General features: G+C 35.0%; 15 protein-coding genes, 1 long non-coding RNA gene and 1 pseudogene across 30 annotated transcripts in view; 8 read left to right on the top strand and 9 right to left on the bottom strand.

Annotated features, from left to right (window-relative positions):
* Positions 1-20759: 20759 nt before the first annotated feature.
* On the bottom strand, positions 20760-21710 carry LOC132549922 (piggyBac transposable element-derived protein 4-like; annotated as a pseudogene).
* A 27920-nt stretch (positions 21711-49630) lies between these two features.
* LOC132549923 (uncharacterized) lies at positions 49631-63105 on the top strand. Its single transcript, XM_060213908.1, has 8 exons — positions 49631-50132; positions 50452-50679; positions 52793-52863; positions 54102-54166; positions 56007-56167; positions 56834-56996; positions 58181-58321; positions 62934-63105. Exons 1-8 carry the CDS (start codon positions 49631-49633, stop codon positions 63103-63105), a joined length of 1503 nt encoding a protein of 500 aa, XP_060069891.1.
* A 3013-nt stretch (positions 63106-66118) lies between these two features.
* On the bottom strand, positions 66119-90432 carry LOC132549924 (uncharacterized). The gene is made up of 21 exons (XM_060213909.1): positions 90387-90432; positions 87123-87326; positions 86616-86712; positions 85974-86131; positions 84287-84472; positions 83129-83317; positions 82358-82633; positions 79288-79531; positions 77299-77507; positions 74155-74262; positions 73356-73501; positions 72888-73034; positions 72378-72472; positions 71869-72128; positions 71465-71646; positions 70510-70659; positions 70173-70297; positions 69311-69573; positions 68706-68775; positions 67859-68055; positions 66119-66384 (listed from the first exon to the last, which is right to left on the bottom strand). The coding sequence occupies exons 1-21, from the start codon at positions 90430-90432 to the stop codon at positions 66119-66121; spliced, it is 3618 nt and encodes a 1205-aa protein (XP_060069892.1).
* Positions 90433-105407: 14975 nt separating this feature from the next.
* On the top strand, positions 105408-113944 carry LOC132549905 (SOSS complex subunit B2-like). The gene is made up of 6 exons (XM_060213881.1): positions 105408-105787; positions 108540-108678; positions 109340-109411; positions 109971-110034; positions 111531-111639; positions 112207-113944. Exons 1-6 carry the CDS (start codon positions 105712-105714, stop codon positions 112371-112373), a joined length of 627 nt encoding a protein of 208 aa, XP_060069864.1. The 5' UTR covers positions 105408-105711; the 3' UTR covers positions 112374-113944.
* Positions 113945-119653: 5709 nt separating this feature from the next.
* Positions 119654-131171, bottom strand: LOC132549904 (serum paraoxonase/arylesterase 2-like). Its single transcript, XM_060213880.1, has 9 exons — positions 131069-131171; positions 130066-130136; positions 129145-129200; positions 127610-127799; positions 127009-127132; positions 125212-125412; positions 123586-123670; positions 122707-122841; positions 119654-122354 (listed from the first exon to the last, which is right to left on the bottom strand). Exons 1-9 carry the CDS (start codon positions 131137-131139, stop codon positions 122187-122189), a joined length of 1101 nt encoding a protein of 366 aa, XP_060069863.1. The 5' UTR covers positions 131140-131171; the 3' UTR covers positions 119654-122186.
* Positions 131172-138655: 7484 nt separating this feature from the next.
* On the top strand, positions 138656-142670 carry LOC132549901 (uncharacterized). Its single transcript, XR_009554199.1, has 3 exons — positions 138656-138711; positions 140131-140233; positions 142623-142670. It is a non-coding gene; the product is annotated as an uncharacterized LOC132549901 (long non-coding RNA).
* A 482-nt stretch (positions 142671-143152) lies between these two features.
* Positions 143153-151502, bottom strand: LOC132549900 (uncharacterized). Of its 2 annotated transcripts, none has more exons than XM_060213877.1 (5): positions 150298-151502; positions 149066-149786; positions 147030-147044; positions 145292-145941; positions 143153-144593 (listed from the first exon to the last, which is right to left on the bottom strand). In XM_060213877.1, the coding sequence occupies exons 1-5, from the start codon at positions 151043-151045 to the stop codon at positions 144583-144585; spliced, it is 2145 nt and encodes a 714-aa protein (XP_060069860.1). In that variant the 5' UTR covers positions 151046-151502; the 3' UTR covers positions 143153-144582. The 2 variants fall into 2 exon arrangements, with proteins under 2 accessions (XP_060069860.1, XP_060069859.1); XM_060213876.1 differs by having other exon boundaries at positions 147030-147056; positions 150298-151501.
* Positions 151503-155609: 4107 nt separating this feature from the next.
* On the bottom strand, positions 155610-162381 carry LOC132549911 (uncharacterized). Its single transcript, XM_060213887.1, has 3 exons — positions 161424-162381; positions 160466-161186; positions 155610-157213 (listed from the first exon to the last, which is right to left on the bottom strand). The coding sequence occupies exons 1-3, from the start codon at positions 162175-162177 to the stop codon at positions 156547-156549; spliced, it is 2142 nt and encodes a 713-aa protein (XP_060069870.1). The 5' UTR covers positions 162178-162381; the 3' UTR covers positions 155610-156546.
* A 7999-nt stretch (positions 162382-170380) lies between these two features.
* Positions 170381-326866, bottom strand: LOC132549913 (cys-loop ligand-gated ion channel-like). 10 transcript variants are annotated; one of them, XM_060213896.1, is made up of 10 exons: positions 293411-293495; positions 205895-206015; positions 203801-203929; positions 202229-202423; positions 199346-199603; positions 198565-198720; positions 196663-196839; positions 193646-193693; positions 192085-192213; positions 170381-177131 (listed from the first exon to the last, which is right to left on the bottom strand). In XM_060213896.1, the coding sequence occupies exons 2-9, from the start codon at positions 205934-205936 to the stop codon at positions 192106-192108; spliced, it is 1113 nt and encodes a 370-aa protein (XP_060069879.1). In that variant the 5' UTR covers positions 205937-206015; positions 293411-293495; the 3' UTR covers positions 170381-177131; positions 192085-192105. The 10 variants fall into 10 exon arrangements, with proteins under 10 accessions (XP_060069879.1, XP_060069880.1, XP_060069878.1 ...); XM_060213897.1 differs by lacking the exon at positions 293411-293495 and adding an exon at positions 226183-226242; XM_060213895.1 differs by lacking the exon at positions 293411-293495 and adding an exon at positions 214175-214336.
* On the top strand, positions 180656-182513 carry LOC132549912 (uncharacterized). Its single transcript, XM_060213888.1, has one exon. It carries the CDS (start codon positions 180834-180836, stop codon positions 182292-182294), a length of 1461 nt encoding a protein of 486 aa, XP_060069871.1. The 5' UTR covers positions 180656-180833; the 3' UTR covers positions 182295-182513.
* On the top strand, positions 308689-346595 carry LOC132549915 (uncharacterized). Of its 5 annotated transcripts, none has more exons than XR_009554200.1 (8): positions 310790-310886; positions 315596-315845; positions 320433-320515; positions 339273-339356; positions 341907-342058; positions 343275-343361; positions 344294-344395; positions 346119-346595. XR_009554200.1 is itself a non-coding variant. In XM_060213901.1 (7 exons), the coding sequence occupies exons 4-7, from the start codon at positions 341920-341922 to the stop codon at positions 346133-346135; spliced, it is 345 nt and encodes a 114-aa protein (XP_060069884.1). In that variant the 5' UTR covers positions 308689-308746; positions 320433-320515; positions 339273-339356; positions 341907-341919; the 3' UTR covers positions 346136-346595. The 5 variants fall into 5 exon arrangements, 3 of the variants coding, with proteins under 3 accessions (XP_060069884.1, XP_060069883.1, XP_060069885.1); XR_009554201.1 differs by having other exon boundaries at positions 346122-346595; XM_060213901.1 differs by lacking the exons at positions 310790-310886; positions 315596-315845 and adding an exon at positions 308689-308746.
* A 13787-nt stretch (positions 346596-360382) lies between these two features.
* Positions 360383-417373, bottom strand: LOC132549909 (titin homolog). The gene is made up of 32 exons (XM_060213884.1): positions 416135-417373; positions 409503-409626; positions 409086-409280; positions 406177-406281; positions 403066-403176; positions 402250-402396; positions 401097-401141; positions 397004-397156; positions 396586-396615; positions 393013-393096; positions 391091-391237; positions 389054-389731; positions 387762-387892; positions 387408-387488; positions 383843-383948; positions 383051-383263; positions 380551-380984; positions 379974-380054; positions 378445-378586; positions 377423-377509; positions 375366-375389; positions 373810-373962; positions 372720-372785; positions 371220-371431; positions 369184-369342; positions 368105-368113; positions 365810-365824; positions 364165-364182; positions 362308-362516; positions 361977-362149; positions 361102-361252; positions 360383-360629 (listed from the first exon to the last, which is right to left on the bottom strand). Exons 1-32 carry the CDS (start codon positions 417371-417373, stop codon positions 360383-360385), a joined length of 5769 nt encoding a protein of 1922 aa, XP_060069867.1.
* Positions 417374-455101: 37728 nt separating this feature from the next.
* LOC132549925 (dentin sialophosphoprotein-like) lies at positions 455102-463199 on the top strand. Its single transcript, XM_060213910.1, has 4 exons — positions 455102-455288; positions 458620-458696; positions 461307-461362; positions 462176-463199. The coding sequence occupies exons 1-4, from the start codon at positions 455102-455104 to the stop codon at positions 463197-463199; spliced, it is 1344 nt and encodes a 447-aa protein (XP_060069893.1).
* A 6614-nt stretch (positions 463200-469813) lies between these two features.
* On the bottom strand, positions 469814-479623 carry LOC132549917 (uncharacterized). Its single transcript, XM_060213904.1, has 4 exons — positions 479580-479623; positions 475892-476148; positions 470800-471504; positions 469814-470203 (listed from the first exon to the last, which is right to left on the bottom strand). The coding sequence occupies exons 1-4, from the start codon at positions 479614-479616 to the stop codon at positions 469814-469816; spliced, it is 1389 nt and encodes a 462-aa protein (XP_060069887.1). The 5' UTR covers positions 479617-479623.
* Positions 479624-511783: 32160 nt separating this feature from the next.
* Positions 511784-513490, top strand: LOC132549930 (uncharacterized). The gene has a single exon (XM_060213915.1). It carries the CDS (start codon positions 511784-511786, stop codon positions 513488-513490), a length of 1707 nt encoding a protein of 568 aa, XP_060069898.1.
* Positions 513491-524325: 10835 nt separating this feature from the next.
* LOC132549899 (FMRFamide receptor-like) lies at positions 524326-539899 on the top strand. Its single transcript, XM_060213875.1, has 4 exons — positions 524326-524386; positions 532806-533256; positions 537183-537614; positions 537839-539899. Exons 2-4 carry the CDS (start codon positions 532837-532839, stop codon positions 538085-538087), a joined length of 1101 nt encoding a protein of 366 aa, XP_060069858.1. The 5' UTR covers positions 524326-524386; positions 532806-532836; the 3' UTR covers positions 538088-539899.
* A 36795-nt stretch (positions 539900-576694) lies between these two features.
* The window catches only part of LOC132549927 (uncharacterized), a 4326-nt gene continuing 4304 nt past the window's right edge, over positions 576695-576716 (bottom strand). Inside the window, exon 2 of the mRNA XM_060213911.1 lies at positions 576695-576716. This exon is cut by the window's right edge and continues 620 nt beyond it. The gene's annotated coding sequence lies outside the window, so the exon portion shown is untranslated.

Below are 576716 nucleotides of genomic sequence, written 5' to 3' on the forward strand. Positions count from 1 at the left end.
ATACCAAACTTCATTTTGATGCCTCAAAGCATAAGCAAAAGAAATCCAGAAATCTTTTGTACAGACACTGCTGACATGTGACAATGGACAAAGTGATCCCTAAGTGTCCGCCAGCTCTGCAGGCGACACAATAAGTGTAATTGTAATGAAAGTGTACCAAATTGAGTATCTCCAGCTCACTTCTAATTTTTATAGAGTTTTTATTCCACAATCATGGATTTAGATTTGAGTTTTTTCTTGAGAAAAAACAATTTTCATGAAGTAAAACCATAACTTCAGTATACAAATATGCTACCTGCACCCATCTTTGCACCACAAATACAAAGGATTAAAAATCCCACACTCTCAACAGTCCTGTGAGCCAATATGACAGAAACATTGAGTGATCTCCCTTCCTCAATAACCAGCCAGGCTGAGAAGGATGGGACTTCATGTAAGTAATAGTAAGCATAATGTAATGAAATTTGGTTTTATTTGAAACCAGCTGCCTTGACGGTCACCTAAAATAAGCAATATTGATTACAAGGGTTAAAGGGTAATTAGCTTTCAAGTGTCAGAAAAAGAAACGCTGACATCAACGATAGTAAGCCAGTGTCAATACATGCATACCATCAAAACTGTCATGCTATAATAATAAGTTAAGGGGCTTGAAATGCAGACGTCTTTTCTACAGTGCATCCAAAGAGTGGAATAAATAACCAAACTTCATCAAGATTGAAAATAACAAACCCAAATTCAAAAAAGAAATTTAAAAACATTTTTATACAAGTATCTAAAGAAGAATTTGAAAATGAATTTGTGTTCTATTAGAAATACCACACAACTCTGATCCCATTGGGTCGTTACTCTCAGTCACTCATACACTGTTGTGGAGGCAACCCATGTCTGTCCTAAGGTAAAAATACTTTTTTAGAGCTTAATTAGTCAGCTCACAACCCCATATAATTTTAGGGACCCCATTGGAAATAAGCTTTCATAGCTTTGATGGGTCACCCCAGGCAAAGTGACAACTATAGGCATAAGTACTATAACACTACTATCTTGTATCTTGTAATATAAATGTATATATATATATAATCACTTTGTATGTGTACATTGTAGGTACGCTTTTATCTTGTACTGTACTGTTGTTTTTTTGCATGAATAAATATTTTTTTTATATTTTATTATTTTATTATTATTATTATTATTTCCATTAGGAAATAAACAACATTTAGCTCAAAAATGCAAGTTTTCTATGAAAATTATAGTAACATTAACTTCCTCCCAAGGAAGAAATGTGAGACCCATTTTGGTAGTTCAAACACCTTATGACACTTCCATCCATGAAGAGCATTTGATTCTACCATAACTGGGTGTTGAGAAAAAGATTTTTAAAACTGAAGTCAACCTGACACCTTTGTCCCAGCCTATCACCACCTGGGAATCAGTCAGGATCAACATATACATATCATCTAGCCATCATCTCTCGTTCATTAATTCTAAGTTTGAAATATTCCCCATGGAAATTCAACAAATCACGCTCAAAAACCTATATTGTCTCTATAAACAATATTAAAATTTATCTCCTCACCACAGGGAAATGTGAGACCCTGGGACCATGAAATTCATAATTCTGGTAAAACACCTTAACACACTTTCATCTATTAAAAGCAATTGATTCTATTATATGTGGGTGTTAAGAAGATTTTTTTTAATCTGAGTCAATTTCATCCCTTTTGGCCCCACCCATCAGCCCCTGGGTTCAGTCAGGATCAATATGGGTGTACCATCAAGCTGTCATCCTTCACTCATAATTCAAACTAAGTTTGAAGTATTTCCAATGGAAATTTAAACAAATTATGTTCAAAAATCTATTTTTTCTATATAAACTATAGTAAACTTTACCCCCTCCTGATGGGGAATTTTGGTAAAACACCTTAAGATAATTCCATCCATGAAGAGCATTTGATTCTATCATATGTGGGTGTTGAGAAGAAGATTTTTGTAATCTGAGTTTAATTATGGTAATTATTACTGAAATGAAATTGAGGTTTTTTAATGTAAAACCAATTTTCATGATGTAATACTTACCATAACTTTATGGAGTCCCATCCTATCCTCCCCTCTTCCTTATCTGCCTGGCTGCCCCTCTGTGGGGTACGCCATAAAGGTTATTAGAGGGAGATCATCTGCGTTCCTGCCGTGATGGCTCATGGATCGTAGGGAGGGCGGGATTGTCTTTCTTTTGAATCTTTTGTTGTTGGGATACAAAGATGGGTGTAGGTACTGCATTTGCATACTAAAGTTATGGTAAGTATTACATCATGAAAATTGGTTTTACATTAAAAAACCTCAATTTCATTTCAGTAATAATTACCATAACTTTAGTATGTGAATTCGTCTTACCGTAGTGGTGACTAGAAGCCAGGCAGCCCCTTCAGTACAACCAAAGTAGTAGGGAGGGAGAACAGAGTGCCAAAGAGAAGGAAGGGACCTCTCTGTGAAAGAGCAGGTGTACCCATATGCCGCCGTACGGAAAGACATGCCCCGGGGCTAACGAGGAGGCCCAGCCACTGACTATGCCACCACCAAAGGTCCCAATGAATACAGGCCTTCTGAGTGGGAAGCTAGGGATCGCAGATAAAAATCTGTGAAGGTATTCCTGCCCTGCCAGAATGCTGCAGACATGACCTCCTGAAAGGAGGACCCATTGAGAGAAGGGTCCAGGATGAAGCAAGGGCCCTGACCTCGTGTGACCGCGCTGTCGCTCTCGCCCGAGCCAGATCATCAAAGAGCAAAGCCTCTGATTAGGGCATAACAAGCAAGAACTCTGTCAATAGCTGTACGATAGCCAGCAATAGTGCCAGGTGCCAGATAACGGTACCTAAATAGAGAGATTAGGAAGTCCGCAATCAAATGCAGAGGCTTCGAATGAATAAGCTTCCTTGCCGACACACCAATCACAGAAGATCATCCAACGTGACTGGTAGACGGCAGAAGAGGAAACCCTGATTGATCGCTCAATGCAATCTGACACCTCTTGAGAAAAGCCTGCCTTGGCGTGGCTTCCAGAGATAGCCTCAACGCGTGAAGGAGGATCTCTGGTCAAGAGTGTGTCGTTCTGGGCCAAGGCTGGCGAAGGAGATTCGGTCTGGTGGGGAGAGCCAAGGGCTCCTCCACCAGAAACGACAAGAGCTCCTGAAACCAAGCTTGCCTTGGCCACAGAGGGCCTCTCAGAAGTAAGGAGCAGTGATGCTCCCAGAACTTCTGTAGCACCCTGCCCACCAGGTTGAAGGGAGGGAATGCAAATGCATACGTCCCTTCCTAGTCCAGAGAAAGGGCGTCCACAGCCCATGCCTTACGGTCTGGGACCGGGGAGACAAAGGTTAGCAGCTGGTTGTTCTGCTTGATTGCTATGGTCAACTGCATGTCCTGGCAGAGAAGAAGGATGCAGATGGAGAGGGCACACAGGACATGAGACCTGGTGGCCCCTGTCTCTCCAGATATGCGACAACTGTTGTCGGTAGTCACACTTTGGACTGCAGGATACCCCTAAAGGACTGCAGAGCCAAAAGAACAGTCTCATCTCGAGTACCCTGATGTGCTCGGAGAGCTGTTCGCCAGACCACTCCCCCGAGCGGCATTGGCCGTCGAGGTAAGCTCCCATTCCTGTCATGAACGCGTCCATGAATAGGATCATAGAGGGGATAGGCTTGGTAAGAGGCACCCCGTGGAAAACGTTCTCCTGAATGATCCACCAGCAAGAGAACTCCTTGACCGACTGGGTAAGCGGAATCCAGTCGAACAGGAGGAACATCTGGAGAGGTCCGATGTGAATCCTCCCTAGGGGGACCACATCTGCCAGGGAGTTGAGATACCCCAGAAAACTGAGGAACCAATATACCTGGACAAGCGACCAAGCGATGAAAGTCAGAGCCAGAGCCATGACCTTCTCGAACTTCTCCAGAGGTGGAAGGGCTAAGCACCGAACCATGTCAAAATGGTTCCCCAGGAAGACAAAGCCCTGAGATGAAGGAACCTCTGACTTCTCTCTGGAAGGAATGAAGCCGACTCTGAGCAAGAGTTTCAGGACCAGACGAGTGTCCTTCACTAACGATTCCCACACCAAAAGAGGCATGAGGGAGTCGTCAAAATAGATGTGGACGTCTATTCTGCGTGAGTGAAGGAAACCACCTGCAGCAACTTGGTGAACACCAAAGGAGCGGTCGTGAGCCCGAAGGGCATCACTGCCTTGGCAGCATGGTCCCTACTCCCTCCTGGAGCATCCGAGCCCTTTCCGGACGCGAGGGACGAATCCTGAAGAAGGGGAATACCTTGACCCTCCTTGACCACCGACAAAAGCCCAAGCGTCATCTGTAATATCCTGCCACTGGGGAAGGAAAGAAGAGAGACGTCCGCCCACAGGGAGTTCCGGATGGGGCAGATAGAGCCCCTGCCAGACCAGCGAATCGTCTGCCCACCCGGAGCCTGAGCCTGCGGGAGAAGGACATGAGCCCAGGACAGGAGAACCACCATCCACCCGGCCATACCCTTTGCCTTTCGCGGCTAAGAAGCAGAAATAGTCAGGAACCCTTCTTCTTGCCCCCAGGAGGTTTCTTACCCTTCCTACCCTTCCCCTTGTTGCCGTTGAAGTGAGGCTTGGACTTGGGCTGTGCAGAAAACTGAGCAGACGAAGACTTCGCCTTCTTCTTAGGAGGCGCTGACCCCTGCGAGGCACTGGCCTTCTCAGCCTGAAACCTCTTCACCAGAAGTGCTGAGGCGACTGAGTCTTCCTTCATATCCTTCTGAACCCAAGAAAGTGCTCCCCTGAACAGGGTAGAGCCCTAGAAGGGGGCATTCAACAAGCGGAAAAGGTAGGGTTACTGGACTGGGCGGAATTTCAGAACTGAAAACTGCCTAGCTAACACGGCATTGACGAGCAGAGAAACCTGCAAGGCTGCCGTGTCCTGTATGTCGGCCTATTCTGTCTCGGATAACCGACACTCAGGCAAATCGGATAGCCTGTATAGACAAACTGTCAGGAAGTCTATGTATGACAGAACTTGGATGGAGAGGTGCAACATTCTCTCCATCCTGTGGTGCTCTTTGGGATCAAGCACCACCTGGTCCACTGATTTGCCGGGCCAGACAGCCAGCTGTTTCAACTCCAGCTGTGCTGGTTGAGAGGCCAGCTGCCCGTCATGTGTGGCATAGTCGGAAGCTGAAGCCTCCGACAATTCACCAACACTGAGCTGCAGACCAACAAACCCAGGAGCGCGGGTAGAGAAGGAGTCCTTCTCTAAAACCGGAGCCCGGGCTGTGGCCAGAACCGAAGACATGATATTGCCTTCTGGCAGAGACCGATCTGAGCGAACGGAAGCCCGAGGAGCCACCAGGGAACCCAGAAGGATGGTGGATTCAGGCGCTGACGATGCTGAGGCGATGGGCAAACCTCCGCCCTGAGAATCCAGGAGATGTTGGCCCGGAGGACCCGCATCCCCAAAAGCACATGCTGAGCCTTGACTTCAGCAGTCTCAGGGCCATCTTCCCCCTGGGAACCCTCTTGGCCCAGGAGAAAGATGAATGACATCGTCTTCCTCGGCCGAGCCCGCACCCTCGACGTCCATCTCCTCCTCAATAGGGACCAAAGTCCCCTTGGGAGGAACAGGGGCCGCCAGAGGAGCCATCTCCGGAGAGGGGAACTCCTCTATATGGAGTTTAGACGCAGTGCGTCCAACAGCCGTACCTGTAGGCTTGGGTCGGAGACCCGAAGCCGAACCCTGGGAACAGGAGACCGACGGGTCCGCGCTGGAGGCGGAAATCCTTAAGGTCTGGCAAACCTTTATAGGACCGGCCAACAAGGCCTCCGAAGTAGCAGAACATTGGGGGGATTCCGCACTGCTATAACATCTCCTAGAGGAGAGACCAACCCCTATGGGTTCCACTAGTGAAGACCCATGGGGTAAAACCCAAACCCCTGAGGGAATGGGAACGGTCCATCGGGCCGGGAATGACCCCAGAACTGGCCAAGAGTCTGGGGCTGGACATCCTGTCCAAAGGACCAGGATGAACCGCCACTCCCACCAGGTGGAAACCCAGACATGTACGGGCTAAGCCCGTAACTGCTGAGTAACTGTTGGTGACCAAAACCATCCGCAGGTTGGCCTGGGCGACCCAGGAATAAGTGCCCGCAGGCACCCCTGCTCCCTGAGCCCGGGGGAAAGGGAGACCGGAAACCGGACTCCTGGCCTGAAGCCCCAAACCCTTGGGGGAAACCCCCTGGGAAACCCTGCACTGGGAAATCTGGACTGGGACGGAAAGTCCCAGAGTCAGAAGCCTGTGAGGGTGGGAAAACAGACCCCACGCTGACACCAGGATTAGTGAACTCAAGTGTCACTAATCCCCGTAGCCACAGACAATCCTGACAAAAAGTCTGTGGCCCCTGACCCTATACCCGAAGGCACAGTTCCGGAGTCAAAGCGGCCCCCACCAACGATGCGCCGAGGTCCCTGAAGGAATCAGATACCTCGACCGGAAGTCCCTTTCCGACGGTAACACAGCCGGCTATCGAGAGCTACCGGCCAATTCGACCCTTGACTGCGCCGGTCTGGCTGCAAGGTCGGCAAATGGAACAGGTATCATGGGGATCCCATTATCTATAGGAATAGGAACATCCATGCGCTGACCCCCCGACTTAAACCCGGCACTATTATCCATCATCGAAACAATAAAAAATCGAAACAATAAAAAATCGTAACAATGAAAACAAGGACAACAAAGTTTTCTTACAATCAAAAAACTATGAACGAGAGCATAAAGCCTACCGTACGCAACAAGATTGCACTGCAAAAAAGAAAACGGTCGTACAAAACGGCCGACAAAGCAGCAAGAAAACAATTTCAACTTCCTACAAAATTGCACAGCATAAAATTGAACTGCAAAACAAAGCTAAGCACAGTGTAGCACAGCTCTAACAATCAGAGCATGAGACTCGGTAGAGTAGAGGTCCACACAAGGCTAGCTCTGAAATAGTCAGTTATTATTTCACAAGAAAGTTCAATTAAAATTTTCAATGAACATCCTTTATTGAATTTCATTATACACTTTTCAAGACTGAATCACCTTACCAAAACTGATATGATTACCTTAGCAACACTGATATGAGCAACACTGAGATGATCACCTTAGCAACACTGATATGATCACCTTAGCAACACTGATATGATCACCTTAATAACACTGATATGAGCAACACTGATATGATCACCTTAGCAACACTGATATGATTACCTTAGCAAATATGATCACCTTAGCAACACTGATATGATCACTTTAACAACACTGATATGATCACCTTAGCAACACTGATATGACACTGATATGATCACCTTAGCAATACTGATATGATCACCTTAGCAATACTGATATAATCACCTTAACAACACTGATATAATCACCTTAACAACACTGATATGATTACCTTAGCAACACTGATATGGTCAATGATATGATCACCTTAGCAACACTGATATGATCACCTTAGTAATACTGATATGATCACGTTACCAACACCTATATGATCACCTTAGCAACACTGATATGATCACATTAGCAACACTGATATGACACTCATATGATCACCTTAGCAACACTGATATGATCACCTTAACAACACTGATATGATCACCTTAACAACACTGATATGACACTGATATGATCACCTTAGCAATACTGATATAATCACCTTAGCAACACTGATATAATCATCTTAGCAACACTGATATGATCACCTTAGCAACACTTGATATGATCACTTTAGCAACACTGATATGATCACCTTAACAACACTGATATGATCACATTACCAACACTGATATGAGCAACACTGATATGATTACCTTAGCAAATATGATCACCTTAGCAACACTGATATGATCACATTACCAACACTGATATGATCACCTTAACAACACTGATATGAGCAACACTGATATGATTACCTTAGCAAATATGATCACCTTAGCAACACTGATATGATCACCTTAGCAACACTGATATAATCACCTTAGCAACACTGATATGACACTGATATGATCACCTTAGCAACACTGATATGATCACCTTAGCAATACTGATATAATCACCTTAACAACACTGATATAATCACCTTAACAACACTGATATGATTACCTTAGCAACACTGATATGGTCAATGATATGATCACCTTAGCAACACTGATATGATCACCTTAGTAATACTGATATGATCACGTTACCAACACCTATATGATCACCTTAGCAACACTGATATGATCACATTAGCAACACTGATATGACACTCATATGATCACCTTAGCAACACTGATATGATCACCTTAACAACACTGATATGATCACCTTAGCAACACTGATATGATCACATTACCAACACTGATATGATCACCTTAGCAACACTGATATGATCATCTTAGCAACACTAACACCTATCCATTGAAGAGTGAAAATGCTTTAACTGTTCTAGTTAACTTGTAAAATAAATACCTTGTTGCACAATAAAATGTATATGAAACTTTGAAAGGTTGGACAAGGGGAGGCAACTTATACAGTAGAAAATTAAGCTTATACCATTTTTTTCAAGCTGACAATTGGGATGTGTATTCTCAGAGATAAAATATGGTATTTTATGACATGTTTACATTTACTTTTTAATTTGCTGATCTTATATATATGCATTTTGCAAAATAACAGCATTTGATTCCAACAACTTCAGGAAATAATTTCAAAACACATTTTATCTCTTTAGTAGGTATGGGAGTTGGATTTTTTTCTGTGTGTAAAGAAATCATACCGTTGTATTAGATCTGTCCGGTGATAAGTATAGATGCTCAAGGAATTTAAATGTGATAATATAATTTCAGTTTAAAGAAAGGTCAACTGCTTTTCCAATTATGTAGATTATTTCTCTTTATCCATGTTTCAAATCTTCTAATATTAATGGCTTCTAATGAGAAAATGGCTAATAACTAAATGCAGGCAATGAACAAATTTTTCATTTTCGTTATGCCCCAATCCATTCAAATGCAGGAAAAGACATTTGGTCTCAATAGAAATGTCTCAAATACCAGATCAATAAAATAAATTGAGTTATCAGTACACTTATATATTAATTATACTAATATAAACATTTCAATAAAAACAGTTCCTTTTCTGAGTGGTATTCTATTTACCAGTGTTTAAATTCTTGATTGACGACACATTGAATTTAACACAATTTAAATTATCAAACTGTTGTGTCTCATGATTCTCTGACTCTATAAGACTGTCATTATTTTTTTCAAAGTTCACCTCTTTATTTGGGTCTAGAGTCATGCTTTTCTTATAGGACTTACTCAAATTTTGAGAAGTCACGATATCTTTTTGTATCTAAACTCATCAAAGTTTTGCATACCTGCCAAATTTGAAGACTGTCATCGAAGAGAAAATGTTTGAACAACACTTTTGACTTGACATAACATGCACGTCACAACATTTGTCACAAAGGAATGATCAAAGAGAAAATAATTAATGCATATTTTAATAAGTTATGATTTATAATTTGCAGCTTTACTGTGTATAATTGACAGATTATGTAAATCCTCTATAAAATTAGGATTTGATTAGCTGTCTGGTTGCTGTATTTCGAAATATGATGCTTAAGAAAGAATCTATTAATTGAAATTTGAAAAAAATATACATATATTGATTATTTCCAAAAGATTTTAGCTATCACTGTAGTAGACCTTAAGAAAAATAAGTAAACAGAAGATAAATGCAATCCTTTTGTTCATAAAATTCACAACAATTTAATTCAGATTCAGTAGTTCATAGTTGTAAATTTGTTTTCACAGTAAACTTAATATTTATGAAATAATTAATTCATTTTTGGTAGGTATCAGTATAATTGGTCTGGCTCCTGCTGTTTCTGTTTGCCATATTTCACATTGTTTGGGGGAGGAACCATTATTCTTGTAATTTTCATCAGATTTTCAGTAGGTGAAGTGCTTATTTGAACTGAGTTTTTACTAAAGATGGTGAGTAAGTATTTTTTAAAGACTGGTATGGATAAATAATTGGCATTAACAGGAGAAAGTCTACACCATGGTAAACCATAAAGATCATTTTTCAAATTATTTTCTTGTTGAATTTCTTATTTTAGCAGAATAATGGTAATAACTACATAACTATAGGTATAATGACCTAATCTTAACTTACTATTGCAGAAACTTTCTCCAGAGTCCTAAACAATGGTTTAAAGTTATTTAGAGAACACCATGGGGTTCTACACAATAGTGTTCCCAAGCTTGGTGTTCAGTGCCAATTAGGTGGCACTAATTGGATAATTAAGCAATGTATTCACATAAGCATTGATTGTAGAGTAAATACAAATGTACATGTATATCACCTGTTATCAACCCTGTCCATCTAAACAATTAATCATAAATAAATGTACAAATGTTTCTCACATCTTACAATATCAACTCTGTCCCTCTACCACAGTATACTTAAATATTAATTGTTTTGCATGCCAGGAACAGGGAGGGGGGTCTGGAAGCAGTAATAGTGACCTTCATAGTTGACCTTTTGACCCCAAACTCAATTCCACAATACAGTGAAACCTCACCTAAAGACCTCCTCAAAATTACAACCACCCCACTATTATGGGCACTTTTTTTCAGTCCCGTTTTTTTTTTTTTTTTCAATATATATCTTTGTATTGGTCACTTCAGTATTGCGAGCACCTCAATATTCTGTATTGCGACAACTTCTAACAGTCCACTAACCACGACCACTAATTAAGGACAAGAGGCCACTGGGCCTTAACGACATAAAATACAAGATTTCAAATTTTGAACTTATTTTGCCTGGATTTAAGAATCAAGGGCACTCAGCCACCACCTTGAAAGTGGGTTAAGGTTATTCATTTCAACAAACTTTGTAAACCTTCATCCCAGCATGCTACAGGCCAAATATCATCACCCTGGGTGTTCTGGTTATTCAGAGGATGTTTGAAGTAACAAACTTTGGTCAGTGTCATGTCATGATCATTTCATGCAAGTTTTGGCTCAATTGCACTGGTGGAACTTGAGAAGAAGTCGAAAATGTGTTTTCAAGATGGCAGCCATCTTGGATTTCGGACCAACCCAAAATTACCAAACTTTGGTCAGGACCATTTCATGATCATTTCAGGTAAGTTTCATCTCAATGAGACATGTTCAACATAAGAAGAGTCAGATGACCTAATAATTGACCTCACAATTACGACCTAGTTCTGAACACTGGTTATAGTTTACCTGGTGGGCAGTGAACAGTGAGCATGTGTGTCATTCTCGACCATTGTTTTCATCATGGGTTACTGACCCTGTTACCAGGTGGCTTTACACGAAGTAAACATCATTATCAGATTAACTTGGCCTACCCGTGTGAAACTGCATGCCAGACATGTTTTAGTAGCGATCTATTATTTGTTAATTATATATTGATAGATTGGTAGGTATGCTGTTAAACACCTTAGAAGCCCTGCATATCCAAAGGTGAATTATGTAGTCTTTTCAGCCAATATTCCTTTGCTCGCACATGCGTGCACATGTTGTCAAGGATTTTAAACTATTTTTGTAGCGATATCACACTCTCGACATTGTTTGACCAATAAAAAAACATGCCTATGTTCCAAATTTTTTACGACATACTTTCACTGTCACAAAACTCGAATGAACTTTATCAAGCAATGATGACACCTCGTAAACGAAACGAGCTATTGAAATCGCTAAAAAAGGACTTATGGAAGAGGAGGCTGTCAAGATCCGTAGCTCTTTGCAACAGTGTACACTGGACTCATTTTTAAGTAAAAAGACTAATGTGTTGTAATGAGGGATACACTGACAGAGTTTATGTGTTTGTGAATTTATGTGAAAAAATAAAGTGTTGAAAGACTTTATAGTGTCTTCATTAATATTGTTACAAATGTGTTTTACTGAAATACATCGACTGAGTTAATGTGTATGTAAATTTATGTTAAAAAATTGAAAAATCAGTAATGTTAAATTCCTATTGAACTTAAAATTTATTGTTTGTTTTCCTTTATCTAATGTTTACAATAGTAAATATACATGTATATTATGATATTAACTAACATATATCAGTGCTTATGTTTAGAGGCACGTGATCGCACTCGCGCACCTTCGCGCCTCGTTCTTCCGTGAGGGGTGTGGAAATGTGCGCTTCTATACTCCTTTAGATTGCACGCCTAACTGGCAATATCTGAAATTAATTTTTTTCTTTAAATCTTTATTCAACACATATAAAGGCTAAGTGTATACCTGAGTGGGGCTGAAACATGTACATGTATGTTTAACTGGCCCTTACCAACATCGTGTTGTACATGTGTATGTGTAGCTCGCATGTATCACAAAATGAAACCATCTAGTGTTTTCTTACGATCGATTTGATTGTCCGACAGCACAATTGGCAACCAATAAAATGCAGCATTAGTAAATTCATATGTTCACAGCCAGGCTAGGCACCAGTGAACTTTATCGCATGCTTCAACAATTCATGCAGTAAACAAACTCTGAAATGGGGTTACAGGTACAGCTTAACACGTACTTTAAGTGGAGCCTAGACACAGATGTTATTGGAGCAGGAAATGCTTCAGGGCTCCGCTAAAGCACTCGTCCACTCGTCCTGCCCGGGTTTACACAGGCAGGTGCCGAGTGAACTGTTGGGTCTGACTCGTCCTCGTGTCGAGTAAAATTTTTGATCACACACTGTATCAAATTGTTATGAATGCAAATAAAATGTAACAAGATTTTAATAACATGTTATTTGTGTAAAATCTGTTGATCAGACGAAACATACCTTAGACTAACGTGTTAGTTTTACATTTATGGCTTCACAATACGGCCTGGATCATTCAAACGTTTGTAATTAACGAAAACATGTGTGAGATAATAAAGCATCAATTTCACAGAGATGCTATACAAGCACTCATGATTTCTTCACAACTACGAAGCCCAAGTATGGCTAGCGGTTCGCAAAAGTCAATTATTAGTTTTTTCAAAACAAGCGCTGACAAACGTAATGTCAGTAATGAGGAGGTCCGAGACACTGAAGAACAAAAGGAGTCAGGTGAGAGTGAAAAACACCCAGCAAAGAAAAAAAGAAAATGTCAAAATGTCATATACTGCAAATATTGTAGAGAGTACCCTAATCTTGCAGATACTAAGTCAACACTGTTTAAAGGTACTGGTTCTGGAGGAAACTTTCGTGAAGAAACATTACATTTCCACCAAAAATCATCAAAACATCTTGCATGTCAAGGTAAATGGAAAGTTGTCAAAGACAAAGCTAGTAGGCCCCTTGAACAAGCTGTCACAGCTCAGTCACAAAAATTAGATGATGTTACGAAAAAAAGAATGTCAGCTTTATTCAATTCATCATATTTTGTTGCCACAGAGAACATTCCATTCACTAAATTTAAAAACCTTTGCGAATTACAGAAGAAAAATGGTATTGATTTGTGGACATTGTATCATAATGATGATGCATGTAAAAAATTTATTGATGCCATTTCTTCAACTGAGCAGTCAAAAATTTCTGATGAATTGGACAAAGCTAGATTCATTTCAATTCTAGCTGATGGTTCCACTGATTCTTCAGTCATAGAACAGGAAACAGTGTTTGTGCGTTTTGTGGGTAGCAGTGGTTTACCATTTACTCAGTTTGTTAATATTGTCCCCCTGTCTTCAGCTACTGCAGATGGTGTATTGAATGGAATAGATAAAGGTTAAGAAAGTGTCAGGTTAGATAGGCAAAAACTGGATAAGAAGATTGTTGGGTGCAATTTTGATGGAGCCTCTGTTATGATGGGCAGCAAAGGTGGTGTTGCAGTTAAAATTCAGGAAAGACTGGGTAGGAAAATTATCATTATACACTGTATTGCCCACAATTTGGAGCTGGCTGTGCTGGATGCGGTGAAAGGCATTCCTTATCTGACAACTTTTTAATCGACAGTCCAACAGGTATTTAAGTTCTATTTTTACTCTCCCAAAAGAAGGAGAGAGTTGGTTGAAATTGCATCTGTTCTAGATGAAAATAGTATCCAACAAACTGGTTTACAGAAAACCCGTTGGGTAGCCAGTAGGTACAGAGCATTACTTGCCCTTGAGAAAAACTTACCCACTGTTGTGTATCATATCAATCATGCAGCAAGTGTTGGCAAGGGGGAGGATAAGGCTAGGGCTAAGGGTATGGTGAAAGAGCTCTCAGACTTTGACCCAATGCCATCAGTTGAAACCTGGTTATGTCAGGCAAAAACATCCAGACACATTATTAAAGATAACAAGGCCAGTACTAGTGCTGCCAGCTCTTCACAAACACTCCCCCTAGAACCTGAACTACCTGAACTTCCAAATTTATTGGAACCATACTCTAGCAGTGACTCGGAGTCAGAGGAAAATCCGATGGACACAGGAAGTGTTTGAACATTTGAAATAAATTGATGTGGGAAAATATTCAAAGAACTGTGCAATTATAATGTACACGAATTCGTAAATACTGTCGGCCTGCCTTATTAGAAATGATAAAAGAAATCAAGCTCAATCGATAACATTTGATGTGAAATAATTAAAAGTGATAAAATATTGTTTTTTGTTATGTTTTATTTTTTATGCAAAAACAATAACATAGACAATATAGTCTAACTTAAAATCTAGATCTAGGTCCAGCACCATAAAACCATTCTCAGACAGAATTTTTACTCAAAGCTAAGAACTTATGAAAATTTAAGACTAGCCAGTAAGAAATGATATTAGAACATGTAACGTCACTTTTCATTGGTTATTCTCAAAGTAAATTCTCAGATCTGAGCAAAAAATCTGTTTGAGAATGGTTTTATGGTGCCAGACCTGGATGAAATATGGGTTTGCTATTTGGTGCCGAGTGGATTTCAAATAGTGCCGAGTGCTTGTACCATGGCCACTCGGCACAGTGCCTAGTGGTTCTAAAAATTTTATCTGAGCCCTGCTGCTTACCCTTCCGGAGCACCTGATTCCACCTCTGGTTTTTATAGAGGTTCATGTTATTTCCTGTCACTATATTGTCTTGTCCTGTGATTTTTGAGTTTGCCTTATCCCTCTGTTTATAAGTTCTGTATATATATGTTCTCTACTTAAACATGTATCTGCTATCAATCACAAAAAAACATATATGACACTATAAAATCCAATTATTTTTCACCTATTTTAATCCATAATTTTCATACTCAGAATGCACCAGAATGCATTTTATGAAGTCTACATTTTCAAAATTTCCAGGGTTTGGGGGGGGGGGGGGGGAGTATGCCCCTCGACCCCTAAAGGGACTCAGGCCCTGTGGCCCCTCATCTTGCAAATCAGTTCAGGAGAGTTTTTTTCCACACACCTTTTTTTCAAATCCTAACCACTGATATATATTCTATAGTCATTCACCAATTTTTTCTTTTCCATCCAATTTATCTTTTTACATGCATTTCATAAAACTCAATATTTTATATACAGTTTAGTTATTATTGTTGAATAATATACATGTACATTACTTAATGATATGTATAGTCTTTATCTTAAACAGAGTTACGGTTTTTTGCGGTCAATCTGATCCACCTCACTATTAAGACCACATCTCTATTAAGACCACTTTTGTCCAGTCCCTAAAGTGGTCTTAATAGTGAGGTTTCACTGTATATGACTTCATAAGCTGACATTTTATGAAGTTTCAACCAAAACCATCAATCCTTTCCAAAGTTATTATCTGGAAACCAAAATTTGATAAAATAATATCTATATTCAGTCACATACAGTGTGCAGCAGAACTGGACGTGGTCGATAATCTGGGACCAGTTAGCTCAGTAGGTAGAGCATCCTTCTAAGAGTTTGGAAAGTCCCAGGTTTGAACCCCAGTTTGGCTGTGCATTTTTTCGCTCCTGTTACCCAGTGACCTTTATAGTTGACCTTTCGGCCCCAAACTTAAACTCACTCTGTATTACCTCACAATCAAACATTAAATGAAGTTTCATTCAAATCCTCCTTTTTCCAAGTTATCATTTGGAAACCAACATCCGGACAGATAGTGAGACAAGTGACAAACACTATAATCCTCTCCAGTTTCAATGGCAGGGGACTAAGAAGATCCCTTCACATCCTTTGGTAAGGGGATAATTATGTGGCTAGGTGGTCCGCTTTACCTCTTACTATTTCTATGCGAGAAATATAGCAAGGTAGTTAATTGTGACCTTGTGGGATCTCTGAAATCAGGAGACTGACTCATTTTTTTGTTAGTACAATCGGGATTGAAAGTGAAAATCAGGAAATTCCAGACTGAATCAGGAAAGTCATATGGTTTTGGAAATAGTGGTAAGTGTTCTAATCTCAAAAGAAATCCTACAAAAATTGCTGAAGTATACTGTTTACCAAACCAGTGGTCAACTCTACAAAGCTGACACTAATCATGTAATTAATGTATCACTGTCAGAGTCCAATGGCAACGCTCTGCTGGTTTCTCCACAATAAATAGTGACCACCACAATTATTAGTGAAACACATTAAAAATTATAATATGGCAAAATGAGCCCATGTGTGAAGCTGTATTTACACAGACTTTATAGCTAAGTCCATGTTATATAAATCTACAGCCCTCCGACCTTAACCACAAACACTATATATAGCTACAACCCTCCCATCTTCACCACAAACACTATATATAGCTACAGCCCTCCCACCTTAACCACAAACACTATATATAGCTACAGTCCTCTCACCTTAACCACAAACACTATATATAGCTACAGTCCTCTCACCTTAACCACAAACACTATATATAGCTACAACCCTCCCACCTTAACCAGAAAGAATTTGGTCAATTTTTCACTTGTTTCGACAATTTTGGGGGGTTTTTTTTCTTCATTTTGGGGAGCCAATCTGGAAAGGAATTTTTTGTAGTAAATTGCAAATTTGGGAAATATAGCTTAACTATGGAGTTATTGTGATGGGAATAGGTTCCATTATAGACCACAAAAGCTCTTTTAAAAAACCTGAACATACTTGCATGCTCCTCACCTGGGCCAAATGGCGAACAGTGAGGACTTGGCTTGAACGACTCTGAATACTAAATTTGTATATACGGTGTATATTGTCGAAATGATTTTGACAAGTACGACCACGTCCTGGTATTTAGCAGAGAACTGACAGCATTTTCATCTGCGGTATCTTTCATTTGATCAGAGGTATCAGATTCAAAGTGATTGGCTTGTACCTACCTGGTCACGACAGACGATTTCAATTGTTCCGAAAAAACATACAGTTTGTGACATCCATTAAAGTGTCGGTGTTCTTGGAGTTTCCCATGCTTATGGTGACTTATGTTTACGGTACGAATGAACCACAAGCTGGCTCGTCGACATTTCCTACCAACATCTCCATCATTCACTGCGCGCGGGCATGCGCACAACGAACCGTAACCGAACCTGATGTATCGAGGTATGATTGGACGAAGAGAAGAAAAGTTGAAATATAACTTTATATCAACAAACTGTCGATCTACTTTATTGTTTCGAGTACTTGTTTTATGTATATCAAGAAATACATTTTAGCTCACCTGGCGCGAATGGCCAAGTGAGCTATAATGATACCACGGCGTCCGTCGTCTGTCGTCTGTCAACTACTGGTCATGAACGACTGGGGGATTATGACCAAATTTGGTCAGAAGAATCCTTAGGGGATTGGGAAAATATTTTGAATAAACTGTGTGCCCCGCCCCCCTCGGAGGAATTTTGCTAGTTGTTCAAAATCCTATTCTTCCTGAGGGGCTGATGGGATTTTGGCCCAATTCTTCCCCTATACAAATGGATGGAATTTGCCCAAATTTGGTCAGACATATGCCGCTATTGAGGACATACAGCGTCGCGCATGCGCGGATTTCTCGCTCTAGATGAACTTTTGTTTACTATAGCTATATACTGGCATTTCAGAAAAAAATATAAATATTTCGTTTTGTAGTTAAAAATTCTAAAATGTATGCCTCTGATCAGTAAATTTAACATTTCTGCATCACAAATATTTACATAGGTGTGATTCAATTTTTAGATGGGAATTAGTTGCATTTTTGAGTTGAAACTTACGCATGAATCTCCTTCATAGCCTTACCAAATTTTGAACAAAACGATTATTTTGACAAATTCAATGTGAAATAAAAGCAATATTACAAAAAAACATTTCCAAATGTATGCCTCTGGCGATCAAATATAGTAACTTTCCAACACATTGGTACAACTTTGACAAACTTTACTTAAAATTAGGTGTGTCCTTATTTTAGGTGAAAATGACACATAATTTCAGTTCACGGAAATTTTTTAAAGTCCCACCTCGGAACAAGTAAATACGACATCAATGTACGTGTATCGATGAGTCATTAAAACGAACTAGTGTTTATAAATAGGAAATAGTTATATGGTTTTCTGATCAAAGTGCATCTTGCGTAATTAAGGAAATGAATGATAAAATATAAACGACATTTCCACATAGCGACAAAGCTATAACCGAAACATAGTTCACAGTATGTGAATATCAACAATCATTGGAGTTTATTTTAATGTCTTGGCTATTTTCTCTTCGTTTATTTATCTGTAAGCTAATCACCCTATATTCCGATCGTATATTTTTGTGTTATATACGTCTCTGTATATACTTATTAAATCCTTGGTTTAATGTCATTTATGAATGTTCTACATTTATTTTATTTCTTTGTTATGTTGACTAAGTTTATAGATGTATAATGGTTGTGGTTATGTTATGTATGAGCGGATGCTGACCGTTTGGTGATAGGTGTAGGGATGCAGTAATTTGATGCTAATTTTAGCACGCTATATAAGTAAAGGGCACTGACTATTAAAATTCGAAAAAAAAATCCTAGAACATCCTAGAACATCCTCAAAGCATTTAACCCGTTTTCCTATCTAATGACGTAAACCAACTAATGCCATTACCATCCAACCCAAAACGCTAACTAGCCTAACTAGTATTTATAACTCATTAATTACTCATCAAGTAATAGAAATTTCGAAAAGCAGACCAGACAACGTGTTAAAAGGAAAAGAACGGTACACCAGAAGGGACTCATAAAGAACACTAGCACCTTACTAATAACTAATTATAGTCCGGCGGACGGGACTTAAAACGGTGGCCTGTGTGAGAATTGTCCGATCTCGCACATAAAAGATCCTCCTGCGGTTTTCGATAACAACAGTAGGAGCCCCCCTTTTTGGCATAACCCTACACTTTTTTTAAATCTATTAGAAAAGGACTTCAAAATTTCCACTAGAAAAACAAAAGTAAACAAAAGGACAGCCTGGATGTTCGACAAGACAGAAAACGTGGAACCCGATCCCCCCTCCTCCGCCGGAAGTCCAGACACACCAACGACATGAATTTAGGCCAGGGAGTCGTCTCAAAAATGCAGACTCAACAGACGACTCCCACCCATGAGGGGAGCACCCCCTCACGACGCCAAAGAATTGACGTACGTACGATTGGAGTCAAGGAGACGCAAAACCTCCATCATCAGCAATATCATCATCATCATCATCAACCACCACTGGTCAGAGACCTTTCGGACATCATGGAGGAACAAGGTCAGTAGCATCTTTTATTTATATGATTTGCTGTCAAAGTTTATTGACATTTAAATTCCTTTTCTTTGATTACGATTATTTGTACCTTGGCTTAGTGATGTAATTTCTTCCTCCAATATGGCACACGTTGCAATAGTGGGAAATAGTTTTGTAAAACTCCTGGACTGCGCGCTCGAGGGTTCATGATCAAACTTAGGATTTGATAACAATCATAAGGATATTCATGTGCAGTGTATTGGCAAAAGTGGAGGCAATTTGCCTGATGTGTATGCACGCACAGTATCTGATCAGTTACGACTCATACTGCCGGATTTCGTTTTGCTACAAATCGGAGGTAACGAATGATGCAATTTCAAAGACAGATGTACAGTTTACGACTGACATTTGTAACCATTGTTGTGAATGTATACTGACCGATTCACTTATTATTACGGACTAGTAGATGTGTAACCTCTATGTCTCTAGGCCACAACAGATATCTATATAACCATGGCTGCACGGGTCTCAGAGTCCAAGTATGATAAATCAATCATCCATGACCGACTCCATTCTACTTGCGCGCCTCACGTGCCTATAACTCGACTAACGCTAAGGGGACATAACCCATGGTATCCCGTAGTAATAAATATAGTTGCAAATGAACTAAATAGCTTCAAAATCTCACCATATTTCAGCTTTTTCGTGAAAATACTGCTACGTAAGTTTTTAATTCAAATATAAATATCTCTTGACAGGTGGCTTTTATTAACTGCAATGGATTTTAATGAAACTGTGTACTATATATGCAAATGAGTGTTTACTCACGCAGCCGACTTTATTGGTCAGATATAACAAATTCACAAAAAGGTGGATGGTGAGAGTGTCCTAGGCTCGGTTATAACCGGACCAAGGAAGTTAAGCACCAAAAAAAAAGAGGATGGTGGGACACGCAACCAGAGTTTTCACCCGAGTTGATTGTATAAAGAGACGGGCAGTCACGGAGACGAAAAACACCGCCATGTGGCGGGCTGTCACTGCTCTAAAACGAAGCCTTCAAGCGTCACTATGTCCTTACACAGGAGACAAGTAAAGCCATCTAAGTCTACAGATTCAGTTTCATGATTTCTACGAGGAGGAAGAACACTTCGACAGTCCATTTTCTTGTCTTGTGGTTGAAAGAGTAATACTGCATGTATTGGTCTGCCTTGTCCACCCCACCAATGAAGGAAGTATAATCAGCGATCATTTAAGGACAAAAATTATCTGCGTGGCAAAGGTTCCAATTTTCCTGTTTAACAAGGCGTTGGACCTCTGTAGTTGTTTCATCGTGTATGGTAGACAGCACGGTGACACATTTTTGTCCTTCCACACAACTGCTACCAGTGAGCCTTTTTGCCTGAAGGCCATATCGCCCCTGTTGGTTATACCATCTGCCCCTTTCTGCGTGATATCCCGTGGCAGACCACGGCGGTTGGACCCTACAGTTCCACAAGCATAAGTGTTCTCAGTAAAAAGAAATGTGAGTGAGTCAGGTGAGGTATAAAAAGTTACCCATATATACATGATAACCTCGACCTTGGATATCAGCCCCTTGTAAACATTTGTTTACAACTCTACTGGCGAGGGTTCCTTCTGCATGATGGTATCTTCCTACAAATGAAACAGAAATGTATGTTGCTCTTAATTGAGCAGTTTAAATGTGTGGTCAATTATACCTTCAACTTAGAGGGAGGGGATTAATAGAATCTTCCCCTACCTTGAGGGTGTGACAGAGAAATCTCCAACCCGAAAGGTGATATTCTTGGTTGTCTAACCCGAGGTTATGCCGAGGGTTAGACAATCAAGAATATCACCCCGGGGATTTTGAAAGAACGCATCATAACTACCATGACAACCAAAATCATCACTTTATTGGTTAATAAAATTATATGACAATGGACGAGAAAGCAAAATCTGATGTTAATGACATGTTCAAAATCTTTGGAAATCGCACAATTTAATAACAAATACCAATTACCAATCGGCTTGACCTAAACGTGTCTCGCACAGCCATCTTGGATAACGCAGTGATCATGTGATCTATGTTACTAAAATTAGAATGTTTCGTCAATCATTTGCTTGTATTAAATCTACAAAGATCGTTTCATTGCTTGGCATAATCAACGAAAAAACAAAATAATACACTTAGGAAACAACGCGAATAATTACATAACTGTTCTCTCAAAGATAACTAAGATTCAGTCAGAAATGCTGACGTGTTTAAGGACACTACACAATGTCTCTCTCCGGTGACGTCATGCTCCAGCGTGTATACATTTAACTTTGTTTATCGTAGTTTAGATGTTTTAAAAAATCTGAAAATGAAGCCTGGGTACTGAAATTAACTGTAAAATCATATCAAATTCACGGTCACGAAAAAATCGGTCTTAGGACTTCGAATTTTAATTGCCTTTGTGATTTATTGCCCGGAAATTTGTTATTTACTCGCTCCCGTCTGACCGGAAGTTCTTGGTATCACAAATTAAAACAAGTATCGTGTGAAAAAGATGATTTAAGCCTTATACCGGGTTGGATTTCCTTAATCTTTTCTCAAATACCATTTCTTACATCATCAAGAATTAAAGGGTGAAAGACAGGAAGAAATAAAGCAATTTCATGCAATAGCGCTATACATGAATTATTGCATATTTTTGAGAAATTGGGATTAGGCAAAACAAGACTTTGGCTAAATAGCTTATGATCAGGAAGAGCAACGGCTTCCGCTGACGATGTAGTGACGGACAGACTTAAAATAGCCGATATCGGCTCACGGATAAAGCATAGGTATGTAAAAGAACGTATGAGGAAGCGGGGTAGTGTCGACAAGAACCTTGGTATTTAACAAGTAACTGTCTTTATCATCTCTATCTTTCAAGAAAAGTTGGACCGTCGAGGGCCACGCATATAAATTGATGGTGAGTTACGCGTTTGAACGTAGTGAATAAGAATCTATTATTATTTATAGCTTATCTGTGGAGCAAACAGTCGATAAATTAAACAAAGAATTTGGTTATGGATAGGGGTTCGAAGCTCAGCGGGAACATTTTTCTTATTTATTTCATTTTAGTAACTGAGTTTTTCCTCGAGTCTTCGCATTTTTACTATGAAACTGGTAAACATCAAATCATTTACAAAAACATCGCTTCCCGGGACATAGGTTTCACGATGACCGCTGTATTACATACCATGTGTTACCTAACCCCTTGACCAATATCATGATGTTTCTTAAAATATTATCATTCAGCCTTAAACACACCTGTTTCTTTAAGAAGAAAAATAATTGTTGTATCGATTATTTCGATATTTCTAATTTATTAATTTATTTACTTTTTAATGTGAATGCTTAACGTCATACCAAGCCATATAAATCCAATCTTATGAAAAATAGGGACGAAAATTTACCACAACAGAGATCTGTATTTCTGACTTTAATTGAAAATTGTAATATAAAGCAAAGACGGGACTTGAGAATCGGTCTGTATTTATCTTAACTGTAATTAAATCCTCCGTTCTCTGTAATACAGACTAGATAATTCCAAATTCACCGAGACTGAAATAATTATCAGAGTCCCTGTGATACCGACCAGGACAGGTCCATATTCACCTTGACTGCTGTAACTAGTTCTCAGGTCCCTGTGATGCCGACCAGGACATGTCCATGTTCACCTATAGACTGTAACTAATTCTTAGGTCCCTGTGATACCGACCAGGACAGGTCCATGTACGCATTGACTGTAACTAATTCTCAGGTCCCTGTGATGCCGATCAGGACATGTCCATATTCACCTATAGACTGTAACTAATTCCCAGGTCCCTGTGATACCGACCAGGACAGGTCCATGTTCACCTTGACTGTAACTAATTCTCAGGTCCCTGTGATACCGACCAGGATAGGTCCATGTTCACCTTGACTGCTGTAACTAATTCCCATGTCCCTGTGATACCGACCAGGACATGTCCATGTTCACTTTGACTGCTGTAACTAATTCTCAGGTCCCTGTGATGCCGACCACCAGGACATGTCCATGTTCACCTTGACTGTAACTAATTCTCAGGGCCCTGTGATACCGACCAGGACAGGTCCATGTTCACCTTGACTGCTGTAACTAATTCTCAGGTCCCTGTGATGTCGACCAAGACATGTCCATGTTCACCTTGACTGTAACTAATTCTCAGGTCCCCTGTGATGCCGACCAGGACATGTCCATGTACGCATTGACTGTAACTAATTCTCAGGGCCCTGTGATACCGACCAGGACATGTCCATGTACGCATTGACTGTAACTAATTCTCAGGGCCCTGTGATACCGACCAGGACAGGTCCATATTCACCTTGACTGTAACTAATTCTCAGGGCCCTGTCATATAGACCAGGACATGACAGTACGCATTGACTGTAACTAATTCTCAGGGCCCTGTGATACCGACCAGGACATGTCCATGTACGCATTGACTGTAACTAATTCTCAGGGCCCTGTGATACCGACCAGGACATGTCCATGTTCACCTTGACTGCTGTAACTAATTCTCAGGTCCCTGTGATACCGACCAGGACAGGTCCATGTACGCATTGACTGTAACTAATTCTCAGGTCCCTGTGATACCGATCAGGACAGGTCCATGTACGCATTGACTGTAACTAATTCTCAGGGCCCTGTGATACCGACCAGGACATGTCCATGTACGCATTGACTGTAACTAATTCTCAGGGCCCTGTGATACCGACCAGGACAGGTCCATGTTCACCTTGACTGCTGTAACTAATTCTCAGGTCCCTGTGATACCGACCAGGACAGGTCCATGTACGCATTGACTGTAACTAATTCTCAGGGCCCTGTGATACCGACCAGGACATGTCCATGTTCACCTTGACTGTAACTAATTCTCAGGGCCCTGTGATACCGACCAGGACAGGTGCTTTTGCTTGCAGTTATAGATAAGAAAAAATACATATATACGTTTAGACATCTGCTATACCCACCCTCCCCCCCCCCCACACACACACACGCACGCACGCACGCACGCACGCACGCACGCACACACGCACGCACACACGCACACACACACGCACACACGCACACACACACACACACACACACACAAATATTTTGATTAATCACGCCTTTAACAAGAACCGGAAATCTTTCTCCTTTGGTTAACTTACTTCAATAATCGATGTTGATAAGGTCGACGCTATCAGTCATTACGAGGTATTGCTACCTGTGTACAGGTGTGACAGCACCGGGAAGTCATCTGCATAGGTAGCACTGCACGTGTATACATCTAGGGCGGGGCACATGTATGAGGGAAAACTCAGGGACATATAAGTAAACCTGATTTTGTGTCCAGAGTAGGTAAAGAAACACCGAAATCTACTGACAAGAATTTGTTTATCTAAGGTAAGACGATCTTTCTATTGCTTCATGGTTTTGTGGATTAGCAGATATTTCTGTCTTATTTATATTAATTTTGTGAGTGTATACATCAGCTTATTGTAAAATACGTACCTTGTAACAGATGTAGGAGAATGTATCATTCTGATCCAAAAGAAAAACACTATCCCGGGATGTAACAATTTTAATTTTTAACCAGAAGAAACATTTTCTATACCAGCGATGAACGAAAATATTATTCCTCCTTGCACTTAGTTTTATTCCCTTTCTCTGGAATATTTCATGGTACAAGTAGGAGACAAGTAGAATATGCCATTATACACGCGTATGTAAAGTACAGTATCTCATACTACGGTTTTGATATACATAAAGGGAATCGTCCGTCCTTGTTTTTGATTGAATCGAAAATGTTGATTTTCTAATGTGTAGTGAAGTTTATTTCTACGTGAAGTGGTAATATTCTGGCTGTTTTCTTCACGTCTAGTTTAATGTTTTAGTGTCAACAATTTGATGTCATCTGCCATCGCTATTTTATGATATCATTCCATTGTGTCGTTTCTGATATCATTATGGATTTCATGAATAAAGCGTTGTGTCATTCATGTCAGCTATAAATAGCATATCAAATGTTTTAATAGAATCGGATATAAATATTGTGTGTCTTCTGACACATTTTCCCACTTATGTAATTCCTGCTAGTTAAGAATTAAACAGAAAAATACCGATGATATCCTGATAACTATTTTGGTGTGTGTACAGTCCTAACTGGGAAATAAAGTTAGCCACGCTACCTATACATCTGGATAAAAGTCTGATAATAAACACGTGAATCAGACAAAGGATTGATAAATGATAATCTGACGTCCCATCGAGTCGGGAATATCATTTAGTGTCGATATTGATAACCTTCCGATCAGTTTTCTGTAAAACACATAATTCAAAGCAGTTTTCATTTTGTTTTAAAAGGGGTCTTTGGTTACAGAGCAAATTCCGTTCGTGTATTTCATTAAGTTTGTTAATGTAATACAAATACGGAAGTGAGCTGTAGGTATTTGTTCACCATTTGGTTGTCTGAATATCTGAGGTGAATTAATTTTTTCTTCGTACATAGTGACTGAGCCAAAGAAGCGTGCTCTGTCAGCTGAGTGACACAGGTGGTACAATCACTATACAGTCACACTGACCCGCTCATTTTACACTAGTGCGATGTAATATGTCGAACGCTGAGATAATATTAAAAAACATTGTGCACGTCCTAAATGTTCGTCCGTACCAACGAAATATCACAGTATTCGTAACATATTCAACGTGACGTGGATGATTGCAATCTGAACTTGTTTGGTGTTAGTCAATCTCTACCCAGAGTTGTCGTTCTTGAGTAAGAACGCCCATCCTTGGGAGAGAATTAATCGTAAAGGCTAAATGAGCTTATGCTTTGGTGCGCCGCCCATCGTCCGTCCGTCCGTCGCGCCGTCCGTCCGTCCATCCGTCCGCCTGTCCGGCCGGCATCAGCTTTTCCATTTACACGAAATATTCTTAATAACCGCAATGTGTGGACTCATGATATGTGGTATATGGCGAAATGTACCAAGTGCATGAGCTAAATATTTTAGTGTGAGTGATCCAGTTAATTTTAGATTTAAACAAGTTTCATTGCCAGATAAATGGATTGGACACAAGCTATTGAATTTCTATGAATCCTGTTACCGTTCCACTACTCTTCATCCACAATTGTGCAGTTGATTTACTCCATTGTCAATTTAGATTTGTGATTTTAGAAAAATGTTCAATCTATAATCAAAATAACAGGCTATAATACAGTATAGTATTACTTTACTTATATGAATAACTAGAGACAATGTAAGCAAACAGTCTAAAATTATGTACACTTGTGTGATTAGATACCCCAGATTTGGTTGAGTGTGGTGGCATAGTGGTTAAGGCGTCTGACGAAAAGATAAAAATAAGGCGTCTGACTATGTCACTAAATGGGTCACGGGTTTGAGACTTGCTTGAGACAGTCACCATGTACTTCCTACAGATGGTATTTTTCCGGAAAGTCCGGCTTTCCTCCACCAACCAAACCTGACACGTCCTTAAATGACACCGGCTGTTGATTGTACATAACAAACTAAAACTCGTTTTTTTTTATTATTGTCATTCCTTTTATTCAAAGAAAAAAATATATGCAATGATTAATTTCATATACTGGTAGACTTTCATAATCATTGTAATTCTTATCATACATGTAACAGGTCCTACGGTGGTAGAATGGTTAACACCTGTTCGTCGCTGGTTCAATTCAATTTTATTCCATGGTCCTTACAGTCCATAGGTATATATGAATACAAAACATACATACACATAAATATTTAGAAAGTAATTTCTCATAACAATCATACACAATACCACGAGTAACAATCATGTATAAGAAACATCATAGACAAATACGATACAAATTAGACAACAAACAAATATACTGACAGTCTGAAACCAACGTGGGACAGCCACCAGGTACCTCTTCTAGGAACTCCGGCTTTCCTTCACCACCCAATCCTGACACGCTCTTAAATGACGTTGACTGTTAAAAGGACGTTAACCAACATCTAAACTAAACACATAAACATTTTATATGCTTTCCCTCAAAATCTTTTAAGATTCTCTCTTGTTCACGGAAACTGATGTGTTATTACTCGATTTACATAAATAGTGTAAATAACCAATAAAGTCACACTTTCTTTGGGTAAGTCAAAGTATTTAAAATAGATCAATAAATCAAACTAAAGAGGAAGTACTTCACATGACAAATATAAGGATTTCCCCGGGTTTCTTTACCCCGCTAAGTAACTGCCGGTTAATACATGTTATACCGGAACACGATAAACAATATTGATCACGCAATCATAACTATTTTTACATAACGCTTTACCTTATTTTTATATTAACGGTAAGCCTGACTTTTTAACCATTTTTTTGGTTTGAAGTGGTCTGAAAGGATCTGTCTGGCGACAGAAATATGAAGGAAGAAGGATATTTTCATTTTAACAGAACCTATCATTGGTTCCAAGTCAGGGGGCATCAGTTTAGTTTAAACATATTTTATTGAAACAAAGGGACAAGGCAAAGGTTGTTGAACTTATGTAAAACCCTTTCCCAAGTCAGGGCGTTTCCTTAATATATTATACTTTTGCCGGTGAGAAAATCACACTAGAATATATTTATCGATTGTAAAGTTGTCATTTTATTGGCGTGCACTAAAACATATGACATTCTGTTTGATTAAAAGGTCCTCGTGGCTAGTACAGTTTTAAGGTAGGGGTATCTAACTGATCAAACCCTCTGAATTATGACTCGTGATTGTGTATCTGTATTGCTGCCCTTCCTGCTCCAGGCATATGAAGGCAATATGTTGGTTGTGAAATATTACATGTACTTGTGTAGAGAAATGCAAACAGTGAACGGTAATATGAGATGTAATCAGCTTACATTTGTGCCCGGATACTTTTTTCTGTCCATCATAAAAGTATTCCCCTATATAGTATTTGTATCCCCACTAAACATTTTTTCTTCATTCACATTGTACAAGGTTAATTTGACGAGGACAATCACAAAAAATAGTTATAGGTACCTGTGCAGGTGTCATGGTGATTAGCTTATGACACCTAGCCTTGGTCAAGCAATGCATGTATGTTGATGACGCTGTAACGTCCTCCGCTATCCTGCTGTGATGAAATGTTATATCCATATATGTTCATATTATAATCCTAGATGCTATTCGGGGGCTCAATGGGGGAAACGTGTTTGAAAACAATTTAGATCATCACCCCATAACCAGGTATAGCAGTGATGGGCATAAAGAGATAAACACAATCGTAATGTAAGAGCTTGTCCTTGGATGTGACCCCACCCCTCGGGACTTATTGACCCCACCCCTTGGGACTTATTCTATGTTATATCTTTGAAACAGATGAAATCCCCTGCTCATAACCATTAATGTATATAGAATTGCTCGGCACCTAGAGATAAACACATTTGTTATGTAAGAATTGACCCTTGTGTGTGGCAAAACATCACGGGATATTATTCTGAGTCATATTTTTGGTAAAGTTGAGATTCAGTGGTGGTGAGGGTTACTTTTCTGATTGGCGAAAACTATCCTTCGGGTATTTTTATGATGGAAAAGTGTCCGGGGTACTTTTAGGATAAGGGTTACAAATATGATGACACCCGGTTTTCATGATGTTATTGTGTTTTTACTCTTCAGTAGAACATATTTAACTGTCTACATTGTCGGTTTTTATAGTAGTGTTGAATGTTATTTATAGAGCCGATATATGATATCGGTCTATGAAGTTGTGTGGGTTTTAAATGCATGTGTTATATATCAGCGTGTTCAAACAGAAGTATGGTTCACCATGTGATTTATTACAGGTACTCTGGCTAGCAAGCCTGTAAAACGACGTCACGGTAAAACGATGATGTACGATTATTATTATTGCATGTATATATACCTAGTGTATCATATTATTAACACTGGCCGCTGATTTAATGATTTATCCACACAAAGAGTTTAATCAATAATTATAAAAAGGAAATCCTTATCTTTTGGTCAACAGTTTGGTTTTGTAATTTTTTGCGTCATGTATATGATAACGCATATGCACATACACCGTCGCCTGTAACAAAAATGGCTTCTGTATTGACTTAGAGTTATCAAATTACATTTTCCTCAGCCAGTACAAAAATCCGGTGCTGAAAAACAGGATTTTACTTAATGTGTCACTACTGTCGCTGTCCTTTCTGCTCGGTATCACGTATTCGTGTTTACAAAATGAATTGCCTCGTTTTCAAAATTGTTACACACACCATATCGGCGCTAAATTTGAGAGAGGTTTTCTTAATTTAAGAAGTGCTCAAGCTGGACATTGGAAATCAGCTGTGAATATCGGGATAGCACAGAAACGTAACCGGAAATGTATGAAACCTGTACAATAATACAAAATTAATGTTTTAATCGTGATGTCGATTTTAATGTGAGGACACGTCTCGTGTACTTTTTTTCCCTAAAATCTTCAGCTAATAATCATCGGACTAATCCATCTCCCGATCTAGATTCTGGCATTTTTTTCGATCACTTTTGAGTTTTCCTCGGTCGATTTCTAGGATTCATATTCAGGCCTTTAGCATCAATAAAGAGGCCTAGTCGGACGAAACAGCTGTATGATGTAGCATCAGTTACGAGGCCTAGTAGGACGAAACAGCTGTATGATGTAGCATCAGTTACGAGGCCTAGTAGGACGAAACAGCTGTATGATGTAGCATCAGTTACGAGGCCTAGTAGGACGAAACAGCTGTATGATGTAGCATCAGTTACGAGGCCTAGTAGGACGAAACAGCTGTATGATGTAGCATCAGTTACGAGGCCTAGTAGGACGAAACAGCTGTATGATGTAGCATCAGTTACGAGGCCTAGTAGGACGAAACAGCTGTATGATGTAGCATCAGTTACGAGGCCTAGTAGGACGAAACAGCTGTATGATGTAGCATCAGTTACGAGGCCTAGTAGGACGAAACAGCTGTATGATGTAGCATCAGTTACGAGGCCTAGTAGGACGAAACAGCTGTATGATGTAGCATCAGTTACGAGGCCTAGTAGGACGAAACAGCTGTATGATGTAGCATCAGTTACGAGGCCTAGTAGGACGAAACAGCTGTATGATGTAGCATCAGTTACGAGGCCTAGTAGGACGAAACAGCTGTATGATGTAGCATCAGTTACGAGGCCTAGTAGGACGAAACAGCTGTATGATGTAGCATCAGTTACGAGGCCTAGTAGGACGAAACAGCTGTATGATGTAGCATCAGTTACGAGGCCTAGTAGGACGAAACAGCTGTATGATGCAGTTTAGTCATTTGGTTCTACTGTATTCGTAGCTAAATCTAAACTTGTATCAAATGTTGCTATTCACTTGATAGTATAAGTTTTTTTCTCGTGCAACCTCTAAATTGTCCTTTCATTAGTGGACTATGAAGAAACAGCATATGAATTGTGTCCAATGTGCCCTTCCCTTGCAGAATCGATGCCTCGGATAGGTCTCTCATGTCTTATCGTTAAATCTTTCCATGTTGTGGAGGCAACCAATGTGAGACACCTTACAGTCTTCAGAGAAACATCTTTTTTATTTTTTTTACGCGACCCTTGCATACATACGATTATAATTCTGTATATTTCACTCAAAGTACATTGAACTCTTTTGGGACAATACATTGTTACATTTATTGCTTCTGTAGTCTTGATCTTTTCTCGTTCTTAAAAAACAAAAGTATATGAGAATTAAAACCTTCAGACATAAGAAATGTTTTTAAAAACAATATTTTGACAGAGGCGACTAAAATTGGAATATTATTTTTTTCTCTTTGCCTTAAATTGTCTTAGTCCTAGCGACTCACTCCATAACACCGATCCCCTGGGATTTATAACACCGTGCGCAACAGCGATCCCGGGGGATTTACAACACCGTGACGAACACCGATCCCGGGGGATTTATAACACCGTGCGGAACACCGATCCCGGGGATTTATAACACCGTGCTGAACACCGATCCCGGGGGATTTATAACACCGTGCGCAACAGCGATCCCGGGGGATTTATAACACCGTGCGCAACAGCGATCCCGGGGGATTTACAACACCGTGACGAACACCGATCCCGGGGGATTTATAACACCATGCGAAACAGCGATCCCGGGGGATTTATAACACTGTGCGGAACACTGATCCCGGGGGATTTATAACACCGTGCGGAACACCGATCCTAGGAGATTTATAACACCGTGCGGAACACCGATCCCGGGGGATTTATAACACCGTGACGAACACAGATCCCGGGGGATTTATAACACCGTGCGGAAAACAGATCCCAGGGGATTTATAACACCGTGACGAACACCGATCCCGGGGGATTCATAACACCATCCGGAACACCGATCCCGGGGGATTGATAACACCGTGACGAACACCGATCCCGGGGGATTTATAACACCGTGACGAACACCGATCCCGGGGGATTTATAACACCGTGACGAACACCGATCCCGGGGGATTTATAACACCGTGCGGAACACAGATCCCAGGGGATTTATAACACCGTGACGAACACCGATCCCGGGGGATTCATAACACCATCCGGAACACCGATCCCGGGGAATTTATAACACCGTGACGAACACCGATCCCGGGGGATTTATAACACCGTGCGGAACACAGATCCCAGGGGATTTATAACACCGTGACGAACACCGATCCCGGGGGATTCATAACACCATCCGGAACACCGATCCCGGGGGATTTATAACACCGTGCGGAACACAGATCCCAGGGGATTTATAACACCGTGACGAACACCGATCCCTGGGGATTCATAACACCATCCGGAACACCGAACCCAGGGGATTTATAACACCGTGACGAACACCGATCCCGGGGGATTTATAACACCGTGCAGAACACCGATCCCGGGGGATTTATAACACCATGCGGAACACCGATCCCTGGGGATTCATAACACCATCCGGAACACCGAACCCAGGGGATTTATAACACCGTGACGAACACCGATCCCGGGGGATTTATAACACCGTGACGAACACCGATCCCGGGGGATTTATAACACCGTGCGGAACACAGATCCCAGGGGATTTATAACACCGTGCGGAACACCGATCCCAGGGGATTTATAACACCGTGACGAACACCGATCCCGGGGATTTATAACACCGTGCGGAACACCGATTCCGGGGGATTTATAACACCGTGCGGAACACAGATCTCTGGGGATTTATAACACCGTGACGAACACAGATCCCGGGGGATTTATAACACCGTGCGGAACACCGATCCCAGGGGATTTATAACACCGTGACGAACACCGATCCCGGGGATTTATAACACCGTGCGGAACACCGATTCCGGGGGATTTATAACACCGTGCGGAACACAGATCTCTGGGGATTTATAACACCGTGACGAACACCGATCCCGGGGGATTGATAACACCGTGACGAACACCGATCCCGGGGGATTTATAACACCATGCTGAACACCGATCCCGGGGATTTATAACACCGTGACGAACACCGATCCCGGGGGATTTATAACACCGTGCGGAACACCGATCCCAGGGGATTTATAACACCGTGACGAACACCGATCTCGGGGGATTTATAACACCGTGACGAACACCGATCTCGGGGGATTTATAACACCGTGACGAACACCGATCCCGGGGGATTTATAACACCGTGCGGAACACCGATCCCGGGGGATTTATAACACCGTGACGAACACCGATCCCGGGGGATTTATAACACCGTGACGAACACCGATCTCGGGGGATTTATAACACCGTGACGAACACCGATCCCGGGGGATTTATAACATCGTGCGGAACACAGATCCCAGGGGATTTATAACACCGTGACGAACACCGATCCCGGGGGTTCATAACACCATCCGGAACACCGATCCCGGGGGATTTATAACACCGTGACGAACACCGATCCCGGGGGATTTATAACACCGTGACGAACACCGATCCCCTGGGATTTATAACACCGTGCGCAACAGCGATCCCGGGGGATTTATAACACCGTGCGCAACAGCGATCCCGGGGGATTTACAACACCGTGCGCAACACCGATCCCGGGGGATTTATAACACCATGCGAAACAGCGATCCCGGGGGATTTATAACACTGTGCGGAACACTGATCCCGGGGGATTTATAACACCGTGCGGAACACCGATCCTAGGAGATTTATAACACCGTGCGGAACACCGATCCCGGGGGATTTATAACACCGTGACGAACACAGATCCCGGGGGATTTATAACACCGTGCGGAAAACAGATCCCAGGGGATTTATAACACCGTGACGAACACCGATCCCGGGGGATTCATAACACCATCCGGAACACCGATCCCGGGGGATTTATAACACCGTGACGAACACCGATCCCGGGGGATTTATAACACCGTGCGGAACACCGATCCCGGGGGATTTATAACACCATGCGGAACACCGATCCCAGGGGATTTATAACACCGTGACGAACACCGATCCCGGGGGATTTATAACACCGTGCGGAACACAGATCTCTGGGGATTTATAACACCGTGACGAACACAGATCCCGGGGGATTTATAACACCGTGCGGAACACCGATCCCAGGGGATTTATAACACCGTGACGAACACCGATCCCAGGGGATTTATAACACCGTGACGAACACCGATCCCGGGGGATTTATAACACCGTGCGGAACACAGATCTCTGGGGATTTATAACACCGTGACGAACACAGATCCCGGGGGATTTATAACACCGTGCGGAACACCGATCCCAGGGGATTTATAACACCGTGACGAACACCGATCCCGGGGATTTATAACACCGTGCGGAACACCGATTCCGGGGGATTTATAACACCGTGCGGAACACAGATCTCTGGGGATTTATAACACCGTGACGAACACCGATCCCGGGGGATTGATAACACCGTGACGAACACTGATCCCGGGGGATTTATAACACCATCCGGAACACCGATCCCGGGGGATTTATAACACCGTGCGGAACACCGATTCCGGGGGATTTATAACACCGTGCGGAACACAGATCTCTGGGGATTTATAACACCGTGACGAACACCGATCCCGGGGGATTGATAACACCGTGACGAACACTGATCCCGGGGGATTTATAACACCATCCGGAACACCGATCCCGGGGGATTTATAACACCGTGCGGAACACCGATCCCGGAGGATTTATAACACCATGCGGAACACCGATCCCGGGGGATTTATAACACCGTGACGAACACCGATCCCGGGGGATTTATAACACCATCCGGAACACCGATCCCGGGGGATTTATAACACCGTGCGGAACACCGATCCCGGGGGATTTATAACACCGTGACGAACACCGATCCCGGGGGATTTATAACACCGTGACGAACACTGATCCCGGGGGATTTATAACACCATCCGGAACACCGATCCCGGGGGATTTATAACACCGTGCGGAACACCGATCCCGGGGGATTTATAACACCGTGACGAACACCGATCCCGGGGGATTTATAACACCGTGACGAACACTGATCCCGGGGGATTTATAACACCATCCGGAACACCGATCCCGGGGGATTTATAACACCGTGCGGAACACCGATCCCGGAGGATTTATAACACCGTGACGAACACCGATCCCGGGGGATTTATAACACCGTGCGGAACACCGATCCCGGAGGATTTATAACACCATGCGGAACACCGATCCCGGGGGATTTATAACACCGTGCGGAACACCGATCCCGGGGGATTTATAACACCGTGCGGAACACAGATCTCTGGGGATTTATAACACCGTGACGAACACCGATCCCGGGGGATTTATAACACCATGCTGAACACCGATCCCGGGGGATTGATAACACCGTGACGAACACCGATCCCGGGGGATTCATAACACCATCCGGAACACCGATCCCGGGGGATTTATAACACCGTGACGAACACCGATCCCGGAGGATTTATAACACCGTGCGGAACACCGATCCCGGGGGATTTATAACACCGTGCGGAACACCGATCCCAGGGGATTTATAACACCGTGCGGAACACCGATCCCGGGGGATTCATAACACCATCCGGAACACCGATCCCGGGGGATTTATAACACCGTGACGAACACAGATCCCGGGGGATTTATAACACCGTGCGGAACACCGATCCCGGGGGATTTATAACACCGTGCGGAACACCGATCCCGGGGGATTTATAACACCGTGCGGAACACCGATCCCGGGGGATTTATAACACCATGCGGAACACCGATCCCGGAGGATTTATAACACCGTGCGGAACACCGATCCCGGGGGATTTATAACACCGTGCGGAACACCGATCCCGGGGGATTTATAACACCGTGCGGAACACCGATCCCGGGGGATTTATAACACCGTGCGGAACACAGATCTCTGGGGATTTATAACACCGTGACGAACACCGATCCCGGGGGATTTATAACACCATGCTGAACACCGATCCCGGGGGATTGATAACACCGTGACGAACACCGATCCCGGGGGATTTATAACACCGTGCGGAACACAGATCTCTGGGGATTTATAACACCGTGACGAACACCGATCCCGGGGGATTTATAACACCATGCTGAACACCGATCCCGGGGGATTGATAACACCGTGACGAACACCGATCCCGGGGAATTTATAACACCATGCGGAACATCGATCCCGGGGAGTCATATCATTACCCTCACCACCATCCCCCCTCCCCCCCCCCCCCCCCCCCCCCCCCCCCCCACCAAAAAAAAAAAAATAAATAAAAATAAATGAAATAACTCTTCTACGCTTATGTTAATCCGAGCAACAGTGTATTTTCACCTTTCAAGTTATACACACAAAGGTATGTAAACGATAACATCATGATATAAGTTACGAAAGACGAATAAATATTTCTAAATTCTAAAACCATCATTTATATAATACGTTTTTTATGTTAACTTTGAGTCTATTCCATTTCCTCTCGGTGTGCGTCAGGTTTTGTAAAATTGGTAATCAAATTATAATATAAATCAAATCCTTGTAAATCGTTTAAATCCTAAACTTTTTCTAAACTGATTCAACATCAGAGTTTTAACATAATAAATATGAAAAATGATTTTTAAGACACCATTACATTATCCCCTCCTTCGGCAGTTTATAATCTATGTGAAGTACACAGACTTACCACGAATTTCCAACCCTAAGTCCATATATGTATTATGGTGACAATATGGACCTCGGGTTGTAATTCATGCCTAGACCCTCTGCTATATACAGTGTATAACATTACCACGACGCTTCTGTTAATTTACTACCACTGTTTAACGTACATCTACAAAGTGTCCTAGCAACGCTGTAAATCAAATGGAATGTCCCGTTCTTCGGCAGTCTTCATATTGAATTAATTTAAACCGTCCCTATCAATAGATCTATAATAATCTTATCTTTGATAAATTGAACTTTCAGTTTCCAGTCAATACTTCCTTTTCCTTCAATTGATATGAATACGTTTGCGCGGTGAATTACATGCATTATGAAAATAACATAAATATAGAAACAAGCTGAACGAAAAAAAATGATTACGCGAAACTATTACAGAACAGGAATCGGTGAGCAACTTTACGATTAAATATTAGCGATGACTCAAAAGATGGCTAAAACGATTGGTTATAGATATTATATGGAAGGAAAAGTTGACGATGCACTTTTACAGAATGGTCACAATGCGGACGAGTTCTGGAGCGTTTCTCATTGGCACACAAATTTAACAATAATATAGTGCTAAAAAGCTTCGAACATCGATGGACAGTAACTGTTCTGTTAAAAGAAATTTTAGAAAATATATCAAACTGTTTTACAATATATAGGCCGCAGGTTATTTTAAATATTTCAGAGTGACAAAGCTATATTATACATACGCACTATACATTATAAGCTGCCTTTTTGATGTTCTACTTTTAACACTTCACAGTCAATGCATGTTGCTAAGAGGCCCAAGGGACATGTATTGATTACAAGCGGACAAAGCATCAAATCGGATGCCGAAAAAACAAAAGATTTGTGTCATTGATCATTGTGATGATAGTATATATATTACCCTGTTTAAAAAGGAATGAATTGGGTCAAAAGTTGGATGGCTCTAGGGTCAATTCTCAGTATTTCATAAATATCTAATTACTTTAATCAGATTGATACCAAAGCAGATTTTTTTTTATTAATTTTGATACCTTGAAGTCGCTATTGCCCCAAATTAATATCTCGTTAAATAATTAATATTTGTAACGAGGGTTTCTTCCTGTCAACGACATGGTATAGCGTGTATGGTATTTAGGGATGAAGGTATGTCTATTAATAGTTTTTTTCGACATACAAACATTTTGTCTAAATCCGACAGTCGTCTAAAGCTGTGTTGATTAATTTATTAGGCTAAGAAGCAAGCACCCTTTTCTAGATCAACCAGGATAGGTGTTTTGTTTACAAATTGTCGTTGTGTGGTGAACGCCGAGGGGAATTTGTCTTTGTAAACACGAGTATATCATATTTTGTATTTACAATGTCTATTTAAGATTAACGAAAGCGGTTCTTTGTTACAGAATGTACAATTAGTATAATGCTTTAATTGATCACAATTTATAGCATTTAATAGTAAAAAAAGATTAACGACAATTAATAACATAGCGAAGAATTTTGACACCAAGGTTAACACAATTTGATAACACAAAGTTCAAAAATGTGTAGGGGGTTGCTGTGGCGGAGTTATGAAGGCGTCTGGCCGTCTTTATTTTAACCCTCTACCTTTGGGGTATGGGTTCGAGGTTTACGTGGGCAGCCGCCGGGTATATACGATGCTATTTCTTCGGAAACTCCGGTTCCTCCACAACCCGAACCTGTCACATTCTTACATGATCATAGCTGTTAATATGACGTAAAATACATTGTAGCAACAAAACAAACGCCAGCACGTGTAGCACTGTTAAAATGATTATTTATATCATGCATCCTGGGCATGGAATGATCGCACGGATCTCATCCTCGCTGTTAGGAAACATAATGTTTGTGCGTTTCTATATATGTATATAAGCTAGTGCTTATGGTAGAATCCTTCCCTGTATTACCTGACTTAGTGTTACCTGTGATTTACGAGGTAGAAATAGAATCACAAGCTTTGACTAATGATTTCCATTAACCATACAAAATGTTTCTACAATTATTTAGCTCCAAGTCGTTACTCTAGAGTCAAAAGAACCAGTTTGATTGATGTAACGATAAAGCCTTGGATTTTAAGTAAAACGATACAAAGGACTTTAAACATAGCTAAACTTGTACGTTATCTTTGTATACAATCAAAATTCTATGCATAAGAGCAAATTCCTCATAGCTGCACTTTCTATAGAATTTTACTTCCTGTTTTACCCGTGAATGAAATAAAAAGACTTGCATTATGCTAGATATCAGCTGTTTTATTGAATGGAGGGCGAAGCAGTGTAAACATCTGTCAATACCTGACATCTGATGTTGTGACATAATGACTTTTTACCAATCAGAACGTCCGTCTGTAATTAAGAAACTTATTTACCGTAATTCTGTCGTGAAGGTACAAGTAACAATATCATATATACTTATTAAGTTTTTTTTAGAAAAATATCTTTCAGGTTTATCTGCGTTAATGTTGGATACACTATGCAGGCGGATGGCAATGATGAATTTTAATTTTATCAATCTAAATCATTTCTTCTTTCTTATGTTATTAAAGATGATTACAAGTTCAAATTTCATATCAGGTAATGTGAAATCCTGAAACTGATAACGTGAGATACGAACCAGTAATATACGTACTACGTGATGGTGTATCTGTAATAGGAAAAAGTAACTGAAAAAATAGCCTGGAATCGAACTAACGACCCTTCGGTCTCTATGAGGACACTCTACTGCTCGACTGATGGAAAATTTCCCTTAACCAAGTTTAGTAAAGCGACCTGTACTCTCAACTTCTACTTATCAAACTGGAAAATTCGGTAAAAAATAACCTGTTGCATACTCATATTGATATATATTTAAAAAAAGATATAGCAAAAACGTGGTGAAAGTGCGACCTCTTCTTAAAGACGATTGTAAAAGTTTGATTACGTGCAGTGTCTTAGACACAGACACTTCTGAAAATATGTGATTAACAGAATGATTACAACAGGATGGCCAATTATCATAAAACCGCTTAAATCTCAACGGAACCATTTTTGAAAAAGAATTACAATCATTGATACCTTGAATGATAAATAACTGATTTCATCTTCAGGTTCTCTTAACAAACAACTTATCCTTCTGGTTTTAATTTCATCATCGAGCACATGTCTATCGCGCTGTCCCTATCAGAAAGGATATAGGATAAGGAAACAGTTTAGAAAGCTTTACATGCTTGCTATGACCGTATCATTAGAAAGACAACCAGATAATGATGGTTAGTATAAAATAAATCCGATTGACATGTATGTTATACACACTGTGTATTATACTATTTTAAAACGTCGTGCCTGGCTATAGTTCCTTTTTGTGCTTGTTTTCTTTAAGCAGGGCTGACAATTATTACAGTCACTTAAATCACAACAGGGCTGACAATTATTACAAAGCCACTTAAATCACAGCAGGGCTGACAATTATTACAGTCACTTAAATCACAACAGGGCTGACAATTATTACAAAGCCACTTAAATCACAGCAGGGCTGACAATTATTGCAGTCACTTAAATCACAGCAGGGCTGACAATTATTACAAAGCCACTTAAATAACAACAGGGCTGACAATTATTACAAAGCCACTTAAATCACAGCAGGGCTGACAATTATTACAAAGCCACTTAAATAACAACAGGGATGACAATTATTACAGTCACTTAAATCACAACAGGGCTGACAATTATTACAAAGTCATTTAAATCACAGTAGGGCTGACAATTATTACAAAGCCACTTAAATAACAACAGGGCTGACAATTATTACAAAGCCACTTAAATCACAGCAGGGCTGACAATTATTACAAAGCCACTTAAATAAGAACAGGGCTGACAATTATTACAAAGCCACTTAAATCACAACAGTGCTGACAATTATTACAAAGCCACTTAAATAAGAACAGGGCTGACAATTATTACAAAGTCACTTAAATCACAACAGTGTTGTCAATTATTACAAAGCCACTTAAATCACAACAGGGCTGACAATTATTACAAAGTCACTTAAATCACAGCAGAGCTGACAATTATTACAGTCACTTAAATCACAACAGTGTTGTCAATTATTACAAAGCCACTTAAATAACAACAGAGTTGTCAATTATTACAAAAGCCACTTAAATAACAACAGGGCTGACAATTATTACAGTCACTTAAATCACAACAGGGCTGACAATTACTACATTCACTTAAATCACAGCAGGGCTGACAATTATTACAAAGTCTCTTAAATCACAGTAGGGCTGACAATTATTACAAAGCCACTTAAATAACAACAGGGCTGACAATTATTACAAAGCCACTTAAATCACAGCAGGGCTGACAATTATTACAAAGCCACTTAAATCACAGCAGGGCTGACAATTATTACAAAGCCACTTAAATAAGAACAAGGCTGACAATTATTACAAAGTCACTTAAATCACAACAGTGTTGTCAATTATTACAAAGCCACTTAAATAACAACAGGGCTGACAATTATTACAAAGCCACTTAAATAACAACAGTGTTGTCAATTATTACAAAGGCACTTAAATAACAACAGGGCTGACAATTATTACAAAGCCACTTAAATCACAACAGGGCTGACAATTATTACAAAGTCACTTAAATTACAACAGTGTTGTCAATTATTACAAAGCCACTTAAATCACAACAGTGCTGACAATTATTACAAAGCCACTTAAATAAGAACAGGGCTGACAATTATTACAAAGTCACTTAAATCACAACAGTGTTGTCAATTATTACAAAGCCACTTAAATCACAACAGGGCTGACAATTATTACAAAGTCACTTAAATCACAGCAGAGCTGACAATTATTACAGTCACTTAAATCACAACAGTGTTGTCAATTATTACAAAGCCACTTAAATAACAACAGAGTTGTCAATTATTACAAAAGCCACTTAAATAACAACAGGGCTGACAATTATTACAGTCACTTAAATCACAACAGGGCTGACAATTACTACAGTCACTTAAATCACAGCAGGGCTGACAATTATTACAAAGTCTCTTAAATCACAGTAGGGCTGACAATTATTACAAAGCCACTTAAATAACAACAGGGCTGACAATTATTACAAAGCCACTTAAATCACAGCAGGGCTGACAATTATTACAAAGCCACTTAAATCACAGCAGGGCTGACAATTATTACAAAGCCACTTAAATAAGAACAGGGCTGACAATTATTACAAAGTCACTTAAATCACAACAGTGTTGTCAATTATTACAAAGCCACTTAAATAACAACAGGGCTGACAATTATTACAAAGCCACTTAAATAACAACAGTGTTGTCAATTATTACAAAGGCACTTAAATAACAACAGGGCTGACAATTATTACAAAGCCACTTAAATCACAACAGGGCTGACAATTATTACAAAGTCACTTAAATTACAACAGTGTTGTCAATTATTACAAAGCCACTTAAATCACAGCAGGGCTGACAATTATAACAAAGCCACTTAAATCACAGCAGGGCTGACAATTATTACAAAGCCACTTAAATAAGAACAGGGCTGACAATTATTACAAAGTCACTTAAATCACAACAGTGTTGTCAATTATTACAAAGCCACTTAAATTACAACAGTGTTGTCAATTATTACAAAGCCACTTAAATTACAACAGTGTTGTCAATTATTACAAAGCCACTTAAATCACAACAGGGTTGTCAATTATTACAAAGCCACTTAAATCACAACAGGGTTGACACCCTGAATCAGAACAAAGCAGCATATTTATACAACAAACCATGACTAAAACTTGGCAACCAATTTTTATCAAAGCACTAGAATCGATTATATTATTAGAAATCGATCTTACTATATGGCTAGAATACAGCAGGTTTACAACTATTTGTAGAGAGTGTGTTTCGTGGACAACAGAACAATTTAACCATATTTGCAGCACCCAGAGACACGACCCATGTCACAAAAACACACACCTTCCAAGGAACATTTCGTAATACCGTGTTTGGACGTGATCCCACAGACACAACTAGGAGAGCACAGGGCAGGCAATAGGTCGGCCTTCAAAGCAAAACAGCCCCTACCGACACACACAGAGCGAATCTAAAACAACGTTGTATTGTTTTAAAAGAACTATTTAGTACAGGATCTGAGACTTGAAACCAGCTAGTGTACACACTCAAATAACAAAGTGGAACAATCTCAAACATGCACGATTATATTTTTTCCAAATATTAACGACTTATATAGAACGAGATTTTGTCATATCTTACAAAACTGAAGTAATATACACGTCAGCACAGAACTCTCGTTTGGATCAGATACGGGATATCATTTAAAAAAAATGTAACATAACTCAGCGGTAAGGAATATTTTAGCATTTAAAATGAAATGAGACCAGATAAAGATACTTCGAAATATCGCTATTATTTAAAAAAAAAAAAAAAAAAATGACGTGTGTACAGAGAGGTAACCCACGTGTTTACCGCAACATTAGTAATAAAGAAAATCCAAAGGGGATTTTGCATGGAAAATTTAGCGGTGTAACAGTTACTGAAAGTGATGAAATAGAGGTGACTCATATCTGTTTACAGTAAAATTGTACTATAATACTGACTATCCGTTATAAAGTATTACCGATAACGGACTGGTAGTTCTATAAAAAAAAACTAAAGGTTGGGCCTTATCCGAGGCATGTTTAGAATGTCAATCAGCGTCACATAGACGTTAAGCCTCACCTTAATTTATGTTTGTGGGAACAAAACACACATCGTGCATAGTTTTATTTTCGCCCCAGATTTATTAATTGTCAAAAGTATTGTCACTTTAGAAATATACAGTGGATAACTTCTCTTTGTTTTCCTATAAAGCGGAAGCACTTAATGGGAGAAGACATGCGTAGTTACGGCCGAACGGATCACTCACAAAATAGCACATGAGATGATCTGTAATTTGTATAACGGCGAATGACATTTCTTTGGAATTATTTGGATTTGTGACAAATAGTCTCGGTTATTCAGACGCTTCATGATGTGTGCATACTGTGTCTGGTTGACCGAGACTAAGTTATATCTCTCTTACCTGGCAAACCAAACCAACTATTTTGTCTCGTCTGTTTACCACAATGATACTCATCTTCCATCGATGAGCATGGCTTTGTCATTATTTGTTTTATCGATTTATACATCGACAGGTGGCGTATCAATTCTCATATTATGAACAGGATACATCACCGGACATTACAATGTCTAAAACAAAAAATATTTCATACTCTTGCGCAAAAATATTAGAACGAAATATGTTGCAATGACACGCGTAATTCATGGAAACTGTATATGAAATAAAGTTGTGATGCATAAAAATAAATGTGACATCACGTTTAGGGAGAGAACGCGACTTATTTACATATAAACAGATGTGTTGTAATACATTGATATCAGAAATCGATCTATGAAGGGAGTGTAATGGAGGTGTACCTCATCTTGTAACAAGTTCACCCTGTACATAGGTAAGTAAAACAATAGATGTATACCTTATCTTACAAGTTTACACAGTACATAGGTAAGTAAAACAATAGATGTTTGCCTTATTTTACAAGTTTACACAGTACACAGGTAAGTAAAACAATAGATGTATACCTTATCTTGTAACAAGTTTACACAGTACACCGGTACGTAAAACAATAGATGTATACGTTATCTTGGAACAAGTTTACGCTGTATGTAGGTAAGTAAAACAATAGATGTTTGCCTTATTTTACAAGTTTACACAGTACACAGGTAAGTAAAACAATAGATGTATACCTTATCTTGTAACAAGTTTACACAATACATCGGTAAGTAAACCAATAGATGTATACCTTATCTTGTAACAAGTTTACACAGTACACCGGTACGTAAAACAATAGATGTATACGTTATCTTGGAACAAGTTTACGCTGTATGTAGGTAAGTAAAACAATAGATGTTTGCCTTATTTTACAAGTTTACACAGTACACAGGTAAGTAAAACAATAGATGTATACCTTATCTTGTAACAAGTTTACGCTGTATGTAGGTAAGTAAAACAATAGATGTTTGCCTTATCTTACAAGTTTACACAGTACACAGGTAAGTAAAACAATAGATGTATACCTTATCTTGTAACAAGTTTACACAGTACTTCGGTAAGTAAACCAATAGATGTATACCTTATCTTGTAACCAGTTTACACAGTACACCGGTACGTAAAACAATAGATGTATACGTTATCTTGGAACAAGTTTACGCTGTATGTAGGTAAGTAAAACAATAGATGTTTGCCTTATTTTACAAGTTTACACAGTACACAGGTAAGTAAAACAATAGATGTATACCTTATCTTGTAACAAGTTTACGCTGTATGTAGGTAAGTAAAACAATAGATGTTTGCCTTATCTTACAAGTTTACTAACGCTATGTCTTTTTTAAAACTGGCCTAAAAGGGATTTGGTTTGATTTTCATTTGCAACCCGCCTAAATTTCTTAAACTCATTGTAACACTCATTACTAAACTTCTCAATTTTCTTTGTAATGTAACATCTTTTCCAGGTTGTTGTATTCTTTCGACACTTGTGGAATCAAATTCCAACATCTTTGTGTGGCAGACGCAACATTACGTTGTCTTTGTGATATTGAACACTAACGCGTTGTGTACAAGATTTAATGGTAGAACTCATCTGAGAGCACAAAAACATTCGTTAATTTTTTCCAATTCTTCTCTCACTTTCTTTTGTAAATCGGTCGAGCCATACAAGGGTAGATTAAGCTTTCTAAACAAATGACTCGAGTTTTCAAAAAAAAATAAAAAAAAAAAAAAAAAAATAAATAAATAAAAACAAAACAAAATAATTGAGAGTAGTAAAAAGGCTATTACCATTTATTGGTGTATTTGAATATCTATACTTGTATTGGAAAACTTAAGTAAGAACTGTACCTTTAGATATTGATTATTCGTATCAAAGAATTTTTGAAGGTCAACACGATACGAGAGGTCATCAAATGTGACCTCAATCTATCTTGACCTTTGCCCGATCTGGAAATCCCTCTATTGTCACTTATGTTTCTCACACCTGATTTAAAACCCACCTGAACACAGCATGAACACTGAAAAGCTTTAAACACGGATTTCCGTCGGTTATCAGTTTGAAATCAATTTTTGTCTCGGTTGTAATGTTTTCGATTGGATGTACGGTAAACCAGACGTAGTGGTTTGATTGTATCTGGTTGTTATTACATGGCGGGTCGAAATATTTGTTTTCAAATTTATTTCAAATGATGTAACAAGGGCCATCTTCTTTCTTTTTATCAGTGTAGAAGAAGATAGTTTTCAAGTACAAGTGTTGACAGGTGTTTTTCTTGCTGTGTAAGCACTATGCACACTTTATGAGTGTACTCTATCATTCGCGGTTTTATCGACATATTTTCTATATGGGCATGGCACAAACGCTGATGATGGTTTAACAGAGTACATATATGGTTTGCAAGGCGAGAATGGTTTGACCAGTCATGACTGTTGAAATTTATCAAAATGTCGACGCTGATTGCCAGTAAAAAAATAAAAACAAAAAAACAGTATCATGATCCAAGCTCAAATTGAAAAGAAAGCTGGGGCAAAATGTGTAAAATATTTGCACGGAGAGTCATGAAAAAATATGAGAAGAATAAGACCAGGTGTTCCGGAAGAGAAAGCGTCTTTTGCTTCATCGACGACACCGACCATGTAAATCTTTGTCAATTAAAGTCACGCTGTCAAATGTGTCAAATGCGATGATGTTTAGAACAACGGAACCAACAGCAAAACTAACACCCATCAAACACCTAAAGCTTAGTATAGCACAGTGACGACTTTAAAACTTCCCCATAATTTTCATTAACAATCATCTCACGAAATCCTATGTTATGAGCGTTTGTGTCAGTTGACGACATCTTGTGATATTGGGAATCAACTGCGACACGTAAACATACTAGATTGAGGGATGCAGAAATACTGCTATCCTTGAACGAAAATTCACAGTAGGGCATTTGAAATCATCACGGTCGTCATACATCTTGATGGAAAGCTGAACATGTTGGTTTCATAGTCGGACACTTCTGTTGTGTATATACGGTTAACATGGTCAATTAATCTTTTCTTATTTAAAGACAAATCGTCATCACTATATATCTGAAATAGAAATTGAAAGTCTTTTGGACATATTTTGATAAGATTTTCAATAAATCTATCCTCGTATGAAGAACGAATTATCCTACAGAAGGGCACAGATAGTTCTTATTGGTATGACAACAATCTGTTGGAAGATCTTTCCACCAAACTCGACGAAGCTATTTTCAATTAGGAACTTCATCATTTTTCTATCATTTCATCCGCCATATATTTCTTCTTTAATTTCGGCGTATTTTTCACGAAGTTTGGACAAAGTTTTGGTTGAATAGCAGGACTAGCAAACAATGAAACCTTTATGTAGATTTTTACGAACGTTCGGAACCATTGTAAACGGAGAAGGTCCGTATCCTTATCATTAATAGGCAGTCTAAGTTATTGTAATACTGAAGCATGGTTAGCCAGTATTTCATTTTTGGCAATATTTCACTGTGAACAGGTGGGTTTCCTTCGTTATCAAGCAAGCATAGACCTTTTTGTATACAGGAAATATTTTAATGTCTACAGACAAGATTCAAGCTATTGGACGGCTTGTGATTTTAGATAATACTTAAATCAATTGTTTCGATGTGTCCAATTGAACAAAATTGGACAAACATATGTGTAGGGCAATAACAAGAACAAACTGCACTTAAAGTATGGAGGGTATGAAGGGATGTTTGCTTAAACAGACTTCTGGAATAAAATATCAATAATGTTGTTAGCATCCACTCCCTTATTCGCTTGATTAACTTTCATAAAATGCCGAGTTGCTAGAGAATCGCGGTCTCCGTATGAACATGTTTACACAGCATTGTTTGTGCTACGTCATTATGAAGTCTCCAAACTAGTTACCACAGGTCACCACCAGCACTGCAATAATTGTTCTCGTAAACAAATGTTCAATATATTTTTGACAGTTGTATTAGCTTTTATTGTGAGTTATAAAACACAGAACAATTGACATATTGATGATACTTGAAGATACGTATATAGGGTGTTAAGAGATTTACAACTTGTTACTAGTTCCATTACTTCTTGGCTTTACCTTTCTATGTTACTTTCCATGATATGTGCTTTCTTTGTAAAAACAAAAGAAAAAAGGCATGATCTTAGGAGAAATAGAAGGGGAATTTTTCGGAATCCAATTGATAGAAACTGACATAGAAAAATCGTATAACACAGAAGGGTTCAGAATTATCAGAATACTGGGATACGGAGAATCAGAATCAGGAGAGGCGGATGAGCTCTTTAATAATGTGCATTTGTTAAGATGTGATGTTTCAGAATTGCAACGCAAAGTCAATTTTGATTGTTTTCAGAACTAAATCACCAAGAGACTGTTATTTAACATGGGATCAGAGAGGAAGCATACAGCTACAATGGTTTATCTAGGTAAGTATTAAAACATCAATAAAGTAAAAAATGTAAACAAAATCCAAACTCAAATTATATAAAACTGGGTTAACCAAAATACTAACAAAAGAAAAATTTTCACTGAGATTCCTGAATGGTCAAGGACAATAAGACCAAGTGTTCCAGAATAGGGAGCGCATTCTGTTTCATTGACGAAAGTGGTCATGAAAATCTTGGTCAGTCCATGAAAGTATGAAAGTAATGTCACGTTCAAATGAGAACAATACATACAACGGAACCAACATACAAACTAACGATCATCAAAACGTTCAGCTGCACATCGTACGAAAGAATATAATATTTCTCAAAGAGATCACGATTGCGACCGTAAAACGTCTCCATAATTTTCACCAACCTGCATCTTTTGGATATATTGTGCGATTGTCCATAGTGCATTGCACGTTTAATTACAATTTTTGAGTTTGATATAACAAGTGCCAGACAATGAATGTAACTGCATAAGCTATTTCGTCCTTCAAAGACACGTCAGTGACGCTAAGAGCTAAATGCAATATCTGTCAGCCAATTAGGCATAACAAATTCCCCTCTAGACTATTTTAACTTTGTATATTCGAATTTGTTTACAGACTCCGCATAATCTGTCAGTTGCCATTAATATGTCAAATTTGAGTTCGAGTTCGTTTATTTGTTTTAAATATTCTCGTTTTTCTTGTATACGAGAAACAATCTCATGCGTTAACCAGCGCTATATTTTCCTGTTTCCTTCATCTAGTACGCTTACCTGGTGTTCGGCACCTACTGATGTTACAATTAAAATGACATCATATTCAATTGTACCTTTGACGCAAAACCGCTATAATAGAATAGCGAAATTCTAAAATGAAACAAGTTGAGACACAATAAAGTAGGGAAACTTAATTAACCGTACATTGTCGAAATCGACATATTCGGTGACATTTCATTCTTGGAAATTTGTTGTAGAATGTCAGCCTAAAATTAATCGGTCTTAATCATACACAGGAAAAATATTTATTTTAGTCTGTAGAACGAATATGTGATATATCGTATGATCCCGTATATTATGAATTACTGACCTCGCACACTATCATCTCGAATTTTTACAACAGGTGTATATGTGATTCTACTTTGTGTACGAACAACGATGACAACATCGACACCAACAACGACACCAACAACAACACCAACAACGACACCAACAACGACACCAACGACACCGACAACAACGACACCAACGACACCAACAACAACACCAACAACTACACCAACAACGACACCAACGACACCGACAACAACGACACCGACAACAACGACACCGACAACAACGACACCAACGACACCAACAACAACACCAACAACGACAACAACGACACCAACAACAACAACAACGACACCAACGACAACAACGAAAACACCAACAACGACAATAGCATCACAAACAACAACGACAACAGCAGTAGCAACAACTGCAGAAACATCAAAATCTGAGTCGATAACGACGGGAACAGCAGACGCCACGACGGTTACATCAACAGCATCAAATGAAACAACAAACGCTACAATAGAATCAGTATCAACAACAACATCTGCGACGATACCAACGTCAACAACAATAGAATCGTCAGTCTCAACCTCATCTACAACAGGTAACAATTCGTGTGTCATGAAATACGTTGCTTTGACAAAGACCTTGCATCATGTTTATTTCAGTGCTTCAATGGAAACTAAACCAATAACGTTTTCGATGCTATTCATTAAGTACTGTAGCATTGTTGCACTTGGTACTCTCACACAGAGATGAATAATAATAATAGTGAGGTATAGTAGTAAGTTACTACTTTATCCATGCCTATATATCTCTTTCAGATGGGTTACTTTATGACCAGAACTCATCTGTATAAATGCAATATAGATCAAAGTAGTTGAATGATACATGCTTACTGTGCCATTTGTATACTTACTAAGGAACTAACGTAACATCAACTGACAAGCTTACAACAGACAAGCTTACAACAGACGCACCAATTACTGCCGCATCTACAACAGACGCAACGACGGCTACAGCTCATACAACTGAAGGCTCAACAATTGACGCATCAACGTCTGTCGAATCAACTACTGCCGCATCGACAACTGCAGCACCAACAACCACCACGGCACCAGAGGAATTCCCAGACAAACCAGTAAATAAAGGTATGTGTATATAAACTATATTCTTCCAAATTTGCGGTTAAGATTAAAAATGTTTGTATAAAAACTGCAAAGATTAACCATTTCCTGAAGTTTCCTTTGACAATATATGTAAATGTGGTATCTGTTTTAGTTCAGGTGGGACTTCAAGTATCAGCGAAGGTATACAACTACCTCTCAAAGATTTTAATTAAATAAAGATGAATTAACATGAAGGCTATGCTAACAGTACACAGAATGATTTTTCATCAAATAATTAAAACAAAGTATGTCATGAAGAATCTCAATATCTGACGCTACTCTATCTAAATCGGATTCTAAATTTGTATGGAAGGGTGCTATCAACCTTGCGTGTATATTTAGCATTTCTCATCTGTGCATTGCATCCATTTAATATAGAAAGTTGAATGTTTATGGAAAAAGGGTATTACAGAACCATCTCTGTCTCATACACTTTAATATATCAAAATATCATGAACTGTGAGGATCTTTCCTTGTATAGAAAAAGGTAAGGAATGAAGTGTAGGTAACTATCTCTTAAGTACGACTGCAGAGAAACCACCAACTCGAATTATTGTAGTGGGACGTGTCAACTGTCAAATTAAAGAAAAGAGAAAACAATTAAAGAAAAGAGAAAACCGAACTAACTAAATAAAATATCATAGTAATCTTATCTTACTTTTTATATACCACTATGCTGCATATACATTTTGCTCTACAAAAAAGCACAGAAATCCAGGCAGAATTGGGTTTTTCTATTAGATCCTCAACACTGTATGGTAAAGGTCATAAGAGGATGATTTATAGAGTATTGTACTCACAAATACACAGTGTAAATCTCTACAAAGCGACACAATTATCACAACCACAGTTTGCTTACACCAATATAGTAACATAGAAAATACTAATCTGTGTTTTTCGTTCACTTTGCAGCTATTTATATACGGTTTATGTGATCTAAAAATGCTTCAACTCTTCAGCAGTTTTGTGTAGTGCTTGATTTCGATGAAAATGGATTTCGTTTAATACCATCAATCTATGCAATTAAATAACTTAGATAACATAATTTAAAAAATCAATAAAATTTGAACCAAACGGAAATTATTTTACAATATTTTGAACTTGGTGTAAGGCAGTCAACGTATAATTTTCAAGTGAGAATGTTGTTCTTTACTTCATTTGAAAACAAGTTGTACCGATTTGATAGCTTTATATTTTAGGGTTAAGATATAGTTAAATGTTATAATCATACTACATACAAATACATCATATGATACACAAATATGTAATGCACAGAGACAACAATATCCCGTAAATCATTCTTTATCAACCGATACTCAGTAGTTACCTTCAATGTTTTTGCCGCAAATGTGACAAAGAAACACAATGTAATACATGCTGGTTTGATCATGATATGGTGTTCTTCTGTACAGAGTTTGAAAATTCTCCGTATTGAACGAATGGAACGAAAGCATGAATGTGTCATACTTGATTAAAGTTAATTCCTTTGCAAGGCTATCATATCTTATTTTATTCCATGATGGTAAAGTTTACATCCATCTTTAAGTACCTGTAAGTCCCGAATAGCACGCTATTTTTTATCGTAATTTCTTTTTTTTTTAAAGAAAATCCATTACTGAAAAAAGTAGCAAAATTGGGATATGCAGAGTGGAAATATTGTAATAGGTATTATAATATATTGGGCGTTGTCATCTTTATGTAACATATTGTATTTCATATGATATTTATATCATCATAAAGATTTCAACCTTTTATGTTCATTTCTCAATCTGTATTTATTGTCAATTCGTTTAATTGAAAATGAAATATACTTAAACTTTGTGTACAAACTATGGCCTTTGTTCTTGTCCTTAATATTTATGCTGTGGAACATATGTTATGTTTGATACGTATTAATGAAGTTTACCTCGTGTATTTAAGGTGATACATTTTACAGTGACGATGAGTCATTGCTACACCTTCACGCACCTGGTGATGGTGATGTTGCTAATGTTCTCTGCGAGTATAAAACAAGTGTCATTACATCTATATAAAGAAATACCCTTGTATGATACAGAGCTGATAATTTCTTAATAGGATGTCCGTTTATTTGTAGAGGCGTACTTCGAGTTGACAATCGACTTCAGCTATGGTGCTAATTTGAATGAAACAACTGTTGAATCAAAGGTAAGTGGAGAAACGAACTGCTCATATGTACCCGGTCTCAAATGTCTATTGCGATAGCAAGACGTCAAACTGGCATTCTCTGTAGAATCTTGATACTGGAAATCGACTTATAGTATCTTTTGTCATAAAAGATAAGATAAAATATGTTGTGATACCAAACGTTATCATTATGAGGACTAAAATCTCTACCGTAAGTTTACATCTAGCATGCGGGGCTTAATGTTTTCTAGATGGACTGCGACATTAACACGAGTTATTTACAGTGAGGTCACACATTAAATACATATTCCATAAATTAAAAACATGTTCAAAATGACATTCATAATGTCATAACTGTTGTTTGTAAGCAATTTATCATTTTAAACAAATAAGGAGTTATATGCTACATTGGGAAAGGCACAATAATACTTTGAGTATTCGAGTTTAGCATTGTCGGATATGCAGGTTTTATAAATCAATGAAATATGTTTATGAATCAAATGTATATATAACTGAGGTGTAAACACTATTGAGGTATTGACTACCATTAAAACACCTGCCCAAATATTTCATGTGCTATTCCCTTGTGTGTCTTTCGTACAATCTTGAAGATAGCAGGTGGTAGACACTGCTGGTGGACTTTTAAGTCCCTGAGATTTGCCGTTATCTGCTTGTTCCGTTTAAATTCACTCGAATATTGGCACGGTTCAGAAAGTATACATGTACTTGCCGCTATTCTAAATTTATCTGATGTATGAAAATTACGAAATTTATGTAAGTATGGGACCGTTGTACCACCCCGTCTAGATTTTGACTTTTCTTTTGACCACTTTGGATTTTCCTTAGTCGCCTCCTCGATTTCACAGTTTAGGCCCTTAGCATCACTGATGAGTCCCAGAAAGACAAAAACAGCTGTATGATGCAGTTTAATTCTTTTGTTTTAGGCTTCACTGTATCTCACTCTAAGTTATGAAAAGGTGCTGTTCACTTGCGTTTTTGTTTTGTACAATCTTATAAAGCATGCAATTGCTATCAGTGCCATTATCGATTAAATAGATATACACGTTCATGCAATGTACATAAATGTACATATCTTAATGTATTCTTTTTTGGTATTACCTTTTTAAGTAATAATTTTTAATTGGATTGTAATACTTAATGCTGTAAGCATTTACAGGACATTTCATGCGATTTTGCACAAATAGTTATCGACATTAAAGTATTTTGAATACTGTATATGTTACCTTTGTCATTTCCAGCTCACCGAAGCGTTTCAGAATACTCCAGGATTTCGTAAAGTGATTGTAAATACAAAAACAAACAGGTAACATCAAGGCCAGTTTAACTCCTATATTATCTAATACCTGTATCAAATTACATCTGTATCAACTCACACCTGTATGATCTTACACCTATATCTTCCACCTGTATTATCTTACACCTGTATTATCTTACACCTGTATCTTACACCTGTATTATCTTACACCTGTATCTTACACCTGTATCAACTCACACCTGTATTATCTTACACCTGTATTACCTTACACCTGTATCTGACACCGGTATGATCTTACACCTGTATCTTACACCTGTATTATCTTACACCTGTATTACCTTACACCTGTATCTGACACCGGTATGATCTTACACCTGTATCTTACACCTGTATGATCTTACACCTGCATGATCTTACACCTGTATTATCTTACACCTGTATCATCTTACACCTGTATTATCTTACACCTGTATTATCTTACACCTGTATCATCTTACACCTGTATCATTTTACACCTATATGATATTACAAATGTATCCTACATATGTTTCATTTTATATTGGTATATTCTTTTATCTGTATGATCTTACACCTGTATCTTACACCTGTATCTTACACCTGTATTATCTTACACCTGTATCTGACAACTGTATTATCTTACACCTGTATTATCTTACACCTGTATCTTACACCTGTATCTAACACCTGTATTATCTTACACCTGTATTATCTTACACCTGTATCTTACACCTGTATGATCTTACACCTGTAATTTACACCTGTATTATCTTACACCTGTATCTTACACCTGTATGATCTTACACCTGTATCTTACACCTGTATCTTACACCTGTATTATCTTACACCTGTATCTTACACCTGTATTATCTTACACCTGTATCTTACACCTGTATTATCTTACACCTGTATCTTACACCTGTATTATCTTACACCTGTATCTTACACCTGTATTATCTTACACCTGTATCTTACACCTGTATTATCTTACACCTGTATCTTACACCTGTATTATCTTACACCTGTATCTTACACCTGTATTATTTTACACCTGTATCTTACACCTGTATGATCTTACACCTGTAACTTACACCTGTATTATCTTACACCTGTATCTTATACCTGTATGATCTTACACCTGTATCTTACACCTGTATCTTACACCTGTATTATCTTACACCTGTATTATCTTACACCTGTATCTTACACCTGTATTATCTTACACCTGTATCTTACACCTGTAACTTACACCTGTATTATCTTACACCTGTATTATCTTACACCTGTATCTTACACCTGTATGATCTTACACCTGTAACTTACACCTGTATTATCTTACACCTGTATTATCTTACACCTGTATCTTACACCTGTATCTTACTCCTGTATTATTTTACACCTGTTGTTATGCTGTATATGGATGTACATATGAATGGGTAGTTCGATCTGTAGGAATCTTTTGTAATTTAATAATCAGTTTTCTCAAAATAACATACGTATCGGAAGTTGTTGAAATGCTGTCACATTGTATGTAAGACTAACATGATCCTAATGCTTGACTTTAAGTTTTATTCCCCGTAGCGACCAAAGTAACTAAGTATGGTGTTTACATGGTTGTGGAAAGTTCTGTACTAATGATCTAAATTATCAAATATAATGACAATTCATAGTGTTTAATCGTATTTGTACATTAGTGTAATACTACTCATCGTCTGTAACAAAGAAACCAAATATAAAAATACTAATAGGGTTTTGCGTTTAGCATTAATACAAACACCATGGAGATACAGATCGGGACGTCATGAAAGAAATCATGGAGCTGATGATGTACTTTACAGTATACCGATAACATTTTTCTTCTGTATTTCAGAGTACGAAGAGACACATCTCCCACAGCCAGTTTTACAGCATCGTTTGATGCAGACGCCATCTTACACAACACCGACTTTGCCACAGCAATAAACGGCAGTATCAATTCTCTGAGAGACGAGTTAGATTTTGAAGAAACCGTTTACGACAAACTAAGCGAATGTAAGTAATTTAAACCTTACTCTATTGTTTGTAGTAAAAAGAAAAGTAATTTTCTCAGCATACACTGTTTAAAACACCAAAATGATGTATAATGTTAAAATGATTCGCGAAGCCATCTCATTTTCTGACACTTTTGTTTTCATTTCCCGACACAAAATTAATATCAATGTATTGTTGTGTTCGAGACGAAAAAGACTAATTGAACTGTTTGATTACATTTCTATCTATTTTGGCGGTAACTGAAGGTGTCGTAGAAGTGAGGTATATTTGTCGGTTCATTACTTCAATAATATATACTAATGTATACATACATGTAAGTACTGTTCCGTTAACACATCTTACCACATCAATTTTTTTCCAAATCTTATTCCAAGTATATTAAACATACATTTTATTTGGTTGATGCAAATGGTTGTAGAAAAACAATTTTGTTCTTTAAAAGAATAAAAAAAAAAAAAAAAAAACAAAAAACAAAAAAAAAACCAAACAAACAAACAAACAAAAAACCCCAAAAAACTAATGTTTTAAATAACTCGAAAGCATAACGATGTATGATTTCGAGTTATTTCCCTTAACACTATTAGCCAAAAATGTAATCTTCACATGTTATATGGCGTATGAAAATATATCAGCATAGGCATTGATTAAAATTGTTTTTACTTTTAGTTTTTGTGAAGAGAAAAGATATATGTGCTGCTTCATATGTCTGTCCGACGGCGTACGAATGTGTTTCTGGAGGACTTTGTCAATATCGCTGTAAGAACAAATGTTCGGGCACCGAGACATGCTCCGTTGTAGTCAATGCCACAGGCTCGTTCACACAATGCAGGTACATATTTATGTTAGAGTTCTTTGTATCAATATGAAAATATTTGACAGAAATTAGACAAAATCAATCTTTGCCAGTCGAAACCGCAGAACATTCCTTATTACATTGACCATGTAGCTCCTTTAAGTGACAGCTGTTTCAATTTCATGTTATATTTTGCAGTATTGTAATAGTTTTAAAGGCTTATGCTATTAAATACATCTACCTTGTATGTAGATCAACCGTTCAAAAAGAAATAATAACGAATGATGTATTCCCTATTGTTTGTATACTGTACTCGACTCCCTAAATATAAATAAACATCATATATAACGTGACAATATGTAAGTATAAAATATTACAATATAACCATGAAGTATAACAAAGCATACGTATAAAGTATTACATATATAAGTATGAAATGTATTACAATACATAGATAAAAAGTATTACAATACATAAATATAATATTACAATACATAAACATAATATCACAATGCATAAGTATAAAGTATTACAATATATTTGTATAAATTATTACAATGTATAAGTATAAAGTATTACAATATATTTGTATAAATTATTACAATGTATAAGTATAAAGTATTACAATATATTTGTATAAATTATTACAATGTATAAGTATAAAGTATTACAATATATTTGTATAAATTGTTACAATGTATAAGTATAAAATTCAGCACGACAGTACATAATTGTCAATGGACTGCTTAAATACACAAGAGAATAGTAGTCAAATAGTGAATCAAACTGCATCATGCAGCTGTTTCGTCCTTGTAGGACACTTCGTTGATGGTAAGGGCATAAATCGGTGAAACATTCGAGGCGACTAAGTTTAACTTATATTGGTCGAAATAATGGTCACTAACAAGATGGCGAATCTTTTTTTTGTTTTTGAATGTTTTCTTCAGGTTGGTAATGTCAATAGAATAAAGTTCTTATGACAAAACCAGTAGAAGATTAGAGTGTGACGTTTCGATGACTATACGGTCATCTTCATCAGACAAATGATCAGTTTGGAGCGTACTAGCAGTGACGTATATAGTGTACGAGATGGTACAGAATCGACCGACTTTTCGGCTGCACTATAATCCTATGTACACCATTAACTAACGATTATTTCCCTTTATGCTGCTACAACTCTGTAATGTACATTACATTATTATATTGCTGTTTACTTATAGCTCGACTGACACTGCAGTTACCATGGCAACACATACATCCAACGACGACCTGGTAATACAGGTAGCGGTACCTTTAGCCGTAGTGTTGTTCCTCGTCCTTCTCGCGCTTATATACGCATGTCACAAACTACACAGACAAAAGTAAGTATAACAGATTCTTAATTGTTTTTCTCAGTATTGCGTTAACAGCATTGTCCTTATCATTACATCGTTACCTTGACCACCATCCAACATAAGTTATTAAATAGACAATTTATCGATAGTGTTTCGTTTTTTAATTTCTTTCCCTTTTTATTTGCACGATGATATTTGATTTTTTAGCACAATGCTTTCCTTGATTGGATACAAGTACAATATGTCTTTTTTTGTGTTTTCTCTGAATCACAAATATGTCCATTGTATTGAATTTTTAAAAAATTCAATGAAAATTGATATATATATATATTGGCTTAAAGATTTCTAGGCATATTTTCTTGTCACAAACAAATTTCAGCAACATTTTTAATCCATTGATATCAAGACATTGTTTATGTTTGTGATTAAAATCAATCTCAGGGTATCGGAAAGTCTGTGTTACTGTGTAATGAAGTTTAATTCGTTATTTTGCGACACTGTGCATTATAATATTATAATTCTCGTGTCTTTTGTACATTTGTTTCATTTACACAAAAATTTGTAAAACATCTGTATTCTTTCGAAATTCATGTAATATTCGTTTATTTTATATCTTTAAGGACAAATGGGAATGAGAAGTCCTACCATATGCACCAATTCTGAAGTGAATCACCATCAAGTATCCATTTTGAGCAACAACGATCATCGTGTTAATATTTACACAGAAGTATCTATTAACATTGCATCTTACATGTGTATCATTGCCGTTTTAATATTGTCATACTATTTTGGAACACAGTCAGAAACAAGACATACGTTAACTACACTATTTAGGTCACGTGTGCCTTAAAGATTCGTTTTCATGTTCATGTGGATATTTTCTACCTTTAGAATGTATCAATTTGTCAATGTAGTATTCGTTTATGTGAGTGATATGATGATTAATGAGAGCTTTGACGGGTATGAATACAAATCCATTTACATCAGTATGAATCCAATTTATAAAATATGTTTAATCGTAGTTATTATTGCCGGTATATTTATTGACCACGTATGTTTCTGTGTAAGATGTAATGTAATAAAGTGTATTGTGACGTGAGGATTACATACTAGAGTGACGTTACAGTCGCAAATGACATTGTGACGTCACAATGGAGATCACAGATATACGTCCTCTGAAAGTTTCTCCCAAATGTGATGAAAATGATCAAAATTTCGTTACCATCTTCTACCATGTAAATGTAATGTAAAACCAAATATTTTGCAGGACTTTTTTCGCCCTAAAAACGACATCAACGTAAACATTAACTAAATTTTACTTATTTAAAGACTTTCATATACAGAAAAAGGGAAAAAATGCTTAGTAAGCACTAAAACAATTGTTCATATATGGTTCATATTCATATACCAATGATAAAATGACGGTGAGATTTCACCATAAACATACTAATCAAATCGATATATCTTTATTCATAATTTCGCTAAAAAATGATATTTGTTCATCTAAACATTTTGCTGACACATTTTTTTTTTCTGTCAAGAAATATTTTGATGAATTGATAACTAGTCGACTGAAGTTAGTTGCAAAGGAACTGTTTTAAATCACGTTTTGACGATTGACCTGTATAAAGTCATACGTGAGGAAGAAATATTGTCTCGATTTCAACAAGGTGCTTCTACCTGCTACAAAATTGAGGTCTGTATACAAAAACAAAACAAAAAAAATCATATTGTATGATGTTAACATGTGAATTATAATCAATATATTATTTTCAACCGTTTTATTTTTGTAATTAAAATATAGTATGATAAATTACATTATATGCGGGAGGGGGATTATTTGCGGTGAAATACGGTAGTATGATAAATTACATTATTTGCGGGAGGGGGCTTATTTGCGGTGAAATTCGGTAGTATGATAAATTACATTATTTGCGGGAGAGGGCTTATTTGCGGTGAAATACGGTATTATGATAAATTACATTACGCACAATTTATGTGGTGTTTGCTTGCCTGCATTACAAGTGTTTTTTCTGCAAACAGTTATAAATGGATGGTATGTAATGACGTAAAAACATCAATTTTATACCCATACAATCAAATCTGTAAACAATGGCTATACAATGCATCTGGTAAAGTATAGTCATTTTAGACAAAAAGTCTTTATCAACTGATTAACTCTCTGCGATTTGTTTTTCATCATCGAGAACAATAACAAGTGACCATCATGGATCAGTGTTTTTTTTACAGAGGTTGTCTTTTAACACTGGGGTGACTGTAATTTAGTATATTGTTCAAACAGCATAAAGGTTTTGCCGTTTTGGAAACGTTTAATAAAAAATATTTGCCATAACCTGCGCTTAAGGTTTGAATCCATCCAATCAGTGGTACGGTTCAGAATACACACATGTACTTGCCGTTCTTCTGAAACTGTCAAGCATTTGGAAATTATTGATGCTTTTTGAAACATGGGGCTAGTGTACCTTCTATCTATCTTTTGACAATTTTTATCGATCACTTAGGATTATCATCAGTCATTTCCAGGGTTTCAATAATTTGGCTCTTGACATCACTGATGATTCTTTAAAGGACGAAACAGCTCAACAACGTCATTAAGGATCGTATAGGGCGATAAAAGTTAAAACTAGAATAGATGGTTCATGCAAGCAGAACGGAACGCATAGTATCAAATACTTACAAAACTCTGTTTAAAGATGCACGCTTTGCTGAACAAACTTAATTGTAACCACACCGATTAACAAATATTAGTAAATACGTTTGATCAATATCATTTCAAGACATAATTTTGTAAACAACTTTCATGTTTTATCCAATCAAATACATATGAGTTACTATTGAATTTATAATTATAATAACAAATTTTCTTTCATTTATCTTTTGAAATGCGTTACATTGCTTCACGTCTCTGATATATGTATATGCATTATCTATGTTTTTTTTTCTACTATATTTCATTTCTCTGCACAGAAATCTTACAATATTTATACATATCAAATATGCTATACAATATTATCTAATTAGAACGTTGTTGTGCCTTAAGTAATTATAATAAAACCATACAAGTCAGTTGTAGTTTTGTGATATTTTCTATTTTAGAAATTCCAACATATATTAGAGTCTCATACGAAGAGACATGGGTCCAGTTATTTTGGTACATTTTTTGTATGTATGTATGTGGAATGTTATTTTGCTAATAAAGGCACTTGCGTAGTTCTGTGATCACATACCTTAGCGATTACAGTACGTTAGCAAACGACAGAACACACGATTCAAAATTGATATCGCGACATTTAAATAGGATACATTTATTCGTTTTAACACAGCACGATAACATTTTAATGACATAACACATTTTTGAGTTGCTAACTATATTGTCTATCGCGACGCCAGGTTTTTTTTTTCTCAAAGTAGGATTAAGAAAATATTCATCACTGCGAGAGTATTTGAGAATAGATTCTCTAATTTTTTTTATCATAACAAACCAACATTACACACCTTTTCTTACTTTTAGCGAGCGATAATTTTTCATAGAAATAAAACTCCTTGAGCTAACGCGATATAAATATACGAAAGGAATAACACGTATTATTCCATTGTCTTCTCTCAATGTGACGTTTTGATAAGAAACGTGAACAAGACATCTCTATGAAAGTAAGGTAAAAATATTTTCTGAAAAATGAAAGACACATCATATAAGATAAATTTACTGAACGTCAAAGCAAAGAAATGAAAAAAAAATATTTAAATAGTTGAAGAACAAAACATACTATTCTCATTTGTTTTCAATATACATAATGGGCAATAAGTACTGCAAAGCAAGTAACTGCGAGAGTAACTTTTCCTGGTCTTCATTCATCTTATAACCGATATTATTCTCAAATTCACTGAATGTTGCTGTTTGTAATGCATATCTGCCTTTACTTAAGATGGTTAAAATGACTAAATTACCTTGATCATGACGGACATCTCAAAGATTTAAAATGGAATCGTTGTAACAATATCATCCTATTTAATCATTTAAAACTTAGCGATTGCGACAGGCGCACTGAAGTATGGATGCGATATATGGAGGATGGTCATGGTTATTCCACACTGACGTAAAGCATAACTTCAATAACTGTACACATATAAAGAACATATTTTATTAAGTCAAATGTTACGATCAAAAAGCACAAAGAAAGTGGTAAGAAGCAAGTTGATAGGGATTTCGTACATATATCTTTAATATGGGAAGTTAGTGCTCCCTTAATCTCATACATATACAATATACAATTCATGTAGATTTAAAAATAAAATGAGAACCACGCTGGTATCATCCTGAAAATATTTACAATATACGACTTTTTATACACTTTAGAAAACAATTATCTACAGCTAATTTCTGGAACAGTTATTAGAAAAAATAGTCTTTCAATGTACTTGTTATTTAACGGAACATTACGCACAAAATATTACATTTGTTATATTACACAAGGCAATATATTTACAATTAGTGATTGTTGTTGTATACCCAACACTATTTAGGTTGATGTTGTCAGACGTGTTGTCTGGTGTGGCTCCTCTAACAGGTCAGATGAGCCTTTGGATTTTGTATCAACTTCATAATAACCCTTTGTAGTGACTGCTTTACAGCACATCGCTTTCCACTGTTTCCTTACTTGTGGATCGCGCGTGACGAACAAGACAAAAATGAAAAATCCCTGGAAGGCGTTACAGATGGTGAAAATGTATTGAAATGGGATACGGGCATCATCTATGGCCATATATCCAAAAATCCACGTAATACCTGAATTTGGAAAACGGAAATATTGTGACAGGCCTTAACAATAAAAATTGAATCGATACGTGACTATAATGCGATAAAGAAAAAATATAATATATAACGAGAAGAACTATCTTGTATATTACAACATTAAGCAGAGTTATGAAATGATCCGCTCCTCCATCGATTTACTACCCTGAAGTAAAGTTCTCTTGATGGGAAACCTCTTCGACACCATAGCCCATGCTGTGGTTCAGCTGCATCATATTCATATACTCTAATTCATACTTTAGATATACTAATTGATAAACCGAATCGTATTTGAAACCGATTTCTGCGCGTGCTTAATACAATTTCATTAAAAATTTCTAATAAAAAAAAAAAAAAAAAAACATCACTACGGAAATTCATCTCCATGTAATCTAAGTGGAGATGGACTTTGATATTATCTCCTTCCACTGCTAAACGTACATACGCATCACAATTTCGAGAAATTTAAGTGGAAGAACCTAAGATTAATACAAAATTTTTCATTGTACAAATAGTTTTTTCATGCACATCTGAAAGGAACATTGTTTGTGAGACTTAAGGCCAGGAATCACATAATCCTTATAAATAAACTAGATCCTTGTGTAAGAAAGAACTAGGGAAAATGTATCGACGATTGTAAGCGTATTATTCATGATATTCGCTTACTATCCACTGGCTGTTTTTACGTTATATCTTTACAAAAATCTATTTGGAAACACCAGATCATGAAGTCTCACATATTCACACTAAAATTATCTGAGAAACTTTAGGCCAAGCAGGTACGTAAGTCGTACAAAAGCTTGACATACTTATGTTGATAAATGTTTTGCATGGTTAACGTATTTGCTTGAAATTTTAACATCTGTTCAGAAATTAAAACTGCAAAAAGAGTAAAATCTCTTGCTTGAAAAACGTTGCCAAATAAATAATCTAATGAGGCTAGTTATTTAGTTATAGAAACGGTTCTTGCTCATAGCATTAAGTACAAACACTTAAAGCAAACCAATATAGCAAACCAAACGTAGCCATTCAATCAGAGTGGAAAGTAAATTTTCGATAGAATATCAACATCCGGATATTTTGTTGAAACAAAATACAGTTTTTTTTTTCAACTTCAATCACCAATATCCAACACATGGTAAATAACATTACTCTTGATATTACAAAATTCCAGCATCTGTCTCTGTTTTCAAATTAATCATATTCTACATTATAAACTTTATCATGGGGATAGCTTATCATCCTTTTGATAATATAAATCAATCAATCAATCTTACATGGTAATCAATTATAACAATAAGCTAAGACATTCTCAACAAACTATGTCGAATGCTTTATATCTAAGACTTTGTAACAAACACCTAAACTTGTAAGTATTATCGAAATTACTAGTGTGAATTTCTGTAACGATATTATTTGGTTATACCAGTGTTATAAAACATGCAGTGGCTTAGACTGCATTCTTTTATTATCAACATTCAAATAAATTAGACGGGCTATGTATATATGATAATTGTTAAGTTTGTAACTACAATTAATTGTTAATAATGTTTTATATTTAGACAATTGTTCTATATAATTAAAGAATCGTGCAAGAGAGACGTGTTACGTTGTGTGCTGGATCAGAATGTGAACAAAATTTGAATGCTTTATTGATATCTTGTTTGTTTACACCACGAGTATTGTGTTACATCAGAAAAATCATAATTAATGAAATGTAAACGAGACAATTTGTTGGTTTTACTAGTATCACTCGGTCCGGACACAACAATAAAGTATGATAAATTATCAAAGGTAACACAGACATTACAGTAGGAATATATTGGCAACTTTTTGTTCATTTGTATCTTATAATTTTTGCAAATAATACAGAAGTAGTGTGATTTGACAACAAGTATGAATAGAAATGTGGTTTTGCTTATAACACTAGCTGATAACACATCTAGAGGAATGGTGAAAGCAATATTTATCAGAAGTCAACAAGAGGTCTCACGTTAATGCTACTGACATGCTTAATATATCTACTTGTAGCATGGGTTTGGAATTTCCAAAAAGGCGACGGAAAACTGAGTTATAACCGTTCCTACCACACACAGTTTTATTGAAACTGATAACTAAGGCAAGAAGTCATTATTTGTAAACATAGGAAAATACCTTTCATCATTAATTTCTTATTTAATTTCCAAATACGGTTTATTTTCAATTTCACATCAGAGAAGAAAAGAGGGTCAGTCATTTTAAATGCGTATATACATTAGAGTTGCTATTTATGTGACAAATGAAAAAAATCTGATACAGCTTTAAAACATCTTCCATGTAATATATTTTCTGACCTAAACGATATCTCATCTCACAGATGTTTTCAATGCGAGAAAGAAAGAAGTCTGAAGCTCTACACACACACCTATATCGCTTTTGTACACTGCAATAACACAACAAAACGGAACTGTTATCAAATAGAGGACAGCAATAAGCATCGCGAACAGAAAGGAAGTTAGGTGTTGACAGTTTTTGATTGTGTGATAAATTCCTAGACCTGTGTAGCTAATACAAAGTTTCATTTTTTCGTTTTAAATTTCTGGGATATGAGATTCTTGTAAACTTGTTATATCGTATAAGGAGACAAAAACAAAATAAAGTTACATTATTATGCATATTTCTAATCCGCCAAGTATTGTAAATCACATATTGTTATGATTATATTTGTCAAATAAATCCATTAAAAATAATTTTGAAAAATAAAATATCAAAAGGCAATCAAATCAATATCAAATTTCAATATCATAAACATTTTGAGTACTATGAATAATAAGTTTTGATATATGAGTATAAACAGGCAAATAATAATAAAGACAGCGTCATATTGCTTGTAATGTGGATATATTCCATATTGCTGATATTCAAACACTATAATTGGAATAACATAATAATAGGAATCGTACACTGAGGTTCTGTTATTAAAAACACTTTGATTTCGAGGAATTTAAATCGATACAACGTTTGTCCACCTCTTAAGTTAAGCTAGGCCTCTTGGAAGAAGAGAGATCTGAAAATGCGGTTGCGTCTTTTGACCGTGAACCTGTTGTTGAATCGTATCTGGTGTGATCTTTCTTCTTTTCACAACACATAGCTGTCCATTCCTTTCTGACTTGTGGGTCGCGGGTGATAAACAGCAAGAAGATAAAAAATCCTTGAAACGCGTTGCAAATGGTAAATATGTATTGAAATGGAATTCGCGCGTCCTCGATTGCCATATATCCAAATATCCAGGTGAGACCTAACGAGATCAAAGGATGGATTTATTAGCTCGATGGGACAAAATTTGAATATCAGATGTAAAAATTGCACAGTAAAACATATACAGTTCACCGCCATGTACTCTTAGGCCATCATGCAGCTTTACTTTGATGATAATAAAAAATATTTGGCCTATCATAATGAAGTATGTATTCTTTTGTGCCATAAAATATTTTTCAAAATAAAAGTATGTATTTGATAGGAGGTAACGCAGAACTTTAATGTAACAAGCAGTATTTAGCTTTTCGGCAAGTACAAAGTGATGCAATGCAGACCGAAATAGGTCCTTTTGACGTAAGCGAATGTGGCATAGCAGTAAAGAGGCTTCGGCAAGTACAAAGTGATGCAATGCAGACAGAAATAGGTCCTTTTGACGTAAGCGAATGTGGCATAGCAGTAAAGAGGCTTCGGTATTGCAAATCATACAAAGCGTTTTGTCTAAACTATTTTCATCATTTTCAGCGACATACGTAACAAAAGATAAAATAAATAACAAGAAACAAAAACAAAGCAATAAATAATTTGTTTATAAAAACAAGGTATAAGTATGTACGCCTCTAGCAGCGTAACGTTGATCTCATTAGATATATACATTAAGCACAAGAAAACGTAATAAAAATTATTTGTGTATAGCATAACTTAGGTACTGTGACAGCTCTTATGATTTTCAATGTAATTGATGAAAATAAATGAATAAGTGGTGAAGGAATACACCAACGCGGTAAGCAAAACCATTTATAATACAATATATCATATTCTGAATTTTAATTACAACAGGTTTACTTCCTAACTGGTATGTGAACCTACGGTACTCAATATACAGATCACAACAACAAGCAACGTCAGACATTGATAGCCCATTGATGAAAAGGTAAAGGACAACCCAGGAATTTAAAATTGATAAACAACATGATTACAGCAAACTTCGACACCTCGGTGCATAACATTACAGGCAAGAACGGTGTTAATAGTCCACCAGTACAAGGAATTGTCGATAATGTAATTCAATAGATAACTTAAGAAATATGTAGCAAAGAACGTTATGCTTATAACCAATTAATGACATTTCTTTTGTAATTGATGCTAGATACAATAGAAAAGAACAGAATCAGTGGTCGTTTGATTGGGAAGCGGTCTGTTTCCTTAAGCGATATGAAATTGCACGTGTATAACGTTCGTTATTTTTTTTTAAAACTATTTCTGCTATGGAAAATTGACATGACTAACTTACTCTTCCAGAACATCTTGGTTTGTAAATTTTCAGGAGTTTCTGCGTTCTTTTGTTCATATAGTTTCATGTATAAGGATTTATGAATTACGGAAATCGAATCTGTGCTAATAAAGCAAAAACTGACAAATGGAAGTGCTGAAAGAAACTAGTGTCGAAAACGAGATTGCTTTGTTAGTGCAATAGAAAAAAAAAGTTTACTAGTTGAATAGAAAAATGTGCTTACCCAACAGGACAAATATGGAAATTGCTGCCCAGAAATTCATCAGAGCCCGTTTCCGTTCCGACTGGTTAGATTGCAGACCTGCTGGTCTACGCAAGATGTTAACGATGACCAGAATAAAGACGATAATGTTGATCAAAATGACCAGTCCAACGGGCAAAGCAAATGCATAGTAAAAGGGTTGAAGTGACATCCAGCAGCTGTAACAAACATAAAGTTTATGTAAAACTGTTCCGCGAATGTCTGCTAACGACTCAACACATGGAATAAACAGAATAGTGCATTTGAAATATTTAACAAGATATCATAAAATTCAATATCTTAATTACAGACGATTGGAAAAGATATTAAAATGACGATGACGGCGATGATAATGGTGGTAATACTGTGTTTAAGCCCTCCTGTGTGTTGATGAGTATTAAGTCAGGTAGATCACTGGACATGTGTTTTAGACCTTGGCCGTTTGTATATATACGAAAACATGGATGTATATGTGGTATTATGTTGGACACCTCAGTATAGCATCTACTCAAATTTTCTTTGAACGGAGTTTAAGTTTCTATTTGCTTAGTGAGTGATATCTTTGCCTTTGTAGCACATTATTTAAATTACTACGCCACTACAATTATACCAACAAGGTTTTCTGTAAAAGAAGAGAACAAAAACCTACAATTCAGTCGAGTGGCAAGGTGGGTACACTGAAGCCTTTATCAAAAGTGATTAATAAGTTGATATAATGGTTTTTTTCTGATTGATTTGGTTATAGTTAAATTTATAAATACGCATATAAATAAAATAAAATAATTACAATTTATAAATTGAACATATGTTCCTCACAAAATATACTTACTAGTAAACACCGCCGTCGTACAGACGATAGTCAATAGCGCACACTACAATCACTGGTATAGTAGGCACACCTGTATAGAATAATTCAATGTTTTCCAAAGATTCGGTGACACATGATTGACATACCATTCAATGAAGGAATATGTTCGAAAATAACAAAAAAAAGATTGTCATCGGTTTTGTATGAGAGGGAAAAGAAATTATGATAACTTTTACACAAGATCACCATGTTTTGTTAGATACTTTTACTGATATTCTTGAAATATTCGCTTAACAAAAGTGACGTCATATTTTATTTGATTACGCCACAATATGAAACTAGTTTCATGCACAACACGTATAATCAATTATCAACATAAAGACACTGCAATAATTTTCTGATCAGGTCAGTGATATTATTTGTCTTGTAATTTTAATATAACAAGGTAAAACCGGGATACAAAGCCTTACATTAAATCTAGCACCTTAACGATCTTCACATGAACCGTCAGGTAAGATAGTTTATTCTTAAGAATGTTTTCAGGAAATGCTAAATACAGTGTCAAATCGTTTATTGATCCAGGAAAAAATGAACATTACATAAACAGAAAGCAAATAACAGCTTACCCCAAGCAAAGATTGACGCCTTCAGCATAAACCTTGGAATGTATGTTCCCAGAACTTTGACGAAACGGAGGTACTGCAGCAAGCCTTCAACTAGTAGCCACATAAAGGTGACAAGAATAAAGTAATGCAGAAGTATAGCTACTGCTATACATCCGTTGTAATCCGATGTTTGTTCGACTCCTGCCAGGAATACCACCCATGAACAAAGCATAGATATAGCCAACTGAAATAATACTTTCTGTCCTCGGGTTTTCCGCAATGGCCTGTAAAAGTTATGATGTATTTACAATTATTATAAAAATAGTAAATATTGGTATTATTTAAATATATCATATAAGTCAACTGACTAACAAGATCGTGACACAAGGATTCAAAAGCTACAGGTTAATGAAAACTATGTGGAAGGTTTATGGTTGCCATAGTGATCTCATTGAGAAAGATTTTATTGCTTTATGCGACATGAAGCTGGACGTATTACTTGTTAGTTTGCCTGTTGGTTCCGCTGTTGTGTACCTTGTTCTCATTTGTGAACTTGACTTGCTTATTTGGATTGACCAAGGTTTACATGGCGGGTGTCGTCGATGAAGCAGAAGACGCTTACTCTTCCAGAACACCTGGTACTTTTTCAGGAGTCTACGCGTCAATTTTTCTTTTGTTCATATTTTGTTTTCATTTTTATGGATTTTGAGTTTGAGTAATGAATATGTTGCCATGTTAGTATTTTCTTGGTTTTTTGTCTCACTTCATCATTTGCTTTAATGAAAAAGACGTTGATTATGTAACGATGGTTTGAAGCATAATTGTTTTCTAGGAAGCAGCAAAATAAATGACTAAGTTATGATCGCATGAAAAAATGACTTACTTGAATATGAGGAAGCAGATGACCGTAAAGCTCAAACCTATGATTGACAACACAAGCCCAACGATTGTGATGACACTTAAAGCGAGCTGATGGGCTTCCACGTAATTCCCCTGTGCTTCAAAATCCTTAAATGAATATCAAACAAATATGAAGCATTTCGATATGTCTATACCGATGAAATTTGAGTTTTGAAAATGCTATCGAATGGTTATAAAAGTAGATGAGTTTAAATTATAATTTGTTAGAGAAGTATAAAAATATAAGTTCTGCTAATATTCAATAAAATATTTTTTCCAGTTTTCATAACCGCTATTATTAGAAGTAAAAGAAAACTCACTATAAGAATGGCAAAGTTCGTGAGATGGTCACACACACATATTGCTCTCTCTCCCGTCTGGCTTTGTAGCCTGCATCCTTCAGTTGCCCAGCCGCCAGAGTTATCGTTCTTCTCATAATCCCAATATCCACAGACAAGCCCTTCCGTTTGCTTTTGAGATATGATATACAGAATGTAATATAGGTCACTTCAATCAAAATACCTATTTCAGCAACGCGTAAACGAGTTTTCATTTATTTATCTGATACGGGATAATTTGTTTGTTTTATTCCCATTTGCGATATGAAGTTAGACGTGTTTGATGTTCGTTAGTATGGTCATTGATTTCGTTGTTGTTAACCTTGTTCTCGTTAATCACTTGGATAGACTATGATTAACATATTCGGTTGTCGTCTATGAAGCAAAAGAAGCTTGCCCTTTGGAAACATATCGTCTTAATCTTCGCATACTTTTTCAATGGTCTAAATTTTGTTGTTTGTTTTTTCTTTGTTGTTTTGATTTTGCTGCGTTAAACGCTCCCATGAACAGCAAGTTTACGGTGGAGTTTCTAGTAGTCACTTGTGGCAAGTGTCATCAATTTATCTTTAATAGGGCAAGAGCGTTGTAAACAAATTCGGTCAATATGTGTATAATGCTTGTAGTTTTACACAGAAAAGCGAGTTTCCTAGTATGTGTGATATTAAAGTTAATGTATTGCTAGTCCGATGTCAATGGTGGTGCAGCCTAGCAAAGGAAAGCAGCATATCATATAGATATGGACGATAGATCCAGTGTTATTGACTGTTATAAGCTTTTAAAATTTAATAGTATGTTATAATTCAAATTACCGAGAACTTTTTACTCCATAAACATATTCACAACTTTTGTTGTTTTAAGTGTCATGATCAAAAGGGAAAATTATGAATGATTTTATACTATATATAAAAACGTATTTTTCTCTCTAAACATCAATTACCTGAAATGGCTTAAATATGGTTTTCACTTGGTTTTGGCCCAGGTCCAATATTCTTATCTGATCTTGAGTGAGTGTTGCTGCAGCAATGTTACCATGTGCTACAAAACGTTTCTTGGAACTGATGGTTTTGAACAACTTCGTAGAAGGATAGATCTGCAGGAGCAGGCGGTTCGTATTGGCACCTACAGATTTGATTAATTATCATAATGAATCTTAATATATAACGAAAACAGTTAATTACAAATCAAATATTCAATATTGATTAAATATTTAAATTATAAAAATATCGTTAACTTTGGTATCGTTGCCAGGTTAATATATTATATATTTATATATATATTTCGTATCTTTGTTTAGTACCGTTGATGAAACTAACAACTTTACATAAGTGTAATCTTACTTACTTTGAAGTAAAGACTTCGGCAGTATTATCGCAGCATCAGTAACAGAGATATCAATGTTCGCTTCATCCTCTAATACAATGAGGGAGTTGTTTGTTATTGTTGTAGTCTCAGAAGAATATTTGTATTGAAGACCGACCACTAAGTTCGAGTCGCCTGTGAACTGCCTGATCTCGGAGGCAACAAATGGACGAACAATACTTGCTGAATTTGTCTGATCAAGAATTATGTTGTTAGTAATGGTTTCCAGTGCCTCGACAAGCCTGTATAAATCAAAATGAAAGTTTCTTATGTTCTTTATTAATAAGTTCGTATTTGCACTGTTGTTTGTTTGAAAGGTGAAAAGTCTGCTGGTATTTTCTTACCCTTTATTTGTTTGAAATACTTAAATATTCTTTTTCATTAAAAGACGCGTTCTGCTTCTGCAAATTCTTTTTAATGAGAACAACAGCATCATATAGGCGTTGATATTGTTTATGCAATTAAAAAAATAATCAGAATTAAAATTATACCTCGTAGTTCCACTTCCGGTGTCCTGCGCTTGCGTCAATATGTCATTACTTAAACCTATCATGGTATTTACAATATCAGCAGCTGTCTCAACATCCTGCAATAAGACTGTATTTCAATCAGTCGCCACGTTAAGGACGAGGTCATACAAATTGTTTGAATCTATGTTGATTTTTTATCCTCTTACATGTAATATAACGATAGAATCAAAGCTCATAAGTCTGACATACACAAGCGAAAACAGATATAGAGATGCTGAAACAAATTAAAATGTACGTGATTAAGTTTATCTCTTCCCCTTTATTTATTCAGGCGATAAACTTAACGTGATGCAATTTAACTGACACATTATGAACTCTCACATTAATTGCAGAATGTTTCACCATTGCATTGAGTTCCATAAGAACTTTGTTAAACATAAGTCGATTATAAAAAATGAAACAAAATTGTCAAAATGATGAGCTAAGTAATGATTACATCAATATACATAACGACTATTAGCTATTACTGACCTTTTTGTCGAATCTATCTGTAGATGCGGCCACACTGGTCAATATTGATGCCGTATATATCACGTCCAGACTCGATAGGTTATCTACACGAGTAAGGTTGTAGGTTTCGTCCAATGTCTCGGTCACATTGGCAGCAGTGATGTTGACCTATATTATTTGAGACGGACAATATAAGATATCTCTGAACAAGAAGGCATCGTGGAAGAAACTATTTACAAAGGAGCACACATATATATAACAAATATATATACAACAAAACGATTTCAGAATACTGTCATGAACCACCCACTCTCGTGTATGGACAGACGTGAGAAGTGTGCTGGATTTACTCTTATGTTAAGTCTTTCTTCACATTAAAATACTAGTGTGACAATGTCTTTCAAATCATTTTTACTGAGTACCTACACAAAAAGAACATTTGTTCTCATTAATTATTCATTTCTGCGAAAAGCAGCCTACATTGCTTACCTCTGCCAGTGTTTGCAAAGTTTGCGTTGAAGAGCTAGAATCCGTAGTAGTATCAAAGACACACTTCTGGTTGATCCTAATTTCCCCATAAGATGCCCCACTATAAAATGATCCAATGCACGTGACATTTGCTAATGGTCGTCTATCTGCATGAAGACACATTTCAAATCTGACTCCTTATTAGCAATATGGAAGTACTCTACCCGTAATATTGCGCAAAATATTAATAATCGATATTGTATGACATTGCCCGCTAATGCAGCTCATCCGCCTCCGACATACCGTATAGGACGAAATTTTCTTAAGGATAATGTCGTTATTTCGTTAAAATCAAATACGATCATTTTAAAGCAAAGTCGTTAAAAGTTTGATTTGTGAAACTTACAGCAAAACGGCCTTACAACTAGCTAATGGTAAATGAATAGGTTAGTGATGGTGATAGTGACGGTACAGTATAAATAACCAATATATGTTGACTGAAATCTAAAACAGCTGAATGCAATTATTTTGTTTATGGTACAATATTGTATTGAACATAAACTATGTAATTGGGGTTTCTTTAAAATGAAATTTACGCATACATGAAAATATATTTTGTTATATTTTTTTTCAAATATTCAAATACAGGGGGGCATGGTAACATATGTTTACAACTAGATTTAAATAATCTGAAACTGATTCTCAATTACTTTATGTAATGTGAAAAGTACCTACAAAGGAATCGAAAGTAACGATCATGTATTCAAAATTAGCAAGGGCTACTATTAAGTGTGTTCCTTCAAAAGTCTTATAGACTTACCCGTGATACAAATCTCCTTTGATGATGCTACGGCACCTGCTAGCACAGCTCCAAAGCCAATGCTTCTCATCAAATCTAAGTCATAGACATCGAACGGCGTGCAGGATTCTGTATCAAAAGAGGACTTGTATGAAAGTATAATAAAAAGACTTATCCTAATATCAAAATTTTCGTGTATGGAGTCGTCAACTGACAGGGAAACTCATTATACAGTGTTTCAAAAGACGCAAATTGGGATAATTTTAGGTTGCCACACTGATCTCTTCGAGAATCATTCTATTTCGTAGCGCGAGATGTTAACCTGAATGTATTTGATGCTCGTTAGTTTGCCAGTTGTTTTCGTTGTAGTATTCCCGGTTCTCATTGTACAAAGTGACACTACTCATTTTGATCGACTAAGATTTATCTGATGGATGTCGTCGATGAATCAGAAGACGCTTACTCTTCCGAAACACTTGGTCTTATTCTCCATGTACTTTTTCATTTCAGGAGTTTCTTTGTAAAGTCTTCTTTTGTTCATGTTTCGACCTTGTTTTATGGAATATGAGTTTCGATTAAGCTCATGCCGATTAATTGGTATTTTCTTGTTTTTGATGCAACTCATGTTGAAGAAACCAGTAAAATGATACGTATATATTTCAGCTGAACACGAGATTGATGAAAATCCATAGAATCAGGATTTAGAACTTTTGTATGTCCAAATGACCGTACCTAATTGAAGATAATACTCTTATTCGTTTCAAACAAAGGCAAAACGACTTCGGAGGACAAATGAAGGTCATCTATTAGTTTGAACGTGTGATAAGATGACAAAATAAACAAGCATAATAATACTAGGATTATCCAAAACAGGGAAAACAATAACAGGGAGAAAGAACAAGAAAATCAGAGTGAAAGTAACAAAGAAACACGCACCAAAAATAATTCAGTAATAACAAAATAGAATGGGATAGAACTGAGATTTCAACAAGGAATCTACAAGAACACACATTTATGAATAGTGAAAAAGTATCAGTGAAACTGATGAAAGTCCTCGAAAACAACTTCAAACTTTTAAAGGGCACTAACTCTGTAAATAAAGGGTTTCAGGCCCTGAATTTGGTATAGAACATGTATGAACATGTATGACTAATGTATAAACCAAGGTTCATTATCCTAGTCTAAATGCTAGCAAAGTAAATGATCCGGACACAGACTTTCGACAAAAGGCAATTACTCTGTAATTAACGGGTCAAAGGTGAACATTTCTGTGGAGCAATAAAACATATGTAGAAAGATCATGTGTGAAAAGATATGAAGGCAACGCAAACAGTGCTTACAGGTACTTCACAGGACAATACGAAAAAAGTGCTTACCAGGACTTAACAGGATATTACAAATCGTGCTAACAGGTACTTCACAGGACAATACGAAAAAAGTGCTTACCATGACTTAACAGGATATTACAAATCGTACTTACAGGTACTTCACAGGACAAAACAAAAAAGTGCTTACCAGGACTTAACAGGATATTACAAATCGTGCTTACAGGTTCTTCAGAGGACAAAACAAAAAAGTGCTTACCAGGACTTAACAGGATATTACAAATCGTGCTAACAGGTACTTCACAGGACAATACGAAAAAAGTGCTTACCACGACTTAACAGGATATTACAAATCATGCTTACAGGTACTTCACAGGACAATACAAAAAAGTGCTTACCAGGACTTAACAGGATATTACAAATCATGCTTACAGGTACTTCACAGGACAATACAAAAAAGTGCTTACCAGGACTTAACAGGATATTACAAATCGTGCTAACAGGTACTTCACAGGACAATACAAAAAAGTGCTTACCAGGACTTAACAGGATATTACAAATCATGCGTACAGGTACTTCACAGGACAATACAAAAAAGTGCTTACCAGGATTAAACAGGATATTACAAATCGTGCTAACAGGTACATGTACTTCACAGGACAATACGAAAAAAGTGCTTACCGTGACTTAACAGGATATTACAAATCGTGCTAACAGGTACTTCACAGGACAATACAAAAAAAGTGCTTACCACGACTTAACAGGATATTACAAATCGTGCTAACAGGTACTTCACAGGACAATACAAAAAAGTGCTTACCAGGACTTAACAGGATATTACAAATCGTACTTACAGGTACTTCACAGGACAAAACAAAAAAGTGCTTACCAGGACTTAACAGGATATTACAAATCGTGCTAACAGGTTCTTCACAGGACAATACGAAAAAAGTGCTTACCACGACTTAACAGGATATTACAAATCGTGCTAACAGGTACTTCACAGGACAATACAAAAAAGTGCTTACCAGGACTTAACAGGATATTACAAATCATGCGTACAGGTACTTCACAGGACAATACAAAAAAGTGCTTACCAGGATTAAACAGGATATTACAAATCGTGCTAACAGGTACATGTACTTCACAGGACAATACGAAAAAAGTGCTTACCAGGACTTAACAGGATATTACAAATCGTACTTACAGGTACTTCACAGGACAATACGAAAAAAGTGCTTACCACGACTTAACAGGATATTACAAATCGTGCTAACAGGTACATGTACTTCACAGGACAAAACAAAAAAGTGCTTACCACGACTTAACAGGATATTACAAATCGTGCTAACAGGTACTTCACAGGACAATACGAAAAAAGTGCTTACCGTGACTTAACAGGATATTACAAATCATGCTTACAGGTACTTCACAGGACAATACAAAAAAGTGCTTACCAGGATTAAACAGGATATTACAAATCGTGCTAACAGGTACATGTACTTCACAGGACAATACGAAAAAAGTGCTTACCGTGACTTAACAGGATATTACAAATCGTGCTAACAGGTACTTCACAGGACAATACAAAAAAGTGCTTACCAGGACTTAACAGGATATTACAAATCATGCTTACAGGTACTTCACAGGACAATACAAAAAAGTGCTTACCAGGACTTAACAGGATATTACAAATCGTGCTAACATGTACTTCACAGGACAATACAAAAAGTGCTTACCAGGACTTAACAGGATATTACAAATCGTGCTTACAAGTACTTAACAGGACAAAACAAATAGTGCTTAATGTTATTCAACATGACAATAGAATAGTGCTTACCTGTGCTGAACATGACAATATTTGGCAAGAACATTCCTCCTTGTCTTTTCCTTCTCCTCGATGGCGAACTACCGAGAACAGTCTCGATCGTTTCTTTCAACTTGTTCAAAACAAATTGGTCTTTTCCTACTGTAAACCATCCAGGCTGTTCCATAACAAGGGTGTTTATTAGGAAATAAAAAGAAAAACCAACAGAGAGGCCATCTTCACTGAAACAATAAAAACAATAGTTTACAGTCTTTCATAATTAACCGACTGTCTTATATTAAGTGTTCGAAGAAGATTTAACTGACACCAAGTATCATGGAATAACTGTACAAAAAAACAAAAAAAACAAAAACAAAAAACAAAAAAACAAAAAACAAAAAAAAAACATACCACTTGGCTAAGAATCCGTTTGTTTTTAAGCGAGGTATGTTCCACACATTCCTATCTTGTCACTTACCAGTCTAAGACTGTGCAGCATTATGGTGTATCCAAATCTGTTATTTTGACAATAACCAGTTATTAATACAAATCTAATATTGAAAAGTAGCTTTCATCTTTTCTATAGTTTGTAAAGGTACTTTCCCTGAAGGATATGTGAAAGAAAAGTGTGTTCAACCATTTCTTCGGATTATGATGATTTTCACATTAAAAAGTAACTTAACGGCAAATAATCAAGATGTTGCTGCATTCATGTCTCCGCTACGGTCATTAAAACATATTTTATTAGGCAATTATCACTTTTACAATTCGTATTTTCGTAAATAGGCATTCGTAGTTATAATCAATAGAGGTAGACAGAATAGGACTGATATATGTATGTGTTTATTGTATTGTTTTAGGTTTGAAGCAGCAATTTTAAATTAAACGGGACTGATAACACTGTCTGTTGTTGTAGTTTAGCATATTTGACCCCTTATCATTGAGAAGATGTCATTTAAAGACTTTAACACATTTGACACTTGTGACCGTGAAAATAGTTCAAGGTCATTCATTTGAACAAACGTGGTAGCCCTTCATCCCATCATGCTACCGGCATAATATTATGATCCTGGGCCATTTGGTTATTGAGATGTCATTTACAATTTTTTAACACATTTGACCCCCGTAACCTTGAAAATAGGTCAAGGTCATTCATTTAGCCCAACTTATAAACACTTTATCCCTGCATTCTATTGGTTTATCAGAAGAAGTCATTTAACGATTTGAACACATTTAATCCTGTGACCTTGAAAATCGTATCCCTTTATCCCAGCATGCTTCTGGCCTAATGTCATCATCATTAACCATTTTGGCTATTGAGAGGAAGTCGTTGAAAGGTTTTAACACATTCATTTAAACATTCTTAGTAATCCTTTATCCCAGCATACTACTGGCTCAATACCATCACCCTGGGCTTTTGGTTTTTGAAAAGAAGTTGGAATGTTAATTATTAATGACGCACGACGGATGACGCCGGACATAAGGCGATCGTAATAGGTCACTTAAGACGTCAACTCAGAAGACCTAAAAATATTAAATTTTCAATTAAAGTTACCAGCTAAACAGCAAAATAAGTAATTAATTCTACTTTTGAAAATTTGAAAATATTTGAAATCATATATTTGACAATATCCTTAATTCGAGTTTTTGAAATAACTTTTTGCTATATTAGGTATTTAGAAAATGTTATTGTTTTGCTTTGTAAATTTCACGCAATAAGTAATTTCCAGAAATCATGATAAACAGCACTATTAACAAAACTCTTGAAATTTTTGTAACGTTTTAAACAAATTAAGTTTAAAAGTCTCCAAAACTTTATGATAGTAATTTTCTACTATTTCAAATTATGTTTACTTAATGTCTTGTATATAATATCGAACATTTTGTAACTATTCGCGCGTGAAGAAAGTTTGACGGTGCACATATTACGAGATGAAATAAGAATCAAGTCAATGTATGATATCAGAAACACACAATAAATGATTGAGGATATATTCCGTATAATTCTAAAAAATGCATTACCTGATTTTCTCAATTTTGTAATTTCCACGTACAAAATCTCGAGTAAACAAAATGGGAGCTTCTTGGAGGACACTGATTTGTTGAACTGCATTACCAAATAAGGAACCGAGAATTTCGGTGATAAAGGAAGCTCTCTGCAAGTATTTGCTCGCCTGCCAAAACCCGAGATTATGGAGAGAGATGGTAAGCTTGTCTTGTGGGATACTAAAATTCACATACCCACGATATATTAATTGAGACCATCCTACAAATAAGAAATAGACGATGTTAATAATTAACAAAAGGTTTGTATGCATATTTTCAAACGTCAAAAAATCGCCATCAAAAAGATCCGAAATACGAATCCACAAGAACGTCAAATATAAAATCATTTTCAGGTAAAAACAAAATGCTTTATTTTAGTCCATTCACATCACGTTTCATTTCAACATCAATTTTATACAACGACGGAGGCAACCTGCATAGTCTACCAATCAGTGTACACTCCCTTGTATCTATATCTACCACCTAGTGTACAATCCCTTGTATCTATATCTACCACCTAGTGTACAATCACTTGTATCTATATCCACCTTCCAGTGTACAATCCCTTGAATCTTTATCTACCTTCCAGTGTACAATCCCTTGTATCTATATCTACCACACAGTGTACAATCACTTGTATCTATATCTACCTTCCAGTGTACAATCCCTTGTATCTATATCCACCTTCCAGTGTACAATCCCTTGTATCTATATCCACCTTCCAGTGTACAATCCCTTGTATCTATATCCACCTTCCAGTGTACAATCCCTTGTATCTATATCCACCTTCCAGTGTACAATCCCTTGTATCTATATCCACCTTCCAGTGTACAATCACTTGTATCTATATCCACCTTCCAGTGTACAATCACTTGTATCTATATCCACCTTCCAGTGTACAATCCCTTGTATCTATATCCACCTTCCAGTGTACAATCCCTTGTATCTATATCCACCTTCCAGTGTACAATCACTTGTATCTATATCCACCTTCCAGTGTACAATCCCTTGTATCTATATCCACCTTCCAGTGTACAATCACTTGTATCTATATCCACCTTCCAGTGTACAATCCCTTGTATCTATATCTACCTTCAAGTGTACAATCCCTTGTATCTATATCTACCACACAGTGTACAATCTCTTGTATCTATATCTACCACACAGTGTACAATCACTTGTATCTATATCCACCTTCCAGTGTACAATCCCTTGAATCTTTATCTACCTTCAAGTGTACAATCCCTTGTATCTATATCTACCACACAGTGTACAATCTCTTGTATCTATATCTACCACACAGTGTACAATCACTTGTATCTATATCTACCTTCCAGTGTACAATCCCTTGTATCTATATCTACCTTCCAGTGTACAATCACTTGTATCTATATCTACCACACAGTGTACAATTTCTTGTATCTATATCTACCTTCCAGTGTACAATCTCTTGTATCTATATCTACCACACAGTGTACAATTCCTTGTATCTATATCTATCCCACAGTGTACAATCCCTTGTATCTAAATCTAACACACAGTGTACAATCACTTGTATCTATATCCACCTTCCAGTGTACAATCACTTGTATCTATATCTAACTTCCAGTGTACAATCCCTTGTATCTATATCCACCTTCCAGTGTACAATCCCTTGTATCTATATCCACCTTCCAGTGTACAATCCCTTGTATCTATATCCACCTTCCAGTGTACAATCACTTGTATCTATATCCACCTTCCAGTGTACAATCTCTTGTATCTATAGCTACCTTCCAGTGTACAATCCCTTGTATCTATATCCACCTTCCAGTGTACAATCACTTGTATCTATATCCACCTTCCAGTGTACAATCCCTTGTATCTATATCTATCTTCCAGTGTACAATCCCTTGTATCTATATCTACCACACAGTGTACAATCACTTGTATCTATATCTACCACACAGTGTACAATCCCTTGTGTCTATATCTACCTTCCAGTGTACAATCTCTTGTATCTATATCTACCACACAGTGTACAATTCCTTGTATCTATATCTACCACACAGTGTACAATCCCTTGTATCTATATCTAACACACAGTGTACAATCTCTTGTATCTATATCTACCTTCCAGTATACAATCCCTTGTATCTATATCTACCACACAGTGTACAATCCCTTGTATCTATATCTACCTTCCAGTGTACAATCTCTTGTATCTATATCTACCACACAGTGTACAATTCCTTGTATCTATATCTACCACACAGTGTACAATCCCTTGTATCTATATCTAACACACAGTGTACAATCACTTGTATCTATATCCACCTTCCAGTGTACAATCACTTGTATCTATATCTAACTTCCAGTGTACAATCCCTTGTATCTATATCCACCTTCCAGTGTACAATCACTTGTATCTGTTTCCACCTTCCAGTGTACAATCCCTTGTATCTATATCCACCTTCCAGTGTACAATCTCTTGTATCTATATCTACCTTCCAGTGTACAATCCCTTGTATCTATATCTACCTTCCAGTGTACAATCCCTTGTATCTATATCCACCTTCCAGTGTACAATCCCTTGTATCTATATCCACCTTCCAGTGTACAATCCCTTGTATCTATATCCACCTTCCAGTGTACAATCTCTTGTATCTATATCTACCTTCCAGTGTACAATCCCTTGTATCTATATCTACCTTCCAGTGTACAATCCCTTGTATCTATATCCACCTTCCAGTGTACAATCCCTTGTATCTATATCTACCTTCCAGTGTACAATCCCTTGTATCTATATCTACCTTCCAGTGTACAATCCCTTGTATCTATATCTACCTTCCAGTGTACAACCCCTTGTATCTATATCTACCTTCCAGTGTACAATCCCTTGTATCTATATCTGTCTCCAAGAGTAAATCTCTCCAATCTGTGTCTGTCACCTAATGTCTTCTGGGTTTTAGTTAAGTATATTAATGAAAATATAACGAAAAATTGTTATCTCAATCCAAAATTGTCATTTCTCTATTAAGTCGATAATAATTGTAGGCATACGTACGTGTAAATGAAAATCTGATTGTATCGGACCGAGATCTTTCGGAAGTTCTAGTACTTTGTAATTCACACCAGTAATCAGCAATAGCTCTGTCGTCAAAAGATTGTGTTTCTGATATAGAACCGTTTGTCTCAATAAGGAACGGATCCTGTGGGACACCATCACGATAAATCACTATTTTCTCAAATTCTCTTAAATTCCTGTTTAAACGACACTGAATGTAAACATCCATGGCGTTAGTTGCACCTTCTGTTGATTGTAAAATAGGTTTATCATCATCTGTAACAGATAAATACCTAGTTAAATGCCAATGTATAAAAAGAACGTGTATTTTATGTCTTAAAGTACCACCGCTTTGTTAGACCTATATCGACACGAGATTCGTGCAAAATATCATAGGTGGTCGGGTGGTGCAGTGGTAACGCTCTCGCCTCTCACCTAGACGTCCGGGGTTCGATTCCCGAAATGGATGTGAAAAGGTATGGGGTCACCTGCCCGACCACGTGGGTTTTCCCCGTGTATTCCGGTTTCCTCCCACCCTAAGACCCCTCGCGCGCTTCAATCCGTGCCAACAAGAGTGATTAATATAAGTTAGAAAAATTTGCTTCGCAATTGTTGGAAAATAAATACAGATTATTCATTTATTTATTTATCAATGGAACAAAACATTCTGAACGAGGAGACTCTGTAAATATCGCATAAGATAGTGTAAATATTTTTTGAAAGTGCCCGAAAATTGCCATGTTTTTATAGCTATTGATAAACATACAATACCTTGAGCAGGCGGAGTAACGAGTTTTTTCTGACATATAACTCCTATCTGTGTGTCACAAGGTATTTGGTCGATGTAAACATCATTCATGTTCAAGGTAAAACACAGATCCTGTCCATTGTCATTCCCTCCACCCGATCCGTCTACCATTCCTGTCATGGAGCTTCCGTTGATAAAGTAACTTCTTACCTCTATAATCAACAATATGAGAAATATACAGAAGCAGGTCTGTATACAAGTGGTATTTATTTCGCATATAAACGACAACGTTTTCCAACTGGAATAAATAAATAAATAAAAACAACGCCATCTCCGCTTAGTTTTGCGTCAAAATTTGGGAAAATAAATGTGTTTTCGTCAAAAGATGTTATATATATCCATCCCTAAGATTTCACTATTGTCTATTCCTGTCTACCAAGCGTCATTGTAAATAAGTATGTAGCCAACATGTCCTCTGTAGGTAAAGAATTTGTGCAATGCGTTTTTATTTCATTTTTGTCATATTTGGGTAAGAGACATGTAACGTATTCACAAAATGTATTCAGGTATAGATAATTTTAATAAAATCTCTAATTTTACCATAACTGAAGCAGACAAAAGCAAAATGTTGATGGCTATGTTAATTATGACATCAACAGGAAGTAGAATAATCGAAAAGAATTCTTGAAAATTCTCTTCGTCATAAAATTTTATCTTTTTATTACATTCATATCGAAAACCAGGTATATATCGATAAAACATTACTTTAGGAGCGCCACTGAGAAAAGAAAAAAAGTAAATTATCAAGGATGTAAGGTACGGAAATACTGTGTTTTAACAATTAAACCCCAATCCAAAATATGTTGTAGTGGGACACAGATGTCAGAGGAACTGGGTCATTGCAATTGTTACACGTACTCATTAAAATGAAAATAATATTTCTTTATCTATAAAACTTTAGTTTTACTTTAACAATTTAGAACTAGACTGAGTTACTAAGTGAAATAATTATGTTATGTTGGGTGATTATAATAACTAGAGGCAGGGTCCATTAAACAGATGAATTGTGTTATTGCTGTTCATCACAATCCACAACACCCTGAAATCAAATTCTTTATCACATATGTATTTTACAGAGTATATGACAGCATTGTTAGGATTAAAAGCTTTTGAACACCTACCTGCTTCAAAAATTGATCCGGTATTTAACACTGTGCTTGACAATATGTCCTTGTTGGTACCATCATATATTGCAATCGCCCCGCCTTCCTTCTGGCACTTACTAACGGCCTCATTATATGCCATTGGCCTCTGGTACACCGTGTAACATAGCCCAGAGGACAGACTGCCATTTAAACATAGCGAGGCTGAAATCATAAAATGTATTTGATTTGTTCCATGACATAGAAACCCCTATAAACAAGTTCTCATTTCCATAACCACCGACATTTAACAGCAGTCCGATAAATAGATTTTAATTTTGATATTAATTCCAATTTTAGTCCTTATTCATAGTTCAGTGCCAACCAACAAATAATTTTACATTGAAATATTTATTTTCCTATCTGTTCTCGAGACAAAACAATAAGAACTGGATTAATGTAACAAAGATAACTGTTTTCGTAACTGCAGAAATTGATTCTTCCAGATTGCACATGGTAAATACGAATGGCAGTCTCCGATGATAGACGTAACCTGCATACCATGTTTAATTGTATTGGAAACGTGATACGATTCAGATAATAAACACATACCTGAAGCTGCTCTAAAATTATCATGTATATGAAAATTATAAAATTTATTGAATCATGGGGTTTGACATTCAATTCGATCTGATTGGATTTCCCCAGTCACCTCTTTGGCTCTAAATTGAACGTCTTTGCATCACTGAAGAGTCATAGAAGGGTGCAGCAAAGTACAATGAATTTTAATTCGTTGTTTGACTCTCCTTAAATATGCCTAACAAAGAGGGTCATGGCCCTTAACGATCAATAACGACAACAGACGAATTGTTTGACAAACCACAGAATTCACTGAATGTAGTCTGACAAAACTGGTGAATTAAAATTTTGGACATTTCATGAAAGTTTCAGAATTTATAAAGTAGGTTCTGTGCACGAAAAACAGTTGCAAAATCATGTTACAAAATGGCTGCTGTGGTTACAATGTTGCAAAAAAAACAACTTATCATCTCTTTAGTTTCCTTAACCAGTCAAACTCCAAATATTTGTTCTCTTTGGAGAACTTGAGAAGTAGTTCAGAGTATTTGTTCTAGATGAGTTATGTTGGATTTTGGATCAGGACGATATCAGAGTCACTTCATGCACATTTGATATCATTGCCACTCTTTAATGTATCAGGCCAAATTTGGTTGAAATCTACCTAGGCTTAAGAAGGAGTGGTGTTTTGAAGCAAAATATTGTCTAACTTCTCATTTTGGGGTCCCACCCCCAAGTTCCTAAGGGTCAAATTTATTGTCCAAATTCAAGAAATGATTCCTGATCCACTATGGTGTTTCATACTAAATTTGGTTGATATCAATTCAAACATTAAGGAAGAGTAGCGTTTTGAAACAAAATTATAGACTAACTTCCCCATTTGGGAACCCACTCCCAAGTCCCTTGGGGTCGAATCAACTTACTGAATTTAAGAAGTTATTCCCCAACCCCAATGATGTTTCAGACCAAATTTTGTTGAAATCCGCCAAGGTGTTAAGCAGGAGTGGTGTTTTAAAGGAAAAGTTTACGAACGTCGCACAACGATGGACAATGCACGATAGCATCTTTGAGTCAGACGACCTAGAAATTAACAATATCAAGCATTTTCCAGAGTGATTACATCTAATGACGGTTAACTGACAGGACATACTCTGAAATGGAAAAGTATCTGGTGCTGAGCAGAAGAACGGCAGGAGTCGATCGCAGCTCTCGAGGTAAGCAGTGTGATTTCCAGTGCCTCCAGTCATCATTTGACATCCGCTATCAAGCTTAGGTTCAGCACCTGCCCACTGCCAAGTTTTGGGTGATCTACAAATAAAAAGCATTTACTTGAAACAGAATACAAATAATAAAATCTCCAAAACTTATGAAATAAGAATCTTAATTGTTAATTTTTCAATTCTCTTCCGCTGAAAGATGTGTGTGTTATTTCGTTATTTATTATGTTAAGAATCAGTATCTTTAAACTAATAACTATTAATCAGGACATTCAATAAAACAAATGACAACATCATGAGTATTTCACTCAAATGATAATGATAAAATTTTCCTTTTCGAGCCGGATTGGTAGTTTTTATATCATGTCCCGTCTGCCTTTTGACATTAACTGTTTCGTATCCGTGTTGTTCAAAAGGGTAAACTGATACAAAATTCTACATTTGATGTTGTCTACAATATAGATTTCGTATACAGTTAACCTCGCCCCCTGTGTTTCATTATCTCAAACAACATCAGCTTTCATCATTTAAGAGAACTTATATTTCCTTTTATTGGAGACGATCAAGTCAGTTACCTGTTATAATAAGTTTCATTGACTCGTCTGGGTGGAACTCCGTCCAGAAGTGGTACCTTGAATCTGTCCTTGGTAACATACATCCCAGTCCAAAATTCTACGAAGAAATGTAGTACACATCATTGTTTTACGCTTTTTTCCATATTTGGTGTCTGAGAGATTATCATATTCATGACATTTATTGGGCTAGTGAACCTCCCCATCTAAGTATCGATAAGTCTTCCGATTATTCAGTCACCACCTAGGTTTCAAAACTTAGGCTCCTTATTATCACTGCCGAGTCTTAGAAGGACGAAACAGCTGTATGATGCAGTTTATTGCCTTTTTGGACTCTACTAGGTCTTCTCTTTATGAAATGGTGCTGCTATTCACCTGTGTACAGTCTTCGGTAGAAAAACGATAAATTCGTTTAACCACCGTTAACCGTATCATTGTTATTATTATTTTATTTCATTTTCAAGTCAATCAAGTCTGAATCAATAGGTCAATTAAACCATTACAATTTACCTATATAATCAAAGGTTGCAGGTGTGTTGCCATAACGATAGTCTGTGTCGAAACTCAAAAGATTTCCATGAAATATTCTGCACGTGCTGGAAGCTTCCTGCCACGACTTGGGCGTGCTGAATCCTTTGACGCACCGAACTGCACTTTTTAAAGTTTTATCGACCCTCAGCCATGTATTGTCAGGACAACTGGATGATATGAAAGCTGAAAATTTATTAAAAGGAGACAAAGTCACGAAAATATGATAAAAAACTATCTTATGAAACCAGAGTAACAGTAATTTTGTATTCTGTAATATTTGCAATACATTTAAAATTCAGCAAAATTCATGAAATACTGAAATCCAACATTATCACGATCTGAGCCAAAGAATTAAATGTTCGGCGCTTAAAAGATAACAATTACATTACTAAACAATGTAAAGGTCCATCAGTTAATAACGGATGTGCTTAGGAAGGTCAATAGTTAATGCTCTGGATGTGACCTCAGTTGATGACGTCAGACATCAGTATATAGTGGACGTACTTAGGAAGGTCAATAGTGAATGTTTTGGATGTGACCTCAGTTGATGACGTCAGATTTCAGTATATAGTGGACGTGCTTAGGAAGGTCAATAGTTAATGTTTTGGATGTGACCTCAGTTGATGACGTCAGACTTCAGTATATAGTGGACGTACTTAGGAAGGTCAATAGTTAATGTTTTGGATGTAACCACAGTTGATTACGTCAGACTCCAGTATATAGTGGACGTGCTTAGGAAGGTCAATAGTTAATGTTTTGGATGTGACCTCAGTTGATGACGTCAGACTTCAGTATATAGTGGACGTGCTTAGGAAGGTCAATAATTAATGTTTTGGATGTGACCTCAGTTGATGACGTCAGACTTCAGTAAATAGTGGACGTGCTTAGGAAGGTCAATAATTAATGCTCTGGATGTGACCTCAGTTGATGACGTCAGACATCAGTATATAGTGGACGTACTTAGGAAGGTCAATAGTGAATGTTTTGGATGTGACCTCAGTTGATGACGTCAGATTTCAGTATATAGTGGACGTGCTTAGGAAGGTCAATAATTAATGCTCTGGATGTGACCTCAGTTGATGATGTCAGACTTCAGTATATAGTGGACGTGCTTAGGAAGGTCAATAGTTAATGTTTTGGATGTGACCTCAGTTGATGACGTCAGACTTCAGTATATAGTGGACGTGCTTAGGAAGGTCAATAATTAATGTTTTGGATGTGACCTCAGTTGATGATGTCAGACTTCAGTATATAGTGGACGTGCTTAGGAAAGTCAATAGTTAATGTTTTGGATGTGACCTCAGTTGATGACGTCAGACTCCAGTTTATAGTGGACGTGCTTAGGAAGGTCAATAATTAATGTTCCGGATGTGACCTCAGTTGATGACGTCAGGCTCCCGTTTATAATGGACGTGCTTAGGAAGGTCAATAGTTAATGTTTTGGATGTGACCTCAGTTGATGACGTCATACTTCGGTATATAGTGGACGTGCTTAGGAAGGTCAATAATTAATGTTCTGGATGTGACCTCAGTTGATGACGTCAGACTTCAGTATAGAGTGGACGTGCTTAGGAAGGTCAATAATTAATGCTCTGGATGTGACCTCAGTTGATGACGTCAGACTTCAGTATATAGTGGACGTGCTTAGGAAGGTCAATAATTAATGTTTTGGATGTGACCTCAGTTGATGACGTCAGACTTCAGTATATAGTGGACGTGCTTAGGAAGGTCAATAATTAATGCTCTGGATGTGACCTCAGTTGATGACGTTAGACTTCGGTATATAATGGACGTGCATAGGAAGGTCAATAGTTAATGTTTTGGATGTGACCTCAGTTGATGACGTCAGACTCCAGTATATAGTTGACGTGCTTAGGAAGGTTGATAGTTAATGCTTTGGATGTGACCTCAGTTGATGACGTCAGACTTCAGTATATAGTGGACGTGCTTAAGAAGGTCAATAGTGAATGTTTTGGATGTGACCTCAGTTGATGACGTCAGCCTTCAGTATATAGTGGACGTGCTTAGGAAGGTCAATAGTTAATGTTTTGGATGTTACCTCAGTTGATGACGTCAGACTTCAGTATATAGTGGACGTGCTTAGGAAGGTCAATAATTAATGTTTTGGATGTGACCTCAGTTGATGACGTCAGACTTCAGTATATAGTGGACGTGCTTAGGAAGGTCAATAATTAATGCTCTGGATGTGACCTCAGTTGATGACTTTAGACTTCGGTATATAATGGACGTGCTTAGGAAGGTCAATAGTTAATGTTTTGGATGTGACCTCAGTTGATGACGTCAGACTCCAGTATATAGTTGACGTGCTTAGGAAGGTTGATAGTTAATGTTTTGGATGTGACCTCAGTTGATGACGTCAGACTCCAGTTTATAGGGGACGTGCTTAGGAAGGTCAATAATTAATGTTCTGGATGTGACCTCGGTTGATGAGGTCAGACTCCCGTTTATAATGGACGTGCTTAGGAAGGTCAATTGTTAATGTTTCGGATGTGACCTCAGTTGATGACGTCAGACTTCGGTATATAGTGGACGTGCTTAGGAAGGTCAATAATTAATGCTCTGGATGTGACCTCAGTTGATGACTTCAGACTCCCGTTTATAATGGACGTGCTTATGAAGGTCAATAGTTAATGTTTTGGATGTGACCTCAGTTGATGACGTCAGACTTCAGTATATAGTGGACGCTACTTCATCCATTTTGATTTTGAAGTAAGATTGTGATAACAAGTATGTGATTTTCTGTTGGTTGGGTATATTAAGTAAGCACCATTACGCTCTACCTGGATGTAAACAATATTCTGTGAATGCCAGACTTAAGTTGAATTTTTTATTTATGAGAGACGATATCAGGTACTCCAAACAGAAAACGAGATGTTGCTAATGATAACCACATGCATTGCACAATGCAGTTCTTAAAAGATTATATCGATAACACATTTAAGAACGATTTTTCTCTCTTTAAAACAACAATTAATCTAAAAAAAAAAAACCAAAAGAATTAGAAAGGCATGTATATTTGCGATAGAGCACCAGAAAATCAAAGTTCATATAATACAGAAATATTATATATTCCTTTTACTGATGAAAATCCTGTACAATTTCATCCATAGAAGTCATAGAGGAAAATAAGGATCTTAGATCGGATGAAACGACAGACTTAAATTAATGAAATGCATAATATGTACAGTTATGTAGTGTTGAGACGATACAAAAGGAAATTACCTATATTCAGAGTCATTACAATCAGAGGCAAAGTTGATACCGCCATGGTTCGTTGGTGTTCTGACAGCCGCTCAAGTCACCCACTGTAACGGTTACATTAAAATATATATCAATTCTGATTTATCAATGATAAAGCTGTGTAAAACATGAATGTATACATCGGGTGGCGGAGAAAACAACATGGGGGTCTATAATAGGAAAAGATTTCAGGATAAACATTTTGTCGTAATGTTAATATTTTTTAGACCATACACACAGTGATAATCTAACCCGGCTAAAAATTGAAATCGCTATGACGACAGTCAAACTTCCAAATAATTTTCATCAACCTGCATCTCTCAAAACCCTGTTTTGTGAATTTGTCTGTGACTTATCGAAGAAAATTTGCACGAAAACAGTGATATTGAAAATATGCTCTTGGATATAGATTTACTTGCATCGTAGTGATACCAAAGGTTGAGGATGTAAGACCATTGCTATTCAGAAATGGTAAACTAAGTATGAGGAAATTGAAATCTTCATATTTCTCATACAGCTTGGTGGAAAGCTGTCCATGATGGTCTCATTGTAAGAAAATATCGAGATAAGCATACGGAGTAGAGGAGTAAAATTGAAGGACTTGGCAAAGGTCTTTATGACTTATTTAGATAAGTTATCGGATAAATTCAACCACGTAGGTGAAAAAAGAAACAAGTCAACCAACAGAGGGATACAAATACATCCCGGAAGACTACATATTCTGAATACTTATTAGCCGGCTGATTATTTCAAATTATCAACAGATATTAAAATTTTGCAAACCTAAAATCATACAGACTATACTAATTGGGATACGGACCGTGAGTGGTAAAGGATATTGTGTCAACGGAAATGTCTTAAGAAGGACGAATAGTTCATGTATCCATCATTTCATCATTATCATCGGGGTGGCTCCGTCTTAAGTAACAAGATTTCTAGTTTTCATTGTCCATGACATCCTCGTGACGCAAAAAATAACAGAAAAATAATATCTTAGTACATATTTAGTACCAATCAAAACACAGATTTGTACTGTATATTGTACATCGTGTGTAGCACATTGTGAAAATAGTATTTTTAGTACTTATGCAATAGTTACCAATCAAAACACAGATTTGTACTGTATATTGTACATCGTGTGTAGCACATTGTGAAAATAGTATTTTTAGTACTTATGCAATAGGTACCAATCAAAACACAGATTTACACTGTATATTGTACATCGTGTGTAACACATTGTAAAAATAGTATTTTTTAGTACTTATGCAATAGTTACCAATCAAAACACAGATTTGTACTGTATATTATACATACATGAAGTGTAACTATTCCTGCATTCTGCTTTCCGTTACGTATAACAGTACCGGCTGTGCGTGTATATACATCGTAGTGGTTTTAGAATTAAGCCAGGTCTATGATGCGTAGACTAACCATGTCTACGGACAGCCGAGTAATTCTTTACAAAATCTTGAGTGGGCTGGTAGCTAGTCTTTATGATTCAGCGTCCATTTTATGGGACGATGGATAACCTGCAGTGTTTGATTTATTGTACAGGTTTTCCGGCTGTGAGACGCGTAGTGTGTACAATAAAATAGTTTTGTTATACACCAATTAACTATTAACTGACTACCTATCGTTTAAATGATATAAACTGCATCCATGTAAAGATAAATATCCCGTAATGAGAATATTCTCCAAGTATCGTTGTTTACTATGGTGATCCACACGATTCAGGTTAACATCATTTTGTTTTATCAATGATATACAATAGAGGAAAATAAATTGCGCTTGGATTATTTTCATACTTTTGCTTAGTAAAACTAAATTACTTACAATACAATTTCTATGGGAAACCGTTTAGATGAAATGTGCAGTGGGATCAAACTAACATACATCCATTGCATTTTTCAAACATTTTACTGACAAAGGTTGGGATCTCACAGCTCAAGCAGTATTTTACAAACATTTTACTGACAAAGGTTGGGATCTCACAGCTTAAGCAGTGTTATACAAACATTTTACTGACAAAGGTTGGGATCTCACAGCTCTAGCAGTATTTTAGAAACATTTTACTGACAAAGGTTGGGATCTCACAGCACTAGCAGTATTTTACAAACATTTTACTGACAAAGGTTGGGATATTACAGTTTTAGCAATATTTTACAAACATTTTATCGACATTGACACGATACACATAAACTCTTCTCATACTTTTTACATACATTGTTTATGGGGAAAATATTGTTGAAATATAGATACATAATTTTGTAATGGTATTTTTCCAACTAGTAAGAAGAATATCGGTACTGGTATAACAACTTTTGCACACGTCCATCAACTAGCGTGATCATGGCTCAACATAATGACATATTTCACCCGGCTCGTAGTTTTCTGTGTATTGCTTTAATGAAAACTATGAAGAGCTTTTAAAACTATCTTTTTACCTGAATTAGACTTGGGCATGTTTACCTATGAAAAGGGAGAATACGTGTGTAGTGGACCGTGGTGACCTATTACCCAATCCTTGTTTGTTGTGAGACGTGTAAATTATGCAGTATAAATAACTGGACCTTTGTTTTTTTTGTAGCACGTGTTCTAGTCTGAATCTGAATATTACATTGCAGGACCTTATAAGGTATAAACAACTTCCAGTAAATATTCAATACAACCGAATTGCTTTTCATGGAAACGAAGAAAATATTCGCCAAACCTGTTCGCTGAATTCCTGAGGAGTTACACAATCAGTGATGTTTTATCGTTAGGATTACAATTTGATAACTGAATTTTAATTGCAAATCTGTATTTGCAAACTATGTACATTTAAATCGTAAATATGGAAACGAATTTTTACACTTAACAACGTATGATACATGCATAAATATAGCCATGTTATAGTTTTTGTAAAGCCCGTAATTTCTAGACTCTCTGCAAATATATTTAATTCTGAAAAGATGTGTTTATGTATACTTTTTGAACAAAAGTCATATAAATATGGTGTGGCCCTCCATTACTATATGTTGTCCGCTGGAAGGCTGACAGGCCATAAAACCCCTTAAATAAATAAATAAATAAATAAATAAATAACGTGACGTGTTGAATGGATGGCGTGCTGCAAATAGGTTTATAGTTCCCTTTGGAAACTACAACACCGACGTTTTATACGAGTTTGATTAATGTGCTAATGGTAGTCTAGCTTGTTAGTGTCTACAACACTTCATTTGTCACGAAAGTTGCCTTTTAACTTCTCTATCATTTATTGGTCTCTCAAGCTAATGATGCGTTGTGTACCAGGATGTGAACGGGTAGCATAAAGGGAGATAACACTGAGGTTGCTAAGATTGTGTCATAACTTGTATATCGAGTATCCCCCCTGTTTGCTTAATCCATAGGAAGTGTATTTAGAGTAGATGGTTGCGTTTATTTTCTACACACCTAATTTTGAGCTAGTTCCTTGTAACTTGTGTTATAGGGCAAAACTTGTCAATATAATCGGAACGCTATCCATTCGCTTGGTATATATATGTTTACGAAGACAGCGATTGAAAAATGTATTTTTGTGAGCGTTCGAAACGTGCATTTCCTTTGCAAGCACGATACATGTGAGTGAATTTAGACGACAGCTCACTATTCGGTGATTAAACGAAAATGTTAAGTCAGTTGTTATAGTTTCAGAACGAATTTTCGTTTCGATAGCACTCTTATACCGCCAGTTTCCAGTTAAACTCTTCTCTCTCTAGCACCTATGAGGCTAGGTAAAACCATCATTACGCTGCCTGGACAGGGAAACACAGACAGAAGCTTTCTTTCGTCACATATTATAGTTACATGTATACGCTGTCATGAACTTGAGAACTCATATATCCCTATACAGAACATAATTACGTTATTATGAATTTTTGAAACTCAAAGAAGTTTCCGATACAGATCCTGATTACCCGGTTATAGATACAGAAGACATTTCTGATACAGATTATAATTGCGTTGTCATGAATATGGAAACTCTGATAACCATTTTATTTTAATCACCTTGCCTGGACATGGGAACGCATATAGACGTTTCCGTAACAGTACAGACTAAAATCACACTGTAAGTTGGTATGGGCCTGAAACCTCAGAAGTTTCCGATACAGACCCTGATTACCCGGTTATAGATACAGAACACATTTCTGATACAGATTATAATTACACCGCCATGGACCTGGAAATACAGAGGACATTTCTGATACAGATTATAATTATACCATCATGGGCCTGTAAATACAGAAGACATTTCTGATTCATATTATGATTGCGTTGTCATGAATATGGAAACTCTGATAACCATTTTATGATAATCACCTTGCCTGGACATGGGAACGCATATAGACGTTTCCGTAACAGTACAGACTAAAATCACACTGTAAGTTGGTATGGGCCTGAAACCTCAGAAGTTTCAGATACAGACTAATTTACAATGTAAAAATAAGAAAGAAAATTCCGAAACAGACCATGATATTGTCCCGTGGGAGGGGAAATAGACCTATAGGCAAATTGAAACTTTCTACGTTCTTTATTGTTGCGGAGTTCACAGTGTATCAGTGTTTGTGTACATAGCAACAAACAGACCTGAAACATAATTGGTTCATTCAAGTTACAATGGCCGTAATACTCCAGATATTGGTGAATAATATTGTAGATATTTATAGTACAGTAACAGTCAAGGTCTTTTGAAGATGGAGTCTCCTTAAAGCTGTCGGGGTAGGGTACCTTGTCCACGGACACAACCAAAGGCAACACAGAAACACAAAACGACCAAAGTTGGGACAACAGAACCATTCACTTCATCTGTGGTTTTATGTCTCCCTGTTTCCGTATCGCAATTTGGTGTGACCGAATTCTGATTAAAATCTGAAAAGATCGTAATTTAGATTTCGCGATCGGACATTATTCAATAAAGATTTTATCACGAATTCGGGATATACACGGTACAAGTATATCATAGTACAGAACAAAAAAAAAATAAAAATCTACATCTTACCCTAAACCGTTTCTGTATGAGGTGTGGCTGTTCACGAGGTCAGAATTTAGTATCTCGTTTATCTTCGTGGGTGGAGGTCACCTCTATCAGACGATTATATACAGACGTGCGTAGAATCGTTAAAACCCCCAAGAGATACGATATGAGATGTATTCATAATTCATTCTCGTGGACACAGAAATATGTACACAGAGAAACGTACTACCTGTATAGTCAGCATCCGAGTTCCTGTTGAAAACAATGGTAGCCTCTCACGTGGTATAATGATTTCACGTGTGACATTGTTGTACACCATATAATATCGTTATCAAGGCGCGTTCAGATATGATAATGAAATCTGCAGATACTGGCGAAATGGATTTTTAAGGGAGCTTCGTATTTTTTACGAAATGAATTAATATATCTGAATCATGCAGTACAACTAAAGAAGACTTCACTGCAAAAACTTGTTTATTGCGGTAATTATGATCATACGCTTTGAAAAAACACTAATTAACCTAAGTCAATATACTAAGCTCAATATGCAGTATTGCTAAAATACGGAATATTGTTCAATTACCTAAAATATTGTCCCACGAAAGGTTAGGACTTCAGTGAAAAATGAGCATGCCTAAAAATCTGTTGTTTATTAGTGTCAATCTTGGAATGCTATGACCGACTTCTAAATTATATGTTAATTTTTCAGTTCCTGATTGTGAAGTTGAAATTTCCAGGGACGGTCCCTAACTTGAATGCTCAGAAGTGTTTCAGTGTTGAGTTTAACGTGAAATGTCAAGTGATGGGTCTTAACTTGAATACTCATTAGTATTTCCAACTTGAGTTTAACTCGAAATTTCACAGGCGATTGGTCCTTACTTGAATGCATTCCATTTTGTTTGAATTCAGTTTAACTTGAAATGTCAAGTGAAGGTTTTATAATCGGACGATAATTAGAGTTCACTGATTGTGTTTTAACTTTAAGCCTCAGTTGATGAGTTCCCACTTAGATTGCGCGTTGGTGGTTCTGAAGCAAACTCTCGGTTAATATCACTTACTTAAAAGTCTCAATGCTGACTTCTACTTAGAAACACTCGATCATGATATAGTCATGCCTTTCGACATAAAGATACCAAGAGACTATTTTCTGTCAGGGTGTACACACTTTTTAATATTATGTTATTATGGAAAGCTTTGATTTTACAGATCACTACATCAAACAAAGTTACACATCCTCGTTATGAACCTACCCGAGATGGTAGAGGTGTAGATGACTTGAAGACCTTATCACACGTGTGGGTATACTTTGATAATTAGCTCAAAATTTGATCATCCCGACTCGTAGAGTCGTATCTACGTCAGCATACGCTCTTAAACTTATAAACAATTCAAATAAAACGAAAACAGCTAAGAACCATAAACATAAATTTCACATTAGCAATCATAAAGCAAATGTTTTAGATAAAAAATCACTGAGTATTTCAAGTTAAGAACCATTGACCAACATTTCAAATTGGGAACGACTGCCGACTATTTTGAGCCGCAATCGATCATTCGAATTAAAATCCATTCAATCAAAAATCATTTCTATAAGAAACCAAATAAAGTAACAAAGAAATTAGTGACAAAATATAGACCTGCATCCACGTTTTCATGACGTTTACTGGCTGGAAACCATAAAGGAATCCTGTGTAAATGTGCTAGCGTTCGGTTATTTTGGAAGGTTTGAAATCAGACAAATATCTTACCATTGTGATTACATTGAAGGGTATGGTGACAACATTACGTTATTTTCGACCTCGCCAAAATTGATTTAACCAGAAAATTCAAAGGTTTTATAAACGCCTAGTGCAATATAGAAGGTAGTCAGTCCTATCTATAACCGGTATGTTGTCAGCTGTCAAACACGCCCTCAGACTTAACTGGGATTTCCGATGTCCTTGACAGCAAACTACATGAAGTGCAGACAAATTTTGTGCACACAGGCCTATCGAAAATCGATAAACATCGATGTCCTTGACAGCAAACTGCATGAAGTGCATACAAATTTTGTGCACACAGGCCTATCAAAAATCGATAAACATCACAGATATAAGAAAAGTATTTTATGCTCATTGCAGGAAAATTTAATTAATTCTTCATATTTCATATCATGTCGATGGAGCAAGAATATTTTTTAATTTTATGATTTATCTGTTTGTATACAATTAATTGTATGATGCACAACATCTGGTTTCAGCAATGCATATAAATGACAATATGCACGTTTGAAAATTCTAAACATCGGACTTGTTTAGAACTACGGAGCAGAATACTGTATAGGTATAAAGTACATCCGTGTCAGCAGGTCAGATTCCAGAATATACATTTATTTAGTATATACAATATTTAGTATACATACCGATATCATTACAAGCGTGGCATACACTGTATATTAACAATAAACGTGTTTACGTAGGCATGTTGTTCGTCTTTCTTTCGTTTTTATATCACACGAGCTTCTTAAAATGAGTTTAACATTATTGGTCTCTTCATGATATTCGTGCAGTTAAAAAAGTTTCGCAACTTGTTCATTTGTCATTATTTGTCACCATTATACTATATCAGGTACCTTAAAAAAGGAAACTAAACATAACATGTGTTTCCCTGTTGAGTGTCAAAATACCCAAACTACTGATTAATTTTGGACCATACATAAGGAAAACTATTATTTACCTATACAACACAGACAAAAATACTTCAAATTCGGAATCACACTTTGTATCAGTGATCAAGGACTTTCAAAGCTCAACAGGGAAATAAAAAAGAACTTTAATTTTTCATGTTAACAATTACTTCCGCTAATAATTAACCAGTTACCCTGATCTCTGCCTTAACCATTCAGTTACCCTGACCTCTGCCTGAACTAACCAGTTACTCTGACCTCTGCCTGAACTAACTAGTTACTCTGACCTCTGCCTTAACTAACCAGTTACTCTGACCTCTGTCTGAACTAACCAGTTACCCGGACCTCTGTCTGAACTAACCAGTTACCCGGACCTCTGTCTGAACTAACCAGTTACCCTGACCTCTGTCTGAACTAACCAGTTACCCTGACCTCTGTCTGAACTAACCAGTTACCCGGACCTCTGTCTGAACTAACCAGTTACCCTGACCTCTGTCTGAACTAACCAGTTACTCTGACCTCTGCCTGAACTAACTAGTTACTCTGACCTCTGCCTTAACTAACCAGTTACTCTGACCTCTGCCTGAACTAACCAGTTACTCTGACCTCTGCCTGAACTAACCAGTTACTCTGACCTCTGCCTGAACTAACCAGTTACCCTGACCTCTACCTGAACTAACCAGTTACTCTGACCTCTACCTGAACTAACTAGTTACTCTGACCTCTGCCTGAACTAACCAGTTACCCTGACCTCTGTCTGAACTAACCAGTTACCCGGACCTCTGTCTGAACTAACCAGTTACCCTGACCTCTGTCTGAACTAACCAGTTACTCTGACCTCTGCCTGAACTAACTAGTTACTCTGACCTCTGTCTTAACTAACCAGTTACTCTGACCTCTGCCTTAACTAACCAGTTACTCTGACCTCTGCCTGAACTAACCAGTTACCCTGACCTCTGTCTGAACCAACCAGTTACCCGGACCTCTGTCTGAACTAACCAGTTACCCTGACCTCTGTCTGAACTAACCAGTTACCCGGACCTCTGCCTGAACTAACCAGTTACTCTGACCTCTGCCTGAACTAACCAGTTACTCTGACCTCTGCCTTAACTAACCAGTTACTCTGACCTCTACCTGAACTAACTAGTTACTCTGACCTCTGTCTGAACTAACCAGTTACCCTGACCTCTACCTTAACTAACCAGTTACTCTGACCTCTACCTTAACCATTCAGTTACTCTGACCTCTGCCTTATTCATTCCGTTACTCTGATCTCTGTCTGAACTAACCAGTTACCCTGACCTCTACCTTAACCATTCCGTTACTCTGATCTCTGCCTTAACCATTCAGTTACCCTGATCTCTGCCTTAACCATTCAGTTACCCTGGCCTCTGTCTGAACTAACCAGTTACCCTGACCTCTGTCTGAACTAACCAGTTACCCGGACCTCTGTCTGAACTAACCAGTTACCCTGACCTCTGTCTGAACTAACCAGTTACCCTGACCTCTGTCTGAACTAACCAGTTACCCGGACCTCTGTCTGAACTAACCAGTTACCCTGACCTCTGTCTGAACTAACCAGTTACCCGGACCTCTGTCTGAACTAACCAGTTACTCTGACCTCTGCCTTAACTAACCAGTTACTCTGACCTCTGCCTGAACTAACCAGTTACTCTGACCTCTGCCTTAACTAACCAGTTACTCTGACCTCTACCTTAACCATTCAGTTACTCTGACCTCTGCCTTATTCATTCCGTTACTCTGATCTCTGTCTGAACTAACCAGTTACCCTGACCTCTACCTTAACCATTCCGTTACTCTGATCTCTGCCTTAACCATTCAGTTACCCTGATCTCTGCCTTAACCATTCAGTTACCCTGGCCTCTGTCTGAACTAACCAGTTACCCTGACCTCTGTCTGAACTAACCAGTTACCCGGACCTCTGTCTGAACTAACCAGTTACCCTGACCTCTGTCTGAACTAACCAGTTACCCTGACCTCTGTCTGAACTAACCAGTTACCCGGACCTCTGTCTGAACTAACCAGTTACCCTGACCTCTGTCTGAACTAACCAGTTACCCGGACCTCTGTCTGAACTAACCAGTTACCCTGACCTCTGTCTGAACTAACCAGTTACCCGGACCTCTGTCTGAACTAACCAGTTACCCTGACCTCTGTCTGAACTAACCAGTTACCCGGACCTCTGTCTGAACTAACCAGTTACCCTGACCTCTGTCTGAACTAACCAGTTACCCGGACCTCTGTCTGAACTAACCAGTTACCCTGACCTCTGTCTGAACTAACCAGTTACCCGGACCTCTGTCTGAACTAACCAGTTACCCTGACCTCTGTCTGAACTAACCAGTTACCCTGACCTCTGTCTGAACTAACCAGTTACCCTGACCTCTGTCTGAACTAACCAGTTACCCGGACCTCTGCCTTAACTAACCAGTAACCCTGACCACTGCCTTAACATGGTCAAGGTGAAATACACATATATTTAAGAGAGAGAGACAATGTTAGAACTTATTATTTCATGGACGTGATATACAAATACTATCATAATTATAGAATCTACAGGAACACATTTCATCGTGTAGCTGCTGGCCGTAGAATATGTAATCCATTTACAGTGTCACTCCATCTTATACCCTGTTGACTTTCAAATATCGAACCACAGTCAAAAGATAATCAATTATGCATTTAGCAATTAGTACTGGGGGATATAGATTGTCGACTGATCTCCTGGGATATGAAAGTGATTTATAATTAATGTTGATCTTAGAGGTACATGCTATGATAAAAATCCCATTTAACGTTAAGATAAATATGATTTTCATCTGAAGCCAGTGATATGGTTGAATGGTATTATTGACACTAACGTATGTTGTGGACGAGATGGTAAGGAATCTTGTATACAGTGTGACAAAATAGTAACACGATAACAGATATAATGTACTCAAGATGATAACATTTCACTAGTCGATTCGCCGTGCTGACGGTCTCTAAAATATCGCATTGTTTGCAAATTCATTGAACTCTCTTTCAAACCAGTTAGCGAGAAATACAGGTGTATACATATGTATGTCATTTTTTTTCTTAGAAAACGTCTGACAAAACTGAGTCAGTTTCTAAGAATTGATATACGAGTTGTACTTCGTAGAATGTGATGCAGTGGTCCGTTGATATTCTGTACAATCCATTTATGTCATTCCTTATTAGGCTTTTTTTTTTATCTTAAATTATAATTATCTTAAAACATGTTCACGTGCAGATAATGAAAGGTTTGTGTTGATAAATCCATGTTGTTTGACAAGTATTCAAAATTGTTTGTTAACTTTACAAAATCACTTCGACTGTTCACAATCTGTGCTTCAAGAGATCTCTAAGTTATCTGATTAAAGAGGTCTCTACGTTTTCTGATTAAAGAGGTCTCTACGTTATTTGATTGAAGAGGTCTCTACGTTTTCTGATTAAAGAGATCTCTACGTTTTCTGATTAAAGAGGTCTCTACGTTATTTGATTGAAGAGGTCTCTACGTTTTCTGATTAAAGAGATCTCTACGTTTTCTGATTAAAGAGGTCTCTACGTTTTCTGATTAAAGAGGTCTCTACGTTTTCTGATTAAAGAGATCTCTACGTTTTCTGATTAAAGAGGTCTCTACGTTATTTGATTGAAGAGGTCTCTACGTTATTTTATGAAAGACAACATGCATGTCAAACACACACAGGAAACATGTATCCATCTTGGCATAACCACAGCATGCCATTATCATATCAAACCAAACGTGTATGCAAGTGTAGTGTTTCTGCATGAACGTATTCCAGGACAAAACAGAACTCGAAACCACGACCTACGTGGACTTGTAATGTGCCACGACTTATTAGTGACGAGTGTGTCTAGTCACAACAGTGTTACTAGGAAACGGGTGCAGCAGACTTGCTATTCTTTAAATAACAGATATGTTGTAATGATAACGAATGACAAAACTTACAACTTCAAAATATCATAAAACTACATATATTTCGGTTCATGTGACCAGTTAGTAAAATTGTACATACCTGTATACAGTCGTCTGTCACATACCTGTACTGCGCGCCTTAATTTCAGTCAATCAATTCTTTTCACACATTAACATCCGGACATTCATATACCTCAGGTGAATGAGACAGAGTCACACTATATCCCGTACAATCTTTGTACCTGTGTGCGACTTCTATTTTAGGGTGCCCGTAGGATCTCGATCGGAACGTGCAACTCTTTACTTGTTAGCTTTATCGAATATCTCAGTCTATTGTAACCGTTTACATTATAGACTTGTTTGGTACTTTAACTGAAAACAGTTTAAAATAGTCGATTACGAGTTTACCTAAACTAACCCAGAGTTAATAGTAAACGCATTAAAACACTATTTATACAATGTATATGCTACTATAGTCAAGCTAACTTGTTCACGTTCACACACATCCAAAAATCAAGAAAACACGTTAAACGATGGTTTGGGGAGAATTTTCCTTCTGGGACTAAGCTGACTGTACTTTGTTTCCGTGAGAAGGTAGATGTGATTGGGAGTCACTCAGGTATGACATTCTACTGAAGGTTCATAAGGGGTGTAGGAAGGGCTCGCGGCTACATACACTGGTATATCTTACGGATAACAATCAGTTTTGTCTCTCTGAGTGCCCCTACGAAATTAACTATACATACACAATAGTAATTTACAATGTTTTACATACAGGACAAAACAACAAGACACGTGATCAACATGTAATGTCAATATATTCATTTATATCATAAATACATTTACCGAGCTTATATCGGTACATTTACTGGGTTTACATCGGTACATTTACTGGGTTTATATTGGTACATTTACTGAGTTTACATCGGTACATTTACTGAGTTTACATCGGTTCATTTACTGAGTTTACATCGGTTCATTTACTGAGTTTACATCGGTACATTTACTGAGTTTACATCGGTACATTTACTGAGTTTACATCGGTACATTTACTGAGTTTACATCGATACATTTACTGGGTTTACATCGGTACATTTACTGAGTTTACATCGGTACATTTACTGAGTTTACATCGGTTCATTAACTGGGTTTACATCGGTACATTTACTGGGTTTACATCGGTACATTTAGTGAGTTTACATCGGTACATTTACTTAGTTTACATCGGTACATTTACTGAGTTTACATCGGTACATTTACTGGGTTTACATCGGTACATTTACTGAGTTTACATCGGTACATTTACTGAGTTTACATCGGTACATTTACCGAGCTTATGTTGTTACATTTACTGAGTTTACATCACCATTTTATGAATTCCGAAATATGAAAGAACTCATGACAAAAACCGAAAGTTTCATCTGTGAAATTTCGGTATCCTGTTATCATACCACCAATCAATTGTAAAAAATAATATTTAATCACAGACGTCCTGTTGCTTTGTACAGGCAAAGACGTCTCTGGTACAGGGACACATATCTAAATCTCAATCCGTGTTCTGAATAAACCTTTATATAACTACTCCTTCGGAACGACGTTTACCTAAAGAGTGGGGAAGGGTGGGGGTGTAATTAGTACCTTGTAAACTAAGGTTACGTTTATAAGGTAATAATTACATTTTTTAGATATTTTTTTTCAATTTAAACTTCCCACTTCCCCAATTATAGAACAACTTACTGATCGCACGAGACCTAACTAGTACGGCCCGTATTCATTAAAGCGTTCTCATGCTCAAGCATGAATTTTGTGCTCCAGCCTTATGCCTTGTTTAAGTTTAAAATGAATAAATAAGGCTGATTTTGCCAAAGATTTAAAACAAATTTTGAAAGGACTTCAAGTCAAAGCCATATTCAAGGTTTATATTTGACATTTGTATTATCTTATATGATTTAGGTGAATTATAAAAAAGATTGCTTGAGCATAAAATCTATGCTTGAGCATGAGAATTGTTTTGTGAATACAGGCATCGGAGGCACAATATAGCCAAACAATGACAAAACATTAACCCATGTTATTGAAGCATAATAACAGTGATCAGTGAGAAAGTTCTGATTAAAAACAAATACATCTTTAAATATTAGTGTCTCTGCTGAGTGTTGAAAAGCGTACGGTGATATGCACATCTTATACACATCTACGTTAAGTAGTTGTGCAGTATTTTTCCACACATCATAGATTTCGTCTACAACTGATCCTTCCAATACAATTGTAAAGCCAGGGTGTTACTGAATGTATACCTTTGTAATGTATACCTGTGTCTACGAGAATAAAAACCATTTAGTTTTGTTTTTTCATCAGAACCTGTGTCTACGAGAATAAAAACCATTAAGTTTTGTTTTTTCATCAGAACCTGTGTCTACGTGAATAAATGTCAAGTTTTCTATATTCATCAGAACCTGTGTCTACGTGAAATATATGAAATTCCTCCACAGCATTTTCCAGTTAAGAATTTCTTAACCTACACTTCTTCATGTTTACGTGGAAAATTGTCAGTTTATCCGAAGTTATAACTAGGTCAATGATATTCTTGTAAATCGGCAGTGAAAGATGAAGAACAACCTTGAAAGCAATGTTACAGAAATATCTGTTTATAGCATGATAAATAATTGAAGAAGGTTTTGAAAGAGATTTTTAAATTCCTCGAATACTGAATTAAAATCAGTTTTAAATATTTATGATTTACTTCAGTAGTTTAGGCAGATACAATAAACAGTAACTCGTTATAAACACAAAATACATGAAGTTCAGGTGTCAGGAAAGGAAAAAAATACAGTATATACTTTTTCACTGATCAATAAAATTACTAATTAACATGATCAACATTTATAGGCAACAATAATAGACACGATATTAATATGAAGTTAAAGGAAATATGGTTGGAATACAATAATTCTCGGGTGCCAATTTGCATGTAGGGATATTTTATATATACGCAAAGCAAAGTTCTTAAATAAAGGAAACTAATAATCTAGTATCACATACTGTTCTATAGATCTATATCTAAGTTAGTGTTATACTGTATGGTGTTTGATTATAATTTCCATATTAATTCTAAAATACTTGAAAAAAAGTCCCTACCAGGCTTTCTTATATATATTTAAGTGTAAACACGATCCAAGTCCTATTTATATATGAATAAAGCGACATAGTGCATTCTCTCAATCCATTTTTTTTATAATTTCTTAATCTTTCAGTGCGTCGCAAAACACGTAAATGAAAAAAATGTGATTTGTGCAGAAAAATGTGTTTTACGTCCTTGGTTTATTTTTTTCATATGTAATTCCGAGTTATTTCCCTTGTCACAATGCCCGGATGACAGTACAAAACACGCGATAGGGCTAGGTTGACTATCCGTCGCATCCGTGTTGGTCTTCTTCCCAGATTTTTCTCTAAAGCAAAGTCAAATCGACACCCTTCCTTATTATATGCTAAAAGATAAGACACCAGGGGAAGTCATGAAGTAACAGAAAATAATTTACACCGGTAGAAGTAGAAAAGAAAAGCTGTCGGGCCTTCCAATATCACGATCTCTGGAAAAAAGAAGTGGTTCGTTGCAGGAAAACGACAGGCAATATTTAAAAGGATGAAGCAGAGCTAGGGTTTGGCATTTACTGTGCATTCTCCCGAGATGTCTGATCACCATATAAAGGACCTGCGTCCTGGAATCAAGAATGTAAACCTCATGTTTATAGTGCTGGAAATCGGTAAATAAGCTTGATTATTGGCGGTGTCGACTTGATTTTTTTACCCCAATAGAAAGTTCCGGGTGATGCTCTAACATAAATATAGCAAAAATGAAAAAGAGATTTATAATCTTTGTTGATTATGCATGTCAACGTATATATATTGCATATATGTTTTAACGCACGAGTCGAACATTCATCTTAAACCAATAATACACTGATATGAATCAGGAACTACAGACCGTGCATTTTTAATTGGCTTTCACTGATTTGATGATGTGATGTTGCAGTAATTTCGGAAATATTTTTGTAATATAGGTCATTATTTATTTCAAAACCTTTGTTAAGAATGGAACCTTTGGCCTCCAACTTAACTGAACTTTTTTTCAAACCAATGGGAATTACAAGCTAGCTCATTCTATCTTGGCAATATATTATGGCTAGGGTTACACACTAGATTTTCCTTGGATATTGTCCTTGATATTCCAGGGGTTACAGCAATGCTTCGGAAAGTACTTCAAAGCACTAAGTTTGAGTTCTTTCGCTGGTGCCATTGTAACAGATGTAAATCTTCGTCAAATGATGGATTGTTTTAATTGCAGTTTTACGCTGGTTAATCCATCATGCATTGGTTAATTTTCCTTGTAATCTCTGTTTATAAAGAAGTATTAGAAAGATGTTTCTCAAACTTAATTGAAGGTTCCTCTCTTTTCCTAAGTGCAAATTGTTCCTATTTGCCTTTGAGTCCAATCAGTAAAACAGATTTGGTGACAGGCTGCCATCTTGAACTTTGATAGTTGACTGTTAACTGTTTCTTTAGAAGTACTGGATGAATATTTCTCAACCTTATTAGTTAATATGTATATACATATGCCATATGATCCCTAGATGTGCCCATTCAATTTCAAATTTGATCAGGAAAAAAAAATGGTGGACAAGTGTCCATCTCGGATTTTAACATTTGAAGATTGTTATTGCTATTTCTTGAGAAGCACTGGTATTTTTTAACTTAATATGTCAGTTCACTTTAGTCCCAAGTTAAGCTGATCCAAATTTTGTATCATTTCAAGAAAACAAAATGGCTTGACTGGAGACCATCTTGGATTATGACAATTTAAGTGTTTCTCAGAAAGTTCTTGTTAGGTCTTTTAGATGCAGGATATTCCACGTGGATGTGTAGATCTCTTTGCGATCTCTTGTCGATGTCATTGCCTCCGATAGGAAATGAATTTAGGGCCACTGGCTCACTACCCCAAACAGTATATTGCAACTCTGGTTACCAATATGATATTTCACCTTTGATTTGGTATTCATGAAGTTACACACACCCTGTTGTTTCTGTGGTTCTCTCTGTCTGATCAGTAGAGTCATGGATGTAATGTGTTAGAGGTCCAGGCACAATTTCTGTTGGAACATTCAGCTACACAACAAGAAAAACACTATCCCTTTGGATTCCCTGAGACGAAATGTAAAGGAACCTAGGTCTTTAGTGTGGAATCCAACTTGTGACCAATGAAACGGAATAGGGAAACCACATCCCTGTCCTTCCACAGGAGTCAAACCTGGGTCTCCATCATGATGCTCCAGCCGATTAGATGTAGCATGCTATTTATTTCATTTTGAATTTTTAATGATCATGCTAAGACCTGAGATTAATCGCTGGCTGATGCCAGACAGGAATGTATACAAACTATATGTGCTTTCTCCTCTCTTTGCTTAAAATCACATAACGGATATAGCTTGTAATTTTAATGTGTCAAAATTTTCACAATTTTCAAAATGATCTATTTATATTTTAAGCAACTAAAATGTCTTGATCTGCAAGTAGATGTAAAATTATACCTAATGTACTATTTCACTGATTCAATTTTCATAATTAATGGTTAATATACCATGAAATAAAGAAACAAATTAATTGCTGTGAAAATAACTGGCTACACAATCAATATCTCCAAAAACGTGATCTCAGTGTAGGGATGGGTAAATAACTGGCTACACAATCAATATCTCCAAAAACGTGATCTCAGTGTAGGGATGGGTAAACGTAATCTCAGTATAGGGATGGGTAAACGTGATCTTAGTGTAGGGATGGATAAACGTGATCTCAGTATAGGGATGGGTAAACGTGATCTCAGTGTAGGGATGGGTAAACGTGATCTCGTATAGGGATGGGTAAATGTGATCTCAGTATAGGGATGGGTAAACGTGATCTCAGTATAGGGATGGGTAAACGTAATCTGTGTAGGGATGGGTAAACATGATCTCAGTATAGGGATGGGTAAACGTGATAGGGATTGGTAAACGTAATCTCAGTATAGGGATGGGTAAACGTGATCTCAGTCTAGGGATGGTTAAACCTGATCTCAGTATAGGGATTGGTGAATGTCAGTTGAAATGAAATTTCAGATGCCTGTTATTTATATTATTGCAATATTCACTCGTTCAGAACATCATGTCTTATTCTTGTACTCTTTCAGGAGTCCATGTGTGTAAATCTTTCTTTTAATATTTTTCCCAAGTTTTATTGAATCTGAGTTTGAATTATGATTATGTTGCCAGGTTGGTATTTTGTTGTTTCTGTCCTAGTTTTATTGAATGTGAGTTTGGATTATGATAATGTTGCCAGGTTGGTATTTTGTTGTTTCTGTCCTAGTTTTATTGAATCTGAGTTTGAATTATGATTATGTTGCCAGGTTGGTATTTTCTGAATGTTTTTCGAAAGGATGTTTTTGTTGTAATTCTCACAAATCTTTCATTTTTTCATTGTATGAAGGAAAACCAACAAGAACAAAAGATGGCCATGATGTACGTTCCTGTAAAGTTGCAGACAAGACTGGCAGTATCAACATTTCCATATGGGACGAGACGGGTGATCTTCTACAGACTGGGGATATCTGTCGCCTGACCAAAGGGTATGGTTTGGAAGTGTGGTATTTTCAGGACATTGAGTCACATTGTGGTACATTTTCTTCGAAGATGATATAGTGGATGCTTCACAAGCCTATTACCTGTTTGATTAAAATTTCTTTAATTGATTCCTCTATCAGATTATTGGTTAACCTAGAATTTGGGGAATTCTGCCTTTTGGAAAAAGAGGAAATTTTGGCCAGTTTTGAGAAATGGAAAATTTTGGACAACCCTTTTTGTAAGAATTCAAAAGAAGGATAAGGTAAAAAGTATTTGGCACTCATGAAGAGTATATGAAAAAATATTGAAAAGTTGGGGTTGTATTAATATTTCTTTTTCATAATGGCATAATTTGAAAATATACTAAATAACTCTGGTTAGAGAAAAGTTTCCCTTTGTTTTCAGTATATTTTCTTGGTGAGGAATTTGTTTATTTTCCTAGGAGAAAAATACCACTTGGAGAATACTACTCTTTCCTGGTAGTAAAATTTATCTAGACAAATCCCTAGATTAAAGGAAACTGATATGTGATGTTTTGTAATCATTGTAAAACACAGGTCTAAACTCTTCTCAAAACTCTTATATTAATTACTTGTATTTTATTCTCACCTTATGTTATATTTCATCTCAGAAAGTTATCATGTATCATATTTTTTGTACTTTCAGATATGCCAATATTTGGAAAGGCTGTTTGACATTATATACAGGAAAAAATGGAGAGATAATCAAAATTGGAGAGTAAGTTGTATAATTAAGAACACAGAAGTCATGGAAAATAATTAAATACTCTTTTTCTTTTACCCGATTTAATCATTAGCATAGGTAACCATCTCAGGTGAAAATCCTAGGTGCGTAATTTGACACTCTCTGCTGTGGTTCTTTGCAGTTTTATTTCACAAAAAACTTAGAAACAGATCGGTGTTATGTTGGCTGTGTCCTTGGGTATCACTTTAACCTTATTGCTCTGAATGGCATGCAATGGGCCTTCCATATGTTGTTCACTGAGGTAGGCACCAGCTGTTACAAGGAGACTCTACCTCCAAATGACTCTGGCTGTTCATGAGGTTATAAACCTAGCTAGCTTCAATTTCTTACATCTTAGTGACCTTATGCAACAAAATGCGACATTCTGGTTTTACACTTGGGTGCAGAATGATTTTCGTCTTAATTACAAGGTGTGATATCCAACAAGGTATACAAAATACCAAGTTTGATGTTGTGTGTACATGTATCAGAAAGTATGGTTTACAGAAAATGTGGATACTTAATTAAGTTAAGTATTGTCTTTAATCAACAGGTTTTGTATGCAGTTTTCAGAGACCCCTAATATGAGTGAACCTATCCCAGAGGCTGTACAGAAGGTAAAACCATTTACAAAATTTGAGTCATAAATGGACAACTTTGTTCTAATGTAAAACTTCCAACCATTCTATATTTGCTTAATGACTCCCATTATAATTTAGGTGGATCACAGTGATAACAAAAGAGATTTAACATTGATTAGGAAAACAGCTAGAAGCTTTAATTTTAATCAGGAAAATAGCTCAGTAGTTTGAAGTTTATCAGAGAAATATGTCAGTAGTTTGATGTTGATCAGAAAAAAGCTCGGTAGTTTGATGTCGATCAGGAAAATAGCTCGGTTGTTTGATGGTGATCAGAAAAATAGCTCGGTTGTTTGATGGTGATCAGAAAAATAGCTCGGTAGTTTGATGGTGATCTGGAAAATAGTTCAGTAGTTTGATGTCGTTCAGGAAAATAGATAAAGCGCTTAAAGGGACATAATGATAAAAACTTGTTTATATTAGAAATGGAAGACATGTTATTTATAGTTCCAATGATACCTAAATGTCATCTTAATACCCATAGTCAATCCTGAATGTCAAGTTTGACCTCTTAAATTGTTTGAGAAACCCCTCTAAATATAAAGCCGATAGTATCTGTATTGTAACCCTGGTAAAATATTACCCGCAATATACCATTCGGCTAGAGAGAACTTCTCTTTAGCTCGATTGGTTGAGCGTCAGACTAGTAAGCCAGGGGTCCCGGGTTCGATTCCTAGCGGAGGCATTGAGATGAAAAATGACCTCGGTTACAATATTTATAAGTCATACCAAAACGAGGCAATCACATTATGGTGACAGAATCAATTTGTATCAACAATAGTGATAAAGTTAAACACCCACTTGCTGTGAAATGTGACAATCTAAAGAAATTTGCACGCAGGTTATCACAGCTCAAACTTATTTCAGCCTACTTATTTCAAACCTTTGTCATTTCATCATCATAATTTCTCCTTCAGTAACCCCTTTATAACACATGCTTACTCTTCACCTTCAATTTACTTGAGCAGGGAGTGTTTCCTTATTCCTAATGCAGTTTTTTTCATTGTTTGAAGCCTGTTATACTGACTTCCTATTCTGATCCTTAGATTTTCCTAGCATTCTCTGCTTTGTAGCTAAGGTTTTGCCTGTTTTTGTTCACTTCTGCTTCACATGGGACTTCATATATTTAACAATAACAATTTATATGTAAGTGCTGTGAACTCCATCAGAACTTTGCTGGTTATAGGAAATCCTGTTAAATGGTTGTTTGATAAAATGTAGTTTTCTCATGTTATTTTGTCAACTATTAATTGTTTATTTGATTACTCATCAAATTCTGATCATAGCTTTCAAGAAGGACCTAAACCACATCTAGAGCTGCTTATGCAGAATTTGGCGACCAGATCTGTTTATGCATAATTGGGGAAAAGACAGGAAAGATTACTTAATCTCGATGTTCCTGTTGATCTGTTACATGATGATGGGGAAACAGTTTTCTGTTAATTACGTTTTGTAAAACTTTCTCTATTCATCAGGAAGGACAGCCACCTGGTCAGAGAAAGTCACCTACAGAAGGTGGTGACAAAGGACTTATCCCAAATCAAGGGGGACCACCAAACAACCAAACACCACCAAGTGGTCGAGGTAAGTTTTAACAGCTTCTGTTGTATATGTAACATTTTTATGGATCTCATTATTCACTTTCATTCACTTTGACAAAAGTTTTGAACAAAAAAAACAGCAAGTTGATGTACCATACAGGTATAAAGCCAAGGGCTATTTTTCATGGGTTGTGGTCATTTTGGGAAGAAAATAAGTGAACTAGGAAGGAAATTTTTAGGAGTAAATTGCAAAGTTTGTTGTTAAGACACTTTCCCAGTATTGTTAGGAGGTGTAAAATTAAATATAGTATATACAAGAAATTTAAAGTTTTGAATGTAATTTGTATACTTTTAATTGAAAATACTTTATGCTTGGAAACCATTTGCATTACATGTATTATGTACTGTAGTTCATGTTATCATAGGTTGTAAGCAAGATAATTTCCATGGTACACGTTGTAACAGCTTCTGTAGAACTCGGATCATTGTTAAGGCCCTTTTGGCCTCTTGTTTTTGCTCTTCGTGTGTAAGTCTAATTTCTTGTTAGGATCTTGATTTCTTTATAACTGTAGTATTTGTGGTGTTGTTGAAATTTTGTGTTTTATTTCAGGTAACCCTAATTATCAGAATCAAAGACCATCACGACCTTTCATACCAGGACAAGGTCAAGTTCCTGGACAAGGTCAAATTCCTGGTCAAGGTCGAGGCATGCAACAAGGTCATGGTGGAAACATGGTTCCAATGAATGGACGTGGGGGGCGGGGAATGCGGAGATGATTGACAGACATATATCAGTTTTCATTGGGAAAAAAAAATGAAATTTGATTGATGCATAAAAGACATTTCAGGATGATATTCTTGTTAAATGTTTTTAGGAAACCCACAAAGTATTGAGCTACATTAGTGGATTGCATTCCTTATAGAGTGGAAATTAAACAAGATGCTAGAATTACTGTCTTAGTAGTTTACATCAGGGTTGTTATGACCAGAAACCAAGTGTACTGATCAAGGTGAATCCCTGAATAATTTGTACTGGTAACAGTTTATGGTAATCAGCTTAGTAGAAGCGGATTTTTCATAAATTTTACTTCTCCTAGGTGTAATCATATTAATATAGGTTGATAATGGTTGAGGTAAAAGTTCATCCTTAATCAGTAAAATATGTGAAAAGTACTTCCCGAATGCTGAAAGTTCTGTATAGTGAGAAAGGAGTCTCTATAGAAGGGACAGTAGAATTATCTCCCTTGTCCAGTTGGGTCTATATTGTGTAGCTGTAGACGATGATAGATAGATAAGCAGACTGTCGAGAGGTATCACAAGAAGATTGTACTTATGTGTTCAAAAACTCTGTGTATGTAAATTATAAGATTTACTTAAAGATGAAATCAAGTGTCTACAAAAATGAAATTTAAAAAAAGGACATGAAAATAGAGCACCATGAATATTTTTGGTTTTACAGCCAACTTTATCTGAATATAAGTGAAAAAGTACGGAATAGGAATTTAAGAAATTTGCTTCAAAAAGTGATGTTGTTTATCGATGCAGTTATATTATCACCACATGTGTCATTGCCAGAGTGTTCTCCTGAGCTGAAGGATAATGAAATTTCTGTTTGATGAAGTGGAACTTTCCAACATACAGTTTAAAAAATAGGTCAGATCTGGTGACACATGTAGAATTTTAGAAAATTATAATCTTGTGATCAAAGTGCAAAGATTGATCTACTTGTTTGACCATTGAATTAACATGCTATTTAGAAACAAACAATGCCTTTGTTAAAGCCATGATGTGCAATATTGATAAAAGTGATTACAGAATGAAATGAGTATGATGTGAATTTTAATATGTATATATGGATCCCTTACTGATGTCAAAACATAATTTCAAAACATCAATTTGATAAAGTTCAGTTTTTGTTAATCTGTCAGTTGAATGTATGTACACTATGCTGTTGAATCAATCTATCCTTTGTGAAATTAATATCATGATCTGTCCCATGTCTAATCTGATATTAAATGCTTTGAAATCATTGGTGTTGCGACAAAAAGTAATTCCACTTGAATGTTAAAAGTGATCTTTCTTTTGACATGTCTTAAATCTGTTTCCACCTTTTAAAATACAGGCCACTTGTTGTGTGGTAAAAAACCTGTCCAGTTTCTATTTAGATGATGAGCAGATTGGTACATTCAATTCCTTGCTGTCAGAGAAGACTAATTACATTTGTATCCCAAATTCTTGTTGATATGTTCAGAGAATTTTCATATATATTACAACATGTACATAGAGTGTGCACAGAAGCTCTGTTAACACTTTTCAAAGTAGACATTAAAGTATTGAAACAACCAATATTCTGATTTCTTGTCATCTTTACTTTTTCATCTTTCAAGGTTTTGAGCCCTCCGTCATCAAATAGTGATTTATTCAACTTGTCCTATGTCATGGTCCATCCATTAGTCCTCGAACATTTTGTAGTCATCTGACCTGAAGGGTCAGATTGACCTGTAGATACAATGTTTAGCCTGTCGTTGTACTGTGTCTGCTGTAAAAACATTTTTCACATTTTAAACTTCCCCTGAGTTTAAAACTTGTCTGAAAGGATCCCGAGACGATCCCGACCAAAATTTTTCGGGTCAGTCTTAAATTCAATATGGCCACATTCTTTAAAAGAAAGCCCATTTTAATCCATTCTCAAGTTCCCATGATGACATAGAGCTGAAAATTTGGGTAGGTTTAAAAAGGAAGTCAACAAAGTGTCATTTTTTTACCTTGTCAGAAGTTCAGTATGGCAGTCATGACAACCATATTGTAACATGATTGCAGTCATAGTCTGTCGGAACCATACCAAATGTAAAACTCTCCAATTCTACCAGTGGGTCTGATCCTAACCAAACGTAATTTTTTTGGGTTGGTTCAAAACCCATTAATGCACTCTTGGCCATATCTCAGAGAAAACAAATCTAATTTCTCTAGTTCCATTGGTGCCTTTAATCTAGTGAGACAGTCTCTGAAGACTGAAAACCAATATTTATACAAACTTTTTTTTCTTATATTTATTTTTAGAAAGATTTTCCACATATACATAATAACACACCACGAGTGCACTTACATTCACTCACTCACATCCTCCCCATTACCATCATCACCATCACCATGACATCATTATTATCACCATCATCATCGTAAATCTCTGAAACACTCCCATTCATGCACATACAATTCATTTTTTAACATGGTGGCACACACACACAACACTCAAACTTATATAAACACTCTCACATACAGAGAGAGAGGGGGAGGGAGCATGGGGTGGGGGATGGGGATGGAGTTAGTTCCCCTTCCTCAAAGAATGCTTCAGACCAAATTTGGTAAAAATCTGTTCAGACATTCATGACTGGTACTGATTTCTTGAAAAAAGTTGAGGGACGCGGGACACTGCACCATGGCATAAACAATGTTCAGGAATTCTGAAGACATAGAAAATGTATTCAAACATAAAACCAATCAAATTCAAACAAGAAAGTAAAAATACTTTTTATTGGAAAAAACACAACATGTATAATGGGTGTAATGATAAGAAGATCTTGGCACAAAATTAATGGATACACAAATTTGTGGAATGATGTCATTCATAAAACATTTAATAATCCTCACTGTGTGTATACTGTCACTTTTATTCAAATACTGCACAGGTAATCATAAAACTAATGCAATTGTCATGTATACTCGTTTACTCATTAAATTTATACCAATAAACAGGAAAATAATAAGCAAGGGACTCTAGTAACATGTATATGTTGTACTCGTACCAAAATTTGTCCTCAATCTGCATACGAGTAGCTCATGACACTCCAACATGAGAACTAACACAAGCAGTTCATGTGCATTTGAACATGTGAGCATGTGTGATATAAAGCTAAAGTAAGGAATGTGCTCATTTATGCAAAAAAAAAAAAATCATGACAGAAAAATCATTTATTGGTGACTATAGAAACCCTCAAATAAAGGTTCCCCCTTCCTCCCAAAGGAGTAGGAGGGAGGGGAGAGGAGGGGTGGGTGGGTTAGGAAGTTGTACCCTCACTTCTTTGGTTTTCAATATAGAATATTATAACTGGAGTGCAAGATTCTAGAAATCTGTCAAATACTCTCAGATGTGAGCTAAACATGATTTAACTCCATGGTCTATCAAATTTTGATTACCAAGCTAAACTAGACTTTCAAAATACATTTAAATGATTATATAAAATCTTACAGTTGATAAACTCAGTGCATTGTATATCAATTTAGTGAATTACTGACAAATTTAGTCATCTCTTCACAAAAACAGCACTTCCATTTTGTCAGGAGACTTATTACAGTACCTAAACAAGCATATCTATATTGTAAAATATCAATTCAATATTGTATGATATCACTTCAATATTGTATGTTATCACTTCAATATTGTATGATGTCACTTTAATATTGTATAATATCAATTCAATATTGTATGATGTCACTTTAATATTGTATAATATCAATTCAATATTGTAGATCACTTCAATATTGTATGATATCACTTCAATATTGTATGACATCACTTCAATATTGTATGATATCACTTAAATATTGTATGATATCACTTAAATATTGTATGATATCACTTTAATATTGTATAATATCAATTCAATATTGTATGATGTCACTTTAATATTGTATAATATCAATTCAATATTGTATGATGTCACTTTAATATTGTATAATATCAATTCAATATTGTATATCACTTCAATATTGTATGACATCACTTCAATATTGTATATCACTTCAATATTGTATGATATCACTTCAATATTGTATGATATCACTTAAATATTGTATGACATCACTTCAATATTGTATGACATCACTTCAATATTGTATGACATCACTTCAATATTGTATGATATCACTTCAATATTGTATGACATCACTTCAATATTGTATGATGTTACTTTAATATTGTATGATGTCACTTCAATATCGTATGATGCCACTTCAATATTGTATGATATCACTTCAATATTGTATAACATCACTTCAATATTGTATGATATCACTTAAATATTGTATGATATCACTTAAATATTGTATGATATCACTTTAATATTGTATAATATCAATTCAATATTGTATGATGTCACTTTAATATTGTATAATATCAATTCAATATTGTATGATGTCACTTTAATATTGTATAATATCAATTCAATATTGTATATCACTTCAATATTGTATGACATCACTTCAATATTGTATATCACTTCAATATTGTATGATATCACTTCAATATTGTATGATATCACTTAAATATTGTATGACATCACTTCAATATTGTATATCACTTCAATATTGTATGACATCACTTCAATATTGTATGATATCACTTCAATATTGTATGACATCACTTCAATATTGTATGATGTTACTTCAATATTGTATGATGTCACTTCAATATCGTATGATGCCACTTCAATATTGTATGATATCACTTCAATATTGTATCACATCACTTCAATATTGTATGATATCACTTAAATATTGTATGATATCACTTTAATATTGTATAATATCACTTTAATATTGTATGACATCACTTCAATATTGTATGATATCACTTCAATATTGTATATCACTTCAATATTGTATGACATCACTTCAATATTGTATGATATCACTTCAATATTGTATGATATCACTTTAATATTGTATGATGTTACTTCAATATTGTATGACATCACTTCAATATTGTATGATATCACTTTAATATTGTATGATATCACTTCAATATTGTATGACATCACTTCAATATTGTATGATATCACTTCAATATTGTATGATATCACTTCAATATTGTATGATGTTACTTCAATATTGTATATCACTTCAATATTGTATGACATCACTTCAATATTGTATGATATCACTTCAATATTGTATGACATCACTTCAATATTGTATATCACTTCAATATTGTATGACATCACTTCAATATTGTATGATATCACTTTAATATTGTATGATATCACTTCAATATTGTATATCACTTCAATATTGTATGACATCACTTCAATATTGTATGATATCACTTCAATATTGTATGACATCACTTCAATATTGTATGACATCACTTCAATATTGTATGATGTTACTTCAATATTGTATGATATCACTTTAATATTGTATGATATCACTTCAATATTGTATGATATCACTTCAATATTGTATGACATCACTTCAATATTGTATGATATCACTTCAATATTGTATGATGTTACTTCAATATTGTATATCACTTCAATATTGTATGACATCACTTCAATATTGTATGATATCACTTTAATATTGTATGACATCACTTCAATATTGTATATCACTTCAATATTGTATGACATCACTTCAATATTGTATGATATCACTTTAATATTGTATGACATCACTTCAATATTGTATGACATCACTTCAATATTGTATGATGTTACTTCAATATTGTATGATATCACTTCAATATTGTATGACATCACTTCAATATTGTATATCACTTCAATATTGTATGACATCACTTCAATATTGTATGATATCACTTCAATATTGTATGATATCACTTTAATATTGTATGATATCACTTTAATATTGTATGATATCACTTTAATATTGTATGATATCACTTCAATATTGTATGATATCACTTTAATATTGTATGATATCACTTCAATATTGTATGATATCACTTCAATATTGTATGATATCAATTCAATATTGTATATCACTTCAATATTGTATGATATCACTTTAATATTGTATGATATCACTTTAATATTGTATGATATCACTTTAATATTGTATGATATCACTTTAATATTGTATGATATCACTTTAATATTGTATGATATCACTTTAATATTGTATGATATCACTTCAATATTGTATGATATCACTTCAATATTGTATAATATCAATTCAATATTGTATATCACTTCAATATTGTATGATATCACTTTAATATTGTATGATATCACTTTAATATTGTATGATATCACTTCAATATTGTATGATATCACTTTAATATTGTATGATATCACTTCAATATTGTATGATATCACTTTAATATCACTTTAATATTGTATGATATCACTTTAAATCAGAAGAAATTTCTTTTTTAAAAATTAAAGAACTTTACCTTAAGATGTTCTAGGATACAGCACATTTGTATAATGTATAATCTACTGCCACATTCATCCTTAACTCCAACTGAAATCTCGAGCCATGTACATTCAATCATGCTTCCATTTACTCCAATTTGAAAATGGCAATTAGATTTAGAAAGTACAGAATACTATTGATAAGTTACAATGTAGACTCATTAACATGACAGAGTCACTAACATGACAGTCACTAACATGAACAGAGTCACTAACATAAACAGAGTCACTAACATGACAGAGTCACTGACATGACAGAGTCACTGCCATGACAGAGTCACTAACATGAACAGTCACTAACATGAACAGAGTCACTAACATGACAGAGTCACTAACATGAACAGAGTCACTAACATGAACAGCCACTAATATGAACAGCCACTAACATGAACAGAGTCACTAACATGAACAGAGTCACTGACATGAACAGAGTCACTAACATGACAGTCACTGACATGAACAGAGTCACTAACATGAACAGAGTTACTAACATGAACAGAGTCACTAACATGAACAGAGTCACTAACATGAACAGAGTCACTAACATGAACAGAGTTACTAACATGAACAGAGTCACTAACATGAACAGAGTCACTGACATGAACAGAGTCACTAACATGACAGTCACTGACATGAACAGAGTCACTAACATGACAGAGTCATTAACATGAACAGTCACTAATATGAACAGTCACTAACATGAACAGAGTCACTAAAATGAACAGAGTCCCTAACATGAACAGTCACTAACATGAACAGAGTCACTAACATGAACAGTCACTAACATGAACAGTCACTAACATGACAGAGTCACTGACATGACAGAGTCACTGACATGAACAGTCACTAACATGAACAGAGTCACTAACATGACAGAGTCACTAACATAAACAGTCACTAACATAAACAGAATCACTAACATGACAGAGTCACTGACATGACAGAGTCACTGACATGACAGAGTCACTAACATGAACAGAGTCACTGACATGAACAGTCACTAACATAAACAGAATCACTAACATGACAGAGTCACTGACATGAACAGTCACTAACATGAACAGAGTCACTAACATGACAGAGTCACTGACATGAACAGAGTCACTAACATGAACAGAGTCACTAACATTAACAGAATCACTAACATAAACAGAATCACTAACATGACAGAGTCACTGACATGAACAGAGTCACTAACATGAACAGAGTCACTAACATTAACAGAATCACTAACATGAGATTACACTGAAATCCTTTTTTAATGTTATCATATCATTACAAACCTGCATTAAGGCGAGCAATATCTTCACTTACACAATCTAACTTGCATATGTTTCTAACTTATTTCTCATACGCTGCTTATAGGCTATGCATATGCAGAAGTTGGTACAGTAATTTTTGTACAGGTCACCAATACAGTAGGACAAGTACAGGTCACCAATACAGTAGGACAAGTACAGGTCACCAATACAGTAGGACAAGTACATGTCACCAATACAGTAGGACAAGTACAGGTCACCAATACAGTAGGACAAGTACAGGTCTCCAATACAGTAGGACAAGTACAGGTCACCAATACAGTAGGACAAGTACAGGTCTCCAATACAGTAGGACAAGTACAGGTCACCAATACAGTAAGACAAGTACAGGTCACCAATGCAGTAGGACAAATACAGGTCACCAATACAGTAGGACAAGTACATGTCACCAATACAGTAGGACAAGTACAGGTCACCAATACAGTAGGAAAAGTACAGGTCTCCAATACAGTAGGACAAGTACAGGTCACCAATACAGTAGGACAAGTACAGGTCACCAATACAGTAGGACAAGTACAGGTCACCAATACAGTAGGACAAGTACAGGTCACCAATACAGTAGGACAAGATATAATGTCCACAAGAACACCGTCAGGCTATATATTAAATCTGTCATGAGAAAAAAACCCATCTTTGTTCACATGAACGGAGACAATGTGTTGGAGTCAATTTTCAAGCAGGTGTAAAATAATACAAAATTATTAAAAAAAAATTACAAACATTTAAACAAAGCTTATCATTTTTTCTAGATATGTGCATATATTAAATCCTACAATGTTTGGAAACACATTTCAAAAACATATTTCAAAGAATATTTGGTATCAAATTCAGTATAAGATAAAACAGGTATTTCTGTATATTGTTTTTAGAACTGTTACTATACAATGTAAATCACAGGAATAATTTACTCAATACAACATGAGGCCAGGATCACAGTGTTTATAAAATCACAACTGGGTTAATAAAGGTTGGTACTTTCGTTAATACATGGAAACTACATACTTTATCTAAAGGTTTTCTTACCAGTACCTAATTTTTTGCCAAAAAGTCACAGGGCAAATACTAAACTAGCTTAAAGTGTGAGACACATTATTTAATTGAAGAGCATGCTCTTTAAAGTCAAAAACGTAACGTAAGTGAAAAATAGATGTTAGACTCTAAATGTTTCAATTTTGTGCATTAGAACATGAACTTCTTGCACAGTATTGTGTAAAATGTTTTTATTTCTATGATTTCTTCTCACTGTGCATGTTTCATAAATAATCACTCTACAGAATGCCTGTAAGCTACCTGTACTGTCTAGCACTAAATTGTTGCCAAATCTTTTCAGCTTTTAATTCAATATTTTTGATGGAGTCAACTTGTCATCACATTTGAAAGGATGTAAATGCTGTAAATTTATCTAAATCTTTATAATTACAGCTTACAGTGTAAGTATAATGTAGTAATGCCAAATATGGTTATAATTTCACTTATATTTTCATTTTAACAAAACACTGAGCAATTTTTGACAGAACAGGTAATATTCATCATCTTCACAAAGATACAACTGCAATCATTTTAAACCACAGACATGAGAACATGAAGATGTAGTCAACAGGTAAAAAATGGTTATCTCTAAGATCAATATAAGAAAAGAAAAGATTTACAGAATAAATGTTGTATAGCTAACAGATGTATAACAGTATCCTCTGTGGGAGTCATATACAGGTTTTATTCTGATTAAAGGACTTCAATAAAAAAATCTCCCGCTGTCAGTTCAATATGATTACTTACAGAATTATATATGCACGTGCTCAAAGCATCTAAATGAAACAATACCTGAATCAAAATACCTTTTTTCATTGTTATTACCTTGTGATTAAATTTTTTTTATCATTTTTTTTTTTGAAAAATGTACAAAATTGAACCCTTGATATGATTTATCACTGCATTTACTGATGTAAAATTGATGTTATTAAAAAACTCTCTTGTTCCTAGAAATACAAATTCTACATTTTTTTTTTCAATGTTTATGAAAATCTAAGCACCAGGTCCTGGAATCGATGACGGCTTCACAGCGTCCTCACCTCACAATGTAGTAGTTTGTGGTTTATTGTGCCGATCAGCATTTGATTTCCATAAAGGGAGGCTACTGATGATGAGTAGAGAACACTTCCATCATTGATGTACAGCTCTGTGGTTTTAGACAGAGTTCCCTCATTTACTTCGAAGTGTAAAACCTACAAACAAAATCATGTATCAGGGTAACATTCTCCTAGATCTACATCCCTGAACATTTAGGCTTTCTAGGGTGGGGTCGAGGTGGGGGGGGGGGGGGTGTGGGGGGTGAGGTGGATGAGGGGGGATGGGGGTGGGCTATATATGATTCAATACAAATCAACGAAAGAAAAGTACCAAGGTATAATAATTTATATTAACTTCAAATTTCATGTGCAAGAAAGGAAATGAGTCCGTGGATCATTCATTTGAGCAAACCTCAATATTTAATTCACAATCGCCTGTTACCACTGAAAACGTATGTGTGATATATTACATATGTAATGGAATATGTTAAAATTGAACTTATGTTACCTGAGAAGGACTTGGATTACGAGGATCTTCCAATGTCTGAGCAGTCTTAATAATGATTGGCTGGGCCCCAACCAATAAATGTCCAGTAAGGGGGTCAATAGTTGGGTTATCAGGAGAAGTATACAGCTTCACCTCCTGGAAATACACAACACATGGCAAGGTCAACATATCATATTTACAAATATTCAACAACAAGGGCTGTCAGAGATGGGTTATGCACACGGAATGGGACAAAATTTAAGTAGGAAAAATAACAAAAGGCAATCAGGGAGTTATGATTCTTCTTCATTGCCCTCCTTCCCATTGAGATCTATTCTACCATATACAGTTTCATGTTGGTACCTCTTATAGTTTAGTGTAATGCTCCAAACAATATTAAAGTGACTAGTTAACAAAGGGCAATAACTCCTACACTATGCAAAAGAGAGTGATAGTTCTTGTGCACTGTACTTCTCCTTGTTATGATCAATCTACCTATGAAGTTTTGTTTTGATACTTCTCTAGACAATTTTGAGTATGAAAATAAAAACAAAGGGCAATAACTCCTAAATTATGCGAAAGAGAGTGATGGTTCTGGTCCACTGCATGTCTCCTTGTTGGGGTCTGTCTATCTACCTATGAAATTTTATGTTGATAGTTTTTTGTGTTATGCTCCATACAAAATTAAGATGGATGGACAAAAAGAAGGACGAACGGATGGACAGACAAGGCGGTGACCATATGCTCTCCGTTCCGGAAGCATAAAAAGGATATTCCATCCAGATCATGTACATGTTTATTATGGAATTAGAAAATCAAATTTGTTTACAATTAAAACTAAAAAGTATATGAATTTTATTTGTATGGATATACATTTGCATGTACTTGTATGATTCCTACCTGTACAAATATGAGCTGCCCTGTGTTTGGTTGTCTCTTAAACACTTTAATTGCACCATTCACAGAAGTGGCCATGTATAAGTACCTGTAAATGTGAAAACAATTCCTGAATCCAAACTTAGAAAATAAATTTTCATTTAATATATTATAACCCATAATCTTTGACCTTTTATCAAGCAACTGAGATAAGATAAGGTTTATCAAAGAACTTTTTCCCATATCTGAAGTTGATAAAATTTTGTGATTAAGAAAACGGTATGCAATGTTATAATTTATCTTCAGAATGCCACAAATTGACATATAATCTGTCTATAAGTTCTGTACTGTTCAGGAAACTGGAGTATAGAACTTCTACGTTGGATGAAAATGACAGTGCATGTCATCCAGTGTCCTGTTAACAATTTCCTTGATTTTTAGTTTCAATATCTTAACACATAAGTATAATACCCAACAAAATACTGGTCCACATGTACCATAAAAACCTATGTAACGCGCACACTTACATAATTTGAATTTTTTGTATGGAAATGCTTACTATACACTTCTACTTAAGTGATTTAGAAATTCAGTCAAAAGCAAAACCCAAGAAATCTCAGACTATTCAGCTAACCTGTCAGACCAATGATATGAAGTTCGAAAATACACAGTATTCTTCTCAAAATTCGTTTTCATCTCATTTATTGACTCTTAATTACCTTCTTCTCTTTAATCATAGTAAAAATACAATAAAAAATCTGCCTAACATCAGACACGTCACGCTTTATCATTCACTTCCCCACTGATTCCCCTATATTTATTTATCGTAATGCTTACTTCCGCCAGTACACAAAAAGACATCACGATATACAACGTGAAGACGAATTAAATGATTGACATATTTTGAAATGTTCCAAACAGGTCACTGTCTTAACCGATTTGTAGTGTCCCGACTAACTATTCGCTATCGTTTTTAAACACTTCATAATAATTTTAGATAATATTGACTCTGATCTAACATCTAAAAATACAGCAGATACCTTTTTTATTGATATTGTTTATAAATAAATCATCAAATACTTTTGTGTACAAAATGATTCTGACAATCAAGAAAACTGCACACATCAAGTGGGATTTTACAATGAACTTTAAAAAGAAATCTATTTCATTGTCCTGTAATAAGCCCACTCCCACTTCGAGTGAGAAGTCAGGTGATTGCACTCTGGGCTTACTGCAAGCGAAATATTTATTCTGAAGTAAAGAATTTTTCTATAATTCTGATAAAGGGTGATATACATTAGCATTTAAGTTTTAGAAAATGTAGAGTATCAGCTGCTTGTGATATCCGAGAAGGTGAGTACCAAGTATATTATGTTACTGAACATAACAATAAATAGTATGTCAATTATGACATAATTGCAGTCACAGCAAGAGTAACAGTACCCTGTTTAAAGACCAGACAGTGGATATACAACTGTATTATATAGTATTCAACAGCTATTGTATTTATATAACCAATACAAAAAGCATACTTTAGTCATTGATATAACCACTGTAAGTCCACAAACTTCAGACTTACTTTTATAAATGTGCTAGCTACTATTCAGAAAGATAAAAACTCTTTATCGTACCATATGTAGTAGAACTTACCTTTGATCTTGTGATAATGCCAGTCCGTTAGGCATTAAATAGCCTTCCTCGACAGTCTCATAATACTTTCCGTCAAAGTAGGATATGCTCCCTAATGGTAACATCAAATATATCTCAAATATTCCCCAAAATGGGCCTCGGGAATTCAAAAAATTTGTGAAATAGAAAGAGTTCTCGCCCGTCACAGCAACGTCGTTGATACTGGAAAAAAATAAAAAAACAGATTGTCTCCCTTTATCACCATGAATTTAAATCCACATGGTTTGCAATAACTATTATTGCCTTCAAAATTATTCAATGATTTTTTCATCTAGCAGATGACGACATGTGTCACAATTAAAAAACAAATTCTTTTGTTGAAAAGGATGATGCTCATGATGAAAATTTGTTGGCATACTACTTTAACTCAAAACTATTTTCTATGAACAAGCTCTCGGCAAATGTATACATATATATCCTAGTGGAAAAAAGAAATGGAAGTTTGGTCTTGTATTTTAGACACTTGGATGAAATTTAATTCAATTTGACACTGAGCTACATCCATGCACTTTGAATCTTAAAATTCAGCCAACCGTGACCCCGCTCGATGATGGAATGTTTTCAGCAGATTTTTTAAGAAAGCAGGGTACTCCTGTCCAATATGTGCAAGTTAATCATTAAAAATTGATCATTGGAACAGTACAAATCTCCTACACAACTTTTTTTTTTAGATATTGTAAAGAGAAATGTCAGGATTGAGTGAAGTTGTTAGGGCCATTGTTATGATTATACAGGGGCATTCGCAATGTTATGTAGCCCAGCAATATGGTGTACATGAGACAACAATATCCCGTTTAGTTGGACGTCTCAGGGCTACAGGTAGATAGGGTGACCGTCCCAAGAGCAGAAGCTTGCATGTTACATCGCGATGGAAAGATGGAGCCATATGTCTCTTGCACCTCCATAACCGATATCAGATGGTGACAGACACAGCACATCATTTTGTCGGCACTCATGGTCGGCCATTGTGTCCAGGATCAGTTAGGAATCGATTGCAGAAGTTTCATTTAAGGCCACGATGTCCCTATGATGGTCTGCCACTTACACAAAGGGGACGCCAACACCAAATTCAGGGGCTGCTTGCATATGCACCTGATCAGTTTCATTTGGCCTATTGGAGACACCTATTGTTTTATTGACAAGACTCACTTCATGCTTTTCAGGTCAAATGGGCGACAACAAGTCTATCTGATGCTTGTGTAGTGAAAAGCGACAGATTTGGAGAGGATCTCGTGGTTACCATGGCAACCAAACAGCAGTAACATATCTGGACCAGGTCTTGAGACCATACGTGCTTCCTCTTATCCATCAATGTAACCTTAAGTTGTAGCAGGAAAATGCGAGGATTTGCAAAAGTTTCTCATGATTTTCTGACTAAAAACAATGTGCAAGTTCTTGATGGGCCACCATACAGTCCAGATTTGTCCCAAATCAATTTTTTTTTTGTGGGACAAGCTGGACAGGAAGGTTAGGAAGCGCATCAACATCACATATAATGTCGCTCAAGTCATGCAGGCCCTTATTCAGGAGTATAATAATATAATATAATACAATATAATATAATACAATATAATATAATACGGTCTGGGAGGCAGGGTATGATGAAATTACAACATTAACAATATCATAAATATCTTAATAAAAGAAAAATGAAGTGAAGTTAAGATTGTTGGTACATGTGTTGATTAAACACCTACAGATTTGATAAACAGGACTTTATATAGGCCCATACAGATCCAGTAAGAATGAAATACTTACAAATGAATGGCATGGTCTATATAGGATTGTACATGCTTGAGTGTTTTGTCCGATGGAACAAATTCAAATTTTTCCACAGCATCCATTTTTTGGCGATGATTAACCACAAAGATATATACTTTTCCTGCAGAAAAAAATACAGCAGTGGTGTTAGTGTTAAAGAACAGGGATAATACACACGTTGAGTGCCTCGACCAGGAATCAAACCTTGGTCTTCAAAGTTATTTGGGAGGAATTTTTTTATTTCAACAAGCATAATGCTTATTGCTGAAGTAATATTTGTCCCCTACTGGCCTCCAGAAACTATTCTACTTGTAATGATTTACCAACTTTCTGAAAAAAAAAGTAACACTGACCTTGACCCAATAGCCCTTGAAGTTGAATAAACTTGTCAAAAAGATGATGCTTAATAAAATGCAAAATTTGATGAGAATCCCTCAAGAAATGAAGCTGCTAGATCACTCACAAACTTTCACAAGGACGGAAGGGTGGACGGATGGACGCTGGGACAGATGGATGGAGAGGAAAACTATAGTTCCCCACAGTTTCACTATTAGGGGATGAATAACGTCATAATTATTGTAATAAAAATGATGCAAACCTGATATTTCATCAAGCCAGTAGTCAATTCCATGTGGGTGAAAGTCCGAAGTGTTGAAGTTGCCTTGTATTGTGAGTGATGTGACCCCTGAACCTGGGGACTTGAAATCGAAGAAAAATATCTGCCCTCTGACGCCACTGTCTATATACCTTTGCCGATAGTGTGATGAGGCAGACGGCATTAAAAGTCCCTGAGAGAAGCAAAAGTATGTCTTGAAGAGGAAGGAATAATCTTTGCATAAAACCATAAAAATTCAAATAATTCTCATAAAAGAAGAGGCCCAATGGGCCTGCGCATGCATTGCTCACCTCACATGTAATGTTTATCAAAAATAGAATCAATTTTCATCACAAATACCTCAGCATGTGTAACATTTAAAGACATCACTTTGTATCAATTTTAGTTCATTTCCACAACAAACATTAACTTCTAACACTCATTTCTAAACAGAAGCAATTATGAACTAGGTTTAAGGTAATGTGTCATTTTTTTCCCCACAACATTTGCCCGGTTTTGACCTGGAAATGCCTTAACACCAGGTATTCTGCTTCTCCTACTTCTAGCTTACCAGGAAGATGTCTTGACCCCTATATTCTTGAATATGGTTCACAGTCATTTCTTTTCACAAAGTTTGTCCTTTTACATCTCTAAGACCTACCTGCCAAAGATCAAGCTGCTAGAACTTGTGTAGTAGAAACTATTTAAAGTTTGAACAAAGTCAACCCCAGTGACCATGAATGTAGGTCAAGGTCATTTCTGTTCGCAAACTTTTTTTGACCTTATCCAAGGTACCTGTCAGCCAAACATCATTACTTTGGGTTCCTGCTTATTGAAATGTAGTCATTCAAATGGAAAAATTGATATCGGATGAACAGACAGATGACAAAGGGACAGATAATGTGCCTGTACATAAACTCACATAGCCATTCAGATCAGGTGAACTAAACTCAAACATCCAGTAAAAGGATGGGTTCAATAAATTTAATATAAAATATCTTCGTCATCTTTGCTGTTATCAGCTTCAACCAAAATGTGTTTGCCTTTGATTAACCATACTTAGGACAGATTTTGTTAATGGTCCCAGATGACCTTGACCTATCATCCCAAATTATGAAGTAACAGGATTCACCCTCTGAAGAAAGCAGGCTGAATTCTGCTGTATGGTATGAAATTTTGTGAATAATGTCCATTCAAGACAAATATTTCATAAACAGACAAAAACAACTCTTTATCATTCAACTTTTAAAATACAATGTGCAATGAGAATGATGTACCTTAGGTAATATGTTATTTTTACATCTCATTTTCACCTGAAAGGGACGCCAGGGTTATATCTTAGCTCTCCCCACCCCCTTTGTATCTAATCTACATTAAATGTTTTATAAGATAAGATTTATTGTTGTGTTGTTATGTTCTTTATCCTTTTTTTTATATATCTAACGAGTAAATCAATTAACATTTAAATGGAAATCTTGTATTTAAAGGTTCAAGACTTAAATAATATTATTGTATCTAGAATTGTGGATGATTCTTACAGAGGTAATGAAAGCCTTGCCATCGGGAAGTGTGGCAATGTCCTCCGACCCAAACTCTGAAAGACATTAAAAATATTTAAACAAGAGAATGCATGCATGACACTGTTTTGAAAAATGGCGGCATTGTTGATAATGACTGCCACCAGAGGTTACTAATAATTCATGGGAATACTTCCACCAATCAGAAACCTAAGATTAGTAGTAACAGCTTGTTCAAAGGCTGTGATGATAGACTGAAACTGTGAGAGTTACATAGACTAGATATACTGCAGAGGCAGATACATTTATATAACACGTTTATATACATAAAAAATTTTCAGTTCTCCATTAAACTGTCTTTGAATTTCCCAGGTGAACTACCTCGTTTATAGCATTGAAAAACCATTTGAAAACTTAGCTAACAAATGATCGTATACATTTTTGATATAAAAAAGTTCCCTTCTATTCAATTATACACAATTTGAAATTCTGAACAAATCATTCATTCAAATTTTACATAAGATAGCCACATCTTTCAGTGAACCAAAACCAATTACAACATGCCACCTCATCTTAGAGTTGGAAGCCGGGGGCTGATACACACTGTATATGTGATAGCTTTGCGAGCCACCATACAACATAGCATGCTTTTTCGCCCATGTCTAATTTCCACTGTTTTCGCCTTTCAATTGCATGACAAATGTTCAAACTGGGAAATTTTATTTTAGAAAGGGCCATAACATATACATTTAATTTCTACACTTCAATGGCAGAATTATGACATGGCTAAAATTGGTTATTCTCGTTTTAACACCAAATGACAAAATTTATGTGTAGCCTAAAAAATCTGTTACACAGTACAAACAAGATCTCTCGCAAGTTTACCATAGACCAGACATATGATTGTATACCATGTATGTGTGATGTGTTTGTAATACTTACCCACTCCATCCAAGTATTTACAGGGACCAGGTTGATGATTATAAACATGTTTATGGAATCCACAGGTGTAACTACAACACAATCACACAAAATATAAGTCATAATTCTAGCTCCACTAAAGATCTAGGAAAACACAATTGCATACCTCAGTGAAAACTAAAACCATTTTAATTTTGAAAAGAAATCAGTTGAAAACTGGGAAAGGGGATCTCTAAACAAGATAAATATCATGAAACAAAGGGTGATAACTCTTCCAATTACAGTCAAATCAAACTGCTTCTCATATGGATAACAACTTCGTGTCATATTGTGATCTGATTTATGACAGAAAGATGGACAGACAACACTGATACTGTAACATATCCTGTCAAAATTACTATTGGATGTATACACACAATGGATGTCTCATCTTTATCAACATCGCCCCGTATATCTATTTACACGATGGATATCTCATCTTTATTAACATTGCCCTGTACATCTATTTACACAACGCATGTCTCATCTTTATCAACATCGCCCCATACATCTATTTACACGATGGATATCTCATCTTTATCAACATCGCCCTATACATCCATTTACACAACAGATGTCTCATCTTTATCAACATCACCCCGTACATCTATTTACACAACGCATGTCTCATCTTTATCAACATTGCTCCCTACATCTATTTACACAATGGATGTTAAGACACTTACACTTTGAACTTATTAGTACCAATCAAATTCAAGTGACTCAACAGGTCAGATATCTATAGCACTTTAATCTGAATCTCTGTAGGTTTGTACACAAAGTAACAGAAAGCATTATCCAATATTCCAAGCAGCTGACCTGTCTTTAAAAATCAATTTATTGGAACTAGTTTTGTAACCAATTCCTTTTTAATCATAATCAGATTAACTACAGAATCTTTTAGCATGTTATGATACAGAATGTATTTAACTACAGTACAAATGAAACAATCACAGACAGAAAGGGAGATAACTCTAACACTCACATTAACCTGGCGAGATGCTGCACAACCACAAGAAATAAACTGGATAGAACTATCTTGAGGTATATTCCCATGATTCAGCGTCTTCTGTCTGAATCCCGCTAAATGTAACTGAAAAAGACAATTGAAAATTCAGACAGGTGTGACCTTTTCATTCATGGAGGGTTTGATTTGTTTACATACAGGTACATTTAAAATATGTGGTATAGATCGATCTTTGGGACTAATATATTTGAGTCCTTGACTCATTATTTTTCTTTGGGATTCATTAAAATGTTGGGAATGGTGTTCTGGATTCAGTTGAGAAAATCCAACAAATACAGCTGAGGTATCATGTGCGTGTAACAAAGTTATCCATCTTCTTTCAGAATTAATTTTTTTTAATTCATTTCCTTATGAACTCAATAATAAAAGGTACATAGTTGTCAGCTCTGATCCTTGGAGAGAACGTTAGAATGTAAATAGAATTTGTTGAAAGGGAAAAGGGATTGTTTGTTGACACTTGCATTTATACCTACAGCAGGTGTACTGAAGCACCCTCCAACTTTATCAGTTTGAAACTAACTATACAAATTACAAGCCCCCTCCTGCAGTAACAGTACAGTAGTAGATAGAAATCCTAAGCCCCCTTCTATAAAATGGAGAGGGATAAACAAGAAAACCTCATGCCCCCTCTAGTAGAACAAACAGGGGACAAACAAATTGTAACAAATGGGGGACTATCAGGATTCGTCTGACAAAATTTTACTACTGGGAAAGGCCACTTATTCCCCAAATGATATGTTTTTCCCTGCTACATAAAAAACAGATTCCCCATCCAGAAAATATACTGAAAACATAGTGAAATTTCCCCAAAATAGAGAAAATTAGTCCCCTTCAGCTTCACCAGTTGGGGACTAGAAAACCCTGGTAGCTGAGTCTGTATGTCCTGTGTTATTCTGCTGGTGATGGACTGATCCAGCCCCTCTAGTAATACTGATATAGAAACAACAGCTCATGTACCTACATGTGGGGTTACTATAGATTTGTATGGTTAAAAACCCTTAGTCCCTCACTACAATCTTTTTTCAATAGAATTTGTGAAGACTTACTCCAAATCCCTTCAAGCAGTATTGATATGGGTCTTCATAAGAAATTTTATTCCATATAGTTGAACCAAATCAAATATTTGAAAGAACAGAAATGATTTTCTTTCCCCTTTGAATTAATTCACAGGATGTGCCCAGAAATAACACATGGGACTGTATCAATAGCTTAATTACCTGATGACTATGATCACTAGGTCATGATCAGAGTACACATAAAACACTTGTGTATATTCATCATCCATTAAATCAATCGGTTCATCAAGACATGCCACTCTGGTGAAAACATCACGTCATTTATATCCAATACTAATGATAACAGACCAGGAGCGGACCATAGTCACCTACATTGTTCTGTATTATAATTATCATTCTCCTGTGAAACAGGGTACATATGAATTCCTGACATTATTTTCAGACCCCTTAAGAACCATTTCACGTTAGCTACACTATGTCAAACAAATACATAAATTAATTAAAATATGTTCATGTTACAAGATTTCTTTGAAATACTGATCAGTGAAACACCAGTATTTTTCTTTAAGGTATTCATAGATGCAACCTCAAATTTGTTCACCTGAAATGATCAACATGTGTATCAGACATGTGACTGCGTTTCTGTTTCTGATGACATCACTGAATCTCAGAGACGCTGTAGCTAGCTTACAGTGACCCAAAAGTATACATGTATTACTTAGAATCATCATTTGAATGGAATTGACATTCTGATGAAATAAAAAATTCAAATAAAATAATGGTGTGAATATGGTGTATAATTTGTGTTGACATGTAAACCTTTTCTGAAGTGTCAGATTCAAGTAATTATTTTTTTATTGTTTTTTTTCTCAAATGGACCATATTTCTTGGTAAACTTCTCTTTTAGAATACAAGCTATTTACATGAAGTTAATTTTTCATCGGTCAATCTACAATTCGGTTGTTAATTAAAATCAGAATTGAGTCATCAAAAGTGATGATTTAGATAACACCACTTTTCCAATGTAAGACGTGCATGTTTTGACTTTTTTAGCCATTGCAAGATTGTGTGGCCTATTATTCATGGCAAATTTTTATTCATTTGTCAGATGACATCATATCTGGGAGTATATTTGACATGGGAAAAAGTGTAATAAGAAAAAAAATACACAATTTTGCCAATGAATTATAACACAGAATATTTTATGGTGAATGGTTTTAATCACTATTTTTTTTATTCTTTCTAGAGGCGTGATATGTTACTACAACCAAAATTATCCTGGTGCGGGGTCACGCAGGTCAATACTGTATGTGATATGCGTCGAAAAAATGGCAGTTCTGAAATATATAACGGTCCGAAACCGATGTCTCGACGATACAATACATAGCACGAATCATGATCGCATAGAACTGACATCCTGAAATTGAACCCGAATAAACATTTATTTCACTATCTACCCGAATGTGTAAAATGGATTATGGATTTTACTCGAGCTGTTCTGATATGCAAATTTTTTTCACAAACTGCTGTATAGGGCACATGTCTGCGTAGTCACTGACAGTAGTCTCATCAGACAATCCATAATTAGACATGTTACCATTCAATTTCAGGTCATTATCCCGTATCTATCATGTCTTCTCTGACACTTACCGCGACATGCATGTCTAACTTTACTAGACGTTTATATAACGCATTGTTATTCTTAGTAGTTAAGTGTTGCAAAGGTTTTGAATAACACATAGTCTAAAAGTTGGCCTACCATGAAGTACCGCCTTCTTTTTTCAGTCGATTTACATCTCTGAAACGCTTGTTTTGATCAGACCGGTCAGAGCTTGTACGAGATACAGATGTGTCGACGTAGTTTAATGCCCTGTAAAATATATACAACTTGATTTGATTTTGCTCTATTAATAAAGTTGTTTTATCTAATTATGGGTTGATTAATTAATTCTGTATTTTGTCTTAATCTAGTCAGAAGGTATATATTAATGAAAATTTAGTATTTTGGTATTTCAAGTCGTTTTCAGACTTCAACGATAACATGAACTTTACCAAGTTTAATTTGCTAACACACTTGCAGCATCTGTACATAATAATAAATGATAGATAAATTTATTCATGATAAATATGTACAGATCTGTATACCAAACATATGAATATATGGCACATATTACATGTTATACACAATCAGGAATAAGTTGTTAGCTATATCTTTAATGTATCAGCTAGTTATAATTAGTAATAAAGACAAAGGTACATATATCCTAGGATTTCCCAAAAAGCGTTAAAACGCTTATTTCCATTGGGGTCCTTAAAATGGATTTACAAATGTATTTCCCTCAATAATATACATAACAACTATCATGATTCTCTTGCATTTTGTTTTGAAAGTGACGTTTCACTTGCGTTTTGAACTTGTTGAGCTTGTGTGATATACTTCTAATATAATCTGGAAGAGAATTCCATTCTTTTGCGCCTGTAATGTAGAATGTTGTAGATTCTTTACCTTGTACTGATGGGAGACTGAAAATATATGCCGAGGATCGAGTATTTTGTAGACATATATTCTTGTTAAAGGAATTATACATATAGATTGGAGCCTTTTCAAGGAAAACAGTAAACATATGATTCAGTCTGATTTTACTAACCCTATAATTAATGTTCAACATGTTTGTACGCAAAAAATCACTGCATCTTATACTGTGCCTATTTTGAACATTCAAAATAAATCTTATTACTTTGTTTTGTGCTACCTGTAAATTATGTTTTAGTTTTTTTGACAACCCTTCATACTAACCAGCACACGCATAGTCGAAATGACATAGAATCAATGCCGAGCAAAAAGTTTTTCTCGACCTATACGATAGACATTGCTCATTTCTGTAGTGAAATTTAAGTCACTGATTTCTTTTTTTTACAATTGAATCTATTATTTCTTCACCTGATAGCACTTCATAACTTCAATGTCATGATCATTGCACAATATTTTAAAACTAATATTTGCATATTTTATCCAACTTTCTGTTAGGGCCAAAATAATACTTTCTGTTTTACCTAAATATAGAGAAAGCTTGTTATCCACTAACCATTCTTGACAGGACTCAAACACCAAAGACATTTTTTTGTGATATTACTGCTGGGTTTAGATAGGAAAAAGTATAGCAGAATCGTCTGCATACATCAACATGCAGTTAGAATCAATGCAGACTTGCATATCATTGACATCTATCAAGAATAGAAGAGGACCTAACAAACTCCCCTGAGGTACCCCACTTTTTATGTTACATGTTTCGGATGTTACTTCATTAATATTTACAATTTGTTTCCGTCCCAAGAGATAGGATATAAACCACTTCAGGGATTTCACTCCAAGAAAAGAGAGCTTATCACATAAAATATTGTGGTCAGCTGTATCAAAGGCTTTTTGCAAGTCGAGCAATACCATACCTGTAAACAAGCCTTTGGAAGACTGAGATTTGATATGGTCTAACATATGTATTAAACATGTGTCAGTAGAATATTTGCTTCTGAAACCGGACTGAAGTTCATAAAATAAGTTAATTCTTACCAAGAAAGTTTCTAACTTGCTATACACAGCGCGTTCAAGGATTTTTGATACTACACTTAGAATACTAACAGGTCTGTAGTTTTCGGCGTTAATTCTATCTTCTTTATTTGGTTTGACTTTGGCCATTTTTAATTCATCTGGAACAATAGCCTCTCAAATTGACATATTAAAAAGAAAAGCGAGGTGAATTCTAATAAACGGGGCAGCGTCTCTGAGAAATCTAGCCGGAAAACAATCAAGTCCCGTAGATTTAGATATATTCAATTTACACAGCTCTTTATAAACAAAGTTTTCATCCACACGTTTTAAAATTAAATTTGTTACAACTTTTCGATCTATAGAAATTTTTTACTGTATCTAACGAAGCAACATATTTTCCCTTTCATTGGGGCAATTTCTTAACTAAATTGGCACCTACATTTGAAAAGTAATTATTCAAATGATTGGCTATTTCAACATGGCAAGTTTTATCATTTATTTTCAGAACTATACTAGAACCTGATTTGGTATTTTGTTGATAGCCCATTTGTTTGAATTGTCTCCACAATTCCTTAGGGTTATTTATATTTTCTTAAATTTTCTTGTTGAAAAAATTAGACCTTGCTTTTTTGCATAGTATTTGCACATGATTTCTGATTTTCTTATACATGCGTAGGTCATCTTCCTTTCCATTCTTTTTGAAAGCTTTCTAAAATTGTCTCGCAGTTTTATGTTTTCTAAGATTTCATTAGATATCCACGGTTCCATTTTATGCTTTAAACGAACATGTTCTGATAAATTACAGGTATGGTCTATATATCACGTGATTTTTAGGATAAATTACAGGTATGGTCTATATATCACGTGACTGTTAGGATAAACTACAGGTAAGGTCTATATATCACCTGACTGTTAGGATAAATTACAGGTATGGTCTATATATCACGTGATTGTTAGGATAAATTACATGTATGGTCTATATATCACGTGACTGTTAGGATAAATTACAGGTATGGTAAACAGTGATTGTTTGAGAGAAGCACAGCCCTCACAACTAGCTTTTTTTAAACTACCCCAAACACACACGTAAAGAATATTGCTTATCAAGACGTTATTGCGTTTTCAGAGGTCGGTGACGATGCCCCCATGAAACACCGCTGTTGGACGTGTAGCCCCCGATTGAAGTTTGCCGTAAATTTCTTGCCACATTTTGATTTATTCAATGTGCTTGACGTTCTTCTTAGATTATCAGAAATATGAAAAATACGGAAATGGATTGAATTAAGGGCTAGTACACTTTGAATTGTACTAAGTCGCTGTCCAGATTCTAAATAAATAGGCCCTTATCATCACTGACAAGTCCTAAAAGGACGAAACAGCTGTTAACTCCATTACTTGACATTTCTGTATCTATTTTATTTACACAATCTTATTATCTGCCAGAATGGATGAAATACGTCGATCTGAAAAAACACATAATCAAAAAGTTGAATGAAGTAACACTGCTGCAGATGAGAACAATGGACTCGTTAACAACAAACCATTGTGCATACAAGGCCTACATTCAGACGTTGTTTCGCTATGGAATGGTAAATCATCTTAGCTCGGTAAGCAGTCATGGTACCAAGATTCTAATTGAGAAATGAATGAGGATGTGGATGGAATCGAACTTGAATCTGTTGACATGAAAGCAACATGGATATCCAAGATCCTTGCAGGATCAAGTGTCTTTTTTCTGGTTATTATGATAGGATAGACGATACAATGTAGGTAAAGGAAGTGTCGATATGTATGTGACTGATATTAGTTGAACTGGCTGGTATATTGTTGTTCATTAGAGGGGTTTCAAGGTATATGCTTACAGAAACGGTCCATGTGATGAAAGTCACGTATACAATTTATCATCACGATATATATTTTACAGTTAAACACAGGGCATGAGGAAAAACGAGTGGACAATTCTGCGTAAAATTTCAGAATTTGTTTTTTCACTTTCATGAAAAATAACTGTTTTTCCATTTATTGATGTCCGCCGCAGAGAATATTACTGTTCTCTAGCTGAATATTCAGTAAGCAGCTTGCACTCTGCTGTGTATATTGGAAATTAACGTGGATCTGACCTAAGTTAAACACAAATTGCGTTCATAGAAATTCTCACATAGCTTCATTCCTATATCCTTCACATAATGCAGGCCTTTAAGAATGAAAATATTGCCACATCAACGTTTTTTTACCAAATAGTTTTGATTTAATTCTATTAATTTTATGATGATACCTGTTATAATGATAGCTCGCAATAACCAAGTGTTTTGTTTGAGTGTATTTGACGTTAAAACTAATCTCGTTGGTTATTTGTTCTGTAAATATGTTTGCAAGAGATGCATCGACCAAGATTTACAAAGTGGGAACCGTCGATAAAGGAAAAAGCGGTTGCTTTTCCGAAGATTTTGGTGTTATACTCCTTGCCCCCTTCTCAGGAGTCTTCGTGTAAATCTGAAGTTTTTGTGTGTAAATTTTGCCCTAATCTGATTGAATTCAGAGTTTGAGCAATGATTCTGTTGATAATGTTAAAATTTGTTTTATTTTTAAAATATTTATGGCTTTATATACTCTTGAAACATTTTTAAATGTTTGGTTAGATTTATGATAGTATTTTTTCTTCCTTGTGGAACAAAGTATCACTCCAATAAATACATTCACAAGTGCTTTATCATGCCCTGACGCTACGTAACTAAATAAAAAAATCTATCGCCACCAGCACAAACTTTCACGGATATTTTAATGTCCCCAATTCAAAACATAAATGAAACTTAACATAAAGTTAGTATCACTTGAGATTTCATTTTACGGCAGCAGTTTATTATCACACAATATGTATAAATATGAGTGTTTCTTTTCTCTTGGCATTGTCTGAACATAACAAGTCAGTCTATCTTTCTCAACAATAACCCTGAAAACATCCCAGGACACGGAGACTCTCATCATGTTTGTCAAGTTAGCCGTCGTTTGTATGGTGCTATGTAGCGTCATGACTGAGGGTATGTATTCCTGTCAATTCTCTTCATAGCTTGAAAACAGCTCGCTCAGTGGCCGCGTAATTCTCCACATTAAAATACATTCTAATACAAATTATTTTAATTTCATATTATGCATTCTATTTAATATTTTTTGATTGAAATGATAACACGAGTTTACGAGACCAGCTCTGGTGCTTACTAAGCACAGTGAAAGATATGGATTTTGTAGTTTACCTTAATGAATTGTCAAATTATCAACTAATACATGTTCTTATCGGGGGAATTATCGACTACGATATATCCCCATTTGAACTAGAGGATTTTAGAATAAACTCAATAATTTTCATCATCAGAATCCTACAACATTATCATGCTATATAATTGTAATGTTTGGTCATTTTGACTTCAATATGAAATGTTCACGTCTTAAATCCTATGGTTGTAATATGCACATTTATTGGGTTTAACTGGGAAAAAATACCCGAAATGATTTTTTTACGAAGAAAATTAAGATTTTTTTTCATTACTTCATACAATATCATATATATATATATATATATATATATATATATATATATATATATCTTGATATTGTACTTGGTGCGTTTATTTTCTTTACTTTAGGAGTTGGTGTATGTATACAATATACGCATGTAAACTCTGTGTCTATTGTTCATTTTGTATGTAATTGAAATGATTCTTCTACGCAATGTGTTTACTATATAAGTTTTCAATATATTATATCGTTTCATATGGAAAACGCTTACTTCACGCGTTTATATTCTTAACTACAGGAGTTGTTGTATGTATACAATATACGTACGTAAACTCTGTGTCTATTGTTTACTTTGTATGTAATTGAAATGATTCTTGTATGTATATGTGTTTACTATATAACTTTTCTTTATATTATATCGTTCCATATGGAAAACGCTTACTTCACGCGGTTATATTCTTAACTATAGGAGTTGGTGTATGTATACAATATACGTACGTAAACTCTGTGTCTACTGTTTACTTTATATTAATTTAAATGCTTCTTATGTGTATATTTGTGTACAAACGCACTATTACTTTCTGTAATGTCAATGTATGTTCTTTTTGTACAACTCTTCACACTATAAAAGAAATAATAATGGTATACACATATATAAGATATGAAGTGAGTTCCGAGGTCTATTAGCACGAATGTACATTTAGGACATGAACAATATTGTTTTATATATTTTCTCGAGCGCTTGACTCATTATCTGGAGAGGTTTATATGTATAAAATAGTGACGTCATAATGTATAATCTGCATGTGTATGTGCCGTTACTAATATTTCAAAATCAACTCCTGACCTCCTGATGTAAAAAAAAAAAGTTCGTCGACACTAATCTTTTCTTTGTATAGAAAGGCAATTATGTGACACGCATACATTTAGGAATTTTATTCTAGTTCCTGCCCAGGAAACATCGCCGCCCTGTCCGTGTCCTGCGATTTACAGACCAGTCTGTGTTGCGGGTAGGACGTACGACAGCTCCTGTGTGGCCGAATGCGAGTACGTTCATCCAAAAATAAGTTTCAATTCCATCAATATATTTCGATTTTTGCATCTCTTTTATTATATAGATTCAGTGTCAAGTTAGACAATGTTTGTTTTAAAATTGTGAAAATATTCTATAAACTATATATATGAAATTTCGCCTTGTCCAAAAATATTTCCCTTTAGAACTTGTAACCGTTTCTTACAACAAAGCACATGTCTTGGCATTAACAATAGTTAGTTACCAAAATGTACTGAAAAATATATCATTATTTCTTTTTCTTTAAGTGGAAGTTGAAAACACTTTTCGAAATTGGTCAAATTATGTTTGCAAACAGCTGTAAGCATTTATCAGTGATGTCTTTCATCGTATATCTCTTAAAAGTAACTTAAATGCATTATTGATTTTTTTTCTTATCCTCATCTTAATGATATCAACAACTTTAAATGTTTAGATACTAATCAATAGAAATATAAGTACATCAATTCATGTTGATAGTTTATCATTCTTATACTCAAATCTTGATGTGTCCCATTACGTCATGCCGTTTCTTGCCACGCATTCATTTCCCTTGGTGGTAATATGCAGCTATTTCTACGGGATGTCATGGGTTACGTCCCCTTAGCGTTTATTGAGTCGTAGGCACGAGGGTGGAATGGGGACTGTAATGGATGAGTGATTTTATCAAATTACAGACTAAGTAGGTACAATGTTACTCGGAGACCCGTAAATTTTGATATAGGTATCTGTTGTAGCCTACATAGAGGTTATATATTTACTAGTCCGTAATGATATGGTACGTGACGTGTCGGACTAATTTCGAATTTAAATCCGTGATAGCATAAATATCCATGTTCAAAAAATAACCACTTTCAATGATTATTATAAAAATCAGAGTGTCAAAATTCATTTCAACAATATCTGTTGAATAAAAACATAACATTTTTTCGATAAGAGCGCATATTGTCAGTAATTTGATCTTGAAAATGACGAAACAATTACTCTATTAGCTTGAAATATGATTGCCTTTTATCTTCACTAACTTTGAAATTCCATGACAAGATAACTCAATAATCAAAGTCTCTGTTTACTTCACGCATCTTTTAGATCTCTTTAGTGATTATGATAGTCAGATGATATTAAGATGGTTATAATCTATTCAGATGTCGGTATATATAGTTTCATCCATAGAGAAATATAACCTGTTCAACAGATAGTTTTCATCCCATCATTAACATAAGGGTGACTGCTCAAATCGTCCTGTGTCCGTCGTGCGTTCTTTAACAAATTATCGTTATATCTGAAGAGGTGTTTGATAGATCATTGCACCCTAGTGTCCATGTGGCATAAAAATGAAACACCGTTCACAACCTGATTATCATTTGTCTTGGTATATGATTAGAAATAATGCACAGCCTTACATATTTGTGGAAGCAGTTGTAATTCCTTTTAGATAAGTTATTATTATCATAATCAGCCATATTTTAAGTAAGGGGATATCTTTTCATTGAATAAGCACAAATTTACTTCGTAACTTTGGAAATTTATAACTGCCCCCACATATCGTTGTTCATTATTTTGAATGCACATTCCATTCAAGTATCAAATAACACATACCAGACAGAATTTTTGCGCCATCACATTTTTCCAAGTAGTATTAATGCTGTTCCAAATTCTGGAATTTTTTTTAATGTGTTTTGATATAGAACAACAACTGATATGAAGACACCGCCAAGCGAGAATCGGCATTACAGAAGTACACCCGTTTTCCTTTCACTTCTATGCTATTATTCTAGTTGCAAAAAACATACATGTAATCATCTCCAGAAATACGGTATATTTCAAGGACAATTCCTCACACACCATTACAGCCCATAATGTTCGATTCAACCACCATGTAAAATTCAGTGGAACATTTTGGCGCATATACGTTGGTCCATGCTTGAAATGCATTTGCGTTTGGCATTGTACTAAAGCTAGCATTATCCTTACATTTGAAACCTCACAAAATACTCAAAAATATAGAACAACACGCAAATACACGAACACGTAAGCCGTTGCTACACATGGCTGTTGTAAACAATCTGGCGTCATTGGAATCTTGACATTATAACAACGTTTCCTTTATGAATACATGTTTCATAAGTTCTCATTTGGTCCCCACATGACGTTCTGGCCGTTTGATCGTAGATCTTATTAGAGACAAAAATGGCCGATAGGCAGTCATCTTGAATTTGACATGTAAAAATGAAATTATTGTAAATGTTTCTTAAGAGGAAAGTTCATATTCCATATAACTGGGAGGGAGGGGGAGATAGACGGAGAGATAGATTAGAAGAGAAAACACTGGAAAAGATACAACTTTAAAAAGAACTGTATTAGTATAATAATTGTTCATTGCAGCGGTCACTTGTCAGCTTCTTTCAGTGAGGGTGCATGCGGTAAATACAGGTAAGGACAAATTATATCATCATGTAAAACATGTTAAATACATGATACGAGACAAACAAACGGACATGTTTACGTAAAACGTGTCAAAAGTTTTCACCATCATCAAAATAACTCTTTTGTTTCTTGTATTGCGGTAACGACAGAGAATATATGTTATACCGAAGCAGTTTGACTTCTTTTTCATTCAAGTTGTATGGTAACCATAATGATTTCAATCATCCAGCAGTGAAATGCCCATTTATGGATTTTATTTTCGGTGATGGTTTCGGAACCATTTATGTTCTAGCCAAACACTTTCTTTTGTTATCATGCTTTTTGTTTTACCGCCAGCTTATGTTGTTGTTTTTCAAAAGTTTTGTGGATTTTGGACATAAATCTTACAACTGAGATTCAGCACTGCTGTAAACAGAAGTAAATTTTAATGATGTATCAGCCGGTCTGTAGTATACTTACTATAAATAAACATCATAACAAACGTCTGATTTTTAAAAATTCAATTTGATTCAATTGAAGGAATAATTGAGTAATTTCTATGCACGTATGTTGTTTCATATGCAGCCCGACGACAACTGAGAAACCGGCGACAGCTTAGTACCTATTACAATGTGTCTGCCATGAAAGCTGACCCCCAATGGACTATTTGATTACTTTTGTATCAGTGATTCCGCATGAAGATTGTCTCTCCTTGTGATTCGATGATTACTATTATATATCCCTGTGCAAATTGGCTTAAAATCTCGGATTCCATTGTTAAATTCAAACTCGTAATAAAATTCTGAGCAGTGAATGGATATTGTTGTTTTTTCGACGGTACAGCGTCGCAGTCTGAATGTTATTTTATAATACTGTCAATGAATCATATTGGATAGAATATCAAAACAGTTTTCAATTACAGAGAAGTAAATCATAAAATTGATTGCAATTTAAATACAACTCGTTGTCCTATGATAATAAAGAAACAATCATAACATTTAGTAGTTTGATGACAACGGATTTTCATAATGGATTCAAAATCATATACACATTGTATTGTACATATAGTTAAAAGAATGATAAATTAACAGATCATGATGGTATGTATTCATGGGGTAAGTGTACCGATATATATCTTAGTCACTCGAATTAGGTACTGACCCCTAGCAAATTTGACACCAATTACTGTACACCTTAAGAGCTTACGGGGTGTTAATATGAGAGGACGCCGAAGTATTAGGAGAACACCCACGTGTTAGGTCAGGTGACCTCTTACTTTTTCATTCTGAGACCCGGACCGCTAGGTGAAACGAGTGCATTACTACTGTGCCATCCGACAATACTGATTTTTTTCATGAATATTTAGTTAAAATAGCTTTAGATTTTACTGTAATGTATATAACACCAATAACGACAGCTACTTTAGATTTAAAATAAAATATTTTTTCCCGTGAATGAATAGTATGGTAATGACTTCAAACATTTAAATAATTACCTTATATAATTGAATGGTGGTGCCTGTACATTAATCGATGATACAAACAAACTACACATAAATAACATATTTATACTGATAAACCTACGTATCACAATGCATTATGTCGCACACTTCATTTATACAAACAAACCACACATAAATAACATATTTATACTGATAAACCTACGTATCACAATGTATTATGTAAAACATACTTCATTGGTTTGCACTTAAATATTGTACTTTAAGAAATACGAAGACCATTTTGAAGTTTGTGATCACTGAAAAATATCTGATGTCGCTAGATACTTCTTAAGAATTCCAGAACGAGTTATTATAATTTCCAGTTATGAAAGTAAAACAAAACATAGAAAAATAACAAACCCACTTTTACTAATTCGGGCCTGTTATAGAACTAAGGGTGTGCGTGTGTGTGGGGAGGGGGGCACTCTTGTCTCTTGATCATCGCTTACCTGAAAACAAGAACAAAACAATCCATTAACATTTCGTCGTCTTGTCAATAGAGTCTAAATTCGAATTCAAATGAGATGAAACAAGGGCAAAATAAGAACAAAAATATATTTACACATTGGCGCCTGAGAAAGTACAAGGAGTATAAGATCAGGTGTTATGCCAAATTAACAGAGGACTGATTTGTCCAGTCTATATACTGTCAATTGAGTGGCGTTATCATAACCAGATAACGACAACATTCAGCTGTCCTTTTGTCGATATCGTGTATCGTTATATTTGTATTACTCACATTTAAATAAGTCATTAAAACATCCCTTAATCTATGTTATCACATATTTCACACATGCAATTTAACTGAACCGTATTTCTCATCAGTAGGCTACAGTATAATTGCTTAGTGTGTGGTTAAAAGGATTCTTGGCATTATTGACAAAGGTAATGCAGATGAGACACAATGTATGTTAAAGATATATTTGAGAAAAATTAGCAAGAAAATAAAATTAATCTGTACTTTAAAATATTATCTATTGTCTTATTTTATTTCTTAAAACACTCATAACAGCTACTTATTGTCCACATTGTTTGTTCCTCTCCTGTAAATCACTGTTGTTATAAACTGATATTTCAAATGTTGTCGAGTATTATTTGAGTACGAAACATAATCGCCATATAGAGCAGACAGTGAGATTGTACTTACGGCATATAGTTTTGTGTCCCCGCTTCCAGGCAGATTTCTGACATTGAGGAGAACAATACCAAGCACTGCGACACTTTCCACACCCTAGAAATGGCTTATCTTTTGTCGCCGCTTTGTTACAGTTCGTACAAACCCCACTGTCATCGCCCTCAAATCGACATCGTGGACACAAGCACCAAAAGTTGTAGGACCGGATCAGCCATGCTCGTCGATTTTGGCGCGCCATTGTAGTGTCAATATAAGTGATGTTGATTTCTTCACCTCGTTTGATTGCTCTGTTTGCTATCACGTGAACTCCGGGATTGTCACCAGCTGCTCCGTCGTGCACGTCTGCGTTATTATCGCAAGAGTGATTCATGCTTGCATGAAGGCAGAAAAGCCCGCCAAAAGTAGCAAATTTTTCATCTTTGGTCATGAACTGTGTAACCTCTAAACCAGCAGATTTGGCATTTCTCTTGAAAATAACGAATGGAGGATTCGGATCGGAGAACGCTTGAACATTACAAGCTATTTGGAAGTATCGGCAATCGAATTCTTTCTCTGATATCTCCATAACAACACCAGTGCCGGCATTGCTAAATATCTCTCGCATGATCTTCACCATATTTGGCACCATTTGTGCATAGCTACATTGGGCAAATGCGATGTATCTGATCGAGAAAGGAAAATTATATTAGAAACATGTAACAAAATCCATCACTGTATGATAATGTTACGTTTCGTGCTACTTTCTACAACGGTGTTAAGCTAGCTACGACTATTTTCTAGGATTAACTAACAGAGAATGTACATGCACTGATTTGTCAAAGCAGATAGTAAGTTGAGATTTTTGTGACAAAATATAGAAAATATTTAGTGTGTTATTCTTCCGAATGTGTTCAATTTAATGCAAATGAACTACATCACACCAGTATACTTATAGATAACGTATGTAAGGGTAAATTGTCAATTCAGTACTGAGAAGGAGAAACATTCGTAACAATTTACAATGGGGCAAAAATTATAACTTGTATTTATTTATTTATTTTTATTTTTAGAATCAATTTTAACTCTTTATAAAGGCAGACAAAAAAGATTATACATGGTGAAAAAAAGAGAAAAAATGGACAAGCGTTTCATTATATACAGGATATAACAGAAACACAAGCAAATAGCACTATTTGATACAAACTTTGACAAGATACAGTAAAGCAAAACAATGAATTAAACTGTATCATACAGCTGTTTTGTTTCGCAGGGATCGTTAATGAAGCTAAGGGCTTAAATGTTAGTGATACGAGGCGACTGAGAAAAATCCAAAGTGGTCAACAGAAATGTTCAAATGTAGATGAGGAGGGCACTAGCCCAAAATGTCAGTACATTCGGAATTTTCATATTACTCATAATATCAGTAGGACAGACACGTGTATGTTCTGAACAATGCTACTATTCTGTCATGTACAATACCGTAGTCACAATTCAGAAGATAGCACACAGTGTGATATCCAATAACTTTATAAATCAAGGGCGATAACTTTATAAATCAAGGGTGATAACTTTATAAATAAAGGACAATAACTTTATAAATCAAGGGCGATAACTTAGTAAATCAATGGTGATAACTTGAACAACCAAGGGTGATAACTCAGCTAAAGCGATGTTTCAGATGTTCATCACCTCTCGCTGGTATTGGAGCATGCTGAGGGTCGTTACGTCACAAGGAACTATACCGACAACGCCGGATAATTTCGGAACTAACCTCCGTAGTGCAAAACTGAAATAAAACCTGAAAATTAAAAAAAACGAAACAAAAACATTTAATGAGTTCATTAAATAGTTAAAAGCTTCAGATTACCATTGCTGCAAAAGAGATAAGAAAACAAAATTCAATATTGTGCTAAAGAAAGAATAATAGATACTGGTCTTAACAAAGAATGGTAGATACTGGGCTAAAGAACGAATAGTAGAAACTAGGCTTAAGAATGAATAGCAGAAAATTGGTTTAAGAACGAATACTAGATAATGGGCTTACGAAAGAATAATAAATACTGGGCTTATGAACGAATAGTAGATACAGGGCTTAAGAAGGAATAGCAGAAAATGGGTTTAAGAAAGAATAATAGATAACGAATGCCTTATCTTAAAAGGAAATATTTCTTTTGAATACAAAGGAAACCAGCTCTCAGAGAATAATTAAATAATTAATTTGTCGATAATAAAATTTCGATTCAAGGACACGTTCTGTTATGTTTATATTTTATCATTTCGTTTGTTCTTATCTTACTTTGTATAACTGGTAATACTGCTTAATCTAAAACTTTCAGAGTATCCGGTGTTTGTTAGTACACTTTGAGACTTTGTCATTATTTGGTTTTCCTATGTTTACACAACGGATATCATAGAGGAAGAAGAAAACGCCTACACCTTTTCTCATTATCGTGTTAATAGTTTATTTGTACATATTCTATCCTTCCTGAATCAGTTTTGAGGCAGAGCATTGACTTATCCTCAAGTCGATGTTTTAAAAGTCCATGCTTCAATACAATGAATAAAACCGCAATATCATCAGAGCAATTAAACACTACTCTATGTAGAATAAACACGTTCAAAACAGGCTGTTTCATATGAGATTGGTCTACCTTCAAACCAAGGCTTCCCATTTTCACCTTGTTATGACTGTATAACAAGCGACATCACGGCAAAAAGGAATTTGTAAAACTTTTTAAAATTATATGTATATATCAAGTGTTTCACGTTATGAACGCAGGCAGTTGGTTTTCGATGAAATATGCACAGGAAGAGGTTTATTAATAATTATTAAAGGAAATCATTATCTGTTGATCAACAATCTGGATATGTAAATATTTGCGTCGTATATGATAACGCATGCGCACATACATCGTCGCCTGTAAACAAACATGACTACCCGCCTGAATCGGTTGCGATAATGGTTTTTGTGATTTATGTTACTTATTTCGTAATTTTGAATTGACTTAAGATTATCAAATAACATTTGCCACGCCCATAGCGACATCTGGTGTCGATAAAGGGATTTAGATTACTTTGTCGCTGTCATCTCTGCCTGCCATCTTGTGTTCGTGTTTACAAAACGGACTGTCTCGATTTTAAGTTATCACGTGACGTTATCAGCGCTGAATTTTAGAGGCGTTTCCCAAACCTAAGATGTGGTCAAGATGGACATTGGAAATCGACTGTAAAGATCGAGATAACACAGAAACGTAAATGTGTAAAACACATACAATAACAAAAGTGATGTCCCTTTAATGCAGTATTAATTAAAACACGATCATATTTTTTAAAAAAATCTGTTTGTTTATGTCTACTTTGATGATTTTGATAAGTAAAAAACAAACACAAGCAGGGTAAAAGGATATCACAGTTACACGTTGGTGAAATTATGAAATAAAGAAATAAAAAGAGTAAAAAAACCCACACCTACAATAGTGCTGTTAAGTTCATGCGAAATCAATATATGATAAGTCTATGTAAATATACAATCGAATGTTCAAGATAGAATTTCGTTATCATGATTTCGAAATCAGAATTTACAATGACTGATCGATCACAAAAAGCGAAATACTGCTGACATTTAACTGAAACCGATCTTTAAATATGTAGGTCTGTATTTACAATTAAGCTTAGATGTAAGCCATGTAAAGCCGTAACCTATGTCAAAGCGTTATATACATGTATGTATATTCATATTTGGTACATAACATTAATACGTTTCTAATATAAATGATATTCCTTTTCCAAAATCATAAATGCTTTTACCTTCTGAAGGGGAGTTTGGCTCTGATCCAGTCACGTGTTTCCGGAACTGAGACTCCCCGCCCCTTGGCCTGTCGTTTAACTTCACAAACAATGGCTGCCCACAGGCGGGCTAGAAGCATTGGACTGAACGCAGCATTCCACATGTCCTCCCAGATACGCTGGTTTGATTCAATCAGCTTCTTGTACTTGTCACAAACGTCATAAAGCTTCATCATGCTTTCGTTAACGGAGATACACAGAATCTGATGGTGCTGTTCCCAGGCAGACTTGCGACAAATGTCACTGCAGTAAAATTCACGGTCGCAATGTAAACAACTTATGACGTCACATTTTGGCCAGTGTGTCTCCACAATTTCTTTTAGTGTTTTGTTATTCTCTAAAACGTCTTTACCAAAGTATTCTTGAGCTGTTTGTAAGGTTTTCGCGCAGAAGCTACATGCTCGGATTCCTGAACTATCATTTGTTTGAGCTAGCAGAATAGGTTTGTCATTAAAAATTAATTTGCCTTTACCAATATCTTGCTTGGCGAATAATGCACGCCCCTTCTCTCTGAATCTGACTTCAACATGTTTATCTGTTGTCACGTCTTGATATAAACGCCTCGATCTGACATCGTGAAATAATATAGAAGCACGTTCTCCTCGTTTACCGCCAACTTTCTCAGCATAACGGAGCCACATCTCTGCTGAAACCGGAAGTCCGAGTTTCTGTAGAACTTGACCTAAGAAAAGAACAGAGTCATTACGGAAATGCAATCGCAATACTTAAGAATATGTATTAGGTGGTGTATTTCAATGTTAAACTGAAATCTTACAAATATTTTTAAATTTTCCAAACGGAAAGTTAATATCACTGATCAGACTTGAACAATGAATATCTTCAATGTGAGAAGCAAACCAGTATTAGTTAGACAATTTATATTATAGCCAGTTTTTTTTTGTTTTTTGTTTGTTTTTTGGGACCGGGGTGGGGGGGGGGAGGTGGGGGGGGAAACAACATTTTGTCTTTAGGTCTAATGCAACATGTTATTGTATATGACAAAATCAAGAAATTACAATTATCAATATAATCACAATCTAAACTCAAATATCTACAAATACTGCATATATATATAATGACAAGAATGATGAATCGCATAATTTTTATTGAAAGAAACTAAGCTCCGTCAACCTTCCATCTGAACATTACTTTATTGCACTTGCAAAAAAAAAGAACTTTGTATCCTTACAAACCTCCAATTATCCAGGTGTCAAAAGATCTCATACTGCTCGGTATAGCGTTCAAACATCTAAAGGCATCTTCGTACCTGTCTAGACGAAAGTATATTTCACCAAGTACCTGTCGCAAATACGTCACATCCGGTTTCACCGTTACTGCTGTTTGTAAACTCTGTGATGCTTTCTGGAGCTCCCCGTTTTGTTGATGTTTCCAGGACTCTCGCACAAGTTCCAGTACAGATTGGTCTTTCGTGTGACGTCCTTCCGTCTGGATTTTAACATTGTCTATAGAATCGCGTTTTTCTTTTTCTTCTTTGAGGCGAACATCATCTCCAGGATAATAATCCAGCTTGTAAATGCTTAATGGATTGTTGCTCGTCGCCTCTGTATTTTCCCTCGCCATTTTGGTTTTAGCTTCAGCAAGGCCGTTTTTAAGGTCTACGCTGCCACTGTTTAACTCCAGTCCTTTAGTATATAGCTCACATACACCTTCGACATCTCCTAAATTACTGAGACAATTAGCTGCATAACGATATCCAGCTATCCATTTCGGAGAAGTCTTCTGCACTTCAATAATATCATCATAGGCACAATCATAACTACAGATTTGGAAATAACAGTTTGATCTTTTCTTAAGTACTTCCGTCTGACCTGAATGAACACCTATGTTTAAAGCAGACGAATACGCACTAATTGCCATGTCATAGTTTTTGTCCTGTAAACACTCGTCGCCAATTCTCACAAGCTGTGTAGCTGTCGCCATAGTGATTAATCTTTCCCAAGTTGACTACAACCTGGTCGTCAGAGTCTGGAGAGTTCCGAAGTGATTATATTTCTTTCTGATCTTCCTTTGATGTTATTTCGCCTATAATCACCAATACAATATCATTTAAATTGTGTATAGCATCTTCTTAACACAGCTTCGTGCACGTGTTCAAGGTTTCGCCAGTAAACACAAACAAATTTGTACGTGTGCTGTACCATACCAGACACAGGGTACATGTAACATAACCTCTCTCACACGGAGGCAAAGGCAAACTTGGCCTCGGATTTATCAAAGCTTCAAGATCCCAAACTCTACCCTGTCTACAGCGAGCTACAGAAGTATGGCGCATCTATTTTGATAGGCATACACTTTTGGCAACCTTTTGTTTATGTTTACTTGTACAGTTTATAGAGAAGTTCGTAAACATTTGTGTACACTGTGGTTTCAGAATATCTTATCGTGTTGTAAGTTAACTATACCTTACCTATATATAACCAATAGATGCGAGTATAGATACCGCACGCGACCGCGCGCTGTCACGTGCTGAGAAATGCATACAGAAAGGATCGAGTTAAGATGTGGTATCGTTTACTTCCCTGCGTGGGACGACAGTAGTGGTAACACATGTGCCGTCTGTGTACACAAATTACTGATATTCGAGTAATATATGGGATTTGTCTGGTGGCAGGGTTTTTATAAAGCTTTTCTTTTCATGTCCCGTTGTAAAATGAGAAATAATAATAACATCATTTCATCAAAAGTAATTTTTGTACAATATTTAGGTTTTTATCATACATAAATATCATTCATTTTACAACAATTGGGAAACAATTAAGCATGTTCACTCTTGTTGGCTCGGATTACGAGATGGAAGTGCGCAAGAGGTCTTAATGTTGGAAGAAACCGACTGTACCGGGAGACAACCTGTGTGGTCGGGCAGGTGACTCCATACCTTTTCACGTCCGTACCGGCAATCAAATCCTTGACGCCGTGGTGAAAGGCGAAATTTGATAGAATTACAGCTAAATACTCTATATCAACAATTTGCTTATGTATTAACATACGTTATAGATGGTGGCCGGGCGCCTGTTCTAGACAAGCTGAAGCGAGACGCATTCATCATCATTGAATTGTTTTATCTAAGTGAAATACAGAACATTTGTACGTTTACAGACTACAATAGTAAGAAAGAAAGATACATAAGATCGAATTGTTGAAACATGCTATTTAATGCGTGTTATGAGAACTGTATGCTGATACATCCTGTTGGTTCTAATGATAATTGAATAAGTAAGCCGGTCTGAAGAAAACACATTCGCGATGTTTTCAGTATCAATCTCAATATCGCCAATCTCCATTAAATTCCATGTTATATCTATCTTAACCTTCCACTAACGCTTAATGTCAAGGTCTTGTCCACCAATCGGAATTTTGCGGAAAATCTTTTATTGAAAGCAGATTTCGAATTGAATGAGATTGTGATACAGAATATATGATCACATCACTGAGTCAGATTCGTCTTGAATGTCAATCCCAACCCTCATATAAGTGTTTGGCAAGCTTAGTGTACACCGACCTGGCAAAATCTCTCGTGGGGATTTAGATATGTCTGCTCACGGAAAAACCCGTGCAAATATTCCATAAGTATTCCCCATCAATTAGAGCCTGCCCCCCGCCCGAAATCTTTAAGAGTAGTTATTAACCACCATTAAACGAGGTGTGTTATAGTGGTATACAACTATACCGACGTGTATTAGCTGTAGGAAAAGTAATCTATGTATTGTACACGTGTTGTACACGTGAGAAAGGCCTACATCTGACAGAAGTAGTCCGAGAACAGATTCACCGCTCGGTTCTGATTACAAACAGCATGTTTAGTACAAGATGGACTGGTTTACCGGGATTTCAGTCATCTCATACTATTGGACAACTGCATCCATGCCGGCTGGACCGAAACGTCTTTAGCTACATGTACTGTTAATTACTGTGGTTAATTAATTACTATGGTTTGGGTGGTGGGGGATTATATTGATAACTCCTTAAAGAATGGAAAAAGAGGCCATTTCTTTCTGTGTTTTCGCATATTTTGGACAAATCGAAAATCTTTTCACATCGACAATTCATTACCAACAAATTTGCCATTAATCTTACTACCAAAATGCTCACTACATATAAACCCTCTTTGACCCATTGCATGACAGCTCTCTGTTTCTGTGAGTCTCGCATGATCCGTGTCACGATATTCTGACCAATCACTATCGATAGAAAATCTCTGATACGTATCACGGTGATTTGACAACTCACTGACAGCATAATTTCTCTGATCCGTACTACGATAATACAACCGTCAACAACTGTTATTCACTCAGTACCTCTCCCATGTAACTCCTCGGGCAGTGCCATGATGATCTGACCACTCATTATTACGAAACTCCTATGACAGGTACTACAATGATTTAAACTATATCTGTAGGTTTTCTGTAAGCCGCACCGCCACAGCAATCCAACAACTCTCCAATGACGGTACTTCTTTTATCCATAGCACGATACAATCAATAGATTTCCGTCATCCGTGTCATATCATTACGTCAACGCATACTGCAGTATGCTCCTTTGTCCGTACCATAGAAATCTGGCAACTCGTTAACAATAGGAGGTAGCTAATACGTTGTACGTTATTCCTAATATTCGTTTCCCAGCGATCTTTTCCTATTCTATAGAGTTCGAAAGTGACTTCGAAAAGAACCTGCCATATTTGTATTTAATCGTCCGATGACTCATTACCTAAAAATAACACGTTTTCCCTGTGCCCATGTTTCTACATTAGGAAAGTGGCAAACATATCATACGTGAATGCCACATGTCCACAGGGAAGTCAAAAGCGCAATGTAAATGGGAATAGCAAAGAGCTGGGACGTCGACTGACGTTCATAACCTTTACGTCTAGTACCCTCCCTCCCTCGTTCTGTTAGTATGACGTTATAACTGTGATAGGTATAATAACCACATGACCTGTTTATCTCTCGTGTCAGATAACGTATATTTTATACCAGACAGAGGTACTTCTATTTTATCTGTTATCCTAAGATGAACATAGGTCATATACGTATTGTAATTCACGTGATAGGCACGGGCTGATCACAATGTTAATCAATTTAGAGAAAGTAGGGCACGATTCCAATTTCATACCGCAGACTTTTGTATTCATAGACAGTCGAACCTCGTTATCTCGAACTCGCAGGGGCCATGGGGAAACCTCGAGGGGGGGGGGGGGGGGGGGGGGGGAGGTAACGAGGTTCGACTGTTAACTTATTTACAGTTATACTTCTAAGCTATAATTGAACATTAGATATTAAGTTCTGTAAAAATGTTACTCGTGAATTTTGTGACGGTTTAGTTGATGTCATCATTTGGTTAATTGCTTCCTAATATTTTCTTTCTGATGTGGAGTTACTTCCCCTGAGTAGAACACTGGGAACCTTGGGTATATTTCTGCAAATATCATCACAAATAACAGATTTGAAATATTGGAAATCTTGACAGGGCGGATGTCTTTTACTTTCTAGTCCCAAAATTTATCAAGTTAACTTTGGGGTCAATTTCTGATACTAATAACGCTTAAATTTCTTTTCTCTGTTCATTTATTATCCGAGCGAGCTTCGTGAGAATCACAATCTTCTAAATGATTGTTGTAAAATTATAATGGGTGATAAAATGTTTTGCCGGTCGTAATTAAATTTCACTTCGAAAAACGTCGAAAAGTTGTTAAAAGACAGGTAACCCAGTCTACAATGAGTGTCGAAGGCAACGGACAAAATATTGACGTTATGTATATATGTAGATCAACATGCTGCAAAGTGAGTCATTTTATTGTCTTGTGATCTCGAATTCTTCCTTAAATACAACAGGTACAGACTCATCATATTTGGCTGATTTGTTTCTGGGATCAAGCCCGACAAAACTTTCCGTCAAATGAAATTCTGTTAACCTACATGTACAAATTATATTCAAAGTCAAATCTGTTAAAACTTTCACACACTCCTTCTGATGAAATTTGATTTTAAAGTCCTTGGGTCATGATACTTTGTTCACAGGTTCCTCAGACGGAGCTTGGGAACTTTTGCAGGAAGAAATTATCTTGATCTATATTCAAGGTCACAGATGTCAAGTTTGCTACAACCTTCAAACGCCTTCTGTTGATGAACCAGAAGGCATTCATTCTTGATATTTATCAAATATCATTGAACAAAGACCAACCAAAGTTTGCGAAACGAAATGACCTTGACCCATATTCCAATTCATATGGGTCAAATGTGAATGTCAATATTTTGGCGTTTTTCACTTCCGTTTTGTTTTTACGACGTTTAGTGATTTAGTGGGTTTTCTTTCTTTCTCTCTCTCTATCTCTCTCAATCTCTCCCCCCCCCCTCTCTCTCTCTCTCCCTCTTTGATGAATCTACAACTTTCAGTTTTAATACTTTTTAATTGGCGTGCCTCACTAAAGAAAAACCAAATATAGGAAATGTCAGTTACCATGATAAAAAGAACAAACGCTGTTCAATATGATTATATCCATGGCATTTTATTGTATTCCACGGTACGACAATCCTCACCTATGTATGTGGGGGAACAAACAAAGTAAGAAAATATACGTATCAAAAGTAATATCAGTGTAACGGGTCGGGAATGTCACGATAGACGTTCATAGGAACATACACAGACACATACAATTCATTGACGTTCATAGAAACATAAGCACATGTGTTCAGTTCTTATACGTTCATAGGAACACGAGAAGACCGATACAATTCATTCACGTTCACGGGGGCGCAAACAGACACATAAATTCACTTACGTTGACAGGAACGAACACATACATGTATACAGTTCATATACGTTCACAGGAGAATAAACAGTCACATCTACGTTGATAGAAACATGATCAGACACACTATTCATTCACGTCCTTGGGAGCACTGACACATTCGCGTTCATATATAGCATAATGACACTCTTTGTCACGTGACAGAGTGATGATGACCTGCATTGCATTCACTATTGAGAAAATAGGATTTAACTACTAATTCTAATTTTTTAGGTAAAGATTGTGATATCAAACTTATTTTTGGCTATCACTATTTCTCAAATAAAACTAAACATACATACCAGGCACACGTATCAAATTAATAAACTTCGCGGAGTCACTTTTTTGTCTATAAACATATTTCCGCAACTTAGATGTAGCTCATTAGTTATTTACGATATAGCTGTAGTTTCAAAAAAAAAAAAAAAAAAATCCAGCAAAATATTTTCACCTGCTAGATTTTTTTTATTTGTTTTCTAAATATTTGGTGTCCCATGGAAAATGTTAGCTTCAGTTAATACGAAATTTCTGATAATTGTTTTTTTTTTAATTTTATTCCCAATATCGAGTTCAATTTAGAATAACTCATATCGTTTGCTTACTTTTGCGGCAATCAGATGTACTGTGTATGTTTTTATTTGTTGCATATGGACTTGTGACCTTTTTTCCAGGCCACTTTTTGGCAATGCGACGAACAATACCACGCTCGATGACATCGACTACATGCTGGGAACAGTTTGTCGTTTGGTGCTTGTTTTTTGCAGTTTGTGCACGAGGTCGCGTCATCTCCTTCGTATTGGCACTTTGTACACGTACACCAGAAGTTGTAAGATTGGTACAACCATGTTTGACGATCCTGGCGACACATCCGGGTATCTATATAAGAAATCGTTACTTCCTGTCCCAAATTGATGGGTTTCTTTGCCTGCAATGCTATTCCAGGTCTACCGTCCACAAAACGGTCCCTGACTTCCGCATTATTGTCACAAGAGTGATTCATACAAGCATGGAGCATGAACAAACCAGTGAAAGTCGCCTCAGGAGGTTCCGACCGGATATGAGGACTCACGCATGCCCATACCTGCGGTTTGGCTTTGACGTTTGTAATGAACGACCTGTACGGAGGCTCAGGATCGGCGAATTCTTGAATGTTACATGCAATCTGGAAATATCTACCCTCAAATTCTTTATCTGTAATCTCCAAGGTAACGCCGTCAGCAAGATCGCTGAATATTTCTCTCATGATTGCCAGCATTCTAGGTACGACTTTCGCATTTTTAGCAGATCCGTAGGCTATGAACCTATAAAAGTAAATGACAAAATAAATTTTCGAACAAAATTATGCGTAAAAAATTAAATGTTAACAAGAATCGAATTAAGATGAAAAATAACAGAAAACAGGTCTAAAAAACAAAACAGATTTTATGCTTACTACGATTTCATAGATAATTTCGCAATATTTGAAGTATTCATTGGATAGAAAAAAATATACAAGTTGAAAAAATACGAAACTAAAATGACAATTGGATGGGTTATCCTCTGTACAAAGAAACTGTCAATATTTAAGGAGATGTTAGATGAATTAAAATGAAGTTTATTCTCTTGTTCCGTTTGTGATGTTGATGGGATTATTACGGTGTTAACACTTCATTCATGCAGAATCCAAGAACAGGAGAGATTTAGGGAAGTGGTCAAGATTAGGAAAAAATATAAAATGTTACACTTGGAGAAAATCAGAGACGAAACTGAAAATACACGTCCATCATTTGTTTCCACAAACTCTCAAAAATCTAGCAACCATGATTAGTTCACTTGTACATTCTAATAAGTTTCAAACCCGACCATATACAAACCTAGAATTTGTTTCCACAAACTCACACAAATATTACTCACCATACAACCTACGATTTCATTATGTCGCGAGATGGTAGTGTATGTAACTCATTTCTTTCTTCCTGAATACTCGCCTAAAACTTCTATAAATCACATTACACTCCAAAGAGTGTCCAAAGACGACATTATGTATAATACACACACAATAAAGATGTAGAACCTATTTGTTCTTTCTCGTAACTCACAAAAAATACCAACTGTAAACAACACATTCACAGATTGTTACACTTATTCGAAAAAATACTACCTTTCTCTCAAACATTCTCATTTCTTGTCATTTATTCACAAAGAAAAAAAAAGAAAAAAAACATGAGTAACTTTACACACTTTTACATTTTGTTTCACTTATTAACACAAACACGTGACCAAACACATGTTCACATTTTGTTTCACATATTCACACAAACACGTGACCAAACACATGTTCACATTTTGTTTCACATATTCACACAAACACGTGACCAAACACATGTTCACATTTTGTTTCACATATTCACACAAACACGTGACCAAAGACATGTTCACATTTTGTTTCACATATTCACACAAACACGTGACCAAACACATGTTCACATTTTGTTTCACATATTCACACAAACACGTGACCAAACACATGTTCACATTTTGTTTCACATATTCACACAAACACGTGACCAAAGACATGTTCACATTTTGTTTCACATATTCACACAAACACGTGACCAAACACATGTTCACATTTTGTTTCACATATTCACACAAACACGTGACCAAACACATGTTCACATTTTGTTTCACATATTCACACAAACACCTAAACAACCGTATATATACATTATATACGTACAATTTTAACCGCGTTGTTTACAAGTGTTAGAGTAATGACAATGTTGTTTAGAGTCATAATCTGTCTTTATCTAACTACACTCCTACTTCAAGGTGTACGAGAACATGAAAGGGTCATCGTTACTATTTTCTTTTCTAGTTATATTACGAGCTAATGATATAGCAAAGGATGACCCGTTCAGGCTTCCGTAGTTATTTCAATCCAAAAAATACTCTCTAAATCACACACTCGACCAACGACAGATCTACATCGACTAATATGAATTCGGAAAAAATAGTGTCATGTCTTGTATAAATCTGCCTGAAAGTTTTAACTTAAATTGTCTTGTTGAAAAGAAAAAAAGCCACAAACAGTAAGACGATTTCTGTTTTCTACGGATGTAAAGGTTAATTAGTTTTTGGGGAGAATTTCGAGTTTTTAATGGAATGTTTAATATCATTGACCACGAATCGTAACACCGAAAATACCTACGAACTCTCAAAAGATGTGGTTAACATGCTTTGGTTCATAATACTTGTAACGGTAAATTGCTGGATTTTAAATCACGTGATTTAACCATGACATTTATTGTTTATTTTATATTAATTAAAACAAATCATAATTTTTGATAATTTTTTTAATACTTTTTTTAACCAACATTAGTTTTTTATTGATATATATTTTAAAATTAATTTTGATATATATGTAAGGTAAATTCCTTGACTTTAAATCACGATATTGGTTTAACCATGACAGACATTTTTTTTATTTCATATTGATAGAAACAAATTATAATTTTTGATAATTTTTTTCAACCAACATGAGTATTTTATTTATACATTTTTAAAATTAATTTGGATTTATAGGACTTTGAATCACTAGCCAAGGTATTAATTGGTCTGGAGGGATTGTAATTATATCCTGAAAATTAATCATTTAGTTGGAAAAGGTCTAGTTGATTTGGCAACAGTTGCAGACCCTTGCCTTGTTGTATGGATCCATTAAATCATCATGCCAACGACCAAAATAAAGTCACCTATTTTTGCCAAATGAAATATTACAAACGCATTTCCAACAATTTGCGTAAGTAGAAACAACAACTGATCGAATATGATATATTTAATTTTTCTGCTTACACTTATGTTAAATCGTTTATTCTTCAAGGCTGATTTCTGCTAAATCTCGGGTTGAAAGGTCAGGAACGCTGAAAGGTCAGGCACACGGGGAAAGGGAAAACGGAACCAAGCGCCTGGAACAAAAGGGGTCAGAGTTCAAACAAGTGCATGTATTTACAACAGGTGGTTCAAACCATGCAACACTTATCTACAGACTCCAAAATCAAAATATTAAGAAACTTGGGTCTCTAGTAATGTCACCATGTATTTTCATATTTGATGATATTTTCTATCATCTATATGCAGCTTATTTTCCTTTCTTTTGTTCTTTTGTAACTCTCTTTTTTCATTTCTGTTCTGTTCCGATTTTTATGTGAAAATCACATTCTATCAATAAAGCTGAATAATCATAGAATTTGTAATAATTGTTGGAAACATGAAGATGCCAATTTTCGCGAACGCTGATACACGGCACTATATTTTTGAAAAAGAATTTCAGTTCAAAATAATATCATAACTATTCAGAGATTGCGAAAAAATAAACAATTTTCTACGCGGATTTCACATATATTTTTAATCATCTAAATATCTGGAATTTTACAAGATTTAAGTATCGTCTGGTATGTTATTTGAATTTTGCCTGCTTCAAAATCTATCTCCCTAGTAACTATGTCTCATGGGTTGAACAAGGGGAGATAACCGCTTGGATCATGCAGGGATAGGTTTTAACATCACACTACCTCCTAAATTTTGCTTTAGCCTTTGCTATATCTTGGCGATCTGGAGTTGTCGCCCCTCGAGTATTAGCTATCCGCTTGGCGTCACAAATGATCCTCGCCCAAAGCTGTGCTAGAGTGATGGGACTAAAAGCAGCGTTCCAGACCCCGTCCCATACTCGACAATTCTCTTCACGGAGTTTCTTAAACTGTTGACAAACTTGATGTAATTTTTCAACATTCTTATTCCTCGAAGAACACAAGATTTGGTGGTAATCATCCCAAGCCTCAGTTCTACACGACGTGCTACAGTAAATTTCAGTATCACATTTTTCACACGACAACCTATCTATTTTTGGCCAGTATTTTTCAACGGCTGCCCGAATTTGATTGTTCTGTCGTATCACTCCTTGTCCAAAGTATTGTTCCGCTGTGATAAGACTTTTCCCACAGTGACCACATGCCGGAATATCAAGAGAGTCGATGGCTTGGGCGATTATAAGAGGCTTTTCCCGGAACAGGTATCCCCCTTTGTTGACTTCATCAGTGGCATGCATTGTTCTACCGAATTTTGTGAACCGGATGTTGACTTTTGTACCGGAAGACAAAGGATCATACAGACGCTGAACTCTTACATCCTGGAATAACATTGCTGCCTCCTCGGCGCGTTTACCACCAAATTTCGTGGCATTCTTTAACCACAACTCGGTGGAAACAGGCACTTTTAAAACCTGCCTGATTTGACCTGAAAATCAAATTGAAATTTGTTATTGAAAACATCTGAAGTTCTTTTATACTTTCAAATAACCTCAACATACTATAATAATATTGCCAAATAATGCCAATAATTATTATGGTATCAATACAAATTAACTAATCTTTAGATTTGTTTGAATATATTTGGTGACGAGGAAATAAAGTAAATATTTGCATTTTGAATTGATATTTACCGTACCATAAAAAAGAACCAAAAGAAACTTACTTCCTAGTATCCATGTATCATATGATCGTTGTTGTTTAGGTATCATCTCACAGAACTGGAAAGCCTTTTCGAAGTTTCCGTTTTGGTAGAGAATTTCTGCCAATATGTGATAAAGACTGTAGTTATCTGCGTCCTCGCGAATAGCCGCCATCAAACACGACTCAGCTAGATTGAATTCTCCGTCCTCTTTGTGTTTACAAACACTCTGAATCAAACCTCTAAGTTTGAGTGTGTCTGGAACATTAAGAAATTCCGGAATATCAACAGATCCGATTTTATCTAATCTCAACTGCTCCATTTTAACCAGTTCATCGTCTCCTGGATACGCATCCTGTGTGCAGAGTGTTAGCGGGTCGTATGTAGTTCCGCCATTCTCGGACAGCTTTGTCTTGACATTGAGTAAACCTTTCTGAATAATTTCATTTCCAGGATCCAACTTTAAACCACGTGAGTACATCAACATGGCGTTCTTAAAGTCTTTTAGATAGGTAAGACAACTTCCTGCGTAGATATATCCTTCTACCCAGGACGGCCATATTTTCAATATTTCAACAATATCGTCGAATGCTCGAGCATACTTTTCTGTTTTATAATAACATTTAGATCTCTTTTTGAGAATTTCTGAATAATCAGAAACAACAGTTTGCATGGCAGCGTAAGAATAAAAGCTGGCGGCAATATTAAAATCGTTTAAAGTATAGGCATCGTCTCCGTAACGGAGAAATACATCCGAGATCGTCGCCATTTTGTTCATATACTACATCTAAGATGCTCTTGAAAACTACACACCGCAGTTTAGGGCACACGCGCTCTGCACGCGCTACTAATAATACAACAGGGGATCGTAACTTCTGTGAAAAAGGTCATTGAGCGTTCTAACTTTCTATGTACACAGTGTTTCAAACGTTGCACTCCCGTAACCTGATCCAATGGTACATCCCAATCTACTATGCCATGTGTTTGTACTCCTGCTTAGAGAAGCTGTGGTGAGGCGCGCTTCTCGCTGTGATTAATTAAGGCAGTACGTGTTACAGATGGAAACACGTAGCACTGCAGCGCGACAGCGGACGAATACCACTTATTTTGGGGCAAGCTGTAAAACAGGACTAAGTTATAATCTCAACTTCATAACCACTCTTCCTACGGTAAGACCAGGTGTTTTCAACCTTCTTTCTAAACAAATCACACGTATCTTTTTTGTTTTTGCCAAACGATATTCAATGAGTTAGTGAACACGTATGTATAGGAAAGTTTAGTTGTTTCCGCTTAGTGCCGAGTTTTACAGGCAAGATAGAAAAGGTGATGAATGGAAATACTTACTGTCGACGTACATATTTTTGCGGTAATGTAATTTTAGCTCTTTTCGCGCCGAAAATCTGTATGATATGTGTGTATAAGAAATATTGCGCAATTTTTACAAATGTTGAGATTTGATTTTTGTGAAATTAATTATGTTTATATTAACTGTTTAACGGTTGTTTAACGGATATGAAATACTTTTATCAGAATACAAAAGTCTTAATATGAACGATGATTATCACAACATAGACAATGGGAGAGATTTGAAAGCACAAATCGTTATGAACCATATTACATTGATGTAATACATTTTCTGTACGTTCGGGTTTGATATGGTTGGAATACAAGCACAGTGTACAACACGCTGATTTTGATAATGTTTCGTCATAAATTCCATTATGGAATCAATGCTGATTATTTCTTACATACAAAAATGTTTGATGTGATGTTGAATTTCATGTTTAAAATAAAACCAAAAGTATGAAGGTGTGTCATAAGATTGAAATCCGCCTGTGTATATCTGTAGAAAGTCGGGTTAACTTTCATTAAGATGAGATGAAATTGAGTAAGAATTTCATAATATATCATTAATTTGTCATATTTCTACTGTTTATATTCTCCTGGGTGACATAAAGCAGCTAACGTTGTATAGAAGGGCGGGCGGGCCTATCAACACTTGTTAGATAATAATAGCCAACATAGATTACATAAACCTAAAAGTCGTTAGAAAGTTTACAATATCCGGAGTCATATATCTATACAATTATCCCCTTCTACAGCTTTACAATATCCGGAGTCATATATCTATACAATTATCCCCTTCTACAGCTTTACAATATCCGGAGTCATATATCTATACAATTATCCCCTTCTACAGCTTTACAATATCCGGTGTCTGATATCTATACAACTATCACATTCTACAGCTTTACAATATCCGGTGTCAGATATTAAATTATCACCTTCTACAGCTTTACAATATCCGGTGTCTGATATCTATACAATTATCACCTTCTACAGCTTTACAATATCCGGTGTCAGATATCTATACAACTATCACCTTCTACAGCTTTACAATATCCGGTGTCTGATATCTATACAATTATCACCTTCTACAGCTTTACAATATCCGGTGTCAGATATCTATACAATTATCACCTTCTACAGCTTAACAATATCCGGTGTCTGATATCTATACAACTATCACCTACTACAGCTTTACAATATCCGGTGTCAGATATTAAATTATCACCTTCTACAGCTTTACAATATCCGGTGTCTGATATCTATACAATTATCACCTTCTACAGCTTTACAATATCCGGTGTCTGATATCTATACAATTATCACCTTCTACAGCTTTACAATATCCGGTGTCAGATATATATACAATTATCACCTTCTACAGCTTTACAATAGTCGGTGTCAGATATCTATATAATTATTACCTTCTACAGCTTTACAATATCCGGTGTCAGATATCTATACAATTATCATCTTCTACAGCTTTACTCTATCCGGTGTCTGATATCTGTACAATTATCGCCTTCTACAGCTTTACAATATCCGGTGTCTGATATCTATACAACTATCACCTTCTACAACTTTATAATATCCGGTGTCTGATATCTATACAATTATTACCTTCTACAGCTTTACAATATCCGGTGTCTGATATCTATACAATTATCACATTCCATTATATATTTAACAGAGTAATTAGCACGACCGATAAAGATAATCTAGAATTTTGAAATTATGTATTTAAATGAATAGTACAATTTTGATGACTGGGATATGTATAATTCAAAGTTGGATGAAAAGTATCAATGTTGAGTGCGATTGGTGTATAATGTAAAAAGGCAAAACAAAAAACCAATGAACGTTTGGAATGTTTCTAACTACTTAAGACGTTATCTAACAAAGAGGAGAATAGTTATCCGGAATCACACAATGTTTTCCCATATGTTGATGACGTCATAGTGAAGGATGCTCCGTGCGTACACACATGACGGGACACGCACGGAGTACACCTTAATTCCGCACCTTCACTGTCGTATAAAACTATATAGTATATATACGGATATGCTTATCTGCAGACAGGCATTATTTTCGGATAAGTCTGGGATACGTCCTGCCGGAAAGGCTCTGTTTGTTAATTACAGTCACATCTGATTCTAATTTTGGATAAGAAGAGACACAGTTTTGTATCAAAAATTACTAAATAGAATTGAAAACCAGCCTAATACATATATAAGAATTGGTTTTTGGTTGATGAAGAAACAGTTTAATATAAACTATAAGGTCGACACTTTCCTAAACAAGGACTTCTGGGCCGATCATGGCACTTATCATCGTACGTGTGGCCTACATTGTTGATACATCACTTGGACCTTTTCCATGTTCTTTTTCCTAATATTTGATCTTTTTTACATATGCTGTATTCATTAACAAAGAATGCAAACCTTTTATGACGTCAGAGTAGAGAATGATGCATGGCGGTAGAGGTCGGAACTAAGGTCATACTGTACGTGAGCACCCGCACTGCTGGATACATCCGACAGCTAACAATGATTTGTATGGCTATATCAACACGGTGGGATATGTGTTACCCACTGGTTTGATTATTGATGATGTAACGACTACCATCACCTCACAATCTTGTACAACACAAATACACGTACTTTAAAACTTTCAAAAAAAAGTTGATATTTGAGAGCAAAATTTGATACACATCAGTTAATGAGTTTGATAAAACACTGTAATTCATGCATTTTTGATCTAACTATCCTACCTTTATCTCATTTCCATCAGGATGAGAAATGTGATTGAATATCAGGACTCACCTGGTCAACTGTAACCCAACTAGTAACACCTGGTCAACTGTAACCCAACTAGTAACACCTGGTCAACTGTAACCCAACTAGTAACACCTGGTCAACTTTAACCCAACTAGTAACAGGATCGTTGAAACAAGGTCGCTGACAACTTGTAGAAATGTTATCAATTAAACACGTCAGTATGTCAATACCCTCTATTCTCACACAATTAAACACGTCGGTATACCACCCCTCTATTCTCACACAATTAAACACGTCGGTATGTCACACCTCTATTCTCACACAATTAAACACGTCGGTATGTCACCCCTCTATTCTCACACAATTAAACACGTCGGTATGTCACCCCTCTATTCTCACACAATTAAACACGTCGGTATGTCACTCCTCTATTATCACACAATTAAACACGTCGGTATTTCACCCCTCTATTCTCACACAATTAAACACGTCGGTATGTCACCCCTCTATTCTCACACAATTAAACACGTCGGTATGTCACCCTTCTATTCTCACACAATTAAACACGTCGGTATGTCACCCCTCTATTCTCACACAATTAAACACGTCGGTATGTCACCCCTCTATTCTCACACAATTAAACACGTCGGTATGTCACACTTCTATTCTCACGCAATTAAACACGTCGGTATTTCACCCCTCTATTCTCACACAATTAAACACGTCGGTATGTCACCCCTCTATTCTCACACAATTAAACACGTCGGTATGTCACCCCTCTATTCTCACACAATTAAACACGTCGGTATGTCACCCCTCTATTCTCACACAATTAAACACGTCGGTATGTCACACCTCTATTCTCACACAATTAAACACGTCGGTATGTCACCCCTCTATTCTCACACAATTAAACACGTCGGTATGTCACTCCTCTATTATCACACAATTAAACACGTCGGTATGTCACCCCTCTATTCTCTCACAATTAAACTCGTCAGTATATCAATACCCTCTATTCTCACATAAATTAAACACGTCGGTATGTTACTCCTCTATTCTCACACAATTAAACACGTCGGTATGTCACACCTCTATTCTCACACAATTAAACACGTCGGTATGTCAATACCCTATATTCTCACACAATTAAACACGTCGGTATGACAATACCCTCTTTTCTCACACAATTAAACACGTCGGTATATCAATATCCTCTATTCTCAAACAATTAAACACGTCGATATATCAATACCCTCTATTCTCACACAATTAAACACGTCGGTATGTCATCCTTCTATTCTCACACAATTAAACCCGTCGGTATGTCAATACCCTCTATTCTCAAACAATTAAACACGTCGGTATGTCACCCCTCTATTCTCACACAATTAAACATGTCGGTATATCACCCCTCTATTCTCACACAATTAAACACGTCGGTATGTCACCCCTCTATTCTCACACAATTAAACACGTCGGTATGTCAATACCCTCTATTCTCACACAATTAAACCCGTCGGTATGACAATACCCTCTTTTCTCACACAATTAAACACGTCGGTATGTCAATACCCTCTATTCTCACACAATTAAACCCGTCGGTATGACAATACCCTCTTTTCTCACACAATTAAACACGTCGGTATGTCAATACCCTCTATTCTCACACAATTAAACCCGTCGGTATGACAATACCCTCTATTCTCACACAATTAAACACGTCGGTATGTCACCCCTCTATTCTCACACAATTAAACACGTCGGTATGTCACCCCTCTAATCTCACACAATTAAACACGTCAGTATGTCACTACTCTATTTTCACACAATTAAACATGTCTCTATATCATTAACCTCTATTCTCAAACAATTAAACACGTCGGTATGTCACCCCTCTATTCTCACACAATTAAACCCGTCGGTATGACAATACCCTCTTTTCTCACACAATTAAACACGTCGGTATGTCAATACCCTCTATTCTCACACAATTAAACCCGTCGGTATGACAATACCCTCTATTCTCACACAATTAAACACGTCGGTATGTCACCCCTCTATTCTCACACAATTAAACACGTCGGTATGTCACCCCTCTAATCTCACACAATTAAACACGTCAGTATGTCACTACTCTATTTTCACACAATTAAACATGTCTCTATATCATTAACCTCTATTCTCAAACAATTAAACACGTCGGTATGTCACCCCTCTATTCTCACACAATTAAACACGTCGGTATGTCACCCCTCTATTCTCACACAATTAAACACGTCAGTACGTCACCCCTCTATTCTCACACAATTAAACACGTCGGTATGTCAATACCTTATATTCTCACACAATTAAACACGTCGTAAGTCACCCCTCTATTCTCACACAATTAAACACGTCGGTATGACAATAACCTCTATTCTCACACAATTAAACACATCGGTATGTCACCCCTCTATTCTCACACAATTAAACCCGTCGGTATGACAATACCCTCTATTCTCACACAATTAAACACGTCAGTATGTCACCCCTCTATTCTCACACAATTAAACTCGTCAGTATATCAATACCCTCTATTCTCACATAATTAAACATGTCGGTATGACAATAACCTCTATTCTCACACAATTAAACTCGTCGGTATGTCACCCCTCTATTCTCACACAATTAAACACGTCGGTATGACAATAACCTCTATTCTCACACAATTAAACTCGTCGGTATGTCACCCCTCTATTCTCACACAATTAAACCCGTCGGTATGACAATAACCTCTATTCTCACACAATTAAACTCGTCGGTATGTCACCCCTCTATTCTCACACAATTAAACACGTCGGTATGTCACCCCTCTATTCTCACACAATTAAACCCGTCGGTATGACAATAACCTCTATTCTCACACAATTAAACTCGTCGGTATGTCACCCCTCTATTCTCACACAATTAAACACGTCGGTATGTCACCCCTCTATTCTCACACAATTAAACACGTCGGTATGTCACCCCTCTATTCTCACACAATTAAACACGTCGGTATGACAATAACCTCTATTCTCACACAATTAAACTCGTCGGTATGTCACCCCTCTTTTCTCACACAATTAAACGTCATAAGAACATACTGTAAAATCCTTGTACATGCTGTGATATCTCTGTCATAATAACCCACCCTTCATATTGTTGCTCATGGTTTGAAGCAATTCGGATTCTCGGCCAAAAACTGTGTACGTTTTTTTCTTTATATAATTCTGTTTCTCTCTTCGCAATGGGGGAGGTATGCTCTTTTTAGGAAATATTTCCTTGCAAGTTTAAAGTGTCTGATTCGCGAAAGTGTGTCTAGTAGTTCATTTATTGTCTGTTTTGCTTTCTATTTTGAAACATGACACTACTTACTTGAATTTACTAAGATTAGCATGGCGCGTGTGAGGAAGGGACTCTTATCATACCAGAACACCTGGTCTTATTCTATTTGTGTTTTTAGGAGTGTACATATTTTCTTTGTTCATATTTGTCCTAATTTCATTAAAGTTTAGTTGGAATTAAAATTCTTCTGAATTGTGTGTATTTTCTGAATTCTTTTAATTTATTTCATAGGCGTAGCTCGCCCAGCAGAAATGTGTAAGCCCAGGCGAGAGATCTGATTTTCATGATTTCAAAGATGTTTTGAATCGTTTTCTGAGACAGGTTTTTTTTTATTTATTTAACACCAAACTTTCAACCCCTGACTAAATAAAAGCTAACTTTCTGTTCTTTTGATTCGCGAACATGTCCATGACGATTTCCGTATCTTGGTTACATGTACCTTCGGTCTTTGATGTGTCACTTTTAGTGTGGTCACGCGATTCAACTTTATTTGGTTTCAAAAACTTGTCGATCGACGTCTGTAATCCAGAAGCCTTCTACATTTTGAAAATTTGCACTTTAACAACATTATAATCGGAAACGTTGAAATGATGGTAAGAAGAAAAATAGTATGACGTGTATAATGTTCCGGCCTAGTTATTCAACAATTTTCTATTTACATCTTTTTATTTATAAAAAAAAAAATATCAGATATTTATTTTCAACCTTAGTTTTGTAATTTTGTCCGACATACTCTATGCACGAATTTTTATGCGTAAGCCCAGGCTTTTCCTTCCTGTGGAAGCTACGCTCCTGTATTTGATCTTATTTATGTAATGGGTTCATGGTATAAGATAAGTGAACTTTTTTTTAATTTAGTATTGATCAGATCAGAAGTTGTGTATATCTGTTTTATCATAGATCTGTGACTCTTCGTGTTATGTACAAATTTGTAACATGTAGCGTTATTTGAGTTGCATACTGAATGAAATCACTGACGCGGAAAAAAATTGATGTAAAACACCAGCATGATATATAATTATTTCCACCCATTGTAGGTAGCTTACACCTAAAAATAATAGCTAGATCGTACAAGTAGTACTGTTTATATTGTTTTGTATTGTATACATAATATGTAAGTAAACATATTAAAGCATCGTGTCTTAGCGATATTTACTACAACTTCAGACTGACAATTATATCTACTGTACACGTCGAAAAATGTGACATCCTGTTTCTACCTCTACTTAGTGTACACGCTTCCAAATTCATGCTGGAAATTACGTAATGTGTAGACCAAATCACGTAAATATCATTTTTGATATTATTGGTTCAACGTCTGGGTGAAAATGACGGTAAATTTAACAATAGTATTGGTTACCATTTTTCGCATTAGGATGTTTGACCTAGATGCTAGGCTGAAAATGGTGTATATAAAATCTGAACAGCATTCGATGTCAAACGAGGGGAGGTAACTCTCGCTAAATAAAAAAAGACGATAAAACAATATCCGTGTAGACATGGCTGATTTAATGAAAGACGGAAGAGTGTTTGCATACATGTTATCACAACTGTCACAAAAAAACAGGTGTATTATTGCATCATATGGTATCAGTGTCTGTTCTGAATATTACATTAATCAACTCTATGGTGAATATTCTTACACAGAAATGTGTCAGAAAATTATGTTACAGGTGCCCTTACGTTAAAAGATTGAAAACAATCTCAGCAACTGAACATAGCAGATAAAACATCTTAATATATAAAAAGAATAGTGTCTTATTTTTGGGGGTCGACATTTTGTTTGCCACCTTTAAAAGGTTTTTTATAACAAGCGGACAACGAAGGCGGTTATAGTGACTGCAGTCATTTCTTAATCTCAGCAGATAAGTAAAAACAGCCGAAATGGAATTAACCCTAATACTGTATAGTACTTTGATTTATCACAACTTCAAATACATCAATTTTAAATCTTCTGTTTTGTTCACAGTATTAAGATCGTACAAAAGACACATAACTGAATAGCACCTTTTTTGAAAATACAATTTTAGAGTTTGATACAGTAGAGCCAAACAATAAATTAAACTGCATCATACAGCTGTTTCGTTTTCTAGGACTCATCGGTGGTACTAGGGGCATTAAATTTGAAAACTAGGCGGCGAGTTAGGAAATTTCCACGTGATCGCCACAAAGTCAAAATCTTGATGGGGTGTGCACAAAACCCCATAATTTCATAAATTTCGTAACCTTCATACACCTGATAATTTCAATATAACAGTTTCATTTGACTTGAGTTAACGTAAAATCATTTCGCTGACCAACCTGGCACATGGCTTTCTATCCTCCAAAGTATTTACTTAATTTAACGTACAACGAAATTGCATGCATCATATTATTAAACACGTGCGTTAAAAGAACTGAGAACTAAGACTGAGATTTTTAAAGCAGAACGTAGATTAAAAAAAGATATATATATATATCAATGGAGAATTAACAGAGGATTTCTATGTTCTTTATACAGCAAAAAATGGTCTTAACTTACTCCTTGATAATATCTAATTTAAAAATGTGTGTATCAAGTCAGAGTTAGATAACTAATACTAAAACACCTACATTTTGTGAAATATATTTGTTGGATTTACAGAACCGTATGGACCAAGTAAATATTCATTAGTGATTATCATATCAAGCAAATAATCCCAAATGGACAGGAAGTCATTTATTTACAAGAATGTTGACAAATATTTGCATAGTAATACAGATTTTCACAAACACGTGGCTGGGTATAACTAAGCAGTTTTTTTTATAACTACGTTTGAAAATACAACATCTCATTGAGTCTAATAATTAAAGAAATAGCCATGAGATGATAGCTAAAGCAAAAATTTAGAATACAATATATCACAAAATTCACGTTTTATTTATCTACAATTTATGTAAGCCGTTTTTATACACATGGTCGATATGGTCCGAAATATATTTCATATTTTAGATGTGACGCGGCGCATTTTGGAAAGCGAAGACAAGCTCTTAAACATGGAATTTCAGAGACGCTGTATTAATTTCATTTCAACGCGGTTTTATAAAGCCTGTAACTTCTATTGAATATAAAATGTGTTTGTTACATAGGTTTTTATTAACCTGTTATTATAATATCATAGCATGTATGTAACAAACATTCTTATTAACATATATACGTTGTTTACATAAACTAGTTATGTAAATTACATTTTACCTGTGTACGTATCCACATAATTATCATAATGTTATACCTAGTTTAATCCTTTTACTTATATCTACATAAGTAATGAATCAGTGCTGATTATTCGACCGAGTTAGATACATATATAATGTATAACCAATATTCTTGTATTCTTGACAATAATATTTATAGCTGAAATCTAAATTGTCTTGTTTAACATTCAGTTTCATGTATTGATTTCAATTGTCTAGGTAACAGTGTTAAATGTATCTATATAACAACATGGGAATCTCAATATGTAAACATTTCATAACCATCATGGATTCAATAAAGCGAGGAAAGAATGATATTTAAATATCAATACCTTTCTATTTCTAAATTTTCGAAACTTATCGAGTGTGCTAAGACTATGGATTTTGTGGCGCCAACGAGTTACGATTGGTAGAAATTTCCACCAATCACATTCTGTCTTTCGTACATAGAGTAGTCAAAATAATTGGAAATTTATGTTTTAAGTATGCTGACGTTGCATACTAAGAATTTACACTGTACATTACAAATAATATTTAAAAGTTTACATATTATTGACAGTTGAAACACTGTACATAAAACAAGTGTTGGAGACATAATGTTTACAATCCAGAGCACACGACAATCAAACACTTCATACTTAATCACACATACACACTGACACAAATTACCTCCCTTTAGTTTACATCCTATAGGGGGCGCATGCTTTGGTAAGCATGTGCAGGGAGGAGAGATTTTTCCTTAGATTTCCAAGGAGCTTTTACACGGGTAACGGTTGCTTACCTGGACAACTTCTAGTAGAATGAGTCATGAAAAATCCTTGGTATCATCGTATTGGTGGGAAAACATGAAAGATTTATGTGCCATTCAATTTTTCATATTTTAAACGCGATTCAATAACAAATTACATACATTTAGAATTTTAATAATCAAATTCATTTAATGAATGAAAATTTTATTGATAAAATTCAATAAATCACATTTCTGAACATGAAATTGTCATCAAATTCTTGGAATTTTGCTCTGACGTCAGTTCATGTGGCAATTATACAATTCGGATTATACATGATGATATTGTTTCTGATAATGAATAAATTTACATATGATTTGATAATTAAAATGAAATGGAATGGGCACAGACATTTAAAAAAATTCCAAATTTGCAATCATTGTCATGGGAGAAATTACAAAATGTGACACAATAACACATATGTCTACTTGAATCATGTCTTCTGAAATACACTTGCTGAAAGATGAAAAGAAACCGTATATAACTAGACTATAAATTACCATAAATTAGAAAAAAAATCTCCTACAATTATCTAAAACATTAGGTTTAGTACAAATGTACTTATTGAAAAAATTGTTAAAATGCTTAAGTGTATTTTCAGGAATATATTGGATAAAAATTAAATTAAGGAAACTTTACGTTTATTGATGATTTGATGATAGTCTTTTTGATGGAATAGCAAGGAATTCCCAAAGAACTGTAAAGAATTTGAGTTTTTCTGATATACATATAAATGAATTACACTCAACGTGTATACTTCAAAATATTAACGTTTTTGGTTATTTAAAAAGTATTAATACCAGGCTTACGATACGGACACATCAAAGAAAATACCGACATATCAAAAGAACCTTAATTCAAACTCAAATTCGATGAAAATGAGGGCAAACTATGAACAAAAGAAAGATTTACACGGAGAAAAAGACCAGGTCTTCCGGAAGGAAGCGTATTTTGGTTTATACGAAACCCGCCATGTAAATTTCGGTCAATCAAAGTGAGTAGTGTCACGTTTCAAATGAGAATTTCAACACTGAGAAAAGAAAAAAAACAATCGCTTGGATTGTGTTACGGACATTTCCAAATTTTTGAGATGAAAAAATAAATACGACGGAATATTAACCTTTATTTTTATTAAAAACCTTTATGATGGTTAAGGACGTATTGATCAATTAAAAAAAGGGAAAAACTGAAGTAAAAGTTAATTAATTGGAAAAAATATTTAAAAATGAAAGTAATGAACAACGCTAAAACCTGTTTAGATTTTGTTGATTGGAAGTTGTTTTAGGAGAAGATTTAGTTCGCCAAGCCTCTATCCCTGAGCTAAAACGTAGGTATGTATTCTATCTGAATGTCGTCCACACAGTCTGAACATTCGGACAAGTTAATGGACACCAGTACTTGTTGATTTAGAACTTTGTATTACAGACCTGGTAAAGTTTATCGCGAACATATGGTCGAATTCCTACGTACGATTTTTGGTCAAATTTTCAGATACACCTCACAGAACATGACGTCACATTTGAAATATTCATATGTAACGCTTTAATCGATTATTAACGAACACAAGTGTCCCATATAGGGTCCTTTATACAAAGTTTAAATCTGAACTACTGATTACAGTAAATGATAAACAGTTTTTGTTGAGCGTATGAATGCTGTGAATTAGGCCCGATTCTACTGTTATGTATTAAACATAATATACTAATGTAAAATTTCAGCTCAATATTACCGAGCATCAGTGAAATTGATGACGTCATCATTTCTAACGTGTCGGTGGTGCAATACGAGGTACAGTAATAAAGCTTTATCATAACAAGGAAAGTATATAGGATACTGCTATGTTCTGTTACCATAGCAACCTAAAAGTTAAAGTCTATCCCAGTAATATTGGCTCTCAATTTTTAAAATAGATTTTGACAGAATTACGTAATTTTTGCTTTAACAATACACGTCACCAGGAGTGATTCAGATTTTCAAGTTAGACGATCTGCCGTGAAAATTTATCGCTGGAACAGTGCCTTTGATTAGATGAGAAAAGCCCGATGTTAGAAAACCTGTCATATTTACCACTTCATTGTGGAAAAGATTCCGCAAACCCAAAAATTCATAAAATATCTTAATCTCCTTTTCATTTCGAAATCTCCTTTTTCAGTGATGTTCTGAAAACTGTCGGGCAGATACAACATAACGACAAACTAAGCCTAGCACTGTTAGCATGTTTACTAGTTGTTCGGAGCAGTCTAGCACTGTTAGCATGTTTACTAGTTGTTCGGAGCAGTCTAGCACTGTTAGCATGTTTACTAGTTGTTCGGAGCAGTCTAGCACTGTTAGCATGTTTACTAGTTGTTCGGAGCAGTCTAGCACTGTTAGCATGTTTACTAGTTGTTCGGAGTAGTCTAGCACTGTTAGCATGTTTACTAGTTGTTCGGAGCAGTCTAGCACTGTTAGCATGTTTACTAGTTGTTCGGAGCAGCCTAGCACTGTTAGCATGTTTACTAGTTGTTCGGAGCAGTCTAGCACTGTTAGCATGTTTACTAGTTGTTCGGAGCAGTCTAGCACTGTTAGCATGTTTACTAGTTGTTCGGAGCAGCCTAGCACTGTTAGCATGTTTACTAGTTGTTCGGAGCAGTCTAGCACTGTTAGCATGTTTACTAGTTGTTCGGAGCAGTCTAGCACTGTTAGCATGTTTACTAGTTGTTCGGAGCAGCCTAGCACTGTTAGCATGTTTACTAGTTGTTCGGAGCAGTCTAGCACTGTTAGCATGTTTACTAGTTGTTCGGAGCAGTCTAGCACTGTTAGCATGTTTACTAGTTGTTCGGAGCAGTCTAGCACTGTTAGCATGTTTACTAGTTGTTCGGAGCAGTCTAGCACTGTTAGCATGTTTACTAGTTGTTCGGAGCAGTCTAGCACTGTTAGCATGTTTACTAGTTGTTCGGAGCAGTCTAGCACTGTTAGCATGTTTACTAGTTGTTCGGAGCAGTCTAGCACTGTTAGCATGTTTACTAGTTGTTCGGAGCAGTCTAGCACTGTTAGAATGTTTACTAGTTGTTCGGAGCAGTCTAGCACTGTTAGCATGTTTACTAGTTGTTCGGAGCTTACTTTAGTAAGAATAATAACTGTTACTTGGTATAAAATGTCAACCTCATCTTCACATTCTGATCTTGTCGCGATTTTTTTTATCATTTGACAAATATCTGTTGTATTTTAATTTCTTTGATCACTTGATAAAATCAATGATAAGAGGATCCAGATTCTACCATTATTTTCGTTTTTAAAATTTATTCTGTTCAGAGATCGAAATATCCTTACATTTCAGACTTTCATCTTTTGTCTTCATCCGGTTTCGATAAAAAAAATTCTTTTTTGTATTCTCCATTGCTAAATCTTGTTTTCATCTTTCAGTAATTCGTTTTGAATGAAAGATACTGTTTTCTTGATCTTTTTTTTTATCCCATGACGTCATCCGATTTGATTAAGTTAGTATTGTGTAATATAACATACAATAGGAAGTTGGATTTTGTTGCCATGGATGGGCCTTTGTTTACTACAGCGGAATGAACCATGTAGCTATTGGCTTGTTCTGAAACACAAATTCAATATTTACCCATAAAAATATTCAAATATCTTTCAGCATGTTGTTGAAATATCATTCTAATTACAGTGATAAAGATCATATCCTTGGTGATACGAGAAATTACCACAGCACATCATATGGAAAATGTGCTATGATTACATAGTGTACTATACATTAAAGGTGTTACACATGTATATACATGGCATTGGCGTGCAATGGTTAACGTCACAGAAACCTCGTTACTCTCAGATGGAAAAAAAGGTTTCAGAATTGTTGTACTTTATATTGTGATGTGCTGTTCAGCTGAACAGTCTCTGGTATATAGTCTCACAGTTGACCAAGTATCCTTCTCTTGAACCTCATTGTAACGTTCGAGTTATTGAAGTTATTGAAGCGACATACTGATGTTGTTCGCAGACTCGAATCGTGCTCTTCGGCCGCTTGTGCACTCCATGGAAGTGTACCTTAAGGTTCGCCCGTCACGCTATGTCTATTTCCGAGGTACCTGAGCTAGGTGTTTTGTGGAATATAAGACAGTTATTGTCATCCTGAACCCAGATCTCCAAAGTGCCTCGATCAATAGCCGGTGAGCGTGCTCGTTGTGACATGTACTCCTCGTGGGAAGGATAGTTGTCTAGATTCTGGCATTTAGTCGAAGAGCGTCCTAAAAAGACAGGAAAAGACAAGGTATAATGAAAAAGGTTGCTGCACTGTTTGAATACTAATCACTTGTTTTGACAAAATAAAATAATTAAGGACACTCAACCCTACGGTTGCACAAATGTGGTGATGTAGCTTCCTATTTGTGTACCGGGCAAAATAAACTGGGGTGTAAATTTCGTGTTGCGCGAAAGAGAACTCTTCCGTTTATAGAGTATGAAAAGTACGTCGCAATGTCAACAATGACGGGAAGAGATGGCAGGGGACGGTTTACGCCTTTTGAAAGTAATTGTAACGAAAGAAGAATTCTAGTAGCTTCTATCAAGTCTTATATTTTTCATTTTTTTGTACGTGGTCCAGTTATCGTGTAAGTAAAATTTACTCTCAGTATCAAATGATTGAAGTGGATAGACAATGCAAACTTAAGTGTGTAATTATGTAATAACACTACTATGCCAAATGTAACACAAGATATTATGCACATATGTGATCTTTTTTTCCCTCGCAGTCTTGTTATTATATGCAGTTCTATAAGAAACATCATGGCATGAGGTGTTTGTCTCGGAAAATACTTGTTCCAATCCGCATGATATCACATAAACCGGGGAGTGTACTAAAAAGTTTAGTACTACTAGTACATCTACATTTAGAACATAACTAACATAAATCAGTCTGATTGTTGTTTCCTTTATAGGCGATTTCTGTAGCTGAACATTTTAAGCTATAAACAACCTCATAGAAAATGAAACTAGATATAAATAGGGGATCTCAAGCCTCGTTTCTCAGTCGTCGATCAATGCTTTCTTAATACCCCAAGGGTTACAATCACTTTCGCTGTATGCACGCCTGGAATATGTCATGGAAAAATTGAAGGCACAGGCGAAACAAGTTGATTGGTTCCAGGAGAAAAAAAGTTGACCAATCACAGGCTGACAAGCTCCTTTTGAAGATTGCAAAGGAGAGACACCCAACATCAAAAGCATTAATTAGTTTCATGTACATCAAAAGATCAAACTAGACTTTTCGTCTTGTCCAACAGGTGTCGCACATTGAACATTCAGTTTTGTCATGACATGTTGCAGAGGTGCACAGAGTAAAAGTGATTGTAACCCGTGGACTATCAAGGATGCAAGCAATGTTACCCGATGGGGGTTGATTACTATAAACGGTATCTTATCAAAAACCTGAAAAAAGTGGTCACTGTAGACAGGTGATTGTTATATACAGGTGACAACTATAAACAGGTAATTGTTATATACAATTTATCAAAACGTTATACACAGTTGACATTTATAGACAGGTATTTGTGATATACGGATGTCCTTTATAACTATATGCTAAACAGGTGGTCGTTATAGACAAGTGTTTGTTATACATGTGACATTTATAGGCAAATAATACTCAGACCTTTTACATGGGAAATTTCACTGAATAAATGAGAAAAAATATTAAAATATCATTAATATTTAACACTTCAGGCTGGTATTGTGTAATTGGTGATATTCGCAGGGTAAACAAATTCGCTTTATTTGCTGTTAGAAGAGATAAATATATTTCAGATAGTTAAAGATTCATAACTATCTGTTATGCCTGTATGCATTGATCGCTATTGATAGACAAACGCGAAATTAAATACCGTGAAGTATTCCAAACCGGACAACCGCGAAAATATATGCTCCCCGAAATAAAACAATTATAGAGTATCAATATTTAGAAACATAGTTCAGGTCTCGTATATTACATACACAAGATAATAGAGTGTCTGTTATACAGAACTAGCTGAATATCGTGTCAACTTTATATACATTGGAATGTAGATCTAATTAGGATACGACCACGAGCACGTTTTTTTGATTAATAGTTACGTCATACGTCCTTGGCTATTTATATATGTGTATGTGTGTGTGGCTGCGCGTGTGTGAAGCGGTGTATAGGCACGTCTGAATCAGTCGAGACTAGCAGAAAACATTATCTCATGTCGTATATCATGAAATGCTGCACTGATTCCACATTGTCACATATAACCTACTGTCATTTAGTTTGCATTCTTGTCAGATTGACTGTGTTGTTATATTAAATATTTACTCCATCATGTGTTATTTTTGAGGAAAAATATGAATACTCCAAAAATAAAAAAAAAAATTGCAGAAAAATATGGTCCGTTTCAGAATTTCCGTGAAAAAAGACACGCTTTGACGTATGACTTTTAGAGTAAACCGCAAAGAATTAAAGAATGGCGGGGAAACATAACACTTGGCACTAAAGTTACTCTATCACGTGTTATTTTGCGAGGGAAAAAATATGAATACCAAAAAATAACAATAAAAAACTAATTTGTAGAAAACATATGGTTCGTTTCAGAATTTCCGTGAGAGTAAAGCGCAAAGAACTAAAGAATTGTGGGGAAACACAACACTTAGTACTATCGTTACTCCATAATGTCTTATTTTCGAGGAAAAAATATGAATACCCCAAAACTTATAATAATAATAATAATAATAAAACATTTATAGTAAAAATATGGTCCGTTTCAGAATTTCCGTAACAAATACATCACTTTGACCTAAGCTTTAGGGTAAACCGCAAAGAACTAAAGAATTGTGGGAAACACAACACACCAGTTATTACAGGATCAATAACTAAAAAATCTGTATAACTTATTCATTCAATTAATTTAGCAAGAAAGGGTAAATGCATTTATATATCTAATGAACTTTACAAAAGAACATACATAATGCATGAAAAATCAAGGATGAAACTAATTCTACACAAAATAAATACACAGATCGTCCATCAATTATCATCCCAATACGCTGTGCTTGAACTTCCTGTATTTGAATACACCGATAAATTAAAATCAGGGTTTGCACGTAAAAGCATACATATCGGTTAACTACTGTAGGCAGTACGTTTATTGACAATATATTTCTTGTAAACACTTCAGTAAATCAAACAATTTAAAGAAAAGAAGAATATTTGTTTTCAATCGTTAAACTGGCGTTATAATTACATGTAATAATTGATATATCTTGAATATCCTAAAAATCTGAAAAAAAATATAATTTTTTTACTGGAAGTACATATAAAAAAGCTACACGGCCAACACAAATACATGTAGCCAACCCTTATTCTTAGTCATAATACATATAGTGATGTGCTTTCGTTTGTCCAGTAATACGGACGAATAAATGATGTCACTAAAGGTTAAATTTCTGAAAGACGGTACAACATTCAACGACACTGATGATACATATGGTGATATTACAAAAATAGATAAAAAACAAAAAACAAAAACAACAACAACACTGTACGATGATTTCCTATTGTTTACAAAGTTATAATTTTTTCTGAGATTTGATTTTTGTCTGCCCTTGCAAGAGAAGGTTGGGTGAGTTATGAGCTCCGTCATTTTATTCAAATTTGCATGTATCTCGTCTTTTGTCGGAACTCATATTGTTTGAGGTTCATATCGCTGCTTTTGTTTATCAGTTGGTTATCGTATGGACTAGTTTATTGGTTGTATTTTATACAACGGGAAGGGTGCACGATATCCACTCTCATTCTGTTACTCGCCAGTATAGCCATGTTACCTTTTTAGTGTAAGCAGTCAACCGTGAAGATGTAGTGAATACGTATACATGGTCATAAACTGACTGTAGGCTATTTTAGCACGTGCATATCACTATCCGACTTACTATACAACACCATGGATGGAATTAAGCGAGATTTATCGGTCCAATTCTATCATAAATCTTTTCAAGGGCTGACTCACGAAAATGTTGTCGATGAACTTAAAAAAATGAATATTGTAGATGAAATCAATGCCATTCAAATAACAGAAAAAAACTGTGTAGTTTCATGTAAAAACATCGAAGCGAAAAATAAACTTCTGATCAATAATATTGAATTGAATGGAAGAACTGTGAAATTATTTGACGTTGAAAAAACGATTACAAATGTAACAGTAAAAGACGCGCCGTTTGAATTGAAAGACGAAGTCATCATTGCGTACATGGCTAAATTTGGTCAAGTGATCCCTGGAAGTATACGTAGAGGGAAAATACAGGGCACCGACATAGAGAACGGAACTCGGTACTTGAGTGTCGTAGGTTGTGTACCAACGATCCCAATTCGAAACTCTATTGGGCGATTTGACATACGCATTTTTGCGGATAACAATAGAACAGAATGTATACACTGCGGCCAAAAGAGCCATCCGTCCTACAGATGTCCAAACAAACCAGTGCGAACAAAGGAATGCTTTATCTGTAAAAATAGCAATCATATAGCACGCGATTGTCCACAGAAAGAGGAAAAGCTTTGTTATATTTGTAAAAAGAATGACCATGTGCAAAGAAACTGTCCAACTCGTCTGTATGGCGAGTATGCAAATGACGTATTGGAAGGTACAAACATATCGGATGTAGAAAGTGATCTTGAATCAGTCCATGAGGTACTTAACACCAATGTTGAAGACACATCAACTCTCGTTAAACCTCCCGATGTTTCTGTTATCCTTGGAGCATCCAACGTCAAGCGAATAAGCATCCCAGATAAAAATGTCATTGACGCTTCTATCTCCGGTGCATCTTTGGATAAGGTTGACTCCGTTATTTCTAGGGCTTTGTCACTTATTCCAGAACACGCCGAAGTAAAAAATGTTACACTATGTCTCGGCACCAACGACATCACCAGGAACATTGATGATCCAGAACAGGTTACATGTAACCTATCCACTGCAATTAACAAAGTGCAGGAATCATTTCCTGAAACGGCGATTGGAGTATGTGGTATCATTCCACGTAAAGGCAAGAGTGAAAAGATTAAGATCATAAACGAAACTGCGCAAAGTGTAAATAAATTTGCAAAGAAAATGTGTGAAAGATTTGGCTCTCTTACGTATGTGGACACTCCGATCGCATTTCAGCGTCAAGGTCAAACAGTTAGAGAATTGTTTGACCCTAATGACTCTTCTGGGGTTCATGTCAATGAGTCGGGTGCCACTGAGATGTGGTCAGTCATGGAGAACTTTATCCGCAATGCCACCTTTACTCAAGATCCTGGTGTTGCTTTCACCCCGACATCTTACCGGAAGAGAACCAATAGTGACAGATCAGCAACCCCTCGGTCAGCAGAACGTCAAGCCAACAAGATGAGCAAGTTTTGACGGAATTCTTAAGACATATTTAGGATTAACTGATCATATCTTAATTTTGTATTAATGCCATCCATTTCTATCGTATCAATCAATATAAATGGTCTTAGAGATAAAACAAAACGTCAGGAATTCTTTCTATGGCTAATAAAAAGGAAATTTGAAATAATAGCCGTACAAGAGACGCATTGTACGAATACAGACGAAAATAAATGGAGTAAGGAATGGAAAGATATGGGAGGTAACGATAGTATTTGGAACAATGGTAGTTCTGCTTCGAGAGGTGTGGCGTTGTTATCTAAAAGTTTAACAAATTTAAAAATTACGGAATCAAAAAGGGATAACGAGGGTAGATTTTTACAATGCAAAGTGACAACGGATGACAATTGCTCCTTTCATTTAACAAATGTGTATACCCCTAATACGTGCGCAAACAGAAAAATATTTTTTGAATACTTGGATAATAATATACCGGAAACAAATAACATACTTTTGGGAGATTTCAACTGTACTTTGAATAACAAATATGATAGAATTCCAAGTACGAATGGGGACGACCCCGGTACAAGACAATTTAAGACGCTATTAGAAAAACATAAAATGATAGATATATGGCGCATAAGAAATTCGGAAAAAAAGGGACATACATTTAGCAGAGGGAATTCCAAATCCCGAATTGACTTCATTTTCGTTAGTCCCTTCCTAAGCAATGACATAATTGGTACTAGGATAATACCATGTTTATACAGCGACCATAATTTATTACACTCCGAAATAGAAATAGGTAATGTCGAAATGGGACCGGGAACATGGAAAATGAATGCTTCCACTATTAGTTCAGATTTATTCAAAAATATGTTTGAAACATTCTGGTTGATATGGAAATTAGAAAAACACAAGTTTAATAATCTAACTGACTGGTGGGAGATAACAAAATTAAAAATTAAAGAGATCACTATCCACGTTTCTAAAATATTAAATAAAAGAGAAAGTGAAATAAAATCGAAAGAACTATTGCTTGAAAAATTATATCAAATGGAAAATGTTCCAGGAGAGATAGTCAATTCTTTAAAAAATGAAATTAAAGATTATTATCAACAAAAGACGAATGGTTTTAGAGTAAGGTCTAGAATCAAATACTTCGAAGACAATGAGAGTTCTTCAAGATATTTTTTTAGCTTAGAGAAAACTAGAGCAAAAGAAAAAGTTTGGCATCGGATTAAATCAGATGACGGAAATTACAAAACAGACATAAATGGAATTTTAGACGAGCAAACAAAGTTTTATAAACAATTATTCTCGACAGAAGGCATGGATAGAAGGGCTGCAGAATCACTTTTAGAACATGTACAAAACAAATTGTCCAATGAACAAAGAGATGATTTAGAAAAAGAGATCACAGAGGAGGAAATAGTAAAAAGTATCGATCAATTAAAACACAATAAGTCACCAGGAGAAGATGGAATTATAGCCGAATTTTATCAGAAATATTGGTATATTATCAAACTCGAATTTATTTTGGTCTTAAAAGAAATTTTTCTGAAAAATAAACTATCTGAGTCTCAAACCAAAGGTATGCTTACTTTACTCTACAAAAAAGGTGAAAGAGAGTTGATTCAAAACTGGAGGCCATTGACATTGTTAAATGTGGACTACAAAATTATCGCGAAAATTCTTGCAAATAGGTTAAAAATACATTTATCTTATCTTATTCATCCGGACCAAAAGGGGTTTGTACCTGGACGAAATATTTCAGACGCAAACAGACTTATACAAGATATAATTGAATATACGGAATTAAAACAAACAGAAGGTGCGATAATTTTTTTAGATCAAAGTAAAGCATTTGATAGGGTTGAATGGGAATGGTTGAATATGTGTCTGGAAAAATTTAACATTGGAACCAAATTTCGAAACTGGATTAACATGCTTTTACAAAATGCTAAGACATGTATCAAAACAAATGGATTTGTAAGTAAATATTTTCCTATATCGCGGTCAGCGAGGCAAGGCTGTCCGGCTGCACCAATTTTGTATATTCTTCAGGCGGAACCACTGGCATGCGCCATTAGAGCGAACCCAAATATAAAAGGAATCAAATTACCTGATAATACAGAAACTGCAATAAATATGTTTGCAGACGATACGCAACTCCTTGAATCTGACGAACAATCAATTGAAGAATCATTCAGAGTGCTTAATGTATATCAATCAGCGTCTGGTTCAAGAATTAATTTAGAAAAAACTACCGGAATATATTTAGGTAGATGGAAGAATAAAGAACCCGTATACAGCAATATCTCATGGACACAAAAACATGTAAAAACATTAGGTGTACATCACGGTTATAATATAGATAATAATGCGATATGGGAAGAGAAAATAAAAAAAATCAAAGCATGTATACAAGTATGGAAAAGTAGACATTTAACTTTATATGGCAAGAGTCTAATTATAAGATCTCTTATCTTTTCCTTAATTGCCTTTGAGACAGAAGCTCGAGGTATACCTGAAAAGTATATTAAAAGTATTAATTCGTTAATTTGGAATTTTGTTTGGAACGGAAGAAAAGACTTAGTGAATCGTAAAATATTATCAAAGCATTATCATGAAGGAGGTATGAATATTATAGATGTGAAAGATTTTGTTTTTAGTATACAGGTAAAATCTATGTACAAAATATTAAAAAGTGACACTGATACATGGAACGCGATAGGCAAACACTGGCTTAGGTCTTTGGATAACAAATACAGAATCGAGTTTTTTGTTTGTAAACTATCGGACATACGTACGTTGAACCTATCCAACTTTCCATTGTTTTATAAAAAACTGTTAGAATCATGGTCAACTTATCAGAAATTAAATTTAAGACATGTAAACAGAAACGAGATTCTTAAACAACCGCTATTCGGTAACCACTTTATTCAATTTAATGAAAAACCTTTATTTTTTACCTCATTTACGAAAAGTGGCATCTGTACAGTCAACGATATATGGGATGTACAAAACAAGAATTTTAAAAAAGACCGTGATATATACTCTTTGTTAACAGATAAGCGAAATTGTATGTCTGAGTTATCGAGATTAAAAAATGCTTTTCCAATAGTATGGTTAGATGAGTTAAAGGGGAACAACAGAGAGAACAATGATTATTTATACCCTATTATTGATAGTAACCTAAATATTATTGGAAGAGATGGGAAACCGCTCACTATGAGAAAATTAAAACCTAAAATCATCATGAATACACTGAATAAAAATCTGACACCGAATTGCAAATTGAAATGGGAACAAACTTTTCAAAAACAATTTGACTGGGAACTGGTTTGGGATAACATAGAATTAACATTTACGACAACACAGATGAAGGAATTGCAATGGAAATGTATACACAACGTCATTTATACTGAAGTAAAAATAAGTAAATTTAGTAATTCAGACGGAAAATGTCATTTTTGTAAGACAGAATTAGAGGATATTTTACATCTTTTCTTCTCGTGTAACGTTGTAAAATCTGTCCTTATTCAATGCAGAAATAAAATATTTGTGAAGTTCCCAAGTTTTAGGAATGAACTTTTGACTCCAGAAATATTAGCTCTGGGCTATCTGGAAAAAGGTATCTTTTCTATTTTATTTAATAGTGCGCTAATTGCATTCAAATGGACAATGTGGAAATGTAGAAATGATATAAAACATAATAGTATTAAATATAGTATCAATCAAATGCAGAAGAAAGTTCAATCAGTAATAGTTAGCAATCTAATTTTATATGTAAAGTCCAATAAAAAGAAAACATTGCCTATTGAATATGCACAAAATATACTTAATAAGATACTAGATCAATGAAAGAGGCATTCTTTTATTACAAGTTAAATGTCAAGCTATGTTTAAACATATATATTGAATAAACAACTCATTTGTAAAGAACAGGATTACAATTAAAAGTATAAAACGAGCACTATGATGAAGAGAGAAAAAAAAAGAGTTGATGTGACGTGATTTGAGAAGTTCCAAAACATGTAATATAACACTTGTTAATTCTCTTATGCATCTGTTGTGTAGTTAAAAAATTAGACTAATTATCATATATCATATATGTCTATGATTAGGATCTGTTATGTATACCGTTCTTTTGTGTATCTTAATATTTGTGACTTGTAACCGATGATAACGCAATCTGTCTGTCGTCCGCATGTTTATCGTTTCATTTTTCATGGAAGGCCGTATGTGATTTATCTGTGTGTCTGTGAGTATGTCAGTCTATGTGTCTGTCTGTGTATGTTAGGGTGTGTGTGTCAGGATGTCTGTCTGTGTGGCTGTATGTTTATTTGACTGTCATGTGTTTGCTAGTGTGGCTGTCTATGTTTATGATTGTGTGCATGTCTGTCTGTCTGTTTCTCTGATTGTCGGTGTGTCAGGGTGTGTCTGTCTGTGTGTCTGACTGCCTACATTTCTGTCTCTCTGTCTCCTTGTGTTGTCTGTGTCTTCGACTTTATGGCTGTCTATCTGTCTCAGTATTTACTTTGTATATTGATCCTGTTAATGTTTGAGTTAATTAATGCTAATATATTAGAATGAACGTAGACATTTAAAGAACGTCACGCTTATAACATTCTGAATGAACGTAGACATTCGAAGAACGTCACGCTGAACGTCATGCTGATACTATTCTGAGTGCTCAAAAAAAAAAAAAAAAAAAAAAAAAAAAAAATAGATAAAAAACAAAAAACAAAAACAACAACAACACTGTACGATGATTTCCTATTGTTTACAAAGTTATAATTTTTTCTGAGATTTGACGTTGATACATTTACAAAACAATCGACAAAGTCAAATCAGGGATTTTTTTAACCATAACATTATTTACTTTTATTTCGGTCACTTTGGAATTTCCTCGGTCGCATCAAAGGATTCAAAATTCAGGCATTTAACATCACTGACGAATCCTACAAGACGAAACAGCTGTAAGATGAAGTTTAATTAACTATTTGGCTCAACTGTATGTAGCTCTAAATTGTTAAAGGTGCTATTCACTAGTGTGTCTATTTTACAATCTTAAACTTGAAAATAAGATATTGGTTCTCTGGAAACAAAAAAATAATTATATTATAGTGATACATTTATTTATCTACCTATTCATTCATTCATTCATTCATTTACTTTTGTTTCAAAGTGTGCGAAATCAGCAAAAGAGAATAATATACAAAATATATTATTAAGTTGTGAGACGGGATTGATTTCAAACGTAAGAGCTGTATGCATAAAACACACCCAGCCCCTACATCTACATTCATGAATTAATCACAAAACATTGCATGAGAGTTGGCCATTTCATTTATTTCTTATCCACAATCTGAAATGCGTCTATGATACTAATCGTTGCTAAAAGTGATTCATTGAGTGCATTTTCGACAAGGAATTGCTAGCTTGAAAGTAAAACTAATTCGTTTATTCTAAAATAATTGAATACATTTTTCTGTATTATTTGCAGAGAAGGAACTTTGTGCGTGCAGCATTTGACGGTAATTTCGATAGAAGTAATCCGGAATGATAGATTGTTAAACTGTTCACTGAAATTTGTGATGTTCGCCAGGAAAATTTCAAACCACAAATAGCATACCATTAACTTCCCTTTGTTACATGGTAAACTTACATAACGCAGGATTAATTATGTCACTGTATAAACGGCATCAAGGTTTTAATTGTTTCATATTGAAATTTTCTATTCATTAAATCATAGATTCAAACAGAATTAGGTAAAATAGTAAGATAGATTATTATGTAAAAGACACTTAAGTGAACTACACCTTTACATACAAATTTAGAGTTGGATACAGTCGAGCCAAATAGTGAATTAAACTGCATCATACAGCTGTTTCGTCCATTTGGAACTCTTCAGCGAGGTGAAGGACCCATATTTTGAGGTATGAGACGACTTAGAAACAGTTATCGAAATATATATATTTTCGAAACACATTAAAGTGAAAAAGATGTTGATATCTGTTCCTGAATCAATTCTATCTAAAAGCTTCGATCATTAAAACTCTCAAGAAAATTTATCTATACAGGATTTCGTGTTATATATCTTCTTCGGATTATTTAAACATGTAGGATTGTACCAGAACTTAAAACAGGAAAATTACTAAAGCAGTTGTGCCAAAAACAGAGCAATGAAAACTCCCATCAACAGTCGAACCGATAATTCAAAGAATAATGGTACATTTGTGAAACATTTAAGAGAAGTGATCAATTTGCATCGTGCCATGTGAAATGCGTTTTACATAAACTTATTATAAAAGCAATTAAGAAGCAAGTGAATCACTCAAGCATACACAAATGAAACATAACCTCACGAACATATTTTTTTAAAATGTTTATTTCGGAAGGCATTGATAAAAAAATAACATGACAATTTAAACTTAAAGGCATGGTACAGTTTGGCACAACTTAATTCAAGGACAGGTTTAAACGAAGCTTTTGATGATATTGTTCTGAGAAGAAAGTCATCTGTTACATCAACAACACTCAAAAAATATAATTTGTCTCATTGACACCATTTAACCAGGATTTTAACGAATGTTTTAATTGATGTTAATTCACGATGACGTCACTTAAGCAACTACCTGAAGTGTATTGATACTTTCTGCAGTTTATACTGGGCAATAAGGTGTGGAATAGTACACGTTGATATAAGTCAGATATAAGAAATTGAGGTACATTAACAGTAAAATAACATTATACAACATTAGCCTGAAAGTTTTCTTCTCCTTGTCTACAAATATCAGTCAAAAGTTATGATATTGGTATCATACTGGCCGATTATTTGTTTTATAAATATTCTAAAGCATTACTAGATCATTGTGGTTAAACATTTTCTAATATCTATAAAGTTTTTATTATCATATTTTTTACAGCCTGATAGAAATGGTTTTCATAGCCTGATAAAAATGAAATGGAGAGTGTAACTGTATACCATAAAAGCTAACCATGTAACAGCTAACCTTGTAATAACTGTATATGGTAACAGCTAACCATGTAATAACTGTATATGGTAACAGCTAACCTTGTAATAACTGTATATGGTAACAGCTAACCAAGTAATAACTGTATGTGGTAACAGCTAACCTTGTAATAACTGTATATGGTAACAGCTAACCTTGTAATAACTGTATATGGTAATAACTAACCATGTAATAACTGTATATGGTAATAGCTAACCTTGTAATAACTGTATATGGTAATAGCTAACCATGTAATAACTGTATATGGTAATAGCTAACCTTGTATTAACTGTATATGGTAATAGCTAACCATGTAGTAACTGTATATGGTAATAGCTAACCTTGTAATAACTGTATATGGTAATAGCTAACCATGTAATAACTGTATATGGTAACAGCTAACCTTGTAATAACTGTATATGGTAATAGCTAACCATGTAATAACTGTATATGGTAATAGCTAACCTTGTAATAACTGTATATGGTAATAGCTAACCAGCAAAATTTCTAACTTCTTTTTGTCAAAAAGAAAAGCGCTAATGGAATATTTTCATGTGTCGAGAATATGTGACCTTTTACAATCTCACAATGGATTTGCAAGACGATGCTTTTTTTAAAAATCGGATAAAAAACGTATCTTTAAGAAAAAAATGCGAACTAATAGCCCTTATTTTTCAATAATGAGATTTGTTGATAGTCATTTACAGCCAACAAACACATGTAAAACAGAACAAATTAATTTCACAGAATGTTTATTCTTTGTTTCTTCATATAAACGGTAAGGCATCTTATCTGCAATGTAAAATAAAAGCCAGTTCAGTAAATATTATGTCTTAATTACTCATGATTGGTAATGTGTGAAATATTAAAATATTATCGTTTGTTAAACTGTTCTAACTAGAGACAATACGACTTGGTTACTCAGAATTAGGGAACATATCGACAGAAAATTAATGAAGACGTTAACAGGCAATATTTGGTATGAGATTGAAAGTTGTAAGCCCAGTGGGAGCTGTGGAACTGGATTCAGTTTATATTTAGTTAAATCGAGTAATTTTCATTAGTAACAATACAAAATAATTGTTGTGTTCACTACGTCACAAAGAAAATGCAGTAAAAGTCTGTGTTGTCTTTGACCCATTGCAAAGTATCTAGTTGTTCTAAAGAAACATCACATCAATGACAAATTGTCTGTCAGGCGTACGAATGAATTAAAAAGAAAAAAGAAAAAGAAAAAAATATCTTAATTAGCTTGCCACTTTAATGAAACTTTAGATGATGTTCAAATCGATGATTATTGGTAGTTTACTTATTTTACGAGTCACGAGGCTGACAGCAAAGAAAAATATGATGAGTAGTAGACCCAAATAAAATCCCTAAAACAAATCAATACTAGCGAACGAGATCGATCCTCATTTAAAACAAAACAATTAGAAATTTTCTTGGAAACTCTTGGAAGCTCGTAAAAGATTCTTAGTCGCGTGCATTTGTCATGTTGCATTAACGATTAGTAAACACAGCAGAATATATTAGTCTTAATTGAATTATAATTAAATAAAACTCTCCCGTAACGCTAAACAATGCACTGCAATTTATCACACAATACTACACAGTTGATGTACAAAGGTGTTTGAAAGGCTTCAACAGAATCCAGCAAGAGAAAAAGTACGATTACGTCATGAATGGTCATTCCGTTGTTATAGCAACCAGTCAACAAAAGAAAGTCATGGTGGACCACTTATTCCCACCTACAAACATTCAACACACAGAGGGTCGCCAGATTCATGTGGTGCCATGACTGTACAGCTACACCAGAGAAAATTCGACTGTCATAACCAGCTGTCTATACAATAACGTTCTTCCAAAACAACACCGTTTTTGTTGTAAAATTACAGATTGTTGTTCCTTAACGTCCTATTAACAGCCTGTGTGATATAAGGACGCGCCAGATTTGGGTGGTGGAGAAAAGTCGTAGTTTCCAATGAAAAACTACCGACCTTTGTCCAGTACCTGGCGACTGCCCCATGTAGGCCTTGGACCCGACGAACTAGAGATGAAGGATTTGTGATAAAAATGCAGATGCCTTACAACTCGACCACCGCATTCCTATGAAGTTACAGTCACACGGTGTAATGTTAAGATTATGAATTGCCATAAGGTGGACATGAAGGCTAAAAATGAAAAAAAAGAGAAATGTCTACAAGACGTATGCGATAGAAACAGAGACTATCTAAGAAAGATTTTCATGTTTACTTAGAATATAAACATATGCCTTGTATGAATACAAATTTGAAACTTAAGAAAGTTAGATTTTTTACCTTGCAGGATACTTCATGTTTTACATTACCAGAAATCATGGGGAACATTCAGGTAAATATAATATCCATTATCGAAGAATTACTTTGGAGACTCCAGTGGTTTTACGAAACGGAACAATAGGATGAATTGTACATGCAAGTGCTGGGATAGGTATGTAGAATATACAACAACACTTCAAACAAATACATCTATGGTATATTGTCTTCAATATCATTACGACGAACAGTCAGTTCGTTCATCAAACAAATAAATATTTTCGATATCAAAATAGGTTTAACAGTTTGAGTTATATCTATAGTCCATTAACAGTTTTAGATTTGAAAGCATCGTACATACTTCTAGAATTATTCCTAATACAATACATTTCTTTTTAGATGCCATTTTAATGCGTTATACGTGTCATAGGAAATATTTCGTGATTATATCACGTATATTTAAAAAAAAAAAAACCAAAAACTTACAACACATGTACATATACATACCTTTTGCTTGAAGAATTTATTTCATTCGGGAATGGTATCGTTCCTTAGATTAGGTGATTTAACTGGTGTTGGAAACATCGCGCTCAATAGCATGCTTCTTGCTAGTTCGTCTGATGCACCGTATTTGATCTAAAATATTCACAACAGCCCCGTCTAAGGAGTTGTATAACGCGTAAATATTCAATTACATTCCATATTGATAGTGCAATTTAGATCAAATTGATAACGTGTTTTACTTTTCTTATGCTTCAATATAATTTTCTGTGCAGACAGTGTTCTCACATTTCTCAAATTTAAGAAGTTACATATCAATTGGTATATGTTATTGTGTATTTGTACAACTCACTGGTCTAAGACATGACCGTAGCTGAAATGTTAGACATAACACTGAGAGTACACACCCTTTAAAATCAGTCCCTTTCATTTTACGTTTTTCATTTTCTGTACGTTTCACTGAATTATTCATATGATTTTTACTACAATACAAGAGGTGTAAAATGGTTGTCTTTCTGAAGGTCAAACTAACTACAAACCAAGCCATTTTAAGCTTAATTAGGTAAATAATTCGGGCCTCTAGCTCCTTATAACCTCTAATTCAAGTATCCTAGAACGATGGAAATTGAGATTTTGTGCTGACAGACATTAAGGTATGATTATTGTTCATTAAATGATTGCTTGTCATCGCCAACGTTCACCAAACACTGTTTACATATTCCAATTTTCAACATCAAATTTTCTTAGAATTGTAATATAAAACTTTTCCTGTGACACTATGCATTTATTTAAAGAAAACTGGAGTGAAATAATCATTGTATCTTCAAAATAATTAATCTAAAAAATATATGGCCAAGACAATTCGTTTTTCTTTTTTTAATAGATAATGGTTTCACATTAAAATTCATATTCCAATTAAATCATTTGCAATGATAACTGAATTACTAAATGTTGAATCAATTTGAAATTTGCTTTCGAAGAAAAATAAAGAACATAAGAAACTGAGAGGTAGGACCCATGTAGACTCTCGTAGGTTGGTACTTCCATTATATTTATACGCGATTTCTGCGACAATGCTCTAAAAAGCACCTTGATCGTTATTATCATATATTGTTTGATGTGTTATGGTTAATCTAGTTATGCTTGGAATTAGTACACACTGTGAAATCTAGTATACATTATGTTAAAGGTTAGATACTTGGAAACACAATCGAGACACGATTTTAATCGGCTTTGTGATTAACGTATGGCATTGCATATCATTAATAATTTTACAGATATTTTTAATTTCTATCAAAAAGCCGACACTATTTTCCTAGATTCACTTCATGGATATTTTCTCGTAAGCAAATCTACTTTATTCATGGTATATTTGCATTTTACTTTTTTGACATAACAACAACACATAATAACGTTATCTCTCATACAGAAGATTCCTTTATCGTATTATGTTCCTTTTATATAATAATTTAGTATTTACGTTTGCTGTTAGTAGTTCGATTCCTTTACCTGTCAGCAGTATCTGCGTCATTTTAGTAATATTTGTATAAAATGAATGGAGTTTTACCTGATATTCTCTGTCTTTTTGTTGCATTTCTCGTCGTTTTTTCCAAGGCTGAAAAATGAGAAGAAATTATTGTTATTAGATCCCATCATTTGCAATTTTGCTGCGTTTTGAGAAAATATATTTCTCATTTGAAGATTTCTTTTACAATTACGGGGTCTGAGAATGTATAAAAACACAATAGTATCGTAGCTTTCCATAGAAATTTCAGTTTTTGATACATCGTAGCCATACATATCACTAGTGAACCATGAATGCTCACCAAATTATATTTGTCATATCAGTGAAGCTACTAATATTGGTGATTTTTATAGTTTTCAATGCAATTAAAATTCCAAATTAACAGAAACAGATTTGTTTTCTTTTTTTTTAATTGATGCCTATCAATATCATGCTATAAATAGAGGGAAAACGTTGACGTGACTTCACCTTAATTTTCGACAATGGCGAATACTTTGCAAACAATTTCACCAGTTTTGTAACTGGTGTTTTATTATTAATGATATGGGGAATGAAAGAGTATTCGTTGTCTTGTCTAATTTCACGAACAAAATTTTACATCAATATATAATATAGGCATGTCCGGACAACAAGACATTTGGTCCATCATAAATTAAATAATATAATCATTTAATCGATTAGAGTATTATAATAATTTTAATTGATTTTTCAATCTCCTAACATTCACGACATTGACACTTTTGTATATTCAGAATTGTTACTTTTTGGAAGTCTAAACTTACTAAAATGTATAATTATGTACAAATTAATGATATTATAATAGCATAATTTCAGTGAAAATGGCGCGAATACGTAACAAGCAACCAGCCGACGCAGAGCTTGTCCTTTCATTTATGCATTTATGTTTAAATGGTTAATTTGTCTTGCTAAGCACCTCCTAAGATAGGGTATTCAATATTTCTTTGACAAACGCAATCTGGACGCCATGTTTTTGATAAAGAAAAGAAGGAACCTCCCCACTCCGACCCCGTTTGATATATTTACCAAGATAATGGTGCTATATCATTGCAAAAGTAAAACACATCTTGTTCACTAATACAAACACACGCACCATCATGTCTTGCAGGAAACACCAAACAAATCTGACATTTGACTTAAACACTTTAAAGATCCTTGTATAGGTCACGAAAGGTACAATAATGCAATTTACGAAAATGTAAACAAGTTTTGAATCAGATTCTATTTTAAAACGACCTTAACCGGTGGTGATGGATTCCGAAGTGTTTCCCTCACTATTTCGGAATGTTAAGTTTGTTATCACCAGCTGTCCAATTAAGTCGACCTGACAAGACAATGAAAGGCATTCTAACATACCATTGGATGAAAATGCTTGTTTTACTCATCAATTGTCAAGCAAAAATGGAACTTCTGAGATACAATTACAGCGAGATTGATTAGATATCCAATATATCTTTACAATATAAACCTCAAACTAATCGATATATAAACACTTAGTAAAAAAATCAATAATCGCCTACAGAATTCCAATATTCATATTTTCTAGCCTGCAGGATCGCTCTGCTTTATCGATTCAGTAGACAAATACATTACTTAATCAAATATCTAATTCAGACCTACAAAATGTGGTGCGTTTTGCTAAAAAAAAAAAAAAAAAAAAGAAGGAAAAAAACAGATGGAAAGTTTCAAACGAATATTTTAAAATAATGTCTGTATTTAATGGCTCATGATATTGACGGCAAATTTCAAATTAGCCCATATCTTTTATTTGGTTCGCTACAAAGAAGGCAATTTGTTAACACAAATAATTCAGTCTATCACAGATAAAACTGATACATCATGTTTTTTTGTCTGTTTATTGCTATTTTTTTTTATTAATTTTCACCTGACTTTCTGTTTCGTTTACAATTTCAGTTGCCTCATTATCGTCTCGAGATCGTATATGACTGACGTGGTTGAAGAAAACCAAAGTCGATTACACTTTTGAAAAACCTGGTCAGATTCCCTTTGAATATTTCCAGGAATCTCCCCGGAAGTCTTTCTTTTGTTCATATTTTGTCCTGGTTTCATCAATATGGACTTTAGATTCAGGAATCTCCCCGGAAGTCTTTCTTTTGTTCATATTTTGTCCTGGTTTCATCAATATGGACTTTAGATTAAGATTCAGTTGATTGAAAAACAACATGAAATTACCAACATAATCATAATCCGATAGAAGGTGTAGAATCTTTCGCGTGAATTCTACTGGTATACGGGCTAGTTTTAAGCCACTAACAGGTGTCAATAAGGCGTATTCTCTTAGCACTCCGCGGTAACGAATTTCTATAAGATAATATCTAATACCTCAAATTTTGTGCGGTTTCATAGGGTATAAGGGAACCCAAACAAGGGAGGGTGTAAAAAGAGAACAGGATGGTTACAGTTCTTAAAAATCACTTCTTGAATAAACAATATTTGTTTCTTGTTTGGTTGAGACGCTGGTCATTATTTTGAGATTGCTGTTTGACGATTTTGGTTCTTTTGTTAAGCCTTCGAGGTTCGGTCTAGCCTGCATGAATCGTTTATGTTCATTCAAATAGCTATATGGTTCAGAATATACACATGTTCTGGACTGTCGTTTGAAAATTATCACATTTGGAAAACTGATTGAATTATGAGGCTTCGTCACTTCCCAATATAGATTCTGACATTTCTTCTGATCAATCTTTAATTTTCCTCAGTCGCCTCTTACATTATAAAAAACAGACCCTAAGCATCACTGAGTAGTCCTAGAAGGACGAAACTGGAAAGCGTCTAGCTCTACTTGATCTTATTCAAAACTTGTGTAAAAAGTGTTAGTGAAGTTCTGAGAATTTGGGCTTGATATTGTATTAGATCGTTAATTTCACTTACTCGATGGGATTGTCAATGTAACTACCTATGAAATGGTTTGACTGACGTAACACTTTCATGTAAAATGTATAACTGACAAGTAAAACCAAAACCAAACGAAATTATAATGCAGTAATATTAATGATAACGAACGTAATTGGTATACTTACTGAAAGATATATAACTATGAAGAATCCAATATTATAAAATATGTAGATGGCCGCCAAGACCGTGAGAACGACACTTTCTATACGGTCGCGTTTCTCCTGCGTCGCTAATGTTGATACAATTGCATGCCACACACAAACAGCTGTCAGCATCACCATCGCTATCAGTAAATATTTATCCTGTAAAGATAGAAATATACACAGTATTGATCATTGTGAATGTAACACATTTTGTTAACGAGATGAAAAGTAAATAAGTAAAGATAGGACCATTTACTTGTTTTGTATTCATGGTCAAATATTGGCTTTAGTAAAACCACTATCGAAACATAAAACTTTCTACTCTTTCCGTTGATGACAGAGCAGATGTTGTGAAATTCATTATTTATGACCTTGAGATGAAGACACATTGAGACAAGTTTGTCTGCACTGGATCCTGTGTATATATTTTTATTATTCATTTGGCATTTGTTTTGTCCTTTGTTGTCTAAACTTTAAGATCTCAGACCTCGATACTCACACTACTTTTCTTTCAGTTCTATTGAAATTGATACAATAATGTAAAATTACCAAAACTATATATTTAAGGGTATTTATGCGTATGTGCAATAAAGTGTTATCGAAATACCTCCTTGCACTGAAATATCCGATTAGCAATAATAATACAATATCGTATTACAGAGCTAACGAAATGCTCTTAACATAAGCTGTATCATCCTTGGTACAGTATACAGCTAATCTGAGGTACATAGGATATCATTTAATACCATATTGTGGACTGGACTAATTGATACCATTGGCAACATGCCTAGTGAATAAGGATTTCTCGGGGTTAATTAGTGTTGATTTGGGAATTTGAATCTACGAAAAGTTAAAAACAATTGTTAGTACTAGTGAATATCACAACAACTATCTTTCAACGAAATCGAAGGGCTAACGAAATATAAATGTATCTAACGTTCGTGAATCCCCCCTCCAAAAAGAACTCGATACCCGCGAAAATGTATTATTTTAGAGTTAAATGGCGAAAAGTCACAACACACGTAAATAAGGATTGGTTGCTTGAAGTAAAGTCAATTTGCTGTTTAGAGTCATATAAATCACTACGTAAGACCACATATCTCAGTTTATCACGGTGTTATAAAAACTGAATAAATATGCTTCTACATTTCCGATACCATCTAAGCAATGATTTATTATCAATAATTTATTATCATTCGACTAAAGACTGTTACATTAACATGTGGATAGAATTCCTGACATTATGTTTTAATATTTACGATGAATGATATTGTAACGATATCTGAACTGACGCCAAAGGCCTAGGAATATTGTAAGTAACGTGAACATCACAGGTTTGATGGCGGTATTACTATACATTATGTATGCCAATTGAATTTAAGATAAATTCAACATTAAGCACCACAAACGCTTCATTATAATTTAGCTTTTACTACGTTGGTCTTCATATACTCATGAGCAAGTCCATATTTGATTTTATAGAAAAGTATTCGACAATGAGAAAACGCAATTAAAGACAATTACTTCGAACATCAAAACGTGAGCCGAATAGAAGGGGCCGATAATCTAAGAACTAGGAATAGTAACCAAATAAAAATATCCCGATAATGATTCATTGTTGATACTTGAGCGAATTCATGTCATGCTAATGAACATTTTCCATATGTAACTGTATCATAATGATCAATCATCGCTTAAATACCGTATGAAAGTTCCTTAAATAACGTGATCCTACTAACTTATGGTTTAAAGAGCAACAATAAGGCAGTTTTGTCACATTTTCAAATTTCTTAACTTGAAATAATAATATCACAACATAAATTCCACAAGACGATTTTGGCAGATGATATGACAATTCCTTAAAATGATGAGTCTGAGATTTACCATATACGTTAGATAGGATATCCTGGGAAGACTTGAGTTTACAGCCGATTTGAAGGCGACAGCCGTTAGTACGAGGGTAAAAGACAACTGTAATCGGTTTTGAGGTAGGTTGTTATTCACTGAAAATGTCGTGAATGCCAGACTGCATATTAAAAACTGAAAGAAAACAAAATCATCATTAACATAAGAACATTTGTATATTTTGATGAACAGATCTTGTGAAACAGGGTGTTAGTAAGTCATAAAATGGCGATGGCAATCTTACAAAATGATTAAAATATAACGGTATAGAAAGTGAATAAATAAATACATTTACAACTTACATTGTTTCATACTCTCTACTGACTCATTCAAAATTTGGATATTTGTTCAAAAGCCTTTATTGTATAAAGAATGTATATACCTGGCCATAATCTAAGATTCTATATTTTATGACTTCGATGTCATAATTAATGATACATCACCGAAACTATCTCTGTTTCGAACTTTTTCACACATGTAATCTATTGATATCTTCAACCGAAAAGACATATTTTATGCTATAGTGTAACAGATATACGTTGTGACGAATGATTTTTATTTCATACGATTTCCCTTATATAGATTTGTTTGCATCTGCGTTTACCCAATAATGTTAGCATGGGACAGATGTATTAATGTAATGTCAATAAGTTCATATCATGATATTTAACGTTCATTTGATAACACTATGGAAAAATCCTTCTATCGATGACCATGAAAGATATTAAAAGTATTTTGTTAAAATTCTCAAACAACTTACTGTTACAACAAATATATTCCATACAAAATATCCAGGTCTCCGCGCAGCTCGACATTTTACGGAAAGTGCCGAACGTCGTACACTCATGTCTGCCTGGTCTATAACTATGTCACGTTTTACACATTCCGTATGCATATATAAATGCCACTCCTGTTCATCAACGAATGCCTGTTTGTTGACCACGTGATGGTCGTCATCATCTTCAATCAGCTCCACTTCGCTTGAAGGAAGTTCCGACGCCACAGTTATTGTAATATCCTGTTAAAAAATAAGAAAGAAATTATTCTCTCAAATATCTATCTCGAGGCACCAGAACTTCAATATTCTCTCAACAAAAGTAATGATATATTTAAAAAAGATATTATGTGATACAATCAGAGTTGTCATTATACGCTATCATTAAAGCAAAATAACGGCACGCATTTCTAAGAAATGACTATGAAAACATCACATTTGAAATAAACAATTTCGTACTTAGGGAATATACGAATAGTTCGAGGGATATTTTACATTCTAATAATCTGAAGGTTAATTTGTTGACCGCCAGGCATCGATTCGGTGAGTGAATTTCATTTGCAACACCACATCTATATTTTCGTGAAAAGAAGCACGAGATTTTCGGTATTTCAAACGTTTTGATGGCCCGGGTATTGTTTTGGTTCTCATAAAACATCGCAAAATATCGTGAACTTCTTGTATTGATGTTAGGCAATATGACTTAGAGAAAAAGATTGCATAAAAGGCACACACAAGTGACCAACACGTTTTAACAGAAGTTTAAAGTTCGGTAGAGTAAAGCCAAACAATGAATTAAACTGCATCATACAGAAGAAAATAGGCGTGCAATCTAGCAATCTATGTGTAATGCAAGTGTTGTTGCCTTCACATCTTGATTAAGATTGATTACGCTGTTCTCTACCCGAAATTAGTTAATACAAACTATTAAACAAAATTCAATCAAAATAGATAAATGTGGTGAGCAAGGGTATATATATACCCTTTTCTGCTGTATAATTCAGACAATGGCCAAAGGTGACATTTCAGCTAAGATCTTTCTTTGACTGGTGACCACGATCAGCCTAGAACTTGAAGTCAATACATATATATGGTTAATTTATACAATACTATATATCATCCAATTTGATAAGTGTTGAGTATAATGATACCGGTCTTAAAATACAGTACCGAATATTTATCCTAATGATATACTTCAAGTTATTTGCTTAAGTGTAGTGTTTTTGATACGGTCTTTAATCTAAGGTACGAAATGACAGCGCCATTAGCTTCTGGGATTCGTGACATTTACATCACAGAAACATGTGCAGAACAGGGATTACATCATCTGTACTGCAGTCCCTGTTCATATCACAAGCAGTTTGATGATGCGTGCCAAACTGATTTACTAAATGGTAATATGTGTCCGTTATCATAAGCCTACATAACATTGTTTAATAATTTTTATTACTTCACCTGAGTATATACTCACATACAGAATTTCGAGAGACGAAGACCGAGGAAGATTATATGGATGTTTTCTTGTCGTCATAATGATCTCATTAGGAATAAAATTTATTTCCTTTTGAGTGTGAAATTTGAATTGGTTGATAATCATTAGAATGTCTGAGGTTCCATCGTTGTTAACATTATTTTTTCTTTGAGAACGCGACATTAATTACTTTGATTGACCACGATTTGCAAAGAGGATTTCGTCGATGAAACAGAAGACGCTTATCATTCAAGAACACCATATCTCCCTCTCCTTGTACTTCTTTCAGATGCCTTATTGTGTAACTTTATTTTGATCATAATTTACTTTAGTTTTATAGAATTTGAATTTGAACTAAAATTGTGTAGACACCAGTATTTTTTTGTTTTTGCATGTTTTTAATAGCTTTTTATCTCTGATATTTTGCATTTGGATCCATGTAAATTATTTATAAAGAACTAAATGATTTTAAATTAAATATTCACTTCTGCAGTTGAAGATTACCGTAAAATAATAACATTACAGTCAGTAGGTATCTTTCTATTTTACAACATACAACTAAAATAATTCCCCCGTCAAATTATTTCTTCATGTTCAATCGCATTACTTTGCCTTGAAAAGCAGTAGGCTATGGGAAGAAGGATTCACAACAATGGTGAAGAATTAAATTTCTTCGCCTACGCGTGAGACATAGTTGTATTATGGAGAAGTCCGAAAAAGGATATGAATCCATTCAAGCATTTCATTACCCGTATTTGTACGCTGAAAACAGACTGTGTAGTAGTTTAAAGATATTGAGATATATTGACGTTTTAACAAAACGGTAATTGAACTCAAAACAGGAAATAATTTTCCGGCATGTTGGAACCGGTAAGAGGACTTTAAAATGTGGTTCGGATAGTGACATTTTGCCTTATTGGTACTGACACACCTCGTGATGTACAGTAGCCTCATACAAAAGTCTGGTATGATGTGTATGACAAGAGATCAAGAAGATCAAGCATAAGGACAGAACACTTTTAGATTTGTGAGTATCTAACACATTTCCTTGAAGGAATTTGTTGTCATGAACTTCCGTACAACTTAATTTGGCCGTATATGGACTATATATACATACTGCTCCATTCTGGTAAGCTGGGTTGTTTATTTAGAATGCCTTAGATGATATTTAATACTGTCAAGCTGAGCACTCTTAATGACCATTAAGCCTCGCTAATAAAACCATCACCAAAAGGCTGTCACAAAACCTTTCTCCTTGGAGATAGCTTGCTGCATTCTACGTAAAATCTCCGGTAATTTAGTCACCGATTATGCAATATCTTAAACAAAAAATCAAAGATGGTGTAAACAAGAGTTTCAGGTTGGTGTCCAGGCCACATCATACATGTTTTACTTACCTGGACGTCGAATGGAAAGTCGTCAAGCTCTAGATTTTCCATAAATGTTCCCTTAATGACTCGCTTCTCAGACACATACGCCTCTCCTTTATCATTATATAACACTTGATATCGGATTTGCTCTTTAGGATCGCCTAAAGAGTTTTCTATATATAGTTTTGGATTCCACATTTTGTTGAACTCCACCGACTCAGACTGAAAGAAATAAACATAGGACAATTAGTATCTTAGACGCGCATAAGAGAACGGACAGACAGACAGACAGACAGACAGACAGCCGGATAGATAGAAGAATAGACAGCCTGACAGACACACAGAGGGATAGACAGACAAATGGTCAGTATATACATTGAACGTTAAAAAGTTAAACATGAAAAGAACAAAAAAAAAAAAACAAAAAAACAAAAAAAAACCAAACAAACAAAAATAAATTTTAAAAATGATAAATGAATTCATTATTGGTGTTTTAGGTATTTATACATATATCCATTATATTAAAAACACAGAAATGTATGATTACGGCAAAGACGATGCTTTTTGGAATTTTTGTGTATTGAATTGCAGTCATATTGACAGTGCAATTTGTGGTATTTCCTATCGGTGCCTCATGGTGTCGTTCCCAATAAATTCACTACACTTATGATATCCCCACTTTGACATCCGATACACGATCATTCCCAGTGCAGAAACATATGTTGGGGACAAATGAAGTCATACGTGTTATACAACTATTTGTGTCTATACTATTTTTACATTTCATATTCACGTTAATACATATATGCTCCATTACTATGAACAATTATCATACATAAATTTTACTAATTCATGATTTCATAATGTATATATGTGACGAGGTGAAGGTCCATATCGACGATACCAATTTTACCATAGATTGTATCACCATGGAACAGTCCATTAAAAAAAACCCAGATCCAACAGGCTACATTTACTAGTTTACAAGGAAAATGTTCCTTTATAAATTATACTTCTAAAGATCCATTCGAACGAAACGCTCTTAAAAGGCTAGACACCTGAGGTAGTCTTTTTGTATGTGCCACATGTCATATATATCCTAAAGGTCACGGAGGGACATGCCCTTCGTGTAGGAATGATAGGAGCGTGTTCATGGTAGGCTAGCTAACTGGTGTAACATCAACTCACCAGTCTAGACGACAGGGTCCATAGTGTACATATGCTGACCAATGACATAATATCTCAATCATGTTTGGAAAAAAATACCGTAAATCCTCTGCTGTTATTCCTCCCAAGTGTTTTAAGATAGATAATTATACGGGAGTCCTGATCATTCAATGATTTAATATTACTGTTTTTTCTGACGCTAGTATTCTGGTATAAACGATATCTCATAAATGTTTTCGAATTTCATAACCAGGGAAAAATAGTCACGACAAGACGTTTTGGAATCGACATGTAAGTCAAACTAAAACATGTTTGAAGATCACACATGTTTTTCTAATGTAAATAATGCATCTCAATAAAAGTGAATATAATATTGCTAATCCATATTGAATTTAAAAAAAAATATATTACAAATACATGACGAATACCTACCGTTTTATTTTGTCCGTCAAGTGAAGGTTCCCGCCATTTTGCTTTCACAATTACATCTGCCGTATATTGTTCCTTCAGAGTGTCAATTTCGCCAACTTTGAAGAATTGCACGCATATCTTTACCTTGACCTGAAAAGATGAAGCAGTGGTTCTAATGAAGTACCACATGGACTTCATGGCGCTGTAAGTTGCCATTGCAGCAACGAATAAAAAATAAAGTTTGCAACAACATCAACTTAGATTTTCGGCTACATCGTCACACCAGGTACTTTGTTTTGATGTAAAAAGTCATTTCGTCCTGATTCGGAGAAGACACACTCCACCTGAATATGTAAGACTTAAGTGAGGCAGTCGCTGACAACTGTCATCGGTCAGGCTACACACCACTGGCACCACCTCATCTGGCGTCAGACTAAGTATACAAGTACTAATCCGTACTAAAATATTGTCACACATCTATGACTAAAGTCTTTATATATCGCTCAACTGCCATCGTTAAAGCTTTCATACAACTTCCAAACCATTAGATGTTTTATGGGAAAAGGAATTTTCTAAGAGTATTTTTAGCATTAATATGTCATGTCCTCTTCGGTGAAAAAGGGCTGTTGCTGAAAACACATATGTTGTGCTCCTGCTGCAGTCCTTTCTTCTACAAATAATCAAGTTATGCTTATATTCATTACGTGGAAGGATGCAGGCATTGATACGTACATACAGTACGTATATACTGTGTGTTACACCCGGCAATAACCATGTGGAACTAATCATACATTAGATCATCAGCAACAATACCTCACATCAACAACAACACAACCGTCACCACAACCCATAGCTCCAAGTATATTCAGCTTAATGAAGCGCAAATCAAACGTTTACATAAAACAAGTTAGCATTCCTGATTAATACCTGTGTCAACAAGAAAACAAAGCGTAAGATCTAGATTGCTTTTTGAGCGTCTGTGGAAATTAAATATGGTTTTCTAGTTACCTTCTTTTCCATACGATAGCGGTAAAACATCCGTACTAAGGACAATATAGAACCGAATCCCCAGTCCTCTGTATTATGTAACACTTTCTCGTCGAAGTATCCTCCCACAACAAGGACCAAGCATGGTGTCATTTTGTGTATATACACATTTATACAATAGTCATACTTATGCGTAGATTTTGTCACAAAGTACATGTGAAGTGTCTAAATACACAAGGATTAAACATCAGTTGTACTATTTATAACTTTCTCAGAACTAACCATAGCTATCTTAATTATATTCATATCCACCCTCCTCTCTTTCTTTCTCTCTCCCCTCCCTCTTTCTCACTTTCTCTTTTCAAAATCCTGTACGCCTAGATGTTCTACTGTAGTAAGTAACAACAAAATATGACGATAGTACAGTAACGACACAGACAAACTCGTGATATGGAATATGTCCAAAACATCTGGCTATATCCCATTATTCTATAAATAAGGACCGTACAATAGGAAGAAGCATTTATTATTGGCATTTCAATGATATATATATTTTTTACATTTATTCACATTATTGATAAATGTATCGGGAATAAAATAATAGTCTTTAATACGCCACTATTACAAGTGACGGTGTAATTAAAAGCTTTTTAATTCTATGAGGTTTGTAATTCAGTTTTGTAAAATTGAGACACGAATGTCACTGATGTAAATTGAGTAAATAAATATCCATTAAGAAGCGTTAGAAAACTTCCATATATCAAAGAATTCCAGTCATTCTTAATTGACAATGTTAACTGACATACGTTAACACACAAATTACTTGAAGTCACGTCACTTCTAATAACAAATCTACAGCAGATGTAGAAATAGATACTTCTCATAAAGGGCCTATTCTGACCCTATCGCTACTTTGCAAGTTGCAAGTACCTTGTCTTATGACAGCAAGGAGTAAAGATATTCTTAATATATTTCTCAGTCTGTAGCCATCAAACTGGATTTCATTATAATCAAGTATAACTAAAGATATTTGTGAACAGATGTTTTTTTTTATTCTTATATCATATTTTTAAAGTGGCAGCGATGGCTGGTTAAGGCCTCTAGGCGTCTTTATCACTAGCCACCTACCTCTAGGTCGCAGGTTTGATGCCTGCGTTGGGCGGTCGCCATGTACTGGCTCAGGTCGGTGGTTTTTATCCGGAAACTTCCTCCACCCAAAAAAAGCTGGTACGTCCTTAAATCACCTTAGCTGTTAATAGGACGTAAAGTGACAATAAACCAAACCGTATTGCCTTTAAATTGCAGGGAAGTCTAGTACAGGACAGGTTTTAATTCGATAAGACATGAAACTTTTCCTCAGTTTGCATATTAGCGGAAATTAACTTATTCGATAAATGCTGACAAACAGAAAGACCGGCATACTACTGTATCATATTGGATTATACGAAACAATGGTACTTCTATCAAACAATATCTCTTTAAGGTAACTGATATGTTTATAATTTGCCTTCAGGCATGTTCTACGATATATTCTGAATCATTTAATTATGGTTAATGTGATCGATCGAAGAAGGCACGTGGAAATCATGCCCTGATGGGATTACGTCGCAAGAACATCCTAGTTCCTTAATTGAATTGTCACTTGATGTGTAGAAGTTGGAAATGACAGAGAGTTCGGTTTTTTGATTAAAAGACACCTAGCTGTCTTCTTGATTGTCTTTTGTTTACTATGAGCGCCACTCAAATTATAACACAAATCTATTTTTCTTTTTCCAACTGTGAGCGATTCTGGAAATGTGTGAGAAAGTCTTTAATACGTCGGTTATTCAATTAATTTTTAATCACAATCCATCAAAAAAGTGATTATACAAAAAACACAAGTTGTTTGCACTTTTCATTAAAAATTTAGAATAAGATACAGTAGAGCAAAATAATTAATTAAACTTCATGAAACAGATGTTTCGTGTTATTCCAGGACTCGTCAGTGATGATAAAGACCTCAAATTCCATTATAATTCTCGTGTGTTCATTTATCTGCTAATTTCATAACAAAGTTAAATACACGGTTGCGCTGAAATGTATATTTGATTAAAACTTTATGTCTATTTCAAAATTTAACTGCCATAATATGTTTGTTTAAATGTGATTCAACCATATAGCAATGCCCCAAGTAAATTGTTATTATATTTGCCCATATTATCAATCGCATACTTTATTTTCTACAACTTCCACGTCAGAAAAATAATCGTAAACCACATAAGTTTTACAAACAAACAATGTTTCAATGGTCTGTTGTTGCTGACCTTGTTCTCATTTGAGAAATTTGAATTGTTTGGCATCTCTGTGTTTCTTTTCCCCCCTAATTTAATCGATTTTTTAGATTGACTCCTGCGTATGTAGTAATTTAGATATGTTCTGTGTTGTTTTCATACTAAAAAGGAATAGCTCAGTCTTGTAGCAGATTATTAATTATATTCAACACTGAAATGTCGGATCATCTCTAGGTACGCGTTTCTTTTCTTAAACACAAAACATAAGGACACATTTGTACATACATTGATTGAAAACTGAAAAAGATAACTTTTTGGAGCACGATGAAGTGTAACACACCCGATATCCAAAATGAATGATATCATATCATGATCACTGAATCATGACAGAGTTTATATGATCCGTGACCTATTTAATGGAAACCATCATTTTAGGTAATACATATCACAAAATATCGTTCCTTTTTACTCTAGAAGAGTCATTTTAAGGACGTCAAAGAAAACTGCAGTGTTGTTATAGAGTCACAAGTAAAGGTTTTATGACATCCACAAAAATAACACTGAAACAGTTAATCTGACGTTCGGAGATTGTTTAACAGTTTTCGTATTCAGTGTGTGGTAGTGTTAATTTGTTAGTATACGCATATGGAATAGTTAAGACAAATCCCTTAAACATATGCTCACAAGACGCTTACCATTGATATATCATAAGATGCATGTTTGTCCTCAACTCAATTACAATTCTTGCCTTGACGTTATATTTAAACAAAACCACGTGACTAATACTAATTAAGCCAATTAACAAGTCTATTAATTATAATTGACAATCAAATATAATGTAAATTTGACGAGTATAAACTTATTGATCCGGAGGTAAACATTCATCTTTATCTCGTCGTGAGAGCTGAAATGTATACAGTTCAGAGAGACGCTAGTTCCCAACGTCTATGAATATTGGATTTCATTTCCAAATATAGTTTCCGATAACATAAGGCATAAATGTTTGACAATATTTTCGATTTCTGTGTGTGAATCCTTCATCTAATCATATAAATAAGAAAGTACTAGAACATAATCAACTATGTTACTGTTAATGTGCTATCTTTCTAGATATATACATATTAAATTCATATATCCACACATATAGTATGAATAACAATGCGTATCTAGTCACTGCAAGTAGAACAGTTACCGAGTATCTAGTCACCACACGTGGAACAGTTACCGAGTATCTAGTCACCACACGTGGAACAGTCACCGAGTATCTAGTCACCACACGTGGAACAGTTACCGAGTATCTAGTCACCACACGTGGATCAGTTACCGAGTATCTAGTCACCACACGTGGAACAGTCACTATGTATGTGGTCACGAGAAGTGGAACATTCAATGTATATTCAGTCACTACAAAAGGAGAAGTCACAGTGTATCTAAAATAGTTACAATCTACATTACATCTAGTCACCCAAAAAGGGAAAGTCACAGTCTTGACATTAAAAGCAAGTTGAGCAGTCACGATGTAAGTGAAGCAATCAGAGCAATCATATTGTATCTAGTCACCACAGGTAGAGTTGTCACAATGAACTCATTCACAACAAAAAGAGTGGGTTATGATGTATCTAGTCTTCACAAATGGGGATATCAATTCGTATTTAGTCTCCACAAGTGAATCTGTCACAATGTTCCTGGTCGTTATAAGTTAAGCACTAAGAGTGCATCACATCATAACAAGTGGATCAGTCACAGTGTATGTAGTCATGACATGTGGGTCAGTAAGAAAAATCATGTAGGCCATCGTATGTGGAACCAGATAATGTCCGTCTCATGTACTTTTCCCTACACACATGTGGTAACCACTTACACCACTTCTGTCACCACAAGAAGTGCTAGGTATCTACAAATATGTCCCCGTCAACACATATGACATTAATCAAAACCTTCACCATCACGTGTGATATTCGACAACTTTTTTCCCTTCAAATCAAACACACTTCAAAAGTCAGCCACGTTTTCTTGTCAAATCAGCTTGACGTCTATAATGTATATTGCCTTTCAAACTTAAAAGGATAAACACATGTCATTTCCATCCAAGATGACAGAAACGTTGGTAAACAATACATTGATAACCTATATTCCAATATGAAGGCATTCTGTTTACGTATTAACCTCAAAGGACATATTGTGGTCCAGTTAGTTCATTGCACACATGGGTCATTATTCCGTACCAGCACAAACGTTGGTAGGAAAGACAGAATAATTCATGAAGTCGTGATTGGCATTTGGGATAGTGACCTATTAATATCTGTTTATAGAATCACTAACACACATAACGTGTCGATATCCTACATATGGTCATTGCAATTCAGCTGGAGAAGTTTATTGAGCTTTAATACACACCGTAAGGTCAAACACAGTTGAAGATATTGATTGGTTTCAAGTCGTTATATCAATAGTTGAAACAAAACATCCTACATTACGCTTAATGTAACAACATATTGATTCTGTCAACAAATCTGAGTTATTTCAATTACCTGAGTGTTGAAGTCCAATATCAATATCAGAAATATATTTTTGAAACCTTCGAAATTGTAAACGAGCTACAAGATGAAAGTCATCTGGTGGATCTTAATTCTCATTTCTGAAGCGATTTACGAAAGTGGCAAATATAAATCATTCAGTGAAGCTTCCGACGAGATACATAAAATTTTGAACAATTTCTGACGACCATCGACTATCTCCCACGACGTGGACCCAAACCATCTAACGACTTTATAGTTGGACGCAACAGCCAGATGATATACTCCCGATTCTAAATTTGTATTGAAACGGCATATTCTCTTTCGCACCACCCTTTAAAAGAAAAACAAATGTGACATCCTTTATTTCTACAAACACTACTTGTCATTTACACATTACTACAGTATTACAGGCTTGACTCGGTTGTGCCTTAACATTGAATCTTCAAATGAAGACTGAATAAAAACATTCTGATACTAAACGGCACCTTCTAACACTGACGCTGTTAGTATGATAAGCGTGATGAAGGCGATCTCTCTATTCTTAATTTTCCATTTCTCAATAACACCATTCCTGCTTCCGGAAGCTATAGTGTTTAAAAATAACGGTTGGTTTGATATTCGTGGGCTTGTACTCAATATCACATGGTTTTATTGACGTCATATTCATCCATAGAATATGAGTTAATCAATAAGATAAAATACGTGTTCATGTCATGAAGCAGCACGAGAACCACAATGCGTGTATGAGTATGTATGCTAGGAATGGTATAATTGACATGATCCCGTTTGCAGTAAAATAAGTAATAAACATACACATTAGTTCTGAGTAAATTGACTTGTCGTTTTCACGCAAAAGACTGGAACTAAATGCCGGAAGCGAATAACGATTATGTAACGTGACTATTGAACAAATTGGAAATCATTTGCGCTAATTCCTCTTATCTTACAGAACGCACGAGCTTGTACTGTATTATCTTAACGTCGCTTCATCGCTTCAAGCTAACTCAAACTCGTTTGAATATGTTGTGTATGCGGTTCGTTTATTATCGCATATCTATTTGACAACATAGTGAGCCCAGTAGGAGTTATAAATATTCTGTCGATTCCACTACTTGCTTCCATGTCATCTAATACACAATATATCTGTTCGGTTGTCTAATACTTGTGCCTTTATTATAGCTGGATTACTTATCTGTAAGATCTCACTCGAGGTTTGCAGTAAGACTACATTCCAAGTGTCATTTCACACATATCAACGTTTTGTTACATTTTCATAATAATTCACTACCAAAGAAATATGTTAATTTAATTATGTAATAAGACTAAGGGAACCTTCCTTTCACCTAGGTTTTGGGATTATTTCCACCAGTTTTGGTTGACTTCAGCTCTTAAAGAATATTAAAGCTTTACGTGTCCTAGAAGGACGACACCAAGGTTTATATTTTGGTATTGTCTTTTATATCATTCCTTCAATTCGTCCGGAGCAACTGGTCTTATTCTCCTTTTTTCTTTTGTGGGGGTCTGGAAATATGTCTTTCTTTTGTTAAAATATGTTTATATTTCTTTATCAATGTTTTGTTTGATGGCAAATAAAGATAAAGTTAAGTAATAAAGATTCTTCTGGCTTTACTTTGATGCTTTTGATTTTTATTTACTACACAATGTTGACAGAGTCTATTGATTTTGTTCCCGATGTATTCGTGGAAGTTAGCAAGCCTTATATTAAGTAGTGCACAAACACAATAGCATAGATAAGTCTTATGATGACTGGGAAATATAGGCCAGTCAATAAAGTTTGTGTTAGTCATATGTCACATACCAGGGGTCGCCACAAGGGGGCAGTGGTGTTTGTATTACCCAATCCGTGAACTGTCTATCGGACCAGACTTTTTATACTCTCAGGTTACAGTCCTAGTTCTAATTACCCTTTTTTATTACAGCTGTCCAGTACTGGGTCGTCTGTGCAATTTGGTTTGATTGAGACATCTTGTTTTTTTTATATCACATACTATTGCTAAGGTAGATAATTACCTAATACAGCTACCCTACAACACATTCAATAAAGAAGAAATATTTTGTTTTTGATGTCATTCCGTGTACATCTTTTTTCTATTATCATATGGATAAAGTAATGTACATTGTCAAAAACACATTCTCAAAGCGGAAAGGGGAATATATCAGGTCGTATCATTTCTATTGTCTGTTTACACAACTTACATTGTAGACATAATAACGATTTCAAACCATTAAACAATACACAAGCTTTGATTACATAGCTGACACCACATTTGTGGTCAAAACATTCAACCTATTTTTGCAGCAGTACAAAATGAATAGTCGACCCATATCATTTTTGAAACACCGATTAGTTTCACTAATGTTCGGGTGGAAAATGAGTGATTTTTCGTGTTTGAACTATCACATCTATACATCCATTCTATGATACATGAAAATAAAGACTGGCTTAAAAACAATACCGTACCTTACAGTAGTTTCAACATTTTACTATCTACTAATGTATATAGAAAGACGTGAGACAATCCTGGAAAATTCAGAACAGTCGATACAGCTGAAATATGAAGAGTTTAAGGTAAACTTTGATTAAAAAATCAACAACGAAAACAAATCGTCCCATTTATTCCCACTGAGTTTCTAAGTATTGCGTAAATAAAAAGTGGCATATTTACTCAACATGAAAACCCTGTGGCTGGCTTTTGAAACAAGAATGCTCAATGGAGAGATATCACTATACTAGTAATACCTTCATTTACATGTCTATTGCTAGATTGTATTTTTTTTAGATTCTAGACATTTTTGTTTTCTCGAATTTAATTTCAACCTATTGAATATATTATGACGTTTCTCCTGGAAGATAAAATGTCTGCTGTTTTGTTGATGTCAAATGCACGACATATACCTGCTCTTACATAATAGTTGTGTACTGATTTAATTTGTATAGAAACAATTACTTTTCTATATTTTGAAAGTGAAGAGAATTTAAGCAAAAAATTTCTTTGTTCCGTTCCGGAATAGTATCAAATATTGTTAGGCAATTATGTGATGACTTTGCAGGTTGCAATAGCTAGGACATAGTGGGCGCATCAATACATACCAAGGGGGATAATATCATGAAGGTTTAGGAATGTTAGTAATTAATGATTGAGGAAAAGACTCCATCCATACTATTACGTAATCAAAGGGACCAACGTCATTGTAGGACTTATTTTAGAAGAATTCCACTAACATCCGCGATCTCCCTGCATAGCATCGTACAACTTTATAACACTGGAAATCGTATGTTGCTATTATGCAAGATACCATTGGTGCTTTTACATATAAAATCAATATATAAGTGTAGAGGCCATATGTATAGTTAAAAAGAGGGTACAAAATCTATTTCAAAAAGTGCCTGCAATCTTTGAGATTTCAAAAGGTAGACACTGTTACTGGGATTGTTGTCGCCGAGGTTCAACGTACCTGCATGTTTCTGTTTAATTTGTTCGTACAGCGGCGCGGGTTAGAATATACACATTCAGATGAGTTTTTCTAATGTTATTTGAAATATGAAAATAATAGAATTTATTGAATTACGAGGCAAGCTCGCTTCCCGATCTAAATATTCACATCTATTTCGATCACTTAAGATCACTCGCCCCCAAGGTTTCCAGGTTTGCATCACTGACGAGTCCTAGAAGGATGACACAGCTATATGATGTACTTTAATTCATTGTTTGACTCTACTAGTTCTAAATATGTATTTGTATGTGTTATTCAGTTATGCGTCTTTTGTACAATCTTGTTTGATCATTTATGCATACCGTACACATGACAGAGATACAAAATAATGTATAACCTTGATAACTAGGATGTATGATGAATGACTACTTCACTTCATACGCGAGGTATGAGTACAATAACCTTGAAGTATGATGTATGGCTGTGATTGTTCGAGGGGAAGCCGAAAGAAATGTACTGACGAAATGAGTATCACTCAATTGAGGGCAACATAATCTGTTCCAAGATGAGTACCTCTAAATTAGGGTCTCATGTTGTGTTTGGAAATACGCGTCATTAGTTGAGGAACTGTTAAGCGTAAAACCGAACATTTTTGCAACACCAAGATTTCTACCACAATTCTCAGAAGGAGTTTAAAGTGAAAGTACTAATAGTATGCTCTTATGCCACATAGCTTAAGAGTGAAACTATTACTCTAAATAAAATAGATCAAGACCTTTATATACTCCTGTATGATAAGTTAAATAGTGGTTCACAGGGAACACACCTGACACAGAGGTACCTGCTACAGATTCAGCAGACATCTAATATTTTTCTGTTAGTTTGTTGATTTATTTAATGTTATTAACATATCACTGAAACATATTCCTTCATGTAACCTCGAAAAAAGAAATCTGAAATATTGATATTGACTCCGCTACCGAGCTACCCACTAGAGTACCATACATCAACTTAACAATCACTATAAAGGACTTCACCCGCTGCAAAGGTCATCCATCAGACATATCGGGATTATCGAATAACGACCAAGAAACTGACGCTCCGGGGAAAAACGTAACCAATATGGTGATTCTGAATTGATAAATAGATACGATTTCATTCACCTGAATGTATTTCTTTACTCATCAATGGTTACAATGTGCTAACTGACACAACGTGTTTCCATCCAACATCCATCGTATATATCATAGGTCCGTAGCTCTGGAATACGTCCAAACGTGGGCAGTCGATTCTGACTTCAAGCTGGATTTATGTGATATCGGTCCCGCTTTGGGTAGTCAACCGTGTCCTTGCGTTTGAATGAATATCAGCATTGTTAGTTTCACAATAGTCAACCAGTCTTCAGGGGAATTTTCGTTGTTTTCGTTGGTTGTCAGTATCAACGAACTCACTTGTTCAAACACTGTTAAATTAATATTTAAGATTAGTAAATATATCTATTTAGCTACAGTTGTCCAAAAAATAGTAGTCCAAAAAATAGTTACATTTTGAAAAATTCTTGACACAATTGAGTTTTTTTTTAAAAAAATGTATTTGACAGTAGATAAACTTGGCAGTGGTTTGACCATGGGAAGTCACACAAATGTAAAATAGTTACATTTTGAAAAATCCTTGACACAATTGAGTTTCTTTAAAAAAATGTATTTGACAGTAGATAAACTTGGCAGTGGTTTGACCATGGGAAGTCACACAAATGTAACTATACAAAAACAACAGGATATACCAACATGGCAACATAATTATAACCCAAACACAAATCCCACACAACTAGGGAAACATAGGAACACAAGAAAAATTTACACAGACTCCCAAAAAAAGTACCAGGAGAATAAGACCAGGTGTTGCGGAGGAGTATGCGTCTTCTGCTTCATCGAGTAAGCAATGCCACGTTCTCATATGAGAACAAGGTATACAACAATGGAACCAACAGACAAACTAACAAACACCAAACACGAAGACTTTTTGGTATACACCTTGCAATGTGTAGTGAATTTTGACCTGGATATATATCCAGGAAAAGGTGTTTGGACATTTGCCATCTGAAGTGAAACTTTATATGTTGTACAGGTTGTTAAATTACTTTTTGTTAATGTCATTATGTAAAAGCAACATACAGTTGGTCACAGTTATATTATTTAGAGGACGTCGTTAGATTTCCTGGATATAATCAGTTCTTTGTGAGTATGTATGTAGGCAGCTAATGTGTACCATTCATTGAAATAAAAACCGGGGTCATAACAGGGATGTATTATTAACAAAACATAGCGCAGAATAAGGCTGTCATTCTCGGTACATAAATTTCCAGCGTTCATGTCTGTCTGAAAATTTATCAGTTATTCTTAAATATCACGAGGGAGTAATTTAACACATATCTCATAATTACGGTAACGTCCTTACAGCCATAAATTGCAACTGGTGTCATGTGAAATAATTCCACACCGTTTGATATATTCTGCTTCAAATGAGGAATCATTAAGTGTCTGATCCTCAGCTAATTATTCAGTCGACATATCGGTCTGGGACCACTTTAACACGCACTGCCTGTCACTAGGGACACGCTCCTCTGTTAATTGGTAGCACATCTACTCTACTATTTATTAAAGAATGGTTCAGTAGGTCTTAAATGTTTGTTTCCACGCTTTAAAATGCCGTAAACAAGTAATCTAAAATTCACAAATATGCCGTGGCGAAGACACACGCGTTCAAGGTTCGAAATCAATGTGATGGAAAGACCGAACAAGAACAAGTGATAACAACAATAAATAAAACAAATTCAACAAAAAATTGAAGTGAAATTAATTGTTTTGCAAACACAAATCAGTTGCAGAAAAGATATAGGAATGAAAGCAGCTTATTTATTGATAGTTTTTATAAAATGTATATAGTATATTGAAATCAGAAACAGAATAATAAATTCATGCCAATTCAAGTAGTGGTAATTCGTACCTTTATCTTTTTTAAATGACTGGTTGAAGCAAAATGAAAAAGCAAAGGGTTTAAGGAAATGTCTCACAGTAACGACAATACCGATATAGAGATCGAACACACCATTCGGCAATGACGTGTATAGTGTCAGCACACATCGAGAGTTTTCTGATTACAGACGTAATTGGGCAATGAAGAGAAAGGCGTTGGAAGACAGGAAGATTACAGACATCACTGGAAAATGGTGAGTGTGGCGTCGGTACACCTAGAGATAACAGACGTCATTTACAATGAAGAGTACGGCGTCGGCACACCTATAGGTCAAAGACGTCATTTACAATGACGAGCACGGCGTCGGCACACCTTTAGGTCATAAACGTCATTTACAATGAAGAGTACGGCGTCGGCACACCTAGAGGTTATATATGTCATTTTCAATGACGAGCACGGCGTCGACACACCTAGAGGTCATAGACGTCATTTATAATGAAGAGTACGGCGTCGGCACACCTATAGGTCGTAGACGTCATTTTTAATGAAGAGTACAGCGTCGGCACACCTAGAGTTTATAGACGCCATTTACAATGAAGAGTACGGCGTCGGCACACCTAGAGGTCATAAACGTCATTTACAATGAAGAGCACGGCGTCGGCATACACAGGGGATTGCATACGTCCCTAATACCATACTATACCATAACTTCGATATTTAGAATTTTAAGTATTAAGAAAAGCTACTAAATTTAAGTAACGTCTGCAAGGGTTCAGAGGTCAATAAAATATAAAAAGAATATCTGAATCTGTCACATGACATAGCCAGTGTGTATTACAACGTTACCCTGACGAGTTGTAGCTTTACTACCTCAGTAACAGGAGAGTACATTAAGTCATCAAGGCGTGGAAGCCCGGCCTTAATAAGTGAGTGTGTATGTCGTAATGTCAATGTGGTATGTATATAAAAAACGCATGAATACTAGTAATTAGCACTCTATGTGCAACACCATTAAATTGTCGTTTGTATTGCATACTAGGTCAACACGTCACAGAATTATCGTTTGTACTTCTTATCAAATTATCGTTTATACATGTGCTTTATACCAAACAATAATTTGTATTTCTTCTGAATCAAATGTAAACCATGCCTGTACAATGCCATACTGCGAATAATGATATTCATAGCAGCAAAATCGAGGTTTAGGAAAATATTAAAAGGCATGAATAAATTTCCCATTTCATTTCCATCGTCTTCTGATATGACAATGAATTTGATAACACAAGGTTACAATGAACAAAAACATAACAAGCATATATATTTAAATGCATCTCAGTCACATACATGTTAAACGATATAGATAAATAAGAACCTGTTATTGATGTTTTGAACATATTTCCACATTACAATTTTAAGTCGAATTATTACTTTAAAATACACCTGTATCTTTACATATATCTCAATTTAGGGATGGTATGTAGAAACAGGTGGCTTCTAAATCTCAAAAGTAATATCATTTACCAAGAACTGCTGCTGAAAAAAATCAATTGTTTATAGCGTTGTGCAAAAGACGCATACTTGTATAGCACTTTTTACAACAAATTAGGAATAAGAAAGAGTAGAGGTAGATACTATTAAGCTGCACTATGTAATTGTTTAGTCCTTCTGGAACTCGTCATTGATGCTAGGAGTCTTAATATTTAAACATATGAGGCAATTGAGGAAATCCAAAGAAAATGTCTGAGAGAAAACAAATGAAACTTAATTATACGCACTATGATGTCGATATCAAACAAGCTTTGTTTATCCTTTATAGGAACAAGTTCACTGTTAATTGAATTTTCAAGAAACGTATTATTGCCAGCCGAAGCAGACGGTATGTAATCCCTCCACAAGGATATCACCGTCTGTTGTACAGACAATAAACTGTGACATCCCTGTAGTCACCGAGAAAACTTCAGATCAGAAGACAAAATGTTCTAGAGAAACGTATTGCATTTGCCAGTCACGTGATCATCTGAATACTTTAATAGGATTTATAATCAAATCAATTGTCTTGAAGCTGCAATAAAAGTGCCGTCACTTATATCCGTGATGACGTAACGATAGGTCTCTTGGTGTATCGTCAAAACTTTCGGTACGTTATTGACTATAAAATAGAATACACAATTAGAAAGCACGCATAAACACAGAGACTGGCGAAGGAAAGGGTGATAATAAGGAAACATATAAAAATTAGAATAAGGGCATAAACGTACGGATTGGATAATACTGTGTGCTTAACAAGAGGCATTGCAGAAACATTTTTGACGCCAAACAGTAATTTAAATTTTCATTTATAGGCAAAACGAATATGCTGTTGTTTCCTCAACAAATCTATAATTGATATCCTTCAGTATATGATTTTAACTTAAGGTGTTGCTGAAGAAGGAAAGCCATTCACATGTTAATAACACAAGCATTTTATGTTTATTTAGGGATTGACTTTACTTTTTTCTTTAATTAGCGGTGGTATATAGTGATTATACTGTCGTAACTTCAGTTTGAGTGACGAAGCGGAGAGAAAACAGAAAAAAACTGATATTTATGACAATATGGTCACGATATACTTCAAATTGTAAAGTAACTACGAATTTGTAATGATGTTCTTGTACATATTTTCAGAAATTGCAGGATTCTTGACGCCAGAACATTTGAAATCAGTCGATTTTGGGCTCAAACTATTGTTTCTGATGTCATTTTCATGGCGATTGACGGCATTAAAATCGTTATCCAGGTTAAATATGCAAATGAGAAGCATCCAGACGGGATGTAGTGGTTAAATCAAAGCAAATCAGTTTGATTGACCAATCATATGTCTTCTTACATGCTGGGTGTATTAGAATGAAAATTTAGTATAACGCAAAATCATATATGAATCGTAATTTTTTTTTTCGGATTTTGCAAATTAATTGAAAGGGTGGGTTAGTGAACCTGCCAATGTAGATTTTAACCTTTTTTTTCGACAAAGTTTGATTTTTATCGGTCGTTAAAATTCAAGTATCAATACACTGGTCCTCTATCATCATTGACGAGTCCTGGTCTTAAACATCTGTATGGTGCAGTGTAGTTCATTACTTGTTTCCACTTCTAAATTTGTATAGAATAGTGTTATTCACTTTTGTTTCTTTTGTTACTCAAAGCTACTTTATGATCACTCAAATGGCTTTACCTACGGGTAACAAAGGGTTCCACTGAGGAGATGGCTATCTGTGGCCATCATGACTGAGGAATATAAATGTTTTATATATATTCTGATGATTAAAGTGCAAAATACTAATTAGAACAAAATGTATTTCAGACATCATTAGGCAGAAAAGAGTTGAAACGTGAAAGAGTACATTTAAAAACACTAGAGAATTGCAGACAGTTTCAACTACTCAAGAATTCCTTTTAATTAAGTATAATGCTCAGAGCAATCTGAAAATCTAAAAAGGGAGATCTAAAAGAAAAGAAACAGAACTGCTGGCTATCGGGATTTGTCTCTGAGTTCATCAAAACACCTGATCACATTTGTAGCCTACACAGGAAACCTATATTTACCGGCATGACCCTATCGATCGACTTCTTCTGGCTGTCAACACCAGAAGACTCCAAAACACCTAGACAGGAAAATGTCACCGGAATATTAACATACAACTATGCTTAGATGTCTCTTGACATTTTTAGATGTTTACAGCTTGGTCCTTAGGTCATGAAATCATTACCTACAGTACTCAGTAAATCGATTTGTAGAAAAAATGAAATATCATTACATGGTAAGTTTACAGACGTACTTCATACGATACCGATGTCAATCGTATACTACATTATTCAGCAGATTAGTGGATAGAAAAAAATGAGGATAAGGTCAATAATACGTCACATAGGTTAGGACTAAATACTTCCTTAGCAACTTAATTGTGGCAATAATGTTTAATATACGGGTTGTACACTGTAGTCAATGATTGTGCAAAAGACATACAAGTTAATAACACTTTTCAGAATATATTTAGAATAAGATACAGTAAGGCCTCATTATGACGTAAAGTGGGACATACAGCTGTTTTGTCTTTCTAGAATTTCTAAGTGATGCCAGGGACATGATGTGTACCAATGAAACTCAAAAATTCAATTGATCCAGAAATCCTTATCAGTGGAATCAAACATTGAATGTAAACTCAAAGATGAACTAACCTTTCTACTCATTAAATATTCCATTTTTTATAGATTAAATTGGGTTGTAACTTACGGGCGGTATAAACCATAAGCATTTGATTGCAATAAAGACACACATGTAGATAATACATTTACAAGCCAACTGAACTTCACCATAATACTGAAAACATCTATAAACGTTCCAATCACCACAATTCAACCTTAACATAAATAGTTAATATCCTGTGTTATTGATCAAACAAAAGTAACATAGAGCCAATGAGTCGTAAACAAGGGCAATTAATCTCTAAATACAAACACACAAAGTTAGTCGATAATGTAAAGTACAGAGGTAGTTATATACAAATCATTACTGAGAAAATGTTTGTATACGGTTGAATACTGATGAAAAGTTAGTACACTGTTAGGTAAGAGGGACAAAACCAGTTAGTGGTTAAATGTACACTGTTGGTTAAGTGTGAGAATCATCAATGATAAATTGTTGGATACTGATCACAAGATAGTACACTGTTGGTTAAGTGTGGAAGTCATTAGTGAGTTTGTATGTTTGTATACGGTTGTTTACTGATGAAAAGTTAGTACATTGTTAGTTAAGTGGGACAAAGCAATTAGAAGTTAAATGTGCACTGCAGGTTAAGTGTGAGAGTCATTAGTGAAATCTTTACACACTGTAATTTAAGAGGGAAGCAAACCATTATTGATAAAACTGATAGTTAAGTGGAACAAAAGCCATTTGTAGTTGAATAACAGTACACTGTTCGTGAAGTGTGAAAGTCATCAGTGATACATTACCTGTACACTGATAGTAAATAACAACACAATCAATATTGATGAAATGTTAGTAGACTGTTGCTTCAGTTGGACAAAACGCCATAATACTGTTGAAATGTTAGCAGACTGTTGCTTAAATTGGACAAAACGCCATAATACTGTTGATTGTTAGTAGACTGTTGCTTAAGTTGGACAAAATTAACAGTGACACTAGTCCATACTGATGACGTGTTAGTAAATTGATAATAGTTAAGTTTGACACAAGTCAATAGTAATAAAATGTAAATACACTGTTGGTTAAGTGAGACTCTAGGCAATACTTATGAATTGTTTCAGTTGTGGTAACGCACGACTCACCACAATCTTCGTGCTCACATCGTCCACACATCATGCAAGCGAATAGGATCGCACTTTTTGTACAGTTTGGTTTATAATGTAAATGGTTTACTAATATTTCGATTGAAAATTAAACGGAAAAATAATGTAGTTATGCTTAAAAAGCGATCATAGACGTATTAAGTACTGACTAGTGATTTTAAGGTCATTTCTGATTCGACAATTTTCGAAACAACAATTCACCTTGCGTTAAGCGTTTTTTTCCAGCGTTTAATTTCACACCTCAGAGAGTGGCTAGTGATGTGCCCTGGCCAACAAAAATGACATGTTTACGTGTATTTGCGTGACAGATCCGGATCTGTATCGGCTAGATCTCCTGTGTAACAAATACAACACTGACGATTTCCCTGAGTATAAAGAGCTTTTTGGGGAAATAGGAAACAGAGGTATATAGAAGTAATGAAAACGAATTCTGTTGCTGACTATACGAGATTGTAGACGATTTACACGATTCATTTACTGTTTATATAACGAATATCCGTACACTGAGACTGGTCATGTGTGGTAAACAAAACACTCTTAATTACAGGCGTGTAAATATAACTATTCAGAACTGATATATCTACATGTCTAACCTATAGACTAATAACTTAATTAGGAAATATACTTAACTGCACTCCAATAGTAATAAAGAGTTATTAAAAACAAACCTGCCCCGCCTTTATCTACAAACCATCAATAAATTTATATCGACCATGATAGAATCACACATCAGTGCGATATAACCTGTACAACGTTAGCAAAGATAAGCGATAGCCAATTTCGTCCAGTTTCCTATTGTTTAAACATCGTGCATACATCTTGCAGACATCTCATGTTGTGTGACTCCACAGTTGTTTCACTATATTATTTGATTGTTCCGCAAACCAATACTCATTAATCTAACATTAAATGATGTATCAATATGACATCACACAATTTTGCAAAGATTTTTTTTTATATGAACCCTAAAATGCAATAGACTCTTTCTGTAATGGTTTCGTAATGTACATGACGCCAGAATAGAAAACATGATAACATTTAACCAGTTACTGCTGTGTAATCTATATCACATTTGATTTCATTCATGACATCATAGACACTACGGAAATTCTGAAACGTGAATAAAAAACTAATTCACACTTAGTCCAGACATTTGCCCGTCATAACTGCGTATCGATTAACTAGTACACAATATGACAAACAACAAGAAAATACCAACAAGTCAACAGAACCATAATCCAAACTCCATTCAATAAAACCCCACCGAGCTGAATGATATCCGTTATGATTTAAATCTCCTTATCCTGAATTTCCCATTTCTGGATAGCAATAGACCTGCATCCCCAACCTAATGTGTTTAAATGTCGCAGTAGATTCAATATTCAAAGGACTGTTCCAAATTATCGCTATTATTTTCGTGCAAGAAGTCTTCAACTGACAGCCAACCTCGTAATACAGGGTTTTAAAAGATGCAGGTTGATGAAAAAACATAAGGAAGCTCTACGGTCGTCATAGTGATCTCAACGAGAGGGCCCGATCTTCATCACGTTTTCTGGCAGAATTAAATAAGGCTGCAGAATAAATGATCGGGCAAACATCTTACTGTTCCTGCGAAAGGTATTGTTTTTATTAAACAGAATACTCATGTTATGTCTGATGGTTGTTTCAGATCCCATTCGTCATTATATAATGAACTTTAAAAAAAACTCACTACAAGTCCATCCTGCACATTACTGGACATCTCATGGTCATTTTACAGATTCGTAGAAAATACAAGGAGAATAATTTGACCTTCACTGACAATCACGAACTATATATTTCAAGGGTAGCATTTTTAACAGTTTAGAAAATGCTAGTGAGAGTAAATTGACAATATAATTAAAGGTTAGAAAGTTTTACGTTCAAGTTCCGCAAATAAACTTTACTTGTTCTGTGCGCCGTGATCGACTCTCCTAGAACAATGTATAGCTACGGCATAAACAACTCAAAACTTGTGAAAAGAACCCAAGGCATACAACACCGCGTCTTCGTAAATTCTTCACACATGATGGATGAAAGGAATTTCAGAATGTGACGGTTATTATTCATGTTTTTTTATTGTTTCTTTGTCGTGCAGTGTTAAAAACAACATAGTTCTAATGAGCATAAAGATTTGCTCAAGAAAGCCTCCCACGACCCGATCCTCAGAAATATGGACAGCAATAAATAGCACCATTTAATACAACGTTAGAGTTACATCAGAGCCAAACAATGATAAAAACAGTACATCATATAGCTGTTTTTCCCCTCCAGAACTCGACAGTGATGATAATTTGGTAGCCAAGGGGGCGGCTGAGGAATATCCAAATGATAGAAATGAATGCGAAAATCTAGATTAGGAGGTGTACTAGTCCCAAAAATTGATAAATTTCATCATTTTCATACATTCGATTATTCAAGGTAAAGTACATGGATATATTCTGAACAATTCCACCATTCGACTGGATTGACTTTGGGACGAAAGGTCTGCAACAGTGTATACCATCTGCTATCTCGAACATTGTACAAAAGACACACAAGTCAATAGCACCCTCTAATACCACTTTAAAGTTAGATAGAGTAGAGTCAAACAATTGAGTATACGGCATGATACAGTGGTTTCGCCCATCTAGAACTCATCAGTGCCTAATTATTGAAGCCTAGGAGGCGACGTATAAACTCTAGAGTACAATGGAAAACGAAAATAAATAACTATAGATCAAAATAAACAATTTACACATGATCTAGATTGATCAAAATTTATATAGAGAAAGTGACTACAGACTGGGACGTTTGTAATACTGACGGGTCCTAGAAAGCCGCCTGTTAAATGTGCTATTCACTTGGATGTCTTTCGAACGTTGTATACGTGTGTCAAACTGAAATTATTCGTATTAAGAACTGTAAAAATTGAAGAAAAAGAATTAACTAATCTTTTTATTAAATTTAGAACGTATCTAAGTGACCAACTTGTGCGTCAAGTTTATTTATCAACAAAATATCGACATGAAATGAGCACCAACATGATTGAGCGACATTAATGACATTTCTCATCGATATCATGCGAGTTTCTGAGTTAATGTTGTGTGGCCGGGTAGTTTTAATGGTCATTATACAAGGTGAAAATTTTATTAAACAACTGTGCGATAAAATGAATAATTGATGTTATGCTATTTGTAAAATATAGATTTTCTATAAAGTTAAATGTAAGAAATGTAGCAAAAATGAAAATGAAATATCGTCAATCAAAATCCATATTCCAAAATCAAAGGAGTGCATGCAATAACAGTTATATCTACTGTGAAACTAAACGAACTATACTCCCAGTTAAAACAGAATATGTTCCGAAATGATACATCATTAATGTGAACTACAATGGTACAATGACACAAGTTTCCTTCTACATCTCCAACATTATGAGACTCTATCTACGCCATTGTTAGCCTAAACTCAAAAGCCTTCTTGAACATGTCCAACATTGTGAGAGTTATAGGTACATCGGCACTACAGAGAGCTTTAAAATATACTAGTAAATCTTTAAAAATATGAGAAATACTGGGTCATCAGCATCCCTTACATGATTAAATTCTACTTAAAAAGTTCAAACAATATTTAAAATACAGGTTAACTATACCACTGACAGCTTTGAATTATACTTTAAAATGTCCACCAATATGAGGTTTACAGGTTTATATACACCACTGGAAACTTTAGAATCTACCAAGCAGACCCCTACCGTTAGGGAATACGGTTATTGTTGTCAGTTAACAGTACTGGTGGTTTACCTGAACATATATTATCATAACAGGATCACAGATACAAACGATAGATATGTCGAGACTCCTCGTAAATACTTATCAATAAACAGTAATGATAATATCCGTCTCATATTGACCGCCAAATTACATTATCGTTAGTATACATGCCATTGTTGTTTACTGTATTCTCTTTTTGGGAACATGACATTACTTACTTTCATTGACAACAAATTTACACGAGAGACGGTTATAATAAATACTGATACACTTGGTCTTATTAAGCTGATATTTTTCAGTCTTAATAATTAATCTGTACTTATTCCGCCATAGTCTTATTGGATAAAAGTTTGAATTATAACTTTTCTGACACACTGGTATTTTTATATTGTATCTATTTTAAGACTACTAAAAATACATTTGACGAGAAAGGTGATTCTCAAGCTCAAAGCACGCTGGTTGATTAATGACTTGTATTTTATCAAAGATATATAACAAGAATGTTATTGCAATAGAAAGAATGACCCGATAGAAATTCCCGTGTAAATATATAAGTTATACAGAGATGATGAAAGTACTCTTACGACATAACTAAGTTACTTAATAATGTGTATAACACCAGCGAGTGTATCCCATCGCCAACACCATCCAATGCTCCATCTAATATATGTGTACATATAAAAAGGTCCATCATACATGTTTTCTTCCTTACCTGCCAAACCTGCCTGTCATAAATGATAAAATCGTTCTGACATTATTGTTTCATATCACACACCAATTTCCGTCTCTGAACCATGACAAGCCAAATTAGGTGAAAACATGGACATTGAAAATATTCAAAGAACAAGAATAAAGTTATCACTATGAATGATACGATAATTTGTCCGAAAGTCAAGTGCTTCACTAAGTTATCAACAAACATACTGATAACACATTACAAACTGACGTATTTGTAATGATACAACCTATGGCGGTAGTTATATTTTCTCTGTCGATAACCGATAACATGCTGAAAATGTGCCAACACAATTAGACTAAGTACCTTGCCAAGCGATTTCTCTATGACTTTGTCTTACCTTGTTTACAGGATGTTCCGGTAAAACAATAGATAGCTTCCGGTGGTTAGAACCGTTCATAAAGCCATCATTTGTAGAAACTGTTTTCCATGTATATTTTTGATGCTGTGAACGAATTCCTTTGCTATCATGTCTTGCCATGTCGCTACATCTGTGTTCGCTGCATGCACCTATACTTCACACGTTCTCGCCTGCCGATTTGACACGAGCTCTGTGCAACAACAGGATTGTAGAAATTGTCTTCTTACTATTGATTTCAAGAGCTGTCGAGTATAGCGAAGGACTGGTCAGCGGAATGTTGTGTAATTTTGTATAGTAATTTCGGCGTCGATATTTCTCTTTCCACCAATTACGCTGAATCCGATTAATAGCTTTAAGCAACATATAGAGCGCTGATACCAATGGTTATGTGCCAATTAGCATAGAAATTGAGCGATATTAGGCCACTTACGACAGTAGAAATAAATATCGGTTGGTCTTGCAGTTCAATCATCCTCCACTTGGGGAAATCACGATCCGAATTTTCCCTGTATAAAATAAAGGACATCCCAAGACCAAGAAAATACAAGTCGAATACATTATCACGATGCATACGACCATTAAAACCTGCAGCTAACGTCAGGATAGTTAGCAATCACATGTGGTAAGTATATCTGTATCACGCTATGTCCAGCTGCACCAAGGCAGATATCTACACTTCTGTGTATGTAATACGACGCATGTAATACGTATCTTATCATCATTAACTCCAATTACACTCGATGCTTTTGTTTATATATGACTGATCTTTTCATTACTTGAAGCATATAAAGAAACATAACTGAAATGACATTGTCACAAATGTCAGAAACTGATTTCAGTCTGTACTTTATGTTACATACAGGAGGAGTATACTAAAGACACATATTCCGATAACTATTTTGTAAATACAAATTTAGAATTAGATACACTATAAACAGGAAATGAAAAAAAAAGTTCCTTTCCGGAACTTTTAAACTTTGGAGGCAGATTAGAATAACCATGATCAATCGAAGGAATTGTCGAACCTTGGGAATAAATGTCCATAAGCATTTGCAATCAGTAATTGATTTATACTGAATGTATTTAAGGGCCTATACTACACAATTGTTACGAAATAACTTACATTAATGCTAATATATAATAGTAGGCGATAGTGTACAATGCTTATGTTATATTACAGTTTTGTTCCTACACGAATACCAGCAAGCAAACTGATGAGCATCAAACACATCCGACTTCAAAACTCGAGGAAATATTTCAAACTATATCTATCTTTGAATAAAACACTGGTTCTCCAATTAGTGAATAAAACCAGTGTTTCGATTAGTTAGCAATACATGTATAACTTTAACAAAAGATGTGTAGGAAAGCATGAACAGTCTTAGGACATGAATAAAAGCGAACCTGACCATTCAATAGAATGCCTATCTATTCAGTGATCGATAATATTGATGTAACCATTGTATCTCTGTACTGTTCACGTCATAAAAAAAAGTAATGCTCTGTGATTTCTGATCAGATAAAACCAACACATCACAAACTAACGTCCATGTTCTCGTAAATATTCGGCAGTAGTTTCCGTCTAGCTAGGAATCAGAAACACACCTATCGAGCTCTGTTAGGATTTTATACGGTGTATATCGTAGGTTTGGCACCAATAATATAACAGGGACAACAAAGACCTGGGCCATCATACCATATAGATACGTGATAATGGCTAGAATCATTGCCCAGCACATTGGCAAATTGACGACGATTAAACCCAGCCAAACGACCCCACAACGCATATCTATCTTCCGATAAGTGTATAAGATCGGTAATATTGCCTTTATATTGCTTACGATTTAAGACCTTCATGTATGGATACTGAACGGCAACATACATAATACTGTCATGTTCCTTCTGATCTCCCCCACTGGAAAATGTTTTTATCAAACGTATAAAGATTAATCCGATATTGGTTGTGATAAATCGAAATAGTTACGCTGGCATCTGTCACCTCGACGATCAGGGTTCGATTACCGGTAGTCTGCTTTACTTTACAGCATGGCCACAGGAGCTTCTATCTGGACTAGCAAGTGAAGTAGAGAGGTAATCACCAGGAAGTACAGCTACCTTAATTGTTTCCGGAGACTATAAAACGTGTGTAAGAAGCACTGAAACTATCTTACTCGGACACTTTTGTAAAGATTATAACACAGAATGTTCCCAAAATCGTGAACAAATATCACACATATTTAAATATGTGTATGGTAATTGTCATTCCCTTGTATAGTCTTGGTGTGATATTATTTCGTTCCAAAAGGTTATATGTTCATAAATACCAATTACCGTACAACAGAAAACCTACATACCTTTGTCACCTGGCCATATATCAGTCATATATCTGGAGTTCCACCTATGTTTTACATTGTGTACATCTTCCCTGGCTTTCATCTCCGGCTTTTATTTTCCAATCAATAGAAAAATTATTCGAAGGCATTAAAGTTAAATTTTAACTGTGACAAAAGGAACGTATTTTTCTTCTTCAAAATTCACGTCTGTGTTGACTTACCGATTAGCCGAGACAAAAATATGGATGTAAAGATGTAAATAAGAACCTGACTTCCTATGATGTAGTTGATTACCATAGTTACTTACCACAGTGATTCCCTGGTTATGGAGATATTCTGATGTAGATCCATCAAAATGCAACTAAGATATAACCGATAGAATTAATTGTATACAAAAACAAAATTAAACAATAAAATAAATCTGGACTTATTTCTAATTGTTCTTTTCTTTACATTACATGCAATATCCAAATATGGTAATGAATTCTTGTAGGTATTAAAATAGAAATTTTATAACCGTATTTAATACTATGACGTCATATTCTATGTATACCATGCGCTTACTTTGACTTGCAACATCACCATCTGATTGATTTATCCGAAAATAATTACTGTAAAATGACTTTACAACAATTATCTAATTGCAATCACAACGCCGCCCAATTAGAATGTTTGCCAGAAAGCTTATATCTTAATTGCCCTGACGTAAGTATACAGGGGGTATTAAACAGGTGTATTGGTGCTAGATTGTACTTATAATGACACTCATTTCTTCCCAATATTACAACACTGACGGAAACGTTAAGATTTTTTAATTCAATTTTTACATCAAATTTCTTTCTGATAATAATGAAGCAAATTTTATATTTCCAATAATTTTATCATGACATAAATAACGTTCCAAGCCGCCATGTATTTAAAGACAGACAACTGAGAATTTTTTAACATGTTGCAACCGACCTTAATTTGTCTGAATTGAAATGCATTTATTGATATAATATTCAACGTTGGCATCCCAACACTGCATCGGATACAAAATTAACCGCATCAAAATGTCATGATCGACACGCAATAAAAACACGTTTTAATTTCAAGGCAGGAACTTGTTTTTTTCCAAGCCGATTGCATAGACCTTATTTAAGATGGATTAAGGGTTCCTACGATTGTCATTAATGAGCGTCGCTGAGCAATAGATATGCCATCACTGGGAATGTTTAGATTTCTTAGCCGATTAAACATTATTGGCAGGTAATTCATCAATTAAATAATGATAACATCTATTGGGTATTCTAATTAATTCTTGAACTAGTCGATGGTATTTGAAAATTTCTATTTAAATCATTTATAAATGAGGTTCGTCTCCAAAGTCTTATCTAACAAGTCTTTTAAGCAAGTAAAATGAGATTTGAATAGCGATAATCACAGGTATTATTACAGAAAAATGTTAAATATCTTGACGGTCATTTACACCAATTTGGATTTTGTCATCTCTGGAGTTTATCTTGCATGCTACGTTTTACTTAATCTGAATAATGACAAAGTTCAAAGTATAAAAATGTATATGGAGCTGTTCTGAAATTATCTGATTTATGAAAATTAAGAAGTTGATAGAATCACAGGCGCTAGTGAACTTCTCCATGTAGCTTTTGCTATGTCTTTCTTTTATTTTGTGTTGTCTCTGTCGCCTCCATGGCTTAAACAGTTAGGCTCTTAACGTTGCTAACGAGTCCTTGAAGGACGAAACAACAGTATGATGCAGTTTGAATCACTGCATGGCTCTACTCTATATAACTTTAATTTGTTTTGAAAGGAGCTGTATTCTTGTGTTTTTGCAAAATTCTCATAGTGAAAAATATTGACTTTGCTGGGCATTAAAGCCAAAGGGATGTCGATTTATTTAAAACCAAAAAATCACAACAGACAGAAGAGTTTTCTGGAAAGGTTAGAAAAACATATTGCGCTACCTTTAAGTGCCGTTCTTAATGGTTTCCTTCCATATGGTTTGTTTCCGCAGGGTGTGATTTCATGTTAAATTACCATTGTTAAATGATTCCCATAAAAAGATGGCATTAACATTGGGGTAGAACTTGTTGCCCAAAAAACATTAAGTTGTTTGGAGCAACAATTTTACAATTCTCTAAAAGCAGAAAAAATAGATTACGCATTTTACAAGGTTTAACTTTTTAACGACTTTAGGAAAGGAAATGTTGTGCACGTGAAATAGGCTTTATTAGACATTTTAGTTAAATGTAGCCCTGGAAAACGTCATCATTTTCTGTTTCAGGTGATAAATATTTATTTCGTTTCTTCAAATTTCATCTATAATTTGAATAAAAACGTCCTAAGTTTTAAGAATAAAGAATTAAATCAAGCAAAATGAAAAAAAAAGAGAAGAAAAATACTGTTTCCTTACGAACAAGATATAAATACTTAAGTTATGCTAACGATTGATGACAAATAAAGACCTGTTGTAATGGTACAGACCGATGTGACCAGATGTCTACTAATGGCAGAAAACAACGTATCAATGGACACGCCCACCTGGTCGACCAGGTAACTCCCTATCTTTAGTTACCAATGCCCCACTCGACCAAAACCAACCAAAAACAAGATAAACAATGACTAGAATAGGATCCGAGGAAACATTTTCACAACAGGAAATACATCGCTATCTGCCAAGTTGAACCAAAATATAAATTCCTACTTTAAACACAAAGGAGAGAACCAAAGTGTTTCGAAGGCATATCTAAAAATATTTCATAAAATAATTAGTTCATTTTCGAATGATTAAATTAAGAAAAAGGAAGAGAGAAAAAAAGAAATAAAGTATTGATCATCATGTATGTAACTAACTGTTACAACTATCTTTTACTTGTCCTTGGCTTCAGTGTTTATAAGAGATTGCTATACATCATATCAACAAAACATAGCAAATTAGTTTAATGGGCTTTTCGTTTGTTTGTTTTTCTTTTATTCTATATTTTCACATTGAATTATACCACACAGTATATATAAATAATACATAACAGGAACAGGGCGTCATTGACTTATGATATAAACATACTGTGATGACGGACGACAACAGATAAATAGTTTTTATAGGAGAACATGCTTACTCTTTTTGAGCACCTGGTCTTATTCTCCTTGTAATTTTTCAGGAATCTCCTTGTATGTATGTCTTTTGTGCATATTGTACCCTGTTTCTATGGAATTTGAATTTGAATTATGATTATATTGACATGTTGGCATTTTCGTGATGTGTTTTATGTGTTAAACTACATGTAAGAGCCGTATATCCTCAACTAAAAAGCAGCTTGAATTCTCAATGGACTATAGACATTGCTCAAAAGATTAACAAGTGAAGAGAATCTTTAAATACAAACTTTGGAAAGATGCAAACAAACAATGGACAAAACTATATCATACAGCTCTTTCGTCCTTCTAAGACTCGTCAGTGATGCTACATCATACAGTTGTTTCGTCCTTCTAGGACTCGACAATGATGCTACATCATACAGTTGTTTCATCCTTCTAGCGCTCTACAGTGATGCTACATCATACAGTTGTTTCGTCCTTCTAAGACTCGTTAGTGATGCTACATCATACAGTTGGTTCGTCCTTCTAGGACTCGACAGTGATGCTACATCACACAGCAGTTCTTTTAGGACTCGTCAGTGATGCTACATCATACATCTGTTTCGTCCTTCTAAGACTCGACAATGATGCTACATCATACAGCTGTTTTGTCCTTCTGGGACTCGTCAGTGATGCTACATCATACAGTTGTTTCGTCCTTCTAAGACTCGTTAGTGATGCTACATCATACATCTGTTTCGTCCTTCTAAGACTCGTCAGTGATGCTACATCATACATCTGTTTCGTCCTTCTAAGACTCGACAGTGATGCTATATCATACAGCTGTTTTGTCCTTCTAAGACTCGACAGTGATGCTACATCATACATCTGTTTCCTCCTTCTAGGACTCGACAGTGATGCTACATCATTCAGCAGTCCTTCTAGGACTCGTCAGTGATGCTACATCATACATCTGTTTCGTCCTTCTAAGACTCGACAATGATGCTACATCATACAGCTGTTTTGTCCTTCTGGGACTCGTCAGTGATGCTACATCATACAGTTGTTTCGTCCTTCTAAGACTCGTTAGTGATGCTACATGATACATCTGTTTCGTCCTTCTAAGACTCGACAATGATGCTACATCATACATCTGTTTCATCCTTCTAGCGCTCTACAGTGATGCTACATCATACAGTTGTTTTGTCCTTCTGGGACTCGTCAGTGATGCTACATCATACAGTTGTTTCGTCCTTCTAAGACTCGTTAGTGATGCTACATCATACATCTGTTTCGTCCTTCTAAGATTCGTCAGTGATGCTACATCATACATCTGTTTCGTCCTTCTAAGACTCGACAGTGATGCTATATCATACAGCTGTTTTGTCCTTCTAAGACTCGACAGTGATGCTACATCATACATCTGTTTCCTCCTTCTAGGACTCGACAGTGATGCTACATCATTCAGCAGTCCTTCTAGGACTCGTCAGTGATGCTACATCATACATCTGTTTCCTCCTTCTAGGACTTGACAGTGATGCTACATCATACAGCAGTCCTTCTAGGACTCGACAGTGATGCTACATCATACAGCAGTACTTCTAGGACTCGACAGTGATGCTACATCATACAGCAGTTCTTCTAGGACTTGTCAGTGATACTACATCATACATCTGTTTCGTCCTTCTAGGACTCGACAGTGATGCTACATCATACAGTTGTTTTGTCCTTCTAGTACTCGACAGTGATGCTACATCACACAGCTGTTTCGTCCTTCTAGGACTCGTCAGTGATGCTACATCATACATCTGTTTCGTCCTTCTAGGACTCGACAGTGATGCTACATCATACATCTGTTTCGTCCTTCTAGGACTCGTTAGTGATGCTACATCATACAGTTGTTTCGTCCTTCTAAGACTCGACAGTGATGCTACATCATACAGCAGTCCTTCTAGGACTCGTCAGTGATGCTACATCATACAGTCGTTTCGTCATTCTAGGACTCGTCAGTGATGCTACATCATACAGTTGTTTTGTCCTTCTAGTACTCGACAGTGATGCTACATCACACAGCTGTTTCGTCCTTCTAGGACTCGTCAGTGATGCTACATCATACATCTGTTTCGTCCTTCTAGGACTCGACAGTGATGCTACATCATACATCTGTTTCGTCCTTCTAGGACTCGACAGTGATGCTACATCACACAGCAGTCCTTCTAGGACTCGTCAGTGATGCTAATTCATACATATGTTTCGTCCTTCTAGGACTCGTCAGTGATGCTACATCATACATCTGTTTCGTCCTTCTAGGACTCGTCAGTGATGCTACATCATACAGCTGTTTCGTCCTTCTAAGACTCGTCAGTGATGCTACATCATACACCTGTTTCGTCCTTCTAGGACTCGTCAGTGATACTAAGGGCCTGGGGGAACGACTGAGGAAAATTCAAAGTCAAATTTTTTAATTTGGGAGGTGTAGCAGAACTATAATTCGAAAAAAATCGTAATTTTTAACATTTTCTTCAATATACAATGTTTACATCTTTTACACGAGGATGCTTTATTGAGGTGATTCATAGGCACTATAAATACGTTGTAAATATTTTTACTGCCTGTCCTTTCACAAGTTATTTTGGTGTATAATTTGAGTTATTTGGTGGTATAAAGTTGGTTTAAATGTCAGGATGCAAACACAGCATGATAATACAAAAGCGAAACCTGAAGAGACAGGCAAACAATAGGAAACATACCAGGAGTCAAACATGATAGATTGCGTAACAACCATTGAGCACAGTGACCCTGACGCTTTGTCACATCAATGTGTAGAGACACTTATGGTTCAATGAATACTAAAGTTTTCTGTTGTTCAGCATATGGAGATAATAAACTGTGAATCAGGAAATTCCTTCAGCGGTCTTAACCTTGAAGATGGTGACCTGTCAGAACCCAAGGGCAATCTTAATTATGAAGGAGGTGACCTGTCAGAACCCAATATCAGTCTTAACCTTGAAGATGGTGTTCTGTCTAAATACTAGATCAGTCTTAACCTTGAAGATGGTGACTTGTCAGAACCCAAGATCAGTCTTAACCTTGAAGATTGTGACCTGTCAGATCCCAAGATTAGCCTTAACCTTGACGATAGTGACATGTCCGAACCCAAGATCAGTCTTAAACTTGACGATAGTGACATGTCCGAACCCAAGATCAATTTTACCTTGAAGATGGTGACATGTCCGAACCCAATATCAGTCTTAACCTTGAAGATTGTGACCTGTCAGATCCCAAGATCAGTCTTAACCTTGACGATAGTGACTTGTCCGAACCCAAGATCAATTTTTACCTTGAAGATGGTGACATGTCCGAACCCAAGATCAGTCTTAACCTTGAAGATGGTGACATGTCCGAACCCAATATCAGTCTTAACCTTGAAGATGGTGACATGTCCGAACCCAAGATCAGTCTTAACCTTGAAGATAGTGACATGTCAGAACCCAAGATCAGTTTTTACCTTGAAGATGGTGACATGTCCGAACCCAAGATCAGTCTTAACCTTGAAGATAGTGACATGTCCGAACCCAAGATCAGTTTTTACCTTGAAGATGGTGACATGTCCGAACCCAAGATCAGTCTTAACCTTGAAGATGGTGACATGTCCGAACCCAAGATCAGTTTTTACCTTGAAGATGGTGACATGTCCGAACCCAAGATCAGTTTTTACCTTGAAGATGGTGACATGTCCGAACCCAAGATCAGTTTTTACCTTGAAGATGGTGACATGTCCGAACCCAAGATCAGTCTTAACCTTGAAGATGGTGACATGTCCGAACCCAAGATCAGTCTTAACCTTGAAGATAGTGACATGTCCGAACCCAAGATCAGTCTTAACCTTGAAGATAGTGACATGTCCGAACCCAAGATCAGTCTTAACCTTGAAGATAATGACCTGTCAGAACCCAATATCAGTCTTAACCTTGAAGATGGTGACTTGTCAGATCCCAAGATCAGTCTTAACCTTGAAGATAGTGACATGTCAGAACCCAATATCAGTCTTAACCTTGAAGATAATGACCTGTCAGAACCCAATATCAGTCTTAACCTTGAAGATGGTGACTTGTCAGATCCCAAGATCAGTCTTAACCTTGAAGATGGTGACATGTCAGAACCCAATATCAGTCTTAACCTTGAAGATAATGACCTGTCAGAACCCAATATCAGTCTTAACCTTGAAGATGGTGACATGTCCGAACCCAAGATCAGTCTTAACCTTGAAGATGGTGACCTGTCAGAATACTAGATCAGTCTTAATCATGACGATGGTGACCTACCAGAACCCAATATCAGTCTTAACCTTGAAGATGGTAACATTTAAGTCCTCATTTTCGACCTCCACCTTGTAACTGGTGACTTTGCAGTCTTCAATATCGATCTGTAGCAGTCCGCGCTCTATAGCGCTATATTTCACAACGATACAGATTAAATTATAAGTCATAATTATATCCAAGCGTCTTAACCCCATGTGACACAAGAACCGGTTCCACAAGAACGTTTGACATCTTGCTACACTACAGGATCATAAAAACGTTTGATACGCGTTTCATCATTCTTTTCCTGTTCTCTCTGCTTCACTGACAAACACTTCAGCAAAATTCATGTAACGAGGTAAGTATTTTGAATGCCAAAAAGTTTTGGTTGAGATCTGTGATAACTATGATGACTCGACATTACTTTCTAAGCTTGACAGGGCAGATACCGTCGAGGAAGTAGAAGACGCTTACTCTTCCGAAACACCTGGTCTTATTTTCCTTGTACTTGTTCAGGAGTCTCCTTGTAAATATTTCTTTTGTTCATTTCGATTGAGCCTGAGTTTGAATTAAGACTCTGTTGACAAGGGGACAAACGCATGCCATTATCATAATTCTAGTTTCTACTTGTTCCCTGTCGAACATGTAACATGATGGAAAATACAACGTCATGTCGACCATGAAATTGAATTGATTCAGGACGTATCTACACGACAGCTTTACGTAAACCAAAGGAAACGTAGGCTTGTTTACATCCTCCCAAAAGGTCATACTGAGATTAAAGGAGTCCCTATATATGTATACCTTGTAAATTAATCATCAGCCCACATCAAATTAACTCACGACAATTCTACAATGGTTTCTAATTAACTTTGGCCGAGGGACTTCCGGAGGATTTTTCACACGTCAGAAAACTAGGAACTTCTGAACGGAGGAATTGAATTTTTTCACACAAAAAGGGAGAATTTTCTTACGCTCAAAATGTCATATATATAGAATATATGATAAGTTTAACCGTTATATATTCATAATATTGATTTAAAGATCTAAAGCCACTACGTATTTACCAAAAAATCGATATCTGGATATTGATATTTCACTCCATAAACAAATAGGCGATGGAGTTTTCATGGATTTTCGCTGTCACACAAATCACCCTGTCCAATCTGAGGTTAGATTTAAAGGTTATGACTCTTGTGCACCTGTGTGTTTGTAATGCAGGCGTGTTTTCGTGTTGATTTCGACGTGTCTGTTCAGGACAGATAACAATTACTGAACATCGTGTATCCAGCAGCTGGTTCACAGCTGCACGCTGCACAACCGATCGCATGCCAAAGGACTCTGTTTATCCTAAATTCTAACCAAAGCTGTCGCCATCATCATAGTGACATTTAATCACAGGGGCAAATTCATATACATGTGTGGTTCGTTTGATGTTTATTGTGAAGGCCGGTTAACATACACCATAAAATATGAGATTATTATCTTGTTAATGATAGTTAATATCAACACTCAATAGTGCGTATCCATACTCACATATATAGGCAGTTATAGAGTGAACTGATCAAAAACACTTACTAGTCAGCTTATCAATTATTTATAATATTTCATTAATCACAATTGCCATAAGGTCATGAAAACGGCGGAATGGTGAGTATATATTCAGCATCATTGTTGTTGGCAAACATTTGGAAAAAAATCAAGAGATTTTCCGCGAGCAAGATTTTAAACGAAGTTTGAAAATGATGTTGTCAGACTTCAAGCTTTCCTACAAGATGAAATAACATTCTCTATTGTGAATTGGGTTTCAAGAATGGCGAAGGTGATGGAACCTCCACTAAGTCTTATCAATAACATGTAGTAAATGTTATCAAATCCATTTTCATGTGACTTGCAGTTGATACATGTGTGTACGTTAAATTTCCGTCTTATTTACATTCCATTTACTTATTCTCAGAGAATCACAGCTGAAGTCCATACGACTCCATCTGTTCAGCAGTATTCCATTCAATACCGCCACAACCCCAGCTGTTCCATAGTGTTCCATTCTGTGCGACCAAAGCTGCTCCGTACTATTCCATTAAATACGACCACAGTTTTTCCATCGTGTTCCATTCTATACCACCCCATCTGTTCCGCAATATTCCAATTCTATGCGGACAGAGTTGTTCCAATCCGTACACCCCAGATGTCCCGTAACATTCCTTTCTATATCATCCCATCTGTTCCATAGTGTTCCGATCAATACGCCCCAGCTGTTCTGTAGTGTTCCATATGACACCCTATCTCACACCATTTCACCAAAGCACTTGTATCCAATTTACGACACCGAAAAACTATTTTTTATGTTAAATCAAAGCCTTTTGCGTCATATCCATTTTAAAATCAAACCAAACCTTTTCAAATTGTAAACAATTTGCGGGCGATATCGAAATGTCCCTACATTCTATTAAAACTGTATAAAATAAATATGATTTTACACCAATTGCAACAATCTCTCACGATCTGGATAAAGATGAAATAACAGGATGTAATGAACAACACTAGATGATAATTTTGTGCTAAAAACCTATATTAATTGTTGTTTTGAATCCGTCCTTATCATGGCGACGCTGTAATCATAACCATTCTTCATTTAAATTAAAACTGCTGATACAAAATACCATTATATGGTAAACAGTAATCAACGCCAGCGTGTCGATATTAACGAGTAATAAATATAATCCCCTGCGTTACAAATGTGAACAGAAGTGACGAACAGACTCGGAAAGATACCCGATTGAGTAACAACATCTATAATCAAATATTTCGCTGACTTGCACAACGTCAAATTTCGCTCTTTAATCACGAAAAGTAATGCAGCATTGCTGTAGTAATATGGCATTTTGGGTTTGATGAATTTCACTAAGAAAAAAATGTTAACAAGAAACAAGCATGGAAACGGAAAGAGAATGCACCGTCAGTGTCTTTTCCTTCCCTACCCTGCCCGGCATGTTCCAACACTTCACTTAGATGTAGCAGTCACTGGCGTTCTCAATACACAAAGACATGGCAGAATTGAAAAAAACAATACTGCGTCAATCTGGAAAGTGTTCTTTTGTTTTTTGTTTGTTTTATTTAAACTATTTATAGTTAATCAAGTCACTGAAAACATACGTCAAATCTAGCATACATTTCATAAGAACTACCTTTGCCGGATCACTCATACAAGTTTGATTCGTGAAGCACTAATGCCAAGATCTGGACACCATATTTCTTCTAAATCGGACGTACAACCGGACGGACCCTACTTCAATCTACTGCTTACCTTGTTGATCCTAGTAATAACCCTTGTATATATAGAGAGACACATTATGATACAACTATATATATATATAAACAACTTAGGATGGTTTTATGTCCCTTATAAAGGGACTTCGGCGTCCATCGACCGAAGGGATTATCGAGACATCTAAATTTACACTGCCGCTCTGGATTTAGATTTATAGATTTATATTTGTTTGATGTCCTATGTATGTGATGTAATTTATGTTATATTTGTGTCTTGATAAAGGGTCAGATTGCCTCGAAAATTTGACAATTAAATGTACATACAAATGCGTTCGTAGAATAAGGTTCTGACAGATACTGGAATGGCAGGGCGTAGAGTCACGCCATTTACCTACATATTTGTAATTCAATATTGAGTTATTCAAAGTAACTATTTGAACCTCATCGACCGTTTGTGATGGAAGGAGATGGATGGTCATACCAGTAAAATTATAGAGAGGAAATTGTTGGTGGACACACCAAATACACAGAACGCGACAACTTGAGACAGGTTAATGGAGACAGCATATATCATCATTCCCTTTAATCAATTTGCTCTACAGGCTGTATAAACGGAAGCTTGTGGCAGTTGGGGTGGTGTGAAGGGTTCGTGCAAATCTTTGAAAATAATTATGTCATTACTATAAATTCCCTTTACACACAAGATACGGATAAAAAACCGTATCCTATCCGAACGGATCTAGATATCTGAAACAATGCACTTTTATTTCACGTCAATATATATATATATGTATGTATGTATGTATGTATGTATGTATGTATGTATGTATGTATGTATGTATGTATGTAACTAATAGACGCATTCATTAAAAGACCCATATAAATCGATCGATTTCACACGTAGGGGGGAAATTGGAAAATAAATAAAGACATGATAGAACGATAGGACAACTCATGTGATGTCTGGACACATTTGTTTTACAGAATAAGATAGAGTAGAAATATGAATTATGACTAATTGGTTCCTTAAGGATACACCGCTGTGATAATGTAGAGTAAAAGAAGAAAACAAGCTTTACTGATGCTGTATGATTGTCAATTCACTGAGGTGCTGACGTTGGCACCTGTAAGGTCTATCGACAGGCGCCTAATGGATAGTTGTCTGAAGACGTGTCCCTTTTGTTTTCAGTGATCGAATCACACGTATTTCAGAAGTCTGCTTGGCGCAAAGGGAGCCAATAGCGGACAGCACAGTCTAATGTTCGTTTAAAACACGTCCTTATTAACACATTTTCATTAAAAGAAGAAATGCCTACACACATGCCCGTCTGGCGGCTGTTATCTTCAGAGGCGCTTGATCGGTTTAATGGCCCTGACAACACATGCGTAGGTGAAAATGACATTTAACCTGAATTTTATTCGTCTCGATGCAGAGAGGAGTCTACAGATGTGTCCATAGCTCCAGAGACGTAAAACCCATGTAAACACCGAGTGAGGAGGAGGAATGGGGAGGATTTGTCACGTCAATATCACACAGTAACGTCTGTATTAAATCTACATGTAATTTGAATATTGGTCTGAACATTGATCTGTCTCTTTAGAATCTAATTTCGATGATAATATGAAAATTTGTCGAGGAAAACTGAACGTATATTATTTGTATGGAACATTAAACGTTAAAAAAAAAAAAAAAAAATTGGTGTTTAACCTTCTCCATTCACCTAGTCCATCACACTCATTTCGGGCTGTATTGAAAGACTGTCCACGTCCAATGACATTCAGGTCAGATTTCATTGATGTTTTCTGTTCAATAGCTAAAGTCAATTTGTTACCTTTACAAACTACTTAATATCGTATACAGTATAAAATCAAAACTAACATCTAAAATATCTATAAATATATATTAGTAGTCTTTATCAGTTATAGTCAGTCCTGTTTTTTTTAAAAATTGTATTAACCACTCAATATTGTAGAAAAACAGTACACGTGTAACATCTGTTCTATGTGATATTTAGATGGTTACTTTGTATGGAGATGACATCATTAGTTTTATATACCTTTCACACGGAAAAAAATATAAAATATGAAATAACATGGACCACAACAGCATTTCAAGATAACAAACTCGATACACCGATCGATTTACACAGAGCTGTAAAATATCACCGCAATACTGATATGTCTAAAATTGGAATGGCGTTTACATAATTCTTCTTCTGGTTTAATCATAAAGGCTTTGCTTCTGATATCAAATTGAGAAAAAAAGAGAAAGAAAAGGAACATCGCTATCTCTTTTAAGACGTGAAATATCGGCACTAGAAAACATTGAATTGCTATACCTTTTCTTTCCATGCCTGTGGAGGTTTCTGATAATTTCATTTTTCATTATTTTCATTCATCGTTTTGTAAAATCAATATTGAAAAAAAAATTTATTTTCTTTTTACATTTTTATGAACTTCACGTTCACATTAAACATCTTACAATGCAATCGTTTCTGTGAAACGTTTTTGTGAATTGTTGCCCTATCAAATTGCTGGTGTGACTCTACTTCACAGGTTTGTTGGAATACGTCGAGCGATGGCTCTTTGAGAGGCTAGGAATTACAATTATGTGATGCAATCATTTCGATCAGTTGCCATCGACAACAGGAACGGTAACTTTACCAACTTGATAGCCATTTCATTTACGAACTAGTCGGGGCGAGCTTGATATAATTAATCCACAAGTGCTGCTGGATTGTTTAGAGGACAGCAGGAGGATCACACTACTGCTCATATCAATTTCAAAACCATACATAATTCAAGTATAACAACATTTTATCAATCATGAACCTTACTTTGTTTCTTATCAAATTGGATTATGAAATAAAAACCGAATCAAAAAAGCAATTAAGAACATAATCCTATACTCTATGCAAAGAACCCCGATTTATTCATACAGGTGTGGTGTTTACGAATCGGAGTTTTGATATGGAATACACACCAAATGTAAAGATTTGTGGTTGTGGTTGTGGTTGTAGTGGTAGTGGTGGTGGTGGTGATGGTAGTGTTGGTAGTGGTGTTGATGGTGATGGTAGTGGTGGTGGTGTTGACGGTGATGGTAGTGGTGGTAGTGATGGTGGTGTTGATGGTGGTGGTGGTGTTGATGGTGGTGGTAGTAGTGGTAGTGGTGGTGGTGTTGATGGTGGTGGTAGTAGTGGTAGTGGTGGTGGTGTTGATGGTGGTGGTAGTAGTGGTAGTGGTGGTGGTGTTAATAGTGGTGGTGTTGTTGATGGTGGTGGTAGTGGTAGCGGTGGTGGTGTTAATAGTGGTGGTGTTGTTGATGGTGGTGGTGGTAGTGGTAGTGGTGGTGGTGTTGATGGTGATGTTGGTAGTGGTAGTGGTGGTGGTGGTGGTGATGGTGGTGGTAGTGGTGGTGATGGTGGTGTTGATGATGGTGGTGATGGTGGTAGTGTTGGTGGTGGTGTTGATCGTGGTGGTAGTGGTAGTGGTAGTGGTGGTGGTGGCGCTGGTGGTGGTGGTGATGGTGGTGTTGGTAGTGGTAAATGTGGTGGTGGCGTTGGTGGTGGTGGTGATGGTGGTGGTAGTGGTAGTGGTGGTGGTGGTGGTGTTGATGGTGATGGCGATGGTGGTAGTGGTGGTGGTGGTGGTGTTGATCGTGGTGGTAGTGGTAGTGGTGATGGCGTTGGTGGTGGTAGTGATGGTGGTGGTAGTGGTAGTGGTGGTGGTGGTGTTGATGGTGGTGGTGGTAGTGGTAGTGGTGGTGGTGGTGGTGGTGTTGATGATGGTGGTGATGGTGGTGGTGTTGTTGGTGGTGGTGGTGTTGGTAGTGGTGGTGGTGTTGATGGTGGTGGCGGTTGTGTTGATGATAGTGGTGGTGGTGGTGTTGATGGTGGTGGTGGTAGTGGTAGTGGTGGTGGTGTTAGAGGTATTAGTGGTGGTGGTGATGGTAGTGGTAGTGTTGGTGGTGGTGGTAGTGGTAGTGGTAGTGGTGGTGATGGTAGTGGTAGTGGTGGTGGTGGTAATGGTAGTGGTAGTGGTGGTGGTGGTGGTGGTGGTGGTAGTGGTAGTGGTGTTGGTGGAATTGGTAGTGGTAGTGGTGGTGGTGGTAATGGTAGTGGTGGTGGTGATGGTGGTGGTGGTATTGGTAGTGGTGTTGATGGTGGTAGCGGTGGTGGAATTGGTAGTGGTGGTAATGGTGGTAGTGATCGTGGTAGTGGTGGTGGTGGTAGTGGTCGTGGTACTGGTGGTAGTGGTGGTAGTGGTAGTGGTGGTGGTGGTGTTGATGGTGGTAGTGGTGGTGGATGTGGTAGTGATGGTGGTGGTAGTGGTGGTGGATGTGGTAGTGGTGGTGGTAGTGGTGGTAGTGGTGGTGGTGGTAGTGGTAGTGGTGGTGGTGTTGATGGTGGTAGTGGTGGTGGATGTGGTAGTGGTGGTGGTTGTAGTGGTCGTGGTAGTGGTGGTGGTGGTGGAGGGATTGGGGGATTATTACATGTATATTGTCTATATAACATTTTTCATTAATTTGAATTGTTATCAAATAAAATATCATTCATCAGAAAAGAAATTTACATACATAACCAACAATGTTTTCGGAGTTCCAGAGAAAAAAATCCTCAAATGTACTTGCTTACATGTTAATAATTGTTGTATTGTATGACGCTCCTAATTGGTCAAAACCTTAATATCAATATATCACAATCCAGACATTAATATATCACAATCCTGACATCAATATATTACAATCCTGACATCAATGTATCATAATCCAGACATCAATATATCACAATCCTGACATCAATATTAATATATCACAGTCCTATTGATATATCATAATCCAGACATCAATATATCACAATCCTGACATCAATATATCACAGTCCTGACATCAATATATCATAATCCAGACATCAATATATCACAATCCTGACATCAATATTAATATATCACAGTCCTGACATCAATATATCACAGTCCTGACATCAATATATCACAATCCAGACATCAATATATCACAATCCTGACATCAATATTAATATATCACAATCCTGACATCAATATATCACAATCCTGACATCAATATATCACAGTCCTGACATCAATATATCACAATCCTGACATCAATATATCACAGTCCTGACATCAATATATCACAATCCTGACATCAATATATCACAATCCTGACATCAATATATCACAGTCCTGACATCAATATATCACAATCCAGACATCAATATATCACAATCCTGACATCAATATATCACAATCCTGACATCAATATTAATATATCACAGTCCTTACATCAATATTAATATATCACAATCCAGACATCAATATATCACAATCCTGACATCAATATTAATATATCACAGTCCTGACATCAATATTAATATATCACAATCCAGACATCAATATATCACAATCCTGACATCAATATTAATATATCACAATCCAGACATCAATATATCACAATCCTGACATCAATATATCACAATCCTGACATCAATATTAATATATCACAGTCCTGACATCAATATATCACAATCCAGACATCAATATATCACAATCCTGACATCAATATATCACAATCCAGACATCAATATATCACAATCCAGACATCAATATATCACAGTCCTGACATCAATATTAATATATCACAATCCTGACATCAATATATCACAATCCAGACATCAATATATCACAGTCCTGACATCAATATATCACAATCCTGACATCAATATATCACAGTCCTGACATCAATATATCACAGTCCTGACATCAATATATCACAATCCTGACATCAATATTAATATATCACAATCCTGACATCAATATTAATATATCACAATCCTGACATCAATATATCACAATCCAGACATCAATATATCACAATCCAGACATCAATATATCACAATCCTGACATCAATATATCACAGTCCTGACATCAATATATCATAATCCAGACATCAATATATCACAATCCTGACATCAATATATCACAATCCTAATCCAGACATCAATATATCACAATCCTGACATCAATATATCACAGTCCTGACATCAATATATCACAATCCAGACATCAATATATCACAACCCTGACATCAATATTAATATTTCACAATCCTGACATCAATATATCACAATCCAGACATCAATATATCACAATCCAGACATCAATATATCACAGTCCTGACATCAATATTAATATATCACAATCCTGACATCAATATATCACAGTCCTGACATCAATATTAATATATCACAGTCCTGACATCAATATATCACAATCCTGACATCAATATTAATATATCACAATCCTGACATCAATATTAATATATTACAATCCTGACATCAATATATCACAATCCAGACATCAATATTAATATATCACAGTCCTGACATCAATATATCACAATCCAGACATCAATATATCACAATCCTGACATCAATATATCACAATCCTGACATCAATATTAATATATCACAATCCAGACATCAATATTAATATATCACAATCCTGACATCAATATTAATATATCACAATCCAGACATCAATAATAATATATCACAGTCCTGACATCAATATATCATAATACAGACATCAATATATCACAATCCTGACATCAATATTAATATATCACAATCCTGACATCAATATTAATATATCACAGTCCTGACATCAATATATCACAGTCCTGACATCAATATATCACAATCCTGACATCAATATATCACAATCCTGACATCAATATTAATATATCACAGTCCTAATATATCACAATCCAGACATCAATGTATCACAATCCTGACATCAATATATCACAGTCCTGACATCAATATTAATATATCACAGTCCTGACATCAATATATCACAGTCCTGACATCAATATATCACAGTCCAGACATCAATATATCACAATCCTGACATCAATATTAATATATCACAGTCCTGACATCAATATATCACAGTCCTGACATCAATATATCACAATCCTGACATCAATATTAATATATCACAATCCTGACATCAATATATCACAGTCCTGACATCAATATATCACAGTCCTGACATCAATATATCACAATCCTGACATCAATATATCACAATCCTGACATCAATATATCACAATCCAGACATCAATATATCACAATCCTGACATCAATATTAATATATCACAATCCTGACATCAATATATCACAGTCCTGACATCAATATATCATAATCCTGACATCAATATTAATATATCACAGTCCTGACATCAATATATCACAGTCCTGACATCAATATATCACAGTCCTGACATCAATATATCACAATCCTGACATCAATATATCACAATCCTGACATCAATATTAATATATCACAGTCCTGACATCAATATATCACAGTCCTGACATCAATATATCACAGTCCTGACATCAATATATCACAATCCTGACATCAATATTTCACAATCCTGACATCAATATTAATATATCACAGTCCTGACATCAATATATCACAGTCCTGACATCAATATATCACAATCCTGACATCAATATTAATATATCACAGTCCTGACATCAATATATCACAGTCCTGACATCAATATATCATAATCCTGACATCAATATATCACAGTCCTGACATCAATATATCACAGTCCTGACATCAATATATCACAGTCCTGACATCAATATATCACAGTGCAGACATCAATATATTACAATCCTGACATCAATATATCACAGTCCTGACATCAATATATCACAATCCTGACATCAATATATCACAATCCTGACATCAATATATCACAGTCCTGACATCAATATATCACAATCCTGCCATCAATATATCACAATCCTGACATCAATATATCACAATCCTGACATCAATATATCACAATCCTGACATCAATATATCACAATCCTGACATCAATATATCACAATCCTGACATCAATATATCACAATCCTGACATCAATATTAATATATCACAGTCCAGACATCAAAATATCACAATCCTGACATCAATATTAATATATCACAGTCCTGACATCAATATATCACAGTCCTGACATCAATATATCACAATCCAGACATCAATATATCACAATCCTGACATCAATATATCACAGTCCTGACATCAATATATCACAATCCTGACATCAATATATCACAATCCTGACATCAATATATCACAATCCAGACATCAATATATTACAATCCTGACATCAATATTAATATATCACAATCCTGACATCAATATATCACAGTCCTGACATCATTTGTGTTATTGATAGAGAAAAGAATCTTTCTTTAAGTTTGAACCAATGTTAACAAGAGAACCATGTTATATTTGAACAACTACGCAGAAGAAAACATGTTTTAATTGAAACAATCCGTCGTATCAGGAAGATGAAGTTGAACCGTTTATGACATTGGTACATGGAAGGAGGAAACCTATCAGTGGGTTATAAATCGCCATCCAGGACGTTAATGCTTCTTAAACATACAGGAAGACTTGGTTTAAATGTAATCTTGTCACAGAGAGAGTCTCCCAAGCACTGTTAAGTTGAAGCTATGAGAGTCAGACACGTATAGAGAAAAGCCGTTAGGTTACATAAAACACTAAAAGTTGAGCTTCGTTTAAATTGTTACCGTCTGACCGAGGGTTGAAACTCATGATCACTTTGGATAAATGGAACGCAGGCACAGAACGTTCATGTAACTTCTCCATGTATAAAAGAGTCATTTATTTATCTAAAAGCAGGCCTTATTATCATTTCTCCTTGTTTTTGTCTTTAAGAATTTTGTGAGAAGCTGTGTTGGTGTAACCTTTGGCACTGACAAAACACAAGGACGAAATTAATTTGATTGATGGAAAATATGCGTATAAATAATAAATGTATTCTGAATATTGAAAATACTGGGATTTTGTACTAAAGAGATATGGATATTACAGGAAATTCTAGATGTAGACTTGACATATATCTGTTGTATGATTAAGTGAAATGGAATAAAAATCAGTTTAAACTTAAACGGGACAATACATATAATTAGTAAATACAATTCAAAACATTTACATTTTTGTTGATACTATTTTAGTTTTGTAACATATAAACATCCTAAATATATGTGAAAACTGAATATCTATTCATTTGTATCTATAAGCACTTGAAAATCAAGCGAAGTTAAAAAATACACCTTTAACATGAAAAATCCGTCATAGCAGATGTGCACCCTACTAATTAAGAACTGTTAATTACAAAATCTTGATTACATTCTGTTACACCGAAATTTAAAAAATCAGGGTATTGAAATTTCTTTATTGAAGCATATACCATGCCAAAGTATTATTCGGTCGCTTGTCCTTCAATATATGGAGTTTATTATTTTAAAAAATGTCAATGAGAAAAGATATTTTGATTTGAATCACATGTATGGTGTCGTGATGCCCTTTTGGATTCGGTAGAGACGTGGTTTAACCACGGGTAAGAGAGATTCAAATAATTTCTAAGGAACAGCTTGTAGTCTTGATTGCCCGAACATTGCTATTTCCAGTAACTAGGAGTTTCACGACAAGACTGCCGAGAGCAATCGCGTGCTTTCCTAATTAAGACCACAAAATAATGTTTTTAAACTTTGAAAAGACAAATGTACAATTTGCGTTCTGTGTTTCTTTTACGTATAAATCAGGTTTTCTCTCCCGCTATTTTGACAATGTGATATTAAAATTCACGACTTTAACAACAACAAGGCAAGGTCATTTATCTTAAGATTTTACCCAGATAATTACTTTTTTGTTTCATAAATATTTATAGAAAAGCAATTTACAGCGAGTGTTGATTTCACCATATTTCATGACTGTTAAATGCGCTTAGCTTGCTGAAAAAGTAAAGGGGGAGGCGAAACAGAGCATATAACAAGAACTCAGTTCAAGTCAGGTAATTGGCAGGGAGGTAATAATGCCCTTCATGGAATTACAAGCTACATGTATATCAACGTAACACCCACCGACAATATCGCAGTTTTTATTGGCATCACTTAAATAACCAAGACCGAGATACAAAAAAAAAAAAAAAAAAATTGTCAGCAGAATCTTAATTCAAATTGGATGTACCTAGGACAAACTGTGAACCAAAGAGAAACTGTGAACAAAAGACAAACTGTGAACCAAAGACAAACTGTGAACAAAAGTCAAACTATGGACAAAAGACAAACAGTGAAAAAAAAGACAGACTGTGAACAAAAGACAAACAGTGAACAAAAGAAAACTGTGAACAAAAGACAAACAGTGAACAAGACAAACTGTGAATAAAAGACAAAATGTGAACAAAAGACAAACTGTGAACCAAAGACAGTCAAACTGTGGACAAAAGACAAACAGTGAACAAGACAAAATGTGAACAAAAGACAAAATGTGAACAAAAGACAAACAGTGAACAAAAGACAAACTATGAACCAAAGACAAAATGTGAACAAAAGACAAACTGTGAACAAGACAAACTGTGAACAAAAGACAAACTGTGAACAAAAGATAAACTGCGAACAAAAGACAAACTGTGAACCAAAGACAAACTGTGAACAAAAGACAAACAGTGAACAAGACAAACTGTGAACAAAAGACAAACTGTGAACAAAAGACAAACTGTGAACCAAAGATAAGATGTGAACAAAAGACAAACTGTGAACCAAAGATAAACTGCGAACAAAAGACAAACTGTGAACCAAAGACAAACTGTGAACCAAAGACAAACAGTGAACAAGACAAACTGTGAACAAAAGACAAACTGTGAACCAAAGACAAACTGTGAACAAAAGACAAACAGTGAACAAGACAAACTGTGAACAAAAGACAAACTGTGAACAAAAGACAAACTGTGAACCAAAGATAAAATGTGATCAAAAGACAAACTGTGAACCAAAGACAAACTGTGAACAAAAGACAAACAGTGAACAAGACAAACTGTGAACAAAAGACAAACTGTGAACCAAAGATAAGATGTGAACAAAAGACAAACTGTGAACCAAAGATAAACTGCGAACAAAAGACAAACTGTGAACCAAAGACAAACTGTGAACCAAAGACAAACAGTGAACAAGACAAACTGTGAACAAAAGACAAACTGTAAACCAAAGATAAAATGTGAACAAAAGACAAACTGTAAACCAAAGACAAACTGTGAACAAAAGACAAACAGTGAACAAGACAAACTGTGAACAAAAGACAAACTGTGAACAAAAGACAAACTGTGAACCAAAGACAAACTGAGAACAAAAGTCAAACTGTGGACAAAAGACAAACAGTGAACAAGACAAACTGTGAACAAAAGTCAAACTGTGAACCAAAGTCAAACTGTGAACAAAAGACAAACTGTGAACAAGACAAACTGTAAACCAAAGACAAACTGTGAACAAAAGACAAACTGTGAACAAGACAAACTGTGAACAAAAGAAAAACTGTGAACAAAAGACAAACTGTGAACCAAAGACTGTCAAACTGTGGACAAAAGACAAACAGTGAACAAGACAAACTGTGAACAAAAGACAAACGGTGAACAAGACAAACTGTGAACCAAAGACAAACTGTGAACCAAAGACAAAATGTGAACCAAAGACAAAATGTGATCAAAAGACAAACTGTGAACAAAAGACAAAATGTGAACAAAAGACAAACTGTGAACCAAAGACAAACTGTGAACCAAAGACAAACTGTGAACCAAAACAAAATGTGAACAAAAGATAAACTGTGAACCAAAGATAAACTGTGAACAAAAGACAAACTGTGAACAAGACAAACTGTGAACCAAAGACAGACTGTGAACCAAAGACTAACCGTGAACAAGACAAACTGAAGAAAAAACAAACTGTGAACAAAAGACAAACTGTGAACAAAAGACAAACTGTGAACAAGACAAACTGTGAACAAAAGACAAACAGTGAACAAGACAAACTGTGAACAAAAGACAAACAGTGAACCAAAGACAAAATGTGAACAAAAGACAAACAGTGAACAAAAGGCAAACTGTGAACAAAAGACAAAATGTGAAAAAAAGACAAAATGTGAACAAAAGACAAACAGTGAACAAAAGTCAAACTCTGAACAAAAGACAAACTGTGAACAAAAGGCAAACTGTGAACAAAAGACAAAATATGAACAAAAGACAAACAGTGAACAAAAGTCAAACTGTGAACAAAAGACAAAATGTGAACAAAAGATAAACTGTGAACCAAAGACAAACTGTGAACCAAAGACAAACTATGAACAAAAGACAAACACTGAACTAACGGCAAACTGTGAACAAAAGCGAGATTTACCCAGATACACCTTAAAAAGTACAAAGTACAAGGAGATGATATTCCGTAAATGTAAGCGTCTTCTATCTCATCGACGACACCCGCCATATCAATATTGATCCTTCCAGGCCAGAATGTCATGTTTCAAAATAAGAGCAATGTCAACAACATAGTAATAACTATCAAACACGTCAAGCTGAAGGAAGATTCGATAGTCAGCGGACAATACGCATAGAACAAGAACACGGAGAAAACGGTTGGACTGAAACAAATTGCCATTTGAAAAGAAGAAAAAATCTCGGTAAATTTAAGAAAAGCAGGACGGATCGAAATTGAACAAGTTAATATGCTTTATAAACTGATAAAAACAACACGCGTGCATTGCCTGGTTTGATGATTGATCCTGTAATTCTCCATATGATGTGGAATTGAATGCATCAAATGAAACATAATTGTAGTTCGACAAAATTGATCATTTTAGACAATACGAAAACAGCGTTTGAAATATGAAAGATATTGATTAACAAATAACACGTGCTACCTCTATCTATCTCTTTGCTAAAAGAAAAATCATATTTGTCAGCAGCGAATAAAATTCTTGTGGTTTCCATGGATGTGTTTGCTGATTTGGACAGGTTATTAAACAGGGAGGAATAAGAACGATTTTTCAATAGATTTCGAATTCAAACACGCTTGAGGTTTCTGGCTATCTTATTTTCATAGCGATATGTCAAGTCCTACGACAAACCTCGGCAACAATCATTGTACTTCTTTCAAGAACAAAACGATAAAACAGCGTAAGAAATCCTATTCTTAATGCTGAGAATGAATTATCAACATAAATCATCTCTTGCATTCCATAAAAAAAAATAATCGTTTTCTCTCAGTATAACACCAGACATGACTATCACTGTACAGTGTTTGTGTAATAAAAGTAACCGTTTTCCCTCAGTATAACACCAGACATGACTATCACTGTACAATGTTTGTGTAATAAAAAGTAACCGTTTTCCCTCAGTATAACACCAGACATGACTATCACTGTACAATGTTTGTGTAATAAAAAGTAACCGTTTTCCCTCAGTATAACACCAGACATGACTATCACTGTGGTGTGATAAAAAGTAACCGTTTTCCCTCAGTATAACACCAGACATGACTATCACTGTACAGTGTTTGTGTAATAAAAAGTAACCGTTTTCCCTCAGTATTACACCAGACAGGACTATCACTGTACAATGTTTGTGTAATAAAAAGTAACCGTTTTCCCTCAGTACAACACCAGACATGACTATCACTGTGGTGTAATAAAAAGTAACCGTTTTTCCTCAGTATAACACCAGACATGACTATCTCTGTACAATGTGTAATAAAAAGTAACCGTTTTCCCTCAGTATAACACCAGACATGACTATCACTGTACAATGTTTGTGTAATAAAAAGTAACCGTTTTCTCTCAGTATAACACCAGACATGACTATCACTGTACAGTGTTTGTGTAATAAAAAGTAACCGTTTTCCCTCAGTATAACACCAGACATGACTATCACTGTACAATGTGTAATAAAAATTAACCGTTTTCCCTCAGTATAACATCAGACATGACTATCACTGTGGTGTGATAAAAAGTAACCGTTTTCCCTCAGTATAACACCAGACATGACTATCACTGTGGTGTGATAAAAAGTAACCGTTTTCCCTCAGTATAACACCAGACATGACCATCAATGTGGTGTGATAAAAAGTAACCGTTTTCCCTCAGTATAACACCAGACATGACTATCACTGTGGTGTAATAAAAAGTAACCGTTTTCCCTCAGTATAACACCAGACATGACTATCACTGTGGTGTGATAAAAAGTAACCGTTTTCCCTCAGTATAACACCAGACATGACTATCTAACACCAGACATGACTGTCACTGTGGTGTAATAAAAAGTAACCGTTTTCCCTCAGTATAACACCAGACATGACTATCACTGTGGTGTAATAAAAAGTAACCGTTTTTCCTCAGTATAACACCAGACAGGCCTATATCTGTACAATGTGTAATAAAAAGTAACCGTTTTCCCTCAGTATAACACCAGACATGACTATCTCTGTACAATGTGTAATAAAAAGTAACCGTTTTCCCTCAGTATAACACCAGACATGACTATCACTGTACAATGTTTGTGTAATAAAAAGTAACCGTTTTCCCTCAGTATAACACCAGACAGGACTATCACTGTACAATGTTTGTGTAATAAAAAGTAACCGTTTTCCCCCAGTATAACACAAGACATGACTATCACTGTACAGTGTCTATTTATCGTAAGAACATTAGGTGACAAAATATCAAATTATCTTTTCTGTTCTGTGCAAACATCACCGCTCTTAACATAAAAAAAAAAATTTCGCTCCAAGTTTCAGTGTAAATCTAAGACTTAACGCTCATTGAAAGCCAACTGTTGACTATCACTGATTTTCTAGAATAAACTTTAAATTTATATGTCTACATGAGATGTAAGGGAAAGAATCGAATTTTTTTCATCTACAAGTAAACTCCATTTCTCTCCCTTTGACCGGGTGCATTGGACAATTGCCTTCACAAGACAGTAACTTTAAATTTTCTTTACCAAAGTTTTCACCAACACATTGATAGATTAATTCATTATGTCTACGATAATCCTTAAATGTGAACGATCATAGTTACTTTATAAGTGTACTACATCATATACAGTTTTACGAGATCACTGTATCTCAATTAATTTTGTTCTGAAGTAAAAAATGACGGCTGTTGAACAATCAGAATTATTTACCCCCAAACACTGCTTAAAAATCATCTCCAAAATAAAAATACCCCTTAAAAAACGGTGAAAGCATATCAGTTATGTGAATACTATCATTTACTTCATATGGCTTGCAGTTAAGTTCTCTTCGGTCAAATATTTAATACAATTCTGTCTTAAATATATTTTGGAATATATCTGTATACACAGCTTTCCTTAATCAAAAGTTACCCACCGATACCTAGTCTCCAGAGAAGTTCATTTACATATCTATATTAGGTATCTCCGCAATGTCACATTTTTTATTTATTTAATTATTTGACATTTATCGTTTGGGTGCTTAACGAAAAACATGTGATTTTCAGCAAAACTTCTGTTTGCTTATATGATCAACAGTTCAATTAATTAATTTGAAGCAAGAAAGAACAAAGTGATTTTCCATACTTATATAAATAATTTTTGGTTGTTTTTAAGCAAAACGCAGCCTCCTGATTCGTCAGATTTTTCTTTAATTTTTTCATACTAGCATGAAACTGAAAAAGATATCTATCAATCAAAGCATAATTGAACTAATTGTCTTCAAACTGATTAGCTAACAACTTTAGTACACTTAATAGATGCAGTACCGGGTCCGATCACAAAAAGCCAGCAACACAATACAAGGGAGGCAACCACAACAAGCCAGAACAAATGCAAAGACAATATGTGATTAATCGGCAACTGCTTCGCGTTTAATCGGTCCCTGATGGAAGCTAAAAATCGAATCGTGTTATGTGCAGACAGAGCATTAAAATCTAATGGAGGAAAGATCCTTTCTAAAATAATTACAATGTCAAGTACATATTGTGTCACACAACCTCGTGAACAAAGTCTATTTACTAACTAGCCAAAATAACAAGGTCTAGTTAGCACACAGCCGCTATAACAAAGCCTAGCCGGCTTTCAACCGCCATGTTACATCTGTATCGCATACATGTCAGGTTGTTCTTGTTGTAACAACACTGCTTTTTAAAAATTATATTCAGTTTATTAAAAATTGTAGTACAAATGTCACAATCAGTCGTGCGACATTCAGTTTTCCGAAAGGTATGATAGCGCAGTGAGCCAAACCGATCGACTGGGTAGTTCACTTCTACCATTTGGCAGAACATCAAACAAAAGGCCGAATAGGCCTGAATCGCTCATCTGCTCTGCAGTTTACCTAGAAGACTTTGCCTCCTGTAACCTCAAAAATAAATCGAGGTCTTTTATTTGAAGGAAATAGATAGAACGTTACCTAAGCATATTACAAACCAAATATTGGCACTGTGAGGCTTTTGGTTATAGAGAGGAAGCAGTTTTAGGAACTGTACACTCTTGATCCTTGTAGTTTCATAATTGCATCAAAGTCGTTTAATTGTAACACTTCAATCTAGCATGCTACGGCCCAATAGTAACACCCTGAGGCTTTTGGTTATTGATAAAGAAATGTTTAAATATAACCACTTTTGACTGACATGACCAGGAACGTGGGTCAAGGTCATTCATTTGAACAGACTTGGTAGCCCTTTATCCCTGGTTGCTACATGCTCAATATCAGTACCCCGGGCATTTTTGGTTATCTAGAAGTTATTTTGAGGGAAGAGTTGACGCCGGTGTAATTTGTGAGAGGATTTCTTGTGTACCTGTGATCTCTCCTGTGGTAACAAGTTGGGTGATTTATAGGACAGCGCCTCTTTATCTTCACACGGTGTCAACTTAACTTCAGATCCAAATCTTCAGTTTAGATGTTTGTCAGATGTTCAACAGATCGTCTTAATCTCTGGCCTATGTAACTCACACCAACAGCAAACACAAGAGTACATGGCTAGATGTAAACAGACTTAGAGAGTTAGAAGAAAACCGAACCAAACACATGTTGTGAACAGTCTGTATAAACGGAGAGGAAAGATTGCTATCCAGTAAAGTCTGTTGAGGATGGTTGTACTATATTGTACAATAACTAGTACTCGCTGTCGTGACCCTTGCAGGTGGCAGGAAAATAATATGCCTGCTGTGTTTCTGTGGGACAACCCGTGCAACCGGGCTGTTTTTTCCCTCTGCTTTTTGTTAAGGTGACACCGGAGAGTGAAATCATAGGGTTAGCTACTGGATAATTGAGGAAGGAGACTTAAATGTCGCTTGTAATGCTTTCCCTGGTGCAACACATTTAACCCAAGTTAAAAAGTACACTTTTAGTTAGTTGAGGGTGATGCACTTCATCAGTTAGTACTGTCTGTTGAGGTGTGATGTACTACATCAATTGAGGACGACATTTTATCTAATATTATTTTTGTAGAATTGCTTGATCAGTACCCTAATCTATTGCCCGTTTTAAAATGATGGAATACTATGGAATGGGCTTAATGTATTCGGTGGAAGTTTATCAACAGCTGGAGGGTTTCGGAACACGATTGACGTCATTGTGACTGACTACCGCCTGATGACGTCGGGTCTTCAGGTTAGAATGTCTATTCTTTATCTCGCCTGTCTCAGGGTTATTCATCAACAGAGTCTCTAGCATTATTTATGGCAGAGATTTAAGTACACTAGGACAGGGATAGTGTTGGGGTGTATTACAATGTGAACATGTACACTAGGACGGGGATAGTGTTGGGGTGTATTACAGTGTAAACATGTACACTAGGACGGGGTTAGAGTTGGGGTGTATTACAATGTGAACATGTACACTAGGACGGGGTTAGAGTTGGGGTGTATTACAGTGTGAACATGTACACTAGGACGGGTTAGAGTTGGGGTGTATTACAGTGTGAACATGTACACTAGGACAGGGATAGTGTTGGGGTGTATTACAGTGTAAACATGTACACTAGGACGGGGTTAGAGTTGGGGTGTATTACAATGTGAACATGTACACTAGGACGGGGTTAGAGTTGGGGTGTATTACAGTGTTAACATGTACACTAGGACGGGGTTAGAGTTGGGGTGTATTACAGTGTGAACATGTACACTAGGACGGGGATAGTGTTGGGGTGTATCACAGTGTGAACATGTACACTAGGACGGGGTTAGAGTTGGGGTGTATTACAGTGTGAACATGTACACTAGGACGGGGATAGTGTTGGGGTGTATCACAGTGTTAACATGTACACTAGGACGGGGTTAGAGTTGGGGTGTATTACAGTGTAAACATGTACACTAGGACGGGGATAGTGTTGGGGTGTATTACAATGTGAACATGTACACTAGGACGGGGTTAGAGTTGGGGTGTATTACAGTGTTAACATGTACACTAGGACGGGTTAGAGTTGGGGTGTATTACAGTGTGAACATGTACACTAGGACAGGGATAGTGTTGGGGTGTATTACAGTGTAAACATGTACACTAGGACGGGGTTAGAGTTGGGGTGTATTACAGTGTGAACATGTACACTAGGACGGGGTTAGAGTTGGGGTGTATTACAGTGTAAACATGTACACTAGGACGGGGATAGTGTTGGGGTGTATCACAGTGTGAACATGTACACTAGGACGGGGTTAGAGTTGGGGTGTATTACAGTGTGAACATGTACACTAGGACGGGGTTAGAGTTGGGGTGTATTACAGTGTTAACATGTACACTAGGACGGGGATAGTGTTGGGGTGTATTACAGTGTGAACATGTACACTAGGACGGGGATAGTGTTGGGGTGTATTACAGTGTGAACATGTACACTAGGACGGGGTACATAGTTGTTTGGGTGTATTACAGTGTAACACTGTGAACATGTACACTAGGACGGGGTTAGAGTTGGGGTGTATTACAGTGTTAACATGTACACTAGGACAGGGATAGTGTTGGGGTGTATTACAATGTGAACATGTACACTAGGACGGGGTTAGAGTTGGGGTGTATTACAGTGTGAACATGTACACTAGGACGGGGATAGTGTTGGGGTGTATCACAGTGTGAACATGTACACTAGGACGGGGTTAGAGTTGGGGTGTATTACAGTGTGAACATGTACACTAGGACGGGGATAGTGTTGGGGTGTATCACAGTGTGAACATGTACACTAGGACGGGGTTAGAGTTGGGGTGTATTACAATGTGAACATGTACACTAGGACGGGGTTAGAGTTGGGGTGTATTACAGTGTTAACATGTACACTAGGACGGGTTAGAGTTGGGGTGTATTACAGTGTGAACATGTACACTAGGACAGGGATAGTGTTGGGGTGTATTACAATGTGAACATGTACACTAGGACGGGGTTAGAGTTGGGGTGTATTACAGTGTGAACATGTACACTAGGACGGGGTTAGAGTTGGGGTGTATTACAGTGTGAACATGTACACTAGGACGGGGATAGTGTTGGGGTGTATCACAGTGTGAACATGTACACTAGGACGGGGTTAGAGTTGGGGTGTATTACAGTGTGAACATGTACACTAGGACGGGGATAGAGTTGGGGTGTATCACAGTGTGAACATGTACACCAGGACGGGGTTAAAGTTGGGGTGTATTACAGTGTAAAGATGTACACTAGGACGGGGATAGTGTTGGGGTGTATCACAGTGTGAACATGTACACTAGGACGGGGTTAGAGTTGGGGTGTATTACAATGTGAACATGTACACTAGGACGGGGTTAGAGTTGGGGTGTATTACAGTGTTAACATGTACACTAGGACGGGGATAGTGTTGGGGTGTATTACAGTGTAAACATGTACACTAGGACGGGTTAGAGTTGGGGTGTATTACAGTGTGAACATGTACACTAGGACGGGGATAGTGTTGGGGTGTATCACAGTGTGAACATGTACACTAGGACGGGGTTAGAGTTGGGGTGTATTACAGTGTGAACATGTACACTAGGACGGGGATAGTGTTGGGGTGTATTACATTGTTAACATGTACACTAAGACGGGGATAGTGTTGGGGTGTATCACAGTGTGAACATGTACACTAGGACGGGGTTAGAGTTGGGGTGTATTACAGTGTGAACATGTACACTAGGACGGGGATAGTGTTGGGGTGTATCACAGTGTGAACATGTACACTAGGACGGGGTTAGAGTTGGGGTGTATTACAGTGTAAACATGTACACTAGGACGGGGATAGTGTTGGGGTGTATCACAGTGTGAACATGTACACTAGGACGGGGTTAGAGTTGGGGTGTATTACTATGTGAACATGTACACTAGGACGGGGTTAGAGTTGGGGAGTATTACAGTGTTAACATGTACACTAGGACGGGGATAGTGTTGGGGTGTATCACAGTGTGAACATGTACACTAGGACGGGGTTAGAGTTGGGGTGTATTACAGTGTTAACATGTACACTAGGACGGGGATAGTGTTGGGGTGTATCACAGTGTGAACATGTACACTAGGACAGGGATAGAGTTGGGGTGTATTACAGTGTGAACATGTACACTAGGACAGGGATAGTGTTGGGGTGTATTACAGTGTGAACGTGTACACTATGACGGGGATAGTGTTGGGGTGTATTACAATGTGAACATGTACACTAGGACGGGGTTAGAGTTGGGGTGTATTACAGTGTGAACATGTACACTAGGACGGGGTTAGAGTTGGGTGTATTACAGTGTTAACATGTACACTAGGACGGGGTTAGAGTTGGGGTGTATTACAGTGTTAACATGTACACTAGGACGGGGTTAGAGTTGGGGTGTATTACACTCTGAACATGTACACTAGGACGGGGATAGTGTTGGGGTGTATCACAGTGTGAACATGTACACTAGGACGGGGTTAGAGTTGGGGTGTATTACAGTGTGAACATGTACACTAGGATGGGGTTAGAGTTGGGGTATATTACACTCTGAACATGTACACTAGGACGGGGATAGTGTTGGGGTGTATCACAGTGTGAACATGTACACTAGGACGGGGTTATAGTTGGGGTGTATTACAATGTGAACATGTACACTAGGACGGGGATAGTGTTGGGGTGTATCACAGTGTGAACATGTACACTAGGACGGGGTTATAGTTGGGGTGTATTACAATGTGAACATGTACACTAGGACGGGGATAGTGTTGGGGTGTATCACAGTGTGAACATGTACACTAGGACGGGGTTAGAGTTGGGGTGTATTACAGTGTGAACATGTACACTAGGACGGGGATAGTGTTGGGGTGTATTACATTGTTAACATGTACACTAAGACGGGGATAGTGTTGGGGTGTATTACAGTGTGAACATGTACACTAGGACAGGGATAGTGTTGGGGTGTATTACAGTGTGAACATGTACACTAGGACGGGGATAGTGTTGGGGTGTATTACATTGTTTACATGTACACTAGGACGGGGATAGTGTTCGGGTGTATTACAGTGTGAACATGTATACTAGGACGGGGTTAGAGTTAGGGTGTATTACAGTGTGAACATGTACACTACGACGGGGTTATAGTTGGGGTGTATTACAGTGTGAACATGTACACTAGGACGGGGTTAGAGTTGGGGTGTATTACAGTGTAAAGATGTACACTAGGACGGGGATAGTGTTGGGGTGTATTACAGTGTGAACATGTACACTAGGACGGGGTTAGAGTTAGGGTGTATTACAGTGTGAACATGTACACTAGGACGGGGTTATAGTTGGGGTGTATTACAGTGTGAACATGTACACTAGGACGGGGTTAGAGTTGGGGTGTATTACAGTGTAAAGATGTACACTAGGACGGGGTTAGAGTTGGGGTGTATTACAGTGTGAACATGTACACTAGGACGGGGATAGTGTTGGGGTGTATTACAGTGTTAACATGTACACTAGGACGGGGATAGTGTTGGGGTGTATTACAGTGTTAACATGTACACTAGGACAGGGATAGTGTTGGGGTGTATCACAGTGTGAACATGTACACTAGGACGGGGTTAGAGTTTGGGTGTATCACAGTGTTAACATGTACACTAGGACGGGGTTAGAGTTGGAGTGTTTCACAGTGTGAACATGTACACAAGGACGGGGATAGTATTGGGGTGTATTACAGTGTAAAGATGTACACTAGGACGGGGTTATAGTTGGGGTGTATTACAGTGTGAACATGTACACTAGGACGGGGTTAGGGTTGGGGTGTATTACAGTGTGAACATGTACACTAGGACGAGGTTAGAGTTGGAGTGTATTACAGTGTTAACATGTACACTAGGACGGGGTTAGAGTTGGGGTGTATTACAGTGTTAACATGTACACTAGGACGGGGTTAGAGTTGGGGTGTATTACAGTGTGAACATGTACAATAAGACGGGGTTAGTGTTGGGGTGTATCACAGTGTGAACATGTACACTAGGACGGGGTTAGAGTTGGGGTGTATCACAGTGTTAACATGTACACTAGGACGGGGATAGTGTTGGGGTGTATTACATTGTTAACATGTACACTAAGACGGGGATAGTGTTGGGGTGTATCACAGTGTTAATATGTACACTAGGACAGGGATAGTGTTGGGGTGTATTACAGTGTGAACATGTACACTAGGACGGGGATAGTGTTGGGGTGTATTACATTGTTTACATGTACACTAGGACGGGGATAGTGTTCGGGTGTATTACAGTGTGAACATGTACACTAGGACGGGGTTAGAGTTAGGGTGTATTACAGTGTGAACATGTACACTAGGACGGGGTTATAGTTGGGGTGTATTACAGTGTAAAGATGTACACTAGGACGGGGATAGTGTTGGGGTGTATTACAGTGTGAACATGTACACTAGGACGGGGTTAGAGTTAGGGTGTATTACAGTGTGAACATGTACACTAGGACGGGGTTAGAGTTGGAGTGTTTCACAGTGTGAACATGTACACTAGGACGGGGTTAGAGTTAGGGTGTATTACAGTGTGAACATGTACACTAGGACGGGGTTAGAGTTGGGGTGTATTACAGTGTGAACATGTACACTAGGACGGGGTTATAGTTGGGGTGTATTACAGTGTGAACATGTACACTAGGACGGGGTTAGTGTTGGGGTGTATTACAGTGTGAACATGTACACTAGGACGGGGATAGTGTTGGGGTGTATTACAGTGTAATGATGTACACTAGGACGGGGTTAGTGTTGAGGTGTATTACAGTGTAAAGATGTACACTAGGACGGGGTTAGAGTTGGGGTGTATTACAGTGTAATGATGTACACTAGGACGGGGTTAGTGTTGAGGTGTATTACAGTGTAAAGATGTACACTAGGACGGGGTTAGAGTTGGGGTGTATTACAGTGTAAAGATGTACACTAGGACGGGGATAGTGTTGGGGTGTATTACAGTGTGAACATGTACACTAGGACGGGGTTAGAGTTGGGGAGTATCACGGTGTGAACATATACACAAAATCTACTAGTCTTACAGAAATTCCCTTGTTGTGTAATATCATCAATTAGTTGATCTTTCCAAGTTTGACACGGACAGTACACAAATCCAGGCACTACACAAACACATATTAGTTAGGAATATAAATTTAAAGAATTATAATATCAATCGTTTATTGGATTTTAAAGCCACGTCGACCTCCTGGTGGAGTGTACTTAACATGCCTGCTTTTAGCTGCAATGCGGTTTTTATTGAGAAACCGAATACTAACGGTCGTTATGTGAGCATTTGTCGGCGAATAGCGTTATTTTATATCTATAGGTTTTGTAGAAATCGAGAAATACAACAACTATTGATAAAATGTTTTAACGCAAACCTGAGAATAAAGAATCAGTCACAGAAGTACCGTTCAGACTGAGGCCCAGACAGAAAACTTCTGTCTTAACTTCAATACCACTGATCGAACCTGTGATTGATTGGTCTAACAAAACAGATAAGGTTCGAGCGGTTGAGTATGACTACATCGGACATCGTAAGAACAAATACATAAATAAAGACTTTATTTACAAAGATAGTTGCCTGGTTCAAACATTCATATACAGCTTACCCTCTCTCTACATAAAAACAATCAGACGTCATTGTCAACATAATCCTAACCCCCCCCAATATGATGATATATAAAGATGATACAAGGCTAGCGATGTTAAGATATGTCTTAGCAGACACCTTAACTGATATCGCCGCTGTCGATTTAGCTTCATAACTTTGTATCTGTTTTATGTTCTATTGATGTGATGCAATTTATGTAATATTTGTGTCTTGATAAAGGGGCAGATTGCCTCGAAAATTTGACAATTCACTTTTCTGTACTGTCGTTATTACTTCATTGATCATACTGATACATAGTTCCGTGTGTAGCGCTGAAATAATCTACAATACTTGTTGATTGAATTACGATCTTAACACAACTATGGTAATAAAACAACAGTATCCACGGACGAATAGGCTTAGATAAATAATTTTATAGTGTTATCACACTGAAATGTCATAACATTGACACGGTAGCTATGATATCCCAACTCGTCAAAACATACATCCATCAACTTTGTAATTGTAAACAATGGAAACACTGAGAATTACCTGTTATTGATTTTTGTATTTGATGTTTGATATCTTCCAGGTGAGTACTGGACATTATATCTGCAGTTATCGTCACCTTCACCCAAAACCAATAAATAAATTAATATAGACTAAAATTAGTCTGGCTAAATTACTGATGAAAATGTGTCTGGTATAGTACATTCTGTATACGTTAACAGCAATGCGATCTCAACAGTATGACACTAAACATCCGCATACAGACAGCAGAATTACCATAACTTAGTTTACATATTTAGGCAGAGTTTATGATCGATATGTTGTATATTTAATGTGGAAATTCTAGCAATCGTCCCAGTGTAGCAATACCAATAATTGGTTTCAAATCCCTAGCGGTAGTTCGAGAGAGTTTCCGCCTGGCGTTGTCTCTAATGTATCAACTTTATGTTTCGAAATCACATATATACATACATAAAGATACCGCCAAATTATATTTCTACCGGGAATGTTGACCTTCCTCTGTCGAGTGAAACAGACTCTGATGCACCTAGTACATTCATGCATTGTGGCGCTGCCAAAATCAAACCTTCGGTCGTATTGGACGGTATTAGCCATGCTGCTCACTCGTCCAACTGCCATGTCGGAGGTTTGTTGGCATCCATGGTCATCATTAACATGTCAAAATGACTTCTTGTCTCTTAGATCACAACGTAATTGAATGGGAACAGGACCAGCTTAACTAACAAGGGATATTGTATATATCATGCAGTTGGCTTTATAACATCTTTTTTACTTTGTCGTATTTAATCGGTTCTCTTCAGAGCCAGTTCCTGGCCTGCCGTGAAGTCACTTCTACTTGGTATGATGTTTAAATTGTGCATAGCTACAATGTATATCACATGATAATGTCGAACTTCGAAACCTCGAAGATCCCGTTAAATTCGAAGTATTTCGTCAGTACCGACCAATCAGAACTCATTTAAACTGAATACTCGGATAACTTGAGGTTTACTAAGATCCCGCCGACTTCGAGAAAACGAAGTTCGAATGTAAATCTTCCGATTTTTACGTTCATTCAAATATGGGAATGATCACGTATCGTGTTCCTGTCCCAAATTATCTTACAACAATTCTGGTAGACTTTTCTATGTTTGCCAGTCGATACCGACACGTCGGTCTACGCTTTATATAGATAATATGATATATCTATTCTGCAACCAATATTTGTCCACAAAGAACAATAAAGGGTCTTGACCTTTATGGACAGAAGCACGTGCCAATACGGCCACGATCGTACAAATTAGAGTTATTCCAGAGGGAACATAAAACACGATATATGGATATTGTTAGAAGGGATAAAATGTTTTCGTCCCATGACTGTTTATCACTCAATACGAGTATGCTAGATGTCAATAGGTCATTCAGATTCACTTAAAATGATTACTAGTGAGAGATTTGGTGGCATACGTGATAATTCAGTTTTTAGAGTATCGGACTTTTTGATACCTCTGGTGAAAATTCAAGGTATGTGGTTCGATCCATACTCCGTACTGAGATCAGCTCGAGCTGTTGTTGATGCTTACATAGGTAAGACACTTTACCTCAAATTGCTTTCAAAAATATGATGCGGCGGGCCTCCCGCATATTGTTCAGTGAGGTTGATAAAAAATGAAAATTGACTCAGGCTTACGTTGAAACACAGAAAAGTCTATGTATGATTTACAATGAATCTCGACCTCACATGTTATGGACGTATTACATAGAACGACTTTGAATATAAGCTGTATCAATGTATTGATAAATTCAATGCACTCATCTCGATTTTGCACCTCACCAATAGTCACATAAAACATATACAGTATGTATGTCTGGTATTTGCTGACTTAGATGTTGCTGAACACAGCTCTTTGATTCTTTAAAGCTGCTTGAACTAATGCTGTATATGCGATATGTTAAGTTATACAAAAAATTAACTGTTATTTAGTACAAAAACAAAAATCTTGTGTGTACAAATGGAATGTTTATTATCGTTTGTTAATTACCTGTCTGTAATGATCATTTGATTCAGCGAGGCATACCATCAAATTCCCTTTTCATTATCTAAACAGCTGTAATTCATCGTCATTAGTCGCTGATAACATCGTAGTCAGTGCGTTCGTTTACAGATCAGCTGATCACATGAAGCCGTTTCATAGATATGTGCTTTCGCTTTCATCTTAGTTATGGATTTTCTTGCCCTCTATATAAGTATTGGGGATTTGAAAAAAAAATCTTTTAAAACAATATCGCTAATATGATTATTTTTTAATTCTGTTTAGTTTGAGCTTATTTATATTTCTAGCAAGAAATGTTTCGTCCTTAAGATTGCACAATAAAAAGACTATAAATTTGTTGGCCAACAATTTGACTGGATTTCACAAACAAGCCAACAATTTCCACAAACTTGATACCCAGTCATCTGAGCATTTTATACATTACACACCAAGAACTTAGACCTTGCGTTTTAAGTAGTGTTTCCCGAAAAAGCACTTTGAATTATTGACCCTGACCCATTTTTAAAACATTTCAATCGATATCAACTGATTGCAGTGTGTTACTGACAAATATCGCTGCTCTGTGCCTCTTGCTTATTATGGAGAAGTCAAAACATTTTAAGACCTTTGACCCCTTTAATTTTGAAAGTAGGTCACGGTTATTTTTTTGCCATAACTTTAATAACCAATAACCCATGTACCTTACATCTGAAATATCTTACTCCAGGCCTTGCAGATCCTGAGAAGTTTTTTGAAGTGTCTTACTCGAAATAATTCTTTTGAACTTTGACCTCTACCGTAAACTCTTTACACTATTTTTGTCATTACTATCTATAGCAAATGTTCGGAGTACCTGCCAAATACATAGGAACCTGACATGTGAAATAGCAAGACTTTAGACCTGGTAGAACTTAAAAAGGAAATTTATCAAGATTAATACACAAAATAACACTTTTGAACTTTGACCTCTGCTAAAACGGAAGTTAACTCTTCAAACAATTTATTTTTTCATAACTATCGATACCACTTATGATCTAATTTCCTGGGGTTTTTTGGGGTAATTATGGAGGAGTCGTTTAAAGACATTTGCAGCCCTTTGGCCTTGAATGTAGTTCAAGGTCACCTTTTTACCACTTTGATAGAAAATCATTTTTGGTACCCAAGATACCAAAATATCAAAACTATAGTCATTTTCAAGAACTTGAGAAGAAGACTTTTAAAGTATTTTACAAAAGAATGGACCTTAACCCCTATTATTCAAATAAAAAAATAAATTGATGTTAAACACAAAAACAAATCGTGTGTAAGGTGTTTGTGTGGTTGTTTGGTTTGTGTAGTCACTGTGCAACAACTGATGTGAGAAGATATTCCATATTCACTTAATTAGATCATTTGACCACACAGAGACATTGTACAAGATGTATATGCCAACATGTAGGGCTATTTTAACGCCAGTCCAAGCTGTCCTGAATTATCTCCCTTTAATAAATGTAAAGTGAACGTTTCATTTTTGCTGAATACTATTTAATTACCGATAATGAGTATAGTATGATCAAAATCAATATTACCAGAATATACCATTATCATTTAGAGTGGATACTTATATTATATTTTAATGCATTTGCAAAGTGGTCTTTGCGGATCTAAATCAAGGATGTAAGTATGCAAATAAAATGGTTCCTTCGGTTCTAAAAAAAGTAAGCCTTTTGAACTGATTTATGTGAACCTTATTTTGCAAGGCTAAAAAGAAAGTAGCAGATCATTGGGCGTTTTTCTCCTAACTCTTCAATAAAACGGACAGTTAGATACAGTAAGAGAGACAATATAAATATTTAATACCGGTTAGTTTGTAAAACAGGCCTTTTCAACTTTTCAACATAAGGTGAAAACCATGAAAAAGTACACAAAAAATAAAATTTAGAATTAGACACAGTAGAGTCAATTGACAGTGCATACTGACTATAATGAAATTCAGCTATGTTTCAAATAAAGATTAAGGAGAATATTCAAGGTAATAAAAACTGGTGTTTTCAATTGTCGTATTGAATATACCAGCTTATATTAAATCTGACAAAGGTCTGCCAGAATCCTGTATACTTCATGTCAGCATCAGAATCGATAAACAAATTGAATATTCTATTGTACATGCATCGTGAGCACGAATGCCCTCAAATGACAGCTAATGAAATATTCTATCGGATGTCCAGGATTTATACAGCGATTAACCAACAAATCAACATTTATTAAATACACGACTATATACACATTTGAAAGCCTTCCAAACTGCCTGATCATAATTGGACGAAATGGTTCACATGCCAACTAGTTAGTGCATCATTGTCTCAAATATTCATAAAAGAATAATTGTAATAATTGTTTTTCCCATAATTTCCTATACGGTTTTTTGTGTTCGGCAATGTGCATCGTAATTTACTGTAGAAAATATCACTATATGTATTGTAACAACATACAGCGATAATGTTAGATCGTGTGTAGTCATAAATAAAGAAAGAGCTGACTTTAGTAACAATTACACAAAAAACACGATCACAAAGAGCCACGACACTTATTCACGATTAGGCACTGTAGTATTACACTCGTCTCTCACTAACTACAATCTCGTATTCTGTTTACTTCAGATACTAAAGAGCCTTATTTAAAGGGAGATTACTCTGTTAAAAAAAATATCACTAAAAAGCATCGCATCCATTTCAAACGGTCAACAATTGTGTTTTTCTTAGTCTTGATTATGTAATGTAAACGTTATGTAAAGTCCCGTAAACGTTATGTAAAGTCCCGTATATATTTAACGGTAGATATATGTACAAGTTTAAACACTGATACTTTACTTAGTAGAGAGGAACCTTAATTAAACTGTCTACAGTAAAGTACATCTACATCAACAGCAAAATTACGTTTGCTGTCGGTTATCAGACATGTAAATGATTGGTTTTACTGATAGGAATATATAGCAAAACATTTTGCAAGAAAACACCGCAGGCTTGGTACAGAGTTTAAAATGTTTTGGAAATTCCGTCCTTTTTTTTCTTTTTTTCTCGAAAACATTAATGCAACAAACAGTAGCTTAAGTCATATTCTCATGATCCCTGTGGTATATATATACACATATATATCAATACGTCACAGAGATAACTGTTAACTGACGTCAACAAGTTTGAAATAGTCGTGCAATTCTTTTATCAAGTTTTATTAATATTCATAAACCGAGAAAAAATTGTAGACCAAAGGCGAGTTTGCCTTTATTTATTCATTTTCCATTTTTATGCGTACTTTTTTCTTTTTGTTTTTATTTTAAAGAAATTGACAATTTTACAATGATCAATAAGGTCTCAGCTGGGATGCATGTATTTATAGTTATGAAAGTAAGGAGACGTGATAACTAAGACCAGGATTGGAAGCTACTAAGATAAGGATTAGTGGTTACTAAGACCAGATTAGAAGTTACTAAGACAAGGATTGGATGTTACTAAGACCAGGATTAGTGGTTACTAAGACCAGGATTAGTGGTTACTATACCAGGATTAGAGGTTACTAAGACAAGGATTAGTGGTTACGAAGACCAGGGCTAGTGGCTACTAAGACCAGGATTAGAGGTTACTAAGACAAGAACAGGAGGTTACTAAGACAAGAACAGGACGTTACTAAGACAAGGATTGGATGTTACTAAGACAAGAACAGGACGTTACTAATACAAGGATTGGAGGGTACTAAGACAAGGATTGGAGGTTACTAAGGCAAGGACAGGAGGTTACTAAGACAAGGATTAGAGGTTACTAAGATCAGGATTGGAGGTTACTAAGACAAGATTAGGAGGTTACTAAGGTAAGAACTGGAGGTTATTAAGACGTAAGACCAGGATTAGAGGTTACTAAGACAAGGATTGTAGGTTACTAAGAACAGGATTGGAGGTAACTAAGAACAGGATTAGAGGTTACTAAGACAAGGATTGGAGTTTACTAAGACAAGGATTAGAGATTACTAAGACAAGGATTGGAGGTTACTAAGACAAGGATTGGAGGTTACTAAGACAAGGATTAGAGGTTACTAAGACAAGGATTGGAGGTTACTAAGACAAGGATTTGAGGTTACTAAGACAAGGATTTGAGGTTACTAAGACAAGGATTAGAGGTTACTAAGACAAGGATTGGAGGTTACTAAGACAAGGATTTGAGGTTACTAAGACAAGGATTTGAGGTTACTAAGACAAGGATTAGAGGTTACTAAGACAAGGATTAGAGATTACTAAGACAAGGATTAGAGGTTACTAAGACAAGGATTGTAGGTTACTAAGAACAGGATTGGAGGTAACTAAGAACAGGATTAGAGGTTACTAAGACAAGGATTGGAGTTTACTAAGACAAGGATTGGAGGTTACTAAGACAAGGATTAGAGGTTACTAAGACCAGGATTAGAGGTTACTAAGACAAGGATTAGAGATTACTAAGACAAGGATTGGAGGTTACTAAGACAAGGATTTGAGGTTACTAAGACAAGGATTGGAGGTTACTAAGACAAGGATTGGAGGTTACTAAGACAAGGATTAGAGGTTACTAAGACAAGGATTGGAGGTTACTAAGACAAGGATTAGAGGTTACTAAGACAAGGATTGGAGGTTACTAAGACAAGGATTGGAGGTTACTAAGACAAGGATTAGAGGTTACTAAGACAAGGATTAGAGGTTACTAAGACAAGGATTGGAGGTTACTAAGACAAGGATTAGAGGTTACTAAGACAATGATTGGAGGTTACTAAGACAAGGATTAGAGGTTACTAAGACAAGTTTCGGAGGTTACTAAGACAAGGATTGGAGGTGACTATGACATATGTGTTCGTGTGTCTGTACAAATTAATGTTATTGAGATAAATACAGAAGGAATATATTACTAGAAACAATATCACAGAAAAGAAACAAACAACCAGAATAACTAGAGAAATTATTATAATACTCTAAAGGTCATAGTGACATCATATTGCATTAACCGCTGATTGTAACCAAAACTCACATAAACATTTATGTATTTCTATATCATTTACTAATGTAATTCAAAGTACGGCATCACATTATATAGGAATCGAGCTTGCGTCATCACATACACAGGAATCGAGCTTACGTCATCACATACACAGGAATCGAGCTTACGTCATCACATACACAGGAATCGAGCTTATGTCATCACATACACAGGAATCGAGCTTACGTCATCACACACACAGGAATTGAGCTTACGTCATCACATACACAGGAATCGAGCTTACGTCATCACATACACAGGAATCGAGCTTATGTCATCACATACACAGGAATCGAGCTTACGTCATCACACACACAGGAATTGAGCTTACGTCATCACATACACAGGAATCAAGCTTACGTCATCACATTATATTGGAATCGAGCTTACGTCATCACATTATATTGGAATCGAGCTTATGCCATCACATTATATTGGAATCGAGCTTACGTCATCACATTATATTGGAATCGAGCTTACGTCATCACATTATATTGGAATCGAGCTTACGTCATCACATTATATTGGAATCGAGCTTACGTCATCACATTATATTGGAATCGAGCTTACATCATCACATTATATTGGTTTCTGAAATTTACCGTTAACTGTGACGTGTTTGTAATATTTCGTACTATTTAAACAGAACAGCTAAAAATGTAAGACAAAACTGCTCTAACCTAGGATGGATTACATTTGGCACATAAACATAAATTCTTGTCATTATAACGCTATATTCCTGGTTTGTTTGTAGTAACTGGGTGATCTCGCTTACCAAGAAGGGTTTTTGCGTTTTTGTATATTGTTTAACAGTTTCTTAAAATAGTCTGTAATTAATACAGGTCAGATAAGCCACGGCACACAGATGCTATGTTATTTGCTCTAATTTTAGGTCAGAGAAATAAACACTGGTGTCAAAACCACCAGGAATCTGGCGCTAGTCATTCTCTCTGTGTATTTCTGTAATTATGTATGTCAGTGTGGCTATTTTAGGGATCGACATTTCAGATTTACATTACTACTATAATTACAACTCTCATTCTAATTACCTGTGAACTGAAGTCAACATTAATATCGATACAACTTATGTTAATCAAACCACGAAAATTTGAAATGAAGAACAAAATTGCTTATACCATTAGCCGTCTGCATTGTTAAAATCACAAGGAATGTGGAGGCGTTAGGATAAGATCTAAAACCTTAACTTACAAACACATCATTTTATCATTATCTTTGACAAGCGATGATATTAAACCTATTTCATTGTCTTCTCTATATATAAATATCACTGAAGATCTTGTTTAACCAAAGCAAAACAGAACGCTTTACTATATATATACTGTGTCCCATTTGTCAAACTGGCTAAGTGTCAATACCATATGTCAAACTGACTCGGTGTCAATATCATATGTCAAACGATCTGGGTGTCAATATCATAAGTCAAACTGGCTCGGTGTCAATATCATAAGTCAAACTGGCTCGGTGTCAATATCATATGTCAAACGATCTGGGTGTCAATATCATAAGTCAAACTGGCTGGGTGTCAATATCATATGTCAAACGATCTGGGTGTCAATATCATATGTCAAACGATCTGGGTGTCAATATCATAAGTCAAACTGGCTCGGTGTCAATATCATATTTCAAACGATCTGGGTGTCAATATCATAAGTCAAACTGGCTCGGTGTCAATATCATATTTCAAACGATCTGGGTGTCAATATCATAAGTCAAACTGGCTCGGTGTCAATATCATATGTCAAACGATCTGGGTGTCAATATCATATGTCAAACTGGCTGGGTGTCAATATCATATGTCAAACGATCTGGGTGTCAAGATCATATGTCAAACGAGCTGGGTGTCAATATCATAAGTCAAACTGGCTGGGTGTCAATATCATATGTCAAACGATCTGGGTGTCAATATCATATGTCAAACGATCTGGGTGTCAATATCATATGTCAAACTGGCTGGGTGTCAATATCATATGTCAAACGATCTGGGTGTCAATATCATATGTCAAACGATCTGGGTGTCAATATCATATGTCAAACGATCTGGGTGTCAATATCATAAGTCAAACTGGCTGGGTGTCAATATCATATGTCTAACGATCTGGGTGTCAATATCATAAGTCAAACTGGCTCGGTGTCAATATCATATTTCAAACTGGCTCGGTGTCAATATCATATGTCAAACGATCTGGGTGTCAATATCATATGTCAAACTGGCTGGGTGTCAATATCATAAGTCAAACTGGCTCGGTTTCAATATGTTTTATACCACGTGTAAACTAATGTGTAGTATATACTTATAATATTGACATGTCGCACGAACATAAAATATATTGTAAGTGATTATTCACTGGAAAACTCAGAAATAATAGATTTAATTAGGAATTCCGTTGTTGTTTTCACAAGGTTAAAATCTATTATCCTTGCAAAAGCCAGGGTTCTGTGAAGACACCTGTCATGAGGGACACCATAAGTGCGGAAAGAAAGAGCAATATGGGTATTGTAGGAGGTCGTGATCTCAAGTGTACAATAGGCACAGCAAATCTTTATGGTCTCTAAGTGTCCCTTTAGAGAGGGCAGGGAAGAAAGTCCTCGTTCTGCAGTGTTACAAAATTTTAATCGCCTTCAATGATCACAACGTCACCAAACAGCGGAGAAATCACTACCAATCTTCATAGAGTGCCAAACATAGTGATCACCACTTATGGCAAACTTTAAGATACAGCCAGTTGGTTACAGCACAAATAATCACTTCTCATTTCCTATTTCTATTGGTCGGAGATGGACACACAACTACATTGTAACAGGCAATAGAGATCAATATAGGACTGGTTTGTACACAGAAGGAGACTTCAATCCTAACACTAACCTCAGCTAGGTTTAATCATATAACAACATATATAACATACATATATGTATATAAATGTCTATTTCAAAATCCACAAGTATGTCAAGTAAACCTGATTTTTTTCTGCATAAAAATGGCGATTTTTGAGAATACTGGTGTGACTTAGTACATTCGTCACCGTAAAAATATTTGGGCCACATTCTCAAGACAGTAAGGATGTTTTGTTTATGTTCTGACGTGCTATATTCACCACCAATAAATCATATGCAGGCGCTGTGTTACCTACGTGCTTATATCAACTAGCGGTGATGCCATTTCCTTGTGTCAGTGCTGCATGACGTATGCAAATTAGGTGGTCGAAAGTAACCTTAAAGTAGGGAAGACATTTATATAATTCCCCTACCTCGTTCGTTAGGGCCCTTTTTTCGATTAATACTGTTTTATGTAAAAAAAAATTGAGGGGTGGGGAGGGGTGTCATTCATTCTGATATATGATAAATTGTCTTCAGTTAGGCTTAATGCTATAGATTGTGTATAAACAATTCAAAATATGAAATTCATTTCAGCGTTTCTCGACAGCTAATGGTCAATTTAGACCGTACCATACTGGTTCATTTTGGCCGAAACTGATGGCAAATTTAAACAACGTACTGGTTCAGTAGGACCGAAACTAATATTCAATTTAGACACCACACTACTTGTTCAGTTTGGCCGCAACAGATGGTCAATTTAGGCACCACACTACTGGTTCAGTTTGGCCGAAACAGATGGTCAGTTTAGACACCATATTGTTTCATTCAGACGGAAACTCGTGCCCAATGTAGACACCATACTGGTTTAGTTAGATCAAAACAGATGGTCAATTTAGACACAATACTGGTTCAGTAGGACCGAAACAGATAACTATAGTTAGCTCGACTTCCAGGTCCCACACGTGGATCTACATAGAGTGCGTGACAGTGTGATGGGTCGATTCCCCTGCTACATACTCTGTCAGAAACAGTACCAATAAGCCATATTTTCTGCCGAAGATGTTACCATTCCGACTTTAGCTTTTCATTTCAGAAGGTATGGATATTTCTCACGCAGAGAAAAAACCACAAATCTAAGCTATCATGGAATTTATAGATTTGGTCAATACAGTGCACCTCTCTATTGTTATTTTACATGTAACAGAAGCAGCCAGACATTGTGTTGGACAGGAAGATAAAAAAGTTTCTGATAATATTTGAAACATTTTTGTATTTTTAAGTATAAATTTGACCCACTATATTTGTATGTATGAAGTAGGGAAATTCCACTCCAACAGTTATTTTTAGAGAGATATGTCAAGTTTGTAAATGATATCTTACCATTATCATTTATAGTGACGTCACAATTACAACACTAAAACATAAGGTTGATTACCTTCACGTGCACTTAATTGGTAAATCAATATCAAATGTAGATAATGACATATATACACGTTTTAATAGGAAATATGCGATATCGAAACATCACAGACTTCTCAGCATCAATCAATCAGAAAAGGATTTTGTCAACATTACATAGTTATTGGAAAGACGTCAGCCTGCACTTTCATTATATCATAATACAAATTATACTTAACACAGTGTATAATGACGAGGTATAACTAATATAAAGTAATATGAAAAGTATTTAAGTTGAAAGCCAGGAATGATTCAAAATGATGGATCACTGTAAATTGAATTAAAAGTTGAAATATTTTCTCCTTAGTTATGGCCAAGAACATTTTCCTTCATTTTGTCAAATGATGTGTTTCCACGTACATGCGGTAGTAATAGGTAAGTCGTTAATTACACAACTGTCTTACATACATATGTAAATATACATCAGAATATAATTCTATATGATAAACGGAATGTTCTTTTGTCTCGGGATAAAGTAGAAAACAAATTACCATCGTCTTTTTAATGATATTGTCATACTGGTGGCTTTTTCCTCACTCATTTCACTTTAATGTGAAGTATTTAGCGTCATTGTACTTTTTTACGTCATCATCGTTTATTATGACGTCATCAAGAATACATTGATCATTTTAATATTCAATTTCACATTACATATACTTCATTAATTCACATCCATGCATACGGTGTTATCAAACTGAGAACTTAATATCAGTGTTTCCGTGTTAATTATGACGTCACAATGGGTGTGATGGCACAACTATGGCAGCTTGTGTTTATACGTGAAAGAACACAGATGAAACAGGGCGTATTAGACAATAGTCTTTGTGATAAAATTAGAAGTGACGACATCAACGATATAAATACTAAGAAACTTTAAAACGTCATCAAAACAATCCTTTAGTCCATGTTTGTCCTGAGATAAAACCGAAGAAAAACAATTCAATTTTATAACTATTACTGTTCTTTGTCCGTATCATATTAAGTTGCTCGTAATACCTCTCCAAATTAGAAAAAATATCTTTGAAATAATTCAGAGTCTCAAAATAACGATGGCATTTCTGAGACCAAACTCAAATGGCGTCAAGTTGGAACGTCCTGATGTGACGTCACAATGAGAAATCATGCACTGGTAGAGACATGTTAACGCTAGCGGGTGAAAGTGACTTTAAAGCAAACGTGAATGATAAGGAACTGTTCAAGCGTGCTATGATCATCAATAATGAATCTAGTTTAAAACCACCCCATGTAAAAGTAAGCATTAACTACATAGAACATATTTAGATAAAATACTATGCTAATATTAGCCAATGTTAGAGGTGTTTGCTACAAACAGCAGATAAAATATCTACGCTAATATAAGCCCATGTTAGCAGTGTGTGCTTCAAACAGATAAAATAACTACGCTAACATTACCCCATGTTAGTGGTGTGTGCTACAAACAGATAAAACACTACGCTAACATCACCCCATGTTAGCAGTGTGTGCTACAAACAGATAAAACACTACGCTAACATCGCCCCATGTTAGCAGTGTGTGCTACAAACTGATAGAATAACTAGGCTAACAGTACCCCATGTTAGTAGTGTGTGCTACAAACAGATAAAACATTACGCTAACAGTACCCCATGTTAACAGTGTGTGCTACAAACAGATAAAATAACTAGGCTTACATCACCCCATGTTAACAGTGTGTGCTACAAACATTAGATAAAACACTACGCTGACATCGCCCCATGTTAACAGTGTGTGCTACAAACAGATAAAATAACTAGGCTAACAGTACCCCATGTTAACAGTGTGTGCTACAAACAGATACAATATTACGCTAACTGTACCCCATGTTAACAGTGATTGCTACAAACATTAGATGAAATACTACGCTATTATTAGCCCATGTTAGCGGTGACATACGTTACATTTGGTTCCTGCTAAATTCAGCCAGTTGCATGCCACTAGAGGCCGTCGCCTGCTTCCTATGCCGAAGTACGCGACACCGTGCATCACTGACTGCTGGGACACTGTTAGAAGAAGATCATGCACATTTGGATATCAAACATGGGTTCACACTGTGTACATGGCAGGTAAAACGATAGGAATAGCATTGTCTCAAACAGGACTGATTGGAATTTCAAAATGGATGAAACAAAGCCAAACCAGTACTAGACCACTTTTAACATTCAACATCTATTTGACAAATAAAATAAGGAAATAAATTGGAAGTGACATTCTTATTGACTTTTCTGCATATTTCAAGATCTGTTATAATATTTTCTGTGATTTTTTTTCTTCAGGGGACAAACACATCAAATGGAATTCGAGTAAAAGAATAAAAACCCGCATTATCTTGATTCAACTCGACAGTGAAATCTGCATAACACTACAAAGTATAATTTTGTTTCATACATTCCATTTTTATATGACAGCGAAAGTAACGAAAGAAATTGAAAGTGACATCATTCTTATTAACTTTTCTGTAGAATTCAAGAACAATTGCATTATTTTCTTTAGAAGACAAGCACATCAAATTAATGGAGATTGCTATTACAGTCTTCAGCCTGTTGCCCAATATCCCTTTTTTTTTTTCAATGTATATATATTTTTGTGAAATGAAATCAAATGAAATAAGAATAAAATTTCAAATAATTCAAAAAAATAATACACGTAAGAAAACATTTAGGTGTTATGTAATATATATATATAACAAAAATATGAATTATGCAATACTCACTGGCAGAAAATAGCTCACGCACATATATATTCACACGAAATCAAACATGGGAATTTAGTAAACATCGGAAATATAGGTGACAAGACATGACGAACACATTTAAACACAAAGTCGATGAAGGTCACGTGACGGGAAAATTTAAGCGAACCTGATGCATTGTGCTAGTAGAGTATATTAAAATGAGGTGGTCAACGTTCACAGTTAAAAGATCTAACTCAAGTACAAATTGAACTTTGAACTTTGGTATATTAAAAATGAACTATCGAAAAAAGATTTTTCGACAGCCTCAAATAAATAGTCAGAAAAAGATCATCAGAACGGACAGACATATCCAGTGTTGTGTTCCTATTGTGCAGACGCTAAAGATTTATCGTCTCTGCAAATTTAAAATATTAAATTCAAGTCATCCCCATTTTCATTATCGACATTAAGAGTGAAAACTTATATTGAACTTTTAATAAACACTGATAATTAATTATTTATATTTCAACTCGTGTATAGAATTGTAAACTGTATAGCGGGGACATCATGCACGTTTTACCTATCCTATCGTGTTTTCACAACAATAACAGACACAAAAGGATTCATATTAAGAATTATATTATGTCGGTGTGCAATTTGATTATGTTCACAAATTCCATATTGTTCATTCACATTCTTTACTTCTTTGTTACGTGGAGAAGTTTTGCGTGTGATGTTGCAATATCAGTGAATGTTCACAGCGAGATACATACAACACTGAATTTTATTTGTCATGTTTATATTACATAGGCCAAGCATATTGGGGTTTTATTATAACATACATGTCAAATCACGTGACTTTTCTCATATAATCGGAAGGGTAAGTAGATTTTGAATAACATTACATTCATTAAGGACCACGAGCCAATATGATAGTTCTTATCACACAACCAGTAGAAAATGAGAGTGGGATGTTTCGATGAACACGTGGTCACCTTCATCTTTCAACACAACCAAAATAAGATTAGAGTGTGACGTTTCTATGACTACAATGTCACCTTCATCTTACAACACAACCGGTATAAGATTAGAGTGTGATGTTTTTATGACTACAAGGTCACCTTCATCTTACAACACAACCGGTATAAGATAAGTGTAATGTTTCTATGACTACAAGGTCACCTTCATCTTATAACACAACCAGTATAAGATTAAAGAGTAGCGTTTCTATGACTACAAGGTCACCTTCATTAGACAAATGACCATTGTGGTGCATACATTATACTAGCACTGGAGTCGACCATCTTTTCCCTCTGTACAATGATCTTTGTACACTAAGGTCGAGCATAGTGTGACGAGATGGTAAACAGATTACCGATAAAAATACACGAGCCGGTGACGTATATAATTATTCAACGAGTTCAATAAGTTCCAAATTACAACGACACGAGTATAAAATCCAATTTATCATATAACTCCCAATTCAATTTCCCTAAAGGTCATACCTATTGCGACTGGAAAGAACGTTTTTTACTACAGCATAGTAAGACAACCATTTATTGGGGATAACAAATACGTCTGTTCAAATATATTAATAGTAAAATCAGAAATTTAAAAAATGTGTGTATTCAAATAGATTTCCTAACACTATACTATAGGGAACGTTTCTGAGTATACTTGTATTGTAGAATAGTATTTTAAGATATAAACGGTTGTAGTACCAGATATGAATCACTTTTGAATGCCAAAGTTTTACTCTCTAAGAATCAGTAAATATGCTATAAAACATTTATACCATGGCAGAAAATCTCCCTCCTGTTTTATTTTCTCTACAACATAAATCACTGTCCACTTTTCTATGTTGTATTTCCATGCTTTAAATATGTCTCATTCGACTGATTGCCATTTTTCTGAATGTCATGCTAAATTTAGATCAAGAATGAAGAAAGTTTAATCACAAGACAATAGATTAAATAAAAAGTGTATCCGATGATTCGCTAACTTAATACATCCACAATTAAAATTAATACTTTATTTAAGAAAATACTTTGGACACAACAACAAAAGACATCAGTCTTAAACATGTGATACTTAAAACAGAAATTTTGCGATAGTAAGCCTTCGTCGCCCGTGGAAAAGTATTATATACATTTCATTTGTTTTTGGTTATATCTAAAACATTTAGAAACAAAAAACAAAAAAACAGAGAGGGAGAAAAAAGGAAAACAAGAAAATACCAACATGTCAACATAAACATAATTCAGACTCAAATTCGATTACATTATGGCACAATCTGAACAAGAGGAAGATTTACATGGAAACTCATGAAAAAGTACATGGGGGAAAAAGACCAGAAGTTCCGGAAGAGAAAGCATCTTCTGCTTCATCGCCGACACCCGCCACGCAAATCTTGATGAAAACAAGTAAGTAATGTCACGTTCTCAAATGAGAACAAAGTATACAACAACAGAACCAACAGGCAAACTAACGATCATCAAACACGTCCAGCTTCATATCATACAACAGAACCAACAGGCAAACTAACGATCATCAAGCACGTCCAGTTTCATATCGCACAAAGAGTAGAATATTTCTCAATAACATCACCCTTTGCGATCATAAAACTTCCCCAAGAAGACAGTGCTAATCATAAGACCTCACTGATGTAGAATAAAGTCTACCTAGGTCGCAGTGAGTGGCCACTGTTGACCAACAATTACTTAATCGTATAGTCAGACAATGCACGTGTATCTGTTGTTCCGTTTAGGAATACATTGTATAGAGTATTTCTACCAAAATTTGGTTATCTTTTCCCTATAAGTAATCAAAAGTGATGCCATTTTCTGGCTTATTTCATATTGCATAAATTTGATTTGATGTGAAGGATAATTGTCCGCTAAATGCTGTACTGCTTCCTTGGACAAGCACATCCCGTGCTTTCCGTTATGATGAATAAAATCTTTAAATCTGTGAATGGTTAAAAGCATGATGTATAACAGACAATGTAATCAAATTTGTAAGAAATGCCAACGCTTGTGCAACATATCACATGGCTCTGTAGACAAGTACAGCAGTAAACGTTACAGGGATCAAAGTGTGAAGAGGCTTTCAACGAAAGATATATCTGTTTGTAGGTAGGTTAGTTAAAGTGCGAACATGTAAACCGTGTTAAAACAAAACGTCTGTTCCCTAAAACCACTAGCAAACCAATTTTTTTATGGTTGAAGGCATTAATTGTGTGTAAAACCTTTTAACACCATTACCAACAGATATGTCAAACAATACCCTGGCAAGTCTTATTGTATACAAAATAGATATATGGCTCCTTGGATACAAGGCTTGCGAACTGGTAAACATACACAGGAGATCACTACTCGTATGTTGATCACTGTAACATGTAAGAACATTAATTGGGGGTAAAACGAGTATTTCTTAAAGTGTACAAATATTAATTGCATGGGAGGATGTATTTATATATACTCTGTGAATCGTAATGAGAACTCTTTTTAAAATGAAGGCGAGTTTCGACATCACTGTTAACAAGCAGACACTATTCACTGATCGCAACATTATCATATCCTCTTCGTAAGAGACCGAGTTCGGAAAACTTCTGTACGTGCGGATTTAAGCTGGTGATCTCTGTAAAGCATTACAACTAAGTGACTGCTTTTCGATCAGGTATCGAGACTTCGTCAGTTCAATTTACTGCAGTAAGGAACTCATTCTTCATGAAAATATTTATACAAATGTAGAAATTGGAACATTTGAGACACATATTCTACCGCTAGACTATATAGTTACGCCTCCATAATTTCGCAGTTTATTGACAAGTACAATATTTCTGCTTTCACTCCAATCACTGGTATGATTAAAGAGTTCAAGATGTCTAAAGATAAAATACAGATATTTCTAATCTAAAGTGAGAAGTCAAGGGCATGATAAGATCAAATCACTGAATTATAAAGAGGCTACTTAAAAAAGGGACAATGGCAAATTATCTGTTACCGAAACGGAGGTGATCACCCTTATCATTCAGTCGTTACAGTGTTACATCTTAGTAACAAGCAAATTCTATACGGAAGAGATAAAGGAATCGTTTAATACATGGTCTTTACATTTTTAATTCAAAACCAGTCAAAATATATTTCTAAATAATGTGATAATGATCTAGAATTTTGTTTTTATTCAGTGAGGTTTTATGAAACCCGATAAAATTGTCTTAAGTTTCATTCTTCAAACTTCGTTAAAATAAAAATTTCTAGGGTCCCTTTCATAAAATCTCGTTAGACGAGAAAAACAATTAAGATCCTCAATATCCGAATGTCAATTAGACCTGTGAAGATTTATGGTTTAAAGTTGAGATTTTTCTCATTTTATTGCTGGTACGATTCCATTTTATTAAAGTTTTCACAATATTGTACAAAAGGAAGAAAATAGTACTCCTCCTTCCGTGACGCAGACCCCACCTTTTACTCTACGGCATAAAAAAGACTTAGTAGACAGTTTTTTTATAAAGAGACTTGTAGTAACTGCCCCGTGTTTAGCCTGATGAACTGTGTTTGTACACACACGTGGAGAGACAAGTGTTTGTTCACATCAGTTATAATAATAACGTATGGTTAACGGGTCCTGATGCTGACTATGGTTACCGGGCTACACACAAGTAGGTACATAGTCTTATGTACAAGGCCCATGCATGCTTACACGGAAATATGAGGTCAAGGGAACTGTGATGTGTCTCGTACACAACAACACATGGTCTGTGTGTTCCACTACACAAGGAGGTTCTAGTGCTGGTGCTTAAAAAGACTGTAGTTATACTTACGGCCTCTTAGTATAAGTCATAAATGTGTCCTCATATGTTTCTAGATTATTCTGTGACTTTTTCATCAAGTTTCCATGTTTATCATTAGTTGTCATGTTTTTACTTTTTAAGATTACTTTTTCATGATGATGAGGAGGAGGATGAGTATGAATACATGATGATTACTAATGCATAATAGTGATGAAGATGACACAAGTACAACATGTGTGTTAATGTGTGTACAAATTGATGTATTGTTGATGTATTTGAAAAAATATTTAAAAAGAAATATACTTAGGAACAATGACATAATAGGGGATTGTTTTGTATACTTTGTACTGTCATCGACACGTAATAACAATGTGGCAATTAGATATTGTTTGGTGCAGAATATTTATTTCATACCCCCCCCAACAAAAAAAAAAAAAAAAAGATATTATTCATATAAATAATCTCTTATAAAATTACATTCTACCCAACAGCCATATTGTACCGGAAGCAGTAGATGGCGACCTTATTCATGATTGACGACGTCATGACAACATCCAACCCATCTTACAATCTCTACCAGAGTTTTCGTTCCTTAACAGTCACCATACACTCTTGTAAACGGCTTAAGGACTACCAATATTTGACCTTGCGGTCATGGTGAAAGTTTGGAATTCTGGAAGAGAATGGACAGCATCGTTAGAACAGCGACGAGTTCAATGGAACAGCCATATTATACCGGAAGCAGTAGGTGGCGCTAATGATTTGTCGACGTCATGACAACACACAACATCAGGAAAATATCAACATAATCTTAACTCGAATTCAATAAAATAAGAACAAAATGGGAACAAAAGAAAGATTTACATGGCGACTCCTGAAAAAGTACAAGGAGAATAAGGCCTGGTGTGCCGGAAGAGTAAGCGTCATCGATGAAATCGCCATCTAAACCGAGGTTAATCAAACTAAGAAATGTCACGTTCTCAAATGTGAACAAGGTATACAACAAATGAGCCAACAGGAAAGCTAACGAGGATCAAACACGTCCAGTTTCATGTCACACAAAGAAATAAAATATTTCTCAATGAGATCACAATGGCGACCATAAAACTTCCCCATTATTTTCATCAACCTGTGTTACAAGTTTACAAAATAGTTCGAAGAGGAATTATGAAATTGACGTTTTGTTTTCTATTTGCCAAATACATATATCATGTAACATTTCATCAGAAGTCTTAATATGAAATCTCACACATTCACAACCAGTACAACTAAGAGTCCGAAGAGTTCGACAGAGTAGTCGATTTCAACTGGCAACAATGAAAGGTGTGAAAAAAAATGTTCTAAACCAACATAGGATATATTTTGTCACGTGAGGTAGAAACTTTGGTGCTGCACAATCATGAAAACTGCAAAACTCACCACCCAACTCGTGGAAATGACTGTTATTGAACAGGAAACAAAAAAACTCTTTTTATTGTTGTCTATACCGATATCAATACTATCAGTAAAAAATGAAAAATAAAAAAATTGCTTTGAAAAACAATGATAAGAGCACATAACACTATACATAAGCCTCTCACTGTATATGACCAATCACAATGATAACTAAGGCCTACATTAGGTAGTGCGAAGCTTTCAAACGCCGCTTCTTAAACCAACATTAAGCTGATTGGTGGGTCTCAACGGAAAAAGAAAGCTTTCTACCAAGTCACGTGATTACAACGTACAAACGGAAGAAAAGTCACATTGAGCCATAATCACCTCATGACGTGTTATCGGTTTTGTCAATAAAACAACGGATACAAAACACATGGGATAGATCTTATTTTATCTGTCCTTGAAATTATCAAACATCTCATCTGACACCAGTCGATGATGTTTTTTCTACATGTTAACTACATTGTATCTATCAAATTATCACCATAGCATCCATATTATTTCTCTGATAAGCCATTTCAGTATCAGTTTAAAACAAGTCCTGTAACGATTAAATTATAACAGTAAAAATATCTATAACCCATAATATACTAAAAGATAGGAAAGTATGATACAAGAACTCGTGTTATCATCGAACGGGTAACATCAGACATGCGCCATGAAATATTAAAAAATTAAATTATTATTCAATAAAAAAAGAATTTTTTCTCTTGTAAAAAAATATGTGGAAAATTATGACATAAGTTAATTCTCTTCTCTGAATTCCATTTGTTTTTCATCATTTTCGTTCGTTGTTTTGTGTTTAAATCGTTCACAGATTAACGCGTAGGTCCAGTCAGTTGAGACATTTGACAATACTTTGACCCTTTATGTTGATGATAACACATGTCACATAAGTGTGATTTGCAAAATTCTTTGTTATCTGAAAGATGTTTGTCTATATCATGGACTATGACTTTTGAATCTTTTGTGATAATATAACCATTTAAGGTTTTTAGCATTTGTCTTTTACCGTTTAGTTTGTTTGATGTTATTTCCTTTTGGATAGTTGTGCCTTTCATATGTTGATGACCCTAATGATCTTTAATGGCCTTTAAGAATGTAATAACAATAATGATAATACTTGTCCCTTTATGCTGATAACACATTTCATACAGGTGTGATGGAGTTAAAGTATCATATTTCCATGAACGGAGAAACCATTGTTTTCATTTCTCGTCTACATCATTCATTCCTTTTGTCCTCGTTTACTGAGAAGTATGACAGTGTGATATATAACTTTGTCCTCGAGAGTTGACGTTTCGTGTTGGCGCTATGTGCTAGCGCTGTGTGAAGATGCTTTGTGTTAACGGCGTATCTGTTTGCTTTGCATCTCGACGCTGTGTGTTGACGCTGTGTGTTTATGTGTATCGATGCTGTTTTTGACGGTGTATCTGTTTGAGATATGGGTTGACGCTGTGTAATCACGCTGTGTGTTTATGTGTATAGAGATTGTTTTTGACAGTGTACCTGTTTTAGATATGGGTTGACGTTGTGTGTTGACGCTGTGTGCTGACGCTGTGTGTTTATGTGTATAGAGACTGTTTTAACGGTGTATCTGTTTTAGATACGTGTTTACGCTGTACATTGAAGTACGTTGTAGTAAGTTTTTTCGGTGGTCAGAAAATGTAGTGCAAGGTTAAATATGAAAACTATTTTAAACAATGATAAGACATTCAAAGATCTCAGAGAAAAATATACCCCCAGGACAACAAAAATGACCCATAGAACAGGTTTCATAATTGATATACCATGTTTACACGTTGAGGGGTTATAGATCTATATACACACCATATACTGCTCCCAACTGGACGCCATATTTACACCTATCTGAAATTTTATGGCTTTAGGTTACTAAAGGAGTTATGTTATTAATTGGTACTGACACACAGGAGACCAATTCTTATCATTATGTTCCGTAAATAGAAGGCATTGGTTGGGTACAGATGTAATGACCAACAGATATAAAACATCTATTCTAAATTGTAGACCATCCAACATGGGTTCATACAGGCCTCGATAACAGACAGTCGCATTCTGTTAATCATGGAGCGTTTATCTGATATATCATAAACAGTAATAACATATTCCTTACCGTAGAAATACGGTGTTTTCATGTACTACAACCTAAATATTGTAAATGTTATTTTCCTGATACCAAAGTCATGTAACATAAATTAATTTAGCTACCATGTACTTTAATAAAATGTTATCTCCCTATAAATTAACGTTATGAAATTTGTATGAGGGGAAAACCAAGGTGCATCGTTAAAGAATTTCCCGTAAATTACAAGATGACCGTATAATGTTAATTGACGATAGAGATTAATTAGTAAAGGAATGTCGGAATGGCCAGAACAAATTCATATCATATGCCAACATACATTTTCTACGTTCCTCAAGCAACGAGCTTCATTGGGATTGATTTGAAAGGAGGATATTATGAAAAGACATTTCCTAATGTGTTTGTTAAACAGCGGCAGATATTTCGCTTCAACTTCAAAATAAACAAACACCGTATATCAAAACGCCAAAGCCAAAGACTCTGTATTTTCTCAAAACATTAACAGGCACGTGTTGACAATTCCCTTGTTTCCTTTCAGACGTCATGATATTATGGCGTCATGTGCGTTATGACGTCACATATGGAGTGAGAAAATCGTGAATCTAAATTTAACATTATTATTATAAATGCTGTTTTAATGAACTTCAAATTATTTGCTTCGTTTTGTTTTCGTTGTAATGTTGTTAAATATAAATTATTTTCGTCTGCTGATCTGTTTCTGTTTGTCTGTTTGTCGTCAGAGTAAGATTATATTGCCAATGTTACCACTTTACAAGTATGTGATGTTTGATGAATTTCCATCACATCCTCATTCTTGACGAATGAATGAAAAAGTTCTGTACATTGAAATACCTGAATATTTCGTTTCCATTTCATATCAGAATATTGAAAAGCATGGGGTCGATAAAATAGAGATTCGTACAAGGTATAATAGGATATATTACAGAGAGAAAAGAAAACGTCAAAAACGTGACGGTCGTCTCCCTGTACAAAACGTAAGCTGATGTCAAACATTCAGAGCTTTGACGTTAATAAGAAATGATTTACAATATTCAATATACTTGGATATAAAGAAATGTCCACCTTCTTTTCTTGTTATGGTTTTTATACACTTCAAAACGTTCTTTAAATAACGGATACACTATCAAAATTAATCCAATTATGTAAATTAAATTCGCTTTAAATAGCCAACATCTAGTGTTGACAATGTCAGTGTCATACAGATAGTTTGGTGATTGTATCATTAATGTTCGAGACATCCTCAGTGTTTCCATACTTAAAGTATTGTAATTCATAAACAATCGCATCAGCCATGTATTTTCGCCGTTACCATAACAACGTCAAATTCATTTTTATTTGTAAATCTCGAATTAACCTTGCCTGAAAGGCAAATACTGTATTTCAATGTCAAAACAAAGTTAGCAACGTATGGTGTTTTTTTTACCAGACATGACGGGATGATGTCACGTTCTTTTGTGTGGATCAAGGATCAATACATATTCTCCAGCAGTACACGCTTCACCACAGCTTCCTTACAATCATTAAATATATACATACATGGAATTGATAAGTTATTGAAATTATTATCATGACAGATCTGGTAAAGACTATCCCAGAACACTTAACAGAAACATTTTTTGATTTCACACACTCCAAAAACGAACATAATATAGATATACGAATAATTTGTAAAGCTGCTTTTAGAAACTGATAAGAGTACTGCATGTTACCACGCGCCTATTGACTTGTATCCCTCCTCTATGACGTCACAACCCTGACAGCCCTGTCTGCTTTTATAGGTCCCTATCTACAGCCACAGACGGTGTAAATCAATCAAATATTAATGTCATTATCTACTCCACGTGCGTTTGGTTATCTTTAATTACCACATGGTAATATATATATAAAGACAAAGAACAATTTTTTATCAGGTTTAGGTTCCATAGTGTTGTCAAGAGTGTGTACCATATTTAGTCACGTTAGTTATGTTATATGTACAACTATTGTTTCCACTTAAAGTCTTATTATTGTTAATGTTATGTATCATGTCTATTATGGTAATACATTGAAAATAACATAATATGTAGATAAAATATATGCTTTGTCGATTACGCTAAGTAGCATCATATGTTATACTAATGTAATTATGGTAAATGGAAATCAGCAAAGAAAATATCAACGTGTGAATATAATCATAACCCAAAGTCAAATGCAATAAAACTAGGGCAAAATAGGAACAAACGGTACAAAAATTTCATGAAAAAGCACAAGGGATATAGGACCATGTGTTTAAGAAGAGTAATTCTGTATACACGGCACTCGCCATTTAAATGTCAATCCAAGTAAGTTATGTCACGTTCTCAAAGTGATGACAATGTTCGCAACAACCAAACCTCAGGGCATAATAAAAGAAATACAAAATACAAGGAACGTAACGTTCCTCATAGAAGGAACAAATCCTCGAATATGACATCATTGCGACAAACACATACCATATTTTGGAGAAGCGGTCTTATAACTACCAGGAAATGTAAAATTCACAACAGGGGAATTGATCTACCGGTAATTATGTAAGCGGCTGATGAGAAAGAATCTATCTTGTCCTTGATTTCTAATTCTGAGTTAGTATACGAAGGACAAGGTCAATACATGTCTCGATATTTACAGAAGATCATGAATAAATGCAAAACTTTGAAATGACATATCACCACACAATCGTAAATATTTCCTCTGAGAACTAAAAACATTGTACTTCTTTTACGACTAATATTACCATGTATGTCTTCTGACTCATCAATACTTTTAGGTCTAATTAAGCAACCCCGTATTCTTGATAAAATAATGTTATTTTTATTTAGAACATTAGGTAAGATGAGTTTTTAGTTACAACAAAAACTTTACAGGCCCTTTCGATCAAAGACTTCAATCAATACTACATAACAATAATAGACAACATGGTAATGTCTCGTCACAAAACGTATTGTTAAGTTATCATTACCAACATGTTCATCGGACATAGGATACCGGACAATACAAATATGCTTACAAAATACGGTAAAGATTACACGTGATATCACCTACTTGGAATGGCCAAGGTCGTCAATGAAGCAGAAGATACTTACTCTTCTGGAACGTCTGGTCTTATTATCCTGGTACTTTTGTTAGAAGTCTCCGTGTACATCTTTCATTTGTTCATAATTTGGCGGAGTCTTATTGAATTTAAGTTCGGATTATAATCATGTCGATTTGTTATTATATTCTTGTAGTTTCCTCGTAAGACAAATTAAGATAACGGAAACAGAACTGAAGAACAGACGAATCATTGTTTCCCTCTTCCCAAACACGAATGGCACCGAATTCCGTAATACTGGAAGGTTGAATACATATAATGTAGTATTCAGTAATATTTCTAATGAATTAAACTGACAACGAAATAGAAAATAATACATAAACATTAGGTTTGAATTACCTAACTGAGTGAAACGGAGACAGAATCATTTATGACACCATTGATTAGACTGGTGAAACGAAGAAATTCCTTAATCTTGCCAAACCGCCGTGTTCTCAGACTCGAAATATACAGAAACCTACTCCCCGAAACCTGTCGATATCAGGGCAGTGTACCTTCATACCAATTACTATCTGCTTACATTGTGCTGTAATATAAAACATAATGACTGACTTAGATAGAGACTTTGTGGAAGAGGTAATCACAAACATTAAGCAGTAAATGTGGACTTAATCACACCAGATAACAAGGCTGCTATATACAAGTAAAGAATCAAAGCATGTCTGTGGTAAGTCATATAGAAGATAAGACTAATACAACATTTATCGACAATTTTATCTTAAAGCTGACATTCTTAAGGAAAAATCCACTGATAATATATATTGCCAAACTTTAAAATCAATGAATTTGGAAAGGTCAATGATTTTTAATGTTATTTCATTTAAAGTGAGGTAAACACAGTGTTGAAGTCAATAGGAGGGGTAACGTGTAGAATACAAACAAACATGTTGAAGCTAATCCCGATAACTTAATTACACATTGTAATATTTTCACATTTATGATTAACTCTTTTCTGTGATATTTTTTACACTATTGATTTGACTAATCAAACTTGACGTCATGTAAATATATGATCTATTTTCATTACATACGACCTCTCACGAAACTAGTTTCCGTAGTTTTTTTAGGAGTTTCATAAAATTTCATCAGATATGAAAGTAAAATGAAGATATTTCTTAATCACAATGCTAAAAAAGTTACAATAATTGTTTAAAAGTATGGAGGACAAAATCAACATGAAGCAACCATTTTGTTGTGCCACTTCCAATTCCTGACGTGACGTCATTGTTTATAGTCAGACACCATTCGAGTTCTGACTGGCACTACCATTGAAAACGCTTCAGTATTATTGCATTAGTGACATATGCCAAACTCCTACAGGGACGAATTTACTAGATAAGACATGGATGATGTGATAAAGTATCAGATCAACGCATTTATAAGTACATTTACTTTTCTAGGAATAATCCGTCTTGCAAAATGAATATTTGTGATTAATATTCCAATGATCATCAAATGTACAGGTACGAAACTGACAGTATTGTCAAAAACAACAGTTATAAACAAAAGAGGACAAATCGACAGGTAAAAATATTCTTGTTTAGCGTTACGATAAATCTCGTTTGAAAAGTAATTATACAAAGTATGTTTTGATATCCCTATTATTTAAGTTTCTTGCAGTTTATTTCATATGTATTGGAAAATGTATTTATAATAATTGTATATTTCTGTACAGAATTATTACCGTTTTTATTGGATATCAAGTATCGTTAATATAGACTCTGAAACGTAAAACGTTTGCGAGTTGTAGAATGACCTAAAGAGTTAAAACTCATTCACATTAAATACAGTTTTGTGTTAAAGGGAATTCAAACATCGCTTTATAACAGGCAATCGACTGGTCGGGCTATTTAAAATTAAACATTGAACAATTCTAATAATATATTAGAGGATAAATACCTAAACATGAAAATTAACACGTGTTTCATTCTCTATTTATCTCCGCCAAAACATATGTCTACGCGCTAAAATCATATTTCTTATCTGCTAAAACTTTATTTCGCCCATATCAAAAACATGTTCATCCCTGCTTAAATCATAATTAATATATGTCAACATATATTTTATTCTTGCGAAAACATTATTTCATATCTGCTAAAACCAAATTAGATCTCAGCTAAAGCCACATTTTACCTCTACAAAAACAATATCTCACACCTGACATATTTATAATGATATTTCATATCTGCTGAAACTGTTTTTCGTAAAATCAAAATTCATTTTTGATAAATACAAAAAAACCTCCAACATATTAAATATGTGCTAAAACCATATTTCATACCTGATGAAACAATATTTTGTATCGCTAAACCATTTAAGATACCTTATAAATTCTAAAACTCTACTTCATTCACACCACAAACCATATCTTTTTCACACCTGATAAAACATATTCATACTTGTCAATATTGTTTTGCATTTCTACGATAAAACATATTCATGCTTATACTTTATTTGATACATTGTTTTATACAATTTTTGCTTATACTATATTTCATAACTGTTAAAATCATATTCATACCTGTTAAAATGAAATTACTTATCTGCTTAAGAACATTTATATTTAACCTTTATGTCGTTCACGCTCAAATTTTATTGTATATCTACCTCTACCATATTATCTGCTAAAACTATATTCGATACCTGCTAAAACCTTATTCAGTATCTGTTAAAACCATTTTCCATACCTGCTAAAACCTTATTCAGTATCTGCTAAAGCAATATTCAGTATCTGCTAAAACTGTATTCGATACCTGCTAAAACTATATTCGATACCTGCTAAAACCATATTCCATACCTGCTAAAACCATATTCGATACCTGCTAAAACCATATACTATACCTGCTAAAACCATATTCCATACCTGCTTAACCTTGTAGACTTATATTTGATACCTGCCTGAAGCCATATTTTATGTCTGCTATAATGATTTAGTATCGTGTACATGACGTCTCTACATCATATGTACTAGCCTATGCTACAGTGAAGTTAGGTGTTTTGCAACATCCCCCGATTTGAACACTTGTTCATTTTACGTGAGAACATGTGCGAGACTACATTTATTCTATAAATAGTAACAGATTATTATCTATAAGTATCATCTGCCATCGTTATCGGCAATAAACAAAAAAAAAACGCGGCTACCTTAAGAAATATCTCCTTCGTGTGTGCAGGCATTCGTCACTGATAGGTACTGAGGAAAACGTGTATATTGTGAAACCAAGCAACATACCAAAGTAACTAAAACGGAGAGAAAACGGTTTGGAGGAATTATGTATGATTATAAAGAAGCATATATACCTATCAATTAGGCCTCACAGCGACACAACTAATACTTTGTGATAAGCTTGTTTAACCAATACGAACTATTTATATCATATATATTATAAAACTATATATCAAACAAGAATACATAAATGATTTTTACAAGAGATAGATAGTACAAAATTTAAAAAAAAAAAAAAAAAAAAAAATAGTATAAATACATGATTAAAGATTCCATAACATGGTTCTATATATAACACTCTGAAACATACCTGACATGTGGAAGAAGTTTAAAATACTATATACAACATTATACAATGTGTGCAATGTGAAATGCTATACTGAACCGACAAAAAGAGATATGTGATACATTTATCTAAAGATTTTTCGTGTTATATTTTAAGTAACTTCACATAGTATGAACTAATATTTGCTTCAATGATAAACACGATGTTGAATTGAATGTTATTCAATGATAAACATGATGTTGAATTGAATGTTATTCAATGATAAACATGGTGTTGAATTGAATATTATTCGATGATAAACATGATGTTGATTTGAATGTTATTCAATGATGAACACGGTGTTGAATTGACGGGTTTCAGCGCTTGTGTGAGCTGTCAATAATATTCTGCGATATTAAAAATCATGTTTCACAAATGCATCAGGCCCCCTTTCGAATTAAAAAAATAAAATAAAAAGTAGACATGAATGATTAATGACAATATTATTAATTTACCTTTGAATCAAATCAAATTCAAATTATATATTACATATATATACTAATATATTATATCTTGACATTAATTCTGTCTAACTAAAAAATAAAAATTAACTGCTAATATAAGAGAAAATTTTTGATGAAATTGACAAAAACTTAATAGAAGACTGAAATAAAATGAAAAAAGAAGGATAATGAAATATTGGACACAGGAGTATGCAAATGATTAAGATGACGTCATGCTTGTTTCATCTAACACATCATAAGGTAACACTGGAAACTTACAGCACATCCTTGTCGGAAAAACTTTCGGTTGTTTTCCAGCGAGTCCAGACCCCGAACATGAGCTTCCTTTGCGTACATGCCAAAGTCATTGTGACGGTTGTGGACATTGTCCGAGGAAATTTTATTGAAGCTTCTAACTATTTGTGGAACAAACATGATCACCATTTATGTAATCTATGGTGTGAAAATGTCTTTTTTACAGATTTAACTAAATGTTACTGATAAAAGGTACATCCAATTTTAACTCGCAGATCATGCCATGTGTTAAAATGATTCTTAGTCTTATTGACAAAGCTTGTTCGTAAAGAAGATTCACTTTTATATTGTGAGCTCTTACATCCATTGGATATCAACCTCGACGTTTACCACGGGGAATTTTAAAGTCACAAATAATTCTATAATCACATCCAGTCGAATCAAACGCTTAGTTAACACTGATTGCAAATGTCCGCATTGCACGTGAGGCGCGCAGAATATGTAAGTGTGCACAGCCTAAAACTTAAAACATTGTTAAGCAAGTTATGTTACAGATGTGATAGGCTACGTCCGATTTAGTATACATAGAGTCTAAAATCTGTTTGGTTTCTGGCAAAGGTCCATTTTATATCAAGACAATCGATCGACGCTTGATATCACTACATACGGCGTATACATGGTACAGCGAATAAATTTGACTTTTTAACCCTTATGCCACTTCCAGAAAGTAATCCTTGTAAATGGGTATTTTTGCATGAATTCAGCAATGCATTTAAATTTGAAGACGGGAGAGCGACATCTACACAGAGTTTTGAAGGTGCCTGTAGTATTGAAAGTTGATGAGAAAAATCACCATATCTCTAATCCGGTTTGAAATACGTGGAACCGAATACACAAGCATCACTCTTGTATCACACTTCCTTGTGTTTGTATATTTAATACAACAGAGCTCCGATTTCTTTCAATTCGTCACACTAATAACAAACACAGACTGAAGGTTTCAGAAATAATAATGTCCTTTCAACATGTTGATTAATAACTGTCGTCTAACTATGCTACAGGTGGAGAAAGTAATGTCATCAACACGATTGGCTCGCGTCCCAGAAAACGTGGAATAAAAGTGGAGTTCTCGGCACACAAGAACAATGAAACACGAAGGCACTCAAACAGCACACTGGTGTACTATTAACAATAATATGAAACCAAAAACCACTGGATGGTAAATACGTCAACTTAAAAAAACTAAATCCTCACATGAAGTGGAGTAGTTTTTATGACTTGTTCGTCAGGCATTGTTGTATGTTGCTGATGTCCATTCTTAGCTCATAGCGTTATGTAACAGTGAGAGATATACACCAACAACCGTCACATACCGACAGCTAACTATTAGACCACATGTAATCCATGTCGTGTTGGTTATAGTAAAGGCCTCTTCCAGGGAGAATGTGAAGGATAGTGCCCTCATTGGGCGCTATTAATCAAAAACATACAGTATGCATATTTTGAATTTTGTTTATATGATATAACGATATTAAGGCCAAGACATTCTCATAGAAACAGCATTACAGTATGGTCAAGGTCACTGCTCCTCCACTGTGACATCATCAAGAGGATCGATAGAGCTGGCCTCCCCCGCACCGCGCCTTGTACTAACACATGGTTGGCAGTGATGATGCAGCAATCCATAGTTATTTAACCGTTTAGCAGATATAATATTCCCGGTCTGGTAACTCACAGATACATTTGCAGATAATTGGCCTGTTATTTTTGAAAAAAAGTTTTAGATGAAACTAACATAAATTCTCATGTTGATCATTTACCGCTACTCTCTGTAACAAATTATTGTTCAAAGCGACTCCCGCCAACACTGACTTTTATATTTCCTCAACACTGTCTGTCATGCATTATTGCTTTTCAAAGCGACCCCTGTCAATTCTGACGATTATATATACTTAACACTGTATATCACGGATTACTGTTCAAAGTGAACCCCTGTCAATTCTGAGCATACATTGTTTACACAAGAGAGAGATGGAAAATCTAAATTAGTAGAAATATAGCTCAAATGCCAAAATTCAATTAATTTCAATATTGAATCATATCAAAAGAACGAAAAGATATGTCTGTTTCTTAACAGTGTCACTTAAGGCTGAACACCGTCTATACATATACAAATATGTCCTTTCATTAATCATACATCTGACTTATTTAGCATTTCATATTCAAAAGACTTAGAAATAAATTCTAAAATAGTTCTTTTTCGATTCTGTGTTAATGTACGGTTATATTGATATAGTCAGTGACGTTTTATGTATATAAGTTAGAAGCCCCATGAGTGAAGTAACATCTCTGTCCGTAAAACAGAATGCGGTTAAACTGAGTATTTAGACATTTGGAGGCGTCTATTTCAGACAGATTGTTACAACAATTATACCCACCACGGTAATAAACAGACTACACTCTCGTAAACTTTGCATTATAAATATTATCTTTATATTATAATAAAATTCAAAACTTTTTAAAAAGACGTTAAAGCAATTCGAGGAATATGATTCATGCGAATATCTGAATGCATTCATATTAAATCGAACAAGATTTTTTAAAGAATAACAGTCTGGCTGCTAACTCGAGTTTACAATGATATACAAAACCACTAAAGTAAATTTCAAATTATTCTGGCTGACAGGAGACCTCCCATGTCATTTGTCTCTGAATGACAAAATGACAGCCAATTTCAAATCAATACTGATTTTGTGACCTCTCATGTCAACTTTCTCTGAATGACAGAAGAACAGCCAAATTCAAATCATTGCTGATTTTTTACCTCTCATGTCAACTTTCTCTGAATGACAAAATGACAGCCAATTTCAAATCATTGCTGATTTTGTGACCACTAATGTCACCTTTCGCTGCATCACAGTAGAACATCCAATTTCAAATCTTTGCTGATTTGGTGATCTCTTATGTCAGCTTTCCCCGAATTGGAGACACTCTTGCTATTTTAGGAATTCTTTCTTACTGATCATTGTAACACTTTATGGAATTATGAAGAACAGAGCCAACTCGCAAATAAAGACTTAAAGCCAAAACTTAAATCCAAATCCAAAATAAATAAAACACTACAAAATATTGATTTACACAGCAATCTTCGAAAAGTACAAAGATAGCAAGAAAAGTGCAAAGGCGCATTGCGAATTGCATAAAGAACGCGCCTGTAAGCATTACCTTTTAATCCGTAATTACAATTAAACTCAGTGATATAGGTGTTTCGTCATTGTACGACTTTTCAGTTTTACTGGAAAACTCAACTGTGGAAATACCGAAAACCCTTATAGATGGAACCAACTGTAACATTGAGTTATGGTTACCCAGTAATTAAATGAATTACATAACATCGAATCGTTTGGTATTTAAAAAAAGTAGAACATGTATATACTGTGGATTGTGCTTATGCAAAGTACATAAAACAACACAAACGCGTTAACCCAGATTTTTAGAGCCTTACAAGAGTGTTGTATATAATTAATTCGCCGAATCAGCAGTGGATCCATCTCTTTTTTGAGAAAGTACAATTACTTATCTCTCCTGTGCCGAAACATCATATCCGTCACTGCAAAAGTACGTGTTAGACGCGTCCATATCCAACACCCTTCAGCAAAAACTTTTAGATATACACCTCTGAGACAATAAATCAATCCTGTCTATATATGTTTATATGAACGTCCTGAAGAATTGCCGGCCATAAATGCCTGTGACAAAATGGTTGACACTATGCATCAATCACTCAATCAATCAAAACAAAACTTTTAGTGTTTACACAATTGTTTTATACACTAAAATGGAATTTGAAATAGAAAGGTCATACAGATGTACAATATAACGTTTATCAATGAGTACAGTTCCGAGCGTTTAGGAGTGAAACACTACATGTCCCAAGATATAATCTTCTGTATTGCTTTCTAAAGTCTTCAATTTGGAGATCATACAATGAGCAGTCTTCTTTAGCGCCTTTATGTCTGCTTCATATGTAGATTGTGCAATCGATTATTCTGTTTTGTACACAATCTACAGCCTTGTGTCAAATGATATTATCGTAAACGGTGCGTTGAGAATTCAAATACTGTAAGGTTAAAAATGAGTGTAGCTTTCCATTCGTCTCCCTACTTCAATATTGGTTCCTCGTGGTTTATATGTTTGTTTAGCATACGAACATCACAATTTAATTACTAGACCTATGATAGAATGACAACAGCGGAAGTGCATGTGGTATAACTAGTGACCATTAAAGGAAAAAGGCGAGAAGGCAGTGATAGAAATTTAAAGTAAAAATGGCCAAAATAATCACAAAGGACAAGTAAGTAACACAACAGTAACACAACAAGAGGATAACACAACAGTAACACAACAGTAACACAACAGAAGGCTAACACGTCAGTAAACACAACTGGAGGCTAAAACGTCAGTAAACACAACAGGAGGCTAACACAACAGTAACACAACAGAAGGCTAACACAACAGTAACACAACAGCAGCCTAACACGTCAGTAAAACAGCATGAAGGTAACACAACAATAACACAGCATGAGGGTAACACAATATTAACACAACAGTGTGGTGATACAACATTAACACAACATGAGGGTAACACAACAGTACAACAGCAGGAGGCTAACACAACAGTAACACAGCATGAGGGTAACACAAAAATAACACAACAGAATGGTGATACAACATTAACACAGGATGAGGGTAACACAAAAATAACAACAGGATGGTGATACAACATTAACACAGGATGAGGGTAACACAAAAATAACAACAGGATGGTGATACAACATTAACACAGGATGAGGGTAACACAAAAATAACAACAGGATGGTGATACAACAGTTACACAACATGAGGGTAGCACAACAGTGATACTTTTCTGTGATGAAAGATAAGGTGTAAGCTGATGACATTTTTAACGGAAACTGTGATATTTGGAACAAATCGCGAAATATCGAGCAAAAACTGAACTGCAACATATCGATACGATTGATTTGTAAAGCAGGGTTTTTACGTTTTCAAAATCGAAAAACGCGCTATATAGCGATATCGATATTATACAATTTAGAGGAAAAGCTGACAATATTAGTGAAGATCAAAATCGAGGTATGTGACTGATGAAGAAGAGGATATTGGAAAGCAGGACTTTTACTACATTGTACTTATCAGTGTAACGTAACAGAAGAGGATAGACACGAGAAGCAGTATATTAGTTTTATATATCAACATATTAGTGAAAGGATTGCCAAAGGAAATGAGTATATATTCCTAACACACCCAGTAACTATTTTATTCATCCACCAATTGTGAATGGGTTTATTGATTACTGACGTCCTGGTGTAGAAGTTTTGGCATTTACTCAGAAAGCGAACCTAAGGCGTCACACTTTGTTTATACTATAAATCAAAATGTTATAGAAAACTTAAGAAAAAGTAAATATATCGCATTTGTTCCAAGACAATACCTACATTATGTAATTGAATTTAGAAAGAAATTGGAAATTGGAAACCATTTTGATAAGAATATAATATTTATAAAAATGGCGCAGAAGAAACAATCCTGTACTCTTTATTTTACAATTTTATACTTATATTAAAGAGATAAACATTATATAGACAAGAGCGATATTGTTAGCATGCTGATACAGTTTCTCTCTGATTATCTTTAATTCATCTCCACCTCGTGGTTTGAGACGCCACAAAGGCACAGAACAGTGTATGTCGACATTACGGATGTATGAAAGTGGTATGTATTGACCGAAAGTAGGAAGTAACTCAATATAACATAAATTTCATGGGCTTTTGCGTTTTGGAATACAGATAGTTGTGTTTTTTTTCAAGTCAAAAGTATGAACTCTATTTTGTGTAGTTAATGTCGTGGTTTTATTTTCAGCATTACGATTTCAACGTTTCTTCGTTGCTTGGGTATTTCTCTTGAGGATTACTATGGGAGTTTTAGCAGAATTCAACAAACTTTTGCCTGAATTATCACCATTAGACACAGATTTGCAATACGTCAATTTTGACTTTGTTGATTACTTTTATTCGAATTTTAGGACCGAAATAAAAAAAAACTATTTATGTCTCTTGATTTCTGAAAAAAGTGACGTTTGTTTCAAAATCACAAATAATAACCACAGCGTCCCAACAATTTTTACTTTATTGTCAAATAATGGATTAAAGCATTTCCCCCAAAATTGACATTTTTCGGAGGTATGGAGATATCGAATTCAAAATTGGTATTAGATTTTTAAACACGTTTTTATCCCAGTATCATTCTATTGCATTTTCATGGGGAAAAGTTTGCATGATGTAATGTTCGCCTTTAAAATAACCACGATTTCTTGTTATGCACGAAAATAAAATTAAGAAAAACGAGTGCAAATGCCTTTAAGACATATTCTAATTCCTGAAACGGTAACACAAGTACAGCGACATACAGTTATCCTGTTCGGGTCTTACCCCCTTACACCACTATCCACGATAATTTAATTATTGTGATATTAGTTCACATTGGCGAACCAAATATATAGAGAATACAAGGTCAGTGCCTGAAAATAAACACTGTATTTTGAGGCTCGCCACTATTGTCTTTCTTCACCCTCACCAAAACGCAGCCTATATTTTAAGTCAGTGACAATATCATTCTATTTATCCTGCCACAGAAAATCAGACTTTTGAAACTTAAACAGTTATAGTGTTCAATCTGTGTTTACCTTATGTTGACGTTACGGTGAATTGTGTCTGATGACGGACGCCAAAACTATTGCTCCAAATTACAGTTCCAAACTTCATAGGATATAACAACGATTTTATGAATATTCACAGATCAACATGTTCATTTCAACATGAAAGATTGCTTATTTCAACAAATATTTATATTTATAAACGTGATATCTAAAAAAAATCAGAGAGTAATTCTGTAGAATTACCGCACGTGCTTAAATACAGTTGTTTTCTGTCACTTCCGAATAAAGTAAAGATATATGTGGCAGGTGTATTTCGACAATAGCAGTATCAAATACTCCAGCCAAGTGAATATAGTACAACTGAGACGATATAGATTGTACAAAAGCACCTTCCAATAAAAATTTAGAATTAGAAGCAACATTGCTATGTAATGAATTATACTACATCATAAAGCTTTTTCGTCCTGCTAGGTAATAAGAGCAAATAGTAATTGGTTGACGTAGGAAGTGACACAGAAAAATTCAAACAGGTCGAAAGAAATGTCAAATCCAGATATGGAGGCTCAGTAAACCAAACTTCAATAAAATTCACGCATTTCATATAGAATGAGGTACTTTAATTCAATGAACACATGTCTTCAACTCTCTCTCTCTCTCTCTCTCTCTCTCTCTCTCTCTCTCTCTCTCTCTCTCTCTCTCTCTCTCTCTCTCTCTCTCATACATTTGTCATATTTGCATATATATGATGTTTCTTTCCTTTTTGAAATCACCTTGAGCGTTTGTACAAATATATCGTTCTATTCTGAAGCATATTTCAGCATGGTGAGGACGAAATCGTAAAAAAACGGTCAACTTCTGGTTGAAAATATCTTTGTTGAGCTTTTAGTTCTCCAAGCAGATCATATGCATACTGTGCTGTCTTGGTTTTGTTTTGTTTCAAATCTTCAAATCATTCACTTTCACATTTAGATACGATACACTAGCTAGATTATGCTGCTTAATGTCAGTACATTTACTGTCCATGCCGATCAAGTATATACACATCAAACAGGAAATCAATGACACAACATACTGATCGAAACCTACCCTTCGATTACACACCGAAACCACCAGGAACAGCTTTCTGCTAAGTTAAATAAAACGTATTGATTTTGGTTTCCTTATTGTGAACTTTCCATTTCTACATAATAACTTTCATACGATTCCGATTCTTTACTTTGATAAACAGATTCAAAATTCAAGGGCTCAGCCCTCGTTTCAAGAATCTGCCTCAATCTTAAATAGAAAATCATTTAATTTAAGGGAAAACTTAGATTAACGAACGTTTCATTACCTTATGTAATACTTTCCTTTAAGCCATTTCAAATTAAGGAAATGTTTTGCCAATTACAAAGATTCATGAATCTGGGGATTGCTCCCAATATCAAGCTCTCCATGCAAGCTGACGATAACTGACAGATAAACACACAGTACAGGGTTTACGAGAGGCGCATACTAATGAAGATTATGGTCTATTGGGAAATATTTCATTTCCTTGCGCCTTATGAAAGTCAAACATTATATGATCGATTAATTCCATTGTGATTCCGATGGATTCTCATGACAGGTGCCATCGATGAAATATCAGATGCTTAATCTTCTATAACGCCTGGTCTTATCCTCTAAACACTTTTTGCTCATGTATTCACCTCTTGTCATCGATTTCGAGTTTGAATTAAATTATTTTTGACATACCACAGTTTTATCAGTTATTAACATATTTGGTCACTCTAACGTCCTCGATCATAAAATAATGTTGATGTATACTGAAAACTCTTTAATTTTAGAGTGTATTTCAGTTTTGCTGATCCTAAAGGGAACTTAGTCCATGAATTTGTTTGTAAATAAATAAATAAAACGTTGAAATCAATTGACAGATTTAAGCACTGGTGAAATTCGTGAGTCCAGGAAATAATGAGACTACCTAATAGAAATTCATTTTCAAAGTCTGTAAATTAAATTTACGTGTATATTTCTATGTGTCGCATTTCAGAACTTATTCAATATATTATAAAATATACTTTACGCGACGTTATTGTTTTCAAACAATTATTGCATGCTTAGGGTAAAGGAAAGGGTTGAAGGGAATTGCGAAATACTATAACATAGCATGCACATGTTGGAATTATATCGACAAAGAATACATGTCGTGGGCTGTGACGTTTTCTGATCTCACTAACCGCGGCCGGTGCACTGGTTAGTGTCGACGTAAGTGTTCAGAGCTGTACAGGTATTTGGCAGTAATTATCGCTACTGTACACAAAAACGTATTAATAACAGATGTATATAGGGTATACACATCATACTTCGCATTACCAGCTACATATACCTAACTCATCTGTCTAGTGACGTACATGTATTACAGCACCGGTATATCTTGGGGGAGGGGGGCTACTTCACCCTTGTGGTCGGGAAGGGGGACAAACGTTACCCTTGTGGTCGACGAAAGGGACATATTTGACCCTTGTGGTCGAGGAGAGGGACACACTTTTCCCTTGTGGTTAGGGAGAGGGACATACTTTACCGTTGTGATCGGAGAGGGGGACATACTTTACCCTTGTGGTCGGGGAGAGGGACATGCTTTACCCTTGTGTTCGAGGAGAGGGACATACTTTACCACTTTACCCTTGTGGTTAAGGAGAGGGACACACTTTACCCTTGTGGTCGGGGAGAGGGACATAATTTACCCTTGTGTCTGGGAGAGGGACATAATTTACCCTTGTGGTCGGGGAGGGTGACATACCTTACCCTTGTGGTCGGGGAGGGGAATAAACTTAACCTTTGTGGTTGAGGAGAGGGACATACTTTGCCCTTGTGGTCGAGATGTCATACTTAGTTGGTATAAGATACACTGTATGTAGATGATATCCCATGGTTTCCAATTTAGTTACATTGACATGTATATTTCACAAGTATGACAGAATATTATGTCATAATAATAATAGTGAAATATTATGACGATTAAACGAAAACTATTAATTGTTCTGTTTATTACATTGTAAATGAGAAAACAAATGACAAAAACTGATCCTTTGGAAATGTTATGTACACTCTTTGACGTCAGTTTGACGTTACGCTTCACAACAAGACGCCATTTTGATTACGCTGATTTCCGTTGTATGCTACTGTTTTATGCTGTTATCTTGTAGGAATCGTTTATAACATTGTTTTATATACAAAATATGAACAAGAAATATACACGGAAATCATTAAATGAAAGTCAACTTATTCAACCAACTCTTCATCTGCATCAAGACGATCGACCGCGAATTGGAATGCAGTATCTAGAAAGCAACGCTCTGATTGGTCAAAAGGACTAAAATTATATCGTCACAAGAAAGGTGATAGTATCACTTATACTATAAGATTTCTTATAGATATAGGTTTTTATCAAGTTTCTATATTTCACAGGGAAAATGGAATAAAAAAATGTATCATGACAAATAGCATTGTTTTCGAAACACTGTTTTGTCAGATAAGCATATTATTAAACATTTCATTCTTGTCAAACCTACCAAACCTTTGTAAGGGGGAATTAATTAACTCTTTTCATTTTGAAAAAAAAATCATATGTGAATCGATATGTATTGAATGTTTGGGATGAAATTTTGTTGTTTGTTTCATCCGACTTGCCAAATTTCCTAGCTTCTTTTTTTATGGTTATCTTTCCGGAACACTTGGCCTTCTTCTCTTGTTCATATGGTTCCTCGTTTCATTAGGTCTAACTCTAAATATTTATATTTTATTGACATATTTTATTTATTGTTTTCTACAGTATTACGTGCTGTGCATTACGCTTGTTCCTTGTTTTTGTTGTGGTTTTATTCTGATGGACCAAATGCATTTTATGCACTTTAAAAGAGAATCCTTTTCATTATACTACTCATTTCGCTATTCTGTAGAGTAATTTTTCAACAAACCCATTAATACTTTTTAATTCACATTCCTTGTACAGTGTAATATTAAATTTTAAAACTTAATGAACAGTTCTCGTAGCTTACGTTTAGAATAATGTCTGAATCCGCAGTTTAAAAATGTCCGTTTGGTAGATAGCTGTATGAAAATTCCAATAGAGATGAAGTTACACGAACAGCTGACTTGTTGAATGGTCACTAGCTTTCGGATGTCTACTACATATATACTGTATATAGGGAATCATTCGTTCAAGCTTTTATCAAAACATTTGTCTTTGTATAAAATTCCCTATTAAACCATGATAGTACATCTTTTAGCTTTAACATCAAAATACCGTTACATTTTAGACCTATCGATAAAAGGATGAATGTTCACCCAGTTTCCTCGTATAAACATTAACGAACAAATTTGCTTTCCACATTTTCTGTCGTTTGTTCAATATAAATGATAAAAATGCTGACATTTATGCTAGAATACTTTGTTATTAGTAAAGGTAATGATAATTTTAAGATATCATTTCGTGTATATATAGGCTGTATTTCATTTTGTTTTATTTTATTCCAGAGAAAAGGATCAAACAGACGAATTCTGTATCAGTTCTTACCTGGGTAACAGCAAAATAAATATTTATATAAGAAAACCATGCATCACAATATTATATGATGTGTACTACACATGGTTCATATCGGATACTTTACGAATGTTACTTAATTTTGAGAACAAAATTCTAAAATAATGTAACAAAGAAAGTCATGCTTCTCTCACAGAAAACAGACAAGAAAGAATCAATTACAGCCATAGAGTCACTGATCATCCATCCGTGAGGTTCAGATAACTCTAATAGGATACAGGATTTAATTTGCCAGTTCAAGGTGACTAAATATTATGACAATTTAGAATGTTAATCACAGAAAGAAATGTCAATATTTTTACTTATTCGAGTGCAGAGAATGTGAGTCCAGTAGAACAGGATGGCAAATTGATATACCAAATATCACAAGCTCTATATAGTATATGAATGTTATCAACTGCGTAATTTTAGAATCTATGAGTAGGTACATAATATGAAGAGACAAATAGGTACAATTGTTGGATAATTACAAACAAAAAATCATAAGAGACAAAACCAGATATATTATCTGCTTATGTTGGCTAGAGCAGAACATAATTACAAATTTTACAAACTCAAATGAAGTGATTCTGTGATATCATGTATTGCGTTTGATAATCCCTAGGAACAATTTGGTGATTAAGTTATCGCTGTATAATTGTAGATGAATGTGGTAGTTATCGTTGTAAAATATCATATTGTCTTCCGCAGGCATGTGTATATTTACATAACGGAGTTAACAGAAGAATCAGGCACAATAACTCTCAGCTATCTAATAAGGCATTTAAAATCTATACACTAAAGTCGTACTGTTGAAATCAACAATTGCTGCAAGAAGATTCAAGTCGTAAAGTCTAACCTTCTAGCGTAACTAGCAGTTCTACAAAACAGAACAGTAAAACTCTTTCATTTCGTAGTTGATGTCTGGAATCCTTTTGGTTCAGATGTGCTTAGACTTGGTATGTGAGGTAAGGAAAGTTTCCTGTTACAATTTTACAAAGAAGTTTATCCGTTTTTCTATCGTCTAGTAGCATGCCTATCCCAACCAAGTTACTTATATGATTTGTAATGAGACATTCATCCTCTTACTCCTGTAATACTCTGAGCAGCTTCTAGCTGGAGAGATTCTTGAAGTTTTACTCCCTGTTAAATACAATTATCCTAAATAACATCATCATTATTTAGGTAAAAGTCCAATACAAACACTAATAAACATAACAAGATTTTTTAGACTCGCTATAAGCTTTACAGCTTGCAATATATTTTTAGACTATTTTTTTTTATAAAAACTGTATCGTTAGTATCACCGTCTTGATATGGCATTAATAACCGTATTAATGACAAAACTCCAGCAGTAATTATAACACACCGGCGCCGGTATTTTGTAAGCTTATATATTTGTTACTTATAATTATTATCAAGGGTATAACCAGGTAGTATTGCAGTAATGTTTATATCTATCAATTAGTATTACAGGCATTGTAAGTAGATTTGAACTTTATTCATAGATTATGCAACCTTTAAGATAAAACACCAATTCCACAGTGTACTGTCGCCATTTCTATGGCACCTCTGGCGTCATAATAGCCATATGGGTAGTGGTATTTACTGAAAAACACTCTGTCTGAAAGGTCTATCTAAAATATGTCACGTAAATGTATTTATGGCACATTGTCTAATGAACTCTGTCTATCGATATTCCTAAGCTTCCCAAGCATGCAAACATCTACATGATCAAGATTGTCAGGGGTGTCGGTACAGTTAATCATGGCGACATCCATATTTTCGTTTTATGCCGTAGGATATACTGACATTCCCTGGTGAGGGTTCTGGGTTATAGGTGCTAAACGTGTACATTTTAATTATATTTACCTCTCTTGTTTGTATACAAATAATTTTAATTTGTGAAATAAACTATATGAACAATGGAAGAATTGAAGTTTATATTCATGTGAAGAGTCGATATCGCTGCATATTCATGAGAAAAAATCATTCTAAAGACCTTATCTTATTAAAACAATATCCATATATACAAAATGGTTATAATGTCCGTGAATCCCTGTTGATATTTTTGTATCAATGAGTCAGAAATAGCTTCTGTGGAATCCGGAGGTTTGTGATGATACCTGGAAACCGAATTATTGTCACAAAATATTCAATGGTGATCAGTTCGATAAATCTAGAGTATATGTATACAATATAAATATAAATCATAATTTAACAAAAAAATAAAATATAATAGATATGATACCCTTTACACATTACAAAAACCAAAAATGAATAAAAAAAAAAACCCAGAAAAATATTATGGGAAATTCCGACATGTCATCAGAATCTTAATAAGATTCAAATGCAATGGGTGCAAACCAAGATAAAAAAGATTACCACGGTATGTTGCAAGGACAATAAGACCAGGAAATCCGGAAGGGTAATCATCTTCTTTATCGGCGACACCCACCATGTAAATAACGGTAAAATGGTAAAACAAGTAACTACATAGTTTGTAATGTCATATTCCCCAACGAGAAAAAATGGTTAGAAACAACGAAACCGCAAGCCATGCCAACAGGTAATGAATAGTCTGACTTCATACCATACATCACACAGGGATATAGAATATTTTTCTCTGCGGTCATTGTCAAGACCAAAAAGTCTCCATACGATGGATTTCACAAATTGTCAATTGTTCTATATATCAATTAAGATAGGTTTATTACTAGACCGTTAAAGTATCCACTGTTTCACATCAGAAGCCTTTTATCTATGACCAGTGAAGTGCACAATCATGTGTTGTTAATGAAATACTACAGTGTGCGGTATGTAAATACCTCATTTTCAGTAATGATATGCAGTCGTAATATTACCTCCAAATCTATATAGCCGGGAAATTAAAAATCACAAGGAATAGTTCTAGAGAGAAAGCCGTTCTCGACTTCATCTACATCATCCAGCATATAAATAAAGCTAATTCTAAGAAAGTTCACGTTCACCAAATGAGAGTCAGGGCAATAACATCGCAAACAAGTTTACTAATGGGCATGGAGCATAGACAACTTCATATTTAAGATAAAAGCAGAACATTTTCCAATACAATCAGAATGATGACTCTAAACCCTCTGAGTAGCCTCTTTGGATCTGTTTTATATTTAACACATCAGTAATTGTTATCCAGTTTGTGGGCCTTGTTAATATTTTTTCCTTTGCAATCCACGAAACCCATTAAGTAAAGCTTTGTAACATCCATGCATAACATGCCGTATGACATACAACGCCGGTCCATGGCTCCGACAGAAAAGGGCTGTATGGTTTCCAAAGTGTTTTCCAATAGCATCCCCCGCCAACGCTCAAAGACTACATATCGATATTATCAGTTGTCCAGAGTAACCATCACCATCAGTGGAAACGACAAAAAATGGCTATGTTCCATTGACTTGAGAATTTTGATTTGCGATGGCCATTGGTCTAAATATGTAACTAACCACATATTTGAAAGCCAATCTTTGTACGTATGATATATGTATATATATAAAACTAACCTTTAAAACAATAAATAAAGACTTACTTAGGATCAACTACAAATAAACACGTCATTACATTAGAAAAACGTTTAGCTGCCAAAGTTAGCATTGAAAAATAATTTACGATAATCATGTTCAATATTGGTTCTTTTATAATGTGTAGAATCAGTGTAATGGCTAGTAGGAACAGACAGGAGTCTATCCACCAATACCATGCTTTAGAACAATACGAAATCATTCGTATCTCTGGCATCTGGATAAACACGGCGCAAAGGCTCCATGATAAAACAGATTATATTTATATATGATAAGAGAATCAAAACATACCTTAAGGGTTTACGACATCTTGTCTTGAAATAAATTTACCTGTGGAAACGGCCGTAGGTGGGCCATAGTGTCCACACGTTGTAAGGTTCTTTTACGTTGTGTTGATTTTCTGAACACGGCTGCACTACAGGATGGAGGAGCTTCAAGAGACATTCCATTGGAAAAGTTTGTTAGATTTTCCATTCCATACATGGTTTGAAGGTTTCAAATGTCAGGTAAATACCACATTTGACGGTTTTTATATTGTTTCAAACCCAGAAGTCAATATTTCCTTAAAGTTGTAGGGAGATGTCTGACGTCGTTTATAGTGAATATCTTATGGAACACTTTTTTAAAATGTACAGTTTGTACAGACCATCCATGACACGAAGCGTTCACCTCCTCTAGGTTTCCAGTCTACCAAGGGGATAAATACTAGTTTGTGTTCTGACAAATGCTTGATTCAAAGCCAGAAATAACAGCCGGATATGGTATATACATATATTCTTTAAGGAAGTATATTATCCATACATCCTTTGAAGTCCAATCGGGTTAAAATATTTTGTTGACAGACTAAATACTTAGACCAAAACTTCTTAGTTCACGCTTTCACCAAAAACACAAATCAATTTTTGCATTCGTTATGAATGGAATCCAAGGCAAAACATGTGAAATCAAGCAGTCTTTATTCTAATACAATTGCAGTTCTCAGCAAATCCATAATTTTCCTTTGAACGCAACATTCAAAATTTGATCACAACCTATCTTTTCATGTGTCACTTTAATGGCGAGGGAGTTCGATAAATCCTGTAATTGAATTTAACAAGCCATTTTTTAATTAATATGTCCTCAAACAGATACCGGCTATTATTTCATGTTAAGGAAGTGCACTTTTAAAATCCGGGAAACACTAGCCAAATGTATCATCTGTGAATGTTGATTTCCTGGGAGACTCCTGTACAATTATCCATTAGACGTCCTAGCCACATTCAATTCGATTTCTAAATTTTTTTTTTAAATATTCAAATCTTTTAAAAGGTATGTGTTCCCTAATATATTCACGTGTATCTCTATTAAAAAGATCATGCCTTATGATATTGCACGCGTCTATTCGTTTTTTTCCTGCTTACTTTCCTTTTCGTTAGATAATTTCAATAAAATCAGAAATCGGTGTTATTTACAAAACTATTAAGTTTTCATTCTGTCTCATTCATTAAATCCTGTATTAAATTCCATTCATAAGTGTCATCGACCAATCAGCTTCCATCATATTAGTACGAAACTCTCCATACATTCACAACGCTATATCACATTCCATATAACTCAAACCTGTTGGTTTCAGTTCTATGACATTAAGTGTTCTGAATAAACCTCGTTCTAAGTCCACAAATGACATTCAGTTTCATAAAATATCAATACATCCATCGACCGTTAAAACATAGGTCGTATCCAGTATCACGGATCCACGTTTTACCAAACACTGTACTTAGTAGAAATATCTCCTTGAATCATCCATGATTTTGTGAATCGGGACTATGTCAGCTTTCTATTTCGGCGCCAATGACATGGCAAACGTCAATCCAACAATAGTTTATAAAGTCATATCTTATTGGAGTATTCCTGTACGTAAATAGTATTATTATATATCAATTATATAATAATTATCTATAAGATACAGTAACATAACAGCCAGAAATGTCCAAGACTGATGACGAATATCACGTGATCAAAACCGTAAGATCACGGAAGGGCAGTCGATACATGAGCAGAACTGCTCATTATTACAAACACATTTTTTGGTCGTTATTGTTAGGTAATCAGGTTGTTAACGAAAACCCTTTTGACAATATTTGCATTCGTATCACTTGTGTGTGTATATGATTAGTGTGTCCGCCTAGACAGTATGTTTGTATGTTAATCTAGTATGACTAATGTCGACATTTTTGTCGAATCTCAAACACTATAGCATCAAACCGTGTAACACTCATTAACAAACACTTAATAAACGAATACTACACCGGTAGAATCACACTTAGCAGATGCACAAAATCCGTACATTAATGTCGTTGTTTAGTTTCACACATCAAACAATTGCATAGTCTCTGCTGGAAAAAAAAAATCCTGATCTACGCCTTGTGTACCTGCTTTTCCAACTTCTTTGCCTTGTATTTCTTGTGTTCGTTCCTAGTACTGTATATATACAACTGTACTATTTACAGGATCTAACATAGTATTTCGTTATGTCGATTTATCAAGTATGTCGTGCAGTACAGGCCGTGCAGTTAAACTGATGATATCATCTAATTCCAACTGTGTGTCCAAACAGACTGCAGAGTAACACGCCTACCACGGAAATGTCATCGAAAACACAGTGAGGTAATATGATTTCCCATTATCAGCCATCTGTAACAGAATAATCTGTGAACGTTTGTAAAAGTGTCCTATCACTTGATACAGATAGCATTAGCTCGCATCCATGATAAAGTGGACGTTCGAAAATCTCCGACAAATAAATGTCGCTGACCATTTGATACTCCCACGGAGGTCGAACGTCCAGGCTCTATTCCAGTATCAGGATAAGTCAGTGAGTCTCTATGTATATATTTACTTGTGTATGAACAAACCACATCATTTTACAACTAAAACATGGCTACCAGCCTTTCATTCTTGTCTCTTTATTCAATATGTCTGGCTGGATCCATTCTGGTCTTTGTTGCATTCCCGTCTTTGAGACGTGTGGAATTTGCCACCCATTATGATACAAGAAATTCCAAGCGGATATGTTAACTCCCGTTAATGTACTCCAGCGATTGTATCGGCATTTACATGCATGGTCAATTTATCTAGATGTCTCTTGAGACGAATGAAGTCAAATATCAACTGGGGTCATTTCCCTATTTCAGAAAAAAAAACATTAGTAGATGACGGATTAGTTTTACATCTATAGCCGAAGTGTAGCATGTAATTCAATATCAAATAATGATAGAAAATTGTTAATTTGCCAAATTTTAATTTTCTAATATATGAACAATACGAAAGTTATTTATTAGGGTTCTCCTGCACATCCTCGTCTAGATTTTGACTTTACTTTTGATCACTTTGGATTTTCCTTAGTCGCCTCCTAGGCTTAACAACTCAGGTCCTCGGCATCACTGACGAGTCCTAGAAGGACTCAAACAGTTGTGTGATGCAGTTAAATTCAATGTTTGGCTCTAATTAATCTTAATTATCAAAAGGTGTTATTCACTTGTGTGTCTTTTGAAAAAGGTTATTATCACTGAATTGGGCGTTTATGTATAGACATGCGCGAAGTTTACAACCTTAAAATTTGCCCTGCCAAGGACAATCGCGAAATATTAGCCCCGCTAAATTAAACGACTATACGGTATATTGTATCCAATTTGATGCATTTGATATACAAAACAACAAAAAAAGTAATTTAATAATTTAAAGAGTATTATCTTTTAGATATACTAGATGTCGATTGCCATACGAAACACAGTCTACTAAGTGATGTTGTTCACTGTACAACCTGTCGACTCGGATGTAACAACCAGCACATGGACACGTTTTGTACAGCGTCGTTAGGACGTGATATAAGGGGACCTGCGCCAATTGACTTTCGTTAGTGTATGTAGGTAGTCAAGGCTACTACCATGTACACAGTGTTCTAACTGGTGTGTACAATTTATACACATATAGACGATATAAAAGTCCCAAATACTATCAAAAGTTAATACATAGGTATATCAATTACGACAGAACTTATATTGTCAGACAAAAAAACACCTATCTATATAAAGCTAGACTTACATATGATATAAACAAATGATAAATCAAACTGCATCATACAGCTGATTCTCTTTAGTATTACTAAGGGCCTTAATTTTAATTTAATTTAATTTTAAATCCGTGGAGGCGAATAAAAAAAAGAATTAATTAAAAACAAAGAAATTACAAAATCTAGACGAAGAGGTTATTACTCCTTACTACAATAAATAACATATTTCCCGTATATATAATAATTTCCAATGAACGCCAGGTATATTTTAATATTTAGAACCATGCCACTTTTCGAATTAATTAAAACGTAGCTTGTATATTACATCTATATTTTGTTATTGCAAACCATAGTTATTAAAAGAACTAACTATACAAAGATATATATTTATATAAGGAGAACGATTATGCAAATGATATTAATTAGTATAAAACCATTTGTCACATTGTGGATATTACGGTGGTGACCACGTGTGACAGTGGGAGACGCGATTTCTTCTGTGCCTTAAGATCCATGTTCATGTAATTTGTGTGGTATTGTTTAACATACGATGAATGCTCATCATTTTGGTAACAAATGCTTATACAGCGTAACAATAGCTAAAAATATAAATCACGTATAATATATTATAGTAATTGTAATCGGGTCTCGTTTTCGGAATTCTTTTTAACTTCTCTACCATAAATTCTTCCAAACAACTTACTAATACGTCAAATGCTTGATATCGTGAGAGATATTCATTTACGGTAAATATGAATAACTGCACAAAAGGATAATTTCCATAATCGTTTGATAGTCATTATTATATATCGATATACAAAAGTCGTTAATGGAAGCAGTTCTTATAGAAGTCATTGATCATTGAAGGATGACAACGTCAATCATTAATCGTCTTTTCATCATAGCTAAATGTAAGGGGAAGCCGTATTTCAGATACAGGACAAAAACGATAATCTACATTTATTACTGAATAAAAAGAGTGTTGTATAAAGAACAGATGATTTGTCTTTCAATGGTTTCTTCATTAATATGTTTTATTTGTGATGTCTTTAATTGTTACCTTCTTGTGTGTCATCCTAAATATATTGAAATGTGCTGTTTTAATATTCATACTGTCATTTTCAACATAATGCATTGACAATGTGATAAGTCCTTCCTCTATGTTGCCACTTGTATTCTGTGTTCTGCAATGTTGATATTGTGGCTAATTTGTTAATATGTGCCACTCGAATTTTGTGTCCTTGAGTATTGACATGGAGGTATAGTTTGTTACTGTTTGTTGCCACTTGTATCTCGTGTCCTGGATGTTGACACTTTGTTATTTTTGTTATTTGTGTTGCCACTTGTATCTCGTACTGGATGCTGACATTGTGGTATTTTTGTTATTTTGTTATTTTGTGTTGCCACTAATATAATGTGTCCTGGATGTTGACATTATGTGATATTTTGTTTGACGACCCTGAGGTATAGTTTGGCATTTTTGTTTTTGGCTTAGGTTGATATTGCCCGCGTGTACTGACAGAGTATTATATATTTCATCACTCTGTATTGTCGCTGTGGTTTATTATGCCCTTTGGGGTTGACACTGGTATATTTTAGCTCTCGTGTGTTGATGATGCTAAATATTTCGTCATTGTTGACACTTTAGACATGTTACTGTATCTCGGTTGTAGACACGCTTGTATAAACATTGGGATGTGTTGTATCAATAATGTATTCATTGTGCTCAGATTTTCTAATATATGGTGGGTATGGTATGATGATATATTGTGTACTTTGTGCATCAACGTTGTAGTATATTGTATAAATTTTGTGCTGACAATGTGGTTTATTGAGTAAATTTTCTGTAGAAAAAGTGGCATAATTTCTCCTTTGCCTGTTGAAAATGTGGTTTATTGTGAGAAGTGTGCACAGATGCCGTAACGATATCTTGTCGATTCTATGTTGACAACGAGGTTCATTATGTAAATGACCTGCAGGCTAAATATGTTTAGCATTTTTGTTGTGTATGTTGTGTGGATTGCGTAATAAGAGTGTGGTATATTTTGTGTAAAATGTGTGTCCACAATGTGGTATATTGTGTGATCTTGGTGTTGACCACGTGGTATATTGTGTGATCTTGGTGTTGACCATGTGGTATATTGTGTGATCTTGGTGTTGAACATGTGGTATATTGTGTGATCTTGGAGTTGACCATGTGGTATATTGTGTGATCTTGGTGTTGACCATGTGGTATATTGTGTGATCTTGGTGTTGACCATGTGGTATATTGTGTGATCTTGGTGTTGGCCATGTGGTATATTGTGTGATCTTGGTGTTGACCATGTGGTATATTGTGTGATCTTGGTGTTGACCATGTGGTATATTGTGCACATTGTGTTTATGCCGTATTACTTTTACTCAATGGTACATTGACAATGAACAAGATATATTGTATAGAACTGATATATTGTGTGATTTTTCTGTAATGTAAAATTGTGACGATTTTGTGATTAGGGCTTGGTATATCAATTAATTTGTATGTAGTGTATATTTTAATGATTATGTGATTAAGGTTTGAAATATTTTGTCGATTATGAAATGAAGGTATTGTATATTGTGTAATATTTGTGTAGTGTATACTGTTTCCAGTGCTGAAGGTGTGGTATATCGTCTAATTTGTGTGTACAGTATATTGTGTCGATAAGGTGATGAGGGTGTGGTACATTGTGTAATAAGTGTGTACTGTATATTGTTTCGATTGTGTGATGAGTGTTAGGTATATCGTCTAATCTATGTGTACTGTATATTGTGTCGATTATGTGATGAGGGCGCAATGTTTTTAGAAGATTCTTTGGTTTATCATCAGGTTTTTGTAATGTGTGAGTAATTACTTGTGTACACTCTAGTGCATAGTACATTGTTTCAAGTTCGCACTAAAACTGTGGTTATTGATATTGTGTAATATAATTGATGCCATGAGAATATTTCAGACTAACTTTTTTTACGCTTGATGCTGAATTGAGATACGTTTCTGACGGATTCATTTGATTTTTTTGTTTGTTTACTTTCCGTCAATGTTAGATTAGCATTAAATGTAAAGGGTTTATATATTTTAATCAATGATTTTATCGGCATTTTACTGTTAATACAGAAATTTCATGTTTGCAACTCTGTCTGATACGAGTAATTAAAAACTGTTAAGCATGCGATAAAAACCTCAAAGGTCTGTAATAGCTTTGCATATTTAAAAATTACTATGAGATAACGAGCAATATAAAATATGCTAAGCTTCAATGTGACTGTACCAATTAATTCTTAATAGGACAAGTTGAAGAGAGCGCTATGTTTGGTTGGCAATGAGCATTCCACCATCAACAAGAATACAGCAAGGAGAATCAGCCACAGAACTTTGATACGCCTAGCTCTACGATACTATCTGCGCTGATATTACATGTCTTTGACTAAGACCTTGCGTCAGTTGTAGGCGGTGGAGAAAAAAATGAAATGTGAGATTACCTCTGAAGTGTATCTGTACCAGAGCTGCTTGGTTCATGGGTTTGGCAGAAACACAGGTACACCGGCTCACACCAAACATACATATAATTAGTGGTTAGGTAGAAACGAGATTGTAGACGACAACAGAAAGATTAATTTCCTTGGCTAAGGCCCAATGCAATATAAATATTGATCAATATTTAGACATGAAAACTATTTCTCATATCGTTTCATTATTTGACCTGTGAAGGTATGCGGTCAAATAATGTAACAGATTTGATGTGCAAGAACAAACACATACACATGATAAAGGATACTTAACATATACTGGATCACAGCTTACTATATATCAAACTAATGCTACCGAAACGTGATTTTCTTATGGAACCATATCAATCTATCCAAGAATATCCCGTGGATATTGCCTATCAAGCCCCCTGTATTTCGTTATATTGTCTTTTGCACTCTGATCTCCTATACTTCGTTATATTATCAATCTCATTATCTAGCCCCTTGTGTTTCGTATCAGTGTCTCTCTCACAATCAAGCCCCTGTCGTTATATTTTCTATTTCACTATCAAGGCCCTTGTATATCGTTATATTATCTATCTCACTATCAACCATATGTATTTCGTTATATTGTTTTCATTATCAAGCCCCATGTACTCTCCTATATCTTTCTCTAACTATACGATATCCTGTTTTATTACCTGTTTGACAATCAAACCCTCTTTATTTCGTTATAATGTCTGCCTTATTATCAAGTAATCTGTATTTCATTATAGGTCTGTATCACTACCTGGCCCACATTATTTCGATATAATGCCTGTCTTGATATCAAACATCTAGTATTTCATCATAAAGTCTTTCTCGCAATCAAGCCATTTGTATTTATCCCCTTTCACTTTGAAGCCTTTTGTACTTCATTATGGCGTCTGTCTCACTATTCAAGCCATCATTATTTCATGATTTCGTCTGTTTTTTTCTATCCAGCCTTCAGCATGTTTCATTTTAAACATTTTGCTATCGACATTCTAATGATAAATGGAATTGGGCAACAGGTTTAACCTACGAAAGCCTTCTATTTACAAAAATAAGCAAGTATAGAGACACATCAATCAAATGGTCAGTAAGTTATACACTGATATTAAATAGAGAATGGAATCTATTTATATCTTATCAAAACTAAAGGGAAACACTACCATCTCTTATCATTAATTAATAAAAAAATGTATAGTTGAGTCAGGATTTTGTCCAAATGTCCCTTTAAATGGAGACATATTGTCCATACACACACCCAATCATGTTCCGGGTCCAAAGCGTTGACAAACAACCAACTTGTGACAACATTTGTAAATTGATTAAATTAAAAATCAAATTTACTTAAAAGAGGCGTCCAGCATCGGTAATGAATCTCTAAATCAACATCAAGACATGTTTGAATATTTAAAAGTATAGATACAATTTGAAAGACATAGAGAAAAAGAGTTGTCTTTGAATATTGAAAAGGTACAATGGATGAAGAATTGAGTACAATCCTTAACCAAGTGTCCAAAATGACAGCAAGGCCTATTAACTAAGTGGGAATTCATCCGAATTCAAATTACTAACAGATCTTTTTAGTTGGCATACAATTATATTTACGTTACCGTTTCCACGGCATTGAAAAATATCAGTGCATTGATGATGAACAGCATTAACTGCGTGTGACAAAAAAGATTTTCATTCGATTGAATTGTACGGCAATAGTGGGCGTCGTGTGTGAAGCAGAAGACGCTTACTCTTCCAAATACCTGCTATTATTTGCCTTGTGATTTTCAGGGGTCTTCGTGTAAATATTTGTTTATAAAGCATTGTGGGAAACGGGTAGAAAAGTCATAAATAAATAAATAAAAACGACAAAAAAAGCAACAAGAAAACACAAAAAATCAAACGAATGGCTATATATTAATTAGTCCACTTTAGTAGTATGTCAAAGAGCAAGAGCATTTTGTGGCGAAGATGAAAATGATCAGCATTAATACTGATAATAGATTGGATTGAATCAATTACGAAAGGAGGAAATCTGCTGTTTTAAATCTTAAAGAATTGTATGTTTTCCTATTGTGTGTCACTACCAAGTCACTACTGTTCTATTATAAACCATTTGTCACACAGACATCAGTAAACCATTATATTATCATCTTTTATAGAGCTTGATAGAGAATAGGATTTTTGAAAATCAAGACACAACTCCTTTAATAATTCAATAATTCACTTAAAACGTAAGCAGGTGTTTCTGAGTTCAAAGTAATTAGCCGCACAGCAGAAATAAAACACACGACAGTAAATATACAGTGCAATTGCAAAAAGGCAACAACACATGCGCTTCAAAGTAATTAATACAATAATTGTAGTTTTATTTTATTGTGATACAATCTACTAATGGAACATTTACATAGCCGACAGACTACTGGAGTTTGTTCTAGTTTTTTTGTGACTACCGGCTGTAGTTATATTTGTCAGTTTCCGCAAACTACCTCAAATCAGGCGAGACTAAATAAAAATATTTACGATTAAAAGGATTTCCAAGTTCGGAGAACTAAAGAAAATTAACATTAGGCAATTTTGTATGAGATTAATTGTCTAGGGCGATGAAAAACTTAATATGAACACTCCAGACGATCAGCATTATCGGTATTAACATCTAGAAAATCCAAAATTAAAACATAGAAACAAAAAATGACACAAAAATTCTGTTCAATTCTTGAAAGTAATCAACAGAAAATAAAATGTCAACGTCTGGAATAAAGTAATTATCACATCACGATAATGAGTTTATGTAAAGTAATGAGCAAAACAAGTGAGAACGCTAATACCACGTCACAAAGGACAGAAATTAATGTAAAACATCACTTATCTGCTCAACTTGTATTAAAAAGAGAAATGTATCAGTATAATGAAATAACATGTTCATCGTTTCATAATAAAATTAATTTGATAGTACAAATTTAAAAGTCAGAATATTTTAAAGATAATGAAAAAAACTCTTTTGAAAAGAAAAGTATGTTACGTCTTTAATACGCTGAAAACAAGCACGTTGTTTACTCACGAGTGTAATGATATAAACTATCCGATCTGAAAAAATAAATTAAAAGAATTCATTAACTCTTATAAATGAAATGATTGATAATAATTGACAGAATATTAACTCCTGATATTAATTAAAATAATATGAAATGCTCAATGATACGACCTAACGAAAATAACAGGCAAAAGTTCAAATATCTTGCACAAATTGTGCATAATTATTTGAAAATTTGAAAGTGTACTATGGTGAAAATTATAAGAATATAGAAAAAATAGATTAAAAAGTAGTATTGATTAATATAAAATAGCAGTATTTCAAACAATAAAAGGTGGGAAATTGTTTTGGTATTTATTATATCAGTTACATATTTTCAATACAACAGTTATAAGCTTTCGAGAATAATAAAAATAGAATATTCCAAAATTCAAAACGTTTAAAGCTTGCAGTATCTACAAGTTATAAAATGTTTACTTAAAGTTGAAAAAAAATGAATAATAAGAATAGAAATATAATCATTTTAAAGGATAGTTCACCAAACGGCTGATAAGTCTGGAGTTCGAGATAGAAACGCAGAGGCCTTTCAAATAAATAAGCTGATCGTTAAAACCTCACCCAACAGAAACAGACAGAGCAACCTTTGAAAATCGATCAAGACTGATACAATAGCAAATCCCTTTTTTCTCTGACATCCCTTATTACACCTCAAGATCGACGATCTTTACAAAATTTGAAAGTTTGACAGATCTGTTTCCTTTTACAATATTTAAGATGACTCATTTGTTTTACTTCTCATTGTACCGTTGCAAAATGAAAGTTATTTTTCAAATCAATAGTATCTAAAATTGTATGACTTTTATCTTTCCCTTGATCATCAATAGGACTTTTTTTAATTTCGAAATTCAGGTTTTTTTAATTAATAATTAAGTTTTTTTCATTAAAGATATCATACAGTAAGATGACGTAACTGTGTGAGTTACGTGTTTTATGTTTTTAAAGATGATATAATGAAAAACATCAAGAAAATACCGACATGTTAACATAATCCAAACCTAAATTCCATAGAACTAGGGCAAAATATAAACAAAACAGAGACTCCTGCAAAAGGACAATAAGACCAGGTGTTCTGGGCGAATAAGCGTCTCCTGCTTCATCGAAGACATCCGCCTTGTAATCTAAGTCTTTCAAAGTCAGGAATGCCACGTTCTCAAATTGGAACATGGTATGCAAAAACGGAATCAACAGGCAAATTAACGAGCATCAAACACGTTTAGCCTCACATCGCACAAGGAATTAGAATGTTTGAGATCACTTTGGTGTCCATAAAACTTATCCATTATTTTCATCAACATGCATCTTTGAAATCCTGTGTTACGAGTTTGTCAATTGACGGCTTTTTATAGTTGGAACAGGCCTTTGAAATAGAAACCAGCTGCATGATGAAAATTCGAGTGTGAATTGTAATTCTGTCAATAAGTCGATATTTTCTTGTTGTTTATCATATCAATAATTAAGTTAGACGCTTTCGATACTCGCGAGGAGAGCATAACCTTATTTTTATTTTTTTTTATTTTTTCATAATGACCAACATATCTAGGGCGGGTGTCGTCGATTAAGCAGACGAAGGTTGCCATTCCGGAGCAGTTTTCTTTCCAACGTAATTTTTTCAAGAGTCCCCAAGTAAGTCCTTCCTCGGTTTCATCGATTTTAAGATTAAATAGAGAATCTGTCACATGTCGATATTATTGTTAATTTGTAATAAAAGACGAGGAATAAGAGAGGAATTTACTCAAATATATTCTGTGCTATTTTTATCTGGCAGATTAAATGCTCTAATAGCGGGAAATATATTTCCTACTTTTTGATAACCTATAAACACAAAATAGTAATGCAACGTCAGAAAACACACACCAAAGAATCCGGAAATGATATTTCTGTAAGCGTGGGTGTGTTCTTATATAAAGGTCTGATCTAAGAATACCGCAGTGGTAAGAATGGCTCATGTGGTGTGTAACGACATGTATTAGGGCGGACATGCAAGTTGTTATGATAATTATAATGTACCAAGTCGACAAGGCAGTGCACCACGATCCGGAAATAGTTTCCGGTTCCTTATCTATGTATAAATTTTCAATGTAGTTACGTAACTATGAAACGTAAGAAACGATAAATAGAAGGCGTCTTGTATATCGAAATAACAGTAACGATATACAATCTTTAGCTGAAATATTTTACATCTTTTATATGTGTGCTTAACTATATTTCTATGTATACTTTGAAATTAATAATTTGGCATAAAATTGTGCGCTATGTTGGGAAGCACGTTTTGCAGGAAGAGGGGAGCACATTTGACATAGGATTGGTTTTCTTGGAAGTCACCGAGACGTTTACCCTGTGACATTTAATAGTGTCTATAAGGTGGTTAAAATCAGTTCATGATGCAAAATTCAGATTGCAAATACTTGTTTTTTTCATATTTTACCTAAGGAGAAAACGTATTCAATGTACAAGCATGAAGATATGTTGATGCTTGCTTCTTTAGGGATATGTGGCCATTTCCAACCTATTTTGAATAAACAAGAATCGTTAAGTCAATTTGTTTATTATGTAAATTATACATGTGGTTGTGTTTATACTCTGTATTATGCTCTGATGACAAAGCCCAGACAGGATAATTATGACCTGGATGTTTATACGTGGCGCATAGTGCTTCCTTTTATTGAAATGTACGGCAATGGCGGGTGTCGTCTTTGAAGCAGAAGACGCTTACTCTTTCAGAATACCTGGTTTCATTTTCTTCATGCTTTCTCAGGGATCTCCCTGTAAATATTTCTTTCGTTTATATTTTGTATTAGAGTTGGCAAGTTGTTAAAATAGTAAGCATATATACAAGAGTTTCTAATTATCATTGGCATTCTGTGTTAGTCATAAAAAAGAGATAGCATTTACGTGTATGCAAATTGTTATGCTAATAGCCATTACCTAACGACAAAAACATCAACAAAAAATATCTAGACGAAGAGTCTTGAAAAAGTACAAGGAGAATAAGACCAGATATTCTGGAAGTGTGAGCGTCTTCTGCTTCATTGACAAGACTTACTTTTAGATCATTGAAAGTCATACAGGTAACTAAGCATTCTGTTTAGGAGGGTGAGCATCTACTGCTTTCAATTCATCTATAAATCTAGGTCAAAGTATGTCATGTTCTCAAAAACGAAGATCGTGGAATTGTAATTAGATGTTTTGTGCAATCTAATAAAGATTTTTGTACGGACCGACTGTAAGGTATCACAAGGACAAACTAAACAGGACATGATAGACAGGGATTGTGATATGCTGATTACTGGGATAGGACATCGCGACTTCTATTCTGAAACATCAATATAAAGGTTTAAAGGCTTCCTATACTTCGGCCAGTAATACTTATAATCTACAGCTTTGTTATCCATACTCGTTGCAAATGATAATTAAATATGCAATAACAAAAACAAAATAAAAATCTTCCAGTATTATCTTTTGTATCTCGTGTATACAAAGTGCAATATAAAACCACGAGAAGAAATAAAGTGTAGGGGAATGATTGTTTGAGTCTTTGTATTTTGGAAATGATTTGGAAAACTGTCAGTTTCGTGAGAATAAGCAGACACACAGGTATACATACATGTACTTAATGCTGAGTGTCCAAAACATGCAGAACACATTACGGCATGGTAGGAATTATAAAAAAAAAAGGCAATGACAATGTCTTAAGAAAAGACAGATGGAACCATCACGAACTTCTGAGGCAAAACAAATATGAATGTTTGTTTCAGGTAACCAAATATATTCTTGCCTTGACGTCTTGTCAAAGGCTCTCCCTAACATTTAGCAATATCCAACAGAATTATTATTAGGAAAATATTCACAATTTCCGGTGTAACTTTAACCTTTCCAGATCTGGACTGATTTCATTGCTGGTTGCTAATCAGTCATTTTAATGTATATAAATGATAATGACAATTTATTTTTTTGCAAATAACCTAAAGCTCCCTTATAAATATTGGGTTTTTAAATTATTTGTTACATCATTCTACATATTCATCTCAAATTTTATAAAGACTACATAATCAATTTTTGCTTTGACATGAAACCTGAAACGTATATGTATTCTCTCTGCCCTAAAATAATACAAAGGAACCATCTTGTAAGCCACAGACCACAAAAAGACATACATTTGCGTGTGTTATTGAGTACGACAGATGTGAAATGACAATTACGGAATGACATCATCTTGGAATGCATGCTATTATACTCTATAATTAAATGCCAGCTCAACGCTAACTCTAGATTCTTTTCTTCTTGCTATGAAATAATTCTTATTTAGTGTTGCGGTATATATGCGTCTATACTATATAATAATTGATATTTTTATTTGAGAGTACATAACAGAGATGTGTGAATATTTGCTGTATTATGTTTTATGAACCTTGCCCATTATATATAGTTATCTTTTACCAGATGAGAATAAAATCATGCATAGCACACAGAACGGCTGTCTCTGGTTTTCCTCCCACAATAAGACTCCCCGCGCGCCTCACCTTGGCCAGCGAGAGAAATTATATAAGTTGCTGTAAATAAAGTTTAATTCTAACTATGTAAGTAACTTGCTAATGTTCATCAAATATCTGTACAAATAAATTTACACACCACTTCCTCAAATAGACGAAAACATTTGACATGAAACAAAAAAACCCTTTTTTTGCGCTATACAAACTGGAATAATTTTTGCTGAAAATTAACAATGGAGATCCAAGGAATTTTGAATCCTGTATTTTTCTCGATATTTCACAATTCTTTCAGTTTTTATGCATTGGTTACGCTTCAGTAGTACGTGTGCCTATAAATAGAACACAGAAACATGTCAGGTTCAGTAATGTATTTCAACAGGCGGGGTTACCAAAATGGAATACCACTTAAAATTCAGTTAATGGCATTAATCAACATAATCTAAAATAGTTTCCTCATTAATTCTAGTCACTTCACTGTCAAAGATTTTCACTTCAGCAATACTTTATTTCTTGTTTGAAATTATAACAGGATATTTTTATTGCTATATGGCATCATTAATCGATTCTATAGTTCTTTCTTATTTTCTTAGTTTTAAAATTGAGATAAGTATCATAGATAAAATTGCTGTAATTAGTTATAAATACAATGATATTCGTTTCAAGTAATAACTGATTACTTGTATTGCAAAATTAAAATTTTGCGTCAAGTATTTCAAAACTGTTCAATCGGGGTAGAATTTCCTATTTGGTTTCAGTTTGGTTTTCTACATATTTACGAATAATGATATCAATTCTTTCGTGACACCTCTATTTGTACAGACACTTTTAGAACAAAGTGACTTTCGACTTTCTCTATATCTACCGATAACGACACAATAAATTATTTCGTGACACCTCTTTTGTACAGACACTTGCATACTAAAGTGACATGCGACTTTCTCTATATTTACCGACAACGGTAAAATAGATTATTTCGTGACACTACTTTTTGTGTTGATACAACAGAGAGATTTTCGTAAATTCTGTTTGCACTAATAAAGAGACTTGTGTGAAATGCGTTGTAATGATGATATGGCTATTGGATGGACATGTCTTCGCGATATCTGGCGATACTGATATACAATTTAATAAAGGAACATTCGTAACATCTCTACATACACTGATACCAGTACAACAAAGTGACTATTGCTTTATAATTTACCTAATCAATATACATTAGGTGTACTTTCGTGACATCTTATGTACCGGTAATCAACATATGGTAGACCCGTGTGTTCCCTCTCGCTATCTACTTGATTTGGTTCTATATTGTTTGAAATCCCATCAACAGTGATCGACATTAAAGGGGAACACATTCCCTTAACTCGCAACCCAATTCATATATGCGGGGTGGTTGAATGTGTTGAGTGTACGTGTTTTCGAGAGGCAGCAGTATGGTCATTTAAGCGTCCTTGTTGTAGGGAATGAACTAAGTCAAATTTATAGTGTTACCTCGCTGAAGAACTCTGTAAAAGACTCCCAGTAGTACTCCAAATCGTTCACATTATTCTGACAACGAGCGATACAGTCTTAACACTACTACAACGATGAGAAGTACATATTTAACTGCCTTTTAATACTCTTGTATGCCCCGGCAAGGCAACTGAACCCAGAGACCACCTCAAGGTACAAAGGCCAAACGCAAGGCCGTGCCAAGGGAGACATAAATAAAAACCAAAGTTGATTAGAAAGAGAAAATATCAGATCCCATATTTTGTCCTTTCCTACATGCGATAGGTACAATTCTTACCCCCTACCTGCAAGGCAATATCAAAGGGTATTTGTATTTCCTATGTGTCTTCTATGAAAGTACACTGCATCAGGGATCTTACTGTGATTATGGTCGTGAACATCCTAGTACAGGTCAGTAAGAAATGATCAAGCGATTGATCCCATAGTGCGGTATATATGTATATTTTAATCACGCGAAGCTTGGTCATAAAATTTACAAACCCAGTAGAAATAGGCAACCCGCTCGCTATGGAAACCATATGCGTGACAATCATGCGTTTCTCTTGATAAAATCTACAACTCATTCTGTGGTCGGATTGCCGCGTTCTTGGCAACACTGAATTCCCCAGACAAACACTTCCTGCTTCACGTCACAGAAATTATACAGCAGAAAGCGCTTCTTAACTCCAGAGGCATTTAAACCTTAGTCTCTCCACAATGATTTCGCTATCATCCAAGTGACAACAATCCGGAGAATTGTAATGAAAAGGGCCGTTTTAACATCATCTATAATTAGACTTGTTACAGCTTGTTAACAGTTCTATGGTATATTAGCTCTTACCTTATTCTTAGATGATTGCTTTTTCTTTGATCTCCGTTTGGACCCTTGCCGTAACGACAAAGATGGCTCCGCACTCACATCCGGTTTATATTCACGCGAGAGATTAAAGAGCTGGTCGTAATAATCAGTTTCAGCTCGGCGTCTGTCATAATTTTCTCTCTCCTTTTTCGCCGCATTCAAGGTCATAAAGCTATAGGCAACGGCAGTCATATTTACAACTAAGCCAAAGTCAGATCTCAACATACTAAATCCGGGTGATGCGGGGCTAGGGCATGTCAGTTCACTGATATATACCCCATATATGACATATAATTAACTTTATACAAAGAATAATAGCTATTTAAAATATAATTTGCAATGACGTTATTCTTTCACAGGTGTTGATAAGGAAATTGCTGTTCTGGTAGGTTTCCAATGATTTCAATTTCCCTGTGACTGGTTGTAATATGGAAACACAAAGGTCACGTGATATTTACTGTTTATATTCTTACTTCCGTGTTGTCAGTAGTATTTGGTATATCTATTTCATATATTCCGTTTCTATATTCAAACTGTTCCGACCGAATTCGAACTAAGATCCAACACAAAACTTGCACACACACTTGAAAACTCATCTAAAATCAAACAACAGGGTGTTCGTCGAAGTTAATTTTTTTTCCCAATATCCTGAATGCTTGAGATCACACGCGAAATTTATTTGAACACAATAGGCGGTCGCTCCATGTAATAACAATGAGACAGTGCATTAATGTGGTGGTTCCTTTAAACATCAAAAACATATCCAATAAAACTGCAGTAAGGAATGTTCACAAGGCTACAGCCGCTGGGGTTTTATTTCTATTGAATAACTAGATAAGTGGCCGGAGCCTTGCAGAACACGACACAACAGGGCTGGCTTATTCTCCACGTGTTTCTTGTCTTTTGATGATTCAATTTACACCTATCATCAGTTCCTTTGACCTCTGTTCTAAGGAACTCACCGCCATCCTTCACACACAAATAGTTTTCGGTAGTAAGGAGATGCCGGTGGTGAAAAACGCATGGACTACGAAACCGAACCGACGTGATGTTAGAAGATAGATGTGCATCATTCCCTCATCAAACGTCGCCTTCCATAACTACATCTCGTCCTTCTGATGGACTGTGACGTAGCTTTATATGTAATTACTTGCCAACAGACGTGTCTGTCAGTCGATACTGAGAAATGAGTCTATACCGCCACTAATAGTATCTTCCTCGGCATCCAGTATTAATAATCATTAACTGCATATATACGGGTAGCGTTCTAGCATTGAACCTATATTTTCAAATAAAGATATTTTTGTGAGCATCCAAATTGAAAGAGAGTTTAAATCATAGTTATATACTTACATGAACGTTTTATTTAAAAAAAAAAAAAAATGATATAAACAGCCTATCGTGCATTAAATGTTCACGTACTTTGTAAGAAACACAACATTCAGACCCAAAACACCGACCAATAGCCGAGATAGGTTGTTTATCAATTGTTTAAACGTATTGATTCGTAAATTTACCACACAATATAAACAAATGTATCCATGGTAACAGTAGTATTATGAATGAGTTGTCATAATCCACAAGAATCGGGGACAATTGAATTCAGAAAACGATACATAAACTATATAGACCACAACAGCACTGAACACACTAGGCCTCCATCGAAATGTTCATTCTTCCCTGTGGTCGACTTATAAATAGAAAATTTACACTTCTATATATCACAGACGCCAATGCTATGTACTCTCATTCTGACTTGGGGATCACGGCTAGACTTTCCTCTAACGGTACTCCAGGTACGCAGTAAAAACATTTACAAAATCCACGTGCAAGAAACGGCCAATTGTTGATAAAGATATGTACTGTTGTAGCGTAAACTGTGCCCACACAGCCTCCAGTGAGAGTCACACGCGCATTCGCAGGTAAAGGTACGTGCCTATGTGTCTATCACTTTAAAATTAGCACCGATATCCCATGGACGGGTTCCAATTTTTGCGTATCGACTGAAGACTAAACTATTTTAGACGACCTTCAAATGTCCGTACCCCGACGTCAGAGAGAAACCTCACTTATACACCTAGAGTAGTGGGTACGTATGTTTTAAACAATGTCAAAACACTTAAATATAGTATCAAGTGAATTGCACATGTATATGAATGCAAACCATTCTGGATTACAAAAGAGGGAGGCAAAGAGAACACCATGAAAGAACCAAGAAGCGGGATACAAAAAACATCACATCACAAAAGGTAAAACATATCAAATAACAATGGGGTTGAAATTAAATTATCGATTAATTAATATCGTGTTGATTTCTGTCTTTCTATCTTTTTTTTTTTATCATATAATTTCTGTCACAATAGTACATGTCAGTAAACAAACAAGAAAAAGATGGGGGGAGGGGGGTGTTACTCCAAATTACAATTACGTGATAGAAACAGCAGAAAACATGAGGATTTTGCTAAAATAAGATAAAAAAAAATGGCGGTAATTAAAGTAAAAATCACGCGAGAAAAATGTTACACGGAAATACTTGCAATTTGTATTAACAAATAAACAAGTGTTGTTATAGGAAACAAATTGATGTTATTATTGTTTACACAGCAAACAATAATCAGCGGTTTTGTTTATTAGGAAGACCGTAAGTAAGTACAGGCTCGTGGGACAATATAACAGCTAAACTCACATCTGGTAGGTGTCAATAGGGCGATATAGTATAGCCATGAGGAACACACGTACGGTAAATGTATGTGTCTACATCAATATTTCTAACGAAGATTAATAGACACATATTTTTCGTGATTTCAAAAATGTCTTATCTTTGACCATATAGCCAAATATACTTGTCAGAAATTTATATTGCACGTGTGCTCGTCGCTACTGTTATGACACGCGGAGGTAAGGAGATACCAGGCCGCGCTTTCCTCTACATATCAACATGTGCGTATATGAAAATCTTAAAATAGATCTGAGTGTTTCGGTGGAAAATCTGTATGACATAGTTATAAGATGATGTTTAACACAATATTTTTTATCAGAAACGAATCCTTTGTCAGGATTTTCAGATGGATTGGCCGTTCGAATCATTTTTATTTAGTATTTAGCAAAATTAATTCCTTTTCGAATGGTCAATTTTTTTTTCTCAAAACGGTGTTACAAATTTATGTTTTTTTTATGTTTTGTTTTTTTTTTTGTGGGTAGGGGTGGGGGGTGAATTCAGCATCTTAACATCCTTCGTCTACTCATCGATTTTTAATAAACATGCATCTCGTGGTATGCTAGAAATGACGGTCTCTTTGCGCCTTAGCAATGTCAATTCTCTCCGGCATGTTTCGAATCACGTTTGCAATGTTCCTTTGCTTATGGAACGAATTTCTCTTATATTGGCCACTCACTTTTAGCACAGTGTTTTCTGAAGATAGTTTGTAACAATATCATTGGGATATTCCCTGAAGAAAAAGTCCAGTGGGTTCTGATCTGGGGAGTAATAGAAGTTTTAAGGGAAATCAGGCGACGGTCCAAAGTTTAGCAGTGTGCGGGGCTGCACCACTCTGATGAAAACTATATAGAGTTGAAATCCACACTTCCTCTCATTAATGTTGGAATTAAGTTTGTCTATACTTTTGTCAGATAGTTATTTGTTATTAGCCATTTTATTAGTTGTTGTATTATCACCACTATTCTAAAAGAAGAAAGGATACACAATACTACCCGCGCTTAAAGCAGTTGCGATAACGTACGCAACGGTCTTTCTACGTAAAAATCAAGGTTCTTAGTGCCTCAATATCCACTCCTTTATTTACATCTTCATTGAATTAAACTTGAGCCTCATCGGGGTAAAATAACTTATCAGCGATTTTCAAATTGTTGTTCACCCATTGTGCTAGGGCCTTTTTACTCACAGTATAACTTGACTTAAGGCGTGACATGACACGAACTGCATATTGAATTAGTCCAGGGTCAAATCTCAATATTCTGAATAGTATTAAAGATTGTATCAAACGCTTGATTCGATTCATACATCTTTCCTGGATGACAAAAACTGACCAAGATTTAGCTGTATGAAATAAGGACAGATAGTATGAAACATCCTGTATATAGCCAATTAATAGGGACAAGCTGAGAAGAAAGACATGTTTAATCTTACTGAAAAAAACACTATTATTTCTCTTCAATAAGGCATTGTATGAGAAAGGTCTAGACACCACACTGTCCGGACACTTGCGTCTAAAGACAGGGAAGACGAGGCTGAATTAATTACACGTGTTTTTGTAATGTTCTCTGTATATGATAGGTTATCCTATCTATATCAAATGAAATAAAAATGATTTGAAATAATTTCGTTTTCATTACTGATGAGTTGATTGTAACAGTCGATGGTTTATAAAGTATACATGTCCTGAAGTATCCTGTTTTCGTGGATTTACATTTTATTAACCACGATAAATACAGAATTATCCCGTCGTTACTTGTAACATGACAATGATACATTCTCACAGAACCACATATACATGTGCATCATGTCATTTCTTCAGGCTGCTATTTGGTATTTTACAGTCAGAAGAGCAAGAACACTGTAATATACATGTTCTATTTCATTAATATCTGTATTATTAAGATTACAAATTTTAAATGAATGAGCTCAATTCCCGTCAGCAAATCAGTAAACATCCAATATCCGATATGACACATCTACCCTTCCGAACTGTGCTACGTACTAAAAACTATCAAAGTGTTTGAACAGTTTTCAGAAAAATCAAACAGTTGTTTCGAAGTTTCAAAGCTGAAATTTGCTTTGTATAACTAAAAATGCTTTTGGTATTTTAGAGTGTCCAAACATCGCCGACACCGCTCCATGTAACACTACACACATGCCAAATGATTGATTACTAATCAGAATGACACGACCGATGTTTCGTCATCCCACTTCATCCTACTCCACCGTCCCCAGGACAGAAGGTAGAAATCCGATGCTTGTAGGGCTACGAAACGTTTTTCTAACACAGCAGCTGTGTAGTACATCAAAGCGCGCGATGAAGTCCTCGCGAGAGAAGCACGTGCATACACGAAGAAATCACGAGTGAGTTATGTATATATACCTTCATGTTGGCTGAATGCATTAGTGATGATTTATCGTTTATTTCTGTCGAATAATTAGTATCACGGATACTTGTGTAATAACACCAGCCTTGACTGTCTTTATCGTGCAGTAACTCTGCCGGAGATGCAATACACATTTCGTGTGTGTTTTCCCCTGCAAATTGTTGCTAAAAATAGCCTACATCGTTAATTATGTAGAAAAATAAAGAATTCTGATTTTGATATTACATGGAGGTTTGGTACACACGCCATTGAAACTTTCCCACAATTAATTGTGTTTTCACCCACTATTGGGACATCCACTAATGAATGTAACTCTCCCTTTAATTGTAACTAGGCTCACTATCAATGTATTGCCCCTGTAAATATTAAATGTAATTTCAACCACAATTAATTGTAACTCCGCCCAAATCAATTGTTGCCCCTGTAAATATTGAATGTAATCCCACCCACTGTCATTTGAAACCCCATGCCAATCAAATTGTTACCCCTTCCCCTATTAATATCTTACACTGTTAGTTTGACACTACGCTATTAATGATAATCCTCCCGCTTTTAATTCAAAACCCCATTAAATATTGATATAACTGTATCCTTTATAAATTGTTGTTCCTGTCACGATTAATTGTAATCCAAACCAAATTATATTGTAACTCTGCCAACTATTAATTATAACCCCGCCAACTTTTAATTATAACACCACCAACTTTTAATCATAACACCACCAACTATTAATTATAACCCCGTCAACCTCAAATTATAACCCCGTCAACTTTTAATTATAACCCCGTCAACCTTTAATTATAACCCCGCCAACTTTTAATTATAACCCCGCCAACTTTTAATTATAACCCCGCCATCTATCAATTATAACCCCGCCAACTTTTAAGTATAACCCCGCCAACTATCAATTATAACCCCGCCAACTTTTAATTATAACCCCGCCAACTATTAATTATAACCCCGTCAACCTCAAATTATAACCCCGCCAACTTTTAATTATAACCCCGTCAACTATCAATTATAACCCCGTCAACTTTTAATTATAACCCCGTCAACTTTTAATTATAACCCCGCCAACTATTAATTATAACCCGGTCAACTATTATATTATATATATAAACCGTTACTTCACCATTTATTTTTTCCGAAATTCGCAAAGTGATTGAAACTCCACACTCTATTCTCTATTTATTGTAACTGCGTCCTTTTATGGTTACAATGAAACAAGATGAATAATAACAATGTAAGATTAATCAATGATATAACAGAGAAGTAAAACTGAATTATACGCATTTTGTCAATCTTGGAACGATGTCTCCCTGATTTCCCCTTCTCTTTTCTAACGTTTGTTGAAGCAGAAGACGCTTACTCTTCCGAAACACGTGGTCTTATTCTCCTTGTACTTTTTCAGGAGTCTCCTTGTGAACCCTTCTTTTGTTCATGTATTGCCCTGGTGATTTTGTTGCCATGTTGATATTGAAGAGACCAATAAACAAAAACAGCTGTGTGACATAGACGTATCAATCATGCAGCGTATGGAGAATTAATTAACAGCATAAAGACCTATCTGCATCGTGTTCTTATATCCTGTAAAGTACAGGCGTACAACTATTATGTCACTAGCATCACATTAAAAGACAAAAACAAACAAACAAACAAACAAACAAAGTAATTTCATAAATCCAATTTCTACCAAAGGAAACTATCGTGGTATTGATTTAATATATTAGTACTATTTTCGAAGGGAGATAACCCAAGTTTCACTGGACCTTCGCAACAATAGCGATTGGAGAATACGCATTTTTCAATGACAATGCCACGATAGGAACTTAGTAGAAAAAATAGTTAATAGACAGAGGACAATTCCTAAATCTATATTTAAAATGTAGCACATATCGTGTCCAAGTTTTGACAACATAATGTTGTCCGTGTGTACCGATATCCTGTACAGAACGGTATCGACGCATAAGATTGCTTACATATTACAGTTAAAAAAATAAAATGAGGACATAACACGTGTTGCTAGGCAATATGATATAATAATCTCGAACTCTTTGTAAACTTGTAAAATTCCTTAGATCTTGTGTAGCAGTGTACAAAGGGAGACTACCGTGGTATTTACTAGTATACCACTTTCCGAGTGAGATACCCCAGATTACTTACATGGCTACGATTTCTACTAACCAGACAGATGTCATTTAGATATAAATCGAATGCCTTACTAGTGTTAAAATTAGTTCTTGCATGTTTATAACATATGCGATCGTTCCTTATTTTCCTTTTTGTAAAGTGCTATGAAATATACCACACTCTAAAATGTCTACAGAACCATTATTAGCTGTAACTACTTGTATAATTGAAAATAGACAGTTTTCTTTTATTGATATCAATTAATTACAGAATAACAGATATTAGTATTTATAATGTTTCTGTAATACATTTACCAATACTGAAATCCTCTCATGCGTGATATTATATTTATGTATAAGACGACATGGCCATACTATCGGTGAAGTTAAGTATGTACAATATGATATACAACGATTTATCTTTTCCTTGTCGTTTCTTTGTTATCTTTCTAAAAGAATATGAATAAGAAAACATTTTGTCCATTTTAAGAAGTAAGTGGCGTATTCTCTCATTGTATGTAACAGAGTCGTTATATCTGTTACAAGAGTCGGTATATTTTTAGTTTAACTATGGTTTCTCCGTCTGCATTAGTATTACCAAGCTCTGGGTACACAGGAATTGTCTCTCCGATATATTTCTGTGACAATATATAATCCAATCTCCTGTGACAGGAACGTTCACTGGAAGTTCGTGTCTTAAGTTCCGAAACAACGACCAAGACTTTACATAATGTGAAATAAAAGACATGTTTTTTCTATCAAAACAGATGTTTCCGATATATGACAATGATACATTGTACACTGTAACTTGTAACAATATGACTGCTAATAGAAATCAGAAAATAACTGACACGGAATCTACAGACGTTCTAGGTCAACATCCAGTAAAGTCAACCCCTCTAACAACTCAAGGAGTTGAAACAGGAATAGGCGGAGCACCGAAATAACGTAAAACGAATAGATAATTATAGAGAATACACATTTACTTCGATTTTGTCGGAACTTTAATCAACGAATTCATATGTCCACGAACTGATAAAATTAGTAAAGCAAACTGATTGAGCTATATTTATCCACGAAATAGTTCCCACATAAAAAGTGGGTGTTTTTTGGGTTTTATTTCTAACATCGAAAATTGAGTCTCACGTAAATAAATGATTTTGTAGTAGTTACTGATGTAACTTGTGTATAGATATGTCGTATATGAGATCGCTGATCCCCGGATTTCATGGTGCAGGTTAACAGAAAGGGCAAGGAATCTAACATGTGGTCCCGGCTGTTTAAATAATAGAATTAACCAGTGGTTGATAAAAAATGTGAATAGCTGCCACTAGTTCGAGGACTTTTAAAACAGAAGATATCAATTGGACCTGTCTCGACAGATCTTCAGCTTTGAAATGTTAAATGTTCCCAATTTTGTTCATTGTTCATATCTAAAAACACTAACCCCTGGTTGGAAAAGCTGGGACCTGATGGCTTCCCGATAGCTTCATAGGATTTTCTTTAGAAGCATCCCAGATTAAGAGATACAGAAACCTTCTTTGTAGTCTGTGAACTATGTATGAACTATAACATTTCCCCGCCTAAGAAAGTCGTGTAATAGCGGAATCATTGGCAGCTCAGGGGTACAGTACATTCAAGCTATACGGATAAATAGGGTTGGACAAACCCAACTCAAAACTAGGAGCTCTTATACAACGTAATTGAGAAGAAAAATGGATCTTCACAGTCAACTGACTATAAAGACCTATATATAGATAAAACAGCGATATTACATTTTTCAAGATGGTGGTTGTGGCGGCCATATTTTATTACGGACTGACATGGAAAACTGTAACACATGGTCAGGATCATTAATGCTGGCTACAGCTAAATCACAGTGCAGGAACGCAGGAACTTGAGATAAATTTTACAAAAGTGTTATTCAGGGAAACCAATAAAAAACGCATACGCGGCCAGTGGAACTATATTTCATGATGGCGGTCATGACGGTCATATTGGATTTCAATTTACTATCTCAGAATTGTAAACTAGAAATTACGCATGATGAAAACATGTAACACATGGTCAGGATCATTAATGCTGGCTACAGCTAAATCACATGTGCAGGAACGCAGGAACTTGAGTAGTTAAATATTTTACAAAAGTGTTATTCAGGGAAACCAATGAAAAATAAACAAAAAACATCACAAAATATAGGATTAATCTGTGGCTAAATTTGCCAGGACACTTATTTCTAACGAGGTACACCTAATTTAAAAATAGCAGTGACAATGTCTAATTTTTTTTACATGTCTCCATCAGTGCAATTTTCCTTCCTTTTTCAAAACGTTCCCATCAATGTCATTGGTTAAATAATTTACTCAGCACATTTTGGAACTAAAGAATTTAAAATGTGTTTTTCATGATGGCGAAAAGATTCCAACGAAACATTTAAATATTAGTGTTAAATTACATCAAAAACTTCTCTGCTCTGAGTAAAAAAATAAACAAAAAAAGTCATTTGCATCCCACAACCTATGGTTGGTTGAAAAAAATCAACATGTATCACAGGGCTCACTCTAGCTTAAATATTTTTACAGCAAATCTTATCATTTTTTGTCATATATTTTCAATGAAATATAAAGCAAAATGTATTTTGAAAACAAAAATATACAAAAGGTTGAAAAAAACAACATGTATGCTCACTCTAACTCAATTTTTTTTACAGCAAAAATTTTTCCAAAAATATACAAAAGGACCTGAAAATAAGAAAAATGTTGACAATTTTGTAGCCATTTCTTTATTCTATTGGTTAGTGACTGGGATGTTTCTGTTTTAATTTCAGTACAATCACAACAATAACTCTGCATTTTGGATACTTCCTTTTGAATTTCTTCATTTTTGTCTCAATTGTTTATCTTGTTGGTCATGACACCAGAAGAATTAATTTCATACTGAAGCACGTGATCCTTTGGTTAGTTATGTTGCTGCATGTAGGTTTTGATAGGTGAAATCTCTGTGCCAAATCTTATAAGAGGAGTCTTAAACTAGCATTACTAAAACAAGAAAAAAATCCTTTATTAGTCTGAGTATCCTCGCCCTTCTTTTGCTAGAGGAAGTCCCATTTCTTCTGCATTATCCATTCCCTCAAACATACCTTTAAACATTCCCACATTTGATAAATTTGTGTAGAAAATACACTTTTCATCTGAATTGTTAATGTCCTCATAACACAAATCAAGTTTAATGACCTGTATACCAAATGTACATGGACTTCAGACACATTTCTGGGGCAGGTATTTATCTCATTAAAGTAAAACATAAACACAAAATCTGTTTTGGTTCCTACTGTTGTGTACACCTTTTGTTCTGTTTGGGTTCCAGAATCAGAATAAATTGTCTTATTGTAAGTCTGAGTTTCCTTGTACAGGAAAGATTGAAATGTTATATGGCTTGGTAATCCAATATAGTCCTGTATAATCACCAACACGTGTTCTTTCGAAAATTGATCATTACATAGATAATGGATAATTTCCACCTTCTTTCGTATAAATCTCTTCAACATAAATGTCTGAGGCCTGATTTTGGTAATTCCCAAATGAAACTTGAAACTACAACAAATATCAAACACTAATATATTTATATACAAATCTAAAATATTTAACCTTGACTTGTGATATAGATTGTAGTTATATTTGGGTTTGTTGGAATAACTTTCTTCTTGGTAAATTTAATTTTGTTTTTCGCTTTCCAATTATTCCCCTTTCCTAAAATGAGTCGAGCACTGGTAGCTCAGTAGTCAACAACCAGGGTTGATGATCCATGGATTGTAAGCTCAAATTCTAACTCAGCCAATATTCTTTCTGATGTTTGATGAAAAGCATTGTGTCCAAATCCATCCATCATCTATGGAAAGCAATGGTGTTTCTTGAGAAAACTGAAACTTGAAAGCACAATTTAAAATGTTCTATTCAATTTTTCAAAACTACAAGTTCTATTGAGAGCTGTAAATAAAATTAAAGTCAGTTCACGTAACATGCGTCAGTACTTATAAATGAAGCTGTAAAATCCCAATAAGCACATAAAAATGTGAACAGTATGAGCCTGTGATCACAACTACTCATAATAACCGTAAACGATACTAACCGGCAATTTGCCAAAGTTTTTGTTTTCAATTGCCCATGATAAATCTATATGGACTGTTGTTTTTCTTTTTCACCTCGGCGATATACACCGTCTTTGAAATGTGCCAAACATAGCTTGTCATTTTTTGTGTATCATCTGGACATCGGTTCCAGAAAGTTATGTATTTCGGAACGGCCATTATGTTGACCACTATCATATAAACTAATGACCTTCATGACCTTGGCGATAATTTTGGTTGTTGTCACATGTCGCTCTTCCAGAAAGAACAAAAATTCCTGATTTTAACATTCCCAATAAAATGTTATAAATATTTATTTCATTAGCAAATTTGTGTATTTTTCTTAATTCACATTCTTACATGTCAAACATTCTCCTAGATATAATGAAATAATCTATTAAAGCCCCAATATACGTAAAAATCACTATAAAAAACAAACTTTATCTTATTTTCCCCGTAATATATGTAACAAAACAAATACTTTCCTTTAATTAAAGAAAATAAAACTGACAGTTTTCAATTTAAATAAAAATTGAAAAAATCGGAAAATAAACAATGTGGGACCCACAATAATTCATACATTACCGCTCGTAGCGATGACATTGCGCATGCGCATATTCCGCGTGTGTAAACATGGCAGACACAGTACAGACGTTCACCAGTCGCTTCCTTTTTTTCCAATCATACATCAGGCCAATTCTGAATTCTTACGTTATAATTGTGCGTCGTATCGTTTCTGAACTAATTATTCCTTCTAATAATTTCCCAAAAACTGAATGTTTATCACAGGAATACCTCAAGTCTTCGCAAACAATGTTTGTAAACAAAAACTTACCGTAGACATATCTGCATGTGCTTCCTCTATAAGTAGAAACCTCAACTCTCGCGAGATCAGGTCATGAACTTTCCGAAGTGGTTCGGCAACAATCGTAATTTCGATGGCGGCGTGTTTAAAATGGAGGTGTGTTTACAAATAGCGAGTTTCAACTGCTCATATATCAATACTTTATGCACAAAGTCATGGTAACTATGGTTTAAATAACTTAATTTTAACTACATCTTAGAGAATATCTCAATAATTATGTGTGATTCTACACTTAATTTTTGGTGAATGTTACGTATATTCGGGCTTTGATACATTCTCAGATGCTAATGTTTCGTCGTTTGTCATGTGAATAAAAATCGATCATGAGTTAAAGGCCACACCTTCTCTCAAATTTTTGGCTGCAAATATTCAAACTTGCACATCTTATATTTAATAAATGATGATATATAAATTATCGCTTTTGACGACAAATTTCCAATCTTATTTAAATAGCTAGTTGTAGACAGAGAGATGAAAAATTAACTTTATTTAAATAGTTGGTGTTATAAAAAGGAAGTTTACCAAGAAAGGATCAAACAGTATAAACTTAAATATAACCCTTAAGAAAAGGTGCACACATAAACATCAATTTCGCACCATGAATATATTTTGATTATCATTTTCATTCCCGTTCAAATGATGATTTTATGTGATACATGTGTACCTCAGGATCACACAAATCTTACTACAGCCTCTGTGCTTTAGTGAAGTCATCCAAAACGGAAGTGCAGTCACGTGTCCAATACATATGTCAATCATTTCAGGTGACCGAAATGGAGATAATATTTGTGAATATTTTTTTTAGAAAAATACTGGTATTTCACCGATCAGTTTAAAATAAATCTTTTAATATGAACAAATTTCAAGTCATTAAAGTATTTGTTTGGTGGCAGTTCTTCAACATAGCGTTAGCGAAAAATGATTCTAAACTGGTCCAAAACTAATGCGCCATGGATAGTTGATATTTCGGGCTGTTCTGTACACCTTCATTCGTCTGACATATATTCAGTAGTGTCAATTCAGTAGTATTCAATAGCGTTGTAGAATGATGCACATTCCGTCAACACATTTTCCTCTACAGTTGTAACAAACACAACGTTGGTGTCTCTGATGTGACGGTATACTTGGTGAAACGATGTTGTTTTCGTTAGCGTCGTTTTCGTTTCTTCTCCGGAAGTGATACGACTTTTACTGTTTTCCAAATATTAAAGATTTCATTGATGGGCATGATATTCAAGGGAGGTAATAACCCTTATTGAACAGTTGTATACGAAGCGTTTTATATTCAATCTGTTAAAAATCGTGTATTTGCCGCAGGGATTTGTGTCAGTGGAGCTAAACTTTCGCTTATGACCAAGTCCTACATCGAACACACGGTTAGTTCTAGGAGGAAGTCCCCAGGTAAGTGATGACATGTTTGTATGTTTTATGTTTTGTTGTTACTTTTTAGACCCATCGACCAATGAAGGGACACAAAAATGTACACTGAGAATTATCATATTTTTGATCATCTTTACAGTCTTAACGGCCCATCAACACATAAAATGCCATTAGGGCCATCAGCGGGTGAAACACACAGCGATCCAGAAAGCAAATAACATCAAACATACTAAAAAGTCAAAAAAAGTCAAAAAAAAAAATGCTTAAAATCATGAATGGTTATATTATCACAAGAGATTAAAATGGTACTTTGCAAATAAATATAGTGTTATTCCATTCTCATTATGATGAAAACATTCCGTGATTGTTTGTAACATCGAATCGGGATGTACGTAAAAGTGGAACTGTTATTTTTGTTTCTTTTTAAAATTTACAAACCATGCTATGATTATTCTTGTGTACTTTCTGTAGTCAATTCTCAATATGATTTATTAAGTATGATAAGAATGAGTTACCATTGTAATACAAAGAACACATAGACAGATGTGACTATGCATTATCATATTGAAATGAAGGGTAGAAACAAGTATGGTATCAAGGAAATAAATGCCGAAATGAAATTGAGGTAATATTTTCTAAACAATTTGTTTTCCCCTGATATTATCATGTGTCACATACTCCAGTTAGACAGTGAATATATCGATGTGAAAGTTTTGCATATGTCACTATTGAAATATACCCTGAAGCGTTTTTCATTGATTGCACCACACGTTTTAGCTACTTATCTGATATATTCCGTTGACACTTCTTTACATTGTTTTTTTTTTATATGATTTTTAATTTTTCCAAGATTTTACTTGGTAAATATGATACAGACACACACATACACTAACACGTCAACACACTGGTGCACATATGTATTTGGTCATTGCATGTCTTAGAAAACAAGATTATTTGTAATCATACACTCGGCAATCTTTGACTTCTTTTCAATGAAGGTTATATTCAAAGTGCTACATACATGTAGAAATGATTCTTTATAATTACTTATGAAATTATCTCCCTTTTAGTAGACAAACGATGAACTGTATGCGAGTGTCTGAACACACATGCAGATTTTTACTTAATTAACCTGTTTTCACTATTCGTGTATGTAGTGACTTTGCATATCATACCCGCCATCCCTTTCTTTACAAATGGAAATCTACTATAATAACTGGAACAAATAGGCAAATACAAAAACCTACACTTATAATGAACAGCAACACGTGTATTCCAATCTGCAGTTACATTCAGTATTAAATCCGTGATCACTGGTAAATAAAACTACTTGTACTTGTGGTAATCTTTATGAAAACGTCTTTCACTGCTTTATATAGTATCATCTTTTTATCAACTAAAGGAATATCTGGTGCAGTTCTTTATTACGTCTAGTAACCGGTTTTGAACTTGTGACGTCACAGCTGACAGGGTCATCCAGTGCGAGTCACCCTGAGGCTGAGTAGTAGAACAGATGAAAATCGTACACTTTATCTTGGACGGGCCGATTTGATGCGGCTTTGAACATTTTGTAATTTTTGATCATAGACAATAATTTTATATTCATTTCAGTTCTCTCAGGGTACGCTTAAATATCTTATATACTTAGAGGAAAAAGAACCACAGCTTCACATTAACGGTTAAATACAGCGGAACACTGGTAAAATGTTAGTTGCAAATATACCATTAGAGTGGAGTGAACTTCTCTTTAGCTCGATCGGTTGAGCGTCAGACTCGAAAGACAGAGGTCCCGTGTTCGAATCCCAGCGGAGACAATGTCATAAATAATGACAACTGTTACACTATAGGAATATTTTTATGAACAATATTTCTAATATTGGACCGTCTCCTGTCATGCAAGTGGGCAAGACTAATGAACCGATCATCACGTCCGGATCTCGGTGTGTCATCAACACTAACTGACTTATAGTCAATTTATGAACTACGATTTGAATAGAGACCTGTTGTTGAGATCCCTCCCTCTATAGAGTTGTGATAGTCGTAACATATTTGTGAAAACAATTATTGGTTGCCAATGTATTGGCGATCACCCTTTTTGGTTATAATCAGAAAATCGTCACTAGTTTGAATGGAAAAGGACGCATAAATTTGTACAGTCACGCTATCTTGGTAATTTAGGCGTGCCAGATGTGGATAATTTTTTTGTAACGGATGACGGATGTTTAATATTCATTTGACAATTAGGTAAGGTGTCCTAACGTTCCTGTTACTTTTCATACGGCCATGTATATTCAATACAAACTATTTTACAATTAAAGAAGTTGCGTTCCTTTATCTTTTCGGTATACGTAAATCATATCATTTGGTATGCCGAATCGTATCAATTTAATTGATTTTCTCCCAAGACTTCTCTATGTAAATCCTTTTTATTGCTCATGTTTTTTCAATCGGATGTGATTTTGATTCTTATGACATGTCGATACTTTCTTTGTTGTTGTTGTGTGTGTAAGTAATGATACCTTTTTATATACAATTGAAGTAATATATGACGTTTCTATTGCTGGAGTACAGTTGACTGTCCACGATGAAACCGATGTACATACTAGTGACGACTGTGTGGATTATGATGACGTTAATGGCGCTGTCGTTTTACATCAATAAGATATACAAATCCGATGACCCCTCTTCTAAGAATCACAGCAGTACACGAAAAATAGCACCAGGTTGGTCATTTATCATTTCTTGTTTGTTGTGTGTAGTCTACTGTTCTGAAACTTGTCAATACCTCGCATATCATTTTCTTGACATACAGGGTTATCACGAAACAGACTTTCCGGAAAGGCGGGATGTACTACTGTTTCCTATATTTAGAACTTATATGGTATATTCATCAAATAATTCAAGTACTTTCAATCACTTTGGATTTTCCTTAGTCGCTTCGTAGGCTTCAAAATTAGCATCACTGAAGAGTCCTGGAAGGACAGCTGAATGATGTAACACCACTGACGAGTCCTAGGACAGCTGTATAATATAACATCACTGAAGAGTCATAGAAGGACGAAACAGCTGTATAATATAACATCACTGAAGAGTCCTAGAATGACGTCACAGCTGTATGATGAAGTATCACTGACGAGTCCCAGAAGGACAAAACAGCTGTATGATGTGGTATCACTGACAAGTCCTAGAAGGACGAACCAGCTGTATGATGTAGAATAACTGACAAGTACTTTGAATGGAACAGCTGTATGATGTAGTGTCACTGAAGAGTTCTAGAATGACGGAACAGCTGTATGATGTGGTATCACTGACGAGTCCTAGAAGGACTGCTGTATGATGTAGCATCACTGAAGAGTCCTGGAAAGACGAAAGAGCTGTATGATGTAGCATCACTGAAGAGTCCTAGAAGGACAGCTTTATGACGTAGCATCACTGACGAGTCCTGGAAGGACAGCTGTATGATGCAGTTTCATTCATTGTTTGACTCTACTCTATCTAACTTGATATAGTTTTAAAATCAAACTATCTAATATCACATAGAAAAAATATATCGAATATATCTCTACTGATTAATATAATTGTCTTGTCGAAGACATTTATACACATGCTTAAAATCAATTAAAATCTATGAGATTGGTTGGATTAAAATGACCTATATTACTATATCTATAAATATCCTCCAATCAACTTGTAGTCTATTAATATCAAAGGAAAAGTACTATGTCAATAATTTTGAAACATCATTTTGTAATGACAGAACTGTAGATGATATACATTTCTACAGTTTAGCGTTATATCATTATTAGGATTCATTGACCCAATGATATGTCTTACTGATACAAAGGAGGGTATAGATAGTGTACTGTCGCTAGCACTGGAAAATGCAGGTAAATACCACGTTAACATATCTCTGTCATTTGTCCGATATACTTACTGTAGATGTGGACCTAGAGAAGACACAGACAGAACAGATACATGAATCCAATTCTATTCTATCTCGTGGACTAGATGAATTACAGAGAGAAGGTAATATAGCCGAAATCACATTTATATAAGTGTTGTTACCTAGTTATATAGCACGCGCAAAAAGTTAATTTATTGTGAGAATTATTTCCATATGTATATGAGTGTTGTGACCTACTTATATAGCACGCGCAAAAAGTTAATTTATTGTGAGAATTATTTCCATATCTATATAAGTGTTGTGACCTACTTGTATATCACGTATCAATGTTTAATTTATTGTAAGAAATATTATCCCATCTATGAACTTTAAACTGGTATGGTTGATTGGATTAAAATAATGGTTTTCAATAGATTCTAAATTGTCGCTAATCACCTTGGAAACCAAGGTTACTGAGATATAAGGAAAAGTAATACATCAAATTATTTTGAAACAAAGTATTTTGTCATTACAAAAATTACAAAAATCATTTGATAAATAGAAAGATATCAAATACCAATAACATTTTGAATGAAGAATATCTTTTAAGCTTTACCGATTTCTGCGAAAATTATTGCGATAACAGTCTACGATTACAATCTAAGAGAAAACGTTTTGTAAAATTGTGGTGGAAATAAATAATAATATAAAAAAAAACAAACAAAATTCTTTCCCTAGATTAGGGTTTTGAGTATCACGAAATTATTTCAAACTTCGAAAGAATTGCGAAAGTATTCTGCGATTATAATCTACGTGAAAACCATTCTTAATACCAATGAAGTCGGGTACATTTTAAAACTGACAACATAACAAATCCACCTGTCATCACACACTATCCATACAGCACTACAACCCGTACATAATACACTAATTCCTTTAAAAAAAGTAAAGTGCTTTCTGTTTATTTTGGACCCAGTGATATAACTTACTGGTACAAAGGTACATGTAGTGTACTATAGCTAGCGCTGTAAAAGGTAACTCAATACCAAATTAACATATCTCTATTATTTCTCAGAAATAGATCCTGCAGACGTGACCCAGGAGGACTTCATGATTTTACAGATACGTGCATTCAGTGCTATTATATCAAACAGACTAGATAAATTGCAGAGAGAAGGTAAGGTAGTCGAAAATAACATATTAAACTTTTAAAAAGGATCATTTCAATTTAAAAGTGAAAAAAATTCATTTGGAAGAATTGTATTGAATGAACTTTAAAAAATGGTTAAGATAACAGATATAGCCGACATGTATCTTCTCTATTGGTGGTAGATAACAGATATCTTCTCTATTGGTGGTAGATAACAGATATATATCTTCTCCATTGGTGGTAGATGACAGATATATATCTTCTCTATTGGTGGTAGATAACAGATATATATCTTCTTTATTGGTGGTAGATAACAGATATATATCTTCTCCATTGGTGGTAAATAACAGATATATATCTTCTCTATTGGTGGTAGATAACAGATATATATCTTCTCTATTGGTGGTAGATAACAGATATATATCTTCTCTATTGGTGGTAGATAACAGATATAGCCGACATGTATCTTCTCTATTGGTGGTAGATAACAGATATATATATTCTCTATTTGTGGTAGATAACATATATATCTTCTCTTTTAGTGGTAGATATTGGTGGTAGATAACAGATATATATCTTCTCTATTGGTGGTAGATAACAGATATATATATTCTTTATTGGTGGTAGATAACAGATATATATCTTCTTTATTGGTGGTAGATAACAGATATATATCTTCTCTATTGGTGGTAGATATATATATCTTCTCTATTGGTGGTAGATAACAGATATCTTCTTTATTTGTGGTAGATAACAGATATATATCTTCTCTATTGGTGGTAAATAACAGATATATATCTTCTCCATTGGTGGTAGATAACAGATATATATCTTCTCTATTGGTGGTAGATAACAGATATTTTCTCTATTGGTGGTAGATAACAGATATCTTCTTTATTTGTGGTAGATAACAGATATATATCTTCTCTATTGGTGGTAAATAACAGACATATATCTTCTCTATTGGTGGTAGATAACAGATATATATCTTCTCTATTGGTGGTAGATAACAGATATATATCTTCTCTATTGGTGGTAGATAACAGATATCTTCTCTATTGGTGGTAGATAACAGATATCTTCTCTATTGGTGGTAGATAACAGATATATATCTTCTCTATTGGTGGTAGATAACAGATATATATATTCTCTATTGATATATATCTTCTTTATTGGTGGTAGATAACAGATATATATATTCTCCCTTGGTGGTAGATAACAGATATATATCTTCTCTATTGGTGGTAGATAACAGATATTTTCTCTATTGGTGGTAGATAACATATATATATCTTCTCTATTGGTGGTAGATAACAGATATATATCTTCTCTATTGGTGGTAGATGACAGATATATATCTTCTCTATTGGTGGTAGATAACAGATATATATCTTCTCTATTGGTGGTAGATAACAGATATATATCTTCTCTATTGGTGGTAGATAACAGATATCTTCTCTATTGGTGGTAGATAACAGATATATATCTTCTCTGTTGGTGGTCGATAACAGATATATATCTTCTCTGTTGGTGGTCGATAACAGATATATATCTTCGCTATTGGTGGTTTATTAATGTGAGACCAATCGCTATAAGTATGATTAACTATTCAAATGTATAGCATAATCCTATATATAAGTAAATGATGACAAACAACCACCTATATGTCATTTAGTAACTAATCATTGTAATGTATTAGTGACAAATATAAACTTACCTACATCAGACAATATAATTATATTTGTTTCAGTAGATGACTCGGGATGACCAGAAGTTAAGACAGTAACATAAAAAATCGAGTATACATCCCTTGGATCAGATATCAGGAGTTGGAGCAATAGGTGAAGTGTTTTGTATTGACATATAGATGATCACATGTATAGGATGACACAGAAGATATATATATATATATGTGTGTGTACAATCAGCAAATTGATCTTCATTCAAGTCTCTGACATGGATTAAACTTAATCTTCTGGAGGAACAATTGTCAGAGGCGTTATCAGTATATGTATTTGTTGATCTCAAACTATTTAATTCGGATTACAAAATCTTGTATGACGCAGATGAGGTCATTGTTGGATCCAGAGAATTCCATATTTACATTATATCTGGGGAAGTACTGAGCCATCATTTTCAGAACGAAGGGTATTAAGAAATCTGCGCTCTCTTTGATTATATGAAATAGAGCTCCATAACTGATATTAGGTTAAATATCATTTAAATATTGTTCAACGTATGGTTCAAAATGTTATACATTAAGATAAGTTTTAGTTACTTGGCACTAGTTTAATTGTAAATGGTGTAAGTGATGTCTCCATGTCAACCATTTAACTGAGCATTTCCGTAATGTTTTTAATATTTTGTACGATTTTCGGACGTGGTTGCTACATGTTCTTTTAGAACTGAATAAAAAAATCCCAAAAGTTTCTGGCTTTCTTTTTCATTCATAAAATGGCTATCAAAGACAAGAAGAGGATTGCAGTTTTCCTTTTTACAGTTAAATCAATAGTTTTGTTTGGATTTAGTTTTTCCAGTGGTTAAGTACATATCTTCATTTAGTTCATGGCTTGGATTAACCAGACCATCATCGACAGTTACATGTAATGTAGTATCAAAATCGATTTTAATGAATACAAAGTAATTGAAATTATTGTTAAATTCTTATTAAGATTTTAACTTCTTATCAAATAAATCGTAAAACTGTAACGGCTTTTAGATAAAAGATACCAATAAAAACAAATTTAAAAAAAGAAGAAGAAAAAACCAGCATCTCAAAAGAATCAGAACCCAAACTCAAATCCAATTAAGTTAGGGAAAAGCATGAACAAAAGAAAAATTTACTTCTGAAAAGGTACAAAGATAATTAGACCAGGTGTTCCGGAAGAGTAAGCGTCGTCTGCTTCATGACGACAACCGTCATGTAATAATTAGGCATTTAAAGTAAGTATGTCACGTTCTCAAATAGAACAAGGTATACACCAACGGAATGAACTTTCAAATCTACGAGCATCAAACACGTCCAGCTTCATATTACTAAAAGAAATAGAATATTTCTTAATTAGAATTACGACCGTTCACTTCCAAATATTTTTTTTCATTAATACAGAACAATAAATCAATACTTTATTTGACAAAATAGCACAACTGCTACAGGCCGGAAAGGCGTGACGCCTGCAAAATAATACATTTTTTAAGTATTATTTTTTCTTCTCTCTGTCCTAATTTACTGATAAACTATCATCTACTCGAAAATGTCTCACGAACGAAATGTTACTAAACGTAAATGCGAAAAAATAACAGACTAGTTATCGTTGGTTATCGGACAAAAACCTGCTACCAACTTACATAACTTAATGCTATAAAAGAACAAATCAGTGTGCGCTGACCTGTTCCAATAACATTTCCTCCCAAACCAGTCAATTATATAATGATCAAGTTCAATAAAACAAAAAACGTTGGATTCATGAGCATTATTCCCTTGTTCAATTTATGTTCTAATGAAAAAAAGTCTTTAAATTTTATTCCAGTTTGAATTGTTAAAATGAGAACTACAGAAGAACCACAAATGCACAGTATGCAAAATTACAAAGACCTGTCGGTATATCAAATATTGCTAAGTATATGATATAAACAATACTTTGTAAATTGATTGATCGATTTACTCTTTTTTTTTCAAAATGATAGTGATGTCTATTTATATAACGAATTGAGGGTACAATCTCTATAAGAACGAATAAAGTAGGTACTTTCAAATGAAAAAAAAATCATAGAAAAACCTTCAATGGTTTCTCTTTTAACTTTGCCTTGTCTAAGTCGACATATCATTGATGCACAGCCAAGAGAGATAGATAATTAATTTGATATGAATATAAACTTATGTCATAAATAAAAATTGTTTCATAAGAACGAAATGTCATGTCAGTTTACTCAAGTCCGGATTTGATCTTGCCTTTGGCAAAATGTTTACCGAACCTGAGTATTAGTCATCAGCTGTTTATCATGTTTACAATCAGGAAAAATCTATTGAAAGGCCATTTGTCTGTAAGTTCAATCAACTCACGATATAACTTTTACATTTAACAATGTTTTATCTTTTAATTTATCCCATGTCAAATCTGTCGTTCGTTTTATCTTATATAATGATTAACAAACCAAACTTATATTGATAAAAGTTCGGTATCCATGGTGTCCAGGTGTATTAAGTTAAAACGTAAATGATTAGGCATCGGTCACTTCCTTATACACAGCAGACGGTCAATGGCAATATGCCTTCAGGATAGTCCATCATCTGTTTATCAAATTTGCTGTCGGGGTATAACTGTATAGTCGGTATGTAACTGAGTACAAAGTAATGAATAGTAATAATGAAGGGTCATTTCTTCTTAGTACTTCATAGATCATAATCAAGGAGGAAGTAAATAGAAACCGGAAGTTGTTTGTATAGCACCTAACGATTCCAGAGGTCAAAAGCTATGTATTCCCAGTTTTATCTAGGTTCGTAGCGGAAGTTGTTTCTACGGAACGCTACAGAGTCTACAGAGCTATATATAAATATAAGAGATCCACAGATTTCAGATAATTTGTCACGGATATTTAAACAGATTTTACAGATATTTAAACCGGTGGATTTATTATCTGCTACATATGATGATGATAAATAAATACAGCCTAGTTGTGACGCTGTCACTGAAACACGTGGAAAGCACAAAGTATCAAAGAGCAGTTTAAATAGCATTGCCTATGTTCTGATTTACGTAGAGACATCCTGTATATGTTGATTAAAAGCATGATAGCAAGGTGGTGTACTGTTCAATGTGTTGTAAGTGGTAAATAGGCATGGATAGAACTAAACTCTTCCTGTATTTTATAAAATATTAACACACTTTACATCGAACTCCAATCAATATTATCATTATATAAGATAAAATTAACGCAGACTGAAAGTAGGAAAATTTCATTGAGACATAGGCTACAACCGTTATTGCGTGAACAATATGGCCTTTCAAACGTACTGACCTCGTTATGAATATATTTCGATGATAAACTTGAAAATGTGATGATTGACACTCGGCGGGTATCTAACGCATTGCCACAGGAACGACTAGACGTAAAAACGACATGACCTATATATGGATTGGGCAAGGAGGGGTCCATGGGGTAATTATTTGTTATTTGATATTTGTAAGCATCGTTTTCAAGTTTCTTTAAAGTTGACTAAAAGAGGTTTCTTGAGTAGTACAAATAGGCCAAACTTGAATTAGGTGTTTATGACCTACATATTGACTTCGTATTATTCCTAACTTCTTTTTTAAACTGATTTGAGCAAGACTAATTTTTACTATGTTACCTTTAAACAACATAAATATATAAAACCATGTTCTAAATGATTAATAACACGGGAAAAGAATTGTTTGGTAATACGTAATTTTGTTCAACGTTTTCTTACATTATTTATTGATGCATAGAATATCGTATTGGTGTTAACGCTGTCATTGATTATCAGATGCTGCAGTACAGATTACATGTAAGAGACTACCACGACTTAGGAATCGAAATGAGGGGAGCTGAAATATTGTGTTCCTGACCCCGGGAAATGTACAGTACAGATAGCATGTAAGAGACTACCACGACATGTGCAGCTATCTCTACGGGATATCATGGGTTATGTCCCCTTATCGCTTATCGAGTTGGAGGCACGAGAGCCCACATGTAGGATGGGGCCAGTCAGGTATGAGAGATTTTTTCAAACTGCAATCTGTGCTGATACGAACTTAGTATGTACCGTTATACTAGAGAGACCCAGTCATGGTTATATAGATATTTGTTGTAGCCTACATAGAGGATCATATCTGCTAGTCCGTCATAAAACAGTACATACCAGACTCATTTTGAATTTAAATGCGCGATAGCATAAACATCTATGTTCAAAATAAAAAAATAGTCACTCATCGCCCTTTAAACGTATTTAAGTGAAACAAAGGGATTGGGCAAAAGTTATTGAAATCATGTAATGCCCTCTCCCGCATTATCACAAACAGTTACAACTGATGAGATAGCAAACTTACATATACGTTATTGATTCTAGGCCTATTAAATTGAACAATGTTTGCCTGTTAAACTTATTATTTATGCTAATAGAATTTTCACTGGAATTTTAACACACGCAACAATCGTCCAATGTCGGTCGATCACCTTTGGATTATTTTGATTATTTATTTCGCTATACTGTAACTAACTTTATTATTTAAGAATATAGTGACGATTGAATGCTTCTTTTGTGGGAGTAGAGAAACGCCCACCATCCACCCTTTTGTGAATTCCTTATATCTGGCCCATAAAGTCGGCTGTGCGAGTAAACACTCATTTGCATATATAGTACACAGTTTCGCTCAAAATCCAATGCAACTAATAAAACCAACCCGACGAGAGGTATTCATGTTTAAAACAACATATTACGTAGCGATATTTTAACGGAAAACTGAAATATGGTGAGATATTGAAGCTATTTGGTTCATTTTCAACTACAATAACTTCTAGGGGATACCATGGGTTATGTCCCCTTATCGCTAGTCAGGTCGTGGGCATGTATGTGAGCGCACAGGTAGAATGGGATCAGTCATGGATGAGTGATTTTATCAAACTTAGACTCGGAGACCCGTGCTGTCATGATTATATAGGTATCTATTTGTAGCCTAGAGGTTACATATCTGCAAGTCTCTCATAGCACGGTATATAGCAGACTCATTTTGAATTTAAATGCGTGATAGCATAAACATTGATGATCAAAATTTAAAAAAAAATAGCCAATCATCGCCCTTTAAACATTATTAAGTGAAACAAAAGGATTAGGCACAAGGTATTGAAATCATGTAATGCCCTCTCCCGCATTATTACAAACAGTTACAACTGATCAGATAGCAAACGTACACATACGTTATTGATTCTAGGCCTATTAATTATAGACTTTGAAATGTTTCAAAATTATTTCAAAGAAGAAAATTGAACAATATTTACCTGTTTATCTTATCATTTATGCTAATAGAATTTTCACTGGAATTTTAACATACAGAACAATCGTCCAATGTCGTTCGATCACCTTTGGATTTCAAAGTTTTAACTAAAGCGCGAAAGTGTTGCGCGGTACAGTTAATTTGGCTATACTGTATCTAACTTTTTTATTTGAGAATAGAGTGACGATTGAATGCTTAATTTTTGGGAGTATAGAAACACCCACCATCCACTTCTTTCTTACTCTGAGCTTAACGTCCTTGGTCCGGTTATAACTGAGACTATGACACTCCCACCATCACCCTTCTGTGAATTCCTTATATCCGGCCAATAAAGTCGGCTGTGTGAGTAAACACTCCTTTGCATATATAGTACACAGTTTCGCTCAAAATCCAATGCAACCAATCAAACAAACCCGACGAGAGGTATTCATGTTTAAAACAACATATTACGTAGCAATATTTTCACGACAAAACTGAAATATGGTGAGATATTGAAGCTATTTGGTTCATTTGCAACTACATTAACTTCTAGGGGATACCATGGGTTATGTCCCCTATAGCTAGTCGAGTCGTGGACATGTGAGCGCACAGGTAGAATGGGATAAGTCATGGATGAGTGATTTTATCAGACTCGGAGACCCGTGCAATCATGGATATATAGGTATCTATTTGTTGCCTACATAGAGGTTACACACCTAGTAGACCGTGCTATATCTATGTTCAAAATCATAAACAGAAAATAACTACTTTCAATGATTATTATAAGAAAATAGAGTGTTGCATAAAAATCACATTTGATTACATGAGTGAATATGGTCAGTTGTTTCGAAGGACGTGCTAGTAAAATCGAAAGTGAGAACCCCTTGTAGTTTTCCTGGACATGTGTGTACTATAGCCATCTCTTTCATGGGCTAATTTCTCATTGTCCAACTCTATGTCCTATATGATTGCACACTACTACAGTCAATATACGAAGAAATTATCTCATACCTCTGACTTTGCTTAAAACAAATAAAACTGCGAGAAGATGTAGAATTTAAAAAATACATTGAAACATAACAACGGCTACCGGTACTAAAATATGCGAAAAAATAAACATTTTAATGCAGACAAGTACTATTAGATTTCTTTTTTAAGAAAATCTGTAACTTATCGTACATTTAAAACCCCAATCATCGGCCTATAAACATATTTAATTGAAAAAAAAGGACTGTGCACAAGTTATTGAAATTATGTAAAGCCCTCTTCCGCAATATAACAAACAGTAACAACTGATAAGATAGCAACTTACACATAAATAATTTATATATATCAATATCCTGCGATCATATATCAGACAGTAAATCTTAGGATAACCCCTTACCTCACAACTTTCCTATATTTACAAGGTCGTATCATACATACGCCTCGGACGTTTTTCTGATTGCAGACGATGTTTTGGCTCTACGGTATCTAACTTCCTTATTTAAGAAGACGATTGAAGCCTTCTCTAAGGGAGTAGAAAAACGACCACCATCCACCCTTTTGTGAATTCCTTATATCCAGTGAATAAAGCCGGCTATGTGAGTAAACACTCATTTGCATATATAGTACACAGTTTCACTTAAAATCCAATGCAACTAATAAAACCAACCCGGCGAGAAGTATTCATGTTTAAAACAACAAATAACGTAGCAATATTTTCACGACAAAACTGAAATATGTCGAGATATTGAAGCTTTTTGGTTCATTTGCAACTACATTGACTTCTCGGAGATACCATGGTAGTGTCGCCTTATCACTAGTCGAGTCGTGGACAGGTGAGCGCACTAAAATATGCGAAAAAAATAAACATTTTAATGAAGATAAGTACTATTATATTACTTTTATAAGAAAATATGTCACTGATCGTACATTTAAAATCCCGAGTATGCAAAATTATTGAAATTCAATTTATTTTAGATAGTATGAATCGAAAGAAGCCAATCATCGGCCTATAAACATATTTAATTGAAAAAAAAGGAATAGGCACAAGTTATTGAAATTATGTAAAGCCTTCTCCCGCAATATAACAAACAGTAACGACTGTTCAGATAGCAAGTTACACATAAATAATGTATATATATATATCAATATCCTGCAATCATATATCAGACAGTAAATCTTAGGATAACCCCTTACCTCACAATTTTCCTATATTTACAAGGTCGTATCATGCATACGCCTCGGACGTTTTTCTGATTGCAGACGATGTTTTGGCTCTACGGTATCTAACTTCCTTATTTAAGAAGACGATTGAAGCCTTCTCTAAGGGAGTAGAAAAACGCCCACCATCCACCCTTTTGTGAATTCCTTATATCCGGACCATAAAGTCGGCTGTGCGAGTAAACACTCATTTGCATATATAGTACACAGTTTCGCTTACAATTCAACGAACTAATAAAACCAACCCGACGAGAGGTATTCATGTTTAAAACAACAAATAACGTAGCAATATTTGCACGACAAAACTGAAATTTGGTGAGATATTGAAGCTATTTGGTTCATTTGCAACTACATTAACTTCTAGGGGATACCATGGGTTATGTCGAGTCGTGGACATGTGAGCGCACAGGTAGAATGGAATCAGTCATGGATGTTTGATTTTATCAGACTCGGAGACCCGTGCAATCATGGATATATAGGTGTCTAATTGTTGCCTACATAGAGGTTACGCACCTAGTGATCCGTGCTACATCTATGTTCAAAAACATAAACAAAAAGTAACTACTTTCAATGATTATTATAAGAAAATAGTGTATTGTATAAAAATCACATTTTATTACATGAGTGAATATGGTCAGTTATTTCGAAGGACGTACTAGTAAAGTCGGAAGTGAGAACCCCTGGTAGTTTTCCTGGACATGTGTGTACTATAGTCATCTCTTTCATGGGCTAATTTCTCATTGTCCAACTCTATGTCCTATATGATTGCACATTACTACAGTCAATATACGAAGAAATTATCTCATACTTCTGACTTTGGATAAAACTAATAAAATTGCGAGAAGATGTAGAATTTGAAAATACATTTGAACAGAACAACGCCTACCGGTACTAAAATATGCGGAAAAATTTAAACATTTTAATGAAGACAAGTACTCTTAGATTTCTGTTTTATGAAATTCTGTCCATGATGGAAAATTTAAAACCCCGAGTACGCATAATTATTGAAATTCAATTTATTTTAGATAGTTTGAATCAAAAGAAGCCAATCATCGGCCTATAAACATATTTAATTGAAAAAAAAGGAATAGGCACAAGTTATTGAAATTATGTAAAGCCCTCTTCCGCAATATAACAAACAGTAACGACTGTTCAGATAGCAAGTTACACATAAATAATTTATATATATCAATATCATGTTATCATATATCAGACAGTAAATCTTAGGATAACCCCTTACCTCACAACTTTCCTTTATTTACAAGGTCGTATCATACATACGCCTCGGACGTTTTTCTGATTGCAGACGATGTTTTGGCTCTACTGTATCTAACTTTCTTATTTAAGAAGACGATTGAAAGGTTTCTTTTTTGGAATAGAAAAACACCCACCATCCACCCTTTTGTGAATTCCTTATATCTGGCCCATAAAGTCGGCAGTGCGAGTAAACACTCATTTGCATATATAGTACACAGTTTCGCTCAAAATCCAATGCAACTAATAAAACCAACCCGGCGAGTGGTATTCATGTTTAAAACAACATATTACGTAGCAAATTTTTCACGGAAAAACTGAAATATGGTGAGATATTGAAGCTATTTGGTTCATTTGCAACTACATTGACTTCTACGGGATACCATGGATTATGTCCCCTTATCGCTAGTCGAGTCGTGGACATCTGAGTGCACAGGTAGAATGGGATCAGTTATGGATGAGTGATTTTATCAGACTTAGACTCGGAGGCCCGTGCAGTCATGATTATATAGGTATCTATTTGTAGCCACGTAGAGGTTACACACCTAGTAGTCCGTGCTATACCCATGCTCAAAATCACAAACAAAACATAACCACTTTCCATGATTACTATAAAAATTTAGTGTTACAATTTGTTTCAACAATATCTGTTGCATAAAAATATCACATTTTATTATATGAGTACACCTGTTCAGTAATTTCGAAGGACGTGCTATCTATTGGTTACATACATCCAAAGTGAGCATTTATAATGTTGTCTGTCAAGGCCATCTGTATATAACAATACCTGTCTATCAAGGACATCTGTATATTACCATTACCTGTCTATAAAGATAACCAGGTTATGGTCCAAATAGCATTATCTGAACATCTATAAAAATAGTTTTATAAACATCCACAAAATACTTCAGATATGTTCCATTGATGCTAACCATTTTTTTGACAAATCTGAAGGAATAACGATATATTGTAATAACATATTATACAGACGTTTTTGTCCAACGCTTTCGTTAGCTATCAACTGTTCAATATTCAGTTTTCTAGTCTTTTGTAATTATTTTTGTTTTTTAATTTTCAATCCCATGCCATGGGCCATAATTAATATCAAACAATGATTTTATTGAAAGTAGTAACTCTGATGTATTCTTTTGAGTCTAAGCTTGATATGGGATTTAAACGACAAATGTGCATGTGTTGTTGAAAAATGACAAACATTCTCTTAATCTCTCCTTATGAAGCTTACACATGTTATCATCTATAAGGACTGATTGATAAGTTGTGAGCCTTGTATTGAAGACGTTAGACAGGGATGTCTTTTAACAGCTTGACTATTGAAGGCAGTGTACCCAAGACTGGTATCATTAGATTGGTGACTTTTTCAAAATGGACAAAATCGCTGAAAGCACAGCGATTCAATATTTGCATAAGAAAGGTCTAGCACCTAAGGATATCCATACTGATATGGTAGCAACACTGGGGAATGATGCCCCTTTATATGTTACAATGAAAAGGTCGATGGTGGAATTTAAGCATGGTAGGAGGAGCCTTGGGGATGACGCCCATTCTGGGAGGTCTGTCATTGTTGTAACCACAGAAATAGTCCAAGATATTGTTATGACTGACATGTGAGTTACAGAGAGATATAGCCAGTACAGTTGGGATTTCACAAGAAAGAGTGCATTCCGTTCTAACGGAAGATCTTGCAATGAGACAAAACTCTCAGCAAAGGCGTTGGGTACCAAGACTCCTGGCAGTTGATCACACCATGCGAAATTTGTCGCATGCTAATCTGAACCTTTTAGAGGCAGATCCTGCTAACTTTCTAAAGATATTTGTGGCTATGGATGAAATATGGTTCCATCATTTCACCCCAGAGACCTAATAACAGTCTAAACAATGGAAGCACCTGGTAAAGACTGTTCCTCAGCTGGAGAGATTATGACTTAGGTTTCGTGGGATGCTGATGGAAGATTATCTGCAAAAGGGACAAACAATCAATGGCTCTTATTAAGCATCACTTCTTTGGGAGTTAAGAGAGAATATTAAATTCAAGCGCCACGAAACTCAATAAAGGTGTCCTTTTTCCACCAGGACAACATCCCTGTTCACAAGTCTGTTATTGTCATTGCTGCCATTAACGATTGTGGCTTTCAATTAATGAGCTTGATTATGCCTTATTCGTCCTATCTCGCTTCATCATCCCTTCATCTATTTCCAAAATGAAAATGACCATTTCCGGTATCCACTTTCAGTCAGATGATGATGTCATACATGCAGTGAAGGATGTTCTGAGGCCCTTAAACATCTTAAACATTGCAAAAGTACATAGATACTGAAGCGGATAATGTTGAAAAATAAAGCAATATGTCTGCCAAAAGCCAAACCCTTAAATATGAGCCTCACAACTTATTGATAAGTCCTTGTAGCTAGGTATGTAAAGATAAACAAACAGTTAAGAAAAAATGCAATATTTTTATTTCAGATGGAAAAGTGCTTAATGAACACATACAATTGACCTGGAATATATAACCAGGTTTAAAGAACATAAAATCAGCCAGAATTAACCACAGTTGTCTCCCCTGGAATAATGTATCTAATGACGCTATTGGTGAATAATGTGCTCGACTACACCTATACCCTACATTTGTAAATAGCGGATTACATGATTCTAATGAGGGTTTTTTCTCATCTATTCCTTGCTGTGTAAAGAAACAGAAGACATAGGTACATTGATATAATGTCCCTCTCTTCATGTAATTTCACTAACGTTTTCAGTGTCCATAATTTCCTTCAATGTAAATTTTTTATGTCCAAGTCATTGAACAAGACAGATAAAATATGCTTGTGTATTTTCAATTCTTATAAAATCCTTTTTGGTCGTCATGATATAATTAATCCCTTCATGATGCCATCTGTTTTGCCATGCAAGGAAGGCAGGGTGTAAATTTATAGTTAACACATATCAATCCTGTATATTTCTGTTGTTGGTGAAATTTGAAGCTTACGACTGACGAACTCCAGTCTCAGATTCCCTGGTTTAATCCAAAGACAACATAGAAAACAAAATAATACAATATATTGTAATGTTGAAATATAATCAAATCAAAACGTTCTATCTGAAATGCAATTCTCAGTATCTATAAATAGCTATTTTGTAGAATGACTACATTCCATTATAGAGCAACCCATACAAATCAGTCTCCCAAAAAACCTGTCAAATTTATTTTTGTAGAGAGAAAGAGAGAGAACAAACCCGATGGTAATTTCAAAATATAAAAGCACGCAGAAAAAGTCTTGTGACCAAATCTAAATACGTGTCAATGCCAATATATCATAATATAAGAAGCCAACCAAGTAAACTGCTAACAAATTTTTCATCACGCTGTTTTCCTGGCAAGATAAAAAGTTAAAAAAAAAAGATGATAATGATCTCACATTACTTAACATATACGGGGAAGGTGAAAGGAATAAACTATGAAATAATTGTGCCTTCACTGACAGTTTAATAGTCATATACTTTAGACCAGTCTCATGTATAATCTGATAATTTCATTGTTTCAGTGATATTAGCATCTTCTAAAGGAGAAATATAAATAAAATTCATTGATCGTGTCCTCCTGACAGTGTTTAACAAAAAAATAAAAAAAAAAAAAACCCTGGCTGAGATATTAGTCAATAAAGAGGAAATACTTATACCATAACCCTTGTGTCTACCCTGTAGGAAACTAAAAATAATCTTTATCTAACTAGAAACAAATAAATAATGATAATAACTCAGAAAATCAACAATATAATGGTGATAAATATCATATGTAAACACGAATTACGAAAAAAGGGAAATAAATATAAAGTATACAATGTATATTAGGAACGGCTACCAGTGTTTTGGCAGTAACAGCACCGTACTTATTTATCACGATTTACAAAAACCACGAGTTACCATAATTACTTGCCAATAGCAATATTTTTTTACCTAACAGATTACACAGTAAACGATACTTGTTTTCAATATAGCTGGTAAAATTCAAATACACTCAGATTTTAACATTGGAATTGACGAAAGTATTGTTATTTCAATAGGATTAGTTAAAAAGAAAATTGAACAGGGCAAACCAGATACCTGAACTACTTTTCAAACTATCTTACTTTCAAAATAGATATATTTCATTTTCATCTGTTTTAAATCTGCATTGAAAGACTTTTCAGAATATTTTGTCCACACATACGTATTTGAGTAATATTTGGTTGTGTGCCAAAATATGTTATTAATCTGGTGTAAAAAGCAGTGACAAAACAAAATACATCTTTCCTTTTAAAGTATTTTAAATAGGATCAAAATATAAAATTTCTCCTCATCCAATTATTATAAAATAAATATGACATGTAGGGATACAGCATACATTTTGACACTATACAATTTGTACTAATATTGAATGTTATCAATACCTATCAAAAGCATGGCTAAGTGATCACAGCCAGAACAATTAGCTAGAAATGTAAATTACCGTGCTAAAATTTACAAAATTACTTCAACGTTTATATCACACTACTGTTTGAGCAATTTGAAAATCTTTCGAAATATATGATCAGGATAAAAAAATTCACAAAGATCAACTTTTGTGGACGGAAAATAATACCAGAAAATTTCTTACCATATTTTCAACAATGTTAAAAGTTATGTAGTTGAAAAAATCAATAACTACCAAATATCACAATAAGCAATAGAGATATGTTTTAAATATATACATCACTACACATATTTTCCTTTATTTGTATAAGAAATTAATACAATATGAAATAACTTTGATAATTGGACGGCTGTTATAAAAACATTGATTGAACATGTTCATCAAATCAATCTAGATATATCGTAAAGTAAAAATAAAAAATACTGAAAAATCTAACTTTTCAGTCAAGAGCATTTTCGGTTTAAAAATTTAAAATTCAAAGATATATTTCAATATTTTGTAAGTATCACATCAATTTGAATATTGATAACAATGACAACTATTTAAGAATTAAGCCTATGTGCCCAGTGAGTGATTTCCATGAAAATTATTGAACCTATTTCAGCGTTTCTATATATACTTTTCAGTGCTTCTTACAAACGTGTGAGAATGTTGCTACCCAAGTAATGCTAAATAAATAAAGGGATCTCATTTTGTTACCTTAGAAATCATCGGTGTTTCTTGATCAACTTGGGAGTAAAGGATAATCTCCCATTTACCCATCGAGTTTATACAGGTCTTTATTTGTTAACACTAAATAACAGTGAAATATGTTCAACCATTCCCATTAAAAGTCACAGTAAATTTTTTAAAAAATGATAAAATTGAATCGAAATTGAAAATACCGATGTCCCAATTTTTACATAACATCATAAATGTACTTGAAATGTAAAATATTAATTCAAAATATCTCTAGTAGCAGTTTTAAGGCCAGTCAGACATAATTAAATGGATTTAACTAACTATTGTATAATAATGACTAATGTTAGGCCATTCCTAGCGATATTGTACTTAAGTCATAATGGAACAAAATATCGTGAATGTACAGTGATGTTCTAATACTGATTGAGTTTTAGCAGCTCAAACTCAGGGATATCAAGTCCAAGCCAGGACAGTAATTCATAGTAGGAGAATACGAAAGCCCGAGTCATACTCTGCGAGTGGGTCATGCCAGAAGACTCGACCTGTATGGTGTGATTGAACTTTAGGCGGGCCTCTAACTCCGCCTGTCGCCGTGCCATCTCTTCAGCAAGCTTGCGTGCTTCCTCCATAGCTTTCTTTGCCTCTTCCTCTCTTCTGATCCTGATGGCGGAGAAAGAAATCATGTAAAACAAGTGTTCACCATAACTATTCTTATTGTTTATACGACACAAACGTCTTCACTGTTGTACAAACCAGAATCTAATCAGGACGGAGAAATTAAGACTTTGGTTACGTAGATACAGACTAAGTCTGTAAGTTCTCATATAATGACATTGATTCAAAATGGGACAGGTGGCAGGGTGGAGCGAAAAGGGATCTTATGGTAGGAATTGATATAGTTAACACTACGTAAAACTTGATACATTTTGACAGCTTATTTTCTTTAAACGATTTCAATCACAACAGGATACTGTTATATTAAGGCATTTTCCCCTATTTGTGCCATATAAACCTCATTAAAGGGTTTGAAGGGAACTGATAATTACAAATTTTAATTCAGAGAAGCAGACAAAGAGGAAATCAGATTATTTATACAAAATCCAATATGATTCTTAAGAAGGAATTATTGTACCTGTCTTCTTCTTCCTTTCTCTTTCTCTCCTCCTCTTCCCTTCTTTTCTTTTCCTCATAGGCTAATCGCTCTTCTTCAGCCATCTTTGCCATCATTTCTTCCTCAGCCAAACGTCGCTCTTCTTCTTCCTTCATCTTCTTCATCAGTTCCTCTGTAAATACACAAAAAAAGACAATTACATTTCCTCTGTAAACACACAAATAAACAGCAATTAAAATTACATTTCCTCTGTAAACACACAAACAAAAGGTAATTACATTTCCTCTGTAAACACAAACAAAAGGCAATTACATTTCCTCTGTAAACACACAAATAAACAGCAATTAAAATTACATTTCCTCTGTAAACACACAAACAAAAGGCAATTACATTTCCTCTGTAAACACAAACAAAAGACAATTACATTCCCTCTGTAAACACAAACAAAAGGCAAATACATTTCCTCTGTAAACACACAAACAAAAGGTAATTACATTTCCTCTGTAAACACAAACAAAAGGTAATTACATTTCCACTGTAAATACACAAACAAAAGGCAACTACATTTCCTCTGTAAACACAAACAAAAGGCAAATACATTTCCTCTTTTCCTTCTTTAATCCCAGAAGAAGCAGATTTTCTCCAATCTCTTCAAAACTGATACCTGTATGGTCAATTCTGTCTAACCTCTTGTGTCATTATAATAAAACAATAATTGCCTTCTATGTCTGACTGTAATTTCTCTGTAATTATTTCATCCTGTTAATTTAATGACTGATATGATGGGATGACAATAGCTGTTGTGGTGATAAAACATCCGAAAGAATCGATTGAATTTTGCGTAATTTGAATATCTACGTTTTTCTAGCTAGCAAGTATCAAGCAGTACAAATTACCTTGTTTCCTTTGTTCTTCTAAGATCTGTTTCCTTTTCATTTCTTCAAGTTTTCTTTGATACTCTTCCCTTCTTCTCTTCTCTCGTTCCTGTTCCGCCTGTAACTGTCGTTGTCTGTTTTGTTCCTCTTCAAGCTCTTTTGCATTCTCTGCTGCTTCTGCCTCTCTCCGTTTCCTGGTAGAAAATAACAATGAAAATAATAAATTTGTTAACAACCATTTCAAATTGATTTACCATTACAAGAAATTATGTATGTATATTTTATTTGCAAATATATCCCAACATGATGAAGACCTTGGCAAAGTCATTCCAGTCAAAATAAGCATGGTTACCTCCTGTTTTCTTCGTTACGTTTTCTTGCTTCCTCCAGTTCCTGTTTCAGGAGTTCTTGGCGCTCCCATTCTTCTTTCTCACGTTTACTCTGTTCATCTCGTTCTCGACGACGGCGATCTACTTCTTGACGACGTTTCTCTGCCTGTGCAGCACGCTTAGCTGCGCGGGCTTCCCTGTTGGAAATTTGTCGGAGTCTTGCAGCTTCATCCTTTACAAATCATAAAAAAGATCATCTTATCATTATCATGGTCAACAGAGTGATCTCCCTTGATTTTGTAAAAATGTCTTAACTCCCTAACTTAACTATATAAATTCTATGTTATCTAACTCAGCATATATGATTTAAAGGATGTTTTATCTTTTTTTCCCAAGCATGGTCTCTAGAAATTCAATATATATTTTTAAACCTGTATGTCAATATATTTACAACAAAAAGACATCTTTTTTTCAATGATGTGACTATAATAACATGACTCATTCTTACAACCTCAAAGACATAATGCGATCTTTATACAGTATACATATTTCTGTTTAATATATATTTTAATGTGCGTCAGCATTTGCTGCGAGTGCAGAGAGCTCTATCAAAAAGCTATGAGTATGTTTGCATTACATTTCGATATTTCTAAAAATAACACTAGTATATTTTTCTGTCAAATGTTTTAAATACAATTTATAATGGAATTAAGCACTATGTAAAAATAAAAAAATAAAAAAAACACGCTATCAGGTGGCTTTTCAGAGTAGAGTGTTTATTTGTGTTCGGTGGTCCTGAATACTACAAAACTTTACAGGTTATCATCATGTATTATATATGGTTTCAGTATTTGCTATTAAGCAAACTGCAGGTGAAAGCTTTTGTGCAGCTTTTAAATATTTTGTCGATCAACAGCTGCTGCAGATGTAGGGAACAGCAAGCTTCTCCCTCGGGTGATAAAACACTTAAAGCGTTTTCAGCATTCTGTCAAATAATCTACATCAAGCAATGGCGCCAAATTAGATATAATTTCACAGCAACTGAAAACTGAAACTAAGAGGTCTTAGACTCAAAGATCTCAACACATAATAAATACTGTGCAAATTATTTCTATAGACAGTGATTTTGTTTCTACTTTCTTGTGAGAATCAATTTTAGAAAATCTCACAGCATGTTCATATCAAAGCAATGCTGTATCTCCCCAATTTCAACAGTTGAGAATTTGTTTCGGGTCCAAAATATAGCTCCTCAAATACAGAGTGAACTTCTGTTTAATATATTCCCTTATACAGTAAATCACTGTCACATGATTATATATGTAGAATGGCATCTTAATATGTGTGTTGTTCTGACACTGGGTTTCAGGAGCCAGTACAAGGGCGAAATATGACCGATATCTAACCTGGGATTCCACAATGAATACCAACAAATTTATGAATAAGTTAGAATTCACAGTATACACTGGAATAATAACTGTTTTAAATTTTGTTTCATATCCATTGAAAATATGAGTGAATCATATCTATCATTATTGTTTGTTTTTTGCCTAATGACCCGGTAGATACATAAGTTACTCTTAATTAGTTTTAAAAATAGATTGATTTTCAAAGAAAAAAAATGTAGAAATCGCTGATCTAGTTTCTTACTTAATAGTTTACTGTCGTATTTATTTTGTCATTCAAAATTGTTCTGTGTATTAGATATTTCTATGAATAAATGTGATATTCAGTAAATAAAACAAGAGAGTATCACTCAGAAGTACTGACTTTTAAAATGTTTGAAATAAAACTAAACTAAGAGAAAAACACACATAAATTTAACACTGTGCTAATTAAGCTTAGGCTGCACATAAAAAACAGTACTAATTCAAGCAAATTACCTTCTGCTTCTTAGCCCTCTATGTTTAAGGCATTAAAAATAAACAAAAAATCATGCAAGTAAACAATGCACATTCATTGAAATCAATTTAAAAAAACAACTTCCTGACACAATATCCAACTGGTGCAATAAATTGACATCGTTTCCACAAAAGCATACTAAGCATACAGTATACATTTATCATAGAATTGGAGAGTATATTAACGTTAAAACGATTTGATGCATATTAGAAACTGAAGTGATTTTTTAAGTCATTAACAATTTTCAAAATATTTGAAAATCATAAATTAGATTTTATTATAATCCAAGAATATTTTGAGAAACAAATACAGCATTGAATAATATTAATAATTAATAACTATTTAAAAAAATATTTTCATAAATGTATGATAAAAAAGTGCTACTAGACTTAATAAGCACTGATGTGGAACACAATCGTAATTTTATGGAGCGAAACAAATGTAGAACATCAGCATTTCAAATGTTTAGAGAATGAAGTAATGAATATTAAATTTCATGGCATGATTATTGAAAGGACTGTTTAAGAAATAACAGTTGTTAAAAAGTCTACCAATCAATCTAAAAACAGAGATAAATAAAATAATTACGCTTTTTGGTTTTTCTATCTATCATTATTTTTTTTAATTTTTTCATGCATATCTGGTACATTGTATTTCAAAAATATACGTTTTCCCTTCTTTTTGGATACATTATTTCTGGTCACTTTTGTTATCTCGAAATATTCCACTGATATGCCTATCATGTCATAAATAGTGTTTAATATATATATATATGTATATATATAAAAATTTATAAAAAAAATTAACCAAACCGACCCACTACTTTTCCCCAAAATATAAAGCATGAAAAAAAAATTAAAATAATTTTGATTCTGTGCACAAGTTTTTATTTGTTTTCGTTATTTTATTGCAAATAAAACATGATAAAATTCTACGCTATATTGAGCTTTTACACTGATAACCAAACAGTCAACAGGTTCTTCACCTATTTCTAGACATTTCATCTCTAATGAATTAATCATAAACCTATGTTGGAGTTTATTTCAAAATTAAAAACATGTACATTTGTACGAATAATGAAAGAATAAATGTTTCAGTTAATTTTCAATGTTTGTTCCTTAATCTATAATTATGACAGTGTTAGTACATGTATGTATTTATCGGGAAATTAATTTTGGAAACATTAATAGTTAAAATAACTATTTATACCATATCTTAAAGTTACATTTAGCAATTTGAAGTTATAAAAAATATGACAAATGTTTACAGTGCAAGTTGAAATGTTGTGAAAATGAGACTGAAAAATAGTTACAGCTTTCAGAATATTTTCAACAGTGGATAGATATTAAAATGTCTATAATTCTTGGATACGACGTCCAGATGATACATCCAAATGGCAATTTTGAAAACATAATACTTGGTTCAACAATCTCATTTAAACAGCTTCTCAACTTACACTGTCACTTTCAAGGTCTATGATTAAGATATTAACAGAAAATAAAGGTTTATGGAGTATTTAAAAGAATTTCTGAAAAAGAAAGTGAAATCTACTAAAAATAAATGGCATGCTGAACAAGATATTCAACATGCAAATTAAAAAGTATGCATTAATTAGGTGATTTTTACCTGTCGTTTTTGTTTCTGTAGCAAGCCGAAGAAACAAATATAAAGAAAAATTATCATTTTATCGATCTGGTTCTCATTAAATAATTAACACTTTAATTAGGTAACAGAAATGGAGGCCAAGATTAAAACTATTTTGGTACCAGAAATAATTTATTTCTTCAAATGACATTTTCACTTATTATGAGAAATGAAATTTGCATGGATACTTTCAAGTGTTCAAATAATTCTGTAATTGTCAGTTAATTTTGTCCAAAAAATGAGGCATTGCGCAGACTTTAATTTGAGCCTTATTTCCTCTAAGTATTGCTTAAATTATCAAATAAAAATCTACAACTAACACATTAAATCTAATCAATCAGCTAATATCTAATTAGTTTGTAACATATAATAATCATATTGTTTTTAATCATTAATAATATGGGAAATTAATTATCACACACCTACAAAACAGATTTAAAAAAAAGAAAGAGGCAGAACCCTGAAATATACATATTTTTTCAATCATCATTTAAATTACTGAAATAATGAAATTATATTTTATCTAATCCTATCTGTCAACTATCATCAAAGTATATATATCAAAAACACATCCTAATTACTACAAATATTTATACAATTATTGTCACTAATACCAAATATTAGATATGATATTAGTTTAAAAGTTTAATTTGTATAAGACCAGTGCTTCATCAAGACTATTGTACAAACACACAGCACTTAGGCCTACCAAACTAACAATAACCTACCAAACTATACCATACCTACCAAACTACCTAGATATTTTATCTACCAGGTGTATCACTCCGATAACAACATTGAGCTACATCTTGATGATTAAACATAAATCAATCTTAAGGCAGTGACTTTGTTTGATACAATAGGAATATATTAATTTACCACCTGGCACTGACTATCAACAGACTGAAATATCTTGGAATATTAAAAACAAATTGTGTTATTTTATTATCAATATTGTATTTGTAAACAGGCAGGTTGGTAACTTCATCAAGTAGAGTTATTGAACATCTCCCTCACTGTCCTGAGTGTGTGACTAGTGCAAAAAGTTCATGGTATTTTTGTTCTGATTTCATTAAACGTATCAAACTGTATCTTTGAATACATTCTTTACGTCCTTCATTAAAATTAAACCTTACAATATTCATGAGCAAAAACTGAACCTACATTTCAAAGTATAAGAAGAAAATATTCACTATGTATCATCTTTCATCTTAGAATAATGGAATGATAATTCGCAAGCATTACAAACTACATCCACAGTTCAATTTCAAGAAGCGTAGCTTAACACAAGTCATCATTTACGGAGTCAAACCACAAGGGCACCTAGACCAGTAAACACAAAGTCTTCGTGGTAGACCAAACTGGAGATCAAACGCACTAGACTAGAAGTCAAACTGTTAACATGTGAAAGTTGTGGACATAGAAGAACATGTGAACAGATAATTTGTGTATATATATGTGACATTTCAATGAATATAAATCAATTATGAAAATAAAATGGTGGGTGGGTGGGTTTCCTCGTGTCTACAGGTAAATTACACTAACCAATGTTGTTTAGCAATGAACAATATTTTCAATATAATAAAATTGTATAATTTTGCTTCTTGCTTCAAACCGTCTGAAATGTCTATCATTTAAATTAATTTTATAATTACTCGCAAAATAAACACATATCTCAAAAATTATTTCTTATCAATCTCTACATGACTGCCAATTTTCATGCCTCCCATTACATCAGACTTTACATATTTGTTCACAAATTCTACCCTTGGCGTTTTACACCAATTTTAATCCCTCTTAAACTGAAATGCTGTTCATTTCATCAACAAATGTACTGTAGATGTTCTTATTATTAAAAAAAATACAAAATTTATCTATTTGAAAATTGAAAACAATTAGAACTTTTATTGATAAGTGGTATCATTTTTTCATCTAAATTATCTATTTCCTTGAAACTTATAGTACTGTAAAAAATGAAATATTAGCTAACTACAAACATTCATGGTTTTCATGAATGGTATTAAACCACAGAAATAAAATACCACTAATATGGAAATAAAATTATACCTCTTTAAGTATCTTAACTGAGTATCTATCAAAACTAGAACAATGAAACTTAAAATAGCTTAATACCACCAAAAGAACAGCGACACAAATACAAAACCTTAAACAGTATTACAGGTGGTGAAATTGCTCTTTATAACTGCTGCATATAATAACTGTAGACACGAGTGTTAATACAAGACTAGAACAGTCACATGTTATCAGGAGAATTACCTTTCCTCTCTGGAACAAGAAAATATTTTTTATCATTAAAGTAATATTCACTTCTACTCCTTAGGAAAGTAAATTGAAAATGTCGCAGTTCATTTTTTATACCTATGTTAATCAGCAATTTTAAAGGTGATATTATGTTAATGATATGATGATTGAATTTTATCTTCTAAATTTCTTGTTTCTCTTTAATCTAATTATCTGTACCTAATCAATATGGCATTACAACAATTCAATTGATGAATGTTTTTAAGGACTGTATGATAGATGATAAATATATTTCAAATGCAGTAAAAATACATCTTTTTTATCTTGAGTATAAAAAACCTGAAAAGCACATAAAGGATTTTAGACAATTTCAAATATAAGTAAGAAATCAACTAGAAATGTGATATTATCTTAACACACCAAAGCCAACACTGAATAACGGAACATGGTATGTTGGACACTAAAATTGAAGATAATTTCTGACATTTTAAACTAAAAACTCATGTATCAATAATTTGGAAATTTTTAATGTTATTTCACATTTTTCATTGTTTAAATGATTACCAATTTTTTAATGTGTCCTGAGACATACAAACATTATATTTTTCATGAATTCGGGAAATTCAGAGAAATTATATATCTTCTGAAACTAAGTGCATCTGTTAGATCTATAATAAAATACTATTGTTATAATTATGCCGAATTTTACTTGGATATAAGTCACACCCAACAAATACTGCAAAGTTGACAATATTCGAGAGGGGTTTAATATTTGACATATTCGCCATCATTACGGACAGTGTGAAAATAAATAATCAGAAAGCATTTTACAGTGAATGTCAAACTTTACAAATATATTCTAAAGACATCTAAATGAAACTCAGATCTCATGAAATAACTAACACTGGGACAAACACCAAATGCTCTTTATTCTCTTTATCATAAGAATGATAGTTTCTTTTAAAGATTGGCATTAGAGCCGGGTAGATATAATATATGACGTTAAATGGAAATATAACAAATTTTGTTTTGTAAAAGGATACAACATGCGACTGAATAAAATATAAATCAAAACAAGATTAAACATGACTTACATCTTCCTCGTCGTCCTCGTTCTCAGTTTCAGTGTTATCATCGTAAGACGGCAGTGACGGAAGAGACTGTTGAATGGGTTCAGGTGATGGAGAATCCCGTACAATGTTGAACTCAAAGTCCGACTCCTCTTCGGATTTGTAGGATTCGACTATGGACTCCTAAAGGTCAAAGGTCAAAGAGTAAAAAAATGGACAATGGCAACGAAATATTCAATACCAAAAAAAAGTACACAACTGACAAAACGAAAAATTGCCATCTCATGACAATGATATATTCACTCAGAATATACTCAGAAAATACATAATTGAAAAACATAAAAACTGTCATAAATACATTAGACAACCAATACTTCATACTAAAAGATAAGTCAAAAATCAAATAACTACTTCTTTACCACCACAGGATAATTTTTAAAAAAATAAAAAAAATTGATGAAATAACAATAGAAATCAATAAATTCTAAATAATCAACAATTATTAATTTTCACAAATGTTTTTTTCCTATATCATTTTCCTGATTAAACATTTTCTAGTAAATTCGGACAGATTACACTACTGTGGTAACAACTGTATCATCTGGCGTTCTAAAAATAGAAGTGTTTTCAAATGATGAACTGATATGAAGGTAACCTGATGTATGTAGGTATTGCTGTCAGGTGATAATGAAAAAGGCAAACAAGAGATGATTTGTGATCTTTGAAAACACACACTACACAACAATTAGAAAGAAATCTTATTGTAGCTGGAGTGAAAACCTCACTATTTTGAGAGTGAAAAGATATTATTCTGAAATTATTATTCGAAAGAAAATTAAAACAAAATATGTAGGCATTAAATTATAAAACTATTACAAGTAGAAGACGTTAATCAGATCTATCATCGTAACTGACATTTCTTCATATTTTCAAAAAAATTATAGTCAAGATTATAGTCAAAACTGACCCATTTGTTTTACTTCTTACAATAGTTAACTCAACAAACAGATGCTGACTGTATTGATGACAGAAAAGTGACACACTTTGAGTGATCTGTGTCTGTCTGTGCAATAGACCAACACATGCAAACTTGATTTTTTACATTACATGTGAATGACCTTGAAGTCACCAAACATTTGGTACCTTTGACCTTGCTTTCTTCATCTTCAAATCTACATTTTTTTGAATAGATTTTCTCTGAAATTAAGATACAATATTGTTTTGCATATAATTAATTTGAAACGAATAACAACGATGTATAAAAACAAATTTCCCACGTCGGATAAAATCACGAAAACTCTGAGCTTGAGATGAATGTCGAAACTAACTATAAACAGCTCCTGGTGATCTATCGACGTGGCCTAGCTTTGCCAATTCCACTGTGCAATGAACACTCCTCTTTCCTTCCACAAACTATTTTACCCAAAGCCTCTATATAAATTAATCATCTTTCTTTGGGTGTGTATTTTCAACACTATAAATGCGATAAATTGCTTACTAAGAAATAATCTGATAAATATCCGATTACTAGAAGCGTCCATCATTTTATTGTATAAATATGTATTCTAGTATCACGACAGTATTAGCGTTGGTTTCTAAATTTTACTCAATTACTGTCATCCGACTTCAAAAAAGATATCCGAGTCACAAGAAAAATATTCACTGATACCTGCTATGGTTTTGCAGGAATAAGTATATCATTCTGTAAGTCGTTGTGCTTAGTTAAAATCATATTGTTGATATAACATCCACACTCTCGTATTTGTCCCTAAATCCTTTGTTTAAATCTTACAGATATCCTGCTTAAATTCTGTCACTGTAATCTTAAAAAAGATCTGTGAACCGACTATCTTGTGTACTACACAGCAATGTGTATATGTATATACTGTGCTATAACTTGAATGCTCTGCACAGTTTAAAATAAGAGAAAAAAAAATTGTATGAACTTCAATATTCTCTAGGGACACCTATATTTACAAAGCATGAAAGAAAATTTGAAATCAATATATCTAACAGGTAAATGTAATTGATAAATCAATGTAAAAAAATTTGTAGCTTACCCGCAGGGACTCTGTATCGTCAGGTTTCTCCTCGGGGGCAGGTGGGGGTGGGGTCGGTTCTTTAGGAGGTGGGGGAGTGGGCTCTTTTGGAGGGGGTTCTGCTTCCTTTTCTTCCTCTTTCTTAGCTTTTCCTTTCCCTTTGCCTTTTTTAACTTTTTCTTTTGGTTTCTTCAGAGGTGGGGATGCTTTGGGCTTCTTGTCTTTTGGTTTTCCTGTAGACAATATTTAAGTTTGTATTAATAACACCATACATAGATACAGGAAAATGTAGATAAACGTGCAGATTACCTGTTTTGGAAGTTTAAAAAGAAAGAATAAAAATATTCGAAGTTTTTATGTAATCTTCAAAACATTATTAATTTTATATAGAAATATCTTTAAACATGAACATGAAACTTGTATATTGGATTAAACTATTTAATGAAATTGAATTAATTAGTGACTGATTATAGGTCAATTAGTCCTTAATATAACCATTTTTCACAAATAGATTTCTTCTAAGACATTCAATAATATAAAGTGTATAGCTTTCAATTAGCGACAGAGACAGCGAAGGAAGGTCAAGTTTTATTGAAGTGAATTGTTAAGAAGAAGATATTGATTGTAACCATAAAGAAAAGCAAGCACACATTTCATTTCAGAAAGAGTGATACTAAATAGGTAACTTGAAAAAGGGTTCAAAAAATCAGTGTCTACATGAGGAACTGTCAATATAGATGTATCATATATCGTAGGTTATTTACACACAGTTTAAAATATCCATGGTGATAATTGTTGTCAAAGCAGTATCATTTTGTCATATCTTTTTTGGAGTAAAAAAAATATATAAAAATAAATGAAAATTGTGACTGATGATATACTTTTGTTTACCAAATTTAAGATCATTGACATTTTATTCAAGAACAAAATTAATGAGAAAATGAGTTTAAGATAAAGAAATAAATAGAACAGTGATTTCGAAGTGAAAAGAATAATAAGATTAAACACACTGTAATGTAAGCAAGTTTCTTTTTCAAAATTTACAAGAAATCATACCAATAACTTCGAGTAATTTCAGACAAAAATTTTCATTGTTTTTATCCTCAAATTCCATGTAAATACAATCTGGGAATGTGTTATATAATGAAGTAGGTGGAGAGTAAAGAAACTGAAATATTTTTATCAACATGTTCGATTGACATTTGTCTCCTAAAAAAACAAAACTTTTGATAACTATTGGAAATTAAGGAATCATTTTGGGTAAAAATGCAATTAAATAATATCTACCTGTTTGTCATAGAGTTATTATTCTATCTCAAGGTTAATGATAATAGTCAAATGTTGATTTGAATATTCTTTTTTTTCTTAAACAGGATCTGATTTATTTCAACGGTGAAAAATAAACCTGCTTCACAGTGTTGGTGAACACATAGGATATAACAAAAGTCAGATAGAACGGTGAAAGTTAGTCAGGTGCTCCAGACCATGCCTAAGACTCAGGTAGTGCCAGAGTTATCTCACCCTTGTCTTTATTCGCTGGTAATTTTCCAAAAAGTTTTTCCAACTCTCCTTTGAAATTGGGTTTGCCTAAAATATCAAAATGCTGCACTGCTGAGACTAGGATGTGATTTTTTTTATTCAAACAATTTGTCCATTCAGAAGAGTTATCTTCCCTTTGTTATGACAATCCTGTTATCAAATTGTGAGTTATCTTCCCTTTGTTATGACAATCCTGTTATCAAATTGTTATGTACAATGTTTTATTTCACTTGGTACTTTTTTGTCTTACTATCTAATTATCAAACATAATGTAAAATTCACCTTTATTTGTATAAATATCTAATTTCTATAAAGACCATGTGTGTATGGTAAAACAACTAAATATCTCTGATGTGCATTACTCCCTATTCAGTTTAAGGTTTTCTGGAAAAGACATATAAATTTACAATGAAAATGTAGTATAAGACCCTGAAATATGAATTCAAGCATTAGGATATTAACAGCTGATTAAAACACTGAAATAAGAAAAAAAAACTGTAATAAGTTCAAAAAAGAAAAACATCCATTACTTTGAAATCAAAATAACACTGAAAAAAAATTAAAAAGACCTGCAGTGACATGACAGACATGTGACTGACCAGTGGCCATGCTTGTTTAACGCACAGAAAACAAAATGCAAAAAGAAATTGCTGAAATTGATGACACCATTACAAGAACTTTTTGAATTGTATCAAATAAACACCTGTATCTAAAAAATTAGAAAATCACATTTGTAATGAACTCATTTATATAAGCAGTGTCATCATTTCAGTTTTTATAGATCAAACACAGTTTGTGTAAAAACTTCAGCATTGAAAACATCAACCAATCAGAAATTGTGAAACGCATTCAAGTTTTGCAATCAACAAAACAGAACAAAACGTGAAACATTCCAATCGTTGAAATCCATTAGACAATAGAAAATAGTGTATCATTTTGAAACTTATTAGCAAATAAGAAATAGTGTAACATTCCAGCTTTGTCGTAAGTATTAGTCAATCAGAAACAGTGTTGCAGTTCAGCTTTGCAATTAACAGCCAATCACAATCCAGAGCTTTGAGTGTAAGCTCACCATCCTCTGGAATGGTAGATAACTCTTCTTCTACTTGTGGTGGATTCACCACAATTTTTTTCGGCTCTTCTTTCTTTTTCACCGGTTCTTCTTTCTTTTTCACGGGTTCTGCTGCTTTTTTACGTGGCATTTCCACTTTTTTGGGGGGAGCAACTAAAAGGTTACCACAAATCTTTCTATCATATGTGTAATGTATCATACAACATTTATAATACATCAGGACCCAAATTTAGTAAAATTTTAATCAGCTTCATGAAATTTATAAAAAAAAACTATGTATGTTGTGTAAATCATGACTTAACATCATACTTTGTGTGTTGATTATTGGCCTGTGATCATTTTTAATTCTACTATATTATGTTCCTTACCTAATATCCAACACTAATGCATACAATACTAAATCCCCAACATCAGGCCAAATCTTTTGGAGTTTAAAAACAGCAAAAAAAAATAGTTTCACCTTTTCACCTTTGCAGTACAGTTAAAATATCAGGAGAAACAGATTTTTGAGAAGATTAAGGGAACTTTTTCCATATTTTTGCTGAAAAGTTGAGATTTATATCAGTATTAATTATAATTTTTCCTTATGTGAGGTAAATTAAACCCAAAAATATATTCCATTTGCTCTGTTGTCAGTTCTTCCATAAAGAATTTAATAATTCAGCTCCAGAAGAATTTATGGAAAATGACATTTTTATTTATTCATTTCCTTTTGTCAAAAACATTTTCCTCCTGAACTGGAAAATATGTCAAATCTGGAAACATGAAAAATTAATATGGCATGAAAGACACAAAAAAGAATATCGCCTTTCAATATTGGGAAACAAATTAATTTTAATGAAATTAAAATTTCCATTTTACAATTTTAAACTTACATTAACAGGTGGACAATTTCCTTTGCGATATTAAAGAACTTAAAATCTTATATAGGTAACAACTTTATAGGATAAGGAGTGTTGTGGAGGAATCACTGGGTGCATGTGTATTACAGCAATCCATTCGACAGTGATCTGTGAAATGACGATTTATCCTTCCAGGACACATTACTGATACAAATAAAATTTTTAAACCAACCAAAAATTACATTTTCCAGAAAAATATTCAAACCAGTGAGAAAAAAAATGCAAATTTCTATTTTTTGCCTGATGTGAGTTTGTAGTGGTACATGGAGAATAAAGAAAAATAAGTGTAAAAAGGCTTAAGTTTAAGAAATACATTGGGTTTGAATGAAAGCAAAAATGTCTGAATTTTTATTAAGGCTGTCCATAACATGATCTGTATATGGTCAGTGTCCTATTGTAGAACAATTAAAGTTAACTTTTTGTATGAAAATGTTAAAGGTCAAAAGGTCAAGAACATAACTCGAAGATTTAGAATACAAAATTATAATAAAGAAACAATATTGACATTACGTTGGATATGGCATAAAGTTGAATACACAGGAATAAATAAAATGGTAGCATCAAATCATTCTGGAATTACGATATATAAATAAACTGGACAATGCATGGTGAAGTTCACACATATAAATACACACTGTAATATCTGTCACTTACTCTCGGGTGTGGAATCTTTTTCTTCTGACGTAAAAAATAATAAAGAACAAATGAACTGAATGATTCGTGGATATTGTTCTTGTATGTATGTAACACAGATGTGTTGTGTCTTACTAGGGTCGATGATAATTAAAACTAAATTCACAATAAAAAACTTCCCTCATATAAATATTCATACAAAATATGACATTAACATTCATCAGTTATAAACACTATTTCATGATTAAGTTCTTAATATTCACTCAAAAAATCATTTTTCAGTTAATTTAGAATTCCAAAGCATCATTCATTGTTAATAACATGATGTAAATCACTTATATTTCGTGAATGATTTATTTCGCAAACTTTTTCTTCAGACATATTTATGAATACATGATTTTGTGAATGCTGACCTAGAAATTACTTTGTATTCGCGAATGATGAGCAATTAGTCATGACTCAGATACTGGTAACTAACTAATCACGAATTCCATTCAGAATTATTTCTGTACAAATACTCGCCATAACTTTTAATTTGTGATTGATTCTCCTAGTATATAAACCCGAAAATAAATCCTACACGAAATATAATTGATTTACAGTAACATTAATATACTTGGTGATAAAATATCATTGATGTACAAGAAAGAAGATTACTGTGAAATCTTTCATTTTTGTGGGGAATTTATTTCTGTATATTTCACGGATATTCTCAATCCAGAAATTGATATGTCCACGATCTGCTGAAATCAGTGTACTTTTATTGAGCTGCATTTATTCACTAAATTAAGTGTCCGCAAAAATATGATTGTTTAAAAACTGTTAGAAATTGCTCCCCATACAAATGTATGATTTCACAGCTAATAATGAGATAGATGAAACACACAAACCACAATACAGAGCAGAAAATATATGTTACAGTTTAGAACAGTATCCCTCGAAAATATGTACAATTTAGAGATTTTATCCCAGTCAAATGAACACCATCAGATAAATTCCATTTTGCTCAAATAATTTGGCTGAGATACTTCTTGTTGATAATTTGTTGGAATTTTGATTAAAGAATATTTTTGGATGAATATGTCCATTTACTTACTGGACAATGTTATTGATTAATCTAATGCTTTGAAGCATTGCTATTGTGTCAAAGACTATCATTTTAAAAACTCTTTTGAAACTGTCTATAAACCAAAGTGCCAAAACAAGATGGATAAGGTTTTGTGAATACCAGCCCTAATGTAGATTTTAAGTACCTTTCAATCCAAACAGATTACACAGTTAAGATATATTGAAGTCACAACTTTGTGCTCAAAACTTATCTGGACAGTTATGAACTAAAGAGTAAATATGATTTAGACCTCAGACTATAATTTAACGTTCAATGTGTAATTCTTCTATAAGTTTGAAATCTTTAGGTAAATTTCAAAATTAAACAAAAAAAAAAAAGAACATATTAAAAAAAAGACAATTGCAAGAAAAAAATCCACGAAATGCTTTCAAATGGTCTTCTTAGACATGAAAACAGTCAAATGTTTGAGCACGAAATTTTACACAGTAAACCCAGGAAATAACATTACATAAAATAGGAATACATCAATTGGTTAAATCAAAACATTTAACACTTGTACAAACATATGTAGATTAATAACAAAATGGTTTACAGAGTTAAAATACAACCACACCTTTATACCAAGCAGTTATAACAGGTACAATATACATGTAATTAAACAAAATATGTATTTGTTAACTGATTGTGACATCATCACATAATAATTCCTTTTTGGGTTGTTGCGGAATTTTCAGCATGTTCAAGAAGCTTTTAGTTAAAAAAAATAATTCAAATACAAAAACATTTCTTGCAATGCGAAAATAGATCAGTATTATTGGGAGTTGGGGGACAGCAATTACCCATCCAATATAAAAACAGAATATCAAACTAGTTTCCTTTAATTTTATACCAGAACTAAAATGTAATAATGTCACAGATATGTTCTCACACCAGTTACAATATGATGAGTTCAGTACATTTCACCACAAATAAACATTCTCACAAATCGTGAGAAGGAATCAGATCTCACCAGGTTCTGAGGGCTGAGTTGGCTCTTTAGACGGAGGATCTACAGGGCCGTACAACTGTTCTAACTCATTTGTCTGTTTCACTTTGCCTGATCGAACATCACCATATATATAGGGTTCATGAAAACACATGTTCACCTCATCACCCATCAGTAATTGTATAAAACATCCAACGTTAACAAGTAGATATAACTCTTTAATGTCTGAGAGAGTAACATACTTCTCTGTACTGGTGGTTTACCATTTATTTAAATAGTGTTTCTATTCTCTACATAACTATTCAACATAATAAGCTCAACTGCCAATTATAAGCATGCCCATTTTTTCACTGGGAATAAGTTCACTAATTTAAAGATTTGATTAAAGGCTACCATACTAATCTATCAATATAATATTCCTCAAAATTTTTCCGCAAATATACCCAGCCATTAAATAATATGGCAGAAATGTATGTTTTGGTTTTAAATTCAAGCTGTATTTTCTGCTATCATAATGTCTTCAAATGAGAATCTATGTCTGTGTAAAGTATTATTCAGTGTAATACAGAACAACCCTCTGTTTTTGTAAAAAAAAAAAAAAAAACAAGCATTGCACTTATCAGGTTATTTAGGGAATAATATATCTATTACGATCTGACAGCAGTATATTTCACTTCTAATAGAAATTTAAATGTAAAATCAACACTAGTATGGACTGAAAAAACTAATCAATCAGCACAGACAACAACACACCACCAATTTCTTTATCCAAAATCATGTAATCATACAACTGTATTTACAAGAATTTTGATCTTGGTTTTAGACATCAACTTCTACACAAATTGGTGTTAAGTTTTTGTTTACTAAAACCATTCATTTGAAGTTGATTTTAACGGAAATGTGAATCAATATTCATGTTTTATGACTAAAGTTGCTGTAATTCTTTTCAAATTTTATTTTACTGCTAAATACATCTATGGAAATTTATCAAAAGCAAAGAATAATTCAAATTTCATAGATTATAATCCTACAAAGAGTTAACTTACCGACAACAAACTCATCACGTTTCTCCAGTTCCGACTTCCCTTTCTGTGACGTAGAATCAGACACCTTACTCTTCTTGTCTGATACACGACTCTTGGCACTCTTGGTACTTTTCTCATCAGATTTCTTACTGATGTCGGACTTCTGTTGATTACAAGGAAGATACTCAGATCAGCTCAGATCACAAGTACAAACAAATTCTACATTTCTGTTGTTGTTTACCGTAAATGAACATTTTGTTTAAATACAGCGGAAATGTGCATACAATAAAATTAAGATTAAAACCTGATTTTTTTCCTTCTTTCTTGTAATTTCTTATTACTAGATTTCTATTTCTCCATTAAATTAAACATTACATAATGCTCAAATTATTGTCTCTATAAAACAGAGTAAAAAATTTAAAATATTTCAAATATTTCAATAATACATGACAATGTTACAAATTTTAGCAATATTTGTTAAGTGATATTTAAGGAATGAAGACTTAAAAGTGTTTTTTTTAAATATCCAGATATGTAGCAAAATGCTGACATTAAACCAGGTACAGTAAATGTCACATCATGCCTGAGGTATTATCAAAAAAAAAAAAAAAAGAACTAAAATTTGACAAGCTGAATTTTAAGATGTTACAAATTTGAAAATTTTTTTATGGAATTCTTTAAATATCAATTTAAAATATCCAATTTTTATTAAATAGATTTTGAAAAATCAAGACTTTGGGGTATATTCTAAATAATGCTGAAGATACAATGTGTATGTTACATTATGATGGTAAATGTTTTACACTGAATGCAGTTAATATTCTCAACACAAACATTTTACAACACTGTTAATCAATTTGAAAGTCTGCAATAAAACTAATTTAGAAAATATTACATGAAACAAAATTCTAATCAATGAAAGGCTTACACACAGAATCCAATTTTTCATACAACAGATTAAAAGGGCATGCACAAAAAAATCAAACTGACATCAGGCTGTCATTCATTCAGAATATTCACGTAATTCAGAAGGAATTTTGTTGTAAATGATACAGAATTCTCTAATTCTTGGCTACATATTTAAAAATTTTTTATGTTATTTATTAGAAATATTTTTACACTATTATAGATATTTAGGAATTGTGTTGTAACTAGTTAAAAACTGAATTATCATTAAAACAATTCTGTCAATAAATCTAAATTGTTTAATAATTTCCCCGTCATTGATAAGGAATTCTCATAAGGAATATTTTCTTTGACTGATGATAACTTACACACCCAGAACAAAATAAGGCATAAATATGCTTAAAGTCACTAGAATGAATACGCAAAAGCTGTTCCCAGAGGGATGATCCAATAGATATTATTGTAACAGAGGCGTTTTATTTACTGTATGTAACAACCTGTCTCTTGCTATTTCAGAGTCTGACAAACAAATATTCTACTTTTACACTATCACACAATCATCATGCAATTATCAAACTTCATATCAGATGTAAATATACATTTGGTTTTCAACAGTCATGAGGCTGCCATGCAAAAACCCTTACAAAATGGCTGCATCGACTTCGATGACTTTGAAAACTGTGGTGACTCTGTAGACTTCTGTTGCTTTTTCTACTCCGAGCTCTCTGATTTGTCAACATGCGTCAGATTATTTTAATGAAAATTATACAAATTTGAATATTGTTCATGGTGTTTTCTATGAACATATAATGTTTTCTGTTTTCTAAGAACAAATTGTTGAAAGAGAAACCCTTTGAATTCTAAAGCAAATCAAATGTTTTGGATGTAGAGATTATCCAACCTGATAAATTGTTTTACTTCTCCTATTTACTAGGTCAAGCTTTGCTGAAAAAAACTGTACTACAATTGAACCAGATATCGATAAAGAATTATGTAATTCATTTTCAAAAATAGTTCAAAATTTTAAAAGTATTTAATCAAATTTTTAAAAGTGATTTTAAGGAAACATCACTTTTTGGGAAAATTCTAACAATAAAATCGGAAACATTAGCAGGACATGAAAGTGTTCATTCCTATTGATATAAGTGTGTTTGGAGGTCGGGTATACAATCAATCTAAAATACAAAGAACCTATCTACTACTAACAGCGACCTATTTTACCTGTTCGTCTGGAAGCTTGGGTTCCTCCTGTTGTGGTGGTTCTGGTTCCTTGGTCTGCTGTTCTTCGATTTCCTCAATTGCCTTCTTGAACTCATCCACCTGCGGCTCACCCTCTGATTGAAATGATACTGTAGATTTTTTGTCCGCCTCAACGACCTCCGGAGGCTCCTCAACAATGGACTCTCCCATTCTTGATGGCGGTTGTGACTTACCAATTTTTTCAGAAGGTGCTTTTTCTGAGGGAGCTTTTTCGGAGGGAGCTTTCTCGGAGGGAGCTTTCTCGGACATTGCTTTTTCAGACATTGCTTTCTCAGACGGCGCTTTCTCAGAGCCAGACTGAGATGCAGCAGTGCCATATTTTATAACGTCAAACTCGCCAACATCAACATTTGAGGTGCGGTCAACAGGGATAGACCCAGGTGCCTTCTTTCCGTCTGCAGGAAGGAGGACGAAGGGAAAGAGAGCAGAGTTAAGCCAAGCAACCTACGCCATATACCACACTTACTACAAAAATAGTAAAGATTTGAAAATCTGGGACAAACAACCAAAAAAGTATATAATACTCATTTTCTTTCTTTTCAATGTTCAGATGTGTTTGGATTTTTGCAGTGGTCGATTTTCAATATTAATTTTCGATATGTATATTTTCATAGGTATGGAAAGCATTTTATTTTATTATCTTATCAACATCCCAGTCTGATGTGATGTTCTACTTAAACTGAAATTCTTAAAAAAATTTATTTGATAATGGGAAAAATCAAATAATGTCCAGAACAAGAAATTTTATAAATGGTCATCAACATATTGTTACTTCATCAATCTGCATCCCCATCCTCTTCAGTAACCTATATCTAATTTCAGAAAAGTCCCCCAATAGATTTCACTTCAAAGAATTTCATTGATATTTATATTTTCTGAGAAAAGCCAATAAAAAAAAAAAGCAAAATATCTAAAAGTTGTCAACCTAGCATGAATCCTTACTAAAATTTGTGAAGAATGATATCCTTTATGTATGAGAGACATATATCTCAGAGTACTTTTTCATACTTTTTTGTTATTTCTGTCTGGACTAACAAATCTTTACTGTACATCCCTAAGTGCATGTTTCCCTATCCGGTGACATCTGATACAAATTTAATAAACATGAATAAAAACATGTAAACAAAGAACATTTGAACTTAATGAAGAGCTTACAACTGTAATTTTAATTAAATCTAAAATGGCAATTAAAATGAGGTAGAGAAGAATTTGATGTAAACTGTTGATTTTACAATAACTGTTCTAATTTTTTTTAAATGTTTGGAATTGTGAAACCAATTGACAAAAAAAATATTTTTTGTTACTATATAAGTAATAATCAGAGAAATGTACATAAATTTATTTTTCAATGTGTATCTAGATAAAACAATTCACCCCAAAAAATAAAAAATAACACAGATATAAGATAAAGTAAGATAACAAAATTATCTACAAAATTGTGTGTTCCTATTTTAACAATATGAAACAAACCAAACCAAAACAATAAAAGTATAGAAGTGACATGTAAAAATAGGGCAAACACCAAAAAATATAAAAAGGTGATTTAAACAGAAATGTTACTCAAATATTGATAAAACGATACACAAGAGAAATATTTCATGTATCTGTAATGATCTAGCATAAACACAAACACACTAGCGGGGTATATAGTATGTTTAAAAAACAACACTTGTACTATGTAACTTGTAAAGCAAATTAAGATCCCAGTTACTTATACAAGTGTACCTAATACATTAAAACCCTACAGTGATTTGAAAAGTATACAGTTTGATTGAAATCTGTGTATTTGTAAAGGGACAAAACTCCAGAAAAAAAGTGTAAAAATATGACCCAGATTACCTCAGTATCTACAGCCCCAAATACCCAAATCTCATAAATAGTTTATATTGATATTTATCATCACTTGTTAAATTATTGCAATGCAATGAAAAAAAATATTTTTTTTAGAGATTTCATTAAAGAAAAAGAAAAAATGAAAACAAAAGCAAACATCTAAAAAATAATATTTGAAGAAAATACCACTCCTTTGTCTATGTAGGATTATGTCAGAGGAATCATCTGAAAAGAACACCCTGTTTCCCAAGCTAGCAAGCAGACTTTACCTTCCAATATTTGTTGAGCGAGGGAGTGGGAGAGCGAGGGGAGAGGGAATGTGATATAGGATATCGCCAAATAACAAAATAAATTTGAAATGATAAAACATCAACAAATAACAATACCAATCAAACAATAAAATCAATAAAATTGAATTAAAATCACATCATAATTACATATTTTTCCTAATCTCAAAAATTATTGACAAAGATTCCAATAAGTTCATTCTACAAGGCATACACATACCTCCAAAGTTATATATATGTATTTTTGATGGATATTTTTACATTCTCTTAGATGTAGAATTAAATGTAACACCCGACAAATTTACCAATAGAAAATATAAAAATAGACAAAGTTGACCTACTTTTAGCCCCAGAGACGTATATATGACCTTCCTTGACCCCTCCCATTGCGCTTGCCATCTGACTGCGCGATCTGATGATACTCTTGCCACTGTCACTGTCATGAACAAGTTCCAGATCCTCAGGAGTGAGCGAACCGTTTGTAAGGGCCTCGATGACTTCCTGTGTGATTTCTGTGTCATCTGGTATGTTCTCGTTCAGTCCTTGGGCTTTCACTGTAAATGTTTCATACAATAAGTTTTTGTTTCAAAGTTTTTAAAATCTGTTTGAATATTTAAAAAATCCATAACAATTGACAATTTTAGATATTAAAAATATTCATTAAAAAATAGAGATATCAAATATTTGAAAAGTTCTGAATTTTTTTCATCAATATTTTTTTCAGACAGTTTTTACACTTTTGTTAATGTTGTTTTGAGATTTTAGAACTGGATTTCTAACAAAAAATTTTAAATGAAAAGCTAATTATCATAACTTTGCAAAATGAAAAAAATTTCAAAAATTCATTGACAAAATAACAATATCTGATATTTAATAGTTCAAAGTTTTCGCTGAATATTTGATATTTTTCATTTTTTTATCAATAATCTCAAAATATACATAAAAAAATCCAAATGGCAACAGATAGAGTGATAGATTTTGAGATTATAAGTAGTTTAGAAATGAGAGGGAGACAATTCTATATAAGTCATAAATTTGATATACTTGGGATAGTGTTACATGTAATCATCAGAAAAACAAGGCAGTCAAAAAAGTTTACTGGCTAAACATACAGGGATAGCTTCAAAACTTACTGGCAGTAGTTAGAGAATCCTTTATCAAATCTCGGTACTCTCCAGCAGTTGGACCAGCACTCTTCCTCTTATGTTTCTGCATCTCTATAATCTCATCTATAACAGTCTGAAAAGGGAGATAAATCTTGTCAATAAAGGGAGATAATTATTTAATATTTTATTTCCATTATGTTTATGAAATAATGATGAGTTTTCAATGTAAAAACCACAGTCTTTACCATTTTATTTCATCTGAAAAAGTGAAATATATTACTTAGATAAAGAATTAATAAAAAAACAAAAAACAATTCATATTCTTTAAAAGAACGTTTGAGAAAAACAACAGGAGAGAAAGAGAGATACTAACAGATCATCAAATAAAACTAAGTTGCTTTGAAAAAATACCAGCTAACTTTCTATCCTCCGTGAAGAAAGTTAAAAAATTAGAAATTATATTATCTCTAATCAACATTATTTTTGTTATATTTTATTTTTGATTTGAGAAAATTACTGAAAAAGAAAAAACAAAGATCTGCAGAGAAACTTTTTTTCAGTTAAAAAAAAAAAAAAACAAGCTTTGTAAGACATGAACAATATTCAAACTTTTGCGTGTAGCAATATCATTACATATAAATTCAATGTAACATAACAGCATTAATTGCTGTAACTTTGCTTCATATTTCATAACTTCAACAAACTATAAATTGAAAATCATCAGTTTAACTTTCCTCTTTGTAGATTTGGAAATAGATAGAATTAATAAGCTAGTTAACAATTATCACCACACAACACACGTAAATAACTAGAAAACAATTACAATCTAAAATTATCTAGCAAATCTTTTGCTCTCATACTAAAATAGTCTACAGCGCAAACACTGCTGACCTTAAGTCTAACAGTAGGTCTCTATATTGTAAACTGTTGTGCAATCATTGTCTCAATATTTGGATGAGGACTCCACTAACCTGAGACACAAAGCAATTATTTCCAGGCACTGTTAAAAATCTAAGACAAGCAAATTTCATTTTAAACTGTGTATGGTTGATAACTTTTTAATTATTGCCAACGATTCATAAACAGGAGTTTGTTACACTAGGAATTTAACAGCAATGCGACGTAAGGACAAATTTCCAGTTTTACCAGTGAATGATTTGAGCTTCGTTTTAACTATCAGGTAGATATGGATGGATTTCACAAAAAAATATCATAGGGAAGAACTGATGACCACATGGAAAAAGCTTATACAGCAAAAAATAGCCTGTCCATTGTGTCACAAAGACATAATGTATCTGCATTTATTTGCCCTAAGAATACTTTTCAGGAATATTAGAATGTTAATGTATGCATAACATTGTTCTTCATGTCAACTTGACAAGCAATCCTTTTTCGGTGATCAAATTTGATTAAATATAAGGCTTCAGTTTAATTCTATTGTTCATTTGTTTCTCTCACATGTAAAATCCAAGTGTTTTTAACACAGATGTGATATCAAATTTGACAAAGAGTCATAATTTAGGATTTGTATACACATGTAGTTAGACGGTACACCCTATTTAGTATCAACAGTTAACTTTTCCAATACGTATACCCACATGCAATGATAACTGTAATCAACATCCTCTGGTTAACGTTTGTTGAAATTAAATTCAAAAACATAATCATTTAATTATGAATATTTTTAGTTTGCACAAACATGCATTTATCACAAAACAATTAAAAATCAATGCTATTAAACTCTTAACAATTGAATTTTTTGGGTAATTTTGATCATATCCATACAAAGCATGCAGTTCATTCTAAATTCTAGCAAATTGAATTCTCTATCTTATTAGCATTAGATTTTTATACCAGAAATTCAAGTTTGCACCAGATAAGCCATGGAAACTACAACAAAACAATATATTTCTGTCAATTCTACAGACACTTTATGGAGTAAGAAAACACACATATATCACATGTTGTCTTATCTGTTTTTGTAACAGTGAAAATTTTGGGTTGTATTAATCGTACTGATATGTCTTGTGAGTTTACTTCTAAGCAAGTACATATAAATACATAACAGTCCAGAGCCTTCATACTCTTCACACCAGTATATAAACTGCATGCCCAACCCCAAAGGAAAAAAGCCTTATAAGGCTTATAATCCAGAAAATATGGAATGCATTATTGTCCTTTTATTGTATTCTTTTCAATATTATTATCCAGGCCCTTAATCAGCTGCTATTATATTAAAATGTTAACATCCACATATCACTGTAAATTCAAGTTTAAGGGGTACTTTTATATAAATGTGTTGAAATTATGTTTAAAAACTATATCAGTTGTCACAGTATCTGATTACTTTCTTTGAAATTTTGTAAAAACAAACACTGAAAGAAATGTATGGTAAGAACTTTCAGAGTACCAGGTACGACAAAAAATGTTCAAAGACTTAATCTGACACTCAAATTGTTTAAAAACTTCTAACTGTTTTCACTCATTTTATACCACAAACTCCCAAAATACACTCCAATCTGTTATAATAAAAACAAAGTTTATATTCTACTATCTGTGATTCTTGTACAAAAAATCTACATTATTCCTAACTATATTTAAATGCTAATTAAGAACACACACTTCATTCATCCACTTCTTGAATGAAATATATCTTCTATCAAAGGAATCATGAAGGGAAATGGACAATAAAAAGAGAAAATTGGAAAATCACAGAAGTGCCAAAATTATGGAAAATACGAAAAGAGAGAAAATCTGATCTCACAGAAAATAACAAAAGTGTATACATGGAGGAAATGGTTTAAGGTCAGAAATATTTTTACAAAATGTGATTTCAGCATTTGAAACAGCTTATTAAAGTTATCAATAAATATGTAAAGGGGAGATAATTATTAAAGTTATCAATAAATATGTAAAGGGGAGATAATTCTTAAAGTTATCAAAATACATGAAAAGGGGAGATAATTCTTAGAGTTATCAAAAAATAAGTAAAGGGGAGATAATTATCAAAGTTATCAATAAATATGTAAAGGGGAGATAATTATCAAAGTTATCAATAAACATGTAAAGGGGAGATAATTTGCTTACATCTCCTTTATCAAGAAGTAAAGAATAGTTTAGGACTGTTAAAGAAATCAAATACAGAGATTAAATAATTTAGGAAGAATTAAAATACATCTTGTTGAAGAGAATGAAATAATTTACATAGAGAAGCAGCTGAACAAGGAAAGGTTTCACGCGAGAAGAACACAAGGGAAAAATAATAGTTTAGATCTTTACAAAGTGGAGGCAGAAATGTTTTCTAGACACTTAAATTGTTTACAGAAACTGCAAAAATGAAAATATGAGGAAAAAGATTAAAGATTAAGAAAAGTTACATTTGTTTTAATACAGAAATAGCACACTGTGAAGTGGGGCCAGAAAGGAGATGTATTTGGTACAAATGAGGGCCATGACTGTGAATTTCTGTGTAGTAATATCATTAAAAATATGTGAAGTGGTGGTTTCAGTTCTGAAAATGAAGTTAGAGATGTATAAACCCTGTGGAAAATACAAGTTAAGAACAGATATAAATATATATACAAATTCTTACAGTGTCGCCGTGTTCCTGTACTGACTCACTGCGAGAGATTTGACGCGGTGGGTGACGCTCCATCCACATCTCCGCAGCTTGCTGTAAGTGGGTTAGATACAAACGTATATATATAGATCACATAATACAATTTACACTGGGTTAATAGAGTAGTAAAAAAACCATGCGAGATGTATACAGAAAGGCCAAAATCAATAAAGTCAAGCTTTTACTTTTAAAAATGGCTCAAAACAAAAATATATCATATAATTAGTACGACAAAAAATTTTCCATGTTTTATAGCGAAGTACAAGCAGATGTATAAATCAAACTTGAATTCCTGCCAAATTGCTCCGCTTTTGACCCTTGACCTACCCTGACATCGGCCTCAAGGTCTTTGCCTGTGTCAGGCTTGGAACTAAGAATACTTGAAGCGACCTGCTGGGCGTGCTCAGTGAGAGCATTTACAATATCCTCTTCTGATATCTGGGATTTCACAGAACCTTCTGAAAATTGAAAATAGAAAATTTGCAAGAAAAGTCATAAAAATAATATGTAGAAAATGATGAAAACTTAAAAATCTGTAAACAGGAGAAAAAAAGTAAGTAAAAAGAAAAGACATACAAATGTATTTTACTTTTTTCATCTGGAATTCATGGCAAAATAATAAACGCAATATACAAAAAAAAAATTATATTCAAACATTCACAATCAAGGCATTGTTTATTTCATTTTTCATTACTTATTTTTCTTAATACAAAACAAATTCAATGAAACAACAAATTATTTCTCAGTCAATAGACTATTCTGTTACCTGAAAACAAAAGAATGTTTAGCAGAATTGCATGGACAATTTGTTCAGGAAAAATATCACCTACACTTCCATGGTATTGAAAAAACATTTTTATTTTGAGTAGCCATTTTTATTACCTGAATAACAACAAATTCAAGTAATATTGTAATTTAAAGTAACATTTAATAAATTAATGAATTTTAATCAACATGTGTATGAGAAATAAATTTTTAACATTTACTAGAATAAGAATTCATTCTTCTTTCTTTAATTTCCAAATCGATGTAAAGGAATACTTATCTACATGTAATACATTAATGTACAACTACAGAAACTGTACTAATTACTGTTTTCCCCCAAAATAGTGACAACAAATCAATTTCAATTAAAATATTTACTTATCTAGTATACTGTATCTTAACTGTTGGATTATTTTCTGAAACCTATCAGCTCATTTTGTGACATGACATGCCTTCAGAATAAATTTAAAGGCTGTGATTAAAAAACAAGTTCCTGTTATCATTTTTTCTGTATCTGACATAAGTCTGACAGACATTAATCCTTTAGTGTTCTCGTGACTTACATGCTGTGAAATTCAACTTCAGTTGAAAATTAAATCAAAGTGTGTGTCTTGGACACTCAGTGCTCATATCAAACAAACAAACACACTTCACACAATTTAAACAGTGAAGGGTTAATTAAACCTGAAAAATAAAAAACAGCATGCTGTACATTTATTTTGTTAGCGAACAAAGATATCTATTTCCATTATCTGGTGTGCCATTCAATGCTTGGGTTTCGTGATTTATTAATGTTGCTAGGACACGTGACAGGAAGTCAGTGATGCCAGGTCAAAGTTCAGATAATTTTCTACCTCTAGCAGATCCCGGGACACTCCCTGTAACAACTTCTTCCTGTTCGACAACCTCTGTGGTCTCAGCAACAGGCTTGATTAATGAGATCCGAGACTGCTGCCTAGAAACTTGGGGTGGTGTTACCTCCCTTTGAATGTGTTCTTCTTCTCTACTTTCTTCCTCTCCTTTTGTTTTTTCCTCCGGCAGCTCTACAGGTATTTCCACGGGCAGTTGTTCCTCCTTTGTTTCCTCCACAGGGACCTGTTCATTGCTCTCAGTGTTGGATAGGGGTGTGTTGACAAAAGATTTGGAATTCTGAATAAATGTTACTTGGGAGACAGGAGCCGGACCTTCAGCATTGCTGCTTAAACGGCTGCCCTCAGTAACCTTGGAAATTGTTCCTTCTCTAGTTTCCTGACCTTCACTTTCCTTTGACTCTTCATCTATCTTTTCTGGATGTGGAGTTTCTATGGGAACAGGGAGAGGCGTTTCGTCGAGACTGACTGAGGTTAGCCTGCTAGGTGCAGCAGTTCCCTCCCCTCCCATGGATGAGTTGAGAATCTCGGTACCAGGGGGAGCTGGGTAGCGGGTTGAGAATGTGTCCAGGGCAGGGGTTGGCTCTGCTCTGTCATTTTCCTCTGTTTTTTCTGTGGCTCGACTTAAAATTGTGATATCTTTAGGTATTCTAAAGTGGGTTTCTGAAACAATGACATATTGTAGATCTAGGATTTGGGGTTTTAGTTTTCAGTAAAAGTAAAAATATGTCTTATGATGAGATATAACTAAAAATATGAAGTTGGATAGATACATCAAATAATATGAATAATAAAATGCTTTCACAAATAGACTCTTAAGTCCTTAATTTTAGTTTAAAAAAAACCCAATTATCACAGACATAATTGTGTGAATAGATATAAAATTCAATGTCTAATTAACCACTAAAATAAAACTAATTATAATTTTTAATCATGTTTTATAAGAATACGTATGTCACAATGGCAGGCAACAGCAAGTGATGGTAATTACAAATATGACAACATAAGTGTCATAGCAATACTTAAGAAACAAATCAATTAACACTAATGGGTTCTAGTCAATTCACACCAGTGATAAACAGTGCTATTTATTTTTTCCAGTGACAAGGACAGTGGTGAAATTATGGCAGGAAATAATGCAGTTGGTTTTCATGAAGAGGGCCTGTAAAAGTTTAGATAGAAATCTACCAAGGTCAAACAATTAATGAAATAAAAACTCATTTAAAATGTATGTTAACAGCCTGTACAATGCCAACAAGGTGAATTCACCGTTACGGTTTTCCCTTAGTGAACTGAATGTTAAGTCAAAGGAAGTTAAGTGGTGCACAACGATATGATGTATTAGAGGCTTAAGACAAAGGTGAAAGACTCAATTCATATATTTATTTCCAGCTCCATTTCATTTGAATAACATGAACTGATGTATCCTGGGCTTAAACATGGAAAAAAAAAAAAAAAATAGAAATGTTCTTAATTTTAAAATGGATGCTTCTCTAGTTTTTTTTCAAATAATTTCAGAATAAGAGATTTCAATTGAAAGTTTGATCTTTCGTATAAAGTCAGATCTACATTGCGTAATGAATCATGTATGTTCAATTAGCACTTTACTTTCATGTTCCTTCTTATCATAATGTTGGTATTCTTGCAGTTCTTAGAAAGGTTAAGTATCATGTCTTATTGACCAGCCTTTTGAACAAAGGCACGTAAATGACATAAGAAATTTAATCAAAGTCACTAACGCGGTTTGACATTGACCTTGGAATGTTGAGGAATTGATGTGATTGAAATGAACCTATAAACAAGAATGTCAGATATTAACTTTGGAGTGAGATATCATTAACGTAATGAGTGATGGTCAATGAGTTTTTAGTGTTTTTAAGTTTGTGTAGGTACATAGATTTGACTTGTGCCAATCAAGAGCCGTGTGACTCTGATGATGTTCAATCATGGGCTTGTGCGACAAGACCTGGGAAGGGAAATTGTTAGCAACACAGTGGATCCTGGTCACGCTTCATCGGTTACCTTGCTCGTAATTACTAGCAAGACCACCGGGCAGGCTTGTAGATTGGGCAGCTAACTCTATTATATCTGTATCATTGTCCCTAGACATGTAGCTCCACGATTTCATCGACTGTGTGGCGTCAATATCACCCGAAGTATAGTCGATCTCTAATGGGTCAGATGATAATAACGGTAAGAGAAAATTTTCACTTGCTTACCTGTATACCTTCATAATATACAAAACACATGTAAATCATAGTTTTTTTTCTAACATTTTTGTCCTTTGTGAAAAACTTTATTTAAACATGGTCTTAAGATTCTACCACAAAAACATGAAACATAAATTTCACCTTCAACATTAAAGTGATGTCCCTGTTTTCATATCAACAAAAAAGACAAATGTTTACCTATAGGTAAAAGTCACCTGTGTATATAGTACATCTTCATGATTAAATGTTTTTCATCGATTATGGTTTTATTATGTTTTTAATTTACCTTGAAAGAGTTCTGTCCCTTCCCTATCAATTTCTGTGGAATTTTTTGTCCTAATTATTGTCAATGTTACCAAGACATATTGGTTCAAATTTTAACTGTATTTGTATCTAAATATTTAAAAACCAAAATGACAATTTAAAAGATGTAGGAAGCGTTGAAATCTTCCAATACATTTATCATTATATTTATCAAAATGAATAAATTTCTCTGGATTTACATATAACAATTAGTGACTTCTTCAATTTTAACTTCCAACCGAAAAAAGATTATCAAATGATCAAAATCAAACACACCATTACATAATTATAGAGAAGAAAACAACATGTTTCCTGTTGTAAATATTGATAAGTATCAACTTCTTACTAAATTGTTGATTTCCAGATTTATGATAGAAATTTCTGGAATATTTTTTTGTAGTTGAAATCAATCCTGCATCCATTTAAACATCTAGTAAACCACTCTGCTGTGATGGAAGCTGCCAAGTATCTCAATAGTGATGAAATAAAATGATTTTCTTTTTTTTATTTGAAACATCTAGTAAAAAATATATCACAGTGACATTAAAACTTAAATATCCAGCAACTCTCAAAGGTGATGAAACAAAATAATGATAAATCATAACAATAATTAATTAAAAACTTTGTATGGGCCAGAGTCATCATTAAAACTACAGTAACCTGGGTGTATTGTATCATAAGGGAAAAATAACGGGCTTGTAAAAATTTGAAAAATTGGAATTTTATAGAATAAACCTCAAAGATATAAAATCTTCTAAAATAAGAAATAGATAAGTAAATGTATACCTCTGTTGTTCAAAAAATATTCTCAGGGAATACTTTGTTTATTCATGCTTACAAGAATCCTAACTTACAATACAATAACAAAACATAACAAAATATTGAACATTCCAACATAAAGACACACCCATCTCTGTGTGACAATGTATACCTGTATATACCTGTATATCATGTTAGTGTCCTCAGCTGTATCAGGGAAACACATATCCCATTAAATATCATAAACAACAGTTTAATGTTTCCTATTGTTATTTTTCTCTGTATGTAATGTTTTATTTCACTACATCAATTTTTATAGAATGTAATGTATTTACTCTTCAATGAATATATTTACTGATCATCTTTCAAGATTATTAAAAACGTTTTTTTTTCAATAAAGAAAATTCAAGATTTCTGAAAATTTCATTTAATAAGAAAGAATTCCAAGCACCTCCATATAAGGTCACTGGAATACGAGGACAAGTTTAAGTGGCTTCTTAATTTCATATTTAAAAAAAAAAACTGAAAAATCATAGACACAGTTATTTCAAAACACCTAGTAAATTTTTTTACAGTTAATTTTTACAAATTAAAACATTCCGATAAATTTTCTTAAATTTCACATTTTCGTAAAAAGCAATTGTTTAAAAGAAAATGATTATCATGACCTACCTCGTCTTACTACATCCCGACGACGCAGAGCTTTACTGTGTTTCCATTCTTCAGGTTCATCATCAGATTCATCACTGACAAGATCTGTAGAATACACACGTCATTCACAATTAAATCTACACAAAACAGAGTCAAGAAAATTATCCAATCATGTGACAGTCCCAACATTCTCTTAGAGTTATTTCCCTTCACTTGAGGAACACTATATTTTGTATGGAGGTGAATTTTTAAAAGCACTTTGAACAATTTTTTTCTTTGCTATACTTTAATTGAAAAATTAAAGAAACACGCTAGCTGTAGATATGTATGATTAAATAGCAATGTTACAGCATTATTTAGATCTAGTATCAAGTTTTTATCAGAAACAAATAATGTTAAAGAGAAACAAATACCTCCAGACAGAAGAACACAGATGTATCGATAATTGAATAACAATGTGAAATTTCTGACTGTGGATTAGCTACTAAGTCAAATGAAAACAAGGGGAAATGGAAAATTAATGATGTCATAATATTAATTACTAATAATATCAATTATTGATGATATTAATAGGCTATGTGATTACATGTATATGGTCCACTACATAATTCATAGCTCAAGCCTGTAATACTAAATGAATTATAAAATTTTCTATGTACTTGGTATATATATTCTCTACGTATGTATATATATATAAAGTGTGAATACTATAATAAATGATATTAGTAAATAAACTTTGTAAAATTTCAAACTAAGGAGGAGGGAACTCAAATACAGGGTCCAGATAATTTTGGCCCTGTATTAGCAGTCACAGCATTAAATACTCTCATATACCAAAAACCTGTGACAACTATGTCACAAATATATCCCTTTGTAATTATGCCTCTCAGAACCAAGGGTGACAACACATTTTCAGGAATTTTGATTTCCTTGTTCAAAAATTAAATTAAAATTAAATTCAGAAAATTTGGAAAAATGAAAAATTAAAGATTAATGAGATTCCAAATTTTTCTGAAGCCAATCTAAACCATCAGCAATCCTGTCTCCCTCAAGTAACAAAGGTCAGTATATCATTGTCAGAGGAAGCATGGTTTTATTGTACTTATTCAATTACACAATGACAATAACAAAACTTGCCAGAAAAAAAAATCCAAAATTCAGAATTTAGGGAAAGTTAAAATTCACAAAATATAATGTTTATGGACATCATGAAAAATAAGATGAAGGCAGAACAATTGTTAGTTGATGGTAGTAGCTCTCTTCAATGAAGCATGAATATCCGATCATTAGAATGGTACTCTTGGTTATGGTAGATAAAAGTAGATCTCAGTTTCATCCCGAAAAAAAAAATTATTTTCCCATCAACCATTTTATTTTCATGACAAAGGAAGGAAAGCATTTAGTGTATCAACAATTTTGACGTATATGTAAATGAAATATTTAGTACATCAACCATTATAATGAGGAAGTGTATGTAAGTTTGAGCGTTGTTGGGCATTTGTTTGATATTGAAATGTTACGAAAAACAAATCACATCAACAAGTCTATTTCCATTCCAGTGACAATCACCATAAACCCTCACAACTATCCAAATTACCAAGTAAATCACAGATTTAGCACCTTCCGACCTCAAAGTGATAACATACCATACATACGGAGAAATGGCAGGTCTATTGTCAGTGATCCTAATATTACATCTGCAGAGGTCACAAGGTCAAAATTAAGCATCTAATAAACCCAAATGCATGCTTAATTGTTAAAATAAGGCCAAGCAAAATATATCTGTGTTTTATGTAATAATCAATGGAAGGCAGATATAGGGAGTACTGATTGAGCTTAATCTATTAAAGAGTTTACCATCAGTGTCTATAAGTATAATGAATAGATTTATGTGCTAAATCACTAGAAAAAAAATCTCAGGAAAGTGGAAACTTTTGTCTGGCCTAATATGGAAGCAAGTGATTATTCTATAGTATAAATTCAGTGAATGTATTTGTTTTTTAATGAAAATGATTTGTTTGTGTCCCCCCAACTAGATTCATGTAAACAATTAATTCATATACCATTCTATAGATACTTTTATTGTATTGGCAAAATGGAAATATTGATTTTTGTTTTGTTTTTTTTTTAATTTGTACTTAAGCTCTCGGAGAAGAGTCGTTTTATTGCTGTCTGTTTTTATCTCATTTTCCACATGCAAACCTGTTACAAGGCGAGACATTTGCCCACTGATAATCTATAGTCCAATAGGTGGCACTGTTATAAAGGACAATAATCCGATCAAGAAAGCTCTGACACAAGTTTGATGTAAAGTTCTGACACAAGTTTGATGTAAAGCTCTGTCACAAGTTTGATGTAAAGTTCTGACACAAGTTTGATGTAAAGTTCTGACACAAGTTTGATGTAAAGCTCTGACACAAGTTTGATGTAAAGCTCTGACACAAGTCTGATGTAAAGTTCTGACACAAGTCTGATGTAAAGCTTTGACACAAGTTTGATGTAAAGCTTTAAGTTCCAACACAAGTTTGATGTAAAGCTTTGACACAAGTTTATGCCTTCAGTCAATCTTATGAAGCTCATACATGTGAAATTGAAATAACTACAATAAAATGTGTATTGCTGTCTGTCCCTGATGAAGATTGTAATGCAGAACGAATGAAGTATATATCAAATATCATTAAAACAGTCTTGGAGGACTTTTTATCATCCTATGCAAATAAAAAAAAGGTGAGCAACAAGAATTAAGACATCTTTCAAATTTCCATTCTCTCATGCATCACATATAAATGTTTTCTAGGAAGAATTATCCAGGAAAGAGAAATCTGTAACAGTGAGAAAGCATGCCTTGGGCTTGTCTATATATGGCAGGCAAAATCATTTGGAAGTCCCCATATATGGAAAGCATGATTGGGAGATGCCTATATAAGGAGGGCAGCATGATTGGGAGATGTCTATATAAGGAAGGCAGCATGCTTTGGAGATGTCTATATTAGGAGGGCAGCAGGATTCTGCGAAGTCTATATAAGAAGGGCAGCAAGATTGGGATATGTCCATATAAGGAGGGCAGAATGATTGGGCGATACCTGTATAAGGAGGGCAGTATGATTCGGTGATGTCTATATAAGGAAGGCAGAATGACTGGGCGATGTCTATGTAAGGAGGTCAGAATGATTGGGCTATGTTTGTATAAGGGGGGCAGCATGACTGGGAGATGTCTGTATAAGGAGGGCAGCATGATTCGGCAATGTCTATACAAGGAGGGCAGATTGATTGGGCGATGTCTGTATAAGGAGAGCAACATAATTGGGAGATTTCTATCGTTGTGGAGGGCAAAATAACTTGGACATGTCTTAAAAAGAAGACAAAATGCCTTGGACTTATCAAAGAGAGGACAAAATGACAGGAAAATGTCTTCTATGGTGGATAAAATGTCTGGGACAAGGAGGGCAAAACGACTTGGACATGTCCATATAAGGAGGAAAAAATGCCTGAGACATGACTATATAATTGGAATTCAGCATGACTTAAAGTATATATTTCTATGATAAAAAATACAGCATGCATATTGCCTACGGGTCCAACTAACTGAGTTACCTTTACTTATTGGAGCTGGTTTTTTGCTACCTAGAAAATTCAATATAGCATGTATCAGCCAGATACATTTACCAATACATTTCTATCTAAAGTGTTATTCCTAAAAAAAATCTGAAAAAGATATCTTAGTTTCTTCTTTGAAACGAGATTAATGAGTTTAAAACATATATTGATCATAACTGATTTACAAACACAGAGAGAAACATAATCAACATGATTTTTAAGTCTTTGTTCCTTCAAAAGAAAAACCTGTAGAGGAAGCTGAACATATCATCTTACATCCTGTTTCCTTATCAAAGAGTTTTACAAAGGGTATAATATTTAACAAAAATGTGAAAATATTCTCTTAAGTACCTTGCAGAAAATAAATAAATTTCCTTATAAAAAAAAAAAAAAAAACAAGAGTTGTGTCCCCTACCTTTGCCAAAGATACGATTAGCATCAGTAACTTGGTCGATCATACCGGTCGCTTCCAATCGCGGCGATGGTTGGATGGCCCCTCCCACACTGATCACTTGACCATCGGGTCCAAATATCACACTTCCTTTGTGTGATCCTTCGTCTCCACTTCCTGTTGTGTGATAAAACAAAAAAATTTGTAATAATAATATCTAATTATCAATAAAAAAATGATGATTTTTTTCACTTTTGAAAAGCTAGATTCATATTTCTGCAAAAGCATTTTTTAACTATTTCAAAGCAACAAAGAAAAAGTGAAACGGAATGAAAATTATTATGCAATTAATATACAATTTATGGAACTATTAAAAATTATGCAAAAAATTGTTAATTAAAAGTTATTCATAATCAATTAAAAAAATTAAAAAATTGCAGTGACTTGATTATTTTTAACAGATATTCAACAGTAAATTACAGATGGATCAAAATGAATCTAAGTTAATATAACATTTTAATTCTGTCAGTAAAGAAATCTACTGATACCGGATCAACACATTTATACTGACTCCACAACTTGTCAAGTAAATAACATTTCATTCACACAGAAATTTTGTGTGAAATTTAATTGAAATATTTCCAACCATTCTTGATAAGATTGCTTGAAAATTGCATCATTGAAACATAAACAACCTTCCTTAGTGAAAATGAGATTAATGTGAAATGATTTCAATATGAACAAGGAGTCAGTGATTTAAATGATGTACGATAAACTATGAAGAAATATTTTTATAAACACACTATATATATTGTATATTTGTTTAACATAACTAACCCATTCCGTCTACACAACAGTATGTTTGATGTTCATTAACCCACTGTTTTTATATATCATTTCAAATAAAAATTAAATTCTGGCCACATTCTCTTAAATTTAATTGTGAAATATTTAAAACTTCACAAAGGAGAAATAATATTTTTCGTAATGCCTAACCAAATAAATGTGATTCAGTTTAAGTTAATTTTTGGAAATAGAATGGTGTTGTAAACAGTCCGAGAACTACATACAATGAGAGGTAAGGTTGACAACACAGGTAGGACTGAAGTCATTAACATGAGATATATATCCTAAACTTAGTACTGAAATTACATAAGGCTTTTTTTACACTTTTGTAATTTTTGCAAATTGGGAATAATAAGTCTCGCCAAAGTAAATTCTCAAAAGTTTCATACTTTTAATCAGTGGTTGATGAAATGGTTCTAATTGTTGCCCCAAAACATCATATTCTTTGATAATCCTGTGTAGCCAACACATTACATCTTACTTAACATCAGAGGGTGGGCTTATTACCAGACATGGGCTTATTGACATATTGATGCTGTATTTCATACGTATTGACCAGGTCAATCATAACATAACCATTGCCATGAAATGATATAATTTTAATTTTCATTCATTTCTGAATTTTCACCTTACCACATGTTATAATTGAAACTTTGAACTAAACTTTGAGACATGAATCTTTAAAGTTAACTTTGAGACAAGTAGACCTAAAGGAAACTAAATATCATAAGCAATTCAAACATCCTACATCAATATGTTTTTGTGTTTCATTATATTTGAATCATACCTGCTACAGATATTACTATTTGTCTTGCTCAAAGTTTCAATTTTAAAGTTTTGGTATAATTTTAGATATACAGACATGTATAGGATAGCAACAATGACATACACTGAAGCAGTTTGTATATAATATATATACAGGATATGATAGTATACATATATATATATATATATATAAATAAACCAGTTAAGATTATCAGTGATAAACCTGCAGTTAGTTAACCTGTCTAATGATGTTACCGTTGTATAAATCAGTGACGAAATTTATAACTGGAGGTAGATGATATGAATGACTTTACCAATAATCCCCGAGGATAAAAACTCAGCTGTATGATGAAGTGTCAATTCTTATTCAACTCTACCGGTTCTGTTATCAAATTTTTAATACTCTATGTAACATACCATTGTTTAAAATCAGTTTTTTTACACTATCTTAAGAAAATTGAGAAAATCCTTGAAGTTAACAAATCACCCGTACTGTAATTATAAAATTATCCATCAGATAACCATCTAGAAATCTATTTTTAATGCAGCATGTAATGATGTCAAAATACTTTAAAGATTAAAGTAATAAAAAATCAATAATTTGTTTTTGGAAATTAACAAGCCAATGTTTTCTGTTGAGGATGAATCATTTACCATAAAAACAATGAAATGAACATTTACATTAGTAATAATATTGTGGATATTTCACTTTTTTTTTAATTTTGAATTTTTTTTTGTTTTTTTGCATATATTTCTTTTTTTTTCATGTTTTGTTAGATATAAATAAGATAAGATATATATTTCAAATTTATTTGCTTCGCAGCAGTGAAACTTTTTACTGAACAAGTGCTCCCATAGTGTTTGTAAAATGAAAGTTAAAGTGCACTAGTCTGACACAAGTACATCAATATGTAGATATACATACAAACATTAGATATATCAAAATTTAAGTGTTTAAGTTTGTGAAATTATTGTCTATTATTTCAGGAATCAGTCAAGTCTATAATTAAGCCTGTGATGTGACAAAGCACTATGTATGTATATTCAAGTGTCAGTAGAGTCTGTACGCTTGTGAATTCCTAGAACACACAATAAAGTAATTATACGATACAAAACAAAACATCGACCACAAACCCGTCCATTTAAGGTGTGACGAAAAATAAAACCAATATTAAATTGTAAATAAAAAAATCATCTAATCTACGGAAATCTGTATATGTACAAGTCTATCATAATGGATGTGAAAATAACACAAGATTCCTCATGAATTCAACAGTTCTAATTAAATTCAAAATTTTAATTGAAAAAAAAGTCAAATAAAGGTAACCTTGACATTGTAACATATTGATTCCAGATAAACGGACAACAAGTTATGTTTTCACTTTTAACTGGTTTTCATTCTTTTGTTTATATTCTTTCATTTCTTATTTTGATATTGATTTTTGTCAAAGTAAATTAATAAAAAATATAAAATAAAAAAAATAAAAAATATTTAGGTGAATTCATGAGGACAATTTTTCAATAAATGAACAGACTGCAGACATGATAACTTTGATTACACATGGAACATGATGACACAAAATTAGATGACACGATATTAGACAGTGATTAATGACCAGATGACTTTAAGCTATATCATTAATAGACCAAGCAATATAAAATATATTACATTTTACATTATTTTAAATTCATCTTGGTTGAACCTGCTCCCAAATTAATACAAATCCTTATAAATATAGGTTTTACCATTTCAGTTGAGCTATCGGTAGAAAGTAGAAGAGGGAAATAGAGTAAAAACCAGGGAAAGATAACTCTTTATTGTTACTGTCAAAGTTTTCTCCTCCTGTTTGACAGTGTTACAGTATAATTCACACTCAATAGATATGGCTGACATTTAGAATAGAACCTGACTCCATACAAAAGTTATTAAGAAATTGAAATAAATATCAGATGTGAATATTACATAAAAATCTTGCATTCAAATTTCCCTTATTTGGTAATATATATACGCTATCAAAACAATACAGGGCAAGGCCATTTTACAATACAAAATATTTCAATGTTTCTTGAAATGTTATTGTTTTGCTTTTTTATTTCTATTGGACTAGAAATTTTGTTTAAATAATTTGAAATAAAAATTTGGAAAAAAACACAAATGTACTGATCCATATGATACTGTTACAGTTTCAAAAAAACACTGCAGTTCTGATTAATACTGCTTTTCATGCAAAAGAGATAGTATCTAAAATTTTCAAAACTTATAACCATTAAAGTGCAAAAATGTTTAAAAAATCATTAACTAGGTGATTTTCATAAAACCAACAAAAACCAAAAATATATATATAGCAAACTTTAAGCTTGTACCACAAAGACCCAGAAAGGATGATACATATATCTGATATACTGCAGCAAGTGGCTGTAATGATAGAAAAGAAGGTACCAAGTATACAAACTAGACAAAGATATTCTACTGACAGACAAAAACACAAACTGAGAGGACAATTACGAGCATCAATTTCTCTTTCTGGAGACTTATGTCCATCAGTGTCGTCTGTAACACAAGGCAGGAGACACAGATAAACCATTTCTTCATTTGGCACAATTTATTTCATGCTGATTTTTAAATTCAAATTTGTTACATTTCAAACACATTGCATTTTAGTAATTAAATCTTTGATATTTGCACTTCAACAATTTATTAAAAAAAAAACTTGGAAATATCAATAAAAAGGAAAGAAAAATGTTAAAAACATTTAAAAATAACAATTTTTTTGTATGTTCCTTTTTTTATTTCAATGTCTGTTTTCAATTAAATTAAGAACTAATTGACATAATTATATAGTTATTTAATATGTTTTACAACTTTTTTAGGGATGTTCTCTTCCAAAAGCGTTTACGATGTAGCAAAATGACAAATTTTGATTTTAACATTTTACATCACATTATTAATATTACAGAAACAAAGCAATCACTTCTAAAATAGTTAAGGTTGGGCTGAATGTTTAGAAACATTAAAAAGCTGAAGAAGTAGCTCTGTATGACCGGTAAAATGGTACAGGGAGATAGATAAGACATGAAAATAACTAGATAGATGATGAATTCATATCTGTTCAAAAAAGTAGATATATCTATGAACAGAGAATCATTTAATCATTATAGTTTAAGTAAAATGAAGTGAATAAGCTAAACATATAGGAGGTTTGATAGACTAACTTGAAAGTAAGAATTTATAGTAATATAAAGCATCACACTTGATATCATCATAATTATATCAATTGAAGATGATGATTTTTAAAATATTTTTAAGTAGGGAGGGGATATTTCATATTCTACAGAAATGACAATAAAGAATGACTGCATGATTATTATTCAAACAGCAAATCGCTGACAGAATCAGAAATTCAGTTTTCATCCCTGGATCTAAATACATGTACATGTGATGAGTTAATTCATATGAACATACAATAGTTTCAGCGAAGAAATTCTATTTTATTTATCATTGAACTTTATCATCTGTAGATAGTAAACAAGTTTCTTATTCTCATAACTCGACATGAATAATGAGATGTATATTTATATTCTAGAATATTTTCCCTAAAACTTAACAGGTCATGAACAAGTGAAGCTGGAGATCCTAAGAGTCAATAAGAGTTACCTACCTTTCTTCGACCCCAGACTGCGGAGGCTTTGGTTACTGCCCTTCCAGTTAGTACGAACTGGTTTGGCTACTGGAATAGAACCTGCACTAGCAGCCCCAAGACTTTCACTGCTGCTCTGGAGGTAGGAACCGCCTGATACGGTAGGACCTAGTCAAGGCAAAACATCATTTATGTACACACTGATAGGGGCCAAATCAGGTACATGCACAAAAACTTTATTGATGAACAAAGTAGATGTGAATTATTAAACATGTTATGAAAATAACAAGAAAAAAATTAATTACACTTAGATTCCATTTTATAATGAAAGAATTGAACAGTTTTGAATATTCTTTGATAAGCCAAGTAACTTAAAATTGAAACTCAAAGACAAATATAATACCTTCATCACCACATAAAAATGTTTATGAGGTCAACATAAAAGGGGCATAACTCCTTACAAAAAATCAAAATGGTTATTTTATCTACACAGTCAGATAGACAGAGAAAAAGATCAGTGAGCTGTGTCAGCTATTACAAAATACTGCATTGATAACAAACAGTATTAGCAGACAGCACTGTTCTATCACAATGATACTGCAGCACAGAGGAGACAGAAACGACAAAGGCCTCAGAACATAAATAGACATATTTCTGGAAATATCAATTAAAATTCCTTATATTATTTAGTTTCTCCTTGCCAATACCCAAAGATGCTTTTATCAGAATGTATTTTTGAAGTCAAAATAGCACGAGTTGCTATCAGTTAGTTTGAAACAATATGTGGGTAGAGGGTGGGGGGAAGGATTTTTCGATACAAAAGCAGGATAGAGTTACCTTCCCCTCGTTTTCTTCTAAGTTTTTCTTCCTTGCGACGACGTTCCTGTTCAATTGCTCTCTGTCGAAGTAATTCATTATCTCCTGTACCCCACGCTCCATCAGTTAAATCTGTATAATACACATACACCAGTCAGACCTGTATAATGGGACCTGACGATAATCTTACAGAATAATATGTCCATTCCTGTTTCTACTTACTATAATGACCAAATGTCTACAGTCACAAAAACTCTGGGGAAAATTATTTTCACTAAAAAATCATTTTGATACTAAAATAATAGATACATTATTTACTAAAGAATTTTACATATAAAAAAGGAAATCAATCATTCAAGACATTTTTTTGCTATAATCCTCAAAATTTGAAAATTAAAAATCTTAATAATCTGCAGAAAGTGGACTTGAGTATTTGGAATTTCTGATCTGGTCCTCATTTAAGTTGTACTCCCTGGATACACTTCTTCAGAGAGGCTACTTCCTCACATAAAGTATACAGAATGTTTGGTCTAAAAACAATATCCCTCTACAAAAATCAGCCGATCAATTTTCCAAGAGGCCCTCAAAATAACCCAAGATGATCCACATATCAGTTTTGGTCTAGATTTGAGTTGAATTTCTTTCGATCACTGTATCTAAAAGTCACTTCTAGGCAATGGATGTGGATCGTGGCAGTAATACAAAAATGAACAAGAAAATGTAAACACTTCAGGCAGCCCATTTAATTGCACTATGTAAATCTTATCTTATTTCTGCCTTTGGAACTGAAATTCCTGTTTTAACAATGAAGTATAATCTTATCAAGGGTGTTACATTGGAGAGATAATAATTCTGAGTTACTTCCCTTTAGGTATTTGGTATTACAATGTAATTATTACAAGTATAAGTAGCAGTTATTTCAAAGGTTACATCATTATGCATTAAGTAAATTATATTAACAAGTAACATTGTTAAAGTTGTTACAGAAATCCTGTTTAATAATGATGACGCCCAGTGGGACGCCCAGTGTGACGCTCCGTGAGATCAACTCCTGCAGGAAAAACTTGTTTAATTTAACTAAAAAAAAAAGACTTTAAGATCTTTTAGATTTCGTTTTGAAACAACATTACTATGGAAAAATGAAAACAACAGATATGCTGTAATTTAGAAGATTTTTTTTTTAAGTTCTAATTTTCATGGTTTTTCAAACACCTTGAGGCAAAAAAGATGTTATCATTTTAAGATTGTCATGTAACAAAACAATCTGTTTTCGTTATTAATTACATTGTTGTCAAGGATTTGCAGTTTATCTACAAAACAGCAAAATATCCCTTAAACATGTCAACTACACAGTAAAATTTACAGCACAAAGGGCGTGTATTGGGGGAAACCTTGTATTATATCTAAATCAGATATAACATATAGTAACATTCACAATGTATTTTCTGGGTGTAAGTTTTAGCTATTACACACCTGTAGCCTATATACACTACAGGTACAGGTCTGTACTATTTCATTCATCTTACATGTAAAATAGATCATATTTCAATTTAGTTTAAATTTCAGTGTTAAATGACAGAGGATCAATTGTAAGCAATATTTTTTTCAAATAATGAGAAAGATTTTATTTTCTATGACAATGACATATTACTGACATGTTAAGCTGTCAATGCTTTCACTAAGAGGAACAGTGTTTATTTCATTGTTAAGCTGTCACTGCTTTCACTAAGTGGAACAGTGTTTATTTCATTGTTAAGCTGTCAATGCTTTCACTAAATGGAACAGTGTTTATATCATTGTTTACTTGTTTATTGTTGCTTTATAGACATGGTTGTCAATAACAACAAGGGAAAACAGGACTAGAAAAGTAATGAACTGTGTGAAAATATCAATTACGAGCTAAGTTGTCACGGAATATATCTCTTGATCAGCGAGGCAGTACTAAACAGTTACAAGTTCAACTCATATGTAGTGTATTACAGTCAAACCTGCCTTAAAATCACTTCTGTATCATAAATACCTGTCTATATGGGCCAACTCTAAACAAAAATATCCTGTCCATAAAGACAACCTCAATATGATGAATATTTGTCTACAATGCCACTTAATCTTTATTACAGAATACTTATGTAAAAAGGTCACTACTACATAAAAAGTATCTGTCTATAAAGGCCACTTCTACATAAAATATATCTGCCTATAAAGACTACCTGAATATAGCAAGCACCTGTTTATAAAGACATCCTGTATAAAAAAATATCTGTCTATAAAGGCCACTTCTACATAACATATATCTTTCTATAAAGACCACCTGAATATATTGCAAGCACCTGTCTATAAAGACATCCTGTATAAAAAATATCTGTCTATAAAGACAACTTCTACATAACAGATATATGTCTATAACGACTACCTGTATATAGCAAGCATCTGTTTATAAAAGATTCCTATATGTAGAAAATACCTGTCTTGAAAGACCACTTTTTTTCTAAGAAATCTCTGTCTATAAAGACAACTTCTCGACATTTTCTCCATAACAGATACATATCTATAAAGACTGTCTGTATATAGCGAGCACTTGTATATAACGACATCCTGTATAAAAAAATATCTGTCTATAAAGACCATTTCTACATAACAGGTAGCTGTGCATAAAGATCATCTCTATATAATAAATTCCTGTCTGAAAAGGCTACCAATAACAGATAACGGTCTATAATGGGTTTCTATGTGTACCAAATAATCTGTCTTTGGAGACCATTCTTTCGAAGAAATCTCTGTATGTAAAGGCCACTTCTGCATAGCAGATAACTCTGTATAAATTCAACATGTAGATAACAAATACCTGCTAGAAAAGGGCCATCTGTACATAACAGATACCTTTCAAATGAAGCTACCTACATTACCTGTCAATAAAGACCACTGATTTTGGGTCTCATTGTGTCGTTAAGAAATTGTTCATAACCCTCTCCATTCACCCACCCACCAAAGAAAAAAAATAAAACAGGGGAAAAAGAAAAAAAACATTTAATTTACATCTCAATTTAAAATTAACATACAAATCTGAAAAACAAAAAACAAAAAAGAATATTGTTCAGAAAAAATAAGAGTTATCTGTCCCTTGTTTGTTACCTTGCGGATCCTCCTCCGCCTGAGTATTGAGACTTGGTTCCTGAGCTCCGTGCATGGAAAGGAACGTGTGCTGTGGGGTAGGTGGCTGTACGCTCACTAGAGGGACTAAACAGACACGAAGGCGTGTAACAAGGTTAGGCACAAAGCAGGGTCAAAGGTCAGTTCTCATTCAAATCGGTTCTTATCTGACTGTCATTATTAATGAAAGAAAACAAAGACAGAATTTAAAACAATAAATTTTGTAATAAATTTTGTAATAAATTTTTACTTTAGCTACTGACGTGTAATTTTCTAAAAACATTTCCTGATAAATGATGTAGTGATGAAAGACAATTGGGGATTTGTGCTTTTTCTGCACAATTAGTCAAGCTAAATAAATGTCCAAAAATATCAATGTTAGATTTGTTATCATTAAATAAAGACTTCATTACAAATTCAAAATTAAATCTATTTGTTTTTGGCATATTAATTTGATAAACTGAAGTGCATATTTATTCCAAAATCATATTTCATTAAAAATTTTATTAGAAAATAAAGAAATGGAAATATATAGTTTGATGATTTGTTTCATGGTCTTTAACGAAGTGTAATATTCAAAATTGTTTTGTTTTTTTTTTCATACAAAAAAAAAAAAAAAATAATGGACAGCAGATAAAAACAAATGCAGAGAACTTTCTCATGCATAGCTCTAATTAAGGCAGGGTGATGCGGCTGTACAAACAACTGTGATCAGATCGTGGTCACAGGGCACACAGAAGTCAAGGACAGGCATTATGTTGTAACATTTTTAATTTTTAATTAAATGTAAATGTCACAGTCTGGTGAATCCTTAACAATTTTGTTTTTCTCTCTCTCTCTGATTGTGTGAAATACCAGAACTCAATATCATAGCCCTTGACTTCTGTGCATAATGCAAAATGACAATTCTTTTCATAAGAAATGTTTGCAACAAGTCATATTGAATTAATGATAAAATTTAATGAAAGTGAAAAAAAAAATTATTTGCTTGAATCAATCAGTGTCTCCTTATATCTTTATGTAAAACATCATTGAATGAGAAATCAATTTTAGGTGACACATGCTATGTCCAGTTTAATTAGGTAAATATCAAGTGAAGAAAATCTATCTTCTGTGATCATCTACATCTTAATGTACCACAACATATCACAACCACATGCATATTCAACTTCTAATTCTATAAATACATGCATTCATAATATCTGTATATAAGAAGAAGTTATAACTAGGAATAAATATTCTAATGATAGAAATGAAAGAATATTTCTAAAGTGAAAGTCAGAAAGAAGCAAGGAAATAAATTGAAACATTTCACAAATACCAACAGAAGTTAAATACGTACACCAAAGACTTTTACTAACACTACCAACAGTAAAAATACCCAACACCAAAGAATTTTACTAACACTACCAAAGAATTTTTTTTACCCAACACCAAAGAACTACCATTAAACAAAAATACCAACACCAAAGAATTTTGCTGTTTTAGTCTTTAATTTGATTTTTTATCTTAGTACCTTAGGACAACAATACTGTAAAACTGTTCATAATATTAATGAAGAAATTCAACTTTAACTTTAATCTGACTAATCATCATAGGGTGAAACCAGTAATAATTTCTAAAAAATATGCAGATTTCAACAAAATGTAGACAAAAACAAATTAATTAACAGAATTTTTAAGTGAATCTTGTAAATTCAGAACAATTAGAAATTAATTTCTTTTTCCCGTTATAATCAATTGATGTCTTTTCAAACTAAGTTCCTGTCGTTTTTTTTTTTTTTTTTTTTTTTCTAAATTTTGATATTTCATTACTTATCATGCATTTTACAAATTTTGGAAATTAATTTCATGGCTCACTGAACATTGTATAATCATTATGTTGGACATAGTTTTACTTGTCTAAAATTTGAAAATGAGTGACGTTAAATATTTAATTCTACAATATACAGAGTATTAGGCAAATGATAGTTAACAATTAATTGTTTAAAATTTGAATCCAAAATGTAGCACAGGGTAAAGGTCTTGTAGGTATGAGGGTTTGAGGATGAGGGTTGGAGGATGAGGGTTGGAGGATAAGGGTTTGAGGGTTGGAGTAGAGGATTTAGGTTTTGAGGATGGAGTAATTATTCCTTGCAGCAAATATGTTAAAATGAGGTATAGTTACAGAAGGTTAAAGACGTTGAGAACCAACAGATTAAAGGTGAAATGCTTACATAACCACACTGAAAATCTATAACAAGGTTTGGGTAATCCATCTATACCCAGGTTTATGGTTACAGTTACCATTATATAACAAAAGTCAGCATGTTTATAAGCCAGTTTAGTGTTCCCATTACCAAAGCCTGCTCTCATACAACAACCAACAATTAAAAAGGGCATGTCTCTTAAGGCATGTCTCTAAAGGCATGTCTCTTAAGGCATGTCTCTAAAGGCATGTCTCTTAAGGCACGTCTCTTAAGGCACCTTCATATTTGCATTGAATTCCTCAAACATATAAACGTTCTTCCTAAATCTATCCTTTAGCAAAATTTAAATAAAAAAATTGATTTTAATCTCATCAATTCATTTCAATTGGATTGACAACTGAAAAATAAGTATAATGTAGGATATCAAATAACAGCTGTTTCTATGGATACCATTTAAGTCATAAATTACAGAATATCCCCACTAATTTTTGTGTTTTTTTCTTTTAAGATAATTGCATACAGCGGTTCGCTTTTATATGAAACAAATATAAAAATGCCTTCCAAACACACAGGACATAATATACAGCAGGTAATAATTTTCTATAATAAGAAACATTGAAAAAAGCAAAAACAAAAAAGAATGTTCTACAATGTAGACCTGTATCTTAATCATACAAATTTCACTATCACAGAGTTGTCTTACCTGCTTCAGTGCCAATAGGTGGCAGCACTACAGGTGGAATATTGGTCTGTTCACGGCTGGCTTCCCCGATAGGTGGCAGAGGCAGGGTTCCAGAGATGTGTGGAAGTGTGGTAGGAGAAGATTCTCCTGCACGCATTGAGACAACCGGTACATTTCCAACATATTCTTTTTCATCCCGAGATGACGACAGAGACTCTGAAAACACAAGACGTTAAAAGGTGAAAGATTTATACAAGGGAGTCAAATATTTCATAGAATGTAAGCAAGGCATCCAGGAACTTTTAACACAGGTTAAAGGTGGGGCCAGGAAACCTAATATAGATAAAAATTTTTAAAAAATACAGTTATCTTAATGAAGTATTTCAAACATACTATATTATATATCAGACACACAAATGTCTTTCTTTCAAAACTTACTTCTGCTCTTGCTGCCCTTTGACCTCCTGGCCTTGCCCTTGAATGATCCAGAATGTTCAGAGGACTTGTCATCGATAAAATCTGTGTCCAGTAAGACTTTTTTCTTCTGTCCATCAAGCAATGACTATAAAACAAGTGGACAATAAAAGATCAAAATATATCTAGAAGTGACAGATCTAAATCTACATGGTGATCAAGCTGTGATACCAGCTACATGTAATCATAACACCAGACACGAGGTTTTATGAAATGTAACAATATATACCAATAAAGAATATATTCTGTAGATTTGATATTAAATACATAATTCTTCAAGCAAAATGTCTTAAACATATGATGTTTTAGGATATATGATCCTTCAAGACAAGTGATCTATCAAGTCATGTGATCTCACAGACATGTGACCACTCAAGACAAGTGACCAATCAAATCAACTGATCTCTACACACATGTGACACCTCAAGACAAGTGACCTATCAAATCATGTGATCTATTAAGTCATGTGATCTCACAGACATGTGACCACTCGAGACAAGTGACCAATCAAATCAGCTGATCTCTACACACATGTGACACCTCAAGACAAGTGACCTATCAAATCATGTGATCTCTCAAGTCATGAGATCTAATAGACATTTGACCACTCGAGACAAGTGACCAATCAAATCAACTGATCTCCACACACATGTGACACCTCAAGACAAGTGACCTATCAAATCATGTGATCTCTCAGGTCATGTGACCTATCAAATCATGTGATCTCTCAAGTCATGTGACTTATCAAATAATGTGATCTCTCAAGACCTATCAAGACAAGTGATCTATTAATACATATGATCTCTCCAGTCATGTGATTTATCATGTGATTTCTCAAAATGTGTAACCTATTAAGACATACATGTATGATATGTAAAGTCATGTGATCTCTCAAGACATGTGAAGACATCTGACCTACCAAATCATGAGATCTCTCAAGACATGTGATTTTTGAGTCAAAAGACATCTCAGGACAACAGTGTCCGCCCAGTACAACAATGACCGCTCAGGACAACAGTGACCTCCAAGGACAACAGTGATATCCCTGGACAACAGTGACCTCCCAGTACAACAATGACCGCTCAGGACAACAGTTACATCCTAGGACAAAAGTGATATCCCAGTACAATGGTGACATCCCAGGACAACAGAGACCTCCCATGACAACAGTGACCATCCATGACAACAATGACCTCCCAGTACAACAGTGACATCCCAGTACAATGGTGACATCTCAGGACAACAGTGACCTCCCAGTACAACGGTGTCCGCCCAGTACAACAATGACCGCTCAGGACAACAGTGACCTCCAAGGACAACAGTGATATCCCTGGACAACAGTGACATCCCAGTACAGCAGTGTCTGCCCAGGACAACAGTGACATCCCAGTACAACAGTGACCTCCCAGGACAACAGTGAACACCCAGAACATAAACCCTTGCAAGACACTTGATCTCTGTTTAGTGATCAAAGTCATCTAAAATGATAATTTGTCCAAAAACACTGGTGATTCAAGACAATATGTACATAAGTAAGTGATTTGCACAGACCGACAAGAGTTTTCAAAATTGTGTATTCCTGGCTGACATTTGGAGTCAGTTTAGACTGTCAGTGTTGCATGTTTTTATAGCTTCCATCCCAAATAGATATCTCCAACTGGGACTTTTTAAATATTACTTTAAATACTTATATTTTATTTACTGACTAAAGTCAAAGGCTTTACAACTTTATTGAAAGTCCCAGATTAATGGTTTCTTTGATGACACAAAAAGGTAACCATTTTGAATTAAAAACTTAGCATCAGACCTACACTGAACTTGTCCATGAAGTTTCAAAAAAAATCCTACAGTAAACTTATAGACAGACAGATCATGGTAAAAATATGACTTCACAAGTCCAAAATCTAATGGTGTTGAACTGAAATGTAGACACTGAAATAGTTGACAAACTTCAGAAATTCTCAAAAACTTTAAATAAATGTAACTTACTCTTAGTTTTGCTTGTGACCTTATAATTTTGAGGATGATCACATGACGTCTATAAACGCGTGCTTTCGCATAAGTTAGATCCCCAGGAGGGAACTTTCCAATTCTCAGATCACGGTAATACATTTTGGCTTGATGTCACTCCTTATCACTTCCAAAAGAACATCTCCAGCTTATGAATCAGCTTTTGTATCTTAATTCATTATCAATATTTTATATTCACTACCTGTGTAAGTTAAAATTCAAAACACGAGGTAAATTTTCAAAAAGTTGAAGCTCCAGATTGATTTTGAAAAAATCAATAAGTTTACTAAACTTAATAAGGCATTTTCTTTATTGAATTGATTAAATTCAGATTGCTTTCATAAGTTTAAATATTGAACATATAAGTCATAAAAAGAAGTGAAATGTTTCAAAGTCCTTACTTCATAAACTTTAAGCTTTGTTACTTAAGTGACCATTTTGTTTGTTGCCATGGCTACACATAGTTTACACATGGTTACACAATTATAAACAATATTCACACTATCAGACTTTTCCTCCTTGATGAATGAACAATTTTCTGGAAACGGTTTCCAAGACACTCCAGCTGTAGTATTTTCAACATATTACAGAAATAAAAATTGTCCCCTCAGAATTCAATCACAACTTTTTGAACACAAACTTTCATCCTTTACAGCAATATTAAAGTCCATGGGGAGAAGTTTTCCCCTATATTTGTGTTTAGATTTCCATAGAAACACATGTCAGTAATGACTATGATAATGGTTTGATCCACACAGAACTTATCACCAAAATGATGACTGCTTCCTCTGGTAACATATATAGCTAATGTTGTTCTGAAGCAATCAACGTTGAATGACGTCAAATTCAAGCAACAAGGTCTTAAAGTCATGTCAAACACCAGTCAGTTTCTTTTAAAATAAAAAAAAATAGCATACAAAACAAATTTAAAGAATTATTTGGGAAATGAACATTAATTAACTTCTTTTCGTCAGGTTTTCTTTAATTTTTATTGTTTTTCTGGTATCAAAATTTCAAATCAAAGATAATATCTTGAAATATCTTTTATGACAAAATGTCTGTAAAGCTAACTAAACTTGAAATAAACAGAGCCCGGAGGTTCAAGCTGTTTAGACGTTTACACTTTCAATTAATGAACATTTATTCATTATCGCTATTGTCCAGAAATTGACCACTTAAAAGTGAAATTTGTTTTCAACGAAGTCTACACATCTTTGTGGAATATAGAGGGTCTGAAAGCTTTCACTACAGGTAAGTAAGATAAATGTCCCTTTAAATAGACAATATATACAGGTGAAAAAGCATACTTCCTTCAAGTACAGTCCAGGACATGGAACTCAAACAAACTCTTGTTGATTAATTTTCCTTAAAATACCTGTAATGTTGACTTAATTTTTATAAAGACAGAATGAAAAGGTAACATGTATTCTTTAAATCAAAGTTACCGCTGTTGAGAAAGCAAATATTTTTTTTTGTACACAAAGTCCCAAAATCAAGATGGAAATAGATTTTTTTACTTTCCCTTTTTCTAAACATAGACATGCATGTACATGTATGTATCAAAACTGTGTAATTTTGCCTCATAAAATGAAATGATGAACATTTTTACAAAAAAATACATACATATTGGATATGTATTAATTTGCCTTTGTTGACTATTGATATGAAGCCACTACATTTTTAATTAATGTTTGTTTTTGTTGATATATTAGTCATTTCCCTAAATATCCCACCATCATCCCCTGTCAAGGTCAATATTAACTGAAATATTCATTTATAGCGATCAAATTCATTCAAAGGTAAGTATGCCCAGATATTATCACATGTGTAGATCACAGTGTTATGATCTACTGGTACTTGTAATGACTATACAGATTGTTGTTTATGAGGGATTCTATTTCTAGCTATTGTCAAGGATGTAATAAAATTGCCCCCCCAAAAAAAAAAAAAAAGAAAAATATATATTAAAAAATTATCATATTAAACCCAGCTTCTAAAGTTGCCAGGAAGTAACATTTTTTGTTCCATTCTATCACATTACTGTTTATAAAACCTCCAAAAGATTGCTGTATATCTAGGGTACAATTCATATTTTATGTTATGACTCAATAACATAAAAAGTATTGAAAGTTATTTGCAAAATTTTTGACATTTATAATCAACAATTTTCATTGATAACTCCTTACACTGCTGCATTGGCCAAACAAATGAAGCGTTACAAAGTTATGTCAATATTGTCCAATAAAAATGTTTGTCTCATAAATTGTTCAGGATTTGAATTTTTAAAAAGTGAGAAAATAAAAACTGAAAAATCAGCTGTCAAAGTCATTATTGTATGTGAAGCAGGCTTTACTATAAAATGGGATTAATAGACTGACAATGAAAAATGGACAATCTGATACTCTGGACATGGGGACTACTACAACTAGAGGTGTGCAACAAAACGGTCAAAGAAACTAAATATTGCCCGCAATTATCTCTAAAAGAGATGAAAAAGCAAATAGTTTTACAGACATTCAAGTGATAATTACATGCTCAAATGTTTACGGAATTTTCATTTATACATCAATATCTTATTTTCTTTCTATCAATCTGAAAATGGGATCCAGAATTAAAAGTTAGAAAGTTAAATCCTCAAACAGAGTTCTATCCAGTCAGAGATATTCAAAATGTTAAAACCCAAAAAATTAATATATCTACTAACTTTTGGAAATGATATCAAGAACTTTTCGTTTTCTTTTAAATGATGTATCTTAACAATAATTTGATTTGTGTGTCAGAATAAATTATCATACATAAGTATACAAGTCTACATATACACCACCAGTCAAGGATAACATGACACACCATCATGTTTGTGTAAACATCTGTCCATAATTATGATATCATTACAAAATTATCCTGTGTACCTGTCTGTATGACCGTTATCACACGTATAATTTAAAGCTGAATGTCCCTAATTCATTACTATAATACCGGTTAATCGATCCATAATGCAGACCTAAGAACTTATAACCAATTTTAATAACTACATTCATAACATTCATAACAGAAAAATTAAAAACATTCAAAGCACTTTGTACCTAGAACCATCTTATAATATTACCAAATTATGTATGGTGGATAATTCTAAATATGCAGAGTCAAAACAATTTTTTTTCTCTGTCATAAATCAGTATTAAGTGAGTTTTGTCCTCATTGTTGAAAAGTCAGCATATTTAAAATCAAGATACTATAGATACAATTACATTTCATAAATGTTTACACATAAAGTACCCATAAAAACGACTCCTTTTCAATGTCTTTGTCTATCTATAGTGTACTTTGTGTTCTTGTTGAGTCATTTCATAGAGTCATTCTGAATTCCCAGAACTAGGACACCAGTCCTTCTCAAAATTACTTCCCAATTTTCAGATAGTGCATACCCATTGCTACAGCTGGGAAGACTGCAACTGTGACACCTGGAAAGCAGTCTAACATTTTCCTCACACTAAACCATTTTTTGTTTTGTTAGGTTTAAGTCCAACTCACCATTATATAACCCTCTGATAGCATAAAACTCAACACTAAACCATTTTTTTTTGTTAGGTTTAAGTCCAACTCACCATTATATAACCCTCTGATAACATAAAACTCAACACTAAACCATGTTTTGTTAGGTTTAAATCCAACTCACCATTATATAACCCTCTGATAACATAAAACTCAACACTAAACCATTTTTTGTTAGGTTTAAGTCCAACTCATCATTATATAACCCTCTGATAACATAAAACTCAACACTAAACCATGTTTTGTTAGGTTAAAGTCCAACTCACCATTATATAACCCTCTGATAACATAAAACTCAACACTAAACCATGTTTTGTTAGGTTAAAGTCCAACTCACCATTATATAACCCTCTGATAACATAAAACTCAACACTAAACCATTTTTTGTTAGGTTAAAGTCCAACTCACCATTATATAACCCTCTGATAGCATAAAACTCAACACTAAACCATGTTTTGTTAGGTTTAAATCCAACTCACCATTATATAACCCTCTGATAACATAAAACTCAACACTAAACCATGTTTTGTTAGGTTAAAGTCCAACTCACCATTATATAACCCCCTGATAACATATAACTTCACACACAAATGAAATCAATTATATGTCAACATATCTTCATATCACTGATTCATACTTCTGGAGAGGACTTCTATGGGCTATCTGCCTGTTGTCCAGTCCATTTGTCTATATTACCCTGAAAATTCATTAAATGAATTTCTTCAGTGCCATTGTTAAAGACGGATGTATTTTCCAGTCGTGCATATTAAGGTACGACAGGCAGGTAACAGGCAGGTGGGGGTGGGGGTTATTGGGCTCTCTCTTTCACATATACAAATAAATTGGATTTTTGTGGAAGATATGCATTCTAAAGTTATGATAATTATTACTGTAACGAAAATCCCCTGGTGTGAATTTGTAGCATAGAATATAGTTTTCTTCACTTTTTTTCCACTTTTATCAATGGCTAAATGAAAAATTCTGGTTTAGGATGTCTTAACATATCATATCAATGTCTATATAAGGGACCTTACCAGCATATGTGTAAGTATATGGCTGTCTACAACAACTGGTGGCAGAAGGCCAGACCCAAGACGTCTCAATCTTTGACGGTCCTCAAGGTCTGCACTGTATTTCAAGAACACGTTCCGACAATGACGTCGCTTTTCTTTGGAACGTTGGAGAAGCAAGGCTCTGGGACGACGTCTTTGTTGTCGGCCAAATCGTTGTTGAACAAGTCGAAAATAGTCTTTGTTTTGATCTGTATCATCTGTGTTTTTAAATGGTGTATCACTATTTCCTTCCTGAAGTTTTTCTCCATATTTAGAATTTTTACTTTCGTCATGTTGTCGAAACCTATCCAGATCCTTGTTTTTTCCAGGGTGAATAAGTGGCAGTTTGTTTTCATAATTAGCACCATCAGATGTGTACCCAGAATGCACTGTTCTATGATGATCTGAGTCATAACTATGTTTAGAAAATGTTCTATGATGATGAAGTTTACGATCATCCCTATCATCGCTATATTTAGAATAAACAGTTCTCAAAGGATGATTTCCAAAATGGTGATTTCTTTCTTCACCGAATTTTGAGCTGAAACTTCTGATCTTGTGATATCCAATGTGTTCATCTGTTTCGTCACTGTGTTTAGAATATACACCACGGAAATGATGATTTCCTAGGCGGTTCTCCCTTTGGTTACTGTATTTTGATTGTAAACTTCGACTAAGTTGATTATCCCTTTCATCACTATATTTAGAATGTGCGTTACGGTAGAAGCGAATTCCAATAGGGTCATCTGATTCATCGCTATATTTAGATTGCACACTTTGGTGCCTCAGATATACACTACGATCATCCCTTCCGTCACTGGTCAGCGATGCAACACTATGGCGACGAAATATTTCTTCCTTGTCATTATTTATATCAGGAAGTTTTGTACAACTTGACTGAAAACTTTTCTGTCGTTTTAATACGACCCTTCGGTGGGCCTTTCTATCATCATCAAACCTTCTGTAGCCATCTTTCTGACCATGTTTTTTATCTTCATCAGGATGACGACTTAATCGCTCTCGTTTCTCCTCTTTGTCAACCTTTGACAGGACAACAGAGTGTTGGCGTTGAAGGCGTTTCAATTGTCTATGTAGAATACTTGACCCTTTTGGTCGTGTTGTCTTATGATCTTCTATAGGATCAAAGGATCCCGGCTGATAGGTTGGTTTAGGCAGTAACGGAAACTGGTCAGCAGAAAAATGACTGTTGATGGCAACCATTTTACTTTCCGTGTCCCGGTGATTAATTCTCGCTATTTTTCTTTGATTGTTAAGTCAATTATCTTCATAAAATTTACGCATCAAAAATCATCTTATTTCTTCTAACATTCCAAATAGCATCTAGCCTCAATGCTGTTCAGAGTTTCCTTAAATTTTTACGTTACATCCATGTTGTACTCCAAAAGCTGCGAGTCAACAACAAACTACAGTACATCAATTTCCTTGTCACATCTCAGACTAATTACATCTGACTGTTAGAAAAACACATCTGCTAGTACAATCCAAACCTTCATGGCTAACGCTTCTATCACTACCACAGCAGGCGTCTCTTCTTGCTGAAAATGGATTTCATTAATTCAACACGTTTTCAGTTCTGACACTGATTACCTATACAACTGTAGTCTGCCCTTGCTAAGAGGATTCCTACAAAGAAATGATCAACCTACCATAGCATTAATAAAGGTCAAAATATTTCAGTTTTTGAGTTTTCTTATTCGGACTCAGAATTTTTCTATTCACCTGTATTAAAGTTAACAAGCCCGGTATTCATCTTCATTTTCATAGCTAAACTCTAACCCTGCGATACCTCCATTCTCACTAACCCAACCTGTTATCACGTCTATAATTTTGAATAATAACCCGGTAATTGTAACTAATATAGATTGTTGTGTAACTCCTAAACCTACTTATACTGGACTGTCACTACTACATGTAAAAACAACAAAGTATGAATTTATAATGAAATATTGACTATATAAAATTTCTTTTTTAGTTTGTTAACAAATTTTATCATTGAAAAAAACATTTGAAATAACACTTTTTCTTAAATCTGCCTCTGTTGACATTACAAGGGGAGATAAGTGAAGAATTACACAGGTCAAAGTATCTAGCACCCTGATTAGCCAAAAGTGTAATATCAGTAAATATTTGCTTTGTTGTATTACAAACCCTACATTAGCTGCAGATAACTTTGGAAACATGACATAAACTTGTAACTTGAGATGTCAAATTGATTTACACAGATCAAAGTATCTAGTACCCTGATTAGTTAGAAATTTACAAAAGTTCAATTAGCTCTAACACCCAGCTTGAATGTTTCCAGTGTATATACATATCACAGGTCAAGTGCTGTTTGAAATTTAAACAATCTACTTCAGAAGCTATTACCTATACTTTTGTTGTTATTGCTTCATCAACCAGTGTCAAATCCAGACAGGTGGGGGTGGGGGTTGGGATAGGGGGTGGGGGTAGGGATAGAGTAGCCCCGCCCCTCCCTCCCTGGGGGTGGGGGTAGGGATAGAGTAGCTCCGCCCCTCCCTCCCTGGGGGTGGGGGTAGGGATAGAGTAGCCCCGCCCCTCCCTCCCTGGGGGTGGGGGTAGGGATAGAGTAGCTCCGCCCCTCCCTCCCTGGGGGTGGGGGCAGGGATAGAGTAGACCCGCCCCTTCCTCCCTGGGGGTGGGGGCAGGGATAGAGTAGCTCCGCCCCTTCCTCCCTGGGGGTGGGGGCAGGGATAGAGTAGCTCCGCCCCTCCCTCCTTGGGGGTGGGGGCAGGGATAGAGTAGACCCGCCCCTTCCTCCCTGGGGGTGGGGGTAGGGATAGAGTAGCTCCGCCCCTTCCTCCCTGGGGGTGGGGGTAGGGATAGAGTAGCTCCGCCCCTCCCTCCCTCCCTGGGGGTGGGGGTAGGGATAGAGTAGCTCCGCCCCTCCCTCCCATTCTACATCTCTGCTTTATCTGAGTTTATATTAGTTATTTTACCAGTTTTTTTTTATTGAATTGTATAAAAACTGCTTTTGAAAGGATACAACAAATTTAATTTTACCTACAACAAAACAAATATTTGATGATTTAACAACATCGAGACCAGAAGAAGAGGAATTAGATACAGGGAGAATTAAGAAAATTCTTTGGATACTTATATATTCTATAAAATCAATTTTCTTCCATTAGCTATATGTCCATATATCCTATAAAACCATGACCCACATATCACGTCATTAAGGCATGGAGTGTGGTTATCACCAGGTATACAGCTAGTACCACTGAATGTAGTCTTTCACTATCACTCACTTTTACACAATCTCCATTAATCCTTCTATTAAATTATCCTGTAGCTTGTTATAATCTATGGAAACTAAAGGTTTTTAAGTGTAATGGATGAAGGACAGGATTATATTAATTTAATTATTTTTTTGTAGGGAATATTATTGGGATTAAGCTTGTATTGTATCAAATAGTTAGAGTGATATGAGACTGCAGTATTTTATTTTCAAAATAAAAAAAAATATCACAAAACAGTATCCCGCTACAAGAAATTAATAAATCATTGCCTCAGATAGCGTTGTCAGGTAATTGTGAAATGCTAGGTTGTTTTAAAGTAATCAGAACAGGCCAGGTTAATGTAGCATACACTGAAAGTAAAACATTTCTCTACCGTGTATGACAAACGGTTTCACTTCGCCCACAATACTTTGTTTGTATATTTATTTGGTTTGTTTTTAGATTTGTTGATTTTTGACAACAATTGAAATCAAAGCGAGTTTAAAGTCGCCAGGTAAACAAAGTCTATACTTCTCTGTCTTCAACATACACCGTAGGGGACGTATTGTCCTCGTTTATGTACATATAAAACCTTGTCTTGTATTGAAATCTTTTTCAACGTCCATAAATACTTTATAAAATTTGGACTAAATCAGATGGTCAACATTATTGAAGTAGAGTCAATAGCTGTCCGTTTGACAGGTAAGCGTTGCTATACACAATTGTATATAGGTAAAGATTAATTCCTTTTTATAGGTGGGGTTAAGAAATTGACCAAAATTACTTTATCTTTCCCAAACAAATATTGAATGACTTTATCAATGAACAAGGGACATCAATTTTAAAACTGTGTCGAACATGAACCATTGAAGCTGATAAAAGTTAATTAAGTCTTTGCATCGTAGGTGTAATATGCAGGTGCTCTGCCCCGGCAGCTGTCATACTGACTTTAGTTAATAGTCATATGGATATCAAACAAAATCATATCAGTCCTGTAAACCTGGTCGTAGATTATCTCATAACGTAAAGGCTATTGAAATATCTCCTTACATAAATACATTAATATCTATGTGTGTTACAGGAAATAAATATGTAGACCAATTTTATAATATACACATAGATACCTTGTAATATAGATAGCTATTGACTATCAGAATACGATCAATTACAAACACCTGTATGGATTTAATTCACAATTCAAAAAGAGAAAAAAAAAATTGTTTTTAATTCCATAAAGGAAGTGTAAACAACATGACTTAAGTAAATTCTGAATACGATATTGTACAATATACTGGGACTGAATACTGGAGGAATTTCAGTGGTAAAAATCTTTATCAAATCATACTGAATACACTACATCCTAAAGAAACATTTCCAAATTTAATCCCTATTCAATGTTTAAAATCACAGTTAAAATCCCCCTATCAATTAGAAATTAATTACCGTAAATTTGCGGGTATAGTGCGCACTCGGGTATAGTGTGCAGGTACTTTTTTGGGGTCAGATTCAAAAAAAAAAAAGAAAAAAAGATTTTCTACAGAAAGATTAATTGATTACTGGTACCGCGATGAAACAGTTGAAATTTGATTTTTGAAATGTCACACCAGATATACACTAAAGCATAGAGAGCAAAATTGTAATGTCATTAATTAACTCTTTGACCTTCACCTTGAAAGTTGATTCATCAATTCTGATATTAAACTTGAGTAATTATTCATAACTGTTATGTGGTGCTACTTAAAATTCAGATCTTATAACATATTATATAATATTTGTAATAAAAATAGTCCTCTCTCAAACTTTTTCCTGACTCACTGATCTATCTATACATACATACCACATTAAGATTGGCAAATAACAAAATTATATAATATTTCGTTGCCTTTCCTGTGCTTGTCCATCCAAAAAAATCTATATCCCAATCAGGAAAATTTCACATGGTATTAATTTATCACAATGACGTGACACTGAAACACAATCTTCTTTCAGATGTACGTCCGTCATCTATCATAGCTGACGATGTTTCCGACAGATATATCCAAAAATTCCAAAAAGCATTAGTGAGGTGTTCAGAATGATAACGTTATCTCCAACGTGTTGAAGATCCCATCTCCACTTGCTAACATGGACATTTAAGCTGACACAGGTAGATCTCCTACAGGTAAACCTCGTTAACACCAGAAAACAAAACACCCGTCTGAGGTTACCGTGAGATAAGACAGAAGACTGAGGAACATTGGTCGTAAATCATAACTCTGAGCCAGGTTTCTTGTGACTTGTTGGTGTATTGGATCAGGCGGGTCACAGTCGCTGACCCGAGTAATGTGGCATAATCACTGAGCAATCTAAACAGCCATTTGTCAAGATTTATACCGGATCGATTCATGGCACAACAAATACTCTATACAGAAACTCTACAAAATGTCCTTTACAACATCTACTTCTTTAGTTTTCTGTACACGTCGATTATATTTCTGGTTAAATTAACATTTAATACAAAAAAGGAAAACAATTTTGGTCCCCCTTCCTCCTTCCTAAAAAAAAAATTGTTATATCTGACTTAAGACAGCATTGATCAATATACCAGGATTTTCTGTGGTAAGATACCTGTACATATAGATATAAATAAGGTACCTAGTTTTCTGGTTCTTCTCTGGGTTTTTAAATACATTTTTACATGTTAAACACATTTCATACAGTTATGCAATGGATACTGCCAGTAAGGCTCAGCTGACACAGGTTTTCAATTTTCCGATAACAATGAAATCTCTGAAGCTCTGTTTCAAAAAGAGCTCCACAATACACAGGTTCTCTTACATAACCACTCTACACCAAATTGTTTAATGCCTTTTTTCTAGCAGCATTGCAGGTACACTGAACTTTTAGGGATTTGAAAACAACTGTTCACAATAATATCTAGAATTCTACGACAACTGAAATTTATTTATAGGTTGTGCATAAAGACAATTATTTCATTAAGCTAACTGAAAAGAATTCTAATTTAAATCTCTTTCACTTTTAGTACAATAATTATGTCCCCAACTTAGATAATTAGACCGATTACATATTTGTAAAACTGTGAATATCTACTGTACCGAACATTATGCTTTTAAAAACTTCATTCAAATTTAAAACAATCCAACTGAACAAGATAATGGTATCTGCATGTAATTGAATAATCTCCCTTTAATTTTCTGAACAAATTGAATTAAATTTCCACATAAATATAATATATAAAAACATTGAATTTCAAAGAAATTACATCCCATCAGTGCAATTTTACATGTTTATAACATAATATATTATAACATTATCAATTATTAAACAAGAAAATATACTTTTCTGTTTTTTGTGAAGGTTTAAGGATTAAGGAGAAATTAATGGTTTTATTCCCTTTAACAAATACCCCTAAATTCTCAAAAGATTTTATTTCAATTAATCTACCAAAGCTGTATTAGAATATTGTACTCAAGTGGAAAAAAATGTGTTTCTTAATTGTCAATCTGTAAAACACGGAATTTCTTGGAAGGGAAAAAAACTTTAAGAAAGAGCCATATAACAGAATTTAACTTCTCTCTCCCTCAGTAACTTTCGTACAAAAACATCATAACGTACATTTTTCATGTAATTTTTAAGTAATTCTTGTACAATGAACACTTTTAAAAAAGCAATGAATTTTAAAGTTCCAAATATTAATATGTACTGTTGTAGGTCCTTTTTTTCCACACGTAACATATTCCATCAGGAATACTCACATCGATGAAAAAAAATCCAGCTGAAAATTCCAAGATATCCAACTTGGAATATCTAGAAAACACAGGATCACCATTATCCAATATCGGTGTATCTTATCTCTAGCATGTAAATTTTACAGAAATTATACGGAAACAAGATCTCGGACCATTATCACATGTAAATTAATGTCAATCAATAATCAACACAGCCGTTTCTGCTTTCAAGTTCTGAATGAATGACGCTGATGCTGTGAGGGTATTTGTATATTAGAAGCAGTAAAGAATTGCCACGATGTCACATAAACACACACTGAATGAAATCTATCCTCAGGACAGCAAATCATCAAGTTAATACAGCTTCATTTGCGGCAGGTAAAAGCAAGGTTTTACCTGACTGCCGTAATGACTTATGCCAGCTTACAGACCAAACACAGACATACAATATTGCTTCTGCACCACAGATCTACCAGGTACTATGGCTACCCACCAGGCAATTTATAGCCAACTTTTCAAGCATCGTCCAAGTTTTATTCTTTTCTTCCTAATCTGTAAAATTATGTTTACACTTCATGAAATGTATTTTTTCCTCTAAATACACAAGGCTAAATTTAACGTTAGTTGCAAAAAGTCAATTTCATCTGATCTACATACATTTAAATGCTTTTAACATCTATTTGAAATACCATGGTACCAGCCGTACCATTAATTCATAACTAAAATGTGTATTTCTCATGTTCAAATTTACATGTTTATCTTTAGGGTACCTTAAAGTTTCTCTCCCATTTCATTCGTAGTACTTCTAAGTAGGACCAGCTCTGTATTAAACAGTGTACAATTCCATTTATAAAGTAAGGTAAGCACCCAGTTCAGGCAGATATCAAAACCTAATAGCTACACAAATAATTTCATAGCATATATTCAAAAACATAATTTGGCCTTACAGCTAAAACCTGTGTTTCCCTAGTCATCTTTCCTTATCTGAATTGCTGAAAGCCAATTGGCATATTTCATAACTAGCTGTGTAGTGATGTTTTCCCTATAAATCAATACTGATGTGGAAGACAATAGATCATAATTAATGCTAATTGAGTTTTGAACTTGACCAGATATAAGTCTTAACCCCACAGGTGCAATATTGGCTCATATATTCCATTATTAAAGGCTTTGATTTTCAAATAATTCTTCAGTCCTAAAGGGGTCAAATTACTATTTATTACATAACCAGCATGTATCCAGTGAATCTGTTCATGTAAAAATATTTGCATATGTCACAGTTGTAATATACCCTTGAGCATTTTTCATTGGATCTCTTATAATTTCTGACGCAAAAGGCTGGAGTGGGCTTATTAAAGAACAATGATCCAGAATATATCATTATTATCAATATATCGCAACTGATGTTTGGGCTTTACCATCACCTATTGCGGCTTTAATTATTGTCAGGTCAATAAGACATAATTGTTTAAGTCTTTATAAACCTTGAAATATTTGTCTTTAATCTAGCCCTTGCACTGCAACTTGGGACAGCAGTGAGGCCTTAAATTAACAGAACAATTTTTTCCATGCTTCACAACTATTGCTGCTTACAGTGGTATGGAACCAAATTTCCCAACTTAAACCAACAAGGGCCATCAGAGACTAGTTATGCTCCTTTAATGGGACAAAATTTAAGTATGAAAAATAACAAAGGGCAATAACTCCTAAATTATGCCAAACAGAGAGATGGTTCTTGCGCACTGCACTTCTCTTTGTTGAGATCTATCTACCATTGAAGTTTTACGTTGATACCTCTTATAGCTTTTGAGTTATGCTCTGTACAAATTTTTAATGGACAGACAAATGGACAGACAATCAAGTAACAACTTTATGCTCGGGGAGCAGAAAAATAGGAAATCAAATTTATAATAATATTCAAAATTAAGTTTTTATATTCCTACAGTGAAAGTGTAATTTGTAACACAGAACAATTTTTTCCTTTCTTTGCTACTGTTGATCATGTGGTGTGAAACCAAATTTTCTAACTTAAACCAAATTGCTGAGCTCACACTGAATGAATGTAAGATTTTTTTTTATATTTCAATTTGAAATTAAATTTTATAATTTTAGTCAATACTCTCACTATGTTTTTTCACACAAAATTGAAACATGATCATCTTGTTAAACTAGAAATCCCTTCGGAGACAACATCAAAGAAACCTTCTATATTTACACCAATTCAAACTAGTTTGCATGACTTAAAGCAATTTGTCAAAATTTCATTACTTTTCCAATCTATACAATGAATGCAAGCACTGTTTAAATTACACTGCCACCTAGTGGTGACCTAATGATGACCTTGTTACCTCCGCTGACCTCAGCTACGGGGATAACAAAGGATTCTATGACAATGACAGCTAACATATCTACTGTACATAAGAGATGATGTAATTGTGAAATTCTTTACTACAATGTAAACATGAAATATGTTCTTGTGATCGGGACAATGTTGACAGCTGTATCTAGCCTGGATAGAGGGACAACGTTGACAGCTGTATCTAGCCTGGATAGAAATGTTTTTCTATTTTGTTACGTTACATTGTTAGAGTTTTAGATTGAAAATGCCAATTTAATTAATGTCTTCGGAACAAATTTCAAATTGGTAGACAGTTCTATAAAAGTTCTTTAATCTTCAAAAATATTTGTGTTCTGTTGAGTATAAGGGAATCTTTGTGTGGTGTGCATGAAGAATGTAAATGAAACAAAGTCATTCATTTTTGGAGTGGACAGAGAGGGGGCAGGAAGGGGCATTAACATTGTACAAAAGCTGAAAAAATAATAACACTTCAAGAAAATGATGACATAAATAAAAGATAATGACAAAAACTGAATTAAAGTAATTAAATATGTATTTCAAACCAAATACTGAACAGGATTTTATTAAATAATTCCAGGTAACTAAAGTGTAGATTTTGTGAGTGTATGTTATATAACTCTGATATCACATATTGATACAGTAAGAAGGCAGATTACATTATAAGTAATATTGACAAAACCAGTGATATCTATTTCAATAAAGCATAAAATTGAGCTTGCATTGACCTTTTTTCTTACAGACAGCTCGATCAAATATGCAAATAAAAAAATTGCTATAAACAAAATCTGGAAACAAAAATGGATGATGAATGGCCCAAGAAATAATTAGTGTGGTAAGGGCCAGTTTTGTTGAGCCATTCTATTAACTGTGCCATACAAATAGTTGTAAGGGTCATAATTGTAGCTGACCATTACATATTCCATGAATAAATATGGCAAACAAAGGGCAATAACTCTACTTAATATGAAATTTGCATGTTTGCTTAATTTTGCCAGTCTATCGTTCAAAGAAGAAAAGTCAAGGTCATTTGGAGATGGAATATACTTATAGAAGCTAATGGCTACCAATACTGATAGGGCTTACACATATGTCTGGAGTATATAAGAGGTTTAGGTACAGTGTAAGTTAAGAAAGGAAACCAAAGAAAAGCTGTGAGAGACTAATTGCTTTTCCAAGAAAACTGTATTCCGGACAACTTTCCTCTATAGGCAGTCATGATGGGTTCTTCAGTTGAACATTTTAAACTAAGTCCTAATAATCTGTCGATTTCCTTTTTTTTTTATACTGTAGTTGTGGTTCCTTCCTCATTAAGAATATTTTAATTTTCCGTCCGGGTCAACAAAAGTGGTTATAATAATGTATTTCATAATTACAGTGAAGGAACTTTATAGATAATGAGTATATTTTCAATGTTCTCTCAACCGTGACATGTGTATGTAATTGTAAAAACATCATATGAACGTTTTATTTAAACTTTGCAAACATGTCATTTTCTCACTGGCTGTTATTAATGCTATAGAGAAATCAAATACATTAAGGATCCTAGACCCTCCATTTCAAATACTGCACAAAACCACCATAGTCATTAAGGATCCTTATCCCTTCATTTAAAATACTGCACAAAATCACCACAGTCATTAAGGATCTTTGTCCCTTTAATATTAAACATCGTACAAAACATCGTTGAGGATCCTTGTTCCATTTTTATAAATATTTGTTAATGGAACCAAAACACCTTAAGGATTCTTGATCTGATATTTTGAGTTAATTTCTTTTGCAAATGTTCTTGAGTTAAGGACAACGAACAAAGGAAGTAGTACTTATGTCCATCCCATAGTACTTTCTTCTATTTGTACTTAATCTAAGACCAATATTTTTGTCATGTATTGGAAGATTCTATATACACACTGTCTTACTTCCATCAGTAGCATGTCGTCCATTTTTATTAAGACTTTCAATACATTTCAACTATGTTTACTATATATATACAACAAACTTTTAACATATGAAAATACAACAAGGTTTTCTCAGCAACCATGTCAAGGTCTTATAATCTAAGACAAAAGGTATAGAGTATCAATATCATCAGCCAATAAGTCTATGTCTGGTGAATAAGTTATTAATTTATTCAAATAGTGGCACAATTCAAAATATAAACATGGCATCCTTTAGAAATTCTCAGATATATGAAATTGAATAAAATTGAATTATGGGCCTAGAGCACCTTCGTGTTTAGGTCAATGACATTTCTTCAAATCAATTTTGATTTTGATCAACTGCTTTCTTTCTTTCAAAATTCTGTTTAATCATAGAATTTTGAAAAAATGCTGTAGTATTGTACTACAATATTCCACTTCCTACTTCAAGTCAGACAATGGTATGTTTACCATCACCCCTCTCCACCATCATCCACCCAGCCCCGAATCCATCCACTTCTCATCCCCAACCCAACAACTTCGCCCCAGCCCCAGTCTTATTAGTTTATTTTTCCATATTTTAAAAATTATAATCAACCTACATATTGAACTCTTTAAATGACAAATGAAGGAATTATAGACAATCAAAATGTTCCATGCAAATTACATAGCTTAAACACTATGCTAAAATCTATCTGAAAATTAATAACTAATACAATTTTATCTTACTATACATCGATGATTTGTGATTGGAATTCATATATGATTTTATCTTGTTTCGCACATGATTAATTCTAAACCTAACACTCCAGTCTTCTCTGTCTGTTCTTCAGGTTTATCAGGATAAACTGATCAATGAAATAGTCGATAGCATTCATCTGATCGGTGTATTGTCACAAACAGGTCTAGAGTCTCATAAACTGTAATACCAGACACAGGGCCTTATTTAGGGAAATCAACATAAACAGTAATACCAGACATGAGGCCTTACTTAGGGAAATCAACATAAACAGTAATACCAGACATGAGGCCTTACTTAGGGAAATCAACATAAACGGTAAAACCAGATACGAGGCCTTACTTAGGGAAATCACATAACTGGTAATACCAGACACGAGACTTTACTTAGAGAAATCAACATAGAGTTATACCAGACACAAGGCCTTACTTAAGGGAGATCAACATAGAGTTATACCAGACACGAGGCCTTACTTAGGGAAATTAACATAAACAGTAATACCTGACACGGGGCCTTACTTAGGGAAATCAACATAAACAGTAATACCAGACACGAGGCCTTATTTAGGGAGATCATCATAGAGTTATACCAGACAAGAGGCCTTACTTAGAGAAATCAACATAAACAGTAATACCAGACACGAGACCTCATTAAGGGAAGTCACCATAAATGGTAAAACCAGACACAAGGCCTCATTAATGGAAATCAACATAAATGGTAAAAGCAGACACAAGGCCTCATTAAGGGAAATCAACACGTAATAACACAAGAGGCCTTACTTGGGGAAATCAACATAAACCGTAAAACCAGACACAAGGCCTCATTTAGGGAGATCAACATATAGTAACACAACAGGCCTTACTTGGTGAAATCAACATAAACGGTAATACCAGACATGGGGCCTTATTTAGGGAGATCAACAATTAGTTACACAAGAGGCCTTACTTGGGAAAATCAACATAAACAGTAATACCAGACACAAGGCCAATTTAGGGAGATCAACAATATTAGCAACACTAGACATCTGTATTTCTTTTATGTACCAGACATGAGGCCCATTTAGGGGATTCAACATTATATATTTTAACAGTGACACTTGACATGACACCGACTTAGAGTGATCAACATTTACCATAAAACCAGAGATGAGACCCATATAGGGTTGGGTAAAAATCAGTAAAACCAAAGATTTGGCCTATTTTGGGTAATCAACATTTCCTATCTGAAGACAATCCGAGTGGTTATCATTTACAATAAAACCAGAGATGAGGCCCATTTAGGGTTTAAGACATAAACAGTTGCAACATACATGAGCCCCTGATTTCTGGGAAAATTAATGTTATTTAGGAAATCATCAATTTATCAACTTCATGTGAGTTTTCCAATTTATATTTTTCATGAGTATTACTACATCAGAAAAAGATGAGGTTAATCAACAGGAGACTTCATCTATTTTCAATCAATCTTGTCTTGAGAGGCAAATCAAGACAGAACATTGTCAGTGTAGTTAACAAACCTAACAGTAGTACATATTTATGGATATATTTATACAGTGTATTTCAAACAGCTAAGCCATTGGTGAATAGTTAATCTTACATAGTCAGCTGAAAAACATTAGACAAACAATTTAGACAACTACCCATACAGATGATTTTGTATTTGTGAAATTTCCACAATGATTTACAATATAAACTGAAATTTTAGAAACTTTGTACCCATGAAGAAATCGAGTACAAAAAACCCTATTGTACATTGCTCTTTCAGTTTACAAGAGGCAATCTTCATATCAGCTTGTTTGTTTCCTTGATAATTTTTCTCCTTGTAGAGAGTGGTAGCTTCTTCACTGAACACCATGCAGAAGGCCCACTACATGCTATCCAAATCAACAAGGTAAAATAGTGCTGCCCAAGGGCAATATAACAACAACACAGGATGGTCTGTGACCTCAGCTTCCTAAAACTACACACACCACCTAGGTAGTAATAAAACCCCACACCTCAGATCTACACCTGAAAAACACATCATCATCTAAATAGAGATCAAATCTCACTTCTCAGATCTTCACCTGAAAAAGCACAACACCACCTAAGTAAGGATTACACCTCATATCTCAGATCTTCACCTGAAAAACACACACCACCCTGGTAGGGATCAAATCTCACATCTCAGATCTTCACCTGAAAAAGCACAACACCACCTAAGTAAGGATTACACCTCACATCTCAGATCTTCACCTGAAAAACACACACCACCCCGGTAGGGATCAAATCTCACATCTCAGATCTTCACCTGAGATTGTAAAGTTTGTCCATTCTACAATCATATGACATTTATTAAACCGAGGTGACTTTGATGAGTTCTATCAAACACCTACAGCCACTAAAGAACCGATCTCCTTACAGGAAATCTGGGTCTCCGTCCTAGAAACAACTTACCTCTACCGCATCCTGCATATCAAACTTGGGGACAGGAGATTCTGGAACCTCAATAATCCTGTTACCTTTGGAGTAATAGGTCCCATCCATGTATTCCTACCAATCAGAAGATAAAGGTCATACATCATTCATTTGGTCTCCAGGATTTTGTAGTAAAAGTAAAATTTTCTGTACTAAGTAATATGCATCCAATCTGTACTTTTGTAAGCTTTGTTTCTTTAACATTTACTTGTTTGTTTGTTTTATGGGGAATCCAGTTAATAAAGTACTAAATTTGTTTGGACTAGGATTGTTGATTTATGTGTCCCAGTCTAAGACTGGAGAATACTTTGATTTGTGTTTTCATATACATGTATTTCATGTTATTTCAGGTCTTCTGATTTTTTTGTATTCAATCCATCATTCTGGGACCTGGCAGTAAAATTTCATAAGCAGTCAGTTGTTTTTTAAATTTAAAGTCTGGTATTTAAATTGATAGATATTTGTTATCAACTTGAGGTTTTTAGGTGATACGGACCAGGTATTTACTCATTAAACACTGCAGACACTGCCTGTAAACATGATTAATTTGGGTTGTCATTTACCATGGACACAAATAATTTTATAACATCATTGTTAAATGAATACGGGGTCCTAGGATGACCACTACTGACCTGTTGCTTTTTCATGGCATAGTGGACTGCACTTTTGACTAGCAAGTCAGTGAGAACCTCTTCTTTTGCATGACGATCCAGACTGGCATAAGTTACCTCCCTTTGTATGCCATCTTTGGTACTAATGACCTTGATGGAAGCCCCTCTACTAATTGCTGTCCCAACATCTTCCTGTGTCACTATAAAGAAATTAACAATATTGTTTACAATTTGACAGAAAAATATCTATATCATCATAAAAATGTGAAGATGATGATTTAATAAATCTTTGGATATCATCAACATTTTCCATTTATTAGCATTAAGGGAAATCATGTTGTTTAAAGCAATATAAGGCAAATTGGAAAATTGCAAGCTTATCTTTCATCTGATGTCAGATTCCAAACGGAAAAATCCAGTATGGTGACAGGTAATCTGGCACAAAAGTTTGTTTGTGCAAAAAAAGCAATTTATCTAAAAGTATATCGTATCTCCACAAAATGGCGGAAAGCAGATTTTATTTTAGTTTTCTTGATTTATTCTAACAATTTAATGGTTGCTTGATTGTGTTTATAAATACAGATACAATACGAGAGACAGATAATAAATAGAATGATGTCTACGATGACATAACGAAAACCATAATCCTCTAAATGATTTAAATAAAGTTGTAATGTTAGTGCAAAGTGTAATTGACAGAACATATTGTCATGGAATTTTTGTATCTATATTCCTGTGAATACTATCAACATTAACTCTAATGGGGGGTCATATTGCATCATATCTGTATTTTGAAGTGATAGGTTTTCATATATGTTATCTAATACTTAAATACCACAGATTTCTAGTATATTAATAGATTAAATTTGGTACCCAGTAATTAAGTCAACCTTTCCATCTTATAGTACAGAAAAAATAATAATTTCGCTTAGTATTTTGATATCTTTTCATTTATCATTCTTGTTTTTTATTTTCCCTAAAATAGATTTCCAAAATAAATGTCCTATCAAGTATGGCATGCATGCCAGAACATATCTATCTTGATCTATAATATATGAAACAATTTTTTAAAAATATTAGATGTTTATCAAAGTTGTTGTGTAAGGGGGGTAACTCCTGTACATACTAAATCAGACATTAAATTGTATTAAGATTCAACATACAGTTATTTTATCACAGTGGTGATACAATGAAGTAAAGTTGACCTTGTAGAGAGTATAAAAAGAATATTGGTATAGGGTCCATTGTCTGACAGACAGATATTCTAAAGGCTCAATTCAGATACACAGAATTAAAAGGAACCTGTTCATACTAAACCACTCATACATGTAAACACATAAAAGAGAATATTACTTACAGATGGTTTCTGCAGATTCTGGGCGGACCCTGTAAAATGTGTAACCTGACAAACTGCCAGGAGACATCAGCATGCTCCGCATGAGTTTGTAGGGAACCGGGTAATGAGACATGTCATCATTAAGACGTCGTTGTAGGTGAGGCATGAGCGGGTTATAGTAGAATAAGGATTTCTCTGTCAAATATCCTACAACACCAACATTTAGGGATAATGAGATTAAAACAATAAATATCAAAATGGACAATGATCCAAGAAGCTAATCACACGGAGATGTTTATCAAAATGATATCAGAATCCATGACAAATTTCAATGATTTATTGCAAAAATATCTTTTTTTTCTTGTTGGCTAGATTTAGTCCTGACAGGAAATATACAATCAACATTTGTAACGTGATTTCAATATAATTTCAAAACATTTACTTCATATTGTTCTTAATTCAAACTATTAATACAGTACCAACACCCATTTAATGGAAAAATTATATACCAAATTACTCCACCTTATACTTTAGGCATTCTTTTTCAATAGTTTAAATTAAAGAATTAACACAAATCAGCAATCATTTCATCATTTCTTTATCTGCTCCTGTGATCCATATATCAATTGTTGCAACAATAGTTTGCGTGAGAAAATGACATCATTTTTATCTGACGTCACTCTCACAAACAAATGACTTAGCTACCAAAACCTGCTTGCAACAGCTGATAACTGTGTATTACGAAAATACGGAATGATTATAACAGTCTCAAAGTTAAAAGCTAATTAACAAGACAGAGTTACCTACCTTTACTGATGACTTTCTCTAAAACTGAATCATCCCAAGATTTGGTCCAGGAAGACAGATAACGTTTAGCAGAGAACCCGGGTCGTATTTGTCTATCAAAATAATCCTTCTTTTTACGACCGCGAATAAATTTCATGTTCATGAAACCTCCATCTAGGTCGGGTGAATCCTGAAAAAGATTGAAGTATTTTCTATTTAATATTGTTTCAATTTATTACATATTAATGAACATCATTAAATCTATCAAACTGACACTGGCTCAAGTGTGTTAAACTTCTTTACATTCGAGTTACTTATAATCCTCTCTAATTAAGTTGGCATTTATGAGAGCTATGAATGACATGACCATTTTATACATGTACAATTGTTATGATACATATTTGGTAAAATTATACACAGGTGACCTTCCTTGTTTATCAAATATACAAAGCCTGCAAGATTTACTTGACAGGTGTGGATTTTTGCTATCCCTTTTTTTAAGCTAATTTTTTTTCAAAGGTAAGAATATTTCTCTGCGGCACATTAAGTCATTTAATGCAGTTACTCTCTACGAGCCCCAAGCTGCACATTCCATATAAAAATCTGACTCAGGCTACCTTATAACACTGTAGCCATTACCTGGCTGTTCAATTTATACCTAAATACTCATTTAAAAACAAACCACTCAAATACCTCGCTCAAAAATCTCAGACATCGAAAACCTACTCAATATTGATTTATAACCCTTTCAAGTTCCCTACTCAAACATCTCATACAGTCATCCCTCATATCTAACTCAGATAGCCTACTTGAACATATATTTGATCCAGACACTGGTATTAAAGCAATAGAATTTTTACACTTGTGTGATGTCAAAATATTTCATTTATGAAGAGAAACCTCTTTTTATAAATCAACATCAGGGTTTACTGCAGTGCTTTTCTCAAAGGTAAATATTTACCTTCTTCACAAAACAGTGATATTTTTTCCTTTAAGCTTTCCATCTTTGTATATTTCAAATTGTGATGGTGAACTCAATCCTTCTCACAATCATAAAAAGTGTGCTTACATCAGATGTCAGTGTTGACATATAAAATATACAAGTAGGTATACATGTATGTGACTATAATGAGAGATATTTTCAGAATAAAAGTTTGTGTCATCTGTCTTAAACAATGCTGATTAAGACACTGATTTATCATTTTCCTAAAAAAAATAGTAAATATATCTGTAAAATGAGAGAAAATTCCTGAGGAAACACTTTTAGTTACAAGCATACCTCATCTAGATACCATTCAAAACAATGAGAGATAGATATACCTGAACACTCTTCAGAAACCATTATACTTTACCTGGTTGCCATAGAGAAGAATAGATTTGGCAAGGTCGTCGACTGTCTTGAGGTTACCATCCTCATCAGTTGGTGTCAGGGATGAGAACTTAGTCTCATCAAGGCTATGATAATTATGTCTTCGGACAACTGGCACAACAGGATTCTTATGTGCAAGGTCTTCAGAGAAAAGCAGGAGAGCTCCCTTTCTGGTTGTAAACGTCTTAGGGATAGGGATTTCTGGTTTGTTTGAGCGTCGGGAGAAAGTGGGTGAGCTGTCATAAGCATAAGTAGGTGTTGGTGGCTCTATTGGAGGCAAAAACGTCCGGAAATTATAATAGTCCTGGAAAATACACAAATAAAAAAAATTCTTAAAATTTTGTTAAATTAGTTATTTCTTTATTTGTACAACAAGCCTAGAATGGATCAATGAAATTTGAAATCTGATAAATTTGAAATCAAGATTCACTACTTTTTTTCAAGTGAATAGAAAATTTAGTTTCAGAGTTTGACAAAAGAAATGAACCAAGAAAAGTTACTGGTCAGTCTGTTATGTTAAGGATAAAGTTTGATTCCATAACATGATTCTTTTTTAAAACAAAGTATTTTTTTATAAAACAAACCATGTTTTTTTATTTTTGGGGTGCAGCAAGTAGCCTATATTTTCAGTATAGTAAAATAACTTGACTTTCCCTGTATTTCAAAAGCTAAGAAGTAGTGTGGAATTATGACTTCTGATTTTTCTTCTTTTCTATGTAATTATCTTAGTGTTTAGACACAATTACATGTATGTATGTTTAATCAAATTTATCTGCTGATCAATATAATTTTGCCTTTATACTTATTTAATTTCTTAGAACTGAAAGTGATTGGAAATAACATGTAATAAAACATTTTCAACTGGTATAAATCAGTTTTAGTTTTTAAAAAATAGAACAGAAATCTAATCTCGCACATGGATACATTATATATACACTTGTATACTTGTTTTCGTTAGCATGTAAAATATTGATGACTCTTAACGGAAACTTCAATCCCTCCTCTATTTTGTTGATTTTTTATTTCCTTGTTTTTGATTTTCTTTATAAAATCTACCGATTTATCTGAATATTTAAAAAGTTTATCCTAGCCTTAACTAATAATATCTTTACACGTGTATATATGCCTTACCAAAGGCCAGATACTAAGGTTTTCACTCTTTTGCAGGGAAAAAGAAAGACAAATTATTTCCCTTAACCCTCAGTTCAAGAAACATTCATCATGCAAGTCATTTACATTAAATATTCTTATATATGTAACAAACAAACCTTCAATTTTTTTTTGTTGTGTTACAAGTATACACTTTATCTACATGTGTACGGAAAAAAACGTTGTTCGTGACGAAGGTAGTGAAGTTGTCATAAATAATTAAACAACGAATGCTATGTACTTAATCACCTGGCTACAAACACTGTTAATGTTCCTGATCAATTTTGTATGTAGTAAGACTTTGTGTGTCTGACTTCAGCTTTGTCATGAATATAGGGAAGACTGACTAGTTTGTTAGAACAAGGTTTGTATTGATATAGCCAAAGTGATTTGTAATCAAATATTTATCTAATCTTCCTCGTTGACATGTTGACATTGTAGTCTGTATAAATACTGACAATGTGTTTTTCATATCTATAGACTTGTTATATCATTATTTCTTCACCACCAAACCCCTAAAAATTCAAACATCCCCACCCGTACAAAGTAAATCTCTCATCTCCCCACCCTACAATACCCTTCATCTTCCAACGTATCCCAATAAATCCTTTACCTTTTTACTCGATCCCAACCTCACATCACTCAAATCCCTCACCTCCAAATTTCACCCCGACCTAACAAATCCCTTACCTCCAAATTTCACCCCTACCTAACAAATCCCTTACCTCTCCATCCCATCTTCATGCTAACAAGCTCCTCACCTCTATACTTCATCTCCACCTCAACAAGTTCCTCATCTGCCAACTTCATCCCCACCCCAACAAATCCCTCACCTCCCCCATCACATCCCAACCCCCACCTATTCCTCATTTCCCCACCACATCCCTCTCCCCACCACATCCCCACCTTTCCTCACTTCCTCACTACATCCCCACCTCAACAAAATCCTCACCTCCCTCCCCCAATGACACCCCTACAGTTTTAGACCCTCAACTCCCTAACTCATCTCTACCCTAACAAATCCCTCACATCCCTACCACATCCCCATCTCAAACCTATTCTTCACCTAGCAACAACATCCCCACTCCAACGAATCTATCACAAATCCCTCACTTCCCCAACTCATCCCCACCCCAACAAATCCCAAACCACCCTACCATATCCCCACCCCAACAAAATTCAAAACCTACCTACCATATCCCCACCCAAACAAAATCCCAACCTCCCTACCATATCCCCACCCCGACAAAATCCCAAACCTCCCTACCATATCCCCATCCCAACAAAATCCAAAACCACTCTACCATATCCCCACCCCAACAAAATCCCAAACCTCACTACCATATCCCCACCTCAACAAAATCCCAAATCACCCTGCCATATCCCCACCCCAACAAAATCCCAAACCTCCCTACCATATCCCCACCTCAACAAAATCCAAAACCTCCCTACCATATCCCCACCTCAACAAAATCCCAAACCACCCTACCATATCCCCATCCCAACAAAATCCAAAACCACTCTACCATATCCCCACCTCAACAATATCCCAAACCACCCTACCATATCCCCACCCCAACAAAATCCCAAACCTCCCTTCTCCATCACCACCCCAACAAAATCCCAAACCTCCCTTCTCCATCACCACCCCAACAAAACCCAAAACCTCCCTACCATATCCCCACCTTATCAAAATCCCAAACCTCCCTTCTCCATCCCCACCCTACTCAATCCTTTAAAAAACCTCTATGCTCCAACCCCATCTCATCTCCAACTCAGCTTAAGATATCATTAGATTCACAGGACATAATACTTTGTAATTTTGATCAAAAGTTTTGTAAAAATCTGACTTAATGAACTTAATATCATCTCCTAAAATGAATTATGGATTTATAAGCAGTGAAGACGGCAAAATTAAATAACATGAATTAATTTCCTTATTCATTAAAACTCAACATATCTTTGTTGGATCTGTTGATGAAAAGTTGTGATAATATTAAAAGTACAGTTCATTGTAAGCAAACATGTACACATACAAATACCATGCACCACATTAAATACCAGATAAACAGTTGATACTTAAAATACAGAACAAGACCCTACAGGACAAGCAACGGTGTGCTAACGTATAAAAGGCTGTGTACAATGGATAATCCCCATACACTACTAATCTATAGATTAACCCTGTAAACAGCAGTCATGCACCTCATGTCAAACCTTATAAAGATAAATTATATCTGTAATTTTTAAAATAAATCTGATTCACTAGGTTATAATGTTAGTAGGACTTTGGTTTTACATCCATAAAATTTTACACTACACGTAAATAAATCTGTTTTCTAGAGACAATTTTTTATATTTTTTTTTAATAGAATTAAAGTTTTATCTCCAATTAAATTACATATATAGTTAGAGTAACATTAGGGGTCAATATTTCTACAAGGGACTAGTTCCCAGGGACAATATCTATGTAATCTTATAAGAGCTTGTTTAGAAATGAGATCTTAATTACCAGTTCAATGAATTCCTTAGCTGTATATGTATTTATTCATGGCCTACAAAGCCAGATGTAATGAAATTTTATTAAACATCTTGAGAAACTATGACTACAATAAAGATGGTCACTGTGGAGAAACCTTAATATTTCCTCATTTTGTGATTAAACATCTTGTGCAAAGACTTTCTTTTCATTAAAATAATGTGCATGAAAAGTTTGCTAGAACATATGGAAGATGTACAAACAATATTTTCATAATATTATACATCTTTTTGAACAAAACATTTCTTCAAAAACATCAGTTTATCCTCATTATCAAAATGAATTTAAGAAATTTTTATTCATGTAATATTTGAAAGGAAAAAAATACATTATCATAAATGATTTTATTTAAGACTAAGTACTTGTATTACAATCATGAATGAAGGGGACATCAAAGTAAAAACATTAATATGTTATTAATTGTATGTGTTCCATTTACTTTAAGTTACGTTTCTAAACTATTTCGATATGCTGTCGATTTCCAATATCCAGCTTGATCACTTCTTTGGTTTGGAAAACCCCTCTCAAATCTAGCACTGATAATGTCACATGATGGTAATACTTTTGAAAATGAGACAGTTTGTTTTATAAACACGAACACATGATGGCGGGCAGAAATGACAGCGACAGTGGTAACACAGTCAGTAAACTCCCATGTTTCAGCACAAGATTTTGTTATGGGTGTGGCAAATATAATATGATAACTCTAATTTAATTCAGTATTATGACATAAATAACATTGATTATCAACCGATTCAGACAGGAAGCCATTTACAGGAGATGACGCAAAAATTTACATATCAACACTGTTGATCAGCAGATAATTAATCTCTGTATGTGCATATTTCAGCAAAAAGCAACTGTCATTGTTAATAAAGTGATACACTTGATATATAATACATGTATATGCAATAATAAAAAATAAACCTGTAAGAATAAAAATTGTTTAACCGTGATGTAAGATTAAATCATTCTGATAAATTCTTATTTTTCTATATTTTTTGCTGTTGATATTTATTTTTCACAACTTTGAAACGTGTTTTATAATTTTACAAATACCAGCAAGAAAAAGACAACGGAACAGAAGAATCTAGTCCCTCTCCTAGATTTTGCAATACTGCAATTAAATAATGATCAAATCTATAACAAGATCCAAATCTGTCTTAATTTGGTAAAATGCATTCTGCGTTTACACGATTTCCAAATTAGCAGTGATAAAAATACATTCTGTTTTTCTTTGTAATAATGATATTAAAGAGATCTGAGTTTTAATTATTGACAACATAAAGAATTGTAGATATTAAGATCCTGTCTTTAGGGCACTTCCAGATTTCCTATCCTGAATTGTAAATTATTTTACTACCTAAAGTTGCAAAAAACACCCACCAAAACATTTGTAATGACGTTTGGAATCTTAAATCTTTCAGCTTGAATGGCCATAATAACGAGTTGAGTCTGATCTGATCTTTTTGATATATTAGTATGAACTACAATGACTTACAGACTAATTAATGAATAGCTGATATGTGTGTGTGACCATTATGTGACTATACACATTTATGTTATAGTTTAGGAAACTTACATCCACTTTACTCTGTACACTATCACAGAAGCAGTATGTAATAGTGCAAGAGAGACCTTTAACACAATATCTGTTGCATCCTGTCTGAAGTTAAGCTACCCAAGAAGGGTCAGAAGTTTACAGCTTATCAATATTATCTACCAATTTATCTACTATATTTCCCCAGCATAAGGCTTTCACACTACATTACTCCCTCCCTTTGGCAAAAAAAAATGATATGGTTTTCCTGTTCGATGGATGGCGAGGAAATATGGTGCTGAATAAATCTTTACCAAATCAAAACAAATTACATTTATTTTCAAAATTTATAGTGATGAATTTTTATTAATTCATAGGCAGCATAATCTATATTTTTAATATTGACAGGATAAGGCCTAGTGAGAATGTAAACTGAAAGTTACAGCAGTATGTTGTTTATGTTGGATTTTAATGCTGTCGATATGTGTACCTTTTTATTGGGTATATCAGTGAGAATAGGATTTGATATTGTAGGATATTTAGTCTCCGGGTGTGAACTTCAAATGATTGTTTACACGATATAAACAAATAAAACTAAAAGTGTGACATAAGAGATAAAGGCACAAATTTTGGAACTTCGTGCAGGTTTACAATTAGACAATACATTCAGACAACAAAATACAAAAATACCATACCTGTGGCTCGAAAAGAACCTCTATTTTCTCATGCCCATTTTTAGAAACCTCCCCAACACCACGGCTGAGAAGTGAGAGATTGAGAGCACCCCCACTTCCCGCCATCTTGTCGAAAAATCAGTGCCGACTCGACACAAATCACTGTCTTAAAAATCTCACAGCTTTTGAGTTTTTGGTAGTGTCCGTCAACCTGTGTATACAGTTAGACATGTTAGTAATCACTCCCGGATATCAGGCAGACGCCATTTGATACACATTGACACGCGACCATTCACAACTCGATATACAGCTGACCCTTGGCGGCCATATTGTTTGTCGTTGCTGGGTGCGTATGACGTCACACAAAAGAGCACGCACTTGCCAATATATGTCACTTCCACTAGTACTACAATTGGTTTGAAAACGACATTTCCTTCATTAGTTGTGGATGGGTACTACAACTGGATACTAAAATCATTTATCAAAATAAAGACAAGCCAAAGAGCACTTAAAACTATTTCGTTTAAACTTACTGTATAAGAAATCGTATTTAATGATTAAAAACCCCTATATTCTAAATATAATTAACCAGTGCAAATTTTGTTTGTAAATTTTGCTATTGATTAATCATTAAAAAACAGTTAACATCTGCAATTTTAGTCAAAAAGTTACCACAATCCGGATTTATTACCTATTTAGGACGTATTATATCGGAAAGTCTTTAAGTACATATACTACGAAACATGTCCACGGGAGAATCACAATGATGAACATAATATTTCTTTAACAAAACAATTGTCTTATATTCGATACGATTAAAAAAGAAATTTACTTCCCAATCGTTTCCACGTTCACGGTACGTTGGATCGTTAATAATATTAACGCGAGAACAAGTCTTATTTCAATTAAAAACTACTAGAAGTACATGTATATTACAACCTAGTATGTAAAATTTTCAATATTCACAAAACATCATCAATGTATCTGAAACTGAAATTGAATTATTAAGTAAGACCATGCAATCTGTTTCGATAAGCTCTTTGAAGAAGTCAGCGGCATGAATACAATGTGTTCCCATCGGACTATATAGTATACATGGGTACACCAATAGTCTGTTGTAAGATTTTACTGTCGAACTCCATGGAGTTTTCACGATTAAATCTTGGTATGTTTTCATACAGGTAATGTATACCATTATGTATCAAGTTGTCTGGATTACTGATAAAGGATTACTTGGTACCATCAGATAAATATAACTTGATCTTAGCATTGATATTTCCTGATTGTGACATTTAATTGACTTGATAACAAACGAAATGGCAAGAACATATTGTACAGGTGGAAGTTATAACAATTATCCTTAATATCGCTTTTGATAGTAATTACATTGTCATTCCTTTATATCATAGAGTATAGTTTCTGTTTATTTACTGGTAAACTTATAAAATAGCAGATAAAATAACTCCCATGTAGTTTAATAATGACAGTGTTCAAGTTCTGATTGGTTACGGTTGACTTTTGTCAAAGTTATTGTCTTCGAATTTTGAATTTTTCATATTTCATAGAAAAATTATCTTACCAATTGTCTGTCTCCAGTAGGAATCATAAGATATTTTTTAACGGAGCAAAGTATGACCGAATATGGAAAAAAGTTGATGAACTGTATTATTCAAGTCCTATTTTGTGTTACTTCTGTGTTAACCTTATCTGTAGAAGTCCATGAAAACCTAGGATCCTCTTCTTTTGTACCTTGTTTCAATCCTATGTTTATGATACTGATGTGTTTCATCATGTCTTCGTTTGTAAGTTATGCTAGTGTCTTCTGCAGGCAAACCTCCAATTTGGTTTCAGAATATTTAATAATATTAAATGGAAGGGATTTTTATTACACAAACTACCCGTATCAGACCAATCATTACTATGTTTAGATCCAGCATGTTGTGGTAATCTGACGGTAAGGTTCAACGACAACACAGGGACTTCAATAAGAAATTATAACAGTGAAAATAATAATCAAAACAACTCATTTAAATGTGATTAAGATAAAAAAAACAATTAGTCTATATCTGCACTTTTACACACATTGCTGATAACATTTACGTCGTTGTAACAATAATGTAACATCACTTGGCTTGTTTCTGAGTCATTAGTTACAGCAGTATACATTTGAGAGAGTAGCATGAAAGGGGAGACCACTCTCGATAATAAAAATACACTTTCTCAGATACATGTGCATGAATGAAAACAAACTGGCGTTTTTGTGGAAGCACGGACTTGTATATTAGATCTATATTTAAGTCCGTGGTGGTAGTAAACAGCAACAGTTCACATAACAGAATGAAACGGGGTCACCAAAACCACTCAAACATGAAAGTCTGTATGAACGGAAAATCTCAAGGGGGAAAGGAGGATTTCCTCAGTACGGGTATTGAACACCTTCGTTTGTTTTTATATAAAAAAATTAAATTGCTCTTTAGATTCTCAAAATTTCTTATTCGCCAAATTTTGGAATTAATCTACTTTACATTATGTCCTAAATGTCACAAATACAAAGGGAAATGGTTGTGAGCATGATCCAGACTGGAGAATATCGGTGTTGAATGACACTGTCAGTAGAATTAAAACCCCGATAACGCAAAATTAACGAAATTATATTTAATTTACATTGAATGAAAGAAAAAAAACCCAATCATCGCCCTTTAAACATTTAAATTGAAAAAAGGGAATTATAGAGTTAATTAAAAAAAATAAAGTTTAACCATGTTTGTCTCTTAACTTATCATTTATGCTAATAGAATTTAGAATAAAAGTTTAATAACACAATGGACTGTCTTCCAGTGTGTTTCGATTTGCCTTATTCGCTTGTCGGACATCAAAATTTTCCTGAACTGATGAAGGGAATAAGGGCAACTACTGTTCTAAGGTGTAGCTTATTCAAGGACGTTGTGAGAATTGAAAGCTTCCTTTTGGAAGTAGAGAAACTTTTGTGTATTTCTTATAAAGGTTCCATAAAGTCCCCTGGGTGGGTATACACTCATTTGCATACATGGTACACAGTTTCACTTAAAATCCAATGCAACTAATGAAACCAAACAGTCGAAAGGTATTTATGTTTAAAATATCAAATTACGTAGCAATATTTTCACAAAAACCTGAAATATGGTGAGATTTTGAAGCTATTTGGTTCAATTGCAACTTTATTAATTTCTACGGGATACCATGGGTTATGTCCCCTTATCGCTTGTCTAGCCGTAGACCCGTGGGCGCACAGGTACAATAGGGTCAGTCATGGATGAGTGATTTTATCCGACTTGGACTCGGAGACCCGTGCAGTAATGGTTATATAGGTATCTGTTGTGACCTACATAGAAGTCAAACACCTTCATCTGGTAGTAATAATACGGTACATAACATGTCTGAGTCATTTCGAATTGAAATCTGTGATAGCATAAATATCATTGCTCAAAATCACAAACAAAAAAATAACAACTTTCATTGATTATTACAACATCAGAGTGTTACAATTCAGGTCAACGATATCTTATTAATAAAAACATCACATTTTATTATATGAATGCAAATGGTTAGTTATTTCGAAGGACGTGCCAGTAAAACCCCCAACTAAGAACCCTTGTTGTTAACCTGGACATGTGTACACTTTAACAATCTCTTTCATCGGCTAATTTCCCATTATCTGACTCTCTGTCCTATATGATTTCACACATTACTACAGTCAATATACAAAGAAATCATCTGATTTGGTCAGGTTGCGTTTGATAAAGACACCTCTGGATTTGGTTAAAACAAAGAACACTGCGAGAAGATCTAGAATTTGAAAATAAATTTCAACAGAACAATTGATTAGTATTGTAGCAATTAAAATTTGAAGATTAACAACTGAAAAACTCTTGATCAAGGATTCGGATTGGACGGGATCAACAACATCTACCGTTAACTATATCTTAAAGTAACACATTACACTAAGGAAAGAATGACAATGATTAGAAATTAATTAACCACAGCATTTTAAAAAGACATTTTTCTCTACTGTGGCAATGCTTCTATCCAGTATAAATACATAGACCGGAGCAAATCTCGAATTCATTGAAATCGCACATTTTATTTAAAAATAGCGGTCATGTTCTTAATTTTCAAGCAACAAGTCCGTGATTTTCTACAAGTCCAATATAAGAATATACAATGTGCAATACTGCCCGCCTGATACTGATTATTATGATTGTCTAGAAACGTGGTAATTATAACGTATCAACTGATAATTTCTGTACGATTATTGTATACTGAAAGGATAAAGAAGCGCAGAGTAATATTTATTCCGATATTTTGAAAATGCGTTCTCCAAATAAAGTGAAACTTTGTGGATTGAGTAATTAGGTCATATTACACCTTGTCATGTATCAAAAATTTAGTCACGGTACAGTGCGCAGCTCTGGTAAATGGAGGCAGTAAAAAACAAGAATCTCGTGCACCGTGTTGTTCTGGTCTCATGCAGCGTTGGTCAAGTCACTCTTCGTTAGTCTTTATACAGACCAACTGCTTCCCTAAAAATAATTGAGAATTTGATTCGTTTTAAGAATGGCACGACTTACAGAAGTTCAGAGGGGTCAGGCCATTCAGATGCTGATGCAAGGACAGCTGCAAAATCAGGTTGCTAGGCACTTTGGTGTTAATGTTTCCACCATAGAACGTCTTGTAAGACGTCTTCGGGAAACTGGGCGATTGGCCGATCGACCTAGGCCAGGACGTCCGCGCGTAACGTCACGACGTCAGGATCGCTATATCGTCGTCTCTCATGTGCGTAATCGGCGCCTTACTGCCGTTGAGAGTGCACTTAATGTTCGTGGAAATCATGGGCGTCCTATAAGTTAAAAAACTGTAAGGAATCGATTACGAGAAGTTGGTGTAAGAGCACGTCGCCCCTACGTAGGTCCACACCTTACCCCTGCTCGACGTCAGCGTCGTATGGCCTGGGTCGCTGCCCATGCTCCACGACGGTTTCCACTGAGGCAGTGGAGACAAGTTTTCTTCACGGACGAGTCTCGATTCTGTCTTTATCGATCTGACGGCCGTCAACGTGTCTACCGACGTCGTGGCGAACGTTTTACGGACGTTTGCTTTGTAGAGAGGGATAGGTTTGGGGCGGTTCAGTAATGATGTGGGGAGGAATCTCACACGGGTTAAAATCACAATTGGTTGTTATTGATGGCAATTTAACAGCAGCTAAGTATAGAGATGAGATCCCCCGACCTCATGTTATCCCTTTCTTACAGCAGCATAACCTAACCCTCCAGCAGGATAATGCTAGGCCCTACGTAGCAAGGATTTGCCAAGTATTTCTGGCCAACAACAACATTCAACCACTAGATTGGCCGCCATATAGCCCTGATTTGTCCCCGATCGAGCATCTTTGGGACCAGTTGGATAGACAGGTTCGAAAGCGCCAGCCACCCCCTGCTACTCGAGAGCAGTTGACCAGAGCTCTGATTGAAGAGTGGAACAACATCCCCATAAGACGGATTAACGCTCTCATGAACTCTATGACCAGAAGAATAAGGGCCGTGACCACAGCAAAAGGCGGACAAACAAGATATTGATGACTCAGTTCAATTTCAATTTCAAAATCATATGGGTCCATTCAATTTAATCGTTAGTACCTCTAAACCAATTGTCAGATGCAAAATACAGACTTTGGAAATTTTTATGCTTTAATTTATCTGTAAGTATACAAAATTTCGTTTTAAATGAAGCCCGATATCATATCTAATTTCTGGTTTAAAGTTCACCCTGCGTTTCTTTATCCTTTTAGTATATTATGGAATATTTTGAATTGAAATACTGTATCAATTATAGTTAATTAGCGTTGCTATTTTTACATTCATTTTTCACAAAAACTCCAAACATATCTTTTCAAAACAAAAAGCATTGTGGTAATTTCAATTTTCAAATTGATCTCGCTAACTTTTGTAACAAATAGTTTCTGTTTACTTGATAGTAACAATGCAGTTACATTGTATAAATATGTATCACTAGAGAAACTACAATCCACATTGTCTCATCAATAACTGATACTAAATATACATTAATAGTAACAATGTAGTTACATTGTATATATATATAGAAAAAACTTGATTTCCGGTATGTCTAGAAAAAACTTCTGTACAGTTACTATGCACCTGAAGATCTAATACAGTGAAAGCGCTAGTGCAAAATGTAACGTCTTTCTTCTTTTGTCAAAAATCATTTATATATATATACTGGACAAAATAAGTTAAGGATCATAAATTGTGACCATAATATCTTTAAAAATTCAAATCATGTATTGCCGGTAATTGCACTCGTAGTTTCTCCAATATGTACCTAAAGTCATGTCAAAGGTGAAAGCACGTGCATCTGTAGGTCTTGCCGTTCCGCTCTAGTTAACTATGGTGGTGTGAAAAACTGACTGGTCTATTACTACAGAGGAATCTTGCAGGTTTTGATTCTGTTACTTCTAAGCTAAAAAAAGTTGAATTTGGAAACATTTAATCAATTTGTAACGAAAACTTGAAAAACTAATCATGCGAAGACATTTAAATGATATGGAAGCCGCGCGAGCTATAGGGCTCCTTCAAGCTGGTCAAACTCAAGGAAATGTGGCGGCACAGCTTCATGTTTCTCAGAGCGTGATTAGTAGGCTATGGAATCGCTATCAACAGACAAATAACGTCCGTCAACGCCCCAGATCTGGACGACCACGCTGTACGACAGCCCGACAGGACAGATTCATTTGCATCACGGCACGACGTCAGCGGTTTTTGAGTGCTCCTGTCTTGAATCTTCAGTTTCAGCGTGCTACAAATCTAAGGATTTCATCCCAGACAATCAGAAACAGACTCCATGCCTCTAATTTACGAGCTAGAAGACCAGCAGTCCGACCAATTTTATCCAGAGGTCATCGACAATCCAGACATCAATGGGCCACTCATCATTTGAATTGGCAATTACGTCATTGGAGAAATGTTATGTTCACAGATAGTCTAGGTTTTGTGTTGACTTCCATGACGGTAGGAGGAGGGTATGGAGAACCCAAGGAGAGCGCTATGCAGACTGCTGTGTTGTCCAGCATGATCGCTTTGGTGGTGGGTCAGTGATGGTTTGGGCAAAAATCATACTTATACAGACCTCTACATCATAGACAATGGATCTTTAACAGCTATATACAGGGACGAGATTTTACACCCTATAGTAAGGCCCATTGCAGGAGTTGTTGGCCATGATTTTATTCTGATGGATGATAATGCTCGTCCTCACCGTGCTCGTGTGGTCAACGACTATCTTCAACGTGAAGCAATCGTTCGCATGGACTGGCCAAGTCGTTCTCCTGATCTGAACCCTATCGAGCATGCTTGGGACACCTTGCAACACCGGGTTTCAGCTCGACCTAATCCGTCACAGAACCGCCAACAGCTTATGATTGCTCTGCAAGAGGAATGGCAGCGCATCCCACAGATCAGCCACCGACGACTAATAAGGAGCATGTGCAGACGTTGCAGGGCAGTTATTGATGTCAACGGAGGTCATACTGCCTATTAAACTGCCAATTGCAGTTTGATGAGTTTTCCTTGTCTACATGATTAACTTGCTCTACTTCCTCTTACACTTTGATTTCAAGGGTGCTGTTACTCAGGGTTATCTGCTCTTGGTAGCAATTACCACAAATGAATTTGTTTTGTGTAATTAAAGACTAAAATGAATGTTCTGTCATTAAAATTTAAAATATAATCATATTATTATTTGTATGTAAAACTGCACTGTTTCAAGTTTATGATCCTTAACTTATTTTGTTCAGTATATATCACTAAAGAAACTACAGATAACTATACTTTAGTAGTAACACCGCAGCTACAATATATATACATATACAGAAAAGAAACAAGATTACATGATGGCCTTACAGTAATTTAGCTATTTGTCCAATAAAGACGTTGACATTGTTGAGTAATTTAACATTACAAAAGGTAAACATACCCTTCATTCTGTGTAAATTTGGGTATTTAAAGCATTATTCCGGAATGAATTACGTCTTAATTGACAAACACGTGGAGTATTACATATAGATAGATAATGAAATTCGTCACCTACTTCCTCAGTACTTATATTGTAAATCTATCCTATACTTTTCAGTTCCAAAATTAACTTTTAAAATTGAGTACACTTGACCAGGGCTACTATTTTCAATAACATCATACCATTTTTGTATAAAATGGTCTTGAAGTCTGTTTTACTAAATGCTTCAAACAATTTTTATTCATCGCTGTCACATTCTGATAGGACCAAATATAATTTAAATTAGTATCATGTCTTACATAACTGACCATTTAAAAGTCACCTCACCTTTTTTTGTAACTGAAACAATCACGTATATATACATGTAGACTGTTGATTATCGTTTTGTATTATCAGTTATTGCCAGAAACCACTATTCTTAATTTTATTTGCGCTTCTAAAGAAAAATGTCCAGTCTCGCCAAAAAACATGAAATTAAGAGTACTTTTCCTCAGATAAAGATTTTTTTACAGAACTGTAAGTAGATTTTTTCAACTATAGTACACTTTTCAAATCCCAAAATTACTGATGAGTAAAGTGATATAAGAGATACAAAATATCAAATAATTTAAGTTGTAAATCAACTGGTAGACTAATATTTCTAATTTTCCCATAAGATGCAAAAACGGGTTTTTGTGCATGTTCTGATAACATTTTTCTTGCCCTACAGAAGTTACCATTAGAGTTTAATAATAGTCCCAATTGTACATGTGAGTCAACCATTTCAAGTTGTTCATCAGAAGATGTAAATCTAGCTTGATTCCTACATTTCCTTTTTGTGAATAATATAATTTTACTGTATTGTGTATTAGAGCTGTCTATAGATCTTTAGCAGAATTACAGTATCATCTGCAATCAAGAGAATAAACATTTTCAAAAATACACCATTATTTTCTGAGACGAAACCATCTACTTTTTGAAGACAACTCATTTCTGATAGGACTGATGGAGTGCGGGGATAAAAAAAGGTCTGCCGCCGAGGTGTGAAAAATAACTGCCCTGGGGCGTATAGCAATTTGTACCTATGTTTAGACCTGGTCTTACTAATGTCAATGCATTTTTTTGTCTTTATTTTATATTTTAATATTTATATTTTAAGACTATACTGCTGCTTTGTCAATTTTTGCAAAGCTTTTGATAAAGTTAATAGAGTAAACCTCTGGTATAACTCTCAAAAACTTGGAATACGATGAAAATTTCTTAGAGTTGTAAATTCTATAAATCAACATCATGTGTAAAATCAAATTACAACCTGTCAGATTCTTTCGAAAATAATGTCGGACTCTTACAATGTGAAATGTTATTCTAATCTCTATACATTAATGATTTTTAATAAGTTTTTATTCAATCATGTAAATCTAGTTTTGACTTTGAATTAAGCTTATATCTACGCTTGTATGCCGATGACCTTGTTTTATTTTCTGAATGTGAGGAAGATCTTCAAGACTTACTAGTGTGCAATCAATTGGTAATCACAGCAGGGACGTAAACTGCATTGTTCGGGTGTCATTTGTCGTTTTATAAAATCCACATCAGATTAAAAACCTACCCATTGAAAGCGCGGCGTCCCTACTACATAGTTGCAACGTCACATCATAATAATTGCTGTTACCGAAAATTTGTGACAATGGAAAATGTTCTTTGCCGAGAACACGACGACGTCAGGAGCAGAATGAGGAGTCAACTAGGGGAGCGAGGGAGCGAAATGCAGCATGGAAGAATGGGACCGCTTTAGCGGAAGTTAAATGGTTTGGGGGAGGTACTTTTGGCGGGAATCTTGCCAGACTTGTACTGGTAAATGGCAATTAAACTGACATTTGATAATGATGGTGGTGGTGATGATGACACCGCCACCGACGACGATGATAAGGATTGCTGATGATGATGATGAGGAAAGGACTCTTGTATTATATTAGCGCGAAGAACTTATTGTTCTCTCAGATTAAAATCCTCTATATTGGATATTTTAAGGAGTTTGTTGTAGTTTTTATATATGTTCTTATTAATTCAACATAAAAGTATGTATCAAATAGACACGGAAGGTTTGTGTGTATGAGAGAGAGAGAGAGAGAGAGAGAGAGAGTGTGTGTGTGTGTGTGTGTGTGTGTGTGTGTGTGTGTGTGTGCAAACTATTGTCACATATTATTGGGTTCGTAATGATAAACATCATTTATCCTAAGCATTACTGATAGGTATATAATCAGATTTAGTTATTTCTATTTTGATACCTATAAATAAGTACGCTGATTTGTTATCATAATGTTTAGAATGCATAAATACGTCAGCGTTATTAATAATTTCAATACAGCGCAGAAACGAATTGAAAAAAGAGTTCTAAAAAGTAGTTCGTCCAAAGAGAAAGAGACAACAACAGATATCCGTCAAGTAAGAAAAGAATATTCTCAATTCTCAGACCAATGCTGTATGTATCTTATATTGCTTTGTTAATGGAAATGTAAATGCTCATTAAAAGAAAAATTCATCGCGGAGTGATATTTCTAATTCTGAGTACTAGGGCGTGCAGTTTGTATATGATATTGGATATTGTAAATAAATCAAGAAAGTGATTTCAGTCGAGGCACCGAGCCACATCTGAGGTAAAATATTGCAGGTGTTTTCACAATACTTACTATAAATTTGTATAGATTATCAATCTTCTTCCGGGAACATCAAATAATGTGATCTTTATTAATTCCTGTATGGTTTACGTAACAAGGTTTACTACTGACACCTATCGTGATGATGCTGTTATTGTTTGTAGTGGTTTGGATACTCTATAATTTATCTTAAATCTTACTTTTACATGACGTTATTTACAGCTCTACACTTTGCTATGAAAGAATGACAGACATGTTTCAAAGAAATTTCAATCATCATTTTTTTTCGTACAGCTTGGTTGAAAACTGTCCGTGTTGGTTTTTATGTATGAAAAGAACGAGTTAAGCTTCTGATGCAGAAGAATCTGTGGTGACTTTCCAATTCTGGTGGGTATATATACGCTAAAAGTGGTCGATACATTTCTTGTTATTGAAAGGCAAGACGTCATCAATATATCTAAAAATAAAATTAAACGACTTTGCAAAGTCGGCCTTTGTGAGCTGTTTTGATAAGCTCTTTAATAAATCAAGCCTATGAAAATAAAAACAAGTCAGCCAACAGAGGGGCATAGGTATTTCCGACAGTTATGCCAATAGTCTATTGGAAGATCTTATCACCAAACTCGACGAAGATGATGTCCACTGGAAACTCCTTTTCAGGATTTCGTCCTCCGTATATTTTCTCCTTGTTTTTATTGTTTTATGAAATATGTTTCAGCGTACTTCACAACCACACATTTATACCGCTGTTTGGATTTCTTGGAGAAGAAATATCTCATAACAAGAGAACGAAAGCGTTCTTTCAGTTTAAAATAGGGTATGGTGGTGCACAGGATGGACAAATCGAATGTTGTCATATAAGGCGCTTGAGTTTAATATTTTACATGTTGACTGGGATTGAGGTCAACATGTGTTACAAATTCGGCCTCAGACACGAGATGAAAATCCATCCTTCTTATATTTTATTATACCTTCTATATTTAAGAAAACGAATAATCATTGAGAATGTCATTAATGTCTTTAGCTGTATATTCAGCTAATCTGTTATGGTGGCAGACCGCATGTATACAAGGAAGCTGACGTCAGTAATGAGCTGTTACGTAAGTAGTCAACATCGAGATGTTAACTGGTAACCTTTATTCTGAGGCAAACAACTGGAATTTCATTCTATATACAAAGTATAGAGAATGTAGGTAGTAAAGAAATTATAACTTCTCTTAACTGCCTGAGAATTGTGTCATCGAATGTCCCTTTACAGAATACCATCAGCATCCCAACAAATCGGAGCCATAACCTTTCCAGCTGACTCTAGTGGAAAAGTTTTTGCCTTCTTTGGCGGAATAGAACTAGGGTTTTTCATTATTCAGACAGTTTGGTGATAGACCCACATTTCATCCATAGTCACAAACCTCTTCCTGTAATAGGTTCAGCCTGTTGTGTTTTTTCCATCAGCTGTCAGAAGTCTTGGTACCCAACGGGCTGACAGCTTCCTCATTGCAATAGCTTCCGTTAGAATGGGATGTACGTTTTCCTGTGAAACCCTTACTGTACTACTGTGCTATATATCCTTCTGTAACTCGCCCGTCACAATAGTGAAAAATAACACTTTTATCTATGTTTATATTTCACTGACAAAACTGTAATGAAATGATTTTGGTGTTGATAAGCATCAATATACATACCTGCCTTTTAATTGCGATATGACAACACTACTTGATATAGCTGTCTAAGGTAGGGCTTAGCATTATTTTTTGAGCAGCATTAGTGGGTAATTGGACACGAAAACTTATTATCAAATCATTTTCAACTTTTGTAACAAAGTGAAATTTTAGGGTTTTGTGTTCCCATTTTATTTGTACAGAGGGACTGATCTGTTACTGCGACCAATTTCCGTACAAGTGTCAGTTTGTATTTCTGGAACAAATAACTTCATACATCATGAATCGGTTTTCAGCCAGAACCCTTTATTTACATCATGTCGGTACATATTACATGGTAAACAATCATGCGCATTAGTACTACTAAATACTGCAATGGACAGGCAGCGATCACGTCTTACTAAATACCGTTATCTAACGACTACAAGTAACTACAAACATTACAACATAAAATTTACAGTGTTCCTTGTTCAGATATCAGATGTTTGGGATATAGATTTCGATAGATGAAATAACCCCTTAATGCTTGTTTTGGGTTTAGCAATAAACAATGTAAGGGACACTTCTGTAATACTGGAAGTACTTTTATTGTTAAAATCTACACATCATTGGCGTTTCATAGACTATGTGTTAACAGTTAAAACTTCTATTAAAGTGCGGAACAAAACTTATAAATAATATATTGGTTTTAAGGAAATGTACAATGTTGATCATTCCTGTTTTAATTCAATACACTAGTACCAGTTACAACGGAAATCACCTTGTAAAAGGTATCAATTAATTTCTTACCTAGATGACAAAACGTCTGATATGTTAAAGATTCCACAAAAGGCAGACATCATAATTGCACCTTTAAATACAAAGTTAGAGTTAGGAGCGAAACAATGAATTCAGCTGTATCATACAGTTGTTTCGTCCTTCTAGGACTCTTCAGTGATCCTACGATCCCGATTTTTAAGCCTAGGAGGCGACCGAGGAAAATCCAAAGTGGTGCAAAGAAATTTAGATGGGGAGGTTCATTAGCCACAATATTGAACAAATTTCAGATACAAGACAGTTTTAGAACAGCATAAAGTACATGTGTATATTCTGAACTGTGCCACGATTCGAATTAATTAAAAAGTGATAGTGGTATTTTTGTTCGTTTCGCATTTAGCAGAGACAAAGAACCAGTTGTATGTTGTTTTTGTTTTTTTTTTTTTTTCAAACTCATTCTACTTCACTGATAATGGATAAGATGTTGTATCTGTTCTCTTCAGGAGGTCTCAGATTAATAAAGATACAATTAGACAAGTATATATAAAGACATATTATATATATATATATAAAAAGATCTGTCATAAATTGATTGATAAGGCCATAATAAAAAAGATATAACCTTCCAAAATAAAAACCCCAGCATTCGCCCTCTAACACTTAATTTAACTAAACTTCCTTTAACATTCACCGAATGCTATCACAGGTGGTTAACGATATTGTATTACATATGTATGTATTGTAGGAGTGATATAATCACTGACAGAAGACAGGAATCTTCAGAGAGACAACAAGGTATGTTAAGTAGGTACACGATGCATTGCTGTATTTACTAGTAACAAAAAACTAATTCAATAAGTAGTGGGTTGGTTAGTACATAACGTAATAAAAATATGGCTGTCTCTTATTCCAATTCTAAGAACAGATATTTTCTTATCTCGCATTCAAACAATCCGTTTTTAGCTCCTGCAAAACTGTTAATTGATAATGTTGATATCAAAACATTGATTCAACATCTAATCCTTGATTAGGAAACAAAATGTAATAAAACCGTGATATCATATAAAGATATATTTGACATAATTACCTACTGCGAACAAAAAAGTACATGAAAATGTCTCTTGTTGTCTGGAATTAAAATGATGTCTAACGAATGAGCCAAACAGGCTACTTATTATTTACTAATATCGTATTTACGAGTAAATATTCCTTGTTACATTGACACGTAAGATTTACGAAGACACGTGACGGAGGAGCAAACACAAACGACGGCGATGAGCATACAAACGACGGCGATGAACAGACCAACGACGGCGATGAGGAAACAAACGACGGCGATGAGCAGACTAACGACGGCGATGAATAGACTAACGATGGCGATGAACAGACCAACGACGGCGATGAGGAGACCAACGATGGCGATGAGCAGACTAACGACTGAGATGAGGAGACAAACGACGGCGATGAGCAGACTAACGACGGCGATGAGCATACAAACGACGGCGATGAACAGACTAACGACGGAGAATGGAAAGCAGCATGCAACTGAAGAACCACAGAGTATCGATAGTTGGGTTGAAGGAGCAATGACGATGTTTTTTTGGTCATATTTTTTTTATAGTTTTTCTACGCCGTATCACAAATTAGACAATTATAAATGTGTTAGACGTGTGTCCATCCTGCTGTGGAGATCAGGAGTCTCTCATAACTTTTATTTACTATATGTAGTAACATACGTTATGTGATAGCACTCTCTCCACTCTCAACGGCGATAATATGCCTTCTCTAGAATTTGTTATATGATGGTCAACAACTTTTGACTAGATGCATCAATTTACAGGCTAATTAGGGAAATAAAATGAACCGCAAGGCAGATTATGGATTTTGAGCATTGAAGATTGTCACCGATAATTTTTTCATATCTCTTTGATGATTCGAAGAATAATGAATAAAAGCCCGTGTTGGGACTGATGGGACGGTCGACCATATTTACCAAAATTCTTTAGAAATATCAAATACATCTGTCTTCAATTTCATATGAAGATTACCCTGGGACCCTAATTGTGCATGATCGATTTTGGGACTGATGCGAGAGATAAAATGGCCGCTTGGCATCCAGTATTTTTGACAGTGAAAGTTTTTTTGTCTTGAAAACTTCTCAATGGATCATTCTTAAACTGTTTGTCATATTAGGCTTTCCCATGGTGGCCATTTTGGATTTTGACAGTTGTTTAATTTTGCTATTTCCAGAGCATTTCCGGATGAAATGTCCTCAAATATTAAATCTTGGTTCCCCTAATGGTCCCTGATTGTGTATATCCAATTTCTGGATTCAATCTGGAAAAACAAAAAATTCAAATGTATGTTGTATGAATGACAATGATAAAGTAACTTTAACAATGATACAATAATTTCTTGGGTTTATTGGCAGTAGTGGAATGTCCTATATCATAATCCTGTGTCATTAGTATTCATAAATTGATAAACATTTTTTTAATATCTTGAATATCTTAAAACAATGTTATATTTGTATTCGATCATATCATTAGATTATGTCATAAATAACAGAAATAATATTCAATGTTTGGTAAATGGTTTAACAAATCAGTATGTTATATATAAGGTAGATTTCTGTGACCTCTAAAAACAATGTGACAAATCTATTTAACAGCAAGGTTGATTCCATTAAGTAGTGTTAAGCTGCTAGTTTTATGGGTTAATTTGAGTAAACCTGAAATACATCTATCGTGAACAAATCCTTTTAGATATATATTTTTTTTTTATACTTTTCTTCCAATCATATCAAAAATCATATCTTCATACTTGAGGTTTTTTTCAGATTTCATTATTGGTGTTTAAATCAATATAATTTCATTTTTGTTGAAGAATGGTTCGAATTATTTTTTCATTACAGTTGGAGGTGACAGCTTAAAGCCATAATTTTCTAAACTGTTGCCCATTTTGTAAAGGAAAATTTTGATTTTTTTATACACATCATCAAAATAAATGAAAACAAAATACTCCTACCAATAAATCACTACAAATGAGTTGGAGATAAGATATTCATATAATATACACACATTGTTTTCAATAAAAGTTCAACAACATCAGACTTATGACACAACAGAAAATAGTTCTTCATGTGTTTGATCTAAGTAACCTCTGATATAGGTAATTCAGTTTGAAAGGACTTTTGAGGATATTATGTTCAGATGTTTATAATATATATTTGTGTTTATCCATTACTGTTACAAGGTATGTGGGGAAATTTTCATGGAAGTTTCGTTTTCATCCATTTATCAATAAAGGCGAAAAATGAAAAAAAAAAAAAAAAAAAAAAAACAACAAGAACAAAAATAAACAAACAAAAAACAAAAAAAAGCAGCTACAATTTCGAGTAAAAATGATTGATGTTTTTACATTTTTAGGATGAATTTAACATTTAACAAATATAAAAAGTTTCAAGAGAAAATAACTCTTGGCAAATGTTTTCACGTGTACAGTGTTTATTCTGTTAACCCATGTATATATTGTCCTGCAACATTTTGATATCTCATTATTGTTACTCAGTACACTGTATTGGTAATTTGTCAGTTACGACTTGAAAATGAACTCAAATAAACTTCCTTCATCTATCAAACGCTTTGTTCTGTGTTTTCTATAAAATGAATTGTCTATGATTTGATGCATTTTTTTCTTAAGATGTCAATATTCTTGAATCCATATTTCTGGTCAGAAACAAAAAACAGAATAAAACAGGCCATGCTTTCAACATCAAATATCTACAGCTTTAAAGACCTGCAAGTTAACATTTATAAGAAAATAAAATATCAAAACTACCCCAGATACTAATTATAACCAGACACTTGTTGATGCAAACCACTCAATTCTGTCATAGTTCCTTTGGCAACTTCCTTCGTAGTAAATCAGTCATATATTTCTTATTTAAACAACAACCACTGATATGCTGACATTAATTGTTTACATATATTTGGTTATCATTACCAGGTAATCAAAATATTTCCTCATCTGATTTATAAGGTTCTAACGTATCACAGATCAAATATTTTATAACAATTTTAAATTGAAATCTAAACTACAAAACGCATAAATCTTCATTTGCCTTCATAACAGTATTTTAGAATTATTCTTAGTACAATAACTATTGATTCTGACACAATTAACATTAGTGTGTTTTGTTACATGCATGATCACCTACAGTTAGAACCGGTTTCTAAACTTGTGTCTAATTCTAATCATAAAACTGCATAGCAAATCTCAATTATGAAAGTATTATGAATTTTTAGGATCAACTCTTAAATGACGAAAAATAATGACATGACTAAAATATGACATTGGTTGGCCGAAGTATACAGGCCACTTTTATACAAAAGTCACCTGTATATAAAGGCCATTTTTCTCTGCTTCCTTGAATGCCCTATATAGACAGGTTTTGTGGTAATTATGAGATCAGATTCCTTATATCTCTCTCTCTCTCTCTCTCTCTCTCTCTCTCTCTCTCTCTCTCTCTCTCTCTCTCTCTCTCTCTCTGTGTGTGTGTGTGTGTGTGTGTGTGTGTGTGTGTGTGTGTGTGTGAGCGAGAGAGGAGGGAACGAACTTTCCGGGGCGGAGGTTTAAATATGCTAAATAACAATGTTTTCAATGTGGAGATTACCGACAAAGTTATCATTATATGATAAACAATATATGTAAATATACTGTGCAAACTATTGGGTTCGTAATGATAAACATCATTCATCCTAAGCATTACTGATAGGTATATAATCAGATTTTTATTTCTATTTTGATACCTCTAAATAAGTACTCTGATTTGTTATCGTAATGTTTAGAATGCATAAATACATCAACGTTATTAATAATTTCAATACAGCGCAGAAACGAATTGAAAAAAGAGTTCTAAAAAGTAGTTCGTCCAAAGAGAAAGAGACAACAACAGATATCCGTCAAGTAAGAAAAGAATATTCTCAATTCTCAGACCAATGCTGTATGTATCTTATATTGCTTTGTTAATGGAAATGTAAATGCTCATTAAAAGAAAAATTCATCGCGGAGTGATATTTCTAATTCTGAGTACTAGGGCGTGCAGTTTGTATATGATATTGGATATTGTAAATAAATCAAGAAAGTGATTTCAGTCGAGGCACCGAGCCACATCTGATGTAAAATATTGCAGGTGTTTTCACAATACTTCCTATAAATTTGTATAGATTATCAATCTTCTTCCGGGAACATCAAATAATGTGATCTTTATTAATTCCTGTATGGTTTACGTAACAAGGTTTACTACTGACACCAATCGTAATGATGCTGTTATTGTTTGTAGTGGTTTGGATACTCTATAATTTATCTTAAATCTTACTTTTACATGACGTTATTTACAGCTCTACACTTTGCTATGAAAGAATGACAGACATGTTTCAAAGAAATTTCAATCATCATTTTTTTCGTACAGCTTGGTGGAAAACTGTCCGTGTTGGTTTTTATGTATGAAAAGAACGAGTTAAGCTTCTGATGCAGAAGAATCTGTGGTGACTTTCCAATTCTGGTGGGTATATATACGCTAAAAGTGGTCGATAAATTTCTTGTTATTGAAAGGCAAGACGTCATCAATATATCTGAAAATAGAATTAAACGACTTTGCAAAGTCGGCCTTTGTGAGCTGTTTTGATAGGCTCTTTGTTCACTGGGTTTGAGGTCAACATGTTTTACAAATTCGGCCTCAGGCATGTGATGAAAATCCAGCCTTCTAATATTTTGTTATACCTTCTATATCTAAAAAAACGAATTATTATTGAGAATGTCATTAATGTATTCAGCGGTATATTCAGCTAATCTGTTATGGAGGCAGACCGCATGTAAACAAGGAAGCTGACGTCAGTAATGTTACGTAAGCAGTCAACATCGAGATGTTAACTGGTAACCTTTGTTCTGAGGCAAACAACTGGAATTTCATTCTATATACAAAGTATAGAGAATATATGTAGTAAAGACATAATAACTTCTCTTAACTGCCTAAGAACACCATCAGCATCCCAGAAAATTGAAGCCATAACCTTTTCAGCTGATGGAACAGTCTTTGCCTTCTTTAGCGGGATAGAACTAGGGTTATGCATTATTAAGACAGTTTGGTGATAGACCCACATTTCATCCATAGTCACAAACCTCTTCCTGTAATAGGTTCAGCCTGGTGTGTTTCTCATCAGCTGTCAGAAGTCTTGGTACCCAACGGGCTGAAAGCTTCCTCTTTGCAATATCTTCCGTTAGAATGGGATGTAGGTTTTCCTGTGAAACCCTTACTGTACTACTGTGCTATATATCCTTCTGTAACTCGCCCGTCACACTAGTGAAAAATAACACTGTTATCTATGTTTATATTTCACTGACAAAACTGTAATGAAATGATTTTGGAGTTGATAAGCATCAATATACATACATGTCTTTTAATTGCGATATGACAACACTACTTGATATTGTTGTCTAAGGTAGGGCTTAGCATTATTTTTGAGCAGCATTAGTGGGTAATTGGACACGAAACCTTATTATTAAATAATTTTCAACTTTTTGTAACAAAGTGAAATCTTAGGGTTTTGCGTTCCCATTTTATTTGTACAGAGGGGCTGATCTGTTACTGCGACCAATTTCCGTACAAGTGTCAGTTTGTATTTCTGGAACAAATAACTTCATACATCATGAATCGGTTTTCAGCCAGAACCCTTTATTTACGTCATGTCGGTACATATTACATGGTAAACAATCATGCGCATTAGTACTACTAAATACTGCAATGGACAGGCAGGAATCACGTCTTACTAAATACCGTTATCTAACGACTACAAGTAAATACAAACATTACAACATCAACATAAAATTTACAGTGTTCCTTGTTCAGATATCAGATGTTTGGGATATAGATTTCGATAGATGAAATAACCCCTTAATGCTTGTTCTGGGTTTAGCAATAAACAATGTAAGAGACACTTCTGTAATACTGGAAGTACTTTTATTGTTAAAATCTACACATCATTGGCGTTTCATAGACTATGTGTTAACAGTTAAAACTTCTATTAAAGTGCGGAACAAAACTTATAAATAATATATTGGTTTTAAGGAAATGTACAATGTTGATCATTCCTATTTTAATTCAATACACTAGTACCAGTTACAACGGAAATCACCTTGTAAAAAGTATCAATTAATTTCTTACCTAGATGACAAAACGTCTGATATGTTAAAGATTGTACAAAAGGCAGACATCATAATTGAGTTAGAGTTAGGAGCGAAACAATGAATTCAGCTGTATCATACAGTTGTTTCCTCCTTCTAGGACTCTTCAGTGATCCTACGATCACCTAAGAGGCGACTGAGGAAAATACAAAGTGGTCAAAAGAAATCTAGATGGGAGGGTTCATTAGCCACATAATTGAACAAATTTCACAATTTTCAGATACAAGATAGTTTAAGAACAGCATAAAGTACATGTGTATATTCTGAACTGTGCCACGATTCGAATTAATTAAAAAATAAGAGTGGTATTTTTATTTGTTTTGCATTCAGCAGAGACAAAGAACCGGTGAAGCGGTTAATAAGGCTCCTTACACAGAGATTCCAGTCGGGTAAGTGCATGTATGTTTTAACACTCACTGATAATGGATACAATGTTGTATATGTTCTCAAATTAATAAAGATAAATACAATTAAACAAGTATATATAAAGACATATTATATATATATATATATAAAGATATGTCATTAATTGATTATATATAAAAAAATTATCATCTTATATATATATATATAAAGATCTGTCATTAATTGATTGATAAGGACAAAATAGAAAAAAATTATCACCTTCCAAAATAAAAAAAAACCAGCATTCGCCCTCTAACACTTAATTTAACTAAACTTCCTTTAACATTCACCGAATGCTAACACAGGTGGTTAACGATAATGTATTATATATGTATGTGTTGTAGGAGTGAGATAATCACTGACAGAAGACAGGAATCTTCACAGAGACACCAAGGTATGTAAAGTCTGTACACGATGCATTGTTGTATTTCTGTAAAAAAAACTAATTCGATAAGTAGTTGGTTGGTTAGTACACAAAGTCAAAAAGAACAGATATTTTCTTATCTCGCGTTCAAACAAATCGTATTTAGCTACTGCAAAACTGTTAATTGATAATGTTGATATCAAAACATTGATTTAACATATAATCCTTGATTAGGAAACAAAATGTAATAAAACCGTGATATCATATAAAGATATATTTGACATAATTACCTACTGTGAACAAAAAAGTACCTGAAAATGTCTCTTTTAGTCTGAAATTAAAATGATGTCTTACGAATGAGCCAAACAGGATACTAATTATTTACTAATATCGTATTTACTTGTAAATATTCCTTGCTACATTGACACGTAAGATTTACGACGACACGTGACGGAGGAGCAAACACAAACGACGGCGATGTGGAGACCAACGACGGAGATGAGGAGACCAACGTCGGAGATGAGCATAGAAACGACGGAGATGAACAGAACAACGACGGAGATGATGAGACCAACGACGGCGACGAGCAGACCAACGACGGCGATAAACAGACCAATGACGGAGATGAACAGACAAACGATGGCGACGAGCATACAAACGACGGAGATGAGGAGACCAACGACGGTGATGAGCATAGAAACGACGGAGATGCGGAGACCAACGACGGCGATGAGCACACAAACGACGGAGATGTGGAGACCAACGACGGAGATGTGGAGACCAATAACGGAGATGTGGAGACCAACGACGGCGACGAGCACACAAACGACGGAGATGCGGAGACCAACGACGGAGATGCGGAGACCAACGACGGAGATGAGGAGACTAATGACGGAGATGTGGAGACCAACGGCGGCGACGAGCATACAAACGACGGAGATGAGGAGACCAACGACGGCGATGAGCACACAAACGACGGAGATGCGGAGACCAACGACGGAAATGAGGAGACAAACGACGGAGATGTGAGACCAACGACGGAGATGAACAGACCAACGATGGTGACGAGCATACAAACGACGGAGATGTGGAGACCAACGACGGCGACGAGCAGACCAACGACGGAGATGAACAGACCAACGATGGCGACGAGCATACAAACGACGGAGATGAGGAGACCAACAACGGTGATGAGCATAGAAACGACGGAGATGCGGAGACAAACGACGGCGATGAGCACACAAACGACGGAGATGCGGAGACCAACGACGGAGATGAGGAGACAAACGACGGAGATGTGGAGACCAACGACGGAGATGAACAGACGAACGACGGAGAATGGAAGGCGACATGCAATTGAAGAATCCGAGAGTATCGGTAGTTGGATAGAAGGAGCAATGATGGTGTTTTTATTATCATATTTTTTGATAAATGTTCTACGCCGTATCACAAATTAGACAATTATTAATGTGTTAGACGTGTGTCCATCCAGCTGTTAAGGAGTCACGGATAAACTGTATTCACTTTAAGTAGCAATATCAGATATGTGATAGCACTCTCTCCACTCTCAATGGCGATAATATGCCTTCTCTAGAATTTGTTATATGATGGTCAACAACTTTTGACTAGATGCATCAATTTATGGACTAATTAGTGAAATAAAATGAACCGCAAGGCAGATTATGGATTTTGAGCATTGACGATTGTCATCGGTACATTATAGGCAGCCAACTTAAATTTTGAAAGTTCAAGTCGATCACACAAGGACATCCCTTCTTGAAGTCCCACTGCCTGAAAGGGTGGAGGAGGGGCGTTTGGACATGACGCTAGTCAAACTCTCATAACCCCACCCTTTCTTACACGTGTCATGTGTAAACATGATTAAAACATTTATATTCTAATTCAACCGTCCCAAATGAACATAAATCATTCGCCATAAAAACACCAATGATTGCACGGAGGGAAGTTAAGCCTGTGTAGTGATTAAGGATGCCTCGAATGGATGAAGAACATAATGGGTTTTGGGACAGATACGAAAACAAGAAGAGGATTTTTCCAGATGAAGTTTTGTTGCTGCTATTTCTTATGAACTCTAATGTGGGTCACTTCTAAATACCCCACGTGTGTTTCCCCTTACCATTTGTCCCTAGTAGTGTATGTTCAATATTTGAACAAGAATAAATGTCCGTGTTGGGACTGATGGAAGAAAAAAAAATGTCCGCCGGTCGACCATCTTTAAAAAATACTTTAGAAATATCAAATACATCTGTCTTAAATTTCATATGAAGATTACCCGGGGACCCTTGTCGTGCCGCTTGGCAGCCATTTTTTATTTTAACAGTGGAAGCGTTTTCTCGCTATGTCTTGAAAAGTTCTCAATGGATCATTCTTGTACTGTATTTCATATTAGGGTTTCCCATGGTGGCCATTTTGGATTTTGACAGTTGTTTACAATTGCTATTTCCAGAGAATTTCCGGATGAAATGTCCTCAAATTTTAAATCTTGGTTCCCCTAATGGTCCCTGATTGTGTATGTCCAATTTCTGGATTCAATCTTGCTGGATTGATGCAACTAAATTCTTTCATCGGCCAGATTAAACAACAACCATTTGAAAACACTGTTTATTTCGTGAAAAACAAACAAATCCAATGTATGTTGCATGAATGACAATGATGAAGTAACTTTAACAATGATACAATAATTTCTTGGGTTTATTGGAAGTAGTGGAATGTCCTATATCATAATTCTGTGTCATTAGTATTCATAAATTGATCAACATGTTTTTAATATCTTGAATATCTTAAAACAGTGTAATATATGTATTCAATCATATCATTATTCTATGTCATAAAAAAACAGAAATAATATTCAATGTTAGGTAAATGGTTTTACAGATCAGTATGTTATATATAAGGTAGATTTCTGACTGTGACCTGTAAAAATAATTTGACAAATCTATTTTTATAGCTTTATGGGTTCATTTGATTAAACCTGAAATATATCTATCCTCATCAAATCCTTTTATATATATTTTTTATATTTTTCTCCCAGTCATATCAGTAATCATATATTCATAATTTATTTTCAGATTTCCATTATCAGCGTTTAAATCAACATAATTTCATTTTTGTTGAAGAATGGTTCCAATTATTTTTGAAGAAAGATGGAGTTGACAGATCAAAAACCTTTCACACAAGGTTAAAGCCATTATTTTCTCACCTGTTGCCAATTTTAAAGAAAATTTTTGATTTGATACACACATCATCAATATAAACAAAAGCAAAATACTCCTACCAATAAATCACTATAAATGAGTTGGAGATAAGAGATTCATATAATATACACACAACATTGGTTTCAGTAAAATTTCAACATCAGACTTATAACACAACAGAAAATAGTTCTTCATGTGTTTTGATTTAAGTAACCTCTGATATAGGTAATTAAGTTTGAAAGGACTTTTGAGGATAATATATTCAGATGTTTATAATATATATTTGTGTTTATCCATTACTGTTACAAGGTATGTGGGGAAATTTTCATGGCAGTTGCGCTTTCCTCTATTTGTCAATAAAGGCAAAATATGATAAAAAAATTATTTTAAAAAATCCAGCAGCTACAATTTTGAGTAAAAATGATTAATGTTTTACATTTTTAGGGTGAATTTGATAATGAAAAAATATAAAAATTTTCAAGAGAAAAAAACTCTTGGCAAATGTTTTCACGTGTACAGTATTTATTCTGTTAATACGTATATATATTGTCCTGTACCAGTTTGCATACAAATGTACTCTGACCTAGGTAAATGATTAAAAAGATATTCTATGAACCTTTCCTTATATAAAAAAACCTTAAGATGTAACATTTAAACATCAGCAACATTTTGGTATCTCATTATTATTACTTAGTACACTGTATCAGTAACCTGTCAGATACAAACTGAAAATGAACTCAAACAAACTTCCTTCATCTATCAAATGCTTTGTCTGTGTTTTCTATAAAATGAAGTGTTTATGCTTTGAGGATTTTTTTCTTAAGATGTCAATATTCTTGAATCCATATTTCTGGTCAGAAAAAAAACCAGAATAAAACAGGCCATGCTTTCAACATCAAATATCTACAGCTTTAAAGACCTGCAAGTTAACATTTATAAGAAAATAAAATATTAAAACTACCCAAGATACTAATTATAACCAGACACTTGTTGATGCAAACCACTCAATTCTGTTATAGTTCCTTTGGCGATGTCCTTCGTAGTAAAGCAGACATTCATTTTTGTTAAAAAAAACCACTGATATGCTGAAAGTAAATGTTTACATACATTTGTTTATCATTACCAGGTAAATAAAATATTTCCTCACCTGATTTATAAGGTTCTAACGTATCACAGATCAAATATTTTATAACAATTTTATATTGAAATCTAAACTACAAAATGCATAAATCTTCATTTGCCTTTATAACAGTATTTTAGAATTATTCTTATTACAATAACTATTGATTCTGACACAAGTAACATTAGTGTGTTTTGTTACATGCATGATCACCTACAGTTAGAACTGGTTTCTAAACTTGTGTCTAATTCTAATCATAAAACTGCATAACAAATATTGATCTAACAAATCTTAATTATGAAAGAATTATGATTATTTTAATTTTAAGTCTTAAATGATGAAAAATAATGACATGACTAAAATTAGATATTGGGTGGCTTAAGTATACAGGCCACTTTTATAGAAAAGCCACCTGTCTATAAAGGCCACTTTTCTCTGCTCCCTTGATTGCCCTCTATAGACAGGTTTGACAGCTTTTTCATCAATCAATAACAAATACATTGTACGCTTTGCAAACAAAAGGCAAGACTGTAAAATTCTGACGGAGTATCTGCTTCACCCTATTGTGGTAATTATGAGATCCTTATGCTGTAAAATCATACAATTTCCAGGAGCGCAATTTTCGTGGTTTTTCATAACATCATTATTCTGTGAACATTTGATTTATTGGATAAATTCAACTCTATATAACTAAAAAAAGTCTGCTTATACAACTTTCAGCAGTTCATGGAAACACAAATTCATTTAAGTACCCACAAAATGATCAAAAATAGAACATCCACAAAAATTAATGATATAAAGTATCATTACTAGAAAATATCATAAACAGCTTCAATGTAAACATGTAATCCTTATTAAAATAAATTTCAGTATATATAATAAAATAGTTTACCGGTATCTTTGTTGATTTTACACATTTTTATACAACAGTAAAGTAAATGTTCTTCTCTTGTGATTGTCTCCCCTTGATCTAAGTTACACTTAGGCCTATACTGTACCAAATGTATAAGAATATTTCTCTTTAATTCAGGTAAAATGGAAATAATGCTGATGCCTTTTGTTAGGAAAAAGCATTGATTCTTTTAAAAGATTCAAAGAAAATATCTAAAATTTTCTGACACTTTTGGAAAATGTTATTTAGGCTCATGATCACATTAAACAGTTTAAAAACTTACACCAAAATATTCCTTTGTAGTGGCTGATAATGTACAAACTCATTAACTAGTGTTCACAGATGATGCTTGACATTTTCAGGTTTTGATTATACAACAGGGAAATTGAAAACATAACTTTATAAAGAATAGAGAGAGAAAAATATAAGATATGCTAACATCTATTTGAGGGAAAAGACATGTTTTATTGAACGATTGAATATGCAGTAAGAACCCTAAAGAAGAGAATGAAGATATCACCTGCTGACAGTCTCATAAAGACAGGGTAATGGGAAAGACATCACCCAGTCCCAAACCCTTGGGGTAAGGGAATAAAAATCACCCACAGCCCCAAATCCCTGGGTAGGCATAAAAATATCACCAACTACAGTCCCAAACCCTTGGGGTAATTAAGGGTTAAATAACATCCAAAGTCGAACATCATTAGGGTAAGGGATGAATATCATCCATACTCCCCCAACCTCTGAAATAAAACTGCTGTTCTATATCCCAGTAGTTACTCTTGAGATTTAAAATATTTAATTTATTAATGAGGTTTTTAAATTAAATTTTGCAGAGCCATATAAGTGTCAACATATCAACATTTATGTTAAACATTAACATTTTTATAAAAAAAATCACATTTTATGCAAAATATTAACAGTTTTATACTGAGCCTTAACATTTGATGTTAATGAGATTTTTTGACACACTTCAGTACACACATTTACATTTTCTAATTGTGCTAAATTCTCATAAGTGTTCAGTATATATATATATATATGTAAAAAAAACAAATTTCACAAGAAGAGATGGCACTGATATTCTACACCATATCTTAAAATCAATTTTACCAGTATTTACATGTTTTCTCTGTGGAAAAATTGAAATAATAATTATCAATGGCAATAACATATATTTACAATAACAACAACTTTTCAGCCATCACATATATGATATTTTTCCGTATAGGTTTCTGAGTAACATATTGTAAAATTCTTTCAGTAAAATACAAACATACTCCAACACCAATTACAAGATTTAAGTAGTAACACAAATGTATATAAAATCTTGATAAAAAATAATAGATCTATGTCTTATCTAGTGGATGGAATGTTCAATTAAAGTTGTCATTAATATAATACTTTGGCAAGAATTAAATTGACCCAAAATAGATTTTCAAAACTCTGCTGCAGATTCTAGGAAAACTTCCGTGTGATTTGGATACAATAACGTATCACTTGTCATAAATGAGAATCTGAATTTCAGAAATCAGCAATACTGACGAGTCCATTGTATAAAATTTACCCGTCTTTATCTACATAGAATATATCTTATTTACAATTAAATTCTGATTAATGTGGCAAATATCTGACTACAAAAAATCAACATTAGGGTTTAACAGATTTTGTTTGCAAACTTCCTCTTCTTTGAGTGAAGTCTTTACATGACATGCAACGAGACAAAATTGAGAGGATCTCGTACAAAATGTATCTTATTTTTCCTATTTGACTTTTTTTTTTATATAAATCTTGTCAAGACAACATGACTTGTGTCATTTGTTTTCATTTTAATTAATTAATCTAAATTATCACATGATTGTCTTGCTAATCAATAAACATACCAATGTCATGTATTTGCATATTACATACCTGGTATGTGTAAAATAACTTAATATACTGTCACTTTAGAGAATGATATTTCTTCACACAATCACTAATGGTATTATGATGTAACAATGGAGACAATAGATATGGAGATAATCTGACCTTAACTTTGACGTAACAATTTTTGTATTTCACCATATTTGCTTAAAAATTTTAACATCTGATCTTAAATTTCATTCCATTTTATATGTGATTATGAAACTTATCACAATTTTTCTTAAAATTTTAAAGATTTATTTCATAAATTCCCATATCAAAAGGAAACTCAGGTAAGATCCCGTACATTTTCATAAAAGTTTAGAAAAAATGTGCATGTTAGGCGTAGAAACTCACAGAATTTGAAATATTTGATGTAATTATTTTTTGTAATTATATCTGAATTAAAAATCTATTTTCAGTATCAGTATATTTGATATCTTTAATTTTCAAAAGCCATAAGGCACTAGACAAACTCGATTTTGTATAGACATTTTATATTTGTCAAAATCCTAACCGTCAGAAATACAAAGGATATTAACACATACATTGACATGATTCTTTTGAACACTGTTGGGTATCAATCATCTGTGATTCTTGCACAACCCATTCTACAACTGATGACAACAACATTGGTTCTGTCAGAACCACTGTAAGTAAAATTTTTACAATTAAAACTTTGTAATAATCTTAATAAGTTAATTGATTTATTTCTGGAATTTCAAAATTTTAAAACAGAAAAAAATTGAAGCATATTCCATATTATATATGTCGCATATCATCAGGAGTATACCACAGGTCTCTTGTATATTGTTCAATAAAATAAAAAGGTGTCCTAACCCTATTATACCAATGTCTCCCTATCAGTAAATAGTCCGCCTGATTAATGAGGTTTCTGGGTATATTGGCAGTACTCTATTTTATTTAAAGGTCACATTGTTATCATAACTTTGCATGAAGACGAACGTCGGGTGAGCGGCCATTTTTGCTGAGGTGAAAGGCCAGCTTTACGCATTTACAAATATGATCTAGAGCATGAAACGGGACGGATTTGTTCACGGGTAAATATACAACATGATCTATAAGATATCGAGCCTCGTGTGGATAGTCTATGTTGAGGGCCTCCAAGGGGTCATGTTGGTTGTTGAGGGCCTCCAAGGGGTAGTACTGGTGGTAGTTTTCTGTTGTGTGTTCAAAACTGCTGTTTACTTTAGCCTGTTGACGGTGAGACTCATCACCGTTTTCTGGTTCAATGAGATTGAGTTGTGTAGCTCCACGGTAAGCATCTATCCCCAAGGCATTTAGTATTTTAACTACTGTATCAGGATTGTCCTGAAAAAAGAATTAGAAGCTTGGTATGAGTTAACTTAATTGTAAAACATTGATATTGTGGAGAAAAAGTCTGTACTCTGCTGACACTTAATAACTCAACTTCTTGACTGTTCTTTTTGATATAATCTACAACCACGTGTGTTTTCATTACGGACTCAAAATGCCGGATCTCATCACATGGCCGAAAGATCCAAGCGATTCTTGGACATACTAGAAAATTATTGTACGGTTCCACTACTTCACATTTTCTTCAAATTTGTAACAATGTTTGACCTATAAATAGTAACTGTGACTTTGACCTTTCAACCCTGAAACATTATTTCATCCAGGAGCTTGAATTTTGTGAAAAGTTTTACTAGAATCCCAGAAGAAATAAGATTGCTAGAAAGGTGACAATGAATCTGTCCAGGACAGATGCATCACAGTGGACAAGGATAAAATTTTTTAAGTAAAACAGCAGGGGAACGAAAATGAAAGAAAAATTTTATTGCTTTGATATCAAAATTGCTCTTCAATTGATGATAATCAAGATTTTTTTCAAACAAAATATACAGAAGATATATTCAGCAGCAGCAGCTATGTTTGATTCAACTCACCATCAATATTGGGAAAAGCCAGTAATTGTTGACTTCAGCTTGCAGTCCTACCAAGGTGACTTCTTCAGGTAGCCTCTGTATCACATATTCCGCTTTCACTTGTGACGAGTTGAAATCTGTCACATCAAAATTATCAAGTCTCCTTTTCATTGTGGCAAGAAGGGCATTTGATGGCTGTGCTCGAATTCGTTCTATCATGTGATCAGGAAACCCCCTAAGAAGCCGGATCACCAGTTTTTTGTGGTCAATATTTAAAGTTCTGGTCATGAACATCAATGGTTTGATAATTCGTGGACAATCTAGGAAAACATAGACAGCAGAATATTTCAGAATCTTTTTAAAAAATTCTGAACGTTTTTGTATAGGATAGTTCAAATATCTCTCCTTCATTTGTGTGTATAATTTTTCCTCCTTGACTTTTGCTAAAGCACCACCAAATGCAGTTGAATATTTGATGACACCAAAACTGAACATTGCCAGATCACTTCTTGGGTTTCCCATTTTCTCAAAACCACAAAAACACTCTGCACAGTCTTCAATGACATCAATGTTTTTTCTCTGTGCAATGTCTATGATAGATTCGATGTTGCACCATTTGCCGTAGATGTGAGCGATGAGAATGGCAACAGTTTTATTAGTGATAAGAGATTCCAGCAGTTCATCCTTAGGTCCAGTTGTTTCTATACTCACATCAAGGGGGACAACCTTCAACAAACAAAATTCATGATTTAAAAATAAACAGCTAAGATTGTAGGTCATTCAGCATCAATACCCACAAGCTACATGTATGAGTTATAGTTTACAAGACTTCTATCATTTTAATATAACTTTTTGAGGATTGAATTAAAGAAAATGTGTCAAAATTTGATTGAAATTCAATAGAAAAAACCATTGTCCATTTTTTTTATAAAAAAACTAAAAAGCAATTGAACTTTGTATCTAAAAACACAACCTTTACAATATCAATAATGAGATATTCAGATCTTTGGTTCTTGTACAGTACAATCATCGACTAAAACAGCCACCACTGAACAGAATATTAATTCCTACCATGCTATTCTGAAACCATTAATTTCCAGGTATTAAATTTGGCTTCTGACTTTAGCATAGAATCATACCTCACATTAACTTATAGATAAATCATTAACAATTTCAAAAAAAAATCTTTAACTAATAATTAAAAAATTTGACGTTTGACCTTGTGTTTTGTGAATATCACAAAATTCATCTGTTATCTTATCGCAGTATTATGTCATATCAATCAATATTGCCCGTTGACTTCACCTTGTCAAAATGCATCAGAATGGGATATAAATGGCAGAGATATTACATGAACTAAAAATCTGTTAATCTTGTACAACACCATGATTGGACCAGACTTCAATATCAACTGCTGTTGGCAGATTTAGAATGTTTGTCCCTAGTCTCCTTTAAAGTAGAACAAATTACTCAATGAAAAAAACCTTTAAATGAAATCACTTTAATTTCATGAATGCAGTTTCGGTTGAGAAAGTTAAAAGCACTTAATTACCTGAAAATGACCATCAGGTCTGAAAACAATAGCAAAACAAAACTCAGGATATTATACCGAACACAGGCCTAGGAGACCTCTCTATTCGACTCCTTCTTTCACCTGTGTTGTTATTTTTCAATTATCTTATCGATGCACAAAGTATCTACAAGTTTTACTCTACATATATATAATGTCCTATGGGTTTGTTGAGCTTAACTTAACAGCCAAGTCATGTTCAACCAAATTCTAACATGTACGATTTTGTAATCAGTCCTCAGTATAAAAAATTAAAATCAATATCAGCAAAGACAACAGTCATGACAGGAACATTAATTAAGCTTGTAAGTGAACCAGCTCGGCACTAGACCACTTACAATCAACTTTATGTGTATTGTACAAGAGGCCTGATGGGCCTGCATCACTCACCTGGTATTCAATGCTCATCAAACAAAGAATCAGTGCTAATATCACAGATACAAATATATTGATATATATGTACACCAATGGCATTCATAGGGCACTTCCAATACAATTTACTCAACTCTAAACAGTGGCAGTTATGACCTAATTTTTAACTAAATGCTTGTTCTTTTTCTCTCAAACTTTGTGGGCTTTGACCAAGAAAAGCCTTTCCACCAAATATCATGCCTCTTTCAGCCGTTTAGCTTACCACAAGAAAAGTAGGAAAGTACCAGCCAAATACCATACTTCTGCATCTTAGAAGTTGATAAATGTACCCATGTGACCTTGAATATGGGTCAAGGCAATTTCTTTTCACAGACATACTTGAACATCATCCTCGGAACATTCCAGCCAAATATAATGCCTCTAGACTTCTTAATTATTGAGAAGATATATACTCTATATACTGTACATTTTTGGTATAGAGAGATTCTACATGTGTACACATATAGCGATCCTACAGGTGTACACAAAGAGAGATTCTACAGGTGTACACATAAAGAGATTATACAGGTATACACATAGAGAGATTCTACAGGTGTACACATAGAGAGATCCTACAGGTGTACATATAGAGAGATTCTACAGGTGTACACATAGAGAGATTCTACAGGTGTACACATAGAGAGATTCTACATATGTACACATAAAGAGATCCTACAGGTTTACATATAGATAGATTATACAGGTGTACACATAGAGAGATTCTACAGGTGTACACATAAAGAGATTATACAGGTGTACACATAGAGAGATTCTACAGGTGTACACAGAGAGATTCTACTGGTGTACACATAAAAACATTATACAGGTGTACACAGAGAGATTCTACAGGTATACACATAGAGACATTCTACATGTGTACACATATAGAATTCCTACAGGCGTACATATAGATAGATTATACAGGTGTACACATAGAGAGATTCTACAGGTGTACACATAGAGAGATTCTACAGATGTACACATAAAGAGATTCTACAGGTGTACACATAGAGACATTCTACAGGTGTACACAGAGAGATATTCTACAGGTGTACATATAGAGAGATTCTACAGGTGTACTACAGGTGTACACATAGATATATTCTACAGGTGTTCACATAGAGAGATTTTATAGGTGTACACATAAAGATATTATACAGGTGTACACATAGAGAGATTCTACAGGTGTACACATAGAGAGATTCTACAGGTATACCCATAGAGAGATTCTACAGATGTACACAGAGAGATATTCTACATGTGTACACATGTATACAGTACATTTTTGGTACATACAGATTCTACAGGTTACACATGTACACCGTACATTTTTGGTATAGAGAGATACTACAGGTGTACACATGTACACTGTACATCTTTGGTATAGAGGCACCATCTTTATCAGAAATACCTAGATGTTTTAAATCCAGTTGCTTGGTTTATTATATGCATTATCTGTATCAAGAAGAATCTGTATTAAGTCAGTAAATCTTTAAAATTAATCAATATTTAAGGCACTCTCTGTATTAAGAATTCATCTGTGTTAAGACACCAGCTGATTTAACAAGAGGCTGATAGAGACATGAAATTGCTTCATCCAATCTGTAGGAGAATGAATTCTATATTTCAAAGCACACAACATACACTATCTCTATTTCCCCATTTGGCCCAACTCCACTGTCCTTAGGGGTAAGGCAAACCATTCATGTGTCAGACCAAATAGGGACAGAATCCTGCCATTCCTACCGAAAGAAAAGAGAAGGATTTTAAAGAGTTTACTCTATTTGCCCTTCTTTTCCCACCCCTTCTGTACCACGGGGGCTGAGACACACCAATTATACCAAACTGATTCCCCATCACCAAAGAACGCTTCAGACCAAATTTGGTCAAAATCTAATCCTTCTTCAATGAGGAATAGGATTATAAAGAACTTGCTCTGTTTCCCATACTGGGCCTCACACACTCTCCACCCACCATCTGATTCAAGAGGCAAAGATTCACTGTTTATACAAAATTGATTCTTGCATGTTCACTAAAGAATGATTAAGCTACACCAAATTTGGTCAGAACTTATCATTCCTACAGGAGGAGAAGAATTTTTTAAAAAAATTTGCTCTATTTCCCTTATTGGACCTTGCATCTTCCATCCCAGGAGGTTGAGACCCTAAGTTTATAGGAAATTGAGTCCCTTTCATCCAAGAATACTTCTGACCAAATTTGGACAAAATCTAATGATTCCTACAAAAGTGCGATTTTAGAGAATTTACAAAATTTCCCTTTTGGAATGACCCCTCCCTGTCCTTCAGACAAGCTGAGTTTAACACTATTAAGACACTATGTGTATTTAGATAGCACCAGTATTAAAACACCACTTGCGTTTTGACACAAACTATGTTATAACACCTTCTTTATTAAGACACTAGGAATTTTCTGCCATGTTTTCATGTAAACTGAATAAATTATACTGACTTCATGAAAACTGTTTTTATGTACATGTAATGCTTGGACAGACTCAGCAAAGCAGGTTTTACTAATATTTGTGTTGTTTGTTTTACCCTTATCAAAATACTTCTTTTCTTCTATGTCATGAACACTATATTTATGGCATTAAAGAAAATATTTAAATGTATTATGTTTTTAAGTACCTTAATAATCAACAAGAAATATTCCTGCCTTGAAAGGTAGGGATTTAAAATTTGATATGTTGTCATCATCCAGGACAGCAATTAAAGCACCTGAATTTCAATATCTATATCTTTATTCTAGATTTGATTCTGCTGACATAAAACTGTATTTGTAAAGTTTCTTATTACTGAATAGATAAAACAAATCAACCATGACCATTGGTGTGTTTATGCTACATACAGGTGTATATAATTGAGCAGAAAAGCTGGCACAAAAATCTGAAGTAAGAATATTGATTCAAACTAAAATGGCACTGTTGATGCATCAACGAGAACATTCTGTTCTGATTGGTCAATAATAAGTCATCTTTAAGCTGTTACACATACTAAATTTTTAAAAGGTATTAACTTTGATGTAATTAGATATCACACTGATGAAACTAAAGACAATATTCACACTAAAGTAACTTCAAAGTAATCAGACACTTGATGGCATTAAAGGACAAACCTTGAGCTTGTGATGTTTAACAATGTACACCATGTCTGGTATGTTGATAGCCGACATAATAACCTCTGAACCTGGAGGGTAGTCCTTGACCTTCAGGTAAAGGTCAAGGCAAGTTCTGACAGAGAGACAGGGCAATACAGAGTTCTGATTGGTTGGATGCAACCACATGGTCTGTAACTCCTTTATGATTTGCTCCCTCTTTACTCCACAGCTGATACATTGTTTGGCACTGAATAGTAGATCACGCCAGTCAGCATCTGCAGAGAAGAAAAAACAGTAATTAACATGGACAAAAACACTAATAAACCTTTTGAGTCAATAACATATGTAACATTCTAACATTATTCATGATTATACTGCATACATTAAAATAGAGTGCAGAAAGTGATATTCTATTCATGCATTCTATTTAATAATGACATTGACCCTTGACCCTTGAACCTTAATGGCAATCAATCCCTAGCAATCACTGTCTGGGATAAAGCAATGGTGGAAATCTTGATGAAATTAACCTTAAGACATGGTGTAGAAACCAGTTCTCTATAGTAATAGTTGTACAGAACTCAGTACATGGTGTAGAAACCAGTTCTCTATAGTAATAGTGGTACAGAACTCAATACATGGTGTAGAAACCAGTTCTCTATAGTAATAATGGTACAGAACTCAATACATGGTGTAGAAACCAGTTCTCTATAGTAATAGTGGTACAGAACTCAATACATGGTGTAGAAACCAGTTCTCTATAGTAATAGTGGTACAGAACTCAATACATGGTGTAGAAACCAGTTCTCTATAGTAATAGTGGTACAGAACTCAATACATGGTGTAGAAACCAGTTCTCTATAGTAATAGTGGTACAGAACTCAATACTAGCTTTCTGTTTATAGTTCAGTAGTGGCACAGACAGAAAAAAGGGAAAATTTACATACAGTTTATATTTCCTCAGTCACTGAAAGTAATTATGTCACATACATAAATACCAGGACAAAGGGTCTTACATTCATATAAAACTTGGTAGCCCCTCATTCCTAGATGCTACTGGTCGAGTAACAAAACCCAGTGCTATTTGGTTATTGAGAAAAGGTGGTTTAGAAGTTTTAACACATATGACATTTTTAACTTTCATAAGGGGACATGGACATGACCAGCCTTTGGAACAAACTTGCTGGCCTTTCTTAATTAATCTCATCATGGTGTTATCCAAAGAGTCATTTTAAAATATTTGACCTAAGATCATAAAAATTGATTAATGACATGTATTTGAGCAAACTCTGTACATTTCCTTTTATCCTTATATGCTATTGGCCAAAAATGATGACTTAGGTATTTTGGTTATTTTGAAGAAATTGCTTAAAAGGGTGCCAAGTAATCTATTTCAATAAACTTGGTAACCCTTAACCTCTAAACATGATAATATCTAATATCAGTACCCTGGACCTTTTGATCTTTATTTAAGAAGTCATTTTAATTTTTCAACACATTTGACCTCTGTGACCTTGAAAGAGAGTCAAGGTCTTTCATTTAAATAAACCTAGGCCTGGTAGCCCTTTATCGCAGCATATTGCAACCCATGTATAATACCAGTGCAGTAATGTTGCTCTTAAAGGTAAAAATAACACTGACTGAAAGATAGTAAAAACTTATTGTTGTGTTTTAGTCTGGTGTTATAACAACTTGTCAAACCTTATCATACACCTGAAAAACTGAAGGTGGTCCGATATGTCAACACAGTTTATTACCTATTTACTGTGTGGAGTTTTCTCTATAGATAACAAAGTCTGGCAACCTTTGTAATCCGATTACGCACTTAGTGTACGTAAACTTAATCCTAGAACAAAACACTCAATTATTAATCCTAATGTCCTCGTGTGTATACATCAACACCTACAGAATTCTCTGTATGGAAGTAACTGTTATATATCTAGTATATTTCATACACAATTGATATAGAATTATTTGATATATTTAGCTAAATCGTTTTAGCAGTTGTATTATATAATTTACATGAATGCACCAAACAACAAAAAGACACATACATTGTATACAGAAACATCGAACCATCTCCCAAATTTTATTTAATTCACTTGAAACCAAATTTCAAGAACATGTTATATAATGATATGAACATGCATGTGACTTTCATTCCCTGAGATTACAATGTGGTCTGATCAGCTATGTAGGACACCATTTATAGATTATAACATGGTGTGAACACAAAACTTAATCTGTAGAAGGGTTCATAGCAAACTTTGAATTTTGTCATTCAGAACAAGTCAAGTGTGACCATTCTCTAAGTTTGACCTTTTGACCTGATTTGATGAGAGAGGATGACCATTAAAATGTTACTTTTTCATGAGATGTTACGGGACTGAAAATATACATGTACATAAAACAGATACATTCCACATGTAACGTTTATCGGAATGTCACCTTCTCTAACAGCATGGTCAAGTTTCCTGTTTGACCTGTTAACCTTTACTGATGACACTTAAATCTAGTATGATGCTGGGGGCGTCATGTTATGATACGACAATTAATCTTTTTAACACTTATATAAGTACTTTGGACATGGATCAAGTGTGTATGTGACTTTTGACCCATTGATCTTATACTGACCCGTCAAAATCTAATCAGGCGAACAACTTGATGATGCATCTGTTAACAATTTTATAATATAAATAAGTAATCATATTTTCATTGATTGATAACCAAATCTTGTACAACAAATGGTACCAGTTATACTTCAAAACTTCCACAGTCTTTGTTCCCAGTCTTATGCTGGATCAAGTGTTGTATCTGATGACTATCAAATCCTAACATATATGAAATATATAAGTACTATACATTTACTTTGTACATGTAACTTGTAACAGTAAATACTACAGGATCCTGTAACAATGTTCTGGTGTGGGGGTGGCGGGGGAGGGGGGTGGGACTGAGGGTTTGTATGGTACCCAGAAATATTGTTACAAGTCTAGGCCCCTGTGGTAAATAGTGACTTGTTGAAATGTTAATAAAAATACATGTATATATTACTATATATTTGATATCAATAATTGCTAGCCCTTGCCTGGTTTCAGCCATTGTGCAGCTGTTTATTGATTTCCAGTGATTTATACATCATAGCTATTATGTTGTTCTGTGAGAAGTCTACCCCCTGACCTTGAACAAAGAGTAATCTCAGCTTACTGCTGGATAGATATGGTGTCTTCAGAAATAATATGTAAAGGGATATATCATATGGACAGATCACATGCAGACAGAGTGAAGGACATTGATTCTAATTGTGGTGGAATTGTATGACAGAGGTAAGGAGGTACAAGTAGGATTATAATGTATAAATAACACCAACAGACATCCAGGACAGCGGAATAATGCAGAGAAAATATCCATTTATCACATTGCTAGCCTATTATGCCATACGGCAATGTCATAAATATCATAAGACACATATGTAATAACATTCTTGTGACATCATTTATAAGTCTGTCTGATTTGGAAAATATTGACATTTTTCAGAAATACAGGGTATATGATAAATAGAATCTTAGATTTGTTTTGATGCACTATGTAATTAATTAAACTTGGTAAATAATTTGAAATACATCAATACTCATGCAAGATTGCCTAATATATATAAAAACAAAGAAACTTGTGGATTTTAACAAAAAGATACAGCAATACTTACCGATATAGACACAAGTGTAAGGTAAGACTGTCATCATAAAGAATTGTTCAGTAAATCTTTCTTAAATCCCATACATCATCCCATCAGTGTGTACCTCCTACAGCATGACTGTGATTTTCAGTTGAGCTTGTCCCTATCTTCAGAAGTTACTTTTATGTATCTGAATCATAAAAACAAAAATATATCAATTTTCACAAAATAATACATTTGTATTTGTTTATTTACTACACGACTCAGATTGATTTATATCAAAGATATATGTATAAACAAAGTATACAAATATGAAAACAGATAAATTTTACAAATATACTTATATTCAAACTATCTCAATTCCAATTTCTTTTTAAATATTATGAAAATCTGATACTGAAAATGATTTTAAAATAAACTGCACTTTTAAAGATAAAAAAATAATTCTGGTTGTGATTTAGCCACAAGCACTTAGTTCACTGATGAAAAATGATAGAATGTCACTTATGTACATTACATCGGCAATGAACAGCCAGATAACAGCGTATGCTTCAGGCCAAAAATAAATCTATGATGTATCTCATCTTCAGTAATGTTTTTCATATATGTTTATCTAGTTACTAAATATACTGAAATATATTTTTTTATAGTGTAAGAAATCGATAATCAGACATGTTTATACCTACATGATTTATTTACACACAAATGATATCTCTGTGCTATCTAAACCATTACAGACTTGATTCTAAATTATTTTTTTTTATTTTTCCTTCCATTTTTAAAAGGCCTCATTGGAAATCAGCCAATTTCAGGTTTTTATGGGAAGTCCTAGGTAAAGGGTACATACCACTCTTTAGTACATTATGTGATTAATATATATATATACCAACTGCCTTTCGTTGCCTGTCTCATTTTTATAGTATTATCTGCTTATTTTTGACAATGTTAATATAGCTTCTCTTTAAAATTTCATACTTAAGGTAAATTGTTGTATTTTTCATTATTGTGATCAGTGGAACATTACATTACCCCAATCTTTTTTTATTTTTGTAAGAGGACAGAATTTGACAGTATTTTCTCACAGGTGATCAGGTCCTAGATAAGCAGAATAATGTTATATACTGTTACGTAACAGAATAATGTTATATACTGTAACAGAATAATGTTATATACTTACGTATTACGTAACAGAATAATTGTATACACTTGCGTAACAGAATAATGTTAAATACTGTAACAGAATAATGTTATATACTTACGTAACAGAATAATTTTATATACTTGCGTAACAGAATAATGTTATATACTGTAGGCAACAGAATAATGCAACGCTGTATTCTTTAATTTATAGCTCTAGCAAATAGCAACTTCAACTGAGAAATATTTCTTAAAGCTCAGAAAAATCAATAGTAACTAGTACCACTTGTAAACGTTGAAGACACTATGTATCGAACATGTACAGCATCTAGGGACAAACTGAAAAGGGGTGTGTCACAGGTATGCTGCGAGGCATCATAAAAATTTCTGGTGGAATTCAATAAGTTTACAGAATTTTTATCACCTTTTCACATAATACTTACCTTTTTGTAACACACCGATGGTGTACTCAGATAACAGGTGTATTCCTTACTGAATATCTTAAGTGCACCTGTTGCCGCATACAGGTGTTTAAATCACCCGTAATTTTTTTCACCTTGAAGCTAGAGAGCTACATAACAAGGACAGTAACTCTAACTGCATGACAGTAAAGCCAGTTCTGAACAGTTATATAATGTATAAAAATAACATCGAAATAAAATGAGATTATTGTGGATTTTAAACACTTTAACCTTAGAAGAAAATATACATTTTTAATCAGTATATACTCTGTCCATTAACAAAGTACATTGATCATATGTTTACATTAAATATAACGTCTCTTATGTATGAACGACGAAGTCCGTGGCAAGAAAATGTTAAAGATGTTTAGTTATAGTGCACGCACCGATCTCATTGTACATTCACACTCAGTGAGAAATGATATGTTCTGTTAGATACTACTAATTATAATCAAACTAAAATGTCTATTTATTACAGTAACTAACACCGTTTTTCAATTTGACGCTTAAGTGTAAAGATAACTAAAATTCTCTTCGGTGACCTGTCTACATACGTGATTAACACAGGATTCACTCATAATCTATATACAGACTTAAAAGTTTAACAAATAAGTCACGGTATCCCAACACGTCTCTGCAAAGGCATTCTTGTGAATTCATTGTCCAAGGGTCAAGATCGTCTTATACTTTTCTTGGTGTGAAACACCTACAAGCTTACAGCTGTAAAATGTGTACACACCATACACTGATAATCACTGAAATGATATTTTGTTGCGGACTTTAAAAATAGATATTTATGTGTAATTGTCACTTGCGTATAATATTCTATTTGGTAAACAAAAGTAAGTTTGAATTGAAAGCTACGTTACCTCGACAAATATAACAATGTAGGATTCCTACATTCAAGTTGACTATTCTTTTTAAGAAGCGGATAAAACTAATACAATATTTTACGTATACACACACACATGTTGAGTGTTTGTTAGATCAACACACTAATGTTAAACACATGTACACATATTCACACTTACAGATGAAAATAAAAGCAAGAGACGACATACCAAAAAAAACCACTATATCTACACAGGTAGAAATGATGCTCTCCTCAATCGATAGAACGCTATACCGGTAACAAGTAAGTACATTTCTTCATATCTTCAACAAGACTTAGATTTGTCACTCAGGGGAATTAATATTATACTGAATCTCCGTTATTAGATTATCATACTAACGCATCCAAGGTCAAGATAATAACTCATGTTGATTTGAATCTCGTTGAGTCGACCACTGAATGATTATAAAAAGGAATAATAGAGTGTGGTATCTAGGATATATGGGTGACACACGGACCCTAGAGATGGAACATAGATGGTCTTGATTGATATACAGTAGGTAAGTCGTATTTCTTAAGCTGATACTATTATTTAACCATCAGAGACTGAGCAATATCCGTGCGTACAATTATTAATCAATTTTTAAACATTTTTAATCCGACTCTTCACAAAGGAACCCCATCCCCCCATCCCTACGAAACAAGCATCCAAACAAATAAACAGAAAAGCAAAGCCACGCACAGGAGACAAGAATGACTTTGGTTTGGACAGGGGTGGGGGTTAGGGTTAGGGGGGAGGGGGAGACAAAAGATGTTATAATTTATCATCAATATGTCAGAAAATTATTCATTAATCACTAAAGAAATTCTACGATAAACCATATTTGTATATACGTGTATGCTATTTTCAGGGATATATGAACGTTACTGTGTACGTTTTTGTATAATAGGATTCAGATTTAGGAAATGACCAATATAGCAGTACACGTGGAACTAAATGAAGTGTAGTTTTATTTCAAGGTAAAACCTCATCATATTCATCTAATTATACAATTACACTTAAAATCCAGGAATACTTTATATATATATGAATGTGTTTATGTTTTTTCCCCCAAGTTTCAATTCCCGAATGTCTCCCTTCGATTAATGACTACAGGCGGACAGTCAATACCGTAACATTTAATCAATTCATTGTAGATATATCGGAGGCTTTATGAACAGGTCGAACTCGTCTAATGCTCTCTCAATCTTTAACTGTTGATAGAATGAAATAGCTGACCTTGTTAACATGAACCGTGACATTTTCACTGGTAACAACAAAAACACCACACATGAATTGCAAGTCTTATACGTGTCTCGATTTCTAATTTAACATTTTGAAATAACCTCTATCTCATAATGACTGATTTCAGCCATTTCGCGACGGCATCCGCTCAATGCGAATGCGACAAAATCAACGCGACAAGATGACATTTGACGCGACAATGTGACAGTGCATCCCTACAGAAAGTTACTGTCGTGAAATTACGTTGCGTTTTCTCTATAAGTTCGTCACATGATGATATGTTTTTAACGCAATGGTTTTGTCGCATTGCCGAAATCACCAACCATACGAAATCGAAGAAAATAGCCAGTATTGACTCATGTGTTCGTAAACTGAGATCGAATGACTTTGAATGAAATCGAGTTATTTTACCTTTCCCGTGTATAAAATACAGAAGTGTGAATCCGAGGGGCGGAACCTTGAATAAGGGAGATGCCAATTTTCCTCAACATTACACCATGTAAGGTGATATACATGTACAGAGCAAAGATTACCAAGGAGTGACACCCAACTTCAACGCCATAACAATATACTATTACGCGACCTGAGATTCGTGTGATGTACATCACTAGTCTTTTCGTCTTGTCCACAAAGTGGCTCACATGGAACCATAAATTTTGCCATGACACGTTCCAGGAGAGCAGAGAGCGAAAGTAATTGTTACCCGTGGAATATCAAGGATGAGTAATTGTATATCAGCATCACAGATAACACTTGGGACTACCACACAGAAGGTTGGACATGCAATTACTTGGGCTTGTCACAAGGGACGTGTGTTTGGAGTGTAAGTCTTAATAGCTAAGACTTCATTTTTGTGTACACAATCACAAAAAAACCTCGATGTTGTTGGTTGTGATATTCTTCTCTTCTCACGATCACACCGTGTATAACACGACCACACCATGTTAAACACGATCAGACCGTGTATAAAACAACCACACCCTGTATAATACGAACACACCATGTACAACACGACCACACCGTGTATAACACGACCACACCGTGTATAACACGAACACACCGTGTATAACACGACCACACCGTGTATAACACGACCACACCATGTATAACACGAACACACCGTGTATAACACGACCACACCGTGTGTATAACACGACCACACCGTGTATAACACAATCACACCGTGTATAACACAATCACACCGTGTGTAACACGAACACACCGTGTAAAACACAATCACACCGTGTATAACACGAACACGCCGTGTATCACAAAGCACGGCGTTATAACTTATCAAAAACACTTATAACATGAAAAAGATTTGTTATTAGGTTCAATCTGATTCCAGCTGCAACACGCCAACCCCTCCCCGCTTCCCCGCTTCCCCACTTCCCCGCTTCCCCACTTCCCCACTTCCCCACTTCCCTTTCCCCACCCCACATACTTCCCGCAACACAACAAATATACGATTCTACCGTTTCAGGAATCCTTAGCAGGTAGGCTTCTGTCGTTTGTCTAAAAGACTAATCACATCCTTACGAAGCCAACGACATATTCGTGTGGGACGCAAATCTCGACACTCAAAGATCAGGAAAAAATCTTCCGAGGGGAAAATTATAATACGGGCAGATACATTTAATTTATCAATTCCTTATAAACAATACGTAAAAGCAAGAGAAAAAATACCAGTAATTAAGGGTAATGGTGTATTTAGTACAATCCGGGGTCGATAAATATTGGACCGCAAACAAAGAAAACACAATTGAATTGTGGGCTATCTCAGCTTTCGCGTATCCGTCTTAAATACTTGCTATGCATCGTTAGAAAGGGCCGACATGCTGACGGTTTCTCAATGTAGCACGCTCGTCTTTGTGATGCAGGGAACTGGTTTAGATGTTTAAACTCGACTTGTATTTAGAGTTTGGTTTTGACAGTATTTTCTGTACACCACTCAAACGTTCACTAATAACATCATTCCTATTCACGTTCCGTAAAAACGATACATCCCAATCGTATTGGTGGATGTTCTCGTCTTTCATCAGAAGAGTTCGCACGTAAACCACGGTGCTTGTGCGATATAAAATTCACCGTATAATTAACACTGGTTAACAGTAATTTCAAAATTTCGTTTTGTAAATTGATAATAAATAAACTTCCTGTCCGACAAATAATCATGATAATAGAAATGGGCAATGAATGGCTCTTTTTAGAAGTATATTCTCGATTACTAAACATTCAGCAACATGGACCGTATTTGACAGGGATACGTATAAAAAATCCTCACTGCTGTACTAGTTTTAGTTTAGGGTTTACATTTGTGAACTGTTATTTGTCATCTGCAAACAATATGTAAATTTCTGATGATATAGAATCTTACTTTTTTCCTCTGAACATGAATTTTATCACGAATTTTTCATTTTGGTAAAAGCGAAAAATTCAAAGACTCGTTTTATAAATGTTAAAGTGCAAGAAACGGAAACTCATACAAGATTCTTTGACCATTTGTTACTGTATTGACATTAAGGATTGTTTTAAAGTTAATATAAAACTGTATGAATGGTTAAAAAATTGCGTTTTTATGACAAGCCACACAAATTTTATTGATAAGATAATAAAGAGGAGGTTCAGTTTTTTCTTCATTTATGAATGTTTTACAAAATTACCGTCAAAATTTAAGAAGCCGAGCTACGATCGAATAATTCCCTTCATGACGCTCTTACACAGAAACGCGTATTGCATTTGCTGAGTGAGTGTATTGGGTGAAGCTGTTGTAAATGTCATGTGTCACTACAAGTCGCTACGTAATAAATAACTTTGGTTTATTTTTAACTTGGTACCTAATTACGCCGATCAGGTGTTCAGCGCATACGATTATGAATTACTTCTTTAATTAGAAACGAAGTTTTAACGGTCTCATACAAAAACTGCTACATACAAATTGTAATAAATGGGCGGTGCTGATGCTGCGACACATATAAAGTGATTTCTGCATCAGACATCGTTTGTTTAAACATTTAGCGTTCTGGTTATAACGAAGCATAATTCAGCTACGATATTGAATTGTCTTTACTGTTCCAGCGTCAGTTACGCTTCTCGACATTTGAGTAGAAATGTTAGTGATAAATCTGCTACGCCTTTCTGAAGTTTTCACAGTTCCCGTTACGATCCAAAATCAAACACCCCATTTCTTCCTACGCAAAAGGAAAAAAAAAAACTCTGCTGTCACCAGATGTAATAGGAACCACGAACTCATTTTCACAGAGGGAGGGTAATTTGAATTCACAACATTTTTTCTACAGTTTGATTTCGCTTTTGCAAGTAATAACTGTAAGTTGACTTGTCAGCATCGATTGTAGAGTCTCGGATGATTTTAAAGTCTTTGGCATCTACATAAAAATACTTAAACGTACACGTACTCTTTAACAAATCTGACGTATATGACCTTGGGAAAAGGTCAATATCATTAAAACAAGGAAACAAAAATGAATTAAACTGAGTTAAATTACATCTATTTTGTCCTTCTAGGATTTGTCAGTGATGGTAAGGGCCTATTTTTGAAACTTAAGAGGCGACTGTGGAAAATCCAACGTAACAAAAGAACTAGTGCACTGGTCTGATATTTTAGTATATTCAGCAATGTTCATGTCGGGTTGTACATGGGAAGGTTATAACACATTATATACATGTATTTGCTGGTCAGATACCAGGGGCTATTCTTAAAGTAATGTACATATTTGGGCCCTGTGGCCTTGAAAGGAAATCAGTGTTACAGGGAGAGACCAGGAATACCTGTTAGTTTCTTGGTTTTCTAAAACAATTTTTTTAATGTTTCTTGCATATTTACCTATACGGCAATGAACGTGCGCGCGCGGAGATTCTAGAGCACTCCATCGCAGGTTATGTCTAGTACATTGCATCTGTTTTTGGTTTTTATGAAAGTCTAGGCGTTGTCTTGGGGGTTTTGATATTTTGATTCTTAATCCCCCGAGAAAGGTCAGTGTGATTTACACTAAAGATTTTACATTCCATTTAACTACAAACAGACAAGATATGAAGGCGCTAGATTTTCTGGAACTTAAGTGTAAGATTCGTACAATCTTTATCTAATGACTGTAAACCTTAGACGTAGGTCGAGATGATGTTTGTGACGTCCCTTTATGGTACTACACGAGGAATAAATGCAAGCTCTAAGCCTGCATTCCTATCCCATAAAGGTATCGGTATCGGTCATATTTCTGGTTATTGAACAAAGATATTGTTTAAACTTTTACATGAGAGGTACTTTTTCGGAAAATGTCAGTACACAGCTGTAGATTAGTGAGTCGACGGACATTTGACAAAAGCATAAGTATACTGGCACTTCCCATTATCTAAACTATACAGATATACATCTAACACAAGGAAATGTTAAAATCAACCACACAAATTACAAAAGTTGATATTGACACACTATTAGAAGTTTATAGAATGGTCCGTGATAGCTCAGTTGTTAAATCAGTTTTATGTCGTTCAATTCTTACATACAAAATACCGGGTCGTTTGTGTTTCACAGAATACTGAAATCACCGGAACGCCCTTCACTGTGTCCTTCTATCATCAGTTATTGGGCAATTTACCGCAATTTCCCTGGCGGACAACCCGCATGATGCTCAGTAATGCAGCAACCTGATGCTACTATACACTACACAAGGGATCTCAAACCCGGAAGATATTGCTGTTTTCTATATATAAAATGTATGTAGATATATGTAGAGTTGTCGTATACAATAGTTGTTCGCAAGGTCAGGTCATGCAGAGGTAAGATGAAAGAAAAGAGATATTTACTTTTAATTTTCAAACGCAAACGGCAATGTTTTCTTTTTGTATACATTTACATGAAAGACGTATTAGTAAATTTACACATTCACACAACAAAACGAATGCTTAATAGTTTTCAAACTACATTTAAGCTTCCATAAGCTGCGATATTGAGAGCATGTGACTGGCTTACATATGAAGTGAACTGTGCCTTCTTTTGTCGCTTCAGTGTCTTCACCATCATTCCAGTAGTCGACAAGGGCTGCACATTTCACCAGGTCAAATGTCCGAACGGAGAATGAAATAAAAAATGTATCTCGAGTAAAAAAAATTATCTATCCTGAGTAGTTTGTTTTAACTTCCTGAACAACTTTGTCCCTGATCATTTCATCTTCCGGAACAGATTGTTGCTACATCCGCAAGTTTGATTTTTCTTCCTGGAATATCTTAACTTCCGAAATATTTCGTTTTACTTCCCGATCAAGTCCTTGTGGTGATGTGTTTCTTTATCGTTTTATGATAAAAAATAATTTTCAAATGTGCTGTATGTTTGCTGTATGTTTACTGTATGTTTGCTGTATGTTTACTGTATATTTACTGTGTGTTTGCGGTATGTTTACCTGTATGTTTGCTGTATGTTTACTGTATGTTTACTGTATGTTTACTGTGTGTTTGCTGTATGTTTGCCTGTATGTTTGCTGTATGTTTACTGTATGTTTACTGTGTGTTTGCTGTATGGTTGCCTGTATGTTTGCTGTATGTTTACTGTGTGTTTGCTGTATGTTTACTGTATGTTTACTGTGTGTTTGCTGTATGTTTGCCTGTATGTTTGCTGTATGTTTACTGTATGTTTACTGTATGTTTGCTGTATGTTTACTGTATTTTTGTCTGTATGTTTACTGTATGTTTGCTGTATGCTTACTATATGTTAACTGTATGTTTGCTGTATGTTTACTGTATGTTTGCCTGTATGTTTACTGTATGTTTACTGTGTGTTTGCTGTATGTTTGCCTGTATGTTTGCTGTATGTTTACTGTATGTTTACTGTATGTTTGCTGTATGCTTACTGTATGCTTACTGTATGTTTACTCTATGTTTGCTGTATGTTTACTGTGTGTTTACTGTATGTTTGCCTGTATGTTTGCTGTATGTTTACTGTATGTTTACTCTGTGTTTACTGTATGTTTGCCAGTATGTTTGCTGTATGTTTACTGTATGTTTACTGTATGTTTGCTGTATGCTTACTGTATGCTTACTGTATGTTTACTGTATGTTTGCTGTATGTTTACTGTATGTTTACTGTGTGTTTACTGTATGTTTGCTGTATGTTTGCTGTATGTTTGCTGTATGTTTACTGTATATTTACTGTGTGTTTGCGGTATGTTTACCTGTATGTTTGCTGTATGTTTACTGTATGTTTACTGTGTGTTTGCTGTATGTTTACTGTATGGTTACTGTATGTTTACTGTATGTTTACTGTATGTTTACTGTGTGTTTACTGTATGTTTGCCTGTATGTTTGCTGTATGTTTACTGTATGTTTACTGTATGTTTGCTGTATGTTTACTGTATGTTTGCCTGTATGTTTACTGTATGTTTACTGTGTGTTTGCTGTAGGTTTGCCAGTATGTTTGCTGTATGTTTACTGTATGTTTACTGTATGTTTGCTGTATGTTTACTGTATGTTTGCCTGTATGTTTACTGTATGTTTACTGTGTGTTTGCTTTATGTTTGCCAGTATGTTTGCTGTATGTTTACTGTATGTTTACTGTATGTTTGCTGTATGTTTACTGTGTGTTTACCGTATGTTTATTGTACGTTTACTGTATGTTTGCTGTATGTTTACTATATGTTTACTGTGTGTTTACTGTATGTTTGCTGTATGTTTACTGTATGTTTACTGTATGTTTACTGTGTGTTTGCTGTATGTTTACTGTATGGTTACTGTATGTTTACTGTATGTTTGCTGTATGTTTACTGTGTGTTTGCTGTATGTTTGCCTGTATGTTTGCTGTATGTTTACCTGTATGTTTGCTGTATGTTTACTGTATGCTTACTGTATGTTTACTGTATGGTTACTGTATGTTTGCTGTATGTTTGCTGTATGTTTACTGTATGTTTACCTGTATGTTTGCTGTATGTTTGCTGTATGTTTACTGTATGTTTACTGTGTGTTTGCTGTATGTTTACTGTATGGTTACTGTATGTTTACTGTATGTTTGCTGTATGTTTACTGTGTGTTTGCTGTATGTTTGCCTGTATGTTTGCTGTATGTTTACTGTATGTTTACTGTATGTTTACTGTGTGTTTGCCTGTATGTTTACTGTATGGTTACTGTATGTTTACTGTATGTTTGCTGTATGTTTACTGTGTGTTTACCGTATGTTTATTGTATGTTTACTGTATGTTTGCTGTATGTTTACTGTATGTTTACTGTATGTTTACTGTATGTTTGCTGTATGTTTACTGTATGTTTACTGTATGTTTGCCTGTATCAATGATGATTTACTCGGATTAACTGGAGTTACGTTTTCTTTGTTCAAAAGATTTCATTTTTTTCCCTGGAAGTTTCCAAGTTTTCTTAGTCAAAGATTGACAAAAAAGTGACGGTTCAGAGAGCCCTACAACTAATTAAAAAAACAGCATGTTACGAGTAAAGTGTTCTATCCATACTTTTATACATACACACATTTACAGTCGCGTTTGAAGAGGTGTCTTCTAGTAGGAGCAATACAGATTGAAACTTATGTCAGAAAAGACTTTAAGAATAATTTATTCCTCCTTAACAACGTCTTAGCAAATCGATTGGTTGATTTAGTCAGTTGGGTTGTTAGTGTCAATTTACCGTCACTGTGACACATCCTATCGCTGGCTGTCGTTTCACCCTCAACCATCGTTGTTCTGGTACCTGTGGCGGTGTGGTTGGTCGGTTTTCCGTCATTGTAACTCATGCTAGTTGCGTTAGTTAGTGTCATATTTTCCGTCTCCGTGACACATCCTATCGCTGGCTGTTGTCTCACTGACGACTGTCAGTGTTCTGATACGTGTAACGGTATAGTTGTTTAGTTAGTGTCATGTTTTCCGTCTCCGTGACACATCCTATCGCTGGCTGTTGTCTCACTGACGACTGTCAGTTTTCTGATACGTGTAACGGTATAGTTGTTTAGTTAGTGTCATGTTTTCCGTCTCCGTGACACATCCTATCGCTGGCCGTTGTCTCACTGACGACTGCCGTCTCCGTGACACATCCTATCGCTGGCTGTTGTCTCACTGACGACTGTCAGTGTTCTGATACGTGTAACGGTATGGTTGTTTAGTTAGTGTCATGTTTTCCGTCTCCGTGACACATCCTATCGCTGGCTGTTGTCTCACTGACGACTGCCGTCTCCGTGACACATCCTATCGCTGGCCGTTGTCTCACTGACGACTGCCGTCTCCGTGACACATCCTATCGCTGGCCGTTGTCTCACTGACGACTGCCGTCTCCGTGACACATCCTATCGCTGGCCGTTGTCTCACTGACGACTGTCAGTGTTCTGATACGTGTAACGGTATGGTTGTTTAGTTAGTGTCAGGTGTTCCGTCTCCGTGACACATCCTATCGCTGGCCGTTGTCTAACTGACGACAGTCAGTGTTCTATCGACGTAACATTGCTATTTTTTACCTTTATTTTACTGCTATTTCCTTTGTGATGAAATCAATACTGACAGTATAAGATAATTCATGAGACCTACGTATTTTCTGTCCATTTCCTTTTGCAGCTCTCCTAGGCCTGTGACATAACTTCGGGCAAACAATTACCAGAATAGGTTTTAAATGTTACCTGCCGCCCAGTTAGTGACATCTCGGTCGTTTGGACGCTTTGAAACGGCCTTGAGTGACTTCATTTGTTGATAGAGCTCTGTCACGCGATCCTTATGATATAACGTAACCGGGGTACTATTATAAATATTACATCTACCCCCTTTTCGATCAATATCTCTTATCGCTAACCCTTGTGTGTGACCTAATTTGTTGGGAAGAAGTGAAGCCCAAAAGATATACATTTGAAAGTAAGATTTGACGCTTTGGGTTCAAGTTGTTTCAGACACATTCATCCTAAATTCTTGTGTAGAACTTTTATCCATTACCAAGACCAAGAAAAATGCGATACTTATTGAGGTTTTCTTCAAGAAAAAGGACTTTTCCCGCTCCATGTTCTCTATTTTCTCTCCCTTTTTCTGTCTACATGTTCCACTGGGCTCTTTAGTGACACGCCATGACAAATGACCTGTCAAAAAAAAAGAAATAAAAAATAAAAAAAAACCTTTAAATCAATTCAAAACGAATAAGTACGCTGAACACATGAAATGTTACGAAAAAAGTACACATACATTAATCTGAGACGTTTAAATCGATACAACAATAAGTAAGTATAGTTGATCAATTAGATTGTAGATAAGTCTGATGGGGTCTTGGGCCCCAGGGGACCGGCGGTGAAATATTGATGAACCCCCTGGTTAGGTATAACAGCACCTACATGCATGTTGTACCTTGGCACGAATAGGCTTATAAAGCCACACCATAGGACGTCATACGTGGAATACCAGTGTCTTTGAGTATTTATGCTGTCTCGACGCTGTTGTGAGTTGTCGCATCATGATGGACACTCTGAATCTGATTGTCGTTCGCGTCTGGTTTATCATTCAGCTGGACCAATATAGTTGTCAACACGATATCCACTTTGATTGTGGTTACTTTAGCCTTGAAGATGTTGAGAAGAAGTGATGCGACGACTTCGACAGCTGAAGCCATACTGCGTCACAGCTTGGTGTAATCTCTAGTACTCAGATTTGTTGCCGGTTGAAATAATTTCTCTTCAGAGATGTCGTCAGTATTGAGCTCAGCTGTTTATCTTCTACACTCAGGCAAGCAGAAGTCTGTGTCATATCGGCGTTGAGTATATGACAATTATTTAAGTTTCTTTGTCCTCATTATAAATCGATACCACTACCAGTTAAATTATGTGAAGACAATGTCAATGAAAGATGGTGTCGCTAACAAATTCCTTTATAGTGCTATCACAAAGAAACGTCACAACCTCGACACGATAACATGGCACCGTATCTGGTCACATTACACTGACTACAGTGACATATTTGTAGTGTTATCACACCGAAATTGCATAACCTCGACACGGTAGCACGACATCTTACCTGGTCACATTATACTGACTACAGGAACACCTTTGTAGTGTTATCATACTGAAATGTCATAATACCGACACGGCAGCTCGACATCCTACATGATCAAATCATACTGATGGCTAACCAGTGTTAATGTAATCAGCTAAATGCTCACCGTCAAGCAGTCTTGGCATCATCATCATCATCATCATCATCATCATCACCATCATTGTCGTCGTCGTCATCGTCACGGTTTATATCAGAGTTCAAAATACACAAGGGTCGAATTAGAAAGGCGCAAATTGCAGTTGATATAATTGATAGATGTTTTAACAAAATAGATTTGAGAAATATTATCTAGACATACATAAAATTTTATGTGACCAAAAGCAACATATTTTTTATATAGTATTGAAATTTATTGAAGATAACGAATTACGTAACTGGCATTAAAAAATAACAGCTTGTACAAATCGATCAGAATGGATGTTTTGAAAGGTCGCATGATGTCGTCAGATGTCTGATCAAAACAACGAATTGGGCAGACAAAAAGTAGAGAGTTTATCAAATATTTCTAAATTTCAGATATGCCAGGCCTTGTCAGAAATTAAAAAAAAAAAAACAAGCTTAAAGCGCCAAATAAGGAAGGGTCTCCTTCATCTGTTTAATATTATCTAAAACTTTTGATATTCAAGTCTATTTCATATCATAGAATTTGATTTTACATTGGACACGATGCCAAATGCATTTTATCATTCATTTTGATTTTGTAACAACATGAATATTCATGTCGATGAATAGTTCATAATTCGATAGGCAGTGAATTAAAAATATCAATATTTTGTAATCATATACATACCGACAAAGCACCGGCTAAAACGCTTACGGTTCTTCAGTTTGAGGGTACAAATGTCTGAATACTATGCTCAAGTCGCCAAGCCTTTAGATATAAGACACTGCATATTTTGGAACCTTTTTCGGTGCTAAGGAAATATAAAATATTAGATCAGGAATTTGTTTTGACAGGAGCCATTCCTTTGGATTTCACTCACGCGGTATGTTGTGGTGCTATTAGATTATACTCTCTACACAGTTGGAAAGTTCTCAAATATACAGAAGACGACATATAGTTTAAGGTCCCTTTGATTTGATGACATTCTGTAGTGAAATTCAGAATTCCCAATATTACGTGTAATGGGAATATTGCGGCGATCAGATGTAGTCAAACGCCAAGTTGGACGAATAAAACGGACACAGAATGAAGGAAATGAAAGTAGTGTATGCTCTTTTAATGTCGTTTTTATCCTTTTGTTATTACCGGATTTCAGATTGTTAAAAATCAAAATGTTATGTTTGTTGCCTTTACTTGCCCAACTTTGATTAAGCTGGTGATGAAATGCACAACCATGCTGGAAAATAAGATTTATCAAACAAGTAAAATTAAAATTTTCGGCTGAAGCATTAGCCTGGCAAACCAGACTACATCGCAATTTGTAAAATTAAAACCAATTATCGTTAGTCATACTGCATACTTGAAAAAAAATAACGAGAAATTAGATTTTCGGTTTCCCCAAATAAATGAAACTTGATACAGCTGGAGCCCATTTTTTACTATCCTTGCCTAATGACTTAATCAATAACAAACGTCATTCAAGAATTTTAAGATAATAGTTATATGGCGATTACCAAGAGTGCCGTCCCGGGCCCTGTGGCTTTATATACAATTGCAATATATTTGTGTACACAAATTGCTGTTATGCTTCCATCTACTGACACTTTAAATGTATAAACTTGTATGTATTCATCCCTAAAATAATGTAGAAAATAATACATGTTGCAAGCCGAAATTACTATGTAAACTCAATTATCTTTTAATCAAAAATATTGAACACAGCTTCAATTTGTTTACAAATGCTTGTCAGTATCTCCCCCTCAGTAAGATGTGAATGGTTATAAGCATCATAATATTAAATGGCAACTCTTTTTTCAGATTTTCAGAAAGTAATCAACTTGAGAGCCCCTTTTCGCTCAGTGATTATATTTCACTCGACTTCGCTATGTTATTATTTTTGTAATTTTCCTAAGAAAACGTTTCGCTGTAACACAATTTTAACAGTATTGTACCACAGGAGATTCACACCTTTGTCTAAAACATACACTCGAGCATGATAAAACATCTTCAGTCTAAGAACATGACACATTTAGAACGTATTACATGGAAGTTTGTCTCATAAATGACGGTTCTACATTTTATGTTTTATATCAATTATGTCACGTTCAAATCTGTTTCCAGACTAAATTGCATTCATATGTACGTATTTTTTTGGGGAATAATTTAATATTGCAATTTAGAAATGTATTGATATTTCGGAACATTTTCTCCAAGTTGATAATGTCAAAGAAAATAAGTTCTTAAAGCACAACCAGGAGAAGACTAGAGTGTGACGTTTCTATGACTACACGGTTAACTTCATCTTTTAACACAACCAGTAGAAGATTAGAGTGCGACGTTTCTATGACTACACGGTTAACTTCATCTTTTAACACAACCAGTGAAATATTAGAGTGTGACGTTTCTATGACCACACGGTCACATTTATTTTTCTGAAAAAGATGACCGTGTAGTTATCGAAACGTCACACTCCAATCTTCTACTGTTTTTGTCATGAGAACTTTAACTGAAATCTGTTGAAATTTGGGGGTTAATTCACCTTTGTAATTTTTTTCATTTCTGGACCTTTTTTTTCACCCGCGTATTTTGAATCATATATTACAAATATATTAAAATGAAGTTTTATTTCAAGGTGACATATACGCTGATAACAATTGTTATACCTGTTACCTGTCGGGGGTCGTTTCTGCATGATCTAGTATCTTTCGTTCCAACTCCTCGAATTCTCTGGCATTTAACAGTCTGACAGGCCGGAGATACTTAAACGCATGTTACACCCATCACCACATATGTACTTGTAAAATTGTCAGTTTTGGTTGCGATATCATTAGAATGAATCCATTTCATACACTTACGGGAAAAATAAACGATTTAGATACTGTTCTACTAGTGTAGCTAGCATTATAGGGACAGAGATATCAGTATCGGATTTTGAAATCTCAGGTGAAGATTCGCTCCCGACCCAGGTGGTATGTGTTTCTGACGAAGCTTGGAAACGAACCATTTGTTTAAGTGTTACATGTTTTCTCCCCTTCACGATTCGTAAAAGACGACTTTTGGCCTAGAGATGAGCGTGTGCCCATTGAGGCATTAGGTTCTGTATTCTGCCTGATACATACCTGCGTCTTTTTGGTTGATGATACTCAGATCTTAACGTACGTTCATCATTGCGGTAGTGTAACGTCAGGTTTGTCTGTTTTTAGTATAATGTGACCGGATGGGTGTCCTACTGAGGGCTTTGGTCGATATACTTCAGTGTGCTAGCACTATAGAGTCGGTTTTAGTTCAGTGATTGACACAAGGATACTTACCCGATCATATCGCAGCCTCAAATACACTCGCTTTCAACACGTGCACTCAACTCGCATGAAAAAAGGAAGACCGTCCTGAAATAACATAGAATTGATGAAAATGATGTTGATAAGACGTCAAACGAGATATAAGAAAACCTTACCTAAGTTGATAACATGTGGCGTTTCTACCGCATGCTTTTCAGTGAGGTGACAACCAGCAAAGTAATTCAAGGGGACACCGCCTTAAAAGTCTTGTCTAATCACGGGGTGATAAACAATCAGGTACCTTAATATTGACCTTGTATTGTTCAATACATATATATAGGCTCTTAAACATATACGAGTTTTCATTTCATAGGTGATTTACGAAACTTTATTTATTTATTTTTTTTTTTTTTTTTGAAAAAAAGGAACTATTTCAAGATATATTTAATAAAACCTCTTACAAAATGACAACAAATTGAAACTACTTTTTAGCACATCACTCAGAAAAGTGACATTTTGACAGGGTTTGAAGTAAAAATGTGGAGAAAAAATCAATTTTGACTGACGCAGCCAAAGAAAAACGCTCTATGGTATATTAAACTATTGACTTATTCGCAAAAATATTATTCAAATTGGGCGAACAGACGGATCACGTGATCGTTGTAATTTTACATAGGAAATGTACATATACTTAAGTCGTTTCACTTTCGTTCTAAAAATGTTAATAAACTTTTTCACACAACGTAACGTTGTCATCGGGTCAACCTGCCGGCTATCATGACAGACGGGACTTGCTTGTTCAGTTGGTGGATATGCGATAGAAAATGGGGATATCAGGTTCTTAGTCGGATTGCATGACTGGCATACACTAGTTAACGAGACAACTGGCCTTCTGACTTCACTCATCAAACCCAACACTTCATTTGGAAAACGTTTCTCAAGTCCAAGACATTTTTATGGATGACAGGAACAATCAATATGAACACCTGCGCACATGTACATCTCCTCCAGAACACAGCCGTGTCTCAAGTGAGGATGTCAACGCGGCAAAACCATCATTTGCCAAATACCAGGCAATAAAGGTTTTGTTGTCTGTTTACGACTTCTGTGATGTTGGTGGGTCGAGAAGGAAACTAATCACAGAATCAATTTATTTTACAGGTCCAGGAAAAGGTTAGCACAAGTGTTAGCTGAATGATTAGAACTTTCTGACTGGATTTCTTGAAATCGTTCAAGTCCTAAACAGCCAAGGCCATGTACAATGTTAAATCAGTATCCAAGGACGCCTAGGTCACTAAGGTACCGATTTAAAGTGTTATCAAACTGAAATGTCACAGGACATAGTAACATAACGTTTATCAGCTTTTATGATAGAATATACCTAACAGGTATAATGAAATGTTTCAGTGTTCGTCTCTGTTATCTATCACTGTTACTTTAACATATAAGTGAAAATAACTGGGGGGGGGACAAAATCAAATGGAGGCAGCCAGTTTATTGCGCCGTATTCAAGTCATGACGTAAAGTCTTAGTCCATATTATGGTATAAAAAAGACTACAGGATATGAAATGACATATTACTGGACAACAAGCCGATTATTATACATTAATACTATAAATTTAATACAACGACCCTGGTTTGTATTCTGTGAAACATCAATGCAGTAGTCTTGTTGTTTGTTCCCGATATTACGATTTTTTGTGATACTAACCCGCAGCTTACATATTAACATACAGCGCAGGGTTTCAAGACGTACACGTTCATAAAGACTATCACAAAAGTCATGATATGGTTTGAGACTATTCTCTTTCTTTGTGCGGTATAAGGTCAGGTGTGTTTACTGCTAGTTAGTCTGCGCGGTTCACTGTCCTGTGTCTGAGTTATAGCATCCGTACCTTCCAGTAATGTAACCGTGGACATCTTTATTTTGTTACTATTTTGCCTCCGATTGATCAACTTCGAGTTGGAATAAAGATTTTGGTAACATATTTGTTTTCAGTTATTATTTGTGGTCATATACTTAATAAACTTGCTGTCCGACACCATATTTTAGAGGTCTCTTTCTTTTACACCTAACAAAATCCTTCACACCTACCGATCAGTTGCCTCGTGACAACCTTTGCTTTGGATATTTTTGTTTTCCTTTTTTTCCTTGCTTTCTCTCTGTACTTCATTTTTTCTTGTTTTTCCGTTTGACGTCAGTCTTCTTACTACCATGGCTGTTAATAGGACGTTAAACCCCTAGTCAAGCCTGGAAAAAAGGTAGCATTTGAATTGATATTAAAATTTACAATATATATCTGTTCTGTACATATCTGTGTTTGCGTTGTGATAGTCTATAGCGAGGTCGTGCAATGTATTAAAAGCGTCAAAGAGTCAAAAGATAAGGGAGGGAGGTGGCTAGTGTTAGAGGCGTCTTAACCACTCAGCCAAAACAGATACTAGAACGAAAAAGTACTCTCACCTCCAATCGTTTCATTTAACATATTCCCAATATCACAGAAGAAAATGTCAGGTTCTAAAAGAAGACCATATAAGTTAATAGCTGTCTCTTTCCAGGAGATTTTATTCTATGTATTTGCTCTTTCTACTGAAGCCTTTTTAATACATACTTAAGAGTTAGATACAGAAAAGCCATACAGACTGCATCATACAACTGTCTTTCTAAACCTGAGATTGATAGCATATTGAAATTGATTACATATGAAGTCAGCACACAAATTGTTATATGTTAAACATACCTCGATTTTATCATCGACATCACTTGTCTTGACAATCTCAATAAAAATATAACTGTAATTGTTCACTCTTTCAGATGTTTTCCGTTATAAATGATTGTTGACAATGGAGTCAAAACGAACAATTAAAGGTAAAAAAGGACGAATGTAAACAACAACAAAAAAAAAAAAAACCGCAAAAAACAAAACAACAAAAAAAGATTCTAACATGTATGGAACGATTTTTAATCTACCCTCACAACAAGGACGATGTATCTTGATTCCGTTAGAAAACAGCCTAGGCCAGGAAACACTAAGACTTCCAACAGGACATTCCATTCGTGTTGATACCTACCCACCTTTATGATAAATGGACTTGCCCATTACGACATAAATCTATTTGATTTGTTTTTTCATGGAACTCATAATAAAGACCATAATCCGCCAATGTCCTTCGTTTATTATAGATTCATCAGCTTGATATATTGGGAATGCGATGAATAATAGATGTACTAATATTGGAGTCGGTGGGAGGTTAGAATCCGGATAATTGAACACCGGATATTTACCATGAACTGTAACAGTAGGCAAACATATATTTATTATTTATGTACATGTTTACAAAACCTACCGTTGTCCATTACTATCACATTCACTTTCTCGGTGAATTCTTAAAATTATTGTGTTCATAGAGTATCTCAAACCTGTCAGTTGTTTCGGTCAATGTGTCAGGTGAATTACTAGCGCACGGCTCCTGAGCTGTGACAATGAAAACCCGTTAACGCATGTGAAACAGGCATAACTGATCACTCTGCTTTCTCCAATCCAGAACTCGATATAGACCAAAGCCATGGTGCTGGCACCAACAGTTGGAGTCGGGTCGGACGTTACACCAAGGTAAGATGTTTTCATACTTAATCTCTTTAGATCACAACGTATATAACATTTAATATATCTGTTGTATTAATTAATATCGCAAACGACATATCGAGTTAAACCATATGCATATGATATTAGATTGTGCAAAGTGCACACATGTCTATTGCTCATTTTAATGTAAATTTAGAATTAGAATCAATATGGTAGAGCCAAACGATTGATTTAACTGCATCATACAGCTGAGACAGATCTTTGATTGTCAATATTTCTTAAGGGAATATCTCATCTTATCTATTTAGCTGTATTGAGACGTTCATCTTAAAAATGTAGTTTTATATATATTTTAAATCTGCTCGTAAACTATTTATTAAGTATAACACTGATCGCAATGGTAACGAAACCATCAAATTTTATACTTATCATTATTTTAGATAAGAAAAACTACAATGCGACCTAGAGATATATATTTGTAATTATTCATCAAGAGAAATAGGATTCATTATGCATGATTTAGTACGAATATTGAGCTCTTTCTATGCAAATTCACTGCGATCAGCTGGTTAAAATTTCGTCATATGAGACAGGGACTGAATTAATAGATCAATTCGTGATCAATTTCTGATGATTTTTATTGTGTCTGATTCAAGCAGTCAAGCATGAATCCTTACACAGTTATTGATTGAAATGAATTCCTTTGCGAAACCAATTACTTAATGACACAGTGTCTATATACTGTATTCAAGCAAGGTTCCACTAGCGTGTACAGCTGACTATTAAGTCGTTGCAGACTTAGTGCAAAAAGCTGAATGTGTCCTGTCACGTTTTTTATATCGCATCTTGTTCCCAGGAAACTTGTTTCTTTACGAAAAGGGTAATAATGATAATCAATTACCGCTTAATTTACATGGTATACAGTAAATGTATATAAAAACAATATCTACAATGATAAACGATGAAAGAAATCGAAAAATAATTTTTTTTAAATAATTTTTTTTGTCTCTATAGGTGTTTAATCTGTAATTTTGTTGGTTTATTTGTAAACAATACAGTTTTGTCATCTATTTTTAAGTGCTATTAAAGAAATGTACATATTATTCTTCATCGTTAAATCGCCTGGTTTCTTGGATTGAATGAATAATCGAATCGCGCCCTCACATATTATGGATCATATGACAAAAGCATCCACAGAGACGCTCCAGGCCAGTATATAATGTTACTCCAAAATGTCATTCTAATCCGCAGACAGCAGGATGGTAGTTACAAGTCACATGTTACTTACGACTGACCAGCTAGAACGTACAGCTGAAAATTGAAAGTTAAGTGGCAAGTCGACAGTGGTAAGGGCCATTTTAATAGACTTTGAATAGTTGGACTCTCCTTATTGAGGCGGAAGTAATAATACATTGAGAAAGACATCCCACATGTGTACAATTAAATTAGATCTAATTCGGATAGATTTGATAGTTACAAGCGAATGAAACAAAATTGTTTAGAAAGCTAGAGTATAATACAAAGCCGCGTCTTACAAGTTCAAGAGTAGGTACCTGTATGACAGAGAAACTTATTTTTTGGTTGGATTCAAATGAAGATGTTGTTAAGCCGGAGGCTTTTTAATATACTTTTCTGAAATGCTGGTATGTCAAAAATGATATATGAAGTCAGTATATTGAAATTGGTATAACGACGAACGTTTGAAGCATCCGTCTTTAAATATATATGGAGTTATTAAAATATACATGTGTGTGTCCTTTGAGATATATAACTCGTATATTGTGAGATCAGAAGACTATTGCTGAAATGAAAAGCGTCAGACATGTCTTATAACTATGTTTAAAATGAAAAGTCCGAGACGGTTTGCAATTAAACATTCAAAAATCCAATTTTGTCAACGCTAAATGTCTATATATACTATACAAGTGTCATGGCATCTCACCATGATCTATTTCATATTATTGGTTTTGTATCAACTTTCCGCTAGATGACATTCATGTATGTTATACTTCACAAACGCGATCCATTAGAGGCAAGCATCAGGGGATAAAACACAACATTCATGTTTAGTATTGCTATATTCAATTCCATCATAACCTGATGCTGTGTCTGTTTGATAATGACACATTAAATGTAATGTAGACAAGGGAGACACATAATTGAAACTCACTCTGACCGATCTACAGAGTGAGTCTACCGGGAGGTATCTTTATCAGTATTAGCTCTCTGGGGTATACTACTGATGGAGTCGTTTAGACATTTGATTTGATAAACTATCTATCCGATTCTTTAAATGTGCATGCAATTAGCACTTGGACATTGCCATCTCTGCTGGAAGATATGCAATGTATTTGATTTTTGTTCCGCTTGATGTCGCGCATCAGAGTCCATTTGTAGCAATAGCAGACATTTGTACGCCATATTTGCAACCATTTCCAAGAGTCTCATAAGTAATGTATGCCAGTGGAACGATTATTTGCATCAGTCGGCATTCAAAGACGTGATTGCTGAATGTTGTCCATCGATACTAGGAGCGGATCCAGAATTTGGTTTTCGTGATAGAGAGAGGTGAATGAGCGCCAGGGCTCATGTTTCCATTAGATATTTTTAAATATTTAAATATATGACAGTTTTTACCATTAAAGAGAATTATTAGCAGAAGTTGATGTGTGCTTCAGGTTTGGGAATTTTATGATTCTTTACACGCATTTCTTTAATCGTGAATAACGGTGTGTGTCAGTTGGAGTGTGATATTAAAGTCACTAACAGATGGTAATATGTTGGGATTGCCAGAGAGGTGTTTAATTCCATCGGGCCAATATTTCGCGGTCATCCGGGTTCTCACGCCACTCCCCAATCAGCCGTAGCCAGCAAAGCATGTCATAACTAATTGTCTAAGAATTCGATTAAGTACGGAAATATTTGCTCTATCTTGTAGTTGTTTAATTTTGTCGGGACGGCATTTCGAGGTTATCCGGGTTTCACGCCACGCCCCTTTCAGCAATCAATGTAGACATGTAAAAGCAAAAACAGATATCGAGCAGAAACGACAGTGATAATAGATCAAGGATCTTTAATTGATACAACGTGATATGTGAAGTGTTATACTTAAAAAAATAATATTTTAAGTATACTCCGTCCGTCCGTCGTCCATCTACTTCTGTAAAGGAATTTGTTGTTATTCCCGATGTATGCAATCTTCTTTTGTACATTCTAACAGCTGAAATATGTGATGTCAACATCACTTTAACTGAAAATGTAACATATTATTCCGCCATTGTGTTCAATTTGTGAGAAAGTTTAGTAAAGTATAGACAGAATCGGACACACCAATGATCAACATGTATTCAACAATTCCTGAAGGCTTCTCGGTAAATAGATCTACAACATCTAGCTCCTCATGTTACCGACGTTGGCATCCAATACTTTTCCGTGTTAAAACGAAAATCTTCTGCTTGTAGGTTTCCTCTGAATAGAATTTGAAGGAATCAAAATTGATTTGCTGGGTTCGATACCACACTTAGGAGCTTTCTTACCAGTCTTTTCGGAGGTTCCCGCTGGAGAAAGCCATCCTATGGCTTCCGATCTTGTTTAGATGTCAAAAACATATAAAAACGAATTTCCATGTCAAGTTTATGCAGGTTTTATTGTTGTTCTGCTTTGTTTATCATCTGGTACGACTACAGCTTATAAATGATGTGCCTTTATGCTTTCCGTGTCCTCTGCTTGATACCAGTGATAAAAACATCAAAGATCTGTTACACGCTCCAATATTTTGTTGTTTTATTTTGCTTTTACCGTCAATCTGATCGCAAAGTGTTGATAAGCCATGAAAAAAACATTCTGTGATACGATCCACGCAGTAAAGTCAATAGAGATATTGTCTAACCTCGTTAATCTAGCTAGCGCTAGTCCAGTTTTACATTCATCCCCACGTCGTTTAAACGGAATCATCTTCATTGGTATGTTGTAAATGACTCAGTCAATACAGAATCCAATTTTAAGGAAAGATGAGCTGGAGAAATTTACAAGGTTTGGTACAGTTCCACACACCATATTGACATTGGAATCCAGTTCATTGCAATTACAAGGAATAGAAAATGACCTCAAGTTCAAACACATTCAAATTTCAATTTAGTATGTGACGTGTTGCGTGTACATTTTATATATCTGTTTGATAAAATAAAGAATCCATGGCTTTCAGTTTCCTTTTTCAGCACTACACAACAGCTACAAGTAGGTCACCGTTTTGAGTCGATATTTAGGCAATAGTTTCAACAATAGAAATGTTTGATTGATTTCAGTAGATAGTCAGGATCTTACTGATTCGGTGACCATTTAGATGATTTTGATAAGAGATGTCTTTTCTATCTCCATTACCAAACCTCTGTCGGAATAAGATGAAATGTCTCATAAATTCACATGTGTTTCCCTATAACTAATTTTTGTTATCATTCAAATAGAGTGTAAGAGTCGTACAGGCTGCTTCCACTGCAAAATCGTAAGAAGCGACTTAACTTTGGATATGTGATTTCGCTTCTTTCTTAACAACTAATTCTTACTAAATTTATATTTTTTGACAAATTGTCAATGATAATTAAGACCGGTTTATATGTGAACGTGTAAGTACAAGGGCAATTTTGATGAACCATTTGATTAAAATGCGTAGAAGACACGAAAACATGAAATCGCTCTCCAGACGAATTGGACGAAAACAAACGTTTGGGAAAAGATCTTACACAGTCGTATCTGCATGAAAAAGATCCTCCACATAAGTATCTGTGTGAAAAAGATTGTACACCTTCCTATCTGTGTTAAAAAGATCCTACACATTCGAATCTGTGTGAAAAAGATTGTACACCTTCCTATCTGTGTTAAAAAGATCCTACACATTCGAATCTGTGTGAAAAAGATTGTACACCTTCCTATCTGTGTTAAAAAGATCCTACACATTCGAATCTGTGTGAAAAAGATTGTACACCTTCCTATCTGTGTTAAAAAGATCCTACACATTCGAATCTGTGTGAAAAAGATTGTACACCTTCCTATCTGTGATAAAAAGATCATACATGTTCGTATCCGCGTGAAAAAAGATCTTACACATTTGTAACAGCGTGAAAAAAATCTTACACATTTGGATCTGTACGAAAAAGATCTTATCAATTCATATCTTCGTTAAAAAGATCTTACTCGCATCTCTGTGAAAAGATCTTACACACTCACATCTCTGTGAAAAGATCTTACACACTCGCATCTCTGTGAAAAGATCTTCCACACTCACATCTCTGTGAAAAGATCTTCCACACTCACATCTCTGTGAAAAGATCTTCCACACTCGCATCTCTGTAAAAAGATCTTACAAACTCGCATCTCTGTGAAAAGATCTTCCACACTCACATCTCTGTGAAAAGATCTTCCACACTCGCATCTCTGTGAAAAGATCTTCCACACTCGCATCTCTGTGAAAAGATCTTAGACACTCGTATCTCTGTGAAAAGATCTTACACACTCGTATCTCTGTGAAAGATCTTTCACATTCGCATCTCTGTGAAAAGATCTTTCGCATTCGCATCTCCGTGAAAATATCTTTCACATTCGCATCTCTGTGAAAAGATCTGTCGCATCCGCATCTCTGTGAAAAGATCTTTCACATTCACATCTCTGTGTAAAGATCTTTTACACTCGCATCTCTGTGAAAAGATCTTACACACTCACATCTCTGTGAAAAGATCTTCCACACTCGCATCTCTGTGAAAGATCTTACACACTCGCATCTCTGTGAAAAGATCTTCCACACTCACATCTCTGTGAAAAGATCTTCCACACTCGCATCTCTGTAAAAAGATCTTACACACTCGCATCTCTGTGAAAAGATCTTCCACACACATCTCTGTGAAAAGATCTTCCACACTCGCATCTCTGTAAAAAGATCTTACACACTCGTATCTCTGTGAAAGATCTTTCTCATTCGCATCTCTGTGAAAAGATCTTCCACACTCGCATCTCTGTGAAAAGATCTTCCACACTCGCATCTCTGTGAAAAGATCTTAGACACTCGTATCTCTGTGAAAAGATCTTACACACTCGTATCTCTGTGAAAGATCTTTCACATTCGCATCTCTGTGAAAAGATCTTTCGCATTCGCATCTCCGTGAAAAGATCTTTCACATTCGCATCTCTGTGAAAAGATCTTTCACATTCACATCTCTGTAAAAAGATCTTACACACTCGCATCTCTGTGAAAAGATCTTTCGCATTCGCATCTCTGTGAAAAGATCTTCTCATTCGCATCTCTGTGAAAAGATCTTACACACTCGCATCTCTGTGAAAAGATCTTTCGCATTCGCATCTCTGTGAAAAGATCTTCTCATTCGCATCTCTGTGAAAAGATCTTTCACATTCGCATCTCTGTGAAAAGATCTTTCACATTCACATCTCTGTAAAAAGATCTTACACACTCGCATCTCTGTGAAAAGATCTTTCGCATTCGCATCTCTGTGAAAAGATCTTCTCATTCGCATCTCTGTGAAAAGATCTTACACACTCGCATCTCTGTAAAAAGATCTTACACACTCGCATCTCTGTGAAAAGATCTTACACACTCGCATCTCTGTGAAAAGATCTTACACACTCGCATCTCTGTGAAAAGATCTTTCGCATTCGCATCTCTGTGAAAAGATCTTCTCATTCGCATCTCTGTGAAAAGATCTTACACACTCGCATCTCTGTGAAAAGATCTTACACACTCGCATCTCTGTGAAAAGATCTTACACACTCGCATCTCTGTGAAAAGATCTTACACACTCGCATCTGTATGAAAAAGATATTAGACATTTGGTTCGTAGAGATTAATCACATCCCAGAACGATTTATGTGATTATCTGAAGCCATGATTTGTTGGTTTCTACGTCTTTTTGGTGATCTGTTAATCGAATGTATTTATCATATCCGATGCATCGACATCAGACTTTTCCTTAACTAGGTAATGGTTTCCTGTACTTTAGTAACATGATTTTGCTACATTTGAACTGATTTTTGAACTAATGCACTTTTCATTGGCAGATCAAACCGTTAATCATTGTTTATGCCTGTTCACAACACATGGTATCTCATCCTTTTAAGATGATTTACGTTTTTAGATTCTAAAGATGTTTACGACGTAAATGTGTCATCTTGGTTATGAAGGTAAAATAAAGATAATAGTGCTAGATAAAAACAACCACGTTCTTAGTATGATCTCGTAAATCGTTTTAACAATATACGGGTAATTGTAAATTAAACAGCTATCACCCTGTTAATGTCATTATCATATTAAACGGAAACAAAAGTTTCGCTTTTTTTCTGTCACATCTTCTCTGGAAGCCGTAATGGCATTATCAACTGTAAAAGAAAGGAGAACAGATGCCTCATTAACGATACCGGGGATGCTGTCTTCCTATTATTTAATTACTGTCCCTTATTTTGTTTCTGAAATTGACGTCTCATTTTATCACAGCTTGGAATAAAGGCCTGTTCTTGGATCGATTAACCATGAGAACGATGGTCACGTATATGAGTTTCTAGTCTTTCTGTGTATTACTCTTGTATGTTACAAATACATGCCCGTTATATTCAACCGGTGTTATGGTCAAGGCGACTTAAGAAAATAGATATCCCGTCATGTCTTCTACAAGCATAGACGAAATTTGGTTTGCTCTCACAAATAACACTTTTTCTATTACTTACTTTTCTCTTCTACAGTTCTTCTCGTAACACTTACTGGTACAATTCTACAACTTTATTTGTAATAAGACTGTTACATTAAGAACAATTTCAGTGTTAACAGAAAGTTTTTAACTCATTTTTGCTGAATAAGTAGAATTATATTAATTCATAAATGGTTCAACGGGTTGTTTCAAATCACGAATGTGCCACTACCACCTATAACCTTATTCTAAATTCAAATTTCATAATAATTGCAAACTATAAACTGGAGAAATATTTTACGGATACTTCTGAAAATGTACAATACAACCAAAAAAAGGTGTTCAGAGAGGGTAAGCGTCTTTTACTTCATTGATGACACCCACCATGGTAATCTTTGTCAATATAAGTAAGCAATGTCACATTCCCAAAGGAGATAAATGAGCCAACAAAAATACTAACAATTAGCAAACACGTCCAACTCCATATTGAACAAGGAATTCCTTTTCTTCAACCTCGATCTCTTGAAATCCTGCGAAGAATATATATTCAAGTTCCCCCTAAAGGGTGTTTAAGTGTTTATATCTTGATATCACAAAACCTGATATGTTATGCTTACCTTATACGTGTACAATACTGTGGTTAGAAACGGAATACTCCATTTCGTCAAAATCTAATTTAGGACTTGTTTTAGGTAGTACTTGAGTTTAAAATCAATGCAGTTGCTCTACTTTTAAACAGGCTTCTGTAAACATTCGATTATTTTGACACCTAGATACTCCTATGCTATTTTGCTATTTGGTTTTGACTTTAAACAGATCAACAATTTTAGGACAAGTAAAACCAACTGGAAGTAAGGTTGGAAAACTAAATAATAAATTGTATTTACTTAGTACTAGGATTAACTTTTCAGATTGTTACATGTACGCTGTCACTAAGACATTCAAATTACACGTTCTGTAAATTAACGGAGTACAATCAATAGTTCGGTTCTGTCTCGATTTGAGAAACTAATTCTACCTTGACAAACAAGTTCAGGGCTATGTGCGACATTGTCACACCCCTGATAGCACTGCGACATCAAGGCAGTAGAAATGTGAGAGAGACAATTAAGTTACCGTATAACTTCTGCCAAGCACGCCAACTTCCTTTAGTTTCCTCATATGTTGTACTAAAATTTTCATGCAAAACGAAAATAGCTTTGTTTCTTTGTACAAAATGACCAATAAGTCCTAGAAGGATGGATCCTCTATAAGGTGTATTTTATCATTTGGATCTCCCTAATTATAAATTTGTGTCGAAAGGTGCTAGTCACCTGCATGTCCATTGCACAATCCTTTACATATGAGTGTGTATGATCTCACTGGGGATAATTCCTACTTATGTATAATGATCACGAATGACTCGGGAAAACACTTGACCCTGATAGAAGGCTTTCGGTTTTGTTTCTGGCGAAAGTAAATCAAAATACTTCAATCTAGTTAACACTGCTGTAATTTTTGAGTACGATATCTGTTTTAAAACAGGATTCCGATAGTGAGGTAGAACAGGAAGAACACAGCTGTTCTCAGTCAGTGCCAATATTAAACTCGGCCCACGAACACTTCGGGGAATTATCCCGTTTTACCGAGACACAATCTAGCGTTTCCGACGACACATTCTGCGCGATGCGCTCATTACCGTTATTTTGCGATGAGATGACTGACAGGTCTTATCGGAAAAAGCTTATTCTGGACTTTTCAGGGAAAGGTGAACTAATGAACATATTTTTGCATGTTACAATAAGTACCGCTTTGGAATAAAACATCATTTTGTATTGTTGTTGATGTTTGATTTGTTTGAAACACATAACGTTATGCCGTCTTTAGACATAGCTTGGCTTACAACAAGTTTTATCCTAGATTTTACTTTCCTTCAATCTAACTATTCAACGAAATATTCATAAAGTGAACCAAAATCCCAGTTCCTTGAAATTCGTTATAATCGAGTTTTACTGTACTTTTAATGTGTAGTTACTACTCTTTTATTAACTAACAACTTTGCAGTGTAACGCTTGTACGTTATCGGTATAATATGTTTCAGAAATCAATTAATGGTCAACTAACGGTTCATCTTCTATTACAAAGATCAAAACAGATGTCAAGTCGCCAACCCCATGTCAAAAATAATTATATGGTGTCAAAATGCACTCCCATGGGTAAACAGAAATCCCTAAACAATTATCTCGACGATTTCCTGTCGGTGAAGTCGGCCATTAACATTCCTGTAGTCTGACTCTCAGATATCAAGCAATATCCAACACTACTTACGGGGGATCTTGGACAGTATGTCGTATAATACAGGAACTAACAGTATTTCAAAATAGTCCAGCGGAATATCAGAAATTAGAGAAATTGTTAAAAGATATACCATGTAATACAGTTTATTATACTCATTAATATCCGACATTACTGTAACAGATTTATAGGAGGGAGAGGGATATATCTTAAATTATGTAGTACGTCCTTCATATAGCATGGCACTTCTATGTTCCATCTACAATCTTAAATAAGTATCTTTGGGTAATGTACATAGTAGATAAGTCTCCGGCCTGGATTACTATTATCCTTCACGATCTATGACATTTTTAACACAAAACATTAACATATTTTAAACATTTCATGTGTTTCGTTACATTTCCACTTATACATATTCTATATAACACCAGCAACGATATGCCTGTCTTATTCACATTCATTAAATGGCTAATGATATTCACCATATGCCTGGTGCTTTTTGCACATAAATAAACCTTCCTTTGCTTTCTTCTGTTACAGAAATTAGTCGTGTTTTATTTTCGAGTTTTCAGGGTATATTAGGCATAAATGTTATTACCAATGTACATTGTACACATCAGTTTGTTTGAAAACAAATCTCATTCTACTCTTTAATAACAACGGATCTACTGTACCGACAACTACTAACCAGATCGTACCACCTTCTTATCTAAAGATGGAAGTAGACAGCAGGAATTCATATTACTAGAGACTTCTTTCACATGACCAATTGTTTCGATTTCCTTACTTAGGTGGATATCATTACACGCACAAAAATGTGTTCGCAGATTTTCAGGACAGGTGAAACGCAAAAACGCAATGAAGGAGAGAAACTACAAGACTGTTCATAGTTAGCTAAAATATAATGAAGGCGAGACACTCTAAGTCGGGTTATACTAGGCAAAATGTTATGAAGGAAGAACTTCACCATAATGAATATACAGTGTAGATGAATATATAATGTAGGTTCACAATATTCATATTCAAATCAATGTTGATTCAGATTTTGATATTTCTTTCGATCAATTCTAGTATCCCGTATTCGTCTTCTAGGTTTCAAACTTTTGACACCGGACATCACTGTTAGGTTCTAGAACGTCGCAACGGCTGTATGACGCAGTTCTATTATTAGCTCTGTTCTTCTGTATCGAATTATGAATTTGAAAAGAAAGGTGCCATTTACATGTACCTTTTGTACAATGCTCTTTATCCATGTATATTGTAACGATGATAATATCTTTTTTCAGTTCAAAAGTAAATAACAAAACAGTAAAATGCAAACCATTTATTACTATTTGTTTCATGTCTATTTCTTATATTTTCAGCTGATGTGCCCATGAAATCAACACGTCAATGTAAAGTGCAGATTCCTTAAAAAGTCATCAGGAATGTAAACACGATAGTCTTTATCCAAAACGTTTCACGCGGTATCAATTAGGAATTTACAGGTTTTAGAACGAAGTTATAAATAAATAATTAGTTTTAACCTGATAGTATCTTAATTCGTGATAAAGTGCAGTAATGAAAATGAGGACGAGTAGACTAAGATGGCGTCGATTTTTCTTTCTTTCGATTGGTCTGTTTCTTTTGAGCGTGTTCATGTTTTACCAATCGCTATCGATCGAGAATGTCACGTGTTTAGATAGGTTTGTCTCGCCGAGGATATCAAACCTGCACGATCAGTTAATTACAATAGTAGACGATAAGAAAACGAATATGGTATTTCGACAATCTGCTGATAGCAAATTAATATCTAGTTTCATATCGGACATGGAGGGAAACCTCATTCCTAACAGCATACACATAGTGTGGTGTCACAACAGAAGTCTCCATTTTGAAAATTATCTTAGTATTTTAAGTGCCTGGAAAATCATGCAACCGGATATCATCGAGTTTCATACGAAATATGATATTCATGGTGGACAAGACAAGTATAATTACTGGTTTGAGGATCTTAAGAAAACTATTCCAGGATTCGTTGTAAAGGTCATGCCAAACTATAACAATGATCCGGCCTGTGGTGTGTGGTACGGTATCGATGTTCTCCTGGATCGTGGAGGAATGTACATCAGTGACACAATGTTTCTGATGCAGTCTTTACGCCACTTACGGCGAAAAGACTCTGCGATTGGAGTTACTGATGGAGACTGGAAAGTCAGTTACGCAATGTCTACTGATCACAACAGACCAGCTTTAGTGACTTTAAAGCAGTTATTAACTTTGAAAAATACGGAAGATTCGGATTTAACACTACCAAATAATTATTCCCAATGTGAACAAATGGGAAATGATTTTGAAATGTTATTCGAAAATACGACTTGCGTTGAGTTACCAGCTTTACATCCTAAGGATATAATGCATTCGAATACCTCATTTGCGTATAATGTTAGACTAATACTATATGGAGATTCGGCACTTGTAGCACCTAAAACAAGGCTACCAGGTGTAATTCCAAAAATTATTCATCTTGTGTGGTTTAACAGGAAAACTATGGATTTTATGATGTATTTAAGCCTTAGGAGCGCTCTTACGTTTTTGAAACCAGATAAAGTGTATATACACGGTGACAAATTACTTGAAGGGGAATATATGGAAAAGTTCAAAAGAGATCCAAGGATAATTATGGTGAATAGAGAAGTACCAAGATATGTTTTTGGGAAAGACGTACTTTATACACAACATAAAAGTGATATCATCCGCGCAGATGTGTTATTAAAATATGGCGGGATTTATATGGACTGGGACGTTCTGTGGCTTCGTCCAATCGACGATTTAATACAAACCGGATATGACGCAATAGTAAATTTTGATCACATGCCGTGGCCTGATTTTCCAGATGCATTCAATTTAGGTGTTCTGATGGCAAAGCCTGGGTCAGAGTTTATTAAAAATTGGCAAGCTGCCTTAGTTGATTATAGATCATGGGACTTTTTTTACAATGCCATTCTGCTGCCTTATAAAATATACGAACGTTATCCTCACAGTGTTCATATAGAAAAACACCTACAAGTGATGTGTTATCAACTGAAATGTCATCCAATATTCCGACCCGGATACAAGAATTACAATCGTGAACAGGATTTTAATTGGAAGATGGACACTTATTCTGTTCACTTCACATTCCCTGACCCACCAGCCTTGACTAACGCCTCAACATTAAGAAAAGGCAAAGGAATGTTTGCCGATATTGGCCGGTACATTCTGGAGCAACCTTACGAATATGATTGAAGACGTCCATGGTAAACCTGAAATGAAATTTCCAAATTAGGTTCGTCACCTTCCATACAGAATTGGTGTAAAGTGGGTTTTATCCGGATTTAATCGAAGTAACCGGATTAACGAGTTATTTGCTTATTAATGAATGAATAGTAAAAAAAGAGATATGGTGAAATAGAGTTTAACATTTTATGATCTATCGCATTCCAAGTCTTGTAGGATCTTAATAATATCAAAATAGTACGTTAAAATGGCGATTGACCAGTACTCTTTATTGACGAAGTTCTGCTACAACGACATGTATTTGCCAAACAACTGTATAAAGATATGAGTTTAACCGTTCATTGAAATATATGTGAGTAACTTTCCTGCATCGGGTAAACATTGTCATACTCTTATGGTGGGTAAAGATATATATATGTTATTTTTATTGTCCAAAGAATTTTCAACTCTAACCACGCGGCTTTCATGAAACATCAACTGATGTCACCCGTTGTACTTCTTACTTAACAGCAAAATATACCGGAAGCATATCATTTGAATTGAGATCAAGCTATGAAGAGGCTCTTAATTGGACGAATTTTACGTTGATGTGACATCAAATGTAATATCTTAGTGTATGCTTGATCACCTGTAAATAGTTTGGTTCTGAAAAGTTTGTAACATTTCTGTGAGGTGTCAAATTTCCCATCATAAAGATTACTGTAAAAAGATATGTAGTTCCATTTATACAAACTGTTTGAGAAAAATGCTTGTTAAACTTTGTTCATATTGCAAGGAAGTCAAAAATTAATTATATGTATTTTTTTAACCTATATACCAAATCAAAATACGTCATTAGTTGGGCAGGTTGATCACTGTTCATTTATCTAAATTGAATTCAAGATACGTGTATTTGTGACATATGTCTCTCAAATGCAGTGTTTATCTAGAAATACAGAAACTTTGTGACCTATGTATCTCAAATGCAGAGTTTATCTAGAAATACAGGAACTTTGTGACCCATGTCTCTCGAATGCTGTGTTTATCTCGAAATACAGGTACTTTGTGACCCATGTCTCTTGAATGCAGTGTTTATCTAGAAATGCAGGTACTTTGTGACCCATGTCTCTTGAATGCAGTGTTTATCTAGAAATGCAGGTACTTTGTGACCCATGTCTCTTGAATGCAGTGTTTATCTAGAAATACAGGTACTTTGTGACCCATGTCTCTTGAATGCTGTGTTTATCTAGAAATACAGGAACTTTGTGACCCATGTCTTTTGAATGCTGTGTTTATCTAGAAATGCAGGTACTTTGTGACCCATGTCTCTTGAATGCAGTGTTATCTAGAAATGCAGGTACTTTGTGACCCATGTCTCTTGAATGCTGTGTTTATCTAGAAATACAGGAACTTTGTGACCCATGTCTCTTGAATGCTGTGTTTATCTAGAAATACAGGTACTTTGTGACCCATGTCTCTTGAATGCTGTGTTTATCTAGAAATACAGGTACTTTGTGACCCATGTCTCTTGAATGCAGTGTTATCTAGAAATACTGGTACTTTGTGACCCATGTCTCTTGAATGCTGTGTTTATCTAGAAATACAGGTACTTTGTGACCCATGTCTCTTGAATGCTGTGTTTATCTAGAAATACAGGTACTTTGTGACCCATGTCTCTTGAATGCTGTGTTTATCTAGAAATGCAGGTACTTTGTGACCCATGTCTCTTGAATGCTGTGTTATCTAGAAATGTAGGTACTTTGTGACCCATGTCTCTTGAATGCTGTGTTTATCTAGAAATACAGGAACTTTGTGACCCATGTCTCTTGAATGCTGTGTTTATCTAGAAATACAGGTACTTTGTGACCCATGTCTCTTGAATGCAGTGTTTATCTGGAAATTCAAATACAGGTATTTTGTAACTTGAATCTCTTGAATGCACTCTCTTTCTAGAAATGCAAATGCAGGTACTTTGTGACCCATGCCTCTCGAATGCAGTGTTTAACTGGAAATACATGTACTTTGTGCCCATGTCTCTCGAATGCACTGTTTATCTGTTTATTTTGTGTGATGCACATATGGCTTCTTTTACCCAAATAAATACACGGTGATTGATACCGAATATTTTTAGTGACCAGATATTTTGTTGTCATTGACATACATAATGAAAACAAATAAAATACTCACAATATCAAATTGTTTGTTTTGATTCAAACGTAATACACAGTGTATGTTTATATCTAAAACTAAAGTATTGAAAGCGATTAAGAGGAAACACCATCATATGACGGAATATGCTGAATCAAATTTAGGCTGTAAACAACAATATACTTGTTAAAACGAGTTTTAATTCTCCTGTATATTGTCCCATCGATTATATGATACCCGTGCTTATGTATGGCGACGAAACAATGCCTTTAATCTTGCTTGGGGGGCAAATGGATAAAACTTGACGTTATTGTAAATAGACTATTGGCTGATTCGTCTTAAATCTAATTATTGTGTCCATTCGATACCATATTTGATTAGTTCATTTCGCAGGATCCGAAGTTGTGTGGAAATTGAATATGGAAAATGCCAATTGTCATTGCATCTGTGTGTTATGGTATTCGTAAAATATACATTCCCGTCTGATGCCAATTAGTAATAATATGTTACCATAGAAAAGAAAAAGAATATTGAGAATATGATCTTGTTTAATATACTCGTGTGTGTCGTAAACCGAAGAGAAGGAGATGTTGCATAAAAGCTGTTGATTTACGGCAAATAAAATATTTTAAACACAGATGTCTTCAAAAACATCTATGTAACTGAGGCTGAGGCCAGGTCGACAGAACACCATAACCCGTCGGTGAGAGCAGCACTTTAGAAGAAACACACATTCAAATCCAAAAATCTGACAAGGTTTTCTAAATATTTCAAAATCGGTCCATATTAACTGTTACTGTGATAAATACCAGTTTGTCCTAAGGCCTGTAAAATAGACAAAACTCTTGGTTTGATCAAAGAAAGGAAAAGAAAGGTAAAGAAAGAATATCGAGTTTGAAACAAAGGTTAATATGTTATTCCGTTGTTCGGTTTGGGTTCTTCCTTATATGGTGTCGATGGATCATTTGACAGTCTGATATATATTCCCTTTGATATCTTATGTATGCCTCCGTTACGTCAGCTGTAGACGTGCTTATATCTATAATCCGTATACCCCGGATCTGCGTTTTATACTCATCGAATCATATAGATAATATGACAAGAAATGTATATGTCCGAGAGCAATCTTGACACTTGATAACAAAATCTGGATAGATGGTATTTCTACTGTAGCAATACAGTGTACCACCAATATTCCAATGTATTCAAAGACTTTTCATTGCCTCTGGTCGGATAGAAGCAATGATGGTGGATCATTTTAAACATCCTGTATTGATGAAAGGATTTCACTGCATGTAATCCGAAGAATCCTTTCTGGAACGGCATTTGATTTTGCATAAAACATTGATAACTTGGAGGGCAAACAGACAGAAGCAAACAGGGTAAACCTTAAAGACAAGTCCTCTGTAATATTGACAAAACAAGTTAGCGATACAGACCTTTTGGGCCTCTTGCTATGAAACTTGATTAAAAGTTGTTAGCAGGATAAGATTTTGAGAGCTAACGAATCCCTTCTTTAGCGGGACATTGCCTACTTCGATTGGCCAAGGTTAACATAGTGGATGTCGCCGATGAAGCAGAAGACGTTTATTCTTCCGGAACACTTGGTCTTATTCTCCTTGTAGTTTTTCAAGAATTTCCGTGAAAATTTTGTTCATATTTTGCCCTTGTTTTATTTAATTTGAATTTAGATAAGTGTATAATTTATGTAGTTACAAAAATACTTAAACATTGCAATTCTAGGTTTTCCAAGTTAAACCTGTGAAATATAATATAATAATATAATATGATATGATATAATATAATTTTATATAATGAATGAATGTTATGTATACGCAGTATGATAGGATTGGTATTCCCATGGACAGGAAAGTTTAGTATCACTGCCAGAAATTTCGTGTCTTGATCACAAATATATATTGACATTTATGTCCTTTTGCAGGAAGTCTATACTGCCGTGTCATGAAAGACTACAGTGAGCTGCTGGCCCATGAAGACACACTATCATCACCGTAAACCTCTTCGCTTATAATTCAGTGTAAAAAGGTTAAAAGGAGCATTGAGATGAAACGATGCTGACGTTTTTGAGCCAGTTACGAGTCGTGGACGTTTGTGACGTCTATAATTCTCGTAGGAGCTAATGTATGTTGAAAGCTACACCAGAAACAAGCTTAAGGTGTCACCACTGGTCCTGCCATTGTGAAATCTACAGCCAAACAACATTTGTCTCACACTTTCTCTCTACACCAATAAGACTTTGATCCCTTACTTTTGTAATTGCCCTGGGATAGCTCGTGCGCTTAAAATACGCGGATCTCAATTTATGGAATATTCCTTTGGGTTTCTAGGATGTGAGAGATATTTTGTTTTGTGTTAGACTAATGAGGTGGCAGTGCAAGAAAGAGTGCAGTTCCCTATTTATAATTTATCGTTTATTTCAGCCAATTTCGATTTTCTCGCCTTCGAGATTTTTACACTTTAGGTCCAAAGCACCACCGACGAGTCATAGAAAGACGAACCCGCCGTGTGATGCATGATTCATTACTTGGCATAAACTTTAGTTTATACTCAATTTATAATAAAAAGGTGATATTCCCATTTTTTAATTCCTCCTATGGAAACGAATATTTAGTAACACATACATGTATATATAACAGCTTTAAAGAAAATGAGATTGACGTTTGGACATAACATTTGATGTGTTTTTAACCTGTGTGCTGAAATTCGTGAATAGAATGGTCCCAATCAAACATCCTATCATACTTCCCAGATATCGATTTTAACGGGGTTTAAACCGGCAAAAATGTTCGATTTCATCGTGTGAATATCACATCTAAAAACAAGTCTTAATGATTGATAATAAATCCCCCCATTTCAAGTGGTATCCTAACAGGCTAGACTTGTGGGAGTTCTCTCCCTTGAACACATTAACCCTTTTGTAGGAAGTAGACTTTAATATCGAGTGTAACAAATTAATATGATGTATTTACGGTAGAAATAGAATAAAAAGTAATAGATGTCGCGAATGTTTTACAGCTTATATTATTACCTATCATATTCATATGCAGAGATTAAACATAATTTTATTACAAAACTGACGTTCAAACATAAATCTACGAAGAATGATGTATGGAGAAACACCAGTTTTACATGGTCACAGCGTACAGTAAGGAACATTTACGGTATTTTCACAACCTATCTTGCCAAACCACAAATCGAAGTTTCTTTCGTGTAATCAAGAGTGCAGCTGAATTAAATCCTGTTCCATCGCTTTATCTACTCGGGAAAAAAATGTGAATAATATATTAACATATGTGTAAGACTATAGTAGTTATATATACGAGAGTTAGATAATGTCATCGGATGAAATCACTATTTTGTTGACTGCCAGTGATATCCTGATATGGTCAGTTATCCTAACACCAGTACAGATGATTACGTCACGCTCTATCTCAGAGACCGCAAACGGCAATATTTAAAGTGGCTACAGTGCACAACGTACCGAGATTTATATAAAACATCTTTGATATTTTAATCACCATCTTTCATACCTCTTCTTAAGAGAGTTCTTGGCCCTTTATAAAGGGCCTTTTGGTTTCCATAGGCCAAAGGGATTATCGAAACACCTGCATTTACACCACCGTTCCCGATTTTAGTTTATAATTTATATAATATTTGTGTCTTGATAAAGAGGCAGATTGCCTCGAAAATTTGACAATTCACTTGTCCGTACTGTCGTTAGTACTTCATTAATCATATATATGTATACCAAAATATTCCGACATCCCAAGATAATCTTTATCGAAATTCAAGGTCGTCAATACAAGGTCAAACTATGAACAACAGTTACTCTCGATTTATTGACCTTCTAAGGTCAGCCTCGCTTCGGATGCTCAGAAATAAAGACATTTCATTGGCATATCAGTCTCTTTGCTCTCAGTCATTGGTGATTTGACGTGGATATCATTTGGTGATGGTATAATGTGTACATACCGTACATGTACATTTGTATGTAGATGATGAGATTTCTGTGTGGTCAGCAGATTTCAGTACTTCTCTATTATCCCCCAACCCCATTTCCCTACCCCTACAAATAAAAAACAAAAACAAAAACACAGCGTTTGCGTTTTGCGTTTGTTTTGTCAGGGTCCATATCGTCACAGTACATGTGACATTATATCAATGATGTGCTGCGTCAATGAAACAAATTAGAATTAAAGTGATCCAGTCAGTGACGTATCTGTTGACGACAACACATACTCGTGACACTAACCAATGTGTGCTTTAAACATCTACTCCACAGGAATTCGCCACTTCTAGATGACCTACAGAACGATTGATACACAATTGTGTGACCTCAATACTTCTACATAACTTATCGTTCCTGTAATCTCGCTTCTCTATCTAGACTTTTTGCCGATGATACTTCCCTCTCTTACGCATCTTATGACGTTTACATAATCGAAATTTCGACTTAAGAAAACTCGAAGTTTGGTCGGAAGACTGGTCGATGTCATTAAATCCTAATAAAGCTGTGGCTTTAGTCATAACAAATCACCAACTACCGTTTATTCCAACCCTTATTTTCAGTAACACTCCTATCCAAGTTACTTACATAAATACTTAGGTATGATTCTTTCTAACGACTGCAAGTGGAATACAGACCAATTGGAGAAAAAAAATCATTTAGAAATTGCAAGAATACTTACTGGATTGCCTTCTTTTTGCTAGGAGACGATCGTTATATTCTGAAAATGGATTAGAACCACCTGCAAATCGTCGTTCTCGGAGAAAACTGCCGCTATTCTATAAAATTACAAATCAACAAACAACTAGTTACTTATCTACTCTGCTACCTCCCTTAGTATCTGAAAACTCCCATTATTATAACCTACGTGACGCGAACAATTACTCTTTACAAAATTTCCGACCTCGTGAACTAACAAAAAATTGTTTTTTTCCCGTCTACTGTTCGACTTTGGAACCAAATTGATCTAGAGATTAGGCAAAATACTTCATATTCAGTGTTTAAACATCTATCTCAGGCAGAACACGATACGTATCTATTTCTCTGTTGGAAATAGAAAGTCAAATATTTTGCATGAAAGATTAAGAAATAAATGTAGCACTTTAAAGAACGACCTTTTCCAATCTCAACTAATTGATTATCGTCACTGTCTATGTGGACATTCTATTAAGGATGTGCATCGTTTCTTCTCCGCCTGTGATAATTACCGAGAATAGAATTGTACCGAAATCTAGATAATTTCATACCGCTAGACCTGCAACTATTACTACATGGTAGCAGTGATTTATTCATTGAAGATATGATATGCGAAAACACTCAGATATACATTCTTGACTCAAATAGATTTTAATTCCTATCTCTGTTATCAGTGTGTTGTGGATTATTAATATTCTGATAATCACGTAAATAAACTATTTCTCTCTCTTAAAAAACAAATAATAATAATAATAATAAAATAATAATAAAAAGATTGAAACAAACTCCGAAAAGAGTAAGTTAATCAGTAGCAGTTTACTGCCGTTTGAGTCGATAACAGTTACCGTAATATTTCCTTGTAAGGATAAAAATGTCAAACATTTAATTTCACTTTCTGCACTGTTCAAGTGAACAGAATTATGTAACAATTGTTATCATGGTCACTCTTATTTTTTAGCATTAACAACAACCGGGCAATTTTTCTTGCCTGCATTACTACAAATTAGGACTTAATATTTGGATGTTTGGTGTATTGATCTCGGTAACACGTGAAATAATTTATATGATATCTTTATTTCAACCATTTTCTGAAAAGTGATGATAACAAAGTTTGTCTGACAAGATTTTTCAAAATTTTATAATTTTTGTTAATATAACACAACGGTAGCTGTAATTCATAAGACGCCGCCCTCCCCACGTCTACAAGACCGGCCTAAGACAAGCTGCAATAAGCCATACCAAGAATCAAACCACAGACGTAGATATATATAAGTCTGTACTTTGAAATATGTATGTAATTGAAGTTTTCATTTGTATCTATCAGATAAATGAAATTAAGCGATGCTTTTACGTTGTGGGGGCTAGTCCATCACCAAAGCGCCCCCCCTCCCCCCTCACTCCCCACCCATTCCGAACTGTAGATTTTGACGTTTCTGTCTATCGAATTTGATCGCCTCCAAAGTTTCAAAATTGAGGCCCCTAGTATTACTGACGAGTCCTAGAAGGACGAAACAGCTGTGTAATGCAGTTTAATTAATTCTATGGTGTTACTGTATCTTATTTTGAATTTGTATGGAGTGTCTCTTGTACAATCCTATATTGAAAACAACGAAATTAATTTGATTATGGAATAAATTCACCACCCTTTCTTCACTGGATTCTGCTAATTCAATTTTATGTCGTCGTGTCTTATGTCAGCGCGTCACTGATGTGTCGTAGAATGGCAAATATGATGCAGGCTTCTGTATCGTTTTACTATAGCGTGTTTAATTCGTTATAGTTTTTATTGAAATGTCGTTGACTTTGGTAAATCCTTTCCACTGGTGTTTATTTCTCTACACCCTTCATTAAATCACAGCTGAAACATCGAGATTTCACGTCTGATTTAACGTTTATACCATAACCTTGGTAATCCAATCGAAATATTGATCTTAACTTGAAGATATATTTTGTTTTCAATTTCTAATATTCTCTCGATGGCCTCTTCAGATTACTTGTTCGGAATATCTCTAGGATTTCTCAAAAGACCACACTAAATGTCCAAGGTGTCGAATGATAGACTTTATACAACTTAAAGGTACAACACACCGTTACAGACTTATATACAGACAGTGATATAGATCTTAACTATTCCAACGATCCCTATGCACACAGCACGAAAAACTGAGGTAACCAGAGGTACAGCGCATATGTTTCGTCTGTTATCCGCATGTCTACGAAAGCACGTGAGGGTATTCTATTAGTGTATGGCTTGACAAGTGAAGCCACTTTTTAAGTTATGCTTCTACATGGAATTAAGTTTACCAATATTATCACATCATTACCTACTTTAGCGTCTGAATTGTAGTTCTAACGATCATAACGTCACACATTTAAATGATAAAACCGTCATGTACAGTTAATTATCTGTCTTCAAATACCTTAATTATTTGTAATTACAGGTGTACTATAATGACGTGTTAATTATACAGATTATGATACGCCATCAACAAACCAGACCTTAGACTTGCTTGTATATCGTATGGTAAACCTGAACGAAATATGTACGGATGAAGTCAAGAATAACATTTGAGTTCCGTCTGAAACATCACGCTCTTTTAAGCATTTATCCGAAAGTAGCATGAAAGGTGAACACGTGATCAAAACTCTTCTTTGTTGGTAATTCTAAAAAATACACAACAGGCAAAAGTACAATAAGAATCGCGTTAAGTAATCTAACGACTGTGATGTAGAAAAAACTCTTCGTCAAATCAACAAAATCAATCTTTTGTCCTTTGAAGCCGAAGACAACAGGTATAACGACTTCCGTTTTTTCGAGCCATATGAAGAATCTAAGGTCGTGCGAAGCATTGGGAAACACATATGAGAAAAAAAGATAAATGAAGCCAAACAAAAACGAGAGATTACGGTAATCAGTATACCACGAGTAGACGGAGATGCTATACCGGGCACGCAATGATAACACAAAATGGACAGAGCAATGTCGTATGAGAAAGGATTTATCTAGAGAGACACCTACAGCCAGGAGACATTTAGGAACGTTCTCCCCCAGGCTGATACCAAGGTGAAACACGTTCTCATATGACTGGCTGGCTGTAGATGTCTCCCTGGGTGAAACACGTTCTCATATGACTGGCTGTAGGTGTCTCAATGGATGAAACACGTTCTCATATGACTGGCTGTAGGTGTCGTCATGGGTGAAACACGTTCTCATATGACTGGCTGTAGGTGTTTCCGTGGATGAAACACGTTCTCATATGACCGGCTGTAAATGTCTCCCTGGGTGAAACACGTTCTCATATGACTGACTGTATGTGTCTCACTGGGTAAAACACGTTCTCATATTACTGGCTGTAGGTGTCTCTCTACATAAAATACGTTCTCATATGACTGACTGTAGTTGTCTTCCTGGATGAAATACGTTCTCTTATGACTGGCTGTATGTGTCTCGATAGGTGAAACACGTTCTCATTTGACTTGCTGTAGGTGACTCCTTAGATGAAACACTTTCTAATATGACTAGCTGTAGGTATCTCCTAGAGTGCAAAAACTTCATTGTCATTGTAAAAGTAACCAATTTTCACTACCTTATCAATGTAGGAAAATATTGTTAGTCTGTGACGTTGATGGCAATTATTGATACATGGCTGCTGCTACAGTAACATGTCAATCGTCTCAACTCGACAGGTAAATCAACAGCATTCAGATACGAGGAAGAAAAGTCTCGGATTTTATTTCGACTATCTTCAGAAATTATCGACAACATATATGAATGAACACACCCTCCCCCATCTTTTGTTTCAATAAACAAAATAAAGACAAGTGTTCTAAGTATACTTCCTGCTGACGACCGATCCTCGGCCAAAGCGGAAGTAAATTGTAGGTCAAGCAGATGTTGAAAGTAATACAGCACTGTCTATAGTCGTACGCTGATTGGACAATTATTTAAGCGTCTCTATATAAACAGTATAACACGTGACAGAAATGACAGTCAAAGCTGGGGCTGGAAAGACAGCATTTCGGATTTGTGAAGAAAAACCCATTCGCTCATAAAGGTAAGACATAGACATATTTTTAAAACTCAAGTAACTATGCCGATTTATTGCTGACAACTGCGGATGTTAAAATGTTTGAGTTCTTGGTGGTAAGATCTCTCATGCATATTTTATGATAAATATCTAGTATCAAGGAAATTGTCGTTTAAAACCTCATGAAACATACATAAATCAGAAAAATAGATTTGGTCGTTAAGAGCCCCATTTAATTAAAAATGCAAATACATTGTTACACAGTATATTGTGTGTTCTTAACTCAATGAAAACCCCAGCATACTTTCAGTTTTTGCAATCACAACTGATGTTTAATTAAACCAAATTCTAGTGTTTAGAACTATCAATCTAATTGCCGAGAGACTGTTCAAGATAGGAACTTCATATAGAGTTTCCTTTCGGAAAAAAAAATTTTTTTTTTACTCTGCACACTATTTATTCGAAGGGGTTTCATATTGATATAACGATCTTGAATAAATTACGTCTAAATATGAAATAAAAATTGCTAAAAGTATACACTTAAAAACAACAAATTTAAACTTTTCAGCACATGAAATGAAACTTAATGTTTAATTAATACACATTCGTCTTCTTTATCTACACACAATTAACTTTAAAAAAACCCGACACCTTTAATATCGTGCCAGACTTTGCGTTTTATATATACTATCTTGTTTCATAGCTAGTTCAGCTACTTTTACAAAATGTTAAATTGTAAGCAGACGGAGTTATATAGTAATAAACGCAACACAGCTGCGGTATGTATATACACACGTGAGATTAACGGAGACTTTGTGCTAAACATCAAGGACATGACAGCCAGTAATTCTAATGATGTATCTGTACAGGACCTTGTCAATTGGTTTCTTGAAATACAGAAATTAATGGAGTGAAAAGACGAATGAGTTAACAAAATGATAACAACAACAAAAAATAGATAAATAAGATTGAAAGTTTTTGAACTCATATCATCTGCATATTGTACATTACAGACAAATATTCAGACACATCTGCCCTGTATCATTATACAGTGAACTGTCGAGAAAAATGTATCCTATTTTCTGAATTTAAATTAAAAATGGCCACAAAACGTCAGCCCGTATATAATATTGATAATAATATATATATATATTGTAATACATCTTATGTCTATTCTATTCTTTCAACATTTTTTCCCGTACGATCCTGGCTGTTTCTAGAGAAAGAAATCTGATATATACAATGAAACAACAAAAAAACTTTAGCGGCCGACGAGGATTGCCTCCGACCTTGTAATCTCCAGATACGTGTATCCTGTGAGTGGTGACAATGTGTGTACAACTGGTTCCCTTAAGATCCTGAATTTCTTAAATGCTTTATTAAGTACCATTTTTTTTTTATTATGAAATCATTGGTGTTGACTTGTAAATTTGTTAAAGTCACGTGGCGCAGTGATAACGCAGTCGCCTTCACCTAAGCGACCGTGGTTCGATTCCCTGATCCTGCGTGAAACCGATTGGGGTCACCTTCCGGAGTACGTTAGCTGCCACGGGTACTACGGTTTCCTCTCACAGAAAGAACCCGAGCGAGCAAACAAGAATGATTTATATAAACTAAAGCCTGTTTCCCCTTGTAATTGTAAATGTAAAATAAAGTTTACAGCGATTTTAATCTGAAGATGTTTGATAATAGAGTTAACACCGTCCGGGCTTGAAGTTACCATTTTTTCGTAAAATAAAATAAAAAAAAAAACGTCTACAAAGTAAGATAAGTGATTATTGTGACTCTGTTCTTTGACATGCATTGTATTAATTTTGAAAGATGGCACAGGGTGTTGGCTGGTACGGACTTCCTGTTTACGACATCGCATAATGTTATTTCGGGAACCTCTTAATTCATGTTACATTCACACTGAAAGTTACTATATTGCCACAAAGTTGGAAAAAAACACGACCCTGTGACGTATTAAACGTCTTGATCAATCATGCCTTTTTAGCTCGTGTGTTGAATTTTTATAGCAATTCGTAACTGATGACATTTTCGTTGAGCAGTGTTTAGTAGGAGCAACTTAACGAGGGTCTAGATTAATAATTTTCAAAATATATGATATATACACTTTAAAAACAAGGGATTGAAATTTCTATCAAAGATTGTACAAAAGACACAACATTAAAAACACCTATAAAGATAGATAGTGCATTAAACTGCATCATACAGCTGTAGGACTCGTCAGTGATGTTACATCATACAGCTGTTTCGCCCCTCTAGGACTCGTCAGTGATGTTACATCATACAGCTGTTTCATCCTTCTTGGACTCGTCAGTGATGCTACATCATACAGCTGTTTCGTCCTTCTGGGACTCGTCAGTGATGCTACATCATACAGCTGTTTCGTCCTTCTAGGACTCGTCAGGGATGTTACATCATACAGATGTTTCGCATCTCTAGGTATCGTCAGTGATACTGCATTATACAGCTGTTTCGTCCTTCTAGGACTCGTCAGTGATGCTACATCATACAGCTGTTTCATCCTTCTAGGACTTGTCAGTGATGCTACATCATACAGCAACAAGAAAATATATTAATCTGTGTTGATAGTCCATTTCTATCCGGATGTAAGCGGGAGGGAGAGTTAAAATCCTTGTCTTATTCTCCTTTAACGTTTTTCAGGAGTCTGCATGTAAATAATGCTTTATTTTCACATTTCGCCCTAGTTTTATTGAATCTGAGTTTGAATTATGATTGTGTTGCCATGTTGGTATTTTGTTGTTTCTGTCCTAGTTTTATTGAATGTGAGTTTGGATTATGATTATGTAGACATGTTGGTATTTTGTTGTTTCTGTCCTAGTTTTATTGAATGTGAGTTTGGATTATGATAATGTAGACATGTTGGTATTTTGTTGTTTCTGTCCTAGTTTTATTGAATGTGAGTTTGGATTATGATTATGTAGACATGTTGGTATTTTGTTGTTTCTGTCCTAGTTTTATTGAATGTGAGTTTGGATTATGATTATGTAGACATGTTGGTATTTTGTTGTTTCTGTCCTAGTTTTATTGAATATGAGTTTGGAGTATGATTATGTAGACATGTTGGTATTGTGTTGTTTCTGTCCTAGTTTTATTGAATGTGAGTTTGGATAATGATAATGTAGACATGTTGGTATTTTGTTGTTTCTGTCCTAGTTTTATTGAATTAGAGTTTGGATTATGATTATGTAGACATGTTGGTATTTTGTTGTTTCTGTCCTAGTTTTATTGAATGTGAGTTTGGATTATGATAATGTTGACATGTTGGTATTTTGTTGTTTCTGTCCTAGTTTTATTGAATGTGAGTTTGGATTATGATAATGTAGACATGTTAGCATTTTCTGGTTCTTTTTATGATCAAATATTAGTTTATGATCGCTCGCGGAGTCGGACGTGTTTGAGAATAACAAGTCCAGTATGAAAATATCTAATGGAAATTAGCTTTAACTAGTACAATAATGTGCGTGAAGGACCACCGCAGATTTACATTTTAGAAAACGGATATTTCGTTCCGGGTCCAAAGAGATCTACTTGACCTATGACAAGATTAGGGATATTTGACATTTTTTCAATGCTGTCTGTCATAATTTTTCGTTCCTCGGTTCACAACACATTTTATCTGAATGTTGAGCGCCTGCCCATTCACAGTAGTCATTGGGTCTGTTAAGAACTCAGTCTCTTGACTAAAACAACCAAAGCCTATTTTCAATCGCTGCCAACTTATGTCCATTCTACATCTACTATTATACCACCTTTTGCTGTTAGGACTGTCCATCCGCTGTCCGTTGTCATTATGATATAACCGGGCGTCATACTACATCTACCATGTCTTTGTAATGAAAATTCAGTGTGATTGCACTATAAGACTTCCGATATCACCATCATCCTTGGACACAATCTACGTATGAATGTATGACTGTTGGAAAGGGAACATGTAGCATGGAAAATACTGAAGAGAATTCGGAACATGGAGGCTAAAAATTGAAAGTGAATTCGGAATGTATAGCCCGAAAAATACTTAAGAGAATATGGAGAGTAAAACAAACAGAATGACTAAAGTTAATAGTAAATCCATGTCGTATCAAGCCAACTAAAACCTACATCAGTATCATCCCAATCATTAACTGATATATCAACTGCTAAGTGAGTTCAACACACTTTTTCCTGTCTGTTTGACCCTTGGAATGACCCACTCTCGCCTGAGATAATGTAACTGAATTTCTTACAAGAATAGATTCTAATCGAATAATCAGATAGGTTGACTGCCATCAGATCGACTCCATCTCAAGTAGTTTTTTTCCGTTTCACTCTCTCTTATTTAAAAATCCCAGTCTTAGTAAACATGTAAAACCTATATATAGAGTCAAATGTAAAATTGTCAACAAAACACCAAACTGTATATAGTGTAAATAAAATATCAAACTATCCCTACACACCAAACTGTAACTAAGTAAGCCCTATATATAGTATAAAATATCAAACTATCCCTACACACCAAACTGTAACTAAGTAAGCCCTTTATATAGTATAACATATCAAACTATCCCTACACACCAAACTGTAACTATATATAAGTAAGCACCTATATATAGTATAACATATCAAACTATCCCTACACACCAAACTGTAACTAAGTAAGCCCTATATATAGTATAACATATCAAACTATCCCTACACACCAAACTGTAACTAAGTAAGCCCTATACATAGTATAACATATGAAACTGTCCCTACACACCAAACTGTAACTAAGTAAGCCCTTTATATAGTATAGCATATGAAACTATCCCTACATACCAAAATGTAACTAAGTAAGCCCTTTATATAGTATAACATATCAAACTCTCCTTACACACCAAACTGTAACTAAGTAAGCCCTATATATAGTATAAAATATGAAACTCTCCCTTCACACCAAACTGTAACTAAGTAAGCCCTATATATAGTGTACAATATCAAACTGTCCCTACACACCAAACTGTAACTAAGTAAGCCCTTTATATAGTATAACATATCAAACTATCCCTACACACCAAACTGTAACTAAGTAAGCCCTATATATAGTATAACATATCAAACTATCCCTACACACCAAACTGTAACTAAGTAAGCCCTATATATAGTATAAAATATGAAACTCTCCCTTCACACCAAACTGTAACTAAGTAAGCCCTATATATAGTAAAACATACCAAACTCTCCCTACACACCAAACTGTAACTAAGTAAGCCCTATATATAGTATAACATATCAAACTATCCCTACACACAAACTATCCCTACACACCAAACTGTAACTAAGTAAGCCCTATATATAGTATAAAATATCAAATTATCCCTTCACACCAAACTGTAACTAAGTAAGCCCTATATATAGTATAACATACCAAACTCTCCCTACACACCAAACTGAACTAAGTAAGCCCTTTATATAGTATAACATATCAAACTATCCCTACACACCAAACTGAACTAAGTAAGCCCTTTATATAGTATAAAATATCAAACTCTCCCTACACACCAAACTGTAACTAAGTAAGCCCTATATATAGTGTGATATCAAACACCGACCACACATGACAGCTAAGAAATATATATATATAAGATCAAGTGTGAAGAATAACCTTACACCATTGTGTGCGATAAGTATAGAATGACAAAACGCTCGTAAACATGTCCTTCCCAACTACGAGCATTTTCATCTTTAAATTATTGGCTTCCTGTTTCATTTAGCACCTCAACAACCACTCCAGTCATAAGAATGTGAACAAGTACTGACGCATATTAAAGTCGGTCACATGACCACGCGTGGCTGTTTGTTATCCCAGTTATAGGACAAGTACTTATGACTTACTAACCATCAACCACAGCGTTACCTTTATCGATCCATATATAGCTCTTTTATATCCCTTTATCATGTTATTTGTCATAAGAATGTAAAACGGCGTAATTTTTTAAACAAGAGATCATCAAGAAGTACAGTTACGCTATTATTTTATATATGATTTCCAGCGGTGTATCAATTCATGGATATTTGAGTTCGTGAATTGGGAAGAATTAGAAATAAGAGAAAGGACAGATACATATAATAACCAAACTCTGAGACAATCAACTGTTTCCGCATGTACAGTAATATAATGTATTGGCACGATTGATAAACGACCTCTGATTAAAATAAAAAAACACTTTTATCATAGAATAGTCAGTTAGAGATTTGGCCTACGTAACTTCAGGAAAAGATCTAAGATTTGTGGTTCAACGCTGCCCGACCGTAGTCGTTTGTGTTTCTCAGTAAGCTGAGAAACGGACCGGTCTGTCCTGACGTGGTTATGTCCTTGAGCGAGATTCATTACCCGAATTTCTCTAGACAGCGTGTGATGGTTCTCCCGTATGTTGTTCATTCAAGTAGCTACCAGTCTTAATTCGCCTTAAAATAACACTGGATGTTCACGAGGTTATAAACCAGAAACAGGTTATCTCTTTTATCGCTTTATAGAAATCTTATGAAAGGACTGATAAGGTTTGTTTGTTATTTAATTTTATGTTGGTATGGTGTAACGATACACATTGTAGTTGAAAGGATTGTCAATCATAAAGTTCAGATGATACCGTAAACCTTTGACTTAGTGACGTCACTGAGCAGTCTTCGTTATACTCACACAAATTAGTCATAGGAAGGAAACATGATATAGTGATATGGTCATAATTTCTAAATGATATCGTGGTACTTAAAACTCTTTGATCTATCAAGATGTCAATCATAAAGTTCAGATGATACCGTAAACCTTTGACTTAGTGACGTCACTGAGCAGTCTTCGTTATACTCACACAAATTAGTCATAGGAAGGAAACATGATATAGTGATATGGTCATAATTTATAAATGATATCGTGGTACTTAAAACTCTTTGATCTATCAAGATGGAAATTTGATCACCGACATTATGTAACTGACGAAAAGGAAAAGAATTGTAGAGATGTGAATATGGACTATCAACTGTTGGTTATACAAGTCACGCGTGGGCGGTATGTTATATATAACAGCGACACACATCAATTGAGATAAGACCAATTGATAATTGTCGGTTTATATAAAAATACCATTCTACATTGCGCAAGACTTTAACATTGATCTGCTTTCGTGGGTATACAGGAGAGCCTCACGTGAAAGCATACATACATAAACACACTTAGTAGTTTAAAGCTATGAAATAGAATTTGCAAACCCGATTCGGCAATACATATGACCTATTGGCAGATTTTTGTACCAAAGACACTTTTAATACAAAACCAGAGTTAGATAAAATGGAACTAAACAATGTTTAAACTGCATTTTACATGTGATAATCACCAAGAGATGGTGATTTATAATAGTTAGACATTTGTGTCCTTTTCTTGCTTCACTTTTTTTCTTCCTTGCGTCCTCCTTGTCACCGTTTCCATTTTGTTCTTAAAGTTGAGCTTTCATCCGAAACTACGAAATCTAAAAAGGTCATATCTATTTTTGTTGATTACATCAAAAACCTTGAGACATTAGACTGAAAAAGAAACAATAAAAACATTAAAAAAAAAACAAAAATCCGATACGTAATAGACATCATTCGGCAAACCAAACCTCCGCCAAGTCATAGAAATCATTTGACAAATAAAACCTCCGATACGTCATATTGATCTTTCGGCAAACCAGAACTCCGCCAGGTCATATATGATTTAGTTAGTATGAATGTTTTTTAATAAGGAAAACATGTAATTGGTGGTATAACACAGATATTCATCGCGATACAGCAATTTTACATTACGTTACAACAGTTGACAGATGATTACATAAAATACCATCACATAAACTGACGAAAAATGACATCCAGCTCGCGACGTCATGATTGTAACATGGACAGCTCACCTGTTTAGTTATGAACAAATTTATTATTAACACAAGAGATAAAGATGAATAAGGTATGTTATTTTGAGTATTAAGATGCCTTGTTGTGGCATTTACAGTCGTTGTAAATGACAGAGATTTGCAGCCAAACTTGGTATCGGTTGCTACTTTTTAAGACCGTAAATGCTGTATCACGAGAATACAATGTTTAAATAAATTTAAATTTATCCTTCTTGACACGACAAAATGTCTCCTCACTTTAAACGTCTGATAGGGCGAGTGAACCTCTGTCCTACCAGAAAGACCTTTACGTTTCCGTCTGCGCAAATCTGCAGCAGTCGATCCGCAGTCCCCGTGACAACGCATAAGAATTTTAACTTTTCTCTATTAGTGCAAATAACAAATAACGAAACGTGATTTTGTCTTAACTTGTGAATAGAGAACATAGTAAATTACGAATATTTCTGAGACTGGGCAAACACACCATGTATCCTTTATTTACTTTTGTTCAAATGTTTATTTTCCTCTTTTTTCTTTAACAGATAAGTCGCAGTTCTGGTCAATCTTTTTAAAATGGCAAACGTGACGCCTTCCATGATTTCAAACGATACGGCAATGGATGACGATGCCATGGCGATTGCTACCAAGATGCATTGGTATTCCAGTGTCGTTTTCGGAATCATTTTCATGATAATTGGACTCACTGGAAATAGCTTATCAATCTTGGTGTGGAGACGGAAGGCGATGAGATCTTCTACCGGAACGTACCTGATTGCTCAGGCGATAGCAGATTCTGGTCTGCTGGTATTCTTCTTCATCATAGATACGATCAAAATGATTTGGCCCGAGATCGCGAAGAGTTATGCGTATGGGAGTTTCTTTTCGTACATCGGCTATCCGATTTTCTTCCTGTTTGTTGTCTGTAGTATCTGGCTGACGGTCGGGGTCACTGTCGACAGGTACATACAGGTGTGCTGGATAATGCACGCCAAGGTAAGTCTTGTTCCTTATTCATCATGCACCGCCCCTCCCCTTTCATTGAAGGTTACAAAACGTTCCCATCCACTTTGTAAAATAATAATTCAACAACATCATAATTAAAATCAAATTGCAAAACACAAAGATAAAATAAAGATTAACATGGAGTGAAGACTCTTGAAAACGTAATAGGAGAATAAAACCAGGTGTTCCGGAAAAGAAAGCATCTTCTGCTCCATCGACGTCATGTAAATCTTGGTCCATCCAAGTAAGTAATGTCCCTTTCCCAAATAAGAACAAGGAAAACAACATTATGTAACCACCAGAAACATGTACAAAATACCAATGTTAAACTTTACAATATGCAGAGTTAATATAGGCAAACTGTACAGAAAGGGATTGCAACATGTTGGAGTCAGTCCAAGTAGAGGCAATACGCATAATGACTACTGGCTTGCTTCCACTATAGTAAAACTAAGACACTTTTATTTTTTATTAATGTTCCTTTTTTTTGTTATTTTTTTTTTTTTTTTTTTTTGTTTTTGTTTTTGTTTTTTTTTTTGCTTTTTTTTTGGGGGGGGGGGGGGGGGGGGGGGGGGGGGGGCGGGGGGTAGGGGAGGAGGAAGTTTTTCATTGATTCAGTCCAATCTTTTACAATCAATAATACTGATCGTTATCCTGTTCGACACATAAGGCTCTTTGACGTACCATTAGCAAAACCTAATTTACATGACATTCATTTTTTTCAAGAAACATTTCTGAATGGAATGGTCCATCTTATTGCTTGTTTCCCTCAGTGACACACGTGCCATTAAACAGCTTTTGTTACAGCCGGTTACTGATGCACTTTCCTAATTAACCTCTTTTCACTATTTAAAGACATTTCCTCCTTATCTCCTTTCTACTCTATATAATTCTTTACCACTAGCTCTTGAAACATTCATTGAGAGTTCCAATACACTTGATGCGAATATAGATTAATCCATTTTAAGTTGATTCAGAGGTCCATTACCGATACTGGACGCCTTTTTTTAAGCTGTCTGACCTCGAAGTCACAATTACAATAAGATGAATTCGCATACTGAAGTTATGGTAATTATTACTGAAATAAAATTGAGTTTTTTTTTAAAGTAAAACCAATTTTCATGATGCAATACTTACCATTACTTTATGGAGTCCCACCCTTTCCTCCCTTTTCTTTCTCTACCTGGCTACCCCTTTGATGGGTTCCATAAAGATTTTCGAGGAAGGGAACTTTGGGTGTGCTTGTCAACCCGGTACAGGAAACTACCTGTCTTCATTTAAAGGGACATTTTGCCTTAATCTTGACGTAACTATACATTAAATTTTCACTCATTAATGATAACTGGTGGTAGTCTCTTCTTTTTATCTATTTATTCATTTAAAAAAGAACAACATGCTAAATTCTTATATTCCAGTGTCAGTGTTATTGAATTACATTCTAAAATTTACTGACCATGTGATTGATGTGTCTGTGCACTTGTATATTATTGTATTGAGCGGTATTTCATAGGCTGTTTGTCATCAAGCTGTTGACAATAAAATGTTCTGAAATAACGAGATATCCACAACTTACAGTACATTCTATAAAACAATAAATGTTTAAGATCTTTTCTAAAACATTTATATCTTTGTATTTTAAAATTGTATTACTACTTTCATGTTTCTTTGTTTAAATGACGCTCGGCTCAAAGAATTTTTAACATGATATATCTATTTTTTTTAAATCACAGTTTATTCTCAAGTTAAATGCCCCCTCTTGTCTTATCGGATAATTAATAAATATTGATTCGTCTGTTTTAACATAAATAACAAGGCAGTGACCTGACGGTTTTAAGTATCTTAATTTCACATCTTTTACGGAAGTCGTTCAACTTCCAAAGATCATAAAAGTTATTATTCACATTTCATGTCACAACAGCAAAGCACTTAAAAGTCAGTGGAAATATTATCAAATACAGCCAAGCAAAGCTATTCCGAAATCGTAGTTCAGTTCGTTTCACAAGGTTACGAAACCTAAATTATACGAAACGAAATTGGCATTCTGAAGACATTCTCAACGAAATATGATTACTATGATGTTTGGTATCATTAGTCTGAGGTGAAATAGACAGCAATAGGCAGCATACACGTGCACTCTGTAATAAATACCGAATGAAGAAGTTCGAAGAACTGGGTATTATTTCAACCAAGCATTAAAAAATCTTAGTCGTAGCAAATAATTATAATGATACGTCATCAAGTAAAATTTGAACGTTGTATTGTCATATTAAAGTTGAAAACAAATGATAAACGTAGTCTGAGATTAAAGGTTTTTTTTAAGACGGAAAGAAATCGATAGAAAATTCCAAAAAAAAACAATGACAATAAAGTACTGGCCCATTAAGATGACAATACATTCTCGGTTACAACCCGTTAGCTTGACTCCAGTAAGTCTGGGTCTTTTTATCTTCTGGTTCTAAAAACCGCAATAATCGTTATATTAACGACATATAGAAACTACAATTACGAAATAATGTGTTAATGTTTTAAGGTCATAATCACGTCACGCGCTATTAATGTAAGACAACCACGGAAATAGGTACTTTCACCGTATTTGTTTTAAAAACCATTTTACTCGCCGGAATGTAACATTTCAATATTTTTACAATTCTACATTTTTTTTTATTTGCTGTGATCTGCCTGTGTGTTTTTACGAGGAAAGATCACGAAGTAAGAAATAAGAAATCATTCCACGTAAAATTTCTAGACAATACAATATAAACCCAAATACACAGGAAGCAGATGAAACACGCGACAGTCCTATAATTAATTAACGAGTTAGATGTCGTTAAAAGGTTTTTAACCTGATTTATTGACAAGAGTTAACTTACATTGTGTACAGTGAACGATACAAATGTTACTACCGGGTACTTGTATGTCAAACTTTTTAACTGCTCCATTAGAATACATCACAAACAAGGAAGTTTAGCCTTTCAGGTTGTTTACTTACGAGAAATGGGTCAGGGACACGCATTCGCATCAAATAACAGTGTTACATAACAACTTACAAAAAGCGAATTTCACTCCTGTTTCTAATATCGAGCTCGTCGCAAATCGCTTATTTCATTAAATAAATTCTGAATTTACTTCCGAAAGGAAAGGAGTCGAGTATTAAAGTGCGTCTAATCTAAGAGGACTGTAAAGCAATATAAACATACAAATACGAGAAAACAGTTCGCTGTTGTGTTACTCGTTGAAGTTGAGAAAGTTATTGTATTTGTTTGAAGCACGACTGTTGCACACTTAGTCACACAACAGAACACTAAAACCCTCAAGATCGACGACGCGCACAAGCACAATTCCAATGTTGACTGTATGCTGTTTGCGTGATATGATTTCGCTCAAACCTCATTTAAGACTCTAAGTCAAAGAGAGATCAAATTGTAGAGATCATTTGAATCATAATGAGTGGGCCCATCGCCTCTAGCACGTGATCGTGTATAGCACAATGTTGCAGCTGAAATAGCTTTCGTGTAACCATTTATACTTTGTTCAATGTTGAAGAATGCTGGGGTTGCCTTTATTTTCACTCCTTTTTTATGGTCACTCCGGACACGTTTTCTATAATTAAGTGTGATATTCAAATTCAAATTGAGTTAAATATAGCCGAAACGTAGTAAAGGCGTTGTTTACTGATTGTTTTGCCAATTAATGGACAATGACACGTGGTACATAAATTCCTGATTGGATGTTATAATACAAGTAATATACATCGTTTCCAAACAATACTTAGTCAACATTTAAAAGTGGCATCACTTCTGAAGAAAGATATCATTCACGAATAGATAAACATACCAACAACAAATGTGTGTGCTATAATTGTGACAAATGAATATGTATGTACAATTCACATGTGTCTTTCACATACTATTTTACAGACGATGTGCAACGACAAAAAAGCTTACACAGGCATTGGTATCATCACATTTCTGTGCTTCGTCATCAACTTGCCGCATTTTATGACGTACCAACCGCTATCCGCGGACATGCGCGGTCCTGATGAAGCAGCTTTCGGCCCAACAGAGTTTGGAGCTGGTGAGGGAAGCATGCGTTATGAATTCTGGGTCCACTGTATGTTCCTCGTTCTGGTTCCCTGGGCATCCATCTTCATTCTGAACATGCTGATTATCCGTCAGGTTTCCAGCGCTAATAAACGAATGGAGGACAAGAGGAGTTCTTTCGCTAGCGAAAAGGGCAAAAGGTCAGAAAGCCAAATCACCCGCATCCTCTTGACAGTGACCTTCACCTTCCTCGTGCTGATAGCTCTTCAGTGCATCACCCAATGCTTTTTCATGTTGAAGAATGCAAAGGTTTGTGTTGAAAATTTGTAAATATCTTAATGTCGATTTTCACAACAAAATAATAAGAAAAAAATCATAGTATAAGATCATCTGCTCAGTGAAAAATAATTAGCACATTGTAATTCGTGGCACTGAACATATGTAGGTACATTTTCTTTAACTCACGCGATCAAAAAGGCAATGCCATTTTCCCCCTGAATAATTTTCTTTTTTTTCTCTCTAACCGGTACCAGGGTGACAGAAGGATCATCAACGAAGCCTTTGCTGTGGCCAAGCTTGGAATCGTCATCAATTCTTCAATCAACTTCTTTCTCTACTGCTTAACTGGTCGACGCTTCCGGAAGGAACTTGGTCATGTCCTGTTTCGTAACTGCGCATGTGCACGGAGTCACATCAACATGCACGAGTCGAGTACAAGCGACAGCAGTAGATCAAGCGTCCAAAAGAGCAAGTCGTCCCTGACATCTTCTTCAAAGCTCTAATTACGACAACAATGACTTGTGATCTGAGACACAGGAGTACACGTTTTGTTACTTAATATTCGTCAGTCTTTAGCTTTAAACGTACGTGTTCCATAAGTTTACAGTGTTAGAACTTCGTCCAATGATAAGATGATCCAAAGGAATTATTGAATATGAGAAAATAGATTGTCCTAGTTCTTTTAAATTCGCTATCTGCTACCACAATTAACAGCGAATATTTGTATTCAAAACAAAACCAGTGTACAGGGCAAGTTCAAAAATGTGAATTTTGTAAATACATTTGCTTGATTTAGGGACTAAATGCACGCTATTGTTGTTATCGGCTTTGTTTTATCTGTTAAAATATATTTTTTCATTAATCAAATATTGATATTGGTTTACATGTGTTTTGTTTTCATATTTCCATTTTCATATTAATATTTTAGCGAAATATTTTGTAGTTACTCAACCTAACACGTTCGCATGAACTGGAACGATGAACATTTGGAAATTGTCCACCAACTGATATTCGAAATATTGACCAACGAACGTTATGTTAATGCTGGTACAGAAAATAGGGAAGTTGTGAAATGAAGTACTTAGCCCCGGAACTAAATGCTCCGAAGTCTAGGTTTTATCTATTAATCAAAATTGGATATCTAAGTTGATAACTGAAACTTAATCTCGAAATAATTATTAATTTCAATTCCTAATGCCCATCGGAGGTATTCTCGTAGCAAAGCAGAAGCTGCATTGTAATGTTTATCGAGGAGGTATTCACATACATACAAATTAATATGTTATGTGTCCTTGGGAAGTCATGGATTCCTCAATATTTTCACTACATAAATATTTATTGATTTGTGTGTCTAATCACAATAGTGTACTACACAAAGGTTATTTTGTGAGTGTAGTTATAATTAATTCCGGGTTAACATAGATCAGGTATTCCAAATAATACAGATAGTTAAATTATTCTGACATGCTATCAACTTCTAAGTAAGCCATTCGGCGGGTTTTCGCGATAGAAACAAAGCAAAAGGGCGAGGTGACAGACATCAGTTACAGTAGCTTTTGGTTAAACCCATCGCTTTTCGTCACAAAAAACACATCAAAATAAAACCAGACTTATATGACGGCCACAAGCGATAAAGACTGAGTACAGCTAGGTATATAATTACTCATTATTGTCATTACTGTACGATAGCTATGTAACTGAAGTAATTCGCTGTCATTTATCACGTTCACATCGCAGGCGACAATGGATCAGATATATGGACTCCGAGGTCAATATTACATGAAGTGGCGTATCGCCATATTCGTCCCTACAGGTCCGCTTGTTGTCAGTAGGGAAAACTCGGGCATTATGAAAGGAAACCTGTTTCGATCCTAGAATTCATTGATCAAGTTAGGATAAAGAAATTGAACTAATGACGAATTTTGTAATATATGAAGAACATTTCTTTTGAAAATTACCTTTTGCACTTAAAATTCTATGTATTTTTCGGCATTTACGCGTTTTACTACAACTCAACTGCCATATAACTCCCTTTGTCTACATTTCACAGATATTAAGCCAACACTGGCGTCATTTTCGTCAACTTTTTTTTCAGTATTTTTTTTTATTTTGCTCTTATCTTGCTATGAACATTGGCTAGCATCATAACAATATTTTATTGAATACGTGTATTTAGATATGCTGTTGTCTATATGACGTACCAGACATTTATTGTGTTTACATTTACCAGAAAGGCAGTTAAAATCCACTAAATACGACATTGCGAAGTTTGTAAATGTATATATTTTATCTTGTTAATAAAATGTTGTATCGCATTTCGGTTGTGGTTTGTATTTATCAGAATATTCTTCTTTGGTCTCTGAAAGTGATTGACTAGCTTACTTTGTGAGTGTGATATGAACACAAGTTTAGTTGATATGAAACAGTACCAAATACGATTTCTAACATGTTAACTAATTAAATGAACTGAAACATATTCAATGAATACGCCATCATGACCACGTCACGTGATCAATCATACTCTTGACTGCCATTTTTATTGGCTGAAATAAAAAGAGAGCAACCCCGTTAAAAATTCCAACAGGATCAAGGTCTGGTGCCTCTAAATGAGAATATATTTGAAGAATCAAATTAGATATTTATTTTGGTATCAAATATTACATTTGCGTCAATGATAAATCTCGTTTTTATCCAAACCTTTGGGTATATCCTTTCGTCAGTACATCAGAAAGTGGATTTTCTGATGAAGAGTTTCGTATTTTTCTCATTTTTTTTTTTTTTTTTTTACGTTTTGATGATTATAGACCTCAGACAGTGATTAACTTTTCTGGTGTCAGAAGAGCATACATATTACTATTAAAATCTTATTCATTTTGATGGTTATTTTCCTGTATGGAAACATTTCCTTGGTGTCAAGTTACTTTAATGAACTCGACAAAGTTTTACAGATCTTAGTTTGTCGTCGGTATAACATACATATATTACATGATATTGTCAACGCATTTCGTTGCACTGGCATGATTATACACTGTACATATCAAAATTAGCATCCGCACATCCCAACCAATCTCTACAAGCGTTGGGATTTGAAACCATATCCGCTTTGACTTGTGGGTAATTGATTACGATGTCATTTTCTTCTACAATTTAGTTGAAGCTAGTATGTCTGGCAAACTGCCCACCCACAGAACTATGCTTAAATAAATGTGTGTGTAAGTGATTTTTAGTATTTACTCAACTCCAGCTTTCTAGTCCCTATTTCCATAAGTCCATTTAAAGCGCTTGGGAGATTTCGGGAAGAGAAGTCTCTAGAAAAGTCAACTATTTCTAAATGGAACAAAATTAATCTTAAACATATATGTTTTCAGTTTTCATATTTGTTTTGTCTATCAGTATAACAATGATCGGGTTTTCAATACCTTATTTTAAAATTTAGTTCTTTGTGTGAATTTTTCTTTTGTTCATATTGTGTCCTATCTTATTGAGTTTGAGTCTGGATTATGATAATGTTGACATGTTAGTATTTTCTTGTTTTTTTTTTTTTTTTTTTTGTGGTTGATATTCTCACTTCAGTTCCGCTCCATATATTTAGATTTCACCTTTTAACGATGTCAACATTAAGATATAAGTCAATATTAACATAGCAATATCTGCCATATCTACATCACAAGTCCCAGTCAATCAGTGATTGTGTCATGCATCACAGATGTCCATAGTCTCTCTGTTGTTGAAAGACGAGGATATATCAATAAAAGGAGTTAACAACAAGAAAATACCAACATCTGAAACGAATCATAATCCAATCTCGAATTCAAGAATTCTTTGGCAAAATATGAAACACGAAATACACTTCAGTAAATGTACTGTATTTGTACCATCGCCCACCTTTCTTGGCAAAGGATGCGTCACAGGAGAATGAATTCGGTGATATACAGAAAATGATATGGTCTTATAGAAGAAATGTTTTTGAAAGAGGGTGTTGGAGTTTGGTCAAAAGCCCCATGTAACACCCTCCCCCCCCCCCCCCCCATTCCCCTCACCCCCCCCCCCCCCCCAAAAAAAAAAAAAAAAAAACTCCCTTTATTTAAGTTATGACAATGACAACTACAAACTTTTTACAGGGTTAACCAGCGTCACCACCACCACCACCACCATCATCATCGTTATAACACCAAACATTTACAATGTGACGACACTCTCCTCCAGTAAGCATTCAATCATCACACTAGAGAGAACTTTACTGACACACCGAGATCGTGCATGAGATAAGATGAAATTCAAGCGACGAGAAATCACAAAAGCGATGATGTGTAACGTAAAATCAACGAAGTTAGTATTTACCACGAACACCGCTCAAGTTATACAAAGAATCAATAACGCAGGACGGCGGAACAGATCCCTGAGGAATGCCTGCTTCAGTTTTTAAACATAATTATAAGACAAAGGAAATGTAATTGAAACATGGTCCCATACAATCCATTTGTGAGGGAAACATTCCCGCATGGGCATTCTTCTTAATTGCATGACATGCTTATTCCTTTCACTATTCTGGTATTGATTTCACGTGAATTCCTGATTAGAATGTATCGTTAACAAAGCTTCATCGTTCAAAATGATTATGGAGTTTACAAAACAAACTGCTAGATTGCCCTCTTCAATCAGAACTAATGAACCTTTTAAAGGACAAGATTTACACACAAAAGCCTAGGTGAAGACACTTTATTCTTATTGCTCTAGCTGCTACGACTCTCCCGCATGATGTTCAACGAAGTCGTCATCAGCAACTACCACGTTACCTCGCCTTTAAATGACTCTGGCTGTTTATCATTAGAAGTTCATAAATATTACATGTATTCCAAAAAGTCAGAAAAAAATATATATACATATATTTCAACGCATCTTCCTTGTTTACAGTCGTGAAATGCAACATGGACTCGGTATACTGTAACAGAAACATTAGTTGTGCAATTATCAGCCAGTGATAACCCGTCCATACTGATCATATCACAAAAGTGCAAACCCCAGGCTATATAAACATAAACCTGTGTTACCTCGGCTGTCAAGCACTCGACTTTTACTAGATTTACATTCGAGGTTGTTTAATATTTCATATCAGACTGACAAGACATTGATGTACAGGACAAAAGCCGGGGAGACTGTGATGGGTGATATGAAAATTTTCTTTGCGTCGTGTCTCCGATAACATGTTTATTACGGGGAAGCTTTACATGTATTAAAGTTGCACACTGTCTACGTAATGTTATAAATATTTCCTGAGGATCCTGGGAGTAATGAAACATAAGTCTGTTGTTGCTGTTGTTTGTGACTATTGTTGTTGTTTGTTATTGTTTTTGTTGCTGTTGTTGTTTGTGATTGTTGCTGATGTTTTTGGCTGATGTTGTTGTTTGTGTTGTTTGTGATTGTTGTTGTTTATGATTGTTGCTTCTGTTGTTGTTTGTGATTGTTGCTTCTGTTGTTGTTTGTGAGGGAGAGGGAGGGGTAGTTGGTGTGTATCTAGGGTGAAGGTGGGAGCTGTTTGTGAGGGGGAGGGAGGGGTAGTTGGTGTGTATCTAGGGTGAAGGTGGGAGCTGTTTGTGAGGGGAAGGGAGGGGTAGTTGGTGTGTATCTAGGGTGAAGGAGGGAGATGAGGGAGGGGTAGTTGGTGTGTATCTAGGGTGAAGGAGGGAGATGTTTGTGAGGGAGAGGGAGGGGTAGTTGGTGTGTATCTAGGGTGAAGGTGGGAGCTGTTTGTGATGGGGAGGGAGGGGTAGTTGGTGTGTATCTAGGGTGAAGGTGGGAGCTGTTTGTGAGGGGGAGGGAGGGGTAGTTTGTGTGTATCTAGGGTGAAGGTGGGAGCTGTTTGTGAGGGGGAGGGAGGGGTAGTGTGTGTATCTAGGGTGAAGGGAGTGAAGGTGGGAGCTGTTTGTGAGAGAGAGGGAGGGGTAGTTGGTGTGTATCTAGGGTGAAGGAGGGCGATGTTTGTGAGGAGGGAGGGGTAGTTGGTGTGTATCTAGGGTGAAGGATTGAGATGAGGAAGGGGTAGTTGTTGTGTATCTAGGGTGAAGGAGGAAGCTGTTTGTGAGGGAGAGGGAGGGGTAGTTGGTGTGTATCTAGGGTGAAAGGAGCTGTTTGTGAGGGAGAGGGAGGGGAGATGAGGGAGGGAGGGGTAGTTGGTGTGTATCTAGGGTGAAGGAGGGGTAGCTGGTGTGTTTAGGGTGAGGAGAGAGGGAGGGGTAGTTGGTGTGTATCTAGGGTGAAGGTGGGAGATGTTTGTGAGGGAGAGGGAGGGGTAGTTGGTGTGTATCTAGGGTGAAGGAGGGAGATGTTTGTGAGGAGGGAGGGGTAGTTGGTGTGAGGGTGAAGGAGGGAGATGAGGGAAGGGTAGTTGGTGTGTATCTAGGGTGAAGGAGGGAGATGTTTGTGAGGAGGGAGGGGTAGTTTGTGTGTATCTAGGGTGAAGGAGGGAGGAGGGAGGAGAGTTGGTGTGTATCTAGGGTGAAGGAGGAAGCTGTTTGTGAGGGAGAGGGAGGGGTAGTTGGTGTGTATCTAGGGTGAAGGAGGGAGATGTTTGTGAGGGAGAGGGAGGGGTAGTTGGTGTGTATCTAGGGTGAAGGAGGGAGCTGTTTGTGAGGAGGGAGGGGTAGTTGGTGTGTATCTAGGGTGAAGGAGGGAGATGAGGGAGGGGTAGTTGTTGTGTATCTAGGGTGAAGGAGAAAGCTGTTTGTGAGGGAGAGGGAGGGGTAGTTGGTGTGTATCTAGGGTGAAGGTGGGAGCTGTTTGTGATGGGGAGGGAGGGGTAGTTGGTGTGTATCTAGGGTGAAGGTGGGAGCTGTTTGTGAGGGGGAGGGAGGGGTAGTTGGTGTGTATCTAGGGTGAAGGTGGGAGCTGTTTGTGAGGGAGGGGTAGTTGGTGTGTATCTAGGGTGAAGGAGGGAGGAGGGAGGGGTAGTTGGTGTGTATCTAGGGTGAAGGAGGAAGATGTTTATGAGGGAGAGGGAGGGGTAGTTGGTGTGTATTTAGGGTGAAGGAGGGAGATGTTTGTGAGGGGGAGGGGTAGTTGGTGTGTATCTAGGGTGAAGGAGGGAGATGAGGGAGGGGTAGTTGGTGTGTATCTAGGGTGAAGGAGGGAGATGTTTATGAGGGAGAGGGAGGGGTAGTTGGTGTGTATCTAGGGTGAAGGAGGGAGATGTTTGTGAGGAGGGAGGGGTAGTTGGTGTGTATCTAGGGTGAAGGAGGGAGATGAGGAAAGGGTAGTTGGTGTGAATCTAGGGTGAAGGAGGGAGATGTTTGTGAGGAGGGAGGGGTAGTTTGTGTGTATCTAGGGTGAAGGAGGGAGATGAGGGAGGTGTAGTTGGTGTGTATCTAGGGTGAAGGAGGGAGATGTTTGTGAGGGAGAGGGAAGTGTAGTTGTTGTGTATCTAGGGTGAAGGAGGGAGATGTTTGTGAGGGAGAGGGAGGGGTAGTTGTTGTGTATCTAGGGTGAAGGAGGGAGAGTTGGTGTGTTTAGGGTGAAGGAGGGAGATGAGGGAGGGGTAGTTGGTGTGTATCTAGGGTGAAGGAGGGAGATGTTTGTGAGGGGAGGGAGGGGTAGTTGTGTTAGGGTGAGCTGTTTGTGAGAGGGAGGGGTAGTTGGTGTGTATCTAGGGTGAAGGTGGGAGCTGTTTGTGAGGGGGAGGGAGGGGTAGTTTGTGTGTATCTAGGGTGAAGGTGGGAGCTGTTTGTGAGGGGGAGGGAGGGGTAGTTGGTGTGTATCTAGGGTGAAAGGATGAGGGAGGGGAGCTGTTTGTAGGGTGAAGGAGGGCGATGTTTGTGAGGAGGGAGGGGTGTTTGTGATCTGAAGGAGGGAGGGGAGGGAGGGGTAGTTGGTGTGTATCTAGGGTGAAGGAGGGCGATGTTTGTGAGGAGGGAGGGGTAGTTGGTGTGTATCTAGGGTGAAGGATTGAGATGAGGAAGGGGTAGTTGTTGTGTATCTAGGGTGAAGGAGGAAGCTGTTTGTGAGGGAGAGGGAGGGGTAGTTGTTGTGTATCTAGGGTGAAGGAAGGAGGGAGATGAGGGAGGGGTCGTTGGTGTGTATCTAGGGTGAAGGAGGAAGATGTTTTTGAGGGAGAGGGAGGGGTAGTTGGTGTGTATTTAGGGTGAAGGAGGGAGATGTTTGTGAGGGGGAGGGGTAGTTGGTGTGTATCTAGGGTGTAGGAGGGAGTTGAGGGAGGGGTAGTTGGTGTGTATCTAGGGTGAAGGAGGGAGATGTTTGTGAGGGAGAGGGAGGGGTAGTTGGTGTGTGTGAAGGAGGGAGATGTTTGTGAGGAGGGAGGGGTAGTTGGTGTGTATCTAGGGTGAAGGAGGGAGATGAGGAAAGGGTAGTTGGTGTGAATCTAGGGTGAAGGAGGGAGATGTTTGTGAGGAGGGAGGGGTAGTTTGTGTGAGGGTGAAGGAGGGAGATGAGGGAGGGTAGTTGGTGTGTATCTAGGGTGAAGGAGGGAGATGATTGAGAGGGAGAGGGAAGTGTAGTTGTTGTGTATCTAGGGTGAAGGAGGGAGATGTTTGTGAGGGAGAGGGAGGGGTAGTTGTTGTGTATCTAGGGTGAAGGAGGGAGCTGTTTGTGAGGAGGGAGGGGTAGTTGGTGTGTATCTAGGGTGAAGGAGGGAGATGAGGGAGGGGTAGTTGTTGTGTATCTAGGGTGAAGGAGAAAGCTGTTTGTGAGGGAGAGGGAGGGGTAGTTGGTGTGTATCTAGGGTGAAGGTGGGAGCTGTTTGTGATGGGGAGGGAGGGGTAGTTGGTGTGTATCTAGGGTGAAGGTGGGAGCTGTTTGTGAGGGGGAGGGAGGGGTAGTTGGTGTGTATCTAGGGTGAAGGTGGGAGCTGTTTGTGATGGGGAGGGAGGGGTAGTTGGTGTGTATCTAGGGTGAAGGTGGGAGCTGTTTGTGAGGGGGAGGGAGGGGTAGTTGGTGTGTATCTAGGGTGAAGGTGGGAGCTGTTTGTGAGGGGGAGGGAGGGGTAGTTGGTGTGTATCTAGGGTGAAGGTGGGAGCTGTTTGTGAGGGGGAGGGAGGGGTAGTTGGTGTGTATCTAGGGTGAAGGTGGGAGCTGTTTGTGATGGGGAGGGAGGGGTAGTTGGTGTGTATCTAGGGTGAAGGTGGGAGCTGTTTGTGAGGGGGAGGGAGGGGTAGTTGGTGTGTATCTAGGGTGAAGGTGGGAGCTGTTTGTGAGGGGGAGGGAGGGGTAGTTGGTGTGTTTAGGGTGAAGGAGGGAGATAAGGGAGGGGTAGTTGGTGTGTATCTAGGGTGAAGGTGGGAGCTGTTTGTGAGGGAGAGGGAGGGGTAGTTGGTGTGTATCTAGGGTGAGGGAGATAAGGGAGGGGTAGTTGGTGTGTATCTAGGGTGAAGGTGGGAGCTGTTTGTGAGGAGGAGGGAGGGGTAGTTGGTGTGTATCTAGGGTGAAGGAGGGAGATAAGGGAGGGGTAGTTGGTGTGTATCTAGGGTGAAGGTGGGAGCTGTTTGTGAGGGAGAGGGAGGGGTAGTTGGTGTGTATCTAGGGTGAAGGAGGGAGATGAGGGAGGGGTAGTTGGTGTGTATCTAGGGTGAAGGAGGGAGATGTTTGTGAAGGAGAGGGAGGGGTAGTTGGTGTGTATCTAGAGTGAAGGTGGGAGCTGTTTGTGAGGGGGAGGGAGGGGTAGTTGGTGTGTATCTAGGGTGAAGGTGGGAGCTCTTTGTGAGGGGGGAGGGGTAGTTGGTGTGTATCTAGGGTGAAGGATTGAGATGAGGGAGGGGTAGTTGGTGTGTATCTAGGGTGAAGGAGGGAGATGTTTGTGAGGAGGGAGGGGTAGTTGGTGTGTATCTAGGGTGAAGGATTGAGATGAGGGAGGGGTAGTTGGTGTGTATCTAGGGTGAAGGAGGGAGATGTTTATGAGAGAGAGGGAGGGGTAGTTGGTGTGTATCTAGGGTGAAGGAGGGCGATGTTTGTGAGGAGGGAGGGGTAGTTGGTGTGTATCTAGGGTGAAGGAGGGAGATGAGGGAGGGGTAGTTGTTGTGTATCTAGGGTGAAGGAGGAAGCTGTTTGTGAGGGAGAGGGAGGGGTAGTTGTTGTGTATCTAGGGTGAAGGAGGGAGCTGTTTGTGAGGGAGAGGGAGGGGTAGTTGTTGTGTATTTAGGGTGAAGGAGGGAGATGAGGGAGGGGTAGTTGGTGTGTATCTAGGGTGAAGGAGGAAGATGTTTATGAGGGAGAGGGAGGGGTAGTTGGTGTGTATCTAGGGTGAAGGAGGGAGATGAGGGAGGGGTAGTTGGTGTGTATCTAGGGTGAAGGAGGGAGATGTTTATGAGGGAGATGAAGGGGTAGTTGGTGTGTATCTAGGGTGAAGGAGGGAGATGTTTGTGAGGAGGGAGGGGTAGTTGGTGTGTATCTAGGGTGAAGGAGGGAGATGAGGAAAGGGTAGTTGGTGTGAATCTAGGGTGAAGGAGGGAGATGTTTGTGAGGAGGGAGGGGTAGTTTGTGTGTATCTAGGGTGAAGGAGGGAGATGAGGGAGGAGTAGTTGGTGTGTATCTAGGGTGAAGGAGGGAGATGTTTGTGAGGGAGAGGGAAGTGTAGTTGTTGTGTATCTAGGGTGAAGGAGGGAGATGTTTGTGAGGGAGAGGGAGGGGTAGTTGTTGTGTATCTAGGGTGAAGGAGGGAGATGTTTGTTAGGGAGAGGGAGGGGTAGTTGTTGTGTATCTAGGGTGAAGGAGGGAGATGTTTTTTTAGCTTCCATAGCACATCGGTTTATTGCTTTACATTCATTATAACAAGATTAAGTCACACAAAATCTCAGATCATCGCTTATAGGTACATATGTACACGTGTTTCATATCCGCTGGTCATAAAATCCAACATGCGTCGATAAAATAATACAAAATCGTTTATAAAACGTTTAAATATAATTACTGATAGGACGTGGTCGTCACAATTATCACGTTTCCTGGATTACGAAAAACGTGTTTATAGCAAAACTGCAGCTTCATGTTCAGATTTTGTCTGTGTACATTTTACATAGGAAATCATCATTTTATACATTTAACACTATGATGGTAGGTGTGGCCACTCCGCCTACACAGATAGGTAAACATCGCAGAGAGGTTATTTCTGTTCCTGACAATTTTATGGACTCATTGCTTTTATTTTCGCATTTTATATCTTATAAATTCTAAGATTTGATATGCTATGTACATGAATTTAACAGGTATACTCATGGTACTTTCGGCAACTTACAATAACATCGCCGTGTATTTCAAAGTAGAGAACACTTGAATTACGTCATCAGAGTGAAGAGCTATGATTAAGCATTATCGTAAAGTGATTATTATAAATAGCGGAATGAGTAATGTAAATTTGACACAGCCCATATATCGGCAAGTTAATGTTGAGCATTTCGCTACATTATCCTGTCTTTTTGTTTTTGTTTTTTGTTTTTTGTTTTTTTTGTTTGTTTGTATGTTTTTTTTTTTTTTTACTTATTCTGCAGTGCTATATGCAGAGGAAATGAGTTACCTGGTAGGAACTGGCCCTACCTTTGGAAAACTATAAAATAGGTTTCAATAAAGTTTCTCAATCTTGCCTCGCCTTAGTTTCGAAAAGCACTAAGGGGACGTAACTCTTGGTATTCCGTAGAAACAACTTCATACGAAGTCCTCTACGGAGAGGGGATTAAAGTAACCATTGATATTTTATCATATTCTAATGCGAATATGGAGTTCAGTACCTGCCAGCCTAAAATACAGATCTTTACTGTACACTACGAGTTACATTTCTACACCAAGGGACATAACTCGTAATCTATCCGAACTCTTTATCAATTTTTAAAACTACATTCTCAATTCGCCAAGGATTACGCTCACTATCGCTGTCTGTACCTCTGGAACATATCATGGCAAAATCGACGGCTCCGTGTGCGACACCTGGTGGTAAGACGAAACGTTTGATCCTTTGATGTACATCAAACGACTTTCGAAGTCGCATAACGGTATGTTGTACTGACTTTGAAGTTGGGTTTCGCTCCTTTGTAATCTTCAATTATATAAGTTACCAACGATTTCTGAAAATAAATTATCTATATTGTGACGGTCAATATTCATTGTATATCATTATCATTAAACGTGTGTAGGTCACTGAAGTACACAGAAACTAAAGGGAATGATATTCTTCATTGTTTTAACCCTGATCGCCGACAAAAGTGTAACGGGATTTATTTGGACAAAGACCATGTATTAAAGAGCCAGACCCACTCCGTTATAGATATTTTTTCATATTTTATTGACTGGAAATGTTGTTGTATACTAATAGATAATATATAAATAAAGACTTGTATAAAGTTTCGACTTTGAAATCGAAAGGGAACCGGGGATATCGGTGCCGGAATTAAGTCTCATTAAAGGGGTTATTTAGTCAAGCAACGTTTTTTTTATTCAGCTGGAAATGAATATATATGTGTCCAGACTAACAATTCTGTACATAATAATTTTCTCTTACGTAGCCAATGTTCAGTGTGGTCAGTTTAAAATCTGGGGAAGCCCCCGCCAAAAATAACGATAATCCAAAGGGAGGAAGACTGTTTGTAAACAAATGCACGCGATATGGAGATGGAGACATCAAGTCACGAAACGGTGAGTCTGATTTCACGTTAACTCCTTTCGTAAGGAAATCAAGAAAGAAATTGCGTGGTAAACTTTTGTGAAACATATAAAAGTTATCTAAATTCACGGTGAATTGTTATTTGATGGTTTAAATCTGCCAAACGCGGTCTGACATACAAAAATTATCACTAGCGAAGATGACTTACCACTTACCAACAGTCTAGGAGAGTCTTTACAACTTCTTTATTACTTTGGAAAAAGTTTTCTTTCTTGAGCTTGTCCCTCCTCTCGTACTGCTCTCCTATTGTTATTCGAGGGTGAGTTTTCTACCACTGGCCTTTTCTACGTTTTGTGTGCGATGACGTGACCCGTTTGCCACGAACACGCTTCGGCTGGGAAGCCATTGTTGTTAGGTTTTTTTTCAGATGCGTTTGCGCATGCTCACAGGTCAAAGGGTACATTGGCGGCTTACTCATTTGCATTTTATCGTGTCTGTACAGACGATTAGGATTTCCCGTATAATTGATTTAAAAACCGATGGAAAACACGCGCTTGTATCAATATGTCGGCGAGGATAGTTCATAAGGATTATAGAATTACATTTTTACGGATGAATTTGTAACAAGAAAAAAACACCTTTAATCAACACTGGGAGATGAATATTAATTAGGAAAAGTCACGTGATACGTTCAGACGCGGTCAGAACCAAAACAAAAATGGAGGAAGAGGTGAGTAGTACGTCCATGTGACATCGCTTTTAACGAAATTTTACCGATAAATGCAATCAATATTATATATATCCTGTATGGAAATCATCTAACGTATGTATTAATCACATCTTTCAATGCTTAGATATGACACAAAAACATGCAGATTACGAGAAAAACTACGGTTAATTGCAAAGAGGCCCTCAAATGGGGGCTACGATACGGTAACGAACATATAGCACATCGCGAAATGGATCTATCTAAAGCGAATACTCGATGATAAGAGTATTCATGAATATAATTTTAGAGTGATACTACACGAGAGAGCCGCTTTTCGTCTCAGAGTCCGTCAAAACACGTTTTCTTCCTCTCTTCCCTCGCACGCTTTCTGCCATGTTGGAAGACGGCAGATTTATATACAGTTCTTTGCGCATGCGTCAGAGGGCAGGACTTCCCGTATAATTATGAATTAGTTCTGAGTCGTTTCGAATTCATTTTTAAAACTATTTATTACGTTAGATTGGTAGCGATTTACTTTAAAATTGCGGTATTACAGGGTTAGTCGAGGAGTTGGTCTGGTTCTTTAAGTTAAGTATTGTCAATATGAGACTTACTTTAATACCATTTAGTATCGAAACAGATTTAAAAGTCTTCTTAACTTTAACAAACGCTGAACTGAACATGCGAAATGTCTTCGTTGTATCAGTCCATGAGTATAAGTCACCCACAATATCCGGAATATTTTACAGATGCTTGGCTAACTTATATCTACTTCCTAATCGAATTCCTAGATTGTATTTGAGACTAATTACATCCATTTCTTCAACGACACAATATGCCAGCGTTACCATCAACTTTTCTAGCTTTATACTTTTTAACCGACAGTGGTAGGTCTCAATTCTTACCAACCAAATCACTCATAAGATATGAAAATTAGAATTTTGAAAAAATAACTCAGTTTTTACCAAATATTCATTTTCCATTTTATTCAACTTTTAGTAATGTAACATCTGTGATGATCTGTTCTCGTCACAAGTTAATAAAGTTCGTAAATGAGCTTCCGACTAGGAAAAAAAATCAATTAAGTTGACATATTGATAAATGACATTCTCAAATCATCTAGTAATCGACCTATTAACTGGCTGTAATGTTTAATACATCTTTTTATTTGAACTTATCATGACCTTTTCAAGATTGCCTGAACGATAGTAGTAAAACGGGTCAATACTGAAACACCAAAATGTGAACCATTTTATAAGACAAGGCGATAACGTGTCTGTCAGAACCGGGCGTACAATGCTAACACGAGAAGACATTTTCCATTAATACATTAACTTGGTGTAAATTATTACCACTTGTCGATATATCTAAACAAATAGTCGATACAACAGCGCTAGACGTCCCCTGTGTGTTGCGTAACATTCTGTTCTTCCTATTTTGTCTAAAAAATAATAATTAAACAAAAAATCTACAGATTTCAGTAAATTTCATTATCATTACATTTCCTCAAGAATCACAGATCCTGTCACACCGTTCTGTACAAGGCAGTTCGTATTTCCTAATTTATCTTGTGTATATTTCGTTTTTCTGCATCACAACTTCCCTCCTTTATAAAACACAAGTGACATAGCGAAATACATCTCGTTAGCTTATTTTCGTACGATCTATAGATGAGCAAGCCCCGTCCTCTCCCCCGGGACTCGAACTATAATGATCTCTTCCCATTAAGCTGAAGGGCGTGCGAGAAAGCTCAAGGGGTATTCAAACCAACCGAAGTTTGGTGGCACTTCATGACGTTAATAATATCACGATCTCATGAGATAGTTTGAGTTTTGAGTTTTGTTGTCTTTGAGTTTCTGTTTCCTTACATTTTCTATTATACCGCTAGGAATATATTGTGGAAGTCAATCGGGCTAACGATCGTGAAATCACGCTTCAACTCACCTATATGGTGCATGGCTTCCACTCACCTGTATGCTACACGTCTTCCACTCACCTGTATGCTACACGGCTTCCACTCACCTGTATGCTGCACTACTTCCATTCACCTGTATGCTGCACGGCTTCCACTCACCTGCATTCTGCACGGCTTCCACTCACCTGCATGCTGCATGGCTTCCACTCACTTGCATGCTGCATGACTTCCTCTCACCTGCATTCTGCATGACTTCTATTCACTTGCATGCTACACGGCTTCCATTCACCTGCATGCTGCACGGCTTCCATTCACCGACATGCTACACGGCTTCCATTCACCGACATGCTGCACGGCTTCCACTCACCTGTATGCTGCATGGCTTCCATTCATATGTATGCTGCACGTCTTCCACTCACCTGTATGCTGCACGGCTTCCATTCACCTGCATGCTACACGGCTTCCATTCACCTGCATGCTGCACGGCTTCCACTCACCGACATGCTACACGGCTTCCATTCACCGACATGCTGCACGGCTTCCACTCACCTGTATGCTGCATGGCTTCCATTCATATGTATGCTGCACGTCTTCCACTCACCTGTATGCTGCACGGCTTCCATTCACCTGTATGCTGCACTGCTTCCATTCACCTGCATGCTGCACGGCTTCCATTCACATGTATGCTGCACGGCTTCCATTCACCTGCATGCTACACGGCTTCCACTCACCTGCATGCTGCACGGCTTCCATTCACCTGCATGCTACACGGCTTCCACTCACCTGTATGCTGCACTACTTCCATTCACCAGTATGCTGCACGGCTTCCATTCACCTGTATGCTGATTCTGGTATTCATTCGGAATGTAAGCGAATCCGACACTATTCCAACCGTGGAAAGAACAAGATAAGCTAGGTAGACTTCCGGTTGTGGTTCCAGTGCTTAGTCCAGGTAGACTTCCGCTTCCCAATCCTGGAAGACTGCTAACACCTTAAAAATAGTCAATTAAATTCAGAAGGCAACAAAACGATAACAACATTTGGTTCCATTCACGTCGCCAAGGTTTTCAATGATAGAACATGACGGTGATATAATAAAGGCCTACTTCCTGACATTAGGTCTTGCCAGTAATCTCAAAATGGATTGCTGAAAAGAGAACTTGTTCCACATCCTGTGCTTCCGATGGACAAACCTCCACTTGAACCAGATCCCCCCAGGCAAGTATGTATTCAGAGCTCCTTGGACATATTGATAAACATTGAATTGTTGACGATCCCCACCGGAACCGGAAGAGAAAAATTATGTCTAGTCAAACTAAATAAACTACAAATTGAATAAAGAATGTAATAAAAAGAGCTGTGATGTATATGTGTTAATTTTATTATACAATATGTATCATTGGATTTATCAAAAGATTGTTTATCCATTACATTTCGAAACAACGTAAGCCCTGTAACACTCTTTTTGACGTCATCAAACAAATCGTCACACCCCACCTGTCCGTTCGCAATGTTTGACTCTGATGGCCTATTCAAGCTTCCATAGATAAAGTTGCTTCGTTTGCTCCGTCGTAGCTACATTTACTTATGTACGGAATAGCAGGCTGCATATATACATTTCTGTAATTTTGCGTTGGCTGTAAAAGAATCTCCCGCAAATTCTTGTTCCAACTATATAAAGTATAAATACATTTATGAATCAGAAATTAATGCGTCCTTGGCGTTTGTATCAAGTTGACGGTGTTGAAAATTACCAGTTTTAAAAATCGTGACTTACTGATGTGTGAGCTGTTCCCGGAAATTTAACCACTTTAGTGGTTGCTTCTACAAACTGTTCATAGAATGCTTGAATTTTGTCAGCAGATTTTGTTGTTTGTAAGGCAAAATTAGAAATGGATTATTGTGTGTGTCTTGATTAACAAGTCCAGCCCTCTATCAATGATGTTGATAATGAATCAAAGTGAACGTCAGAAGAAAATCGTTTTTTTTTCTCTCGGAAACAAGATTACGGAGAAAGTCGAAATGCACTTGGCATATATTAAGGCATGACTGATTGGACTGTGTTATTTTTCATTAAAAGGAATTTCAAGACACTAATATCATTCCGTCAAACCATTTCCTGAAAACCGGAATTTTAATCGCTGGAGTAGGTAGTCGGGAAATGTAGAGAACTTCCGACATATGACGGAAATGACCGAGAGTTCTTCTCCGAGTAAAACGACAGAGTGTTGGAAATGTAATTGTGTAGAAGAATTACCATGATGGACGGTATTATCGTTGGTTCCTGTCCATATGAAAACCTTACATTGGTTCATATTGTGCGTCTGGTCGATTCGTCCTGAAGTGGCCTCGTTCCTGACAAAGGTCCTTCAGTTATTTGTCTGTATGTCGGAAGGAGAAGTCATGCATGCTGTCAAAGCCGTTGGTAAGCGACTGTGTAAAACAATGGATGGATTATCATCGATTTTTAGTTTATTTTTGTTTAAAATTTGTTATAATTTCGTATTTTTAAACTGATACCTAAATAAATTCCCATAAATATTGAACACCATTTATTTGTAATGTCGCGTTCTGTCATCCGTAAAATTCATCAACGCAATCAAAGATGTTCTTATATATTATCTAAGACGAGAGCATATATGGTGGCGCGTGACGTCGTAAAAATCAGAGAATTTAAATGTTAATGAGAAATTTTAATCCCACAAATGTAGATTTACCCGAAATACACTCGTATTCCACTAGGCGATTTATTGATGCAAGGCTTGTGTAACTTATGAAGCAGTGATACAATTTTCTGTGAAGTGATGGCTGTTATATCAGCTATAATTACATTAAGAAGTCAGATATTTACAGGACCTTCATACCTATGGCGTTGTTGTTGTTACCAACATTGTAAGATAACCTCTAATGGACTTGTTTTCTTGCCACTGTAGAAGAAATGATGTATCTAGTATTTTCCTGCAATACAATATATTTAGACTTATTTTGACATCGAAGTTCACTGCCAACAAAGAAAATACCGATAGGTCAACAGAATCAAAACTCAAACACAAAATCTAAACAAAAGGAAAATTTTTGTATAGACCCATGAAAAATTTCAAGGAGAATAAGACCAGGGCCCGTATTCTTGAAACCATTCTCATGTTCAAGCATAGCTTTTGTGCTTAAGCAAACTTTTTTTATAATTCACCTAAATCATATAAATGATAGAAATGTTAAATGTAAAGATTTAATATAGCTTTGACTTGAAGTTCTTAAAACTTTTTTGAAAATCTTTGGCAAAATCAGTCTTATCTATCAATTTTAACTTAAACAAGACATATGGCTTGAGCACAAATTCATGCTTGTGCATGAGAATGGTTTCATGAATACGAACCCAGGAGTCCTGAAAGGGTAAGCGTCTACTGCATCTATGACGACTCTCGCCATATTAACCTTGGTCAATCCAAGTAATGTCACGTTCCCAATGGACAGCAAGGTATACAAGGAAACAACCAGGCGTATTAACGAATATGAAAAATGTCCAGCTTCAAATCACATAAGGAATTCGAATATAGCCTAAACGTGTAAAAAACACCCACCTATATCTTACATAAATAAATGACGTCTCGCGGTTATTTCTGTAGTGCAAAGCGTGAATTATGAATCAAGATTTGCCAGCCTTCGGGTTCTAATAAAGTGACATCCAAGGATAAATAACCACTATGGATGAAATAATGTAGTGTTGTCTCGATTTTCTCCAACTGAGTTTTAGTCGATTGATGAAATATATCGTTCTATGTCGAGACCAAAACTGCAAGGAAGAAAGTCTCGACACCTGCATTACATATGTATTCTTCTATTTCGAGGGCAAACCGATAGGACAACATCTCGACATATGCATTCTACTGTATTATTTCGAAGCCAATCAACGTACAGACAAGAAAGTCTCGACATGTTATGTAGACTTGGGGAAAATAGCTCACCTCCAGCAAATTAAGCCATATTCATAACACTTTCGGAATAAGCCACGTAAAATTGCACAGCCATAGTACCACCAGCGGACAGACCGCATCGGGAAATCCGGAACTCTATGTATTAGGTAAATACACAAGTGTGTATGATGTAAAGTAAAATATCTGCTGGGGTTACTTCATTAGGCTTATTTTCTGTTGATTTTTTTAATTTACACAAATATTTCATTCTGTTCGGCTTATAACAACGCAAACCTGTTGTGGCGCAACCAGAGTCGTGCACGGACATTTGTAAATCGATCTGGCTGTATCTGTAAAGAATGTCGGCAAATCAAACACCATATGGTAAATTAAGGATTTCAATAAGAACACAAGTAGATGACTTTGTATAGTTACCTTCAAAAGCATCCTAGGGAATTATAACTTATGCGGAATACCCCAATATAAAACAAGAAATAAGCGATTGTAAATGAAATTGTGATTCTAAAAAAAGATTTGGTCATCAAAATTGCTAATTAGGAAGGTTTACAAGGAGACAGCAGACAAATAGTATTATCTCCTGCTTTATCAACAAATCCTGCTGTGTAAACCTAGAACCAGGAATATCATGGTCAGATAGTAAGATCCGCAATCTTTCAAAAAAAAAAGGCATTTGAACAAGCTTCAAAATTTATCTTGCACATGGACATAACATAGTTTTGTGATGAGATAAGGATGACCACTATTTAATTTCCATTTTGTAAACCACATCAGGAAACTGTTTTTTCCAGTTTTTGATAAGATATCACCTGTCTCCTTGAGTCCCTTTGAAAGCAAAGTATGTCAGCCAAGAAAGCAGTCTAGAATGTCCCCCTATAAACCTGAGAGACAATATGCTCAGGAACATCAAATTAACACTAAAATGTCTCCGTAATAAATGTAAGGGAATTTCGGTTTCTCTTTTATTATGACTATAGCAGAACGAAGAAAAGGGCTGAACCTAACTACAGTGTGTAACAGTGAATACGTCAGAGTATGCTTTAATTACAGTGCGATAATTTAATTTCGTGTCATTGGTGAACTGCTTCATGTCATATGGTATGTAAAAAGGGAACATGTCTCCATAACTGTTTTATAGTGATTATGTTATGTATACACATATAGGTAGCATCCACAGATGGTCGAAGGGGGTAACTTCGATAACTGTATTACATGATTGCCTCCCTTGTTTACTGTAACTCTCATGTGTTAGGAGGAGAATAAAGGAAGATAGTTGAAGAGGATGGCTGTTTTATGTATAATCCCTCTCACTACCAAAAGCCTAATTCCCGACAGATACATTATGTTTAGCAAGCGAGAAAAACGCTCCCCTGATCTGTAAAACTGAACAGTAAGGTTGTATGAGATAAACAATGAACCAAGATAAACTAACACGTTTTTAGTAAATCTGTATGAAATATTTAAGTTATGTCAGATTGTACATATGTGTACTAAATGTGACTTTGTATACATATATATTGCTTTCACAGTTAATAGTTTGAAAATGTAAATGATCAATAATGTAAAGAGGGTCAATACTTTAGTCACTTGAAATAAAATTGAAAAACATAAAATTGGTCTTCCTCATTATTCAGCTTAATGCTGAACACATACCACACAAATCTAGTGAACACTGTAGCTATTTTCTGCTATTTTCATTCCAGTCGTTTGCATATGGCAAGTAGTTCTATGGATTTGATACCTCTCTGTTTTGGATTATTTTCAAGGTCAAGAAAGGTTAGCAGTAAAAAAGATTTCTGATAGTCTACATATTTATAGAATCGTATACAAAAGATAATAAATAAACAAATCATTGACAGATTATGTATATTTGTTGTAGTATACAACAAAAACAGTTAAATAGATTATTATACATTATTTATTTAATAATAACACAAAATATTATAATATATTCATTACACCGTATACAAGCAGGGGTATATTGATATATGTGTGAGATCGGTGGATTTCACCCTTCATTGGGTACCCTACGGTGATACCTATACTCAGCAAAAAAGAAACACAAAAACTTTACTCGTGCAGTTTACTTTAGCTGTAAGGAAATAATGGAATATTTGGTAAGGTATTACATCAAGAATGATCTCCCTTTTCGACAAAATATCTTAAAACCAGTCAAGCGTGATGATGTCATTGTCTTACTATATGAGCTTCTTTAAGTCAAATAAACAGCTATGTTCATTTTAGGAGATCTCACTCTGGCTGCGCACATTTGTGAGAGGCTGGTTATTTTCGTTCAAGCATCCTTGTGACAATGCGGAACTCTGGGACCTCGGGGAGTAAAGCTGTTTTGTCTAACTAGGGCATGTCAACGTGTTGATAGCTAAGGAAGCGACCAAGGAAACTCCGAATGGTTTAAAGAAATGTGATAATCAGGACACATAATTAAGTTTTCACATTTTCACATTGAATGATATTAAAAGGAGTACACGTGTAACCTGAACCATGTCAGTATTATAATGAATTAAATCATAACATGTAAATCATTGTGACTAGCCAGAAGTGTCTATTGCCTTAATATCAGAGACAAAATGTTATATATATTTGTGATGAAGCTAACTGTATTACTAGCCTCTGTTAGAAAGGAAGACACCTGTTATACCATTATCGATTGGTAAAATCATTTTCAGTATCGATGTACTCAAAGTTACGGAAACTCTTTTATAATGTCAAATGAGGTTACAGATACATACGTTGTCCCTGTAACTCACCATGTTATACACACGAGCCTGCTATCACCATATATACAGAAAAAATATTATAAAGCCTAAAATTTTATTTTGGTTTTATTTTATCAGTGCACGTGTGTGTATACGAAACACATAGTAATCTTAATTACATTTAAAACAATGTATATATTTATCGTTGTTGCGTAAACGAGTGCTTGGGAAAGTTCATTACATGTTTTGCACGTGGACTGCAACTGGCGCGCGTGCGACAGGTAGACATCCGACAGGTATCTGTGTTCGTTTAGCGTTCGATTAGACGGTTCTGTAATCAAATGACCGTCTTTTCCAGTAGCCATGCATTCCAGATGTTGGACGGCCTGAGTAACAGGTGTGCCTATAGATACATATGTGAGAGGAAAGATGGAATGTACCTCTCCTCGGATAAATTGTGTGCGTCCTATTAATAACTTCCAGTAAAATGTTTGAGTTATACATGTAAATTATTTTTTCATGTTTGAGAAAATCAAACATCTCTCATCACATAATGAACTATTTATCAGTTGTATCTGAGGTAAAGACATTGTTTGCTTGGTATCATCATGTCTGCCATGTTGTTTTTTTTTCGCTTGTCACATATGAGCGTTTGACAGAGTGTGTAGGCCATGCAACTTTTAATACACAGATTAATTTTGGAAGGCTTTCTCCTTTAAAAAAACCTTCATGAAAGAACCTCGTTATAAAAGTGTCTGTTCTTGATCTGTAGTGATCTTCACACGAAAATACATTCGGAGAAATTAATATATACCTTACATTTGTTTACAAACTTCCAATTTTAAAGCTTCGTTTCTTGTCGGTGTTTTGTACAGGGACTCCCATTTCGTATTTCAAAAAAAAATGCTGCTTTATTACTAAGTAGCTTAAAGTGGACCGGGTTTGTTAGTTGGAGTAAGACAAGACACATCTCTATAGAGTCAAATACGATTAGAGTGTCAGTGTTATCTCCCTTTACTTCTAAAAAAGTGACATAGTTTTCTCCCTTTACTTCTAAAAAAAAGTGACAGCGTTATCTCCCTTTACCTCTTAAAATTGACAGTGTTATCTCCCTTTACTGCTGTAGTCCTGAAGAAATAATTAGACTCTCCGGTTTCTCTGTGTGTGAGTGTTGTGTGAGTGCTAGATACTTTATCAGGTTACTTCACTGTTGTTATCATTTATTATCAATTTGATTAATTGAGTTAACTTAAATTCAATATTCTATCATATGTTCTATTGGTTTAGTTCCGTACAAAGATAGGCTCTAAAACAAAACAAAACAACAATATTACCAAAGAATTTAAAAGTGTAATATTTCGTATATCTAAACACTCAAAATAAATAATGAATATTTGTGAACGAAAATTAAGTAAGTTACCATTTACTCGTGGTCACTGTGGACACTCAAACTTACTGAGTGGTTTGAATAAAAGAACGCATAAATAGATGTATCTTCTTTTCTCGTTCATTTGATTTTCCGTAAAAAAAAAAAAAAAAAAAATGAGTCATGCAATATCACTCCAGTCTTGTCTGCCTGTGTTGGATACTTCATTCAGTAGGCAATAATATATTTTCTCGTTAGAACTTGTTTTTTTTATCATTCGGAAAACCTGCTCGTATTATCCAGTATAACACTCACAAGTCTCATAAGGCTCAACAACTTTAATCAAACATATAGAATTCTCAACGTTCTGAACCCGTATTATCAGACATATAGAATTCTCAATGCTCCGAACCCGTATTAGCAAACATATAGAATTCTCAATGTTTGAATCCGTATTATCAGACATATAGAATTCTCAATGCTCCGAACCCGTATTAGCAAACATATAGAATTCTCAATGTTTGAATCCGTATTATCAGACATATAGAATTCTCAATGCTCCGAACCCGTATTAGCAAACATATAGAATTCTCAATGTTTGAATCCGTATTATCAGACATATAGAATTCTCAATGCTCCGAACCGTATTACCAAACATATAGAATTCTCAATGTTTGAATCCGTATTATCAGACATATAGAATTCTCAATGCTCCGAACCCGTATTAGCAAACATATAGAATTCTCAATGTTTGAATCCGTATTATCAGACATATAGAATTCTCAATGCTCCGAACCGTATTACCAAACATATAGAATTCTCAATGTTTGAATCCGTATTATCAGACATATAGAATTCTCAATGCTCCGAACCGTATTACCAAACATATAGAATTATAAATTTTCGGAAATCGGTATTATTGCCGACCCAAGTCTATTCTATTATCACCGTGCTCTATATCATAAAATGACTGTGATATTGAAGTGAGATTTTTTTTTATATTTGTCAACCATTTAACGTGCCATTGTTAATTGTAACTTAAGAAAATGACGCTGAACTGAACAATTCCAATATGACGCCAAAATGTCGACTTATTTTTTAAAAATACGTTTAAACACGAACAGTTCATTATTCAAAACTTGTGATATTTTGAAACCAACAAAATTCGAATTCTTTTCTTTTTCTTTATTGCTTTATGAAATTCTTCAGTACTACGCTGTCACTATGACCTACATTTTGACCTCCGACTAAAGTTAAAACTGAAATAGATGATAATACCTTTAGTGACATTGACTCGTCGAATCTGTAGTATGACTTATTCAGTTTAACTTCTTACATCGTCCACTTAAGTTAGTGCTATTACTGAGAACATTCTTGGTGTGTAATTTCATGTGTCCCTTTCTCTCTATCTTATTCCCGTCTTACTTTTTTTCATAGTGTTTGTACGTTGTACTTGAAGTTGGACATGGATTTAAGTATAAAATATAGCCATTACGAACTTAATCGGATTGTATTGAGATTATGAATTCCAGTTACTAGAAGTACAGTTATTCTCAAATAAGTAGGTCTGGAATTTGAGTTTATCAACTGTAGTTGAGTAAAAAGAATTTTTCTGTAATAATCAAGTGAGTTTGTAACTGTGTTATCACAAACATTACAAAGTGAGATTCAATATACAAAAGAATTAATGAAAATATTCCTCTTGATATTTTATTGAAGAATTTGCCACAACAATCATCCACAGTATATAATGTAGAATAAATCTGTCTCAGTGATTTTAGGGAACATCAATCAAGCTTCATTAACAGATCTACTAATGCATTCGTACAAAACAGAAATTGTCTATAAGCTAGATATTATGAACAGCATAGTGTGAGCTTGGTATTGTCAACTGGATAGTGTTAGACAGTGTGAGCTGGTATTGTGAGCTGGATAGTGTTAGTTAGACAGTGTGAGCTTGGTATTGTGAGCTGGATAGTGTTAGACAGTGTGAGCTTGGTATTGTGAGCTGGATAGTGTTAGACAGTGTGAGCTTGGTATTGTGAGCTGGATAGTGTTAGACAGTGTGAGCTTGGTATTGTGAGCTGGATAGTGTTAGACAGTGTGGGCTGGTATTGTGAGCTGGATAGTGTTAGACAGTGTGAGCTGGTATTGTGAGCTGGATAGTGTTAGTTAGACAGTGTGAGCTTGGTATTGTGAGCTGGATAGTGTTAGTTAGATGGTGTGAGCTGGATAGTGTTAGTTAGACAGTGTGAGCTGGATAGTGTTAGTAAGACAGTGTGAGCTTGGTATTGTGAGCTGGATAGTGTGTGTTAGACAGTGTGAGCTTGGTATTGTGAGCTGGATAGAGTTAATTAGACAGTGTGAGCTGGTATTGTGAGCTGGATAGTGTTAGACAGCGTGAGCTGGTATTGTGAGCTGGATAGTGAGTTAGACAGTTTGAGCTTGGTATTGTGAGCTGGATAGTGTTAGTTAGACAGTGTGAGCTGGATAGTGTTAGTAAGACAGTGTGAGCTTGGTATTGTGAGCTGGATAGTGTGTGTTAGACAGTGTGAGCTTGGTATTGTGAGCTGGATAGTGTTAGTTAGACAGTGTGAGTTTGGTATTGTGAGCTGGATAGTGTTAGACAGCGTGAGCTGGTATTGTGAGCTGGATAGTGAGTTAGACAGTGAGAGCTTGGTATTGTGAGCTGGATAGTGTGAGTAAGACAGTGTGAGCTGGTATTGTGAGCTGGATAGTGTTAGACAGTGTGAGCTGGTATTGTGAGCTGGATAGTGTTAGTTAGACAGTGTGAGCTTGGTATTGTGAGCTGGATAGTGTGAGTTAGACAGTTTGAACTTGGTATTGTGAGCTGGATAGTGTTAGTTAGACAGTGTGAGCTTGGTATTGTGAGCTGGATAGTGTTAGACAGTGAGAGCTTGGTATTGTGAGCTGGATAGTGTGAGTTAGACAGTGTGAGTTTGGTATTGTGAGCTGGATAGTGTTAGACAGTGTGAGCTTGGTATTGTGAGCTGGATAGTGTTAGACAGTGTGAGCTGGTATTGTGAGCTGGATAGTGTTAGTTAGACAGTGTGAGCTGGTATTGTGAGCTGGATAGTGTTAGACAGTGTGAGCTGGTATTGTGAGCTGGATAGTGTTAGACAGTGTGAGCTGGTATTGTGAGCTGGATAGTGTTAGTTAGACAGTGTGAGCTTGGTATTGTGAGCTGGATAGTGTGAGTTAGACAGTTTGAGCTGGTATTGTGAGCTGGATAGTGTTAGACAATGTGAGCTGGTATTGTGAGCTGTATAGCGTTAGTTAGACAGTGTGAGCTTGGTATTGTGAGCTGGATAGTGTTAGTTAGACAGTGTGAGCTTGGTATTGTGAGCTGGATAGTGTGAGTAAGACAGTGTGAGCTGGTATTGTGAGCTGGATAGTGTTAGTTAGACAGTGTGAGCTGGATAGTGTTAGTAAGACAGTGTGAGCTTGGTATTGTGAGCTGGATAGTGTGAGTAAGACAGTGTGAGCTGGTATTGTGAGCTGGATAGTGTTAGACAGTGTGAGCTGGTATTGTGAGCTGGATAGTGTTAGTTAGACAGTGTGAGCTTGGTATTGTGAGCTGGATAGTGTGAGTTAGACAGTGTGAGCTGGTATTGTGAGCTGGATAGTGTTAGTTAGACAGTGTGAGCTTGGTATTGTGAGCTGGATAGTGTGAGTTAGACAGTTTGAGCATGTATTGTGAGCTGGATAGTGTTAGACAGTGTGAGCTGGTATTGTGAGCTGGATAGTGTTAGTTAGACAGTGTGAGCTTGGTATTGTGAGCTGGATAGTGTTAGACAGTGTGAGCTGGTATTGTGAGCTGGATAGTTTTATTTAGACAGTGTGAGCTGGATAGTGTTAGTTATACAGTGTGAGCTTTGTATTGTGAGCTGGATAGTGTTAGACAGTGTGAGCTTGGTATTGTGAGCTGGATAGTGTTAGACAATGTGATCTTGGTATGGTGAGCTGGATAGTGTTAGACAGTATGAGCTTGGTATTGCGAGCTGGATAGAGTTAGTTAGAGAGTGTGTGGTTGGTATTAGACAGTGTGAGCTTGGTATTGCGAGCTGGATAGTGTTAGTTAGACAGCGTGAGCTTGGTATTGTGAGCCGGATAGTGTTAGACAGTGTGAGCTTTGTATTGTGAGCTGGATAGTTTTAGACAGTGTGAGTTAACTATTGTGAGCTGGATAGTGTTAGTTAGACAGTGTGAGCTTGGTATTGTGAGCTGGATAGTGTGAGTTAGACAGTTTGAGCTGGTATTGTGAGCTGGATAGAGTTAGTTAGACAGTGTGAGCTGGTATTGTGAGCTGGATAGTGTTAGTTAGACAGTGTGAGCTTGGTATTGTGAGCTGGATAGTGTTAGACAGTGTGAGCTGGTATTGTGAGCTGGATAGTGTTATTTAGACAGTGTGAGCTGGATAGTGTTAGTTATACAGTGTGAGCTTTGTATTGTGAGCTGGATAGTGTTAGACAGTGTGAGCTGGTATTGTGAGCTGGATAGTGTTAGACAATGTGATCTTGGTATGGTGAGCTGGATAGTGTTAGACAGTGTGAGCTTGGTATTGCGAGCTGGATAGAGTTAGTTAGAGAGTGTGTGGTTGGTATTGCGAGTTGGATAGTGTTAGACCGTGTATGCTTGGTATTGCGAGCTGGATAGTGTTAGTTAGACAGCGTGAGCTTGGTATTGTGAGCCGGATAGTGTTAGACAGTGTGAGCTTTGTATTGTGAGCTGGATAGTTTTAGACAGTGTGAGTTAAGTATTGTGAGCTGGATAGTGTTAGTTAGACAGTGTGAGCTTGGTATTGCGAGCTGGATAGAGTTAGTTAAACAGTGTGATATTGGTATTGCGAGCTGGATAGTGTTAGACAGTGTATGCTTGGTATTGCGAGCTGGATATTGTTAGTTAGACAGCGTGAGCTTGATATTGTGAGCCGGATAGTGTTAGACAGTGTGAGCTTGGTATTGTGAGCTGGATAGTTTTAGACAGTGTGAGTTAAGTATTGTGAGCTGGATAGTGTTAGTTAGACAGTGTGAGCTTGGTATTGTGAGCTTGTTTGTGTTAGTTAGACAGTGTTACCTTAGTATTGTGAGCTGTATAGTATGATTGTGTTTCCGTGTGATTTGTACGCGATGTCAACAATGTTCCAGCCGACAAATATTAACTATGACGATACATGCACGTTATTGATATATGAAAGACTTATTTCATGACATATTCAACGTACGTTGAGACCATAAAACAGAGATAACATTATCGGATTATGATAAAATAGGAATAACATAACTCACGAGTGCAATATATTTGTCAGGTGAATTCATTGTTCTAACATGTTTTGGAAACGTCATTAAAACATTGAAATGGAATATATCAAATATCTAACCATACAGATTGACATGAAACTCCGATATTTTTATTGTCAACCAAGTTAATTAGTCAAACCGTACATGATATATATAATTTCACATTTTAAAATATTTCATCTCTTTCATAATCTGACATTTTACAATATCTCATCTATAAAATAATCTCACATTTTACAATATCTTCTATTCTCGTATTTTACATATTCTCACCAATAACACAGTCTCGCCCCATACACAATCTCATTCCGTATACAGTCTCGCCCTTTACACAATCTAGCACCTTACATAACCTCGCCCCTTACATAATCTCGGATCTTACATAATTTCATCCCTTACATAATCTCACCTCTTACATAAACCGTATACCATTGCTATACATACTATAAAATTCGCAGGTGTAGCCATTATTTAAATCCCATTTAATGTGCACAGAAACAGGTAAGTTTTAGAAATTCTAGATATTCGTAATCGTTCAGAAACATCTCCAAGGATAAAGGATGGTTCAATCTATATTTTGTATATTAAATGTATTTGAGAAATCTTTATTATGATTGGTAATTAAATGTTTATTGAAAGTCCAATTTATTCCTTTTTTTTTGTGTCGTAATGACAGTTTAAGCGTTAATTCATTGGGGCTGTCAATGTTCATACCTCACTTTAAGCTTTAACAACCAACAACATCTTTAACCAATGTTTTGAGAGATGTGTATTTCAAACCAAATTTGCAAAATATCAGTATATTTCTCTGTATTAGCATGTCATACTTGCGTAAGTTGTTGGGAAGCACAAGATTGTCAGTTCATTTAAAACTCAATATGGCTTGGCTGTCATCTATTTCTGTGATTCTCACTTTACGCCCGTAGTCCAATCGAATCGTTTCAAAATTCAAAAAGCCTTTCTAAAAATGAAACAGGATATCAGATTTACTCCTAATAAGTAATAATGCAAGCTTTCTACTGTAGTTTAGATATATGGTTAGAATTTGTAAGAATAATTTTAAAAATTGCTGCCACTTTTTTTAATGTAAATTCTTAATAAAACAAACTTGCTAGAAAATGTAGCAGACATTGTTTCTATGATAAATCTAGATAAAACTAATTTGTTTTACAATGTACAAGACTGAGATTTCTTTTCTATCATAGATCTAAATAATTGTGTAAGCTTAAGCTTAAAACTACTTCCAATTCAGCCATTAAAGATATATAAAGGAAGACCCAGGTAATACGATATTATATTTTCGTGAACTGTTCTTAGAGATAGCCTCTAATACCTTATTCTACTTTTTAAAATACAACCAAACACCAACAGAAACACAATTCTAGCTGATTAATTAAAAAATAACCATGGAAATAGTCACATGGAATCAATTTACAACGATGTAAGTCGACCATTATATAATTTTTTGTAACTATTTTCAATTCTTAGACAACCTGATAAGCTAGAAATTGTTACACAAAAGACACTCAAGTAAAAACATCTAAAAATAGAATTATGAAAGGATACATTGAAAGATTTATAATGAATAATGTTGTTTAGTACTTCAGGTAATTTAGCGATAGTGAAGAACGATACAAAAATAAGACAAGGGAATAGTAGATATATAAAAATCCATGACTGAATAAAGTTTGTAAGTCGTGTCTTTGGACCGATGCCACTCTCGTTGTTTATGAAGATTGTACTAGTCAAGTGAATATCACATTTTGATGAAAATTAATAATTAGATAAAGTAGGAAAAGTATTTAACGAAATTGTATCATGCAGCTGTTTTGTTCTTCTAGGACTCATCAGTGATGATTGAAGCCTAAATGTGAAAAACTAGGAGGCGACTGAATCCAAAGTAAACAGATGATATATCAGAATCTCGATTGGAATGTCACTGGAACCATGATTTAATGAATTTTGTAACTTTCGTGAAATATGGGTTCTTCCTGAAACCAAATAGATGACACAATCAGTCAAGATTGATATACATCACCACTGATCCTGAAGTAACCACAAGCTGTCCTGTCGAATCTATTGCAGACGTTCTAACTTTAAAGTGGATATCTGGATTCACTCGTTGCGATGTTTCCTTTTCGATAACATTTCCCTGATGTTCCTGTAGACGTGTTAACGTAAGTTTACCACGACCACCTTGTACAACGTAGAAAGAGTCACCTTGACCGCTTGTAAGACTATGTATCTGGCATTGAGGTCGACCTCCCGACGTTAGAGAAAGTTTCTGTAACATATGACCGCCTTGCTCCAATACAAACATGCACCTCAAACCGAAATCTGAAACTAAAATGTACCCATTCATATTGATTGCAAGCTTCAGTGGATATCCCAGAAAATCGCCTTTGTTCAAAACTGTTCCTTTTTCGTTTTTAGTTATGCCAGGAAATTTCATCAAACAGTTTTTCGAAGGGCAATCCATCTCATGGCCAATTGCACGTGCCGTCACACAGGCGACCACATTTCCGTCTGTCGGGGATACGGCAAGCCCCCTTGGATGCATATTGCTAAATTGGCTCATTATGTTCAACTGTCGAAAAGAAAAATATGTTCGTTTATATTAAAATTTTAAATATATAAAGAAATTCATTTTAATTTTACCTGATCAAATCAGATCAAATTCAGAAGGATAAGAAGAGATGTTAAAAAGAAAGTATTTAAAATAACGAGCAACATATGTACGTGTTAGGACAAATAAATATATTACTAGGTGCTGTAAAAAACAGATGTAAGAGTTATGACAAATAAATATATTACTAGGTTTTGTATAAACCAGATGTACGAGTTAGGACAAACAAATATATTACTGTGTGCTGTATAAACCAGATGTACGAGTTAGGACAAACAAATATATTACTAGGTGCTGTATAAACCAGTTGTACGTGGAAGGACAAACACATATATTACTGAGTGGTGTATAACCCAGATGTATGAGTTTGGACAAACAAATATATTACAAGGTGCTGTAAAAACCAGATGTACGAGTTAGGACAAACACATATATTTGTCGAATACGTCTCGGTACGACTTAAGTGTTAGGAAGGATGCAGATGATTAAAATGTCCTAAGCATTATACATTCAAATGTTTATGTGTCATACCCCAGATAGATACTTAATCTGACACAGATTACGTGTCACCGGAGTACTTGACTTCGTATTAAACAGATCGACATAAAGCCTAAACATGGCGAATTCAAGGTTCAACATAAGATACATATACGTTACTATTTTGCAATGTTTTTACTTTTTTTATAAGTGAAAATGTGGTATAATTTGATAGTTTATCCGATAAAAGGTATGTCATATTTACTCAAAATGGAGAAATGGGGGAAACAGGAAATCTTGGAAAGTTTAGCTTTCGTATCCTTGCGAACATACGATACAGCAGTGTAACTGAAATTGGCATGATACCCTCTTATTTAACGTTTTCCTGTCTACCTGAATTTATCACACAACAGTGCAAACGAATACGAGAATAAAACATTAATTCTTCTCAAGTCGTTAATATATATTTTATAAAAAAGCCTGAAGGGCTTTATAATTTTTAGTATCATCCTACTGACATAATATCTACCTATCTATTAATTTTTCTCAAGTCGTTTATACATATATCATAAAAAGCCTGAAGGACATTTAAAATTATTAATATAATTCTACTGACATAATATCTACCTATCTATTAATTCTTCTCAAGTCGTTAATACATATATTATAAAAAAAATGCCTGAAGGACCTTTAAAATTATTAATATAATTCTACTGACATAATATCTACCTATCTATTAATTCTTCTCAAGTCGTTAATACATATATTATAAAAAAATGCCTGAAGGACCTTTAAAATTATTAATATAATTCTACTGACATAATATCTACTTATCTATTAATTCTTCTCAAGTCGTTAATACATATATTATAAAAAAAATGCCTGAAGGACCTTTAAAATTATTAATATAATTCTACTGACATAATATCTACCTATCTATGAATTCTTCTCAAGTCGTTAATACATATATTATAAAAAAATGCCTGAAGGACCTTTAAAATTATTAATATAATTCTACTGACATAATATCTACCTATCTATTAATTCTTCTCAAGTCGTTAATACATATATTATAAAAAAAAAAAAATGCCTGAAGGACCTTTAAAATTATTAATATCATCCTGCTGACAGAATATCTTTCAAACATAATTCATTGAAAATAATAATTTTATATCATGATTGTTTTGTTGTCTTCCTTACAAATAAACAAATATGGCACGATATTTTACTACCCTGGCTATCTTGAGGCTTCTTTTAGCTGATTTGCTATCGAATCTGGAAAGAATGAGTGTAAATATTATTCTGTATAGTGCCAACTTTTTATTTATACTTCACAAGCCTATGTTATACCGTAGAACATTTAGAATTAGTAGATTCCATAGCCGGTGTGAAGCAGAGATGCAACGGTATTTTTGTGTGCTTGGCAGCAGTATAACACTTAACTTAGAAGTCTTAATCCATGCTTAAATTTATACGAACTATATCTTCATTTGCGCCAAACATCATATCTTCAGTATTTCACAGAGTAATAGAGACATCAATTACTTTCAAAGTGAAATGGAAGATCCGGTTTTGTCTTTTTCCTTTTTTTTTGTTTTTTTTTGTTTTCTTTTTTTAGGGAGGGGGGGGGGAGGAAAGCATTTTAAGAGCCATCTTGTTATAAGATTTCGTTGTTGTACTATCAATCTTACACATGAACATTCTGTTATCAATAAAAGGCAAACCATAGCATTACCACATACCTCTAGATTTTCGGAAAGCATCAGGATAGACCTCTTTTGTGGACAAGAGATGTACAGAACATTTGTCAGAGACACAGCCAGACTGTCCACAATACCATGTGCGTCAAACTTGTGCAAGAGATGCAGTTCATGATCGTACAGGGATACCCATGAACAGTTTAGAAAAGATATCCATACATGTCCTTCAATTGATGTCACAAAGTTTCCTACTCGGTCGCATGAGCCTCCACACGTACAAGACAGACTTGTGTTTTTATTTACCCGTGGCATTGATGGTTTCTCTGGGTTTTTAACCTTAGGTTTGATCAACATTGACAAGAATGTTTTCGCTTTGGATTTAATGTTGTCTTTACATAAAGCTTCTTTCAGCCCTTTCATTTTGCTGCATTTGCATTTAACAACCGTGGTTCCTTTATTGTCTTTGAAACTTTCAGAATTGTAGATGGCGCTATCACCTAGTGAGCGTTGGGATGTTAATAAAGGGTGTCTGTAGTTAGGTAGCCCAGAGTTCTTGTCCACGTCATTTGTTGTCTTCTGAGGTTCTTGTTGGAGTTCGCCACTATCATTGCCATCAACTTTATACTGCCTAGAAGTATCGCCGGTTCTAACTGTGGATATATCGATGTATATGTCTTCCTCGTCGTCGGTGGAATTCTCCACATCGTGATTTCCTTTTGATTGTTCAGTTTCCTCATAAATATTGTCGAAAGATTGATAAATATCTTGGTAATGAAATAATCGGTCTTCCTTCTCGTCTTCTGTATGTTCGGATGAAGTACCATCGATGAAACATTTGCTATGCTCTGTTTCAAAAGAACGTTGTTTATGAGGATCCATGTCCATGCTAACATCAACTTTCGGCCACGTGTCCCTGCTGAATTGAATCACATCATCATATTCTTCAGAATCCGAACCATACCATCGGGCTTCATGTTGAATATCGGAGGCTTTGGAATTGATTGATGATATCATTTTTTCCTCTTGATAATCTTGGAGACAGTGTCCACAACTTCTGGGAAAATGATTTTGGGTAACATGGTCAGCCCCTTCTGTTTGAAAAGGATTTTGTGATGACCTACCACCTACAGCATAATGTTTCTGTTCAGAATTCATACCCTCATTTGAAGAAAAAATGGCATCATTAGCCTTAAAATGAGCCTCGTCTGAATACCTCGTATCATCTCCATTGTTACTCAGGTCACAAAGCGATTGGAAAATGTCGTCCGCCTTATTTCGTTCGTGTATATTTTGGTTCAGTTCAGCACTGTTCTTAACAAGATATAACTGCGACCTTTCTGCTAATATTTCTGATAGAAATGGATTAGTATGTGACCATTGTTTAGGGGATGAATATGTCTGTTTTCCTGGTTCGGATGAAGGAATATAAGGATTCATGGAGATATTCTTATTCATATGCAGCATGTTACCTTCCTCCGATGAAAAAATACTAAAGTGGAGCTTGTCCATTGTAGCTTCATTCTGATGGAGGTCGAAAGAAAATTTAAACAAATCATCTTTACAAAATAAATTTTGTGAATTATGACGTAATGCCTCTAACGTTTGTGTGATTTGGGTCTCAGTAACATCTGTCAATAAGACATTTTCTTCTCTTTGATTGTTTAATTTACTGCCTATAGAATCCCCCAAACAATTGAAACCAATCGCATCCGGTGCTGCGTTTTCTGATCGTATGTCGTCGTCAAATGTGATAAGATCGATGGAAACTGTGTCCGAACCTTCCTGTCTGTAAAATGTGAAAAATAATTGACTTTTCAATCATATTGCTTTTTGCTTACTTTCTGTACGTACAATCGAGGTTGATTTACATTGGGGCAATAGATACGATGTTATCAAGAGATAGATAAGATGTTATTAAGAGATAGATAAGATGTTATTAAGAGATAGATACGATGTTATTAAGAGATAGAACGATGTTATTAAGAGATAGATACGATGTTATTAAGAGATAAAATTATGTTAGAGAAAGTTACTCCGTAATCAAAAGATAAATGTGGTATTATTAGTGTGTCTTTATTCAGAGATTGATTTGTAGTAATTAAGGTAAACTTATGCCTTATTAAGAGATAGCTGTATCAGTATTAAGATATACAAATGTAGTTCTATTGTTATTATGATATACATATGCATTTTAAAAATATCTACGTCGTTTTTAAGAGTTAGTTAAGAGATAACTACATCATTTTAAAGAGATAACTACGTCGTTTTAAGAGATATTAAGATATATAAATTTAGCGTCATCGTTATCAACGACGTCATTGATAAAATATATATAAAAATATGTCATCGCTACGAAACACTGATACAACGTAACACAAGGCAACAGCCCAATTTACTGAAACACTGTTGCCGAAACATTAGTTATCTTATCATTTTAAATAATATATAGTAGCATTAGTTCATATTTAATTTCTAGATAAAAACGAATAATCCGTACTTGCAGTTAATGGTATCCGTAGTGCTCGCAAAGACTGGTCCATTCTTTACATTGATCAATTTCTTCCTTGGCGGAGGTGGTGGTGGAAGGTCCGGGAAAATTAAACTATCTTGGGCGCCGTCGTTTTCAACGTGCTGGTACATGCTAACAAACATGGTCTGTTTCTCTGAACATTTGCTGATCATATAGTTCCAGGTAAGCGCTGTCTTCAGAAATATTTTCCAAGATACATTTTGACAACACAAGATTTCGTCTGTACACTGAAGAATAACGCCGTAATTATTACCTTTACATCAAAAGCATAGCCGTCTTCCCCAAAGTAAAAATGAGTGTGTCATACGTAGTAAACGTATATTAATTGCGGTTTGTAGAGACGGACACGAGCTAAGCGAGGTGTGCTTGATCTTAACCGATTGAAACGTGATATCATTACACGATTTTATATGAGTCGCTTTCACCTTCCGTGTGTGGATTTTCATTAATTAAGTCATTTTTATCAAGCATTAGGTTTACGTTATCTGTAGCTGACAGTCATCTTTGATTTTGCAGTGAAAGAGGTTGTTATAACGATTTCCTGGGATATCTTTCACATTTCGTTTCAGTACAATCCTACAGACTGTTAGTGGTTATCTGGAGATAAGGTGTTTGTGCTAATATATTTGTGGTGTCATCTTTTCCATCTCTGTCTGTCACTATGTAAACTCTTCGCTGTAAAGTGATCTTCCGCTCAAGTTGCAACATTTTTGGCTGTTCTGTACTTGTTAAGAATTCGTTTTCATGACTTTTAAAACTGTTTTTAGCATCAAATTATCTCTCCTGTGATCAGTTTGGACAGGCGAAAATTTGGTAAATACACAAGTGTGTACGATGTTGACTAAAATATCTTAATTATTTGAATTCATATTGATAAATATTTATAAAAACGAAATCCTTATTTGTTGATCAACTGTCTTGATGTGTATTTTTGCGTCATATGAGATATGACAATGTTGGCTATTAATTTCACTTATTTTGTAATTCGGTATAGACTTAGAGTTATCAAATACCAATTGCCACACCCTAAACAAAAGCTGGTGCTGAAAAACGGCAATTTACTCTGTGTGTCACTGCCGTCGCTGTCATTTCTGCCGGCCATCATGTGTTCGTGTTTACAAAATGAACTGTCCCGTTTCCAAAACTATTACGTTACGTAATCAGCGCTAAATTGGAGAGAGGTTTCCCAAACCAAAGAAGTATTCAAGCTGGACATTGGAAATCAACTGTGAATACTAGGATAACATAAAAACGTGAATAAAAATCTGGGTGGAAGTTTTATTCACATAGTTATCTTTTTATTCAATTAATATCAAGTATGTTTGAAAAACATAGAAAAATAATGTAAATCTCAATGTAAAAATAGGAAGAATCGGGAAATGTTTACCCAACGTACAATGGAGACAACAAATGGTGTTTACGATATGGTCACGTTTACAATAAAACTTGTCAAAGGGAGTAGATGTAACAAGCACGACTGATATTCTGCCCTAGTATCTGTCGAAGCTAAGATTCCACAATTCCAAAATACTTCCAGTTAAAAATGTTGCTGTTCCATTTACTCCAAGCTCATTGCGTCAAAGCTTTTCAATTTTAAACAAATTAATGAAGTAATAGATTGTAGATTACCTAAGAACCACTTCTCCTTCCACGTGTTCTTTTACTGCCTCTCCTTACAGGTGTAAATTGCGAGCTAAACGTTATCCTAAAGTTCATGTTACATTATCGTTTCACTAAGGGTCCAAAATACCGTGATATCCCGTCAATTAATTGGCACGTGAATTTCAAAATAAATAAAATTACACAAAAGGGTTATGGCACGTGAGTTTCAAGATATATAAAAATTACACAAAAGGGTCAGTGAAACAAAAGCATGATTTGTTGGATTCACTTTCAGAGTTGATTAAATTCATTCTGTCTATCACGTTGCCACTGAAGATCAAAATCACAAGTCTGTTTTCCTTCCTTCTATTGTTCCGGCAACAGCAAACTATTTTCCTAATGGATATGCTACAGTTTTCATTTTAGACATTGAGATCTAGAGTCTATCTATAAACACTCCTTAGAACATGTCTAGCTTTTCACACATACCTTTAATAAAAAGAGTAATATTAATAATAATAATAACAATAGTAATAATAATTGGCTTTATTTATTCTTGATAACATATTGAGCAATATGCTCTTCTTACATATTGTCCAGAAAACAATATGATGGTATCCATTATTTACAAATAAAATTACAAAAAAAAATAATCACAGGCAAGTAAAATACAGCAATCGAGATAATTCCATTAAAAATGTCTTTGCAGATTTATTAAAAACTAATAGAAAAGTAGAACTCATGAATGCATGGTCCATCGCTATTAATTCTTTTAGTCGGTGGATGTCCTTCTAATTGCCTTTGGCAGTATACTACAGTACGATAACTCTATAAAGTTGGCATAAGTTACGCACTATCACCAGAACAGGAACAAATTTCAGTCTCTCATCAATACTTGCCCTCACTTCGCATGCAGAGAGATTTCCTTATAATACTATTTCTTTCAAGTTAATCGTCTCAGTTTAGTTGCCAAATAAATCTAAACTTGAAGTAAATTAAGGCACTTGTGATAAAAAATACGATAACGATGAACCACGTAATATAAGATAAACCAATATCACTAGAATATTTCTTGTCCGCTTACACTATTGTTTTCTCATAAATTTAAGTCATCGGTATAACTGGGAAGTCCTAGAAGGATAAATTAGCTTGGTTGTTTTGATTAATTCGTCATTTTCTCTACTGTTTCGGTGTATTCCACTTCTGTGACTTTTGTACAGCTACCTAAAGGTAACATAATTTATTTGTGTTTATAACATAACAACGCATACTTTCTTACGCCCATGACAGTACAAAATCTATTTTGCTCGCATTACGTAATTAACCCGTTTTGAAAAAAATTGTTTTCGTTATCAATCTTATGTTTACGCCTACGATGTAACAATACCTATTTTTCAGCATTATTACTTTCAAAACCCTACTTTGTTTCTACAACTTAAAACTACTATTTTTAACTTACTTTCACGTGAACACGCACGTGTTTATCAATATATCGTATCAACGCCTGTTTGTTTCTTACTTTCTGTTTCTAACGTTTCAAAATGGATCTGTTCAGTCGCAGGTTTACCAGAGTAGTGAATATGTATATTCTGGATGTTTATGTAGAATATCGTCCTTCATTACACAGATACATATACATGTA

Source organism: Ylistrum balloti, unplaced genomic scaffold (genome assembly GCF_031769215.1).
Source record: "Ylistrum balloti isolate Yb309-2 unplaced genomic scaffold, AGI_CSIRO_Ybal_v1 Utg370090, whole genome shotgun sequence".
NCBI classification, from domain to species: domain Eukaryota; kingdom Metazoa; phylum Mollusca; class Bivalvia; order Pectinida; family Pectinidae; genus Ylistrum; species Ylistrum balloti.

What these genes read in the sequence shown, in the direction of transcription:
- LOC132549923 (XM_060213908.1), top strand. Translation starts at nt 49,631, where the DNA reads ATGACAACATCGACACCAACAACGACACCAACAACAACACCAACAACG. An exon ending in AGACAAACCAGTAAATAAAG is followed by an intron (nt 50,680 to 52,792) that starts GTATGTGTATAT and finishes GTTTATTTGTAG; the next exon opens with AGGCGTACTTCGAGTTGACA. An exon ending in GGCTCGTTCACACAATGCAG is followed by an intron (nt 56,997 to 58,180) that starts GTACATATTTAT and finishes GTTTACTTATAG; the next exon opens with CTCGACTGACACTGCAGTTA.
- LOC132549924 (XM_060213909.1), bottom strand. Translation starts at nt 90,432, where the DNA reads ATGGCGGTATCAACTTTGCCTCTGATTGTAATGACTCTGAATATAG. An exon ending in AATGAAACTTATTATAACAG is followed by an intron (nt 86,132 to 86,615) that starts GTAACTGACTTG and finishes TTTTATTTGTAG; the next exon opens with ATCACCCAAAACTTGGCAGT. An exon ending in TACGACGGCGGTGTTTACTA is followed by an intron (nt 68,056 to 68,705) that starts GTAAGTATATTT and finishes TGTTTGTTACAG; the next exon opens with CTGCTGGATGTCACTTCAAC.
- LOC132549905 (XM_060213881.1), top strand. Translation starts at nt 105,712, where the DNA reads ATGTCTGATCACCATATAAAGGACCTGCGTCCTGGAATCAAGAATGTA. An exon ending in ATCTGTCGCCTGACCAAAGG is followed by an intron (nt 108,679 to 109,339) that starts GTATGGTTTGGA and finishes TTGTACTTTCAG; the next exon opens with ATATGCCAATATTTGGAAAG. An exon ending in GAGATAATCAAAATTGGAGA is followed by an intron (nt 109,412 to 109,970) that starts GTAAGTTGTATA and finishes TTTAATCAACAG; the next exon opens with GTTTTGTATGCAGTTTTCAG.
- LOC132549904 (XM_060213880.1), bottom strand. Translation starts at nt 131,139, where the DNA reads ATGGGAATATACCTCAAGATAGTTCTATCCAGTTTATTTCTTGTGGTT. An exon ending in TAAATACTTGGATGGAGTGG is followed by an intron (nt 129,201 to 130,065) that starts GTAAGTATTACA and finishes AATGTCTTTCAG; the next exon opens with AGTTTGGGTCGGAGGACATT. An exon ending in GGCAGCTCATATTTGTACAG is followed by an intron (nt 122,842 to 123,585) that starts GTAGGAATCATA and finishes GTGTATTTCCAG; the next exon opens with GAGGTGAAGCTGTATACTTC.
- LOC132549900 (XM_060213876.1), bottom strand. Translation starts at nt 151,045, where the DNA reads ATGGCGACAGCTACACAGCTTGTGAGAATTGGCGACGAGTGTTTACAG. An exon ending in TGACACCTGGATAATTGGAG is followed by an intron (nt 149,787 to 150,297) that starts GTTTGTAAGGAT and finishes TTCTTTTCTTAG; the next exon opens with GTCAAGTTCTACAGAAACTC. An exon ending in GCCAAACTCCCCTTCAGAAG is followed by an intron (nt 147,057 to 149,065) that starts GTAAAAGCATTT and finishes TTTAATTTTCAG; the next exon opens with GTTTTATTTCAGTTTTGCAC.
- LOC132549911 (XM_060213887.1), bottom strand. Translation starts at nt 162,177, where the DNA reads ATGAACAAAATGGCGACGATCTCGGATGTATTTCTCCGTTACGGAGAC. An exon ending in TGATACATGGATACTAGGAA is followed by an intron (nt 161,187 to 161,423) that starts GTAAGTTTCTTT and finishes TTTGATTTTCAG; the next exon opens with GTCAAATCAGGCAGGTTTTA. An exon ending in GCTAAAGCAAAATTTAGGAG is followed by an intron (nt 157,214 to 160,465) that starts GTAGTGTGATGT and finishes TTACTTTTATAG; the next exon opens with GTTCATAGCCTACGGATCTG.
- LOC132549912 (XM_060213888.1), top strand. Translation starts at nt 180,834, where the DNA reads ATGGATGGAATTAAGCGAGATTTATCGGTCCAATTCTATCATAAATCT.
- LOC132549913 (XM_060213889.1), bottom strand. Translation starts at nt 325,957, where the DNA reads ATGTTGAGATCTGACTTTGGCTTAGTTGTAAATATGACTGCCGTTGCC. An exon ending in TTGACGGACAAAATAAAACG is followed by an intron (nt 202,424 to 203,800) that starts GTAGGTATTCGT and finishes TATTTCTTTCAG; the next exon opens with TCTGAGTCGGTGGAGTTCAA. An exon ending in ACTTTCCATTCGACGTCCAG is followed by an intron (nt 199,604 to 202,228) that starts GTAAGTAAAACA and finishes ATTTTTTAACAG; the next exon opens with GATATTACAATAACTGTGGC.
- LOC132549915 (XM_060213901.1), top strand. Translation starts at nt 341,920, where the DNA reads ATGAAACCGATGTACATACTAGTGACGACTGTGTGGATTATGATGACG. An exon ending in TACACGAAAAATAGCACCAG is followed by an intron (nt 342,059 to 343,274) that starts GTTGGTCATTTA and finishes TACTTACTGTAG; the next exon opens with ATGTGGACCTAGAGAAGACA. An exon ending in AGATGAATTACAGAGAGAAG is followed by an intron (nt 343,362 to 344,293) that starts GTAATATAGCCG and finishes ATTATTTCTCAG; the next exon opens with AAATAGATCCTGCAGACGTG.
- LOC132549909 (XM_060213884.1), bottom strand. Translation starts at nt 417,373, where the DNA reads ATGGTTGCCATCAACAGTCATTTTTCTGCTGACCAGTTTCCGTTACTG. An exon ending in ATATACTTACACATATGCTG is followed by an intron (nt 409,627 to 416,134) that starts GTAAGGTCCCTT and finishes CTTGTTTTATAG; the next exon opens with TCATTGCTTGATGGACAGAA. An exon ending in TGCTAGTAATTACGAGCAAG is followed by an intron (nt 389,732 to 391,090) that starts GTAACCGATGAA and finishes TCATTGTTTCAG; the next exon opens with AAACCCACTTTAGAATACCT.
- LOC132549925 (XM_060213910.1), top strand. Translation starts at nt 455,102, where the DNA reads ATGGCGATGAACAGACCAACGACGGCGATGAGGAGACCAACGATGGCG. An exon ending in TGCAACTGAAGAACCACAGA is followed by an intron (nt 455,289 to 458,619) that starts GTATCGATAGTT and finishes ATTTCAATACAG; the next exon opens with CGCAGAAACGAATTGAAAAA. An exon ending in TACACAGAGATTCCAGTCGG is followed by an intron (nt 461,363 to 462,175) that starts GTAAGTGCATGT and finishes TTGACACGTAAG; the next exon opens with ATTTACGACGACACGTGACG.
- LOC132549917 (XM_060213904.1), bottom strand. Translation starts at nt 479,616, where the DNA reads ATGATGACAGTCTTACCTTACACTTGTGTCTATATCG. An exon ending in TTACACTTGTGTCTATATCG is followed by an intron (nt 476,149 to 479,579) that starts GTAAGTATTGCT and finishes TCTTCTCTGCAG; the next exon opens with ATGCTGACTGGCGTGATCTA. An exon ending in GGCTTTTCCCAATATTGATG is followed by an intron (nt 470,204 to 470,799) that starts GTGAGTTGAATC and finishes TTCTTTTTTCAG; the next exon opens with GACAATCCTGATACAGTAGT.
- LOC132549930 (XM_060213915.1), top strand. Translation starts at nt 511,784, where the DNA reads ATGAAAATGAGGACGAGTAGACTAAGATGGCGTCGATTTTTCTTTCTT.
- LOC132549899 (XM_060213875.1), top strand. Translation starts at nt 532,837, where the DNA reads ATGGCAAACGTGACGCCTTCCATGATTTCAAACGATACGGCAATGGAT. An exon ending in GCTGGATAATGCACGCCAAG is followed by an intron (nt 533,257 to 537,182) that starts GTAAGTCTTGTT and finishes ACTATTTTACAG; the next exon opens with ACGATGTGCAACGACAAAAA. An exon ending in TCATGTTGAAGAATGCAAAG is followed by an intron (nt 537,615 to 537,838) that starts GTTTGTGTTGAA and finishes AACCGGTACCAG; the next exon opens with GGTGACAGAAGGATCATCAA.